Consider the following 537,239-nt stretch of genomic DNA (forward strand, 5'->3'; position numbering starts at 1 on the left):
GGGTTTATCGCTGGGCTTTCTATCCTGTTCCATTGATCTATATTTCTGTTTCTGTGCCAGTACCATACTGTCTTGATTACTGTAGCTTTGTAGTATAGTCTGAAGTCCAGGAGCCTGATTCCTCCGGCTCCGTTTTTCTTTCTCAAGATTGCTTTGGCTATGTGGGGTGTTTTGTGTTTCCATACAAATTGTAAAATTTTTTGTTCTAGTTCTGTGAAAAATGCCATTGGTAGTTTGATAGGGATTACGTTGAATCTGTAGATTGCTTTGGGTGGTATAGTCATTTTCACAATGTTGATTCTTCCAATCCAAGAACGTGGTATATGTCTCCATCTGTTTGTATCATCTTTAATTTCTTTCATCAGTGTCTTATAGTTTTCTGCATACACGTCCTTTTTCTCCTTAGGTAGGTTTATTCCTAGGTCTTTTATTCTTTTTGTTGCTGTGGTAAATGGGAGTGTTTCCTTAATTTCTCTTTCAGATTTTTCATCATTAGTGTATAGGAATGTAAGAGATTTCTGTGCATTAATTTTGTATCCTGCTACTTTACCTAATTCATTGATTAGCTGTAGTAGTTTTCTGGTAGCCTCTTTAGGATTCTCTATGTATAATATCATGTCATCTGCAAAACAGTGACAGCTTTACTTCTTCTTTTCCGATTTGGATTCCTTTTATTTCTTTTTCTCCTCTGATTGCTGTGGCTAAAACTTACAAAACTATGTTCAATAATAGTGGTTAGAGTGGACAACTGCCTTGTCTTGTTCCTGATCTTAGAGAAAATGGTTTCAGTTTTTCACCATTGAGAATGATGTTGGCTGTGGGTTTGTCATATATGGCCTTTATTATGTTGAGGTAAGTTCCCTCTATGCCTACTTTCTGTAGGGTTTTTATCATAAATGGGTGTTGAATGTTGTTGAAAGCTTTTTCTGCATTTATTTAGGTGATAATATGGTTTTTCTCCTTCAGTTTGTTAATATGGTGTATCACATTGATTGTTTTGCGTATGTTGAAGAATCCTTGCATTCCTGGGATAAACCCCACTTGATCATGGTGTGTGATCCTTTTAATGTGCCGTTGGATTCTGAAGAAGTAAAAATATTCTTGTTTCAAAAGCCCAATGCCACTAATCCTGTGATCTGTTGCACATAACAAACTTTTCTTCCCACCAGGAAACATCTGTATGGATTGTTTCATTACAGCACCACGATGCTTGGACTTGAATCACTTCCAGATCCCACAGATACCTGGGAAATTGTAGAGACCATAGGTAAAGGCACCTATGGCAAGGTCTACAAAGTAACTAACAAGAGAGATGGGAGCCTGGCTGCAGTAAAAATTCTAGATCCAATCAGTGTAAGTAACAGTTATAAATTATAACCACAATATAGTGTTTCATACACACTGAGCTTTCAACTTCTTTCTTTGTTCTGGGGATGATTTTCTAGGGATAATGAAACCTGGCATGAAATCTCAAAATGAGTTATGACTCCTTAGCCCATCTGAATGAAGGGACTCCATTTGGAGTTAAAACTTCCCTTGATTTTCTCTTTTGTCCATTTTACTATTGTTTTGATTTTGGTCCCCTGGACTCTTCAAATGTTATTCTCTTGGAAAGAGTGATTTGTTAGGTTTATACAGAGGCTGATCTCTCTGTAAGTTACAAAGTGATCCAGACTTGTGGTATTCAGTCATCTTAGCCTGGCATCCTATTTCAGAGCACTGAATACTGAGCCTATAATGTTGTGCACTGTTTACCACAGTGAGGTTGTAAGTGTCCTATCCTGGTTGGGTCCCTTTGGGCTACTTCTCCTTAATTGCTTTGAAAATTCAGACATTTTTAAATAAAAAAAAGATATTTATAATATTATTATTAAGAATATATAATGAAGACATTTATTGATATAACAGTTAGAAGGCTTTAGTTGGTATCTGAATGTCCATTGTTAGGTATTTTCAAGATATGGTAATGATGACATTAAAAATACAGACTACATATGCTTTATTAAATGGTTACTTGATCGTGATATCATTCCTGTACCCTTCCTCGCACATTATACTGAATCCAGCATGCACTTTTTACCTTGTGTAGGATATGGATGAGGAGATTGAGGCAGAATACAACATTTTGCAGTTTCTTCCGAATCACCCCAACGTTGTAAAGTTTTATGGGATGTTTTACAAAGCAGATCACGGTGTGGGAGGACAGCTGTGGCTGGTCCTGGAGGTAAGAGGCTCCCATTGGGTAACCAGCAGTTCAAACAGAGCGCCAGGGGTGAGCAGACTCATTGTTGCCTAAATAGTGTAAGATGCACATCTGGGGAGGTGGTCTCTCCTGCATGGCACAGGTACCTTACCAGATGTGGTGTTCTCCACGTTCTTATGAGTAGGCTGTGTGCTGAAAATGTGCACGTTTCTCTGCTTGTAAGGTTTAGTAATCTTCTTCTAATTCAGTGAATACAGGAACACAGTTGGAAAAGGTTATTTTCAACCCTAGGCTGGGAAAATTTCACTGAAAACATGTTCCGATTGATGCAACTCATTTTCAAAAATTGTTAACCCAACTTTTACTTGGTTGCCAAGTTTGAATCAGCCCATTCATGTTTATTTGTCCTCATCTTTGGCTGGGTTTCCTGAAAACGGACTCTGAGAATTGTGTATGGAAGGTGTATTGGAGAGTTCTTACAGGAGCTAGATGTGCAAGGAAGGTGGGATTGGGCAAGGGAGCCATTAAGCATCAGTGTGGTTGCAGAGGTCTCAGCCCATCCTTAGGGAGAAGAAGACCTGGGATCCTCTTGTAGGGTTGTCCTGGATTTTGTCTCTGCAAGAGCCAATCACTTGGTGCATGCCACCCTGGGAGGGGGTGTGGCCTTGGGGGAGGCAGTTCCCTGTAGTTGGGCACTGTTCCCGGTGAGAGGTGCCACTGGGACTTGGGAGCAGGGAGCAGCTGATATTCCTGGCAGCATCTGCTCTGAAGAGAGAATCTGAAGGGAGCACCAGTATATCCAGTGTAGTCTTGCCTTTTTTCTGCCTTCTTAATGGGAATGAACGTGTGTAACTGGATGCAAAAGAGTCCGTTCCCCACAAATACAGTTCCTCCATGGAACTAACATGGCAAAGACACAATGACAACATATGAAATTAGTATATTAGGACAGGTCTGTTGTATTGCCTCAGGGTGGGTATAGGTCCACCCTGATCTGTCCTGGACTCTGCCCCTCTGAACCAGCCTCCGAGCCTGAGGTCACGTGTGTGATCCATGAGCACGGGGACATGTGTGAAAGCTTTAAGAGAGAAGCAACAAAGGAGAAACCAGCCCTCAATTCACTGTCTGGGGTCTCTTGTCGAAAACCTTCCACCTGGCTCTGGGAGGGCCTGGCCATGAGGCAATATATACTGGCTGCCATGGCAACAATGTATGGGGAATTCACTTGTATTCAAATGGAATAATCTGCAGGGAACATTTCTGTCACATCAGTTGCCTTCTTCAGAATATAAAGATGTAAGGGGTTTTGGTTTTCAGAAATCACCTTTGTCTGTTTAGTTGGCTGGTTAAGTCACATAACATATTCTCATAGTATCACCTTTTGGATTTTATTATCCCCCACTCCCTCCCTGGGAATATTATAGATTTTATCCTGCCAATGAAGCTCTAGAATAACATTAATTTTTTTAATGCTCATTTTCATAAGATATGGAAAGTATTGTTTCTAGGGTCTCTGATTATATTCTTTTTTTTTAATTAAAGAAAATTATTTATTTATTTTTGGCTGTGTTGGGTCTTCATTGCTACACGCGGGCTTTCTCTAGTTGTGGAGAGCGGGGGCTCCTCTTTGTTGCGGTGTGCGGGCTTCTCATTGTGGTGGCTTCTCTTGTGGAGCACAGGCTCTAAATATGTGGGCTTCAGTAGTTGTGGCACATGGGCTCAGTAGTTGTGGCTCACGGGCTCTAGAGCACAGGCTCAGTAGTTGTGGCACACGGGCTTAGTTGCTCTGCGGCATGTGGGATCTTCCCAGACCAGGGATCGAACCTGTGTTCTCTGCATTGGCAGGCAGATTCTTATCTGCTGCGCCACCAGGGAAGCCCTGATTGTATTCTTTTTAAGCTCTGTAAGATCTCAGTGTTTTAAACCTCATTATAATTTAATAATGTAAGTACAGTGACCGAGAAGTTTTAGTTTCTTTTCACTTTACCACTGACTCAAAAAGACTCTGCATTTGGATATAGAAAACTGAACTTCCAGGGATTTTCCAGGGCCTGAAATGGGACCTTCCCTCCCTCCCTTTTACCAGGAGAGTAGGTGGGCTGCTCAGACCTGCCACCACCTGGAGAATAATTGCTCTTCCTGTTGAGGAGTGACCAAACGTTAGCCCCTCAGGCACAGCCAAGGCAGCCAGAAAGGGCCACACATGGCCTTGAAAGATGAGAAGGAGCCCAGAACTATGAACTGAGCCTTGTGCAAATGTTCCCCTGCGACTGTCTCTTGCTTTTTCAGGGTGACTAAGTACAGATAATGAGGTTGCCCTGGCACACTGAATTATTCATACCTCAGCAATACAATATGCTGATATTATGCCCTTTGCAGGTTGTGTTGGCCCAAGCCAAAGTTGCTGGCATGGGGAACCAGATATCCTCAATCTTTTCTGTCCAGGAATAGGCCATCCGTGCCAGGCTGCTGGGGTAGGTATGTCCAGTGCCTCCAGTATGCTTATAGACACAGGGATTCTTGGGCTCCTAGAACTGACAGGGACCTCGGCCTTCCTTCTGTCACTCTCCTAGTGTTCAGCTGAAGAACAGAGACCCAAAGGAGGAGTGACGTGCCGATGGTCCCATACGAGTTATATGGCAGAACTGGAGGTGGACAACACTTCAGCACTTTTCTCCCATCCTGTGCTGTTGCTGTCTGCTGGGTCCGGGGGAATACAGACTTGGGATCTCTGGTTAAAATGGCAGCAGTTCCTGATTTCTCTCTCTCTCTCTCTCTCTCTCTCTCTCTCTCTCTCTCTGTCTGTCTGTCTGTCTCTCTCTCTCTCACACACACACACACACGAAGATAATGACAGTCCACATAGCACCTTGACCATGTTGCTCCGTCTGCAACTTTTTTAGGAGTGCTTTAGGAGACTTGCACAATAAAATTATGATCTGTTTAATATTGCTCCCCTCATCCTGTATATTGAGATTAAATTTATGTTGCCTTTGCTCTTTCCTTGCCCGAATGTGATGAAAGGACCAGGGAGAAGCTATTCCACAGAGCAATTCTTGAGGATAGAAAAATGTTATTAATAACCCTCTTAAATCACCACAACTCTGAAAACAAAAGCAAATAAAAATGTCATTTCTGAAATTAATTACTAATTGTTAGCAGAAAGCAAACCAAAGCTTTCTTACATAACAGACACTTACTATAGGAGAAAAATATGGACAGAAAACACTCATCCATAGTAATGTTTTGGAAAATTTGTGAATAAGTTTTATTCTAAATTAATATTAAATTTGGAAAATCTGCAAGTTCTATTATCTCTCACCTAAATGAAACATGATAAGAAATTAGACTTTTAAGAAAAAGCACCAGGGGCTTCCCTGGTCGCACAGTGGTTAAGAATCCGCCTGCCAATGCAGGGGGCATGTGTCTGATCCCTGGTCCGGGAAGATCCCACATGCTGTGGAGCAACTAAGCCTGTGCACCACAACTACTGAGCCTGCACTTTGGAGCCTGCGAGGCACAACTACTGAGCCTGTGTGCTACAACTACTGAAGCCCACGTGCCTAGAGCCCATACTCCACAGCAAGAGAAGCCACTGCAATGAGAAGCCTGCGCACCACAACGAAGAGTAGCCCCCGCTCACCGCAACTAGAGAAAGCCCACGCACAGCAACGAGGACCCAACGCAGCCAAAGATAAATAAATAAAACAAATAAATTTTTAAAAACCTCACATTTTAAAAAAACACCATATTTCAGAAAAAATACCTAGTATGTGCTAAGACATGAAGTACATTTTCTCTTCTCCTTTCAGTATAAAACCTTCAGCAGGTAAATACTATTTCAGCCTGAATCACATTCAACTTAAAAGAAATGGTTTAGAGTTTAGAGTGTTAGTAAATGAGAATGTAAAGTAAAAACAAACAAACAAACAAAAAGCCAACTCCTTATATTTTAAAGCCAGATAAAAGAATTATTTTTTAACCTGTTTTTTCCTCTCAGAGGTCTTCGTGTAAGTTCAGTATCTAAGCCAGAAGGGGGGAAAAAGATACCTCTGTTCAGTTTTTGCATTTATATAAGGCCCTAGAAAGTCCAGTCTAGGCCCCAATATCATTGCAAATTAACACTTAAAACCATTTTCACCCATTGATATTGTGGCATGACTCAAGTTTATCACGTTAACAAGTCAGGGTCCTAGCAGGACACTGATGGTCTGCAACGTAGCTCTGGCATGTTTTGATTGGCCAGAGATGGTTAGAAAGCCCTGGAGCACCGAACACTGACTCAGATGGCAGGTTCTGGCCGGGTTCTAGAATGAGAGTCACTGGAGTGTTGGGGGTCAGGAGGAAAGTACAGAACGGTTGGGAGCGGAGAAGGGAAGAACTGTGAGATGTAACCAAGGTGCATCCGATATTTATGTGCTCTCTGCGTTCAGCAAAAGCAAGAGAGCGTGAAGAGCTGAGGTGTGGGAGCAATTCTGCCCAACCGCCGGTCTGTGCATGTGCCCTGGAGAGAGACTGGAATGGGAGGCAGGAGTCTTGGGGCCCTCCTGCCTCTCATAGTGTGAGCATCTTCCCCCCAACTCCTGCCCCCGCGACTGGAGCTCCAGGGTTTCAAGAGACATTGTCTTCATTCTTCTAGGTGCAGGCCAGTGACTTTATCTGGTATCAGTAAAATAAACACAATCTCTCCCAACAGTGTGGAGGAAAACTATGTTGCTTGGCCTTCCTGAGAGGAGGGCAGTGTCCAACACGATGCTCCCTAAGGCATCTTCTAGAGTAATTTTGACGATCCTTGACTTTTGCTTTATGCCCTCTGTAGACCCTAACACCCTTGAAAGATAAAGTCAACCAAACAAAAGAGCACTGAAAAGAAATTCCTCTTAATTCTGCCATCTGACTAGGGCAAATCAACACGCCAGTATAGAATCTACTTGAAAGTTGCAGTTTTGACTAGAGTAAAGGTCTGGTGATTGTGTTGCACAGGCCATTCTTTAATAACATGGAGGAAAGTTGATGGCTTATTGAGCAAGGAACATTTTATTGCTTGAAATTATGGCCGTCATAGCAAATGCACATACTGTGATTGAATCAATATTCAGCGATGTTTTAGAAAATAGATGTGGAATGTAAATGATTTTTCTATTTTTCTTGGTTTGGAGTAAAATGCTCGTTAAATTCTAGATGCATCCAGCTGCCACATTTCCTGAATGCTGAGGGCGTCGGGAGGAATGCAGGGATGGAGACCTACCTCTGTATTTGAGTCTGATGGCTGGCAGGGTGGGCAGGAATAAAAGGCTGCAGGTGCCAGCCCTCAGGGGTGGGGTAGGAGGCTTGGCTGCTTTCTTACAACTCTAAGGGGATTATTTTATTTGATGCATTTAAATATAGCTCCTTGTCATGCTTTTAAAATGTTCAGTCCATCTCACTGAATATTTACTCCGATTAGACAATTGTCAGTATGTACCTGCTTTCCTTTTTTATATCCAGGTACCCAAAGTCCTTTCCCTGTAACCCATGGACTGCTCTTTAAAACCTTGCTGGTGGGCTTATCAACTTCACAGGACTGCTTCCTTTAAAGGTGCCCTGAGCAGTTTATTTATATGTTTCTTTGAACCACAAGTCAGACAGTTCTTAAACTCTGACATTTAGTGAACAAAAGGCACCAACTGAGTCTGATCCTTTTGTTGTTCTTAAATCCACAGCTGAGTTTTGATCCTGCTGACAAAATGGCAGCTCTTAGTCCCTCCGTAGGTTCTAGAGCTATGAAGAAAGTTTATAAGTTGGCTACCTATATAAAATGCCACTGAATAGGCTCTTGTTGCAGAAATGGCCAGATTTAAAGTAGGGCAGGAGAGAGACTAAAATGAGGTTTCAGGGGAAAATTCCAGGGTTGAGTTAGCTTGGATCATCACCCAGCACTTAATTTAAATGTTCTCTGGGCAGAATTTTAATAGTGCACTTGCAGTACAGTAAAGCATGTGCCTCCCTGAGACGGGAGCCAGGCTGAGGAGTGGTTCTGATGAAGGCGTTACAGTGCCTTGCATGTCTATTGCTGCTTTAGCTTTAGAGGATCAAAGAACTTTATTGCTATTCTTATACTCACAAGATCCCTAGACTCTGTTTCTTCTTAACTTTCTCTATCCAGTTGGTACAAAATTCCTGTCGATTCTATGTCATAAAAGTCCCCCATATCTGTCCCTGACTCTTCGTCCTCAGGACTCTTGACTTTTTGACCCTGCTTCTCTCGATTGCTTCAACACCTCCTAACAGGTGTCCAGCTCCCTGTGTCTTCCTGTTCTGTCCACCCTCCAATCTGCTACCAAGGTCATCTTTCTAGAAATCTGAACAGACCTCCTGCCTAAAACCTGTCAATAGCTTACCACTCCTATCTAATGGTATATTATGGTATCACAATATGCGTGTGTATAGTAATAAAGCCCACACTTCTTAGAAGGGCACACCTGTCATTCCCTGTTCCCCCCTTTTTTTTTTTTTTTTTTTTTTTTTTTTTTTTGTGGTATGCGGGCCTCTCACTGTTGTGGCCTCTCCCGTTGCGGAGCACAGGCTCCGGATGCGCAGGCTCAGCAGCCATGGCTCACGGGCCCAGCCGCTCCGCGGCATATGGGATCCTCCCAGACCGGGGCACGAACCCGTATCCCCTGCATCGGCAGGCGGACTCTCAACCACTGCGCCACCAGGGAGGCCCCTGTTCCCCCCTTTTTTTCCCTGTCTTACCTGCTCTAGGATTCTGTCCCTTTGTCCCAACAGTGGCAGAGTATGTAGAATTCAAAGACACACAGACATAGAAACATACACACACACACGTGCAGGCAGACAGACACACTACCTCCCCCCTCAGTCTTCTGTGCTCCCTTCCTTTGCACATGGTGTTCCCTTTCCAGGGATGCTCTTCTTCTTGTTCACCTGCCATAAGGTCCTGTGTCCTTCAAACTCATTGTATGTGTTACGTCCTCTGGGAAGATTCCCAGACTGTTCCCTCTTCACCCTAGCACAACAGAAGTCACCATTCTCTCTTCGATGCCACCACACTCCCCTTGGGCACACCCTTCCGCCTGCCACTCCTATTACTCATGTGTCCATTTCTGGTGCTGAGCTCTTTGAGGACAGGCACTGTGTTCATGATTGAGTAATGGGTAATAAACTGGGCAGTCACAAGCTATTGAGAACAAAGAGGTAACTTTCTTTTTTTTAACATCTTTATTGGAGTATAATTGCTTTACAATGGTATGTTAGTTTCTGCTGTACAACAAAGTGAATCAGCTATATGTATACATATCCCCATATCCCCTCCTTCTTGCGTCTCCCTCCCACCCTCCCTATCCCTCTAGGTGGTCACAAAGCACCGAGCTGATCTCCCTGTGCTATGCAGCTGCTTCCCACTAGCTGTCTATTTTACATTTGGTGGTGTATATATGTCAGTGCCACTCTCTCACTTCATCCCAGCTTACCCTTCCCCCTCCCCATGTCCTCAAGTCCATTCTCTACATCTGCATCTTTATTCCTGTCCTGCCCCTAGGTTCATCAGAACCATTTTTTTCTTAAATTCCATATATATGTGTAGCATACGGTATTTTTTTTCTCTTTCTGACTTACTTCACTCTGTATGACAGACTCTAGGTCCATCCACCTCACTACAAATAATTTTGTTTCTTTTTATGGCTGAGTAATATTCCATTGTATATATGTGCCACATCTTCTTTATCCATTCATCGGTCGATGGACACTTAGGTTGCTTCCATGTCCTGGCTACTGTAAATAGAGCTGCGATGAACATTGTAGTACATTACTTTTTGAATTATGGTTTTCTCAGGGTATATGCCCAGTAGTGGGATTGTTGGGTCGTATGGTAGTTCTATTTTTAGTTTTTTAAGGAACCTCCATACTGTTCTCCATAGTGGCTGTATCAATTTACATTCTCACCAACAGTGCAAGAGGGTTCCCTTTTTTCCACACCCTCTCCAGCATTTATTGTTTGTAGATTTTTTGATGATGGCCATTCTGACTGGTGTGAGGTGATACCTCATTGTAGTTTTTTTTTTTTTTTTTTTTTTTTTTTGTGGTACGTGGGCCTCTCACTGTTGTGGCCTCTCCCATTGTGGAGCACAGGCTCTGGACGCGCAGGCTCAGTGGCCATGGCTCACGGGCCCAGCCACTCCGCGGCATGTGGGATCTTCCTGGACTGGGGCACAAACCCGTGTCCCCTGCATTGGCAGGCGGACTCTCAACCACTGCACCACCAGGGAAGCCCCCTCACTGTAGTTTTGATTTGTATTTCTCTAATGATTAGTGATGTTGAGCATCCTTTCATGTGTTTGTTGGCAATCTGTATGTCTTCTTTGGAGAAGTGTCTGTTTAGGTCTTCTGCCCATTTTTGGATTGTGTTGTTTGTTTTTTAGATATTGAGCTGCATGAGCTGCTTGTATATTTTGGAGATTAATCCTTTGTCAGTTGCTTGGTTTGCAAATATTTTCTCCCATTCTGAGGGTTGTCTTTTTGTCTTGTTTATGGTTTTCTTTGCTGTGCAAAAGCTTTTAAGTTTCATTAGGTCCCATTTGTCTATTTTCATTTCTCTAGGAGGTGGGTCAAAAAAGGATCTTGCTGTGGTTTATGTCATAGAGTGTTCTGCCTATGTTTTCCTCTAAGAGTTTTATAGTGTCTGGCCTTACATTTAAGTCTTTAATCCATTTTGAGTTTATTTTTGTGTATGGTGTTAGGAAGCGTTCTAATTTCATTCTTTTACATGTAGCTGTCCAGTTTTCCCAGCACGTAACTTTCTTTTTAATAACTAAACCCAACTTTGTTATTGAGCCCCCAGCCTGCCTAGAGAAGACAATTGATTTTAACTTATCCTGTTAAACTTAGTCCATAGAGTGACCTCTTTGGGAAGGGGCAAGTTCTGGGAATTTGTATCCCGTTTTCACAATCCAGTTCAAAGCTTAGTCACTTGGATAAGGACTTAGTTTTTTAGTGGTTTTCTCTTTCCCCATTCATCTTTCCTTCTCCTGGGTGACGTCAGTCACCAGGATTGGATTTGGATACAGTAGATGGTCATGAAAAGCCATGGCAGTGAGGTCAGGGACCTCCAACTGGTGACCCTAAGTCCTTCTACTGTCTGCCTTTGGTGTCTCCCCATGTCCCAGGTCCCTGATACTCCTTATCGTGAGGTCTGCACTCACTGTCTTTCCTTCTCATTCAAACTGTAGCCTTGTCCCTGAACCCAAATGGAGCATTAATTTCTGAATCTCCTGCAAGTCATGAGCAGGCTGTAGGGAACTGTTAGAATCCCAGCCTTGATGGACCTCACCATACTCTACTGCTATTCCACTCAGCATGAACACCCCTTTTTTGGCATGAGGCTCCTGTGAGGAGGTCTCCCCTTAGATTTCCATATAAAAAGAGGTTCATAAGAAATGGTTTCATTAGCATTATCCCCTTACACAACTACCCCCAAGAGGGAGCATCCTCACCCCAGTCTTATTCTCTCAAGCTCTCCAAGCTTTATGCCATCAGCCCCAGAAAAGCTTTTCTTTTTGTGGGTTGAGAACTTCCCTCATGTCATGTCCTACATTCTTTCATAATCATCATTTGACTCTGTGGTCAGTTCTCCAATTTTTGTTACTTGAAATATAAATCTAATTTGGGGAGTCCTGAGAAAATTATTGTATATTTGTTGAAAGCTTAGCTTTTAAGATTATTTTACGAATCATGACACCGAAAATGCATTCATTGCTCAAGAGAGTATTAGATTGAACATTGAATGTTATGTGCCCTTTCAGGGTCATGTAAGACATAGTTGAAATAAAAAGAAAGTGGAATCCTTTGGAAGACGTTATCCTGGTACTCAACATTAGGGCCATGAGAGGTATCAGTGTTGAGTTACAAGTTACACCTGACATTGGTAGAGAGAGGATTCCAAGGACACATATAATCCCAGACTCATGGGACCATTATAGCCTTCAGTGCATTTCACTGTTCTTGGCTCCTTCCTGAATCATTCCTGACAGATAGTAATTTTATCCTAGTTTTAAAGATTCCTAATTTTGTATTATATTTTTAGTCAAATACTATTGTTTAAGAGCAACTTAAATGGTAAAAACATGGGCAGATTCATTTCCAGTTTATCTTGGTTGTTAATGTGTGTGCAAGGTATCTGCTGCATATGTAGTGGGGAACGATACACACATCAAACAAAAACACCTGCTCACCATTTATTAAAACCTTGCAGATGTTCATTAGAGTCGAATAGATCCTAATGTATTATTATCTTGATAAAGAGTGTCTTCTTTTAGGAAAGGTGCTAATCTGTGCTCCTCACATTTCTTTGCTTATGAAAAGCCAGTTGACTCAAGCAGCCACAACCCAGAGGACGCCCCACTGTTCACTAGTTAACTCTTTCCCAGATTGTAGACAAAGTGCCAGGAGGAAACCTAGGTCTCTAAAGTAGGGTTGTAACCTGTATAAGGACAAGGAGGGCTCTGAGTATCCAACAAAAGCTCTGAATTTTCTCAGCAGAAAAGTGCAAGATGCATATACAACATGCTGCCTACAGTTTCAAGGTATTTACAAGCCCTGCTGAAACAAGTTAAGAACCCTTGATTTAAGATGGCATGCAGCAAACCCAAACGGGCAGATTGCCTTCTGCACTTAGTCAAAATCACCCTTGAAAATCCTAAAATTGCTGTGAAAGAATAGTATGCCTGGTTTATGCATTCTCAAATCTCAGTAATGTATAATATGTAAAAAGAGCAAATATGATATACTTTTACAGCGTTTTTAATTACAGGAATAAAAAAAGAAGAGCATAAAGTTGCTGAACTCCTACAGTTGAATGTGAAAAGGTTAAATGCACACATGATGCAGCTCTGCTCTATAAACTTGACGTGCAGTGGCAACTCGAGAAAGAGCTGCTGGTTGGGCTTCTGCTGCCTGCAGCACCAGCACTGGAGACAGGGAGATTGAAACAAAATGTATTCCCTCCTAAGTGTCAAGGGCGTCCATCTTGCCTCTTTCAGTCTTTCCTTCAAAATGCATGTTTTTTAAAAAAATAGACAATATTCATGTAAAATGAAAATATCCCATAAGTCACCATGATTCCTTATATGCTTTCTCTTTTTAATTTCTAAATAATGTCTTGTGCTTTTATATTTCACTTAACAATGTAAAAAATCAACTTTTTGGACATGTACTTTCACTCATAAATCATCACCTTGAATAAACACACACACACACACACACACAGAATGAGATTTGATTGTGTAATGGAAAAGTGAAGTTTAATTGTTCTGACCTGGAGTTTTGTGATTTGCAAATTTATTTTACTACGTTGAGTCAGTAATAAGTGGGCTTTTCTTCTTAATATGTTTTTCTTTTCTTTTTGTATGTGTTCTCTTGCTATCTCTCTCCCTCGGCACCTCTTCTTGCAGCTGTGTAATGGGGGCTCCGTCACCGAGCTTGTCAAAAGTCTACTCAGGTGTGGCCAGCGGCTGGATGAAGCAGTGATCTCATACATCTTATATGGGGCCCTCTTGGTAAGGACGTCCATCAAGCTGGGGGCAGAGGGAGCAATTTGTCATTGGTTGGCTCCCCATTGCATATTAACAAGGGGAAACTGCCCTATAATATGCAAGGTGTATAATAGGGAGGTGTAGCCAAATGTGGACTTTGATTAGTTTTTTAATAGTAGGGTAACTGTTTAAAAATAACCATGCAAATTTTCCTTTTCTCTTTCCTGTTGTTTGGTGGCGGTGGGACACCGTGCAGGGCCTTCAGCATTTGCACAATAACCGAATCATCCACCGTGATGTCAAGGGGAATAATATTCTTCTGACAACAGAAGGAGGAGTTAAGCTCGTTGACTTTGGTAATGACTGCTTGTCGTTTGTTTTCTTGATGTGTGCAGTTTAGCCAAGGGCAATAATTTATTGCAGTCTCAGAAGACTGGGGCCTCTCTTCTATGCCATAGGCTGAGGGCTTTTCCAGTCACACACAGGCTGGAGAATGGGGGGTCGTTCACCACATGGATCACCCTAGGAGATGCTGTTTGTTAATCTATTTTCAGCTTTAGAAGCAATTTTTTATTTTTATTTATTTATTTTATTATTTTATTTTATTTTATTTGTTTTTTTTTCTTTTTTTTTATTAGTTTCTGCTTTATAACAAAGTGAATCAGTCATACATATACATCTGTTCCCACATCCCTTCCCTCTTGCGTCTCCCTCCCTCCCACCCTCCCTATCCCACCCCTCCAGGCGGTCACAAAGCACCGAGCTGATCTCCCTGTGCTATGCGGCTGTAGAAGCAACTTTTTAAAAAGAGAATATAAAAGTGTTTCAAAAGAAGAATTCGAGGGAAAAACTTTGGTTTTCTGGGAAGGATTTCACATCTCAGGGCAATTGTCTATAATTTACATTTTGTCTATTCTTTTTTGCATATGAAAAGAGAAAGCAGTTTGGTCTTTCAAATGATTTTCTGTAGCCTTAGGCATACTTATTCCCAGTGAGCAGAAGGTAAAATAGTCCTTTGGGTCTGAAAGCTAACATCCCTTTAAATTGTGATTATTGCTGCTACATGTGAGGCTGGTTGAACTGGAAACATTAACAGGAAATGGAAGTGTGAAAGGAAACGCAGAGCAATATCACCTAAGGCCAGAGAACTATTAAATATCTGCTTGTGACACTCCTGTGTTGATAGTCACAAACCAACAAACCATTTGGTTTTCCTTTTTAAGTTTATCGAATGGTTTAGTCTTCTAAACAGGTTCAACAACAATTAGTACCTCAGCATGATTGTTATAAATAATGAGAAACCATTTACAGAAGCACTTTTTAAAATGTTCTTTATCATTGTCAGCGTAGTAGGAGAAAAGATTGATCATTTTGAATATTCATTGTTTTATTGGTAAGAAAGAATTCAGTGTTAAAATGTATCAGTGAATCATTTGCTCAGAAGAAATTACTCAAAAATAAATGAATTACACTAAGTATATTGGTTTATTTACTAAAAAGCAAAGAAAAATTGCAGAGGGTTTAAATAGAATTTAAAGAGCCCTCTTTGGCTTCCTAATAAAGAATAAGGAACGAAAGCAGTTAGCACAACAACTACCCTGAAAAAACAACCCATGGTCCTTGGCAAATCTATGCCTAATGTTTTTAAAGGTATGTTCTTTGCTGATGAGCATATGTATTCAGATTTCTAAGTTCTTATCAACAGCATTAGTGGCCACCATTGTTATTCTCTTAAGGGCTGCATTAGATTTTGCTTGGTATAAAAGAATACCTTGTATTTGTAAAATACTTTACAATTTATAAATCATTTTCACAGTTGTTCCATTTTTTAAAAAATGTACTTATTTTATTTATTTTTGGCTGCATTGGGTCTTCGTTGCTGATTTTATTTATTTTTGGCGGCATTGGGTCTTCGTTGCTGCGTGCAGGCTTTTTCTAGTTGCAGCGAGCGGGGGCTACTCTCCGTTGCGGTGCGCGGGCTTCTCATTGCGGTGGCTTCTTGTGTGGAGCACGGGCTCTAGGTGCGTGGGCTTTGGTAGTTGTGGCTCGCGGGCTCGGTAGTTGTGGCTCGCGGGCTCGGTAGTTGTGGCTCACGGGCTCTAGAGCGCAGGCTCAGTAGTTATGGCACATGGGCTTAGTTGCTCTGCGGCATGTGGGATCTTCCCGGACCAGGGCTCGAACCCGTGTCCCCTGTATTGGCAGGTGGATTCTTATCCACTGCACCACCAGGGAAGCCCCCACAGTTGTTCTCTTACTTGGTATTTAAGAAGAACTCTTTGTGATAGGTGTGATGGGTAGCATTATCCCCAATTTGAAGGTAAGAAAACTGAGGCTCAGAGTGAGGTTGTCTGCTTGAGGTCATACAATTAGGAAAAGACATAATTGAGAAGGGAAACAGGTCTTATGACTCCTAATCCAGTGTACCTTTACATCCATTATGGCATAAAGAAAAGGGCTGGCTTAAGACTATGACAAAGTACATTGGAATTATATTAAAATTCAGATCCTCAACATTGAGCCCTAGATAATAATATTATTAGTCAATTTCTTTTTCCATTTGACAAATGTATTTTTCATGTCAGATTTCCAGCCTTCTAGGTAAGATAAGGCACTGAAAACTTTTTACGTCTACACTGATGCTCTATTATAGATAATACATGCCAATTTTCTTCCTCCATCACATGAAACACCATTTTAAGAAAGATATCACCTGAAATATTTTGGAAATATAGTAGGAAGGTATTTTGGGTTGATCCTAGTTCTTGATGTTTTCTTTTGATTCCAATTTTGCAGCAGTATGGTAGAAATGCTCGATTTAGATAGATATGTGCTCCCACACAGCGGTTGGCAAACTACAGCCTGTGAACCGAATCTGACCTGCCTCCTGTTTTTGTACGGCCTGTGAACTAAGAATGGTTTTTACATTTTTAAATGGTTGGGAAAAAAATCAAAAGAAAAATATTTTATGACCGTTAAAACTATGCATCCATAAATGAATTTTTGTGGAAACACAGCTACACTCATTTGCTTCTGTGTTGTCTATGCTGCTTTTACATTACAGTGGCAGAGTTGAGTAGCTGTGACAGAGCCTTAGGCTCGCAAAGCCTAAGATATTTCCTGTCTGACCCTTTATGGAAGAAGTTTGCCAGCCCCTGGTCTAGCATCATCTTCTGCTCACTGCTGAATTGTGACATCCTTTTCTTATAGGCGTCTCAGCTCAACTCACCAGTACACGTCTGCGGAGAAACACGTCTGTCGGCACCCCATTCTGGATGGCCCCTGAGGTAAGCAGAGGGCAACTCTTTCTTTGTATTTGCTGAGAGCCTTGGTACTATGCCTTTTTATGGGGAGGTCACACACTTCACAGAACTTTCAGGAGGAAGAAAATCCTTTTTCCTCATTGAGCTGTGAGGGTTCTGGTTTGGTGGGTGATAATGATGACAAACCAGAACTTAATTTCAGAAAATCGGGATTAAGTCACAGCTGGCCCACAGAATACCTTCATGCAGTTAGAAAAAGGTGCCCCCTCCAGAAGATGTAGCCCTCTATAAGGGTCCTGGCTTGACAAGTTCATCCAGCCATTGTATAAATTAGAAAAAGTCACCTTCCCTGGATAGATGCAGCCCCAGGGACACATGGCTTGGTGAAGAGACAGATTTCAGCTCCAGCTGGCTTACAGAACTATATGCCATAGTCCTGGTGGTTTTTTTGTTACCAGATACATAGCAACTTCTCTTGTGTACTTTTTTGGCTCTGTAGTAAAACCTGGGATTTCGCCCTAATTTAGTACTGGCATTACCACAGAATCCTCTATGAAATGACACGTATAGAAGTTTTGGGAATCTTCGGGCTAGATACCGCATACCCTGAAACAGAGGCACTGTACAGCTTTGCTTGTCAGGTCAGCATGTTAATTCCACAGCACTCTGGCCTGAGAGCAGCTCTCTTGGATCAAGCAAATGGGTTCTTTTAATACGAGGACTCGGCAGTCATCTCCTTAGAGGTCTTTCCATCTCCATCCTGCCCCTGGGCTTTCTTTCCTCTGTGTGACTGCCAAGGTGGTCTCCTAACACAGTAATCGGCTTACGCCAATATGCTCAAATGTATTCTATCTCAATGGCCTTCTCTTTCATACTTGGATAATGGACAGACCCATTTTAGAGAAAAAGAAAATCCCTGCAGATTCCAGTGTTTACTTAAATCTTAAATTGATTTTAGAAACCATGAAACTAGACATACACTTATCTAGTCATTTATATTTGTAATGCTATAAAACCAAAAGGGAAAAAAATGTATTATGAAAAAATTACAAAGCCAGCAGTGTTCAAGTAAACAGCTTTAATTTAATGAGACAAATGACATTGTTTTGTGAAACTCAGTTGTCCTTTGCAATGTGAATATGTTTCAGAGCATGACGGCATGGATTATTTTGAGTTATTTTGTCAACCTTACTACCGCATACCATGTGGTGACCCAGTTTTCCCACCACTTTACTCAGCGAGAGTGATCTCTTTGTTTAAACAGCATCTCCTTTGGCCTCTAACTGGCACATCTCTGTTGGCTTAGTGCCGGCTTAATAATAAACATAAATATGGGCACTGAAATTGTGTGGCAATTAGCCATCCAGATGATCTGGAACATGTTTTTACTGCAACTTCTCCCATTTTATTATTATTAATAAACTGTCATTGAAACAAAAGCAAAAACATAAAAATTTTCATAGGGACCTCATGAACCCCACTTTGGGAAACACTGTCGGACAAAGTCAAGATTCCTTTGAATGGGGAACAAAGCCCTTCATATTCCAGTTTCTGTACTGTCCAGCCTCATTTCAGGTTACTTTTCCCCAAATTACTTGTTTTTAATGCCTCAAGAGAAGTGAACAACAGGTAATTCTCCAAATCTATCCTTATGTGTCATTCCTTTAAACCTTTCCATATATTGTTACATCATCTGGGATGGCCCTCAGAACTCTGGAACATTCCTCCTCAATCTTCAAGTCTCAGCGCAAATGCAACTCCCCTAGGAAACCTTCCCTCATCCTTGGCCAACTGAGGTTCTTTTTCCTGAGTTTCCACTGCAGCCTTTACACCCTCCATTAGCAAACCATGACCATTGTATTGGGTTGGCCAAAAGGTTTGTTCGGTTTTTTCCTTAAGATGGCTCTAGTAACACTTAGTTGTCTTTAACTTCATTCAAAACAATTTTGTTAGATTGTATTGTGACAGCTGTCATATCAGTGTGCATTTAAGAAAAACATCAAAATTGGTGAATTTTTGTGTAGCCATTTTAATATTGAAGATGGAAGAAAAAACGCAACACTTTTGGCATATTATGCTTTATTATTTCAAGAAAGGTAAAAAGGCAACTGAAATGCAAAAAAAAGATTTGTGCAGTGTATGGAGAAGGTGCTGTGACTGACTGAATGTGTCAAAAGTGGTTTGCAAAGTTTCGTGCTGGGGATTTCTCACTGGACAATGCTCCACGGTCGGGTAGACCAGTTGAAGTTGACAGTGATCAAATTGAGACATTAATTGAGAACAATCAGTGTTATACCACACAGGAGATAACTGACATACTCAAAATATCCAAATCAAGCAATGAAAATCATTTGTACCAACTTGGTTATGTTCATCGCTTTGATGTTTGGGTTCCATATAAGTTAAGCAAAAAAAAAACCTTCTTGACTGTATTTCCACGTGCGATTCTCTACTTAAACATAATGAAAACGTTCCATTTTTAAAACAAATTCTGACAGACGATGAAAAGTGGATTCTGTACAATAACGTAGAATGGAAGAGATTGTGGAGCAAGTGAAATGAACCACCACCAACTACACCAAAGTCTGGTCTTCATCTAAAGAAGGTGACGTTGTGTATATGGTGGGATTGGAAGGGAGTCCTCTATTATGAGCTCCTTCTGGAAAACCAAATGATTAATTCCAACAAGTACTGCTCCCAGTTAGACCAACTGAAAGCAGCACTTCAGTGAAAAGCATCCGGAATGAGTCAATAGAAAATACATAATCTTCCATCGGGATAACGCAAGACTGCATGTTTCTTTGATGACCAGGCAAAAACCATTACAGCTTGGCTGGGAAGTTTTGATTCATCCGCCATATTCACCAGATATTGCACCTTCAGATTTCCATTTATTTTGGTCTTTACAAAATTCTCTTAATGGAGAAAATTTCAATTCCCTGGAAGACTGTAAAGGGCACCTGGAAGAATTCTTTGTTCAAAAAGATAAAAAGTTTTGGGAAGATGGAATAATGAATTTGCCTGAAAAATGGCAGAAAGTAGTGGAATAAAAAATTGAATATGTTGTTCAATAAAGTTCTTGGTGAAAATGAAAAATGTGTCTTTTATTTTTACTTAAAAACCAAAGTCACTTTTTGGCCAACCCAGTAGTTGTTGGTAAGCAGTTCTCCCAACTGGACTCTAAACTCTGGCAGGGACTTGGGATGCCCAGCTCTCGGTGTAGTGCTTGATACAGGCTAGATGCTCAATAAGCATCTGTTGGATGAATGAATACATCCGTAAAAAAGTCAAAGGAGAAGATGAATTTGGAGGGTAGTTTGAGGAGGGCTTTAAAACTATTGGTATTCACAAATCTCTCTGTAGATTTTGATTAATTTATTATTAAAGGAAAGCATAACTGAGGCCACTCAACTAATATTTAGTGTGGCATAACTCAGAAGACGGTGTTCCCGTTACAATCCGCGGCAAGTTGGTGTTCCCAGAACCACAAAATGCAAATAAGAGCAACCTGCTCTTGGCTTTGTACATTTCTCATGAGGTGTTTGTGACTTTTCAGTTTCAGCTGGGTTGAAGAAAATCATGTGGAGTGTTTCTATTTACGGGCAGTTTAGTGGTCCATGGTGAGCTTCTGTTGCCCAGATTGCCTGAAACTGGTTCCCTTCTCATCAGGGAAAAGCCAGTGTTGCATCTTGCCTGCTGTAGTGGATAAATTGAGGAGTAGGCAGATTATGGGGCAGAGACCTTGACAGTGCCTCTCCGGAGCAAGTGCCCAGTTGCTCTGTGTATGACTCAGAGATTCTCTCAGGATGTGTGCTTGCATCCAAGATTCTTTGGGACCAGGCTGCATCTTGAGACTCAGTCCTACACAAACCTCACATTTTTATTTTTCAAATGGAGAATTACTCTTTCCAACAAAGAGTCTTTTAAGAGTGTCCACAAGAATAATCTTCCATTTGTCAGTTCAATTCAACAAACTTAAAAAAAAATTTTTATCTTACTGAAGTATAGCTGATTTACAATGTTGTGTTAATTTCTGCTATATAGCAGTGATTCAGTTATATATATACATATATATATATATATTCTTTTTCACATTCCTTTCCATTATGGTTTATCACAGGATACTGAACACAGTTCCCTGTGCTATACAGTACGTCCTTGTTGTATATCCATTCTATATATAATAGTTTGCGTCTGCTAATCCCAAACTCCCAATCCATCCCTCCCTCATCCCTTCTCCCCTTCGGCAACCACAAGTCTGTTCTCTATATCTGTGAGTCTGTTTCTGTTTCGGAGATAAGTTCGTTTGTGTCATATTTTAGATTCCATATGTAAGTGATATCATATGGTATTTGTCTTTCTTTGTCTGACTGACTTTGCTTAGTATGATAATCTCTAGGTCCATCCATGTTGCTGCAAATGGCGTTATTTCATTATTTTTTATGGCTAAGTAGCATTCCATTCAACAAACATTTATACTCTCTTCTGTGAGCCAGGCTTTGGGTAAGACGAGTCCTTGAAAGTAGAATCAGTAGTAGTTCAAATGGACATTGTCTTCGTATGGTGGCCTGCATAGTATATTGATCCTAATATGCTTTCACTTCTGCTTGTGTGAATAAGTGGTATTTAGATTAAATATGACAGCAATGTATTCAATGCCAATGCCAGTGGAATAAGACCATTGCATGCCACCAGTGCTTTTATTTTGAAAATGCAGCAGAATGATCCTTGATCCTATTTTATTTTTGAGAAATTGAACCAAATTATTCTTTTCCCATTTGTATTTCCATTTTGATTTCACCAGCCTAACTACAATATTTAATTCAAATAGGCTGTGCTTCAAACCAGGTAGCTAATGGAATGTGACCAGATCACCGTCAAACTTTGACACGCAGTCCAAACAGCAGTTCACCGGGGCAGCTTGAAGCTGCAGCATGAACTGACTATCATATTCACAACAGTCTCCACTTATCTCCTCTTGCCATCTCATGTGGACACTCATAAAGTTGAAAGATGCTGGGTAAAAACAGTATCAACTCAGCAGTGTAGGAGAAGAAAAATTTTAGGGGGTGCGCTTAGTGTGGTAGTACTTTGAAACAGTGCTACTGGGGAAATATTGGCTGGCATAGTAAGAGTTAATCTAAAAGTTAAGGTCAGTACAGTTTTTTACAAACTGAGTACGTCAGTAGCATACTATGACTTGGGAAGATGATTTTAAGAGGGAAAGAAAGATGCTCAACATAGAAACTGTATTTAACAGATTACCCTGAGCAAAATGACTTCAGCAGTAGGAAATGAAGTTTCTCCTGTGAGTACAGAGGTAGATGGTTCCAGACTTTGTTGATTCAGCAGCTCAGTAAAGCCATCAGAAACCCAGGTTCTTAGATTTCCCTGGCTATGACTGCTGCAAGTTGCATGGCTTCATTGTTAGGGACAGACCTGGAGGCGGTTAGGACAACATCGTCTGTGAGTGTCTGAGGGGCAGCAGGGGCCCCAGTATTCCAGCAGCCACCAGTGAAAGCGCCCGTGGTACAATCCAACAGACACCCCCTTTACTCCCTTGGGGCTGCCCTTGGCCAGCCAAGAAGTTGAAGTGGGTTCTCCTCCTGTCCTGGGATCAAAGCCGTGGCCACTCCATACTGGTTTCCTAGGGCTGCCATACAAAGTAGCTCAAACTGGGTGGTTTAAAACAACAGAAATTTATTATCTCACGGTTCTGGAGGTTAGAAGTCCAAGCAAGGTGTTAGCAGGGCATGCTCCCTTTGAAGCCTCTAGGATCATTCCTTGCCTCTTCCTAGCTTCTGGTGGTTTGCTGGCAATCTTTGGCGTTCTTTGGCTAGCAGCTCCGTATCGCTAACATCTGCCTTTGTAATCACATTGCGTTCTCCCTGTTTGTCTGTCTTCACATGGCCATCATGTTGTAAGGACACCAGTCATATTGGATTAGCGAGCCACCTACTTCAGTATGACCTCACCTTAACTAATTACATCTGCAACGACCCTATTTCCAGATAATTTCACATTCTGAGCTCCTGGGGGCTAGCACCTTAACATATCTTTTTTTTTTTTGGAGGACACGATTCACCCTATAACAACCCTCCAGATACTTAACATCCTTCCTCTGTAGTAAATAATTCAGATTTCCAAGGTAATCAGTCAGTCATTTGCAACCTATAGGTCCTCATGTTACAGGCGTTAGCTTAGTTGGAGAGCTCAGCTTTGCCTGTCTGTGTACACACACACACACACACACACACACACACATCTCTCTCAGCCTAAGGTGTTTGAGGCAAACACAGTTCTTTCTGTATGTGCTAGAATGTACCATATGTTCTTCTGGACATACCATAACAAACTGCCTTCTCACGTGAGCCCTCAGTACCTTGAAAATTTTGTGCTGTTCTTCCTGCTCTCTGGCCAAGCATTTTTGGATTATCTCCTGAGATGTTTGGCTCAGGTCACTTCCCTCAACCTTCTGTTGACATCGAGCCTCTGGTCTCCCTCCCTGCCTGTGACATTGGCTTGTATCTCAGACATATATATATGTTAACACAGTCCTCCCTTTACCCATGTTTATTGCCTCTTTTCTCCTTCCCTCTCTCCTGATAGCCAGTTTCTTATAAGAATAGAATAATAACATCCCAGATCTGCATAGAACTTTTACAAATATTATTCTTAAGTGCTCACTACCTGTGAGGATGCCAGTTAGGCACGATGACATTGATTTTATAGACAAGGAATCCAAGGCTCTGCCAGTCTAAGTGCCCAGGGACACTGGGTGGGTAGGTGGGTAACAGTGACTGGAGTCTTTGTGTTGTGACTCAGTGAACTAAGGCACGTGCAATACAACCCATGCCCACTGTCAGTATTGGTATTGCTTGGCTAGTATTTCCATCTAACACGTACCAGATTAATATCCTGGTCTATAGCAAAAAAGGGATACAAGCCTAACTTATATTTATTTATAGTGATGGCAGGGGCTTAGGGGTAGTTGATCCTTAATCTACCTTTCCCACCATCACATGTAGTGAAGAATTAAACTGAATATTTATAAATGACTGAAACCCAAGAAAAGTAACCAACATCATCATTATTGTTTTTGTTGAGGATATTTGTAGTCTCTGTTAAAATAACGCCTTACAGGTAGCTGGGATGCACTGGTGTGACCATGCTGATTGTTAAAATATTGAAATACTTCTGTTCTAGATGGTAAATGGCTGCCATCCAGAACCCCTTGAGTGCTCCTTGGCCATGAGAGGTGCCTGTCTCTTTCCCTGGGACACCCAGATTTTCTAATGGTCCAGCAACTCCAGGGGGTAATGTCTGGCGAGAGGGGACCTCAGGGACCAGTTTCAGTGCCGTGTGCAGCTGATTGTCAGATAGTTTGAATATTCCACCTACTAAGCAAGTATACAGTGGGAAGGAAACTTTCACCTACTGAGGACTCACCCACTAATGCACCAGGACTGGGATGGGTGCTTTTTTTTTTTTTTTTAAACTAAGTACCTAAGGTGTCATATACTGTATGCCCAGTAAGTCATTTAGTTTTCTTTTTTTAAAAATCTATTTATTTAATATATTTATTTTTGGCTGCATTGGGTCTTCGTTGCTGCGCGGGCTTTTCTCTAGTTGAGGTGAGCGGGGGCTACTCTTGGTTGCGGTGCACAGGCTTCTCATTGCAGTGACTTCTCTTGTTGTGGAGCACGGGCTCTAGGCACACGGGCTTCAGTAGTTGTGGCTCGAGGGCTCTGGAGCACAGGCTCAGTAGTTGTGGCGCACGGGCTTAGTTGCTCTGCGGCATGTGGGATCTTCCTGGACCAGGGCTCAAACCCGTGTCCCCGGCATTGGATTCTTAACCACTGTGCGACCAGGGAAGCCCTGGGTGCTTTTTTAATACATTATTTTATTTCATTCTCACAACAGCTCTCTAGAGTAGATATTATTTTCTTCATTTTACCACTGAGGAAAATGAGGCTCAAAGAGGGGTAGGAGGTATTGTGCCCAAATTCACATATCTGGTAAATACTGGAGCTGTATGGCTTTTCAGAGCGCATGGGAATCCAAGTTACATTTTACAGGTGAAGAAACTAAGGCAGGGAGAGGATACTATTCATGCTAGTTCAGAGCAGACTTGCCCCCAGAATTCAGGTTTCCTAGCCCACCAGCCTTGTATTCTTCTGCTTCAGTGTGTTCATATGAGATGTACAGTGTGGAAAGTGTGTGCTGAGTCAGCTCCTACAACAAAGCCATGCAGAGATGGAGTGATGGTGGAGACACATCATTTTAAAAGACATACATGAAGGACCTATCACCTGTAACGTATAGGTTGACTAAACTTTGCCATCCCACCAATGAGAGAAGCAGCCTATATATTAAGGATCCAGTTTACTTGGAATCTTCCTAAAATAACCAAAGGTCTGTTTCTGTATTAGAAAGCAGGCTTGTGGATAAAATAAATATTTGCTTCTTTAAAAAATTTTTTTTTTCATTTTTACTTCCATCTGCTAATTGTTGCAAACAAGAGCTAATCAGCTGAGTGGAAAAACAGATGTGCTGTGACAGCTCCAAAAATGGGTCTCTCTCTTCCTGGCAAGGGGTTGACTGGGGACGGTTGCCATAACAACTGGCTTACACCAATGCAGAAATATCGCAGGCTTTTTGCAACCACTCTTGCCTTCGTCAATTATGCCGTTCCTAGCTAAATGATACAATAATGCTATTTCCTTTGGCACTGCCAGGAATAGAAATGACAAAAGAGATATTTCGTGTTGAAGGGCTGAGAAAGCCATAAACCACTACAGAGCTGAAATATTATTGTTGTCATTATTACCATTTTGTTCCCTAAGCTCTAGCTAATGGGTTTGGTACCTAATAAGAATTAATAGCATCTGTTGAGTGCTTACTATGTGCCAGGCACTAAGTGCTTTGTATGAATTAATTCATTTGTAATCCTTACAATAACCCCATAAAGTTACTGCTATTACTAGTCCAATGTTTTAGAGAAAGTAAATAAGTCACAGAAAGTACTGTTCTTGTCCTTGGACAGGTTGTTAGGTGATGCCACCAGGATTTTAACCCAGGTATTTAGCTCCAAAATCCTCCCTCTTAGCCACTATACTAGAGTATATTTTAGGAAGATTCCAAGTAAACTGGATCCTTAATATATAGGCTGCTTCTCTCATTGGTGGGATGGCAAAGTTTAGTCAACCTATACATTACAGGTGATAGGTCCTTCATGTATGTCTTTTAAAATGATGTGTCTCCACCACCACTCCATCTAGTATAATGGCTAAGCAAACCATTTAATTGCAACCACCAGTGTACCAGGTAAGATGAATATCTTTTTTTTCCAATTTAAAAATTATTTTAGATAAAAATTATACTTCCTAATATGTTGAGGAAAGTGCAGTATTTCAACATGACACTAGAAACCAATGTAATTAATGCCCAAGGGAAGGATCTGGAAAAATAAAATAACAAAGTCCTTCAGAATAGAATTTAGGAGATTTGGATTTTAAATAGTTACAGCTCTGCCACTCATTTTAAAAAAGCGATTGTGGTTCAGTTATTTTAATATGGCTGCACATTTGGTAGAAGAGATAAGAGTACAAATTTTGGAGTCAGATAGACCTGGGAGCAAATCCTAGGTACCCTGCTTACCCACCTGATCACTGACCAACAGCGTCAGAGGACAAAATGAAACGATGTACTGAAAGTGCTTGCTGCAGTACCCAGCATAGTAAGTGCTTTAAAAATGGTGGTGCCGGGCTTCCCTGGTGGCGCAGTGGTTGAGAGTCTGCCTGCCGATGCAGGGGACACGGGTTCGTGCCCCGGTCTGGGAAGATCCCACATGCCGCGGAGCGGCTAGGCCCGTGAGCCATGGCCGCTGAGCCTGCGCGTCCGGAGCCTGTGCTCCGCAACGGGAGAGGCCGCAACAGTGAGAGGCGTGCGTACCGCAAAAAAAAAAAAAAAATGGTGGTGCCTATTGCCTGAGTCCAACCCTCCCTATCCTGTTCTCAGCTGGAAGGAGACTGGCCTGGGTAGTCTCTGCCTCCTAGGTCCCTTCTCTGTCTCAGAGAACATTTATGGTTTCCAGGGGGAAGAGCCTCTTCCAGCTCTCACATTCCACGCCTCTGGTATTAGTCAGATAAGGAAGGTGGGATCTCTCCAGATCTCAATAAGGGTGAAACAATGGCAATGGCGAGACCTTTAGGGTCTGATTTTACCTGACTCTGTTCTAAAAGGCTGAGGATTCTTGGGATCCCATCTGCCAGTTACTTCACTGTGAGGAATGTAGGCTTTGGTTGCTCAACAGGTTCAAGTGAGGGGTTTAGAACCTTGGATCCTTGGCTGAAAGACCTGTGTGTCTTCCCCCAAGACATTCACCTCTGAGATTCTGTAGCCATTTGTGTTCCCTGGTTCCCTCCAGATTCCTGTGTCAGTCTCTAAGAAGCAGGGATTCCCTCCCTTCTCATTCTGGGGCTGACCCTGCCTGCATTCCCAGAGTGGTCCTGCCTTCAGGGGGCCTGGAGCACAACCCAGGCACCTGGGGCTCCGGCGGGTAAAGGGCCCAGAGCAAGGGCAGAGTGACTGGTGCAGCCCTGGATTGTACCCTCAGCTTCAGTGATAGCTCCCCTCTCAGCTGGAGCTCTGTGGGGTTGAGTCATATGTCATCTGTCAGTGTGGAGGTGGGGGGCTGGCCCTGGAGGTGACGGAGACTTGTTACACTCCCCCTGGCGGGTCTAAATATAGGACCCCATCTGAGGCCTCAGCTCCCAGATGTGCAGAAGCACGTGAGCCCAGAGCAGAGGCCTCATATCCCCCCTTCCCCATCCTGCCTCCTGCTCAGTGCTAAGTAAGATGTTTCAAAGTAATAGCCTCTGTGAGCATTTGGAACTTTCCAGGCTGTCCTCCCACCCCTCTCTGGGGAGGTGAGAAGGGCAAGACACCTGCTGTTTCCCCTTCTTCATCCACCAAAGAGGAAGAACTGTTCCTGCAGGGGCTGAAGAAACGTCAGAGCCCGCCTCTGCTCTTCCTGGGCTCTGAGGCTCAAATCACCTGGTGGCTACCCTCTGGCCAGTGCTTCCACTGCCCCGCCCAGGGCATAGGGGCTCAGCCCCAAGAAAGGGAAAGGGAGTTCACGGCTAGGCCAACGCTGCATCGGCTCCTCTGTCCGACGGTCCTTGAGCTGTTGGAGGAAAGAAAAGGGAGGCGGGCAGTCAGCATCAGGAATGGGACCCAGAGGAGCCTTGGGGTGGAGATGAAGCAGGAGCAGGTAGGGGTGTGCAGACTTGTAGTTATGGTGCTCTGTTATGGCCCAGCTTTTCCCCACACCTTCTTTAAACGGTTAAAGGAAATCACTGTTTGGTAGGAATGTGTGACCTTCCCAAGGGCATTCTGGTTTGCCTGGTGACATCAGCCTGGGAGAGGACAGACCCAGAGACTACGTGCAGGTAGAGGGGTGTGCCCGTGCGGGAGCATTCAGGTATTCTGTTTGATTTGCTTCCCTTCCTGTTTTTCAGATGTACTGCGGAGGAGAACCCCACTCCCCAGTTAGTTTCTTGTCACGGGTTTATGCTTTAGTTCCATTACCTACTAGCTGTATGACTTTGAGAAATTTCTTAGCCCATCCTAATCTGTTTCCTCACCTGGGGTAAGAATACCTGACTTAACAGCTGTAAAATGAACTGAATTATAGAGCTCCTACTCATTCTTTTTTTAACTGAACTCTGGTAGAATTGGAGCACTAGCTGACAAAGGAAAGGGGCAGTGGAAGGGAAAGTGAGGGGACAGGGGAAGTGAGAGGCGGCAGGAACTCCATCTGCTTACATGCTCAGAGTATGGTGTGGCTATGGCTTATGGAGCACGAAATCCCTTTGGCAATGGCTCAGCGTTCTGTGTACTATAATAATCCCCAGGAGATACTTCCCTCATGCGGGAACCATGGAGTTTGCTCCTGGTTTGGCCACAAACCAGCTCTGTGACTCTGGACAGGTCAGCTCTCCCCCAGCACCTTAGTTTCCTCCTCTGTGAAATAGGGGGGTTGGCTTAATGAATCCTAGGATCCCTTTCAGCATCCATCTCTGATGTGGGGAAGCTGCTGGAGCCGGGGAGGGTGGTGGGATGATCCTGGGTCTCTAAGCAAATGTGTCCCTTTGGAGCCTTTGAGTACTAAGAACAGATACAAAAATTTGGGGTCGCTGATTTACCTTTCACAGGGGAGTTCTGTGATACTGGTCCTGAGTTTGAGAGCAGGGCTTACCATATAGTTAAGTATAAGTGATATGTTCCCAGGGCTTTGGGGAATTTAAGTGCAAAAATCAGTGTGTATGCTGGCCTCAAACCCAGAACAGTCCCCCTCTGCCCTCCACCAGCCATGGTGGGAAGTGGTGTTGTGTATGCGTGTTCTGTGTCTTTTTTTAAAATTAATTAATTAATTAATTTTATTTATTTACTTTTGGCTGTGTTGGGTCTTCGTTGCTGCGCGCGGGCTTTCTCTAGTTGCGGTGCGCAGGCTTCTCACTGCGGTGGCTTCTCTTGTTGCGGAGCACGGGCTCTAGGTGCACGGGCTTCAGTAGTTGTGGCTCGCGGGCTTGAGAGCATAGGCTCAGTAGTTGTGGCGCACGGGTTTAGTTGCTCCACGGCATGTGGGATCTTCCCGGACCAGGGATCGGACCCATGTCCCCTGCATTGGCAGGCAGATTCTTAACCACTGCGCCACCAGGGAAGCCCTGAGTGTTTTTAATTTGAACTTTGTTTTATTTTTCTAAAGGCATACGCTGAATGTTACAATCCCGAGAAAAGACTTGTAGAACGTCATATTTTAATTAGAGACCTTTCTGAATTTCATAAGAACAGTATAATTTAAATTATTTCTGGCAGTTTCTCAGCATACAAAATATAGATTCAGTTCTAGTCTTGAGTTTTATGAATGAACTAAAAAAAAAGAAGAGAGAGAAAAAAAACCCCATACATTTCAGTTCTTCTAGTCCACATCCTCTTATAGCAAAAAAGCTCAAATCTCAAATGTATCCTCCCTCAAAGTTATATTTCATCCAAGGGAAGAGATTTCATGTGTTTGTTCAGTATCTCAGCTTGTAACACTTTAAGATGTTTGTATGTAAAACTGATGAATAATATTTGCCACTGGAATATTTATAACTGCAATTTACAATTCCAGGGAAATTCCATTTTAGAAATCTTTTTGATCAATAACATTTATTAATTATGCTATGTGAATTATGTAAGCAAAATTAAGAATCCTATTTGCCTTCTTACCTCTCAGCCCATCTTATTTGCCATTCTATTGACTGTATTTTGGGGCTCAAGGTCAGCCAAAGATTAATAGCTTTAGGTTTATTTGCTTTGCCTCTTTGTGAGCTGAAATTTAGCTCTTGAGATAACAGCATTTTGCCTCTGTACTTGAGTGAAATTGTAGTCTTGACCTTTTGTTATAGTTTTGGATCACATGATCAATTCTAGTAAGATGAGAAATCAGATCATATAAAGCAAACCTAAGTGCATTTTTAATGACATTTAAAAATATTAGTGGAAAAATAAAATAGTCTGAATAACATCTATTGTTTTTTAAGTTTGGTAAATCATTTTTTATAAGAGCAAAACATATTTTTCCTTATGGTGGATGGTGCTACTATAATATTATTTGCTTGAAAGTATTGGTTAAAAATCACATTATTGAAAGATTTCAGCACAGCAGCTCTTTGATATATCATTTGATAAATGGTTTAAATTAAATAGGTTGGAGAAATCTAGGTTTTCTGAATGCAGGAGTTCGTACGTTGACTGTTTTTTGTCCCCTTTACATCCAGTTTAATACAGATGTTCTTTATAGATAATGAAGACTTTGAGATGAGGAGAAACTGTTCTCTAAGGTTCTTATAGCCCAAGTCTTTCTGCAAGAGGTAGAGGGTGGATCTTACCCCCTATCTTGGGAACTTTATCAGTAAGCCCTACTCTTGGTCTAGGCTGAAATGAAACTGTAATCATGGGGCATTTCATGGGATCGTGGTGGCCTGAGAAAGTGTAAGTACTAACTCTAGTCTGGTGCTTACAATGGAAAAGAATATGGTTGAGAAGAGAATTTCTTTAATTCTTTTTAAATTCATGGGACCCTAGTGTTACAACCAAGACAACACCTTTAACCTGTCACCTTGCTGATGAAGAATCCCCACAGCCAGTACATACCCCTGAGGAAGGAAACACACCCTTGAAGATCAAGGCAAACTTTCTAATACTTATTTACATTTTCAAGACAGAAAAACAGACAAAATTTGTTCTTTTTTGTTATAGAAATAATCCATGTTCCCTGTAGACATTTTAGAAAATGCAAAAAGTTTTAAGGAAGTAAATAAATAAAATGGATATTACCCATACATCAGTGACCTAATGGTATCTACTATTAACATTTTGGTGCCATAGAAAAAGCTGGGTAACCTGCATTTTCCTAAGCAGTGCTTCAGATAAGACCCATGAGGAAGGGATTGTTTAGTTTGCATAGGAAGAAGAGATACAGGGAGATTAAATAATTTGCTAAAGTTATCCAGTGAGGGAGTGGCAACCAAAATGAAGATGGCTTGCAGAGCAAGCCAGAGGATTTTCTTGCACCATCCAGAGGTGCAAGTCTTTTCACGGTCCCAGAGCTTTTCACAGTTAGTTTTCTCCAGCTCATGGCTGAGGAAAGGGCCAGCCTCCTCAACAGAACTCAGGGGACCATGCCCGGGATGGATAAGGAGATGACATGTGTCAAAGCAGTTGCGTTATCAAGTTGTGGTGCAGTTTTATCCTATAAACTCCCTTAGGAGAGGGGAGGAGGGAGTGACTGGGGAAGGTTTAGAGTCTACAACTTGGGAACCCGTTAGCTTGAAGAAGGCTTACGAAGAACTGCCCTAACAAAGAAAGCTGACTGCTGGCCTTTGCTACAAAGACCAGTAGAGCTAAACTATAGTGAAAACTTATTTCTTGTCCTTGGTTCCCTCCAGAAAGAAGTTTTGGGCAGCCAAGGTGGTAATGACCAACATTTGGGAGGCTCAAGCCCACCTCTGGGTAAAATTGGCATTGAGCACTGAGGCTGTTAGTGCATAGATATTGCTAGTTATCCGAGTATTCGTGTCTTTCCCCTTCCTAAAATAAGCAGCAGTGTAGTCTAAACGTATCAGAAAAGCCATAAGTTTGCATTTCAAGGTAGGAACGTGGACATGCTCCATTAACAGCATCCAAACAATTGCTCTGTCGCTGAAGCTCATCTTCCTTAACGGAGGCATCGTCACAGCAACCAGCATCTTTTCATAGACCTTAAGACCTACAAAATACTGGCAATAAAATCCCCTCAAGGTTCCAGCCACCCAGTTCACACCCCAGAATGATCTACTGTTCCTAGGTAATTTGCATGGAGAGGTTAGTCTCTCAGTTTGAGATATCTTTTTGAGATAAGAAAGCCACTTATTTGGAAATCATTAAGTCATAGAATATTAGAGCTGGAAGGGATAGTAGAGATCATTCATCCCCACCTTGCCATCTTATAGATCTAGAAAGTGAGGTCACTATAACTAAAGAATCCTCAGCTCAAAGTTTTCACGGGACTTGCTCAAAGGGACCCAGCTGGTGAATAATGGAGTTCAGACTTTCTGATTCCAATCCAAAGATTTTTCAACAAAGCTTCTCTGATGAGTGCCACAAATTGATGTGGATGAGGAAGGAAGAAAGATAAGACATAATCCTTACCCTGGGTTACTTCTGTTTACTTCAGAGGTCACATTGATGAGATCCTAAGATTGGCCCCTTTAAAACCTGGAAGAAGTGATGAGGTTAATGATAGATTTCTAACACCAAGTAGATAAAACTACTCATTAAAACTCAGAAACAGTATAAACACTCACCGATGTCATGACAAAGAGTTGAAGATTGTTAAAGGTGAGTATGCAGAAGTATGCAGGGACTTACACATCCTGAAACTCGTTGAGACTCAGCGAGACAATAATTTAATCTTGGAGCCAATAGGCCATTAGCAAATACTGCACTAGAGCTCTCTTTATTTTGATTCATTTAATTCTGTGCTCTTAGCCTTTGCCAGGTGCACTAAATATTTTGTAACAGTCTACATACACATCTTTTGGAACATTCCAGAAGGCATATCCTCTTCATATGAACATGCTAGTGGGACTTTAAAATCAACTTTGGAGAATTCTTACTTTGTAAAATTGACATTCATTCACAGTTTTTCTAGTCACAATGCTGGATTAAGATAAATTTACCAGTTTGTTAAAGTTCATGATATATTGGGTTGGCCAGAAAGTTCGTTCGGGTTTTCCGAACGAAATGTAAGATATATTTACTATAATATAAAACTCCATGAAGTCACTGATAACACATCAGTGCTTTATTGTTACCCTTTAGTATATTCTGCTTCTGACCCTGATGGAATTTTGTTTTTCTTATTGCATCTACATGTGAAAAAAAAAAAGTGAGTTTCCAAGAGCACACATGATTTTTCTGTACCTGGTTAGAGGTAGAGCTTAGACCCAATTTGAACTTGTTATACTGCCTACCAAACTGACTTCTTCTTCCTGACTTCCTGTTTTATAAATGGCACCATCATTCTCCTGGTCACCCAGGGTCATAATGTTAGTCTTCCTTGGTGTGTCCCTTTTCCTAGCCTCCCAAGTCCTGCAAGTCTTGCCTTGAACTCTCTCTCACACCTATTCTGTCTTCCCCATTCCACTGCCACCAACATCATTTATACTCCTATGACTGAAGTAAAGGCTTGAGGGAGAGGAGAGAATACACTTCCCTTAGGCATGTCTCCTCCTGGGGGCAGTAGAGGTGAGGTGGAGGAGTGGAAGAGGACAAGGTGTTTGGGGTCCTGGGCCTGTGTCAATACCATTTCAGACTCCTCACTCCCCACTCCTCTAAAATGACTTACAGAACCTGGGAAACCTGGTGCCAGGGCAGTGCACTTACTTGACATTGCCACTCTCCTTTTCTTTGGGGGAGCATTGTAACAACTGATTCAGAGAGCTCTTTGAGAGGTCACTTCCTCCTGGGGGCAAGACCAATCGACCATTTAAGCATTCTTAACTCAGCTTTAGTTTACCTAGAGACAAGGAGAATGCTGAGCTAAGGAGAATGAAATTACTTTTTCTCCTAAAGAAATAGTTGCAGACTTTGTTGTTGGATTGATAGGAAATCCAGTTCTAGGATGTGTTGACCTTCAGTTGGGATGCAACCTCTCAGAGTACCTCTTTGAATCCCATCACATGTAACCCAGTAAAGAGAGATGGAAAAAGAGACTCCCTCTGAAGAGATAGAATTTAGGTGACAAAAATCTCGAAAACGTGATTAGTTTGGTCAAAATATGTGTACAGATGCTGATAATTCAACTGATTCTTGAATATAACCTTTATTATTTAGAGTAGTTTTATCACATTGTGATAATCTGTTTACTTGTCTCTCCTCTGCCTGCGTTCAAATTCTGTCCCTGACCATGACTAGCTATGGGTACTGGGGAAGCTATTTAACTGTGCTATGCCTCAGTTTCCATACCTACAAAAGGTGATACTAGTACCTACCTGACAGAATGATTATCTATCTACCTAGTACCATGCCTGGCTCATGGGTACTCAATAATTATTTGTGAGTTATTTTACTAGAGACATTTTCTTTAAACTTTTCTAGAAGGCTAAGCTTAAATAATTCCTTTGTCACATTACAACCTGAGTTTAGGGAAGAGAATTTGGCCAACGGATACTCTTCTATTAATCAGACTGAGCTGAAGATAGTGTGTGACTGTCTGTAAAGAGAAGTGGAAACCAGATAAACGTTTTGAATATTTTATGACAGCACTTGAGAATCGATAGGATGTCTCCATTCCCACATTTGGACAGGTTCTTGGAATTGCCTTCTGTGTCCCATCCAAGATAGCTAGAAGTTGATTTGAATTTCTTTCTGGAAGTTGTGGACTATGGGCACTATTTACTTTTTGTTGTCTTGCTGAGCCTGAATTGGTCTCCCTCTAATACCCCAAGCTTTTGGAGCCCATATCCTTTATTGGACATGCTAGGACATATTGTCTTAGGACATTTTTAGTTGTCAAGGTTTGTCATTTAATTTATTATAGATTCACTTTAAATTTCACTTGGCCGTAGCTCCTGTTGGAGAAGGATAGAGTCTTATTTCTTTTTCTTTCGCAAGAATGTATAAGAATGGTGAACTATTTGCTGATTGATAGGTCTAAAATTATGTTTGTCTTACACATTTGGAAATGTCATTTCTGGAAGGGAAGGTGGTAAATAGCCTTCTCTGGAGATCTTTTAGAATAATGTAGTTTCTCACCAGATTGAGGTGATGAAAGTGAGATCTTCGGGGGGCAATGTAATGGCTTCTGCTTCCAAAATTGGAATTATTTGAACTTTAGGTTGAATGCATATTTGAAAATAATGTGTTAAAAGTATGACTTCTATGTGTTAAAAGGATGTTCTATGGCAGGATAGATTATTCAGAGGATTGGGCTGGGATCAGGCCAAGGATGCAGGTACATAGAGTATCCTCAGCACAGTAGCCTGGGTGCAGGTACGTAGAGCATCCTCAGCACAGTAGCCTGGGTGCAGGTACGTAGAGCATCCTCAGCACAGTAGCCTGGGTGCAGGTACGTAGAGTATCCTCAGCACAGTAGCCTGGGTGCAAGTATGTAGAGTATCCTCAGCACAGTAGCCTGGGTGCAGGTACGTAGAGTATCCTCAGCACAGTAGCCTGGGTGCAGGTACGTAGAGTATCCTCAGCACAGTAGCCTGGGTGCAGGTACGTAGAGTATCCTCAGCACAGTAACCTGCTAATACATAGGCCAGATCCGTCACTCTTCTACTCCCCATGGCCAGTTGGTCCATCTTACTCAAAGTCAGAGACCTTCTGATGGCCAAAGAGGGCAGGCAGGACCATCACTTTGGCCCTGCTGCGGTCTCCATTGATGCTGTATATCTACCTCATAGGCTGTTGGACATACATCATCAGACTCTAATAAAAGTCTCCCACCTGCTCATAGCCATGGGTCATACTTGGTCAAGGAAGCAGATTTAAGGTCAAACAGGAGCATTTGGTTCCTGCACAGCCTCTGGCCCACCCCTGCCTTCTCCTGACCCCACTGTGATAGCCACCAGAGTCTAAGTGGTGGGGCTTTTCCTGTCTGACTCAAAACGTTGATAGAAAAAGATTTCCCCACAAGGTTCCATACTTTCCAAACCAATGACAAGCCCAAGGGCACTTTCTGGTTCCCCTTCTCTTGCACCTAGTAGAGCTAATACCTGAAGCAGCAGCTGGGCTGAGACACAAACCAGTTGTTGGGGTTTGAGGAGGGGGCCGATTTTCTTGGAAAAGGGGAATGGGAGGGAGTGGTTCCTCTTTTAAGTTAAGCACATCAGTCTCCCAGCAGCTTTGTGCTCAAATGCCGTGCTCCTAGGGACTTTGTGCAGGAGATAGGCATCTTTGAGAACAGTCACTCCTCACTGTTGAATTCAGCAGCTGGTAATGAGATGAAGGATCTAGACAAAGCCTTTCCTTAAAGGACATCAGGGTGGCTGTGGTGATGTATTCACCCTTGTGCCTCCCCTTGCACTGTTCTCGGTATCTAGAGGGTTCAATGCATGTTTCTTGAACTGAACTGATACATTTTTAAAAGTTAATGAACATATCAGATGATAAATCAATCACACAAATAAGGCCTAGAAAACGGACATCTTATTATTACTGGAATTTAATATCAGTATAGCCAAGGGAACTGAGAAGGGGGCTAAGATGGCCAAGGGCCTTTCAGGACATCTGCGGTGTCGGTGGGGTTGATGTGTTGTGTCCTGCTTTTGTCTGATAGGTCATTGCTTGTGAGCAGCAGTATGACTCTTCCTATGACGCTCGCTGTGACGTCTGGTCCTTGGGGATCACAGCTATTGAACTGGGGGATGGAGACCCTCCCCTCTTTGACATGCATCCTGTGAAAACGCTTTTTAAGATTCCAAGGTAGGACACAAGATGGCGCTCTTGGCTTATTAGTTCTTTGTGAAAGAGGCTCTTTAAGGATAATAAATAGTTCATTAACAGTTTCTCTCCAAACCTGTGAAAGCCTGATTGTAAAATGTATTTCTTTTTTGGGGGGAGGTGGGGGCGGATGCAGGGAAGTGGGGGAGAGGGTGTTCCTGAAAGGTAACATAGTCTAAAAATGATAGGACTATGTCATAACAATTGTATATTTTCAGTACTCTAATTTTTTTGACATGTTCATTTTTTGCGCTTTGCAGGAGAAGACTGAAAATGCGGTGTTGGATTAAGCAATCTGTCTAAATACTGGTGTTTTCTTTTTAAATTATATAATCATGTCTGGTTTGTTTTTTTTTTCCCCAGTTTGAATCTTTCTCCAGTATGCTGAAAAATTTAGGGACAAAAAAATGTATACCAGCACTAAAAAATATCAGAAAAATGTTACATCAGTCATGACTTTCTCTCCATCCTTTAATTTCTGTCTCAATGGGCAATTGTGCTGAACGAGATCTGTTTGAAGGGTATTTAAATGCCAGTTTATTATCTATTGTCTGTATTCATTAAGGGTTTGTACAAGAGGTTTGGTTGTTTGTCTTCCGTCAGAATAGGGCTGATGTTTGGCCTGCTCGAGCTTCTAGTTATAGAAAATGAAGCTCTGGAAAGCTCCATCCAGGAGTGTTGCAGGTTGGGAGATTTGTACCTTCCACATGCCTCTTTCAGAGGAAGGCCCTGGGCCGGCTGGGAGCCATTTAACTGCTTTAACAATACAAGTGTTAACCTTTCCTTATCTGCACAGTCACACAGCTATCACAGTCTTTAAAAACGTCTCCTGATTGCAATTTGCATTTCTGATTAGGTCTATTTATATGCAGATGAGGCTCTGTGGCATTCATCATCATAATGTTATCATTTTATACTTAATCCGGATGTGAACAACCACCCACCATTATTCCCAAAATGATTCCCACCCAAGTCAGAGTTGGTTTTTTTGCCTTTTCCAAAGTACAAAAACAGGTCCTGGTGATTAGGACAAAGCTCCTGGCTTTTAAAATTAATAGTCTGATGAATGTTCAAAACAATGTAAGAATGCAGGACCCCAAAACAGTATTGTGTGCAGTAATATGTCGGGAAATGAGAACTGGTATCTGGGATGATTTGTGTGTTTTGATTTTTTACAAATGGTTTACTCTTTATTTACAGTAGCCACATAATTTCTCAGTTATCAGAATTAAGATGTGGTTTCTGATTAGCAAGACATGTACTTTTGATAAGAGATCATCTACTTGGATATGTTTTTTCTCTCTGTCTTATTTATTTATTTTTTTTTTAGTGTGCATTTGTGTACAGAGCAACTGTTCAAAAATTTCATAGGGTGATTAATACGAGGCAGCCTAGAAAGTGTGTGTATGTGTGTATGTGTGTGTGTGTATGTGTGTGTACATGCAAATGTGTATGTGTTTGACAGACCCTTCATCTCCAGTGACTCCTCTTAGCTTGCTTGTGGTGCCCAGCCAAACCTCTGATATCTAATAACCTTTATACTTTCACTCCCCTCTCTTCTTCCATCTTGGGAGAAGCTTCCAGATCTGAAACACAAATAACCAAGCCCCCTACTGCTTGCCTCAGGACAGGGCGAACTTCAGGAACAGAGCAATTGCTAGAAAAGGATCTTAGGGGTGACAAGGATCCTTATCCCAAAGTAGCTTGAAGCTTTCTTTCTTTCCTCCTGGTGTAATCTCTGACCCTTTTACCATCTCTTGGTTCCTGTGCAAGAGATGAATCAGGTTGAACTAGGGAACGTCAGCACTAGTCGGTTAGCAGGACCCTCAGTGTGATTACGTGTGCTCAACACTTTGCCTTTATCACAACCTTAACGGCCAACTGGACATTTCTGGACAGGAAGGATGGAGGTTTTTTTAAAAAAATATAACATATTTGTATGTACTGTATAGCTTTTTATAATCACTAAGTTATTTACTTAAAAAGTATCCTGTTAATTAGAATCACACAGTTCTCTTATGAAGGGCTGTGGATTGACCAAGTGCAGTCTCATGTGTGTTCACGCGCATGTGTATACTCTGTATTAACCTTGAGTGGTAAAAATGTATCCTTTCCTCAGAAAAGCTTTTTGATGGAAAGTGGAGAAATTTAACATTTACGTATTTTAAACAAGCACTCAGGTTATCTACCTGTATGTTTCATGGGGCTCTCTCTCTCATTCTATCTCAGCGTTTCCTTTTGTAATAGGAGAAGAGTAAATGACAGGTAATGACAAAAATCCTTTGAATCTATTGGGCTTCAGAATTTTTTTTGGTTATGAGTGTTGTCGGTGTTCTGGAATTCTCTTCAATTAAACGATGAAGTCCATTGCAGGGCACTCTTGGGGGCCAGAGTCCTGTGTGTGGCTTCCTCCTCTTCCCTACAACCCTTTCCTGGCTGGAAATAAATTGAGTAAATTACCAAGTAGGGAAAGAAAAGACCTTTCCTCAGTCCGGGAAGAAGTGACTTTCACGAGTTCTAAAGGACTTAGGAATTAATGCAGTGCTGGTTACATGTGAGGTGGGAGCCTCAGATGTCAACGAAGCAGGTGATCACACGGGTTCCCCAGGCTTTGTCAGAAAATAGGAGTCGAGACCTGCCTGGATGTGCTTGATTTGCCTGCACAGGGGTCTCCTGCTTTCCCCTCTCTGCCTCCACCCACCTTCCCCTTTCTTTTGACCTTCACATTAGAAGATGACACACGGGGTCGTTGTGACCTGTCTTTGAAACACTGCGCGACTCACAATCTTTCCTAGTTGCAGACACTCAGAAATTGTCTGCTGATTGGCATTAGAAGATGACACATGGGGTCGTCGTGACCTGTCTTTGAAACACTGCGTGACTGACAATCTTTCCTACATTGCAGACGCACAGAAATTGTCTGCTGATTGGCAGGGCAGCCACTGTTTGCTGAGCCTGTCAGCATGTGTCATCTTGTCTAACGCCTTTGCTCTAAAAAAGTCACCCCTCTCTGACAGTCACTGCTCTGGCTGCTGCTATTTCTCTCCAGGAGTTAGAAGAGAGGAAAGGAATGTAAACCATTTCTCTAGGCATCAGTGGGTTCGACAACATCTCTCTCAGGACTCTCTCCTGAGGACTGTAAATTCCAAAGGCTTAGAAGGATCCTGCAGATGACCAGGATATATTTTTCACTTAAAAGGAGATCTGTTTCATAGATTATTTGCAAGAACCCATAGAATTAGGAGTATACAATTATGTACATTTCTTGGCAACCAGGTATCTTTCCTTAGCTTGGAGTCTTTGGCTAATGACCTCTTGGACCTCCACAGATGGGGTCAGGGAGACAGCAGGGACTAGCGTGCGTGTGCTTATTGGACAAGGACGGGGAGCCACGTCACCTGCCCATTTATTTGGGGTCAGATAGCTGCTGACTCTGTGCAGAGTCTTACTGCACATTGAGTGCTTCCACCGCATTCCTGTGGAAAAATGCAGAGTGTTTTCAGGATTCCCAGCAGAAATGTCCTCGGTTGGGAGTGGATGGGAAAGAATGGCTTGAACATTCCAGTCCCTGAAGCCAGTGATTTTTCCTTCGTAAAGAGAAATTTCCCTGTAGTACACGATTTGGGAAAAGAACTTGTGATAATTCCAATTTATATTTGGGCTTGTTTTCCTCACCAAATTTAGGTTGTTCCAAACTGTACCCAGCAAGTTAGTTTCCTAGGGCTGCCACCACAAATGACCACAAACCTCGTGTCTTGACAGAAACGTATTCTCTCACAGTTCTAGGGGCCAGACATCCAAAATCAAAACGTCCGCAGAGTCCTGCTCCCTCTGAAGGCTCTCGAGGAGACTGCTTCTTGCCCCTTCCAGATTCCGGTGGCTTCTGGTGCTCTTTGGTTTGTGGCAGCATAGTTCCAGTCTCTGCCTCTGTTTCCACGTGGCTTTCTTCCCTGTCTCTCTGTGTCTTCTTTTCTGTCTGACCAGTAAGGGCACTCGTCATTGGATATAGGTCTCATCCTAATTTAGGATGGTTTCGTCTCAAGATCCTTGTCTTGATTACATTTGCAAAAGACCCTTATTCCAAATGATGTCACATTCTCAGGTTCCAAGGGGACATATCTTTAGAGGACCACAATTCAACACACTGCACCAACCAACTTTCATGTTCACCACATTCCCTGAGAAACTAATTTGGGGGGCAAAATATAGGACAAGTAGCTACAGGATGATGGGAAAACAATAGCTTAGATTTATCGAGTGCTAACTATGTGGCAGGCACAGTGCTATGCGATTCACAAATACAAATGCATTCATTCCCACAGTGACCCTTGAGGTAAGTGCTATCACCACCCTTTTTTCTAGAGGAGAAAACTGGAAGCCCTGGGAGAAAGCCGCTGGTCCTGCACCTATAGAAGGAAAATGATTTGAATCTGTGAAGTTTGACTCCAAAGCCCTCATGTTTTGCAACTACACTGAAAAGTTAAAGACCTTCCTTAAATTATACTTATTTATTGATGAATTATGAATTCACACCAAGGGGATTGGCGTATAAAGAAATGAATAGGGGGGAACAGTTCTCAGAGCTTTCTGAGAGGCTGTTCCTGAGTTATATTTTGCTTGAATAAAATTTTCCTTTAAAAAAAAAAAAAGAGACAGAAATGAATTGGATATCCCAGCCTTTAAGAAGCTCACAATCCAGCTTCCTTCTCCATGCTCCCAACTTCAAACTGACACAGTAAACCTGAGAGTTAGAATTTTATTAGCATCAGTGAGTGTGTCAGTCAAGGAACTGAAGAACAGAAATCAAGAGTCATCATAGGTGAGCACAGGCCCTCCTTGGCTCATTGATTTATGACTCCCAAACCAGAAATCCCTCCCTTCTCCAAACTCCCCTTCAAGCAGCTGCCTTTTAGTTCCTGTTTTAGAACACTTAAGACCAGTGTTTAAACTAAAGAATTTCAGGTTATCATTATTGGTACCCAGTCCTTTCTGTCCCATCCCACCCTCCTTGCAAAACCTGCACCTGCCATGAACATCAGGGCTGTTTCTGGTAGGGGCAGCATCTCCTCCCTTTCATCTTCCTCTTATTTTTTCAGTAGGAAAACCTTGCTTTGGTTGTGGAATAAATGGAAATCTGCTTCTGGCATCCTGATTTGGAATGCGTTTTCTCACAGAAACTATTTAAAATGGTTATTTAGGAGGAGTCAATGGAATACCTGAAGTTCTCACTTTTCGTGCATTATTAGACTCTCATGGCCAACTTGAGTTTTATAATTGAGTCTGAGGACATAGCCTGTCTCTAGAACTTCATGCTTATGTAAAAAAATGCTTTCCAAGCTCTAAACTACCCATTTACAGAAGTGCTTTGGAACAGTCTGCTGGGGATTTGGGAATGAGCGTGCCCTCTAATCTAGGATATCTCTAACTCTGTTCATGCTAAGTCAGGCTTGGGCTGAGTGCTTGAGTTGCAAGATGAATAAGACGGGGACTTTTTTTCTCTCAAGGAGAACATAGTTTACTGTCCCCTCCCCCATTCATTGGCAGAGGTGAAATGGGCAGAAGTCGGATACCCAGGAAAAAGGAGAAAGGAGGAGAAATCACGGAGGATACTCTTGGGCTACCTGGATGCTGTGGACGGTAGGGCTCAGAAAGCATGAGTCTTTGTGGGTCTCAGTGCCTGCAATTGACTCTTGTTCTGAAACAGACTCCCTGGGCTGAGTTTTCATCTAATTTCATCTGAATTTCTATCATTTTTAAAGGGTAAAGATTTCTTTTATTCTGAATTTCCCAATTCACAAAGCAAATTGTTCCTACATGGGTGGGAAGCCAGCTCCTCAGCTGTGAGAAGATTCAGAGGCAGCAGGGAGTCCTGAGTCACCAGTAATTGTCTTAGTATTACAGAATTGTCACAGGACATTTTCCCTTATGGCTGTGAAATGTAAGGAAAAGAAATTAAAGCTAAACTATTGTTGGAGTGTAGTGAGTGAAGGGGGGTGGGTGTTTAATGGCACAGTAAGGCTTGGTTTACCCTGGGGGAACTTTGGTTTCTCTTCATCAACCCAGGTCACTTAGCTATTGGCCTGAGCAACAAACCCTCCCAATCCCAGCTTCACTCATAAAGCAAGAAGAGCTAGAAGAATTAGCATCATTTAGCATTTATTGAGTGCCTAAGAGCAAAAAAAGTTTTGAAATACTCCAGTAGAAAAACCATGGTCTTTTATGAGTCTTTTTCTTTCTTTGGTCTTTATCTAGTCGCATTTTAGCGGATTGTAATCCCTACCCCTCATGATGCCTTGGGGGTGCCCTCCTTCCCTGTGGGGTATCCCCTCCATTTCCTTGAGAACATAACATAGTAGCTGGAGGCAGCTGGCAGAAATGCCCCAGAAGGCTTCTGCTCTGTGGAACATGTTTCCAAACTCTTTTCTAATTTGAGTCGAGCAGCTGGGGCTGTTAGTTCCTGTGGAGGTGTGGCTTGCACCTCCTGAATCCTGACAGGCAGGGAAAGTTCAGCTTTGCAGGGTTTCATCTAGGGATCAGGTGGCAAAGCAGGGGCGTGCCTCCAGGGAGTGCTGGTCCCCATCCCCGTGGAGTAAGAAGCCCACCTTGAGAGAAGGGAAAGGCCAGTGAATGAGAGGTGTTGACTTCAAGCACTATCCGCGCTTTCTCCCTCATGACGCTGATTTCATTATTTTGGCACCACTTTGGCTAATTCCCGTTTAGCTCCTAAATGGTGGAGAGATGGGCAAAGAGGGTAGGCAAGGAAATAGAGCTTGAAATAGTACCAAAGGGTTTGAGGCACCCTCATTTCCTCTTGATTCCAAAGAAAACCAGGGAGTCAAGGTGAAGAATAGTTATAAACTGCCTTCCTGGGTTAGCATAGTGGTCGGGCAGGGGCAGCACTAGGATGAAGGGTGGTAAGGTGGTTATCTGGGTGAAGGCTCATCACAGCTGGAGCTGTCCGTTCCTGGAGAATCCTGGAGTCAGGTGAAGCCAGTGTCATAGGAAAGAAAATACAGCGTAGTGGTCAAGCATCGGTGTTTGTGTCACTTATGTACTGGTAGGTAACAAAGCACCCCCAAACTCAGTTACTTAAAACAGCAATTATTTATTATTTCTCATGAGTCTGTGGGTTCTCGGGTGGATCTTGGCTGGACTTCCTCGTGCAGCTGTGGTCAGCTGGGGATTTGGCCAGGTGCTGGCTGGTCTAGGATGGCCTTGTCTAGGACGACTTGGCTCTGCTACATGTGGCTTCTCATCATCTAGCAGGCTAGCCAGGGCACTTCTCACATTGGTGACAGGGTTCCAAGCATAGATACAGGAAGGGGTAGAAAACTGGGCTATTTTTACAATTCATTGACCTCAGTGTTCTGTAGTCAGTCGGCATGGGTTCAAATACCAGTTCTACTACTTTCAAGCTGTATGAACGTGACCAAATCACTTGTCTCTGCACCTCAGTTTCTTCCTCTGTAAAATGGAAATATGAATGGTATCAGCCTCATAGAGTTGCTGTGAGCAGTTAATGAATGTAAATTGCTCGGAACAGTATATAGTAAGCATTCCATTTTTGCTGGCTTCTATCAAAGAAAAAAATCTCAAAAGTGTATTTATATTGTAAGGAATTTGCTTTCCCTTGTAGCTCAAGAATTGACACCTTCCATTCAAAAGAACCACCTGTGAGATCAATCATTTGAGGGTTTTAGCTAATTGACTGATTGATGATTATATGGGAAATTGAGAATGAAGACTGATTTCTCAGTAAATCCTTACTACTTCCACTGTGTCTGTCTGAGGGAATCTGCCTTGAATATCCATTGTCACAGCTCCTTTGTTAACAGACACACTCCTAAGAGATGTGGACCCCGCCCCCCCCAGTCCCCATACACACCCACGAATGTGATAATGGGACTGCCCCCTGGGGAGCAGAGCTGGCCTTGGTCCCCATTCCCATTGTGTCTACAATGAGTAGTGATACTGTCATCCTCTGAGAACTGAGGCTGCAGGGCTTTTCCTTTCCTCTCAGTTCCATTTTTGTGGCAGCTTTGTGCTTGGTGGGTGAGTTGTGTGATGGGGGCTTGGCTGCCTCCCTCTACAGGGCCCCTTCAGCCCTCTGGGTAGGTATAACCTTCCCCCAGGTTCTGGAAATTTCATGTCCCCAGGTGAAGGGACAATGGTAAGAGCTCTGTCCAGATTGGGTTTCTTTTTGCTACCACTTTCTCCTCCAGAGGGAATGATTTCTTTCCAGCTCAGCCTGCAAAGGCTATAAACATTGGCAAAGGGAGACTGAAACCCAAGCCAGGTGAGGGGATTGTAAGGAGAGCACTTCGTTGCTCCAAATGAGTTCAAGTTTCTTGGCTGGGAGGAGTGATACTCCAGGGACTGAGCAGATGAGACTGCTGACCCACTGACAGTGATCTTGGAAGAATTCTGGAGGACAGGAACAGTGTTAGAGGAGTGGAAAGGGAGAATGTGTTTTAATTCTTCAGAAAAGGGAAGAAGGCAGGACCTGCAGACTACTATCTGGTGAGCTTGACTTTATGCTGGGCTAATTATTAAGATTCTTTTTTTTCTTTGAATAGCTTATGAATTCTTAGAAGGAAAAGCTGTGATCACTAGGAATTGGCATGGGTTCACTAAAAATAAGCTATGTTCGACTAATGTCCTTGCTTGGTGTTACTGCAAGATGAAAGCAAATGGGGACTGTTTTATACAGAATATATTTGGAATATTGCCCTGAGGTTAAAAGCTATTGTGATGTCTTTGTGGCCAAGATGGAGAAACACAGGCTGGAGGATGGTGGTGGTGATGTTGATGGATCATAGCCCAGGAAGGATTGTGTTGAGGAGCACTGGGTAATGGTGTGGGTGTCAACATGGAGGGAAGTCCTGGAGGCCTTGGGCAGGGCTCTGCTGACTGTCCTGCCTGCTGAATGTTTTAAAATGTGTAATGAGTTGCAGGACATAGTAGCCTGTTGGTCACATAAGGGTAGCTGGTATGCTGCATGGCAGACTTGGAATCCCCCAAAGACCTCTACTGCCAAGAACAATGGGATTCTCTAACAAGCAAGTAGGCTTGGAAACTCTGGTGAGCTGTATAGGCTGAGAGAGCCATGGCTTGAGAATTCATGGGTGGAAAATGAATTTAATTGTGGCTGTAAGTTCAGTAGGGGTCAAACAGTAAGATAGTCTTTCACGGTTCACGTTTGGAAGTCAGAACAAACACCAGCCCACGCTGGCTCCATCCCAACCAGACCCCCTTTGGAATGATGGCTTCGTTCTGGGCACCACACTGAAGATGCTGCCAGAGAGTCTTACCCTGAGAGAACTCTAGTGGGCCTGAAGCTGGCATTTCAAACTGGGATTCGGACACTCAGCTCTGGTTCTGCTCCTGCTCTGTCACCAGTCCATCCTTTCACCTCTCAGGGGGGCAAAAATGGCACCACCTTAAGCAGAATGATTTGCACTCAGATAACAAGGCCTGTGTAAACCGTTTCCTTCAGCATCCTCCCTACGCTTTATGGGTACCAACAGAGAGAAACGTGAGTAGTCACCAACTGCAGGGCCGGAGCCATTCCCTAAGCAGCCAGTCTCACCCGGCACAGAGGTCCTTAATCTTCACTGCAGTTTACAATCTCCTGGGAGCTTTAAGAAATACCAGTGCCTAGGCACCACCCCCAGAGATTCCAATGTAATTGGTCTGGAGTCAAACTCAGCATTTATATTAATATATAATTATTTTTTACAAATATATACATTTGTAATAATATACATATAGTTTTGTATTTTAAGGTTCCCCCAGACGATTCTGAAGTGCACCCAAGGTTGAGAAAAACCCTGCCCTGAAACAACTATTAGACTGTTGTTTGTTTATTTATATTTCAAAACTGCAGTGTCTCCCCTGAAAATTCTGGTTCCTGCCTTCCCCATCCCCACCCCCTGGTTGAGAATCGAGAAATTAGAGATGTTACAGGTGGGAGTGTGTTGTACATTATAAAGAATGTAAAAGCAGAAAAAAAGCATTTCATCAGAATAGTCAGTGGTGATTGTCTGGGGTTGAATTGTGGTATGTCTCCCACAGAAAGATATGTTGAAGTCCTAATTCCACAGGACCTCAGAATTTGACCTTATTTGGAAATAAGGTCATTGCAGATGTAATTAGCTAGGTTAAGATGAGATCATACTGGAGCAGAGATGGTCCTTAATCCAATATGACTGGTGTCCCTATAAAAAGAGGGAGATTTAGGGACTCCCCTGGTGGTCCAGTGGGTAAGACTCCGTGCTCCCAATGCGGGGGAGCCCAGGTTCCATCCCTGGTCGGGGAGCTAGATCCCTCATGCATGCCGCAAGTAAGAAGTCCGCATGGCACAACTAAAGACCCCATATGCTGCGATGAAGATATCGCATGCTGCAACTAAGACAGCCAAAGTAAATGAATGAATGAATAAATAAATATTTTTTAAAATTATTAAAATAAAAAAAAGAAGAGTGAGATCTGGACCTAGACTCACAGACATATGAAGACAAAGACATACAGGAAGATGGCCACAGTGCCACAAGCCAAGGAATACCTGGGCCATCAGAAGCTGGAAGAGATGAGGAAGGAGCTTTCCCTAGAGGCTTCAGAGGGAGCTTTCCCTAGAGGCTTCAGAGGGAGCCTGGCCCTGATGACACTTTGATTTTGGACTTCTGGCCTCCAGAGCTGTGAGGGAATGAATTTCTGTTGTTTTAAGCACCTAGTTTGTGATACTTTGTTACAGCAGCCCAAGGAAAAGAATACAGCAATTTTATCTTGTTTGGAGCCTGTTGGTCCTGGACGACTGCCTAAGTCATGATTAGGGCTGGGGGTTTGGGGATAGGAGTGAGAAGTTTGGCCTGTAAGAGTCCTGGGGGAGGGGGTAGTGGGGGAGGGTTAGACTGGCTAGACTTCCACTCCATCAGCCCCCAGGGGGTATTTCTGTAGAAATCAAGGCGTTCTTACATACCATGCCTAGCAGGACTCAGATAGGAAGTGGGTACATGAGAGTTCCTCCCCTCCCTTGCTCTGGGCCACTGAGCCAAGACTTCCTTCCCCATCCAGCCCTACCTGGGCAGGGAAGAGTCCCTCCCTTCCACAGTGCTCAGCATGGAGAACAGAGCTCTGCATTTCTTCTCTGAGTTCCTTCCAGACTCTGGACTTGTGGAGTGGAGTACCAGAATGAAAGGAAATGGCTCCATCTGAGAATAAAGGGAACCGCATGGTAGAACTTGGGGCATTGAGAAGTAGCTGTGGTGGCTTATCACGTATCTGGGACAGGTATTGTGAGGCAGGTGAGGATGTCCCAGAAGACCCACATGTCCTTCTGGGCAGGGCCAAGCACAGTGGAGCACAATCCAATGAGCAGAATCATGTACTTTCCATGTCCCAAAGGGCCTCTCCACCTGCACAGAGGACAGATGGGCATCCCAGCATCATGCCTGGTCCTACCTCTGGGATGCAGGTGTTGCCTTCCACCAGGCTTCATCCAGGTTTTGTTCTTTAGCTGCACACCTAGCTTGTGGCCAGTTTAGGGAACAGTGAGGAGTACTGTGTGTGTGTGTGGGTCTCCTCCTGGGCCCTATGGCCTTATTGCTTCCTCTGCATCCAAACCCTCAGCTCCTGCTTACTTTGGCCTCATATTCTTGGTGTGAATTCTGGTTCTGCTCTCTGGAGTCCTGGTCCCCTGCTACCCCTCTTTCTGTGCCACCTGTCTCTTGGGTTGGATGCTCCAGCACGCATGCTGCATTACTCATCAGTCTCAATGGGCGTGGCCTCTCCTGCTGCCCTTATCCTGCAGTCCACTCCTTCTATATGCCTTCCTTCTGGAAGAGGGAGGGGATGGGAAGCCTAGTGTTTGAAGGACTGAGGAGAGGTTTGAAGTTAGTTACCTCTAGGCCACCAAGTCACAGGGAATCTGCCTGATTTGGACATTTCTGGAAGTCACTCAGCTTCTGCAGGATAATACTGATTTATATATTTTTCTGATGTCTTCAGGCACAGCCCCATAATAGCAAGATCTGAGGTGCACATCCCCTGTGTTAATTTCTTACTGCTGCTATAACAAATGATCACAAACGTAAGTGGCTTAAAACAACACAGATGTACTATCTTACAGTTCTGAAAGTCAGATGTCTTTAAAGTCTGACTAAAATCAAAAAGTCATCAGGGTTGAGGTCCATTCTGGAGGCTCTAGGGAAAACTCCATTTTTTGCCTTTTCCAGCTTCTAGAGCCTACCTGCATTCCTTGGCCTCTTCCTCCATCCTCAAAGCCAGCAATGGCTGGTCAAGGCTTTCCCACATTGTATCACTCTGACACTGGCTCTTCTGCCTTCCTCTTCCGCAGTTACGAATTCTTGTGATTACACTGGGCCCACACAGGGTAATCTTCCCATCTTAAGGTCAGTTAATTAGCAACTGTAATTCCATCTGCAACCTTAATTCTCCCTTGCTATGTGGCCTAAGAATGTAACCTAATATACAGATTCCGGGGGTTAGGACACAGACATCTTTGGGGTCCATTATTCTGCCTACAATACCCCTCAGAATACTGCCCAGGAATTCTTAGAAATCTTCAAAGGTGTGTTCCATTTGTGGCCACAGCCATTTTGAGCTCCCATCATTGTGTGACCTCTGCCCTCTTATTTCTCTCATGTCTGACTCTTCTTTGCCCACATCTATTGCCCTCTCAAATGCCATCTCAACACCCCTGACTATGGGGCTGCTGGTTCTGGTTATGCCCAAAGGCTCTGGTCTTTGGAGGCCAAAGCACTGGTTCCACCCAGAAGAAGGGAAGAGTAGCCTCTCTAGCTCTGAGCTAGACTCTTGTCATTTGCGTCCCTGTGCAACTCTACTTGTGCCCAGAGCCTCATCATTTTGGTCAGCTTCTGGCCTTCCTCTCTTTTTTTTTTTTTTTTTTTTTTTTTTTTTTGGTACGTGGGCCTCTCACTGTTGTGGCCTCTCCCGCTGCGGACCACAGGCTCCGGACGCGCAGGCTCAGTGGCCATGGCTCACGGGCCCAGCCGCTCCGTGGCATGTGGGATCTTCCCGGACCAGGGCAGGAACCCGTATCCCCTGCATCGGCAGGCAGACCCTCAACCACTGCGCCACCAGGGAAGCCCTGGCCTTCCTCTCTTGACAGAGTAGCATCAAATCCCTCTAGAATAACAGGTTCTTCTTTTTTTTTTTGGCGGTATGCAGGCCTCTCACTGTCGTGGCCTTTCCCGCTGCGGAGCATAGGCTCCGGACGCACAGGCCCAGCAGCCATGGCTCACGGGCCCAGCCGCTCCGTGGCACGTGGGATCCTCCCGGGCCGGGGCATGAACCCATGTCCCCTGCATCGGCAGGCGGACTCTCAACCACTGCGCCACCAGGGAAGCCCGGTTCTTCTATTTTTATCATCATTCTCTTAATCATTCCAAGGAGACAGAAAGGAAACAAACCTACACCACCCCCTCCACCTTCCTCCGTACTTCCTCTGCTCCAAACTTAATCCTTTTGGTTGCATGAGTTAGTCAATAGATGCTCTTATTCATGTGAACCTACACTTGAGGTTGAAGCTGAATAAAGGAGAGGTGCTGACTGTCTAGTGGTCTCCAGGGTGGGAGGATACAGGACAACCCACCTTAGTGCAGAGAGGAACTAGTAAGTCTTCTATACCTATGCATTTTAAATCTAAAAACCAAGAAACAAATTATGCTTTCCTATTACTGAGTATGAAGCTTGACCCTGGTGCCTTCACTCAGTCCATGTGTTGGATGGTCCTTTCTGGTTTGATCTGCAGGTGAATCACGAGGGAGCTCCACAGCCAAGGGGCTGAGAAGGCCCCACTTGTAGGTTCAAGTGTAGAGTCCTAGAAAACATTGAGGTTAAAGGGTGCCTCATTAAGTGGTTGTATGGAAAATGCCATCAAGTGTCAACTAAATAGATCTTCACAAAGTGGACAAGAGGCTTTAAAAGATTTCTGCAAAGCAACCTTGGATTGTATCTGATTCTCCTAATGCAAGCACATCCAAGCAACAGGAAAAAATTGCTGAGATGATGACACTGCTCCTCCTAGGACAGCTCTTCATCAGCCACATGAGGTTCAAAACAATGATAAGCTAATCAGCTATGCCAAGAAATCAGTTTTTAAAATTCAAAATTACCATGAAGACTATCTGAACTATGGATTTATATCCACTACTGTTAATGATAAACCTCTTTCTCAGTATATATTGTGCAAGAAGTTATTAGTATGACCCAATCAAACCTCTGCAGTCTAACTGCTGAATGTTTTAGAGTAATGTTAAAAAACATATTATTTATTTCATATTATTCATTTTTTTTTTTATTAGTTTCTGCTTTATAACAAAGTGAATCAGTCATACATATACATCTGTTCCCACATCCCCTCCCTCATGCATCTCCCTCCCTCCCACCCTCCCCATCCCACCCCTCCAGGCGGTCACAAAGCACCGAGCTGATCTCCCTGTGCTCTGCGGCTGCTTCCCACTATCTATCTACCTTACGTTTGGTAGTGTATATATGTCCATGCCTCTCTTTCCCTTTGTCACAGCTTACCCTTCCCCTTCCCCATATCCTCAAGTCCATTCTCAAGTAGGTCTGTGTCTTTATTCCCGTTTTACCCCTAGGTTCTTCATGACATTTTTTTTTTTTTAAATTCCATATATATGTGTTAGCATACGGTATTTGTCTTTCTCTTTCTGACTTACTTCACTCTGTATGACAGACTCACTCTGTATGACAGACTCATTTTTTAAATTTAGTAACACTTGTACACAATTGATAAGAAAGGAAATTGTTATTAGAGGGTACACTCAAAAATTTCTTACTGATAAAATATACAATCAAAAAAACTTGGAGACCACACTCTTCTAAACGTAGCTTTGGGCCCTAGTTCAACCACTGTAAATAGTTCTTCTAAAATCGTTTGTCCCTTCACAATTCACATTTACTGTCTTAAATGTAATTTCTTTGAATCTCCACTGTAATTCTGATAGGTAAGGTTTTTGTCATTTTAGAGTTGAGGATTCAGGGCTCAAAAGAGTTATGGTTTGCTCCAAGACACACAGTTAATAGAAGCTGATATGTAGCAGGGGGTGAGCTTCAAGTGGTCTGTAAACTCCCCAAGATTGAATGCAAAATGGACCATTTTTAGGAAGATGGTTGTTATGAGTCGAATTGTGTTCCTCAAAAGTTATATTGAAGTCCTAACCTTCAGTACCTCAGAATGTGACCTTCTTTGGAAATATGGTCTTGACAGAGGTAAAATATAAGCCATCCAGTTTGTAGTACTTTGTCATGGCAGCCCTGGGAAACTAATACAATGGTCCATAACTCTGAAAGGGGTTCAGGACCCTAAAACGTTTAAAACCACTGATGTAATCCAGTACAATCATGAGCAGAGGAAGAAGCCCAGAGGCTGAGAGTTTCTCTAGATGATGTGGCTAATTAAGAGGGATACATGGCTGAGTCCCACACATTCTGACTCCTCAGTTCAACTTCAAGGCCAGGAGGGGTGAATGTGGAGAAATTGGCCTTTTCCCTTCATCACTAGATTTGTTGTTGGTTCTGCCTTGGTGGTCCGCCTCGATTTGGCATGTCTCACCATTCTGCCGATGACTTTAAAGGAACAGGTGGAAAGTGTGTTGTGTCTTTGCCTTGATGATGATGTACTTCTCTGGAGATCATGGTCTTCCTTCTGCTCCCCCCTTCACTTCCTTCCAAAAGTTCACATTTGGTACTTCTGTGTCTATTAAAAGAGGGGGAAAAAAACAAACTCAACTGTAACTAAATATGTATATGAACAGGGAAATAGTTCATTGGCTTGGTAATGTTAAGCTCTCTAACTGGAAAGGGGTTGAAAAAAATCAGTGCATCTGGCACAAAATTACAGGTCAGGGAAGAATGACTCTAGGGTAAAAAATATTTGCCAAATAAGTTTGGCAAAATGTAAGAGTTTCCTAGTTAAAACTAGGAGCATGTGTGTGAATAGTGACCTACTTACAAATGGATTGTAAACTGTTGCTCGGAATTAATTTATTCAATCATCTGATCAGTATTTATCAAGCGTACACTGTGATCAGGCACTGTGTCAGGCACAGCAGTGAACAAAACTAATTTCCTATCCTCATGGAGTTTTTATTTGGGGGGTGGAGAGAAATAATAAACAAACAAAATATGTAATATGCTAAGTGGTGATAGGTGCCTGACTGAAGAAAATAAAGTGGGACAAGGAGAGTAGAGGGTGACAGCTGGGGTGGGATTTACTATTATACAAGGTGCTGAGAAAAAGCCTCTCTGGTAAGGTAGAGGGGAGAGTCTAAAAGGAGTGAGGGAGCAAGCCATGCCTAGGGAAAAAGAAAGGGCAAAGTTCCTGAGATGGGAAGGAGGTGGGCGTGTTTTAGGATAGCAAGGAAGCCAAGCTGGAGCATGATGAGAGAAAGGCAGGGCCTCGTAGGCCACTGTAATGGTTTTGGATTTTTTATGAAAGAGATCAAAAGCCATTAGAGTTTGGAGTAGAGAAGTGACATGAAATGACTTCTGTTTAAAGAGATCTTCTGAATAGTACATGGAGAATGGAATGTTGAGGGGTGGGTAGGAGTACAGGCAGAGAAACAAGGAGGGTAAGAGGCTCTTACCTGTTATAACACAGGTAAGGGAGAACGGCACCTTGGACCAAGGTGGAGGTGGTGAGAAGTAGCTGGATTATGGATATAATTTGAAGGTGGATTTGATAGGCTTGCTGATGGATTAGATGTAGGGCATGAGAAAAAGTGAGGCGATCTCAAGGTTGTTGCCTGGAGAAACTGGAAACAGGACGTTTTCTGAGGTGGGGATGGTTGTAGGAGGAGCTGACTTGGTGGGGGTGGGGCAGGAATTAAGAGCTCTGTTTCAGACATTAAGTTTGAAATGCAGATTGGTCATCCGAGTAGAGCTATTGAGCAGGCAGTGAGAAACAGGAGTCTGGAGCTCCGTGGAGACATCTGGTCTGATGTCCTCAGATGGGAGTCATCAGAATATACATGATATTTAATGTCATGCGTCTAGTAGACTTTACCTGGACAGTGGGTGTAGATAAAGAAGGTACAAGGTCCTGAAGGTGACTCCAACATTTAGAGATGGGAAAGATGAAGAGAAACCAGGAAAGGAGTTTGATAAGTAGTGGCCACTGAGACAAGAGGGGGGCTAAAAGAGGGTGTTACTCCAGAAACCAAAGTAGGAAGGGTTGAGAGAGAGAGAATGATCAAAATGTATCAGTGCTCATAGCAGCCCTATTTACGATAGCCCAGAGATGGAAACAACCTAAGTGTCCATCATCGGATGAATGGGTAAAGAAGATGTGGCACATATATACAATGGAATATTACTCAGCCATAAAAAGAAATGAAATTGAGCTATTTGTAATGAGGTGGATGGACCTAGAGTCTGTCATACAGAGTGAAGTAAGTCAGAAAGAGAAAGACAAATACTGTATGCTGACACATATATATGGAATTTAAGAAAAAAAAATGTCATGAAGAACATAGGGGTAAGACAGGAATAAAGACACAGACCTACTAGAGAATGGACTTGAGGATATGGGGAGGGGGAAGGGTAAGCTGTGACAAAGTGAAAGAGCGGCATGGACATATATACACTACCAAACGTAAGGTAGATAGCTAGTGGGAAGCAGCCGCATAGCACAGGGAGATCAGCCCAGTGCTTTGTGACTGCCTGGAGGGGTGGGATAGGGACGGTGGGAGGGAGACGCAAAAGGGAGGGGATATGGGAACATATGTATATGTATAACTGATTAAATTTGTTATAAAGCAAAAAATAAAAAATAAAATAAATAAATAAATAAATAAATAAATAAAAATGAAGAATCTTATATAACCTTTCACACATGTGCAAGCATATGGTGTAAATTCCTACTTTTCACCCTTTCAAGGAGTGTTTAAATAACTGTTGTAAGTATAAGACAGCCCTGAAAAAAAAAATGTATCAGTGCTCATGAGTCAAGTAAGATGCAGGTTGAGAATTGACTGTTGGATCTGATGACATGGAGGAAACCAGTGACTCTGTCCAGAGCTATTTCAATGGAGCTGTGGGGATAAAAACCAAGCTGGAGTAGAGTCTGAGGTGATAGCCATAGTGTTTCTTGAGCTGTGGGTGGTAGTCACACGAGCTTTAGATTTTATATGATATATTACATAATAAAACATTTCAAAAGGGAGGGGAGGTTGAGAGTGATTAGAGACAACTCTTTTGATAAGTTTGCTCTAAAGGGAGCAGAAAAATGGGATGGTAGCCGAAGGAGGAGATAAAGAATACATTTTCTAAGTTTCAGTGGTCATTTGTATCTGTGAGTGTTATTAGTAGGGCACTGCCAGTACGCATGCATAAGACCGTGGTCTTTGTCATGTGTATGATGTAGTCCTTCATTATGAAGTGCATGCAGTATGAAAAATATGTTCTAGAGAACCATATGTGCCTGGTTGTGGCATGATTCTATATTTAGCAATGTTACGTCCCACCTAGGATGATTTGATAATCTCAGTTATTAATCTGCATCTTTGGGGTTGAGGATGCAAATGTTTGAGAATAAAACAGATTGGGCAAGCTTAATCAAAGCTCAAAGTTAAAGATATAAATATTTAGGATACCATCCATTGAATATAAATGTGTAAGTACCGACAATGTATGAAGGATTGCTCAAACCTGTGGAGATGCAGAGATCAGACAGGCAGAGCTTCTGCCCTCAGGAGTTCACAATCTATTTGAAACTCCCTCATGTAACGAAGAGCACACGTAAGGCAGACAGAGGGAAGGTGTCAAGTCTGTGGAGATGTAAGAGGAGAAATGATTTTGACCAAGGAGATCCAGGAAGGCCTGGATTTGTACCTGCGCTGAACCATTACGGATGGGTGAGGTGATACTTCAGAAGCGAAGTGAGAGCACAAGCAGAGGAAAAGTGCAAAAGTGGGTCCAGGACTGGAGTTGTGGGCATAAGAGTTGGGACTTGAAAGTGACTTGGAGAACCGCGTGCTGAGGGTCTTGATGGCCATCTGGAGCAGTTTGTTGGGACTGCAGAGAACTGGAAGCCATTAGTCTTTAGGAGAACCGTGACAAAAACTCCACCTGTGTTTTAGTAAGATACGACAGAGTAAGGATGAACTGGAGAAAGTACGAGCAAGGAAGCAAGGGGGGCATACAGAGGCTGTGCCAGGGCCCAAGCAAGACAGCACACCGCCGGGGGAGGGGGAGGGGTCGCAGGGGCACAGGTGTCTGGACTTGCTGATGCTTGTGGGGCACGGTCAGCAGGCAGAAATCAAGGCCGATCCGTCCCCAGGTTGCCGTGGGTGTGTTTATCCCAGTCGTGTATTGAGGCCTCTCTGTAAATCTGAGGGTTCCAGTCAGAACCCTGAACCTGGGCTTTTCCATGTCAAGTTCTCACTCTCAAATCCATCTTTACTCACTCCTTTGTGTATCTGGGGTCATTTGTGTAGTTTGATTATCTCTCTGATCGGATGTAAGGGCCTTTGAGGGCTAGGACTATAACTTTCTGAATCTTTATATCTGTCATAGCACCTAGGACCAAAATTGTATGCATACTATATGCTCAAATTTGTTTAAAATAAAGAGTAATTTTGAGGTAACTGAGAGTAGATGTATCATTAAATAAGTCTGAAAACAGAGAACGAGAAATGGGTTCACGGGAAAATAGGAGACAGTGAAAATTAGAGAGGCCAGGTGGCATAGACTTTTAGCATCAGACTTCTTTGATTGTTTATTGCTGTGTTACAAAGAACCCTAAATGGCTGAAATGCTTAGTGACTTGAGCAGCAGTTGATGGTTTATCGTGATGCTGTGGGTCAGGAATTCAGGCTTGGGTAGTTCTGCTCCACGTAGTGAGAATCAGCTGGAGTATTGGCTCAGCTGGAGCTGCTACATTCAGCTAGTAGTTGACTGGGCCGGGAGTTCTGAGAAGTCTTCACTTACATGCCCTGGGCTCCTGCACATGGCCTCCCCTCTCCACCGGCTTCCTCACAGCATGGTGGTCTCAGGGTTGTCGAACTCCCTATGTGGCGGCCAACTTCCCAGTGCACGAAAGCAGAGCTGCAGCTCTCATAAGGCCCTGCCATGGAAGTTACACACATCCCTTCTGCTACATTCCACTGGTCAGAACGCATCACAGGGCCAGCCCAGATTCAAGGGGAGGAAAATAGACTCCACCTCTCCGAGGGAGGACTGGCAGAGAATTTGCAGCCATCTGTAATCCACCACACAGACATTCCTGAATTTGAATCCTGGCTCTGCCATTGCTGGTTGTGTGATTTTGGGTAAGTGTTGTGAACTCTTTTAGCTGAGATAATATCAATGTTATTGTGTGCTGTGAGGGAAAGAGATGATATGGCAAAGTGCCCTGGCATGTAGTAGGTGCTCAATAAATAGTAGCTACTATTATTACTACTGTCACACGCACTCAAAGGATAAGTACGATGAAAATTGGCAAGAGGACGTCTGTTGGATTTGACATTTAAGAAACCTTTCGTGACTGCCTGACTTTGGGAGAAAGTAGAAGCAGGGTGATTAGAAAAAGCCAGTGGCAAAGGTTAAGCTGTAAGTGGATTTGAGGGCAGTGAGCACAGCTTGGCAATGAAAGGTGAAATAAAGTGAAAGGGACTGTCATGTGGGGAAATCAGGTTAAACAGAAGGGCAGGCGGAGAGGTGGAAAATGACATATGAAAGGAGATAATTGATGAGGGCAGCGATTTTAAAGAGGTTTCTTAAAATTTTACAGATTCATATTTAGAATGCTGTGATTATGAGCCAGAAAGCTGTTGAATTTTGCTTTCATAACAGGACTCCATCTCTTTAACTTTTCTTGCCTCGTGATAGAGGGGTCTCTTGTCCTCTCACCTTTCAAAGTCTCCCTCTGGTTGGACACAGGCACTTAAAGAATTTGAAGCTCCTCTAGATTTTTAAGTCTTGGCCTTAATTTCAGAGTACTATGAATTCTTTGCCTATAAATCACACCACTGGAGACTCTAAAACTCTGAAAAGGTTCATGCATTCCAAAAAGATTCTAAAAGAAAGCACTTTTCTGAATAACTTGGAAGGTAAATGTGATAAAAACCTACATCATATGTGAATTTGGGAGTAATTATAGCATGGCTGGGGCCAAAATCAGCAAATTAAAGTTATTAGGAACACAGCCAGGGCCCCAGGGCCCCATGCCAAGGTGTGGGTAGTCACAAGCAGAAGGCAGTCAAGGTCAGGCAAGGCAGGGGCCAGGACACAAAGTAAAGGAGCTGTCAGGTCAGAGAGATGTCCAAACCAGGGGTTTCAAGGTAGAGAGATAGGCAGGGAGTTAAAGGACTTTAGTTCCCTGGTTGGATTACAGCTCAGGTAATGCCAGACTTCGTTGCTTGAAGAAAATCTGTGATCCTACTGAGGGCTTACTTTTAGCTTCCACTCTTATACCTTGATTTCTCTCTTCTCTCTAGTTAGGTATCCATCTCTCCATCACTTGGCTTATTCCAAAAAGTATTTAAGGCCATTTAAGAAAATGCAGACTATGCAACCAGATGAAAACACATGAGGGAAGGAATTTGCATAGTTAGAAAACAAACATAGGAAAAAGATTAAGCCAAGGGGAGGGTGATAAACAAAATGCACACCATACTTTCTTATTCACTCATGGACCACACATTTGTTTCTGAGCTTCCTAGCTGTCAAGGCAAAAATAAAAATACAATCAGTTACATGATTTGCACAGTGTTCAGAAGATTAAAAACAAAAGCAGAGTGCTCAGGATAGGTAACATAGTAAACAATGTTTTCACTATCATCTTCATGGTAAATCCAACAACGGTTTTTCAATGTAGATTGATATTATGACTATAAAGAAAAATTCAGTCAAAATTAATAAAACAGTGCAGTTCATATGTATAGCTCTCTGGTGATTTGGCCTAATACAAGATTAATTTTTGGATTTTCTAGAGTAATAGATTAAATGCCCACTCTGGCTATAAGACGAAACGCATCTAAAGTTAGTAAAGCATCTAATTTTAATTTTTAAGCTAACTTTAATCCATGTCATTTCCTGGTATACTCCCTGAGTTAAACAAATGGGTTTCTAGGTAACTGATCAAGGTGGTTTATTGTTGGTTTTAAACTAATTATATTTTTGTAGGCTATCTACCAGAAATTATGTTTTAGAATATTCTTAAGTAATATTTTTCCACAGCTCATCTCTCACCTATTTCTTAACAGTTTTTGTCAGTTCTCTGTATGTAGAAGTGAGCTTATCCTTTTCTCTGTCTCATGGGGGAGTGGAAGGACTGACGCAAGTGAGAGAAGGAAGTCCCAAATTCTATGAAAGCGTCATAGTAACTAGGGATCTGTAGTGAGTTCATAATTCTTAGTTCATGATGGTTCTCATCTGTGGAGTCAGAAATTAAAGAAAGGTCAATAAGAGCTATAAACAGTCTTATATTGTTCTTAACAGGTTGCTTCTGGTGGTAATAGTGTAAAACAGTGGCCAGTGGACAGAGTGTTTGAAAGAAGGAATCCTAGCAGAAACTGTTCAAATTATTAAATTGGATGTTGAGTAATATGGGGTTTATATGCTTAAAACTTTGCTTTTCTGTACGGTAACTCATTCAATTTATGAACATTTCTGCCTATCGGTAACTCTACTACAACCTTGGTGGCTAGAGGGGATGAGGAGATAAATTTTAAAATGTAAGACACATTCACTATTCTTCAGTCTTAACAGTCATCTAGTTAGAAAGACATATGAAACATGTGAAAAATGTGTGTGTATAAAGGAGTACCAATGAGCAATACTGAGATGGAAGTAAAATATTTGTAACATATGTAACAGATAAAAAATTAATATCCATAATATATAAGGACCCCCTTCAAATAAGTAAGAAAAAGATAGTCCAGTTGAAAAAAGGATAAAAGGTAGAAATTGGAATTCTACAGAAGAAATATAAATGACCATCGAAACATGATGCTCAAACTGTTCAAATCACTATACAGAGACATCAAGGAAATGTGAAATAAAATAATGGGACACACTTGAGTTGCTTCATAGGGTGTGAAAGTTACCTGAATCCAGCTCTGCCCAGGTGAAGGTAACATGAGAGCTGGGAACCTGCTATTTGCTCAGGTGGTGGCACATGTCATTAAGCCTTCTTAATGTGAGAGATTCCTCCACAACAGAGTGTGGGCCTGGTGTTTAAATGATGTGTACTTTTCATATGACAAGGCCCCCAAACATCTCATCTGGAGCTCCAGAGATAGCCTAGGAAAAAAGCTGACTGAGTTGTCCATATTTGAAGCGAGTGTGTATGTCACCAAAATAGCATATTCCTAAGAGATCTTCAGAGGTAATTTTGACTGTATGGTTTTTTTTTTTTAACCTTACCACTTCAGAACCTACACTCCATTCTGCTACAAGTAACATGTGATTTTACTGTGCCACTTTTTTTCACTCATTAGATTTGTAAAATAGGGAAAGACTGCTAATAACAAGTGTCGGTGAGAATGTGGGGAAACAGGCATTACCATTGTCGATGGTAATATTGGTAGCCTTTTGGAGGGCAGTTTATCAGTATCAAAATCTCAATAAAAATACACTTTGGCACAGCAATTCTCTTAGAAATCCATCTACAGACATACTACAAAAGTTCATTGAAGTGAATGTACCAGAATGTTCATCACAGCAGTTTTTATATTAGGAAAAAACTCTCTTAAGTAGGGGAGTGGCTAAACAACTATGATATATACATTCTGTGGAATGATATGCATCCATTAAAAAGAATGTATAGATCTGTATGTGCTGACCTGGAAAGATTTTAAACAGAGGTTCTCAAACTTTAGTGTGCATTAGAATCACCTGCAGGACTTGTTAAAACAGATTGCTGGGCCCTGTCCCCAGATTTCTGATTCAGGAGGTCTGGTGGGGGGCAGGGCAGAAAGAATTTGCATTTCTAAACAAGTCTCATGTGATAACGATGATGCTGCTGGTACGGGGTCTACCCTCTGAGAACAGCTGTTCCAGAACTCAGCTTTCAATGAAGAAAACCAAGTTGCAGAGCATTATGTACAGTACGGTCCTAGTTACCACAAATCTCTGCATATTTGAATGGACATAAACTCATGGAAAAAGGCTCAGAAGATATACTATAGCAAACTGTTAACAGTGCTTCCCTCTGAGGAGAAGCAGCACTTTTGCTTTGATTCTATGCTTCTGTATTATTTCAGTTTTTTACGTGGGGGATATATTTATGTTTTACTTATGTTAAAAAGAGAAATTATAAAAAGAAACAGAACTAATAAGTCTGTTCAGTAGTTTTGAGAGAAACAGGACTAGAGTTTGGATGAGAAAGACTGATACTGATGGGTGACAGAGCCACAGAATTCAAAGCGTTCATTTTGAGTTTTGCTTCGCTCTCAGACTCTGGACACAGGGCCGCTTAGATCTGAGGCACCTCTTTACTTCTCCCAGAGCCTGTTCTCTCAGATTTTGGATTTGATGTTTCTACTCCTTGCTCTTAACCCAGTGCTGTTTAAACCTGCGCTATCTACTAACTTGCACAATTTGGGCTCCTGTCCTTGTGGCCCTGCCCTGTGTGAAAGCCCCCCATAGCCTGACAGTCATGGGTGGAGCCGCCATTTTGTGTCACCTCCAGTTGTTGCAAGGTGTTGGGATGGGGTGGTAGCTTAGGATAGGACTTTGTAGGGGTGAGGAGTCGGAGCTGTGACCTGAGGGAAGGGGGTACTCACCAAGGGAGCTACACCTCCTGGCTAGCCTTTGTATGAACTTAGACATTTGGTAACTGTCATTGTTTATTTCATCAGCCTTTCTTTAGTTGAATTTGTATAGTAAATGTGAGAGAGGAGAAAGAAAAGTGTTTTACTCCAACTACCATTCCTGCTACTACTACCAGTTCTACAACCATGGAGTTGTGTAACACTTCACCCTTTGCACACTGTATCCACATGTATTCTCTCCTTAATTCTCAGACTCTGGAAGGAAGTGTTATACTTACATTCTAGATATGGAAACTGAAGCCCATAAAGATTGCTCCTAAGTAGCAGATTTGGAAATCACATCCAGTTTTTGTAACCTCAAGTCCAGGTCCGAGAATTCAGATATGAGAAGGACCTCTCCCTGTTCTCCTCAGGGTATTATTTTAGTTTATTTTAGTATTTGTTAATGGGGTAAAGAAATGGGTGGGGGAATATCAATGTGGTGAACATGTTTTAGCTCTAAAGCTTCTAATTGGAAAGTGGCATAATCTTAAATAGTTTCATTTTGTTTTTCAGTAATGCACACATTTCCTTTCAACAAAATAGAATTGTATAGGTAGCTCATAAATCTCTTGAATGGGGGGCCTCTGGTGTCTACAGATAGAGATAAATCACAGTGAGAGGACACTGAACCATGAAATGATTCTGTTAACATGTCCATCTGCCTAGAATATATTTTCAAATCTCCAACAGAAGTGTCTAAATTATGAAGGGAGGTGGCCTAGCAAAGTTGATACATTGGTATTTGATACTTTTAACCTCCTCCATCTGCTGCTTCTGCTTGTGTCAAGCGTGGCCCAGTGGATGGAGTACGACATGGCCTAATGCTGAGTGGCTGGAATGAACCATTTTAACATGCAGTGAACCCAGAGATTCCTTAAGCTGTGTTATCTTGTGAAAAGTAAGATATTAGTGCTACTTGCCTGGTCTAAGAAATTGCAAAAATTGCTAAGAGTCATAACGAGAATTTTTACCACAAAGAAAACAAATTTAATGAGTTCTCGCTTTAAGCCCAGTACTGATTCTGATACTACCTACAATGGGATTTGGAAACCTTCCTTAAAATTGCTTTTGCCTTTTCAAGTTGCTTTGAATGTAGTCTCAGAATTTGGGGTGGGGACTAGTAAGTTTGGGTGGCCTGTGTGTTCCTGGGTTTCCGTACATGGCAAGGTGCGAATAGCTCTTTGTGTCTAGGAACCTTGCAGATGCCAGATGACTGGTAGGGGACTGTTATTTTTCTACGTTTTATTTTAATGCCTCTAGCACAGGTGACTTATCTTTCTAAATGAGAACAAAAGAGAATACTTCATTTTTGACTTGGCACATGGAATGGTTCTCTTCCAGTGGTTCTCAAAGCTTGGTCCCTGAACCAGTAGCATCAGCATCACTCGGGAGCCTGTTAGAAATGCAGATTCTCAGACCCTAGCCCAGACCTACTGAATCAGAAACTGGAGGTTCAGCCCAGTGATGTGTGTTTTAACAAACGCTGTGGCCTATTCTGATGCTCCCTGAGGCTTGAAAACACCTGGGTGGGCCATTCCCCCTTGACTCCTTTCCAAGCCCTCTGCTGCCTTGGTGCAGGCCCTCATGAACCCTGACCTGAGCCATTGGAGCAGCCCCTCCCAACTGGTCTCCCTACCTTCAAGTCAACCTCTCCAATCCGTTCTCCACGTCACTGTCGGCCTTCTTAATGAAATGCCAATTTTGTCTAGTCACTAGTGGAGCACTCAACACTGTAGAGGGAGACCAAGTTTCTCCCCTTTACGCCACTCACTCGCAAGGGGTGGCCCCAGGCAGTGGATGCAGTAAGACCTTGGTAGTGACGGGGGCATGTGTAGGGGGTGGTAACCATTATGAGAAGGAATATTGGGTAACTGATCTTTCTTCCTTTTCTCTTAGATGAGCTTGTGTGGTGTGCATGTGTTTTCCTGGAGACCAACTTTATTTGCTATCTAAGACAGGATCAAGAGGGTCAAGATTCAAGAATGGCTCTCTAAGAAGGGTCCATAGAGGCTACTCAGTGTGCTTTTAGTATAAGCCTGAGGGCTGCCTGGAGCCTAGGCCAAAGGGGTCTTCTCAGATCTCTGACATCTGACCCATCTCGTGCAATGACCATCCAGGTGTTTAGGGTCAAAGCCTCAGCTGATAATTAACAGAGCAGCCTGGAGCAGTCCTTCTGCATTTCTCTCTTGGGAACTAGAGGCAAATGTAGGGATCTGAGAATTCTGGGACCCTGGATCCTTGCTGTATATTATCCTAACAAACCTAGGATCTTCCTTTTGCCTCAAATCCCTGAGTGACCCATGATTGGTAGATATCTTGCTACAGCCTATAAGGCCCTTCATATTCTGGTTCCCACTTGCTCTTTCTTGACACTGCCCAAATGCACCCTGCTCTCCACTCATATCAAGTTTCCTAAGGAAGACATGCTCTTTCCTAGTTCTCTATGTTTTTCACATACTGTATCCTTAGCCTGGAATGCTCATTGCCCCCTCGTTCTCACATATTCCACGTCTTCCACATTCCCCTTGGGCCCTGCCACTAACCACATGTTGACCCTCCTTTAAAACCCAGCTCATATTTCACCTCCTCTGTGAAACCTTCTTCAAACCCATCAGGCAGGATTGGGCTCGTGTATTTATCACGTAATGTTGGTCTAAGAAATACTTTTTGTGACAATTGCCTTATTTCCAGAGTAAGACATTCCCAAGCTTGAAATGCCCCCAATTTCCTGGGCCATAGGTAAGAGGCCATAAGAGGCCTGGAGACTCCACTTTGAATGGGGAGGGTGGCTGTGGAAGCCACAGTGTGGTGCTGGGCCAGTCAGATTTCCTCTCCTAGAAATTTTAACTGAGACATAGAGAGTCTTCTAACTGGTGGTATAACATCAGTATAGACTGGTTGGCTTATGAACAGCAGAAATTTCTCTCTCACAGTGCTGGAGGCTGAAAAGTCCAAGATCAAGGCGCTGGCAGATTCGGTGTCTGGTGAGAGCCCACTTCCTCATTCATGGACAGCAGTCTTCTCACTGTGTCCCCGCATGGACGAAGGGCTGAGGGAGCTCTCTGGAATCCCTTTCAAAAGGGCACTAGTCTCATTCATGAGAATTCTGGTCTCACGACGTAATCATCTCCCACAGACCCCATATCTAAATACCAACACATTAGGGACTAGGTTTCAACATAGGAATTTTGAGGGGAAACAAACATTCAGTCTATAGCAGTATATGAGCTGAAAAGCTGCAAAGAGTTGGGGCTGGGATGGCCATAATGGACCTATAGCAAGATGGATAAGTAGAGCCAGCTGAGGGGGGAGACAGAGAGAGACAGAGAGAGAGACAGAGAGAGACAGAGACAGAGAGAGACAGAGACAGAGACAGAGACAGAGAGACAGAGAGAGACAGAGGAAGGAAAAGAGAACAGAACTGACTAGGAGTCGGTGAGACAGCATGGTTTAGGAGTATGATCCAAATTTCGTACCTTTCCTCTTCCCAGCCTGGTTCACTTGGGACCTGTCTGAATGTAATTTTGTGTTCTCAGGTTTATTGGAATGCTATAGCCTTACATAAAACTCCCTTTGCTCAAGCTATTTGAAACAGATTTTTCTTCAGTGCAAACAGGAGAGCTTTAACCAGCCCATCTCTGGGAGCTTTCTGAGGGAAGATAACAAGCCTTCTCCCCTTTGTATCTTTTGTATCCTGGTATTAGTAAATTTTGAATGAGTGAACTAACATTAGGCACTAAGGATGCCGCAGAGCATCTAGGAAATTATTCTGTAGAATCAGAACTGAAAGGTGTAGGGGGAGTGGGGGGTGTTGACTGCAAAGGAGCACCAGGCAACTGTTTGGAGTGATGGAAATGTTCTCTATCTTGATTCTGGTGGTGATTACATGTCTGTATATGTTTGTTAAAACACACACAATTGTACACCAAAAAAGGGAGAGTTTTGCTGAACATAAATGATAACTCAATAAACTTGACCTAAATAAATGAGTCAATTAGAAAGAAAAAAAAGAGAGCAAAGTAAAATAAGATTTTCTCCATAACATATTAATATCCTAATAAAGAATCTCAAAACATTTTTATTGTTTAGTTTACCCACTTCTCTTTTTCTTTTTTTCCTGTGCCCTTAGTCTCCAGATAATAGGAATTTGGAACATGATTTTGCTTTCTGGCATGTTCGACATTATTCAAAGTGCTGCCAAAATAGAAGGTACTAGTTGTCCACTTTCTACTTCTGAGTAGTGTTAGAAACAGAAGATTATGCTTGAAGAGAAATGCATCCACTTTCCTGAGCTCTAGGTTCTGCTGGACCCTCATTTAAACATTTTGCCTATTAACTATTTGATTTAAGGTCTTGAAGCAATATTGATTATACTATCCTAAGCCAGCATCTCCCAGACTTAAATACTGGTTCATAGGATGTTTAAACAGGGTAACCGAAACCAACAACAATTACAGCTTATGAAGCTTGCTAGGGTCAAATGCATTTGGGAAATTCTGGTTTAAACAAAGTAAACAGGCCTTTTTGTTTTTGTTTTAGTTTGTCTGTTTTTTTAATTGAGGTATTATGACATACAACATTATATTAGTTTCAGGGGTTCAACATAATGATTTGATAATTGTATGTATTGTGAAGTGATCACCGCCATGAATCTAGTTAACATCCATCTCCATACATAGTTACAAATTTTTTTTTCTTGTGATGAGAACTTTTAAGATTTACTGTCTTAGCAACTTTCAAATATACAATACAGTATTATTAACTGTAGTCACCATGCTGTCCATTACATCCCCATGCTTTATGTATTTTATAACTGGAAGCTTGTACCTTTTGATTCCCTTCACCCACTTTGGCAAACCACCCCCTTCCAATTCCTGCCCCTGGCAATCACCACCAATCTGTTTTCTGTATCTGTGAGCTTTTTTTGTTTGTTTGTTTTGGATTCCACTTAGAAGTGAGATGTGTGTTTTTTGTCTGTCTTTGTCTCATTTCACTTAGCATAATGCCCTTAGGGTCCATTCACATTGCTGCAAATGGCAAGATTTCATTCTTTTTAATGGCTGAATAATATTCCATTGCATATATATATATTTCATATATATATAGATATATAGATATACACACACACACACACACACACACACACCCCACATTTTCTTTATCCATTCATTTGTCCATGGACACTTAAGTTGTTTCCATATCTTGGCTATTGTAAATGATGCTGTGATGAACATGGGAATCGGATATCTTTTCAAGTTAGTGTTTTCATTTTCTTTGGATAAATTTCCAGAAGTGGGATTTGTGGATCATATGATAGTTCTATTTTTAAGTTTTTGAGCAACCTCCATACCGTTTTCCATTGTGGCTGCACCAACTTACATTCCACTAACAGTGTATAGGGTTCCCTTTCCTCCACATCCTCGCTAACACTTGTTATTTCTTGTCTTTTTGATAATAACCATTCTGACCGGTGGGTTTTTTTTTGTATAAATTTATTTTATTTATTTTTGGCCACGTTGAGTCTTCGTTGCTGCATGCGGGCTTTCTCTAGTTGCAGCGAGGGGGGGCTACTCTTCGTTGTGGTGTGTGGGCCCAGTAGTTGTGGCACACAGGCTCAGTACGTGTGGTGCACGGGCTTAGTTGCTCCACGGCATATGGGATCTTCCCAGACCAGGGAATGAACTCGTGTCCCCTGTGTTGGCAGGCAGGTTCTTAACCACTGTGCCATCAGGGAAGTCCCCTGACAGGTGGTTTTGATTTGCATTTCTTTGATGATTAGTGATGTTGAGCATCTTTTCATGTACCTGTTAGCTATCTGTGTATCTTCTTTGGAAAAATGTCTCTTCAGATCGTCTGCTCATTTTTTAAATTGGCAGCAAAAAATGTTTTTAGCTATTGAGTTCTTTATGTATTTTGGATATTAACCCCTTATCAGATGTAGTAAACAGGTTTTCTTATTTCAGGACTTCCTGATGTCTTAGAATAGAGTCTGTGAAATGAGATACTGAGATTTGCAAATGTCTTAGATTACTGCCAATCCCATTTCATCCAAAATTATCAGGTATTTCCATCCCCTTCCTACATCTTTGCTTTGGAACTTGATTTAATTGAATCATTACTGTTACTATGACTTATTTCACGTGTACTATGTCCTAAATTCTGTGTCGTTGCATTAATTTTATTTTGTTTTACTTTAGAAAGGCATGGAGCTAGGGCTTCTTGAACTTTTCATGTTTATGCCATATAACACATACATTAGTTCAGTACTAGCTTATTTTAAAAATAAGTCTTTGGTGCTTGTAAGGAAGGCTCATCGTCAGGGCAGGAATGGTTTTCCTACCTTTTGTTTCGACTTCTGAGGCATGTTTCTTAAGGAATTGTTTCATGCTTTGCAGAAAACACATAGTGCCATAAAACCAGTAAAATCTGTGCAGGAAACAAAACACACAATGAATAGGTTAAACCAGTGGGCATTCTGTGGGTGTAAAGGTAGAAATTTTCATCTTAAATAATAGTGCTTATATTTTGTTCACACAGGGAAAAATAAAACAAAAATAAGCACCTCTGAGTGATTCTGTATATAGTTACAGTGGTCATGGCCTTTAAATACTCTCCATCATTTATGTTTTTTTAACAGCAGAATTTTGTAATCTTTACTAAATCCAAGCTGCAATGAGTGAAGACCTTGGAGGTACCGTTCCATACTTTTCTATGCTAGCCAGTGTCATCTCCTGGAAGGGATTATTCATAGATCACTTGTAAATATTATTCCTAGAACAGTGATTGTCACTCTAGACAAATGAAGTGATACAAAAAGTTGGAATGGGTTTCCCATCTATACCTGCTGTCATAGAAAGAGACTTTCACTGCAGTCAGGAGTGGGTGGTATGGAAAGTAATGTTGGTTCAAGACCTAAATGAACTGTTCCTAGTACAGCCCGTTGAAATGGCAAATAAATGGGTAACATAGAGAACCTTGGACCGATATGAATGGGTCCTCTATTATTTTTTTTTTTTTTTTTTTTTTGCATTACGTGGGCTTCTCACTGCTGTGGCCTCTCCCGTTGCGGAGCACAGGCTCTGGACGCGCAGGCCCAGTAGCCATGGCTCACGGGCCTAGCCGCTCCGCGGCATGTGGGATCCTCCCAGACCGGGGCACGAACCCGCGTCCCCTGCATCGGCAGGCGGACTCTCAACCACTGCGCCACCAGGGAAGCCCGGGTCCTCTATTATTGATAGACTACTTATTCATAAAACCCAAGCTATATTAATTCTGGTCTCATGGTACCCTAAAAAGCTTTCTAGAGTAGAACTCATATGCTTATGTTTATCTAAGAGCTTCCAAAGTCCACTTTGGTAAAATGAGGAAACTTTTTATGTAGTCTGCAAACCCTGTAGCTTAAACAGTCCTGCCATCGTACAGTTTGCAGCTGTCATTAGGTTGTGAATGTGGGCATAGTCACGTGCCTGGCCAATTACAGGAAGCACAGGAATAGATCATCAAATCATTACTGGAGCCTAAAGTGATGAGCATCAAAAAGGCAAGTGGGAGTAGTTAGTATTCAGTTCTTCACAGGTGGATAAAATCATGCCTGGCCAGTATAGCCAATTACCTGTCTTGTAAACATAATTCTTTGATCTCCAATCTCTGTTGTAGCAGCAATTTCCAGTGTAAATTTCACCAGCAGAAAAAGAGTCAGGACTCTGATACAAAGGGGCTGTTTTTGCTTTATAATTTATTTATTTATTTGGATCATAATTCTGTTTCTGGTTTCTGTATATTTTAGTCTAAAAGATGAGGACTGTTCTGTGAGCCCCCTCCCTGCCCCCCAAATATGGGCCATTTTATGTGTTATGTGGTAAATGGGCTCCAAAGGTAAATTGTTACTCTGCAAAACCTGCTGCTCAGCCAGGCAGGGGCGGCTAAGATACAGTGAGCACCAGCTCTGTTTGCTCTTGTGGAAAATGTCCTGCTGACAGGTCACTGCTGAAGCCCAGTGTCATCAAGCGGCACAGGCTCTTGCAGCCGCGGGTCGGAAGGCTCCTGCTCTCTCTGCTGTTGGTCAAGTAAGCGTCTGAAATGCGGGGCTCTGGGTGTACCTACAAGCCCAGGCTTAGCAGTAGGTTTGAGGGCTTTGGAAGCACACATACTCTATTCTAATGATTGTTAGGGTTAATCACATCATTACCAGACTGTTTTTCAAGCATATTGTGCTTTAAATAGGATTTCCCAAGAAGCTAAAATTTAATGGTGTTTTTCACTGACCATACTGCTTTGTGGTGATCTCTTGGGCAGTCAACATCTATGGCTGATGCAAAAAAAAAAAAGAAAAAAAGTTACTAAATCAATGTACATCAGTTGCTGGTTTTCAAAGAGATTCTTGATTTGTGCCTAATGTAACTTATGAGGGTAACTGTACTGTGGCTGAGTGTGATTGCACAAAGAACTCACTGAGCACTGCTTTTACAAATGAAAGCCGGTTAGAGGGAAGTGTGTCCTTTATAAATGGCTTCATCTATCCATGCAACTTAGGAAACCATTTCTTTTACGCTGGTAATTTAAGGATAGCTCTGCTGGGAACTAGGAATTTTGTTTTAACTGTACTGTTTTATCTGATTACAAAAGTAATATATGCTGACTGAAAAAATTCAGACATTACACAAATATATGTCTTATGGAGAATGAAAGCCTGCCTTAATCCTACCCCTCAGAGAGTAGCACTGTCAACAGTTTGCTGCACATTTGTATTTTTCGTGCAGAATACACACACACACACACACACACACACACACACACACACACACACACACACACACACACACACACACACACACACACTCTCTCTCTCTCTCTCTCTCTCTCTCTCTCTCTCTCTCTCTCTCTCTCTCTCTCCTGCAATTTGCTTTCCCGGCTAGCATTTAGAGAAAATGTATTTTAGACGGAAATGTTCTGATACATCATAAAAGAAACTAACTTTTCTATATGCTAGATTTTTCAAATTATGTTTGTGTTCCTGGAGTAGGTTAAGATAGAGGCATTTTCAATGCCTATTTATCTCCATAATTATCCAAAGGCCCTGAGAGGCCATGGGTGGTTTATTAGATAGATGTAGAAAGAATAACTTCAGTACTAAGCTTTTACCTACATAGTGGTCTTCCAATGCACAAAGCATTACAATTATATGGAGACAATCTGTAGCCTTGGAAACAATATGGCAGTAGTGACATCAACAGCAATTATGTGTAATTTTTATCCCCAATTTATCACCAAGGTAACCAGAGCAAGGCTTGAAATTTTAAGAATTTTAAAATCCTATATTCAGCAAGGATGTAGGAAAGGATTATACACGCAGGATCCCTTCTACGATTCATTCTATTTCCCTTATAAAACAGCTCTTTGGAATTCAACTAGCAGACATCTATTTTTGGCAACAGCTGAATGCTTTAGAAGCTATTAAATAAGAGTCCAAATATCCTAAATACTAAAAAGAATTCATTATGGTGCTTAAATTTTATGATGTTCTTCCCTGCTAGAGTATCTTCTGCTTTAAACAGCAGTTATGGGACACACCCTTTTACAGAAGCAGAAGAAAGGGGACAAGTGCACCATCCTTTGGTCCTTTGTAAAGCAGGCACAAACTGGCTCATTCCTGAAACTAACAGCATTGTTACCACTAACAGCAATCATAATTGCCTATTCCTAGGTTAAAAGATTCTGGTCAGTTCTCTGTGCAGATGTCAGAAGGCTGGAGGTGGGCAATGGTGCCTCTAGTTGAAAATGGCAGTTAAAGTGGCACATTATGTTCAGATTATTGGGTCATTCCTGATAAGTTTGGATCAGTTGAATACTGATGCTGAGCAAATGAGTAAGTGAAAGAAAGAATGAAAAATGCATAGATGTGCATCTTTATGCATTATTGCTACAATAAACTGACTCTTCAGTTTCCCAAGAATCCCTTTTGTCCCACAGCTGAGCAGTTCTTGTGAATTCTTCACTCACATATTCTGTTTTTAGTTCCTTCCATAAGTAGAGAACTCCATGAAACAAAGACCACAGCAATGACCACTCCACAGCTCCTTGCTGATATACAGTGGAAGAGTGTTCATACCATTCATCTATCCTCTTAAATCTAGGGGAAAGGACTGAAGGAGAGGCAGAGAGGAAATGCCTGTCCTTCTGGGATCTGTTCAATTTGAATGTCCACCGAGCACCCTCTATGTGCCATTCCCGCACAAAGCAGTGAATCTAACACGAACATTCAAGGGACCCAGAGTCTAGTTACAAAAGGCAGATATGTAAGTATAATTATTGGTGGAACTGTATGACATTCCCAATGTTTAAATGTTTTTGACCTACAAACAGCAGCAGTCTCTTGTGGTTCAGCCCAGTATGTGTCAATGTGGTAGTTATGATAACAGAGAAGTATTCGAGTCCAGTGGGGGTGTCCAGAGGGAGTGTGGAGCAGGGAGGGAGACAGGCAGGCAGAACAGGGTATTTTTCTGAGGCCTTCACAGAATTTTGGTGAATGATAGGGAGAAGAAGAAAGAGAAAGGAAACTTTGGGAAAGGTGTTTATGGTAACATGATTTATTCCCTAAAGAGAGTGGCCTAGGCTTTTTAATTTTTAAAAATAAATTTGGGCCTCCCTGGTGGCGCAGTGGTTGAGAGTCCGCCTGCCGATGCAGGGGATACGGGTTCGTGCCCCGGTCTGGGAGGATCCCATATGCCGCGGAGCGGCTGGGCCCGTGAGCCATGGCTGCTGAGCCTGCGCATCCGGAGCCTGTGCTCCGCAACGGGAGAGGCCACAACAGTGAGAGGCCCGCGTACCACAAAAAAAAAAAAAAAAAATTTATTTATTTGTTTGTTTATTTTTGGCTGTGTTGGGTCTTTGTTGCTGCACGTGGGCTTTCTCTAGTTGTGGTGAGTGGGGGCTACTCTGTTGCGGTGCACGGGCTTCTTATTGCGGTGGCTTCTCTTGTTGCGGAGCATGGGCTCTAAGCACGCGGGCTTCAGTAGTTGTGGCACGTGGGCTCAGCAGTTGTGGCTCGTAGGTTCTAGAGCACAGACTCAGTAGTTGTGGCGCATGGGCTTAGTTGCTCTGTGGCATGTGGGATCTTCGCGGACCAGGGCTCCAACCCGTGTCCCCTTCATTGGCAGGCGGATTCTTAACCACTGCACCACCAGGGAAGTCCTTTAAATTTTGATTTCATTATTGTGTTAAATATTTAAAACATACAGAAAAACTTAGAAAATCATATGACACTTGTGAATCTCCTACATCTGCTTGAATTCCTTTTCCTTAATGAATAAAATGTAATAAATAGAGGTAAAGGACCTCTACCTATCTCATTCCTCTCTCTCCGTCACACTAAAATTGGGGTGTATCTTTCCCATGAATTTTTGCAAACTTTTATTGCATATGCATGTATTAATAAAATAGTACATTGTTTGATTCTTTTAAAATGTTACATAAACTGTCTCATACTATACATATTCATTTGTAGCTTGCTAAACATACTGTTTTTGAGGTTTATCCATGCTGATGCATGTAAATCTAATTTGTTCATTTTACCTGCTGCATAGTATTCCATTATTCAAATACATCATACTTTATCCATGTTCTTATTGATGGGTGTCTACATTGTTACTACAAACAATATTGTAGTTGTCTTCTTGTGTACATGTACAATGAGGATTTCTCTGGAGGACATACCTAGAAGTAGAACAGCTATGTTATTGGATATGCACATCTTCAATTTAAACAGGTATTAGCAACTTGCATTTCCACGGGTTTTTTTTGTCTTTATTAATTTATGGGAACGTCTTATAGATTATGGAGACTAGTTCTTTATTGTTTTATGTATTGTAAATAGCTTCTCTAAGTCTGTGGCTTGTATTTATCTTTATTATAAGACATCTTCATTTTTGAAAAATAACTTAGCTGGGAATAGAATGCCATGTTGAGAGCTCTTTTTTCTCAGTATGTTGAAGATGTTATTCCAAAGAATGCTGGCATCTGCTCCAAGTCTCTGTCTGAAGCCCACCTCTGCTAAGCCAATGGGCTTCACCCATTTCGGGGGTCCTGAGCTCATAGGAGCCTGCTGAAAATCATATAACCTTCTGCCTAGAAAATGTATAAAATGTTGCCTATTAGTTTGAGAGATTGTGCACGCTCAGAAGCTCATCCATGGCCCCAGGTTAAGAAGACTTGTTATAGGCCCTCCACAGGTGGGCGGTCTTTCCTTGTGGGAGGCAGACCCTATCTTTCCATGTGGAATTTGGACCCTTTCCCATTTCTAAGCTCCAGCTCTGAGGAGCAGGGCACTGGCCTGTGTGTGGGTTGAGCACTTCTCTTGTCCTTCCAGTCTAGGGAGTAGCTGAAGGAGTGAGGAGTGGCAAAAGGCAGAAGTTGGTCTAAAGCAGAAGAGATCTGTAAAGGACAGTCCATATGGAAATTGAAGTGGAAATATAAGTTGCTAAGATGTTCCTTATCCATCTGTGTAACCACTGGTGGCTAATGGTACATCTGTACCCACATGGTATACAAGAAGAAGGGTGTCTGAATGGGCTTTCCAGGATGAATTATTTAGATGTCTCCACATTAAAGCAGACCTATTATAGAAGATTCTTGTTATCCAGGTATTGGGAAGCTGCAGGATAGCACTGTGTGGGATTAAAAGGAGGTTACAGAACCGAGCAGAGGGCTGTAATGGGGAGGTACCTGGGTCTTCATGGGCCACGAGACCACTCTTCATATTCCAGAGGAGTGCAAAACCTTTGCACCAATTGGTCTCCTTTGCATGTTGAATAGGATTATTAATAGGAGGAAGTCCTGGGGGGAATACACAGCTACTTCTTCATCTTCAACAAACTTACTTGGCATCCTTCATGACTGAGGCCCTCACTGGGTGCTGGGCTATAAAAATTCACCTTAGGAAAATATTCATTCCCCGTCCCCTCTCCCGCATTGTTGCTTCAGACGGTTAAGAACGTGTGGCTGTTCTCCTTGCACCTTGCAAAAGGAATTGAGCTAAATTATAGCTTTCCATTTATAAAACAGTGGTAGTCTAAAGCTGCAGAGTGCAAAATTCAGAGATTGCCATAGTAACTCTGCTTTTCTCAGGAAGTAATTGAAAAAAAGGCACTTTTTACAAAAATAGAATATTGATGTCTATAAAGGAATTAATTTACTGACTGATAGAGGGGAAAGACAAAAGATGAGCCATTGAGCTGCATTTTAATGTGATTGTGATTATCCCCAGGGTGGCAAGTAGCTTAAACTTGTTCTTCTATTTTTGTAGCAAAGAGCACATTTCAGCTTGGTTTGTGTATAGAAATAGTTTCCAGAACGATATAGCGTAATAAGGAATTAGCACATTTGGTAAAACACTGAAAGGCTCCACTTTGTTTCTTGCCATTATCAGTTTGACGAATGTTACAATTGCTTGCAAGATATTTAATCGCTGTTCATGATTAGCACAGCAGCAGTACTATAGGAATAGCTTGTGAGCGTACTTTTAACAAGGAAATCTAGCCTTTCACAGGTGCCATCATGAGACCAAAGACACAAATATATGAAGGAAAAATGATTAGGTGAGCAAATAATAATTATGATAATCATGTCCTAAAAATACTATTTGGAGAGTTGATAGAATTTTGATGAAGGCTTATAAATGTGTATATTTGTATATGCGTTGATATAAATATATGCCATATATATTTCAGGGCTTGTTCTCTGTGAATTTTCTTCCAGAGAATTAGAATCATTCCAGGGGTAATTTGTTTTATTTCCAAATCAGGTCCCAGGTGGCTAAAGAGTAATCCAAATGAGTGAATCTCAGACAGTGAAATATTGGGTCCTGTGACGGGAATGGGGAGGGGAATTTGAGGATACAGCCTTCCCCAGAGACCAGCCGGATCATACCTCTGGTACGGTTGGTCTTAGATGGGTGGAAGTGAGAATAATATGGTTCTTCCCTCAGGACTATTTTCTTTTTAACAAGAGAGGCAAATCCTTACACCAAAGGACTAGAACTCTAGGAGAAAATCTCAAGCAAGATAACCTGCCATGGGAGTTCAGGATGGTTGGTGACTAGGAGCTGTCTCTAGCTCTACTTAGGATTTATATCTCTTACACAATGTTTCTTATGCTCTGGAACAGTGCATTTACGTATCTGCTTTCCCTACTAGATTATGAACTCATGGAAGGAAGGATAGTGTCTTAATTATCTCTGGAGTTATAGGCCTAGCACAGTGCCTGAAATAGAGAGAATGGGAAATAAATGCCTGAATGATTAACTTATTAAATGAATGAATCCACTGAGGCAGGCTCATGTCCCATTTTCTAGGACCATCCTTGTTCCCTGGACATTGCCAATGGCTTGGCTGACATAACAGTTACCTTCAGTGCTACCGTGACCCTTAAAATAACTTTCCAGTAAGTTTCTTTTTTCTTAAAAAAAAAAAGAAACGGAAAGGGAAAATATTCACTGAATGCTTATGGTAAGCCAGTCATTGAGCTGAGCACTTTACATATTATTAAATACATTTAATCCTTCAAAACCCTTGCAGAGTAGGTGCTATTAATATGCCCACTTTTTTTTTTTTTTTTTTTTTTTTTTTTGCGGTACGCAGGCCTCTCACTGCCGTGGCCTCTCCCGTTATGGAGCACAGGCTCCGGATGCGCAGGCTCAACCCGCGTTCCCTGCATCGGCAGGCGGACTCTCAACCACTGCGCCACCAGGGAAGCCCCTATGCCCACTTTTTAGAGAAGGAAACTGAGGCTCAGAAAAGTTAGCTAAGATTTCATAACTAGCAAGTATTAGGGCCAGAATTTGCAACCAAGCAGTTTAGCTTCCATTTCTTTTCCTTTGTTCCCAGGACATTGAGTATAGATGGAAATGAGCTCAATTCTGGGATTCCAGAAATAAGGGTAAAAAGCTTTTTAGTGTGGGAGAGGCTGGTAAGGAAAAAAGGTACATCCCTAGATCACAGGAAGAATTATCTAGGGTCTTTGATGAGATCTAAAAGCCTAGGAGGTATCTCCTGAATATCAAAAAACATTTGTGCTTGCCTTGTTAGAATGAGATTATAAAATCTTGGTGTGGCAAAAGTCTTGAATACTCTCAGTGGTATGGTATGCACTAATAAGGGGACTCACTGTTGTGTTGCGTTTGCAGTTTTTTAAAGCACTTTCAACCCCCTCTGAAGTATGGAGTGCATAGAGCTGGTCAGTATCCCAGTTCCCTTTGTCTGGGCACAGGGTCAGATTGCATTCACCTACGCCTTTGAAATTGTGTCCGACCATGTGAGTTGCTTTGGCCAAGGAAATGTGAGTGGAGGTAACACATGACATTTCTGGGTGGAAGCCTTTGAAAAGCGAGTTAGTTACATGTTCTCTTTCCCCTGACACTCGGATGGACAACGTTCTTGATAGTGTGCCTTGTCAGCTACAGGACCGATATGGGTATGGCCTATATTAAAAGAATGGAGTCATAATCTTCATGTAAGCACCTCCTACCGTACTAGGTGGCTTAGGGCCACAAGAGGAGACTCATTTCCAACCCTCAATCTAAGGATATGTCATTTTCTAAATCCTTACCCTATTGCATATCTTATGCCAACCCCTGCCCGCCAACCATGTCCCTCTGGGGAGTAGTAATGCAGAAGGTGCTGGTGTCCCTGGGAGGTTGGTAATAAGGGCACTTGGTGGCTGGGCCAGAGTGGCAGAATCAGGGACTTAGTGCTACAGATGTGAGAATACCTATTTCTCCTCTTCTATTCACCTTTGGGTTTTAAAAAGTAGAGGGTCTCAAGCACTATAGGAAACAATAAGAATGACAAGATTGAAACCAATTCTCTCTTTTTTTTTTTTTACTTTTTTTTTTTTGCGGTATGCGGGCCTCTCACTGTTGTGGCCTCTCCCGTTATGGAGCACAGGCTCCGGATGCGCAGGCTCAGCGGCCGTGGCTCACAGGCCTAGCCGCTTCACGGCATGTGGGATCTTCCTGGACGGGGGCACGAACGCCTGCATTGGCAGGCGGACTCTCAACCACTGCGCCACCAGGGAAGCCGAAACCAATTCTTGCTGGCTTTTCGTCCTGGCACATCTAATCTGCAACCAACTTCAACTAGTGCTCATAAAACAAAAGTGAGGTAGACATCAGGGTATTCTTCTGCCTTTTGAGATTCAGCACCTTACATCTTAAATGACTTATTTGGTAAGACTTAAGAGTTAGGGTGTGTTTTTGTTTTTATAGTCCTTCATCTCAAAACTAGCTAAGAGTGAAGATGAACCAGATTTCCACATGTGACATCTCTTGGAGATTCAAAATGAATCTGGAGAAGAGGTGCTGAATTACAAAGAGAGGGTTTCTTCAGTTAGTTGATGTACCATGGTGGGTGCTGGCATGCAGGCACATCAGACTCTTGCAGGCTACGTCTGTTGCAGGCGGCCTGTGGAGAAGACATCTCAGCCTAGGAAAGATGCTCCATCAGACAGGGGAGCTGGAATCAACTGGATGGCAATGAGAGTAATTTCCCTGAATGTTAAACCAATCTTCTCGTCAGTGTGTGGTGATCCCTTCCTCAGCTGAACTGGAAAGACCACAGGACCCTTAATTATCTACACCAACTGCTCAACCAGGTTTTATTTTGGGGACTGAAGACCTAGGAAAAAGCATCCTAGGTGACTAATGAAGATATCCTAGACTTGAATAAATTACTTAGTCCTAATAACATATTAGGGTGTCGAATTTGGGGATGTTGATATTTTAGGTTACTTTATACATCAAATGATTTATCTGAAGTTTGAGGGAATCATAGTCCCTCAAACTGAATTGATAATGGTTATAGATTATCCTATTTTTGTATACTTCTGGGTACAAAACACAGTCCAATTAAGGTGGAATGTTACTAAGAAATTTTTCTGCATTCAAACTCTTCTGCTAAATTCAATTTACGCTTAAAATGATCAGAAGGGGAAAGAGGCAGAATCCTTTAAAGAGAATGCCCTTTGCCAGAATCCCAGCTTCCATCAAGAAACAAAACAGCGGTTGGGAGTTGCTGGGTGGTTTCATGACTAATCTTCAATAGTCTACTTGCTATAACAGATGATAGTTATCATGAGCAATTGTTTCCTGATTGTGTGGTGCAGAGTCACGCGGCAGGTGATGGTGGGGACACACCAGCCCAGTATTTCAGGGCCTTTTTGTGTGTCAGGGTCTGTGACACACGAAAGAGGAGAAAGCCTATAGGAAACAAGAAACATAGAACGGCCACTTAGGCCGAGTGGAAGCAGGAGCCTGAATTTTCCCTTAGGCGCTGGCTAGATAATTAGAGCCAGCAACAGGAGGCAAATTAAAGCCTTACTGGGAAATTCTAAATAGGTAGGTGTTTGTGAGCTTTGGATACTTCTCTGAAGCCCTGAAGCAAGACTCAAGTGTGGGAGTAGGCATCAGCAAGTCTTCCCACCAAGCTGGATGTGTCCTTCAGCAGCTCTGAAAATTCCTCTAACCCACAACGCTGCCATAGAGAATGAGATCGATGAGACTTCTGATTTTAAAAAAGGAATAGGCACAATGAGTAATAACAGTTGAAGCTGAAATTGTGTGAATAGAATTCTTATTTTGTATGTGGTCTTGTATTTCTTTAACTCTTACTCCACCTGGTATTTCCTCTTAGAGTTAATATATGAATGTTAGTTAACATGATTATGAAGAGTTTTAAATGGAAAAAAAATTATATGGAATGGAAGTACTTATTTTAAATAAAAACAGAATTAGTTATCTGTTTCCCACAGTTTAAATGAGCTAGCTGTGTTTGGGACTGTGTAATCTCAATCAATAGTACTTCCCATAGTGGGAACAGCCCTAATTTCAACATGGGATTTCAGAGGGGCTAACTTAACTAGTTCTTAGAGCAGTGGTTCCCAAACTTCTTCCTGCCTCCAAACTCCTGAGAGGTGTAACATATACTACTACTAAAAGGAGGGACTTTCCGTAGTTGTGAAGTTCATCCTAGTAAAAGCCCATGGCAGGGGTAGGGGAAAGGGTATTATCTGGAGAGCATGAAGCGTGTTTCATTTAAAATTTTTCACTCTCCCTCAATGAGATCACTGCTTTAGAGAATGGGTCCTTGCAAAAACAACTCTTAGATGCTAGTTAATCTCTCAGATGTTGAGCATTTTTTAGGAGAAAGAGTTAAAATGTAGAGGTATTGACTATGAGGCAAGGATGAAGGCAGCTTTGGTGTCACGATGCAATTACAAAAAGCAGATGGTTTGACCCAATACTAAACCTTTTTGATCACTTTATTGTTTGATTGGTTTTTCTATTATAAAACGACTATGATTAGGTCCTTGTTATAAAAAGATTGTGAGATACTAAGTACTGTAAATCTCTCTATTAGAGGTAACTCCTGACTACAGCTTGGTTTATATAATCTCAGACATTTTCTATTTTCTCATGTACGTATGTATGTATTTATGTTTGTGCACCCTTAGATTTTTCTTGTGCACATACTAATATATATATACACACACACACTTTTGTAAATTTGCTTTTTCACCAAAATATGATTATACCATTTGTATTTTACTAACTTTTATTTTTTTCACTTAACAATTTCATCAAAGATATCTTTCCTTGTCAGGTCTTATATAGATCAACCTATTCTTTAAAATGGCTGTGTTGTGTTCTGTAGTACAGAAGTTTTATAATATATTTAACTTTTCCCTTAGAGATGAATATTTTGGATGTTTCTCTTTTTTGTTGCTCTTATAGACAATGCCTCCATGAATATCATTGTGTATATATTTGTTTATCTGTGCATTTCTGTGGGATAGTTAGTAAAAAGTGGAACCTGTGAGTCAAAAGATATATTTATTTTTAATATTAACACATATGACCAAGTTGTTCTAAAAGATAGCTGTGTCTGTTTATATTTTCCTCCAACAGTGTGAGAATACCCATCTTTTTGCATTTTATTAACACTGGATATTCTCAGTCTTCAAAATTCTTATCAACATGGTAGGTAAAATTATATCTTATTTTCATTACTCTGGTTATTGGTAGATTTGAACATATTTCTGTATGTTTTTGGCCATTTGCACTCCATCTAAGTGAATTGCTTGTTGATGTTTTTCATCCATTTTTCTATTGGGGTTTTTATATATTCTTAGGAATTTGTAGATGCTTATAATATATTATGGCTCTTAACCCTTTGACTATTATGTGTTGCAGGTACTTTTTTCCAAGTTTTCTTTTGGCTTTCTAATTTTGTTTAATGTATCTTTTTCTGTACAGAATTTGAAATTTTAATGTAATTAAATCTGACAACTTTTCCATTGATGGCTCTTGAATTTTATATTATGCTCATGAAGCCCTTTCCTATCTCAAGATTTTAAAAGTATTCTTTATGTTATCATTTGAGGTCATGTATTTAGATACTAGAAATATTTCGATTTTTAGTTATTTAGATTTTTAGTCCATCTGGAACTTATTTTATGATTAATTCAAGTAAGGATGTAATTAGATTTATTAAAATGTGAATAATCTATTGTCCTAATACCATAGGACATATCCTCCATTCTCTACCATTGTTAAGGATAGTTCATCCTTTTCCAGTGAAATGTCTATTTATCCCACACTGAAATATCACATATACATGGGTCTGTTTCTGCTCTTTCTATTCTGTTCCGTGTTTAAAACAGTACCATACTGTTTTAATTACTTTACGGTACATTTTTTTTAGCTGGCAGGGTGAATCCTCACTTTTTTTCCAATATATTTCTGGCTATTTTCCCACACTTCCTCTTCCAGAGGCTATTCACAGTAGCATGTGGCAATGATAATGTCAGAGGCAGTTTCCTTCAGATTAGAACTGAAGATTATTTAGTCCTGGTTCAACCCTTGTACTTCTCGTTTCCTAACCTTGTCACCAAGCGTTATATCAAGGCTTTAGTAATAATGGGGGGAAGGAGATACAGACTTCCCTCTGTTTGCTAATTAATACCTTCCTAGGACACTTTCCCATTGCCCATCACTCAAGTAGTCCCGGCCCTGAGATCCTGTAAGCCTTTGTTCCACGTATTTATTGTTGCGTAACAAATTGCCCCAAACCTTCGTGGGTTAAAACAACAAATATTTTATTACATTTCGTGATTTTGGGGTTAGGAATTTGGGCAGAGTTCAGTTGAATGATTCTTTTATTTCACATGACATAACCCGGGGTTACCCAGTGGTATTCTGCTGGTAACTGGTCCAGTCTGCAGGGTCCAAGATGGCTTCACTTGCATGCCTTGTGCCTTGGTGGGAATGTCTAGAAGCCTGGGCTCAGGTGAAACCCTCTCCTTATGCATGTGGTCTCTGCAGCAGGGTAGTTATCTGCATGGCTGTTCAAGGCTCTACGAGCAAGTGTTTCAAGAGACGGGAGGTGAAGGCTGCCATTCTTTTAAGGTCTGGTTTCCCAAACTGGCACTACATCACTTTTGCAAGAGTCTGTTGATCAAAGTAGTCACAGAGCTGGCCCAGATTCAAGGGGTGAGGGCATGGATCTCACTTATTAATAGGGGCATAGACCCTACCTCTCAGTGGGAAGAGTATCACAAAACATTTGCATATGGCAGTTTCTAATGACCTATTTTGGGCATGCTTCCACAGCATTTAGAACTTCCAAGTCAGAGCCATGTGAAGCCTTTCTTCATTATTTTATGAACTCCATGGGTGTACATACACAGTTTATGTGTGTGTGTGTGTGTGTGTGTGTGTGTGTGGTGGGGAAGTTCAAACTCAAACAGTCTAACCTTGGAAATACTGGCCATTAGTTTGGCTTGTGATTTTCAAAATGTCCTTGTCAAGTAGAGTTCAGTTGGCTAGAGCACTGCATTCATGACCCCAAGGCCAGGGATGTGGTCCTCATGTGAGATGGGAGGACTTCTGCAGTTCTGACCCCAGATTAACCCATCCGCCATTACATGTCTGGATGCCAAGTGACAGCATGGACAGATGACCATTTGGGGGAAAGCAAACCCAGGTTCTTCTCTAGATGGGTCTGTGATGTCATCTTAGTACATGAAGAGTCATTAGGTACCCACGTACATTTTGTACATTTGAATGATGTATTAAAAAAACTTTTTTAATTATTATGTTCATTGTTTTTTGCAAGTAGCTCTGTGTGTTCTCAGACAAATGGAAATGGGGAAAACATTTCTTTTACACTCATTCATTCACAGGTGATATAATCTTTCTTCCATTTCAAAATCCCTGTGATTTACCAGGTCTTTTATTTTAGGTTGATCACAACATTCTCTGCTTTTCTCTTGACCAGTGACTTGAAAAGGCATATGTACTTCACTACAGAATAGGGTGCTCAGAAACAGGTGGTGAATTACGCCTTTAATGTGAGAAAATTAAAATCATCTGTTCAGCGAGTCAGTTTTCTTCCCAATGTACCTTTCTTCCTATTATCAATATGATAGAGAATTCATTGCATATCAGTGGCATGTATGACTCTAAAGCTGTCAAATCCCATTATTAATTTAGGCTTCCCATCCCCTCACATGGCCTTGCAGTGTGAGGGCAAGACACTTTGTTTCACAGGTGGAGGGAATGCTTTGTCTCAACTGAAAGTGGGAAATCATTCTTTTATGTGCCTGCTCTGGCTCACAATGAGTACTCGATAAATATTTTTTGAGTGAATGGCTAGGGCAATGATTTAAATGTACTGGCCTCCTATTTCCAGTCTTTTGTTTGCCCTGTTGAACCCCATTGTCTCAGAACATACAGTGATAATAGACTATTCTCAGTTTCTGAGAAAATGTGAATGTTCTATTCCAACAACATTGCAAGGGGATGCTGTAATTGCTGTATGCGGTGCCCTGTGGAGGCCTTTCTGGTATTCAGAGACCTGAAAGCAAAAGTCAAAGAAATCATTGCCTCCTGTAATTATTTTTGTAGCCATGTTGCTGAGGGTAAGACATGGACACCTCCCTTCTCTGTGTCTGCACAAAGGCACCTCCCTGGGCCTGGTGGGAATAGATCTCTCTCTCCCACCAATATTTACATCAGTGGATGTGCGGAAATCACTGCTCCCACAACAATCTTGACTTGTGTAGGGATCATGCTTCCTTCTCCTTGATCGCAGACAGAATCTTTAGTGCTGGGCATACTCTGGGTGTATGTCGGTCTCTGGGCTTCAGAGTCCAAGGGGCTGGGTTCAGACACTCATGTTGATTTCATTTCTCATCTTTCTCTCAAGAATCCTTTTATTCCTTGATGTATTAAAAATACCATCTTAGTTATGTATTATGGTTAATGACCCCTTCTCACATTCCTACAGACCTTTCCCAATTAGACTATCACACTCCTCCCTTCCCCAGCCTTCAAGAAAGACAGCACCAAAAGCCACTCAAACAAGCTTATTCTTTTAGAAGGGACCACGAATTCAAATATAGTCAGAGGCCACATCTAGCCATGAAAGTCTTTTCTAGCTATGAAAGTCCTAAATGGCATCTTCTTCCAATAGAAGGCTGTTTTGTTTACATGGAAAATCTGTTGTTTGATGTTGCCACCTTCATTAATTATCTTAGCTGGATCTTCTGGATAACTTGCTACAGCTACTACATCAGCACTTGCTGCTTCACCCTGCACTTTTGTGTTACAGAGATGGCTTCTTTCCTTAAACCTTATGAACCAACCTCTGCTAGCTTCAAACTTTTCTTCTGCAGCTTCCTCACCTCTCTCAGCCTTCATAAAATTGGAGACTTAAGTCCTTGCTCTGGCTCAGGCTTTGGCTTAAGGGAATGTTGTGGCTGGTTTGATCTTTTATTCGGACCACTCAGACTTTCTCCATATCAGCAATAGGGCTGTTTCAGTTTCTTATCATTCGTGTGTTCACTGCAGTAGCACTTCTAATTTCCTTCAAGAACTTTTCCTTTGCAATCATAACCTGGCTAACTGTTTGGCACAAGAGGCCTAGCCTTTGGCCTATCTCAACTTTCCACATGCCTTCCTCACTAAGTTTCATCATTTCTAGCTTTTGATTTAGAGTGAGAGATGTGCAACTCTTCCTTTAACTTGAACACGTAGAGGCCATTATAGGGTTGTTAATTGGCCTAATCTCAATATTGTCGTGTCTCAGGGAATAGGGTGGCTCAAGGAGAGGGAGAGAATGGTTGGTGGAGCAGTCAGAACGTACACAGCATTTACGGATTGACTTCATCATCTTATGTGGGCGCGGTTCATGATGCCTGAAAACAATTACAGTGGTAACATCAAAGATCACTGATCACAGATTACCATAACAAGCAGAGTAATAATGAAAAAGCTTGAAATATTGCAAAAATTACCAAAATGTGACACAGAGACACGAAGTGAGCAAATGCCATTGGAAAAGCACAGAGTTGCCACAAACCTTCAATTTAAAAAAAAAAAAAATGCAGTATCTGCAGTAAAGTGCAATAAAATGAGGTATGCCTATAGATTCCAATTTCTCCACATCCCCTCTAACACTTGTTATTTTCCATTTTAAAAACATAGCCACCCTAGTGGGTCTGAAGTGGTACCTAATTGTGCTTTTGACTTGCATTTTCCAAATGACTAATGATGTTGAACATATTTTCATGTGGTTGTTGGCCATTTGTAAATTTTCTCTGGGAAAATGTCTATTCAAGTTCTTTGCCCATTTTTTAAGTTAACTGTTTATCTTTTTATTGTTGAGTAGTAAGAGTTTTTTTTTAAATGCATTCTGGATACTAGGTCCTTATCTGATATATGATTTGGAAGTATTTCTTCCCATTCTGTGGGTTGTGTTTTTACTTTTTTGATGGTGTCCTATGAAGCACAATTCATCTTTTTTTCCTTTTGTTGCTTGTGCTTGTAGTATCATATTTAAGAATCCATTGCCAAATCTAAGGTCATGAATATTTACTCCTTTGTTCTGTTCTAAGAGTTCTCTGGCTTTAGCTGTTAAATTTAGACTGTGCATTCATTTGAGTTAATTTTTGTATTTGGTGTGAGGTCTGGGTCAGTACTTTTGCATGTGGATATCCAGTTGTCCCAGCATCACTTGTTGAAGAGACTGTTATTTCCCCATTGAATGGTCTTGGCATCCTTGTTGAAAATCAATCAGCCATAGATATATGGGTTTATTTCTGGATTCTCAATTCTATTTCTTTTGTCTATATATCTGTCCTTATGGCAGTACCACACTGTTTTGATTACCATTGCTTTGAAGTAAGTTTTGAAGTCTGGAAGTGTGAGTCCTCTAACTTTGTTCTTATTTTCCAATATTGTTTTGGCACAGGATTATCTTTACTGGTACCTAAGGCTGTCTCATTCCTTTGCATACCTTCTTCTCCATCCTTTCCATCACTCACATAGTAAGTATCCTAAGATGCACATTTCTTTAGGTGTCCATTCTTTTCACTGTCACAGATGTTTCTGGGGAGTAGAGTTTGCTGTGATTTCATGATACTAATAACCTCTGAACACGGTCTGGGATAGGATGAAATAGCAGGGAGCCAAAAATTCGACACAGCATCCTTCTCTGACCCATCCAGCTGGGACACCCAGACAGCATTTTTTTAGTGGTCCATTTACTTATCTGTGATTAATCTGTAAGCAGTTAGAGTGCAAGGATGGCACCTCTGATATTTAATGACCCTTGCCTTCAGTAGGAGCTTACTATGCCTGTTTAGTATATTACTGAACAAAGGAATCCCTGACCAAATGTGGGTAAATGTTGTCTCACATCTAGGGAAGGGTTCCAACCCCAGTGACAAAGGAATTGCTTCTGGTGGTTAGTAAACCAGTTTTTAAATTGTGATCTAATTTTGATCTAAACCAATAGACAAAATGCCATCAAAGCAAACCCTGCATGGAAGGCTAGTGGGAAGGAGAGGAAATGTTTATTGGCAATTAGCTAAGCATAGGGGAGACTTTTCTGAATATTTTACTTGGCAGCTCCATGTGGTCCATGCAGACCACTGTGCTAACCACCTTCCCTGTAGTTTAGAGGCCTGTTGAGATCACTGCCATCTGTTAGCCAGGGAAATCATGCCTACCTGCAATTTGGGGGCCATGTTTACCTACTATTATTGTCTGAATCCTAGTTACATTTAAAGCTGGCAAGTTCCCCAGTGCCTTATATGGTGTGGGGATTTTATACCCACATATCTGAAAATGTATGTAAACTATACATGGAGGTGCTATCTATATTTAATTTGTGATGTAATGGTGTTTATTTTATTAACCACTATGGAATTGCAGGACCTAGACAACTGGGTATCTATTTTTAGAAAGACAGATAAACATATTAGCATTGCCCCCTCCACTGTTCCCATTAATTGACGTTCTTGCTTCCCAAATTTGTAGTTTTAAAATTATAATAGAAACAAAATATTGCATAATATTTTATAAATTAAAAACAAAATCTCTACTGTGCTTCTGCATCCTTGATGCCCAATTTGATCTGCCTCCTTGCTTTGACATGCCATTTCAGTCACAGGAATGATTGGGTAAAATACCATAGACATATTGCATTTAGCCTGGAGGGTGACCATTAGCTAGTGAAGAGTTATTTGTCTTTTCCCTCCTTCCCCCTTAACCACAGTTTTTAGTGTTCCAGAGCTATCTGTTCTTATCCAAAGGAAGCTGGAAACAAAATGAGAATAAATAGTTCTTGGTCAGGCTCTGAATGAAACCTCACACCTGCTCATTTTGCCTATAACCTGCAACTTGCACACATTCCAGTGTGTCAAGAAAAAGGTCACATGTGGGCCAGCTGCTCCAAACCAGGATATTTTTTGTTTTTTTAAAAAATCATTTTCTTATTTATTTTTATGAGTAGGAGGCTAAGGTATAATTCTCTTAAGAGATACTCCAAGCAGATTAAGGAAGACTTACAAGGTCTCCTGTAGTCTGAGGAATGTATGACAATTCTTATACCTTGATTTCTGGAGACCCAGGTTTGTTTGAGGCTGTCTGACTCATTGAACAAGCTCCATCTAAAGATATACCTATGGTCTTCATATATTCAAAAGGCCTCCCTTGCAATGATGTTGTGAGAATAAGGTCATAGTGTGCACTCACTATGAAAGTTCTTCAGGCTGTAGAGACAGAATTGTTGGTGTGGTCTAGGATGGATGTGTGTGGGACTGCACACACAACCCAGAGTCAGGGCTGGTCTAAGGCAAGCTGGGATGTAGGTTGAGTTTGTCTTTGCAGCTCAGCTTTGCCATTCTTTCCAGAGACCTGCCCTACTTGTGACTGTCCCCTGTACTCCTCCTACAGTTCCCGTCCTTGTCTTTCCATGCCCCACACATAAGCTTTTCTCCCAGAACCAGACCCAGGGCATGGGGCCTTTCTTGTTCCCTTCTCGTCTGTACTGCCTGTTCCTGTGTCCCACACTCTGGCCAACAATTCCTCAATAATGGGGTAGTAAGTTCAGTAATAGGTTCTCATGGCCAGGGAGATGATGTTTCAGAGAACCACAGGGCACTGTGACTGCGGTGACCAGATGAAGGCTCAGCATTGCCCTGTGGGTGGGAGACTCAGTTTGAAGTGGCCCTGACGGGGCTGCTCACCCTGACACCGAACATCCTTGTGCTGGTTGTTTCACCTCGCTGAACTTCACTTTCCTCCCCTGTAAAATGAGGGCTGTGACCTTTCCCTCTCAGGGGAGTGGTCGGGGTTACACGGGATGGTAGATAACACGTATGGCCTAGGGGCAAGATTTACTGCTCAGGAAATAAATGAGAGTTCCTCTGCCTCCACCCCCAAACACACACTTACAAAAAAAAAGACTTGGGGTGGAGTGGAAGGGAATATAAAAATCATCTCATCTAACCTCTTGGAGAAACATATCAGTTGTAACCTAGAAAAGTGATTCCAGATGCCGAGGGAGAAATGTCCAGCTGAGTCCTTTGACTGAGAGCTGTGGGCTGCACTCATCCTCAGGGCCAGCCTTGTCCAAGTCTGATCTTGCTGCTGTATGATCCAGTGAGAACATCTTTGGAAATTAACACTCAAAATGTTCCTGAAAGGGACTTACTTCCCACAGATATGCAACCAGCCACCTGGACCCCAGATTTGTTTTTAATATTAGTAACCCTGATCTTTTAAAAATACTCCTCTGGGAATGTACTGAATCCATGTTGTATTGTTTCTTCCTCTCTGGACAAGGCCTCTTTTCCTCTCTCCACACCCACCTCTTGGTCACCCTCTCATTCTGGCAGCTGCAGGGAAGATTTCTCTCCAGCTGTCTATCAAGTCTTCAAAAGCCAGCTGGAATGTAATTGTAATCTATTTTCCACCCCTCAATAGTAGTGGATGAACACACACACACACACACACACACACACACACACAGCTCAAAATTGCAAGGAGATGGGAGCCAGCACTGCCTCGTGACTCACACAGAGCCCTGCGTGGATAATTTCTGCCATTCATACTGGCCTAGGAAAGAAAACAAGGGTCCATTTGGGTTTTGACAGATAAGAGGGGAAGGAGGGGGCTGTGCTCCCTCCCTACTGCCTCTGCCCCACCCCGTTCCCCAGCTCACATGCCATTTCCATAAAAATAACATCCTGCTGGCCATTCCCCTCCCTGCTCTCATCTTTATTATGCTTATTTAATGTGCAGTTTAGAATTGGTACTGTGGCTAGATTCTGCCAAGCACTTCATCGCAGAAGGCCTCAATAACCTTGAGCTAGGACCTGATGTGCCCATTTTCCTGGTGAAGGTTAAATAGGCTCTATTTCATTAAATCATGTATTCATCCAACCAAAATTGTCATGAACTCAGCATGAAGAGTTAGATTCAGAGGGGAAAGCTGAAGTTGCATTCCTCCCTATGAAGTGTGCTTCCCGTCCCTAGACAGGCTAGGGTGCCATTTACAGGCTCATCCCAGTCATTTCATTCTCTCCCTCCCCTAAATTCCCTTGGTTGTGCTGCTCTGTCTTATGATCTTTCATTGGATCTTTAACTTGTTAAGGACAGAAAATATAGCTTAAAAGGGAGGAATATATACACAAAAATACATCAATATTCAGCTCTGAGTACACAGTTTTATATTTTGTTTGCAGGCACTCAATTAAGCAGTATTGAATGAATGAATGAGTGAATGTTCACATAAGGAACAATGTATTTTAAGCTAAATGTCTTGGGATGGCTATGGGGAAATGCAAGTCCTAATGGAAGAGTAAGATTTGGGTTAGTTGACAGAGATAGGAAGTCCTAGAATGGGAAGTGTTGGAAGAAAAGCATCTTGTGCTGGGGGTGAATCTCTGGTGTTAGAATACATAAAAGAATACACTAAAGCTGTATTACTCAAGATTATTCAATTTTGTCCCCACTTATGTTCCTCGAGGCTGGTCTACCAATAGCCATTTATTTCATATAGCATCAGGCATTCCTTACAGGAGTTCATAAACTGTATGGAATTTGTACTGGGTGGTTAAGGCCCTGACTGGACAAATTTAGGACAAATTTTGCTTCAGATCATACGTACCTTATTGTTCTTACTCTTTTATTCTATTGTTTTTTGGTTCCCACGATTCATAAGCAGTACATAATTCCTCATCCCTTTGCTTTTGAAAAGACTGAAGTTTCAGGAAATAAAAGAAGCATTTATCTTATGATTCCTGGAAGTCTGCTTTATTTTGCAGAATGATTCCTCATAAATTTATTGTACAATGTTAGGGATTATCTGGAGAATTAGTTAGAGTGAAGAGACTTATGATTTACTTATAGTTCTTAACAGTAAGGTCAATTTTAACATCACCTATTGAATGTTTACTTGGCTCTTGATATTGCATTTAATGTTTTATGTGAATCATTTTTACTGATCTCATCTGATCCCAATATTGTATGTGACATTGCGATCTGACTTTACATGTGATGAAACCGAGGCTTCAGGGGTTGAGAAATTGTCCAGGCTCATGCAGACAGTAAGCAGTGGAACTGGGATTTGAACCCAGGCGGTCCAACTCAAGAGCTCACATTTTGCAGGTTCTCCCAGCCGTAGCTTCTTTCTGTGACTGGAACTGTGGGCCTGACAAATACCTGGAAGGATTTTTTTTTTTTTTGTGGCCTCTCCCATTGCGGAGCACAGGCACCAGACGCGCAGGCTCAGTGGCCATGGCTCACGGGCCTAGCTGCTCCGCGGCATGTGGGATCTTCCCAGACCAGGGCACGAACCCGTGTCCCCTGCATCGGCAGGCAGACTCTCAACCACTGCGCCACCAGGGAAGCCCTAAAGATCACATTCTTTATCTCCCAGGATCTAGGCAGATCAGCACAAGTGTGACAGATGTCTGGGCTATTTCAGAGATAATTCCAAAGCATTATTATTATTATTATTATTTTGTAGGCAGGATTACTATTGATTGTTACTACAATTTAGGTGGAATAACTTGCCAAGTATTCCAAACTGAAAATTCCTAGTGTTACAACCTTCCAACCATACATGCACATGTATATACATATGTATATAGTATGTGTGTGTGTATGTATAGATGATGGGGTGTATCAGATTTAGACAGTTAATTATTTATTTTAGGTGTATCAATCTGCTGAAGTCTTTCCCAGTTACTCTGAAACCAAGGTATTCCCAGGAAAATCTGTTGAAATTTTTCAAATGATCTCCAAATGAATCATTTACTCTTCCAAAGAGCTTTTTTTTTGTTGTTGTTCTTCAGAACAACCTTCTCTAAATGCATCTTCTGAATACTTGTTAAAATCTTTATTCTAATCTGAAAAGGTCATCTTGTTTACCCACCTATGCCTGGGCAAGAAATCTTCTTGGAAGATTGTGTTTATATTTTTATTGACCTTGAGGATACCATACCACCTATCTTGGCAGCTTATTGCCATTCCTAGTAATCTAGATAGTCAGGTATTTCCTGATGTGTGATCCAAACCTCTCCAGCTGCTTTGGCTCATTCCATTTGATTGTCATGATACTGATGTTATCCTGTTTGTGGTCCTTTTCCCAAAGCCAGGAAATCACAGCATTTATAACTGAGTCAGTAGTTATGGTCACATTTCAATTTCCTTAAGTGCCTCCATCTTGAACAGCCCTCTGAGTCCCAGTTTTTGTAATGTGGCCGAGAAGCTGTGAGAATGCCATCTGTTTGCAAGAATGGGGCCATTGATGGTTGCACAGTTGACTTTGAAGATGGCACTACTGATCCAAATCAAGATTTGAGACTTACAGAATCTTGCCTTGGACAGTTAGGTCGACCCTCACTTTGTAGAGAGATGCGGCCTTTTGAGAGTAATTGGGTAGAAAAATGAGCCTGGAGTGGCATTTATATAACATTTTTATTTATTAAGTGTAACTGCTGTACTCAGCTTTGTATAAAACATGGGAGTAATAGGATCAAATTAAGGAAAACTACTTAGATGGAATAGCAGGGAAGTTCCCTAATGAAGAGATCTGATAGACCATGGAATAGTCTTCCCCAGGAAGGCTGGTCTTATTGAGATGGGTTATTTACCATGGAACCAAATAGTCCCCTACTGGATGCATCTCAGATCATTTTCACTTTGGTTTGTGACTTTGGTTTAATTGGAAAAGTATCTCACATCTGTTGTTGACTACCTAAGGCTATGCTTCTCAGATTCTAATCATGGCAAAATCACCTCATAAGCTTGTTAAAATGCAGATTCCTGGGCCCTATTCCCAGAGATTCTGTTTCATCAGGTTTGAGTGTTGTCTGGGAATATTCATGGTCACTAGATTCCCTAGATGATTCTGATGCACAAGTGCTACTATAAACTCCATTGTGACAAACACTGAGTTAGGGCCACTTTAGAAAGTTTCCCGATATTATAGTAAGTATATCTGTACATTTTGATTTGCTCTTTGCCCTCATTCTAATAGTCTACTTTTCCCCATCACCAGAGTCCCTTTCTACTTGAGAGGGATGATGTTTGATGGAGGAAATGTTTGGTGAAAGGGGGGAGGTTGCTCAGAGGAGCATGCTCCTCCAAGTATCCCCTAGTCTCACTCAATCTGGCCTTCCCTGGCTTTCCTGTAAGGCAGCTTGGTGTAGGACAGTGTTTCCCAAAGTTCTATGGCATGTTAACAGTTATTAGGAAAAAAGGGGTTGTATGGTCAGATAAGTGTGAGAAACACTGCAGGAAACAAAGTTAACTAGATTTCTTTACTTCAGTGTTTCCCAGAGACTTTATCATGGCAGAATCTTCACATTTTCCTGAATTTTTTGACAACAGCATTTCTCATGGGACTACTGATTCATGGAACACACTCTGAAAAACTCAGTGATTTGAAAGCAAGAAAAATTAGTTTGTAACCTCAATTCTGCACCCAAATAGCTCAGTAACTTTATGCTCTCTAAGCTCGTTTCCTCATCTGTGTAATGGGAGTAATCATGTGACTTTTCCTAGACCACAGGGTTTTTGTGATGATTGAATGAAATACATTTATGAAGGTACTTTGTGAAGTGTAACGTGCCATTAGTTGTCATTGGAAAACTTATGAGGGTCACATTCATTGAGAAACTTATGAGTTGCATGCAAGTTTGGAGAGTGGAGAGTGAACACTGGACAATTTGTCTTCATCTTTGCTTAGACTTTGCCTAGACTGGCCAAATGGACTAGAAAATCTGATCTGTTTATTTCACCTAGGTTTGTATTAATACCACATTAGTAGTTAACTAGAAATTCTCAGAATACTGCTTTCTAGATCATTCCACTGACATACTGATTTAGCCAAATATTATAGCCATAGATACTTTGCAGTCAGTGCAGAAACAGGACTGGGAAGTGGTGACTCATGGTGAAGGAGATGTTCAAGGCCATGAGCCAATAGGATGAAGAGGGCTAGGACTGGGAAGAACTGGAACCTGGGCTGCTGATGTGTTTATTGGGCTGTATCCCATGGGATGGTTGACCCTAGACCAAATTCCATTGTTTCAAGGAGTTTGGACAAACTTGAGCTCAAATAAATAATAGTCATATACAAGGGGTCCAGTACAGTGGGTGGGAAAGGTAGAGCAGTGGGTGCTTTATTGCAGAAACAATGCTCATCATTTAATAGGTGGAGTGATGTGATTCTGAATTGTTAGTGTGGGTTGGAGCCTGATGACAACTACCACCTACAGGCATGAGTTTGTTGAAAGACAAAGAGAAAGAGAAAATCTTGTAATCAGCAGGGGAAAAACAACTGATAATGTGCAGAGGAACAGCAATATGATTAATGGCTGATTTAGCACCTGAAAAATGGTAGTCAGAAGGCAGTGGGATGACATATTCAAAGTGCTGGGGAATACTGATAAAAATTTTATATCCAGCAAAGCTGTCTTTCAAAAATGAAAATAAAGGCAGTCCCAGATAAACAAAGACTGAGAAAATTTGTTGTTAACTGACCTGCCTTATAAGAAATACTAAAGGATGTCTTTCATACTGAAAGGAAATGATAACAGATGGTAACTGAAGTCCACAGGAAGAAATAGAGAGACAGGAAATGGTAAATATGTGTGTTAATATGAAAACTCCTTTAAGTATATTTTTTTCAGTTTCTCTCTTAATTTCTCTAAAAGATACATGATTTTGTAAAGCAATAATTATAACACTGTGTTCTTAATATGAGACAATATTGAATTCAGGACCAAGAACATTAAATTAGTCCAAGAAGGGCACTTTTTAATAGGTGCTATTTTTTAATGAAGATATAAGATGTATATCTATTTATGGCATCACATTCATAAAGCAGAAGGTACAAGGAGTTATACATTAATTGCAGAAGTTATTTATTGAACCTCTTTCATTCCATGACAGTTGTAATACATTAAAAAAAGTAAGCAATACTATAAGTTTTTATGAATGTTTCAAGAGTGCTTGAAAAGAGGAGCATTCTCTATTCTTGAGGGACAAGGTTTTATATATATGTGTATATATATAAAATATCATATATATGATATATTATTTGCATATATTATATAAAAATATATATACTTAAGTTGTGCCTATTACAAAGACTACAGAGGCATTCTCAGATTCCAAAAGTATAAACAGTACAGACAACATTCACTGTCCACAGTGCAAACAAACTAGAAATAAACAAGCACAGAAAACAAAAATTACCTGCCATCTGGGTATGAAAAAAACAAAATCATCTTTAACAACTTAGGCTTAAAAGAAAATCTAAATGAAAGTTGAAGAATATGTAGAAAGTAATAATTATCAAAGTACTACATATCAGAATTAATAGGAAATAGTTAAAGCAGGGATTAGAGGCAAATTCATAGCTCTAAATACTTATATTAATAATCAAGAAAGAATGAAAGTAAATGCATTAAGCTTCCAACACAAGAAATTAAAAAAAAAAAGTTTAAACCCAAGTGAAGTAGAGGAAGGAATTTAATAAAATAGAAGTGGAAATTAATGAAGCAAAAATATAGGAAACAATAGAACCAATATATAAATGATAAGCTCTTTTTTCTTTTCTTTTACGGTATGCGGGCCTCTCACTGCTGTGGCCTCTCCCGTTGCAGAGCACAGGCTCTGGACGCGCAGGCCCAGCGGCCATGGCTCACAGGCCCAGCCACTCTGCAGCATGTGGGATCTTCCCGGACTGGGGCACGAACCCGTGTCCCCTGCATCGGCAGGCGGACTCTCAACCACTGCGCCACCAGGGAAGCCCCCATAAGCTCTTTTTGGATAAAAATAATAAAATAGATGAATTGTTAACTAATCATGAAAAAGTAAAGTTTTAACATACAAAATTTTTTTAAAAAGAGGAAAGTAACCACAGACACTGAGGAAATTAAAAGAATCATGGGAGGCTACTTTGCTCAATTCCTTGCAAATAAACTTGAGCATCTGAATGGAATGGGTACTTTTTGTAGGGAAATATTATTTAGCAAAAGAAAGGATACCAGGCAGATGAGAATGCTGTGTTGTTCACCAGCCACTCACAACCAGGAGGAAATGAGAGAGATTACAGGTTTTCCTCAGGCATGGTCTGAGACCTTCCTGAGAGAGAACAGTGAAATGGGCATTGTGTTTACTCAGTATGTTTCTTTTGACTTGATGTTGATGTATTTGTTCTTAATATTCTTAACGTGCAGTAACCAGTGATACCTCCCCTGCCCTCTGTTTGCTGAGTATGCTTGTATAAATATACTTGCTGGCATTGTATGTTCCTGCTATAAGAGTAGCAGCACAGTTATATGATAATATAACACAGCCCCTCCTCCCCCACCCACCCACCCCCCAGGAGGGACAACAGATTGATTTTTGAAAAGGAATCTGTGAAATAAATACAAATTCATTCATTGGTGTGTCTCCAGCATCCCTCTCCCATATTTCTGTTCTTTCAAAAGGTTGCTAAGCAACCAGGTAGGAAAATGGTCAAAGCCCATGTAAAGAAAAGACATGCTTATGATGTCAGAGAAATAAATGTGGGCTTGTTCACTTGGGCTTGCTTACAGACTGCCAGGACTTGCAACATAATTCATTCAGTTTCAATGACTGCAATTGATCTTGAGGTTGGTGAAACAATTGGCCCTATCTGCCCACTGGAGACATGACTCAAGCCACCCAGGTGTTAGAGGGGGTTGCTGCTCTGGTGGTACCTTTTGCCCTTGCAAGGGGATGAATGTTCAGTGGTTTCTACTGGGGCGAGCCTCTCTGCCTAAGTCTGTGTGGTTCCACTGGCAGTTAGCACAATCTCCATAAAACATCTTCAGAGCTCACACTTAAAAACACCCAGTCTTCCTTAGGAACTGCAGCTGCATCTCCCCTGGCATTTAATATATCCACTTGAGTTTAAATGGAGCCTGCTTCTGTGAGCATTGGCATGCACGCTGGCTCTGGTGGCCTAGGCTCAGATTGCTCTAAGGAGCTGCACAGTCTTCCTACCTGGTGTGTGTGCCAGGGTCTGCTCATGGTGACAGGTGTTGATGTTCAGCTGCTAATTTCCCCCATTAGTGACAATGTGGTAGGATCTGATGATACAATCTGTTCATCTGAGGTCTGCTCTGCTTTTTCCTGTCTAGAATATATTGCTAACTTTACTGAAACATAAAAGAAGAAATAGCTGTGCAAAATGCCCTTTAAATGGTTTTGCTTTGCTGGGGAAAAATAAATCCATAGCAGTCAATTTCTGTTTGTCTATTATAAATTTATTAACAGTGTGTTGTAATTAGGTGCATGGCTTTGCCTTAGAGGACAAATGGTGCTTCTTGAACTGTGACGTTAGTCTGATTGGGGTAAAATGACCCATTTGGTTTTACCAGCTGTGACTTTAGAAGGAGCTGAATGACAGAGGATGCATAAAACTCAACAGATGAAAACATTCTGAGCTCATACTCCCTATTACTGATCATTTTGCATCCCAAACAGAATGTTCTTTGGATTTGCTTGCTAATGTCTTGGTTATCTGAAGAGTACTGCGTTTAAGTTGAGGGATGTCAGAAAGACAACTGGCTTATTAAATCCGACCCATATTCCCCTATTAAAAGGACATAAATTGCTCTGGCAGAATCTAAAGATACTGTGGTGTCTAATTAACCAAGAGAAATTCCCAGGTGGGGAAGCAGGATGGCGCATTGGTTGCAATTGTGTTCTTCGGGATCTGGCTGCCTGCACCGGAAGCCTGACCACACCATTACCAGCTTCTGAACTGCTCTAAGCCTTGGTTTCTTTATCTCTAAAATAGGGAGTTGTATAACCTGCTTCAGAGAGTTTATGTGAGGATTAAATGAGTGAATTCTTAGCACAGTGCTTATTATACATAATAAGCTCTCAAGAAATTAAGGACTCAGACCCCAGAAATAATATTAGATGGTACAGAAGAAAATGGTCCAGCTTAAGGGAAAGTCTCGGGTTCCAGAATGGGCTTGAGAGACTAGGAGGAAGCACCATTATCAGCTCCCCTCAGCCTATTCTGTACCGAGCACTCCTGTGACTGTGTTGGTGGGAAAGGAGGCCCAGAAGAAAAAGGAGTTCCCCTTTGTGTCCGTGATCCTGGAAGAAGTATTTCGAACCACACTGAGTTTCACTGTTTCCTTTTCTGTGTTGAGAGAAGTCTTAGAGGCAGAGAGACAGGAAAGAGTAAAAAGAGGTGTCATGCCACCTGACTCTTCACTTTTTCGGCTCACACAAAGTTGGAATCCTGGAAATGGACAATCACAAAGAGATTAAGTTTGTGTTTGTGGTCCTGTCCCCTCACTGGTCCTTGTTCTGGGTCCCTTTTTCTAAGTTTTTATTCTTGTCTGCCTCTTATCCCAAGTAAAGTTTTGGCCAATAAAGGTTTACGATAGGATGCTTCCCAGAACATTCCTATTTCAATAAGGAGCTTCTGGGATAGAAAGCAGTGAGTCTTAATGAGGAAATTTGATGCACCATGACAAAACAGATTTTTTAAGTGGGGGAAGAAGAAGTTTTCCATTATCTCTTCATTACCTCTAAAATATATCCAGCAAGTGCTCCTAAGGCAGAAGAGACTGGACTCATTCAGTTGATCATGGTTGGAAGTTACCTTGCATCATATTGCAAGCCTGAAATAGAAATTTCTTTTTTAAAAAATATTTTATTGAAGTATAGTTGATTTACAATGCTGTGTTATTGATAATTTCTGCTGTATAGCAAAGCAATTCAGTTATAGATATGTATTCTTTTTCATATTATATTCCATTATGGCTTATTACTGAATATAGTTCCCTGTGCTATACAGTAGGACCTTGTTGTTTATCCATCCTATATATACTAGTTTGCATCTGTTAATCTCAAACTCCCAATCCTTCCCTCCCCTACCCTGAAATAGAAATTTCTTAAAATCTGGTGTTTCATCTTTAAAAAAAAAAGAACATTGTAAGACTCCTAGCCTCTCTCTGTAAGACTCCTAGCCTCTCTCTGTTTTCTCATTCACTTCTTTCCTGTGCCAGTTATTAATTTAGTGCCTTTCAGCTCCAAATCTACCCTTCTTTCCCCTGCTTTGTGATACAGGAGTGGACTCATAAACATTTCTCGTTTGCCATATGGCAGAAGTTAAGCTTTGTCAGTAGAGGGCACTGGAAGGCCACTGCCAGAGGAAAGGACCCACTTCCCGGTTTCAGGGAGCCTTTTCCTTCTTGTTTCTGTGGCCTTTGGCTAATCAGTGGCATTTGGGACACCCAGTGGTGCTCACCCTCCAGCAAGTTTTACCAGTACCCACTGGGCAGCTTCCTAGTGAGTCTCAGGCACCAGGCAGCTGGTTTCCTGTTTGCCAGCCCTGGCTTGTTTTACCTTGAGAACTTCACCCACCATAGGCCATAGTCACATCTTTTCCAATGAGGTCTGAGTCTCAGCCTCGAGTTTGGGGGCAGGGGCTCTTCCAAATTAGTTTCTTCCTCGGATAATCTTTCTCATCTAGACATGGTAGCTGCTCCCATATCTGCTCTTCGTGTACTTGTTAGAGCTCTCTTCACTCCTTAGTATCTAATCCCCTATGACTAGTTAATAATTCTTTATATTAAATTTTCCCTATTCAAATTATGGGTGTTTTTCCTGTCTTCTGATTGGACCCAAACTGATAGAGCCTAGAGGATCAGAAGTGATGTATGCAAATGGTGAATTTGGGAAGGCACTGGACGTGCAGATCCCAGCTCTTTCCCTTCTCCTTTCTTTTGAGAGTCAGCCTGCCCTGGTGTATTGTTCTCAGCCTGCACTCAGCTCAGTGGCCAAGGCTCTGCCCTTGAGTGAGGGACCCAGCCCTGGCCCCAAGACCAGCTGGATAAGTCTGCCTAACTCTGTCTTTCAGTCTTAGAAAGCCTACTTCCTGCAGGTAAAATCCACATTCTCTGAGATCAGCTCTATCAGTAACAAAGGTGTCATTTCGGACTCAATCTGCTGACTCCTTTTTCTTGTTCCTCAATTAGTTCAGAGCCCAGGCAGGGAGAAGTCCTACTTTTTATTGTCTCTCCCTCCGCTACTCCCCAGTGATTTTTATATGAAACAACTTTAAATAACTTATCACCAGAAAAATGGATACTCCAGGAAAGCATAGAGTGCCTAACCCATGCTCTTTAGCTTTGCCTGTTCCCTGGCCCACTGTCTTATCACCGTGACTTTCACCCCACCACATATAAAGCTGTTTTTTCTTAAAATGCTAACCTAATTGGGGAGTGATTCTGTATCTCCAAAATGCTTTGACACACCTTAGTGATCACCTTCAATGAGTACAATCCCACAGAACCCACAGAAACAGTCCAGAATTTGAGGATAGGAAAAACATTTAGAAAACGTCATCTATTTGAAACACATCTCTTTAAAATCATGAATTAATAAATCATACATTTAAAACTGTGTGTGAAAAAAATAGACTTGTGACTTGCACTCTGTGCATAAAGGACCACAGAGGAAAAGGGTCATTAGCCAGCCCTTGGGCAAGGTCTACTTCCCTGACACGTTGGACACTAACAGTTGGATTTGATGGCATTGCTGAGTTCTTGTTGAAGGAGGAAATTGAAGAATGGATGTCAGCAAATGACCACATTGGCTCAGACAGTGAGCCACACACCACTTGATATAGCAGTTTCTATTGTCCTTGACTTTCTCTCGCACTCTGCATGCATGGCTGAGTTGCCTGTGTGTCCTGTGTGTTTACATAGTGAGAGTACAGAGAAGGGAAAGGTACCCCAATGCGCTTTAGAGAGAATTAGAATATGCAGTTCATGCCTTTTGTAAACATTTGAAATGTTAGTGTAGTGGCCAAGGATTAATAAAGCTCCATGACACGCCCTATCTCAAGCACAGGCCTGACATGGGGAGCATAATGTAACCTTGGGATTCTGAGATGATCTTTGAAACAGATTCTTGTTGGGTTGAAAAGCCAGAGGAAATGAACATCTTGTCACTTACTGATGGTAAATGGTTAAAAATGGGTTTATTATGAGCCATGTGATTTGATGTGGTAACTTTACATTTTAGTGATTATAGCTTAACATCGCAAACGGTGTTATTTAAGGGACAGGATCAAATTAGGTTATTAAGAATCAGAAAAAAAAGGAATCAACAGGCTTGAAGTTCAAGTACAAATCTTTGCTTTTCTCCTCACTGCTTTTAGTAAGTTCTTCAGTTATTGTAGAGTAAATTATCATAGGTATTAATCAACCTCTACTTTCTTAGACAGTGGTTATCTAAGGCTGAGATGTGACTTAGGCTCATTTTGTTTTTGTGACACGGTTCAGGACACGCTACCCCTGAATATGGGACCTTGGCATATTGAATATTTCAAACTGAAGGAATTTGAGAAATCGTGTGTGCAGGAAGGGCTTTCTGACCTTCCCCAGAAGCAGGTCATAAGACCCTCTTCCTCCCTACACCCAGAGGGAAGGAGCATCCTTACCTCCAAAGACCAAGACAGTGGACACAGAAAGGACCTGCATGAATAGGCCTTGCTAAGTTTCCCCAGTTCACCACACTTACTCATACTCTTTGTTCTATCACGTCTTTCCAAGACTCTCCACCCTTCAGCATACTCAGGTTTAACTGTTTCTTCGGGCCTTTATTTCCTTATGAGGGCTCCCATGCATGTAAAACTTATATTAAAGAAATTTGTATGCTTTTCTCTTGTTGTCTGTCCTTTGCTACAGAGGCCCCAGTTGAGAACTTGAAGGGTAAAGGAGAAAAGGTATTTTTCCTTTCCTACATTTGCTTCTTTCCAGACATGTTCCCATCTAGCGTTGTCCTTGCAAACCTTTTCTTTCCTCCTTTTCCCTGCTTCAGAGGACTGCCCCTGATAGAGCTGCCTTCACTGTGGAGTTAGCCCTCTGCATGGGTATCCATTCTAGCCTGGACCTGCCTTTCACGTTTACTGAGGGTGCAGTGCATAGCATTGTGTTTCTGATTTCTGTGTCATTTTCATATCATCTCTTTTCTGATGTTAAAGAAATATCTTCAGCTATTTAATTTTTTTCAAATGATTCCTCTTCAGCACAATTATATGTATATTTTGAATAAATCTTGGTCTGTGTCCCATGTGTCAAGATAATTACCCAGAGATACCCACTGTCCAAACCAGGGAGCAGGTGCCTGCAAGGGGCAGAGGGGACCCCAGCAGCAGGATTTTTGGTCTGACCCTGGTGGGGTTGACTAACTCAGAGTTCTCATGCACAGCGTGTTCTGGGGGGGGGGGGGTGACTCAGGGGTGCTCTTCACAACCCTGCAAGCCCTGTGGGTGGGCACGTTCTCCTCTGCTCCACAAATGCTCACTGGGTCACCTCGAGAAAATGAGGCAGTCAGCACCTGCTCTCTCTTCATTTGAGTTACATGGCAGGATCCTAAATGTTCACTGACAGGAGGTGTCCGCCACCTAAAAAACATTTTAAAAGTTAGAAATCACTTATGACATGTGTAAACCATTTCAGCCTTCTTTCTAACAGTGGGAAAAAAAAATAGAAACAGTTTGAACATCCATCAGTGGGTGTATGGCTAAACTATAGTTTGCACACATTATGGAAAACTATTTGGGTGTGAAACTGGCATGGGATGATCTTTAAGCCATGTTACTGAATGGAAAAAATAGGTACCAGGACACTTACGTGTAGCATATAATCCTATTTCTACTGTCCCCAACTATAAATATATTATGAATACTAATATAAAATTTATATTGTGTTTATTGTATTATAATTTATAGCACAGCAAAATATATATATTATATTTATAACAAATATTTTTAAATGCAAAAACAAAATGTCTGAGAGAATACAAGCCATACTGATGCAGGGAGGAGACTGGGTTTAGGGGTGGTAATGAAGAGGTATTTTGCTCTTTGCTTTCTATGTCCCTGCATTGGGGAATTTTTTTATATTAAGATGGAGTCATGTATTACAAATAAATACAAAAATTTTGAAATAATTAATTTTGAACAGGGAAGCTGTGACTTAGGGCAAAAAGCAGCTTTGGCTGGGGCTAGGTGGTGATACTGAAGGATGAGACGTAGGCACGTATCTAACCACTCGCCCTCATTAATGAATCTTGCAGTTGTCAGAATGGCAGCTCTGTTGTTGCAGTGTTTAACACTCTCAGAATAGTTCATTGTGCTCAAATGTCTTGCTTTATTGCTTTTATGAGTAAAGACATAGAATAGCTTTTGAACACACTCCTGTGTTTCTTTAACTGTATGTTATTGCTTATTTATTAACTATTATGCTTCAGTCTTTATATCTTCCTCCCTACATTCTCCTCCTTTCCTAACACCCTCCCCCTCTCACCAAATGGTTGATATATCCTGTTTAGGACCTGCCTCAAAATTGACAACTTCCAGGAAGTCTTTCTTAATTAACTCAGTCCCATTGATAAATCTTTTACTCAGCGTCTCCTTGTTGAGTGTGCTTTAATATTAGAGGACTTTATTTTGCACCTTCTTAGAGGTATTGCTTGCTAATTGTTTTTCTGTCATTTTTTGCATGTATGTTCTCTTCATTCACCTTCCAGAGTAATGGATTCTTCATTAGATGAAATACAGAGAACAGTGTGGTAGACATTGGAGACAGAAATACCTCCTTGAAACCTGACCCTTCCACTTTTTAGTTGGATGTTTTTAAGCAAATTCCTTCTTTTAAGCTGCATTTTCCCCACCTGTGAAACTGGAATAATAACTCCTATTGTTATTTCAATAGGAATATGATTGTTGTGATGTTCTGTTGTCCTACATGTGAAGCACTTCGCATGGAGCTTGGTATACTGTAATACCACTCAACATGGGATAATTATTAGTATTGATCCTCTTCTGTCTCCAACCCCCATGCATGTATATAGTGGTCCTGACATTAGATAGTGTCTTTAATGCAGTTTAAATCATGATTGATTTGCTCACTTTAGTCAGATATGTTCAGGGACCTGGCGACATTTGGGCTACAAAGGTAGCCCAAATGATGAGAGATGAGGCTTATATTGTCAAATCCAACTCAAGTTACTACCTAAGGGGACTCCTTGGTTCCTCAAACCCTGCTTGCTGTGAAGTTGCTCACATCCAAAGGAGCTGTTCCACATTTGCCTAACTTTATGCTACTTTGGGGACCGAGGTCATATTTTGTCCTGGTATCATTTCTTGGTTTACTTACAGTATATGTATGTTTGTGTGCATTCCTTCATGTAGTCATTCATTCAGCAAAAATTTACTGAGTGCTGCTGTGCTGGGTACTAAAGATACACATGAAGCATGAGTAGGAGCCTGCTAGGTTGACAAATTGGGGAGAGCATTCTGAAACTGAAGGTATAGCATGTACAAAGACCCCCAAGGCATGAAAGAACAGGACTTGCTTTAGGAGCTGCAAGCTCTGCCCAGTCCAGTACTGCAGCATTGGGTGAGCATAGGCAGGTGGTTTGAGATGGGATTGGGTAGATAGGCAGGCAAGGCCATCTGTATATAATGCAAAATAGTTGACATTTTATCATGCTGGCAGTGTAGATCTACTGAAGAATTTTGAGCAAGAAAATAACAAGGTCAGATTTGTATGTTATAAAGAAATTCTAGCTGCCAAGTGCAAGGTGGATTAGAGGGAGATGAGGATAGAGGGAAAGAGAAAAATAAGGAGGCTACTGGAGTAGGCGGATGGAGATGATGTGACTGAACTCGGCTGTGAAGGAGGGGATGGGGTGATAAGAAAGGAATTTAGGAAGTAGAACTGATAGGTATTGGTGCTTGATTGATGTATTAGTTTTCTATTGCTTTTCTAACAAATTTAACATCTTAAAACAGCACAGATTTATTGCCTTCCAGTTCTGTAGCTTAGAAATCTGACGTGGGTCTCACTGGGCTAAAATCTGGGTGTCAGCAGGGCTGTACCCCTTTGTGGAGGCTCTAGGGGAGAACTGATTTCCTTGTTCATTCAGGTCATTAGCAGAATTCAGTTTCTTGCATTTGTAGAATTGAGGTCCTTATTTCCTTGCTGGGTGTTAGCTGAGGCCCATTCCCATCTTCCAGAGGCCACCTGCATTCCTCGGCTCATGGCTCCCTTCCCCCATCTTCAGAGCCAACAGTGGCCAGTAGAGCACCTTTCACACTTTGAATCTGTCCTGCCTCTTCTTTCTTTCTGCCTCTCTTTTCTGCTTTAAAGGACCTGAGATTAAATTGAGTCCATCCAGATAATCCAAGGTAATCTTCCATCTCCAGGTCCTTAACCTTAATCACATCAGCAAAGTCCCTTTTGCCGTGGAAGGTAGCATGTTCACAGGCTCTGGGCATTAGAATGTGGACTTCTTTAATAAGGGGAACCCTTATTCTGCCTTTTCAAGTTGGATGTGAGGTCAATGGAGAGGGGTGAACTCAAGTTTCTGACTTCAACAACCAGGTAGAATGCAGATTTAGGGGAAAATGATGAGTTTGGTTTTGAACATGCTGACTTTAAGGTGCCCCTGGGAAATCAAAATGAAACTTCTAATAAGTAGCTGGATGCACCAGCCAAAAGGCAGAGGAAAAATTGAGGCAAGAGATATAGATTAGGAAGCTGATGACGTATAGTGAGCCCTCAGTGAACGTGTAGAACGGGAGGAGAATAGAGCTAAGAACAGAATGCTGGGGCCAATAATATTGTAGGTACACCAGAGGGAGAAGCACTCACAAAAGAAACTGAAGAAAAACCTACATGGTCTCCCATCATGGGGTCTGGGTTCCTCATGGCTCATTTCTTCCTTTCTCCTCTACTTGGCCTGCTTTCTTCTCGTTCCCTGGTTTCCTGCCTGTTCCTAGTATCTGCTTCCTAAAACCAGTTTGTACAGTGTACTCCATGGCCTCTCCCATCTGCCTCGTCACCATGGATCTTTCAGCTTCAGCTCCCATTACTGAAGTGCCTCATTCTCCTGGTTTTTTGTTTGTTTGTTTGTTTGTTTGTTTTGTTTCTCAGTTCAAGGTGAAAAAAAAGGAAAACCTTCTAAAGAGAATCGAATTGACCCAGCTTATCATTTGGGGTCATGCCTTGGCGTAGGTTACCAGATTAAATTTGGATTGGTTGTCCTGAGGTCAGGTACCCCCCTTCATCCAATCAGCTGCTTCTCTATTTCAGAAACTGAAATGAATTCAGTTTGACTGTTCAGCAAATCATTTTGTTCCACAGAGGCTTTGGGGGAAGAAGGTTAACTTTATCTCCATCGTATTTGCTGGACCCAGGATTATGATGTCAAAAGTGGGCATCGCCCCTTGCTGCTAGCCTCATGTAGCCCTAATCCTGTCTGTGTGCAGGGGATCATTTTGTAGAAATTGAATTTAGGGTCCAAACACAGGAATAAAATCCGGGCAGGCAAACCTCAAATCGAAAATAGTCATTTTCCTTTACTGACTAATCTGTTTTCTACATTGCCTTGGTATGTTTATAAACATTATCTGTTTATAAACATTATCCAAATGAGCGCTTGTTATTCAGGTTCGTGGACCTTTCAGGACTCACCATTCATACATCCTGCTCTCAGCATCCATACACATACCTGAGTGATGCCTGCCTATCTCAGCTATGCACTGAGTCTTCTATCACATTGAATATGAAGCATCTCTCCTTTCAGGGAGAGATGCTTTGGGCAAGGTTGCAATTTGCATCTGTAGTGTTGAGAGGAGCCAAAAAGGTGCAATTTTTATTATTTGGTGCTCTTCCTGGATGGCAGGAGAACTAGAGTTTATATTGCCAATGCAAACAAAGTACTGTAAAGCCTTCAAATTCCTTTTAGTTTCCATTATACTCAGATAGTAATCTTTCACAATACCTCAATTTACTGAACCTAAGTATGATGGATGGACTCCAGGAAAGGCAGGGCATCTACAAGTTCAAATGAGCTTCTCTAAAACCAAATTCCTATGATGCCAAGCTTCAGAGAAAGTGTTTCCTTGTGTGGGGTTCATGTGAGGCCACCATGGATTGGTGGTGGCCTGGGTGGGTGGCAATCTGCTGCTTTCCTCTGTGTCCTCCTACAGAGGTTCAGACCAACAAATAAACAGTAGCCCCTGCCCATGGTTCCTGCTGAGGGACAGACTGAAAACAGGGAAGGGACAGTGGACAGTGTTCTCTACACAAGTATTGACACTTCCATCCATTCCTCTGGTGGACCCTTGCCAGGTCATTCTCTAATTGCAGTAGAGGGTTATCCCTCCATGCTCGGCTGGCCAAGGTCAAGCTTACTAGGGTTTAATCAAGTCTGTTACTCTGTCTACAAGTAACTTCTTCATCCACACCCAAAAATGGTTAACGGTTTTGGGGGTGGATGAAGTGTGTTAGACAATAGATTTCTTGAGCACCTCTTCTCTGTGGAACTGACCCCTGTGAGAGCAGAATGAGCAGGAAACCTGAGCAGAGCAAGGGAAGTTTGAGCTCTGGAGAGGGCTGTAGAGATGATGTAGGGTAAGCTGCTCACTGAGAGATGCCCACAGAGGTGAACTGGGAGGACATATGGATGTACAATCTCAAACAGCTGGAGCCAGTAAGAACAGGTCGGCCATGCTGGTATTAAAGCAGAAGTTATGTGATGGTACTTTTATTATTTAAAGAAAGCCAGGGAAAGATAAAGGCAAATATTGTTGAATGAAATGAATGAGATAGAGGCTGCCTCCAAAATAACTGAAGGGCAACTTTCAACTGTTACTCTTTCTAGGTGGGTACACAGATAATTTTCCTTTGGGTCTTTGAACCAGACGATCTGAAGGATGATTAAATTCTTATGCAGAATGGGGAAACCGTATATTTCCTCTCATCATTCTTCCTTCCCACCTCATCCTTCCCTTCTGCTCTCTCTCCAGACCTGAAAGAATCATATAGTCTAGCCTCAAAAACTTACTCATGTTCTTTGAACCTACCAGACTTTTTTACACTTCTGTGACTTGGTACATCTTGTTTCCTAAGCCTGAAATGTCTTCCTTCTCCTTTGTCTTGAAAAATCCAACCAATCTTCAGGGGCCAGCTCAAGTTCATTTTCTTTTTAAAGTCTTCTGGGACTCCCCAGATTGGGTAAGTTGCCCCCTTATTATGCTTCCACTTACCTTTGTAGTTGTGATATACTTATCAAATTATGTTCTAATCGTGTAATAGGATAATAATCTGAAATATGATCAGCTCAATTAGGACTAATTGCATATAACAATGGCTTAAAGAAGATGGAAGTTTATTTCTCTTTCCTGTTAAGGAAGACTAGGGAGAAGCAGTCTAGAGCTGGTATGGCAGCTTTACAGTGTCATCATGAATCCAGTTTCCTATCTACCTTCTTTGCCATACTCAGCTCATAGCTCTCATTTTCATTTCATGTCCAAAATGGCTGCTCAGGCTCCAGCCATCATATCCATGCTCCAGGAAGCAAATAGGGGGAAGAAAAAAATGGCATGTCTCCCGTCTTTTAAGAAGACTTTCTGGAAACACCACAGAACAATTTTAGTAATATATCATTTGGCCAGAACGCAGTCGCATGGCCACATCTAGATGCAAGGAACTCAGGAAAATATATATGGCAGCATTGTGCCAGAATAAAAACTGTACTAGAAGAAATGAAAAAAGGAACGGTATTGAAGAGGCAAATTACAATCACATTATCTGATACAGTTTTAAAATTTCTGGTCATTCTTGCTGCTTCCCCTGCCTCTGCCTGTGGAGGCTGAGCAATCTATGGCTTTAGGAAGCAGTTAGAGCCCAAGTGAAGGGTTATATATACAAAGGTGTATAATGGGTTTAAGATTTACAGTCATAATTCAGGTGTGCAGAAATGTAACTTTCTTCATTTGCTGAACTTGACTTGCTTACAAACCCCTATTTCCATTAATAGCTAGAAAGAAAAGATTCTTATCAATTAAAGGTAATGTCCCTTCTGTTTTAAAATTGATTCTCTTTGGGTAAATATTCAGCCAAATGCAGGGTTCTTACTTTTTCCTTTTCCTGCCTTCCCACCAGGAAATGGTCTGGTTACCAGAGTCTCTCCACAGTTCTCTAGTTCTCTTGGACCGCCAGTACTTAGTTGTATTAGGTGTTGTCCTCCTTGCTACCCAGGATCTTCTTGGGGTCTGAAACTTGTCTTAGTGGTTTTGCTTTCTCCAGTACCTATTGCAGAGGTTGACATATAGGAAAGAGTTAAAAACGTGACCAGTGAATTTATAAGTATACTTTAATTGCATCACATAATTAATTCAAATGGTAGTATAATGATCTGAAAATCCTGTAAAATTAAAAGTCTATTTCTCTCAAGCCCCTAGCACTCGGTTTATAGCTTTCTTATGGCACTAATAATACTCAGCTCTCAGTTATAGTGGCTGTGTGCTTGCCTCACCCTTCATTACAGTGTCTGCTCCTTGAGGAATGTTGTTGATCTGTGTAACCCTCAGAGGTCCTGCAGAAAGCCGTGGACATGATTGGCCTTCAGTCAATGGAAATGAGCCACTAAATGAGTAGGGGCTGACACTTTATAATTTATCATTGGTGAATGACTCTCACCCAGGAAGAAATAAGAATAGATTTTATCAGAGCTATTTAGAACAGTATCAGTAAAGGCAAGTTGATATTTTGCTTTTAACGGAACCCTTTCTTTGTAAGAAAAAAATTGCTTTTATTTTTCAGAAATCCTCCACCTACTTTACTTCATCCGGAAAAATGGTGTGAGGAATTCAACCACTTCATTTCACAGTGAGTATTTCTTCCACTGAAAATTGCTCATCCAGCAAGTCCTTGGACAGTGATTGGAGAAGTCCAAGGTGTGGAATTGACTTGGTGCTAGAAGTTGTTATGCTAGGGTTCCAGTGATTTTGCTGGCAAAGGCTGGAGCCAAAGAGTTTTCCTTTTCATTTCATTGCTGCACACAGATGCCCTTGACTGACCTTCTCTAAGCTGCTGGCCTGGAAAACCACATTACATATTCACAGATACACTTTCCTATACCAAGCTCTCGTGATGCCTCTAAAATGTGATTTGACCCACTCACCAAAGTTTGGTTTCTGTATACTTCTTCAAGAGTATGTTTGTGTTCTTATACTGAGCACAGCATTGCTTGGATAGATTTGGAAATAAAGGTACATAATTGATGATAGGGTTGGGACTTTCAGGGTTAAATACAGTATAGAAGTCCTTCTCTACTGTTGATTTTTCTTTATGGCAAATCCTGTTATATGCCAAATCCTGTTATATGCCATTTAAATCTGCTTATGTCTTCCCCAACTCTGAGAATTCCAAATGCGCTCATTCTGAGTTGCTTTAGACTTAGAAAAGTGTTGATACTAGAATGGAGGACTCAATGTAGAAAACAATGCCTTTAGTATGCATACGTCAGGGGCAAAGCAAAAGCATTTTGTTGAAACTACAGAGTAGAGTGTCTGAAAAGGTTCTAATGAACCAAGGAAGGTAAATAGAAATTAAGTGATTGTGTGCTTTATTACTAATTTAAGATATGGAAAAATGTCATCAGTCTTCTATTTATTTAATGACTTGTCCTTATTGGTTTTATTAGTGAAAATATTATATATTTTAGGTGTTCATGGATTCTTTCCTGACCTCAGCCCCCCAGTCCTGTTTTCCCCATAACATCTGAGATTCTTCAATCATGAGTTTTCCTTTTACAAGATTTTTAGGAATGTAACTCTCAAGATTAGGAACTAATTATTATATTTTATATTTTTAGGTAGAAAACTACCCACTATTCCCAAATAATGTCCTTTGGTTTCATAAAGGAGCCAGACTACCAAATGTAATTTTAATTTTCTATTTCATTCTATTTATTCAAATCTCTAATTAAATGTAAACAAAGACACTCACTGGGTTAGAAATGTCTATTTAAGAGAGAGCCTTGGTTTATTTTTATACTTACCTTGCTCGTATTGGGAGGGAAAGGGAAAAAGGATGAAGGATTAAGACCTCCAGATTATAAAATTTTCATTATTGCTGGGACTGAGGTGGGAAGGTGATTATCTGGTAATTTAGGAAAAGTTTTTTAGCCTGAATTATCCAGAAAATTTCTTCAATTCCCATTGTAAATGGGGCCACAGTGCATTGTATTAGAGTAAACTAAACTAGTTCTTTCTAAAGAATAAACAGGACAAGAAAATTTTTAACAGCTTTAAAACCTTTAATACCCTGTCCCCACGTGACTGCTGAACCATAACAGAGTCAATTCAGTAATTTCAGTCTTTCTTGGTCCATGATGGTCACCACTCACCAGAGGACCTTATGGCTTCTCATTGTTGCTGCGGGGGTCTGAAGGGATTGACCAGGCTGCAGCCCAGTGATCACAGCTGTGTAGACAGGGAACTGTGTGTGTGTGTGTGTGTGTGTGTGTGTGTGTGTGTGTGTGTGTGAGTGTGTGTGAGAGAGAGAGAGAGAGAGAGAAGAGAAGAGAAGAGAAGAGAAGAGAAGAGAAGAGAAATAAGTGCATGAGTGAGAGCAGAGGCAGGATGTAAGTACCAGGCTATGGCTTAGTGTTTTTCAGATGTGTTTCCAGCCTTCTTACTTTAGAGACAGGAGGAGAGATTTTAAGGTCCGAAATCCTATTAGTAAACCTATTTTGAGGGTTAAAAAAAAAAAGAAAGGAAACATCAGCCTGTTTGGTTTTGAACCTGTGGTCGTTAGTGATAATTGACTCATTTATATGTTTGTTATGCATTTGTCAAAGCATGACTCCTGACAGCTTAGTTATGATAAATTAAACATGATGCTCACATAAATTCTGCACTGCTTTTTATCCATATGGTAGGTCACTGCTTGATGTTTTTTGTCACCTCTGTAATGTGTGGTTGGCTTTGTGGCGATTTCATTATCAGCCCTTTCCCCTTTGGCTAAAGCTATTTGCATAACAAGTTTATCTGGTTCAAGTCCCAGCCAGACTTCTGTGTCAGGAGGCTCCATTCAGAAGTAGCCTTTTGATAAGATAACAATTTTCCTTTGGCAGCTTCACCTTGGTCCTAAAGGATGTCACTCCTTTTTTCAGTTCAAACTAATTTCAGGTCTTTGGACTAAAAAACAAACATAGTTTCCCAACCTTTGGCCAAAAGGTATCTGTGAACTATGCTTTTTCATTTTGCCTCTAAAACTTTTGGGGTTTTATTAAGAATTAGAGGGCTTCCCTGGTGGCGCAGTGGTTGAGAGTCCGCCTGCCGATGCAGGGGACACGGGTTCGTGGCCTGGTCCGGGAGGATCCCACATGTCGCGGAGTGGCTGGGCCCGTGAGCCATGGCCGCTGAGCCTGCGCGTCCGGAGCCTGTGCTCCGCAACGGGAGAGGCCACAACAGTGAGAGGCCCGAGTACCGCAAAAAAAAAAAAAAAAAAAAAGAATTAGATTTAGGACTTTATCAATGGCTCTTGAGCTGACTAGTGAGACAATAAAGATGGATTTCTCTTCGTCAAGGGCAAATCCATCAAGAGCACTATGGCTGCTCAGCTTTGGACTCAGTGATGACTTGAACTATATGGTTGCCCACGCACACACTGCTTTCCAGGGTTGGCTGGCTTGAGCAGCTAAGTGTGCAGGTGTGTCTGATTCCTAGGGTGAACATCATGGTCAAGCCCTGCCATTTAGTCATGAAATGTTGAGGTGACACCTTTCCTATCCCTGCAAATGACATTAGAATGGCTATAAGCAGTTGCACTGAATGTTAACAAGGTGAGATCACTCTAGCTACTAAAGTACTAAAACAAATGGGCGTTTGCATAAATTTATTCCTTAAAAATTGAAACTCAGACCTGGAACATCTGCTTTTCTCTAGGCCTGAATGTTTATAAAGTAATCATTTTGGGGTGGTTGATTCCTTGACATTGAGTGTATTCCCTTCAAGGCAACAATTCTCAGTCCTTTGCCATTCTCCATTTTGTGTTTCAAGGCAGCTTAATTCCACATAGGTTTGTAATGTCAATGAACAACGCGCTTGGAATGATAAATATTCTAACTCAGAAATTGATAAGATTCTACAAGTATTCTTGGCTTTTTAAGTCCTCATGGGTTCTCAGGTGGCCATGCACAATGTTAATACTTCCTGAGTAGAAGGATACAGTAACCTTTATTTACATTACTTCACAAATTGGTAATTTTAATTAAAATGAGTAGTGGTATCTCCAGTGACAGACTCTCTCCATTTTAGATTTATTTAGCCAATGATTAGCTATTACGGTTTCTTGAATTAATTAGCATCCCTTGAGCTATAGGGAATTGGTAAATTAATAAAAATTCATGGAGAAGCTAAAAAAAAATTCTAATTAAAAAAAACCCCAATTCTCCTCTCACCTCTAAACATACATTGATCAATATACTTATAAATGCAACCCAACTTCTTTCTCACTTTGAAAAATTGGGATTTTTTTTTCCTTTATGAGAAGAACAAATAAAGCTGTGTGTTTCAAGGTTATATCTCCCTGAAGAGCATCTAATTTAGATTACCTAATAGATCATCTAAAGACACCGAGGGCCTGATTCAATCTCACTTGTACTCCACTTACAAACTCAGCTGATAAAATCTGCTTCTCTCATGGTATAAACCAAGAAGTGACTCAGTATGACTTGAGGTTTGAAACACAGTGCAGTATCCACACATACCTGGAATATACTGTTCTCCTGGGAACCGTGGCAATGACAGGTTTAGCATCATCCAAAATAAGCAAAATGCATAATAAAGTAGGTGCTCCAGACTCTAGCCAGCATATTCTGTTTATTTCGCACCAAATGCTGAGTTTAGATCTTGTAAGAAACCAGGTCTGTAGCCTATGTCATAGATTTCATATTAGTCCTTGTGACACATGGTGTTAGATGACTTTTATTATTTTTTTATTAATTTTTATTGGAGTGTAGTTGCTTTACAATGTTGTGTTAGCTTCTGCTATACAGCAAAGTGAATTATATATATATATATATATATTATATATATATAATATATATATATATATATCCCCTCTTTTTTCAGATTCCCTTCCCATTTATGTCACCACAGAGCACTGAGTAGAGTTCCCTGTGCTATCAGTAGGTTCTCATTAGTTATCATTAGTAGTGTATATATGTCAATCCCAATCTCCCAATTCATCCCGTTCCCCCCTTCCCCCTTTGATAACCACAAGTTTATTTTCTACATCTGTGACTCTGTTTCTGCTTTGCAAATAAATTCATCTGCACCATTTTTCTAAATTCCACATAGAAGCGATATTATATGATATTTGTCTTTCTCCTTCTTTTTTGTTTGCGGTACGCGGGCCTCTCACTGCTGTGGCCTCTCCCGTTGCGGAGCACAGGCTCCGGACGCACAGGCTCAGCGGCCATGGCTCACGGGCCTAGCCACTCTGAGGCATGTGGGATCTTCCTGGACCGGGGCACGAACCCGTGTCCCCTGCATCTGCAGGCGGACTCTTAACCACTGCGCCACCAGGGAAACCCCTGTCTTTCTCTTTCTTACTTCACTCTGTATGACAATCTCTAGGTCCATCCATGTTGCTACAAATGGCATTATTTTGTTCCTTTTTATGGCTGAGTAATATTCCATTTTATATTTGTACCACATCTTCTTTATCCATTCCTTTGTTGATGGACATTTAGGTTGCTTCCATGTCCTGGCTATTGTAAATAGTGCTGCAGTGAACATCGGGGTGCATGCATCCTTTCAAATAATGGTTTTCTCCAGATATATGCCCAGGAGTGGGATTGCCGGGTCATATAGTGGCTCTATTTTTATTTATTTATTTATTTATTTATGGCTGTGTTGGCTCTTCGTTTCTGTGCGAGGGCTTTCTCTAGTTGCGGCAAGTGGGGGCCACTCCTCATCGCGCTGCGCGGGCCTCTCACTATCGCGGCCTCTCTTGTTGCGGAGCACCGGCTCCAGACGCGCAGGCTCAGTAATTGTGGCTCACGGGGCTAGTTGCTCCACGGCATGTGGGAATCTTCCCAGACCAGGGCTCGAACCCGCGTCCCCTGCATCGGCAGGCGGACTCTCAACCACTGCGCCACCAAGGAAGCCCAGTGGCTCTATTTGTAGTTTTTTAAGGAACCTCCATGCTGTTCTCCACAGTGGCTGTACCAGTTTGCATTCCCATCAACAGTGTTGGAGGGTTCCCTTTACTCTACACCCTCTCCAGCATTTATTGTTGGTAGTTTTTTTGATGTTAGGTGACTTTTACGTAAGGTTAGAACGTACTGTCTGTACCATTTATTCCATAATGGCTTTTCTTTCTTTCTTCTTTAAAAAAAAATCTTACTTGAATTTCATAATGTAAATCAAAAAGAATCTGCAGTTGAAATAAACAAGTGGTTGTGAGCTCTCTGTATGTCCACGCACCTGGTGTGTGTGGGCTGGGCGTGGGGAGATGGGGGTGTGGCTCACACATCCATCCACAGCCTGTTCCCCCTCAGCCCCTCCCCACGTGCTGCCTGGCTTATCATCAAGAAGAGGCAGGGCTTCCCTGGTGGCGCAGTGGTTGAGAGTCCGCCTGCCGATGCAGGGGACACGGGTTCGTGCCCCGGTCTGGGAAGATCCCACATGCCGCGGAGCGGTTGGGCCCGTGAGCCATGGCCGTTGAGCCTGCGCGTCCGGAGCCTGTGCTCCGCAATGGGAGAGGCCACAACAGTGAGAGGCCCACGTACAGCAAAAAAAAAAAAAAAAAAAAAAAAAAAAAAAAAAGGCAGCTGTGGAAGAGCAGTGTGTGCATCCAGCTGTGTCACTTAATAGCTCTGTAACCTGGGGGGAAGTATTTAACCTCTCTGACCTTTGCTTTTCAATTGTCAAATTTGGCTGAGAATACCCATCTCAGAGGGTTACTATAAGGATTAAATTATATAATGTGTATGTAGAACCTGGCAGAAAATAATAACTAACATATGTAACTCTTACTCGTGCCAGGCTCTGTTCTCTTCATGTCACACAATTGGCTTAATCCTCACAGTCCTATGCGGTAGTTCTAATATTATCCCCACTACAGAAATTGAGGTTGAAAGAGTCCAAGAGTCCCAAGACCACAGCTATTAAGGACTGGAGCTGGGATTTGAACACCAGAAGACTTGCTTCGTATATATTCACGCTCAGCCAACAGTAGCTGTTATTTTTATCATCCTTTGCATTTGGCCATACCACTATCCTGAAACTGCTTTTTTGAAAGTGTCACTGGCTCCCTCCCTTTCCCTGCCATCGTGGGGTATGCGGTTGACTCTGTTCTTCTCACAAGACTTTCAGGATCAAGCAGTTCCTGGCCAAGAAACAAAGGCAGAATTGTCCCATTCCATTCCCTAGTGGATTCACATGGCAAAACTGGTTTTAAAGTCAGGTGTAACTCTAAGAGGAGACACTGGAGAAGAACCAAGCTGGGTCTGTAAGGAATCACACATGAGATGGCACACGTGGTGATGCTAAGGCCACTAACGTCTTACCCCATCAAGCTGAAAACATCACCACTATTTGGACAGTTGGACATTTGTGAGGAGGCTATTATTTTTCTCTTTGTTTCTTTGCCTTTGCACTAGTAGTTTCAGTAATAAAGTGTGAGACCTTTTGTTTGGAAAAAAAAAGAAAGTGTCAATGACCTCCTCATCTTTGACACCTCTGGAGTATTTCAGTCTGCTGTCCAGCTTCTCTTTATTTAGACTTCAGCTCACTGACTTTCACAGCTCAGGACACACACACACACACACACACACACACACACACACACACACTCCTCGGCTCCCTTCTCAAGGGCAACAGCAGAGCCCCTCAAGCTCAGCCTAGAGACCAGCCCCAGCAGGAGTCGAACAGAAGCGCAGACAGCCCTAGCTCTCCCTGCATCCCAGCGCACACCTTGTCTAGGCTGAGGCCTCTATCTCTGCTGTCTGCTGGCCACACCTTTCTTGGTAAGGAGGGAGCAGTGGGGCAGGAAATGGCTGCCAAGACCCCGGGAAGCAGAACCCACAGAGCATGGCAGCTAACTATGGGAGGAGACAGGTGCAACAGAGAGGGAAGAGTTAACCATGACTCCACTGTCTTCAGCATGGGAAAAGGTCTTTTCACAGAACACATGTTGGGGAGATTAAGAGCACAGGATCTGAAGTCAGTTTGTATTCCAGCACTGCCACCGACATTTTTCACCTTGAACAAGTTATTTAACTTCTCTGAGCCTCAGTCTGTAAAATGGAAGTACTAATTCTTAACCACTTGGGATTAAGATCAAGTCTGCTGTGATAGAAAATCCCAAATAGGGGCTTCCCTGGTGGCGCAGTGGTTGGGAGTCCGCCTGCCAATGCAGGGGACACGGGTTTGTGCCCCGGTCCGGGAGGATCCCACATGCCGCGGAGCGGCTGGGCCCGTGAGCCATGGCCGCTGAGCCTGCGCGTCCGGAGCCTGTGCTCCGCAACGGGAGAGGCCACGACAGTGAGAGGCCCGTGTACCACAAAAAAAAAAAAAGAAAAAAGAAAATCCCAAATAACAGTGGCTTAAACAGGATAGATTTTTATTTCCTCTCACATGAAGTAAGCTGGGAGTCAAACCATGCATGTACTGCTGGTCTGGCAGGGTATGTGGCAACCACCCAGACTCCTGCCCTCGTGCTGCCCCATTAAGTGTTGTTTCCATTCCCAAGGGCACCTCATGGGCCAAGATGGCTGCTGTAGCTCCAACATTTATGGGCAGATGGAAGGAGAGGAAAATGAAAGTTTCCTTTCTCTAAGAAGATTTTCTGGCAGATTCATACAATATATTGTTAGCTGCAGTTTATCACGTGGCCACACCTAGCTACAAAAGGAGCTGAGAAATGCAGTCTTTGGACAGGGCAGCTGCAGGCCCAGGTCGGTACCAGAGCTCCATCCCTACAGGGCAAGTGGAGAGTGTGTAGACAGGTAGCAGTCTGGAATCATGCTCCTTTATAGAGTGTTGTAAGAATTAAGTGAGATACAGACTGAGAGCTCAGCAAATGTGAGTGATCATGATGAATATTGTAACTTAGAATAGTAGTGACGTCAAGAGATGAGGGAGTCAGGAAGCAGAGCCAGGGGGTTCTATGGGGTGATGAGTCAAAACAGAGGTGGATCTTGAGGAAGGCAGTCATGATCCCCCACCAAGGCTGACCTGTTGCCTGAGAGAGATGAGGAAATTAAGGACAAGGTGTGAGCATGGAGTGGCCAGGTTCACACGCCTCCTGGTCTTCTCCCAAGGGCTGTGATGTTCTTTTGGTTTGATGCTAAGCCCCAGGTTCCTGCCTGCTTCTGCATCCCAGGCCACTGTAGTTTCCACTGTGGAGCTTCCACAGGCTCTGGTGAAAAAGCATATCTGGCTCAGAGTCAGTAAGAATTTTAATTAAAAATGGAAATGGAGGCTCATATCATAGTACTACATTCTTCCAACCCACTGATAATTTCTGGCAGAGTTAAAAATAACAGACATCACCCTTTGGCACTAAGGAAAAGGCTGCTTTTTAAAATTTTTTTCATTTTATTTTTTATATAGCAGGTTCTTATTAGTTATCTATTTTATACATATTAGTGTATATATATTAATCCCAATCTCCCAATTCATCCCACCACAGCCCCCCTGCCACTTTCCCCCGCTTGGTGTCCATACGTTTGTTCTCTACATATGTGTCTCTTTTTCTGCCTTGCAAACCCATTCATCTGTACTGTTTTTCTAGACTCCACATATATGTGTTAACATATGATATTTGTTTTTCTCTTTCTGACTTACTTCACTCTGTATGACAGTCTCTAGATCCATCCACGTCTCAACAAATGACCCAATTTCATTCCTTTTTATGGCTCAGTAATATTCCATCGTATATATGTACCACATCTTCTTTATCCATTCGTCTGTCGATGGGCATTTAGGTTGCTTCCATGACCTGGCTATTGTAAATAGTGCTGCATTGAACAATGGGGTGCATGTGTCTTTTTAAATTATGGTTTTCTCTGGGTATATGCCCAGTAGTGGGATTGCTGGATCATATGGTAATTCTATTTTTAGTTGTTTAAGGAACCTCCATACTCTTCTCCATAGTGGCTGTATCAACTTATATTCCCATCACAGTGCAAGAGGGTTCCCTTTTCTCCACACCCTCTCCAGCATTTGCTGTTTGTAGATTTTCTGATGATGCCCATTCTAACTGGTGTGAGGTGATACCTCATTGTAGTTTTGATTCGCGTTTCTCTAATAATTAGAAATGTTGAGCAGCTTTTCATGTGCTCCTTGGCCATCTGTATGCCTTCTTTGGAGAAATGTCTATTTAGGTCTTCTGCCCATTTTTGGATTGGGTTGTTTGTTTTTTTAATATTGAGCTGCATGAGTTGTTTATGTATTTTGGAGATTAATCTTTGTCCATTGATTCGTTTGCAAATATTTTCTCCCATTCTGAGGGTTGTCTTTTCATCTTGTTTGTAGTTTCCTTTGCTCTGCAAAAGCTTTTAACTTTCATTAGGTCCCAATTGTATATTTTTGTTTTTATTTCCATTCCTCTAGGAGGTGGGTCAAAAAAGATCTTGCTGTGATTTATGTCAAAGAGTGTTCTTCCTATGTTTTCCTCTAAGAGTTTTATAGTGTCCAGTCTTATATTTAGGACTCTAATTCATTTTGAATTTATTTTTGTGTATGGTGTTAGGGAGTGTTCTAATTTCATTCATTTACATGTAACTGTCCAGGTTTCCCAGCACCACTTATTAAAGAGACTGTCTTTCCTCCATTGTATATCCTTGCCTCCTTTGTCATAAATTAGTTGACCATAGGTATATGGGTTTATCTCTGGTCTTTCTATCCTGTTCCATTGATCTGTATTTCTGTTTTTGTGCCAGTACCATATTGTCTTGATGACTGTAGCTTTGTAGTATAGTCTGAAGTCAGGGAGTCTGATTCCTCCAGCTCCTTTTTTTCCCCTCAAGACCACTTTAGCTATTCGGGGTCTTTTGTGTCTCCATAAAAATTTTAAGATTTTTTGTCCTAGTTCTGTAAAAAAAAAAGCCACTGATAGGGATTGCATTGAATCTGTAGATTGCTTTGGGTAGTATAGTCATTTTCACAATATTGATTCTTCCAATCCAAGAACATGGTATATCTCTCCATCTGTTTGTGTTATCTTTGATTTCTTTCATCAGTGTCGTATAGTTTTCTGAATACAGGTCTTTTACCTCCTTACGTAGGTTTATTTCTAGGTATTTTATTCTTTTTGTTACAGTGGTGAATGGGAGTGTTTCCTTAATTTCTCTTTCTGATCTTTCATTGTTAGTGTATAGGAATGCAAGTGATTTCTGTGCATTAAGTTTGTATCCTGCAACTTTACCAAATTCATTGATTAGCTCTAGTAGTTTTCTGGTGGCATCTTTAGGATTCTCTATGTACAGTATTATGTCATCTGCAAACAGTGACAGTTTTACTTCTTCTTTTCCAATTTGTATTCCTTTAATTTCTTTTTCTTCTCTGATTGCTGTGGCTAAAACTTCCAAAACTGTGTTGAATAAGAGTGGTGAAAGTGGGCAACCTTGTCTTGTTCTTGATCTTAGAGGAAATGGTTTTAGTTTTTCACCATTGAGAACGATGTTGGCTGTGGGTTTGTCATATATGGCCTTTATTATGTTGAGGTAGGTTCCCTCTATGCCCACTTTCTGGAGAGTTTCTATCATAAATGGGTGTTAAATTTTGTCAAAAGCTTTTTCTGCATCTATTGAGATGATCATATGGTTTTTATTCTTCAATTTGTTAATATGGTGTATCACATTGATTGATTTGTGTATATTGAAGAATGCTTGCATCCCTGGGATAAATCCCACTTGATCATTCTGTATGATCCTTTTAATGTGTTGTTGTATTTGGTTTGCTAGTATTTTGTTGATGATTTTTGCATCTATATTCATCAGTGATATTGGTCTGTAATTTTCTTTTTCTGTGACATCTCTGTCTGGTTTTGGTATCAGAGTGATGGTGGCCTCGTAGAATGAGTTTGGGAGTGTTCCTTCCTCTGCAATGTTTTGCAAGAGTTTGAGAAGGATGGGTGTTAGCTCTTCTCTCAATGTTTGATAGAATTCACCTGTGAAGCCCTCTGGTCCTGGGCTTTTGTTTGTTGGAAGATTTTTAATCACAGTTTCAATTTCATTACTTGTGATTGGTCTGTTCATATTTTCTATTTCTTCCTGTTTCAGTCTTGGAAGGTTATACCTTTCTAAGTATTTGTCGATTTCTTCCAGGTTTTCCATTTTATTGGCATAGCGTTGCTTGTAGTAGTCTCTTGGGATGCTTTGTATTTCTGTGGTGTCTGTTGAAACTTCTCCTTTTTCATTTCTAATTTTATTGATTTGCGTCCTCTCCCTCTTTGTCTTGATGAGTATGGCTGAAGGTTTACAATTTTGTTTATCTTCTCAAAGAACCAGCTTTTAGTTTTATTGATCTTTGCTATTGTTTTCTTTGTTTCTATTTCATTTGTTTTTGCTCTGACCTTTATGATTTCTTTCCTTCTACTAACTTTTGGCTTTGTTTGTTCTTCTTTCTCTAATTTCTTTAGGTGTAAGGTTAGATTGTTTATTTCAGATCTTTCTTGTTTCTTGAGGTAGGATTGTATTGCTATAAACTTCCCTCTTAGAACTGCTATTGCTGCATCCCATAGGTTTTGGATCATTGTGTTTTCATTGTCATCATTTGTCTGTAGGTATTTTTTGATTTCCTCTTTGATTTCTTCAGTGATCTCTTGGTTATTTAGTAACATATTGTTTAGCCTCCATGTGTTTGTTTTTTATTATGGTTTTTTCCCCTGTAATTGATTTCTAATTTCATAACATTGTGGTCGGAAAAGATGCTTGAAATGATTTCAATTTTCTTAAATTTACCGAGGCTTTATTTGTGACCCTAGATATGATCTATCCTGGAGAATGTTCCGTGTGCACTTGAGAAGAAAGTGTAATCTGCTGTCTTTGGATGGAATGTCCTATAAATATCAATTAAATCTATCTGGTCTATTGTGTCATTTAAAGCTTGTGTTTCCTTATTAATTTTCTGCTGATGATCTGTCCATTGGTGTAAGTGAAGTGTTAAAGTCCCCCAATATTGTTGTGTTACTGTCGATTTCCTCTTTTATAGTTGTTGCCTTATGTATTGAGGTGCTCCTATGTTGGGTGCATATACATTTATAATTGTTATATCTTCTTGGATTGATCCCTTGATCATTATGTAGTGTCCTTCCTTGTCTTTCATAACAGTCTTTGTTTTAAAGTTCATTTTATCTGATGAGGATTGCTATTCCAGCTTTCTTTTGATTTCCATTTGCATGGAATATCTTTTTCCATGCCCTCACTTTCAGTCTGTATGTGTCCCTAGGTCTGAAGTGGGTCTCTTGTAGACAACATATATATGGGTCTTGTTTTTTTATCCATTCAGTGAGCTTGTGTCTTTTGGTTGGAGCATTTAATCCATTCACGTTTAAGGTAATTATCGATATGTATGTTCCTATTACCATTGTCTTAATTGTTTTGGGTTTATTTTTGTAGGTCCTTTTCTTCTCTTGTGTTTCCCAGTTAGAGAAGTTCCTTTAACATTTGTCATAGAGCTGGTTTGGTGATGCTGAATTCTCTTAGCTTTTGCTTGTCTGTAAATCTTTTGATTTCTCCGTCGAATCTGAATGAGATCCTTGCCGGGTAGAGTAATCTTCGTTGTAGATTCTTCCCTTTAATCACTTTAAATATATTGTGCACTCCCTTCTGACCTGTAGAGTTTCTGCTGAGAAAGCAGCTGTTAACCTTATGGGAGTTCCCTTTTATGTTATTTGTCATTTTTCCCTTGTTGCTTTCAATAATTTTTCTTTGTCTGTAATTTTTGTCAATTTGATTACTGTGTGTCTCAGTGTGTTTCTCCTTGGGTTTCTCCTGCCTGGGACTCTGCACTTCCTGGGCCTAGGTGGCTATTTCCTTTCCCATGTTAGGGAAGTTTTTGACTATAATCTCTTCAAATATTTTCTCTGGTCCTTTCTCTCTCTCTTCTCCTTCTGGGACCCCTATAATGCGAATGTTGTTGTGTTTAATGTTGTCCCAGAGGTCTCTTAGGCTGTCTTCATTTCTTTTCATTCTTTTTTCTTTATTCTGTTCCACGGCAGTGGATTCCACCATTCTGTCTTCCAGATCACTTATCCCTTCTTCTGCCTCAGTTATTCTGCTATTGATTCCTTCTAGTGTAGTTTTCATTTCAGTTATTGTAACGTTCATCTCTGTTTGTTTGTTCTTTAATTCTTCTAGGTGTTTGTTCTTTAATTCTTCTAGGTCTTTGTTATACATTTCTTACATCTTCTTGATCTTTGCCTCCATTCTTTTTCCGAGGTCCTGGATCAATCTTCACTATCATTATTCTGAATTCTTTTTCTGGAAGGTTTCTCCACTTCATTTAGTTGTTCTTCTGGGGTTTTATCTTGTTCCTTCTTCTGATACATAGTCCTCTGCCTTTTCATTTTGTCTTTCTTTCTGTGAATGTGGTTTTCCTTCCACAGGCTGGAGAATTGTAGTTCTTCTTGCTTCTGCTGTCTGCCCCTCTGGTGGATGAGGCTATCTAAGAGGCTTGTGCAAGCTTCCTGACGGGAGGGACTCTTTTTTTTAAGTGGATTCAAAATTTATAACAGTGTTTTCAAATATAATAAATCATTATAGATTCTCTTGGTCTTTCATCTCCTTTTGGGTATGTGTGTGGCTTTTGGTAACCTCTCAGTATTTTAATTTGGAACCTCCTAAGGTCATCAGGTGTATGATATAGCTATCATACCGGGTTAATGAGTGGGGGGGGGGAAATCCCATAATTGATTTTTGATGTGAAGGACTATTGGATGTTTTTATGAAAGAATAATTTTATTTAAAAGGCTATATTTTAGTGAATAGTGAGAATTCTTGCCTTTAAGGGAGGCCCAAAACTTAAACCCTTACACTCAAGTAGTGCTCCTCACACATGTACAGAAAGTCTGGCCTTGATCACCCCATGATATGGGTTGAATCGTACCCCTAAAACTTCATATGTTGACGTCCCAAACCTCAGTATCTCAGAATGTGACCTTATTTGGAAATAGGGCCATTGCACCTATAATTAGTTAAGATGAGATCATGCTGCAGTAGCATTCACCCCAATCCAGTATAACTGGTGTCTTTATAAAACGAGGAAATTTGGGTACAGACACACCCAGAGAGAACATCATGTGAAGATTAGAGTTATGCCACCACAAGCCAAGGAACTACTAGAAGGTAGGAAAGAGGCCTGAATAGGTCATTCTCTAGCACCTTCAGAGGGAATATGGCTCTACTCATCTTAAGTCTTGATCTCAGACTTCCAGTCTCCAGAGCTGTGAGAAAATAAATATCAGTTTGTGGTGCTTAGTTACAGTAGCCCTAGGAAACTAATGTAGCCCATGACTTGGTGGTTACATGACCTTAAGTCATTTGATCTCTCCAGGCCTCTGATTCCTAAGCTGTGGGTTAGCAATGTCTGCCAGTGAGGATAAATGTAAAATCCTTTAATACATATAGTTTCATCACAACCTCAAGTATTAGTATTACACCATAAAGCCATAGTGTATTTTTATTCTTCCTTTTCTTTCTTTCCTTCCTTCCTTTCTTCCTTTTCCCTTTTTTTTTTTTTTTGTTTCTGTTTGTTTTTTTGTTTTTTTTTTTGTTTTTTGCGGGCCTCTCACTGTTGTGGCCTCTCCCGTTGCGGAGCACAGCTCTGGATGCACAGGCTCAGCGGCCATGGCTCATGGGCCCATCCGCTCCGCAGCATGTGGGATCTTCCCAGACTGGGCGCGAACCCGTGTCCCCTGCATCGGCAGGCGGACTCTCAACCACTGCACCACCAGGGAAGCCCTGTTTTTGTTTTTTTAATATGTCTCAAATGTTAAGGGTTTATGTTAAATTCCTCCTCCCAAGCCTACTGCCCAATAGTAAAAGAGGGATACTTCTGTAATTATCAATGATTTGCTGGCCTTTATTGAGGACTTGAAGAACCAAATACACTTAGCTGCACTAAGATTTCATGGTCACATGTACTTCTCTGAGAGGAAGCAATTACAATAGAAGGAGATGGCAGATTGGTGTCATCTTACATCCCACTACTAATCACCTGATCACCTTCCTAGAATGCTGTGTTAGAAGGATTCTGAGGCCACCACCAGGATAGAGGATTATGATCACTTAGTGATATTTGCTGTGAGCCTGAACTGGGGTAACTCTAGCTTATAGAGTACAGATACAGCCTTAGAGTTCACTTTTCTTTTTTTTCTTTTTTTGTTTTTTTGGCTTGAAACAGCAATGATTTATTATTTAGCCTGGTTTTATGGGTTGACTGGGTGAACCACACAGTCATGTTGCACATCATGTCAGCCTGGTCTCTCATGTGGTTGCATTTAGCTGGGAGCTTAGCTGAGCTCCAAGAAGGGATGTTCAAGAAGGCCTATGGTCCTCATTCACATGCTTCTTATCATCAGTAGTCTAGCTCAAGCTTCTTATATGGCAGCTGGACTCCAAGAGCCCCCAAACTGAAGCACCCTGCCTTTTTAAACGTTAGGCCCAGAGTTAGCAGACTGTCACTTCTATAGATAAAGCAAATACATGGCCACTCCAGATTCAAGGGGGAGGGGAATCAGACTCCAAGTCTTATTGGGCAGAGAGGCATGTGTATGTTGGAAGAGGAGGAATTATTGGCAGCTGTATTAGGGTTCTCCAGAGAAATAGAACCAATAAGAATATATATGGAGATTTCTTGGCTCTTGTGGTTATAAAAGCTGAGAAGTCCCACAGTCTGCCATCTACAAGCTGGAAAACCAGGAAAACTGGTGGTGTAATTCAGTCTGAGCCTGACGCCCTGAGAATTGGGGATGAGGTGGGGTAAGGCTGATGGTGTAAGTCCTGATCTGAGCCTGAAAGCCCTAGACAAAGGGCAGCAGACGATGGAGGTCTCAGCTCAAGCAGAGAGAGTGTGTTTGCCCTTTTTGTTGTATCCGGGCCCTCAGTGGGTTGGATGAGGCCCACCCACAGTGGGTTTTCTTAACTCAGTCTACTGAATCCAATGTTAAGCTATTCTGGATACACCGTCATAGACACACCCAGAAATGATGTTTCACCAGCTATCGGGGAATCCCTTAGCCCAGTTGACACATAAAATTAACCATCACAGCAGCCATATTTGAAGACTATCTCTTGTGGAAACATTCATTTTAGACCTTACTGTCTAACAGAGTGCTGCCTTTGAGCTACAGATATTTACCATGAAGGCTGATACCCTGTGAGTGCGTTAGTTTTTTTAGAGATGACTTAACAGAGCTTCCGTTGGACCCTGCATGAAGGATGTGAAATTGCTATGGAAGGAAAAAGGAGAGGGTCTATCTGCTGTTCTGATTTTTCACCCATGTGAACCAGGACAAACTCTGTAAGTTGGGGAGGGAAGATGGGGACCCTGATTTTAACTGTCAAATTGATCTAGAGTTGTCAGATGGGATAATTTAACCCTCAAATGAGGGTGATTTATCCCATGTATTGTAATCAGATAGTCATGTAAGTTGTTCCCTATGAGCTCTGGTAAATCACTTTTAGTACATATTGAAAGTGACAATATTGAATTTTATCACCGAATTGCCATCTTACAGTAATAACTAATGCATGTCATCGGCTTTGGCTGATGAATTTGGCTGATGAATGAACACTGAATTACACTTACTTGGAGGCACATAGATCCAGAGGGGAACTGTCACTTCTGTCCGCTAGTCCATGGCTGGGACCAAGAGGCTGGTAGGGAAACTGTATTGTTGCAACCTTTGCAGATTAGCTGGTTCAGAGATACCTGTGGTCTCGTGAAGCATGGAACTTCTCTTCAGTGCAGTTTGGGTCAATATAATCTAGGGTGGACCTAGTAATTCTATTAAATGAGTGATGAGTGCTTTGATGACTAAAGGTAAGGATCTTATTTAAGCAGAGAAATAAGGACTGGTCAGGAATCAGGCTCAAATTATCTCTCCCTGGTCTGGCTCCTGCCCACGTGTCCAGCCTCAGCTTGCTCTGATCCCCATCTTGAACTTTCAGCTCTACCTGTACACACCGTACTCTGCTTCTCTGTACCATTGTTCATGTCCTTTTCTTTGCCTGGAATGTGCTCTCCCAGTTACTACACCAATTCCCCTGGTCAGGGAAGATGCACTGCAAACACCCCCTCCCGGGTGCCTCACTCCTCTCATTGTTTCATTCGTCACAATGCATTATCATTACTTATTTATGCCTCTAGCTCTGCCACTAGACAGACTGTGAGCTCCTTGAAGCCAGGAACTCATTTTATTTTTATTTATATTTTAATTAAAAGTAATTGTATTCTTTTTTTTAATGGTGTGTTAGTTTCTGCATTATAACAAAGTGAATCAGTTATACATATACATATGTTCCCATATCTCTTCCCTCTTGCGTCTCCCTCCCTCCCACCCTCCCTATCCCACCCCTCTAGGTGGTCACAAAGCACCAAGTTGATCTCCCTGTGCTACGCGGCTGCTTCCCACTAGCTATCTATTTTACGTTTGGTAGTGTATATATGTCCATGCCACTCTCTCACTTTGTCAGCTTACCCTTCCCCCTCCCCATATCCTCAGGTCCATTCTCTAGTAAGTCTGTGTCTTTATTCCTGTCTTACCCCTAGGTTCTTCATGACATTTTTTTTCTTAGATTCCATATATATGTGTTAGCATACGGTATTTGTCTTTCTCTTTCTGACTGACTTCACACTGTATGACAGACTCTAGGTCCATCCACCTCACTACAAATAACTCAATTTTGTTTTCTTTTTATGGCTGAGTAATATTCCATTGTACATATGTGCCACATCTTCTTTATCCATTCATCCGATGATGGACACTTAGGTTGTTTCCATCTCCTGGCTATTGTAAATAGAGCTGCAATGAACATTTTGGTACATGACTCTTTTTGAACTATGGTTTTCTCAGGGTATATGCCCAGTAGTGGGATTGCTGGGTCATATGGTAGTTCTATTTGTAGATTTTTAAGGAACCTCCAAACAGTTCTCCATAGTGGCTGTACCACTTCACATTCCCACCAGCAGTGCAAGAGGGTTCCCTTTTCTCCACACCCTCTCCAGTGTTTATTGTTTCTAGATTTTTTGATGATGGCCATTCTGACCGGTATGAGATGATACCTCATTGTAGTTTTGATTTGCATTTCTCTAATGATTAATGATGTTGAGCATTCTTTCATGTGTTTGTTGGCACTCTGTATATCTTCTTTGGAGAAATGTCTATTTAGGTCTTCTGCCCATTTTTGGATTGGGTTGTTTGTTTTTTTGTTATTGAGCTGCATGAGCTGCTTAAAAATTTTGGAGATTAATCCTTTGTCAGTTGCTTCATTTGCAAATATTTTCTCCCATTCTGAGGGTTGACTTTTGGTCTTGTTTATGGTTTCCTTTGCTGTGCAAAAGCTTTTAAGTTTCATTAGGTCCCATTTGTTTATTTTTGTTTTTATTTCCATTTCTCTAGGAGGTGGGTCAAAAAGGATCTTGCTGTGATTTATGTCATAGAGTATTCTGCCTATGTTTTCCTCTAAGAGTTTGATAGTTTCTGGCCTTACATTTAGGTTTTTAATCCCTTTTGAGCTTATTTTTGTGTATGGTGTTAGGGAGTAGTCCAATCTCATACTTTTACATGTAGCTGTCCAGTTTTCCCAGCACCACTTATTGAAGAGGCTGTCCTTTCTCCACTTTCTCCACTGTACATTCCTGCCTCCTTTATCAAAGATAAGGTGACCATATGTGTGTGAGTTTATCTCTGGGCTTTCTATCCTGCTCCATTGATCTATATTTCTGTTTTTGTGCCAGTACCATACTGCCTTGATTACTGTAGCTTTGTAGTATAGTCTGAAGTCAGGGAGCCTGATTCCTCCAGCTCCGTTTTTCGTTCTCAAGATTGCTTTGGCTATTCGGGGTCTTTTGTATTTCCAAACAAATTGTGAAATTTCTTGTTCTAGTTCTGTGAAAGATGCCAGTGGTAGTTTGATATGGATTGCATTGAATCTATAGATTGCTTTGGGTATAGTCATTTTCACAATGTTGATTCTTCCAATCCAAGAACATGGTATATCTCTCCATCTGTTTGTATCATCTTTAATTTCTTTCATCAGTGTCTTATAATTTTCTGCATACAGGTCTTTTGTCTCCTTAGGTAGGTTTATTCCTAGATATTTATTCTTTTTGTTGCAATGGTAAATGGGAGTGTTTTCTTGATTTCACTTTCACATTTTTCATCATTAGTTTATAGGAATGCCAGAGATTTCTGTGCATTAATTTTGTATCCTGCTACTTTACCAAATTCATTGATTAGCTCTAGTAGTTTTCTGGTAGCATCTTTACGATTCTGTATGTATAGTATCATGTCATCTGCAAACAGTGACAGCTTTACTTCTTCTCTTCTGATTTGGATTCCTTTTATTTCCTTTTCTTCTCTGATTGCTGTGGCTAAAACTTCCAAAACTATGTTGAATAATAATGGTGAGAGTGGGCAACCTTGACTTGTTCCTGATCTTAGTGGAAATGGTTTCAGTTTTTCACCATTGAGGACGATGTTGGCTGTGGGTTTGCATTATATGGCCTTTATTATGTTGAGGAAAGTTCCCTCTATGCCTACTTTCTGGAGGGTTTTTATTATAAATGGGTGTTGAATTTTGTCGAAAGCTTTCTCTGCATCTATTGAGATGACCATATCGTTTTTCTCCTTCAATTTGTTAATATGGTGTATCACATTGATTGATTTGCATATATTGAAGAATCCTTGCATTCCTGGAATAAACCCCACTTGATCATGGTGTATGATCCTCTTAATGTGCTGTTGGATTCTGTTTGCTAGTATTTTGTTGAGGTTTTTTGCATCTATGTTCATCAGTGATGTTGGCCTGTAGTTTTCTTTCTTTGTGACATCCTTGTCTGGTTTTGGTATCAGGGTGATGGTGGCCTCGTAGAATGAGTTTGGGAGTATTCCTCCCTCTGCTATGTTTTGGAGGAGTTTGAGAAGGATAGGTGTTAGCTCTTCTCTAAATGTTTGATAGAATTCGCCTGTGAAGCCATCTGGTCCTGGGCTTTTGTTTGTTGGAAGATTTTTAATCACAGTTTCAATTTCAGTGCTTGTGATTGGTCTGTTCATATTTTCTATTTCTTCCTGATTCAGTCTTGGCAGGTTGTGCATTTTAAAGAATTTGTCCATTTCTTCCAGGTTGTCCATTTTATTGGCATAGAGTTGCTTGTAGTAATCTCTCATGATCTTTTGTATTTCTGCAGTGTCAGTTGTTACTTCTCCTTTTTCATTTCTAATTCTATTGATTTGAGTCTTCTCTCTTTTTTTCTTGATGAGTCTGGCTAATGGTTTATCAATTTTGTTTGTCTTCTCAAAGAACCAGCTTTTAGTTTGGTTGATCTTTGCTATCGTTTCCTTCATTTCTTTTTCATTTATTTCTGATCTGATCTTTATGATTCCTTTCCTTCTGCTAACTTCGGGTTTTTTTGTTCTTCTTTCTCTAATTGCTTTAGGTGCAAGGTTAGGTTGTTTATTCGAGATGTTTCCTGTTTCTTAAAGTAGGATTGTATTGCTATAAACTTCCCTCTTAGAACTGCTTTTGCTGCATCCCATAGGTTTTGGGTCGTCATGTCTCCATTGTCATTTGTTTCTAGGTATTTTTTGATTTCCTCTTTGATTTTTTCAGTGATCACTTCATTATTAAGTAGTGTATTGTTTAGCCTCCATGTGTTTGTATTTTTTACAGATCTTTTCTTGTAATTGATATCTAGTCTCATAGCATTGTGGTCGGAAAAGATACTTGATACAATTTCAATTTTCTTAAATTTACCAAGGCTTGATTTGTGACCCAAGATATGATCTATCCTGGAGAATGTTCCATGAGCACTTGAGAAAAATGTATATTCTGTTGTTTTTGGATGGAGTGTCCTATAAATATCAATTAAGTCCATCTTGTTTAATGTGTCATTTAAAGCTTGTGTTTCCTTCTTTATTTTCATTTTGCATGATCTGTTCATTGGTGAAAGTGGGGTGTTAAAGTCCCCTACTATGAATGTGTTACTGTTGATTTCCCCTTTTATGGCTGTTAGTATTTGCCTTATGTATTCAGGTGCTCCTATGTTGGGTGCATAAATATTTACAATTGTTATATCTTCTTCTTGGATCGATCCCTTGATCATTATGTAGTGTCCTTCTTTGTCTCTTCTAATAGTCTTTATTTTAAAGTCTATTTTGTCTGATATGAGAATTGCCACTCCAACTTTCTTTTGGTTTCCATTTGCATGCAATATCTTTTTCCATCCCCTCACTTTCAGTCTGTATGTGTCCCTAGGTCTGAAGTGTGGGTCTCTTGTAGACAGCATATATATGGGTCTTGTTTTTGTATCCATTCAGACAGTCTGTGTCTTTTGGTGGGAGCATTTAGTCCATTTCCATTTAAGGTAATTATCAATATGTATGTTCCTATTCCCTTTTTCGTAATTGTTTTGGGTTTGTTATTGTAGGTGTTTTCATTCTCCTGTGTTTCTTGCCTAGAGAAGATCCTTTAGCATTTGTTGTAAAGCTGTTTTGGTGGTGCTGAACTCTCTCAGCTTTTGCTTGTCTGTAAATGTTTTAATTTCTCCATCAACTCTGAATGAGATCCTTGCTGGGTAGAGTAATCTTGGTTGTAGGTTTTCCTCCTTCATCGCCTTAAATATGTCCTGCCAGTCCCTTCTGGCTTGCATAGTTTCTGCTGAAAGATCAGCTGTTAACCTTATGGGGATTCCCTTGTGTGTTATTTGTTGTTTTTCCCTTGCTGCTTTTAATATGTTTTCTTTGTATTTAATTTTTGACAGTTTGATTAATATGTGTTTTGGTGTGTTTCTCCTTGGATTTATCCTGTATGGGACTCTCTGTGCTTCCTGGACTTGATTGACTATTTCCTTTCCCATATTAGGGAAGTTTTCAACTATAATCTCTTCAAATATTTCCTCAGTCCCTTTCTTTTTCTCTTCTGCTTCTGGAACCTCTATATTTCAAATGTTGGTGCATTTAATGTTGTCCCAGAGGTCTCTGAGGCTGTCCTCAGTTCTTTTCATTCTTTTTTCTTTATTCTGCTCTGCAGTAGTTATTTCCACTATTTTATCTTTCTGGTCACTTATCCGTTCTTCTGCCTCATTTATTCCGCTGTTGATCCCTTCTAGAGTATTTTTAATTTCATTTATTGTGTTGTTCATCGTTGCTTGTTTCATCTTTAGTTCTTCTAGGTCCTTGTTAAATGTTGCATTTTCTCTATTCTATTTCCAAGATTTTGGATCATCTTTACTATCATTATTCTGAATTCTTTTTCAGGTAGACTGCCTATTTCCTCTTCATTTGTTAGGTCTGGTGGGTTTTTATCTTGCTCCTTCATTTGCTGTGTGTTTTTCTGTCTTCTCATTTTGCTTATCTTGCTGTGTTTGGGGGTCTCCTTTTTGCAGGCTGCAAGTTTGTGGTTCCCGTTGTTTTTGGTGCCTGTCCCCAGTGGCTAAAGTTGGTTCAGTGGGTTGTGTAGGCTTCCTGGTGGAGAGGACTAGTGCCTGTGTTCTGGTGGATGAGGCTGGATCTTGTCTTTCTGGTGGGCAGGTCCACGTCTGGTGGTGTGTTTTGGGGTGTCTGTGGACTTATGATTTTAGGCAGCCTTTCTGCTAATGGGTGGGGTTGTTTTCCTGTCTTGCTAGTTGTTTGGCATAGGGTGTCCAGCACTGTAGCTTGCTGGTCGTTGAGTGAAGCTGGGTGTTGGTGTTGAGATGGAGATCTCTGGGAGATTTTTGCCGTTTGATATTACGTGGAGCTGGGAGGTCTCTTGTGGACCAGTTACCTGAAGTTGGCTCTCCCACCTCAGAGGCACAGCACTGACTCCTGGCTGCAGCACCAAGAGCCTTTCATCCACACGGCTCAGAGTAAAAGGGAGAAAAAGTAGAAAGGAAGAAAGAGGATAGAAGAAAAGAAAATACAGTAAGATAAATTAAAGTTATTAAAATAAAAAATAATTAAGAAAAAAAATTTTTTAAGTTAAAAAAAAAAAGGGGGTGGGGACGGATAGAACCCTAGGACAAATGGTGAAAGCAAAGCTATACAGACAAAATCTCACACAGAAGCATGCACATGCATACTCACAAACAGAGGAAAAGGGGGAAAAATAATAAATCTTGCTCTCAAAGTCCACCTCCTCAATTTGGGATGATTCGTTGTCTATTCAGGTATTCCACAGATGCAGGGTACATCAGGTTGATTGTGGAGATTTAATCCGCTGCTCCTGAGGCTGCTGGGAGAGATTTCCCTTTCTCTTCTTTGTTTGCACAGCTCCCGGGGTTCAGCTTTGGATTTGGACCCGCCTCTGCGTGTAGTTCGCCGGAGGGCGTCTGTTCTTCACTCAGACAGGACGGGGTTAAAGGAGCTGCTGATTCGGGGGCTCTGGCTCACTCAGGCCGGGGGGAGGGAGGGGCACCATGTGGGGCGAGCCTGCAGCAGCAGAGGCCGGCGTGACGTTGCACCAGCCTGAGGCGCGCCGTGCGTTCTCCCGGGGAAGTTGTCCCTGGATCCCGGGACCCTGGCCGTGGCGGGCTGCACAGGCTCCCCGGAAGGGAGGTGTGGATAGTGACCTGTGCTCGCACACAGGCTTCTTGGTGGCGGCAGCAGCAGCCCCAGCGTCCCACGCCCGTCTCTGGGGTCCGCACTGTTAGGCATGGCTCACGCCCGTCTCTGGAGCTCCTTTAAGCTGCGCTCTGAATCCTCTCTCCTCGCGGACCAGGAAACAAAGAGGGAAGAAAAAGTCTCTTGCCTCTTCGGCAGCTCCAGACTTTTTCCCGGACTCCCTCCCGGCTAGCTGTGGCGCATTAGCCCCTTCAGGCTGTGTTCACGCCGCCAACCCCAGTCCTCTCCCCGCGCTCCGACCAAAACCCGAGCCTCAGCTCCGAGCCTCGCCCGCCCCGGTGGGCGAGCAGACAAGCCTCTCAGGCTGGTGAGTGCCAGTCGGCACCGATCCTCTGTGCGGGAATCTCCCCGCTTTGCCCTCCGCACCCCTGTTGCTGTGCTCTCCTCCGCGGCTCCGAAGCTCCCCCCCTCCGCCACCCGCAGTCTCCGCCCGCGAAGGGGCTTCTAGTGTGTGGAAGCCTTTCCTCCTTCACAGCTCCCTCCCACTGGTGCAGGTCCCATCCCTATTCTTTTGTCTCTGTTTATTCTTTTTTCTTTTGCCCTACCCTCCCTACGTGGGGAGTTTCTTGCCTTTTGGGAGGTCTGAGGTCTTCCTCCAGTGTTCAGTAGGTGTTCTGTAGGAGTTGTTCCACGTGTAGATGTATTTCTGATGTATCTGTGGGGAGGAAGGTGATCTCCACCCACATTTCTTTTTAATTATGACCATGTTCTCTGCTATGTGAAAATCTGTGTTCTTGGCAGAACTTATTCCACCAAGGAAAGCAAAGAAGGCTTACGCTCAGCTAAATCAGGTGTATCCTAAAAGGTACTTGAGAGTTAAAATAAAAGTAGTTGAATAAATTTGGGGTTGTGTGTGTGAAGAGTACAGACATTAATCTTAAGGATTTATGTAAAGCTTGTCATGTGTCACAGTGAAATGGACTTTACATGTGTTGCTTCAGTGACTTTTCACTGCTGCCATATGAGGCAGGTTACTGCCCAAACGGGGAGCTGAGCATCTTAGGAGTTAAGTGACCAGCCTGAGCTCTCACAGCTGGACCTGCTAGAAACTGGCAGAGCTAAGAGTGAAACCCAGGTTGGCATCATAGTCCAATATCTGTTCTGAGGCTCATGACGCTGCAATGTGTGTGTGTGTGTGTTTAATTGAGGTGAAATTCACATAATATTAACCATTTTAAAGTGAACACTTCAGTGGCATCCACAGCATTGTGCAATCACCACTTCTATCTAGTTCCAAAACATTTTAATCATTCCAAAGGAAGCTCTGTACCCATTAAGCAGTTACTCTCTGTTTCCACCTCTCCTCCAGCCCCTGGCAGACACTAATCTGCTTTCTGCCTCTTCTTTCTTTATGGATTTACCTAGTCTGGATATTTCATATAAATGGAATCATATAATAGGTGACCTTTTACGTTTGTCTCCTTTCACCTAGCATGTTTTTGAAGTTCATTTCTGTTGTAGCGTGTATCAGTATGTCATTGCTTTTTATGGCTGAATGATACTGTATGTATGTTTTTGAGGCAGAATGTCAGCAGCCACCCCACCACCTTCCTCCACTTGGAGATATGAAGAGGACCCATGTCTAGCTGCTCAGATACCTCCTCCAGTTCCCCCCATCAGTCTGTGCATAATGCCAAGGATGACCAGACTGTTGAAATACCAGGCATTCGCCCTTCTTCTTCCCCTGTACCCATATAAAGTAGGAATGTTTGGACATGGTCTTCTGTCCCCCTGGATGTCCCAAAGAACCCAGAGGCTCTAGAAGTGGGAACACTGACTATAGCCTAGGGTAAGTGGTTTCCCCTGTTTGCTCCCAACTTAGGGTCATAGTTTTGCTATCTGGCTTCTTTTGGGTGCCTAGATATTCCATCATACAGGACTCAGCTCTGTGTTGTAACTAGGGCAACAGCTTTTATGTTATTCTCCTTGGTTCTACAATTACAGTCATTGCAAACCATCCTACATAAGATCTTTCTGAAAAGATCATGATCACCACGATCCTTCTGATACCTCAAACTGTTCAAGTCATGCCCTCCTCACAATCATGCTGTGGCTCTCCATTGCTGAAAGCATACATCAAAACTCTTCAACACACAAGGTCATTCAGGATAGACTCTATATGTCTGTGCACTAGCATTCTCTCCTCCATACTCCCTGTACATTCTAGCAAAGTCGAATAAGTGGGGCATCCCCTAACTTCCTAAGTTGAATTAGGTCCCTTTCCCTCATGCTTTCATGTCAGCGTGGTGCCTTTTACAGACCTTCAAATAAGGAGGGGAGAGAAGCAGGTCAAGCCATTCTGAAATTATTTGTTTGTGCATCTATCTCCCCACTCAAACTTTGAGTACCTTGGGAGCAGAGAATGTCTTTTCTGCTTTGTATCCCCAATATCTGGCACATTGCAGGAGCTCAGTAAGTACCAATTCCTTTTGAAGAACCAAGGATCCTAGAGAGGAGGTGATATCTTCAAAATTATACACAGCGTATGATGCACCTGGTTAGAAGTTGGATGTTATGACTCATGATCTTTGGACAATCTCTTCTAGACACAAACATAATATTAAGGAAAAGTATGAGGGGTGGAAAGGTGGTCAAATGTACCCCCCCAAAACACATACACTTTCAAAGCAAAAATAAAATTGCAACTGTCAGAAACATGATAGGATTGTTAAAAGTGAATGATGACAGCTACATGGTTAGCTGTCGATTCTGTTTTTGGTTGCTTTGGATATATGGAAATGACATCAAAACAAATCCTCTCCCCGGTACTCTTAGTGGTTATTCCTCTCCAATAACCTCTGCCCATTCTTCTCCATTTCTCCCATCTTCTTTCCCCTGACCCCAATCCACTTCTATTATTTCCCCCCATCATATACTTTATCACCTGGTTCAGAAGTCCAGGGAAAGGTTGAAGAGGAGCCATTTCTGAACCCAGGATTAAGAGAAAAAGTTGTGTTCTCATAGCTCACGATGTTTCAGGACCACAGCCAGTGACATGACATTCTACAGAGCTGGCAGTTCCCCCCCACCTTTTTTTAAATTGAAGTATAGTTGATTTACAATATTATATTAGTTTCAGGCGTACAACATAGTGATTCAATTTTTCATAGATTATACTGCATTTAAAGTTATTACAAAATAATGGCTATATTTCCCTGTACTGTACAATATGTCCTTGTTGGTTATTTATTTTATACAGAGTAGATTGTATCTCTCAATTCCACACCCCTATTTTGCCACTGCCCCCTTTCCTCTTCCCACTGGTAATCACTATTTTGTTCTCTATATCTGTGAGTCTGTTTCTCTTTTGTTATATACGTTCATTTGTTTTATTTATTAGATTCCACATGTAAGTGATAATATAGAGTATTTTTCTTTCTCTGTCTTATTTCACTCTAGGTCCATCCACATTGTTGCAAATAGCAGAATTTAATTCTTTGTTTATGGCTTAGTAATATTCCATTGTATATCTCTATATACCACATCTTCTTTTTTTTTTTTTTTTCCTGCGGTATGCAGGCCTCTCACTGTTGTGGCCTCTCCCGTTGCGGAGCACGGGCTCCAGACGCGCAGGCTCAGCGGCCATGGCTCATGGACCCAGCCGCTCCGCAGCATATGGGATCTTCCCAGACCAGGCCACAAACCCGTGTCCCCTGCATCGGCAGGCGGACTCTCAACCATTGCGCCACCAGGGAAGCCCCCACATCTTCTTTATCCATAATCAGTTGATGAACATGTAGGTTGCTTCCATATCTTGGCTATTATAAATTATGCTGCTCTGAATTTTGGAATGCATCTATCTTTTTAAATTAGTGTTTTCATTTTCTTCAGATATATACTCAGGAGTGGAATTGCTTGATCATATCAAATGGTGGTCCTATTTTTAGGTTTTTGAGGAATTACCATACTGTTTTCCATGGTGGCTGCACCAATTTACATTCCCACCAATAGTGTACTAGGGTTTCCTTTACATCTTCACCATTTGTTGCTTATAGACTTTTTGATGATAGCCATTTTGACAGGTGCGAGGTGATATCTCATTGTGGTATTGATTTGCATTTCTCTGATGATTAGCGATGTTGAACATCTTTTTTTGTGCCTGTTGGCCATCTGTGTATCCTCTTTGGAAAACTGTCTATTCAAGTCTTCTGCCCATTTTTTATTTGGGGCCTTTTAAAAAATTGAGTTATATGAGCTGTTTATATATTTTGAATATTAATCCCTTATTGGTCATATCATTTGCAAACATTTTTTACCATTCCGTAGGTTGTCTTTTCATTTTGTTGATGATTTCCTTTACTGTGCAAAAGCTTTTAACTTTAATTAGGTCCCATTTCTTTATTTTTGCTTCTGTTTCTTTTGCTGTAGGAGACAGATCCAAAATAATAATGCTACAGTTTATGTCAAAGAGTGTTCTGCCTTTGTTCTCTTCTAGGAGTCTTATGGTTTCAAGTCTTACATTTAGGTCTTTAATCCAGTTTGAGTTTATTTTTGTATATGGTGTGAGAAAATGTTCTAATTTCATTCTTTTACTTGTAACTGTCCCGTTTTCCCAGCACCACTTATTGATGAGACTGTCTTCTCCATTGTATATTCTTGCCTCCTTTAAAATAGATTAGTTGACCATATATGTGTGAGCTTATTTCTGGCCTCTCTATTCTGCTCTGTTGATCTATGAGTCTGTTTTTGTGCCAGTACCATGCTGTTTTGATTACTATAACTTTGTAGTATAGTCTGAAGTCAGGGAGGGTGATGCCTCCAGCTTTGTTAGTTTTTCTCAAGATTACTTTGGCAATACAGGGTCTTTGGGGATTCCATATAAATTTTAGGATTATTTGTTCTAGTTCTGTGAAAAATGCCATGGGTATTTTGATAGGGGTTGCATTAAATCTGTAGACTGCTTTGGGTAGTATGGACATTTTAACAATATTAATTCTCCAACCCAAGAACATGGGATGTCTTTCCATTTCTTTGTATCATCTTCAGTTTCCTTCATCAATGTTTTATGGTTTTCAGAGTACAGGTCTTTCATCTCCTTGGTTAATTTTATTAGTGGATATTTTATCCTTTTTGATGTGATTTTAAGTGGGACTGTTTTCTTGCTTTCTCTTTCTAATAGTTCATTAGTAGTAGAGGACTAATTTCATTTTTAGGATTTTCTATATGTAGTATCATGTCATCTGCAAATAGTGACAGTTCTACTTCTTACCTTCCAATTTGGATGCCTTTTATTTATTTATTTTTTTGTCTGATTGTTGTGGCTAGGACTTCCAATACTGTGTTAAATAATGGTGGCAAGAATGGGCATCCTTGTTTTGTTCCTGAGTTTAGAGGAATGGCTTTCAGCTTTTCACCATTGAGTATAATGTTAGCTGTGGGTTTGTTGTAAATGGCCTTTATTATGTTGACATATGTTCCTTCTATACCAACTTTGATGAGGATTTTTATCATGAATGGATGTTGAGATTTTTTGTTTTTTATAAACTTATTTATTTATTTATTTTTGGCTGCAATGGGTCTTTGTTGCTGCGTGCAGGCTTTCTCTAGTTGTGGTGAGCGAGGGCTACCCTTCGTTGTGGTTCATGGGCTTCTCATTGCAGTGGCTTCTCTTGTTGCGGAGCACGGGCTCTGGGCACGCAGGCTTCAGTAGTTGTGGCTCGTGGGCTGTAGAGCGCAGGCTCAGTAGTTGTGGTGCATGGGCTTAGTTGCTATGCAGCATGTGGGATCTTCCTGGACCAGGGCTCGAGCCCATGTCCCCTGCATTGGCAGGCAGATTCTTAACCATTGCACCACCAGGGAAGTCCTGGATGTTGAGTTTTGTCAAATGCTTTTTCTGTGTCTGTTGAGATGATCATGTGATTTTTATCCGTCCTTCTGTTCATGTGGTGTATCCCATAATTGATTTGTGAATATTGAACCACCCTTGCATCCCTGGAATAAATCACCTGATCATGGTGCAGGGTTCTTTTTACATATTGTTGATTTTGATTTGCTAAGATTTTGTCGAGGATTTTTGATCAGAGATATTGGCCTATAATTTTCTTCTTTTGTAGTATCTTTGTCTGGTTTTGGTATCAGGGTAATGGTGGCCTCATAGCATGAATTTGGGGGGTGTTCCATCTCCTTCAATTTTTTGGAATTGTTTGAGAAGTATAGGTATTAGCTGTTCTTTATATTTTTGGTAGAATTCCCCTTTGAAACTATTTGGTTCTGGACTTTTGTTTGCTGGGATTTTTTAAATTACAAATTCAGTTTCACTACTAGTGTTCAGTCTGTTCAGATTGTCTATTTCTTTCTGATTCAGTCTTGGAAAATTTTATGTTTCTAGAAATTTGTCCATTTCTTCTAGGTTGTTCAATTTGTCGGCATATAACTGTTTGTAGTATTCACTTATGATTTTTTTTTGTATCTCTGTGATATGTTATTTTTCATCTTTCATTTCTTAATTGTTTTTGAGTCCTCTCTCTTTTTTTCCTCAGTGAGTCTGGCCAGCGGTTTATCAATTTTGTTTATCTTTTGATAAAACCAACTATTGGTTTCATTGAACTTTTATATTGTTTTTTGGTATCTATTTTATTTATTTACTCTCTGATCTTTATTATTCTTTCCTTCTGCTGACTTGGGGCTTTGCTTGTTCTTCTTTTTCTAATTTCATTAGATGGTTTGTGAGGTTTTTTATTCAGGATTTTTCTTGTTTCTTGAGGTAGGCCTGTATTGCTATAAACTTCCCTCTTCCCACTAGAATTGCTTTTGCTGCATCCCATAGATTTCGGAAATATCCTTCTAGTGTATACATTGCCTCGCCAAGGCTGCTTAGGGGAATACACATGTGTGATGGATGAAAATGAAAGTGTGGGGGAGTTTGTGGCCTGTGACCTAAACTTTGATTCCTCCCTATAAAATAAAAGCAGGGACACGTCTCATAGGTGTTCATCGTGGCCACATATGTTAATAGCTTTATACATTTGTCACATCTATAGGTGTTAGTAAAAAAATAATTTAGGATAGTGTTAAGAAGAAGAAATTACTCCATAAATCTGGTATTTAAGGATTTTTTGCCTTTAGATGTAAGAGATTTTCTGTCAAGGGGGCTTTTCAAGTTTACACTTTTCCAAACACACAACGACAGGCCACATGTAAAAAGAAAAGGCCAAAAACATGCCACTATGGAGGGAAGGAAGGAATCTAAATATTGTAACAGATCAGAATGGGACAAAACCAAAAGGTGCTCAGCTGGGCTGAAGTCATAGTCTGCTGGGATCAGAAGCAAGCAGTGGTGGCTGGGAGTTTGGCTCCTGCGAATAAAAGGATTAAGAGGACTTTAAGCAATTCAGTTGGACTCTGGCTTGAAGCAGTGTCTGGGGTGGTTCTCCAGGGCTGATAAAAAGAGGCTGGGAAAAGAATGGGATAGGGGAGGGGTCATAAGATCCTGTGTTCTGACTATGGCAGTTTCTTCCATGTTGTTCTCCACCACTTGAGGTAGTGCTGACCGTCACCAGGCACTATGGCTTTTAGCCAGCTTCTGACTCAAGGTGGTAGAAGGATATATAAGCAGCTGGGCCTTCTGCCACAGGGATGGGCTCTTCCATATACCTAATAGAACTATGGAACAGGTGCACAAAATGCCATTTTAAAACCTGGCTCTAGGCTAGAGACTCAGAGAGCTAAGAAGACACAACCCTAAAATTATTAGACTAGGAGGATGGACACAGAGGAAGTGAAAAGGAAAACAAAATCCTTCTCCTCCTCACAGTGAGCCTGCCAACTGATATTTCAAAACACATGAAGAAGTCTAAGGCTAAGCAAAACAACCCACCAAAACAACAAATGAAGCATAAATACATTTGAAATGAAATTAAGTTCATGGAACAATCTGAAGGAGTGAAATAAGTAACTATTAACTATAGGAAGGAAAACTATCTGGGATAAAACATGTAAAAACTAAAGAATCAAAAATGGAGGGGCTGTGTTTACTGCATGGTTATGGCATGCACAGATTCTTGGGCTCAAAACGAGGATAGAACTACTGGAAAATTTCTGGTTAAGCAAATATGTTAAACATATATGGTAATTACTAATAAAGTATAGAAAAATAATGTCTAGTGTCTAAACCAACAGAAGGAAAAAAGGAGTTATAGAAGACTTTATTAATCCAACAGAAGACAGGAAATAAGAAAAAAGAATTAGAGGGAAAAGGTGGGAAAAAGAGATTTCTATGCATATGAATTATTGAATTATCAGACAGTTTTTCCCAGGATCTCTACTCTACAAGCAGTGATGTTTAACAACTGACTGGGTGGGGATGGGGGGCTGATTTGTATTGTTTATACTGATTTCTGTGAGGTAAATACTCCTACCATGGCCAATTTCAAGCTACCAATGTAACATCAATCCGTTCACAAAATTCTTGGAAATGTAACAGTAATATGTAGGGAGCTTGTATTTGCTGGCTCCAGCATACTGCTGTTTGTTTGGGATAAACAGGCTTTTCTCCATGGTCTTCATACTATATATAATTTTGACAATAAAATAAAAATTAAAAAACCCCAGATTCTATGCATTTTACTTCTCTAATTGAAACCATATGGAAATTTATTGGGAAACCAGGAGTTGGTGGCATTCTGTTATTAGAGTATTTATCATATGGTTATGGAAGGCTAGTAATTTATGATCCTTGCTAGAAAAGCCAGATCAATACAGAGATAAATGTCCTCAGCAGAATAGAATTTATATCATCCACATGATAATTGACCACTGTGTCATACGTTCAATCATTCATCTCATTATCTGATAAAAAGAGCCAGAAGTCTAATGTGTATGTGATTTATTAATGCACACTAGTGTGAAACCCATGACCTATCTAACCTGTTACCTGTCCTTGGCAACATAGTGTACAGTTGTCTACCGCCTGTAATAGGATCCTACAAAGAGGATCAACAGCTTTTTAAATGCTAGACATCTTTTGTTGAATTAGAACAGATCAGAGAAATGCTTGAGCTATAACTCCCTCTCTTCCTTTCACTTCTCCCTTTCCCCCAGTCATGGGTTCCTACTCTTTTTACTCTTTTTTTTTTTTTTTTTTTTTTAGCACAAGTAGTTTGTCCTAGAGCAGGATGGGTGGGTAAATGGTCCTGAAATAGTCTTTCATGTCACCGATTTGCTTCTATGAGTATATTTAGCGACACAGTCATTCCACATCACCTGTCTATGCATGTCACTGAATTACAGTGGCTTGAAGCTCAGGACACACCACTGTACCAAAGCAGGGAAGTGGCATGTTCCCTGGAGAGAGAGAGAATAGGGAAAATGAAAAAGCTAAACAGAAAGCTAACCATTTAGAAATCTATGCACAGAGTTAGTTCACTAACAGTGGGAGTAGGAGCTATCCACTCACCACCACTTTCTTTCTCAACCCCCAGGAATATTTGTTCCCTGCAACGTCTATGCACCTATGCTTTGCTTTGCAAGGCTTAATCAGAGGGCCCATTATTCATCAAATTAAAGGCTTGGCTGCCTGAGAGTTCCTTTCCGAAAGGATTAGGGTCTCTGATGAGGCTTTGATGTAATAGATGGAGCTATTCTCCTCCTTCCTGTTCATGGAGGGGCTTTGAGGACTCCCCACGCTCTCTTTGGCAGTTGGTCTCTCCTGCCTAAAAAAGAAAAATATTTTGTCTTACGGAAATTTAGTGCTTAAAGAAGGCTTCATATTGGTGTCCTTGGTGTGGGCGGGAGAGGGTGAAGCGTTCATTTCTTGGTCTAAAACCACAGAGGCGCAGCAGTAACTGGCTTCCTTGGGTGGCCACTTCCTCAGGAAGAACTGTCTCTCCACAGAGCAAGAGAAGTAATCATTTTGGCCTTGTGATTCATCGCCCTTGGAAGGTTTTTTTGTCAGAAGCTGGGCAGAGGGATGGCAGGTGACAGGCATGATAGTGGTTTGTGTCCTCAGGACCATGAACCAAGGCAGCCGATAGCTGTGCAAAATCCTGATTTGCATTAAGACATTTACAACTACTTATTATCTGACAGTATTTTCTCCAGGTTTTTCAGTAGTGGTTAGGTTGTTAATGAAAACCTGGCTTAGTTTATTTTCCCCAATTTGATCTCACACCATTAATAATAGTCATATAATTGGCAATCAGCCAGAGAAGTGTTTAGTCAATTTAAATATTTACCAGAAGAACACACGTTAAAGGCAGGGCGCTGAATGTGGGCAGACACAATGCCTGCAAGACTATTGAACTAGGCCATTATCTTTCCTCTTTCCTCCATTATATACTATGGCCTGAAATTTTATTTGGAACCATTATTGTCATCATTTAAGAGGCAAATGTGACTGTCCTGTTGTTTCCCTGCCCACTTACGTGATGCTCCAGTCCTCTTCCCACCCTCTCCCAACCTCCCCTCCCCCTTTTTGAGTTGCTTTTGATTCATGGACTAAACTTTTAAAGCTATCTTCTTTCCATTCTTTGCAATGAACAGCACATGGTAGCTTGGCACCCTGCCTTTTCCTTGATGCACTGCATTCAGGAATCAAGGGACTTAACTGTACAAAAATTCACCAAGTTGCTGGTAGATATATAGCCCTGGATTAAGATCAGAGAACTCTGTGTTTCCTTGAATTGGCCACCCAGGGAGACTTTTTTTACTAGATGGTTCTTTGAAAGAAGATCTCAGTTGGGATTAAAGGGTGTTATAACAAACAACCCTATGAAACCCATGGCCATGTTAACTGGAGGGAAATAATATTTATTACAGTATATGAAGTCATTTCTGTGAAAACTCAGGAAGGACATGTATCTCTAGTCTCCTTACCAGTCAACAAATACATCATCATCATCATCATTCTTCAAGCAGCTGGTCTATTTTTATATAATGAATTTTAAGAAATAGAGAACAGACTGCATTTTCCCTTTCACATTGGCTGCTTGAGAGCTGAGCCAAATTTGTGGCCACCTCTAACAAGGTAGTTTATTTGGTATTCTAATTCCTATTTTTGTTCCCTAATTTCCCCATTGTTTCACTTTTCTCTTCTGCTTTTAATTATTTTTATCTTGCCTTATTACACATACCTTTATTTATTTAAGCACATGTTGTTGTGAGATGCCTTAAATTATTTCTAGAACAAGATGAAGTATTAAAAATCAATTGCATCTGATGGTAGGAATTTAAAATGACACAGACACTTTGAAAAATAGTCTTGTAGTTCTTCAAAAGGTTAAACATAAAGTTATATGATCCAGCAATTCCACTCCTAGGTATATACACCCAGGAGAAACCCACATAAAAACTTGCACACAAATGTTCATAGAAGCATTATTCATAATAGCCAAAAAGTAGAAACAACCCAAATGATGAATGGATAAACAAGATGTGGTATATCCATACAATGGAGCATTATTTAGCAATAAAAAGGAATGAAGTATTGATATATTCTACAACATGGATGAACTTTGAAAATATTTTGCTAAGTGAATGAATCCAGTCACAAAAGACCACATATATTATATGAAACATCCAGATTAGGCAAATCCATAGAAACAGAAAGTAGATTTGTAGTCTCCTGGGACTGAGGAGGTTGAAGGGAAGTTGGGAGTGATTGCTAAAGGATACAGAGTTTCTTTTGGGGGTGATGAAAATGTTCTAAAAGTTGATTATGGTAATGGTTGTTAAACTGTATGAATATGCTAAAACTTTGAATTGCATACTTTAAATGAATGAACTATATGGTATGTTAATTATATCTCATTAAAGCTGTTATAAAAGTCATTTGTGGGCTTCCCTGGTGGTGCAGTGGTTGACAGTCTGCCTGCCGACGCAGGGGACACGGGTTCATGCCCCAGTCCAGGAAGATCCCACATGCCACGGAGTGGCTGGGCCCGTGAGCCATGGCCACTGAGCCTGCGTGTCCGGAGCCTGTGCTCCTCAACGGGAGAGGCCACAACAGTGAGAGGCCCGCATACTGCAAAAAAAAAAAAAAAAAAGTCATTTGCAGCAATCAACTGTAAATTTTCTGAAGTAGTTTTTGTCGCTTTTCTTACACTTTTAATTTTCACTTTGTGCTAGACATGCACACTCTAGTTAAATCCACTTATTTTCTGCAGGATCTGCAGACTTGTTTGGGATTGTGAGTCTCCAAGAGTAGGGATAGCCTTCTCCATAGAATGCAAATTCTCTCTGTATTATTTAGTTTGGGTCATTTGATCCACCAGGCAAAGCTTCTGGTTGTTCAGTGGCAAGTTCCAAGCCTGTGGGCATAAAGGCTGTTGTTCTACTTCCACTCTTCCTTGTTTTTGCAGACCCTGTATCCTCTATCTTGCCATCTTACTCTAGCTGGTAGTGAAAATAAACGAGCAAGAGTGGTCAGAGAAGTAATAGAATAACTAAGAGATGTAGCATCACTACAGACAAGGAAAGAGAATATTTCTGGGGCAGGTCAACAATGACCGTCAGTGAACAGAGAGGTTGAGTAGAATGAGAAGAGACCATTGAATTGGTAACTTAAAGGCCTTTGGTTTCCATCAAGAGAGACTGTAGTTGGATACTGAAGGTAAAAAAGTAGATATTATGTTCACAAAGATTTAGCTACAGGTCCATCCTTAAATTTAAGTTGGCCCAAGAGTCCACTGGTGGTCCCTTCTTTTTTCTTTATATATTCTTGACTTGTCTTCAAGTTCCACAGCTACAACCATCATTTTCCCCTTCCCATTTTCTTAATTCAGACTGTATGCTTCCAAAATGGATCCCCTCTGTGCCTACTTCCCTCCAACTTACACTCTAATATGGTGCCAGTTGATTTTTTTTAACATCTTTATTGGAGTATAATTGCTTTACAATGGTGTGTTAGTTTCTGCTGTGTAACAAAGTGAATCAGCTACATGTATACATATATCCCCATATCCCCTCCCTCTTGCCCTCCCTCCCACCCTCTCTATCCCACCCCTCTAGGTGGCACAAAGCACCAAGTTGATCTCCCTGTGCTATGCAGCTGCTTCCCACTAGCTATCTGTTTTGCATTTGGTAGCGTATATATGTCAGTGCTACTCTCTCCCTTCATCCCAGCTTACCCTTCCCCCTCCCTATGTCCTCAAGTCCACTCTCTATGTCTGCATCTTTATTCCTGTCCTGCCCGTAGGTTCTTCAGAACCATTTTTTTTTAGATTCCATATACATGTGTTAGCATCCGGTATTTGTTTTTTGTTGTTTTGTTTTTTTGCGGTACACGGGCCTCTCACTGTTGTGGCCTCTCCCGTTGTGGAGCACAGGCTACGGACATGCAGGCTCAGTGGCCATGGCTCACGGGCCTAGCCGCTCCACGGCATGTGGGATCTGCCCTGACCAGGGCACGAACCCGTGTCCCCTGCATTGGCAGGTGTACTCTCAACCACTGTGCCACCAGGGAAGCCCACGGTATTTGTTTTTCTCTTTCTGACTTACTTCACTCTGTATGACAGACACTAGGTCCATCCACCTCACTACAAATAACTCAATTTTGTTTCTTTTTAGGGCTAATATTCCATTGTATATATGTGCCACATCTTCTTTATCCATTCATCCGATGATGGACACTTAGGTTGTTTCCTGGCTATTGTAAATAGTGTTGCAGTGAACATTGGGGTGCATGTGTCTTTCTGAATTATGGTTTTCTCAGAGTATAGGCCCAGTAGTGGGATTGCTGGGTCATATGATAGTTCTGTTTTTAGTTTTTTAAGGACCCTTCATACTGTTCTCCATAGTGGCTGTATCAATTTACATTCCCACCAACAGTGCAAGACGGTTCCTTTTTCTCCACACCCTCTCCAGCATTTATTGTTTGTAGATTTTTTGATGATAGGCATTCTGACCGGTGTGAGGTGATACCTCATTGTGATTTTGATTTGCATTTCTCTAATGATTAGTGATGTTGAGCATCCTTTCATGTGTTTGTTGGCAATCTGTATATCTTCTTTGGAGAAATGTCTATTTAGGTCTTCTGCCCATTTTTGGATTTGGTTATTTGTTTTTTTGATATTCAGCTGCATGAGCTGCTTGTATATTTTGGAGATTAATCCTTTGTCAGTTGCTTCATTTGCAAATACTTTCTCCCATTCTGAGGGTTGGCTTTTTGTCTTGTTTGCGGTTTCCTTTGGTTTGCAAAAGATTTTAAGTTTCATTAGGTCCCATTTGTTTATTTTTGGTTTTATTTCCATTTCTCTAGGAGGTGGGTCAAAAAGGATCTTGCTGTGATTTATGTCATAGAGTGTTCTGCCTATGTTTTCCTCTAAGAGTTTGATAGTGTCTGGCCTTACATTTAGGTCTTTAATCCATTTTGAGCTTATTTTTGTGTATGGTGTTAGGAAGTGTTCTAATTTCATTCTTTTACATGTAGCTGTCCAGTTTTCCCAGCACCACTTATTGAAGAGGCTGTTTTTTCTCTATTGTATATTCTTGCCTCATTTATCAATGGTAAGGTGACCATATGTGTGTGGGTTAATCTCTAGGCTTTCTATCCTGTTCCATTGATCTATATTTCTGTGTTTGTGGCAGTACCATACTGTCTTGATTACTGTAGCTTTGTAGTGTAGTCTGAAGTCAGGGAGCCTGATTCCTCCAGCTCTGTTTTCCTTTCCCAGGATTTCTTTGGACATTCGGGGTCTTTTGTGTTTATATACAAATTGTGCAATTTTTTGTTCTAGTTCTGTGAAAAATGCCATTGGTAGTTTGATAGGGATTGTATTGAATCTGTAGATTGCTTTGGGTAGTATAGTCATTTTCACAATGTTGATTCTTCCAATCCAAGAACATGGTATATATCTCCATCTGTTTGTATTGTCTTTAATTTCCTTCATCGGTGTCTTATAGTTTTCTGCATACAGCTCTTTTGTCTCCTTAGGTAGGTTTTTTCCTAGATATTTTATTCATTTTGTTGCAGTGGTAAATGGGAGTGTTTCCTTAATTTCTCTTTCAGATTTGTCATCATTAGTGTATAGGAATGCCAGAGATTTCTGTGCATTAATTTTGTATCCTGCTACTTTACCAAATTCATTGATTAGCTCTAGTAGTTTTCTGGTAGCATCTTTAGGATTCTCTATGTAAAGCATCATGTCATCTGCAAACAGTGACAGCTTTACTTCTTCTTTTCCAATTTGGATTCCTTTTATCTCTTTTTCTTCTCTGATTGCTGTGGCTAAAACTTCCAAAACTATGTTGAATAATAGTAGTGAGAGTGGGCAACCTTGTCTTGTTCCTGATCTTAGAGGAAATGGTTTAATTTTTTCACCATTGAGAATGATGTTGGCTGTGTGTTTGTCATATATGGTCTTTATTATGTTGAGGTAGGTTCCCTCTGTGCCCACTTCCTGGAGAGTTTTTATCATAAATGGGTGTTGAATTTTGTCAAAAGCTTTTTCTGCATCTATTGAGATGATCATATGGTTTTTCTTCTTCACTTTGTTAATATGGTGTATCACATTGATTGATTTGTATATATTGAAGAATCCTTGTATTCCTGGGATAAACCCCACTTGATCATGGTGTATGATCCTTTTAATGTGCTGTTGGATTCTGTTTGCTAGTATTTTGTTGAGGATATTTGCATCTATGTTCATCAGTGATATTGGCCTATAGTTTACTTTTTTTGTGACATCTTTGTCTGGTTTTGGTATCAGGGCGCTGGTGGCCTCGTAGAATGAGTTTAGGAGTGTTCCTCCCTCTGCTATATTTTGGAAGAGTTTGAGAAGGATAGGTGTTAGTTCTTCTCTAAATGTGTGACAGAATTTGCCTGTGAAGCCATCTGGTCCTGGGCTTTTGTTTGTTGGAAGATTTTTAATCACAGTTTCAATTTCAGTGCTTGTGATTGGTCTGTTTATAGTTTCTATTTCTTCCTTGTTCAGTCTTGGAAAATTATACCTTTCTAAGAATTTGTCCATTTGTTCCAGGTTGTCCATTTTATTGGCATAGAGTTGCTTGTAGTAATCTCTCATGATCTTTTGTATTTTTGCAGTGTCAGTTGTTACTTTTCCTTTTTCATTTCTAATTCTGTTGATTTGAGTCTTCTCCCTTTTTTTCTTGATGAGTCTGGCTAATGGTTTATCAATTTTGATTATCTTCTCAAAGAACCAGCTTTTAGTTTTATTGATCTCTGCTATTGTTCCTTTGTTTCTTTTTCATTTGTTTTTGCTCTTATCTTTATGATTTCTTTCCTTCTACTAACTTTGGGTTTTGTTTGTTCTTCTTTCTCTAGTTTCTTTAGGTTTATGGTTAGATTGTTTATTTGAGATTTTTCTTGTTTCTTGAGGTAGGATTGTATTGCTATAAACTTCCCACTTAGAACTGCTTTTGCTGCATCCCTTAGGTTTTGGGTCATTGTGCTTTCATTGTCCTTTGTTTCTAGGTATTTTTTGATTTCCTCTTTGATTTCTTCAGTGATCTCTTGGTTATTTAGTAGTGATTGTTTAGCCTCCATGTGTTTGTATTTTTGTGTGTGTGTGTGTGGTACGCGGGCCTCTCACTGTTGTGGCCTCTCCCATTGCGGAGCACAGGCTTTGGACGTGCAGGCTCAGCGGCCATGGCTCACGGGCCTAGCCGCTCCGCGGCATGTGGGATCTTCCCAGACCGGGGCACAAACCCATGTCCCCTGCATCAGCAGGTGGACTCTCAACCACTGCGCCACCAGGGAAGCCCTGTTTGTATTTTTTACATTTTTTTCCCTGTAATTGATATCTAGTCTCATAACGTTGTTGTTGGAAAAGATACTTGATACGATTTCAATTTTCTTAAATTTACCAAGGCTTGATTTGTGACCCAAGGTATCATCTATCCTGCAGAATGTTTCATGAGCACTTGAGAAGAAAGTGTTTTCTGTTATTTTTGGATGCAATGTCCTATAAATATCAATTAAGTCCATCTTGTCTAATGTGTCATTTAAAGCTTGTGTTTCCGTATTTATTTTCATTTTGGATGATCTGTCCATTGCTGAAAGTGGGGTGTTAAAGTCCCCTACTATGATTGTGTTACTGTCGATTTCTCCTTTTATGGCTGTTAGTATTTGCCTTATGTATTGAGGTGCTCCTATGTTGGGTGCATTAATATTTACAATTGTTATATCTTCTTCTTGGATCGATCCCTTGATCATTATGTAGTGTCTTTCTTTGTCTCTTGTAATAGTCTTTATTTTAAAGTCTATTTTGTCTGATATGAGAATTACTCTTCCAGCTTTCTTTTGATTTCCATTTGCATGGAATATCTTTTTCCATCCCCTCACTTTCACTTTCTGTATGTGTCCCTAGGTCTGAAGTGTGGGTCTCTTGTAGACAGCATATATATGGGTCTTGTTTTTGTGTCCATTCAGCCAGTCTGTGTCTTTTGGTTAGAGCATTTAATCCATTTACATTTAAAGTAGTTATCGATATGTATGTGCCTATTACCATTTTCTTAATTGTTTTGGGTTTGTTATTGTAGGTCTTTTCCTTCTCTTGTGTTTCCTGCCTAGAGAAGTTCCATTAGCATTTGTTGTAAAGCTGGTTTGGTGGTGCTGAATTCTCTTAGCTTTTGTTTGTCTGTAAAGATTTTGATTTCTCCATCAAATCTGAATGAGATCCTTGCTGGGTAGAGTAATCTTGTTTGCAGGTTTTTCCCTTTCTTAACTTAACTTTAAATATGTCCTGCCACTCCCTTCTGGCTTGCAGAGGTTCATGCTGAAAGATCAGCTGTTAACCTTATGGGGATTCCCCTGTATGTTATTTGTTGGCTTTCCCTTGGTGCTTTTAATATTTTTTCTTTGTATTTAATTTTTGATAGTTTGATTAGTATGTGTCTTGGTGTGTTTCTCCTTGGATTTATCCTTTATGGGTTTCTCTGCGCCTCCTGGACTTGATTGACTATTTCCTTTCCCATGTAGGGAAGTTTTCAACTCTAATCTCTTCATATATTTTCTCAGACCCTTTCTTTTTCTCTTCTTCTTCTGGGACCCCTATAATTCGAATGTTTGTGTTTTTAATGTTGTCCCAGAGGTCTCTGAGACTGTCCTTAATTCTTTTCATTCTTTTTTCTTTATTCTGCTCTGCAGCAATTATTTCCATTATTTTATCTTCCAGGTCACTTGTCTGTTCTTTTGCCTCAGTTATTCTGCTATTGATTCCTTCTAGAGAATTTTTAATTTCATTTATTGTGTTGTTCATCTCTGTTTGTTTGATCGGTAGTTCTTCTCGGTCCTTGTTAAATGTTTCTTGTATTTTTCCATTCTATTTCCAAGATTTTGGATCATCTTTACTATCATTACTCTGAATTCTTTTTCAGGTAGACTGCCTATTTCCTCTTCATTTGTTTGGTCTGGTGGGTGTTTACCTTGCTCCTTCATCTGCATATTTGTCTGTCTTCTCATTTTGTTTAACTTACTGTGTTTGGGATCTCCTTTTTTCAGGCTGCAGGTTCGTAGTTCCTGTTGTTTTTGGTATCTGTCCCTAGTGGGTGAGGTTTGTTCAGTGGCTTGTATAGGTTTCCTGGTGGAGGGGACTGGTGCCTGTGTTCTGGTGGGTGGGGTGGATCTTGTCTTTCTGGTGGGCAGGACCACGTCCGGTGGTGTGTTTTGGGGTGTCTGTGAACTTAGTATGATTTTAGGCAGCCTCTCTGCTAATGGATGGGGTTGTGTTCCTGTCTTGCTAGTTGTTTGGCATGGGGCATCCAGCCCTGGGGCTTGCTGGCCATTGGGTGGAGCTGGGTCCACCCAGCAGAGACAGAGATCTCTGGGAGAGCTCTCACCCATTGATATTGCTTGGGGCTGGGAGGTCTCTGGTGGTCAAATATTCTGGACTCTGCTTTCCCACCCCAAAGGCTCAGGCCTGATACCCGGCCGGAGCACCAAGACCCTGTCAGCCACGTGGCTTACTCTTGTTTCCAACAGACCCTGCAGGCAGAGATCCAGGAGACTGACTGATCCCAGTTCATTTTTTAGAGTAACAATCTAATTTTGTTATCTCCCTGCTCAAAAACGCCACTTCACTGTGACTAAGAAAGAAAACCCAAACTCACTGGCATGGCCTTCTAGGTTCTGAGTAAGCTGTTTGTGGTCAGATTTTCACCCCATCTATTACAATTGTATTATTCTGTTCCACTGTGTTCCCCATTTGAGCCATGCATTTTACCTATGGGCTTCCATTCCTACTGTACTCTCTGCTTAGAATGCTCCTCCCCTGTACTTCTGTCAATATCCCTTTCATCCTTTAAGACCCAAGTGTCATCTCTCATGTGAAACACTTGTTCTCCTAACTAGGATTGTTTACTTCATCTGAGCCACTCCAGTGCTTACACTTTTTAGCCTTGAATTATTTTTATTTATGTCTATATCTATTCTACTAATTGTTTCTAAATTCCATGAAACCTAACATCTCACTCCAGGCATCTTTTCTTCCAAGCACTTGATGCAGTGCCATTCACAGTAAATACCTAGTAAGTGTTTGAATGAATCAGTGCATTGAGTCCCAGATGGGTCTATAAATATTTCATATGTGTAAGTTTGGTATTATCCCAGAAGATAAATTTTTTTTGGAGGCATATATCTTTTGTTTGTTTTGTACTCTCCTATCCCCCACCCCAGTCCTGGAGTAGTCCTGAGCATGTAATGGTCATGCACTATGGAACTGGTTGTTCATTTCTCATAGGTTACTGGGTACTAGCTAGGTACGGTCCATTGCTTCCCCTTGTAGGGAAAAAATGCATACAAATGAGAATTATGGATTTAATTCTGGACAGCATGGCAAGTAGGATTAAGGGAAAGATTAGAATTCATATATTCCCTGGCCCTTAAGCCTGGACTAAGAAGCAGACCATAACTGTCTGTCAAAATGGAAACTGATTTTTGAATCAAAGAAATTAGCCAGACATTCAAAAACAGGAGTGCCCAGAGGCCTGAACTTGAAAATGCCAAAGTTCTTTGCTTTTGCTAAATTGTCAGACCCTAGAAGTCCCCATTCTCCCTGAGCTTTGGAACTTCTGATCAGGACATCTATCAAATAGTAATTTTGTGCTGAGTCATGGGAATCACATTGAGAAAAAGTATCTAATTAATGGGCACACTGTTATTCAAGTCTGGCTCAAGGACCCTTTGCACATTAACATTTCCTTTTATAGCACTCATCCTTCTTGGAGTTGGGTATGCTATGGCTGTCTTCCTCCAATGCGCTGACTGTAACCCCACCATCTAGTACAGTGTTTGGCCCACATAGCTGGCATTTATTGAGTGCTTACTATGTACCAGGTACTGTACATGGATTATCTCATTTACTGCTGACAGTGACATTATTACCATTTTATAGAAGAAGAAACTGTGGCCCAGAGAATTAAATTAACTTGCATATCATCACATACCTATAAGAAGTAGAGTTAGGTTTGACCCTAACCCCTGACTTTTAACCTTTATATATTACTGCCCCAATGATAGGCACCAAATATTTTTAAAAATGAGTGAGTACGTGTATCATGCTTGGGCGAATAATACTGATTAAGTATACTGTTTTTAAATAAGACAGATTGTTTTAAATATTTGAGATTAATAATTTAAATATAATATAATATACATTATATATGTTACATGAATCTACATTGTATCAATTAATAATTAACATAAAATTAATATCTTTAAAAACTGGACTTGCCAACATTTAGGTTATTTTGCCCTGACTCACCCACATTTTATATACCCATTTCCGTCCGAGTTCAGCCATCACTTCCCTCTGCTCCTCATCTTACCTGGGCTGCTTCAAGCAAATATTTTCTTAATTTCCACCTGAAGCCAAGACCTCTTACAGAAGACAGGGCCCACATCTGGTTTCCTGGCCGAGTCTAGGGCTGACCTGTGGCCAACCTCAGCCCCGTGCAGAAGCCCCAAAAGGCAGCAACAGCCAATACCCAGATCCTTGGGAAGCGATAGCACTGCAGCCTGAGAGATGGAGCCATCACAGTATTTCCATCTCCCAGGGTCCATGCCTTCCCCAGCTCTTTGAACCAGAGGGTGGGATTTGAACGCAGATTTAATTGTCCAGTAAACTAGTTGCTGGGGCTGTGCAATGAAGTGATGGCTCATTTTTTTTCAGCACCCTGACTGAACCGCGTGGCTAGAGTGGCCTGGAGAAACATGTTTAATTGCAAAGTATTGATACTTTTCCCAAATAAGGAAGAAAGAAACAACGAAAACAAAGAGGAGTGAGAAGGTGGTGACTTGGGGCCACTGGTTACAGCCCTTAAGACGGCCTTAGTCCTAAGACATGGACATCAGGATCTTCCTTGGCTACAGCATGTCCAGTGGAGGGTGTGCTCATCCCCAGTCTTTGCAACTTGGAAAGCACAGCTGAAACCGAAGAGGGAAGTGGCAGTACAACAATAATAAGACTGCACCTCTGCCACCATGCCCTCCACTGGCTTCTCCTTGAACAGCTTCTGTGTCCTCTGAGCCCCATCTTGTCTTGTTCCTAAGTTCTGGCCTGGTTCCTCTTGACCCTTCCCCTCACTTTGCCTCCTTGCTTGGCATTTTTACTCCTTTTTCCTTGGTATGGTAAACTCTTCTTCTCTCGGCCCCTCCTGGCCGTGGCCCAGAGGTTGTCCACCAGACAAGCCATGCTTGAGGATCTAGAATTTCTGTTACCATATCTCCTTCCCTAAGAATACAATGAGTTCGTCTGGACTCTTCTAATTATTTACTATTGATCACGGGATCAAAGACATCGGTAACATGAAGAGGTAGTTGTGTTCACAGGTGTCATGCAGGCCACGACCCTGGGTCATTCTGGGTTACGTGTGGTGGCTCTCTGCCCTAGGACCGCCCTCCAGTCCTGGACCCTCTTTTTGCATTGAGACTCTCTCCAGCTACCATGGTGCACATTCCTTAACTCTGGAGGGAGATTCTGTCCTACCTGTTCTTAGAGTTTATCTTTCGGCTTGAAACCACCCTACACTTTTCCTCTAGTCGTCTTCTTCACCTTCTGAGAGTCTTCTCTGGGTGACAGAAGTTGGCCCTGCTCTCTCCCCAGCCTCATGCTTCTGGAAATGCCATGTTCTTCCACTTCTGTTGCCTTCCTGTGTTCCCTTGAGCTCACTCTGGACCTTCAGTGCTGATGGCTTTGTCTAAAGGTAGGGCTGACTTGCTGATCTTTCTAACCCTGCACCTGCCTTCTCCTCACCCTAGTGACCTCAGGCAAGATGCCAGCTGCCCTGTGGTCCTGCTGCCCTGTAGCCTCCCTCCCACTTCGCCACACAGGATCTGCTCTCATTACCCACCTCATAAAAAGAACTGAGCTTCCTGTTCTAAAACCTTCCATCCTACCCTCTGAGGACTTTTTTCTCTCAGTGAATCCTGACTGTTTTTCTCTGATTGATAACCCTAGGTTTGCCTCGCTGAGAAATATGCCCCTGGTCCTCACTTCTCTGTTTCAGGTTAGGGCCCCACTTCCCCACGCTACATGTGAAGTTAGTGTACAGTTTCAGTTCTCACCAGTGAGACTTTAAAACGCCACCATGTGCAATATTTGCAAACTTCATGAAAACTGAAATGGAGTTAAGTATTCCACCAAACGGGAAGGTTTGGTTTTGCTGAAATAACATATGCAATGTCAAGTTTCTCAGCCTGCCTTCTTTTGAGGCATTAGTCATCTTGAGAAAATGCCTGTTTTTGTCATAGTCCTGTCTTCCAAAATGGAAATTTCCTTCCAAAACAGAGCACCATGGGCTCTGATATTTAACCTGTAATTAGTGTACCCTCTGGAGGATTTCTCCTCTTGATGAAGAGGCCTCTTTGTCACTCAGGCTTCTGTCTGCTGATGATAGGAACTGCAGATGCAGTGCATCACGGGGCAGGGAAATGCTTGCTCAAATCAGAAGTGTTTAGATATTTGGTGCCAATGGAAACACTTAACAATCTAAGCAGCAAACCCACAAGAAAACAGCAGTAAGTATAAAAGAATATTAAAAAGGAAATGAGAAGAGACATAAGTCTCAAGTTTTCATCTAGTTTTGCCCCAGTGTGTGGAATAAGATTGCTCACCCTCCTGCTTTTCTCACCAAGTTCACCAGTATTTTTAGTTTTTGACTTGATCAGCTTCTCTTTATCAAGTGTAGTTTAGTCATCAGTAAACATCCGTTCGTGACTCTTGATAAATAGCTCCCCCTTGCAGGCGTCTGATTCTTTGGTTATGAAATGGCAGTTTACAGTGGCAAGGCAGCCGTGTCTCGACAGCATGATCCTTTGGGAGCAAACGGAAAGAGCACAAGCACTGCCAGCTCCAGAGCCCAACGCAGGAGCCCAACCTTGTTTCTTGTTAAGAAATGCCTCCTGGACTTCCCTGGTGGCGCAGTGGTTAAGAATCCGCCTGCCAATGCAGGGGACACGGGTTCGAGCCCTGGTCCGGGAAGATCCCGCATGCCACAGAGCAGCTAAGCCTGTGAGCCACAACTACTGAGCCTGCACTCTAAAGCCCGTGAGCCACAACTACTGAGCCCATGAGCCACAACTACTGAGCCCATGTGCCTAGAGCCCATGCTTCGCAACAAGAGAAGCCACCGCAGTGAGAAGCCCGTGCACCGCAACAAAGAGTAGCCCCCACCTGCCGCACATAGAGAAAGCCCATGTGCAGCAATGAAGACCCAACACAGCCAAAAGTAAATAAATAAATTAATTAATTAATTAAAAAAAAAAGAAATGCCTCCTTTTTGCCTGTTTCTGGCAGAGGCCAAGCTGGGAGATCCCAGCAAATGTCTGCAACAACCTGTGTTTAATGTGGTGACACTAATGAATTCTGAGAATTAATCTTCAGCCAAGAATGCATGATGGAAGGTACTAGAATTTCAAATTAGGTAATGGATTAAATTTCCTTCAGTGCTGAAATTTGCTTCCTTTTTCTTCTCGTGGACTTTTCTGTCATATTCAAACCACCTTCCATGGCCTTGTAAATCCAGGTAATACATCTCATGGTAGTTTTAATTTTTTTATTCTTTTGTTTTGTATCTTAGCACAGAGATAACCACACCTAAATCCAGATTTTTAAAAATGACTTTTAAAAAGTCTGGGACTGAAAGAATTACTTATGATTTTGGAAAAAAAGCAGCATTCCCTAAATTTAGTCCTTGTTCAATTTCTTTTTTCCAGAGTAAAAGATTCTGGGAAGAACTGAGCTTGGTGAATGTATTTCCCCAATTTGAGACAGTCTTCTGCAGAAACTGCAGCCTACAGGTGTCTCAAACATGCTGGTGACAATTAGGGGCTCTGAGTGTCTCCCCTCAATCAGCTGAGATAAAGACTCAGCCGCCGATTTCAAGAGCCTAGTACTGATTTCTCACAACAAAGCTTCCAAAGATGTCATTTGCAGGGCCCTGGTTCCGGTGATACAAAAAAGGATCTGTGGCCGAGTAAGTTTGGAAACATGGATTTAAACAAAATTAAGCTGTTTTCTTTACCTCCATACTTCTAAGAACATTTAATATGCTCACACGCACTATGAAACTCCAGATTTACTTGGTTTAGAGAATCACAAATGTTTCCCAAACCGTTTTGACCAGAAGACTAGTTTCATTTTTCAGTGGAATGTCTCATGTGTCTAGTGTTTCACCCAACTTACCTCACACTGGCTGGCCCCCATTCTCCCATACAGAGGTCAACGTGTTATGCATTTTCTTGTAAAAACGGCTCAATCCCCGCTGGGGGAAAATATTCTGCATCTGGAATTTGCAATTCCTAGTTTAATAAGCAATCTGAAAATGAATAAGCATATTATAACTTCCTTAATTTTCCATGTTTGTTCTCCAAATCAAGTTAGAGGATTTAATCATGCTTATAAAAGGACATGGAGGCTGTCAGGAGTTCTTACCGATCCCGGCTGTCAATTCTATCTTAATCTACTAAATCCCTGCCTGAAAGGAGAATAAGACAGAAATGGCAAGCTGAAAACATAACAGTATGAGTTTGGGGCACAAAACTGCAACATCTTAAGCAATAAAGGATATGCCCTAGTTAAAGTTGGTAAAAGGACTAAAGCAAAGAATTGTTCTTAGATGTTCAAAGGAGGCAGCTTAGGAGGTGAAGGTCAACGTTCTGGTGACCTCCTGAGTTCCTGGCTACACAGCTTGCCTAGGCTGGCTTCTTTCATTGCTGATCCAGTTTCCCAACCTTGAAATGCCTTCTACATCTTCTCCACATATTGAGTTCAATTTAGTTCCAAAAATTCCCTCCAAACTCAGCTCAATCCTCACTCTTTCCATTAAGGCTTCTCTGGCTACCCCGCACCCACTGCTGCCTAGTATTTTGCGCGTTGTACCTGTGCCATTTTAACAACACATTGCAGAGTAGGAGGGGTTCTCTCATGGGAACCAGAGAATTGACCTCATCACTATCAGGACTTGACCTCAACTTCCTCACCTCGTAAAAGAAGGGTTAGAATAGAAAATCTTGGTCCCCTAGCTCCAAAACCTTATGCTTTCGTGTGACTATTTCTTATTCTAAATATAAAAGCAAACACTGACTTCTGCTGTTTCCTGTGTTTCTCTTGTCCTTCCATCTTTATAATAAGATTGTCCATCTTTGAGGAAAATGGTCATAATTTTTTATGAATTCATCTATTTTGACTAATTCCAGCTGTGCAATAAATGTTTGCTGAACAAATGAAATGATATGATTCCAATGACCTGGTATCTAGTAATGCTTGACTTTCGCCATATCTGCTCCTAACATAGAACTTTCCTCTATTTATCAGTAAAATAATAAGTCCATTTCATTCTGGCTCTTTGCTCCCCATGAGAAAAAAAGTATGCAAGAGTGTTTTAGAATAAGGCTCTACCCTCAAGGTCTTCCTGCCCTTCTCCTAAAAATCCGCCAATGCAGTTGGATATGTCACAGCTCTGCTTAGCATTCTTCCCATATACACTCGGTTTCAGTTTTGCTGATCCGCTGGTATGACATTCAGCCCACTTGGGCCTTACTGAGAGAACTAACAAATAAATCCTCTTGATCATTCCTTCAGAGAGTAGAACGCCTACCATCTTTATTTTTTGGATCTCCAGGAGACAGCAGATTCACTGTTGTTTCTCCCTTGTCTGATTATCTCACTTCATTATTTAGTCCTCATTTCTCTTACTCCCTCTGTGATCTAGAGAGAGATCCCTTCCAAAATACCAAATGATCTTGCAACCTTGCTCTCCCACTGGATGCTAAGATTATGAAACAAGATATAGCACCTTTAATTGCACCCCCAGAATCTAGCAGACACCTATTTTCCTAAGGCTGGAGTATGGGTTTCCTGGCTTCTCTCAAACTCTATCTAAGGAGCTTTAATTACTGGGCACCTAAGGCACCTATCCTGAGGGAGAAGATAGAGGCAGCGCCTGCTCACTTTCCCATTCACCTGCTCTGAATTTCCTATTAATTGTTACACCTCCCACTTTCAGCCCCCTTGAGTTTACTCATCTGAAGTTTTGGCACTAGTCAACAAACAGTTGAGAGTTGCCCAGAAAGCAAAAAAAAAGGCGGGGAAACCGATTAAGAAATCGGTCTCCCTGTGTTTGGGGATATACTTGGGTACAGGAAGTATGTCTATTTGGTGATGAGAGACAGATGTAATGTGACCTGCGCCAGATCCCTGGACAGGCTTAGCTGGGGGTCCCAGCAGTTCCTGGTCTCCCGTCCTACCCATGCCCTCTGGGGGGGCAGGGCTATGTGCAAAGCCACCATGTCCATCTTCAGTAGGAATTCTCAGAGGACACAGACTTTATTTGGGGAGTTTTTATACACCATATCTCAAGCTAGGAGGATGAGGCATACACTTGTATTACTGACCATATAAACTACCAAGAGGTTCCTTTTTTCCAGGTGCTTAGGGAAACGTTAGCATTTATTTTCCTTTGGTAGTCACATAATTATATACGGATTAATATACATGGAATCTAGGGAACATTGCTGATGTAAAAACATTAACGGAGTATTTTTTTTTAAGCATGTGCACTGATTTTTTTATTTTTAGTAGGAAATATAATAGATTATACAAAAGGCCCCTGGACCCATAAAAGTCAAATGATTGATTTCTCCCCATAGGGAGACAGAGGTGGTATTTATAGTCATGCAGGAAGCAGAATGGAGATAATCTAGGTTCTTTTGGCTTTTCTAGCCGAAAGCTCCAATTCCAATAGACAGGAAATCCCTGAATCAATTCTAAAATGGGATGACTGGGAAATTTACTGAATATCTTTCAGGACTAGAATTCGATGGATGCGAAAGTGGTTTGAAATGCAAAGATTAAGGCCTTTTTGTAAAACCAACAGTTGAGGATTGTTCTAGGAACTCTGCTTAAATGTTTTGAAAGGATGCTTAGGGTGAGGCTGAACATTTTACCATTTGTCAGTGCATTTCATCATTTTAAATATGTTGTGTTTCACATGTTGTTGGCATGTCACTATTGGGAAAACTGGAAACATTTATTTCATGGAGTGGGCAGAATGGCGTCTAGTACTTATCCTAAGCCTTCCAACGTGAGCTAAATAAAAACTGATAACTTAAAAGGGCGGATGTTGAAATGTCTTCCTCCCGTCAAGGGCAGCTACTCAGAATGGAAATGCAATGGTAATTGGAGGGGTATTCATCAGATTCAATTTCACTAGAGATTTCCTGTGTCAAAATCATCTTTAATAATATACATCACACAGCAAAATGTACTGAATCATTGTTTTCTTTGAAAAGGGCATTGAACCTGAAACAGAAAGTGGTTATACCACTGCGGTTTTAACCGATTAACCACAGAGGAGTTTAAATGCAACCCAATTTTTACCATTTTGTATGGACTTTTTGTTTCCTGTTTGAATAATTCCATTCCAATTCATCTGAACTATATTGTAGTCACTTCCTGTTCTGAGGTTTTTCTGATTCTTCAGAAGATATTAGAAATCAAGGGGTTGAATTTTCTCTGTGAAAGTTTCTTTATGATTCGTTTCTATCCTTGCAAACTCCTAAATGCATTTTCCCCACCACCAAATAGTGGACATTTCATATACTTCTAAAATAAAGTATATAGACTAATCAACTTGGCTCTATTGTAAACATTTTTCTGTAATGAAAATTCAGACAGAAAATTCAGTCTGGCCAGTCTATTTTTCAGTGTTTTGAATATTTCAAATTAAATTGATTGTGTTTTCAATATATATTTAAAGTAAACTAAAATAGATTTCTGATGTTTTGATCAATTCAACTAGTAGAGAATGTTTTTTTCTGTTCTGGTACCTATGAATAAAGAAAGAGCTATGTAAGGTTAGTGATCAGGTTTTATAAATGAGCTTTTTCTCCTCCTCCCATATTTACAGGGGAGCCAGGTTTCTAAGACTGTACTTCAGTTGTCTGTTGATTTTTGAACAGGTGTCTTATTAAGGATTTTGAAAAGCGGCCTTCCGTCACACATCTCCTCGACCACCCATTTATTAAGGGAGTCCACGGGAAGGTTTTGTTTCTGCAAAAACAGCTGGCCAAGGTCCTTCAAGACCAGAAGCATCTAAATCCTGTTGTTAAAACCAGGTATGGTCCTTGGCGTCTTCCTGCTTCCTCTCTCTGGTTATTTATGAAAAAAAATGGTATGTCATGTGTTTTGATTTGCCCAGCATTATTACTGTTTTGATAATGCCCAACATTATCACATCCGTGCATTTTTAAGTTTCATTTACATGACATTAAGTACTCCATGCCCGGTGGATGAGAGCAGGAGAGCTTCAGAAACAAGCTGCCCATTTGTGCTCTTATGGCTCATTTCTCTCAACTGTGGCTGAAATCTCACTCCACCCTCATGTTCTAGTTAAAAACCAATGCATATATATTTATATTTAATATACACGTAGATTTTTTAATATTTCACCAATAAAGAAAACTGGATGAAAGCAGCCACGGCTGAGATTGTGTGAGAAATCTTTACTTGGCTCTTGCAGGCTAGAGAGTAGAAGTATATAAGGTGGTTTTGGAAAGATTACAAGTTAAACACTGGAGGCTTTTTCTCTAAAGTGCTCTGAGCCCATTTTCTTTAGTTAAAAATTCCTTAGAGGCAGTTTAGTATGTTTAAATGATTTTTCCCCCAGATACCATCTATACTATCTAAAGCAACTGTGATTTTCCCCCTCTCCTATTTTTATAGGGTAGATTAAAAAAAATAAATGTTTATTTTCAAGGGCAGTTGCTTAAAACAGTATTCTGTGGTGGTCTCTAAGAAATAGATCTTTGGTTTCTGTCCAGAGGGTGGCAGAATTTCTCTTTAAAAAAAAATTAAATGCAAATAAAGCTGCTTCTGCAGCTAAGCAATTATTTGGTTTTACGAAACTGGCCAGGATGCAGATAAGCTCTAATCCATTATTACTAAAAGAACATTCAAAGGACTGGAGGTGAAGAAACTAAAATATCACAAGTCACAAGTTCTGGAAATATTCGTGTATTCTGCAGAAAATTGTTTACAAATCAAAAGCATCAGAACTCTAGGAGCTAGAGGCATAGTTTCAAGGTGACTATATCTTGCCGATTCCCACCCCCCACCCCACACCCCGCAACCCAGGTTCCCTTTTTGATAGCTCAAAACAAATTTTTTCCTACTCTTTTCCCTTTTCCACTGCAATTTCTCTTTCTATGGCTTGCCCATGGGATAGAGAAACGCAGAGAAATTCTTGTAACTTGGTGCCTTTTGAAGCAGTAGAATTTGTGTTTAAGCCCCAGGGAACTGAAATCTTCTTTTCTTCCTCTGCTTTTGTTCCTATCCACCAGCCACCACCCCTTTACCACACACACACACACACACACACACACACACACACACACAGAGCACTGCCACCAAAAATGAAGATGAAATAAAGTACAAACCAAGCAAAAAAAACAAACTCAGAATTTAAATGCTGTCCGTTGAATCAGGTATCTTCTTGTTTCTTCTGATTTGCTGCAGAACAATTTCTGAAACTTAGTTGCAAAGTTATTCAGCTTTTCACTTTTGCCTGAATTTGCCTGTCCAGATGTGTGTCCTCTTTTTAAACACTTTTCTCCCTTTACCATAGAAAGCCAGGGCTCCAGGCTCTCTCACCCCCTCTAATTTCTCTTCATCTTTGTTAACTCCTTTGATGTCAAAGGCCTCATACGGTCAAAGACCCTTCTCTCAGTGTCTTTGTAATCTTCAGTTTCACTCAGAAGTTTGTGTTTCTTTGAAAAAGTCACTAAAAAAATACAACCTCACAAATAGGTATCAAAACTTTAACCAGCCACTTCTTTAGGAGAGAGGAAAATTCTAAAGGAAACACGATGCATGAAATTAACACATTTTACCACCTGTCCTGCACTATTACTTCCTCTTAGCAAGTGGCAGGGAGTTGGCTACATGGGTGTTTTTTTAAGCCCATCTGGAAAAATTCTCAACTATCATTTGATGCTGGTAATTCAATGTATTTATAAAGTTGTGAGTTTCCAAGTTAAGGTGGAAAAAACAAAGAATTATTGAGGTGAGCGCATAGTTGAGTGAGGCGAATACCCAATTTACATTTTTCTGCACAATTATGGTCACACAGCAAGTGGTACAATGCAGTGGTTAAAAAAACCCTGACTCTGCCAGGTTTGAATCCCAGCTCAACCACTTATAGACAAGTTATTAAATTTTTCTGTTCCAAAATTTCTTCATCTATAAGATGGAGATTATTTTGAGGGTTGAGTCAATACATTAAAAAATACTTAATGTTGATAACAGAGTTAAACCTCAGTCAATGGTAGCAGTAGTTGTAGAAGTTGTATACGTTGTGGTCTGTTTAATTCAGTCCTCTGTTTCTTTTGGCCTTAATCTGTGCAGATTCATCTCTATTACCAAACAACATCATGAAAATAAACAGTACTGAGATACTAAATGTTAAAAATATAAATTTCTGTCTCTTATTTAAAATCTAATTTATTCATTCCAGAGATATTTATATGTGTGTATGTGTCAAGCCCTCTGCCGAACAGAGGAAATCAGATAACAGTTCCTGATAAAGAGCTAATAGTCCAGTGTGTGAAACACACAAGAATCAGATGAGAAGAGCTCAGCATGAAAAGTACCTGGATAGAGGGTTGCCCGGAGTACCTCCCAGAGTACCTGGGAAGGGTAGACCCTGGAAACTGGTGGGAAGGTGATCCTTGAACTGTCCTGAAGAACGAATAGAAGACAGTTGGGGAAGGGGGGTTATTCCACGTGGAGGAAAGAATGAGCAAAGGGTAAAGGCACAGAGGCTGGAGAGAGCTTAGGGGATTTGGTGAACAATTAGTTGGCATTGCTGGAGCTTGGCATGGGACGTGGGGAGGGAGGAACAAGGCAGGCAGGGGCCAGGGCATGATGGGCTAAGGAGCTTGGATTTGTTCCTTAGACACCTGGGAGCCACAGAAGGATTTCAAGCAGAGATGTGCTTTAGGAAGATTGTTCCGATTGCAGTGAGGAGAATGAAATGGAGCTGGGCAAGGCTGGAGCTATGGAGGCTAGTGAGAGCAGATTGTGGCAATTGTAAATAACAGAAGGTATTAAGGTAATGGTATTGTCAAGACTTAGTGGTGAATTGGATGAGAGAGATTAGGGAAAGAGAGAAGCGTCACAGGGTCTACCTGAATTGGCTGCCTCCCTACCCTGGTTCAGACTGTAATCAAACAGAAATTGCAAGACACTCAGAGACAGAGACCAGTAAAAAGACTTTGCTTCCTGTTCATATCCTATCAAATGCCATGCATAGCCTATGCAATGCCATGTACTTCCAGATATTACACAAAGCTTCCAGCTTTCTGCCCAAAGAAGTGTTCTTCAATGGTCCAAACAGTCCCGGGACCCCCAGCTTCAGAGACGTGTTTAGTTTTGAGAGCTAATGCAGAGAAATGAGAACTACAGCCTACAGGGGGAAATTTTTTTACTGTTTTTTACTGTTTTACTGTTCCTGCAAAAGCAGGGAATGTTCTGTCCTCTTCAGTACTTTCTCCAGGGGCGAAAGAAGTTGGTATTTTCAGGGGGTTGCAGAGAAGAAGGCAGGTTCTTAAAGGATGGGGAAGAACTTGGATAGGTGAAGGGGAGGATCTTATATAGAGGGAGACATTGAAAATAGAGAGAAGGTAACAGAGGAAGCAAGAGGGAGGGAGATCAAGCACCTAAGAGGAAGACTGAACTTAGAAAGAACCTCTAGGTTGGGAAAGACACAGAAAGGTTAGATGAAGATATCCAGAAAATTTGAGGGGTGGGGGGCAAGAAGCAGAGGAGATACTATGAGGAAGCTCATGTTGAATGGCCTTTAGCTTTCCAAAAAAAAGTAAGCAGAATGGTCTCAAAGTTGGGAGTGAGCTGTGGACTCCAGGGAAGTGTTAAATCTTTGAAATAGCTGCTATGGGGAATATGATAAAGGGTTCATTAAAGGTGGACATAACGATTGCTCAGTAGCACAGAAAACCCAGGTGGAACTTAACTGAATAGCATTACATTGTAGTGAAGTTAATCAGTGTTTAAGATAATGCATGTAGAGCATTCAGGAGAGCATTTGGCATTAGAACCTCTGAAAAATTGTACCATCAACACCATCACCTATTCCATCTATCATCTCTACCAATTCTTAGCCACAGGAGTAGGAGTAGAGAAAGCAGATACTGTGGTCTTCTTCAGGCTGGAGACTGGCTTGGATGGACATTGATGGGTGGACACGGGGGCAAGAGAATCTGAGTAGGAGAGTATCCTTGAGGTCTTTTTGGAGATTTGGAAGAAAGTGAAGCCAGAGTGGCTTATTGGCTTTGAATGTGGGTCTGGGTCAGGGGACTGGCAGTTACAATGAAGACAAAAAGCAGATTCAGTGAGAGGATGGTGAGAAAAGAGATTGTAGAACTGAGCCCTTGGGAACTTTTGAGAGATTATTGGGAACTAGTCATAGCTGGGCTTGTGGACAACTTCAGTGGAGGAGAAATAAAAGTTTTTAAAGAATTGACAAAGAGGAATCTTGAAATTAGAACGTGAGAAGAATTAACGAAGTGATTGGTAGGGTATGGGAAAACCAAAGACTGGAATTAGGGGTAGGAGTAGAGAGAAAGGAAAATGGGGGTCAAGTGCTGGAGAAGATGGTACGAGAGGGTGATATGAACTTTTTAAAATGGATGGAAAAAAGCAGAGGGGAGCAAGGAGGACACTCCTTTCCCCACCCCCTCACCACGAGTGGATGGAAGGTGGAAGGAGGCAGGAACATTATGGGGAAATGGTCCATTCCTGTTATGATGAGGAAATAGACACGTATTCAGGAATAAGGCTAGGAATCATGGGGAGGTCATTCACAATAGAGCAGAAGCTGTACTGTGTATTGTTGACTGAAAAAAAATGCACAACCTAAAAGTCGAGAGTTACGTTTTATTCAGTGGACAAAACTGAGGACTTAAGCCTGGGACACAGCATCTCAGATAACTCTGGGAGACTGCTCTGAAGATGCAAGGCGGGGAGCCAGGATATGTAGGACTTTTTTTGCAGCAAAGACCAGGTGGTTGATTGTTACTTAAAGAAAACCAGATATCTCAAGTTAAGGAATTTAGCACTTTGCTGTATATGGGAGGATGCAAGAGTCTGGGCTGCCTGGAATCATTCCTTCAATATGCACCTCAGCTATCTGGGGCCAGTATCCTGTGCTTTCACATCCTGAGTCTCCTCATGGTGCACCGTTGGGGGATGGCTGCAGCAGTTGACTGCTGAATGGTGGGCATCAGGCATCCTGTTCCCATCCTCAGTTCCCTCAGAGCTCATCTTTGGAGATGCTGTAATGTGATGGCTTGACGGCTGCACATCCTCTGTTCACTGATAAGGCAGCCAGTATTTTTCATTCACAGTATAAGGAGCTTGAGTGGTGAGGCCCTACCGCTCCTCTCCTGGTGTAAGTGTTCTAGCTCTTCTGAATGGTGCAGTTTTTTTGGGACAGCCAGACTGTGATCCATTCCCATTGCACATTATGTATATGAGGCACCTACAGAGAAGTGACATTGTACTATTTGAGATTTGATACCATTTCCTGATGCTGATTGAATGAGTGAAACCATTGGAATTTAAGTTTTTCCAGTAATTTATAATTTTTCTATAGCATATGTTTGACTCAGGAACAGTAGAGAGGTTATGCATCCAAGGCTGACTCTCTCAAAGGAAGTCACATAGCCCTGATATTCTGTGAACAATAGTTTAGGGCTACATTTTTACTTAACCTGTCAGGGATGCTGTTAAACAATTTGGTCATTTCCTTTACATCAGCTCCCATTTCTTTGACTTTCAAAAGGAATTTTTCCCCCAAATCACTTTTGCAAATCCCTGAATTCATCAGTATTATCTGGCATATCATGTCACTATCAAAGTTAGAGACCTTGACTTGAAAACATGCTTTTTAAAAAATCACTTCACAAGGTTTAGTGGGAAAAGAGCAAAGCCTCTGTCTGCAATTAGAGTAGAGGCAGGGAAAGCGCCAGTTGGCTGTGCTGTGACCCGACCCACTCCCACCTTCCAACCTCCCATCATGGACTCAACTTCTAGCCTCAGGAAAATTGCAAAACCCAGCACTTTGTTTGTTCCCCTGTGGGTGGTTTGGGACTAGCTGAAACCACAAATGTTAAACCCTCAAATGCCAAGGGTCTACTACCAAGTATTACTTGGTAGAACAATTAAGTTGCTGGTTGTTTCCTGCTCTGTTTAATGGATTTTGATTCTACCCTTGCAATTTGCCTGAGGCTTATTGAAACAATGACCTCAGCTTTTCTGATTTCTTTTCAACCAGCAGCAGTGGCCCTTAAAAACAGATTTTTCACTGCTGAGCTTTCCCTAGTAAGTCTTGCTCACTCGCTTCCTCTTTTACCTGCAAACATGCACCCCCCCACACATGTATACACATACATCACATTACATACACTGTTGGGTTCTTGGAATCCTGTGCAAATGAATGACTTTTGAATGATTACTTCATCAAGTGCTGGAGACGCTTGCCACATAGCAGGTTAAGAATTTTCCTGTTTTCCTAACAGACAAGAAATAAATCCATACCCTAATGTAATCTGCTATCTATCTCTATCTATAATGGAATGAGTGAATTAATATTTAATTTTCTGCTGGTGTCACTGATTCTTGCTGCCTAGAGAAGATAGCTATATCAAATACACTTAATATAATTGATAAGATGCTGATCTATTGAAATTCTGGTCAAAAACAATGCTTGGATGAAAAAACAGGGAGATACTATAGAGATACTATAGATTTCCACCCAAATAATCCTTGTATTTTTTAATCTGTGTATTATAATGTTTGTTTGATAAATATAAGCTTAAATTTCAGATCAAGATTGAGCTCATATAGTTAAAGTTATCTAGGTGGTAACTTTACTAATATTTGGATCTCAGTAGGATGGTGTTACGCCTAGATGGTTTGCCATTATTTTTCTCATGCTAGGTCCATGATTATGTGATTATAGTAAAAAGTTTCTCTTTCATCCACTCTGTTATCAAGAGGTATACTGAAATGGAAATAATGATTTGGAAGAAATATTCAACATCACTACCTTTGTTGGAGTAATAGTACTCTATCCCCAGTTTTGAGTAACATTTTCCTTACTATATGAGATCCATTGAATGTGGTGATAAGGGAATGGTTCCTCTAATCTATCCAAATTGTCAACTTGTTCCTGAGCTTTGTACATGGCCGCAGAAGCCTTTGTCTTAGACTCTTGAGGACCACCACCTTTGAGCCTGGACCCTCTCCCTTACTCCTTTTCTTTACTCCTTTTTTCTCCACCCCCAACGGATTTTACTTACTTATCTGGAATCTGGTGGGAGTGTTAGTCATTTTCCACTCCTTCTGGTTCCACTCTTGGATGGAGGGAAGGGCTCTGATCCTGAGTGTAGAGGAGTGGAGGTAGAGGTGGCCTTCCCAATGGTCCTCCTGCCATAGGACGACCGTCTAAAAGACCATCAGGCATTTTTCAGTGCAGAGTTTCACCTATCACTAGCACATCCCCTGTCATTTTTAGACTAAAAGATTTTGTTTCAAATATCGTATATTAACGCATATATGTGGAACCTAGAAAAATGGTACAGATGAACCGGTTTGCAAGGCAGAAATAGAGACACAGATGTAGGGAACAAACGTATGGACACCAAGGGGGGAAAGCAGCAGGGGATGGGGTGGTGGTGTGATGAATTGGGCGATTGGGATTGACATGTATACACTGATGTGTATAAAATGGGCAACTAATAAGAACAGGCTGTTCTTACAAAATAAAGATTTTGTTTTCTTCCTACCCTTGAATTATAATTTAGAGGCCTTTCTTCTATGCTTTGTTCTTCAACATAGTTGGGCATGAAGGGAAGAATGCCTCCTGCCATACCTACGTGAAGCTCCTGCAGCCCGGTGTGGACCTACCTACATGGATGTTACTGCTTCCACAGGCAAAGTTGACAGGAACAGGCTAAGGGATTAAGGAATCACTTTTGGACAAAATATATAGTATTTTGTCAATATTATTCATAGGGCCAGCAGCTCAAACAAAGAAGTCTGCAGGCCCAGTGATGAGATATCAAAGAGAACTCCCAGAAATGGCTTTAACCATAATGCAGGTATAGAGATTAAATTATAGTGAAGCCAGCAGCACTTTAGGACTTTATTCCCCCAGTGTCTGAACTAACCTGGTACCTTCTACAGCTTCTTTCCCCGCCATGGGCTGGACCTAAGACACCCCCAAGATCCCCCATCCTTGATCTGTTCTGTGCCCACTGTTGTTTTAGGGGAGCTCCCAGTCTCCACCTCTGTCTCTGTCTCACCGACTCTTCAGCTCCAGTTCTTATTCTCCACCCATTGCCTTAGACCTGATGTTTCAGAATTGCCCTCATTCCCACCTTACTTGAACTGGGGACTCAGACACCAGTTTCCCCTTTTTCTGATCCCTGAATCCTTAGGTCAACCCTTCTCACCACTACCTGCCCCACACCACACCAAACCCGAACTCCAAGAACCAGCCTAAGCCAGGGCTTTGAGTCTCATCCTCTCTAAGCTGTAACCCCAAAACTCCATTTGTCTGGGAAACCAGGCTTGGCAGACAACATACTTAGGGCTTCATGAAAACAAATAGAAAATCTAGCAAAAAGCAGTATAGACTTTGTTGGGATTTGAAAATATCTTCTAAATCATCAAAACTATAATACCTTACCATATACTCTTAATAGAACACCTTTTGCTTTATCCAACCATTTACCTGTCTCCTCATTCCTTTAAGCTTTGGAATACTCAATCCAAAGTTTTTAGTTGGAAATCTGTAATTTGCACATTAAACAAGGAATTCTTCAGCAAGAATTGATAATAGATGCTATTCTCAAGTAAGGCACTAGGTGGAGCATGTGACTTTAAAGGAAATTTAAGTTGATGGTTACTGGTGATAACAAATTATTTAACTCAAGAAAACTGTAAAAAAATTTAAACCAAATTTCTTTTGATTAATTTCAACTAAAAATAGACAAATATAAAACAATGTAACACTTTTAATAAATATATGTACTCTAGGATAATGTAAATTAAAAAAGATAAAAATTGGAATAAATAATTTTTTTTCCTCTTCATTCTCTCCAAACACTATAGCCAAAGCAGGAAAATGAAGCAGGTAGCAATTTCAGAAGAACACTAGTTGGGGAATACTGAGATAGGGCTGGAATATATTTTTTTCCCTGAGTGAGAAAATGAAGTGGTCTGTATCAGAGTGGAAATACCTTGCAAGCTCAGATTTGTGGACAGCATCTGCATGATTCCTGGAGGTTAAATCTGTGAGATAGATATACAGATAAGTTCTTCAGGGTTCAGAAGATAGCAGGTTTGATCCTGGTGGTATTGCATTGTACATGTTCACAGTTATAGTCACGACTTTCTACTAGAGTTTATTTGTGATATTGTAAGTGAGGTTTGTCAATGCTTCCATTTTTAGTTGGCTGTAAAAATGTCATCCAGTATGCAGCTTGACATCCCTATATGCAGTTCAGGCTGACTTCAAGTCCAGGTCAGGGGCTTCCCTGGTGGCGCAGTGGTTGAGAGTCCGCCTGCCGATGCAGGGGACACGGGTTCGTGTCCCGGTCCGGGAAGATCCCACATGCCGCAGAGCGACTAGACCCATGAGCCTGCGCGTCCGGAGCCTGTGCTCCGCAACGGGAGAGGCCACAACAGTGAGAGGCCCGTGTACTGCAAAAAAAAAAAAGTCCAGGTCAGGAGTTACTGGAAGAAAAAAAAATATCTCAGGAAACTCACCATTGACTCAGTGATATTTTGAATTCTGATTCCCCCTGTCAGCCTGTTACCATATACTTCTCAGAGTACCATGCATTCTGTCCAAGGTATTTAGTTGCATTCAGTGGGGAGACAGAATGGAGAGTGCTTACTTCATCTTGACCCGAACCAGAGCTGTGGATTTTTTTTTAAATTCCTGACTTTCTTTGTCAAAAAATGCTTGAAATAAACTCTAACATAGACTGTTTCATACGATTGCAAGATATAAATTTAGGAAGGAGATAAACTAGCTGAATTTAATATGATGAGAATTTAATTTATGAAAAATATGTTGCAATATTTTGTTTTATGGTGGACTTCAAAGGAAAAAAATGCTTGGGTTTTATGTGAAGAGGATTTGGCCAGAAATGTGTACCCTCCTGCTGTTTTATTTGGCAAAGTGGCTAGATAGAAGCAGCTCTGAGTTTTTTTAAAAAGCTGTTTTTCAAACATATTTTTCTTTGACATCACTAATATGTTAGAATACAGATGAATAAACTGTTCTGTCTAATAATAATTTTAAAATGCTTAGGTTATAAATTTGACTTTATTAAGTAAAATTAAGTTTCATCTACTTTGGACTTTTATATGAATTAGCAGCAAAATTGGTTCTAGCACTGGAGATGACTAATACCATGCTTAAAATACTCCTTCTTCAAATCTATCAATAATAGGGATTAAGAAGTAACTTTTAGGGCTTCTCTGGTGGCGCAGTGGTTGGGAGTCCACCTGCCGTTGCAGGGGACGCGGGTTCGTGCCGCGGTCTGGGAGGATCCCACATGCCGCGGAGCGGCTGGGCCCGTGAGCCATGGCCGGTGAGCCTGTGCGTCCGGAGCCTGTGCTCCGCAACGGGAGAGGCCACAGCAGTGGAAGGCCCAAGGAACGCCAAAAAAAAAAAGAAAAAAGAAGTAACTTTTAATTTAATAGGCAGGAAGTTTTTTAAATGCCTAGTGAGTACACTCCCAAGAGAAAATCTCACATGTATGCAAGGAGATGCACATAAAGATACTGAGTGCTGCTTAGTTTTTGATAGCAAAAAGTTGGAATCAGCCTAAATGTTGTTCAAGACTGGGTAAAGAAATTGGTACATATTTATATGATGTCATATTACCCAGTGATTAAAGTGACAGTCACTTGCTCACTCACTCTCATTCTCTCTCTCTCTCCCTCGTTCCCTGTCTTTCTCTCTATGTATGTATGTGTGTGTGTCTATCCCTGTCACCTTTCATGCCCAGTATCATCACAGGTCCATATATATATATATATATATATGGAAAGAGAGAGAGAAATGCGGGGGGGGAATCATGATGTTGAATGGAAAAAAAAATTTGCAAAATGAAACCACCAGTATGATAACATTTTTATAATTTAACATACCAAAATCTGTGTATTATGGGTACATATATGTATATGACCAATATTTTTAAATTGGAAGGATACCCACAAAATCGTGGTCACTCAGGAAGGGGAGTGGGATGGAACATGGGTCCCAAAGGGATTTAAAATAAACAAGATAAAATATAAGCATTTAGCGATTCGTTGGTATCTGCTATATTATTCTTTGAAGTTTTCTGTAGTTTCAGAAATTTCTCAAGAAGTGTGGGGTGGTGCTGGTGGACAGCAGGAGGGGACCTCAAGGGAAGTACCCTAGTGAGAATTACATGCCTGACACTGAACAGAAAACAATGCAAGGAAGTGCTGTGGTTGGCACCTAAGAAAAGCAGATATAAGTGTTAGATGGGCCCCCTTGGCTGTGCTCCTCATGGCAGCGGAAGGCTTGAGCTCTGGAGCTCCCCTTCCCCCGGGAGCCCTGCAGTGATGGGGAGAGAGCTGGGGACCTGGACTGGGCTCGCTCTTCCTGCCCCTTCCCTGAAGTCTCTGAACACATTGTGTGGTAAGACTGTGGCTGAGTTGTTCTTGTTGCCTACTTCCTGCTATATTTTTTACTGCCTCAGTGCTAATATTCTCTGGATAAACTCTAGGCATGAAAGGATGCATACCAGAAGACCCTATCATGTGGAAGATGCTGAAAAATACTGCCTTGAGGATGATTTGGTCAATCTCGAGGTTCTGGATGAGGTACTAAATATTTAATAGACAATTTTCACCAATGACATTTGTTTCACATGAGTGGTGTGACCTTTCTGTTGTAGATCATATTCTCCTAAGGTCACTTGAAACTTTAATTGTTTGTATAGCCTTGGGGTGAAGCTCAGGAACATTTGGCTGCTGTGACTACGATCCGGTGTTGTGTGCATTTATAGTCCCCCAAATGTCCTGAATGATGATGAGAAAAGGATTTGGATTTTTCCCATAAAGGCCTTTATATTGTAGGCTTAAATGATGTATTAGATCAGCTGAAATTATTTTCTGTTTATAGAAAAGTGCAACTTAACCCTTAAATTAAGATAGTTGTTTGTTCTTCATAAAGAGGAGCTTCATTTAGGGAAATAGTGAAGCTAATATAGCTTGAATTCTAAATTTGGAAACTGTGATAATCCCCATTTAAAATATGCATGTTGGGCTTCCCTGGTGGCGCAGTCGTTGGGAGTCCGCCTGCCGATGCAGGGCACATGGGTTCGTGCCCCAGTCCGGGAAGATCCCACATGCCGCGGAGCGGCTGGGCCCGTGAGCCATGGCCGCTGAGCCTGCGGGTCCGGAGCCTGTGCTCCGCAATGGGAGAGGCCACAACAGTGAGAGGCCCGCGTACCGCAAAAAAAAAAAAAAAAAAAAAAATGCATGTTTAATAGAGCTGTTAATTGCACTGGACCTGCTTCTGCTGATTCTAACTCTGGGGACCCTTAACTGCAATGCATGAATCACTAAAGTGTGATATAAAAGTGTTCAATTCTGCATTCCCACCACATAAATTTTAAGTGTAATGCTTTGAGAAATGAAGTTACAATTTGTCTGTACTTTATTAATAGTAATGACCTATTAAATCAAATTCTAAATAGAACATTTTGGTTGGGTGAGACATGTTTTTTTTTCATAATAACAAACAAAAGCTTTGTTGCATATGTCAGAGTCTCTTAGCAAGTCCTAAGTGGGCCGAATTCTTTTAGCATATTCCTAATTTTTTCTTTTTTCAAGGCAAATATCTGCATTTAGGATCATTAGGGTCCTAATGATTAGGATCCTAATCAATAGGGTATGACTTAAATGGACTATTTTAATGTTTTAGAGAAAAATATTCTCGTAAGAATACATTTGTTGTTATTTTTAGGATCTCTCCCTTGACTGGAAATAATGTTTACTCTCAGTACTATTTATCCTCTTCTTAGGATACAATTATTCATCAGTTGCAGAAGCGTTATGTGGACTTACTTATTTATACATATGTTGGAGACATCTTAATTGCCTTAAACCCCTTCCAGAATCTAAACATATACTCTCCACAGGTAAGGGATCCTTTATGAGCATGTGGCTCCTTAATAGGAAATGTGAAATCTCAAGGGAAAATGAAAAGGGAGGAAAAAATGAGAATAAAATTATGTCATCCTAGGTGTGTACATACCCCAAACTGAAGATAATAATGCAACACAGATGGAATTGTTACATTTTGGGGGTAACTTTTTAAGTTAATATGTAACAAAACAGCTAACATTCATTTAGTGCTTACCATATACCAGGCACTGGGTTACCTTGTTTATCTCTCATGCACCTGTGTGACAGGTAATATTATTAAGCCTATTTGGCAGATGAGGACACTTAGCATAGTGAAGTTAATACCCTTCCACAAGCTTAGGAAGCCAGTAAGTGAAGAATTAGGATTTGAAGTCAGCTCTATAGACTCCAGAGCCTCAGCTCTACAGCCTCCCTGATGCCACAATTCCCCTAATAAGTGACGAAGCCTTGGTTTTGTGGGCAAAATGTACTGGGACATTAGAAGAGTTCTTTAAGTTAATGTTTTTCAGTTTTCCAGACTTTATCATGGAGTGAAACGTGCCTCAAATCCCCCCCACATATTTGCATCAGCAGATGCTGCTTACCAATGCATGGTTACTTTCAGCAAAGACCAGGTAAGAGCTTACTGCCCTTTCCCACCAAGTCCCACAGTAGGATGTGTTCTGTCCTCCTCTGCAGCTCTTAAGTCTTCCTAAAAACTTTCCATTCTGGTTGCTGGTGCTGACTCAAGGAAATAGGCAGTAAAATAGTAGCTTAGTGGAACAGGAACAGTGATAAAGCCAGAGTAGCAGGAAAATGTGAAAACCCTTTTCAAGAAATGTGAAACGTCCTTATCAAGGGCACTCATTTCCCCTGGTAAAATATAATAAAGATAATTCTAATATGAATATAAGAATGTAGAGCTAACACAAACCTGATGACATGGCAATGACTGTCATAAAAATGGGATGGAAAATGACGGACATGAAGTTATTTCCAATGAAGGTCTCAGAAATTTCATGGTCCAATCCCTTTTGTATGAAATACTGCACACAGGTTGATAGTGGTTCTGCACCACACTGTTTAGCTGCTGAGAAATTGTGATGAATTGGGTAAAGACTGAACAAATCTTAAACTCAGTGCTAGTTAAACACAAAGCTCACCCATACGTTTTAACTTTCTGGACCTTTGATTCATAGTGGTGGCATATCCAACCTTTGGCCCTTCCTTTACTTTCAATATGTGTGTTTTCCCTTCTGTCTTTATTCTGTTTGAAATAGAAACAATCTAATGTGGTGGGAAAATTTTATGAGAGAAGCACAATATGTATATTTCCTGAGACCTGTGAAGTCCCAGCTTTGGATTTGCTGAGGAGCTGATTGAAATTATAATAGCGCCAGTTACGAAATGGAGTACCTGGATTCACTGTGTGTTAGAAACTTGGCTTCTCCACATTCTTACCTTTCCCAGAGACTTGTGAAATGTCCATAGAATTCATAGAAAGGAAGGAAATGAAGAGCGATATATGTGTTTCTCAAGTTAAAAATTTACCCCACTGTGTTATCTTTTTTCTGACACTAAATGTGTGTCTTTACCAACACCAGCCAGTTCTCCAATTCCCTGACATCAACTGGCTGTCTAACAATTCAGTTCCATCAATTCTGATACGAACTATCCATATTTAGCACAGACCTCACAGGTTCAGGGCTCAGTCCACAGACTGCCCCTACTTCAGACACCAGCTGTGAATGGGGTACCCAGGCTACCTACACTTCCTCCTGGCTGACTGCAAATTCAGGGATTCCCACAGCCCCCCACAGGTTTGATAATTCACTAGAACGACTCACAGAACTCAGGAAAACACTTTACTTAGTTTTACTGGGTTTTTATAAAGGATACAACTCAGGAGCAGACAAATGGAAGAGATGCATAGGACAAGATACAGGGAGGAAAGTGGCGTAAAGCTTCCACCCGTTATCCTCCCAGGCCTGCGACATATTCACACCGGAAGCTCTCTGAATCTTGTTGTTCAAGAGTTTTTATGATCTCTGGCCCTTCTCTCCTCCCCAGAAGTTGGGGTGGCGGGGGTGAAATTTCCCACCCTCTAAACCATGTGTTTGGTCTTTTTAGTAACCAGCCCCCATCCTGAAGCTGTCTTGGGCTCCACCTTGAACCACTTAGTGAGCAGTTAGGTTTGGTTGAAAGAGACTTGTTTGTGAATAACAAAGGATGCTCTCATCACTCCCGTCATTCAGGACATTCCAAGGGTTTTAGGAGCTCAGTGCGAGGAACCAGAGACAGAGACCAAATCTATGTTTTTTATTATACCACACCCACTAATCTCCTTTATATATACATAAAGAGCTCCTAGAAAGAAATGGTAAAAGACCAATAATATATATTTTAAAAAAGGCAAAATATGGACTGGTCACAAAAAAAGGAAAATATGAATGACCTTAAACTTACGAAAGGATGCCCAATCTCACTCCTAATAAAAGAAGTGCAAATTAAAAGTGTACCAAGGTGTAATGTTTTGCCTATCAGACTGGCAAAAATCCAACATAGCCATTTGGTGAGGGTGCAGGAGAACAGACACTTTCAAATACTGATACAGTCCTTAGGAAAGCAATTTGGTATTATCTATCAGACTTATGAATGTGTTTACCTTTTGGTCCAACAACCCCATTTCTGGGAATTTATTCTACAAATGAACCTGCATATAAATATAATGACCTACGTATCGGGTTATTCATTGCAGTATTGTTTGTAATCACATCGGGAAAATCTCAAGTATCCATCAATATGGGACGGGTTAAATAGACTATGGTACATCTATATAAGGGAGCGACAAACTACTGAAAAGGTTGAGGAAGCTCTTGGTGTACTGAAATGGAAAGATTCCTAAGATATATTGCTCAGTGAAGATTTAAGGTATACAGTGGTAGATGTTATATGAAAACCATAGCTGAACACACAGGATGTTTACTGTGCTTTGAATTCTTCACCAACACTTCATTTTCTGTGTTAGTGCATTGTCATCAGTGGAGAAAGTGGCTCTGGGAAGACGGAAAGTGCTCACCTGATAGTTCAGCATTTGACTTTCTTGGGAAAGGTATTGACAAATTGCTTTCTGTATCGTGGTTAGAAGACTGCGTATTTTCTAAATGATGGAAATACTGGTTTTTATTAGGGGTTTCATAGAAACATTCCATCTTTGTTATGTTCACCTCCTGATCGCTAGGCCTCTTAAGATGTCAGCATGTCCTCCACCTTCCACATAGTGAAGAAAATAATGCCAGCACCAATTTACTAGATTATCGGCAATTAATTTTTCATGTTTTCAATGCAATACAGACATTCAGCCATTAAGCAGTAAAAGTGGTTAAACATTAGGAGCAGGAGCAGGGAGCGCCACTAAGGTGATTAAAGGGTTGGAAATAGAGCTCTCGGAGCAAAAGTTTAGGGAAATGGAAATTCTCAGCGTGGTGAAATGGACATCAAAGGGTTAGCTTTAAAGATACCCTAGCAGTTGCTTATACTCAGAATTAGTGTATTATGAGACAAAGAACAAATTTAAGAGTATTTTTTACAGATGAGGTTTATTGAATATTATAGCGAATACCTGAGAAAAGTGATGGTATCTCTCTATTTAAAATTCTTTCTGGGCTTCCCTGGTGGTGCAGTGGTTGAGAGTCCGCCTGCCAATGCAGGGGACACGGGTTCGTGCCCCGGTCCGGGAAGATCCCACATGCCACGGAGTGTCTGGGCCCGTGAGCCATGGCCGCTGAGCCTGCGCGTCCGGAGCCTGTGCTCCGCAACGGGAGAGGCCACAACAGTGAGAGGCCCGTGTACCGCAAAAAAAAAAAAAAAAAAAAAAAAAAAAAAAAAAAGAATTTTAAGAGAAGTGTAGCTGGTTGTAAAAACTAATGACCTAATCTAGCCTCATCTGATGCTTATACATCTGGGGAAATGCTCATCTGAGAAAACAATGCTGGTGACTGATGCTAACTTCCCCAAATGGAGTTTTTCCCCCAGAGGATAAATGTGAAATCTGGGGGCTGGGTGGTGTGGGTGGACCTTGCGTGGCAGCTCTATTGGAGTAATGTTTCTGGAGGCTCCTTCTGACTGTTCTTGTTTGGCACAGGCAAATAATCAGACCTTGAGAGAGAAAATTCTGCAAGTCAACTCTCTGGTGGAAGCCTTTGGAAATGCATGCACTGCCATCAATGACAATTCCAGCCGTTTTGGAAAATATCTGGAAATGATGTTTACACCAACTGGAGCTGTGATGGGGGCAAGAATCTCTGAATATCTCCTTGAAAAATCCAGAGTTATAAAACAGGCAGTGTAGGTGCACTATTTTCTCGCTCTGGCTTTGCGCTGCAATATAGACCGGGCGGCTTTGGGAATTTTCATGGCTCCATTCACCCTTGTTCTTAGCATCCTTGCCCCGCATCCCCACCCCCAGCCTCCCCAAGAGCAAGGAATTATTTAAGCAGAGGGTAAGTGGTGACTTCTAACCTAAAAGGTGTTTACAAGCAGAGTAGAAAGGGCTGGGTGGGATTACACTGGGATAGGTATGCCCGTTCCTCCTGAGTTTGTTATACCAGGTATAATTTAACAATATGCAGTTACTTTTAAAAATCATTAAGTCCCTTAAAATTGAGCTTGTCTATCAAAAAAAACCCACTGAGAATATTCCGCATGTTCATTTTTTCCCTAGATTGAGAGAGGAAAAAAACTTCTGTTTTAAGAAGAGCAGTATAGCAATAGCCCAATAGCATGGACTGCCCCTGGTTCAAGGGCTGGCTCTGACCTTGACTGTGTGACCCTGGGTATGTCCCCTATCTTCTCTGTGCCTCCTCTGTGAAATGGAGATGCTACTAGAGCCTACCTCATGGGTTTGTTGTGAAGATCAGTGAGTTTGTTTATATAAAATGACTTTACAAAGTACGTGGGTTGGTATATGTGATCAGAGAGTTAGCCACTGTTATTACTGTTGCAGGACATCAGAATTCCTCAGGGGCATGGCTCCCTTCATGCATTAATCAGTAATTATCTGTTGAATTCCCGCTGTGTGCCAGTGCTGTGCTCTCTGTTGGAGTTGCAAGAGTGAACAAAATAGACAAGGTCCCAGTGTTCATGGGGCTAGGGGATGGAAGAGGGGTGGGTGCCCAGGGACGGGGTGACGGGGTGGCAGGGGAATCACAGGCATTAAGCACAAAAAGCCATAAATGCAGACCAAGTGTGATAAGTACCAGGAAGCAAAGTAAGGTGCTATGAAGGTAAAACAGGAGAAAGGGCAATAACCTAGTCTAGGAAGAGAGGGCTCCCAGTGTAAGAGACGTTGAATCTGAGGGTCACTAGGAGTGAGCCAATGAGGTGAGATGGGGACAGGAGTGGGGAGGAGGGAGAGAGGAGCAAAGACAAGGCTGAGGCCAGGTCATGCAGGGCTTTGGAACCAGGCTGAGGAACCTGATTCTAAAGGCAATAACAGGAAGCCATTTGACATTTTCAAGAAGGGGAGTCTCAAAAACCAACTTGCATTTTGATATAATGAAATAATGGCTCTGGCTTCAATGGGGCAAATGGATTGGAGGAGACGCGAGAAGTACGGTTACGACATTGAGACCACCAGGAGGCTGGTTTCAAATCCATGTGAGCGGGAATGTTAGCCTGCGCTGAGGTGATAGCTGTGGAGATGGGGATGCAGGGGAGCTGATGCATCTGAGAGATACTGTGCAAGTAGAACCCACAGGACTTGTTTTGGGTTCAGAGCCCCAGCATCTTCTTTTATCATATACCTGCAGTTTCCTCACAAAATAGGGACTGACATGAAAATTAAACAAATGTACCGAAGGCTAGAGTCAGTCATTTTAGCTTTCGTGTGGTGTCTCGATTAATTTTTATGAGGTCCCTACTTCTTTCTTCCCAAATTAGGGTGATTTTAAAGTTTAGGGAGCTACCTCTGAGAGAATGGAAATTATAGTTTTCTGTGTTCAAATGTAAAGTGGTCTTTTATAAGGAAAATGTGAGGAGGGTTCCAGTCACAGCTATGTCACTTATTAATATAACTATCCTTATACCTTACTTTCCTCATGTGCAAAAAGGGCATGATAAAGCCAACCTCACAGGGCTGTTATGAGAATTAAATGAGATGATATGTGATTTTTACCAAATATAGAATCTGAAACATAATTGGCACCTAATAAACCATAACTTATTATTATTATTAAATTTAGTCAATATGATAGCACTAATGGATAAAATAGACTGAAGACATTGGATGAGGAGAAGATGGGACCTGTGCAAGTTCTGTTTGTCTGACCTTTCTGGTTCTGTCCTCCTCCAGAACATAGTAGGATTCTCCTTCTTGGAACCCTGTGGCTGGATATGGTCTTAGGACTAGTTCTGGCAAATGAGCGTTTAATGAAAAGACCCTCCAGAGTGCTTGGCAAAGTGCAAGATGGTGGCTGCTCCATCAGCCCGGGCCCAGTGACTCTGATGAGCAACCCTCCCCACCCCCTGCACCGTGACCCTCAGTAGACAAGTACTCTGAGCAAGAAGTAAGACTTTATTGAGTTAAGCCACTAAGATCTTGGGATGTTTGTTACTGCAACCAGATGGATGTCGGTAGGCAAAGCTTGGAAGAATGGAGCACTAGAAGTATCTGCAAAAATCTATAGGAAGGTAGGACCACGATGGGTCAGCCAATGCCTGCCCCTTTACCAGAGGCGGAAGAACAACTGGCATTCATGCGGGGCATACCAGTTCATGAGGCCCTGTAAAGGCCTTCCCGTCTCAGTGAATGGTGCCACCATCACCAGATACTCAAGGTAGAAAACTGGGAGGCAGCCTCCAGGTCCCTTTCCCTCACCACCCTCATTCATTCTATCTGGACAGTCTTTTTGTTGTTTTTCCAAAACATATCTTGAAGCTTACCCTTGTTCTCCATCGTCCCTGCCATTACCCTGTCCCAGTCACTCACTGTCTCACCAGATCCTCCTAATTGGTCTCCTTGCATCCGTCTTAACTTCTTACAGTCTAGTCACACACTTACAGTTTAAGACACGTCAAAGAATTCTAATTGCATAATCAACAAAATCCTCATTATGGCCTGACAAGGCCTTGTGTGGGCTGACCCTGCCCACCTGCCCACCCGCTTCTCACCAGCCTTCCTTTGTTCTATGTGGATATCATGCTCAGAGCCTTTTTGTATATGCTGCTCCCTCTCTTGGGGATGCTCTCCCCCTTCTCTCTGTAGCTCCTCCCAGTCCCTTCTCATGCTTCACAGTTTGATTTTAGTGTTATTTCCTTCCAGAGTCCTTCCCTTGACTTGACACAAGTGGCCCTCATCCCCCAGCGTTGTTCATCTCAGTCCCTTGTTTGTTTCTTTCAAAGCCCTCATCACCAGTTTCCCCGTTGATTCATCTGACTCCATCACTAGAAGGAAGCTCCAGAGGGCATGAATCCTCTGAGTCCTGTATCCCTGGCACCTAGTGCAGTGCCTGCCATGCTTGGCACTCAATAAGCTTATTAGTTGAGTGAACAAATGGGTGAGAAATGGCAAGTAAAGACATCTAGAACACAGGGCAGAGCTAAGAATGTATCAGAAGAGCTTGGACAGGATGAACAACCACAGGAAGACTAGGATATCCAGGAGATGCTGAAGAAAAGAGTAGGGCCCTTGTCACAGATAGGGACAAGGAGTAGAAGGAAGACAGGTTTCTTCCACAGAGCTACGTTGGCCAAGGTGAGGATTTGAGAAAATCCTGGGGCATCAACAGAAGAGAATGACCTCCTCCAAAGGAGAGAAAGGGATGTAGAGCAGGGCTTTTCAAACTATCTTTGCTGAAAGACAAGCTTTTCCAAAAAATATTGGGTTGGCCCAAAAATTTGTTTGGGTTTTTCCTTAAGATGTTACGGAAAAATCCAAACGAACTTTTGGGCCACCCCAATATTAGTTCACAATCTATTGTGAACCAATACTTTCGTAAAATGTAATTGAAATGTATTCAGAAAAATTATCATACTCTTAGATGTCATAGCAATATCACTTGCTATAAAATGTCTAGACATAGACTTTCTAGTTCTTTGTCTTATCATAAGCTGACAGCAATCCACAGACCACACTGAGAGCAGCACCCATCCGAAAGAACCCTGGCCAGGGTGGCCTAAAAGAGGGTGCATAGCAGGAGACCAGGGGACGGATGCAAGCCATTTTGAATCATATTTGAGAGAATACAAGTTTGAGAGAGTAGTCACCTCTCTTCTGCAACCAATTCCCCTCCCTAACTTGCTGTACACCTGGCTAGCTGCTTCCTGTCTTGGGCTTCAGTAAAGTAGGGAGTTTGGCTGATCTCTCTAAGCTGGACATTACTGTCTCTGAAGCAACGTGGGCTACAAACAGAAGACGAGTGGCACAGACGTGTAGTCATTTGTTCTGTAAAGATCTCTAAACATATGTAACCTGAGCTGTTACCTATAATTGTTCCATTCTCTAAAACCTCCTTCTGCATATAGTAAACATAAGTGTGTTTAATAGTGTGACATTGTGGCAATTACTATACTAATCCTATCACTTGCTATTCTGTAATTGGGAAGTAGCATATTTAATTGCCTGTAAATGCAAATTTGCTACAGAATAATATTTTGCACAGAAAGGAAACTATATAAATTACTTGGAGTGGGGAAGCCCAGAATATATTGTTAGTACTGTCCCTTTCCTTTTTTTTTTTTCCAGGGGAGAGAAAAATTTTCACATATTTTACTATATTTATGCTGGCCTTTATCACCAAAAGAAACTTTCTGAGTTCAGACTTCCTGAGGAAAAGCCTCCTAGGTAAGTGTCAGGGGTTTTAGTTGTTAATTTTTAATGAATATACAATTAGCAGTGGACAAAACTTGGAAATAGAGCTGTTCTCCTAACTGGACACTCAGTCCTTTTAGCTGAAATGCCCACATGAGACGGCAGGAACTACATCTCCCTTTGCATTTTCTAGAAAGTTCAAAAACTCAATTGCAACCATTTTACTCAGCATGTGCACCATTATTTTATCACTGTAAGGAAATGCCTTTGCAAAGAAGGAGCCCAATGATGCCCTGGTATTTGGGATGCCATTTCCAAGTCAGTGCTCATTCTGTTTGGTCATACTCTCTGTAGGTACATAGCTGATGAAACTGGAAGGGTGATGCACGACATAACTTCCAAGGAGTCTTACAGAAGACAGTTTGAAGCAATTCAGCATTGCTTCAGGATTATAGGGTTCACTGACAAGGTAAGTGATTGTCAGCAGAGAAAGAAACTCAAGTGTTAATATTCTTGGGTGAATGTGAGTGAAGATATGAATGTTCTAACTTGGGGCTGGACACTTGCTTTTCAAATGCCATGCTGGTCATGTTATAAGGTCTTGCTACTCAAAAGTGTGATGCGCGGAAGAGAAACATTGTCATTACACAAGACTGGTTAGAAATGCAGACTCTCAGATCCAACTAAGAACAGCAGAATCAGAATCTCCATTTTAATAAGATGCGAGGTGAACATTAAAATATAAGTACCCTCGTAAGTGCCACGTGCCTGTGAATTGTTGTCACTGTCATCAGTTCACGCCAGCTGTGATAACAAACACCTAAACAATGCTGCCCTTTTCTGAGTTGGGATTGTTCCAGCCATTAGAGTGAATTGTGTAATAGGAGTATAGGAATATGTAGGTTACCCCCAAGCCACAGGAGTATATTTATGCAAGTAGTTCCTTGTGCCCCCAAACAAATTAAGCCTTTTCAACTTTCTTGCAGTCACTTCCTTCTCCATGGCACACAGTTGCACATTATTAGCCATAGCTCTAAGTACTGTACTACCCTTATCATACTAGATACAGGCTGTCTCTATTATATATATGCCAGAGGTGACAGAAAATATTTATTACCCTAGGCTCAAATATTACTCTGTGGTACATTTATGTCATAGTTTCTGGGCTTCTTGCCATCAATTTTGTAAAATATACAGATTCTCTTGCTTTTCCAACAAAGGAGGTGAATGATTAGGAGGTAAGTGAGAGTGTTTAAATCTTCAGGGATTAGATTACAAGACACTTGAGTTACCCTGGGACAGCCACTCTGGATGAAGCATTGCTTTTGTAATCTGTTGAGTTTGGCCAGCCCTTTCCTCCCCAGCATGGTTGATTTTAGTCATAAAAATACTTTTCTTCTTTCTAGCCAGCTGTTAATTTTCTCTGTCAGCCTCCCACAGACTTTAAACTGACAGACAGTGGAAAATCCCAAAAGTCAGATACAAATAGAAATATATTTCCCTTGGCTCCTTAGAGGAGAGCAACTTAACAGGTTCCAGCATTGTTAAAGGACCTTTATGGTTATTAATTTATAGAGCTGGTTGTTATCAAAGGTGCATCACCAGAAAAGTCAAAGTTCAGTGGAGATGGCAGTAGAGCCATTTAAAGTCACCTGGGTCATGCCAAAGTGTTTAGGGACATACTTTCTTGAAAGGGTACAGGAACAGTAGAGAAGTCAGTCATAGGGTTAATAATATTTTGCATTCCATAAGTATAATGATGGTTGCAGAATACTGTGGAGAGATTGGTACTAGCTCTAAAGGAAAGGCTATAATATCAGCCCTGTCCAATGATAGAAATGTGCTGCAAATAATAATAAAACAGATGCTGTTTTAAGATAACAAAATTTAAAATGTTAAGTATGTATCCTTGAAGTAAGCCATCCCTAACCCCTATGGGAAAAAAAGTCTAGTAGAAATGAATGAATGGCTGCATAAATAGATATGAAAATAAAGAAACATAAAAGGTGGTAAACATTTTTAATTTGTGCCTGGTCTGGACTGTTAAATGGATATTTAACTGGTTATAAACTGGTTATTAATGAATAACCAGACTGGAATTATATGTATATGTGTAGATATTCACCATGTCCACTGTTAATTCATTGGAAATAAACACAATTTATGTCAGTTAGCAGCCCTGGAAATGGAAGGAAGAGTCTAGATCTTATCTTTCTTATCCTTAATTCTTTGGTTATATCTCTGTCTGTATCTCTATAGACAAACCATTTTGCTGAATCGACTCAGTTTGCTTTATGTTTGTAAACTCAAAGTAGTTCGACTAAATTCAGAAAGATTCAGTTGACTGTAGTTAGGCAGTAGATGCTAAATAGCTGATGTAACAGAATTTCTCTTAAGTTTTTCTGAGGGACATTTCTAGACAGAGCTTGAATGAGCTGGTTAATTTAATAAAAATTATGGATGGTCCCTATCCTTTCTTATAATGTCACTAATTCAGATGCCCTTCAGTTTTTCCCAAACCCTTAGAGCTCCTGGACTCAGGAGCATGAATTAAGTTCTGGGACACCAGCCAAAAGTATCTGAAAGAAGCCTTGACCCTATGCTTATTGTAAAGAATCTTCACTGGTGGAAGGAATCTTCCAATAACAATGAAGTTCCTCATGGGGGTGGGGGGTTATACTTAAAACCCTATGATAAAGATCAGTGCTTTTCTACTCTTAGTTTGTTTGTTTGGGTTTTTGTTTGTTTGTTTTTTCCTTAACATCTTTATTGGAGTATAATTGCTTTACAATGTTGTGTTAGTTTCTGCTGTATAACAAAGTGAATCAGCTATACTATACATATATCCCCATATCCCCTCCCTCTTGCATCTCCCTCCCACCCTCCCTATTCCATCTACTCTTATTTTTGGATTAAACTATACTGTTTTTGTTTAATATTATGCTTGTCTTGCTGGTATATGAATTATCATAACATATTAAATAAATTGAGTTTTAGGTATGTTTATGTTTAATACTACATGAAGAGTTTTTGGCAGGTTATCTGTGATGGTCAAGATTGGACATTTACTGCAGATCACTTGATGAAGAGGTTAGGGAGAAGCCTTTGCGATTAGGGCAAATTTTTTTCCTTTTCTTCAAAACAGATTATGAATTGGGAGAGTACTGCTGAGGATAGACTGAGGGTTATATGTTAAAATGTTAATTGGGGGTGTTGAGGATTTCAAGTGTCTTAAAGACAATAGGACTTACCATTGACTTTAAAAACAAAAAACCTTTATTGATGTATGATTGACATGCCAAAAAAAATTTTTCTAAACCAACTACTGACTTGCAAGTTACAAATGCTGTGAGCCTCTGAAAAGGGAACTGAGTAAAGGCATTGGAATAGAGCCTGTAAGGGAGAAGGCCCTTCAGCTGGGCCTAATGCAGTGCTTTGGGCAAAACTGGTGAAAAACTCAAGACATTGAAAAAGAAGCAGGGTAAAGAGAGACTGAGTGGGCAAGTAAATTCCTAGGGAGATACCAGAGACACAACTGCCATGAGATGCCCATGAACCCGGCCAGAGGTAATTTCCTTTAATCAGCTCCAGGCTAACAGAGAAAACCAGGATTCTTCTCAACTTTCCACTTAGCCTCAACTCTATGGAGAGAATACCTATCTCAGTGAAAGTAGTATCTTCTGAGAAAAAGAGAGAAGAAGCCAAGACCATACATCCTGCATGGGGCTTTGGTGGAGAAATGCTTCCCCACTTTTGCTGATTGGTGGTGAAACTGAATTCACACTCATCCGCAGTGAATTGGGAAACCTAATTGGAGGAGTTTTTAGACTTCTTAATAAATTTTCCTGTCCTGAGTGAAGTGATTCCATTTTATCATGTAGAAAGTTGGGAATTGGTAAGAAATAAAAAGAGAGCAGCTTAGCAAGATTCTATAGGAAAGGCAGGGTTACCAGGAAAGGCTTCATAGCTGGAGATGAGGCAAGAGAAAATGAGCAAGGTAAGGAAGGTGAAAAATCCTTCCCAGGGTGGCTATGCGGGGAAGAGAAGAGACATTGGATTAAGTATTAGGGAGGGAGGAATAATCCCACAGACGGACATACTACTGATTGAACTCTACCCTTCTATGAATAATGTTTTGACCTGAACACAGGAGTGGATGTAGGTTCCTAGGCCAGAAAAGAAGAACGAATTAGCCCAAGAATGGGACTGAAGAGTCGAGTGGGATAGCCTGGAAATGGAGCAGGGGAGCACTGTAAGGCTGACTCCTCCATAATGAGGTGATGAGCGCTGGTCACCCCCCTTCTGGAGTTCCCTTCTCGGAACCAAGGAAGGAGACCCAATCTGCTGTGAACTTCAGTCTTTTGCACAGTGCTTGAACCCCAAAATTTTTGCTGAAGGTTATAGGTAGTTCTTCTCTTTGAAAGAGGAAATCTGAGCATTATGCTGAAAAGAATATTGTCGAAGACACAAAAGGTGAGGGTGTGGTCTTTGACTGTCATTTCCTTTGGGGATGGTCATCCCAGCGGTAAAATGCCTGGAAGCCTTATTTTGGGAGGTTTCATAGCTTGTATAGTTATACATGGTGTGTGTGTGTGTGTGTGTGTTTGTGTGTATGTTTTACTTAGAAGAAATACTTTTTTCCCTAAGTATATTGAGAGTTTTAGGTGAGCTCTTTTTTTAATGTATTCTTTTTTTAAAATTAATTAATGTAATTTATTTATTTTTGGTCGTGTTGGGTGTTCGTTGCTATGTGCGGGCTTTCTCTAGATGCGGTTAGCGGGGACTACCCTTCGTTGCCGTGCACGGGCTTCTCATTGCAGTGGCTTCTCTTGTTGTGGAGCATGCGCCCTAGGCACGTGGGCTCAGTAGTTGTGGCTTGCGGGCTCTAGAGTGCAGGCTCAGTAGTTGTGGCGCATGGGCTTAGTTGCTCCGCGGCATGTGGGATCTTCCCAGACCAGGGCCCAAACCCGTGTCCCCTTCATTGGCAGACGGATTCTTAACCACTGTGCCACCTGGGAAGCCCTAGATAAGCTCTTGAGATAACTGTGTATAGAAATGACAGATACAGAACTCACTGCTGTGGAGTCTCTGTTTTACTGTCTGGGATCTGCTTCTGTGGGGAGTTGCTGGATGCATTCTGTAAGCCTCACACTGTATTGATCAAGGTAATGAGGTGCTGTCATGTTAAATCCATGCTAGTCCCAGAAAACCTGTTTGGTAGGTGTTCTTCTTAGCCACTTTTAAGTTGTGTGATTAAAACAGTGATTCTTGAAGTCAGGAACATGACATCTTGCCTTTGATTTAGGAGTTTGAAGAACAGTATTTTTCTATAGTGGAAGCCCAGTTTAAAATTCTCATTTGTGGGCTTCCCTGGTGGTGCAGTGGTTGAGAGTCCGCCTGCCGATGCAGGGGACACGGGTTCGTGCCCCCGTCCAGGAAGATCCCACATGCCACGGAGCAGCTGGGCCCGTGAGCCATGGCCGCTGAGCCTGCGCGTCCGGAGCCTGTGCTCCGCAACGGCAGAGGCCACAACAGTGAGAGGCCCGCGTACCGCCAAAAAAAAAAAAAAAAAATTCTCATTTGTCTTTGTAGCATTGTCATGTATCCAGCAGATGTCAGTGTTACAGTCCGTGTTCAGCTTTTTGGCTTTACTGAGCATTGTTTGCAGGAAGGCTCAATTTGGGGACAATGCTTTATCAATGGTCTAATGACAGTTCCTATTAGTTTGCTGCTATGTATAGTACTAAATCAAGTTCCCTGCCTGAGTATTTTTTGTGGAAGTACTTTTCTCTATCTATAAGCATAATACGCAGAAATTTCCTGGCTATATATTTCATTTCTCACCTACAGGAAAGGCAAATATTTAAATAAATAATTGTACTTTATTTATTTATTTATTTATTTATTTTACCATTAATGATACTTATGTATTCCACTTTCAGTATAAAAGAGGACTTAGAGCAGCTGAACTGTTTTTACCCACATCACTTCTGTTTTTACCAAATGTGTGGAGTCTTCTTCCCCACACCAACCAATTCTCCTACAATTCAATTCAATTCTGACACTGTCTAACCTGGAGTTAGCTTCTGATTGCACAAGTTAGGGGCTTTGTCCCACAAGACTGCCCCCACTTCAGGTACCAGTTGCAGTTCCCATGTTCTCATATTTCTGATGGACTGGCTATAAATTGGGAGTTCCCAAGACCTCCCCCTCCTCAGGTTCAATAATTTGATAGAAGGATTCACAGAACTCAGGAAAGCGGTTTACTTACTATTACTGGTTTATTATAAAGGATACAACTCAGGAACAGATAAATGGAAGAGATGCATAGGGCAAGGTATTGGGAGAAGGGACACCACCTCCTTTTACCACCTTCCTGTGTTCGCCAACCCGGAAGTGCTCCAAGCCTCATCAATTAGGGATTTTAGTGGAGGCTCCATTACATACGCATGACTGATCAAGCCATTGCCTACTGAGGATTAACTCCATCTCCAGCCAGTATCCCCTCCTTGAGGTGCAGGGTTCCACTAAAAGTTCCAACCCTTGAATCACTTTGTTGGTGCCTCTGGCAACCAGCCCTTCCCCCACCTATCCTCCAAGAGTCACCTCATTAGCACAGACTCAAGTGTGGTTGAAAGGGGCTTATCGTGAATAACAAAGAACACCCTTCTCACCCCTATCACTCAGAAAATTCCTGGAGTTTTAGAAACTCTTGTGCCAGAAATGGGTATGAAGACCAAATATATATTGGGCTGGCCAGAAAGTTCATAAAAACCCACATGAACTTTTTGGCCAACCCAATATTATTATATTAAAACACCACAGATAATTTCTAGTGAGTCTTTCAAAAGATTTTCTGACCTCATTCATGACTATATACTCCATAATTCAACTTCGAATGTTCTAGTGAAACATCAGTGAATGCCCTGCCAACTATTTCATAAAAGCTATATTCAGAAGAGGTTAAGGAAACATATCCACTCTTGTTTTGAAGAAAGAAGCATACCTGAATTTGGGAGCTGGTATTAGTTAGGGTGAAAGGCTAAAAGTGGCTGAAAGAACAAAGAAGATCAGTTCTCTCTAATGTAAGCATTCCAAGGCAAGAGTTTCAGGTTGTACAACATCTCTGTTCCATCAGGTCATTGGTCTCAGGCACCCTAATCAGTGGTACGGTTGAGGCTGGGTTGCTGGGAGCTCCATCCAGCAATAACGGACAAAATGCTTGGAGGAGGCAGGCTCCATTCTGTAAGGCAGGTCTGGAAATGGCCCACGTTGTTCTGCTTGCTCCTTTCTTAAGAATTTAGTCACATGGCCTAACTGCAAGGGAGGCTTGGAAAATTTTTTGTGTGCCCAGGAGAAGGGGGAGGATGGACGTTGGTGGACAACTAGCAGTTTGCACCACAGCACTAGTGATCTCATTGACTGGCAGTGACCAAACATGGTTCTTGATGTCCTTTCCAGGAGGTGCACTCAGTGTACAGAATTTTGGCTGGGATTCTGAACATTGGAAACATTGAGTTTGCAGCTATTTCCTCTCAACATCAAACTGATAAAAGTGAGGTGCCCAGTGCAGAAGCCTTGGAAAATGGTAATTATTTGACGCCTGTGCACTGTGTGGCTAAAGTACACGTTTCTTTTACTTTCGGAGTTTTTCAAGACTCTGAAATATGGTGTTTTGCTGCTGGTCGTTCAACTGGCTCTGGGCGTTTTCACTAACCAGTATTTCCCAGAGGCTGTCTTGTAGAACATCAGTGTTCTTTTCATAAGTGGCAAATAGATGTTCTTCAGAAAAGAATTCCATGCCAGGTAACTCTGGGCAGTGATGCTCACCAGTGGCTGCTTTTGAAAATTATCTACAAATTTTTGAAAAAAATAGGAGAGGTTGGACCTCACTCTAAATTCACTGAATCAGCATCTGCAGGGGACAAAGTTGGCACCTATTTATTTTTAAAGTTCCACAGATAATAATGGTGGCACAAGGAATAAGAATCCTGAGTTAGAAAAAAACTGATTTAAATAAACACCTTTTGTGTTAAACTGTAGCACTTTTTATGGTCTTTAATATACTAATGTGCTTTGTGATTCTGTAAGAGCAGCCTATACTCTCCAGCAACTGCTCCAACTTATTTGCCCAAAGACCACCTCCTTCCGCATTTTCTTCATCTAACATGTGTGAAGAGTTTTCAGAACAGTTTGGGAGGTATTGCATCAGTCTGGGTGCTTCTTGGGGTTAAGGACCCGGCTTGTTTATCCTTGGCCCTGAAGTGCTGAGGATGAGCCTGGCATGTAGCTGGTGTTGAGTAAATACTGGCTAGATGAATGGATGGATGGGTGGATGGATAGATGGATGTCTGCATTCTCCGGCATCATCCTTACCCTCTCTTCTAGCTTCCTCGGTTCTCTGTATCAGCCCTGAAGAGCTCCAGGAGGCCCTCACCTCACACTGCGTGGTCACCCGGGGTGAGACCATCATCCGCGCCAACACCGTCGACAGGGCCTTGGATGTCCGAGATGCCATGTCCAAAGCCCTGTATGGGAGGCTTTTCAGCTGGATCGTAAATCGCATCAATACACTCCTGCAGCCAGACAAAAACTTATGGCAAGTTCCCCCGGAGAGCAGAGGCCTTGGGGAGAGTTGTCATTCAGTGTCTCTTAGAGATTGCGAGAGGAAGCATTTGGTTCTCTCTTGGGTTTTCTTTAGTGAAGATCTCAGGCCATCTCCTTTAAAAGACGCAGTGTTTATACCCGAGAGGCTCATGATTGACGGAGCCATTACAGTGCAGTGTTCAAGAGAACAGTCTTGGCTGGGAGCTGGGAAAACTGGGTTTGCATCCAAGCTTCACAGCTTCATCAGTGCATGTTCTAGGTTGTAGTTTTCTCATCTGTAAAATGAGTCTAATATCCTCATCATAGTGTTGCTTTTAGAATCAACTAAGACATTTCATGAAAAGTGTTTAAAGGACAGTATCTCACAGTATTATTACTGCTACAGCTTTTTCTTTGCTAAGCATTAGTGGTTTCAGATTGTGGAAGAATTGACAACATCAAACTCTAGAGTCTTCTTCCAACTAAGCTTTGTGTGTGAGAAAGTAGAAGAATAAATGAGCAGCTGCTCCAGCCCCTTCAAACAGAGTGGTTCCTCTTTAATCTCTTTATAAATGGAGCTTCTGAGGAAGGTTTGAAAGGATTCTACTGCTTTTAAACAAGAAGTTGGAAGTACTGTTGAAAAACTCAAGGAGCCAATGGTTTAACACACAGACAGTTTCTCTCCCGAAGGTGGCAGGATGCCGATTTCCCTGAGTGGCTACATGTGTTGACAAAATGCAGGCACGTGTATTCTCACTGTCCTGAGATGGCTGTTTCCTCCCCTAAAAGATTTTGTTCTTCTCTCTCATGCAGTACTTCACACGATGGTATGAACGTGGGGATCTTGGATATTTTTGGATTCGAGAACTTTCAGAGAAATTCATTTGAGCAGCTCTGCATAAACATCGCCAATGAGCAAATCCAATACTATTTCAATCAGCACGTTTTTGCTCTTGAGCAGGTAACAGTGAACTCTGAAGGCACTAGAGCTGGTGGGAAAGGTGCCTCAGGCTGCTCAGAGTTTGAAGCAGAAACCCTGTTAGGTTAACAAGCCAAAGACTCCAAAGAAAAACCACTGGTCACTCAGCTCAGTGCTTTGTGACCACCTAGAGGGGTGGGAGGGAGGCGCAAGAGGGAGATGATATGGGGATATACCTGTGCATATAGCTGATTCACTTTACTATACAGCAGAAACCAGCACAACATTGTAAAGCAATTATACTCCAATAAAGGTGTTAAAAAAAAAAAAACCCACTGGTGAGGCAGTCCTGTCAAAATAACTCAAGAGTCTAAATTTAGTCTGGGAAAAAAAAGGTATCGATTTCTGTGGAAAGGTACATTTCCTCCCTTGAGTGAAGCTGGTGACAAGCCAATTATTTAAATGTTGTTTCCAAACTGATTCATGTGCATTGCTCAGAATGCTACATTCTCTTCTGCTTTATTTAACTAAAAATATCTATGCTTGTGTCCAAAATGACTCAGGATGATCTTGAACTCAGGACACAGGTTCTTGTTCTTAACTCCCAAACTGGCCATCCCCATCCCCTCTCTTGCACACCAGACCCCACAAGAAGTGGTTGGGTATCTTCAGGGAGGAATAAGAGATGTTCTTGGTTTTCTCAAAATGGAAATCTTTCCCCTGTTTAATGGTAAATAAAACAGGATGTGAAGCTAGTGGACCCAAAGGCTAGGGGCCCTTCTCCTCCACCACAGCCTGTACCCCAACCCCAAGACTCTCCTGTATGAAGAGGGATTATGTAGTTGCAGAAACTAAACGTTCTGACCAAGCTCCTTGTTTTAATACAGGAGCAAGGACACACAAACTACTATGATTAGATAAACACAAAGACATGGACTAAAAATACCAGTATTGGTTTTATCACTGGAACCGGATAAATCCGTATCGCACTCTTCTCCCCACTCAGTTGTACAAAACTAGACCTTATTTCAGTCCAGTTTCCTTCCATTTATCTTCCTGGGATATCTGGAGTTTTTCTAGTTCTTTAGTCTGAGATGACTCCTTTGCAGAATCCTTTGCAGAAGATAGAAATTGGCTTTCTTCCTGGTTTAAACCTTACTTGTCACTAAAATAAAAAATTTTCAGCTTCCCTTCCTTTCTACATCAGTTTCTCAATTCTGAGTCCCCAGGTCAGTGTTTGGGAGACAGAGAGCCATCCCTTCTCTTGCCACCTTCACCTGCCTACTGCAGAAGAGCCCTGTCCTACTCACATAATAAAATACACCCTGTTCAGTGTTGCCAGACACAGAAAGTGCAGGAAAACTGGTGGTACCTAGGCCAGTTTTGGGCTGGAGAGCTTCACAATCCGTTTCCTTCCAGATGGAGTATCAGAATGAGGGCATTGACGTGACACCCGTGGAGTATGAGGACAACCGCCCCCTCTTGGATATGTTCCTCCAGAAACCTCTGGGACTGCTTGCACTTCTGGATGAGGAAAGTAGGTTTCCCCAAGCAACGGACCAGACCCTGGTTGGTAGGTACCTTTTGTAAAAGGCATATACGTGCAGAAGAGAACTTGGCTACTGGGCTCACGTCATCAAATGAATGTGGTTTAAGGAATCTTTCCTGTGTATTTTGGCTACCCAGTGATTGTGAAAATATAGACCCTGCTTTTAATGAATTGGGATGTTCAGAACATGTCCTGGTAGAATTTGACGGCAAACCTGTCACCATCTCTCAGACCTTGCTCACTTTCCTATTTCTGAAAATGGAAATACCTTTACCCTATGTCAATATCATTTTTTCCACCTTCTGCTCCCTTATTTCCCATAACCAGTACTTTATTCCCCTCCTTTTTCATGTCCTCTCGTATCTCCACCTGGACGCCCAGCCATCTCTAGTCCAAGTTTGTACAGAAGCCCCTGCTGGTCTCCTGGGTTCCAGGTTCATAGTCTCCCCCTCTACCCTGGACATCCCAGCTGATTTAGTCTTCCTAAAGCTACCTTTTCATTAGGTTACCATTACCTATGAAGTGACAGTAAAACACCTCCTTCTGGCATTCAGGGCCCTCTGTGCTTTACCCCTATACCTGTTGACCTGCTCCTCCTTTGTGAATCTTCAGTGTTGCACATGGTCCTGTCTCTCACTTACATTGTGAGATCCTTGGGCAGCAAAGCCCCAACCCTTGCATCCCTTTACTGGTTAGCACAGTTCCTCACACAGAATAGGTCGTCAGTCACAACAAAAGCAAAACTATTTGTAGAGGGAGGAACACGAAGTGTCAGGCCTTTTTCCCAGATGGAAAATTGATCTGTGGGAGAGATTCACTTCTAGGAGTTGAGATTGTCACCCTCAAGTGACTTCCTTTTATCTATAAAATTGTCACAAGTTGCCAAGAGGAGTATAAACCAGGGTTATTTTGCCTTCCATGGAATATCTTCATAGTTCTAAAGCTAATTAGCTGGTCTCCTGGTGGCATCAGTGTTCATTCTAGGAGTTCTCAGAGCAGAGCATGATATCATAGGGAACAGCCTGACACTAAAGACAGCATGAAACAAGTACATGAGAACTCAGTTGTAAATGCCCATCACATGGGGGAATCTTTCTCCATCACTGAACATACAAGAATAATATTAGGCTACTCTGAAATTCCTTATTCTGGGTCATCATGGTTCGAGGAGCACACTTTTGTCTGAAGGACCAAATAGGTCACGTTGTAACTTTTAAACATGAAAATCCACACAGATAAATTTGAAGATAATCTCCGATGCAAATACGTCTGGAGGCCCAAAGGAATGGAGCTGTGCTTTGGCATTCAGCACTTTGCTGGAAAGGTGAGACACGTCAGTTATTAAACCTGAACTTGACAAGGGGTAAGTGTCAGCCGTACCCTGTTTGTGGCCCTCACGAAATTGCTTGCAGGTTCCTTTCTCCTTTTAATTCTTCTTGAATACCTAATCATAATTCCCAAACGTTCTCAGTGGTGTTGTTCACGGAAAGTAGCCTCTGGCAAAGAAGCACTTTCTCTCTGGGGTGGCCCACAGAGCTGCCATCTGCTTCTCACCTGAGGTTTGGCCTGGAAGTGACAGCTCTCCAGAGAGAAAACATATTATAGCTTTTGCAGCGTTTAGTGGTGAATGTTCACATTCAAAAGTCATTTGGAGATGTGTAGGTAATGGAGGAGGGTTAATATCACAGTGGGGCTCAATTTTTAGCACTTCGTAGCCCAAGTGTGTGTCTACAGGGCACCAAAAATGTCTAGATGAAAAGGAAAAAAAAAAAAACTCACTTCATCATCCAGATGTTAAGCTTTTACAACATTAACTGAAATTTCCATTTTTCACCCATTATGCCTGAGTCTCAATTTCAAGTTCCTGAAGCGAATTAGTGAGTGATTGAGGAAATTCTTTCCCCCGGTAGCCAACAATTCATCGCGCACGTTACTCTCAAAGGAGCGGCGTGAATTATGGCTAATTGGTTCTCGCAGGGTCTGCTGAGGCCCTGGGTCCAGAAAATGGATAGGAGCTCAATAAAAGGTATTTCTGATTATTTTGTTGATTTGAGACTTATTGAAATTATTTTTCACATTCACATCATGGCATGGAAATTAATTTTGCCTGATTGGAGGTTGGTTAAAAGGCAGTCTAATACAAGTGAAGAGGTGGTTTTTCCCTCCACATAATACATCATGGTATCTATTTTGGATCTTTGCTAGAAATTGCAATCCAGTTTTCGCTCTTAAAAACTTAGTTTACCTTAGCATTGAAGCCTGACTGCGTATGACATCTACCCTGATCCCCGCGTCCCCATTCTTCTCTGCTCTTCTGCCTTCCATTCCTGTCCCTTTTCTCACACCTCTCTTCCCATCTCTCTGTCCTTTTTCACCTATTTCCTACCCACCTCTTTTCTTCCCTCTTTCTCCCTCTTGTCCTTTCTTGACTTAAAAGGAAAAATAGGATCCTTTTCCTTCTGGGCTCTGTGTCTTTTCCTGAATTCATTTGTCACTCAACACTTATTTCATTGGAACATCCCTTAAAATTGCACTGACCTGGATCCCCTCTGTCCTGAGAACCGAGAACTGCTCAGAATCCCTGAGCCATCACTCAAGTGCCACGAGAACCTTGGGAAGAGTGAGGGTGCAGTGGTTGTGAGCGTGGAGCCAAACTGCCCAGGTTGGGATACCTGCCCACCGCTGTGACACGTGTGGCACATTATTCAGCCTCTCTCTAAGCCTCTGTTTGCCCACAGTAAAATAGAGACAATAACAGTGTTAACCTCATAGGATGGATGCTTCCCATATTGTGAGTGCCCGATACAATTATTCTGATGTGATATATCTTTGACAGGACTCTTCTTCAAAGAATAATTGAACAAGAGGTTAAGATAAACTGGCCTCTCAAAAATTACAATTTCCCCCCCTTATATGGTGGTCTGGGTTTTAAAGCATGGCTGTGTCAAGATGAATTCTATACAGAGGTTGATTAATTACTGACCTCGGACAGTGTTCCTGTGTCGCCAGTGATGGGGTTGGTATTGGCTCACTTGTGCTTTACTATTCGTGTTGCAGGTATTATATGATGCTTCTGGGGTTCTTGAGAAAAACAGAGACACTCTCCCTGCCGATGTGGTTGTCGTACTGAGGACATCGGAAAACCAGCTTCTTCAGCAACTCTTCTCAATCCCTTTGACCAAAACAGGTACTTGGAACCTCCCTGACAGCCCTGGGTCTGATGCTTTTACAAGCTCTGCTGGGGTTTTCCATTTCGTGTCTAAATCCTGCCAGGGCTGCACTACTAACATTTTGAACTTTGAGCAGGTGTAAAGGTCTATTCAGCTAAGTTCAAGAAAAGGAAAGTGATTGTTTCTTTTGCATCTAATTGCACAGCATCAGCCTATATATACTTGTGTACACACACACACACACACACACACTCTTTCTATAACATCACCTCTTAGACTTCTCATTTTCCCTGCCTGCTTCCTTCATTCTTCCACTTATAACAACGTATTTTGGGAATTCCCTGGCAGTCCCGTGGTTAGGACTCCACACTTCCACTGCAGAGGGCACAGGTTCGATCCCAGGTCAGGGAACTAAGATCCTGCAAGACACACAGTGCGTCCAATAAAAATAAATAAGTAAAGCAGATGTTATTATCAGTTTATGCAAAACACTCTAGGATGGTCTCAGTTTACCTAGAATTATTGGGAAGATTATTTCTATTTATGTATTATTTCAAGTACTGGGACTGGGGCCAATCAAAGTTATCCAATCATGGGGTCCTCAGAGATCAGCTGGTCCAACTTCCCACCTAGTCATCGACCCCAGCCCACTGCTCTCCTAACCAACTTGGAACAGGTTTGTCACTGGCCTATATACACAGCCTTTGTCTACTTACAGTCAGCCTCTGTGTAGTTGCTCGGTCAGTCCTCATGCAGGAGCAGGAAGCTAGAGCCAACAAATGGAGCATCCTGGTCTTTGCTGTTTCACCAAGTAGATTCTAATTGGGTCAAGCTCCTTTGATTTATCTGGGACTCTTCTGCCTTTGGCTGGGAAGCAGACTCAATCTTCCCATAGCTCTCCTCTCAAGGGCTTTATGTTTTTGAGGCTATGCCTGGAAACAGCTGCAGATACGCTTTTAAGAAAGGAGGCAGAGAAACCTCTTTATCATTGTTCATAATTTCTTTTTCTTTCCACATCCCTCGTGAAATTATTGGCAGTGTGTCTGGCATGGGGCCTCTGCAAGCTAAAAGAGTGTGGTTGCCAGGCCTGAATTTTACCAGCATGCAGAGGAATAAAAAGCTTGCTTAAGAAAAAAGTCATAATCTACAACGTTTTTTTCATCTTTACTTTGAAACCATGTTCTTAACTTTTTTCAAACATGCTCCTTTAAATGAAAATAGTAGAGTGCCCATCAGAAGGCTTCCCTCCAGCTTCTTCTCCAGACCTCCATTGGGCACAGCCAGGATCTGATTCATTATCAACTTGTGGGAGAGTGGGCAGCTGTGGGCACAGCTGTGGCTCCCTCACCAGACACTCAGGTGTATCAACTCACTAGGTAACTTGTGCAGAAGCAAAGACACGGCCACTTTTGATAGATGTCCTCTTTGAAATAAAATATATCCAAGGGACTTGTTAGCTAGCATTTGTACCCTCCCATAAATATGAGTAATGACTTGTCAAATCTGTTCACAACTTCGGAATTTCTAATTTTTCAACCTTTGGCAAAATAAAAACAAGTTCACAGTCTAGGCCACTGGGTGGCGCTGTGCAAGAAGTCAGGCTCTGCAGCCAGCCTGCTGTTGCCCTTGATCACCTAAAAGCCAGGGAGGAAGAACAAAGAGGTAACCTCCTCTTCTTATTTTTGCTTTTCTCTGAAAGAACTTTCCTCCTGTCTTATAACTCTTTCTGCATCTTGCTTTGAAACTGCACCCCACATGACCTGGAGGAAACAAAAGTGAAAACTAAGACTAGAACAAACATGTTTTCTGGACAAGCTTCCTTGTATTCCTGAGTTGTATATTATGCATAATAATTTCTTTTGAGATCCTTAACTTTCTCTTCTCCACTATACTTTTGAGTATAATTAAGAAGCCACGAATACACGTCAAAACTAGTAAGCATGATTCTGTTTTCTTTTTCTGAAATTATTCATGGAAAAATGCCTTCAATCAACAAACATTTATAGAAGAGCTGCTAATAATAAGGCACTGTATAGGCAGTAAAGGGGCATATAGAGATAAAGATAATGTGGCTTTGCCCTAAATGCAACTGGAACTTTCTTTTTTAAAAAAGAATACTTAATTTTATTTATTTTTTTATACAGCAGGTTCTTATTAGTCATCAGTTTTATACACATCAGTGTATACATGTCAATCCCAATCGCCCAATTCATCCCACCACCACCACCCCCCCATGGCTTTCCCCCCTTGGTGTCCATACGTTTGTTCTCTACATCTGTGTCTCAACTTCTGCCCTGCAAACCGGTTCATCTGTACCATTTTTCTAGGTTCCACATACATGCGTTAATATACGATATTTGTTTTTCTCTTTCTGACTTACTTCACTCTGTATGACAGTTTCTAGATCCATCCACCTCTCAACAAATGACCCAATTTAGTTCGTTTTTATGGCTGAGTAATATTCCATTCTATATATGTACCACATCTTCTTTATCCATTCATCTGTCAATGGGCATTTAGGTTGCTTCCATGACCTGGCTATTGTAAATAGTGCTGCAATGACCACTGGGGTGCATGTGTCTTTTTGAATTATGGTTTTCTCTGGGTATATGCCCAGTAGTGGGATTGCTGGATCATATGGTAATTCTATTTTTAGTTTTTAAGGAACCTCCATACTGTTCTCCAGAGTGGCTGTATCAATTTACATTCCCACCCAACAGTGCAAGAGGGTTCCCTTTTCTCCACACCCTCTCAGCATTTGTTGTTTGTAGATTTTCTGATGATGCCCATTCTAACTGATGTGAGGTGATACCTCATAGTTTTGATTTGCATTTCTCTAATAATTAGTGATGTTGAGCAGCTTTTCCTGTGCTTCTTGGCCATCTGTATGTCTTCTTTGGAGAAATGTCTATTTAGGTCTTTTGCCCATTTTTGGATTGGGTTGTTTGTTTTTTTAATATTGAGCTGCATGAGCTGTTTATATATTTTGGAGATTAATCCTTTGTCCACTGATTTGTTTGCAAATATTTTCTCCCATTCTGAGGGTTGTCTTTTCGTCTTGTTTATGGTTTCCTTTGCTGTGCAAAAGCTTTAAGTTTCATTAGGTCCCATTTGTTTATTTTTGTTTTTATTTCCATTACTCTAGGAGGTGGATCAAAAAAGATCTTGCTGTGATTTATGTCAAAGAGTGTCCTTCCTATGTTTTCCTCTAAGAGTTTTATAGTGTCTGGCCTTACATTTAGGTCTCGAATCCATTTTGAGTTTATTTTTGTGTATGGTGTTAGGGAGTATTCTAATTTAACTCTTTTACATGTAGCTGTCCAGTTTTCCCAGCACCACTTATTGAAGAGACTGTCTTTTCTCCATTGTATATCCTTGCTTCCTTTGTCATAGATTAGTTGACCATAGGTGCATGGGTTTATCTCTGGGCTTTCTATCTTGTTCCATTGATGTATGTTTCTGTTTTTGTGCCAGTACCATATTGTCTTGATGACTGTAGCTTTGTAGTATAGTCTGAAGTCAGGGAGTCTGATTCCTCCAGCTCTGTTCTTTTCCCTCAAGACTGCTTTGGCTATTTGGGGTCTTTTGTGTCTCCAACAATTTTAGGAGTTTTTGTTCTAGTTCTGTAAAAAATGCCATTGGTAATTTGATAGGGATTGCATTGAATCTGTAGAATGCTTTGGGTAGTATAGTCATTTTCACAATGTTCATTCTTCCAATCCAAGAACATGGTATATCTCTCCATCTGTTTGTATCATCTTTAATTTCTTTCATCAGTGTCTTATAGTTTTCTGCATACAGGTCTTTTGCCTCCCTAGGTAGGTTTATTCCTAGGTATTTTATTCATTTTGTTGCAGTGGTAAATAGGAGTGTTTCCTTAATTTCTCTTTCAGATTTTTCATCATTAGAGTATAGGAATGCAAGAGATTTCTGTGAATTAATTTTGTATGCTGCGACTTTACCAAATTCATTGATTAGCTCTAGTAGTTTTCTGGTGGCATCTTTAGGATTCTCTATGTATAGTATCATGTCATCTGCAAACAGTGACAGTTTTACGTCTTCTTTTCCTATTTGTATTCCTTTTATTTCTTTTTCTTCTCTGATTGCCATGGCTAGGACTTCCAAAACTATGTTGAATAATAGTGGTGAAAGTGGACATCCTTGTCTTGTTCCTGATCTTAGAGGAAATGGTTTCAGTTTTTCACCATTGAGAATGATGTTTGCTGTGGGTTTGTTGTATATGGCCTTTATTATGTTGAGTTAGGTTCCCTCTATGCCCACTTTCTGGAGAGTTTTTATCATAAATGGGTGTTGAATTTTGTCAAAAGCTTTTTCTGCATCTATTGAGATGATCATATGGTTTTTATTCTTCAATTTGTTAATATGGTGTATCACATTGATTGATTTGTGTATACTGAAGAATCCTTGCATCCCTGGGGTAAATCCCACCTGATCATGGTGTATGATCCTTTTAATGTGTTGTTGGATTCGGTTTGCCAGTATTTTGTTCAGGATTTTTGCATCTATATTCATCAGTGATGATGAATGACTATAATCCCTTCAGATATTTTCTCTGGTACTTTCTCTCTCTCCTCTCCTTCTGGGACCCCTATAATGTGAATGTTGTTGCATTTAATGTTGTCCCAGAGGTCTCTTAGGCTGTCTTCATTTCTTTTCATTCTGTTTTTCTTTATTCTGTTCTGCAGCAGTGAATTCCACCATTCTGTCTTCCAGGTCACTTATCCATTCTTCTGCCTCAGTTATTCTGCTATTGATTCCTTCTAGTGTAGTTTTCATTTCAGTTATTGTATTGTTCATCTCTGTTTGTTTGTTCTTTAATTCTTCTAGGTCTTTGTTAAACATTTCTCGCATCTTCTTGATCTTTGCCTCCATTCTTTTTCCAAGGTCCTGGATCATCTTCACTATCATTATTCTGAATTCTTTTTCTGGAAGGTTGCCTATCTCCACTTCATTTAGTTGTTTTTCTGGGGTTTTCTCTTGTTCCTTCATCTGGTACATAGCCCTCTGCCTTTTCATCTTGTCTGTCTTTCTGTGAATGTGGTTTTTGTTCCACAGGCTGCAGGATTGTAGTTCTGCTTGCTTCTGCTGTCTGCCCTCTGGTGGATGAGGCTATCTAAGAGGCTTGTCCAACTGGAACTTTCTTTTACCATCACTTTCCATCTAGAATTGGGCACTAATTTATCTCCTTATGACGATATTTGCCTTCAGACTTCAGTTTTAAAGAGACTGTGTGTCTTGTTGAAGGTCAGAATATTAATTAAGCTTCTAAAGGTTAAAAGCTCCACAATCTATATTTTTTGGTTTTCTTATATTATAGCCTTTTTATTATTATTATTAATTTATTTATTTATTTTTGGCTGCATTGGGTCTTCATTGCTGCACAGGGTTTCTCTAGTTGAGGTGAGCAGGGGCTACTCTTCGTTGCTGTGCACGGGCTTCTCATTGCGGTGGCTTCTCTTTGTTGCGGAGCACGGGCTCTAGGCGTGCAGGCTTCAGTAGTTGTGGCTCGCGGGCTTTAGAGCGCAGGCTCAGTAGTTGTGGTGCACAGGATTAGTTGGTCCGCAGCATGTGAGATCTTCCTGGACCAGGGCTCAAACCGGTGAACCTTGCATTGGCAGGCAGATTCTTAACCGCTGCGCCACCAGGGAAGTCCCTGTATTACAGCCTTTGAAAGTGGGAAAACCTGGACAGAAATAGGTTCTATTATTTTTGCTAAAAATGCAAATACTTGTTTCCAGCACATACCATTTCAGAAGGGCAATGTAGCTGTGCATCTCAGCATGGTGGCTGGCAGCAAGGTCCCACGCATCCTAGCATTTTGGAAAAGAATATGCTAATATTTTCAGCGCATGAGAAACTATTTTCTTGGTTATTTAAATTTTTATTTATCCTGCTTCAAACCCTTAAATACTTAAACAAGGCACTAGTTCAGTGAGCATACATATTATGGACAATTACTTTACAAATTTCTTTTAGGGGATGAACTACAGAGAGGATGGAGAAAGGTCAAAGTTGGGAAAACTTGGAGGCTATTAACCCCAAACTTTAAAAAGAGGTCCAGGGTTGGGCTCCTCGATTTCGAGAGGAGAGACCCCTAAGGGATGTTGGCAATGCTTTGGCTGCTCGTCTTGGTGGTGGCTGCATGGATTTTGCTCTGTAATGTTCATTTTGCTGTACATTTATATTTTGTACACTTTTATACACATGCAATCTATTTCACAATAATACTTCTTTTCCCCGAAGGATAGAGAAGAATCTTAAAATGCAAAGAAAAACTTTAAATTTCTTTATCTAAGGTGTCCTGTCCAGTTAAGTTCAAGTGTCCTGGTAGCCAGACTCCTGCGCTCCTTTGCTTTCAAACACAGGCGTCAGAGAGCCTCCAGCTGACATTCCTTGAAAAAAGTCAGCCTCCTTTCCTGGACTGCTGGGCGGGTGACAATCCCTTCGTTGGTGGATATCGAATAGAAGTATTGGCCCTTGGTTTAATCTCTTATCAAGGTTAAGAGGATTAACCTCTGAGTATGTTTGTGTAAAACTGTAATATAAAATCAGAGAGAGTAATCCAGTTGGCATTTTCAGGTTTCCTGTTCCCACCTTCCTGTTCACGTTCTACATCCCCAAACACTGAAAAGGGTAAAGAACGTGGAGCATGAGCTCTTGGGTCCAAGGTGGTCAGCTTCTCCCAGGGTGCTGCAGCTCCCTTCCCAGCAGCCGTTTCTGCGGGCGCCCAGCTGCGCCTGGTGGTGGAAACATCTCTGCCTGAAGGGTGTGTTCTCGTTCTGAGATGCCCAGTGACCATCAGGTAAACGGAGGCAGCTGTAGTCAGGACGGATCCTCTCTGTTCCCCTCTCTGCTTTTGCGACCACTCTTTGACCACTTCAGACATGTCAAAATTTTCTTTGTAATCCTTCCTATTAACAGGAGATTCTCTGAAGACTTTATATGTGAAAATTTGATGTGGCAGCAACACTGCTTTCCAACCCTTCAGCTGGGACTTTTCAAACTGAATGATGGAGGTAGAAAAACATTAAAAGGAAAGATGTTATAACAAGGTTTCATGGCCTCTGTTTTCCTGTTGGGGGAATGTTCCACTTGCTACAAGTAAACTAGAGAAGAGTTCAAAAGGCTCAGGGGAGGAAAGAGAAGAGGAGGTTTCAAAAGGAGCTTGAAAAATCCATTTCTGTCTTTGAATCGTGAATTCTGACTTCCAAATAGGAGTGTGGGGTTTTAAAGGAGTTAGGAACTTGGGAGAAACTAGAGAAAACAGGAGTACCACGGAGGGGATATTCTCTGAGCCTCAAAGTCTGGTTTGGCTTCAGAATCTGGAACTGAATTTTGTCTCTCTTGCCCTCTTCTGTCTGAGGACTCTCAGGTTTCTCCCTTGGAATTTGATTTGCAGTAAAAATCAACAGTAAATTTTCTGTCTTGACTTCCGCTGGTTTCCCTTTTTATTTGAATGGGGAGTGGAGGCAAGACGAGTCCCCACCCTGTGGCTGCAAAGCTCAGTAACACCTTCACTACTGAAATCCTTGCCGTGGATGGTCTGGTCCTGATTCTGTAACTCCCCAAATTAACGGCATTAAGCTCTTAAGAGGATGCCTTTTTGTAACCATCTCTAAGAGTTTTCATTTTCCACTGACGGCTGCTCCTGCATCCTGGCAGTTCAGCACATGAGTCTGGCAAGATGAGCTGACTCTAAGTGACAAAGTTCCAGGTCACAGACAAGGACAGTGCTCCGCTCTTCCTGAACGGGAGAGGCGCGAATGAGCCAACTCTGTCAGGGAGCCTGGCGAGTCAGTTCCTCCTTGTACAGAGGCCTGCCTCTTTCTTCTAATTTGGGAGTGCATCTCAGTCAACAACCAATATGTATTTATAATCTTTCTAGATCTGGTGCCTTCTAGAAGGAATAAAAGAAAATCCCAGCCAGAATAGTCAGTGACAGATAAAGAGAGCAAAATCCTAAAATGTTTAAGGGATGCACAACAGGCATGTAAATCAATAAATGGGGGCAATATAAGCCCTGTATCTATACAAGTAAAAATATCAGTAGAAGGAGAAGTCATGGAAATATCATGGTTCAATGTGGAGAAAGTTCTTTTAAGAAACGTTTCTTGGAAGAGATTTTTTTTTTAATAGGAGACTAGAGAAAAATTGAATGTAAAGCCTGGTGTGATGAGGCATTCTACGCCAGGGTCTACAGCCCTGGAAAGGAGAGGGAGGTGGAAGTGGGATGAGTAAGTGAACAGGACGGGGAGGAAAGGACTCAGGGCAGAGGGAGGGAAGCAGGATGGATAAATGATGATGGGCTCCTGATGCTGATCTGAAATGCTAGGGGTGGTCAGGGTGGGCTCCTGAATGGAACAGCTTCAGGGTGAGAAAGAAAAACTTGAACAGGGTGTTAAAGACTAACTAGAGAGAACCAGGTCCTATCTCCAAATATGGTCACCTTCTCAGGTACTGGGCATTAGGACTTCAACATATGAATTCGGTCATGGAGCGGGGGGACTACAGTTCAGCCCCTAACAGATCCCTAATTGCTGAGGGAGCTGTTCCATATGAGCCCCCTTACCAGGGGGGCATATGGGGCCACCGCCTTTCCCCATAAAGCCCAGGGACTGTTGTGTCCAGCCAGAGAGGGTTTGCAGCCTCACCCAGTCTGGAAAGAGAGCTCGGCCCTCGCCTTTTTCCTCCTTCCCCCTCCCACACCAGAGCAGCTAGCCCAGAGCAGAGGGGTGAGAGAGAAGACTGCTTCAGGCCATGATGGTATCAATCAGCCTGGAGGGAAAGGAACAGTGGGAAAAAGAGCTTTGACTTGAGACGATATTAAAGGTTAAAAATAAATAAGAAAGAATCTTCAAAACCAGAAGTAATCTTTAATAACAGAAAATATCTGAAAATCTGTGAAATGGGCTTAAACATAGTTAATGGAGCTGCCATCCTCACAGAAAGGTGAGGGGTCAGCAGGGGTGGGGAAGTTACAGGAAAAAGTGGAACTGTTTCTTGTTTATCCCCAGTGAACTGAGATGCTTCATTATGCTGATTTCATGCTCGAGGCACAGCAGAGAACCACAAAGCTTTCTGTAGGTGAGACCCTGGGAGGCTGGCAGATTCCATCAGTAGCTGAGGATTCCTCCCAGCACCAGCCCAGAGTGGGTGAGAGTCAGATTCTTGTCTCAGGAACAGAGCAAATGACACCAAGGGTTACTCAGAAATAGTGGAAATAGCAAATGTTACTCACATGGGCTCCTCATCTCCAACAACCTACCATCAGAGCTGTGCAATTCAGTACTTCGGGCTACCCAGCTGTGCAGTTGTGCCTCATGCAACCATCTTGTGTACTTGGGAAGACTGTGAGCTTCATGAGAACAAGGACCATGTCTTCTATTTCATTTATATACAGAAAATACAGTCACGACAGTTCACAGGACTTCACTGTTCCATGCCATTGCTTCTGTCCCCCGCTCCCACCCTCATCACCACACCTTCCATCCCTGCCCCTTCCCTGCCTCCTAATCCTTTTTTCTTCCTCCAAAACTCAGCCCTAACATCACCTCCTCCAGGAAGTTCTTGGTCTGGGTTGGGTGAGATCCCTGGCGCCACTGGGGTGTAAGTTCCACGAGGACAGGATTTTGTCCGTTCAGTAGGATCCTCTTTCTAGCTCCTGGAGAGGCGCCTGGCACATACGAGATGCTCAGGAGAGTCTGTCTTTTCAGGCAGGGAGTGTACTCTGTGAACGGAATTTCCTTGTGGTCTTGAGAGCACTTGCAATGTAGTTGGGTCATCCTGATTTATGGTGCTGGCTGGGAGCCCACCAGCCTGAGAGATTTATTTCAACAAGTTGTGAAATCCAGAGCTCCACCTAGAATTCCATATTCTGAATCTGGGGAGACACGCGTGAAGCCCTATTAGGACTCAGATGCCAGAGAAGCGCAGATAGAATCGCAGCTACATCTCTAGCATTTGAGATTGATTGCCGGCCCCCTTCCTGGTGGAGTGGACAGGGTGGGCTTTCCCAGAAGCAAACAGCACACGCACGTGCTGTAAGTACTTTGCTGGGAAGCCCGAGATCCATGTACTTGCTCAGAAACGTGGGTACCCTGGGGACTCTGGGTGCCCGTGTGGTCGCACTCCCTTCTATTACTGCCACAGCCAACTGGGAGGACCAGCCAAGAGACCTCTGCTGCCTCTGTGAGGCTCCATGGGGAGCAGTGTCCCCTTCTGCCCTTTGACAGGCTGGAGGGGAAGGCAGAGGGTCCTGGCAACCGCTGGACCATTCACACCTTCCCGCATCTCCCTTTGTTAATGGTTTTCAGCCCTTGTCTAGAAGAATCTTTGATTTTCTTTGCTAGGCTTGTTGAGGACAAAGTGTATGTGTGGTGTGGTTGTGAGGTAAGAGATCATCTCTTGAAATTCTTCTTTTGGTTTGTTTTTTCGAATCCCTGAATGCCTGTAGGTTTTGAGTTTGTATTCTCCAGGTGCTGGGTTTTTTTTGCTTATTTGTCTTTTGGTTCAAATATAAGCAGCTTAAATGTTTCTTTCCTTTTAAAACGTCTACCTGCAGTTTCTTTCACCCAGTCAACTGTGGTGGAATAAAGAGCCCTGGGCTATAAGTCAGGAGACAGGCTGAGTTTGACCTGGGTTGGTACTTTGCACCCAACGGGTTTAATTCAGTTTTCTGAACTAGCTTCCCATCTGCAAAGTGAGGGCTTTGCGTGAAGAAGAACCTCTCAAGTAGAAGGAAGCTTACGGTCAAACAGACCAACCTCTAGTAATCCCTAGGCCAAACTTTCAGTCTGGAGTTACTGTGGTTTGAGAGCTCTCACTGGCTCTCTGTTGTTCATTGGTCTATTGCACCATGCTGTCCAGTGTGATATAAAATGGTCTATTCATCACTTTTTTTTTTTTTTTTTTTTTTTTTTTTTTTTTGCTGTATACGGGCCTCTCACTGTTGTGGCCTCTCCCGTTGTGGAGCACAGGCTCCGGATGCGCAGGCTCAGCAGCCATGGCTCACGGGCCCAGCCGCTCCGCGGCATATGGGATCCTCCCGGACCGGGGCACGAACCGGTATCCCCTGCATCGGCAGGCGGACTCTCAACCACTGCGCCACCAGGGAGGCCCCCCATCACATTTTCAAAAGTAAAAAGAAGCAGGTTGTCTTAGACCATTGGGCTGCTATAACACAATACCACAGACTGCGTGGCTAGTAAACAACAGAAATTTATTTCTCACCGTTCTGGAGGCTGGGAAGTTCAAGATCAAGGCACCAACAGATTTGATGCCTGGTGAGGGACCATTTCCTGGTCCATAGTTGGCTGTCTTTTCACTGTGTCCTCAGATGGCAGAAGGGGCGAGGGAGCTCTCAGGGCTCTCTTTTATTAGGGCACTAATCCCATTGATAAGGGCTCTGCCTTCATGAATCAATTAACTCCCAAAGTCCTTACCTCCAAATACCATCACATTGGGGGTTAGGATTTAGCATATGAATTTGTAGGGGGTGGGGAACACAAACATTTAGTCTACAGCACAGACAACATTAATTTTACTAATATATCTTTACTCAACATATCAAAACTATTACCGTTCAATAAGTAATCAATATAAAAATTGAGATATCTTACCTTTTTTCTTTTTTTAAACTAAGTCTTTGAAATCTGGTGTGTATTTTTTACTTACGGCACATCTAGTTTGGACTAACCACATTTCATGTGTTCTGCAGCTACCACGTTGAATAACGTGGTGGCTACAGAGAAGCGCTGCCCTAGCCACAGATGTGCCTCATTCCTGCTCTCAAAGAGAATTGCAGAAATGCCAAAGAGCCCTTCTTGCTGGTCCTTCCAAAGAAAATAAATTCTTGTTTCTTCATAAAATAATATTTTACTTCATTCAGACTTCAGCCTATTTCCCAGTATGTGAGAAAAGTCAGTGTTCTGGATTTGCAGAGTTCCAGCACAAGCTTGTTGAAAGTTCCCTTGGCTCTCTTTGCAGAGATAGAAAGGTCCCATATCATCAGTATCAAGAGCAATGTTTTCCCAAGTGTGTTTCATGAAACTCTAGGTTTGTGGGATGTGATGAAGTGTGAGGTAGAGGAGAGATTTCCATGGTCAAAAAGCGGGGAGGGGGCTTCCCTGGTGGCACAGTGGTTGAGGGTCCGCCTGCCGATGCAGGGGACGCGGGTTCATGCCCCGGTCCGGGAAGATCCCACATGCCGTGGAGCGGCTGGGCCCGTGAGCCATGGCCGCTGAGCCTGCGCGTCCGGAGCCTGTGCTCCGCAACGGGAGAGGCCACAGCAGTGAGAGGCCCGCATACTGCAAAAAAAAAAAAAAAAAAAAAAAATGCGTGGGGAATACTAGGTATTAAATTCCATAAGCATCTTTACTGCAGAAATATCAAGAGATGGCTCTCCTGTACAGGGCTTCTGAAACCAGGAAGGTGCTTTTTTGCGAAAAGCATCTTGAGGGTCAAGAGTCAAGTGGGACTTACTGAGGCATTGCTGATCAGAAAATTTTCTTCCTGAGTCTTTTCCAGGGCAGTCTTCCAGTGTGGATCTTAAATCCATTTCCAAAAGTTCTTCATGCTTTCCTAGCTCTAGGGACCCTGTTGCTGCTGTGTCCTTGAAAGACAAAAACCAAAGTAACCTTCACTAATGAGTTGTAATAATGGCTCTAATATTGGGAAAGTATCTGTTCTGAATCAGATCCACTATCTTTCCTCAACACATTTTAATACTTTTTTCATAGCTCCTAAATGTGACAGTGAATGTACATTTTATTTTTAAGTGGCAGTACATTTGAGGGCCATTTTATTTCTTTAATGATCTTGTCAAGTACAGCAAATATGGCAGCTTTGATTTTTCAAATGGTCAGAAATGCAAGAAAAACAAATTCTGCTTCTCTCACCAGAATCCTTCTTATTCATAGAGAAGAAATATGTTCCCATTTAAGATGAAAGGTTCTTTGCATTTATTTCATAGCTCATATTGAGGAAAAGTCTCAAGGCCATTTACGGTTTATTATTTCATCCCACTACAAAATCTCTTTATCATGGGGCTTTCAGGTCATCCTCCCTCCTCCCCACCTTACTAAAAGGTAACTCCAGGCACTTCAAATAAAGTGAATTAGAAACAAAGCCATCATAATTATAATCTCTCTACTTAGAAATGGATCACAACTTAATGCTTTTTTCCCCAGGAATTTGGGTCATGTTAATAAAAACTATTTTTCTCTTTAGAACACAAGACCAGCTTCTAACAGTCTGGCCCATATGTTAGAAGCATATAAAAGTTAATCATTTTGCTCTGGTGCCAGCGTGTTGTGTGCGAAGAGAAGCTGTAAACCACAGCTGTGTGGAGTAACAATTGTGAACTTTACTGGCTCGCACATGTGAGATGTCAGTAAACTAAATAAAATGTCACTTAACTTTACTGGCGAGTTGGAAGTGGGAGAGGAGCGCTAAGATTTTATTAAGGTTTGCATTTAGTAGAGTGGTTCCATTCTTTACGTTTCACAAGGATAGTTCTAGTTACACAAAACCCAGATCAACTGTTTTCCAGATGATTAGGTTTGGCTTAGCCACAAGGATAGTGATTGCTGGGTAATCAATGGGAACTGTGTGCAGTTCACCTGGTTTGGTATGTAAATGACTAAAAAATTCAGACATCATCTAAAATCAGTTGGGTTCAATCAGTTTGATCAGGCAGCAGTCCCCTCAGTTACTCAGGGGTTTCCTTTGAATGTGGCCAGAAACCCTGAAACAACCACAGAATCTTTAATTAGGCCATCCTAGTTGATGGGCCCTCTCAACATCACTGCTCATTGCTCTGCACAGCAGATATCTGACCTTGGGCCGTAGGCTTGTATACTCTTTGCCGCCATTTCCTTTCCTGGTGAACTGGGGACACGGCTCACAGTGTTGTATTAAATAATTCATTCTATACACTTAGCATAGTATCTACTACATTGTAAACATTCAATAAATGTTAGTATTTAAGTATTGTTAACTCTTTGCTGATCTGGAGCAGAGGGACAAATATAGGGCAAAATAAGTGGATTTCTACATGTATTTCCTTATCTCTGATGAATTGTTTTAAAAGACAGTAGATAATATTATACAGTACTGTGGGTTCTCCTCCCTCCCTCCCTCCCTCCTTTCTTCCTTCCTTCCTTCCTTCCTTCATCTCTTTCTTTCTTTTGAGAGTTTGTGATTTCTTTGTTTTAAAAATAGCACCTTAAGAATATAGACAGGAAAGAATAAAATACACCCTCAAACCTTAAATCTTCAGTTTATTTACTTTCTTTTCTAGTCATCCAACCCAACATTTAATGAGTTCTAGGCAATAGAAAATTGGATAGTCTATAAAACTCTGATTAACCGAAATCCCTAATTAATAACGTTTTATAAATCTCAAAATACATGCTGAAGAGAAGGTCACTAACCTGAGTCAAGTGATTTAGCTTGAACTAAAACTCTGTGGCCAACTAGGACCTCTAGGGGCTCCACGTGGCTCTAATCAAATCCCCTAGACCAGCAACATCTACATCTCCACTCGCCACTGAAACTCTGTTAACTATAAATTTAACGGGAACACTTTATTCCCAAAACTCAATAAACATTCATCCAGCCTTCTGGATGATGAAACCCAGATACTTAGAAGGCAAGTAACTCATTCAAGCCCTCCTAACAAGTAAGTGACAGAGCTGAGACAAACCCCAGGTGGTTCAACCCTAGAACTCACAATCTTAACCACTTCACCTCTGCAATCCAGGCCTCAAATAGCTTGAGCAAAGTTTCTGAAATATGAAGGGAGAGTGGTATGGCCAGAGACCAGCAAAAAGTTCAGGGTACGTGGAGGGAAGTGAGGTGAGCTGGGGCTTGCTCCTAGAAGGGCATTGGATGTCATGTTAAATAAAATTTAATGCCACACATTTTATTCCTTCACTCATTCATTCACATATATTTATTGAGTGCCTACTATGTGCTAGGTTAATTATGCTAAACACTAGCTATAAAGTGGTAGATAGAATGGGCTTAGTGCCTGCCCTAATAGAGCTTAGACTCCAGTGAGGAGTCACAGACACAGTGTTAGTTAGCTTCATGGGTAGCTTTCAGTGTCACATCAAGGAACATCTAGGCATTCTTTAGAAACATGTAAATCCTAAATCTATTTCATTCAGGCTTATTACTCATCCATGGTGCTATTGAATACACTAACTCTGTAGAATGGTTCACAGTCAGTTGCTATTTCTTTGGAATAATGAGCCATAGTGTTCTTGGATGACTGAAGGAAGCATCTGTGATACTGAAGTTTTCCAAGAGATGGTAGATGTGATCCATCTATAGAAGGCAAGGATCTACTGTATATAGAATAGCTAACTAATAAAGACCTACTGTATAGCACAGGGAACTCTACTCAATATTCTGTAATAACCTATATGTGAAAAGAATCAGAAAAAGAATGGAGATATATATATATATCTCCATTCTGTTTATATATATAACTGATTCACTTTGCTGTACACCTAAAACTAACACAATATTGTAAGTCAACTATACTCCAATAAAAATTTTTTAAAAAAAGAAGGCAAGGGTAGAAATCATCTTAAATGTTCTGGTACATTGTAGCATCTTCAATAAACTTTTTTTTTTCAGCATCTACTATATGTAGGGCATTTCACAAATCTTCTAGCAGGTGCTAAAGAAATTTTTTTTGAATTAATGAATGGGAATAGAAATTCTTAGTGCCTGACTTCAGAGACCATGTGACCTATATAAGGAAACAAAGCATTTCTAAAGATAAATACCAATAGAAGGTAAAATATTTGCACTGATTTAAAAGGACTCAAAAGGGCTCAGACACAAGTGCACTAAATAACTGCAGCCTCTAGAATTAGCACAGAATTGTGATGCTTGTAGAGTTCCTTCATCAGAGGAATCTTTTTTTGTTGGCCTTTATTCTCAGTAAGGTCTATTCTTTAAAAGAAAAGTCAGTAATTAATTGCATCCCAAGTCTGCAGGATAAGACTTTAATTTAGGAAGATTTGGAAATCAAGCAGTTATTCTGGATGCTATGCCACAGTTCTATAAAGCCAAGTTCTCAAAAAAGCAATGTCTGTACTTACGAAATAAAACTTACGTTAACTGCATCCTTCAACACCATGACACATATCAGGTTCAGTAGAAGAATCTTTCTGGTCAATGCCATTTTATGAACTGGTAAAAACAAACAAATCTGAGAGAGAGAGAGAGAGAGGGAGAGAGAAAGAAGAGAAGAGAGAAAAGAGAGAAATATTTGGTTGTGTTTGTGTCCAAGAAAACCTGTGGCAGTGTAGCTCAGATGTGAGTCACGCTGGCCAGTTAGGCATGTTATAAGCTTTGCTTCCTATAGAGTGTTGCATTTCTCAGTATGCCTGTCCTTTCTTTCTGGATTCTTAAGCTGCTTCATTTTTTCTCAAAGAGATACACCTGAATGTTCAGACTAGGTCCTTTAAAAAGGCGCTAGGTGATATGAAATAGACATTCCTTGAAAGAAAGCAAAAGAATTGGTAAGTGGGAAAATTATACTTGGATACCTACAGATCAGAAGTTAACCTTGAATGCTTTCAGAATCTCAATCAAAAAAAGGTTTATATAAGTGATGATTGCATTCGTATTAGCACCCAGCTTTTCAAAATGACTGATATTTGCTAATATGCAAACTGAAAGGATCGTAATTTTTTACTAAGAGAATACATATTATGAAGATGTTGAAGATGTTGGTGCAGAAAGAATTCAGCAAGAGGCAGAGTGACAGGTAAGGAAGGAGTTTATTAGTATAGGACGCTTGTGAGAGATACGAGCAGGCAGGCAAGGGAGTGCCACCCCAGGAACTTAGTGGGCTACAGTTTTATAATCAAAGGAAAAATGAGGAGTGGGAAAAGACCACTTTTTTTTTCCATTCTTGAGTAGACTTCAGGCTTCCATCATCAGCTCTTCCTCCACGTCGGGCAGGGGAGTATTTTGTCCCTACATGGTCAAACTGGGACTGTCATGGCACTATGGAAATGGCCCAGAAGTCACTAATACGTACTAAAATATGGTAAATCATCTCAGGTTTTAGTATAATGTCATCTTTCCCTATAATTTTGTTTTTAGTGCATGCAGAGGAGCGTGTCCTAGGAATCATTAACTTATCTCACTGGGCAGGATGTGGGTCTCATTCCTCCGTTGTCATATTGTTTGGGGGCATGTCTCATGCTTCTGTTGCATGGTTTTGTTGCTAAGCAAGCCCACTTGGTTTAGTTGTTTAGCAAGCCTGCTTTCTTGAGTGATCATTAACTTACAGGGGTCTCCTATACTTTTTTCTCTACTTACAGTCCGCTAGTGGGATTAACTGTTTAATCACCTACTTTGTTCTTTTACTCTGTCCCTATCACCTTGAATTGCTTAATCTTAAAAACATTGTTGGTGGGAAGCAAAGAACTATACCTCTGTCCCCTCGCTCATGTGCTAAGGAAGAAGAGTGATACGCAAATTAGAGATCTGAATCAGCTTACTTTAGTCACAATAGCAAGGGAAGGAGGAGGAGTAACTAGAAAGAGATGACAGAAACCGAGCCGTTGTTAGCTGCTCATGGCGAGCAGCTGTGAAGAGAACGCTGGCAAATTAAATATCCAGGCCTCCATCAAATCATTACTTAGGCTTCCTCCGTTTATCTAAGCCACATTGTCATCACCGTCCCCCCGCTTCCGTTGCCTGCCAAACTGAAGAAATAACACATCATGCAGATTTTAGTTTTATTCTCTGTATTTTGTTCTTTCTTATTTTCTCCACCTCAGCAATCTCTTAAAATGTATTTCACAGCCTTAGATAGACCTTCAGACCTGAATGGAAGCCCAACACTATTCAACCTTTTTTACTCCAGTTTGCATCCACAGATATTTCTCTTACTCATGTGCTTGTTGGTCAGCTTGATGTTGCTTTTTTATTTAAAAAAAAAAAAAAGACTCTAGGTTTTAGAACAGTTTTAGGTTCTCAGCAAAATTGAGAGGAAAGTACAGAGATTTCCCATATACTCTTTGCCACTTTACTTGCACAGCCTCCCCCATTATTACCATCCCCCACCAGAGTGGTACATTTGTTACAGTTGATGAATCTACATTGACACATCATCATCACTCCAAATCCATTATGGTTTACATTATGGTTCACTCTTGGTGTTGTATGTTCTGAGGGATTGGACAAAGGTATAATGACATATTCATCATTATAGAGTCATACAGAGTATTTTCACTATCCTTAAAATCTTCTCTGCCTTGCCTATTCATCTCTTCCCTGGATCCATGATCTTTTTATTATCTCCATTGTTTTGCCTTTTCCAATTGGAATAATACAGTATGTAGCCTTTTCAGATGACTTTTTTCACTTAGTAATATACATTTAAGGTTCTTCCATGTCTTTTCATGATTTCATAGCTCATTTTTTTAGCACTAAATAATCCATTGTCTGGATGTAACTCAATTTATTTATCTATTCACCTACTGACATCTTGGTTGCTTCCAATTTTTGGCAACAGGGATTTCTGTGCAGACATGTTTTCAACTCCTTTGGGTAAATACCAAGGAGCGTGATTGCTGGATGGTATGTCAGAGTATGTTTATTTTTGTAAGAAACCACCAAACTGTCTTCCAAAGTGGCTGCACCATTTTGCACTCCCATCAGCAATGAATGAGAGTTCCTCTTGCTCCACATCCTTGGCAGCATTTGATGATGTCAGTGTTCTGGATGTTGGCTATTTTAATAGGTGTGTAATGGTATCTCGTTTTAATTTGGATTTTCCCTGATGATATAATGTGGAGCATCTTTTCATGTGGTTATTTGCCATCTGTGTATCTTCTTTGGTGAGGTGTCTGTTAAAGTATTTGGCCCATTTTAAAATCAGGTTGTTTGTTTTCTAACTGTTGAATTTCAAGAGTTCTTTGTGTATTTTGGATAACAGTCCATTATCAGATGTTCCTTTTGCAATTTTTTTCCCTGATGTTGCTTTTCAAACAATATTGTTTACTACCCTGACCAGCTCTCTAATCTACAGCCTAGGTGAAGTTCTCACATGTCCTAGCCACAGATGTCACACAGTCTTTTTTTGGTACTAGGTCAACATTACACTGTTCTTTGTAGTTCCCTCTTGCAAGAGTCCACCCCTCTTACACCACATTGCCTGACATTGATCTAAATGCAGCTGCATAGCACAGAGGGTTTGTTTCATGGATGCCATGGCAAAATGCACGTGAGTGGAGGACCACTAATCTACTCAAACTTCTCATTTGATGTGTCACACAGGTGAGTCATAGAGAGAAGTGATCTGAAGTCAATGGCAGGCCTGGGATAGGAATTCAGGTTTCTCAATTTTAAGTCTAGTGTTCTTTTCATTGCTTCTAGGCTAAAGAGGGAGAACTAAAGAAGCACTTATAATTCCAAGCACTCAATCATCATTCTGCAAAATGTGAAGTTAACAGCCTCTTGTTTCTGAAGCCCTGTGTGGCTTTCTCAGTCTTAATTGAAAACACAAGGAAACATAATGTTACGCTTTACACAGGGAAATCTATAACTGACCCACCATGAATAGATAAGGTGTGTTGAGCAGAGCTTTTAGGGAGAGATGTTTTATCTGTAGTAATCAGTTTATTCTCTCTTGCCTTGGCATTTTATTTAGGATTCTAGTCTTGGACTATGGAATGTGAGTTCCCTGTGTTGCAACAACCTGACCCATATGAGATTTTACTCAAGGCTGTGGCCCCATTAACACTTGTAGTAACTAACAGGTATGAGTCCTCTAGTGGCTTGTATCCAAACCCTTCACCTTTGGCCACACAGTTGGATGAGTATCTACCTAAAGGCCACTGGAATAGCAAAATTAGCTAAGCTTTTGTCCATGGTCCCACCAGTAGCTTATGATGTCTTAATAAAGCCTTCCTTTTCCATGTTTTTGCCCTCCAAAAATTTTTTACAAAAGGGTAATTTCTACTCAGTTTTCAGAGTTTCTCCTATGACAGCTGTTTCTTAAAAGTAATCAGCCTGAAATGATAATACTATCAAAGAGGTACATTTTGGTGTGACAAATTCTGCTCCCCTTCATATGTAAACATTTCACCTGAGTGAAGTAATACATTTATCCATCCATGAAGAAATTAGATCAGGATTAGTTGTCAGAGAAGAATAGTAACCTGAAGGTTTGGAACATAGACAGGGAAAGTCTGCGGGAAGATTTCCAGGTTAGGGCAAGGAAATAGGGAGAATTAGTTGTTGCAGGTAAGGAAGAGACACAGCATTAAAGCCATGTTGCACTTTTGGAAGTGGGAATAGGAATGTGAAAAGACGTGTGGGGGACCTTGAATATATCCTTTGCCTAAATTATAGTTTTGTCCAGGACTAGCCATGGTTGGACTAGAAACTGCTCTGCTGTGTATGGATGTCGCTCTGAGACTGGAATAAGCAATCCTTACGTGTCAGTGATATGTGGGTGCTGGCAGATATGCGTGTGTGGATTTCATTTTTTTCTCAATGGGTTAAGTCTTCTTGGATAGATATTAACAGTCTAGGCTCCAGCACTTTTGTGAACATGTCATGTAACTTGGCAGCCGTGTTATTTCCAAGTAAACTCCAAGCAAAACATGAGGGGAAGGCAGACAATACCCAGGGCTTTTCAAAACTAGCTCTATCTTTATTAAGATAGGCTGAACTAGCATCTTCCACCAATGTGGCAATAAAATGCAGGAAGCAGAGAGCCTCAGCTCCACTGTTGACTGAATTAAGAAGGGGAAGCCTGATTGCCTCCTTGACACATTCTGATGATTTGGTACAGTTGTTTGCTGTGTGACATCCTGTTTATAAGTTTTCAAGTTTAAAGAGCAAAAGAGTTATTATTTTTTCCTCAGCTCTACAATTTTGAAATCTCTGGGCCACAAATCTTTAAAGCTGTAGTTCCAATTCTAAATGAAAAAAAAAAAATCAGTGAAAACCTTGGTTTGGCTTCCTTCAAACAGATAGTCTAGAGGTGTTCACTGTGCAGAAATTCCTTAAATTTCCAGACAAATATCAATTAAACGTAGATACAGAAAAGAGGAAGAGGTTTCTTTTGGACATTGAATTTCCCACATACGTGGTAAAGGCTAGGTTGTGCATTCAGAAAAGAGTATTTGCTATATGTGCGTATCTTTCTTCATTAGAACAGCCTGGAGGACAGGCTGATCTCTTATTTCTTCCCTCCACAAAACTACAGCCCCTTCTATATATATAAAATTTATCCGTGTTCTTTTCTTGGGAAATTAAGTAGGCTGGGAGCTCTTCTACCTCCCCCCTGCCCGTTTATTGATATTAACACTCAAAGCCATAGATAAATGCCAGGAGAGAAAGTGAAAACTGTAGAACAAAAATCTAACATTACACTTTCTTTCTTGGCCTCCTACAGCTGTGTCATATTTTTTGTCACTATTTTAATTTACCTCAATGTATCAAATCTAAAACAAGTCTTTGTTATATAGATTTAGGATAGATCAGTATCTAAGTGGGTTTTTTTAAACATACAAAATACTATAGTATGTTTTATACAACTACTAAATTTAACCCATTGACTTTTAATTGGGTACAGTGTTATTAACTGAAGTTAGAGCATTTCATTCACTGCAAGTATCACCCCATCATAGGTCTGTCCCAAGGTGACTCTCTAACCATTACTCACACTGCCTGTTGATTAGACAAAGTGGAGTTCATTGCTCGCCGCATTAAGGGAGACCACCACCTCTCAAAGCTTTGGCGGTGTCTTGGAGAAGGAAAGGCAGGGTCAGAATTTGTTGAGAGATCAAGTTTGATTTAAGGCGGGTCTTTCTAAGTGAGAGGGCATGATTAGGATTGTGTAAAGATCACACACAATACAACCAGTCCATGATTGGTGGAAACAACAAGGTGAGGCTTTTAAAACAAGGGATTCATAGAATCATAGGGCTTAAACTGTCTTTGGACATTTTCCATTAAAGAGTTAATGGGTCTTGGGTCTTTCGGGCAGTTCTTGTAATGAACAGTCAAACCATGAACTATCTAGACAGGAGACTCCTGGAAGAAGAAATTCATGCTAATGGAGACTGGAATAACATAAGGTCATTCTCATGTAGACAGGAAGGTGTGATTTTGGTGTTCAGTATCCAAGCTTACTGTAGGGTACAACATTCTAGTTCTCAGGTCTACTCAGATAATCTGGTAACAGAATAGCTGAAGCATTGGATATTTTCTTTGCAGCTCCTTTTGAGTAGCATTTGACACAAGCCTTTTACTTTTCAGCGTTGCTTTGCAGTCGTTTATTAGCCTATTTCTTGTGTTACAGAAAATTTCCCAAACAAATGCCCACCAGCAGTTACCACCAGAACCCTGCAACCAATCTTTTAATCCCAGAGGGGGCAGCAGAGGGAAGTCAAGTTCCAAGCATGATTATTTAAAACAGCAACCCATCATCTTGGGCAATTCTTAAGAGGCAACTGAAATCATGGGTGCTGGGTGCTTTCCAAGAGCTGAAAATCCTCTGAAGCAAGCAGGAAATTGCCATCTTTTAAAAGTTTCAGCTCTGTCTTCAGACCACTTGTCTCTTTCCCTTTAAGTTGGAAGCAGGGAAATTATGTGGGATCATTGCAAGCTCCTTTTTAGAGTCTTTCCTAACCCAGTTCCCACGTAGGATATAAATTCCATCCAAAGCCTCTGACATCCGTTTTCGCTCCCCAACACACGTCAGGCAGTCACAGGAGGGTGCTCTGGGGCAATGAGGCATCCTTAGCAAAGAGGCTGTCTGGGGGGTGAAGCAATGAGGATGCTTAACATTTGAAAGAAGTGTGAACACTGTATTTACATTTAAATTAAAATGGAAACTTCTTATAGGTAATGTTTCTGAAAGGTGTGTGTGGCACATCTGCCGAGGTCTATTGTTTATTCATGCTGTAAATCCTTTGAAATGTGTTAAAATGCTTCCCACTCATTATAAAGCTCCTGCCACCCCTGGATTACGACTTTGATGTCACCAATCCTGCTTCAAAGGGTTCTTTCTGGGCTATTAATCACAGTTTAGCCTCTGAAGATATCGCCAGAGAAAACATTTGGACATCTTTGTGCTAGACTTGCTAAAAACTTTGAAATCTTGAGTGTCTTGCAAATGCACAAATTGCAGCATTTCCTTTCATTGACAACTTTTTATTTTGCTACAGGATCAAATGACATTTTAGGTAAAAATGCAAACAGATCTCTTGGTTTGGGAGGTTAGGGATGAGAGAGGAGATGAAGGGTGGGTGGTGAGGAAGGGAGATGGGAGTCTGAGCAGGCCATTCAGACCCTTCAAAGGCAAAACGTGGTAGGAGTTAAAGTGGCCAAGACATGGAGGTTCAAAATGGAGTTGCCTTATCATTTTTTCTCAGCTTTATATTTTGAACAAACCAGTGTTCACAGTAGCCAATTAGTGAGATTCTCTGTTCTTCTCTTACCTTCTACTCTCTGAGACCTATGTGAACTGTTTAAGCAAATCATCATCATCATCATCATCGATGCTAGTAACACAAAGTGAACACTTGTACCAGCTGTGTGTTGACAGTGCTTTTCGTGAATTATTTCATCCAATGCCCATAAACAGCTCCGAGGATTAGGTAGTAAGTACTGTCTTCATGTTGTAGACAAAGAAACCAAAGCTCTGAGATGTTAATTAACTTGTTCAAAGTCAGCCCCTATGACTCAGAGGCTGTCCCCCCTGCCTAACTAACTCTCTCTTCATCAGCTGTTTCAATGGGAGTGGTCAGGTTCCTCCCTTCAGGCTGAGGGACCCATACTGACAGACCTGCTTATCAGTCTGTACCTTAAATCCTGGCAGTAGTGTTCTCTATCGCCCACCTTCTCTTTCAGGAAAACTCCCAGCATCTTTTTTTCTTCCTTATTTGTCTCTTTCAGTGACTGGTAAGCCCTAATTGGAGACTTTTTGTGGTAAAAACTTATAACCTGAAATCTACCCTCTTAACAGTCTTTTAAGTATACAGTATGATATTGTTTACTGTATGCACACTGATGTACAGCAGATCTCGAGAAATTTTTCGTCTTGTATGACTGAAACTCTGTACCCATTGAACAACAGCTCCCCATTTCCCTGTCCCCCCAGCCCCTGGCAACTACCTTCTCCTCCTTGCTTTTATGAGTTTGACTGCTTTTGGTACCTCATATAAGAAGAATCTAACAGTATTTGTCCTTCTGTGACTGGCTTATTTCACTTTGCATAATGTCCTCCTGGTTCATCCGTGTTGCCCCAATGGCATGGTTTCCTTCTTTTTCTAAGGCTGAATAAATATTCCATTGTATGTACATGCCACATTTTCTCTATGCACTCACCCTTTGACGAATATTTAGCTGTTTCCACTGCTTGGCTATTGTGAATAATGCTGCAGTGAACATGGGAATGCAAATACCTCTTCAAGATTCTGCTTTCAGTTCTTTTGGATAAGTACCCAGAGGTGGGATTACTGGATCATATGGCAGTTCTAGTTTTAATTTTTTGAAGAACCTCCATACTATTTTCCGTAGCAGCTGTACCATTTTACATTCCCACCAACGGTGCACAAGGGTTCCAGTTTCTCCACATCCTCGCCAACACTTGTTATTTTTTGTTGCTGGTGGTGGTGTTTTTTATGTAGGGAAGGGAAAATAATTTTCCCTCTACCCTTCTAGGTTCTTAGCTGAGACACCCCTGTAATAAAAAGACAGATTTAATGGGAGAAAAACAAACAGAAATTTAATAACATGTATACCTCCTGTATTCATGGGAGATATCCAGGGAAAACTGACTAAACTCCCTGAAATGGCCCAAGCCACCAACTTAAACATTATATCTAGCTACAGACAAAAGATGTTGGGGAGTGGGGAGGCTGGTTATTGGAGTTGACTAGGAAAAACACAGTAAACAAGGGTAAGGTTGTTATGCAAATGTAAGTTGGTGCCTTCTCCATTGAGAAGAGTTCCTAGAGGTTTAGAGTCATCTCTTTCTGGTACAGAGAGGGAGACACCTTTACATATGGAGATTCCCCTTGTAAATTTTTCTTACAAAAGGGTAATTTCTGCTCAGTTTTCAGAGCTTCACGTGTGTCTGCATTTTTAAAAAAATAACCAGCTTAGAGTAATCAGTATGTCAAAGGGGCGTATTTTGCTCCTCTTCATTTATAATGGCCACGCTAACAAGTGTGAGGTGATACCTCATTGTGGCTTTGATTTGCATTTCCCTGACTGTTAGTGAAGTTGAGCATCTTTTCATATACCTGCAAGCCATTTGTATGTCATCTTTGGAGAAATGTCTATTCAAGTTCTTTGCCCATTTTTTAATCAGCTTATTTTATTTTATTTTTTGCTGTTGAGTTGTAGGAGTTCCTTATATATTTTGGAAATTAACCTCTTATCAAATATATGGTTTGTAAATATTTTCTCCCATCTCTGGGTTGTTTTTCCCCCCTGTTGATGGTATCCTTTGCTTTGCAGAAACTTTTGGTTTGATACAGTCCCAATTGTCTGTTTTTGCTTTTGTTGCCTGTGCTTTTGGTGTCCTATCCAAGAAATAATTGTCAAGACCAGTGTTAGGAAGATTTTCCCCTGTGTTTTTTTTCTAGGAGTTTTATAGTTTCTGGTCTTACATTTAAGTCTTTAATCCAGTGTGAGTTGATTTTCCAGTATGATGTAAGATACGGTTTCAGTTTCATTCTTTTGCATGTAGATGTCCAGTATTCCCAACACCATTTGTTGAAGAGATAATCCTTTCCCCATTATGTAATCTTGGCACCCATGTCAAAGATTATTTGACCATGTGTGCATGGGTCTATTTTGGGGCTCTCTATTCTGTTCCATTGGTCTGTATGTTTATCTTCAGGTCAGTACTGTTTTGCCATATTGTTTTGATTACTATAGCTTTATAATATATTTTGAAATCAGGAAATGTAAGGTCTTCAGCTTTTGCTTTCCTTCTCAAGATTGTCTTGCAGTCCTTTGTGGTTCTGTATGAATTTTAGGATTGTTTTTTCTATTTCTCCAGAAATGCCATTGAGATTTTGATGGGGATTGCACTGAATCTGTAGATCTCTTTGGGTAGCATGGACATTCTAACAATATTAAGTCTTCTAATCAATGAACACAGTGAAGGGTAACAGAATATGCCACCCCAAAATATGCCACTTCGGCATTAAAATTATTTTAAGCTGAAGGCAATTGAGAAGAAGCAGATACAAGAAAAGGTGCTCTCCCTTCCCCGTTTGCCCAAAAGCAGGGCATAAATTTGTAAAAATATGCCCCCTCTCCTCTCTACCCAGAAAGCACATAAATTAATCACTAGAGACAACTCTAGACGCTTATCAACTCAAAGACAGCACCAGAGGAATCTATATAACGAATTAGCCCTTATCTTCCATTAGCTTCCCTATATATTTACCTTCCCACAATTTCCCGCCCCTAGAAACTCAAAGTTCTTTTCCTTTGTCTTGTCACTTCTTTATAAATTTATTGTTCTTTTGTTAAGATGTTATGTAAGCCCAAGTTCTAACCACCCCTTTGAGTTACTCATCCCTAAATACTCCTGTGTATATGTGTGATACACGCGTTAATAGACTTCTGATTGCTTTTCTCTTGTTACTCTGTCTCCTGTCAGTCTAATTTTTAGGGCCTCGGCCAGTGAACCTAAGATGAGTAGAGGAAAAAGGTTTTTTCCTCCCCCACAATGGAATTGCTTTCCTTTTACTTTTGTTTTACAGTTTTCAGTATACAAGTTTTCGCCTCCTTGGTTAAGTTTACTTCCAAGTATTCTATTCTTTTTGATGCTATTGTAAATGGAATTGTTTTCTTAACTTCCTTTTCAGATTTTCATTGTTAGTATATAGAAATGCAACTGATTTTTTTATCTGTTGATTTTATATCCTACAACTTTGTTGAATTTATTTGTTCTGTTAGGGGTGTGTGTGTGTGTGATCTTTAGGGTTTTCTACATATAAGGTAATGTCACCTATGAACAGAGATAATTTTACTTCTTCCTTTACAATTTGGATGCTTTTATTTCTATTTCTCACCTAACTGATCTAGCTAGGACTGCCAGTACTATGTTGAACAGAAGTGGTGAGAGTGGACATTCTTGCCTTGTCTTAGAGAAAAACTTTCCGTTTTTCACTGTTAAGTACGTGATTTGTGGGCTTTTCATATATGGCCCTTTTATGTTGTAGTAATTTCCTTCTATTCCTAGTTTAAGTGAATTTGAGACCTTTTGTCCTTTCTTATTTGCTTATTAAACTAATATATATTCAAATTATATTACAAATTATTTATAACTTATAATTATTATAATTTACTTCCAATTTATATCATTGAAGTTTCAAAATTCAAGTTTTCCCAAATTTTTCAAATTCAGAGCAGATCAGTTAGAACATTCTGAAAAATACAAGGGCACAAAGAGAAAAATTACTCATCATACTACTGTTTCACTTTTCCTTTGCCTTAACTTCTTTGTCTTTTTTGCTCAGGTAACTTGGCCCAGACAAGAGCCAGGATAACAGCAGCCTCAAGATCTTTGCCTCCGCATTTCAGTGCTGGGAGACCCAAGGTAAGTAGTATGTTTGTACTCAAAATACTGTGGACAACAAGATGTTCCCACCCTGGGGATTATCCTAGGTGGGCAACATTAGTTTCCTTTATCTGGCCCACTACCTGGGCAGTCTGGAAGAGAGATTGAGGGGATTTAGGAATCAGGGGTTAGGAAATTTGAAACAACACTATGGAATCCTTTGCAATCCTGTGTCAGGGAAAAAAAACTTTTCTTCTACCCTCTTAAGTTCAGTACTTGGGGGAATGTGAATTAAACTGACATATTAGCAAGAGAAAAAAATACTTTAATCATATACATACAGTAGTTCACCAAATAAGTGACTCAAAGGGCCAGTTAGGTTTTGGGGCTTATATACCATCTTAATAGGAGATGAAGAGAGGAAGAAGGACGTTTCTGGGGCAACAAATGACTTTTGGGAAAAATAAATGGTCCTTTAGGAGAATAGAAGGGAGGTATAACAGTTTTATGACAATGTCTATTTAGGCAATTTCTTATCCCAGTGCTGACTTCTCATCTCTGGTGATAGGAGTCAATCTTCTCTGATTGCAAAGCTCCCCTCTCAGAGGGGATTTGAGACAGTTGAATTCTTTTGGAAGCCTTTGCTTTTAGGCAGATAAGGGGAGTTCCAAAAAGCTTCTTCTTGCAACTGTTGATTCTTACGTGTCTTCAGTTCAAAATAATCCTTATGCCACTGTGGCATATCTAGACCCCTTCACCTGATTTTCAGAAATATCACTTAAGATACAGAACAATGACACTTGAAAATTGTTGACACTTGAAAATAAAGTCCATCTAGGAAGAGATAAAGCACTTTTCCTTGAAGCTATCACCAACCTACAGAGGAGGATAACAAAAGGAGTCAGCAGGGAGGAAAGAAACCAAACCCTTTCCTATTTCTCTGCTTTGCTCTCTGAAAAATGAGCGGTGCACTTGTCCATGCAAAAACGGTGTTAGAAGGGTTCCTAAATATCCCGCTGTAAAATATTTTTAACTCTTCCATCCTTCCTGATAATGCTTCGTGCAAATCTCAAGGACTGGCTGGTTAATGCTCACTGTATATACTAATACTAACACCAAGAGACAATAATGTTAAAGGTGATGGAGTAATAAACAGGTCACATCTCTGAATTTTCTTACCTTTTTGTTTACATTGAATATTAAATAATTCACTTAATAAAGAATGATCAATACAACTGCACATAATACCATTGACTATTACCCCCAAATTGATAGAGACATACATATCTATACTTACTCCCTCTCAGAATAAAAGACCTGCACATAAATAGGGATTCAGATCATCTTTGTTAACAATAATTTTTACACCCACATTGTTAGTACAATCCTGTGGAATATTCTACTTTTCAACCTTGTGAATTTGTGGCAAGATGTTAGGGCTATTTAACATGAGTTATATGGACCCCTCAATGAGATTTACAGAGAAGTTTCAGTGGTTATGAGAGCCTCTTGATATTACATGTAAAATGTTGTTTGTATTAAATACAGTTGATTCTCATTATTCACAAGACTTATGTAAAGTTACTGTGAACACTGAATCAGCAAATCCTAAGCATTGCTCCTAGAGGAAATACACAGTTAGGTTCCTGCAAGCCTCTGGTTACAACACTTTTGTCAACTAATTAATACATAATTTTATATTATGTGTGTTTCTATTTAAAGACACTTTATTTAATACAATTGACCCTTGAACAACATGGGGGTCGGGGCACCAACTCTCCACACAGTCGAAAACCCACATATAACTTTATAGAGGGCTGTCTGTATCCACGGTTCCACAGATGCAGATTCAACCGACTATGGATCGTGTAGTAGTACTGTATTTACCATTGAAAAATATATGTGTGTAAGTACATCCATGCAGTTCAAACCTGTGTTGCTCAGGTCAACTAGATACTTTTTATAAATAATTATATGTAGTATTGCTTTGTATAAAACAATATTTCAAGTACAGTATTTGTATCATTGAACTCAAGGCCAACGGCACTATAACTCATGCCTTGAACAAAGCTAATCTAACACACAAATGTTCTCCAACAGGCACATGACAGCCTCCTTCCACTTAGGAACACTAGACAGCACTTCAGCACTATGATTAGGGGCTATTCTTTTAAATAAATTTATTTATGTTTTATTTTTATTTTTGGCTGCATTGGGTCTTTGTTGCTGTGTGCGGGCTTTCTCTGGTTGTGGCGAGCGGAGGCTATTCTTCATTGCGGTGCGTGGGCTTCTCATTGCGGTGGCTTCTCTTGTGGAGCACAGGCTCTAGGCTCGTGGGCTTCACTAGTTGTGGCACGTAGGCTCATTAGTTGTGGCATGCGAGCTCTAGAGCATAGGCTCAGTAGTTGTGGCGCACGGGTTTAGTTGCTCCACGGCATGTGGGATCTTCCTGGGCCAGGGCTCAAACCCGTGTCCCTTGCATTGGCAGGGGGATTCTTAACCACTGTGCCACCAGGAAAGCCCCAGGGGCTATTTTAAACAGTAAAATCACCAGCCAAAAGCACAAAAATGTGGCACAAAAGTCGTGGCACTTAAGTAGACCTTGAAAAAGACACTTGTTTACAGCATGAGAGCTGGAACAAGAAGACAGAGTGTCACCTTGTTCAACCTCAGCTGGAAGCATGCACATCAGGTGTCAAAGTTTCCACTGCTCTGCATGTCTGCAAATGACCGTGAAAGCGTGTGAGCACTGATTGATTTGGAGATTACAAATACATTTCAGCAAGTAGGCAAATTCACAAATACAGCATCCACAAATAATGAGAATCAACTGTATATGTGTTTTTTTGCAGTCATTGGCTTCCACCAGATTCTAAAAAGGATCGTGAGACGTTCCTTTCAAAAAGATGAAAGACTCCTGTGTAATATTCTCTGTCAACTCATATTCCCCTCCTTTCCTCAGTTTGATTTTTTGACTGCTGGACTCTGCCAGCACCTGTCCCCCTGCCTTCCACATTCGGTATCAGCACGTTGTTATCTCCCTCCCTGCTCTGTCTACATGAGAAGTGTGCCCTCGAGTGTGTGGCGTGTATTTACATCACTATAATAAATATAGGTGAGATGAAAATGACTAGAGATTTATTGTCCCTGGGAAAGAATATGAGCTGAAAGTTCTAATTAAGGCATCAGAAAATATGAAGGGTAACAACAGCAATAAAAAACTCCATCAGTTCCTCTCTGCCTTCTCCAAGATGAAATAGCAGAGGTGGCCTTGCAGAAAGCTGACCTCCACCACATTCAGCACCCTCGCACTGGCTGGTGTCAAGGCCAGCCTTGCTTCCTCATTCAGTGCTGTGGAGACTTTTGAGGGGAGTGATGCTGTAGGGACTGTTTCCTTGAGAGAGGGATGAATCACTTGATAGCAGTAAAAATTCTTGACCAAAGGCCTTGTCAAGAACCTCAATATAAATACTTCTGAGGTTTTGGGATGCAGATAGTAGGTACTTACAGAGACCAAGGGGGAAAAGAAATCCTTCAGTTTTTCATTTATTGCTGAGATCTAGATGTTTTGTGAGACTTTTTGGAGTCTATGTCTTTATCCTAAAGTAAATTTAGTTGACAGATGAGGCAAATCTTTTTAATAATACCATGCTTTCAGACCAATTCTATAAGTTGTAACAAACCACATAGAAAGGCAGTATGTAATGTTTAAGGAGTAGGTTTTGGAATCAGAACTGGGTTCAGACCTAGGCATGGCCAGTTACTAGCTGCAGGACTCTGGGAAATTTACCTAAAATCTTTGAGCCTTAACTTCTTTATATGTAGGATAGGAGTGATAATAGTGTTTACCTCATAGGGTCCTTTTGAGAATTCATTGACATAGTGTAGGCAAAGTGTTTAGCATAGTGATTTCACATCGGAAACAGTAAATGTTTTATTACTCACATTTTGATAACCATCTAAAATTCCATGTGTGTAGTCCATATGTATACAGAAGCTTGCTCATTCCCTGTGGGCTTGGGGTCTGTACCACAATTTGTAACGCTTACTCATGACTACTTTGAAGGCTAACCGGCACCGCTCACAAGGAATGGGGTAGGACATTTGTCACGTGGGCAAAAACAAGCTCATGTGGGCAAAAAACAAGCTTGCTTAGCTCCAGTTGGCTTCTATTGTTGTAGCAATTGGTGGTGTAGAAGAAGGGTATACTGGGTTAGAAAGACAATGTTTTTATCCAGAATATCAGTTCTACTGATCATTTTGAAACTGTTTTCATTGGAAGTATTTTCTCTGCCAATAAATAAAAAGATGTCCTTGCTGTGTTGCATGGGAGCTAGTACTCACCTTATTCCATGGAACAATACCCTGCATCCTTAGTATTGATCACTAAGGTAAGACTGAATCCAACACGTAATGAAGGAAGGGGAACTGACTGGCCTCTTGTGTGTGTGTGCAAGGCAGTGGTTTTTAAATAACACAGGCTTTGGGAAGTTAACAAGTCCAAGTCCATTCAGCTATTAAGCGGAGGAGCCAGAATTTGAAGCAGGTGTGTCCAGTTCCAAACCCTCTGCCCTGTAGCACATACCCCCCTGCGTCTAGGAAGCCTTTCCTGTCTCTTTTCCTCTTATCTGAGGTAAAAACTTATAAGATGCTATGGAGAGGACTGGTTTTTTGTTGTGAAATCCCCACCTTTGGAAAGAACTATTTGTTAGATGATGACCTCAATAGAACCTACTTTCTCTATTGTTTCTAAGAGACTTTTTTTTTTTTAATTAAATGAGGCTACCATTAACTAAATTCAGAAAGACAAGCTCTTAGGTTAGACAACAACCTTCTCATCTCTTTTTTTTTTTTTTTCCGAGTTTTTTTGAGTTCTGTGGAGGTCATGGCAGGCCCAGTGCAGACAGAGGTCTCCTACTTTGAAAGGTCAAGAGAGGCAGCTTGTGGTATGTCCCTTGTCCGAAGTGAAATTCCCTCTTTTAGATCTACTCCATGCACAGGAGGACTTCATGACTATGCAAATATGCAAGAGACCCTTGACCAACCCAAGACCTTTCCAAATTCTTAAATTAGAAGGTACCCCAATAGTATATTATTTATTCTTTAAAATATAGTACTAAATATGTAGGTGATGAACTGTAGACAAGCATTAACATTTCCAAGTTATATGTAACACAGAATAGGTTTTTACTGACTTTACAAGAGTTACTCTGTATGTGAGTATAAGGACAGACCTAAAGGCGTGCTGGGTGGCTACAGGAGCACACCAGCCCTATAAGCTGGATTGCAAATTGGTGCTTCGTTCTGTATTTTTCCAATTTGCTGCAGGGGATGGGTACCGATCTTGAAAACAATACATATCACACTTTTTAAATTATGTCTTAGCAGAAGTAATATACATCAGAGATTTTTCTGATCACTAAACTGTTAAATTCTCAAATGCCAAGGGTCCACTGTATGTTCTGAGGAAGGGTAACAGGTAAATGCTATAGTAAGAGAAATATGGATGAGCTTTTCAGCTGCCCTTTCACAGTGAATTAGAGCTTGAGAGGCTGGCACTTGCTGGCTAATTTGAATGAAAAGGGAGGGAAAGGGAGGAAAAGCAGGGTTCAAAGCAAGCTGTGGTTCTTCAGGGAGGATCTCTGAATAAAAGAAATAGTGGGAAATTCCCAAAAGTTGTGTGCACATGAAGGTCAGGTGGGGAGAAAGAATGTTTAGGAAAACTCTCAGAATTTACAGTTTGGCCAAAGGCAGACCCTAGCCAAGATCTTTCTTCCTTCAGTCCTAACTAGCTTTCCCCAAACCTCACCAGTGCTGAGCTCTATCCTCCAAGTGGGGGTGAGATGGGGAAGAAACCTTCCATGTGGTCCCTGCAGATAACACCATAGGACCTCTGCAGGTGGGGCGGGTGTGTTTGTGTTTTTCTCTTTTCTCTATGAGAGCAGCCTTCCTTCTCAACACAGAGCTTTCATTTCCTCCTTTCTCATTAAAAATATTAAAAACTCAGACCTACAGGCAGGTGTACCATTGCTTCAGCTGCATCCAAATGAAATGATGGCTTTGGGAACAGATCCAATCTGCAGCCTAGAGAATGCAAGCTGCACCGCGCACCGACCCCCGACCCCCGACTCCTGACATCACTTCTCTCAGAGTTACCCTTATATTCCTGCTCACTATTTAGGTTGCTTTTCTAGTTTTTGAAAACTTAGCTCCACATTTATTCCCCTTCTTAAACAGACCTGTTTTCTTTATCCAAGCCAGTTGAAGCCTTTTCTTCCCTTTTGCACACAGTCTCCTAAATGCCCCTCGAGGTAAGCCTCATTATTCACCCACCTCCCCATGGCCCCATCCCTTCTAGCACCCACTTCTCACTGTTGTTGAACAAGGCTGCAGACATTCTCACCCCGTGGGGAGGTGGCTGCCTGGACAGCAATCCACTGAGTGGAACACACGTGCTGACAGCAGCATCTTCCAGTTCAAATGTCTGTGCTTCATACCCTTGCCACCTGTTCCGAGCAGATGGGAGGCTGCCACAGAGGAGGCTGGTGCTGAAACGCCGCTCATGTGCTCTGCAAACCAAATAGCTTTGTGTGTGCGGGAGCAGGGATTTTATTGTTGAGATAAAATGATGGAACACAGGGTGCCACAACTGTTTGCTACAGTTGTTTTCATTCTAAATTCCTTCCAGTCGGCCCAGGTAGTTGGGGCAGATGATTGGGAACAGGTGTATCCCAAGCTCTGGTCCGCAGTGAGCACGTGGTAACTGTGGGCAGCAGGAGAGGTGTAGCAGGGTTAGTGTCTGATGGCTGGAAGGCGAAAGGGCTCCCCTAATGCCCTGTGGTGCAACGGGGGCTTTGGGTCCGGGGTTTTGTAATCGCCCAGCCTCATGGGTTTTGCCCAGTTTTCTTTTAAGAAATAATTTGGTCTCATGTGACATTATTGGAGAACTTAATAGTGGCCCATTAGAGCATGGAGAAATACAGAAATAACACTGATGGGGGTTTGTACTGAGACCATGTAGTATGTCACAGAGTGTGATCATTGTCAAGAGAATAGAACAGTGTGAATTCAGTTTTTCTTTTAGATGTCTTTAAACTCCTCCCCCATGGTCTGTACAGTTGTGTCCTAAACATCAAGGCTCCTCAGATATTTGACCAAATAACCTTTAAGATTTGGGGAAAATAAATTGTCTATATCCTCAAACCACTCACCTCTGCCTGTGTTCCAGGTGGACACTCTGGAGGTGATACGGCATCCGGAAGAAACCACCAACATGAAGGGGCAGACCATGGCTTCTTACTTCCGGGTATGGAGTCTTCTTGATCTCTATTCTGCCTGTTTCCAGAAAGGACTTGCCAACCCTTCCCACAAGAAGCGCAGATACCACAGAGTGACTGAAATAAGAGCAAAGCTCAAGAGTCAGTTGAGAAAGGTGGTGGTGTAGGGAGAGGAAAATTATAACAGGGAACCCCCCTCTGAGTACAGTGTTCTCTGATCTCAGAAAGACCAGATGAGCCCTCAAGTGTCTACAGAAGGCCCTCTCTGCCACTGGCACATAGCCCTGTCCATTGAATGTGCTGATTCTGTTAGCATTTCAGCTGCTTCTTGGCCTTAAAACTACTGGAGTCAGCCACTTTTCCGGCATATTTACTGAGAAGTAAAGTAGTTAATACAATTCCAGAAGGTGGTTTATCAAGTTCCTGAGAGGCTATGTCTTAGCTTTGACTTTCTTTTCCTAGATTGAATTGACCCATTGCAAGACCCATTTGCCTGAGCCCAATTATTTCCCATCTCTGTTACCACGATTCCTCATGTTTCATCTGGTGAAATGACTCCTTTGAGTAAAAACGTCGTCTCTAGAGGGACTCTGTCAAATGCACATTAGTTAGGAAAGATAAAACACTGACACTTTGTACTAATTTGAACAGATTTGTTTATCTTCAAATTATGAAGCATTGGGGTTGGAAGCCCCTTTTAGATCATTGACTACAGGGAGCTGAGGTCCAGGCAGCTTCACGACAGACATGCTGTTAAGCCAAAGACGGAACTACTGAACTCAGGGACGACGAAATAAGGTTGTAAGGTGGGGTTGGCCACAGGAAGGGGTTTGGCAGGAATGGTAAGTCAAGTGGATCATGAGCTGGAGTTGCCAGGCAGGCTGAAGGGTAGGGCCTGGGAGCCAGCACCATGGAAAGAAGGTTCCACCAAAAGCTAGCAGGTTCAAGAAAGATGTAAAGCTAAGAAGTCTGACTTATCCAGCTGTGCTTTAGAGGCAGACTAGAATTGGCCTCAGGGGTATGGATTGTAAGGGCCTAGAGGACTTTGGGTCCAGCACTCCATCTGCACAGTGATCCCTTCTCCAGCAGGTGGGTTTTCAGCCCCTGCTTCATCCCTCATGGTTGGACATTTCTAATTGCCACTTATTTCTTATCTGAGACCTACCCTGATCATGTCCCTTTAGTGGCTTGACTATACCCTCCTAGCATATGTGTGTGTGTGTGTGTGTGTGTGTGTGTGTGTGTAGGCTCTGATTGACTCTGTGAGGTCATCCTCAAGATCCTAGAGTCCCTCTTTCAGCAGAAGAGCCTCTGGCTTACAATTTTCAGAAATATATCCATAACAACCACTTGGGCGTCCTCAAAATACTGGTCCCCAAATGCTAAAAAAAGGCACATTGCCAAGCTAGGTAACCATGTATTGGATTAGTAGGATGTAGGATTATGAAATAATGGGACTGATTTTACATGTGGCTTGTGATTGCCCCTGAAGGCATGTCCAAAAGAGGAGCTGCCCCAGTGGATGCCCATGAGGAGCAGTGAGCACCGCTCAGCTTTTCCGTGTGCTCTCTCTCTGCGAGAGCCCCATGCCAGACGCTCGCTGTATGTTAGTTCATCTTCATTATAATCTCTGTTTTCCCTCTGATTTTCTTGTTTTCCTTGCCCTCTTTATGTTTCTTGTTTTTCCTCTGCCTTATTAATAATGACATTGATAAGATTTGCTTAGACTTTCTGGTGATTGTTAGGTTGAAGAAGCAACTGACCCCTTCCCTGAAAGCTGGACATTTTATGAGACCAGTGCTCTAACCCCTGAGTTAGGGAGCCAAAGCTGGATATTTTAAATTATGGTTACAGTTTATGAACATCACCTTGGCATACCAGAGACAAGCTAGTTCTAGTGATGGAGTTATGAGGTAACCTAAGCAAGTTCTTAGATGGCTGAGTTTCTGCCAGATGGGATATTGCCTGGCACCAGGTGATGTTTAAAGAATACTTTTGAATCTGTGGGCAGTGATAAGTACTCGTCAGAACTTATATTGGTATTTCTTTTTGCTGGATTCTTCTGTAGCCTCAAAGGTTCCATGAGTTGTTTAGAAGCCAACAAACTGCCCTGGAGGGCCAGCAGGCCTGTGCCGTAATTATCTATTATGTTTGTGGTAACCTCATTTCGTGTGTGTTTTTCTCCCTGGTAGTATTCTCTGATGGATCTGCTCTCCAAAATGGTGGTGGGACAGCCCCACTTTGTACGCTGCATCAAGCCCAACGATGACCGAGAGGCACTGAAGTTCACCCGAGACAGAGTGCGGGCCCAGCTCCGCTCCACAGGCATCCTAGAGACGGTCAGCATCCGCCAGCAGGGTTATTCCCACCGTATCCTCTTCGAAGAGTTTGTGAAAAGGTCAGTCTGGTATCTTGGGAACTACATTATGTTGAACACAGCTCTGCCAAGGCCATTCTGTCCCCTGGGATCACTCCTCCTGCCCACTTGCCTCCAAACATGTAATTGGCTAGTTACCAGCTAGCATTTACTTGCTTAAATGTTGTGTTTCTCTTGTGCTCCAACTAAATTATACAGTCATCTGGGGGACAGGTTAAGCTCCCTCCTGATCACATTTGAAAAATAAAAATGTCCATAGATATTTATCTGTTATATATCCTTAGGTTTCAACATCTCCAGATATTTAATTGCTATGACAAAAGTATTCCTCCATAAATGGGTCAAGATTCTGGCAAATGTAAATGCACCCAGGCGTCCACTCCTCTCCCAGCATCTGGCACGATATAATATGATAGTTAACATCTACATAGCACCTAAATTGTCCCAAATATATAATCTCCTTTGATCCATACAACCGCCCTGTAAGCTAGGCTTTATTATTATCCCCATTTTACAGTTGAGGAAATTGAAGCACAGAAGGAAATTAAGTGATTTTACCAAGATCCCATGCTAGTAAATGGTTGAGCCAAAATTTGAACCCAGGCAGTCTGGCTATAGCAGCCACACTTTTAATCTCCTCGGTCTCCTGCATTCAATAAATGTTTATTGCAAAAATTGCTGTAGAGCTTTCTAAACCCAGAAACTGCCTTTACCTAAGAGTGAAATGCTGCTCTTTTCTGAACAGCTGCCATAGGTATGCCTTACACATGCATATGATTACAGGTAGAATTTTCACAAAACTTTCCGTGAAGAAATAAGGAACAAGAATAACAAAAAAACCCATCTCTGAGGAACACTACTGTCTGAGGATATCCAGAGAGGAAAATTAATATTCATTATAAAATCTGTTTCTTTTTACCACCATTCTGAAACTTATGCCCAAGGTCATTTTTCCATTTTTTTCCTCAGGGAAGAATGGATCCTAATATGGCGGGTCGCTTCATCAGGTCTTCCCAATGCCACTAAATTCCATGGAGACAAAAGGGCAAAATAAAGTTCCTTGCAATGAGAGCTTTTAAATTAAAAATAAGAACGAAATGGCTTTTTAAAACAAAGTGTCTTTTTCCCTCTTAAATTTGGAGGTGGAACAAACAAACAAAAAAAGATTATTTTAGCTCATGAATGTGACTAGTCAAGTATTTTTAGCCACTAAGTGTTGAATACATAAAAATATTTAAGAAAACAGGTCAAATGCTAAACAGATTGGCACTTCTTTGTTCGTAATCAGAAAGCCAATAGGCAAGTATGAACAAGAGTTTCAAAATGTCAGTAGATCTGAGGGTATCAAAGATTTCTGAGCCAGCAGGTTAATTGGTATTTTGATCCTTTTGAGCAACTTAACAACAAAATGGATGAGTTAACAGTTTCCCCCCTTGATGTTATTCAACAAATAGGTGTGCCTCTTATCTTCCTGTTCAGGAGTGCTGTTTTGTAAACTCTCAGCAGGAAATATGCAGACAAAACAATCAAAGGCAGGGCTTATCAGGTGGTGGTAAATAAAAGATAAAGACTTGTTTAATGTTACTCTTTACCTTTTTGTATTTTCTGGCACTCAGGACTGAAGCCTGACGTGCACACCTGAAAGGCAGTGTTTTGAGGATTGTGTTGTCGGGTTCTCAAATGCAGAAGGACTTCCCCAAGTCACCCAAGTCTTCAGACATGGCCAAACCTAAAACATTTCTTTGCCCCATCATCCTTGAATTTTCTTGGCAAAATGACTTAGAAGTGCCTCCTATTTTCCTTTCATGGAGCCTTCAAAGAAAGGGTTATTTCCAACACCCTCTCATCAATCGGGCCAGGTGGATTGGAAGCATTCATCTATCTAGTCTCAGGTAGGCATGAGAAAGGCCACCTGACAGTGCTGGGCAGCTGGCTGAAACCTCCTGGAAGTCATGCTGTTGAGACATCACAGGAAATGACTATGAACACTCATTGGCTTTGTGGTCAGTGGGCTCTGAAGTATGGTCTGGCAGAAGGTCTATACTGGGATACACACATATGACTGCACATATTGGGATGTGTTCTGGCCAATGTCTAAAGGGTAGCACAGCACATTCAGTTCAGAGTCTTACGGTTTGTTTATTAAACTCTTGTAGTAAATAATATAATTTAGTGAGGAGATCAGAGTTCTCGTCTCCTCTTGGATATAGTATTTGGCAAGTAACCTACTATTTCTGTAAAAGGTGTTTCATCATCTGCCTGATAAGAAGTCGGGAATGCACAGAGCCCACATCCTAAAGATTTTCAGAGATTACGTGCAGATTCCGGGGGCTCAGCCTCTGAGTCCTCCAGAAAGGCCCACCTCTCCCAGTTGAGCTCACAGGCGGGAGAACTGCCTCTCCCAGGACCCAATTCATAACAGTTGTTAAATCAGTGTCTGTTGAACAAAGTGAAACTCTTACCTCTTCTCCTTCATCAGCAACTTCCATTTCTTCTCATGATGGCATGAGAGCTATGTGCCCTGGTATCTCCTTCATCTCCTTCTCCCTTCTATTCCTCTGCTTCCTCTCCTCCAGAAATCTAGGGTCACCTCTGTCTTCTCACTTTCTTCAAACAATTCACCAAAAGTCCTGCCAACTTTACCTGCTAAAGTTTCTCAAAAAATTTCCCTTGGGAATTACCCGACCCCTTCTCCCAAGGCCTTTTAATACCAACAACAATAATAATAATAATAAAGCAACAGCTTGAGCTATAATTCATATATGATAAAAATCACCCTTTCAAAGTACGCAGTTCTAAGGTTTTGGTATATTCACAAGTTGTGCAACAATAACCACTATCTAATCTGAACAGCTTTTTATGTGCTTATTGGTCATTTGTATTATTTCCTTTGAAGAAAGGTTTATTCAAATCCTTTACCCATTTAATTATTGATTTTTATATATTCTGGATACTAGCCCATTATCAGATATACGATTTGCAAATGTTCTCTCTTATTCTGTGGGTTGTCTTTTCAATTTCATGATGGTATCTTTTCATGAATGAAAGTTTAAAATTTTGATGAAGCCAAATTTTTCTGTGTTTTCTTTTGTTAGTAATGCTTTTGGTGTCATATCTAAGAAACCATGCTTAATCCAATGTCATGAAGCTTTATTCCTATGTTTTCTTCTAAGACTTTTATAGTTTTGGGTCTTATATTTAGATCAGTGATCCAATTTGAATTATCTTTATGTATGGTGTGAAGTACAGGTCCAACTTAATTCATTTGTTCATAGATATTGAGCTTTTTCTAGCGCTATTTGTTGAAAAGACTATTATTTCCCCTGTTGAATTGTCTTGGCATCCTTGTTAAAAATCAGTTGACCATAAATTGGTCATAAGTTATTTCTGACTTCTCAATTCTATCCCATTAATCAATACCTATTCCAAACTTTTTGAGGCTCTTCTGTCCACCCTCTTGACTTAACTTCCTAAACGGACTTCATGCCTCTTCTGTTCTCCAAAGAGCCACAGAGTACAATTTACCTAAAATTCCTATCTAATCATGTTGCTTCCTTGATTAAAATCCTTAATTGAAATGACCATCCCAGACCTCACTGGGTGAGCATCAACCCCTCTGCCTGATATGGGGAGTCTCCCTGTCTGGATCCTGCCCACCTTTCCAGTCTCTTCTTTCTTGTCTTCCCACCTCTCAGCTCACATTCCAGCAAAAACCAAACTACTTAAGAGTTCTATGAACACCCCACATCATTCCATGCTTCCCTGCTTTTGCTCATGTTGTGCTCATGCTTTGGTGCCTGAATCCCCCTTCTCCAAGTTTTCAGTCAGCTGACTTAACCTGGCTAACCCCTGCTCATTCCTCAGGACTTTGAACAGGCATTTTCTTCCCTGCAACACCCTCCTTGACTCTCCCAGGCTGACTTAGGAGCTCCTATGAGCTTCATCAGTAGCGCTTACTACATTGAGGTAGAAACTAGCTGCCGGTCTCTTACCTTGACATTAACCACCTGGGAGGCAGGGATATTTTGCAGCCAACTTTGTATCTGTACTGTCCAGCACTGTCCAGCACTGTCCCTGATACAAATTAGGTGTTTAATAAATATTTGAATTGAATCAAACTTTTACTCCTTCCCCTTCATCACTATCTTCTTTTACCATCTCCTGACTGACTCTTTGGTCCTTGCAGTTTTGAAGTGCATGACAAGAATACGGAGCTGGCTTTGTTGAGGTTAGGTTTAATTTGCATTATAAAGTAGACTCTAGATTGTTAGAGCATAAGATTTCAGGTAAGTGATAAGTAGTTCTCTATCAAGAAAAGGTAAGAAACCATAATAAGTTAATAAAAAGTCTCTGCGCAGCTTGAAAATGCTATTATTAGAGTTTGATACATTAAAAAGGTGACATTTAAACAAACTTTCCTTCCTTCTCTCTACAATAAATGCTGATGTGTTTTTGTTTTTGTTTTTTTTTCTAGAAGAGACAGACTTCACAGGCAAGGGAGATTCTCTGCTCTGGCTCCTTTCTAGACTCTTTTCTCATCTTCCCACCTCTTAGCTCACATTCCAGAAAAGAAGGAATCTTTTAAATTTAGAGCTCCCTAACATAGCACAACATATGCCCTATTAAGGCAAGAGCCTCTAAAAGCAGGCTGCTTACTTGGTGTATTAGTCAGGAATCTTTTAATAACAAGTGACTGAAACTGAAGTGAATTGAATCAAAATTTAAAAGGGGATGATATATTGGCTTACATAACTAGGAAGTTCAAAGATATGTCTGGATACAAGACGTCAAGCAATTTTACCAAACCACTGTCTTCTTTTCAGCAGCTTTGCTTTCCCTCTTTTGAGTTTCTTGTCAGCTAGGCAGTTCTTCCTCACATGTTGGCAAAGACGGTCCCTGGAAGCTCCTGTAGGAAGCATCCTAAAGGCTTAGCAACATCAGCAGCAAGCAAGTTCCTGAGAGTTCCCATACAAGGAACTCTCTGGTTGTCCCAGCTTGGGTCATGTGCTGGTGCTTATACCAGTAACTGTGCCCAGGGGGATGATTGGCAGGGTCTTTGGTCACGTGCCAGGGCATGGAGTCAGCCCCATGTGAACCATGGTCTGAGGGGCTCTGTTAAAGGAAGGAGAGGAAGTGGGTGGATACTAAAACCATAGGCATTCATTACCCCTTATCTGACCAATACATACCCTGGAATCAACTGTAACAGTGCCAAAGGGTCTACCCCAACCTGGGTAGCTAGAGGAGATCTTTTTTTTTTTTTTTTTTGCGGTACGCGGGCCTCTCCCATTGCGGAGCACAGGCTCCGGACGCACAGGCTCAGCGGCCATGGCTCGCGGGCCTAGCCACTCCATGGCATGTGGGATCTTCCCGGATCGGGGCACGAACCCGTGTTCCCTGCATCGGCAGGCGGACTCTCAACCACTGCGCCACCAGGGAAGCCCTAGAGGAGATCTTTAATTTAGACTTTTCTAAGAAGAATAAAAGTTCTGTTGACAATAACAGTGTTAACTCTGGAATGAGAACTATATACGGTTTACTAAGGTAGCCTAGCATAGTTGGCTTTTTGTTTTCTGGGATGTCTTTTGAACCACCGCTCTACTCTACAGCAGGTTTCTGAAAACAGGTTCCACCTCTACTTCACCAAGGGATTAGAAAAAACTTACAATCTATTCTGGCCCAGCTTGAATTCATCTTCTTGCAGTTTTGACAGTTTTCTCTTTCTCAGTATGGGTCATGATAGCCTTGTCCTACCTAGGACTGTGTCGGATGTCACTTTTCTTTGTCAGGGTCTCTCACCTGGCCTCTATTTGTACTCTAAGAATAGTCTTCAGTAATTACTTTGCTCAAGAAGGCTGCTTCTTCCCTTTCATACTGCAGAATTCTTGCCATGATTTAATACTCCCTTAACAAAGCCTTCTTTCTATTACAATTTATACTCTAAGAGACAAGACCCATAAAACTCCTCACTGAGGACATCTCCAGAGTTGACCAACTGACTTTCTTGGATTCTAGAGCAGTCCTTTGAGATCCACATACTTTTGCCAGTGGATTGTCTGGAGCAACTCTAGACATCCAGACATTTTTGGAGTTGACCTTTGTTTTCAAGTCTTTCATATTTGGACTTTGACCGTTGACTTCTTACTTATTCTTGTATCTCTAGCAACTTGTATGGTATGGTGTCTGGCCCATGGTGTATGTTTAGTATTTCTCAAATCAGGGAATCTATCAATTAGGAATGCATTTGACTGTGAATAACAAACAATAAATATTTTTAGTGGCTTAACCCAGAGTTTCTCAGTCTCAGCACTGCTGACATTTTGGACCAGGTACTTCTTTGTTGTGGAAGGCTATCCCTGGGCCTTGTAAGATGTACAGCAGCATCCCTGGCTTCTACCTTTTAAGATGCAAATAGCAACACCTCCCCACCCTAAATTGTGACAATAAATATTGTCTCCAGATATTGGCAAATGTCCCCTGGGGAGCAAAATTGCCCAAACTGAGAACCATTGCCAAATAGATTTGTTTGTTTGTTTGTTTCTCACAAAAAGAAATTGAGAGGTAAGCTATTTTTAATGTTATATTAGCTGTTCAATTATGTTATCAGGGGACTGTGTATCTTCTGACCTCCTTTCATTTCTTTTTACCATCTTTAGTGTGTATGGGTTAGCTTATAGTCTCATGGTTACAAGGTAGCTGCTACCTCTCCAGGCATTATGTCTTCATTCAAGGCAGGAAGAAAGGGAAAGGGCAGGACGAATAGCTAAGTCAGCCACATTTGCCCAGCTTTTATTAGGAAAGAAAACGTTTTCCCAGAAACCATTTCACATCACCTCTCATTGGCTTGGACTGTGTCACATGACCATTCCTAGCTACAAAGAGGGGCTTAGAAAGTGGGGAACAGGGCTTCCCTGGTGGCGCAGTGGTTGAGAGTCCGCCTGCCGATGCAGGGGATACGGGTTCGTGCCCCGGTCTGGGAAGATCCCACATGCCGCGGAGCGGCTGGGCCCGTGAGCCATGGCCGCTGGGCCTGCGCGTCCGGAGCCTGTGCTCTGCAGCGGGAGTGGCCACGACAGTGAGAGGCCCGCGTACTGCAAAGAAAAAAAAAAAAAAAAAAAGAAAGTGGGGAACAGGTCTGGGGCTGGGTGCATTGTGACCCAAAGAAAAACTGGTGTTCAGTTAGCTAGGAATGGTAATGGGAGAGGCACTAATTATGCTTGTCACAGAAAAGAAATCTAATGTTTATTAATTGAATGAAGGAGTGACTGAACGACTAAGGGGCTGAATGAACTTGAATAAATACTTTCAGTTCCTCACAACCCGCTCATTTCTTACTCCTTGCTACCAGCTTCTTCCTCAGGATTGTAGTTTAAGAATTAAAAAGTATAGAAGTGCCTGAGTGGAAGCAGGCAAGATATTGAGGACCCTTTAATCCCATTGCCATGGAAAGATGTGTTTGCAGTTTTAAGCCTGCAACAAATTCTTTTAGCTCTTGCAAAGTGAACTGAATGTCATCAGTTATCACTGTGAAAACTTTATCTATAAGGACAGGGTCCCTGATATTCTCTTACAGAGCCCCAGGGTTAGTACTGGCTCACAGAACAGGAGTTGAAAGAAAAATCAGCATCACAGAAGAATCCAGACATCTCAAGAAAGACTGAAATCCAAATTTCAATTTTCAAAAAATAAAGCTGCTACTTTCTTCTCTGGGTAGTGAGCAGTGAATAAGGAAACACAAATCCTCCAGCAGCTAGGATGGCGATGCCATGCCTTATCTCTCCCAGGACATCCCTGGGTTTTTTTTCTTTTCACCTGTAACCACACAGTTGAGAGCCTGACATAAAATAGATCTTAATGTGCTATTTAGGTAAGTTACTATGTCTGCAGCTAAGTGAACAGAATCCTCAGTTCCCTGCAAACTGATTTACGTGGTTGCGAGAGACATGTAAGAGATAATACTTAGGGAGGATAATGGACAGTTTCAGCATTGTGAGTAAAATATATTGCATGCTTATGTGAACAGTCTCTGCATTTAGCTTCTAGGGGCAGCAATTGAGTGGTGGCATTCTCTGGGAGGAATCTCTAACAACTGCTGTTCTTGTATACTGTCATTCCCACCCTTTTGTTGTTGTTGTTTTGAGAAAGTGAGTTGCTCACCTCTCCCCAACTCTGTGTGCATTGATGCCTTTTATATAGGTGAGACCTTGGATGACTTCTTTTCTCCCTTAACTCTTATATTACCATTGTTATAACTTTGGTTAGTGCAATAAACAAAAAACATTCTAAAACTACCTTTTAAGATATCATTGAAAAACTCTTAAGAGATGGCCTGGTCCAACCTTCCCATTTCACAGATGAGAAGACTGAGGCCAGAGGGATGATGTAGCTTTGCCAAGGTCCCATCTCTAAGGAGGTGACAGTATCAGTAACTCTCCAGGTTACTATGGACTGAAGAGAATTTCTGTGACTACCTCTCTCCATTCTTAGGGTGCAGTATGGGTTCAACTTGGCCTGGCCTGGCCTGAAGATCCCTCCCAACTTGCCTATAGATGATTCACAATCCCAAAACTTATTCTTTTGAGACCCTCCCTTTCTCACAGAGCCCACACTGCTGACAGCTGTTTCTTATCTATTCAAGTATCAGAAAAATCATTTTTGTAGCTGATAGCTCTGCAAATTGAGACTGAAATCTATAGTGGTGATTTGAAAAGTGGATATAAGAGGTAATATCAATCACACTACTCTCCAAAGATACTGAGTAGCAGCAGTAATAAGCCCAGGCTGTCTTTCCCAATTTCCTTAATGTCTGCTCTGTGGGCAGCCTCATGAGCTAATTCAGTTATAGGGAGGAATCCATGTAGTAAAGAAACACAGGGAATGGTGGCCATGCTATGGAAACAGTATGTGAAGAAATAATAAAGGAAAACAAGAAGAAAGATGCTATGAAGATGTTAGTATCAGTGCAGTTGAGAAGACTGCCACCCTGGACTTTTGAATTGGCTGTCTGGCTTATTCTATGAAAATCAGTAGATGAATTAAAACTCTATGTCCTTGCTTGGAGGTTCCTTAAACAAATTTCAGTGGGACTAGCTTATGTTGGATAATAACAATGAAGCAACAGAAGGAAGACAGAATGAAGAAAATAATGGACAAAAAAGAGAAAATGTGGAAGAGGAGGAGTTTGCGAGGAAACCTTCTGGCACAGAGATGGCAAATGGGCGCCACTTTGCTCTCCAGCCCCAGCTGCAGACCTGGCTCCTCAGTCAAGGCACATTTCCTCCAGAGCCCAGATGGGGCTTTGGAACTCCCTCCAATATGGTGCTCTAAGAAACCGCTGCCGAGCCCATCAGCTGACCCACAGTTGACCTCTTAGTCATTCCTGTTCTAGCATGTTCTATTCACTTTACAGTGCATATCTGCCCAACCCTGAAAACCATGGTTTAGGGATGACTCAGAGGAAAAATTGCTAGCTGCTTTTTCATAGACGTTTGGGTTGGGGAAGAGAAAAATAAATTTTTGTCAAAGAAAGGAATAGAAGAAAGGAGAGAGGAGCATTTATTGACCATCTGCTTAAGGCAGGCTTTATGTTAGTGCTTTACATATACATCTCACTTACTACTGGTACTAGACCCCCAAATAGATAAAATTATTCCATTTCTACAAATGAGGAAACTGGTTAAAGTCATACAGGTAGTCTGTGGTAGAGTCAGGATATGAAATGAGGGTCAATCTGATTTCATAGCCCATCCTCAAAATACATAAATGACACAGTTGAACACATCCAAATACTCACTGCAAAATCAATCTGTAGAATTCAGGCAGAAAAAAATACATAATTTTACTAGTTGTGAAATAGAATGATCAGTTTAAAGCTTAACTTTCTATTACAAATTAATTTTTGAATAAACTCAGCCTCAAATCTCTAATTCTGTTTTTCTTCTTTAGAAAGTCTCCCATTTAGAGCATATAAGGAGGCAGCAACAGCATCAGAAACATTTATTAAGCACCTATTGTGTGTGCCAAGTGCTGTAGTGAGCACTACGGAATTAGAATTTACAATCTCAGGACTTCCACAATCTAATAGCATAGATCAACGTGACTTTTTATCCCAAGGTCCAAATTTGAAGAGTCTTCTTAAGGATATAACGGATATAATGACTTTTTTTTTTTTTTTGGTAGCAGATGGTGGCCAGCTGTTCTGTCTTTATTAAAGGCCAAACATGAAGGGGGAAAAAATTAAAATAAAAGGCCCTATGGTAAATATGAGAAAGAACTTAATAAACTAAATCTGGATTTTTATACACACTGAAGGGAAATGGGCAATTGGTGGTAATTATCAAATTATCCAAGCCAAAATAGCCCAGTTCCCTCCATTATCTACATAAGAGAAAATTATTTATGTGGATTTAATTGTTCAGATAATTGTCCTGTATTTTGGGTATCTGAGTAGACAATCTGGGTGGTCACTGATACAGATATAGGGTCCCTCAAGTGATATTTTAAAATAGGGAAAGGATTGCTACTCTTCAGATGATTGGGGATATTTCTACTTCGATGCAGGAGATATTAATCAAACTAGTATACAGGATTCTTTGACCAGGATTTGGGCCCATCGTAATTAAACCATAACAATTTTTACTTAATGTTTGAAATTAATTTTCAAATTGCAAAAATAATGTATGAATACCATTTCCTCTAAAATTTTAAAATATTATATGTTAGGCTAAAGTCTTTCTTTCTGCATCCCTAATTCCATTTCCCAGCATCCCCATCATGGCCCCTCTCTAGAGTATCCACTATTATTTTTGGGGTAGTTTTATCCTTTCAGAATACAGACACACACACACAGGGAGAGAGAGAGAGAGAGCTTGAGAAAGGGAAAAACCCCTAAATTTTCAGCTTGAATCACACATTTTATACCGTTTGGCAACTTGCTTTCCTATTTAACAATATGTATTAGAGATAAATCCATGTTGTTCCATAGCTGTAACAGATTCCTTTTAACTCCCTCATTGAAACCTGTGATATTTATTTAGCCATCCCTCTCCTGGTGGATATTGACATTGTGTCCAATTGTTTGCCAGGAAGGCTCAGTAAACAATCCTAAATATTAAACATGTGTGAGAATTTCTTGAGGGTAGATTTTGAACAGTTGCCCTTTCCAAGGGAAAATGATGTGCTCCAGAAAGTCATTTGGACCTAAACAAAGGAAAAGGATGACAGAGAGACATGGGAGCCAGTTTCTTTCCTGAGATAGATTGGATCACTGTAGACAAGTCACTTCACTTCTGTGGGATTGTGTTTGTCTAAGACAGTGGTTTTTCAACTTTCTCACACATGAGACTATCCTGGGGGGCTAATCTGTTCAAACACAGATTGCTGAGCCCTGCCCTCAGAGTCTCTGATTCAGCAGGGAGGTGTCTGTGCAAGTTTCCAGGTGATGCTGCTGTAGGAGACTTCCAACTTACCCAAATGTAATAACAATCACCCAAGATTTGTGATAGTAACAGTACTGGGTTAATGGTAAACATCAGTTTTAAAATCACAGAAGTAATTGTTTAGGCCAAGGAACATGTCAGCATGGCATCTTTGTTGGAAGGAATCTTAAAGGGTCATCCAATTCAACTACCTAACTAAAACTAGAATTTCTTTGGCAATATGCTTGACCTTGTCGGTCTGATTCCTATTGAACAGCTCTGAGTCTAAGAATTTGCTCTCTGGCTCCTGAGGCAGCTCATTCCATGTTTCAGATGTTTGATCACAGCCAAGTCCTTCCTAACCTTGACCCAAACCAACCATCAGAAACTCCTATACATTCATCCCAGTTCTACCCTCTGGGCTTCAGACAACAAATCAGCTCCCTTCTCCACTTGATGGCAGTCAGCTATTATGTTCCCCTCAGTCAGTGGTTCTCAAACTCTACAGTGCATCAGAATCACCATAGGAGCTTGTTAAAATATAGATTCTTGAGCCCTGACCACAGAGATTCTGTATCTGGAGTGTGACCCAGGAGTCCACATCTTTTATGAAATCTCCAGGTGGATCTGATGCAAGTGGTCTGCACATGACAGTTTAAGAGACTTAACTATGTTCAGGACACACTACCCCAAAATTTGACACCTTGGCATATTGAATATTTCAAACTGAAGGAATTTGAGAAATGACGTGTGTAGGAAGGACCTTCTGACCTTCCATGAAGCAGGCCATAAAACTGTCCTGTGTGAGATTTTTCTCTCACCACAGTTAGTCGGAGTTTGGATTTTTCTCACTCTTTCCCAGATCTATAGTTCTTCCTTGTTACTTTGTAGCAGTTTGAGAGTCTTAAGCATCACCTTCCCCTGGAACCCAAAGGAACTTCAAGCTGTGACTAGACTTCCAATGGACTCATCAGAGTTTAACCCAACCTGAACCCTGGAGTCTCCTCAGATGTCCATCGAAGAAAATTCCCAGGAAGTTCCAGCTGCCTCTCAACCTGTCTCTGAAGTGTTAATAAAGAACCTTCGTAACTTGGCTCTCAACCCTAGTACCAAATTCCCTTCCCTTCTACCAGAGTATCCACCTCAACAGGGTGGACAGAGACTTGGTGAAGGCATACTCCATAGGAGGAGAGGAGTGAGGACATTGTTAACTGCTTGGGAAGAAAGGATAGAAAGGATGATTCAAGTTATTAAATACCACTAGGGCAACCAATTTCCTCTGACTCAAAGAGAACCTTGGCAGAAGGAAGTTGAGACTTAGTCAAACATGGAAAGATTTAGATGTAGCTGTCATTATTGCCTGTATCGTAGAGATCCTTCTGAGGATACTATCACGGAGAATAATTACGACACAGAGTCGATTGAGCCATAAACTTTATTCGTGTACTGTTTTTTTCTTGCTAATAATTTTAGGATCATTATGAAGCAGCTTGGGAAAGCTACTCTACTCTAGGAGAGACTGTGTACCAATATTTTGATAACCTATAAGTTCTGTGATGTGTTTTTTTCTTGCATCTCTTTTCTATCTTGATACAGGTAACTTATAAGGAATCTATATATTGATAGTTTGCATTTGAATAACTTGAATATACTTTAGTTCCACTTCTTGATTTGACACAAAGAAGCACTAATAGGTCTCAAGTATTGCCTGTTTTAGCAGCCTGAAGTCAGTAAGATGAAACCCAATATCAAGAATTTGAAACAAATTAACTTGTGTGGAAGGAATGTAAAGAAAACATTGGGTAGTTTGGCTAGAGCATAATTAGAGCAAGGTGTATTAACTAAATTTTCTGGTTTTCAAAAATTTGAATTGTAATAAAAATTTTTGATGTGCTATTTCAATTTTCAGTAGTAAATAAATGTATGTATGGAGGATCTTACTAAAATTTGAGACATATTTGAGTACCTTTTAAAAAAAAAACTGTCTTGTGAATGGTGCCCTCCGTACACCTAGAGGAAAGGACCATCCTTATCTCTGAAGACAAAGGGACACAGAGGAATCTGAACAAACAGGCCTTGTTCAGTTTCCCCCAGTTTACTCTACTTAGCTCAAACTCCTTGTTTATCTCACATTTCCACAGCTCTCTACCCTTCATCACACCTAGTATAAAAACACTCAAGTTTAATCATTTCTTTGGGTCTTCATTTCCTTATGAAGGCTCCTGTGTCACATAAAACTTATATTGAATAAATTTGTGTGCTTTTCTTCTGTAAATCTGTCTGTGAAAGTCTAATTCTCAGACCCAGACAGGGAAGGACCCTAAGAGAGTCAAAGAAAACTATCCCCTCCCGTACAAGACCTTGTTAAGTATTTTTGTCTCTTAAGTTCAGTGCCCCCAATGTCTTCACCAGTTCTCAGATAATGTGGCTTGAGTTCCCTCACCATCCCAGCTGCTAAAGGCTGCCTGCCAAAATACACCCCCAAATATACTCATTAACCCCCTCCACCCTGATTTGTTATTCTTCATAGCACTTGTCCCTACCCAACATGATGTCCTTTATGTACTTGTTTAACGTTTGTCTCCCCCGTTAGCATGTAAGCTTTATGAGGGTGGGGAAATTGTCTGCCTTGCTCACTCATGTCATTCCAGCACTTCCATCAGTATCTGGCACATTAATAGGTCCTAAATGAAGTTTTATTTAATAAACAAATGAGTAGAGTGGGGATGAAAAGTCAGTTTAATTTAGAAAGTGATGAATGGGAACAGCATGGTTATATCAGAGCCCTAAAACTGTACAGAATGAATGACCCGTCCTAAAGGAAGTTATTTGCTTAAGGTTGTTTTTTTTTTTTAAAGGAAAATAAAAATGTATAATTAACCTTTTTTTAGAAGTCTCACTATTGACTTAGGTCTGTGCACATCTCCATTTAGAGGTATAGACGTTTTGCATGTGTTTGAATGCAAAACTCAAACTGGAGGGATGAATCAAAGCAGAGCTCATTCACTATAGGTTGGGATTTCAAAAACATCTTTAAAGGAGGCAGATCCTTCCCAAACAACATAAAAATGCAGGAGGAGAATAAGATAAGAGGCACAAATTTAAAATGTCAGGCATTACAAAAATGTAAGCAATCTCCAATGCTAATACAATTTTTACCTAAAATAAATACCTCTTAGTTCTCTCTCTCTCCTTTTCCTTTCCCCTTCCAGGAGTATGGGTAATCATTAGGAAAAAATAGAGGAATTAGATTCATTGTACTATATATTGTCCATTGTCGGAGGACGTCATTGTCAGAAGACTTTGCTGAAAACAAAAGGGAAGTTCAGTCACATCTAATTAAGGAAATACAAATTAAAACCACAATTAAATACCATTTTATACCTATTTTGGCAGTAATCGGTGTGTCTGACAATTCCTAGGGTTGCCATGGATAGAGGGCAGCGGGACTCTCATACTCCACTGGTGAGGCTATAAATTGGCGTGATCACTTTGAAAAACAGCTTGACTTTCTTGGTAAACTCTGACATGAACGTATAACACTAACCAATATTTCCACTTCAAAGGTTATAAGTAGAAGATATGTGTTTGAATATGTGCCTGAATTTTTCAATTTCTTTCTTTCTCTTGTTTAAAGATAATTTTCAGAAGAAGGAAAAGTCATGACTTACATGCAGATGTAAAGATGAATGTGTTTAAAGAATTTATTTTATTCACATGATATGAGGGAACCAAGCAGATGTAATAATTGGTTCAAAGGGAAAGTCAAACTAGCAGAGGCTTATATGAAGTAAAGGAATGTTGAGGTGAATTGTGAATAGAGACAAAACTGATTTTTCCACAGTGGAGAGGAAGTCAATTAAAATCATCACCAGAATGGACAGAACTTATGTATCTATCAGTTACCTACAATTGAGAAAGAGTTGCGAAATAGCTCAAAGAAGATGAATGGGGCTAGAATCTGATAATCCTGGAGGGTACCCTAAAGACAATGTCTGTTGTTTTCCATTGAAACACCAACACCTTACTGATACACTAGTGCAAGTAGAGTATTGTTTGGATCTCTCACACATGTGTCAAGGAGGGCCTGACAGCTGACGTTCAGATGTAGGAAATCAACACTTTCCTAAGTCAAAAGCCCAATATTCCAGATCACTGTACACACTCCAGTTAGCTGGAAATTGCTGGAGGATCAAAGGTACCTGTTAGAGAGTCAAAGATACTACCCAGTATATACAATACATCAGGTGTATACACTAAGAGCTGAGAGTAGACGTAGGTTTGATGAGCGTAAAGAGGCCTGAATTGGGGATTAGAAAACCTGGGGAAGTCTCAGCTCTTCTTACTAAGTTTGTGACCTTGAGCCAGTTTCTCTGGCTCTCTGGCTTTCTCTCAGGCTTTCTCCTCTAAACAAAGTAAGAATTTTTATTGATGACTCTAAATTCCCTTCAGGATCCAAATGTTTATTAGATGAGCCAGCTAATCCCCTGCACAGATGGCCCTGCAACAATGCCCAGGCACACAGAGTTTTGACACAGGACAGGGAAGATCTGTTTGTGAAAACATGAGGAGGAACAGCTGGATTTGGATGTCCTGGACCCCCAGTGTACAGTACACAAACCCAACATCTGTGGGAAACTTGGGAAGTTCAGTGACAAAGGGAGAAGTGTGAGAGAGGAAAGGAAGTTATTAAAAAACAACCTTCTACCAACTCATGGTTTTGCACAAGACTTGCCTCTACCATTTGTGACATTGTAAGAAGTTTATCACCAGGGTTGGCTCTGTCTTTACTCTGTGCTTAAATAACAGCAAAGGGGAACTGGAACTGTATTAGGGTTCTCCAGAGAAATGGACCAATAGGATGTGTGTGTGTGTGTGTGTGTGTGTGTGTGTGTGTGTGTATTTATATATACAGATATAGGTATAGATGTAGATCTCTCTCTCTCTCTCTCTTTCGCTCTCAGAGAAATTGATTTATTTTAAGGAGTTGGCTCATGTGATTGTGGAGGCTAGCAAGTCAGAAATCTGCAGGGAAGGCTGTGAGACTGGAAATTCCAGCAGGAGTTGATGTTGTAGTCTTGTGTCCAAAGACAGTGTGGTGATAATATTCCTTTCTTTTCAGGGACCGTAGACTTTTCTCTTAAGGCCTTCAACTGCTTGGTTGAGGCTCACTGCATTATGGAGGGTAACCTGCTTTACTCAAATATTAACAATATTAATTCTTCTGACCCAGAAACGTAGTATCTCTCTCCATCTATTTAGGTCTTCTTTCATTTTTCTTAACCAATGTTTTACAATTTTCAGTGCACAGGTCTTGTGTATTGTCAGATTTATCCCTATGTATTTCACATTTTTAAATGTTATAAATGATATTGTTTTTTCAATTTCAATTGTTCGTTACTAGTATATAGAAATACAATAATTTTTGTATATTGATCTTTAACCTACAATATTACTAAATTCACTTATTAGTTCTGGTAGGGGTATTTTTTGTTTTGTAGATTTCATTGGCTTTTCTACGTAGACAATTGTGTCGTCTTCAAATTAAGACAATTCTACTTATTCCATTCTTATATAGATGCTTTTTATTTCTTTCTCTTGTTTGCACTGGCTAGAACCTCTTCAATGTTGAATAGAAGTGGTGATAGTATGCCTACATGACTTGTTCCTAAGCTTCGGGGGGGATAGCATAGGGGGATAGCATTCAGTCTTCCACCATTGAATATGGTGTTAGCTGTAGGTTCGTCATAGATAGTTTATTTTTTCAGGTTGAGGAAATCCCCTTTTAGTATGAGCCTATTGAAAATTTTTGTTTTTTAAAAAATAGTGTTGGATATTGGATTTTATCAAATCCTTTTCCTCATTTATTAAGATAATATGCTTTGGGCTTCCCTGGTGGCGCAGTGGTTCGGAGTCTGCCTGCCGATGCAGGGGGTGCGGGTTCGTGCCCCGGTCTGGGAGGATCCCACGTGCCGTGGAGCGGCTGGGCCTGTGGGCCATGGCCGCTGGGCCTGCGCGTCCGGGGCCTGTGCTCCACGACGGGAGAGGCCACAGCAGTGAGAGGCCCGCGTACTGCAAAAAAAAAAAAAAAAAGTAATATGCTTTTTCTCTTCTAGCTTGTTAATATGGCATAAAGTTGTTTGTAATATTCCCTTATACTTTTAATATCCATAGAATCTATAGAATATCACTAATCTCATACCTTTGTTTTCTTTTCTTCCCTTCCCTTTCCTTTCCTTTCCTTTTCCTGATCTGTATGGCTAGAGGCTTATCAGTTTTATTAACCTTCTCAAAGAACAGCTTTTAATTTCATTCATTGTGTCTTTTCTATTTCAATGATTTTTCACTATGATCCTTTTTTTTTTTTTTTTTTAGCGGTACGCAGGCCTCTCACTGTTGTGGCCTCTCCCGTTGCGGAGCACAGGCTCCGGACGTGCAGGCTCAGCGGCCATGGCTCACGGGTCCAGCCGCTCCGCGGCATGTGGGATCTTTCCGGACCGGGGCACGAACTCATGTCCCCTGCATCGGCAGGCGGACTCTCAACCACTGTGTCACCAGGGAAGCCCACTATGATCTTTATTATTTCCTTTCTTCTGCTTACTTTGGGTTTAATTTGCTCTTTTTTTCCTAATTTATTGTGGAGGTTGAGATCATGTATTTGAGACCATTCTTTTTTTCTATTATAGGTGTTTCTTGGTATACATTTCTAAGTACTACTTTAGTTAGCAGTCTCCCACAAATTTTGACAGGTTTTTTCATTTTCATTGGATCAAATTTAATTTCTCTTTTGATTTCTTCTTTGTTATGTGGGTTATTTAGAAGTCTGTTCATAAATATTTGGGAATTTTCCAGATACCTTCTTGTTAATTTCTAATCTAATTCCACTCTGGTCAGAGAACATACCTTGCATGACTTGAATATTTTTAATTTATTAAGTCATGTTTTATGGCCCAGAATATGGCCTATTGTGGTAAGTGTTTCATATGTAATTGAAAAGAATACGTATTCTGTTATTTTTGGCTGGAATTTTCTATAAATGTCCATTAGGTTAAGTTGGTTGTTCATACCTTCTATATCCTTGATGATTTTTTTTTTTTTGCCTACTTGTTCTATCAATTATTGGAAGAGGGTATTGAATTCTCTGACTATAATTGTGTATTTGTTTATTTCTCTTTGCAGTATTAACACTTTTAGGTTCATGTATTTTCAAGCTTTGTTTTTAAGTGCAAAAATGCTTCAAATTTTTAGGTTCTTCTGATGAATTGACCTCTTTATCACTATGAAATAAACTTCTTTATCCCTGGTAATATATTTTTGCTCTGAAATCTACTTTGTTTGATATTAATATAGCCAGTCCAGTTTTAATTTGACTGGTGTTAGCATGGTATATCTTCTTCTTTTACTTTTAACTTATTTTATCTTTATATTGTGCATTTTTTGGTAAGACTTGATGATCTAGAGAGATTCTTTGTGGTGGTTTAAAGATATGTCCACAAATCACTTGATACTCCTCCCTTTAAGAGGTAGAACTTAAATTCTCTCTCATTATATGCAATCTGGACTTAGTGACTTGCTTCTAATGAATAGAAGAATATGGAAGAAGTGATGATGTATCACTTCTAAGCCTCGGTCATAAATGGCATTGCAAATTCCTTCTTGCTCTCTCTCTGGGATCCCTTGTTCTGGTGGAAGCCATGTTCTATGTTATGAAGATACTCAAACAGTCCTCTGGACTGTGCCAAGTCCTCAGTCCATGTGCCAAGGAACTGAGAGGCATCCTGACAATAGCCAGTAAGGAACTAAGGCTTTCTACCCTTAGCCTTGTGGCTGCACCATCTTGAAAATAGATCCTCCAGCCTTAGTCAAGCCTTTAGATGACTGCACCCTTGGCTGACATCTTGACTGTAATCTCATGAAAGACCCTGAGCCAGAATTGCCAGATAAGCTGCTTCTAAATTCCTGACCCTCACAAACTATGAGATGATAAATGTCTACTTTTTAGGCCATTAAATTTGTTATGTAGCAGTAGAAAAGTAGTATATCCTAGGATCATACAGATCCTTCCAGTTTATGATTCTAGCATTTAAATGAAGAAGGATGTGTCTCCAGTTGCCTGTTGCTTTTACTAGCACTTTAAAAACTGCTTTGCCTGTTGTATTTTAAAACTCTTCCTTGAAAAGTCTGCATTCCATACAACAAGACATTTTAGGCAGAAAATTAAATAACATTTTGAATAGAGATATTTTTCAACTAGATATTTACTATTTTAATAGCTTATGTGATTTAATAAGATGAGGCCTTACCCAGTCAATGAATGATTACAAAATGAACACACTACCCACATCTGCCACCAGATCAAGAACAGAAATGTGTTTTATTAATAAACAATAATGTGGGAATTCCCTGGCAGTCCAGTGGTTAGGACTCCGTGCTTTCACTGCAGTGGCCCTGGGTTCAATCCCTGGTTGGGGAACTAAGATCCCACAAGCCACACAGCATGGCCAAAAAAATAATAATAATAATAATTTTAAAAAAATAATTTTTAAAAAAAGATGAGGCCTTGGGAAATTTAACACTTGCCATAGAGTTCTGAAAGAGAGAAGAGCTCTTAGGTCCTTGGAGGGCCAACAGGAGCTATGTGGACCCCTTGGCATTGTATGCAATGTGTGGTGTCAAGAGCATCTTCCTAAGAAAGAATGTGTATAGCTTTTACCAGATTTTCATAGAGTCTTGCCCCCCGCACCAAAAAAAAAGAGTTAATTACCACTTATTTGGTTCCCATTGCCACCTACGAGAATTCAAGTACAGAGAGTTAAGTGACTTACCTACGGTTAGAAACAGAGACTTTCTCATTCTTAACTCAAGACTCAAACTCCAATCTGAGAGATGAATTCTACCCACCAGAGACAGCTCAGAGTAGAACTGGTCTTTACAGTGCTCTCAAGTGCCCAGACCCTCAAGACAAATCTTTACATGTATTACTTTGCTGTTGCATATCTCCTGCTTGTTTAACTCATCAAGCTATTTCAAGAAGGGGGTGGAATGGATCTTCTCCAAAAGATGTCCCCTTGCTGGCAGATCTTTTATCTTGGTGCTGTTCAATTTTGCCCTTATACTGAAGCACACAGAAGCTCAGCCAAATTCCTCCCCCCGCCACACACCCCGCCATGGTATCTGCTAGAATACAGAATTACTCTGTGGAGGAAACACAGTGTATTTCTCTGACCTGATTCCTGTAAGCATATCACTTACATGTTTCATCAATATTTTTTGAAACCTTCACATCTTTGCAATAACTGTTATCCATCTCTTTCTGAACTATGAATGTTATCATCATAATAAATTAAAAGATTTGGGTTGAAGAGTCAAAAATCAAAGTTAATTTCTAGTATTTATGTTAGTTCAAGATACATTCTGCTTATTTAGAAATTAGAAATTGCTAAGAAGCATCCATGGTTGCTCAAAAAACAAGTATAAATCCTTGAATGGAGAGCTAGAACATATCTTGCAATCTTCTTATATCTTGCACAGTGCTGGTCATTCATTAGATTCTCTCTAAATACTTCATCACCAGTAGTGTTGAGCAGTCATCCTGAGCAAGCCTGGCTGATTAAAGCCAAGGGAGCCCATGTTCTGAATGGCCAGGCCTAAAGGAAAGAGAGTCGGAAGTCCTGGTGTTACCACTGACTTTTACATCTTAAGCTATCTATACTTCAGCTTTCCCAAGACATTCACCCCTATAGATTTGCCATCTATTCCCACCAACCCCATGCACTCTAGGACACAATCTTTTTGCTTTGGTCAAATCCAAATCCAAGAAGCCATGACTGAAACTACAGTCCTGGAGAAACTAGACTGAAGAAACTAGGCTGAAGAATTGTGCTGATGCCACGAACTGCTCAGACCTAAGCCTGACTCCTGGCTGTCCCTCCTCCCGCTTAGCTCCAGGAGACAACTGCTGTGAGCAGGTTCCTGGGCTTGGCCAAATGACCTAGTGTGGTCCTGGCCACCATTCAGGGCTTCTGAGAGAGCACTGCTCCTCCTCCTCAAAGGTGGAAACAGAGACCCAGAGCCTTGGAATCATTCCCAGGATCTCTGAATGCAAATGTTTTCAGCAAATTCAGCATTCAATCCTAACTTGTGAAACAGTCTTGTAGCCCTAAGATAAATTTAAATGGCTCAAGTGTTAATCAGGTATGTTTATTTTTCCATAAACAGAAAGACGTGGGAATATTTGGCAGGAGGAAAGGACATATTTTATGTTTTGGTGATTTTCTTAAAAAGTAAAAACAACTCTATATTTTAAAGCAATTCTAAAATAACAGATCACCCTTTCTGAGGAATGACAGGAAAATCCTCTGACAAGGAAATTAAGTTTATTTTTAAACTTCCAAGCAGTTGAATTTAATTATAGATGGCAGCAAAGAGCAGAGGAAAGATCCTTAAAAGTTTTTAAAAGAAAAACTAAGGTAAAGTTTTCTAAAGGATAATGTATTCAATAGTATATACATATATATGCATATATATAGACATAGACATATATATGGACATATATACACACACACATATATATACATACACACACACACACATACACACACACACACATACACACACACACACACACACACACACACATATATGGAGAAGAAAGAAGAAAGAAAAGGAGAGAAAAACCCTTTTGGTGGTGTTCTTTGAATCTACCCAGAAACTCTTTCATCTGGAAGTATGGAAATTCATTAAAATGAGTAATTTAGGAAGACAAATGTGGTTTTGGTGATTGTCTCAAGAAAACACGCCAACTTTTTACCTTGAGAGAGACATGTAGCTTAACAGACAAAATTAGTTGTATTAGGCTATGATCATTTTTGCTCTCTACATATTGCTTCAGATGGGATTTTCAAAGCAGAGTCAAATTTTATACAATGAGATGACAAATTATTTTTATAATAGTAATACTAACATTTAAAATGATGACTTTTACTAGGAGAGCTGTCTAAATTTCAGTTTTTTAAAGGATTAGATACTTTGATTTTGCATGCAAAAGATGCCAGGTATGTACTGAATATGAATTACAAAGCAATATTAAAAGGAAAATACACATAGCAGAAAATATGAAAGTAGGTAAGAGCCAATAAGCATGAATTGTATATATTCCACTACCTAGTACACTATTATTGATGCTCAAGAAATATTCGATATTAAAAAAAAAGATATGTCAATGGGCCCAGAGTAATTCTACTATACTGAATCAAATGGTGACTAAAAATGCTTTATTTCACTCTTTCATTTTGTAGGTATTATTATTTGGCATTCAGAGCACATCAAACACCTCTTGCCAGCAAAGAGAGCTGTGTCGCTATCTTGGAAAAGTCCAGATTAGATCACTGGCTGCTGGGAAAAACAAAGGTAGTTCTTTCTTTGTTGTTTAGATTGTCACTCGAGTTGCTCTTCTGTGAACCTTTGTCTCTTATCAGTGATTTGAATAGCTCTGTAAATTGTGTAGCTTAGCAGACAAGACCCCAAGCTAATAGTGATTTTTGCCGGTCTTGGGTCAGGAGTCCCAGGACCTCAGGGACCAGAGGAGGAGAGTTTGCCTCCTGTTCTGCATGTAGTGAGAACCATTTAGCATTTCTAGAATGAGATCTTTGAGCTCATTTTCAAATGTCCCTTCTTCAATGCTGCTTATTCCAGCACCGCAGGCAAATACACAAATTATACGAATGACAGTGAGTATCTTTTATAGTTTTGTCCATTTTTTTTAGACTCGTGATATTTCCTGCCCACTCTGATTAGTAGTCTCATCACGTCTAGCTTTTCATTCAGGGGAACATCATGTCCCTGCAGGCTCCCAGGTTTTTATGGTCCGCTCTGAATTGCCCTACAAAGCCAGCCTTCGCCTGAGTGTGGATGGCGACACTGCTGCCTCTCAGCAGAAATAATTAGATCACTGTGGGTCATCCAGGCCCCAATCCCTCTGAACTTCTGTTGGCCGTGGGTCAGTTTTGTTGGTTAGCACCTCCACCAGAGCTGTGGAGAAAGAGATCAAGCTGAGAAAATGGAACTCATGGCAAAACTGAGGCTGGCCTGGAGAACATTTAGGATCTCCTAAACCCCTGTTAACTTCATCATCTGTTTATATCAGTAGTCCCACATAGGCTGGACCTTAGAAGGGGAATTGTATTTGCTTCCAAGAAGTCAGTAATGTTAGCATAAATCAAGTCACTGTAAACTTTATTTAGATGATGCTTTTAATATTTACGTTAAGAATATGTTGGAGCAGAGTGAATTTCTGTTTGGGAGCCCACACGTAATGCTAAAACTGATGTCTCATTTCAGGTTTTTCTCAAGTATTACCATATTGAGCAGTTAAATTTGCTACTGCGGGAAGTCATAGGCAGAGTGGCTGTGCTGCAGGCCCATGTCAAGGGGTGGCTTGGAGCCAGGAGATACAAAAGAGTCAGAGAGAAGAGAGAGAAGGGGGCCGTTGCCATCCAGTCAGGTAAACGGTCCTGAATCTTGGCATTTCATTAAGTACTTGAGGCCACTCTCCTACTGCTCTTCTCGGTGGTTCCTTCTCCTCCCTCCGTTCCTTCCTTCTTCTTTCCTTTCTTCCTGGCTTCAGCAAATATTTAGCGAGTATCTACTGCAGGCCAAACCTTGTGCTAGGTCCTGGGGATATAGCTGTGAGCAAGACCGTCATGGTCCCTAACCTCCAGGTAAGCAAACAAGCCATCCCTACCTGAGGCAAGATAGAGGGGGTAGCAGTGGATGGATGTAAAACCCACATCACACAGACGTGTGCCTCAGCTCCCAGATGCACCACATCATATACACTTCAGGTCCATTACCAGGTTTTCAACATCAGAATTGCTACTGCCACGTCCAGGAGGCTCTTCTACCCCAGACAGAGCTTGTAAACCAAGGGAACAAATCACTAGGCTCTGTCATACGCCCAGCCCAGTCAGTGCCTCTTTACATACACGTGTGTCATTTGTGCTACAAACAGCATTTGAGTTCCTGTGCTATCTCGAGTGGTTGTGAAAGCCCCAGGTCTTGAACACAGTAGATGAATTCCTTTGTGTTTTCATAACCCAGCATCATAATGTCCACTCCGGACTTCATGACCTCACTCAGACTGGAGAGCTGTGGTGCTCAGGGCGGGAACGAAAAGGAGAGCCGGTCATGCTCCTGGTGGCAGCTCAGTGCCCTGGTTCTCTGTCTGAAGGACTTAACACCCCGCCCCCTGCCCCCAGGTTCCCTTTTCCTTTCTCTTCTTTTCTGCATCCACTTCCCATGCCTTTTCCCTTCCTATCACATGCATTCCCTCCCTGAGCACAGTTCTGCGCATAGTCCACCCTCACCAAATGTAACTGTGATGCTACTAATCATTATTATTTATTTTTCTCTCCTTCAACTTTCATGTTTATTCCTTCCTCCCAATAAAAAATATGGAGTGGGTTGGGCTATTTCAGTCTTCTCCCAGCCCCTAAGTCCTGAAGACAGAGCTTCCTCCGTGGATTGGAATGACAGGGACCCACCTCACCTAGACAGGGGTCCCAAGTGATTCATAAGTGGAATCCAGAGGGCTCTGGAAACTCACTGCCTGAACCAAAATAACTCCTTATCAAGAAGCATCTCGGAGGCCAAGCTGAGAGTACAGAGAGGCCCCTCTTCCCAACCATCACTCACGTAGCTCTGCTTATTTTGTTCAGTGAGAAAGTAGGAGGGAGGAGGAGAGGGGTAATAGATTGGAGGGAAAACAGCTTATATCAATTCTCTGGCACATTCTTAAATTAATGTCATTCCTAGCACATGGTTTTATATTTTTAGCCTGGAGAGGATATGATGCTCGGAGGAAATTTAAGAAAATAAGCAACAGAAGGAGTGAGTCTGCTGTTCATATTCAAGCAGGTAATTAAAACATCATTTTCATAGTGTCCACTTGGAAATATTCTGTGATTAAGTTCATATGAGTTTCAAAAAGCTGAAATGTTAATAATTCAGGAGCACTGGAATAGGAGTCAAGAGTTCTAGTGAGGGAGGGTTCTAGTGCTTGTTCTGATGCACACCCCCACCATGTGAGAATTGGCTGCATGCCATACTTGGCTAAGGATGCTCCAAGTAGGTACCCTTGTATTCCAAATTTTATGGACTACAAGAGAAGGAAAATGAGGCACAGAGAAGTGAAGTAACTTGTCCATGATCATACAGCTAGTCAGTGACAGAGCCAGAATTCGTTCACAGGCAGTTTGGATAGATTCCACTTTGCATACTGCCAACTGAACAAATCCCTTTTCCTCTTGGAGTCACCCGTCCCTCGTCTGTGAACAAGAGCATTGGCTAAAAAGGTCTAAAGGACGTCTTCCAACTTTGGAGTTCTCTGGTATCACAGAGAATTGGTATCACAGAGATAGGAACAGCTCAGGGACTTTCCTGGCTAACTGAGTTTCCCACACCCAGACCTGTATGTGGCTAAGGCAGTCCTTTGGGCCCTACAGGGTGAGGGCACTGTGGCTCAGCTTGTGGCTGCCTGAGCACCTCGAGCTCTGGTGCCTGGCTCCCAGGTCATTCTGCTCTTCTGCAAATGGCAGTACCCACGGTGGCTGCGAGGCCCGGCTCCCTCTGTCATTTGGAGCTGCATGTGCCTAATTGAGGCCCTGGAAGAAACAGGCCACAGAGCACACCAGGAGCTCCTAGAGCACAAGAAATCGGAGACAGAATGAGAGAGAAGTGGCCAGTCCAGTGGACTGAGCAGCAGGGAGAGGGAGAGGGTTTCAGATACTGCCACGCATGAAGCAAACGTTTAAATAAAACAGCTGCAACCTTTTCGAGGAGGTCCCTGCCCAGAGCCTGGCTCCAGAGACACTCCTCAGAACTCTCTGGCCCAGTACAAACCTGACGACTTCATTCAAAACCAAAATATCTGGGAGGAAGGGGTGTCATTTAAATCCAAATGTGTAACTTTTAACACCATCCCCTAGGAATTCTAAGCTCTACAACTTCAAAGCATCAGGAAGAAGGATGCAATTCTAGTTGCAGCTTAAGAAAGACAACTCAAAGTGCAGTTTTTTTCTCTACCTCCCCACTGCCCAACACACACACACACAGTACTCCCCACCCCTGCCCCCGCCATTAAGAGAGGATACTGGACTGATCTTGCCGTTTGGCCCAAAGCCCAACATACATTTTCAAATAAAAACTTTGAGCTTATGTATTGTTGAGCCACTGATCATAAATAAAGTATGTGGGATCATAAATCAAATTTTCTCTCTCTGAAAATCATCTTTAGAGGGCTCCCTGTTTGCACTCTGTTATTGCCAAGTGAACACTGCATAAAAACAGACAAGTGGGCAGCCTCATCACATCAGGACAGTCAGGATTTCATCTCTTCAATGCAGCACCTATGGGATAGGTACCATGGGAGGGTACTTTTGTTTCATGGGACCACAGAGACCACGTTTCTTTAAGGAGCTTCCTCTTGTAGTTTCTTTTTTTCTTTTAGCCTTGCAGGCACCCCCCTTCTTAGCCTGGCAGCCATCGTTCCTGCTTATCAAGTGGCATCGGGAGCTTCTGAGTCCGCAGGGGCTTAGGCAGGCATGTAGTCATTGAGGGTGGTACTCACGCCACCTTGCCCCCTTGGCAGGAGAGTGTGGCAGCCAGAGCAAAAGCAGGCAGCGTCATTTTGCCCTTGAGCCAACACCATGGACAGGAACTGAGGTGCTGGTTCGGTGTTAGTGGTAAAGATACTTAGATAGGGTAACAACATTTGCAATTTTATGGGCATTTTACTTTTACTTGAGAATGTTTTCCTTATCTTTAGAGTCAAAGGCAATGTGTTGATCTAAAAAGCAAAGCAGCTCATCCCAAAGTCTCTGTTTCAGGGTGTGCGCTTCCCAAAGCATAATCCTCTCATTCCAAGCTCTTCCTCGTGACACTAAGACATTTCAAGTAGAACAAGCCCCAAACATAGGGGTGCTCTTACTTTTGAAGCCTGCAGAAGTGGCTTAGGGATGTTATCATAACGCAACCGTTTCTGGATATTTTCTAAGGTTATTCTGTAATTTATTATTTTTTCAACAAATCATTTCATTTGAAATTTAGATTCTGTGCTATGTGTTTGTTTATATTTCAAGTTCTGGCCGATAGTCTTTTTTTTTTTTTTTAATCGTGTTGCTGAGCTATGTTATATAGTTTTAAAAGAACAGCCCTTGAAATTTAGGAAGCATTTGGCCTACATGTTGCTACAGAGCAGCACATATTGAAATTTGTTTTCCTTTCATCTCCTTCCCAATAAAAGCAGCCGTGCGGCTTATCCCTTTAGCTTCCTCAGAACTTCCTTTCAGAATTCCCGATCTATTACGGCACATTCACATACCAGAAACAAGATGCCTTTTCATGCTGTCAACCTTTTTCATCTGAAATGTAAATTAATTCTTGCTGGTATGCCTTGACAGAGATCAAAGTCGAGGTATTAACCTTCCCGGGCTTTCTCCAGGAATCCGTCCCCAGGACCGGGCTGCTGTGGTTAGGAGGCCGGTGTCCCCATTACGGGCCCTCCTCCAGGCAGTCCTCGGCCTAGGTGCCACCATCTCAAAGGCCCAGGGTCCTTTTGGAAGTGACCTCATCAGTACTTTAAAGCAGGTGAGGAATGATCCGCCTGGCTAGTCTTGGGAGAGATGAGCCTTCTCATTTGAATTGTGGGCCCTTCGCTCAGATTCCTGGAGCTTGTTAAGTGGTTCTGACAGCTAGTGATCTGGGTGTGATACAGGGAGGGACAGGGCTCCAGATTGGAAACCTCTCCCTTTGCTCCATGGGTCTTTTCTTGCCTGTGAGTCTTTGAGGTAGGCCACATTTGCATTTTCAAAATAAACAGATGCCTTTCAAATACATGAGCTGGTGGTCTTGAGATCTCTGTGGGCCCGAAACTGTTCACCAGCCAGGGAGCAGTGCTGGAAGAGAAAACAAATGGGAAAACACGCCTGGCACATGCGCACACGTTTCCTGTGCGCAGAACATTATGCCGGCAATAAAGGGCATTTGTGAGATGTGGGGTCGCAGGGAGAGAGCTAGCTGGGGATCTGGGCAAAAGTATCCTTTATCAGTTTCTTTTTTTGGCGGGGAGGGAAACCACTTTGAATGTCATCTTGGTGAGAAGTGGCATGCTTCATTGTGTTTTTATTATTGATTAATGCTGATAATAGGCTCTTACCATAGGAAAACACACTCCTTTAAACACCAAAGAATTTTAAAAATGTACTTTTTTAATCAGAAAAATAATTGAGCACCTATTAGTGTTCAGATACATGGGGTATTCTAAGTAAAAACTAATAGTTGTATGTCATCCCATCACTAATCTGGTTTTTTTTTTTTTTTGAGTTTCTAGTGTTTATTTATTTATTTTTTTATTGGAGTACAGTTGATTTACAATGTTGTGTTAGTTTCGGGTGTACAGCAAAGTGAATTGGTTATACATATACATATATCCACTCTTCTTAAGATTCTTTTCCCATATAGGTCATTCGACAGTATTGAGTAGAGTTCTCTGTGCTATACAGTAGGTCCTTATTAGTCATCTAACTAATCTATTATTTTTTAAAATGAATTCTTAAGTTTCAGAAAGTGGATATAACTAGATTTTGTCAACTAAAATTGCATACCTTCCTCAGTAAACGCTATCAAAACAAACAACCTGCAGGGAATTTAAAAAAATATCTACAGTGTCTCAGTCTTTTAAGTTTTTGAAAGCACAATTTTAAAAAATTGCCCCTCTAATTCAAAATCTTTTTTTAAGCGAGAGCAAAGTGCTGGGCTCCCCATGTCACAGGGGAAAAGCCTCAAGTAGGTGACAGTGGAGCCCTAGAGGCTGGGAAGGAACTGCAAAGAGTGTTTCCAGGAGGATCTGGCTTTTCCAGCCTCCCTTCCCGCCTGTCCCCCGCAGCCACCCCTGGAGCAGGAAGAACCCATTGGTTGATAGCACTTTTTCATCTCATTGCTTCAGTGCTGTGGAAGTTGTCATTTTCTCTTTCTCTCTGTCCTCTGGTCAGCTTCCTACTTACTCTCCTCCTTCGTCCTCCGGGAGATAACAGCACTAAAATCTATGGCTGTTTCCCCCTCTGATGCCCTTTGGGGGGAGTGCTTTCTGGGGCGGCAGCCTCAACCTTGTGGAGGCTGAGGGGGCCTCTTCCTTGAGCCTGTGAGCAGGCATTTTAAACCAGTTGCAGCTGGAACCTCTGGGCCACGCATCATGTGACTCCAGCCAACGGGAGTTGCTTTAAATGCAGCTTCCAGAGAGGAAAGCAAGCAGAGAATCCAGACAGGCTCTGCCCCTCCCCCAGGTTAACTTCTTTTAGGAACCCGACCCCTACATCACGTCGGAACCAAGTTTTTAGTGTTTAAAACTGCCTGAACTTTGCAATCTCTCTCAGGGTAAGGCCTCCTCCTGGTCTTTTCTAACTTTGAAAGGCTGGTTCCTTTAGCATTGTTGGTGGGTTGGCAATGACTAGGTGGTTACAATAATTTCCTAGAACGAGATTTCCACAAATATCCCTAGGTGCACAGGACAACTATATTGTAAATTCGGAAATTTCTTTCTTTCATTCACTTATTCAACTGTTTAAGTACCTGCTTTATGTTGGAGCTACTACCAAGATGAGCAATAGGATTTCATTTGGGGCCTCAAATTTTCCATCTTCAATACAGAGGGCTAAAAAACATTCTCTCCCTCAAATGGATGCTGTTTGTATAATCAGGTCCTCTATATTATGTCAACATTCAATGGAAGGGAGTTCTGTAAAACTCCAAAGAGTCAAAATCATTATAAAATATAGCTGAGGATATACACTGAAAATGGCCCATGCTTCTTGAAGGTGAAAATAATTAGGTAGATATTTTTCAGTCTGTCGAATCTGTGCATAAGCAGGTTGTTGATCACAAGCCAAACAGTAGAGGAAAGTCAAGCGAATGTACCATCGAGAGAAAAGGTCCACTTTGAACAGACAGAAGGAAAGCAAGCCGCCCTTTGTCACTCCTTTATGCATCTGTATTTGTCATTCTACCTCTATTCCAATGTTTCTTTACTCACTCCATTTCTATCTCTTAGAAGGATTCCTGGTCATTTTGCACAAAAAAATATAACCCCTCAAAATGTGAGAGAAGACAGATTGTGAACTCTTCTTGGCAGGAGCCAGCTGCCTGTCCTTTTCTGGTGTTTTAGGCCATTTCCACACAAGAGTAAAGCAGCATCTAGGGGAAAGAATTAACTGGAGCATCTGAGCCTGAGGTGAACTGTCAACTCACACTAGCTCCACTGTCTTCTAAAGCTCTGCTTAACCAAAGGCAGGGTGCCCTTCAGGCTTACACAAGGGTCCTGCTGAGTCCACTTGCACTGTCTGGCTTTCTCTAACTCTCTGTAGATAAAGGTCTGTGGCTGGTTTCTGACAACCACAGGCATAACGTTTTGGAGGGGGAAATGTTTGGGGGGACAAGCATTGTGATTTACTTGGGGAAAATGTGCCTTGTCTGTGAGCAGGGTCAGGACATACAGAGAGCCCCGGAAGCATGGCTTCAAGAAAGTGGTTTATAGCGGAGGGAATGGGCTCTGCCAAACCTCAAGGGGCACAAGCAGTAGAATTCTTGCCATGAAATAACTTGTGATGCAAAGGCATGTCCTTTGCTATGGAATCAAAGTATTACCTATGTTAGAATTAAACACCCAGAGGGCAGGGTACTATTCACCTAATGCACAGAGAAGAAGCTGCAAAGCCAAAGTGGGTTTGATGTCCACTTGCCTGATATCCTACCGACATGGCATGGAAATGCTCAAGATGAAACTTTGGTGCAGCAGTTGGCACCCCAGGACTCAAGATTAAATTTCAGAGCAAGCCCATGGATAGAACCTCTTCAGTTTGGAATCGCTTCCTCCTTTATGGACCTCATGTAGAGCTCTAGAACCTGGCTGCAAAGAGGCAGTGCCCAAAATGGTATCCTTACCACTTTAACATTGAGTGAAGCAACAACTTTATGATCAGTAATAATTGATTAATAATGGTGTCAAAACCACACTCGAGTTGCCTTTATGTCTTTTAATGTTTTTTCACATAGAATCATAAAATGTGGGGCTTCCCTGGTGACGCAGTGGTTGAGAGTCCGCCTGCCGATGCAGGGGACACGAGTTCGTGCCCCGGTCTGGGAAGATCCCACATGCCGCGGAGCGGCTGGGCCCGTGAGCCATGGCTGCTGAGCTTGCGCGTCCGGAGCCTGTGCTCCGCAACAGGAGAGGCCACAACAGTGAGAAGCCCGCATACCGCAAAAAACAAAAACAAAAAGAATCATAAAATGTGGTATCACATTTTCTAACCCTTATTAGTTATTGGGCTCTATCCAAGTTACAGTAAAGAAACATTCAGGGGAAAAATTAACTGTGCTATGGAAAGAATTATCAGGCTTTTTTCCTCAAAAGACTCCTGTGTGTACAAAGGCAGATTTTGTTTCCCCCTAAATAGATGAAACAGAAGCCCAGAGAGTCTACATAAGTTGTCTCCCCTTATGTGTTACATGAGCATAATGACTGGTATCAGAGCCCTCTTCTGAGTCTTTACCCAATGCTCTTTCTAGTAGAACATGCTCTACTAGATGGTTTCCATCTTGGATATGGCACATGGACATAGAGTACCAGTCAAAACTTTGGGGAGAGTTTTATATACCATCCTAAGCATGTGGACTTTGCAGTCAGAACTACTGACTTCAAATCCTGGCTATACCACCATTTGTCATATGGTTTGGGGGAAATTGCTTAACTTCTGAGCTTTAGTTTCCTTAGCTATAAAGTGAGGCTTGTTAAGGTCTAATTCTCTGGACTGTTGTGAAGATGATAGCAGATAATATACACAAAGCATCCTGCATGGGACCCGGCACATGGCAGATATTCAGTAAGTGTTAGTTTCCTCTCTGTTCCCCCTTCCTAAGTATGAACTTAACTTGAGGGGGAAAAAAAATTGTCTGTGAAATACTCTTCTATGATTAGAATAATAATGTTATAACTTCAAAAAGATGAAACTATTTCTCTCACTTCTGCAGAAAAAAAATGGTACCTGTCAAATCTCAAATACAATTACAATAAAGCCTTTATAAAAGAGAGAATTTTCCAAATCTTAACTTATGTCTTGCTTATCTGACAGGGAAAAATTAAAATACAACAATAGCATGTGAAAGATTTCAGGTGGTTTTGTTTTTATCAAGAGCTATTCTCCATCATGCTGAGAGCTTGGTTCATTTGTGTGGACACATTTTTCAGTGACCTCAAAATTGTTCCGACTTAGGTGGTGTGCTCCTGACATCATTTTTCCCACTCAGGGGTTTGAGGCCCTTCTGCAACTTGTTCTGTAAAATAACAAGTCTCCTCCTCACCTCCTTCCAGAAGTCAGAAATTCTAAAATCCAGGAGTTAAATATCACCCAGATTTGCTGCTCTGCTGGTGTGGAAAGCAAGTCGCCTTTCAGATGTCTGAAGAGTTGGAAGATGTTGGTGAGCCTGTCACATTTAACCCACAGTGACGGGTGATTGGCAACATAACAACTGAGCGACAGCCATTTGGCCAAGAGTTCAAACCCCAACATGAAGAGCCATTGCAGGATCACGGCTTGATTTGCTGTGGCCATGAAGTCTGAATCACCCAGCACAGAGGCAGAGGCAGAGGTGACAGCTGGTAGCCATTCTCATCAATAAAGTTGTGACGGGTGAGATGTACAAGCGACCAGAGCCTGCTAATTTCATAGACTTTGAGCCAAGTGCTTAGTGTCAAAACCAGCTATGGTCAGTGATGCAAACGATTGTGAAGGGTCCCTCGTCAACAGCAAGGCTTTCCTCACCAGACTCTCCTCCTAGTGGGTTAGAAGCAGTTGCATCCTGCTGTCCAGGAACAATCCAGTTTGAGGATAAGGAGGACTTATCCTTTTATTTTTTTAAAATTCTGGTAACTTTTTGCAAGTCAGATTTATTGAGGTATAATTTATACAGAGTAAAACTCAGTTTGATAAAATTGGATGAACACATATAGTCAGGTAACCCCCTCCACAATCAAGAAAAGGAACGTTTCCGAAAGTTCTCTCATGCCCCTTCTGTCGTCCATCCCTTCCCCACCCCCAGCTACTGGTGACCACTAATGGTTTTCCTGTCCCTGTAATTTTACATTTTCCAAAATGTCATATAAATGGAGTCATATAGTATGTAGATATTTGAGTCTGGCTTCTTTCACTTATCATAATGCTTTTGAGAGTCATCAGTGTTGTTACATTTATCAGTACTTTGTTCTTTTTCATTGCTGAGCTGAATTCTGGTCTGTGGATATACCACAGTTGTGTCCATTTACCAGCTAAAGGACACTTGTTTCCAGTTCCTGTGATTATGAATAAAGCTACTATAAACTTTCAGAAATTTGTCTTTTTAAGAAAAATTTAGAGGAAAGTAAATAACTTTGTTTTATAAGAAGCCAGAATGATCCTAGAGGTAAGAGTTGTTTCCTTCTTGATTAACCAATAGAAATGCTTATTTTTATAACATCTTATACTTTTTGCATGGCAATTTACAATTCATACGTTCATGCAAAGGACTTCCACTAACCTTATTCCTGTAATTATCATAGTAACCCTGAGAGGTAGGTTAGGGATTTTATCCCATTTTACAGATTGTGGCTAAGAAACCTCCCGCAATTCAGACTCCTGACTCCTGATCTGCTGTCCTTCCCCCCAAACATTCTGAACATCCTGTCTATAAAGAACACTCTGCTGGATGCTTTGGGGGTGGTCACAAAAACAACATAAAAATTTTGCCTTTTTTTTCCCCTTAAAAAGAGAGGAAGACAGTCTGATGCCCCACATCATACATCATCAGGGAAATACAAATTAAAACACTGGTGAGATACCACTATTTACCTGTTAGAATAGCCCAAATCTGGAACACCGACAGCACCAAATGCTGGTGAGAATGTGGAGCAATAGGAACTCTCATTCATTGCTGGTGGGAATGCAAAATGGTGCAGCCACTTTGGAAGAGAGTGTGGTGGTTTCTTATAAAACTAAACATGCTCTTACTGTATGATCCAGTAATCGTTCTTCTTGATATTTTCCCAAAGGAGTTGAAAACGTGTGTCCACACAAAAACCTGCACAGATGCAGGCAGCTTTACTCTTAAGTGTCAAAACTTGGAAGCAACCAAGATGTCCTTCTGTAGGCGAATGGATAAACCGTGGCACATCCATACAACGGGATCGTTTTCAGCACTGAAAAAAAGTGAGCTATCAAGCCACAAAAGACATGAAGTAATCTTAAATGCATATTACTAAGTGAAAGAAGCCAACCTGAAAATGATACATACTGTATGGTCCCAACCGTATGACATTCTGGAAAAGGCAAAACTATGGAGACAGTAAAAAGACCAGTAGTTGTCAGGGGGTGAGGAGCTGTGGGAAGGGATGAATAGGCAGAACACAGAGGATTTTTAGGGCAGTGAAAATACTCTGTATGGTACCATAATGATGGATACATGTCATTACACTTTTGTCCAAACTCATAGAATGTACAGCACCAGGAGCGAGCTGTAATGTAAACTATGCAATTTGGGTAATTATGGGAAATTATGATGTGTCAATGTAGGTTCATCGATCGTAACAAATGTACACTTGATGGCGGATGTTGATGATGGGGAGACTGTGTATGTATGGGGGCAGAGGGTTAGAGGAGATCTCTGTACCTTCCCCTCAATTTTGCTGTGAACCTAAAACTGCTCTAAAAATACACACTTTTTAACAAGGGGGCACAGTCTCAGATGGAACCAGGACCAACACGCCTACCACAGCCTTGACAGGAGTACTAAGCTAGAGCCAACTAACACAGCCACAAGGAGCAAATGATCTATGACGCTCCCACCCAGTCCTTTTTGGAAACAGGCAGGACATAAATTATAAGAAATGAATCCAACCTGAGGCTGCTGGGAGTCGGGAGAGAAGAGAGCGGCAGTCCCTAGAAGCTGGAATGGAAGAAAAATTCCTCAGTGATGTTCCAGGATAGGCAAGAAACTGACCTCTAGGGTGAGGGAAAGCCTCCCTCCTTAGCCTCCAAGTTAGAGAAAGCAGTTCCCAGACAAGACTTTCTTTGAACTCTCAAAGTTTGACTGGAATAATAACTGGAATTAAGTAGTGAAGAATCAAAGTGGAAAATGCTCTCATAGGCCTAAAATTACTAGACTTGTTTTGTGTGGTGGAGATGGAGGCCAGGGTTTCTGATGCAGCTGTAGGGAGGAAAAACGTGTCAATGAGATTCTATTCTTTAAGAATTCGACTTTGTGCTGCTTTTGGTGGCATTTGCCTGTTGGACCTCCAACAAGTTGGCCTCTTTAAATCCTGATAAGATGGCTGCTGACCAGCCGTCACTCCAGCCAGAAACCCCAGGGTCCTCGTGCCATTGGCCCACAGTGATGAGGGGGGGAAGGCTGGGCTTCTGTGCCTCACCTGTATGCGCCCTCTCTGCCAGGTACAGTGGGCACCTGTGCCAGGTCCATGGTGAAGGCAGGAACGCTTACCCAGCCTAGATCACCAACCAGAAAACCTACCCAGTGTCCCTGCTGGAAATAATGCCTGGGTCTGTCCTCTGGGTGGGTCATCAAACACCAGGCCAGAGCCTCCTTCTGCCGCGGCTAATCTGTGGGACCCTTAAAGGCCCAGGCATGTGAATGAAATAGTCTGAATTTTATTTCCATTTGTAAATTTAAAAATAGGACAGTGGAGGTTAATCATTTTTAAATGTTTAAATAAATGTGCTCTACCCTGTAATATTTAGGAATTCAGACTTTAGGGCAAAACTGCTTAGGTTTGAACCCTGTGTCTGCCATTCTCCAGCTGTGTGTGACTTTCCTGGGAAAATCATTTAACCTCCCTGTGCCTCAGTTTCCTCAGCTGTAAAATGGGAATAATAGTGGTCTCTGCCTTTTACAGTTCCTATGAGGATTAAATGAGTTAATTTTTATAAAGGGCTTAGGACACTGGATGGAACATCATAATTCATACATTTGTATTTGTTAAATACAAATAATGGCCATTTCCCTAGCTCCTGTTCCTAGTTTTTCTCCCGCCACCCCATCCCCACCTTGCCAGCCAATTCAAGCTGAATGCACATACTTGATCTTTTTCTCCTCTTTCTTCTAGTTAAACCTTTAACATCCATCAGCTCCCCCTTCTCATATTATTGTAGTTTCCTAGGGCTACAAATTACCACAAACTTTGTAGTTTAAAACAACGGAAATTTATTCTCTCACAGTTCAGGAGACTAGAAACCCAGAATCAAGGTGTCACTGAGGTTGGTTTCCACTGGAGGCTCTGAGGGAGAATCCTTTCCATACCCCTCTCCTAGCTCCTTCTGGGTCCTAGCAATCCTTGGCATCCCTTGGCTTGTTAGACCCATCACTTCACTCTCAGCTTCTGTTGTCACATGCATTCTCCCTGTGTCTTTCTGTGTCTTCACATGGCCTTCTTATAAGGATACTAATCGCTGGATTTAAGACCCACCGTAATCCAATAGGGCCTCTTTTTAAACTAATTACATCTGCACAGACCCTATTTCCAAGTAAGGTCACACATTCTGAGGTTCCCGGTAGATATGTCTTTTTATTCTCACTCTCTGTGTCAGAATGCAAGCTCCGTGAGGGTAGGGACTGTGTGTGCCTCCTTAAGTATAGTCTGAGTTAGCTGGCATTAGTTAACACGGGAATGTTTACTGGGCCTCCATAAAGGAATGGAGAGACATGGCTGGGTCGCAGAGCAATGCTTGAAGCAGGAGAGCCATCCAGAAAGAGGGAGAGGGACGGCATGAAAAAAACACATCTGAGGAAATAAAAAAGGAGAGAGGTCAGAGATCCCAAATATTCTAATATGGTATATCTAGAAGCACTGTCAGCAGAACTGGAAACAGCCAGAGTTAGGAGGAGGTGCAGACGAGAGAGAAAACAGGGTCTAGATGACAGGCCAGGGAGAAGGGAGACGGGACAGAGTTAGGGTTGATGCCTAAGGGAAGAGGCCGAAGACGGTCTCCTCTGTGGAGAGGAGGCCCCGGTGGCAGGATGGTTTCTTCTAAAGCCAAGGGATCCAGTTGGAAAGGACCTGGTCTCTCCAGATACTTGAGGTGGTCTGAGATGTTGGGACATCTTCAACCCATTGTGACCTTGAGGGTCGTGGAGCATGGAAGAAGACATGGGACAGCCGGGAACATCCCTTTAGCACCTTTACACCCAAGCCATCAGCTGTCTTGGTAGAGAAGTATTTTGGCGTTCATCAACGCGAAGTAAGCTAAACTGGATGATGAAAAGCTGCAGTGGTGACATTCCTCGACTAAGAATTGTGTGTAGCCTGTTTTTTCCATGGCAGAGTAATTGACCGTTGACCCACAAAGGTCAGTGGACAGGACTGCATGACAAAAGAGGCCTGCCCTAGAGCAGACATTTGGAGGGAAGTAGGAGACCTGTCTCTCTTTTTACTCTCAGGCGGAAACTGAAAGGCAACAGGAAAGCCATCCAGTTGTCAAACCAAGAGCCCTGGCCTAGTACACTCATGACTCTATTTGTCTCCCAGCTCCCTATTTCACTAACGCAATCAGTGAGACAGAGAGGTTACCCAACCTACCCAATGTCACCAAACTAGTAGGGAGTCCAGCCAAGACAGCTACTAATTCTCCTGTTCCCTATAGTTGTGCCCTTTCACAACCACACTGTATTAAATCTTCAAAATAACACTGAACCCATGGGTGAAATTCATCATCTCAGAGCCTCAAACCATAAGAAAAGTGTGGGTTTCCCTAGCCACACTGTATCTCCCACTTTGGTAATTCGTCTAGGTGTAGGGCATAACCTAGAGAAGATTCTGTTTTGTTTCATTCCACAGGGAGCCCTTCAGACCAAAGCTGTGATCTACACCCCACCGTTGCAGGGGGCCCCAGGGGAACTGCCCAGGTTCAAGACTTCAGTGAGCCCGGCGACCACAAAGGTGAGGTCATTAGAGGTTTGGGATGGGTGTCCTGTATTTGTGGACACTCCAGAGAAGATTCCAGAGCTGGAAATGATCACCTGATATGGACCCTCTGTCGGGCATTCTTTTTTTTCCTACAGGTGACAGCTGATTAAATTCAGGGGCAGCCTTGCAGGGGACCCTGCAAGGTGATTTCACAGAAGGAGAGAGAGTAGACAGAGATAAGCTCAAGCCCTCCCTCCACAGCTGTCCTGCGTGCCCAGTTACCTGTTCACTGGGGAAACGGGTCTAGTTGCAGCTCTCTGTACCAGCTGTCTCCCTTCCACCCATCCTCTTAGAGCAGACGCTGACATGTTTCTCTCTGATTTACCTTAAGACCTTCTGAAAGTTTAGCTTCTCAGGAAGATCTTTCTGTGGTCCTGACACTGGAACATGTTGAGAACATTCATGGGGGGAAGGAACACTGTGGACAAGAAGTTAAAACTTGGGTATCTGGTCTAAGCCTTCCCTTAATTACCATCATTGTAAAATGAGAGAATTGGACTAAATCAGTGGTTTTCAAACATTTAAAAAATATTTTTTTTTCAGTTTGAAGTTTTTTTCAGTTTGAAGTTCCCTGGACTTCCGCTTGAAGAAGAAGCTATGATTTTTAAAAATATGACCTTTAACGTTAATGCTAGCATTGTATGGAAAGAGAAACTGAGTTGCCCTGGATTTCACGGTAGAGTTTGTAGTTACAGTTTATCCGCCAGGCCAGGTAAGGAGGCTCTGGGCGCTTCCAGCTCCTTTGGAATCTGCTGCCCAGCCTAGGTTTCAAGAAAATACACAACTGGAGCTTTACCTGGGGGCAAGGAGGTTAGGGTGTGGGAAAAAAAGGAAAGGGAGAGCCCCAGGAGCAGCAGTGTTTCTTGAACTTGAGGAGACATGGAGGTGGAGACGGTGAGACACTTTTCATTTTCAAAAAAGGATGTCTAGCTCTTACAGACCTGCAGTCTAGACCCTTTCTCCCTAGCAGAAGTCAGAAATAGGAGTCTTCCTCTTGGAATCAGCACGCAGGTATGTTTTCTTTGGCCAGACACAGAGTTTTTGTTATGTTTTTTTACAAAAACATTGAACCCGAATGTTTTCAGATAGGGTGTATGTCCTCTGGCTCGCCACAAACCCCACTACTCCCCACCCTCTGCCTGACACTGCTCATATTCGTGTTACCTGAGTGACCCCAAAGGCATTTTGAGTTTGTAACACTTGCTATGTTGTTTTCTTTCTTTTTTTTTTTTTTTCCTCCTGATGGTCAAATGCTTTTTCATCCTATTTCAAAATGGTCCAGTGGAGGGCTTCCCTGGTGGCGCAGTGGTTGAGAGTCCGCCTGCTGATGCAGGGGACACGGGTTCATGCCCCGGCCTGGGAAGATCCCACATGCCGTGGAGCGGCTGGGCCCGTGAGCCATGGCCGCTGACCCTGCGCGTCCGGAGCCTGTGCTCCGCAACAGGAGAGGCCACAACAGTGAGAGGTCCGTGTACCGCAAAAAAAAAAAAAAAAAAAAAAAAGATCCAGTGGAGAATTGGCTCAATTTTCCTGGGAAATATGAATGGCTCTAGAGTTCAGCCTGATTTTGGAAGGATTCAACTCCTCCAGAGAAGTCCCTCCCAGTATTTCTTTATTCCACTTAACCAGAATACTTAAGGATGCTTCCCTGAAGACAGGAGACCCATGTCTGGAGGAGCCTCTGTGGTCACACCTGCACATACCTCAAGTCTGATATTTTGTGAACGTTTCTGCTATTGAAGTTCATCATTTAGTTTTCTCAGCCATGTCACTGGTCTAATTCCTTTAACCTGATCTACTCACTTAGAATGAATCACCCTATTTTACTCTACTGTTTTTCTCCATAGCTCCATTTCTCCAATCTCCTTGTTTAACAATTAATTTGCCAGAGAGATGCCAGGTGATTCCAACTGTCACCAGACATATTTAACAATATTTGACAATTTCGGATTTTGCTTTGAACTCAATGGTTTGACAACCTCCTTCTTATTTTTTATTCATTAAAAGAAAAACTTTTAAAGTATAATTGATCTACAACATTATGTTTGTGTCAGGTGTACAACATAATGATTACTTCCTTCTTATTTAAGGTTATCTCTTTACTCTGACCCAAATCCTTATCCCTGCTCTTCTGGCAGAGCTGGGAGATGGAGGGGCAGACTTCATCTAAGCTTTAATAAGAATATTCTGTAAGTTTCTGTTTGGTTTTTAAACTTCAAATAACTCTAAAAAATCAATATTTTGATGACTGAGGTGCAAGTGAATAAGAAACAAGGAATGAGTTTTCCCTTTAATTACACGAATAGAAACTCTATGGGTTGTTACTGGAAACCCAGGCAAAGTAACTGAGGGCATTTTGCTAAGCTCCAAATAAAGGTGTTACTGCCTTCTTTCTCCCTGGTAGTGGAAAGGGCACCTTCCTAAGGATAGCCCCAAACCAAAAGGGGTTGGTGGTCTTTCCTAGCTTTGCTTGTGCTTCTTCTTCTCCGAATTGCTCCTTTTCATACTGAGGATCTCAAAATAGGTGCAGACAATAGCAACCTCAACTTCCCACATGGCAAGACCATCTAGGGTTTGATCAGTGAGTGATAGCCCTTGGTGCTGCTGAACTGGGCCAGAGAACAAGGTTAAAAATGAGTTGTGTCGGTTTTCCTTCTTAATAAGGAAACAGATATTTGTGCCCCTGAAGTGGGCTTCTCTCTTTTTTTTTTATGTCAGTTCTTGATTTTATGCTGCTTATACAGTATTACAAGTGAGCTTGGGCCAAACAATGTTTTAGAATCTCCGGAAGAGGAAACCTTCCTGGTCCTCTAACCGGAGAAGTTCATCTGTCAGGAGGAGGCAGGGAGGGGAGGGGAGGGGATCAGCTCATGAAATTCTAAAAGGCTATTTTTCTTGATTTCTCCCTTTTTTTTCCCCCTTCTTTTAATATTGTTGTTTCACTGTTTGGCCATAATGTTTGTGTGTGTGTGTGTAATAATAAAAATGTAATAATGTTCCATATAAAATTTTCTCTTTATCCTTTTGGTGTTTATAGCAATAGTAATAACAACAACAGATGGTCTTATCTACCACTGATAGCGAAAAAACATTACATTTCTTCTACACAAGAGATAAATATGCCTAAGGAACCAAACCAGTAATGTAGAATCAGAGCATACTCTTTCCAGAATAGACAACACAAAAAACAATTGATTTCCATATTTCTTTTTCTGTACTCCATTTTTGTTGTGTTATATGTTTCATCATTATAACATTAACCTTTTATATTTTATGTACCTTCCACAATATGTCACAATTGGTAAATTTACAGATTATCTTCATTGGTTGTATTTTGGTTTGGATGTTTCTAGATGATCTGAAATAAGGATAGCAAATAGGTGTAGAGTCTCTTTACAACCCTAAAGGATTGGTAGTGACTACATGGAACTATGATTCTCAGCCTTGGCCACACTTTAAAATTATCTAGAGAGCTTTTTAAAAATGATGCCAACCCCACACCAGATCAGTTTCAGAATCTCTGGGAGTTGGGTTCAGGCATATTTAAAATCTTCACTGGTGATTCTAATGTACAGCTAGGATTAAGAATTGTTGATCTGGAGCAGTGTCTCCCAAACTTCAACATGGATCCTGATTACCTCAAGGGCTTGTTAAAAACACATATTGCCAGTCTCCACCCCCGGACTTTCTGGTTCACTTAGGTCACGGCTGGGACCCAAGAATTTGCATTTCTAACAAGTCTCTAGGCGATGTTGATGCTTCATGAGATGTGTTCTTGATTAGCCGTGATGATGTGGGGTCCATACTTTGAGAACCACTGATGTGAAACGTTGTGTTAGAAAGGAACTTGAAGCCGAATGAAAGTTCAAGAGAGAGGGACCATGATTAGTCAGTCATGGCTGCCATGGTCACAGGAAGGAGGCAGTGTATTTGTGACCCCCGACTCTTGAGAAACTCACCAGTAAGCTGTCCTCAATCACAATACAGAACTGAGTTCCTCCTGGAATGATTCCCTAGTTGCCATAATCCTAGCCATGTTGTGACAGTGTTTCTCGACCACTGTCCTCATCAGCGGGCAGCCCTGCCCAGCCCAGCTGGGAATGGAGGCTGGTCTCCTAACTCTGTCTAGCACTGCACCATTCCAGCCACTATGTGCTGCTGCCCTCACCATCTACCTCACCGTGGGGCTTCCAACCTGCCCACTCTTTATATCTGTTGTCAAAGAGAGGTAGCTTGTTTTCCTATAGATGAGTCATTTTATCCAGTTTGCTGGCTGGGACCGAGTACTGAGCAAGGCCTGTAATCACAGAACAGGTCAGTTTTGATGAGGTGTCCTAGACAAAGGCTGCAGAAAGGGAGCAGCACGAGGACGGGGAGACAGGTGCGGCGGAGAGTAAACCCTGCCTACTTCTGAGTTTATCCTTAGTCTCTAAATACTCATTTGCTTTCTCTCAGTTCTGAGGGGCTCTATCGATCATAAAAGCAGTCCACAAGCAGAATCCAGCAATGGCCGTGCAAAGACTTCAAGCAACTCTCCTGCTATCGCTGAGAAAGATCGGTGAGTCTTATCCATAAGATTTCATTCCAATGGATAATGAAACAACAGTATTTCTTACACTGTGTTCTTTTGGTGAGTTGGAGAGAGTGGAGCCAAAAAGTATTGCCTGTCAGATTCTTCCATGTCAGAGGTCATTACTCTGTGGGCAAAAGTCTTTGTTCCACAGGGCAACCTGACTACAGCCCTCTCTCGTGGGTTCTCGTGGTGAAACCTGTACTGGGCCTCATTAGGTTAAAGCAGCGGTTCTCAACTGGGGGCAGTTTTGCCCCCCTCCTTCTGGGGACATGTCTGGTTGTCACAACTTTTCTCAGAGGGGCTTGTGCTAAGGGCATCTAGTGGCTAGAGGCCAGGGATGCTGCTACACATCCTACAGTACATAGGACAGGCCTCCACAGCGAAGAATTGCTTAGCCTAAGAAGGCACTAGGCCTGAGGTTAAACAAAACTGTGGGCTTAAGCTAATGCAAAAAGGGTGTATCATTTTTATTACAAGTTTACTCCAGGATTTTGGAGAAATAAGCAGGCCAGTAGAAAGTTCTTCACATATTTTCACCTGGAAAAAGAGGTGGCCTTGATTTATAACTTTTAAAAATAATTCTTAATTTTTTGAGACATCTTATTAATATTTTTGAAACTTGACAAATTAAATTCTCAGTCCTTCACTAGCGGTCTCAAATTGCTCGAGCTGCTTTCAAAGTAGACTAAAGTTGTCTCTCGGTAGCCACGGGCATTGGTTCCAGGAGCCCCCACGGGCACCAAAACTAGCAGATGCTCAAGTCCCTTATATATAAAATGTCACGGTAGAGTCTGCCCTCCATATCCATGGGTTTCCCAATCGCAAATTCAACCAACCTTGGATTTGCGCGAAACCCACGCATATGGAGGGCAGATTGTCCTTCCCTAAATAGTCAGAATAGCTTATTTAAGGGTACTTGATGAAATAGTATAGACCTAACATCTCATTTTAGAATAACAAAGTTTAGAATTTCCGTTGCAGCAGAAAGACCACTGAACTTGGCAGGTGGAAGACTTGGGTTCTGGTCCTAAAGCTAGCATTTTCCAGCTCTTTGATCTTGGGCACGTCAGTGAACCAGTTTGGGAAATGGCTCCAGCCCCAGCCTGACTGCCGTCAACCTCAGCTGATGACTAACTTTACTCAGAATATCAGGACAGTGCTGTGAGCAACGTCCACTTCCCTTCCCTCCACCTTAGAATCGCTCCTTCTGTTCAGCTGTCCTTTCTTCCTTCGCTCCCATCTCAAAAGACCGTAGGTTCCCTCCCTGGCTCACCCCTCTGTGGTGTCCCTGCCCTCCAGGCCCTGCCATCATCAGGTAGCCCAGCCCCTCCTGCCACCTCTTCTCTTTCTGCTGCCTCTTCCCCTTTTGCTGATTCCTCTCCCCATTCTAACAAAAGCCTGCCCTTGGCCCTGTCACTCCCTCTTCTTATTTGACCATCAGACTTCCTCAGACTGACATCATCAAGCTCAGTTGCCTCATTCCATCACCAACCCCTCCCTCCCTAAACCTGAAATCTGATCTGTGCCCTCACCACATCCCTCAAACAATCCTTGGGAAGCTCAGTTCCCAGTCACAGGAGCCTCATATTCATCAGGCTCTACAGCTCTCAGTGCCATGTGCTGTGCTTTCCTTGGACCGGACTCTTCCGTGGGTTTCTACAGCACCGCGGTCCTCAGCTTCTTTCTCCAAGATGTACTCCGTCTTTATCCTCCTTCTCTTCCACCCACCTTGAAATGTAGACAGTTCTCCAAATCCTTGACTGTCATCTTTCTGTACTTCTCCCCTGGGTGATATCCTCTCTCACTAGTGTATTCTGGTGCCAACTCTCAGATGAGTGAGTGTGACTATCAGATCTCTGTTCTGAGCTCCACACTCCTACAGCCACCTCCTGTTGCCCATGGATTCCTGATCCACATACCAGAGCCTCAATAGAAAAGTCCACCAAGCACCTCCCCTGGCTCACCTGACCTTGCCACTTCTGTCAGTGCTCTCTTGTGACCTGGTCTTCAAACCTGGTGCTCATTTTTGATCCCTACCTCTCACTTAACCCCATTCCAGTCACTTTCTTATCATCCTCCCTGGCCCAGGCCTACGTCTGTCTCTGTCTCTCTGTCCACTCGCTCCTCTTTACAGACCAGCTCTCATTTCTGACACCTGATCAATTGTCCTAAAGCTACTCTGACTTTTAAAGAACGTTAATGGCTTCCCATTTTAGACCAAAAGAGGTTCAGACTCCTCAGTCTGCTATTGCAAGCCCCTCCCTGTCTCGCTCCAATTTGTCCTCCAGACTCACCTCCTGTATGACCCTATATGCACCCTCAGGCTACCTGGAATCAGACTTCATATTGTTCCTACCAATGTACCTACTTCTGTTCTCTCTTCCCACTCCTTTCTGTTCAGTTCTTACCTATTTCATCAAGATACATCATCATATCCCTTTCTTCCACAGAGAACTTAATGCTCTCTAACACTCCTTAGTCCATTTATGACAGTACTACCCAACGTGCTGGTTCACAACAAAATGATGAGCTGTGTCCAAATGTAAACCAATCCACTGCTTTCTTCATCAAAGTTTTGTCACCAACCCCCCCCCCCAAATACACACACACACACACACACACACACACACACACACGTAATCTCAGCCAAATGAAACAAGATACTTGGTAATGAATTGAATCGATTTGCATTCTGGTACTAGCCCTTACGACATTGTGAGTGGTAACATTCACAGACTGTGTCCTCAGACCACACTTTGGTGTATCACTCTCTGTGGCTCTTCCTGTTTTTGCCTGGTGTTGTGGTTGACCATGTGCTAGCACGTCAGCTTCTCAAGGGTGAGGGCTGAGTCTTCATTCTTCCTATTTCCAGTACATGCAGTGGGTCTCAATAAGTTAGTCAAGCTGACTTCCAAGACCACTCTTCAGAATTCAGATTTTTATGAAAGAAATGTTCTTCCTCCTCAATCTTTAAGTGGTGGTGGCAACAACAGGATCCAGAATAACACATCAGTTAGTGTTTCAGGACATCCCTGCCCCAGGGGGCTGGGGGCTCATTTTTCCCACTGTGTTTGATAGTCCTCTCAGTGCCCTGTGGATGGATCAAGTCAGGGATTGAAAGGAAGGAAATCTTGGGGGGTGGGGGGTGGGCAGGCAGAGCATAATGAGAAGAGAACTGGGTCATGCCAATGGTGATGCTCTCAGCGGAAAGTAACAGAACTCAATAGATTCAAGGATCCCTCAGGATAAGAGGTCCAAAGAGAGAAGTTCCAGTGCTGGGTCTGCCACTCAGGGATGTGGACACAGGCTCCTTCCATCTCTTTCCTCTGCTATCTCAGCACGTCAGTGATACCCCCACTTATGGGCACAAGGTGGCTGAAGCAGTGTGCTAAGTATCACTTGTTCACATAGCATTGTCCAAAGCAGGAAAGAAGAGATGGATGGAAAGAGGCCTCTCCTCAGGAATCTCTCTCTGCTTGTTAGGAGGGAGACCTTTCCCAGAAGTCCCCAGGACATTCCCATCCCATCTCATCAGCCAGAATTTGCAGAGGTGGCTCCACAGGGGAGCTGCAAGGGAGGCTGGGAAAGTGAGCATTTTCACCTTCTTCAAGAGAAAGTACTCAAAGAATAAAGGGGTTGGAGAAGCAACCAGCAAAGTTTTCCAGAAGAGTCCTGAAGGGGTAGTGATAGGAGCAGATAAGTACTGGGGAATGATGGAGGAAAGGCAAAATCAGAGGAAGAGTTTATAAGGAAGACCCAGACATGACAAGAAATACTGTGAGGATAGTACGACAGGGACGTGTTGAGGTCACCCAACATTTATGGCGATGGCAAGTCTTTCCCACAATTATCTCACATAACTCACACACGGGTCTTTTGGGTGGCGTTCTTGATGAGTAAACTGAACATGGGGAAGGCTAATCAAGTAGCTCCCAAATGCTGGACCAGAGATGAGTGCTGGGTTGGAGGCATCAGATTTACCTACTCCTGCCCCAGTCAGCTAGCATGGGGGTCACCCAGTGTCACAGAGAGTAAATGGCAGGTCTGGGGTTTGAATCCGGATCTTCTGTCTCCAACAGTAATAACAACTAATATTTGATATTTGTTAACAACTTCCTGGGCACTATGCTAAGTGTTTCACATGCATGATTCTTTTTAACCCTCATAACAACCCTATGGGAGAAGTGCATATTATATTGGATTGGCCAAAAAGTTTGTTCAGGTTTTTCAGTAAGATGTTACCCAATATAATTTCTGACATTTAGAGAGTACAAGGAACTTGCCATTGTCACCTAGTCAGTAAAGTGACAGAGTAAAGATTTGAACACAGATCTTCTAACTCCAGGGCCCACACTTATAACCAGTACATTCTGCTGCCTCTCTGGGGTTCCAAATGCCTAGCCCAGGGCTTTTTCTATTCTGTGTTCTCTATAACTGTCATTGCAGCAAAACTTTTTTTTTCTTTATTTTTTATACAGCAGGTTCTTATTAGTTATCTACTTTATACATATTAGTGTATACATGTCAATCCCAATCTCCCAATTCGTCCCACCACAACCACCCACCCCCTGCCCGCCACTTTCCCCCCTTGGTGTCCATACGTTTGTTCCCTACATCTGTGTCTCTATTTCTGCCTTGCAAACCAGTTCATCTGTACATTTTTCTAGATTCCACATATATGCGTCAATATATGATATTTGTTTTTCTCTTTCTGACTTACTTCACTCTTATGACTATCTCTGTGTTCATCCACATCTCTACAAATGACCCAATTTCATTCCTTTTTATGGCTGAGTAGTATTCCATTATATATATGTACCCATCTTAAATCATAGCCAGCTAAGGAGTAAACTCTGATCAGCATCAAACTCTTACCCTGTGATTGGTGGAGAAGATTCCAGCACCAAATCTTGGGAGAAAGCCACTGGCCTCATGGGAAAGGTGTTCCCATGGGTGCATGGTGGGGCAGGGCTCACTTGGCTGGGGAGAAGGAAGCCTCACGCTGCAAGTCGAAGTCAGTGGTTGGCCTGGTGCTTCTCTGCTCCTTCCTTCCTGTGTGAGCCCATAACTGTGTACAGTGAATGACAGAATGGAAGTAGTCTTTTATGTCAGGGGGCTTTGCTCCCTTGATGGTAATCCTCCATTTTAATTCTGATAAGTACAATAGTGAGGATTACGCCCCTTAGCCCCTAATTTAATTTGGCCTGCATATGGCAAAGCTCTCACAATGCTTTTATTTGACATTCTTTAGTACAGCTAGCCTGTTGTTGTGTAAAAAGAAGCCCCTATGAGGGAGGCAGGAGATTGATCTTACTGGTGCAGATGTTTTTACCCAGCAGCTTTAACACACCCCCAGAGAAGCTGCTTCATCCTGGGCCACTTCAGTGAGGATTCAGACTCAGAGAGATCGTAACCTTCGTGACTCAGGCAGCTCAAGGGGAGCTGGCACCTCGCAAGAGGGGAAAATGAGCACATATTTCTCCCGTGTGTCATCCTTGCAGCCCCAGGGCTTGGAGCCAGTCGGACTGACCTCAGAATTGATGAGCCAGAGAAACAGCCTCCCTATTAGGGCCGACTGTGGGCCAGATTTTCCTGTGGGCTGTGAAATACAGACTGCCACATATCTTGACAGACTGTGTGGTGGGTCATTGTAGAAATACGTGGCAGTGCTAAGAAGATTCAACAAAACAAAACTTTTCTTTCCATATCAGTATCCGGAGGAGGTTTCCTCTCCCACCCTTCAATTCCCATGCTAATTTTTCCTTCCACTTCCATTTCACTCCCTCAGGGGGTTAGTGCCCTCCAGCAAATTTCCCACCCCTGTGACCAAGTTAGTGCACTAAAGCATTAGAGGACCCCCTACAGCACCAGAGGGGAAACGGCAGCAGCTGTAAGAGGAGGTAGGGGTGGTGGCCTTCTTTCATGAGATGCCTATGATGCTATGTGTTACCTTCTTCTGGTAGAAAATCAGGTGACAGACCTGGGTTTGAATCTTAGTTTAACTGTTTACAAACTATGAGACTTGGGCAAGTTCCTTCATCTTTCTGACAGCAGTATGCTAGGCTGAAAAAAGGGAACAATTGTAAAGATTAGATATAATCTTACCTCAAGAAACAAGAAAAATCTCAAATAAACGACCTAACCTTACACCTAAAACAACTAGAGAAAGAAGAACAAACAAAACCCAGACTTAGTAGAAGGAAAGAAATCATAAAGATCAGAGCAGAAATAAATGAAATAGAGGCAAAGAAGACAATAGCAAAGATCAATGAAACTAAAAGCTGGCTCTTTGAGAAGATAAACAAAATTGATAAACCTTTAGCCAAACTTATCAAGAAAAAAAGGGAGAGGACTCAAATCAATAAAATTAGAAATGAAAAAGGAGAAGTTACAATGGACACCATAGAAATACAAAGGATCATAAGAGACTACTGCAAGCAGCCTACACGCCAATAAAATGGACAACCTAGAAGAAATGGACAAATTCCTAGAAAGGTACAACCTTCCAAGACTGAACCAGGAAGAAATAGAAAATATGAACAGACCGATCACAAGTAATGATATTGAAAGTGTGATTTAAAAACTCCCAACAGGGCTTCCCTGGTGGTGCAGTGGTTGAGAGTCCACCTGCCGATGCAGGGGACACGTGTTCGTGCCCCAGTCCGGGAAGATCCCATGTGCCGCGGAGCAGCTGGGCCTGTGAGCCATGGCCACTGAGCCTGCGCATCTGGAGCCTGTGCTCCGCAACGGGAGAGGCCACAACAGTGAGAGGCCCGCGTACCACAAAAAAAACAAAAACAAAAAACAAAGTTCCCAACAAACAAAAGTCCAGGACCAGATGGCTTCACAGGTGAGTTCTATCAAACATTTAGAGAAGAGTTAACACCTACCCTTCTGAAACGCTTCTAAAAAATTGCAGAGGGAGGAATACTCCCAAGCTCATTCTATGAGGCCACCATCACCCTGATACCAAAATCAGAAAAAGATAGCACAGAAAAAAGAAAATTGCAGGCCAATATCACTGACGAACATAGACGCAAAACTCCTCAACAAAATAGTAGCAAACTGAATCCAACAACACATTAAAAGGATCATACACCCTGATGAAGTGGGATTTATCCCAGAGATGCAAGGATTCTTCAATATATGCAAATCAATCAATATGATACACCACATTAACAAATTGAAGAATAAAAAGAGTATGATCACTTAGTAGATGCAGAAAAAGCTTTTGACAGAATTCAACACCCATTTATGATAAAAACTCTCCAGAAAGTGGGCTTAGAGGGAACCTACCTCAACATAATAAAGGCCATATATGACAAACCTACAGCTAACATCATACTCAATGGGACAAGCTGAAAGCATTTCCTCTAAGATCAGAAACAAGACAAGGATGTCCACTGTCACCACTTTTATTCAACATAGTTTTGGAAGTCCTAGCTGCAGCTATCAGAGAAGAAAAAGAAATAAAAGGAATACAAATTGGAAAAGAAGACGTAAAACTGTCACTGTTTGCGGATGACGTGATACCACACATAGAAAATCCTAAAGATGCTACCAGAAATCTACTGGAGCTCATCAATGAATTTGGTAAAGTAGCAGGATACAAAATGAATACACAGAAATCTCTTGCATTCCTATACACTAACAATGAAAGATCAGAAAGAGAGATTAAGGAAACAATCCCATTTACCATCACATCAGAAAGAATAAAATATCTAGGACTAAACCTACCTAAGGAAGCAAAAGACCTGTACTCAGAAAACTATAAGATATTGATGAAAGAAATTAAAGATGACACAAACAGAAAGAGAGGTATACCATGTTCTTGGATTGGAGGAATCAATATTGTGAAAATGACTGTACTACCCAAAGCAATCTACAGATTCAGTGCAATCCCTATCAAATTACCAATGGCATTTTTCACAGAATTAGAACAAAATTTTTTTAAATTTGTTTGGAAATACAAAAGACCCCAAATAGCCAAAGTAATCTTGAGAAAGAAGAATGGAGCTGGAGGAATCAGGCTCCCTGACTTCAGACTATACTACAAAGCTACAGTAATCAAGACAGTATGGTACTAGCACAAAAACAGAAATATAGATCAGTGGAACAGGATAGAAAGTTCAGAGATAAACCCACACACCTATGGTCACCTAATCTATGACAAAGGAGGCAAGAATATACAATGGAGAAAAGACAGTCTCTTCCGCACACATAGAGAGTGGACTTAAGGACATGGGGAGGGGGAAGGGTAAGCTGGGATGAAGTGAGAGAGTGGCATTGACATATATACACTACCAAATGTAAAATAGATAGCTAGTGGGAAGCAGCCACATAGCACAGGGAGATCAGCTCGGTGCTTTGTGACCTCCTGGAGGGGTGGGATAGGGAGGGTGGGAGGGAGGGAGACGCAAGAGGGAAGGGATGTGGGAACAGATGTATATGTATGACTGATTCACTTTGTTATAAAGCAGAAACTAATAAAAAAAAATTAAAAAAAACAAAAACAAATGGGACCTCATGAAACTTAAAAGCTTTTGCACAGCAAGGGAAACCATAAACAAAATGAAAAGACAACCCTCAGAATGGGAGAAAATATTTGCAAATGAAACAACAGACAAAGGATTAATCTCCAAAATATACAAGCAACTCATGCAGCTCAATATCAGAAACACAAACAACCCAATCAAAAAATGGGTGGAAGATCTAAATAGACATTTCTCCAAAGAAGGCATACATATGGCCAAAAAACACATGAAAAGATGCTCAACATCACTAATTACTAGAGAAATGCAAATCAAAACTACAATGAGGTGTCACCTCACACCAGTCAGAATGGCCATCATCAAAAAATCTACAAGTAGTAAATGCTAGAGAGGGTGTGGAGAAAAGGGAACCCTCTTACACTGTTGGTGGGAGTGTAAATTGATACAGCCACTATGGAGAACAGTATGGAGGTTCCTTAAAAAACTAAAAACAGAACTACCATATGACCCAGCAATCCCACTATTGGGCATATACCCTGAGAAAACCATAATTCAAAAAGACACATGCACCCCAATGTTCATTGCAGCACTATTTACAATAGCCAGGACATGGAAGCAACCTAAATGTCCATCAGCAGAGGAATGGATAAAGAAGATGTGGTATTAAAAAAAAGAAGAAGAAGAAGAAGATGTTGTATATATATATACAATGGAATATTACTCAGCCAAGAAAAGGATCAAAATAATGCCATTTGCAGTGACATGGATGGACCTAGAGATTGTCATACAGAGTGAAGTAAGTCAGAGAAAGACAAATATCATATAATATCACTTGTATGTGGAATCTAGAAAAATGGTACAGATGAACTTATTTGCAAAGCAGAAATAGAGTCACAGATATAGAAAACAAACTTATGGTTACCAAGGGGGGAAAGTTGGGGGTGGGATGAATTGGGAGATTGGGATTGACATATATACACTAGTATATATGAAATAGGTAACTAATGAGAACCTACTGTGTAGAACAGGGAACTCTACTCAGTGCTCTGTGGTGACCTAGATGGGAAGGGAATCTAAGAAAGAGTGGATATATGTATATGTATAGCAGATTCACTTTGCTGTAAGCAGAAGCTAACATAACATTGTAAAGCGACTATACTCCAATATCATTTAATTTTTAAAAAATGAGAAAAAAATTTTTAAAAATCAGTTATCTGAGATTAGAGCTTAAAAAAAGATTAGATAGAATCTATGCAGATGAACTAGCACAGTTCTAGACATAATAAACACCCAATTAAAGATGATGGCAAGTTGTTGTTGGTCATGGTGATAGAAGGAGTGGTAATAATAGTAGCGATAGTAGTATTTAAAAGGTTCCTGTAAAGCTATCCTGATATAAAGAGTCAAGACCCCTCTGGTTTAGCTCTAGAGCTGTGGACTAAAATAAACATGGAGGATTCCAACACTTTAGAACAATACTTACTCTCAGCTTTAAACTGAGAGCCAAATTTTATTTTCCTGTGTTCCCTGGCTCTTATCTCAGGGATAAATCTGAGATTGACTTTGGGCCCAAGACTCACCCTTGTCAATATGGCCAGGTTTCACTGGCAACACCGTCAAATGATAACTTTCAGAGCTTCCTTGATTGTTAGAGCCTTCTTAGAGTTTAAAATATTAATTGGTCACTTTATTTTCAAAACCTTTTTGAAGCCAGAAACCTTATCACCAGCTGAAAGGAGCTTTAACGAAACATCTGTTTTGAATTATATTTTCCTTGTGGATTTGCTTATGGCTATACATAAATATTTATCTGGACTGTTTGAATAAACCTTAAATCATCAGTGATCCTTGTGCAAAGGACTCCTTTAGAAGGACCGTGGATGTCCAGAATGTCAGAAATTAGAGTTTTCTTTATAGGACCAGATTCCAAGGGCCAGAGGCCTTTTAAAATATTTGGAGGTGTTTGGTGGTTTTCAACATCTTTTGTTTTCCTATTTCTGTATATCTGTTAATGCTGTTCCTTCTAAATAGAAATCCCTTGCCAGTTCTTTCTTTACCTGTTGATATTTAACCATCCTTCAAGGTCTCACCCATGTGGCACCTCCTGCAGGGCCTTGAAGCAGACTAGTGCCAAAAGAAGAGCAGCCCAGGTGGCAGAATAGAGTGGGCCCTGGCCCCGAGGCAGGATGTATGTGGTGGGGGGCATTCTGGGGAGGGTGAGATGTCTGGTGGGATAAAGACTGAGGATGGGTGGGAGTGGTGTGATGCAGGGAGAACTACCATAGGGAATAAGGCAGATGGGAGCCAGGATTTGGGAAGCCTTAAAAGCTGCATGAGGGCTTCCCTGGTGGCGCAGTGGTTGAGAGTCCGCCTGCCGATGCAGGGGACATGGGTTCATGCCCCGGTCCGGGAAGATCCCACATGCCGTGGAGCGGCTGGGCCCATGAGCCATGGCCGCTGAGCCTGTGTGTCCGGAGTCTGTGCTCCGCAACGGGAGAGGCCACAACAGTGAGAGGCCCGCGTACCGAAAAAAAAAAAAAAAAGCTGCATGAATGTTTTGGACTTTATTCTGTAAGCCAAGAGATGCACACCCACAGTCACTGGGTAGAATATGGTCTGCAGACATTTAATTTGGCCTGAACAATAGTTTTAAAATTCTCAATTAGTTTCCAACATATAAAAATATAAATATTTCATGTAACAATTCAGATTTCTGATGGCTCCTGAAAAGTTGGAGTATCTAGCAGCAATCTCTTAGAACTGAAGAGAGGCTGTTTTCCATTGGTGCCAACCCACTGGCCTGCTTAATTCATGGCCTGACCCCACCAGCATCTGAGTCTGATTCCCGCCCTATGTGTACAGGGGCTCCGTGCAGGTAGAGAAAACAGTTTAGGCTACAGACTCTGGAGCCAAATTGCTTCTCTTCTAGGCCCAGGTCTGTGTCCAACTAGCTAAATGACCTTGGGCAAGTTAAGCATATTTCTAACACTGGTATTTACCTTATATGGCGGTTGTGAGAATAAGCCATAGTAAAATTTCAGAGAACTACCTAGCATGTAGTAAGTACCCAAAAATATTAGCTGTTATTACTATATTCTACACAACATAGTAAACTCCAGGGCTTAAACTATCTGTCACATATTTCTGTATGACTCACCAAATCTAGAATCTAGAATCTTTGGCCATTATAGGCATAAAATAAAAGTAATTAATGAATGGATGAATGAATACGTGCTCTTGAATTTTTATTTCAGTTGGGTCCAAACCTAAATTTTATTACTTTGTCCTCAAGAAATGCTTCCTATATATCTTGGGTTTGACTTGAATACAATAATTAATTTTTGATAAGGTGGGAAGCTGGCTTTCTCAAAACGCCAACAGTGTTAACAAAATAAGTGAAGGGGGATGCTGTTAATACTGTGTGGTTTTTCTGTAATGGATCTGCTTTCCTAAGTCAAAAATAAGCCTGCCTCAAGTTTGGGAAGATGTTTAATTTTGTATTTTCTTTAAAAGCGCAGTTATTGGCAGGTAGCTGTCTATGGTTAATTCCTTAACTTAAAGGTCAGTTGCAAGGAATCAGCACATAGTGAACTTAAGCAGAAGTGATGTTAGAACGCATGTTTGACTTGGGTTCTCTGGCGACCTCCACCCTTACATGAGATCCCTACTTCAAGGCACTGATTTTGTGTCTGGTGCCTCAAAGATGGAGCATGTCCAGAAACAATTTGGACAGTCTGTCAGAACGGGTTTCCAGTATGTCCAACGCATCTCATACATAGCTGAGCTTTCTGTACCACTCCACCAAGGTCTTTAACGTGATCACCTGTGGACAGACTTTTGTGCTTATGTTAATCTGTCACTTTTGTGCGTATGTTAATCTGTCCCTAAACACGTTTGCTATCAGCAAATGATGATGACATCAGCAAATGATGGCTTGAGCTCTGCGAAGTTGACCTGCAGGGTTGGATTCACTTTCTCTCTGGAAAACTTGCACATTTACAGAGAACTTGGGTCCAGCAACATTTACTTTTATTTGGAGAAACATCATCTAAAACTGAATGATATAGTCTAAAAAACTGCTTTCTGACTTTATACTGTAAATGTCAAGCAGTTCTCTTATTTATAAAAAGTCAGTTTTTTAGTATGCTAATGCCTCTGCTTTTTCTAAAGTAATCTCAACCTCTCTTTAGCTCTCTCCCTTTCCTTCTGTCTTTCTTTCCTTGTTTCTCTCTCTGTCTTTCTTCATCTCTCTCCTCTATCTCTAAAGTTCTGCTTTCCAATCTAAAGGACAATTTCCAGTAATGACAAAATCTGACAAATTCTTCTGACCATTTTGCCATCCCTTGTTCCCTTCCTACATTACTCTTTTTGTGAGTTTAGGAAATTCTAGAAATTCAGCACATCTCTGGTATCTACTGTGCTTGTATCCTCATCAAGACCTTTGCTATATTCAAGCTCAGAATGAAGTTTTGACAAAAATACCTTTTCATACTGAGGCTATCTTGAAAGGAAAGAAACTTGAGAAAAGAAAACTTGCTCAAGTTGAAAATATTGCAGGAAACAATATTTGCGTAAAAAATGAATTCTGTATGAAAGCACTTCATTATGAACACTTAAAGAAACTGAGACTATAATCCTTCAGGTTGAAAGAAGATTAACTTTGCACATGTCCACAGCCTCTTTAACTTTATTTCATTTTCTTCTCTGGGTTAGAAGGAAAAAATATTAGTGTTTCAGTTCCAAGTGTATTTTGTGAACTAAACAGCAGTTTGCTCCTACCTGTAGGACACAAATATGCCAGCATATTTCCCATTAGCATTGCTCCAGTCGCTTTAAATTCAGAAGGAACCTGAATGAGTGTTTGCCACAGAAGCTGTTGACAGTGGTAATGCCACACTCTCTGTGTGCATCTTAGTAACTTCTCAGACTTGTCTCCTTGATGAGTAGACATAACAGGAGGAGAGTTGAGTTTTTTCTTTTCATCTGAATGGTGTAGGTCAGGGAGACAGAGAGGAATAGAGAGCTCCGGTGAAACAGAGCTCTAGCAACTGCTGTGATTGGGAAATTAGATAATAAACAGTCCCTGATACCAAGATTCTAATGGCCTAAGATCAACACAGTCTGGAGACGCAGGCAGGAGTGGCCTTCCGCGCTCTGGCCCAGACCCTCCCTGGAGAGCTCTTTGTGTCAACAAGAACAGCCAGCACTCCTGGCGGGCTCCCAGCACTCAGAATGGGGCTATCATTTTTGTTTGCTTTGCAAATATCTTAATGGGAAGTGGTTCAACACCACCTATGGGTTAATCTGAGGGGTTCTGCTTGGCAGCTGTCAGCTCTGAGAACCACATGGCTGTTCTCCGGTGGAGGGAGTCGGGCTGACTGTTAACTGCCCAGCACCAGGTTGAGGCATCTTCTTTGCTTATTGGATTTACTGACTGGCAGGAAGCACCTTGTTGTCTTTTATTTTTAGTTTGTTCCTCCTGGGAGGGTAAGGGTGTTATTCTCAGAATCAGTTGTGCTTTTCCCTCTAGGGCAGGATGGTTGTTTGAATTAGTTTCACTAGCATGCACCATATTTTTTTCACCCAAGCTCATTTGCATAGAATCTGAAATGCGATAATAAAAGTGGTGGTGTGGTGGTGATGGAGGTTCTGGTATTGTTGCAGGAAGAAGGATCTAGTATGTTAGCCTGGCGGGGAGGGCTCCACAGCACTGTCTTCACCTGGGATCTCCGTAGTTGAATAGATACTGAATTTCTTAAGAATCCTTGCTCTACTGTTCTCTTAGTTTTCTCTTCTCTGCCTGAATTTGGCTTTCACTTGTCTTGACCCATGGGAATGCCTCCCTGGGTGATTTGGCCAACTCATGTCTTTCTCGAACCGTGTCAGCTGACATTGGCACAAATGAGCACTTTATTTATGCTTTCCTCCCTGGATTTTAGGCAGGGTTGGATACTTTACACAGTGCAGGTTAGGGAAGTTTCTAGACTAATGACAGACTTGTAGGCAGTTTCCAAATGCCCCATTTGTAAAAATGCATAAAGTTCAGATGACTCTATAGATCCTGGAACAAATGTCCAGCTACCCTCAGTAACAGTGCAGCCTTGCTTCTAAGAGCTTTTCCTTTCCTGAAGGTTCCCACACCTATTTGTAGGGTTGCCTGGTGGTTGAGAGCAGGGGCCCTGGACTTCACTAGACCTGCTACTACTGAGGGTAAGATCTTGATGAACGTACTTATTTTCTCAGAGCCTCTGTTTCCTCATCTTTAAACGGAAGATAAAAATGGCATAATGACTACCTCACCAGGTCATTAAAGTTAAATGAGGGAACACATACAAAGCACACGGCATTTCATCTGACGCACAAAAAGCACTCGTGAATAGTAGTAATAGGGAGAGTTACTATTGTTCTTTCGGAGGCATTCACCTTTCTTTATGTAATCCCTAGTATTATACATTCCTTTCCAAAGTCCTCATTTTGAAGTCTGTTAATCCCAACCCTTTAAAATTAAGCCAGTGCCAAACTGAGGACAATTTCAGTATCAAAGTAAATAATGATAATAAAAGGATATAATATATTGAATACTGTAAGAATTCATGAATCCACATTGATGGAAGGAGGAAATGAAGGAAAGAAAGGAAGGAAGAGAGAGAGAGGAAGGAAGGGAAGTGGGGGAGGAGGAAAAAAAAAACAGAGTAAGCTTTTCCTTGCAGTAAGATGTGAAATAATAAATGTAAAAGGACTGATGAAGGCATAAAATCACCATTTGGCAGCTACCAAAATAATCATTGTTTCAGGCAGGAATCTTCAATGGATGCTAAAACTGGTAGGTGAAAGCTTAAGGAGTAACAAGCTATTTGCATAGTCTTAGAGTAAATTTCCATAAGTTGCTTATTAATTACAAAAGGTCAGTGGGAGAAATCTGGCAGACACCACCTTAACCAAGTGATGAAAGTTAGCATCACCAGTAATCAGACAAATTGACAGCATGTGCCTCCTGATAGGACGTACTGAGACGAACACAACATCACTTCTGTGGATTTCCTGCCAAATATGCATAACCTGATTTAATCATGAGGAAACAGCAGATAAACCAAACAAAGGGACCTCTTCCAAAATGACTGACCTGTGGGCTTCAAAGTCAGACACAAGGGCCTCCCTGGTGGCGCAGTGGTTGAGAGTCCGCCTGCCGATGCAGGGGATACGGGTTCGTGCCCCGGTCTGGGAGGATCCCATATGCCGCGGAGCGGCTGGGCCCGTGAGCCACGGCCGCTGAGCCTGCGCGTCCAGAGCCTGTGCTCCGCAGCGGGAGGGGCCACAACAGTGGGAGGCCCGCGTACCGCAAAAAAAAACAAAAAAAAACAAAGTCAGACACAAAGGGTGACTGAGGAACTGTTCCAGATGAAAGGAGATTAAAGGAACATGACAACTGAATGCAATGTATGATCCAGAATTTTCTTTTTCTGTAGAAGACATCATTGAGACAATAGGCAAAAATCTGAGTATAATCTATACATTGGATAATAGCATTATAGTAACATTAATTTCCTGACTTTGATCATTGCACTATCGTCATAGGCGAGTGCCCTTGCTTTTAAGAAACACACACTGAAGTATTTAGGGATAAAGGAGTATCAGGTGCAACTGACTTAAATGATTCAGAAAAAATTTTATGTATTTGTATGTGTGTATGGTTATCAGTATACATATATCAAAAGAAAGACAGAGAGAGACACAGAGAGAGGATAAAGCAAATGTATACATTGCTAACAGTTGGAGAACCTGCTGAGGAAGATACAGAATTCCTTATACTATTCTTGCATCTTTTCTATAAAAATGAAATTAGGCCAAAATAAAATGTTAAAATGAAAAAAGTAAGACAGTGCTACTTCCCTCCTTTAGACAGGGCAGTCCATCAGCCACTTTCTCTTTAGAAACTGATCCCTCCCCATCCACACCTCCATGTCTGTCCACATCAGCATGGCATTGCTCAGGTTCTGTCCTCGAGCTTCTCCCCTGTGACCTCGCTGACTGGTCAGCACCTGCTGCACACAGTCTTGTTCAGGCTTTTTCACTTCATTTTTTCAAAACTCCGTAAAGTGTTCCTCCTCTACCCTCACGCCCCCGCCCTCATCTGTCTTTGGGTCTCATCACTTAGTGCCACGCTCATCCTGCACTTCATTTCAGGGCTTCTTGCTTCTCTTTACCCGAAATGAACACTGCTTTCAGAATTAAAGGGGGAAAACTGGATTAAATATTATCTTTGGGGGCTGCACTGGCGACAAGAGCATCATCCAAGAAACGTGGATGTTAGACCCATCTCTTCCTCTGACTCACCTGGGCAAGTCCTATCACCCCTCTGGGCCTCAGTTTCCCCGCTTACAACATGAAAAAAATATGTAATAACCGGTCTCTGAAGTTTCCTTTGCCTCCACAAATCTATGCCTGGCCTAATCCACTCTTTAAAGTGCTAAAACTGTAACTCAACCCACAAGTTACCTTGTGACCCCACCCAAAGGAGAGACAAAGGTTACAGAATGGAAGCCGCTCCAGATACCTGTCATTGTCATTCTCCACCCTGTCGAGCCTGAAGTGTCCAAGTTCAGGGATTTGTCTTTCAGAAGTGCAATAAGTATAACACTTTGCTGAGTGTGCATTTTATTTCTAAATTCTGACTAAGTATACCTCTCGATTTAATCCTCTTAAAATCCTGTTGTCTTATATTTTCATTTTATTCTGCCAGAAAGGACAAATTAATCTTTTTGCCCCAGTTTGGCAAGAGTTTGTTTTTTTTTTTTAAAGAAGATGTTGGGGGTAGGAGTTTATTAATTAATTAATTTATTTTTGCTGTGTTGGGTCTTCGTTTCTGTGCGAGGGCTATTTCTAGTTGTGGCAAGCGGGGGCCACCCTTCATCACGGTGCATGGGCCCCCCACTATCACGGCCTCTCTTGTTGCGGAGCACAGGCTCCAGATGCGCAGGCTCAGTAGTTGTGGCCCACGGGCCCAGCCGCTCCGCGGCATGTGGGATCCCCCCAGACCAGGGCTCGAACCCATGTCTCCTGCACTAGCAGGCAGACTCTCAACCACTGCGCCACCAGGGAAGCCCTGGCAAGAGTTTTTATTCAGATTTTGCCAATGAAGAAGCTGAGGTGCTGATTTGCCCAAGTTAGAGTTGCCATTTTTGGCAAATGAAGATTCAGGATACCCACAGAAATTTGAACTTTATATAAACAACAAATTTCTTTTTAGCATAAGTATGTCCCATGAAGTACTTGAAAATTTTTATGCTAAAAAAACTATTCACCTTGTACCTGGAATTCACATTTAACTGAGTGTCCTGTATTTTATATGGCAACACTAGCCCAAGTGCTTGGAAACTAATATATCATGAATATGTATGTATATATCATGAATATATATATATCATAAAGTGTGTTGCTAAACTTTTACCAAGTGTTTACATCAGTCCTCTGACCTCTATGTGCCATAACATATAAAGTTTTTTACCTGTTAGGGGCTTTCAGTTGAAAACGTATTCAAAGACATCAATTCCCATTTATTTACTAAGGTCTTTACTCACATATCATCTACTGTACCCACTTCATCTAAAATTGCAGAGCCTGCCAGCAGCACTTCCTATACCCCTTCCCTGCTTTAATTTTCTTCTTTGGCCCTTACTTCTATGGAACATGCTAACATATTTACTTATTTTTTCATTTATTATCTACCTTCCCTGCTAGAATGTAGGTTCTTATGAGCATAGGCGTCTTAGATTTCCTGTTCACTGCTGTATCCTCCAAAACAGTAGGAGACAAATTAAAGGGGCTCAATAAATATTTGTGGAATGAATGAGTGATGTCTGGGAGGCTGTCGAGGACCCTGTATTGCACAATGTAATATCCGTTCTTATAGTCATAGAGAATCTCAAGAAGCCTTGCCACCAAATTAGAGCCTTGAGTGTGGCACAGATGTGTATAATCTTAATATTAGTCCATAGACATAAGGTGAGTAAAAGGTCAGCAGGTCAGGGGCTAAGGATTACCTCCAGACCTAGTCTGGATTTAATTTAATCTACCTCCTTGTAGGTTTTCTAGAGTTAAATGTTTGTCACCCCCATTTATTAAGATCCTAAATATGATTGAGTGAATATCTGGAAGAGTCCAGTAACAAAATGGTAGTGGAGGCTGAGAGCACACGCTCTGTGTCCACAGGATCTGGGTTTGTATCTGCGTATCTGGGTACCTCCTGGGCAGGTTCCTCAAACAGCCCAAGCTTCAGCTGTGAAATGGAGACCCTGGTAGGATCTACATTTCTAGTGTGGATGCGAGGATTGAATGGTCAGCTCTTCTGGCTGTGCTGTGGCCTCAGCCCATGGCCATGCAGTCCTTTGGGTCACGTGCTCTTCCTTACTACTGCATCTTATTGCATCCCCAGCCCTGAGGCCGGGTTTTCTCTTGGCTCCCTTGGTTGCTGGCAAAGAACTAAAGTAAGCTTTGTGGGTTACTTTAAGTTTAGGTTACTTTAAGGGCTCTCCACTGAGTGTCCTTTTTTTCCAATAAGGCAAGCATTCTCAGCAGAATAAAGAAAAGCCTTCTGCTCTTACCTTAGACTTTACACAGTGACAGCTGCCTGCAATAAAATAGTAAAGGAGAAAAAAAAAGAAATGAGAATACAAGAAGTGGCAAATTAAGGCGGTATGGGCTCATGGTTGGGGAAAAACAATGAGGCAAACAAATATGATCAAATCTAAAGGGCTCAGTGGGATTTGGGAAATTAGCATAAGTACATAAACTAGTAGTGCTAACTTAACAGCAATGGCATTATGAAACATTTATCAGCCTTTTTGAGCCCTTTTGATAAATTTCTCCTTGAGCCATGTTCTAAAACTTAGAATAATTGTGTCCAAGAGCAAACAAATATCCATAAATTTAAGTATAACTTGCATTCAACTCATTCAGTAATGACACTGACTTGGGGTGAGATACAGGGTATGCACTCAAAACAGAAAAGTTACCAAGTAGCCAAACCCAATGAGAAAAAAATAATACAAAAGCTGTCATCATTCCTTTTTGTTTCCCTTTTTTCCTGCTGCGATGGTGATCTTATTTTGCATGATCATTGCTTTCATTTCTCCTATACTCTTTGTATTTCCTTCATATCATATATTAAAGCCCAGGAATAATGTTTTCCCTCTTTAGAAATAAAGAAATGCCAATTAAAATAATCATGAATTACCACTTTTTTTTTTTTTTTGGCTAAAGAGGTAAGCAAAGATTAAAAAGACTAATAATACCCAGTGTTGGTGATATGGCAAATGGGTCCTTTCATAGCTTTATGGTCATGAGTGTTCATCTTTGTTGCTTTTTAAAGGAGAATTTGATGATACAATTCAAAAGCTTTAAAACAGAAAATTTGTTCACTCTTTAACCTAATAGCCTTAAATTTAGATTTACCCTAGTCAAATTTGGCTGGGTACTCATAACTATATGCACATTATCTTTTTTTTTTTTTTTTTGCGGTACGCAGGCCTCTCACTGTTGTGGCCTCTCCCGTTGCGGAGCACAGGCTCCGGACATGCAGGCTCAGCAGCCATGGTTCACGGGGCCAGCCGCTCTGCGGCATGTGTGATCTTCCTGGACCAGGGCATGAACCCGTGTCCCCTGCATCGGCAGGCGGACTCTCAACCACTGCGCCACCAGGGAAGCCCTGCACATTATCTTTAATGACCCATTATTTATAATATCATAAAACTGGAAACAACTTAAAAATCCAAAAAAAGAGATTACTTAAATCATTTATGATAATCAACCAATATAATATTGTACAACCATAAATATAACATATGTGCACACTTACATATGTTGTATTCCACACAAATGTATGGGAAGATGCTCATAATACAAAAGGTAAGTTAAAATAGCAAATATATCATGAGCCATTATTTTTTTAAATGTATATTATATACAGAGAAAAGCATCTGAAAATATATACAGAAAGATATTATATCTGGGTGTAGAGATTCTCCCAGGACTTTATTTTCTTCTCCTTGGATATTTGTATTTTATACAGTACAACAGTGAATATATATTATTTTTTAATCAGAAAAAACTTTAATCAGACAGAGGAAAAAAAAGGAAACATTTTACCACCAGTTCTTTTAGTCATTTACTTTGGGGAGAAAGTCAGATATTGCTACACTTTCATTGATTAGTGATTGGTGAATATTCAGACCTCTTGGGAGTTTAGAGCATTTTCATCAAATAAAAAATAGAGAAGAAAGGCTTCCCTGGTGGCGCAGTGGTTGGGAGTCCGCCTGCCGATGCGGAGGACGCGGGTTCGTGCCCCGGTCCGGGAGGATACCGCATGCCGCGGGGCGGCTGGGCCCGTGGGCCATGGCTGCTGGGCCTGCGTGTCCGGAGCCTGTGCTCCGCAGCGGGGGAGGCCGCAACGGTGAGAGGCCCTCGTACTGCAAAAAAAAAAAAAAAAAAGAGAGAGAAGAAAAGATAACACCGATGAGCACAGGAATAAGAAGAACTGTGAGATCTCAAAAGCCAAGTGAATTATGGTACTTGCTCTTTGCTTTCCCTCCCTTGATCAAAATTTGATGAAGCTTGCCTTTGGTAGATGATTTGCATTTTTAATTGGTCAAGATGTGGTACCAGATGAGTCAGTTACAGAACCAAGTTTTCAGTATGGTTATGCTCAGTAGACTGTGGGAACACACCAAGGAGCCTCCAACTCTGCCCCAAGTGGAAGAGGTGGCCAGGATGGGGATGGGACAGGAAAGGTTCTTCAGAGCAGCTGACCCCCTCAGCTAAAGGGTACGGATGCAGTGGCCAGGTGGGCAAGAGAGATGACATTGCAGGTAAAAGCACAGAAGTATGAATACAACCCTGGGGAGATTTAGTGTGTGCTTGGCAAATACTTAGGTGGTGGTGGTGAATAGAAAACAACAAAGCATTCTAGAAATCCTTACTTTTCAGTTTTTGTAGTAAAAGATTCATTAACTTATACACTTTGGATGCCTTCGAACTTAACACAATAATCTGTGTTCTTAAAACATTATCTTCCAATCTCCTGTGCCTTCAAAGCTATTTAAATAAATATAAGCAGTAAGAAGAATATGCAATGACACCTAGCTGATATAAATCAGGAAAGAGTTGATACATAGTGACAGTGTGGGTAGATTCAGATCTAGGTGTTGTTCCACGTTTATACCCTCAACCCTTAAAATATTCAGATTCCATCTAAGAGCTAAGTAAGTATGCTTCAGTTGCCAATTCAACCTATGGCCAGTTGATATAGAAACCTTGTTAGCACTCAGGTTAGCATAGGATCTTTTACATAGGTCAGTGTCTTCTTCTCTGATGTCATCCCTTAAATGTCTTAATTTACCTTCAAAACTTGAACTTATTGAAACCATTTCTAAAGGTGTTTATGTTTTCTATTATCTTTCATGGTAATAACTTCCAGAAGGAAAGTTGTATGACTTATTTGTCTGAAACCTGCCTCCCTCAAGATTCATGGGCCTCCTACTGTGTTAAAATATCTTGGTCTGAGCATATCTTTTGCAGGGTGGATTGGCTGCTGATTCTTGGGAAAAAGAAATGACCTCTTTGTATTAAAAGCTCCATGTACAGAAGATTTTTTTCAGAGCTGTTGAAGAGGCAGGAACAAATTTGCTTGGTTATGCTGATTAGCCTTTCTCTCAGGGCTACCAAGTAAGACATGAGTTTACAATGAGAACTACTCCCAAATCTGGATACAGCGGGAAGCTAAGAAAAATCAATCCACAGTGAATAAGCTGCAACCTATCCTGTTTTGAAATTAGATTATGCTTGCAAGTGAATGACTAATGGCTTTCATTTGTGGATGACTAATGGATTTCTCAGTTTGTCTAGAAGCCATTCTAAATTATAATTGATAAAAGATAACACACAATCTTGCAAATTTTATCAAAGTTAATAAAAACTGTGCAAAGAAATTTAAATGAAGTTTAGAAAATGGAGAGTCAAAGGGTAGCGTGTCTCTATTCCTGTCCAAGAAAAAAGTTACTGATTCTAACCCTAAACTTGAAAAAGGCCAGTTACAAGACCAGCCTGATCGGTCAGATCCTGGAAGAGCACGCTGCTTCCTTTGTTTTCATTCTTATGTGTAATTTGGTCTCCAGAGTGTATCAGCCAACTAGTGAGGGGGAAAGTATAGTCCAGATTATTGTATTCACTGTAAAATCACACACTGGCATTCTACTTTTCAAATATGACTCTTCTGAGTTTGGTTAGTACCACTCAGCTCTCGAAAAAATCATTACCCCTCAACAAACTGGCAAACTGACTTTTGGAGGCTGCAAAGCTAAGACCCAGTTTTGGAACAAGGTGACTTCACCTAGTGCTGCCAGCCCAGCATGACTAAGCCAGCTGGCCCCATGGATCTTTGCTGCACAAGAGAGATGCTAGGGCATTCTTGGCAGCCGTGTGCTCAGGAGCCAGCCTTCCCCCTGCCTCTCATCCGGTCGCACTGGGATTGGAAGTTAAGAAAAGGGAATTAAATGTGACTTTCGTCTGGGGGGCTTTTCAGGCAGAGGCCCAGCAGAAGGGTTTTAAGTGGTGACAGAGAGTTTTCGTCTCCCCAAGAACCCACAATTCAGTGACTGCAGTAAAGCAGCAGAGTGGCCAAGCCCTGGAGGCAATCTGCTTAAGACTTTAGTCATGACTTCTGAGAGGCTACAGGAGCCCTAGAAATATGCAGTGAATCATTTCTAGAGAGACAACTACCTCCTATTCACCACCCTTTGATAACCAAATGTATTGCTTCTCTCATTTAGCATCAGATTCCTTACAGAGGCTGAGAACAGTGTTATTTCAAAAAATTTCTCCTGCAGGTTCAAAATAATAATATCATGCTTTAAAATGAATAATTCCTGGGCCTCCCTGGTGGCGCAGTGGTTGAGAGTCCGCCTGCCGATGCAGGGGATACGGGTTCGTGCCCCGGTCTGGGAGGATCCCATATGCCGCGGAGCGGCTGGGCCCGTGAGCCATGGCTGCTGAGCCTGCGCATCCGGAGCCTGTGCTCCGCAACGGGAGAGGCCACAACAGTGAGAGGCCCGCGTACCACCAAAAAAAAAAAAAAAAAAAAAAAAAATGAATAATTCCTTAATATCATCTAATACCAATCAAAATTTCCCAATTGTTCTAATTGTCCTTTACACCTGTTTGTCCAAGCCAAGATCTAATCGAGGACATTACATCAACTTGTTATTTCCCTAAATCTCTATTAATATACAATACTCCCTTTTTTCATGGCAGTGACTTGTTAAGAGAATGAGCCAATTATTCCATAAAATAACTCACCTTCTATATTTGTCTGCTTGATCCTTTGCAGTCCTAGCTTTTCCCTTCTATACCGTGTGTTTGGGGTAAACTGTTAGATCTAAAGCTTTGATTATATTAAAGTTAAATGTTTTGACTAAAAGAAAAAATATAAATATCCTGGGTGATGTCAAATATTTCATATTGCCTCACATCACAAGACAATATTGTCTGGGCATTAGTGGTGCTAAGATTTGCACTGGATTGAGATGGTATCCTGATTTCTCCCATATGCAGTTCCCTTGCTCCCCTTGTGACCTAAAGGAGGAATCTGTACGGTGGTATTTTGGCACCATATGAATGTCCTATTCACCATCAATCATTTGTCTAAGGTTTTATCAGTAACTGATAATTCATATCTGAATCAATAATTTCCCTTGGAGTCTCCTTTTCTATGTAGGTAGGTTTTATGCTGCACTATTTACTAGTTATGACATGAAACAAGTCATTAGCTTCTTGAGTCTTAATTTCCTCACCTGTAAAACGGGTATAAAAATAGAACTAATCCACATGGTTGTTGGAAGTATTAGATGAGATAACCATGTATCCATGCTTTGCCCATGGCCTGGTGGCATGTGTGCAGGCAATAAGCATTGGATATTTTTTCATTGTGCCTTTCCTTATTTTGGTGTTGACAGCTTGCAAAAGCATTATCCATTTGTTGCCAGGCTCAAGTCCCTGAGGCAAATGACAACATATCTGATAAATTTGCTGCAAAGGAGTTGAGGCAGTTAGACTTTTGAAGAAAATTGACTTAACCCTTTTTTGAAAGGCAAATTGGAACTTGTTTCAAATAAGGGCTGCTCAGATTAGTGTTTTCTAAGGCATGTTATAAGAACCAGGGCCTCTGATATCCTCCAGGGGAGGGTTCCATTGTTAGGATAACGTCTGGGGGATGCTGCCTGTTCTCTCCCACTCTTAAGGTTTCACTGTGCATATTATTAAGTTAAAGGTTCTGGAAATCCTCTTAGGAAAAAAACCTGCCTAACTTTGTTTAGTCAAGTATTTTCTCATCTATTTGCCTTTGGACACTACCCATCCTGCCTCCGCCCTTTAAAACCATGTAACACATGTAAAAATTATATTGAGATGCCTTAGATTCTCCCAAAGGCTTGAATAAGAAGGTAGTCAAACTGATGAGCCGACTGCCAGTGTATTGTTGGAGGGCATCTGCACTGACCTTTGGACCTGAAAAGCCATGCAGGCAAGAGGAGGTCTTAAGAGGTTTCATTTTCTTGTAGGTGCAGGAAAGGCAGAAATTGGAGACCCCATGGTAATTCAACAGCTAAACTCTCTTCCTTAGATTTTCTCCAAAGCCTACCAGGACTCCTAGAAGAACTGAATCCACCTGTCCTATAGGTGTCCCACTGCCACTGAGACCTGCCTAAGCTGACAGGAATGAGTTCCTTGGGCCAATGCACAGAGACCCAAGGGCATTGGAGAGGGGGGTGTCATTGTTCAGAGGAAGAGCAGAGGATTTGGAGTCAAACTAACAGGGGTCAGTGTCTTAGCTCTGCCAGGTATGTGCCATGATCCCTGGGAAGATCCCTTGCCCTCTCTGAACTACAGTTTCTTCAGCTATATAATAGGGACAGTTAAAGCACTTAGCTCAAATGGTTGTGAAATTCTTATTAGATATATAAAAGCATTTTTTAAAAATATGAAGTGCTATATAAATGCTACTTAATTTAATTTTAATATAAAGGGTATTCTTCATGGCACGTATTTTGGGGGTCCACTAGCCCTTTCATTCATTCAAGTTGTCAAATATTTATTGAGCACTTACAGTGTACCAGGCACAGGGTTAGCTGCTAATATAGAGTACAAAATAAAGCAGACCTAGTCCCCGCCTTCTTGGAACTTACATTTCATAGTGGGAGACATGATAAACAATTATACACACACAAATAAATATATATTTATATTCATCATAGTCTCCTCTCCCCAGGTACTGATGTGATATTTTTTAAATGGGTATATTGTTTATAATCTATATAGATGCATTTTGAAGGTAATACCAATGAACCATTCACAGAAATTCAAAAAATGAAATTGTCAGTTTAAATAAAGAATAAGATTTTAAATGTGGAACTAGAAGAGCCCTTAGGAATAACATTTCAATCCCTTCATTTTATAGATGAGGAAAACTAGAACCCAGAATACTACAGAAATTTACCCAATTGTGTGTGTGTGTGTGTGTGTGTGTGTGCGTGCACGTGTGCGTCCATGCATGTGTGTGTATAAGAGAGACAGAGACAGAGAGACCAGAGAGGAAGATCAGGGGTCTTGAGGCAGGAGTTAGAATCCAGACGTCCCTTCCCCTAGTCAGTGCTTTCCACATTCCTGGGTTCCATATGAAAGGAGTTGTAAGAGTCTGTTTATATAACAGTGAGTTATAATCATCACACTTTTATACAGTGTGTTCCAATTTCTGGAAATTGGGGCACAGCACAGTTGATTTTTCCAAACTTTCCTCCATGAAACATTACTAGATGTTAATAGGTTATCACTTTTTAAATTTCTCGGTCACAGTAGTTTAGGAAACTGAATTCTCCCCCCATACACCCTACTTTAGAAACCCTTAAATGCATATTGTGATGGTGAAAGATCATTCTGCAGTAAGGAAACCTCTTAGACTATGTACAGTTCAGCATTTCCCAAACTTATTTGACTACAGGATCTATTTTGAATTATTTAACAACGTGATTAATGTGCTGGGTGGGAAGTAGAGCCTTTGCATCAACTTGGTTGGCTACTTGGTAAAGTCTGTGAACGCCAATAGTAAACCAGATTGGATCACACAACTTTAAAAGGGGCAGTTTCTTGGGTCTTAGCATCTCAGGCTGACGGTGGGTATATGAGCAGCACCTGGTAGGATGCATTTCCTTAAGTTGACCATATCCTTCTAACCGAGGACTGGAATGGAAAACAATGGAATCTTAATTAAAGAGTATTTTCTGATCCATTTTTGGAGGAAAGCAACCCTCTTTAAGTTTTTTTTTTTAATTATCATTTTCAGGCCTTCTAAAAATTATTATTATTTTTATTTTTAGGCGTTCACAAGCCCAGAGTTCTTCAAAACGGTGTGATGTCTTCGCAGGACATTCAAATAAGGTAGAAGGACATCTTGATTCTGAAGTAACTGTGTATCCTTATTACAGACTCATCCAAGTCCATGGTCGTGGTGCCTGTCTATGGCGGCTTGGTCAGGCCATCCAAACATGAACTGTTAGTGATAGTTGGAAGGCTTTGAGACAAAAGCCCAGCTTGCTAAAGAATTTTGGTTCAGCAGAGAGACAGGGAGATACAGTGAAGAGAGAATCAAAAGCCTGGGAATTTGCTGCTGAGAATAAATGCTAGCTGCTCCCTGAGGTGATTTGTCTGTGCACTCCACTCTCTACAGATGTTAGAGCCTCTTTTCGAGTAAGGACCTGAGGTTCTTTGGTAGCACTTTGATATCCTGCTCGAATTCAATATGTGAAATGGAGGCGTCTCTCTGTGACTTGGAGCCCACAGCAGGCTTTGAAGTCTGATCCAATTTTTACTGCCTACTATTTGATGTTGAAAGGATGAAATGAAGAAAATGTACAGTTTTTGCCAGTACCTCTGCTGAGCATATGTAAGATTAAAAAACAAAATCCTTTGGATGATACACTTAGAAATGTTAAGTAGATTAATACCTTCCTATAGGTTTTCTTTTTTCTTTCTTAGGGATAAAAATTAGTATAGGAGAAAATCAGCACAGTTTTCTATATGGACTATAATTAATTTAAGAGGGGGCTAGGTTGGCTTGTTCAGAGGAAGAAATAAATGGATGAAGCAAAAGGTGTTGAGACTTTGCAGCTAATTGCCCCAAGGAGAGGACCTCTACTCAATTCTACTGCAAGACACATGCAACTAATCACATGACCCCAATATACTTAGATTTTTCCCTAGTACCATTGAGGTTAAGGGTTCCTTAGTTAAATGGAAGCCAAGTTCTGAGGCTGCCTCATCAGAGGATAAAAATAATGTTTCTTTTACTGGGTCTTTCTGAAGCACTCAGTTTCTGGGACTGAGTCTCTGTCTTCTCAGACATGCCATGCTGCTCCAGATCGCCCAGGACTGAGTCCCTCGAGGGGAGCCCCTGCAAAATCTGGTAAGAAGAACATTTTGAATTGCAAGCTGTTTCTACCATTTGCATGCTTTTGTACTTTTTTAATGAGTTGTTTAGGCAGGACTGTGTAGAAGGCAGATAGTAATATAACCTAATGTTAGCAGAAAGTTCAGGTTTGGGAAGCCATAAAGACTGGAAACAAAACCTGCATTAAAAGTAGCAGTTTATCACCCACCTGTGCCACTGAAGTTTACCTTTTTGAAGGAAGAAAATGAATATCAAAGGCCATACTTTTCCCTTTACTTGTAAGAACCTCAAATTAGGAAACTGCTTTAAAACTTTATTTTCTAGTGCTCGCTTAGGCAGCACATATACTAAAATTGGAACAGTACAGAGAAGATTAGCATGGCCCCTGCACAAGGATGACACGCAAATTTGTGAAGCATTCCATATGTTTAAAAAAACTTTATTTTCTTAAAGGAAAGATAAACAATTGGCCAGCTTTCAGTGGAGCAGATAGTTCAGGGTCAAAATCTAGGGCTTGGTAAAGACTATGGATTTAAAGAGAAGTTCTGCCCTTTTGGCAACACAGCTGTTCTTTCAGCAAGAATGTAGACATCTTGCCACACTCTTATGGAAAATAGAATTTTTGGCCCCTTTTCTAAATTATTCACTACAAAATATAGTAAAAAGTCAGTTTGGGGCCATATGTATGGCTATAATCAATACTTCTGGAAGATAAAATAGAAGCATGATCATAAGAAATATTTATGAACCAGGAAATACTAAGCACAAGGTGGATCATTCCAAAGGAAAAAATCTTTTCAACTTAAAATACTAATATTTCACTTACTGTTGACATCATTTATTTTTCTGAAACATGCAGTAGTTTCTTAGGTTTCTCAAATTTTCTTCTTAGTCTGTTTCTCAGTGGCAAAGTAGTACAATATGAAGTGGGAAATGCATAATAAATGTGTTAGGACCTTCAGTTCATACAAAGCAAACTCTTCAAGAGAGATGAGAGAGGATTAGTGTATTACAGCAGAACCTTTTAAATGAATATGCCAAAAATGATAAAACTGTCCAATGGACTAATTTCCCCACAGCCAGATAGTGTTTAGGAATAAGGCCACATGAGGTACGGGTAGGAGTAGTGCAAAAAAGAAAATTGAGGGAAAAGACGGTGGGTGGAACAGAATCCATTATTTGGATTGGCATTTTCCTCTATCCAAACAGACAATTTCTACCTTTTAATTGGGATATTTAGACCATTTACATCTAATGAGATTGTTGATATATTTTGGTTTATATCTATCATCTTGCTATTTGTTTTCCATGTGTCCCATCCGGTCTTTGTTCTCTTTTAGCATTCTACTTTAAAATACACATAAAAAGAAAATTTTAAAGCATGGTTGAGTAGCCAAAGGCACAGATTCTGGAGTCAGACCTGCCTGGATTCAAATCTCTGCTTTCTTGTGTAGTGTTAATAAAGCTATGTAACAACTCCTTACCTCAATAACTACACATGTAAAATGGGGAAATGGTAGTTCATAGCCAAAGGGTTGTACTGAGGATTAAATAAGCTAGTAGGAGTAAAGGGCACAGCATGATGTCTGGTTCATAGTAAGGGTACATTATTGTGTCAGATGCTGCCGTGGTATTTACTGCTATTGATATTATATAAATGCACATTAAGTATAAAAAATGGGTAGAGAAATAAAGTTCTTACTGTAAGGCATTACGTTTTGGTGGTATAGTTTAGGAGGAGTAAAAATATATTGCATTTTTAATTAACTACTAAAGAGACTTGTTGGATTATAGGCATCCTTCCCTCTCTTTAGAAAAGTATCCCCCAAACTCAAACTTTTTAATAAGTTTCACATCTGATTTGCTGTAAATGGTTCATATGCACTCTCCTGTCACAGTTGATCCTTCCTTCCAATCTAGATGGTTTTCTGTTGGGTTTGCCACCACTACCATGACTTCTCCTTAAACTCTTGTAAACAGTATCCTAAGTGGTCTTCCTGCTTCCATTCTTTTCCTCCTTCAGCTTCCCTCATGCACAGATATCAGAGGAGCTTTTCTAAAGCATACCCTGATCATAACATTCTCTTCCACTATAATCTTCAGTGGCTCCCCATTGTTCCAGCATCGTCTCGAAACTTCTTGGCATGACATACAAGGCTGTCTCTCTTCTGGTCCTAATCTTCCTTTCTAGCTCTATCGTCCGCTGATCTCTCTCCCTTATTCTGTGCTTCTGGATATCCAAACTACTCTCTATCCTCCACGCATGCCCAGTGTGTTCTTTCTCTCCTCTGTGATTTTGCTCATGCTGCTCCCTGTGCCCCACCTGTCCTCCTTTACTGTTCATTCTGAGTCCTCTCCGTTCTTCAGAGTCCACAATGGCTTCCTCTGAGCCCTTTGACTTTCCTTTAGTACTTACTGCCTTCTGCCTTGTATTACAGTTATTTTTATGCATCTACTAGATTTTAAACTCTCTGGGGTCCTATCTTTTCATTTCTGAATTCTCTCCTCGCAACCTAGCCTAGGTTCCCAAATTGAATTCTTGAGCATCCGAAGCTGTGATGAAATATAGTGGAAGCAAGAATGAAATGAAACTCTTGAGTAAATGAGTCAGAGAAAGTTTTAAACCGTATTTTTAATAACCCTGGAACAAAATAAAAGATCTTTTAGGCACCCCCACATAGGTAGAGCACACCGGTGGGACAAGTTAAAAAGATCCAAGTCGTTTCATTTTGTTGCTGTTGTTGTTCTGAGCAGGGGGAGAGGGAAGGAAGGCTTGGGCAGGAAAAAGCATTTATAAATCAGATTCCTCCTGACCTTGGAAGGCACCGAAGATGGATTGAAGAACAAAAGTTGTCCAGTTTTGTTTACGTTTTCAAGGTGATAAGCTGCCAAACTAAGAGTATATTTATTCTGCAGGAGACCTTTTAGCCAGTTGTACCTTTATGTTTAGTTCTTTGCCTTAAATGACCCGTTATTTCAATCCATGTTTCTGTGAAAGCCTGAGAATATTACGACCTTTTCAGTTTTAAGAAAACACCAACACCCAACGATTTTGCCTTCTACCTGGCCGTGAGTGCTAACTTCACTGTTTCATAAAGGGGTCTGGGGGATATGGGGGTGGGGGGAGGCAGGGAGTAAATCTAAAGTTGCTTAATCAGGCCATCTCTGCTTAGAGCAGGCAGGCGAAAGAGCACAGATGTGGGGCTTGGACAAAGTCTGTCTTCTGCCCCTCAGTCAGAGAATCTCAGGAAGGTCCTTAACGGATCCACTTGAGATCGACTCATTCCTCACACGGGAGAGGAAAGCACAGTATACCCAGGAAGTTCATAGTACGAATCACTTTGCCACTGATCCAAGCAGAAATTATTTAATTGTACTCACAGGCATATATACAGACCTGATCTGGCTTTACTATGTAAAAATTTACTCTTTTTTAAAAAATTGTATTTATTTATTTTTGGCTGCGTTGGGTCTCCCTTGCTGTGTGCGGGCTTTCTCTAGTCGCAGCGAGCAGGGGCTACTCTTCGTTGCGGTGCGTGGGCTTCTCATTGCAATGCCTTCTCTTGTAGAGGACAGGCTTCTAGGCTTGCAGGCTTCAGTAGTAGTGGTTCGCAGGCACTAGAGCGCAGGCTCAGTAGTTGCGGTGCACGGGCTTAGCTGCTCCGCGGCATGTGGGATCTTCCCGGACCAGGGCTTGAACCCTTGTTCCCTGCATTGGCAGGCGGATTCTTAACCACTGCACCACCAGGGAAGCCCCAAAATTTATTCTTTAACCATTTGTTCTTCTATGTATTTATTCAGCAAACATTTATTAACACTTACTAAGTGCCAGGAACTTTCCTGGGCCAGTGCCTCTCAAAACAGTTTTAAAAGACCTGTTCTGGGTTGGGTGTTTTAATTTCCAGTGTGCACAGTCTGATACTTTTGTGAAATATAGTAAAAATGAATTACTAGGTAAATAATCACACATGTAGGTGTGGTGTCCGTATCAAATTGATCTAAACTTTTCAAAATTTCTTGCTCTAACTTAAATTACTCTAAATTTCTTTAGTGATCTAATGATGGTTGGGACCAGTAACAAGAGTCAGCCTGCAGACCACACTTCAGTAGCACTGTTCTGGGCATGTGTGTTACATCAGGGAACAACACGGTCAAAAAGTCCTGTCCTCATGATGCTACATTCTAGCAGAAGGACAATAAACAATACGCATAATCCATGAGTCAGTTGTATGGGATGTTAGAAAGGCAAAGTGTTATAGGGGAGAAAATACAGCAAGAGAGATTGGGAGTGGCCAAAGTGTGGAGGACGATTTACTTTTAAATAGGGTGGTCAGGGTGGGCTGCACTGAGAAGGCTTGAAGGTGGTGTGCTAATTAGCCATGTGGATATCTAGGAGAAGAGCATTACAGGCAAAGGAAACAGATGAGGCAGATGCCCTGAGGAGAGAGCGTGTGTGGAAAATGTGAAGAGTAGAAGGGAGCCCCGGTGACTGGAGCTGAGAGCAAGGAAGAGTATCATAGGGGATGAGGAGCCAGCTGATGCAGGTCCTAACAGACACCCTGGGGATCTGGTTAAAATGAAGGTTCTGATTAAGCAGGTCTGGGTGACTCCTGAGATTCCTCAGTGCTAAGGAGCTTCCAGGTGTTGCTGATATTGTCCACATTTTGAGTAGCAAGGGTATAAACTCAGTGAATTGGGAGCGACTGGGTTGAGGATAGACTACAGACACTATCAATGTGTGAGATATTCTATGTAAGTTACAATTTCCAGACAGCTGAAACTTTCTAAAACCTACAACTGCCTTTCATATTAAGTGTACTGGACAGTTCTCCTTATTCTCAGTGTCTCAGGACATGATTATTAACAACAGTTGTCACACTGGCTGTAACACAGAGATCCTTGGAGACCATTGTGAAATGGGACCACCTACCCGTGCATTAAATGACCCTCAGCCATTATGATTTGTACTTAATGTGCCTAATTATTTTAACTTTCTTCTCTCTCAACACGAAGCTGGTGTTTCCTGCTATTGTTAATGTGCTCATTTTTTGTAACATACTTTCCTTGCACCTTCTCTCTTTTTCTCCTTGGTTGTGGCCTAAAAACAACAGGTTTTAAGCATTTTTTTCTGCATTTTATCAATAAAAAAAGGGACCTGAGTGGGGGATGTGAGGAAATCCCAATGAATGAAAGAAAGGGAACTGCCACAGATGTAGTAGGTATTGACTTTGGGCACATGCTAGGTGCTTTACCTGTATTTTCTTAGTGTGACGTATACAAGTTTAGTTTAAGTTTGTGACCTGCTTGTTCAGGGACCGTCATTGCCTGCCCCTGGGTTTCCTGTGATACCTCACCTACATGAGGTAGTCCTGCCCTTGGTTATCTTCCCGTCTACAGGTAGTATAAATTATTCGTATTTTTTTGAAGGTCAAAAAGTCATTTTTTGACTAAGAGTAACTTTAACTACATGGCTTTTTAAAGATGGAGCCTAGTACATTTTTAGGGAGCTGGGGAGCGGGTGGTATTGTACCAGCCTCCCAAGGGGGTCACAGTGGCAGTGTGCAGTGTCAGGGTGTGGCGGAGCCCCCTGCCCCTGCCAGAGCATCTAATTTTGGGCTTTAGTGATCTGGTTTCAGATCTTTCTTCAGATTTGCTGAGCAAATCACACACCCTTTCTTTTACCCACTTCCTTCTCTAATGCCATCTACTTTGTTATTTGCCTTTACCTTCCTCACTGCTCATCACTAAATTTTGTTGATCTTGGCAGAAGTTCAGCTATCAGAAAGCAAACTTGGGCTGTATTTTATCCTTGGAACTCTTAATCCTTAGGGTGGCCAAACATCTCAATTTTCCCAGGACTGAAGGTTTTCCAAGATGTGGATTTTCAGAACTGTTCCAGGCAAACTGGGACAAGTTGGTCATCCTATATATAATAATACTGGAAGTTGAACTTGATTGGGCCAAGAACTAATTTTTTTAATTAGATCACTGTATCAGGCAAGACTGAGCCTTGGATCTGTGCTGCAGAATCACCTCACACTGCTGCCTGTGTTTGGAAGGGGATACAAGCAGCTTGCCAAACCACAGCCACTGTGATCATAAAGGGCTCAGATGTCGCCCATTTGACAGGGAGAGCGTGTTCCTACAACAGAGACTCAAAGGCAACATAATCCCTGTCAGGAAAGCACATGGAAGCCAGACCCTATGGAGGCAAGGCTATTGGGCCTCCCTGTCCTGCACCCAGTGCCATGGCAGAAAGCCACATACAAGGCTTAGAGGCCACTCTTGTGCCCTCACATATGGGTCATCTCTGGTGTTTCGAATCCCTGCTCTTTTTGGCTCCCATATGGCTGATCCATCTTTTCTTCTTGCCTGGGTGCCACGGAACTCACCATAAACCCTCATCATGAAGCCTCGGTCTCAGGACTTTTCTCAGTGAGATGGTAAAGGAATTACAGGCCTAGAATTCTTACCTTTAGTGCGGGGGCGGGGGGGTAGAAAAACACACCTCTTTGTTAAAGGATCTTTTTTAGGCCGTTGATTCTCACACTTCAGTAAATGTCAGTATCACCCAGAGCACTTGTGAAAACCCAAGTTGCTGGCCCATTCCATAGTTTCCGATTTTGTGTGGGGTATAGGAGAGGGGGATTTGTATTTTTATCATGTTCCCAGGTGATGCAGTGCTGCTCGTTGGGGGACTGCCCTTTGGGAACCACATCCCCTATCTCTGTGATACTATATTGAATCAGAAAAAGTGAACTTTATATATATGGCTTTCTATTCTTTCACTTAACAGACACTTACCAAGCACCTACTGTATGCCAAACACAGCCCCCCCAGTGAAGTAAGACACTTAAGAGACAAATGCAATTCTAATGGCTGGGTCTTTGCAGCTGTTATTTTCCGAAGCAAGTTTGGTAACATATTGCGTGTCCACATTTATCTCAAGTGGTCTCATTAAATTCTCAGGAAGTTGTCAAGAACAAAGTTTCCTTTACTTGTAACTTTGCTATAGAGGAGGAAGAGGGGAGTGTTCCAGACTTTTTAAAGTGTCTCAATTTCTGAAATTATTAGAAATTACTGCCTTTAAAAGATATTTCTATTTTATAAACTCTACTGCCTCTGCTAGCCTCCCGCAAGGCAAAAGTGCTTAAAACCCTACCAGATCTGAATATTTGCTTGTACCTCTAATATGTATGTCATTGCCATAATGTTTGTGTCCTGGCTTTTTGCAAAAGAATTTAGGCAAGGCCAACATAAGGAATGCACAGATTGAGGCTTGAAGGCATGAGGGCAGAGGAATGGAAGGAGAAAGAGGAGAGACTATAGTTCTCCTGATCCCAAATTTAATTTCTAACCTATAGCCTCTTTTATATTAATCACACACCTTCCCTATTCTGTTTAAAAGACTTTCCTCATTTTACTAGATCTTGTGTGGGTCTTGCTTAATTTTGTAATTTTGGAGAATGCAGAGTGCTTGGGTCATCAATTGCAGTCATGGCCGTTTACGCCAGCTGAGGCTTCTGTGCAAAATGGTGGCTTTCTACAGGAATCGTATACGGTACCTACCAAGAGGCAAAGATTCCTTTTGGCAAAGCATTTTCCCTGAAATTTGGGGGTGTGGAGGATGAGGAAGAAGGGATGCAGTCCACATAGGTCAGCACTGCATCCACCCCTCAGCCAGCTGAGTCAGTGAGACTTGGGCTCCACTGGAGGAGTTGAGGCTGGAGGGGAAAGTGGCTGCCACTGTGAGGGCTGGTAGGTAGAAGCCGTGAGGTCATTTGTCAGCCACAATTCTTAAGGTCACATACTTCAGGGACAGCCTTGTGACAGCCTGTTCTCATTCTTGCAGCTCATTAAAGCCTGTTACAGAGTTGGATAGTTTGTGGACATTATTTCTGCTTAGATTGTTACTGCAAACATCTCTGAGGAGGGTTCAGCAGAAACTTGTACCGTGCTTTCCTGAGTGCATTAGGTCAGGATGCCCTCTTTGCTGATGCCAAGTTAGGTTCTGGCATTGACTCAGGATGTCAGGAGCGTAGCTGCCGAACAACGCAGGGCAGGGGTGGGGGCATGTGTGAGTCAAGTTAGGGTGCTTGGTTTTCAGAATTGGACGTTGATGGCATGGCTGTAAAACGTGCCAAGAGGAATTTTATTTTTACATTCTTTTCTTACTCGATGTATTTGAAACAGCACAAATTCACTGTTAACCTTGGCTGCCTCATTTCTTTCATTTTAAAGGATTCTTTTCAACTTTAAAATGAAACATAGTTGTGTAGTAGGCGTGGAGTGATTTTTCTTTTTTACTTTTATTTGTTTTCCAAGATTGGGAGTAATAAATTTTTTGAGTTTTTTTAAAGTGAATACTGTTCTTTAATAGTTTTGAGTTTTTAGAAAAACTGAGCGCAAAGTATTGAGTTGCCATACACTCCCTTACCTCTCCCTCTCCCCCCAGTTTCCCCTATTATTAATATCTTGCATTAGTGTGGCTTGTTTGTTCACAATGATGAGCCAATATTGATCTATTATTATTAACAAGGTCCATAATTCACATTAAGGTTCACTCTTTGTGTCATACAGTCTGAGTTTTGACAAATATGTAATGACATGTATCCATCATTGCAGTGTCAAACAGAATAGTTTTATTTGCCTAACAATCCCCTGTGCTCCACCTGTTCATCCCTTCCTCTTTTTCCTTAGGCTCCTGGCAACCACTGATTTCTTTTTTTTTTTTTTACTGTCTTCATAGTTTTGCCATTTCCAGAATGTCATAAAGTTGGAATCACACATATTATACATTAGTATATAGCCTTTTCAGATTGACTTCTTTCCATTAGCAATATGCATTTAAGATTTCTCCATGTCTTTACATAGTTTGATAGTTTATTTCTTTTTATTGCTGAAAATAATCCATTATATGGACGTACCACAATTTGTTCACCAAGTCACCTACTGAAGGACATCTTGGTTGCTTCCAAGTTTTGGCAATTATGAATAAAGCTGTTATAAACTTTCTTGTGTGGACATAGGTTTTCAACTCCTTTGGGTAAATACCAAAACGTGTGATTGCTAGATAATATGATAAGAGTACCTGTTTCGTTTTATAAGAAACTGCCAAACTGTCTTCCAAAATGACTACACCATTTTGCATTCCTACCAGCAATGAATGAGAGTTCCTGTTGTTCCTCATCCTCACCAGCATTTGGTGTTGTCAGTGTTCTGGCTTTTTGCCATTTTAATAGGTGTGCAGTGGTATCTCATTGTTTTAATTTGTATTTCCCTGATGTGGAGCATCTTTTCATATGCTTATTTGCTATCTGTATAACTTCTTTGGTGAAGTGTCAGTTCACATCTTTTGCCTGTTTTTAAATTGTGTCGTTCGTTTTCTTATTTGGAGGGTTTAAGAGTTCTTTGCATATTTTGGATACCGGTCCTGTGTGAGATATGTGTTTTGCAAATATTTCTCCCAGTCTGGGGCTTGTCTTTTCATTCTCTTAACAGTGTGTTTTGTGGAGCAGTAATGAATTTTTTATGTATATAATCAGGGAGAAAAATGTTTTTAAATAAACCTGGCTCTCATCTTAGTATAGTACCCACTCCCTTTCCCAGAAGAGGAAACAGCCTGAGAGGAACAAGGTGATTGGTTGTTCAGTAATTGAATATGTGAGGACCGTGACATGAGTGTGTTCCCTAAATTAAATGTAATCAATTCTAAGTGTTATAGGGAGGCAAGAGAGACATAGTCCAAAATTAAATGAGGGGGAAAACACTGTGGTTATACAACTGTTTGTAGAACCATGGTAAGATTTTTCTCTGTTTTCATTTTTATTTGACTCTCTTTTAAGTAACTAGAACTCCTAGAATGACCAGGAAGATTCTGGAGTTGTCCGCTTCCAGTAAAAACTGTACTTAGCAAGAGAGAAATTGTAGGTTTAAGTTCAAAGAGGGCTGGGAGAGAGTGAAATGCACCTTTATTACTCATTCATTCAGGTACTCGGTCAGCTGATGTTTACTGAGCAGTTATTAAGTGGTGGTGCTATATTGGGTGCTGGTGGTATATAATGCATCAAGATCCAGGCTTGCCCTGTGGGTTTACATTCCTAGGGAGAAATGGATAAGTAAACCTAAAATCAAATCTCCTTCGGCCAGGGTGTTAGTAAGATCGAGCCTTGGTGACCCCTGTAGTTGTTCTACGACAGGGATACCTTCGTGGTCTCATGGGAGCAGAGAAGGGTCAGTGGGCTGACACCAAAGCTGAGAACTGAAGGGGAATCAAGAACCAGCCAGGCAAAGAGTGAAAGATGTTTCTGGCCTCCTGCCTGTTCCCTCTTCACACCAGGAAAAGCTCACACATGAGAGATATCAGATTGTGGTTGTTTTGTTTTTAACCTAGTTTTAAATTCTGAAATGTAACATGCTGACAGAAAAAAAAAAAGGTTTAAAAAAGAGATGGACAGCATAATGAATTATTATAAAGTCCCTGCGCAATTACAGCTGAGATCAGAAGAGAGAACTTGCAGCACCTCAGAAGCCTTCTGCTACCCTTTCCTGATGATGACTTTCCTCCTCCTCCCTAGAGGTCACCCCCTAAGTATGCATCCTAAATATCATAGTTTCCTTTTGCCTGATTTTCAGCTTTGTATAACTGGAGTCACACAGTATATATTCTTTGGTTTCTAGCTTTTTCTTCTTCTTTTTTTCTTAACATAATATTTTAAGATTAACGTGTTTGTTTTCAATTCTGTACAGTATCCCATTTTATGAATCGATTCTTGTGTCGCTGGGCATCTGATTGAGATCCTTTTGCTCAACCTTCTCATTTTACAGATGAGAAAACTGAGTCCCAGTTGGTCACCCCAGAGCTAGAACCCAACCCAGAACTGTGTTCTAGGGAGAAATCAAGGAAGTGATGCCTCTGGACCAGCTCTTAGGGCCCAGATCATTCTTTTTTTTTTGCGGTACACGGGCCTCTCAATGTTGTGGCCTCTCTTGTTGCGGAGCACAGGCTCCGGACGCGCAGGCTCAGCGGCCATGGCTCATGGGCCCAGCCGCTCCGCGGCATGTGGGACCTTCCCAGACCTGGGCACGAACCCGAGTCCCCTGCATCAGCAGGCGGACTCTCAACCACTGCGCCACCAGGGAAGCCCCCAGATCATTCTTGATGGTACTTTAGATGGCCATTTTAACCTCTTAAATGTATTCTCCTCTTTGCTCTTCAGAGGAACAGAGAAAAATAGAAACCTCAAGGGGCTGAACACTTAGCTATATGTTCAGTTGTAGAATCTGAAGTCTGCTACATTACACTCAAGTTATTTGACTGTTTGTTCCTGGCCAGAGTTTAGGACTTCATGGGCTCTATCCTGATTAGGCTCAAAGGCAAGAAGGCAAAATAAGGGACATAAAGCCATGCCTGGGAGATTATTGGAATTAGGTGTAAGTGTTTTGTTTAGCTCAGACTGCTGCTGGATTTAGATTAAAATTACTTGTGATTTAAAAAAGGGAACAGATACATTTTTTATAAAACTGTGAATATGAAGTTGGGATAATGACAGGAGGGAGAAGTTGAAGATAAACAATTGATATTAAATGAGTCCACAGTTTTTCTCCCAACTCAGAACAATCCACAGCAATCTCCTGATCACCTGCAAGTCACTGTACTCTATCCTAAGCCAAAGCCTTCCTGAGCTCTGCCCACCACCCCAAACCTGTCCACTCCCACATTTTGCCCATATTTCCACTGCTTTGCTAGTATTTAAGCCTTTTATTACACTGAACTTTCCTGCTCTGTGATCTGTGTTCCTAGGGTGTGTGTGCGTGTGTGCGTGTGCGCGCACGCGCGCGCGCGTGAGTGTTGGAGACACTCTGGCAGCTTTGAGGGAACTCTGGGTCAGAACTTTGTCCTTCAAAAATAAGACGCTGGATTATGGGCTTAACGCATGAGAATAGAGCCTGGCATATGTAAAGCACCTAATAAATGTTTAGCTGCTGCCGCTGCCATTTCTCCCTCCTGAAATGAGAATCACTCCTGAAAGCACTTAATTTTCAAGTTAATAACTCCTTCCTTCCTTCTATTCAAATTGTCAAGTCTTATGGAGTGTGCTAAGAGTTCTACAAACTGCATTTGTTTTTTTCTCGATGCCACCACGAGTCTTAAGAGTTTATCACCTTGGAACTTCACCACATTTAAAAAGCGTGGGACTAATTTGTTGGTATTTTCTGTGTCTGGCAATTTGTGTAATGGGAAGGAGTCATGTTTCAGTAATCCGCCTAAATGGTATACGGACTATTTAGAGCTCCCACCGACTCAGAGCCCCATTTCCTTTCTCTGCTGTGTTAGCAGCAGTGTGTTAGCCTGCTTGGCGGTAGGTAGTTAGAACAGCCAGTCTACCCAGACATTAGGCTGGGTTTGTCTGACCTCATATACACAAAGATCAGTGGTCCCAAAGGAACACTTCCTTTTTAAAGGAAGAAATTAATGATATCCATTTTCATTACACTGGTGCCGGGAATTTTCTCTAAGCAGCCTCTTTTAAAGAACAAATTCAAACAGGCCCCAGAAACAAATGCAAGAGATCTACAAAGCTCTTAAGGGATGAGTTTACACACTATCCTAACTTCAAAGGAGAAGTTTTGATGCCAGGACACAATGGCTGGGCTCTCCCAGTGGGCACACACCAACTTTAAATGCCAAACTCTGCATTTATGCAGAAATCAGATAAGTGCAAAGAGCTCTAAGCTTGTTTCAGCTCTTAACTGATATGTCCTCCAAAAGGACAGTTTGCATGCTAACTCATTACCCAGGGTCTGAATGTTTGGGGTATGGGTGGAGGACAGAGCATCCAAGGATCCGCTCCAAATCTCCAAGGGTCATATTGCAAAGTGTCCGTTCTGTTTGCCCTTCACTGCTATATTTATCCACACCCAGAGCAGTTCAGCTCACAGCCTCACACTTGCACTCTGCCCTCTGATCAACTTGGGTTGCCGTCTGGGGTCCAGGTTCTTCTCGTGTGTTGTGGGCTGCCATTCTTTGTTCTAGACTGCATCCTCTTATTCAGTTTATTAATGGAGCCTCCACTTCATGTAGCAGTTTCTACCGAACACTGTGGGAAAGCACTGGAAAAAGGTACATCACATTATCTCTCCCCATAAAGGGGGAGTTAAAATAGATGCTCCCTCCAACCCACCACTCTGAGCAAATTATTTGATGAACAACCTGTAAATAATTGCTGAATGATTAGAGGATTGAACACACACTGCATAAAAGTTTTGCTTACATTATCTGTAGCCACTGAATTATAAATATTGACCTTAGAGTGATTATCTTCTCTCTAGCACTCCTGACAAATGGTCATGCAGACTGATTTCATGCATTCTTTTGCAGACTTTTTTATATCCTGAGCCCCTTTGAGAAGCTGATGTAATCCACGCCCCCTAAGCCCAGAAAAATGGACAAATGCACAACTGCACCATTTTGCGCATAATGTCAAGGACTTCCTGAACATCTTCATGGTTCCATAAGGGTCTACATCACACGTTAAGAATCTCTATACCAGTGAGAGTAGCTGACTAATTTTGAAGACTATCAATTTTATGGTTAGAAAGCTTGATAGAAGTGCTTTTCTTCTTGCTTCGCAGTAACAGAACAATAAAAGAAAATGGCTACTTCCTTTTCCATGTGGTAGTTCTTCAAGTATTTGTAGATTGTTATAGGTTTCTCAGTGAGACTTCTCTTTGGGGCCTTTGACAGTGTAATTCATCAAATAACCCTTAAAAGCTATGGCCACATTAGGAAATTTTTGTGCCAGGATCTAAGGCCTTGGAGCTAGAAGACATGCATGCAATCCAAAAAAGATAGGGGTGTAGTTCTCAAAAATGCCAAGGTAGGTTGCTATAGTATTTTCCTTCTTCATTAAAATAAAACAGAACAAAACAAAACAACTGATCCCTTTAAAAAAAATTTTTTTTAACCTCAATTCTCTAAAAGACTAAAACATTGAACTCTGTTTATATCTCCATCACCTTAACTCTTTTTTTAATTAAAAAATATTACTTAGGGGACTTCCCTAGCGGTCCAGTGGTTAAGACTTTGCCTTCCAATGCAGGGGGTGCATGTTCGATCCCTGGTCAGGGAGGTAACATCCCACATGCCTCATGGCCAAAAAAACAAAACATGAAACAGAAGCAATATTGTAACAAATTCAATAAAGACTTTAAAAATGCTCCATATCAAAAAATCTTAAAAAAATATATTACTTAGCTATTGCTCAATTTTCCATACTTAATAGAGAGAGAAGGAGAATTCTTAGTAGAATTCTAGACTGAAAGATGGAACATAAAGATTGAGATAAAATCATTTTACATTTTACTTTGAATTCCCTGCAAAGTGGGGCTAATATTTTCCAAGCCTCTTGTAAATGCTCAGATACTTTATGCACAACATACATTAGCATTTTTGCTCTCCTTGAAAGCAGTTACTTCCTGGTTCTCATTAATATCAATCTGAACTTAGATGTTACCCTATTTTGACTTCTTAGGCCACTAATTTTATAAAAGTATTAACGGTCCCAGAAATCTCATATGTTGTATTTTAGAGTTTTAAAATCGCGCTTGGTTTTTTTCTTTCATTGAAGGCTGAATTATAACTAGATAGAATTTAGGAAGAATCAAGATACAGATAAAACAATAAAAAAAACCTCATAAAACCCCCAAATAACCAAAACAAACTTGACTGAATGTCTAGAAATGAGGTATTTGACTCGGCTTTAGGCAGTCAGTTAGCCATCACTAAAAAATGAGTAGGTTGGACCAAGTCATGCCTGAATTCCCTAAAGTTAAAAGATTCTATGTAAGTAAGTTCAAGAAATGTATCAGACAGAATCCCAGGAGGAAATAGATTGCACACTCAAATTAGGATAGATTGGGGATTGCTTAATAAAGGGATTATTTTAAAAGGTTATGGGGAGGATATAAGGAAACTATAAAGGATAGTAAGGATAGTATGGTACCCTGGGGGCTAATGAGAGTGGAGCTGTTAGCACATACACCTAAAAGACAAGGAAAGGTCATGGCATCTGGAACCCAGAAGGAAAGATCCATGTGAGTAGAAGGGTCTTGAGAGATGACCTTCAGTCAAGAACACAGTCAACACAAGACAACCACACAGGAAGGAAGCTGTGAAATAAGAGAGAGTATTTTATCTTTCTTTCCTCATTTTCTTCCTTCCTTCTGATGTCCTGCTAGGGCTTTTCATTGGCCAAGCCACTGGGAAGCCAGAGTCCTCCATTTAGGTCAGCTTCTGGGTCAGAGAACATGGTAGAAATAGATGGAGAATGGATCTACTGGGAAGAAAGGATCCAATATAACTTCAGTTCCTAATAAAAAATTCACACTCTCTTTCACAGAGATGAAAAATACTTCTTTGGAATATATTTTTTAAATAGTGCCTTAGTAAGGAATTGTTCTCTGCTTAAATAAGAGACACTGGAATACAGTGACTTCAGTAGATAAATGTTCATTTTCCTAATGCCACCAGAACTCCAGAGAGTAGGCAGTTTTTGGTATTGATTCAGGATATCAAGAATGTCAGGCAAGGCCAAGCCTCTGCAATTCTCTTGGCTTTCTTTTTTTCATGGCCTCAAGATGGCTGCTGGAGCTCCAGCCATTGTGGCTGCATTCTTTGTGAAAGGACAAAAAGGATTTTCCTAGAGGCCCTATGCAGTGCCTTCTGTTTACATCTCACGGCCCTCCTTTATCTGCAGGAGAACCTAAAAAAAATATTTAAGTTGATCATGTTGTTGCCCCTATGATATAAGCGTTCTATTGGGAAAGAAGCAAGAAATAATGATTGTTGAGTAGACACTAATATTGTCTACCCAAGACAGAATTTAATCATCTCAGGTGCATATGCTAAGGACATAGTTTCAAAGGACATAGTTTCATGCTGGTTTCTGATCTGGGGAATTTTCAAGTCATATGAATCAAATATTCCCTCCTGAATGATCAGATTTAGCCTCCTATCTTTCTTCAAGGCCTGCAGTAAAGAGAAAGGCCACTTATAAGAGATGGCTATAAAATTCTAAGGCAGATTTTCAAGTGTGTCTTTGAAACAGTTTGTCCAAACAAAATGAAACTATTTCTGGTAGAGTCTAGAAATGGGAGAAATGGAAAAGACACACTTGGTTAGCATGCTGGTAGAAGTATAAAAGAACAATTTTTGTGCAGAAATATTTTGCAGTGTATATTGAGGGGCTTTAAAAAATGGTCAGATCCTTTATCCCAATAATTTACTCATAATCTGCCTTTTAAAAAGTCTAGAAAAAGTTAAGAGAACAACTAAATAAATTTGATGCCGCTATATTGTGGAATAATATATAACTATTAAAATTATATTACATTACATAAATGCATTTATGATAGCATGGGAGAATTGGTTTTATTATCATATTAGCCTAAGGTTCTGCTGCAGTTTTTTCTTGAGCATTTTAATTCTCTAGGTCTCCCTTTCCTTTAATATCCAACCGAAATGGCTGGAGCCCCCATCCTAGTATTAATAGTAGGATTTATACCCTCTACTCCGTTGCTGCTCGTCAAACAAACAAACACCCCTTCAGAAAGAAATTGACCAAGAGTTTTAAAGGGACGTTCATAAAAGGAAAAAATACAAATGACCTATGACTATATGCAAAAATGTTCAACCTCAAAATTTAATAAGAGAAATGAAAATTTCTCTCTTGCTTATCAAACAGGCTGTGATGAAAAAAAGACAATACCTGGGCTGTCAGGAAAACGAGGAAACAAGGGCACTCATATATAGTTTGTGGCAGAGCAACAGCCTCTTTTAGGGCAAATCTGCCAATATATCATTTGGCCCAGCAATACCTGCTCCATAAACTTATCCTCTGTACATAATTGGATAAACACATTGGAAGCAATATATACTATTCTGTGGCTAGTTGTATTGAAGTATAAAAAGAACCCATTGGGGCCTCCCTAGTGGCGCAGTGGTTGAGAGTCCACCTGCCGATGCAGGGGACGCGGGTTCGTGCCCCAGTCCGGGAAGATCCCACATGCCACGGAGCGGCTGGGCCCGTGAGCCATGGCCGCTGAGCCTGCGCGTCCGGAGCCTGTGCTCTGCAACGGGAGAGGCCACAGCAGTGTGAAGCCCGTGTACCGCAAAAACAACAACAACAACAACAACAACAACAAAGAACCCATTGATGTTCATTCTTGGTCACTCTGAATTTTGGTAGATAACAAACAGGGAAGTGCTTGACATGGTACCTAGCACACAGTAGGTGCTTAATAAGTGTTTATCAAATGATAAGTTAATTCAGATGGGTAGACACTTTTGGGGAAATAGGTTTTGTCTCAAAGAGTATCTTGCATTTTAGTCTCGTGTTCTGAATATTTCTGGTCAACATTTGTAGCTGTGGGTCTAGAGCTTAGGAGATAGGGCACAGCCATCTGTCAAGAACAGTGGGAGACTTTAAGGGATGAGATTTCTTTCTGTTTGTCTGTCTTTCTTGTCTTTTTTGTACAAATTGAAAATAAATGTGGTCTCCAAACAAGACCGGAGAAAGAGATTAGTAGTGAGCCTTGGAAAAGTCTGTAGGGGGCAAGGTAGACCAAATCAGGTTGCTTTGTGATTTATTTAGCTTATGCAGTGCTTTGGGTGAGAGAAAAATTAACTGGGTCATCTGATTGACAAGCATAATCATTTTAGATAAGTTTGCATAGTCTGGAGAGATGGTCTCAGGCCCTGCTGAAAGGAGGTGTAGCTTGCTTTCAAGTCTTTTCTCCTCCTCTGCTCAAACACTTTTCCCATAACACACCTGAAAAATCCCCCAACCTTTGTTGCAAAAGAATTTAGCTACAGTAATCAGTGAAGACAACTTGAAATATTGGACTTCATATCAGCAGGTTACAGCACATTAAAATACGCTTGGATTTTAATGATGAGAATATGTCGAATTAGAAACTTCTGCAAGTTGCATTATTTTCTCAGCAGTTCCCAACAGAATATGTTTCCCAACAGAATATGTTTAAATTACTCAATGTAAGAAAGCATCTAAAATAGGTTAAGAGACTTGTTCTTAACTGTTTGTGTTACAAAGGGAAGGAGGAAGTAATGCCACTCAGTTAGAAGGACTTTGGATAGAAAATTCAATTTAGGTATATAACATGGTGTCTAAGAAGAAAAATGAGTTTTAGAAAATGGCTATGGCATTATTTTTTTTATTGATTGTAATGCCTGAGAATTTTTACCATGTGAATTGTATAGGCAATTAAAGAAAATAAAGCTTACATTTTAGTCTCATTTTGAATATGCATTACGGCTAGAATTCTATTATTTGAATTTTTCTAAGTTCTGCTTACCCCAGCAAGTAAATATTATTATCCACTTTACAGAGAAAGTTATGAGTGGCTGGTAAGAAAATCCTAATTTTTTCCACGGAATTTTCCCCTGACTAATTTATTAACGTTATCTGCACCAAACTTATTCAAAGTATTGAAATCTATGGTGTTATCAGATGAGGCTGGCAAAAGAAAGCTCAGTTTTTAAAAAATTATACGCCAAGTGTGAATAGAGTTGGCATTTTGAAGAGGGTCTCACCCTCAGTAAGTAAATCTTCTCAGTATAATTCTGAAGCTCAAATGTTTCTGATTAGTGTCCTGCTGTCTTATTGGTACCTCCTGTAAGTCAGAAAGATTAGTAGAGTGCATGCGGTCCTCACATCTCGGCGTGATTGAGTCCAGGTTTGAGAGGAGGGCAGTGACCTGATGAAGAAGTGCAGCCTTCTCTGCCCGAGTCACAGACTCAAAGCTTTAGAACTTTAGCATGGGTATTTGTCAACCATCTAATCTTTAATATTGTTGTATTTTTAAATGAGACACTCAGCCCGGTGGCCTGTGGGAAACCAGTTATAGAATTTTTGCAAGCAACCTTTAGTTAAAACAATTTGAACTGCATTTATAGTCATGAGGAGGGTGTTGTCTTTCCAGAGACTCCTTCTAAGAGCAAAAATAAGACGATGCAATGCAGGAAGAAGAAGGAATGATTTCAGTTATAAATGTGATGTTTAGTTATAAGCTTATTATTATATATTTGTAATAATAATTAAAATATATTCTACTGAAACTGTCATTCTAATACTAAAATTATAACTAGATGAGTATTAATGAAATCAATAAGAATTTCAATAAGATCTTTGTAAATTTCTTTAAGTTTCTCAACTGAAAATGTTAAATTTCTCCCCTACTGATAGATTTTAGGTGATGCTAGTGAAGATTGCAGGGGATTCAAAGAAAAGGACTTATAGAAATGTTTGAAGTTGTCTTTGGACCTGAAAGTATGACATTCCTTTGCTCATATAAAAAGTCACATAATGAAATGTTTAAGAAAGTTAACAGGGTACAGATCGAATCAGAGCCGCAAAGAACAAAATCACTGAGCTTCACTTCTGATCAGCGTAAGATGTTTTGTTTGGGTCCTTTGGCTAAAGTTGGAAAGGAATGATGTGCTGTGTGGCTCATCTCAGGATGCTGAGATGCCTCCAGGCAGAAAGTCCAATGGAAAAAAACAACTCTCAGCCAGACTCACAAAGTGAATGTCACCGTGAGGAAAGCCACACCTTTTATTGCTTCTTATGGGGAACAGAAATAACTACAAGTGTTTGTAGAGTCTTAAGTAGTCTTAACACAGACCCAAACTGTGAAAAGCTCGATGAGATTAAGGAGTGGGGTGATGAAGAGTCATGTACATTTTTATGTGCTTTCAAATAAAAATTTCATATTCCATTTAGGAACTTTTTAAAGAAGTGATAGTGTTAACATCACCTAGAAGCAAATACATTTTCCAATAGGTCTTCGTGATGTGCTGCAGTGCACTGGTGGGTTGTTGGGGAGTTATGCTTGTGCCAATATATCGAAGCAGTCGGGCCAAACTGGGCAACTGGAGCGCCTCTGTTGGCCTGGCTCGCCGGGTTGTGCCACACGAATAGTACCCTTTTTCTCTGTGTGTCATGACCTGGCGGAGGCTAAAAACCTGCTTTGCAAAATTCCCGAAGTCCAAAAGAAGGGACGTGTAAAATTATTTTATGAGTGAATAAACAGAGGCAGAAAGAGTTCAGCATCCCCTAAAAGGACACATGACATGCGTGGTGATAACAGGCCTGGAGGGAGTCCAGGGGACTTCCCGTCAGGCTTTTTTGCTTTCTTCACTTGACCACACTGACACTCTAACAATAAATACTCAAAAAAGTTCTAGCAAATGTTCAAGAGTGACGGCATATGGAGCGTTTGATTTTGTTTGTGTTTAAAATACGATTTCCAAACAGATGGCATTGGTTTAGCTGTTGTGTGCCTTTGTATCTTTTTGTTCTCAATAAAGAGATGAGAACCATAGCTCTTTGAAACATCCAGCTCCCAGGTTTGTATTCCATAATCTGCCTCCCCACGTTTGCAAAGTTACAGGCTTTGTCCCTAAAATGCGTTTGTTTGTCAGTGAGATTACAGTGACTCTCAACAGTGGTTTCAGCTGGATCTTGGGTTAAGGCAACTGTTTCGTTGAAAGGTTGGATGGCCAGGGATGAGGCTTACAAAAATGAAGTCAATGGCATATGTGTCCTATTAGATAAGTTGGTATTTAATATCCGCATATATTTTTAGACATCCAGTCTGTCATTTTTCCCTTTCAACCTTGGTGGTGAGGGCAGTTGGAGGAGAGAAAAAAAACAAAACTTAACATACTAGAAATTCATAAAATTGTGAATATCACTTTATCATCATACCTGTACTTTCCCATTAGCTGGGACCTAAATATTATTCCAGGGATCGTTAGCGTGCCAGTTTTGCTTCCCCTTGTCTCTATTTAGCTTCCCTATTGTCTGTATTTAGCTTTTCCTGATAGCTCTTCACCCATCTTTCCAAAAGTTAGCTAAAGTCAGTGTTTCCCCACCAAAAAATGCAACTTCCAGCAATATTCAAGTAATATGTTCTTCTCTTCGCACTGACGTGGTTGATGTCTTAGGTAAAAACTGGTATATAAGAAGACATGCTTAATCACCAACAGCCTCTGCAGGATATTTCACTGGAAGCTGTGAAGCTGTACTTGAATTGTAACCCATAAGCAGAGGAGTCATTTTCTTCCTGGGACCTTGAGAGAGAGAGACTCTGTAAAACCAAACTGGGTTATCTTCTCAAGCTTCAAGTTTTGAATTGTGGTCCATAGAAAACTGAGAGTCATGGAAATATTTTGCTCTTTTATTCCCTAAATTCTAGAATTCAGGATATTTTGCTAATTTTTTTTTCTGCAGGATCTGGCTCTTTTTAAGTGTTCTCATTATAAGGTGGTGTGGATTATTTGAAGACGAGAGTATTTGGTAAATGCTTCATCCGACTAAACCTAATTTAACTAATTTGGAAGAGGATTAAGGAGACTCAGACCCTGGTATGATCCGGGGGGAAGAGCCAAGAGTAATGTACTGAGCTGCCAGAACTATTGTTTCAGACGTTGTGAAATCAGATTTAGATCTCATACACAAGTTCTTGGCTGAAGAAAAAGAGTTTTCCAGTTTGGAGAGAAAACCAGCTTCTCCCAGCTGCTGTAACAGGAGCATGAAAATGGTGTTTAAAGGAAAGAAAACTTGCATGTAAAAAATTGGTTTGAAGCGTTGGAGTCCAATTGGTTTTCTGTCTTCCTTTTTAATTTAGCTCCTTTTCTTAGGCTAGGTAGCCTTAGGCTACTCTGGATAAAATTAATCTTTTTTATATTGGATCTTTGTTAACAAAGTAACAATATCCCCATTTCACAGATGAGGAGACTGCTGCTCCCAAAGGTTAGGTGCCTAGCGCACACTCACACAGCCAGGAGCCAGGATTCCACGTGGGTTCTTCTCACTGGAAAGCCTGGGCTGTGGACCACTGTGCTCTGTCATCTTCCATAGCAAACTGATTATTCAACTCAGTGTCGTTGCACACTGTCTCAGTCTGTTACAGCTGCTGGAACAAAAATGCCACAGGCTAGGTGGCTTTAACAACAAACATTTATTTCTCGCAGTTCTGGAGGCTAAGAAGTCCATGATCACGGTGCTGGCAGATTCAGTATCTGGTGAGGGCCCTCTTCCTGGTTCATAGACAAGGATCTTTTGGGTGTCCTCACATGGCAGAAGTGGTAAGGGACCTCTCCCGGGTCTCTTTAATAAGGGCATAATCCCACTGAGGGCTCCTCATCACCTCCCAAAGGCTCTACCTCCCAATACCAGCACACTAGGGATTAGGATTTCAACATATGAATTTGGGAGTGGGGGTGGGGAGATGGATACAGACTTCTAGTCTGTAGCAGACACCTAACCCTGCTTTTTGGTGGTTTTCCTTAATTACTGTTGTATGGCTGGCAGGGCTGATTTTATTTAGCAAGTGACCCTTCTGATTACTGGTTCTTAAGAAAATAATCATTTGTGTTTTATTCTGGCCTAGTTTTTAGATTCTTTATTTGCAGTTTTTCACTGTGGTTTTGCAGATCTCTGGACGGTTTCTCCGTTATTGCAGATATCAGTATAAACATTTATTCTGCAAATTAGCGGCACCCCAGCAACCCATCTGTAGGTGATAGGCAGGAATTTTAAGTTCTCACAGCCTTCTCCTTAAGCCTCTCGCTATCATCGTTCCCTAATGTGGTGCTCGGAACACAGTCGGGACTCAATCTTTGTGAAATAAATGAGTCCATCTGATCATCCTGAAAGACTCTCCAATAACATCTCCCTTGCTGATTTAGGATTACCTCCTAAAAGCCTGCTGTTTACATAACCTTATGTTTCTCAAGATAGTTAACACTTAGATTTAATTTATCAGACTAGCTGGCTTTCATCTAGCAATGAGTAATTTCTAAAGGAATTGGAGATGTTGGTGGATGTTTTTAAGCAAGAGCAACTAAAAGATTGGTTCATTTCTTGAATATACACTCATTTATCATTTGCTTTGATACAAGCCACAGAAATAGAAAGATGAATATGATTCTATACCTGCTGTCAGGTGGGATAATTGTTATTATGTTGTTATGTACAGGCTGAAATGGGAACCCAGTGTTAGGGCATTCAGCTTGCACTTAGGAGTAAGGGAAGGTTCCAAGAGAAGATGAGCCTGAGAAGGTTCTTCAGGGCTAACAGATGGAGTTTGTTGTTTCGGAGCATAGGCTGAGCTCTGAGGAATAGTAGGAAGTGAGCTGTAGAGGTAAGTAGGTATCAGATCAGGAAGGGCCTTGTGTGCTGAGCTGAAGAGTGCCATCTCCTGAAAGTTACAGAAAACCACTGAAGATATTAAGCAGAGGAATGACTTGCTCATTTTGAAAATTATCTCTGGCTACCATGTGGAGAATAGATAGGATGGGGTCAAAACTAGAGATGACATTAACAGAGAGGCAGTTACTGTAGTCCAGGCAAGAGTTGAGGAGGGCCTGCATTACAGCAGTGAGATAGATGGAATGCTTCCCATTCAGAGGCTAAAAGTGGAAGGTACAGGGCCTGGTGACTGATGTATGGTAAGGAGTAGTGGAGAGAGGAACCTGGAATGAGATTCCTTTGTTTCTGCGCTTTGTGCTTTTCCTGAACACATTGTAGAAAAGTGATGCCTTTTCAATAACTTTATAAGGCAGTGAGTCTCAATGGCAGCTGCTAAGGTTATGATGAAATGATGCTAAAGAAATAAGTGGGAAACAAGGGTTAGTCTTTCAATACACAATTGAAAGATTGGTGATCAGTTGGTAGAAAAGTGGAGGAGGCCGTAAAATGTTGGCATTTCCTCCACCCACCAACGGCACAGGTCCCACCCTCATGGTCAAGGTTGGCACCCACTTATGCAAGACACCCCCCGGTGCAATATGGCAGATGCTCCACTGGGCCTTATGCTTCTTGAAATAATTTTGACAAAGATAAATATCTATAAACATATTTGGCTAAATTGGGGAAACAAATACACAATGTAATATGTGTTGTGAATCTATCCTTGGTTCTCATTTTTCCATGCCAATCTATTATGAGAAAGAATCTGTGTCATGAGTGGTTTTCCTCTAGATATTCCTTATCCCTTCAGTAATTCGTCATATAAACTCCAGTCTTCCATACTTGATATTCAGCTGTATGTACCTTGAAGTTGGTCTCAATGTGTTACTAGTCAATAATAGGGCTCCAAAAAAAAGGCATATATATATATATATATATATATATATATATATATAGCTAGATTGTAAACTCTAAAGCAGAACCACTCTCTATAGAAGATACTTGTTATTCTGGAGATTAGACTGCTTCTAGGAGATATGATATGTATGTAGACTATGTTGTATCAGCAAAGTTTGACTGAATTGAGAATCAAACTGCATTACCTAATTACTAGTAGGATGTAGGGTGTTTGTCAGTTAAATTCCAAGAAACTAGAGAGTGGCTATTTGGCAATTAATTCAAAATGAGCACATGATTGCATTCTTCCAGAAAGAACTACATCCGGGCTTAAAACATAAGCCCTCCTGCAAACCAAGGAGGGCTCTCAACTCCATTAGAAGTCTGGGAAACTTTATCTTCCAAAGTAAAAGGAATAGCTGACAAAAGGCAATTAACCTTATGAAATGAGCAAGAATAATTTGTGACATTTAGTGGTGTGCAGGTTATGGACCTTTGATTGACACAAAATTCCCCTAAAAATATTTTATACCATTAATTGAATAAGCTCTAAGGGGAAGGAAAGACTATCCCAGCATCAGCTAGAAGAACATTTCAAGTTAAGAGGTGAAAAGATAATGCCAATATATGTTTCACAATACATTTTTTTTAAGAAAAGAAAAAGACCGTCTAAAAGACTGTGTAGTCATAAAAAGGATATATAAATGGTGTTGTTTAAGATTAATTTCCATCAGTCAACGCTAGTTGCACTTTTTCCTCTCTAGTCCTTCTTGAGTTAATTAGTACCTATAGTCCCGGTAAAGTTTAAAGTTCCTTTAAAATGTGTTAGATAACAGTCCTGCTATTACTTCTTATTAGTGCTTAGAGCTGGAATATGCCTTAGAATTCACCAGCCTAATCACCCCATTTTACAGAGGAAGAAACAAAGGACCAAGAAAGGGAAATGACTTGCTATAGCTCAATACAAAGAAAAAGACTTTCACCCAGAACACTGAAGCACTTAATACAGCATGCATGTCTTTGTTAATCAGAAAAGCTTTATTGTGTTCTGTTTACTAAAGTTAAGTAAATCACAAAGCCTTAACTAGTTTGTCCCTGAAATAAATATGACCATCTTGATGTGCACGCATGGTGGGCTCTCATTAACCTTTGTCAGGTTTAAGCAATATTTATTTCTAATTGGCTTCATTTTCAATTGGCCATTATTTAATCTATTGAGATTGACCAGTGTAATGTATGGCTTTCAGGATTTCAACACAATTTGGGGATTTTTTTGCAATGCAGATATTTTCCTTTTGCCCAAGGCAATAATAGACAGGGATGCAAACACTGCTTTAGAGAGGATGTCTGCTGATTTACATATTTTAAAAGTATTAAGATCAAAGGTAATGAGAATTTAATCCATATGGCATGCAGAAGATAAATAAGAATATTAATACTGTATCAAATACTAATTAAAAGAAACACATGGATCTAATTTTAAGAATGTAACACAGGGATAAAATACTCTTTGTAAAGACCTGATTCTTTCATAAAAAGGACAGTTATGGTGAGTTGCTTTTCCACCCTTGGGGTGAACTACTGGTTGGTTCATATATGTAGTTTTCATAGAATCATGATAATAATTATGAGACAGTGATTGTGCTTTAACAGTTTACGAAGTGCTTTTGACCCTCAAAGCAAACCTTTTAGGTCCTAGAACTCTTACCAGCATATCATTGAAGAGGAAATATGCTCAAGGGGCAAATGAACCTGGACCTAATCTCAACCTCAGTCTTAGCCTCCTCCTCCCTCCCTCCCTCTCTCTCTCTCCCCTTCGTCCTCTCTCTTCCTCTCCCCTCTCTCTCCTTTAATGATAGTTACTCAGAGGATACAGAGAGATAAGCACTCTCACTCACTAAGAATAATGGATGTGTAAACAACATTTTTAGACTATAACTATTCATATAGTTTATGCTAGTCATCTCCCTTCTAGCAATCTAATTTTAGGAAATAATAAGAGATATTTGTGGCAATTATAAGTGAAAAATATTAATAAACCAAATGTCCAACAACATCTTAAATGATGTAATATTAGGAAGCTATTAAATCATGTTTACAAAGAATATTTACAGTTATCGTCAAGTGTTTGTATCTAAGTGTTAAGAGAAAAAAAGTAGAATATAATATATATAATGTAATTTTTCATATATGTTTACATATACCCACATATTTATATTTTATCTATATCAAGGGTTGGCAAATATTTTCTGTGTTGAACCAGAGAGTAAACATTTTAAGTTTGGTGGGCCATAATATCTGTTGTTGTAGGGTAAAAGCAGCATAGACAGTACATAAGCTAATCAACATGACTGTATTCCAATAAAACTTTATTTATGGACACCTAAATTTAAATTTCATATAATTTTCACAAGCCACAAAATATTATTACTCTTTTGATTTTTTTTCAACTATTTAAAATGTAAAAACCATTCTTTGATCACAGGCCATACAAAAATAGCAGTGGGCCTGAGGGTCAGTTTGCCAACCCCTGATTTACAGCACTGAAAGAAACACCCTAAAATATCTGATTACCTCTGGGTAGCAGAATTATAAGACATCCTTATTTTTTTCCTTAATATACTTGCCTATATGTTCTATATTTTCTATAGTACATATATTATACTTTAATAATAGAAAAAAAATAGGCATTATTTTTCAAAAGAAAGAATTTGTCCAAGTTTAACAAACAGTAGGTGGCAAGGGCAGGTTTTGAACAGAGAACCCCTTTCTGCCATACCCAGTGCCCCCTAGAATCGTATGGCTAGAAGAGTCTTTAGAGAGGTATGAATAGTACAACCCTTTATTTTACAAAAGGAAGTGAAGACTCCCAAAACTTAACAACATGCTCAAGATACATGGCAATCAGTGGCAGAGAGGCAATTTTTATTACTGGTGCCTTTGCTCTTTACTAAAGAGTCAAAGGCCAGAGGCTGAGGCTTTGACAGTGTTTAAGAATGTTTAAGGAGAGCAGGGAATTCCCTGGTGGTTCAGTGGTTAGGACTCCAAGCTTCCACTGCAGGCAGCAGGGGTTCAATCGCGGGGAACTAAGATCCTGCATGCCACGTGGCACAGCCAAAGAGAAAACAAAAGGAGAGGGCTTCCCTGGTGGCACAGTGGTTGAGAGTCCGCCTGCCAATGCAGGGAACACGGGTTCGTGCCCCGGTCTGGGAAGATCCCACATGCCGCAGAGTGGCTGGGCCTGTGAGCCATGGCCACTGACACAAAAGAAGGAGAGCAGAGGCAGGCCCTGAGAGAGTGTCAAGATCTCAGGTTTCTAGAAATAAGAGCAGGCTGCCCCTGGTCCTTTCCTCCCAATTGGCCCATCAACATGCTAGCATAAGGAGCTGAAAGCGAAGCTGTTGGAAGTTAAAGTAGTTTCTGGGTTGTGATTCATTTGAACTTGTATGTGTTCTAATGGCTCTGAATTCATATCCCCAGAATATTATTAGAAATACCAACCAAAAATTTAAAAATAAACAGGTTCCCATGTCCTGATCACAAAAAAACAGACTCAAAAAAACTTTTCCTATTCAGATAAAGTTTTCATTATTTTTAAGGTGCAGAGGGAAGGCAGGTTATAAAGGATAACTCTAGTTGAAGGACCCAAACAAAGGTGAAGGACTTACCATTCTTCAATATTTACTGTACTCGCCTCGTATGGGTTATATACCCTGTGAGTGCTTAATGCATGTATATAAAACTATATCATAGTATAAGCCCACATGGTCCTTTATAGTCACACATATGTTTAATTACAAGATGACTTCATTGTCAGGCTTTTGCTGGCAAGTAATTGCACACCTAACTCAAACTAGCTGAAACAATAAAGAGAATTTACTGACTCACTTAATTGAAATGTCCTGAGTACATGAGGCATGACTTGCTCAGGACTTCAGGCTCTGTTCTTTGCAATTCCCTTGACTCTGCCATCCTGCCTGGTTTAGCTTCACTCTTGGTTTGGTTTCTCTTAAGATGGCAAAATGGCTACAGCAGTTGTAGACTTTACATTTAAATAAAGCCCTGTTCACATGGAGATAGAGCCTCCATGTCCCACAGTTTGACTGGACTACCCCTAACCAATCCCTGTGGCTGTGAGCTCATTGGCTGAGGCCTGGGTTGTTATGCACCAATTACTCTAAGGAAGGGAATGAAGTTGCCCCGAGTTAGACCAATTAGAGCCTATCCCTGGGTCAGGGGCAGGATCAATCTCTCCCAAATACAACTGCTAGGCATTGTAGAAGGGGTAGAAAGGATATTGGAGAGGTAAGTGTTCATTTTATCAGTCAAGGTCCAGTCAGGAGACAGAAACCACACCAGATATTTTAACTGAGAGACTTTAACTCTTTAGTTGGTAACCGATATTAGAGAACTGAAAAGGTAAAAGGGGAGACCCTGCAGTATCCTGGAGATAATAACTTTAGGAAGCAGCTACCACTCCTAAAGTTTGAGGACCAAAAGATGTGATTGTTAGAACTTAGGCTTGGATGAGGGGCCTCCCAGAGCTGAAGTTCAGACCTCTGAGAAGAGTCACTGTCCAGCTGGTATTGGTGTCTGAGGGGATGCAGTGAGGCTAGTTCTGGTGTGTGGGCACACTGCACATTGGAACTAACTGTGACTGCTGGAATCAACAGTGCTGCCAGGATGAAGATTTGTGGCTGCAGTGATGCTGATTGGAACAAGAAGCAAACAGAAAGAAGCAAGTCCCACCTTCCCCTGCCTCACAGTCTCCCTCTAGCGCCCCCCGCTGGCAGAGCCTAATGGGAAGTCATATAGCAAAGGAGAAGTGATTTGTCAGGTCCCATCCCTACCATCAGAGAGTGTGGAACTGAGAGTAATAGTATGAGCGCGAGAAGAAAAGAGAAAAGAAATTACTGTGCTTGTGCATACACACTCGTGCATAAGAAAGTCAAGAAGAAAATACATAGAGCTGCTATAGTCCTTGTTACTATAAATGAAATGGTCATAAAGCCATAGTTGATGCTTATAATTTCCTTATTCCTTAACCTGTGATCTCTCAGCCAAGAGGAAGAGGATCACCTCGCTGAGGATCTCAGCTTGTTGAGGATCTTTACCTCATTCCTGAAGGGTCTGAATCTTCACTGGTTCTGCATATTTCTGCTTGCTTTAGTTTGCCATTAACTTTTACTGTTGGACACGGAAGTACTGAGAGGGCCAAAGAAGGTCCTGAGTTCCAGACAGAGTCCTCTTTGCTCCATGGTGTAGTCCCAATTCCCTGACAATCAGGATCATTCCATTCAGTGATCCCTTTCTGTAACCTGTTGGTTCAGTGTCATAAGGCGCCCCAAATGCCAAGTGGCAGTCTCATCTTCCAGTTCAGTGGAACCACTGTTAAATCCCCAGGTGGAAGCATTCCTCTCTTGGGTACCAAGACCTTCAAATCAGGAGAAGTGAAAGTTGTGGAGATAAGAAGCAAAAATTCTATATCAAACTATTTTAATTATTTAGGAAGTAAAAGTTCTAGAATGGATCCATTATCTCTGATTTATTACTCCCTGGAAAAATATTTTTACCTTAGACTTTAATCTCCTGGAGGGCAAAGTCTCCAACTCGTTCTAGTAGAGCCTTTTATAACATCTGTAACCTGAGAGGCAGTCAATAAATGCTGGTTGAATGTACTGGTAGATAGATAGCTAGATATGGGCTAACTGGGGTGTGTCAGAAGACTAAAATTTTTTTTGTTTTCACTTTAATGTTGCTAGCTCATACATGAAGGCTAGGTTTCTTCAGTCTGGACTTAACGAATAAGTTCTAGTAACCTATGACTCAGCACCCCATTTATCAGTATTGGGTTGAAGATTACTAGGATATGAATTCCTCAAACGAGATGGTGGGTCCCTACTTCCCTTCAGAGTGTCATGGCTTTCGGATAGTGTTTTACATTACTGCGCACTTTATACACAGTTTTTTTTTTTTGCGGTATGTGGGCCTCTCACTGCTGTGGCCTTTCCCACCCTGGAGCACAGGCTCCGGATGCGCAGGCTCAGCGGCCATGGTTCACAGGCCCAGCCGCTCCGCGGCATGTGGGATCCTCCCGGACCGGGGCACGAACCCCTGTCCCCTGCATTGGCAGGCGGACTCTCAACCACTGCGCCACCAGGGAAGCCCTCACTGTGCACTTTAAAATGGAATATCTTAAATTTTAGAAGATTCATTTCCTGTGACTTTAAATAGGGAAATATTTCATTAGCTCCTCTTCCCAAATCCTGAGGAGCTACTGAAATGTGAACCAAAGCAGTCTTCCACTGCCTGGAGCTCCTTCACAACATCAAACACTTAATGAAAATGTTTTCCTCAAACCTCAAGCATTTCCTGATATTAAATGTGAAGAGGAAACATTTTGCTCTAACTGCAAAGTGTTCTACAACTGCAGGGTAAGTGAGAATGCCTCTGTGTGTGTGTGTGTGTGTGTGTGTGTTTCCCATTTAATACTTCTGGGATAAATTGAATATTATGCCCAAACCCTCTCTAAACAAGATTGCATAAACAATACCTGTTTGGGGTATTCTCAGGGGTTCATTAGGAAGAAGTAGGAGGTATGTGTGACCTCCCCCAAACACAGCCAAGCTGTCAGCCTGAGAGAAAGTGGGTTCTCATGCACACAAGGTTGCTGTGCTCTCTCAGGGGTATAATATCTGGTGACTCAACATGGTTTGTTTCAGGGGAAGAGGCAGGGGTGGACAAAAAGGTACCAAGCAGCTTAATTTTAATTAGATCTGTTTTGCTAAAGCACAATTTTAAGGGCTAGCCTGGACTTTAAAACCAGAGCAGCTGTTCTGTATTTGAAGGTTCACCCTCTCCTGAGCTGCTATGAAGTACTTTATTTTAAATAAATAATATCAAAAGTAGTTCCCTGGGCTTCCCCGATGGCGCAGTGGTTGAGAGTCCGCCTGCCGATGCAGGGGACACAGGTTCGTGCCCCGGTCCGGGAAGATCCCACATGCCGAGGAGCAGCTGGGCCCGTGAGCCATGGCCGCTGAGCCTGCGCGTCCGGAGCCTGTGCTCTGCAACGGGAGAGGCCACAGCAGTGAGAGGCTAGTGTACCGCAAAAAAAAAAAAAAAAAAAAAGTAGTTCCCTGTGAGAGGGTATTGGAAAGTTAATAAATACTTTCTGTTAAAGGATTTCAAAACCATCCTAAGGTAAATACAGTGAACACTCTTAATTACTGTTAAAAATTTGCATTTTACATAATTTATACTTTATTTATAATATATTAAATATCCTAGGTTAGTAATATATTTGCTGTATTATCCACAATCTGTACTCATTTCTCTGAACACATTGTTCACTTGCGAAACTCGCTTTAAAAGAGTAGATATTATGGTCTAAGTGAACAGACCCCCCCAGGAATTGTGTTGTCCCCAGCTGATGGTGGCATTACATGGAGGGCCTGGAAAGCTTACTGAAGGCTTAGATCTTTAGCAGTAGCTCCAAAGAGCTTTGCACTTTCTTAGAGAAATGACTTTGTTACAGAAATTCTACATAGTATGGGGAACAAGTTATTATTTTAAGAAATTCATATTCTAATTAGTCCCTAAATCCTGGGCAACAAAATGTTTATGGATTGCATTTAATTACTCAGCATGTTTGTAGAGCTTGTCACTATAGAAGCAACTATTCGTATAAAGGCAATAAAATATGCTTCTTGGTTGTGTAATAAAATGAGAAACTATGACCAGCAGAGAACTGGAGAATCAGCATCACCTAATTTAAAGATCCGTAATTTGTAAATAGTATTTTTTCTTTGGCCAAGACCTTTTCAAGTCATTTGAGCACAGAGTGGGCACTGCCAGTTACAACCCCAATTGTCAGTGCTTTGGTTTTTATATACGTATATATAAAGTAATAAAATATTTTCAAACACCCAGAAAAGAAGAAAAATAGTACTAAAACACCCCCATAAGCGGTCTTAATATCCCACCCTGTTTGCATCATGTTTTTTTAAATTTGAGATACTGTTAAAACCCCCCAGCACCCTATCCCAATCCTGTCCTTCCTCTCTCATCCCTACGGTAATCACTAGCCTGAATTTTCATTTCTTTCCCTAACATGTTATTAACTGTTTGTTAAATGTGTAGTGACTTGGTTCAGGACGCGCTACCCCAAAATATGACACCATATTGAACATTTCAAGCTGAAGGAATTTGAGAAATGGCGTGTGCAGGAAGGACTTTCTGCCCTTCCCCTAAAGCACATTATGAAACTCTCATATGAGGTGTCCTCCCTATGCCTAGAGGAAAGGAGCATCCTTGTCTCCCAAGAGAAGGGACACAGAGAGGAATCTGATCAAACACACCTTGCTAAGTTTCCCCCAGTTTACTACCCTTAGCTCACCTTTGTCCTAGCACATCTTTCTACTCTTCAACAAACCTAGCATAAAAACACTCAAGTTTAACCATTTCTTTGGGTCTTCATTTCCTTATGAAGGCTCCCGTGTCATGTAAAATTTATATTAAGTAAATTTGTTTTTCTCCTGTTAATCTGTCTTTGTCAGTCTACTTTTCAGACCCAGCCAGGGACCCTAAGAGGGTTGGAAAAAATAGGCAGAAGCCAATTTACCCTGAAACTAAAGAATTTTAGGCTCAGGAGCAGCCACTCCCACCCCTTGCTCCAAGACCCAGAAGTTGTCAGGGTAGAAGTCTGGAGCACCACCCAAGGATGGGGGGGGCCTCTCTGGGCCTGGAGTAGGGGCCCTGGGGCTGCCAGGATGACCTCTGTACCCTTCCAGCTCCCAGCTGCCAGAGATTTTCTGCCCCTGGTAGATCTCCCTGCACCTCTGATTCCCTTCAACCTGTGAGAAGAATCGGCTCCTTGCTCAGGGGCCATGCTCCAGGCTGCCTGGGGAGCCCTGCCCTTGACCCTTCTGGGTCAAATGGCCATTCTGCTGTGCAAGAAGGACAGAAGTTACAGAGTTGTGATGCTTAAAGAATCTTTTCTAAAGGATCCTTTTTTTCTTATATTTGTTGATCAGCCTTACTAGAAAAAAGATGGAATTGTCTTTTAACACTCTCTATAGAGACATTTATTACAAAATTGAAGTCAAAGAGAATGAAGCTAACAAATATAAGAGAAGATTGTATTATAGAGGTGTGCTGAATAGTTAATATTACATTGTTTTTCTGGATTTTATTATTCGTGGTATTTGTCAGCTTTTTAAAATTCAAGATCTGTTGTGTTTTTCTTTCTCAAAATTAATATTCAGTTTTGTACATAATTTTATATTCTATTTGGTATTTAAAAATTTTCTTAATGAGGCCCCCCAAATTGTATAAGCTTCAGGTCCTATACAAGCATCTATATACAAAAGCATAAATAGTATATTTTTTAAAACTTTATGCAGAATATATTTATCACTCTGAAAGCTTATTTTTTTTCTTGAAGTGTTTCCAATATTTATCCATGTTGATACATGTATTTTGTTAATTTCATGGAAACAACACAGCATCTATTTTGTTTTTCACTGGCATTTAGGTGTTCATGAGTTTTCAGTGTTCAAAATGATGCTGCGATGGATGTTCTTGTGCATGTCTTCTTACATAAAAGTACAAGGGTGTATCCCTTCCTAAATAGGAATTACTGGGTCACACAAGATGCACATCTACTGTTCAGAATACTGCCAAATTTCTCTCCAAAAATAAGGTACAAATTTGCACTCATACCAGAAGACTATTAGCCTTCCTTTTCTCCATGTCCTCACCAGCCCTAAGAATTTTCAGATTAAAAAAAAAAACTTTCCAGTCAGAAACACAGTGATGTATGGCTTTCTTTGCTTGTCTCTGACTAATAATAAAGATAAGCACTTTCTCATATGTTAATGGGTATCTGAATTTCTTTTTTATGAACTGCCTATTCATGCCCTTCATTTATTTTTCTATTGGGTTGTTTTTCTTTCATTGATTTGGAAGAATTATATCTATATTATGGATATTTTTTGTGCCTTAGATGCACTGCAAATATATTCTCCTAGTCTGTGTCTTGTTTTCTGTATTTATGTATAGTATCTTTTACTGAGCAGATGATTTTAATTTTAACATAGTTTTACTAATTTCTTCTTTATAGCTTGTGCTTTTTGTGCCTTGTTTAAGAAATCTTTCCTCTCCAAGCTCATAAAAATATTAAACTTTATGTCTCTTAAAAGTTTTACTATTTTGCTTTTCACATGTAGGTACTCACTCCACCTCAAATTTATTTTTGTATATAACATGAGAGAGGGAACTAATTTTCTTTTCTTCTATATGGATAACCAGTTGGTCCCGCTCCATTGGTGGAATAGTATGTTCTTTCCCTACTGACTTGTAACATAGATTGTATCCATTTCCTATGGCTCCTGTAACAAATTACCACTAATTTAGTAGCTTAAAACAACACAAATTTATTATCTTACAATTCTTGAGGTCAGAAATCCAAAATGGGTCCTGCTGGGCTGAAATCAAGGTGTAGGCAGAGCTTCATCCCTTCTAGAGGTTCTAGGGGAGAATTCATTTCCTTGCCTTTCCAACTTCTACATGGCTTCTGCATTCTGTGGCTCATGACCCCATTCCTCCATCTTAAAAATCAGCCATGCCAGGCCACGTCCTTCTCACAGTGCCATTTGTCTGACACTGACAGTTCTGCTTCCCACTTCCATTTTAAAAGACTTTTGTGATTACATTGTGCTCACCCAGATAATCCAGGATAATCTCCCTATTCTAAAGTCAGGTCAGCTGATTAGCAACTGTAATTCCATCTGTACCCTTAATTCCCCTTTACTATTGTAACCTAACATATTCACAAATTCTGAGAACTGGAATGTGTGCATCTTTTGGTGGGTGGGTGGGGTTGGGCATTGTTCTGCCTATCACATCGATCAAGGTTCCAAGTCGGTTTCTGGGCTTTCTATTCTGTTCCATTGGTTTATTTGTCTATTCTTGAGCCAATACCATACCATCTTAATTACAACAGCTTTGTAATAAATTTTGATAGCTGGTAGACAAGGCTTATCCCCCTTCACACACCTGGTGTTATTCTTCAAATTGTTTTTGAATATTCTTGCTCTTCTGACCATCCATGTAAATTTTAGGATTAGCTCATCAAGTTGCATAGGAAGTAGGTTGGGATTTTGTCCAGAATATATGGTTTAAATTGGAAAGAATTTCTATCCTCAAGTAAAGAATATTGTATCTATTCAGTTTGTCTTTTATGTCATTCAATAATGATTTTTAAAATACTTTTTCTATAAACCTTTCATATCTTTCCTTAGATTAATTTTTTAAAATTTTGTTAAACTTATTTATCTATTGTTGCCTAATTATCCCAAAACTTAGTTACTTAGAACAACAAACATTTACTATCTCAACTTATTTACCTGTTTCTGAGGGTCAGAAATTCAGAAGAAGAAATATAAAAACCAGAAGAAGTGATTCTGGTTCAGGATTTTTCATGAGATTTAAGTCAGGATATCAGCCAGGGCTGCAGTCATCTGAAGGCTTGACTAGGGCTGGAGGAGGATCTGCTTCCAAGATGGCTATTGGAAGGAAGCCACAGTTAACTTTCTGGTTGTTGTCAAGAGGCTTCACTTCTTCACCACGTGGGCCTCTCTTTAGGGCTGCTTTAGTGTCCTCATGACATGGTGACTGGCTTCCACCCACAAGGGATCCAAGAGAGAAGGGTTGAAGCCACAATATCTTATACACCTCAACCTTGGAAGTCACACATTGTTATTTCTGTGGTATCCTATTGATTACACAGGAATACCTGGAAGGCAGGGAATGGGGGGCCCATTGGAGGCCATCTTGGAGGTGGGCTACCACACATATTTTCTGTTACTATTATAAATGGGACTGAAACACTGTTGATTTTTGTATGTTGATTCTGAATATCAACTTGCTGGACACTTATTAGTTTCAATAGTATACAGATTGTCTCAGGCTTCCTATATAGCCTATAACATTGCTACAAATGAGAAAAAAATTCTCTCTTCGTTTCCAGTGATACCCTTCTTTTTTTCATGCCTCATCATGTTGTCTAGAAGCTTCAGTACAATACTGGATATTAGCAGAACTAATGAGTATGACTATTTCCTGACCTTAATGAGAATGCCTCTAAAGTTTCACCACTAAGTATGATTTTTACTGTGTTTTAAATAAATTAATTTAATGAGATTAAGTATATTATCTTCTATTCCTAGCTTGATAATACTTAAGGGTATATTTTGTTAAAAGCTATTTCTGTATCTACCTAGATGAACCACAGAACTAAAGTTCTTCTTTAATTTCTAGGTAGTATGCTGTGTTGGTATTACACATTACTAAGACTTTAAAAATATTGAGGCATCCTTGAAATCCTGGAATTCTATTTGATCATAATGTAATTTTTTACACACTACTGAATTTTACTTGCGAATGCTTTATAGCATTCGCTGTAGTTTTGTAGTTTTTCCTCAGAGCTTAGCACGGTTCTGTGGAGCCAGTGACTTATGTAAATGTTTTGCAGAGGTTTATATGCAGAACACTGACTGACAGAGTTCTTGGGTGCTCTCTTACTGTGGTGCTTTTTGTCTGCCAGAGCCCCTGTGCTGTCACCTCACTATTAGTCACAATACTCCAGACAACTTGCCTATGCAGGGAAAGTTAGGTAAAGACTGAATGCTGTGTTCCTGGGGAAAAAAAAAAAATATATATATATATATATATATATATATATATATATATATATATATATATATGTATGTATTTTAGGCTTGAGCTGTAGAGGAACAAGATTTGGTACTCCAAGATTGAGTTCCTTTTACTCATTCTCATGGGCAGTGGCTGAATATTTGACGCAGTAGCAATGACCATAGGTAGGAATTGAAACCCATGTGATATTACTCAGTGTTAGGAGAACCAGAAACTGGCAGGTCTTGGTTTGGAATTTTTTTCTTCATTGTTGCTGTTGCCAGGTTTTAATTGTATACTTGAATAGGCACACACACATGTGCTCTGGCATTTATCTACTTTTTCCCCCTCTCTTGTTACAGGAGTCCTTGTAGGCAGGGGACATTATATTCAATGAAATAATTCAATAAACATGAAGCAACGTATGTGCTAGGCATGAAGTTTTAGGCTATTGGCACATAGTTATAAAGAAGACAGAGGGCTTTCCCCTCATGAAATTTACAGATGGGAAAGAAAGACATTTAAGCAGTGATAAACATGAAAGGGATTATTTGAAAGGGGAAGTTCAGGAGGCTATGGGAGCAAATAGAAAATTAACAAAGCCTAGTCCTGAGGATCAGAGAAGATTATCCTAGAAAAGTTACAACTAAGCTTCGATTTAAAGGATGAGAAATAATTAGTCTCATACGAAATAGCGGGAAGTGTGTTCCAGGCAGATGGAATGATGAAAAAGCTGGGAGAAAAAAGAAAGCAGGGAACACTCACAGAACTTGAAGGACTGGAGGAAGTTCAGTCCACCTGGTGCATAGTGTACCATAAGCTTGGAGAGGGAGGCAAGGGGTGGGTCTTGTCAACAGGCTAAGGATTCAGGATGTTATACTAGGGACATTTTCCATGTACCTTAATAGGGCTCCTTGCTCACTGGCAGATATTAACTAATGTTTGTTAAATGATTTAATACAAAAGTCACTTGGATTTCCTTCTCTCTATACATCTCTTCAGTAAATAGGAAACTCCAAACACTGCTTCTCTGATAGCTATAGCCAGTGCTGGCTCCAGAATCCCCACAGGGGCAGACATTAGGGACCGCAACCTGGTTGGAGAGCTGCTAGAAGACTGGCTTTGAAGCTATGTTTACACTGTAGTACCATGGCTTCTTCTGAGACTGTGTTTACTGAGGTGGCTGTGGAAGGGCTGCAGGTGTGGATTATCGGGAGGGACCCCTAAAGCCGTGCCAGCCTCTCATTTGGACTTCTGATGGGCTGCAGCCTTCTCTGCAAACTTGGCTATTGCTGAACCCTCACAGTTACGGCTAAGCAACTTAACCTCTATCTGATTTATTACAAAAGCTAATATTTACTTTAGGTACAATAATAACATTATGGTTTTGATGGCGGCATATGTTAATGAGCTATCTTTTCACGCAAGAACCTTTTGTGGCAATTTTCATGAAGCTATTAAAAAATATGTAGTGTAAAGGAGCTGAAAGGTACATGTCATTATTAACAAGTAAAAACAACCCCAAAAGTCAAGAATTATCTTAATCTAATGTAAGATATACCTCAAAGTTGGACAGGCCAACAATTGTAAAGCAGCCTGTTGATTTATAAACTACCTTTTAACCACTTTTCAGGAAGAAAAAAAAAAAACTTTTGCAGGGGCAAAGGAAAGGCTCTTTCATGTAACATAGCTTTGTGAGGAAGAGGTTCTAGGACTGTAAGCAGACTGAAGTTGGTGATGGCTAGAGACACACCACCCGTAGGTCTGGAAAATTCCCAGGAAGCAAGGAACAGGAGCTCCTGGGATTTTATGTCACTCAGAGAAGCAGTTTGGGAAGGGCTGAGGGTGGAGATAGGAAGTTTGGTGGACAACCGCTGCTTCATTTCTTAGACTCAGGAAAGAAAACAAACCAATATAGGCTTTGGGGCACATGTGTGTGGGGTGGAGTCAAGTCTTGGGGGAAGAGCACTGTTCTTGAGGAAAGATGACCTCACCACCAGTTCTCCAATTGCTGGGGCCATTGCTGGAGTTGCTGCATTTAACCACGTCCCTGGCTAGTCCCACTCTAAATGACACCCAGTGAGGACTCTCCAGTTTCCCACAGCTTCTTGCTTTTCCTCACAGTTCTCCTTTCTCTTCTTTGCCTCCCTTTCCTTCCTCTACTTCTCTCTCATCTTCTTCTTTAAAAAATACAAATCCCAGCAGGAGTTGTGACTTTAAGGTCCCCGAGAAGAGTGAAATAAGTACTCAGCAACAGACATTCAATATTTACACCTTTTATTAAGAAAAACAATTGTCTCTGTGGCTTTTATCTCTTGGGGCCCTGGGGAGAGGAACAATGGGACGTTTTCTTTCTCTCTCCCACAGAAGGCCCTCCTGAGCTTACTCTCTGGAGGTTGACAGACCCTTTTCTGCAACAGCTCACTTCAAAGGGTGAACATTGCAGCTTGGCAAAGAGATACAACCCCTCTCCGCAGATGCAAAACTAGCCCTGGCCAGAGCACTGAGGGCCCAACCTTGCCCCGGGCCCTCTGGCCAGTCCTGTCACTCCCGCTGCCCCTGGACTGCTACCACACTGCAGAAACCACCCCCAGGTCCTAATGGAACTCAGTGGGCTTGAATCTTAGCATTTGAGCATATTTGTGTGTATAGGTAACTCTGGTCTCCCCTACCAGACTGACAGATTCTTGAGAGCGGGGACCAAGTCTCCTTCCACCTCTGGTCTTCTCTGCATCCTGACCCTATGGAGGAGAGCTCAGCTTCCCCGTGGACAGAGGCCCTCGGTGAGCAGCCGGGTCCTTTCTCGCTGAGCCTTCTCCACTGGCTGCCAGGAACATTGTATCCCTTCTAAATTTGCTTTCACCATTCCCTTAGCCACATCCAAGGTCTCCATGAGAAACAGGGATGACAGGTCAAGGCTGGAGGCATCACTTTTCTAAATTTTCATTTATTTTATGTAGAGTCATTGATCTGTATTTACATCTGAATCTAGGTCTTTGCTCTGAGGGATCCATTTCTGTAAGAATTGAGTTTCTCTGAGAAAAATCCAGATGGGTACTAGGCTTGTCTACCCATAGTAAGTAACAATAATAAATATTTCATGAGCATTTTCCCCTGTGCCCACACCAGGTTCAAATGTTTTTCACACAATATCTTAAATAAGACAATGTCTTTATAAGTAGGTACCATTATTCTTCCCTGATGGGGAAGGAGATTTAGTATCTTGCCCAAGGTCACACAGTGGGCAAGCAGTACAGCCTGACCTCAGACTCAGGTCTCATGGTGAGGGGAAAAAAAGGCTTTCTCTCTGAAGATGTTATTTTCATATATAGCAGTAACCTTATAAGATAAAAAAAAAATTAAACCTCAGAAAGCAAGCTAATTTACAAAGTGTCTCTTTTGTTTTTAGTCTATCCTGGCAAAGATCTATTTTCATCGTCTCCTATGCCTGTCTTGTTTTCTTTTCCTCTGTCTGTAGTTATGTTCACACAGTGACAAACAACTAGACCAAAACGAAAATGTGGTAACATCCAGATTTAGGATGTCTTGTGTACATGCTACCAGGCATCTGGCTAATTAAACCAATCTGAATTTTTCATTTGATTATAAACTCTTCATCCAGGACTGTGGTCACCCTGTGGGGCTCTATCTTTGTTGTATAATTCCCTCCAACAAACTTGGAGGTATTATAAAATCGAAGTAGATGAGGTGTGGTTATCTCTACCAAACCTACAACTAAAGCTTTTTTCTGTTTGTTTTGGTTTTTTTAAAAAGAAAAACAGAATCTGTAGACCCATCACCATTTTCATGAAGTATTTATTTACCAATCAGTCAGCACTGTGAACTGGTTGATTTAATGATCTCTCCTATGATTTATGCATAACTTTTATTAATTGAGCCTGTGGAGACGAAGGGTGGATATAAATTAATGTGGAAAATGTATCACTCGTCATTCCTTTAAGGAAATACAGTTCTCTTCAACAATATTTGCTGGGGTTTTTTTTCCCCTTTAAGTGTTTCTTGAATTTTAGGTGGAGAGTTATGTCAGTACTGGGGAATACTTATAGGGTGTTGTTTTGAACCTTTCACACTTGTTAACACGGTGAACAAGACCTTTTATTGATCTGTAAGGTGATTCTTAATACTTGAAGTATTTCAAAGGGAGAAGGCAATAAGCTAAAGTTAAAAAGCAACTTAGAGCTTCCACAATTTTCATCAGCCAAACAAGCTGCTGATGAGTTATTTTCAGGCTGTCTGCCTTTGATTCTGACCCTTAAGAGGAAAACTGAAATAACTTTTCAGCAGACACTAGGTAGTTACCCTAGAAATCTGGGACGCTTTTAACCAGTCAGCATAACTGACAGCATTTCCACCCTTCTCAGTTCCTGAGCCGGGGTCCATGCACCTGTCATTCCTCTAATACAGCACTTCTCAACCTTGGCTGCACATTGGAATCACCAGGGGAGCTTTAAAAAATATCGAGCTGCCTGGGTCCCACCTCCAGAGATTCTGATATAATTGTTCCGGGGTGTGATCTGGCCGTCAAGATTATTTTCAAGTTCCTCAGATGACGCTAATGTGCAGTCAAGGCTGAAAATTACAGCTCCAGGGAAATGCAGAGAGAGGAAACCTGATAAATAGGTCTTGAACATAAATTGCAGCATGTCCTCAGGTTGCAAATGTTTCTACTAGCCTGAATAATGCATCGCAGATGAATAATGTGTTACTCCTAGTGATTCTTTGTGTTCTGAGACAAGAAAAGTTTCAGGAGTCACTTGAGTATGTCTTTCTTATAAGGGGAGGCCAAAAAATAATCCGTTCTTATACCTCACTCACCTCCGAAAGCTCCTCAGGAACAGCAAGAAGCAGCACAGTTGTGAGGTCTGCTCACCTTCCCCACCCCCACCCCCACCCCGCCCCTCCCCCCACGCACTGTAGGGCCTTGAGCTCTTGCAGAGCCGTCCCCACTTTTTTTTTTTTTTTTTTTTTTTTGCTGTACGCGGGCCTCTCACTGTTGTGGCCTCTCCCGTTGCGGAGCACAGGCTCTGGACGCGCAGGCTCAGCGGCCATGGCTCACGGGCCCAGCCGCTCCACGGCATGTGGGATCTTCCCGGACCGGGGCACGAACCCGTGTCCCCTGCATCGGCAGGCGGACTCTCAACCACTGCGCCACCAGGGAAGCCCAGCCGTCCCCACTTTTGCAAACCATTTCGTGGTTTTCCAGGAGTGGACACAGGGTCACATGGGGCACAGGCGTGCTCTCGGGTTTGCCCCCCAGTGACATTTGTGAGATGACCAGCTGACATCAGGGGTACCATTTGTGGACAGGGGAACAGACCCAGGTGATCAGAAAACCTACAGCTGTGACTTCACTAGCAGCAGTCTCTAAACAAGCAACTGAATAAGGAAATAAGCAAAGTCACAGCTCTTGGAGTTGGAAGTCACTTCAAGAAGTCACACGGTGTTGGTACAGGGAGAGGTTTTATTATCCTCATTTGGGAAAGCAGCGCCGTTGGTGAAGTGAATTTACTAAGCAGTGGAATGAAAAGCAGAAACTAGAATGCAGGTCTCCTTCTAGCTCAGACTCTATTATAAGCCAGTAGTAGATCTCCGTGCTGCTTTGGGTTTGGTCTTTGACTTCGTGCTCTGTAGCTATTTGTTTTAGTTGCCTTTACCTTGTGACCTAAAGTTCACAGGCCCAGTGGATTTTTGCTTCCTTGTACTAGACTCAACAGAAATACGAGGCTGAGAGCCATCATTTTCACAGCAGGCTGGGCCTCACCAAAGTGATTTATGTGTTTTTACTTGCAGGCTATATTTTAATGCCGAGATTTTTCTGATTATCTTTTTGTGTGCACCCGCTCACCACATGGGTTCTTAATTTAGAAAATATTCAGCAATTACATGTGGAATTGATACTTTACATAAAAGCAAAAATGGTGCCTGTTATATATGTTACTGAAAAACTCGATGTCTTTTATTTTTCTGGCAACAGAGATACGTGACCCAAAGAAATTGCTCATTATTTTTCATTTTCTGTGAGATGAAAAGTTCTTAATTTAAAAGTAGAGCTGCCCCTGAATAAAGGTCACATGGTGGAAGTTTCGGTTTCAGTGGCCCTTAAGACTTTGCCAGGCACCAGAGATTCTGCTGTGTGCTCATAAAATTTAATTATTGATGGCTCCGAATCAAGTCTAAATTTGATTTAAACTAAATCTAAAATTTTGTGAAATTAATTTTGATGTCAAAATCAGATACTTTGGCGGCTTCATGGAAAATAATTCTTCCAGGAACTGCTACTTTGACAGTTGATTATCCAAATATTTAACAGTTTGGATAAACAACGCTTAAGTAAAAGCTTTGGAACTCAATTCAGATTTTTTTTTTAGTAAATGGGTATGTTAGTTTTCAGCTTTGCCAACTCTGCCCAGTGCCAACAAAGTAAGAATTTCAGCACTTTTCGGAAGGGGCATTTTGCGATAAAGAAAAGTCAACTGACTATAACAGAAAAGGCTTAGATAACTTTTCACACCTGCCTGTGCAACAGTGCATGACATGGGTTTTTGTTTCGCTGAAATCACACGAACACAGGTAAAGGAAAGAAAACAACTATTCCCAGACACAAAACCATAGAGGATTTACGTCTGTATTAGCTTGGTCAAAATATGCCTCAAACTTGTTTTACTTCCTGTAGTTAATATCCTTTATCACAACCACTGTCCAAATTATAGTGATCTCAGAGACAAAAGTGTTTGTTATATATATACATATATATATAGACACACTCTATACATATACACATATGTATATATTATATATTATTTCCATTATAGATATACATATTATATATACATATAAATAATATATACATAAATATATAAGTATACATATATACAAATATATATATGTTTATATATATATAGGAAATTACTTTCCAGTACAGAATTCTTGGTACAGTTACTTTCTCTGCAAACAACCAAAAGGCACAGGAGAGTGAATGCTTCCTATGAATAAAAGGACAAAGTTTCAAATATTGAGGGTTTTTTCCTCAAAAGTTCTATCCTAACTTTTCTCCTTTGAGAATAAGAGTTGGCACCCTAAGCTGTTTGAAAACAAATGGAATTACTCTTCCATATTTTGGTTTTACCTCTAATGAAACTCCTCATTATGGCCCCGCCCCTACATTAACATATTTTATTCTTAATCCACCTGTAATGAGTGAGCCCAGCACCCAGTAGACCAGGAACCAAATGCTCCTCTCCTCTCACCAGCTAAGACTACTGTCTTCAAACTTTTTTTTTCAAACATTTTCCTTTCCGTTATCAGTAGTCATGCACTAAATAGTTTTTTGTTTGTTTGTTTTTTCTTTCTGTTTTGTTTGCCTCAAATCTCTCTGAATCTACAAAATCCAGTTACCTGAAAGATCTTTCCTCATCTGCATATTTATCTCTGTGAAGGACAAGACATAGAACTGAGCTAAGAAAATCTAGCTGAATTTGGAGGGGAAAAAATGGTCCACTGCTCTGTGTTAAACCCAGGAAGGAAGGGTGGGAGGGGTGGGGCTACACTTTGATACCAAATTTAGAATCTCCTGGGATGGGGGCTGGAGTATTCAAATGGCTTCTCTCAATCAGGGCCTCGAGGGTGCTCCTGGGAAAAACACTCGGCTGAACTACTCTCTTCACACTCGCCATCCCTCACACTTTTGATTTTGTTGCGGGATCCTTGAGTAAATTAACTTGATTATGGCCCAATATTCAGAGGCCACAGAGTCCTGCCACAAGGGGCTGATAGAAGAAAAAGGTCATAATACCACATTTGCTCTCAGCATTTAAACATGAACATCACCAAGCTGGGCCTTTGGATATTTTACTACCTCTTCTCCCTGCTTGGGACTTTTTTTCCAATAGCCTCAGGCATGCTAATTTTTTTCTTTCTTTAGCAAAATCTATTGACACAATTACTAATTTAGGTTTTTGATTGCTCTCCTTTGAGCACCAGCGGATTCCTGTGGATTTAAGAGCTTGTACAGTGTCAATATGTGCCTGCAATTTTAGACCTTCACAAACACTAACCTCATTCCTAGGAGTCCCAGAACTCTTGCCTCTGTGTTAAAGGTACATAGGGCCTCTATTGTTTCTCATGATCTTGGCTAAGTGAGTTCAAACCACTTTCTCTGAGATCAAATATTAAAAATCAAAGATATGATGGGGTTGTAAACCACACCTTTTCACATTTCACTGGACAAAACGGGCTTTCTGTGAAAACGTGAGGTTAATGACAACAGAGGTTGGTGGTAACACAGGACAGCTGACAGTCATCAGTCAGCAGGTCCAGTGTGGGAAGAGAGAGTGAGGTAGAGTAGAATGAAAGATATTTTTTTCTTTTCCGCAAATTCCCTCACAGACTTTTAGCAAAGCCTGGAATCCTAGAACTTTAGAATTTATAAGGATATTCGAGGTCACCTAGTCCAGCCCCCTGGATTCATAGGTGAGCATCACACTTCCTAGTTAACCTTCTTAATGTCTCTTCCCCCAGCCTTCTGCTAGAAGAATAATGTATTCACAGAATGCACAAATATTATGTACTAAACTCATTTAAAACACATTAAGCCTGATAATACAAATCTAGAACTAGCTCCAGGTGCTTTACTTTCCAGCAGGAGCTCCTTACATCTACCATTTTGCAGTCACTTCTCAAGTCAAGGTAGTATATTCCATTTACTAATACACTCCACACCAGGCAACCCCCCATACATTATCTTGTTCAATCCTCACAATATCCCTGTTGAAGTAGTTTTTTTTTTCTTCCCATTTACACATATGGAAAATGAGGCATGAAGAGGTTAAATCGTTTGTCCGAAAATCCCATACTATTGCTGAGATTCCAGCCAAATCTATCTGAATGAAAGCCCTTATCATAACCACACTGCCTCTTATGGGTATTGTAAAATCACTCTTATAGGCGCCTTTATGTTGATAGAGTTGCTTGCTGAGGCTGTTTTAGATGGGGTGGGGTAGAGGTATCTCTGCAAGCTTTACATTGGGGTCAGGTTGATGGTATAGGGGCCAGGTTGGCAACAATAATAAAGCTGCCCTTTAAAGACAGGATTCAAGTGATAGTCCCCAGTGACATTCCCTTTAATAAGCCCATTCTCTGTGCCCTGGGTGAAGAGGAAAGAGAGCCAAAGATTCGCAGAATTGTAAAGCAAGATGAAACATCAGAAAATCTCACCAAACCCTTCAATTAACACCATGAGAAAATTGAGGCTCAGAGAAATTAAGAGATTTGCTACCATTTTTTGATTAAGACAGGATGAGTGAGCGGATTGGCAGGAAAAGGGAAGACAGTTCACACTTACTGAGCACTTACTGTGTACCAGGCTCTGTGCCAGGTGTCTTTTGAATATCATTTCCTTTCATTGGTCTCCTTCACTGATGGCAGGGATCCTGTCCGTGCTGTTTAGTGCTGTATCCTTGGTGCCCATCACACAGCCATGCTAGATGCTCAATAAACATTACTGTTTGAACATAGTAATGAAGGAATTCCTCCCCAGTTTTAATGAGAGTCTTACCACCTCCGTTTTACAAAGGAGAAAACTGAGGTTCAGTGACCCAACGTAGCTTACCGAGGTTCACAGAGTTTCCCTCAGTCCACTGACTCCAAAGCCCACGGCCACCGGCACACATCAGCATAGAAAAGGTACATCTCCAAGCAGATAAACAGATCTGAATATCAACTTCCACTGCCTCTCTCTCAATTCTTAGCGAAAGCTGGAGAACAGAGACCCGAGTGAGGTCTATTACTCCTACGACGTCATTATTCTCACAAAACATACTGGGATCCACTTACAGTATGCTGTGAGGTATCATAAATAATTAAAAGAGAACTGCACATCTTAAAATAAATGAGCTCCATATACTTGAACACGATGCAGCCTTGGCTTTCCACTGTTTTGTTTCCAATTCTCTCTGATGTGCACCCTGGTAGTCATTAGTCAGGAGCATCTGTAAGATTTTCCTATGTCATGAGACGTCTGCCCATTTTTCACAGAGAGTCCATATTATTTCATGGAGCTCTGATTTTGTACACTGTGATATTCATGACGCTGTAGCCAACAACCCTTAGTGTTGTCAGCACTCCTTCTCCTCCACTTCTGATCATGTCACCTGCCTTCCTTTGGGAAATTGCTCCCCACACACACACACTTCCTGCGGTTCTGACGAGATGCTCAAATTATGCCAACTCCTGGTCAAACCTCTGGGAATGGGACCCAGGCCTGGTCTATCAGAATCCCTGATCGCCCCGCCCCCGGCCGCTGTGATTGGTACAGAGTGGGAGAAATGCCTCAAGTTAGGCCCACCTGAGGTTTTATGTATGGCTGCTTCCCTCCCCCCAATCACATCCTCCAGCACCGTCACTCTCCCACCTCCACCAGGTGGAGAGAGGCTGTATGAAGTAAAAGCGAGTGTGGTCGATGCCTAGGGGGGAGCAGGGCTTAGGGACAGAAGGAATGGGGGACGGCGGGCATACAGGAGACCACAGGAGAGAGAATTCCAGGTTACACGACGTGAGCCCCCGGAACACCTGAAGCCACCTCTTCCTCCCAGACTGTTCTGTCCAGTAAGCCTATGTTTCCTGTGCTAGGAGAACAGATTTGAACTGGCTCCTGTCACCTGAGCTAACAGACATTTAACACATTATCTAATAGCAAATGGGAATGTTACCATGGGAATAAACAGCAAAATGGCTACCACTGTGCTACAGAATCATCTCCCTGAGGGCGGCCGGTCCCAAGCAGCCCCCGATGCCCCACCCAGCGGCGGATGTGTCGAGGTAAACCGTGCCCCAAGCCCGGCCCCTCATTCGCCACCGCAGTCCCCCCGTGTTCCAGCCCCTGCTTCCTCCTCGCAAGGTTCCCCGCGCTTTGCTCCGTCGCTTGCGGTCCCCCCCACGCCTCCCTGTGCTCTCTCTCCCAGCGCACACCTTCAGTGCCCAGCTACACTTACACGCCTTCCTCTGTCACTTTTCTCTCTCTCTTGCTGAAGGCAGCCCGGTACCAGGCACAGAAGGTGAGCATTAAAGCTTCACTGGCGGCGCCTGACTCAGCCGTGAGGGTTGTGTGGCGCCCTAAGGCCAGGGTCATGCCCGCGTCTCCAGAGCACCTGTGCAAGAGAGGGACACAGGCTCCGACATCCACGAGCCTTGGGATCTTGGGCAAGTCACTAACCCGCCTAGAACCTAAGTTTCATCTGTAAAATAGGAACCACAGCCACCATTTTGCAGAGGTGGGGGGAGGAGAAAAGATAATATATGCCAATTGGGCAGCCCAGCCCCTCGCGTATAGGAGGTGGTCCAAAAAAATGGCAGTAGTTCTTGCACCGCTGCCTCGACTGAAGATGGCCAGATGGTGGGATGGGAAGCTCGTGGCCACCAGGGAGATGAGCTGCCAGTCTTTAGACAGGCAAGACTGAATGACGAGGTAGAAGCCACTGCTGGCCCTATACCTCCGCCCTGCCCCTCCACCCCACACGGCCCACTTCTCCTCATCTACTGTTACTCTCCAAGGGCTCTAAGGGTGTTCGGGCGTCTCCCAGCTCCAAAGGACATACCATCTGGGCCTTCACTGGCCTCCCTTCTTACTCTTAACCCCAACCACTTCTTCCCCCTTTCTCAGCTAGTCGAATGAATGAATGAAGCCTCTAGTCGCTATTCCTAATGAATCCACTCTTCCTAAATCTGGTTGCATTTCAGTGGGGACCTTTGCAGTCAAAATGCCCAAATCCAGGTGTTCCCAACATTTCTTGTCACTTTTAACACCTTCTATTATTCTCTCTTGTGGCTATTTTGAAATTTATATCTTCTTCCAAGCACACAGTTTATTAAGTACAATTAACTTCCCCATTTTATTAATTATGGGAATGTTTGCCATTAGGGCTTAACCCACCAGCATGATAAAGTCAACAGCACTACGCTGAGTGAGTTCATTTCAGGCCAAAAGGAGAGAAATGTGAAGTTCTAATTAGCCTGTCTTTGATGCTGGCCGGGTGTTTTCAAATACTGAAAATGATCTAAGAAGCCCCATCACAACCATTCTGAGGGGCATCCCTACCTTAACCCCTCTCCCCAGAAAAAGCTGTCATTTCTGGTACCAGGCCTGAAAGAAAGCTGGCCCTTTAGCCCCTCCTGTCTCACCTCCTAGGTGGTCCCTCTGTTGACTGGTCCCAGCCCCAGGGGCTCCCTCTGCCTCTCCTCATCCGAGCTTGCTTTTACCTAAGTTCAGCTGGGCCTCAGAGTACAACGTAAATCGTGCAGAACACTGTTTCTAGCTGTTCCACATACCTAAGCATTACCGCACATTCCTAATTGGCCTTAATTTGGCCATGAAATTCCTTAATTCTGATTATATGTTTTCTCTTACCCATAACATTCACAGGCGGAAGAACGACCCATTTTAAATAAGCATCTCTTCTTCTGTTCTTTTTTCCCCCCGCTTCTGCCCCTCAACTACCACTATCCCACCCACCTCACTGCCTCCAGGGCGGAGAAGGCCCTTTAAGGCGATAAGAAATGATGCTTTTTGTAGAAGGCAACCTCCCAGCTGAAGTAGGCCTAAAAAGCCGTTGTTCTAAACACACATTCACCAGCCACAAGCCTGTGAAATAAGCTTCGATTCCTTCAGGAAGGAGTCTCTTTCACTTGCTAGTGCCTGCTCATTAGGTGCTGCATCCTACCTTTACGTCTTCTGTGACCCTCATAGAGTTGGTTTTCTATCCACACATTTTCCTGCTTAGGTAGGAAAACATGACCTGAAAATGGACATGGTCTCCATTTCAGGAGTGTGGTACCAGAATCTTTGGCTGCCTAGCATTGACCTTGCCTTGCTCTTAGCAACCCCATCTTCCTGGGGGAATTTCCTCACCATCTAGGTGGGAAGTACGGGCGACCTCCACTTCTACTACAGAGCAGCCCTTAAAAGAGGCCCTGCCGAGCTGGTGCCCCCCAGACTCTTGAGCCAACCAGGCAAAGACGTGGGAAGGAGGTGGAGGCATCAACATAGCAGTGGCCATGCTTCTTTCCACTCCCTGACTCTCCAGACTGCCTCTGGATCCAACCTGTTGTCCAGGCTGGGTTGGCTACCTCCCCATCAGTTCTGTGAGCCCCTGACTTCCTTCCAGTGAATTCCCCTTTTTACTTAAGATGACCTCAGTTGGTTTCTGATGACTGCAGCCAAGGCCCATAGCTGATTCTGGTACCAACCACATGGTGAAGGAATCTTCTGACCACGTAGACATAACAGTATCTATTAGTGGTGGTTCTGCTGCCAACGTTTCCAGCTCTGGGGCTCTGCCGTTTATTGCTCATGTAACGAAAAAGCTTTGCATTCTAATATAATGAATTGGAATAAAACGGCTAAGAGAAAGATCAGGACAGTATTGGAGTAGGGAACAAACAATTCTAAAAAAGGTCTAGTTGTGCAACTTGTTTCTCAACATAGCATTTAAACGTAATCATAGCATTTGGGGACAGCTAAAGTGATTGATTTTGCAGAAAATATTTGTTGTTTAATTACAGGATCATATGGGTCTTTTGGCAACCAACAGATGCCAAAACAGACTTTAAGCACCATCTTGAGAAACTTGTGATTTGCTTAGTGTGCTTTTAATTTAAAGCATATGGCTTCACATTCAACTGCAGTGTCCAAAATGAAGACATTAGTAATGAATCACCCTATTGGAGAAAACGCAGTGCTCCCGGACCAGGTCTTTGGTCTGTGTACTCAAATGGTTTTATTTAGAGGCATAAACATGAAGCAGCTCTCCCTGTTTTAGCTCGGTGTTCCTGGGATGCATGTGACATCAAAGGACCTCACAAACGAATTCCCCTTCAATGTACAGTGCTTGGCACCAGAGTTTGCCTCCATCTGAATAAACAGAGTGCAGTTTGGTCACTGGAAAGTAGAAAGAAAGACCATTTCTTTTGTGGCAGCTTTTCCACTTTTTAGTCTCTCAGTCTCCTAGCCTAGCCTGATGCTTCATGGCACTTGGAGAATCCAGCCATCCTGTGTGGAAATTCCGAACTACAGCCCTTCTACCAAGAACCATGTTTGTGGCTACAGGCTGAGGACCTGGGTCCATTCAGACCACATGTGGTCTCCCTGCTAATGAGAGATGGCCAGTGAGGAAGTAGAGTGTAGTGGTAAGAACATGGGCTCTGGAGTCAAATTTTAATCACCTGGCCATTTTCTAGTCATGTGAACCTGAGCAAAGCATTTCAGTTTCCTGAGTCTCAGTTTCCAAATCTGTTAAATAGGGGTAATAGTACCAATCTTACAGAGGTTGTTATGAGAATTAAATGAAATCACCCATATCAGAGCTAAGCTAAGCATCTGGTACCTAGTAAGCCATAATCATATAATTAGCTATTATTGTAATTATTGTTAAAGGTAGGACCTACTTCATCTCTGCCCCTTTGCCTCTAGTTATGTCATACCTTTGCTTAAATTCAGTACACTTTTAATAAAGTGCCTACTGCAGGCTGGGTTCTATGTTTTAGATGCTTTTACATTCTTCTCAGTATTGTGTTGCTTGAAAAATAGATTTAGTATTTCTCTGCTATCTTCTTCAGTGTTTCCACACATCCTGTCTTCATTTCACTCTACAAGACCTTCTTCCCCACACCCGTGTCATGTTCTTAGTCATCCTCTATTCCCTTACTAACCAGCAGAAAGGGCTGTATCAAACTAAGGTATATAATTCTGTTAACACTGGGAGCATCCATTTGGCCATACTCCGGGTAACTATGGCTGTCTTTCTATCAAAGGAGAGGCATTTCAGGTGTGTCCAGTCTGCTATATTCTCTGAAGAGAGAGAGCGCTGAGTAGGAAATCTCTTCCTCTCAAAGATTTGTAGTAGCTCTTTATACATTAGGCACAGTGATCTGTTGTTCAATATAGATGTTACAAATATTTTTACACTTTGTTGTTTGCCATTTATTTATTTATTTTGCTGTTTTTGTTTGCACCTTTACTATCAAAGGGTTTTTTTGGGTTTTTTTCTCATTTTAATGTAGTCAGCTCAATATTTTAGAGTGTCTGTCTTTGGTCTCCTGCTTCCAGAGATTTTTCCCACCCCCTAATTATATATTCACCCATATCTTTGATCATTTTTAAAACTTTTTTAACATTTAGATTTAATATAAATATCCTTAAAATGTTTATTCTTAAGCTATCTAGAATTTACCTAGCACAGATGATTAAGTTCATGAATCAACCATCATTGCTGACTGTATCTTCCATTCTTGGAGGTCTTGCCTCGCTACCTTATAGCAGTGATGGCTCATGGAAGGCACCAAAGAAGGAAAAAGCAGCCCATTCAATGTAAGCAACAGAACACTCTGAAGACACTCACTTCCTTGTTTATATTCATTTTAATGATTTGTTGTGACACACTTTAATGGTTTAGCCTTTTAATTGGGCTTTCTGCTGCATTCATGACAAAATCTTGAATGCAGAGTGAATCGCTGTTAATTAATGGGATCTGTCTCACTTCGCAAGGGTGTTGGGACAGAGAAAGAGGTTAAGATTCACTCTTAGGTCCTTTTCACTTTTTGTTTCTGCTGTTCTCTCCCTAGCCTAGGTTTTCCTCACCTCAGCGTGGAATCCTGCTGTTCTCTCCCTAGCCTAGGTTTTCCTCACCTCAGCGTGGGATCCTGCGGTGTTCTTTCTGATTCTCCCTTTTACCCCTCCTCTAATTCATTCTACATGCCACTGCCATTCACAGTCGGCCCTCCCCTCAGAATCTGCGGGTTGATTGAATCTGTGGGTGTGGAACCCACAGATACGGAGGGGCGACTGTACTATGCCATTTTATACCAGGGACTTGAGCATCCACGGACTCTGGTGTCCACGGGGTTTCCTGGAACCAATCCCCCAGCAGACACTGAGGGACAACTGTACTGTGTCATGTTCCTGATCAGAAACCTCAGGTTTCTCCACAGCTCACAGGATAAAAGGCAAAATCTTTAAGACTGACTTCCAAACCTTCACAACCAAACTTTATGTGTTTCCAAACAGATCTCCACCTCCCTAACCCCTGAAACACACCTTCCTAATTAATGAAGATACTAGGGGAAGGCATGTGAGCACTTGGCTTCCATAATACATTTATTAGGCCCATGAAAAATCTCCCCCAAATAAAAGCAGAATATTTTTTTCTTTTTTCTTCTTGTTTATTATACACTCTTCTAAAACATCTAACAAGATTTAACTTAAACATAAGCAGTATAAAATTTTTTCTTTTTAAAATTTTTATTTTATATTGGAGTATAGTTGATTAACAATGTTGTATGAATTTCAGGTGTACAGCAAAGTGATTCAATTACACATTTACAAGTATCTATTATTTTTCAAATTCTTTTCCCATTTTGGTTATTACAGAATATTGAGCAGAGTCCCCTGTGCTGTACAACAGGTCCTTGTTGGTTATCTATTTTAAATATAGTACAGTGTACATGTCACTCCCAAACTCCCAATCTATCCCTCCCCCTGCAAAAGCAGTATTATTGTTTGAAATTGAAAATACTAATTGTCCATGTAATATAAAGTTTGAAAGAAAGCATCTTTAGAAAACTTCACCATTTTGAAAAAGTCTTGTAGCATATTAGCCAAGAAAAGAAAAAACAAAAACACTACATACTTGTTATATAAGCCATTTGATAGCCCATATACTATTTCTTTATTCTAAAGGATTGTTTTTCTAAATGTCTTAAAACTTTCATATTTGTTCTTTTCCTTATTATTCCTATGACTTATGCTTATTATTCCTAAAGGCTAGGGTTGCTGTTATCCCCAGATGTCATAAATGAAAAAGTCACCAAAATACCAGCCATCTTTCTTATCACAAACTATAAAAGTATCAGTTATTCCCAGTCTAACCTTCTTTGGGATTGGGAATAACAACTGTTTAATTAACGTTGGGCAAAAGCTTTGTGTATTCTTGGGCAACGGTCTTATGTAATCACTTAAAAACATTTTTTATCTTATGGTTTTAAGATGCTAATAAAAACCTACATCTTCATCAACAGAAAACTTATTAAATGATGGCACAACCATAAAAATGTAATACTAGGAAACCACAAAAAAGAATGAGTTGTATCCATATGTATTCCTATGGAACAGCCTCCATAATATATTGGAATATGAGGAAAGCAAGGCACAGAGTGTAGAAATATGCCCACACCTCAGGGGCTTGGGGGTTTGGGTTTTGCTCTAACAATAGGAGCTATAGCTTTAAAATTGTATCTTCATAGACTATGTCACACAATATGGTAATGCCAGTGGTTTCCTCTGGAGCAAGGACTGGGGGTCTGGAGAGGACTTCTTATTCATTCTATAATCTTTTGTGCTATTTGTCTTTTTCCTATACCTAAAGTGCGTACAGTTTTCAATTAAAAATATTAATTAAGCATTGTTTTTACTAAAATGTATAATGAAATTTTACTTTCGTTTAATAACCCTTAAGCTAAGAGGGAAGTGAACTGTACCAAGAGATACAGAAACCAGCTAGGTCAGCATTTTCCATAAGTATAGGAAAAGAAAGTGGAGCAGGAGACGATGCTTGAGGAATAGAGCATTTCAGGAACCGGCCACATCATGCAGATATGCAGGGTTCTAACTGGTTAGCTAGTTCTCAAGCCTACATTTTTGCTGATGGAAGAAAACAATCTGGTAGCTTCCAGGTAAACTCAATCATTTCCAGGATTTTTCATAGTCTTTTTAAAATAAATACTGTTAATTCTGGGCTCTCCTCCCTTACCCTTTTTCACTTTTCTACTTCTTAGCCAAGTTTTTTTTTTGCCATTTTAGATTTTGCAAATGTACTTTTAAAAAAAAAAATTTTATTAGGGTATAGTTGATTTACAATGTTGTGTTAGTTTCAGGTGTACAACAAAGTGAATCAGTTATGCATATACACATATCTACTCTTTTTTAGATACTTTTCCCATGTAGGTCATTACAGAATATTGAGTAGAGTTCCCTGTGCTATACAGCAGGTCCTTATTAGTTATCTGTTTTATACATAGTAGTGTGTATATGTCAATCCCAAATTTTAAAACATTTTTTACTGTACCTATTGCCTGTATTTCCTCCCCTACAGAACTCCTTGGGCTCATCACTCTCCTGAAACACACTTCCAGGGTCGCTGGACACCTCCAGTTTGCTAGGTCCAGAGGACCTTCTCTGTCCTTTTCTTATTCCACCTCTCTCAGCCTTCATAAACCATTCCCTTTTCTTAGTGTCTGCGAAGACACACCCTTCTGGCTTTGCCCCAACCTCATGGCTACTCTTTGCTTCCTTCTAAAACCTCTAAATGCTGGGGTTCCTCAGGCATCCAAAAACCTTCTTTCTTCTCCATCTACATTTATTCCCCAAACCTAAAACCCCACTGATGTGCTGATGACTCTTCAGTTCCTATGTCCAGCTCAGATTGTTTCTCCACATTGCAGACACGCTTCCCCACTCAACATCTCTGCTCAGATGTTTCGCAGGCATCCCATGCTTCACGTGTCCAAAACAGAACCCTTGATTTCTCCACAGCCTCAGAAACCTCCATCTTCCCTGGGTGTTCCCTATTTCAGTATATGGCATAGCATGCACTCAAGGACTCAAGCCAGAAGTCTGGAAGTCATTCTTGGTCGTGCCCTTTTCCTCACCTTCCACATCCAGCCCTTCAAGTTCTGTTTTTGTTTTGACTTACAACATATATCTTGATTTTGTCCCCATCTCTTCCTCTTCACCACTACAGCCTGGTCTAGACAGCCATCACCTCTGACCTACAGTGGCCTCCTCGCTGGTCTTCTTGCTTCCATACTTGTGCCTCCACATGTATGGAACTCCAGCCAGAGAAAATGCTCTTCGTTAAAGAAATAAACTGGCTCATGTCTTTTTTCTTCCCATCTCCTTCAGTAGCTTCCCACTGAATTAAAATTCAAATTCCCTCCATGGCCATCAAAGCCCTGGATGATCTGTCCACAGCCTGTTTCTCCAACTTTATCTCACGTTATGGTCCTTTTCCTCACTACAGTCCAGCCACCCTGGTCAGATCTGATCTGCCTGGAGGACACAGACACGGTGTCTGTATATGCTGTTCCCTCAGCCTGGAATGCTCCCCACCCCCACTTTTACCTTCTCTTCACGTGGCTGGCTTTTGTCCTTCTTTAGGCCTCATCTTTTTTTTTTTTTTTTTTTTTTTTTTTTCGGTACGCGGGCCTCTCACTGTTGTGGCCTCTCCCGTTGTGGAGCACAGGCTCCGGACACGCAGGCTCAGCGGCCATGGCTCACGGGCCCAGCCGCTCCACGGCATGTGGGATCTTCCCGGACCAGGGCACGAACCCATGCCCCCTGAATCGGCAGGCAGACTGTCAACCACTGTGCCACCAGGGAAGCCCTAGGCCTCATCTTAACTGTCACCTTTTCAGAGGGATCATCTCCTACCACCCTATCCTTTAGCTCCTTTTCCTATGTAATTGTGACTTAAAACAGCCTATTTGTTTTCTTGTTTGCACTTGAGATCATTTGCAATAATCTACCTGTTTAGAGTTGAACTCCATCACTAGAATGAATGAAATCCCCATGAAGGCAGGGATCATGCCTGTCTTGCTTACCAATGCATCCCTAGGAACTGACACATGGAAGACACTCAGTTGATCATTGATATTGCTATGGTTTTAGGAATGAGTATTTAAATTGCCATCATTTTCTAACTCTGCTATGATGTTCCTTATAAAAGGAGACTAAAAGTAATAATTATGTTCTTCTCTTAATAAGCAATTACACCTTAGAAGGAAAAGCATTCATGAATAAAAATTTATATTCCAATTTTTCTCAATTATAATAATTTGAATCACATGAGATTGCTGCTATTAGATCATTTGTTACTACCAATGGCAATTTCATAAGGTGCCAGCTAATAAATAGTTAAATAAAGTGTCTATCTCTGGTTTAAGCTATTGTTTCAGGATAGATTAGATTATGCTGCAGAAACAAACACTCCCACACCTTAGTGGTTTACAACCACAAAGGCTCATTTCTCACTCATACTGCGCCGCTGTGGCTCGGCTGTGCCTTTTCTGTGTGTTATCTTCACTCCAGGCCCCAGGCTGGTGTAGTGGTTTCTGTCTAGATCATTGCTGGTAGTTGCCGCAGAGATTTGGTGAACCACATTCTAGCTCCTACCTAGAAATACACACATCCTTTTGTGTGTTTCACTGGCCTGAAAAAGTCACACAACCACTCCTGAGTTCAGCAGGGTGGGGATGTGAGTCTTTCTCCTGGGAGATGCACTTTAGGGGTGGCAATAGAAATATTTGGTATAAAAGTAACAGTCTATTACAGTAATCCTGAGCAATTACTGCTTTCACCTGATAGTAGGTACCTATACTTCAAGTATATGTCCTAATTGTAAAATGGACTAGGTTTATGCCCTTTAGCCCATTTGTAAAAGCAATATTATATAGTAAAAATATCTACCTTAGTGTTCTGACTTGTATTTAGCATTTTATACATAATAATGTAAGTTTGTTGTATTTAATGACAAGCTCTAGGAGAAGGCACAAAGCTCATAGAAATCAGGAATTCTAAAGAGTGACAGAAATCTCTCTGCTTGCTGATTTGAAAGCTTTGTTTAGTGAAGGGGAAATAATATCATTAGGGGTTGCTGATTTTGATGTAATTTTAAAAGCTCGTATACCTTTAAAACGACCTGTAGACAAAATCCAGGGATGTTTAAGAAGTTGCCTGAATTTTGGGAACAGGTGCATTTTTGGAGGTTTTCTATTCTGCTAAGTTAGTCTTGTGATATAGTTATAGGCATGAGGTTGATATGGAACATGGTGTGGGGCTAATCCCATGTCTTATTTGCTATGTACTTTCTCTTTCTAAAAGGTATAAAAATTTATAGAGTGTAAGTTCCACAGACTTCTCAGTACAGTTCATGTACTACAAAATAACTGATAATCAATTAATAGACTTTGAAAGGATGGCACTTTGTAAGCATTGCTTTGACTTCCCAGTGGGATTATATAAGATGGAGGGATCCAAAACTCACAGAGAGAAGTGTCCATAAATGATAAATAGTATTTCTCACAGCCTCCTCACCTTCTTCTCCAGCGCCAGTACTGCAGGTTCTTATTAATGTCTAAATGTTCTTTACATAGAAGCTCTTGGGGAAAAAACAAAACAAAACGTAACTTTTCTTATGGCCTCCATGTGTTCTGAGTGGCTCATTGGAGCCTGAAGTCCTTTCTCCCCCCTTCCCCGCCCCCTATGCTCCCAGCCTCTCTCTCATGAAATTAACCATTGATCTGAAAGTCAAGGGATGCAAATCCAGAGAAAACTGGAAGCATTCCAGGGCCCACAAATACAAAGTTAATTACCTAAGGAAAACTACAAGAAAGACTTTTGTTTTCCACCAAAATCTCCTCCCCAGGCTGTTAGTTATGTCGTACATGGACCCGATCGATATATGAGGGCTTGAGAACCAAAGTCCCTTGGAATAAATTAATCTGTCAGGGAAAGAAATAAACAAAGAACAAATTAACATGTTTTAAGACATTGCTTAAATTTTCATAAATATAGACCTTGAGTTGGGATGATGAGTTCCCAGGGGCCAGAGCTAATATTTGGTTGTAATTAAGAGTTGCTCTTTGATGTTTTGTCTGATGTAGGTGGGAAATTGGCCACGTGTTTGCTGAGTTCCTTGCTCATGCTTCCTCACAAATGCCTCTGTTTACTTCATTAATAAGAAATGGATGTCTCAAAAATTACACTGGCACACTTAGCTTGTTTCACTTCTAGCTAATATTAAAATCACGAAATGCTACACGCGCACACACACACACACACACACACACACACACCATACAAGCATGATTTTTTTTTAAGCATATTTTTTAGGAACCTCCATGTATTAACTTTTTAGTGGCTCAGAAGGACCTAATGACCTAATCTGTGATGGACTACACCCATCTGAGAAACTTAGGCATTGCTGACAGTGGACCCTGGTGGGCTCCACGCTGGGTGTAGGTGTGGAGTGTCAATGCTGGTGATTAGCAGGGAGGGCAATAACTATGTAAGTTACTCGTCTGTAAGGACAATACAAGAATTCATTTAGATCCAGGAACCAGAAATCCATCTCATCCTAGCTTAGGCCATAATGCACTTTGTTAGGGTTTAGACAATGTCATTAGGCCCCTGTCTCTCCCTCTCTCTCTCAGTACTGCTTACCCCTTTTGGGCTGCCACTTTCAATGTTGGTAAAATGGCCACTGCCAGCCCTGAGCCAATATCCACTACGTAGAACTTGAGATCCCAAAGGACAAAGGGCTCTCTCTCCTCCAGTGTCCACACTCAGATCTCCTAGAGGAACTCTAGCCCTGTGGCTTGTGTGTCCACCCCTGAGCTAGTCACCATGGGTGGGAAAGGCAGACTCTACCAGCCAGGCCTGGGCCACGTGTTCAGCCTGGTCTGGGGAAGAGGCAGAGGAGGGGAGGGCAGCCACATCCACGTTCCTGGAAGGCCTTCCCCACAGGAAAGAGGAAGCTCTTTTACCAAAGCAGAGGGGAGGAGATACTAGGGCAAAACAACCAGTATCCACCTGGAAACTTTTATTCCCATCATATTCATCATGCTCAGTTGCTGAATGTAGCTAATTTTCAGAAGGGGAGGCCAAGGCAGAGATCTCTGCAATTACACAACAAGTCTAAGCTCTGTTGACAAAATTGACTACCCTCCATCAGGTTGTCGGTAGTTTTCTATCAAGTTCTAAACAAAAGCTCCCTGTGGGTCTTGAATAGCAGAATTGAGGCCCCTATGGATGTTCCTTTTACAACTATAGTAGCTCTCTCAAAGTCACTTTCTTTTTATTTCCCTATACGTGTTTAAGTATTATTCTAGTTCGTGGAACATATTTGCATTAAATATCCTAATACTTACTAAGTCATACCCAGGAGAAAGAAACAGGGTATAGTACTTTTTATCAGTTGAGAACTTTTTAAATACTTCTCTGTTTGAATAATTTCATAACTCAGCCCTCTTGAGGATTTTGCATTTGGGTAGTAGATAGAATATTAATTGCATATTTTGATGTGAAATGCCAGTTCTAATTATTGAGCAATTTATATATTGTGAACCTAGTATATATAATTCTCAGTACATGGAGACAAGGTAGAAATATACTCTTCAAAGCTATGCTATCACAGAAAAGAGACTAAAATCTCTGGAGCAAGTAGTTGTAGATCTGGAAGGTCAGAAAGATTCACTGAGTCTATTTTACTGCTTGGGAGGCAGGATAAGCATAGTTTGACTTTACTAACCTTCACGTAGGATTCACAGATCAACCCCAGCTAACAGCATAGCAAATTCATCAGCACTGCAAACAAACCATGTTCTGGAATGGATAGAATTAGCAGGTCAGCTCTGTTGGCAATTAGATGAGGCATCACCTAGATCCTCATGGAGTAGAGATTTGGCTGACCTAAAACACTGTGCCTCAAAATAACTTACATAACATCACTTAGAAGCAGGACATTTAACCCATGATTGGGGAAACTTGTTTAAATAAAGATTCTATCAACAAGTCCTATGTCTTAAATGATTATGCTTTTTTGCCTTATTCATTTAAATAGCAAGGGCCAGTCATTTGACAAAATGGAATGTCCAGCAGCTAGCTCCTGGAATAATGTTTATTGCAACAAAACTTCACCATGTGCACAAAATGGGAGCGTCAAGCACAGTGGAGCCTAAGGGAACTCTACAGATTGGAAATGAAATCAGGAGTAGTTCAGTAGTTCCTCTCTGAGAAGTCCATTCCTGGAGATGGGAGAGGACAGGCATAAGAGCTCAAAACGCCTTCTGCTATTGCATTCAATAAAATAAATAAAAGATGGCACACTAAAGAGACAACAGTAGCAATCAGTAGACAAATCTTTTGTGAAGTTTTAGTATAAGATTGGCAGCAAGTTTGCATCAAGGTTGGATATTTTTACCAAACAATTTATTTAAAAGAAACTTCTCATATCCATTCCCAGGAACCCATAACCCTAACCAGTGCTCAGTTTCCATTATTTAAAAGTCATGTTCACATAGACAGTCACACCTACCTAAGAAAACTTCCCATGAGAACTGTCAAAATCAGCATGAGCCCAACTACAGAACTTTTCTTTTCTTGCATCACAGATTTTTATTTTATCATTATTATTTTTTTATAGCCTCCTTTCCTGGCCCTCTCTTTTTTTTATTATTAATTAGTTATTTATTTATTTTTAACATCTTTATTGGAGTATAATTGCTTTACAATGGTGTGTTAGTTTCTGCTGTGTAACAAAGTGAATCAGCTATATGTATACATGCATCCCCATATCCCCTCCCTCTTGCATCTCCCTCCCACCCTCCCTATCCCACTCCTCTAGGTGGTCACAAAGCACAGAGCTGATCTCCCTGTGCTATGTGGCTGCTTCCTAGTAGCTATCTGTTTTACATTTGGTAGTGTATATATGTCCATGCCACTCTCTCACTTCATCCCAGCTTACCCTTCCCCCTCCCCGTGTCCTCAAGTCCATTCCCTACGTCTGCATCTTTATTCTTGTCCTGCCCCTAGGTTCTTCAGAACCTTTTTTTTTTTTTTTTTAGATTCCATATATATGTGTTAGCATACGGTATTTGTTTTTCTCTTTCTGACTTACTCTGTATGACAGTCTCTAGGTCCATCCACCTCAGTACAAATAACTCAATTTCGTTTCTTTTTATGGCTGAGTAATATTCCATTGTATATATGTACCACATCTTCTTTATCTATTCATCTGTCAGTGGACACTTAGGTTGCTTCCATGTCCTGACTATTGTAAATAGAGCTGCAATGAACATTGTGGTACATGACTCTTTTTGAATTATGGTTTTCTCAGGGTATATGCCCAGTCCAACTACAGAACTTTAAGGATAGGATTCCTCCACGCATTATATCCACAGTGTCCTATCTCTGGGTATTTGCATGTCTCTTTTAAACAAGCTCTGTTCTGTGTGACTGGACCTTTAATTAAAACACGATTTCTGACAGGCTAGCCACTAATGGATGTAAATTTGTCCAAAGTTTACTAAAAATTATCCAAATCCCAACTCTCAGAATCTTGTGTTTCTACTGGTCTGCTAACCACCTTGATTTCTTTTCCAAATGATGTCTATTGCCTGGGTCAGCAGGCAATGTCACCTGACCCTCCACTCCACTCTGGTGACCCTGAATCTGAGAGACCACAGTGTCTTAGATCTTCCTTGTTACTTTTTCCCTTTCCCAGGCATCTGTAAACTTGCCAAAAGCTCCATGAGGATAATTTTAGCTACTATTCATTCTTAACAATACCAGGAGAGTACATCCACCATGTAAAAAACAAATACAACCCTCAGTCCTTTTCCTTGCACTGGCTGCTTTGTTATCAGAACTTAAAGGTATACCAAAGACCAGTGTTAGAATCATACAGTAATGAGCTGGAATGCAAATTCCTCTGCAAATTCAACTATAATATTAATGATTCTTACAAAGAGATTGGCAGCTTGTTCTAAATTAGTTTTGTAATATATCTTAAAGATCATGTTATGAGGCTTCTTTATTCTATAAGCCTACAATCTATGGCCAAAAGAAATAAAATTCTGTATTTTAAACATTTTTTCTTTCTTATTTATAGATAAGGTGAAGGGGGAGGGGGACCCAAAAGTCTAAAAAGAAACAGAAGAGAAAAGCAACTTAATGAATAATGTGAACTGAGTCAGTGACCAGGTAGATGCAGTTGTGACATCTGTGACTGCCTGTATCTGCCACCTGTTTGTACAGATTGCCTTAGAATGACCTTAGGAAGTGAGCCATGACTTGTTCTTAAATTTTTATTGTGTCAAAAATTACAGCTTGAATGATCAACTTGTGCATATCCTAAGTAAAGCTGTCAGGTTTTCTCTTTTTCATCACAGATTGGATTTTAATGCACAGACTACAGATAAATGTGTTATTTGCTATGAACTCTGCCCCACACTTCAGGCTTCACAATGCTGGTACCTCATTATCCAGCATGGGTGTTCTGATCACTAGTCACTAGCAAACCACTAGTCAGAGTTTCTTGGGCTGGTCCCACCTCAGGTGCCAATGACTGGTCCATTATGGCCAGGGATTGACCTGGAAATATGGCTACCTGGACCTACTCTCAAAAAAGGAGGGACCCACTTGGAAAACGACATCACTGTTCATGTTTGTATCTCCAAGAAAGGGGTCTCCATGAAGTCCTTTTTTAAAAAAATTCAGCTTTGACAGCCTCTGTCCTTCCAGATGGTGCACAGAGCCAAGGCTGTCAGAGACCCTTAGTCTCCTGCTGCCTTTTAATGCTGCTCCTTGATTGCTAATGACCCCCAGCTGGACTGGCTTCTCAACCCATTTAACCCCTCCCTGCTGGGTCCCCATCTCACGCAGGGTGAGAGACAGTGAGAGCTGGAAGTGGGAAGGTGCCAAACCATCCAGGAGCTCCCGCCCTTCCAGAGCTGGTGGCACGTTTCCCGGCGCCATCACGCATGTCCAAGGTTGCTCCAGTGGAGAGCTCCTGTTAACATGATTTTCACTCTGATGTCAGATAAATGGATAAATGCTATCAGGCTTCAGATTGTTGAAATTCCATTTGACTAAGCCAGGAAACACTGAAAGAGCATTTCCTGTAGGGTTCAAGAGTTGAGGACTACTGATATGAATCCCCTGAAATATGTTAGTTTGGAAACTTAAAATTAAATTGCACTGGAACTGTCTTTTAGTCTGGTCGAACTCAGTGATCAGAGCAGGTCATATGTGTCAGTATACAAAGTCACTACAGAGAAGCCTGAGTGAAGGTGATAATTTCCTTGTCTAGGCCTAAATCACTGTATAACACAGGACATACCCATTTCAGGTATGCAGATAATAGCTGTATTTACTTTGGTTAAGCTTGGCTTGTTTTTTTGCAACATGCTGGAATGTATTTTTTGCAGCATACTGGTCAGGTGACTCAGAGAAGGGGGATTTAAAAGGGAAGAAAGCTGATGACATTAATTTGTTGAAAGATCTTGAGTCCAGTGGAGAAACTCAAACTCAGATCTCTCAGGACCTGCTCATGACAAAACAACCTTCCATGAGAACAGAGGGAAGTGGAGAGCTTGAGAGGTCATTATTCTGTGTATGGTTTCATAAAGGGTTTTCATTAACCTCATATCAAACTGTAAGAAAACAAGGCAAAGAAATTAAGTAATTCTATATGACCCTAAAGAACCAAAGTCTAAACTCTTGATCTGAGCAGAGAACTGGGAACTTTGTGTCTCACTATTTTTATAAATCTTTAAATGTTTACTGGATAGTTGAACCAGATTTAATTTGCAGTGTACTAAGGAATTTTTTTCCAACATGAAGCACAAGATAGGAAAATAACCCAAATATAATTGTTTTCTATTTAACTTTGTTTCCCCAGACACTTCCGATTTTATTGGTTTTTTGGAGATTAAAACTGAAAGCACCAGAGTGATCTACTTTTTCACCACTAATACTGCATTGATCTCACTTTTGCATCTCATTAGTTTAACGCAAACAAAAGTCATACCTGTGATTTCATTTCATCTGTTATTCACATTCTCTACTGTTGCCCACAGGCGCGCGCACACCTGCCAGTCATTTGTGTGTATAATCGCCCCCGAACCAACTCATCCATACTAACGACTGCTCTCTCTACCTGTAAAAATATTTTAGAATTTATGAACCTTGGTGGGTGTTTGTACAGTTGTACGATATTAACCTGTCCAATGCAGTTTTTGCTCACAGCTGGGGAAAGGCAGTAACTGGTTAAAATGTGGTCTTTTAGTCCATCAGTGACCAAATGATCCAGAAAGGGGTTCGGATAAGGCCACCTGGTGCAGCATTGCTTTTTAAATGAGTGAATTCCGTTAGAATAAAGTTCTGGTGTAGTTATGGAGAATTTTCCTCCCTGAAGCCCTGAATGCATTTTGTTTGGTCATCTTTAAATTCCAACAAGCCAGTAAGGTCAACGGCATTTATGTCCATTTTGCAGATGAGGTACTAAGAGGCCAAGCGGCAGGAAATCCGTAGTCACAGCATCTTAAAGTTGTCAGGGACCTTAAAGAGCCTCTCAACTAATGGTTCTCACCCTTTACCTGCTTTCACACTGGTTTCATGCAACAAACCTCCATCAGGTACATCTTTCACTGCACACAGTTGCTCACACATTGGGAAGGAGCATGACTCCTAGGAGAACAGCTCAGAATCTCCAGGCAAGAACAGCCGTAATGTCCCACATCACCACCCTCTTGAAAAAATCACTGTATCAGTCCAACCCCCTGTTTCACAGATAACACATGGCAGCCCAGGGGGCTAAGCAATTCACCCAAGGTCACATACCAGTAAGTTCCAGAACTTGAACTACGCCCAGGCCTTCTGACCCCAAGTCCAGTGCTGGTGTCACTACAGCTGACCGGCCCTTTGCACGCTAACAGCAGGTACCGGAACCAGGCCCCCAATTTAGAGAGCCAGGCAGAGGTGGGGATGAACACCCCAGAATCCCCTGCCACGAGAAATCAAAGACCCATTCACAATTAGTATAGTAAAAACCAGCACTATCTGGTGTCCCATATCCTCAAGCATTTAAAATGTCGTTCCAATCTTCAAAGACATTCTTCCGTTCCATTTTTATCTGCTTTTACCTAGGACATTGTTTCCCAGCTCCGGAGGAGTTCACTAGGTGATTTGCATCTCATTAGGAGCTCCAGAAATGATATCTCCCAGCCTGCTGCCTGGTGCTGTGGGTCCACTAAGCATCAGATCCAGGTCTTAGATTTTTTTTTTCATGTTGACATTTTTGAAAAAGCTGAATTAATGCTGTTTTCCCACTGGGCACACTTTGGGTGGCCATTTTGGCCTTAATTCCTGCCCCCTGCCACAGGACCAAAGTTAGAGAAGAGCCATTGTCAGAGAGGGTACAGAGGAAGTCAGTCATCCCACATGAAGACAACTGGCTAGAAAGGAATATTGTGAAACATCAAAATAAGCAGTTAGAAAACTCCTAAAAGCAGAGAGATGGGACATGATACAATCTGACCACTATGCAAAGTAAAACAAAAAGAAAACCAACAGCAACCCATTAGAATCTGTATAACTGATTCTAAACTTGCACATTTTAAACATTTTTGACTAGTTTCAAATCTCCTGACACCTGAGTTTTATGTTTTGCTTTAAAAGGAGTCTTACTAGGTCCAAATGGCTTTTCAGCTTTGTCATGCATTCATACTGAACCCTCCAGAAGAGCACTGAGCAGCATCGTACCTCTGGAAACCAGACACGTTTCCATGATCAGCAAAACTGTTCTCTTGGAATAAGAGAAATTATTTTCCCAGTGTCCAGGGAAATTAATGTCTGCTTTGGGTTCAAGCCATTTGATGCAGCCAGCTTCCAGTGCAAAGAAAATGCTTGACAATGCTGGGAGCTCTACTGGAGATGCTTCCCCTTCCCAGAATTCCTTCTGCCATCTCAAAACCTCTCTGACCCTAGGCCAACTTTTCAAGATGCAGCTAGCTAATCTGCAAAATCAACCTAAGCTCTTAGGAAAGAGTTAAACCTCTGGTTTTTCCAACCCTGGCTACAAATTAAAATCATCTGAAAGGGGGAGGGTCATTTTTTAAACAATAAAAATGCCAGAGACCTAACCCTAACCAACTGAATTAGGATCTCCAGGGATAAGGCTGAGGCGTCAGTGTTTTTCAAAAGGCCTTCAGGTGATACTAATGTACAACCAGGACGGAGAATCACTCTCATATAACAAGAATCACGACAACCCCTTAGGCGCACCTGCTCTGCCTCAGGTGCCATGCTTTCTCTTTTCATACATTATCTGTCATCCTCACTACAGCCTTACTTGCGTGATCATCATCAGTGAGTTCAGACTTCTAACAAGTGCTAGAGATGAGATTCATAGTCAGGTTTTTCTGACTTTCTTTTTCTTCTGTAACATTCATGTTTCTCAAAGTGTGGGACATGGACCTCTGGTGGTCTGCAAGTTGATTTTACATGGTGTGTGGATGTTACCTTAAATAACACTGAATTGTGTAGAAGAAAGTTACTCCTTTTACAGTCCTCAGTTTAAATTCTTCAGGTTAAGGAGAAAGTCATAGTGATATTAGTATGTCTTAAGTTCCTCTCACATTTACTCACCTGTCTTTTTAACAAACCTTTAAGAAGCCCAGAATGTTCTGTGGGAAACAGAACCTAGCTCAGCTGTGAGAATATTGTTTTGTTCTTACTGTATTTACTTTACGGTTTACTTCTATTTATGGCAAATGACACGTGTTTTCCCTTTTCAGTAGTAGTTTCATTTTTAAAGAAATGTATTTAAGAGAAAAAGAAATTGGCTGATTTTAAAATATTAAATAAAGAATAGTACAGGTGTCTCGAATATAGCAAAAAATACTTAAGTGGCAGATGAATGAAGAAGTTTGAGAAATACTTTCCCACAACATGGTAATTTTGAAAAATGGGCATCTCTACACCTATTAGCCAGTGGGACCTCTCATCCTTTCACACCAGACAGGCAACTAGTTCCATCCTTTTTAGGTCCAGCCAGGACCTTTGAACTTTGCTGCTGCTTCCAACTCAAGAGGAATCCTGAAACACAAATGGCTAATAACATGGGAAGGGGGAAAGGAAGGGCACTTACCCTTTCAAGTAATCAATGAAATGCAAATCAAAACAAATGACGTGCCATTTTTTCACCTATTGAATTGTCAGGCTTTTTCTTAAAGATGCTGACCCATGCTGGTGAAGGCCTTCAAAAACAGGTAATCTCAGGTACAGGTGGTAGAAGTATATTTTACCACCCACTTCCTAGAAGGCAATTGGAAATAAAATTTTAAGTTTTTAAAATATGTATAGTCTTCGGCCAGTAATTCCACTTCTAGGGATTTATCCTAAGAAAATAATGTGAATTATCAAAGATCAAACTATAAGTATTTCTTCACAGCATTGTTTATTAGAGAAAAACATTGGAAACAACTTCCATGCCCAAAACAGGAAATTGTATAAGTTAATCACGGTTCATTCATAAAATGAAATAGCATGCAACTATTAGAAATGATGCCATTTAGACTAAACTGGAAGACAGATAAGAAACTTGTTCCATCATTTGCTACTATTATGGGAATGGGATTGGGTTTTTTTTTTTTCACTGCTTAACTTATTTGAACATCATGTTCATTCATTACTTTAAAAAATGTAACTCTAGAAGTATAATACTATTTTTAAAGTAGATTAAATCATGGGAAAACATTTATGACTTTATTGTTAAGTGTGGGGAAAAGTAGTAACAAATTAGATGAATGATTAAGTTTTGGTTTTGGTTTTTTTGGCTAAAAAAGTGAATACATATTCCTAGAAAAAATATTGAAAAGATATTAAGAAAAAAATACTTAATGAACCTTGTTTTTAAAAGGCCAATTTCATCCCCCTCCTTGGTAGACTAAGGTTCCCCAGAGATGTTCCAGGATAAGAAAGTCCTTGGCAATAATATTCCAATTGACAGAAACAAAGAGTGGACCACAGAGATACAACAGTCCTTAACAAGAATGATGAATAGTAACCATTCATTCATTCATTCATTCATTCATTGTTTGTTGAGTATGTGCCAGGACCTGAGCTGTGAAATCGTTTCAGCGGAAGTTATTACCACTTCCCTAACTAATAAGGGGAGAATTCCATATAGAAAATGTATAACTCCACCATCTTCCACAGGCACTAATTTAACTCAGGGATGTTTTCTTTGTAGCAATTTTGCAATTTTGAAGAAGATTGTTCATGACATAACATGGCAACTGGGAAAATTTGTAGCTTTCCTTTCATCTTAGAAAGGAAGATCTGAATTACATGCACCCCAGGAGAAATCTCTCTTTCTGGTTGTGTGTGTGTGTTTTACAAAAGCCTACTGAATTCCTTCGTCCCTCCTGAAGTTAGATGTGGTAAGGTGAAAACTTATAAGAACATCTCATTTAAAGAAAAAGCATCGTAATAGAGGCCATGGCCTGGGCCTTGAGGTTTGAATCAAAAGACCTGAGTCCAAGGCTAGGCTGTGAGGGGAGACCAGCAGAGGGCCCCAAGCTCCCTGGGCTTCAGACCCCTTAGATATAAAAGCAAGGAGCCTAACCACAGAGGTTGTCATCCTCTATGTCATAACTTAAAATTGAAAATTTCAACTACCAGACATAATTTCTCCCCTTCTATTCCCTGTCAAGGCTCTGAGCATCCCTGACATAGTCCATGCCTCAGCAGATCAGGAGCAAATGCTTTACAACACACTGGTTGTTTATCTGAAATTCAAATCTAGCTCAGTGTCCTTTTTTTTCCCTAAATCTGGCAACCCTAATTCCATAATTTTCCAAAGACTGCATCTTTAAGGTAGTGCAGATTATTGCAGACTTTCTGCCAGTGTGGTTCTTATTGGGAAGGGAAGATTTAAGATGGTCTAGTACCTTGTCTCTCAAGGCATGGCTGCACATTAGAACCACCTAAGGAGATAAAATACGTGTCATATATATATATATATATATATATATATATATATATATATATATATATATATATATAATAGATAGATAGATAGATAGACAGACAGACAGACAGACAGATCGATCTATCAAGGTCCTGATCTGAGCACTGGTATTTTAAAAAGCTGAACATCAACTGTAGTGTGAAGAAAATGACCCTAAGTTGGGTGTATCTCGTAACTCTATACAGGATTTGCCATCTGTAAATCTAGAACGCTGAACACTCTGTTTGCCTCAAGGGCTCAGGGGGATGTTTTACTTGGCAAGTGATCCTCGGAATGCCTCATCCACAAAATGGCAATCAGATCAGCAGTCATACTGCTCAGAAAGTATCCATGTCTGCAGAGGCCCTCAAGGACGGTGCAAAGACTATGGCTCTCCCAGTATGCCCTCTCCCAAGAACCCTGCTCACTGCCTGTCCACTCCTCAGGGACCTGGAATTCATACTGTCCCACCCAGGATGGGGAATATTTGGGCTGCATGTGCCATCCTGCCGTCCCTGTGGTTGTCCTTGCCCCGCTGCAAGCCCAGCTAGGAAATTTACCAGAACTGGCACATCTGTAATGGGTGCTGGAAAGTGAAACTAAGTGTTAGGGGACAATGTTAGGCAAAAGCATTTGTGGCCAAAATAGCTGTAACTCAGCAAGTCAAATAGAGTAAAGGAAGTCATTTCCTTCTTCATCTCTGAGACCCTGAGAGAAAACAAAAAGCCTCATTTGTAACTTAAAATTGTGTTTGAATTAGGGTTGCCAGATTTAGGGGGAAAAAAGTACACCTGGCTAGATCTGAATTTCAGATAAATAACCAATCACATTTTAATATAAGTATGTTCTGAATATATACTTACACTCGGAAGGTATTGGTTGTTTATCTGAAATTCAAATTTAACTGGGTACCCTGTACTTGATCTGGCAACTCTAGTTTGGATATACCTGCATGTTCAATATAGAAAATTGAAATATTAAATTTCCAAACCAGTTGTTTAAAGTTACGGAACAAAGCTATCAACTAAATTCAGCCATTTGTCTCTCACCAAGGACTTGACCAATTGTGCCGCCACACAATGATCTGGAATTAGGGAATAAGGAGTATGCATTTCTTGGTGCTCTTGAAACTCTCTCCATATTTCTTCCATTTTCTGACAGATTTATCTCCAGTTTATTATAGAGTTCTGTGACAACTCAGAAGAGAATGGTGTATTCAAGGTCTCAACTATGAAATCAAAAAGTGCAGGGGGAAAAGAAATGTACAGGGATTCCTGAAAGGAAAGAGAACCTATGTTAAGTTCAAACTGGTATTCATGATATGATATACTTTTAAAAAGCACAATAGGTAGGTAGCACCCAGAGTATTACAAACTGGAGAATTTGGCTTGGCTTCACAAATATTTATGTGAAACGCAAGTTGGCTACTTACACAATATGAACATCATTGTCTTCAAAGTAATAATTCATATTCTAATGTATATCTTCAAACTTGAACTGCCCAGCTTATCTACATAAACTAGTCAAATGAACTAGGAAAGTGCCAGATAACCCTATTGTTTTGTATCTCCTATGAGCAAACTGACTGGCTCAAGAGTCAAAAGACAGGGGTTAAGCTTCCATTCTGCCACTTACAGATTTAGCCTTTCTTACCTATAGTTTCTTTATATATTGAAAGAAATCATAATTTTTGTCCTACATACCTCATTCATTTTTTATTTTTAAATTTTTAAGGGAAAAAAATCATGACAAACTTCTCAAAGTGCACACATATTTAGATTGAATCAGTGTGCCATATGTTATTTTGTATTTGCTTCTTTTTCTGAATTTTCATCTATCAGAATCATACCCATATTTATCCTCATTGGTGCCTTCATGGTATGACATCATATTTATATCTCAGAGTTAACTTTTCCCCAATTATCAAATATTTATCATGTTTCTAGCTTTTTTCTGTTAATGTAAGTATTGTTTCTAGCTTTTTTCTGTTAAAGTATTATATCCATCTTCATACAAATGGTATTTTTTTCTCTTTTGATTTACTTTGTTGGGACATGTTCCTTGGAACAAGTTGCTTAGCTTTTGTTATCTATTGTCAGGTAACTTCAGGAGAAGTGGAGCCTATGGACTCATCTGTGCACCTGGGGCCTCTCCCACATTGTCTTTTTACTTTTTGATTTATCCTAATTAATAGAAAGACAGTAGTAATTGTTTTAGTTGAAGCTCTTTGTCAAGATGGCTGAATGTTTTTCAATATCTCATATCATAATTGTATTTCAACATGTATAAATATTTCTCCATCTTTCTCTTGCCTCAGCCTTTCCACATTATGGATAATAGACTTTTGTGTCTATATTTTTAAATTTGTTTTTATCTTTCTGTTGCACTTTCTTTCATCTTAAGGTTTTGTTACTGTCCATCATATAGAATATTTTACTTTAGTATAATTGAACCCATCCTTGTCCCTAATATCTTCTTCCACATTTAAGATATATAGTCTATTTCATTTCCTTCTAAAGTTTTTATGGGAATGTTTAAAATGTTTAACTATATAGCTCATCTGGAATTTATTGTGGCTGGTGAGAATCAAGAAGTATATTGAGAAAAGTAAAAGATTTAGAATAAAAAAAAATTAATTTGAGTCTAACAGCAATAGCTATGGCCTTAGGCAAGTCACTTAACCTCTTAAGACTCACTGTCCTCTATTAGACTGAAGGCAGGGACCTTGTCTTTTTTCTTTTTGTCTTCCCTACAATACTGAGCAAATTTCCTTACATATAGAATAAGTTTTATAAGGTGTATATTTAAGTTACATTTTTTGCATATTGCTATCCAGTTTTTCCAACAGCAGTAATTGAATGATGATTCATTTCCCAATTATTTATTTGGTTGCTTGTGATCGATCATATATCAGTGATACTCAGATTTGTTCCAATGACAAAGCACCTGGAAGTTGTGGCACTTCTAGCAAAACATCATGAAATATGGAGATATTAAAGTTAAAATAATGAAAATTAAAATTTGATGCTAGGGCTTCCCTGGTGGCGCAGTGGTTGAGAGTCCGCCTGCTGATGCAGGGGACGCGGGTTCGTGCCCCGGTCCAGGAAGATCCCACATGCCACGGAGCGGCTGGGCCCATGAGCCATGGTCGCTGAGCCTGCGCAACCGGAGCCTGTGCTCCGCAACGGGAGAGGCCACAACAGTGAGAGGCCTGTGCACCGCAAAAAAAAAAAAAAAAAAAATTGATGCTAAATCAGACACCAGCTTACATTAGATTCTAGTATGGTATAGATACCACCAGATACCAACAGTTTGTCTTAATTTATGGGAAATGTTAAAATAGGTAAAATTCAATCCAATAACTGAATTCTTTCTAAGAATCAGGAAAAGAACACCCACCTATGAAACAGCAAGTTCATCAAGAGCAAAAGTTGAGAACCACGTCTTTTAGTAAGCATTCCCAGTTGAGAATATAAAATAAAAGCTTCTGATCAATTGTAAACTTTACATAAAGTCCAACTGAATGGGGCTGAACGTCAGCTGAACCCCAAAACTATTTAAGATCAGTCTTTTGAGTTGTCAAGTTTGGAATTCCTGTAATAATAGAAAGTCTAAGAGGGAGTAGATGTCAGATCTCCAGTGCATGCTCACACCAGCAACCTTAACTCTAGATGTTTCTGTTCATTAATCTATGAATCAGAGGAGATAACATAAAAGGACTTCATGTTCTACCATATTACAGAATATGAACTTCATAAAGCGTATGGAGGTAGGTATGTTGGAACTATCAGAAAGTACCCTTATCAATTCTGGATTCCTTGTACTCTGAGGATGATGCCAATACAAGAGGTTGGAATCCTCTTCTCTGCGCAGTTCCTGAAGATGTGGACAGGGATGTCTGTTAAGGTTACTGGAACCTTCTGCAAGCACCATCATATGGCTATGCTAATTAATATTTTTTTCATGGAGCTTACTTTTACTTAAATTTGACTTTTTAAAACAATTTTTTATTAAGAAAGACAATATGCTGTAGTTTTTTTTTAACTGCTAGAACAGGAGGTAAGAGATCTAGGGTTGGGTCCCCGCTCTGCCACTTAAACTGGGGTGTGTCATTCATTTTTTCCTTTGTATTTAGAATGGATGGTTCCTAAAGTCCTGTATGGTTCTAATAGTCTTGTTCAAACATAGATATGTTCCAATTCAAAAAAAAAAAGATGCAAAACTTCATACTTAGGAAATTGATAATTCACTATTCATTATGGTCCTTGCTGAGTCATTCTTCACTTAGAAAATTCCCCCAGAATTTCCTTGTATAGTAGGAATCGCTAATGAAATCAATCTATGTTTCCAAATACAAAGCTCCAACTCTTTTTTATAAATAATTAGTTTATGGTATACCCTTGGTCCAAGAAAGTGATATGTCTTCTCCAAACCATGACATTCATGAGCAGTATTTTATGGCGGCTGTGTATGCGTGCATGCAGGCACGCGCGCGCGTGCACGCGTGTGTGTGTTGGCAAGAAGTTAGAGCTGCTGAATCCTGATTCAGATATAGTGCCAAAAGGACAACAGATTTCATGAAAATCATCTGCTTGGAAGGGAAATAAATCATGACTTTGTTGGACCTGTGGTTTCTTAATTTCTAGTACACTCTTGGTCCAGGGTTCCAAAATCAGGACTAACACGGAGAGGCTGCTCCATGAAATCATGAAATCATCCTTTCCCCTTCTCCTTTACACTACCTCCAGAGACTGCATGGATCAGTGGTATTGTTCAAAGCATTTCAGAAAATACTAGCTCAAGCCATTTGCCCTCCAAAATGTATCCCCCCAAAATGTATCCCACCAAAAGGTTTGCTTCTCATCTACCCAAGAGTGTGTGTGCTCCAGATGTCTTTGAACTCTTACTGTAGGATGTGGTGCAAACTGCCCCAGATTGCCTTCATTGCCTTAACTGAGTTATCTCACCAAGAGGGCATTCTCTACAAAGACTGACAACCAACCTCTACCTCACCAGCATGGACAAACCAATTTTCTTTCCTTCACTCTTGACTGCTGAGTCAGATAAGAAAGATGAAGGCAGAGTCCCCGACAGCTGCCCTTGTTTACACTTAGCAATCCGTGTGTGTGTGTGTGTGTGTGTGTGTGTGTGTGTTTAGCATGATATTTCTCCTAATGTTAGCAAAGCTCTAACGTGCCCGTTAAAACAGGACAGAGTTTCTGCTACGTGCATTTATGTGATGAGCAATTTTACACTCAGTTTTCCCAAAACCTCAGATGCTTTACAGTAAAGTTTTGCTATCCTGTTGCAGATTCAGAAAATGGTCTTGCACAGAAGCAGCGAACACCTCACCGAAGATGTCAGCAGCCCAAAATGTTGAGTAGTCCTGAGGACACCATGTACTATAACCAGTTAAATGTGAGTTCAAAGTGGCCATAAAGCTGTTTCACTGGCTTTGTTTCCAGTTAATAATTCTGTTATTAATACCTGTTCCAGCCCCTCCAGCCCCGCCCCCACTCTCTTATACTCTCCTCTTGAACATGTGCTTAGGCCCTTTATCTGTTGCTTTCATGTCAGGATGTCTGCCTTCACGGTGAATAATTGATGTGGTTTATCAAAGACGAGCAAGATGCATGCTTCATCAGGCTCACTTGAGCCCTTTGATCAAAAAAATTATGCTGTGACTTCTGATATTATCAGCATCTGCTTGCATTCAACACAAAATCACTTTGAATTAAAAATTAACGACTTGCTGCTTTCCTTTGACTGTGTGTTCTTGGCCGTCTCCACAGGGAACTCTAGAATATCAAGGGAGCAAGAGGAAGCCAAGAAAACTTGGGTAAATATCTGTCTTCTTAGTTCTAAGCAACTGTAAACAAAAGGGGTCCTTTGTGATATTATAGAAAATGCAAAACTTTCCAGAGAGGCTTCTAAAAATATGCAGTGGGGATATCACCACTATTATTGACACTAGAAACTACTTTTCACAGTAGCAAGTATACAAAACTTGAATCTATTCTGTCTGAAAATACTGAAATTGCCACCAAAAGGCAAGTGTTATTTTTCATAATTATCCCAGGAAATTGTACTGTCCTCATAATTTGAGACATGTATCAGGCTGTATAAAACTCTCCCACAAATCAGAGCACTCCATGCAGTGCAAATAGTCCCCTTCTCCCACGTTCCCCTACCCGTGGGCCTTAAAGGTACACAAAGGAGAATTTCCCCCAATGGTTAGCCAGGGACACTGCGGAGTTTGTGGCCTCGATTAAGAATAGGAGTGAGACCGGTCAGAATGGCCATCATCAAAAAATCTACAAACAATAAATGCTGGAGAGCGTGTGGAGAACAGGGAACCCTCTTGCTCTGTTGGTAGGAATGTAAATTGATACAGCCACTATAGAGAACAGTATGGAGGTTCCTTAAAAAGTTAAAAATAGAACTACCATACAACCCAGCAATCCCACTACTGGGCATATACCCTGAGAAAACCATAATTGGAAAAGAGTCATGTGGGCTTCCCTGGTGGCGCAGTGGTTGAGAGTCCACCTGCCGATGCAGGGGACACGGGTTTGTGCCCCGGTCTGGGAAGATCCCACATGCCGCGGAGCGGCTGGGCCCGTGAGCCATGGCCACTGAGCCTGAGCATCCGGAGCCTGTGCTCTGCAACGGGAGAGGCCACAACAGGGAGAGGCCCGCGTACCGCAGGAAAAAAAAAAAAAGAGTCATGTGTTCATTGCAGCTGTATTTACAATAGCCAGGACATGGAAGCAACCTAAGTGTCTATTGACAGATGAATGGATAAAGAAGATGTGGCACATACATACAATGGAATATTACTCAGCCATAAAAAGAAACGAAATTGAGTTATTTGTAGTGAGGTGGATGGACCTAGAGTCTGTCATACAAACTGAGAGAGTGGCATGGACATATAAACACTACCAAATGTAAAATAGATAGCTAGTGGGAAGCAGCTGCATAGCACAGGGAGATCAGCTCGGTGCTTTGTGACCACCTAGAGGGGTAAGATAGGGAGGGTGGGAGGGAGGGAGACACAAGAGGGAAGAGATATGGGGACGTATGTATATGTATAACTGATTCACTTTGCTATAAAGCAGAAACTAACACACCATTGTAAAGCAATTATACTCCAATAAAGATGTTAAAAAAAAAAAGGTACAGATGTAAAAAAAAAAAAAAAAAAGAATAGGAGTGAGGTAGGTAATTGGTACTAGTCTGAGAACTAAAGAAGATCAGGAAGGGAACTTTCTCATCTAGAGGGAACCAGACAAGTTAATTCACATAAATTAAGTTGCAATATGATTACAGTTGTCAGATACCACTAAATTGGGCCCATTATTAGAGTGTGACCTAGATGTGAAACGCTTTGTGGATCAGACGCCAATTCCTCTGGGCTGGGGGACCCTGAGGCACCATAAGCTGCCCCCCCAACTCAGTGTTGGGGCCCAACCCTGTTCCAAGTACTCACACAACTTAAGCTGCCCCATTGATGACTGCTGTACTTGTTTTCTTCTTCTGCTGAAACTCTTTCCTTTGTTGCAGCCAAATCAAAGTGCTTGATGGGGAAGATGACTATTACAAATCTCTGTCACCTGTGGGCTCTATCCCCGAGGAGGACAGCTCAGCCCACCCTCTCTTTTTTTCTTCATCCTCAAAGGGAGCATCTTCTGCTCAGCACTGAGCTGTACTTCCTGCCCCCCAAGTCTGTTGAGGGTAAGAACAATCATGGTAATTGACTGATTGTCATTTAATAAGAAAGTTGTGCAATGGGGTCAGCTTCTATGGACATGTGGTCTGTTCTCGAGCCTTACTGAACAGTTTTCAGATTTCAAACCATTTTCTCCTACCTCTGTCACCCTCCCCACATCTGCTGTGTAGCCTGACCTAGGCAACCTCTCCTTTCCTCATCCCATGGGTACCTGTGGGACACTGAGCACACCTCCACTACAGCAGTAACCATCATTCATGCCCCAACATCTAAGAGGGTATCAATCTCACTTGTGGACACTGATGGTATTTCTTTATTTTTCCCACCATGTCATTCCATGCAGAATCCACCCATGTGGAAATCCAGGAGCCCCTTTCCTCCTCGCGTCTACACTGCATCCCCTTCCCCTTTGCTGGTCTTCTCTACCCCATCCTGCCTCTCCCCAGGGTCAGGGCTCCATTGCTGAGTGCCCCCATCCTTGAGGAGTACACTCAAGGTCTCTGAGGCCAGGATAATTTTTCATGCTCAGGGGAACCTGAACCTGAATCTTTCAGGTTCTTCCTTTAAGACAAATGAACCCCCCTCTTGCTAATTATTATCCTGATAAAGCCTTTGCGTCTTTATTCTACCTTACCAAGACACCCCCATCAACTTGGCAGTCAAAAGAAAGGAATGAGATGGAAAGAAAATCTGGACCTGTCAGAGTCCATGTCACATCGTTTTGTAACTGTCCATTCTCTGGTTGGCTGTCTCCATGAGGCTGTGAGTGGCTGCAAGGGAAGCATTTTGTCTTGTCCACCTTTCTGTGCACAGAGCCTAGCACGGTGCCTGGCACAGAGAGGACATCCAGTAAATGCCCACCCTTGAGTGAGTGGAGAGACTTAGTTACACAACATATCTGACAGGAAAGTTACTTTCAATTATATGTGATAGACTATTAATCACTTTTCTTACACCATAGCTCTGATTTTTCAATGAAGTTTGGGCTAGTCCTATTGTAATGATGTTTTACCATATATTATATTACTCAGTGTGATTCAACACAACAAACTTCTTGAGTAACTACTCTGTGCACAGCAATATGTGAGAGATTGCTGTGTGATATGAAAACCTAACAAGACCCTTTCTCTAGAAACGATGTTCTTAACATTCTTCTTGCGGGGCGCCTTCAAGATGGCAGAGGAGTAAGACATGGAGATCACCTTCCTCCCCACAAATACATCAAAACTACATCTATATGTGGAACAACGCCTACAGAACATGTACTGAACGCTGGCAGAAGACCTCAGACTTCCCAAAAGGCACCCTCAGGTCACCTACACGCAGAGGCAGGGCCACATCCAAAGCTGAACCCCAGGAGCTGTGTGAACAAAGCAGAGAAAGGGAAATCTCTCCCAGCAGCCTCAGGAGCAGTGGATTAAATCTCCACAGTCAACTTGATGTACCCTGCATCTGTGGAATACCTGAATAGACAAAGAATCATCCCAAAATTGAGGTGGTGGACTTTGGGAGCAACTGTAGACTTGGGGTTTACTTTCTGCATCTAATTTGTTTCTGGTTTTATGTTTATCTTAGTTTAGTATTTAGAGCTTATTATCATTGGTAGATTTGTTTATTGATTTGGTTGCTCGCTTCCTTTTTTTAAAATATATATTTATGTATTTTTTCTTTTTCCTCTTTTTGTGAGTGTGTATGTGTATGCTTCTTTGTGTGATTTTGTCTGTATAGTTTTTCTTTTGCCATTTGTCCTAGGGTTCTGAATGTCCTTTTTTTTTTTTTTTGTATAGTTTTTAGCGCTTGTTATCATTGGTGGATTTGTTTTTTGGTTTGGTTGCTCTCTTCTTTCTCTCTTTTTTTAAATTACTTTTTAATGTTTTTATTTTTAATAATTTTTTTCTATTTTAATAACTTTATTTTATTTATTTATTTTTTCTTTCTTTCTTTCTTTTATTTTTTCTCCCTTTTCTTCTGAGCCGAGTGGCTGACATGGTCTTGGTGCTCTAGCCGGGTGTCAGGCCTCAGCCTATAAGGTGGGAGAGCCCAGTTCAGGACATTGGTCCACCAGAGACCTCCCAGCCCCATATAATATCAAATGGTGAAAGCTCTTCCAGAGATTTCCATCTCAACGCTAAGACCCAGCTCCACTCAACGACCAGCAAGCTACAGTGCTAGACACCCTATGCCGAACAACTAGCAAGACAGGAACACAACGCCACCCAATAGAACAGAGGCTGCCTAAAATCATAATAAGTTCACAGACACCCCAAAACACACCACCGGACACAGTCCTGCCCACCAGAAAGACAAGATCCACCCTCATCCACCAGAACACAGGCACCAGTCCCCTCTACCAGGAGGCCTACACAACCCACGAAACCAACTTCACCCACTGGGAGCAAACACCAAAAACAACGGGAAATACAAACCTGCAACCTGCAAAAAGGAGACCCCAAACACAGTAAGTTAAGCAAAATGAGAAGACAGAGAAATACACAACAGATGAAGGAGCGAGGTGAAAACCCACCAGACCAAACAAATGAAGAGGAAATAGGCAGTCTACCTGAAAAAGAATTCAGAGTAATGACAGTAAAGATGATCAAAATCTTGGAAATAGAATGGAGAAAATACAAGAAACATTTAACAAGGACCTAGAAGGCCTAAAGAGCAAACAGACAGTGATGAACAACACAATAAATGAAATTAAAAATTCTCTAGAAGGAATCAATAGCAGAATAACTGAGGCAGAAGAACAGATAAGTGACCTGGAAGATAAAATAGTGGAAATCACTACTGCAGAGCAGAATAAAGAAAAGAATGAAAAGAATTGAGGACAATCTCAGAGACCTCTGGGACAACAAAATACACACCAACATTTGAATTATAGGGGTCCCAGAAGAAGAAGAGAAAAAGAAAGGGACTGAGAAAATATTTGAAGAGATTATAGTTGAAAACTTCCCTAATATGGGTAAGGAAATAGTCAATCAAGTCCAGAAAGCACAGAGAGTCCCACACAGGCTAAATCCAAGGAGAAACACGCCAAGACAGATATTAATCAAACTATGAAAAATTAAATACAAAGAAAAAAATATTAAAAGCAGCAAGGGAAAAGCAACAATTAACATACAAGGGAATCCCCATAAGGTTAACAGCTGATCTGTCAGCAGAAACTCTGCAAGCCAGAAGGGAGTGGCAGGACATATTTAAAGTGATGAAAGGGAAAAACCTACAACCAAGATTACTCTACCCAGCAAGGATCTCATTAAGATTCGACAGAAATTAAAACCTTTACAGACAAGCAAAAGCTAAGAGAATTCAGCACCACCAGACCAGCTTTACAACAAACGCTAAAGGAACTTCTCTAGGCAGGAAACACAAGAGAAGGAAAAGACCTACAATAACAAATCCAAAACAATTAAGAAAATGGGTATAGGAACATACATATCGATAACTACCTTAAATGGAAATGGATTAAATGCTCCAACCAAAAGACATAGACTGGCTGAATGGATACAAAAACAAAACCCATACATATGCTGTCTACAAGAGACCCACTTCAGAACTAGGGACACATACAGACTGAAAGTCAGGGGATGGAAAAATATATTCCATGCAAATGGAAATCAAAAGAAAGCTGCAGTAGCAATTCTCATATCAGACAAAATAGATTTTAAAATAAAGACTATTACAAGAGACAAAGAAGGACACTACATAATGATCAAGGGGACAATCCAAGAAGAAGATATAACAATTGTAGATATTTATGCACCCAACATAGGAGCACCTCAATACATAAGGCAAATGCTAACAGCCATAAAACAGGAAATCGACAGTAACATAATAATAGTAGGGGACTTTAACACCCCACTTTCACCAATGGGCAGATCATCCAAAATGAAAATAAATAAGTAAACATAAGCTTTAAATGATACATTAAACAAGATGGACTTAATTGATATTTATAGGACATTCCATCCAGAAACAGCAGATTACACTTTATTCTCAAGTGCTCATGAAACATTCTCCAGGATAGATCATATCTTGGGTCACAAATCAAGCCCTGGCAAATTTAAGAAAATCGAAATCATATCAAGTATCTTTTACTACCACAATGCTATGAGACTAGGTATCAGTTACAGGAAAAAAAAAATCTGTAAAAAATACAAACACATGGAGGCTAAACAATACACTACTAAATAACCAAGAGATCACTGAAGAAATCAAAGAGGAAATTTAAAAATTCCTAGAAGCAAATGACAATGAAAACATGACAACCCAAAACATATGGGATGCAGCAAAGGCAGTTCTAAGAGGGAAGTTTATAGCAATACAATTCAACCTCAAGAAACAAGAAACATCTCAAATAAAAATCCTAACCTTACACCTAAAGCAATTAGAGAAAGAAAAACAAAAAAAACCCAAAGTTAGCAGAATGAAAGAAATCATAAAGATGAGATCAGAAATAAATGAAGGAAACGATAGCAAAGATCAATAAAACTAAAAGCTGGTTCTTTAAGAAGACAAACAAAATTGATAAACCATTAGCCATGCTCATCAAGAAAATAAGGGAGAAGACTCAAATCAATAGAATTAGAAATGAAAAAAGAGAAGTAATAACTAACACTGCAGAAATACAAAGGATCATGAGAGATTACTACAAGCCACTCTATGCCGATAAAATGGACAACCTGGAAGAAATGGACAAATTCTTATAAAAGCACAACCTTCCGAGACTGAACCAGGAAGAAATAGAAAATATAAACAGACCAATCACAAGCACTGAAATTGAAACTGTGATTAAAAATCTTCCAAAAACAGCCCAGGAGAAAATGGCTTCACAGGCGAATTCTATCAAACATTTAGAGAAGAACTAACACCTATCCTTCTCAAACTCTTCTAAAATATAACAGAGGGAGGAACACTCCCAAACTCATTCTACAAGGCCACCATCACCCTGACACCAAAACCAGGCAAAGATGTCACAAAGAAAGAAAACTACAGGCCAATAACACTGATGAACATAGACGCAAAAATCCTCAACAAAATACTAGCAATCAGAATCCAACAGCACATTAAAAGGATCATACACTATGATCAAGTGGGGTTTATCCCAGGGATGCAAGGATTCTTCAGTATTTGCAAATCAATCAATATGATAAACCATATTAATAGACTGAAGGAGAAAAACCATATGGTCATCTCAATAGATGCAGAAAAAGCTTTCTACAAAATTCAAAACCCATTTATGATAAAAAAAACCCTCCAGAGAGTAGGCAGAGAAACTTACCTCAAAATGATAAAGGCCATATATGACAAACCCACAGCCAACATCCTTCTCAATGGTGAAAAACTGAAACCATTTCCACTAAGATCAGGAACAAGACAAGGTTGCCCACTCTCACCACTATTATTCAACATAGTTTTGGAAGTTTTAGCCACCGTAATCAGAGAAGAAAAAGAAATAAAAGGAATCCAAATCAGAAAAGAAGGAGTAAAACTGTCACTGTTTGCAGATGACATGATACCATACATAGAGAATCCTAAAGATGCTACCAGAAAACTACTAGAGCTAATCAATGAATTTGGTAAAGTATCAGGATACAAAATTAATGCATAGAAATCTCTTGCATTCCTATACACTAATGATGAAAAATCTGGAAGAGAAATTAAGGAAACACTCCCATTTACCACTACAACAAAGAGAATAAAATACCTAGGAATAAACCTACATAAGGGGACAAAAGACCTGTATGTAGAAAACTGTAAGACACTGATGACAGAAATTAAGGGTGATACAAACAGATGGAGAGATATACCATGTTCTTGGATTGGAAGAATCAATATTTTGAAAATGACTATACTACCCAAAGCAATCTACAGATTCAGTGCAATCCCTAGCAAATTACCAGTAGCATTTTTTACAGAACCAGAACAAAAAAATCTTAAAATTTGTATGGAGACATGAAAGACCCTGAATAGCCAAAGCAATCTTGAGAAAGAAAAACGGAGCTGGAGGAATCAGGCTCCCAGACTTCAGACTATACTGCAAAGCTACAGTAATCAAGACAGTATGGTACTGGCACAAAAACAGAAATACAGATCAATGGAACAGGATAGAAAGCCCAGAGAAAAACCCACACACATATGGTCACCTTATCTTTGATAAAGGAGGCAAGAATATACAATGGAGAAAAGACAGCCTCTTCAATAAGTGGTGCTGGGAAAACTGGACAGCTATATGTAAAAGAATGAAATTAGAACACTCCCTAACACCATACACAAAAATAAGCTCAAAGTGGATTAAAGACCTAAATGTAAGACCTCTTAGAGGAAAACATAGGCAGAACACTCCATGACATAAATCACAGCAAGATCCTTTTTGACCCACCTCCTAGAGAAATGGAAATAAAACCAAAATTAAACAAATGGGACCTAATGAAACTTAAAAGCTTTTGCACAGCAAAGGAAACCATAAACAAGACAAAAAGACAACCCTCAGAATAGGAGAAAATATTTGCAAATGAAGAAACTGACAAAGGATTAATCTCTAAAATATACAAGCAGCTCATGCAGCTCAATATCTAAAAAGCAAACAGCCCAATCCAAAGATGGGCCTAAATAGACATTTCTCCAAAGAAGACATACAGATTGCCAACACATGAAAGGATACTCAACACCACTAATAATTAGAGAAATGCTAATCAAAACTACAATGAGGTATCACTGCACACAAGTCAGAATGGCCATCATCAAAAAATCTACAAACAGTAAATGCTGGAGAGGGTGTGGAGAAAAGGGAACACTCTTGCACTGTTGGTGGGAATGTAAATTGATACAGCCACTATGGAGAGCAGTATGGAGGTTCCTTAAAAAACTAAAAATAGAATTACCATATGATCCAGCAATCCCACTACTGGGCATATACCCTGAGAAAACCATAATTCAAAAAGAGTCATGTACCACAGTGTTCATTGAAGCTGTGTTTACAATAGCCAGGACATGGAAGCAACCTAAGTGTCCATCAACAGATGAATGGATAAAGAAGATGTGGCACATATATACAATGGAATATTACTCAGCCATAAAGAGAAACGAAATTGAGTTATTTGTAGTGAGGTGGATGGACCTAGAGTCTGTCATACAGGTGAAGTAAGTCAGAAAGAGAAAAACAAATACCGTATGCTAACACATATATATAGAATCTAAAAAAAAAAAAAAAAAATTGGTACTGAAGAACCTAGGGGCCAGACAGGAATAAAGACACAGTCGTAGAGAATGGACCTGAGGACATGGGGAGGGGGAAGGGTAAGCTGGGACGAAGTGAGAGAGTGGCATGGACATATGTACACTACCAAATGTAAAATAGATAGCTAGTGGGAAGCAGCCACATAGCACAGGGAGATCAGCTTGGTGCTTTGTGACCACCTAGAGGGGTGGAATAGGGAGGGTGGGAGGGAGACGCAAGAGGGAGGAGATATGGGGATATATGTATATGTATAGCTGATTCACTTTGTTATACAGAAGAAGCTAACACACCATTGTAAAGCAATTATACTCCATTAAAGATGTTTAGAAAATAAATAAATAAATAAAGCCCCCACCCCCAAAAAATTCTTCTTACTTTAAAATATTTGGCAGATAGTACACATGGGGGTACCCAGATTTTGAGAAAAATAAACTTGAGGAAATAGAAAAAATAATTGTTACTAGAGCTTTCAAGGGGAGAGTTCTAATAAGCATCTTACAAACGTAATGAAATGAGGCATTTAAAGATCTCAGAAATTGTAATGTTACAAGAAAAAGAAATAGATAGAGCCAATTATTCAGTAGTTACACTTTTTTAAAAATGAGTCTTGGGCTTCCCTGGTGGCACAGTGGTTGAGAGTCTGCCTGCCGATGCAGGGGACACAGGTTTGTGCCCAGGTCCGGGAAGATCCCACATGCCACGGAGCGGCTGGGCCTGTGAGCCGTGGCCGCTGAGCCTGCGCGTCCGGAGCCTGTGTTCCACAATAGGAGAGGCCACAACAGTGAGAGGCCCGCATACCGCAAAAAAATAAAAATAAAAAATGAGTCTTGATCTTTTTTCCAGATCTTCACCCCAAAGGTAATGTTCATAAGGTATGCAAGTAGAGCAGGAGAAACACAAATGAATTTTATTTTATCATATCGTTTAAAATATAGTATGTACAATATATAGATTTTTAAAGTTATTATTAATACGCGTGGTTTGGGGAATTTCACTTTCATCAATTCATGTACTTTTGATTTGATAATATTAGCTTTTCAAGCTGTTGGATATAGATGTTCGTAACTTCCAACTTGTCAGTGTACAATTGTATACCTGCCTTGTTTCTAATTAAAATATATCTATAAAGTTTAAAAGGAAATAGAAGCCATTACAAAATCATAATTCAGAAGCTCTATAATAACTGGTCATTGCCACAGTAATGCCATAGCTCCTAAAAATACTTTAGAAATGGTGTTCATTATCAACTACAACACAGAGAAGACAGACTGTCGATATTATTCTTTGACAAGTCATAATGCCACAAACTCAAAGAGCAGTTCTTAAATCAGTAGGTTAGAATGATACAACCTGGAATCTCATAGATGTCTTACTAGATTTATCAAGGTAATATGAACATGGCAAAAACAAATCAAAAATCACATCATCCAGAGCAGTCTTCTTCTCTGTGCTACTTAGTCCCTCTTGCAGAAGCAATCATTTTTTAAAATTATTTCTAATTCTTGTAATGGTTTCCATCATATCTCTGAATAATTTGCTTCTATGTTGTTGATTCATCATTTTAGACAATATCTACTTTCCCCCTCTATGAAAGATGTGCATTTATCTCAATTTCTTCACCCCTCTGTCTTATTTCTTCCAGTGCTTACAATTTTGTTTTTAAATTTTTGTTGATTACCTTTTAAACTTTGAATTATATAATTAAACTCTATTTTTTGTGCTATTGACTTTAGATAGTATCTCTATGAGGATAGCTGACCTGAAGAAAACCAACAACCTGAAGGGTAATATCAAGACTAATAGAATAATGGTCCCTGGACAAAATAAAAATAATTATGAGAATAGAACAGTTTTTTAAAACTTCACTGCAGCCATTGGTGTTCATGTTCTGAGCTGCTGTTTATTCCTCCATTTTGGTTCATCTGCACATATGCTTCCATCCACTTTTTAAACTTAATTTTTAAATATAATACAAATACAGAAAAGTGCACAAATCAGAAGACTCAGCTCAATAAGTTATCAGAAAGTGAGTATCTGTGTAACCACTCCTACAGTCAAGAATAGAACATTGTCAACTGCCCCCTTCATGTCCCTTACAGTTGCTCCTACCCCCACCTGCCTCCTCATAGATAAGCACGCTCATGATTTTTATGGTGAACATTTCCTTGATTTCTTTATAGTTTTACCACTTACATGTATCCCTAAACACTATAGTTAGGTTTTACCTCTTATAGGTAGGTTTGGGGAACTTTATATAAGTAGAATCATGTAGTACGTAATTTGGGGGGTCATGTTCCTTTTATTCAGTGTTATATTTGTGAGATTCATCTGTGTTGTGGGATGTAAATGTAGTTCATTTTCATGTCTGTATAGTACTCCAGGATATGAACATGCCATAATTGATTTAGCCATTCTGATTTTGATAGACAAATATGACTTGTTTCCAATATGGGGCTATTTTGCAAATTGCTACTACAACATTGTTGTATATGTGTCTTAGTATATATTTGCATGCATTTCTGTTGGCTATATACCTAGGATTAGAATTGCAGGGTCCTAACGTACATATACCTTCACTTCAGTAGACGATGCCAAACTGTTTTCCTAAGTGATGTACCAATTTATAGTCACTCCAGTTGTACAAGAGAGCTCCCATTGGTCTGCATTCTCACTGACGCTTGCTAGTATCAGTCTTCTTCATACAGGCACTCTGATGGGTATATAGTCTCACTGTGATTATAGCTCACACATGGCTGACTAATAATGATATTGAGCACATTTGTATGTGTTTAGTGACCATTTTAGAGATCTCCTTTTGTTACATGTCCATTTTTAACTGGTTAACTATTTTTCTTTTAATTTGAAGAAATGTATCATATATTGTTAGTTACATGTGTTGCAAGTAATTCCTTGACTATGTGGCTTGCTCTTAAAGTGACTTTTGCTTAAAAAAAAAAGTTTGGGGCTTCGCTGGTGGTACGGTGGTTGAGAGTCCACCTGCCGATGCAGGGGACACGGGTTCGTGCCCCAGTCCAGGAAGATCCCACATGCTGCGGAGCGGCTAGGCCCGTGAGCCATGGCCACTGAGCCTGTGCGTCTGGAGCCTGTGCTCTGCAACGGGAGAGGCCACAACAGTGAGAGGCCCGCGTACCACAAAAAAAAAAAAAAAAGAAAGAAAAAAAAAAACTACACTAGAAGGAATCAATAGCAGAATAACTAAGGCAGAAGTATGGATAAAGTGACCTGGAAGACAGAATGGTGGAATTCACTGCTGTGGAACAGAATAAAGAAAAAAGAATGAAAAGAAATGAAGACAGCCTAACAGGCCTCTGGGACAACATTAAACTCACCAACATTTGCATTATAGGGGTCCCAGAAGAAGAAGAAGAGAGAGAAAGGACCTGAGAAAATATTTGAAGAGATTATAGTCGAAAACTTCCCTAACGTGGGAAAGGAAATAGCCACCCAAGTCCATGAAGCGCAGAGAGTCCCAGGCAGGATAAACCCAAAGAGAAGCACACCAAGACACATGGTAATCAAACTGATAAAAATTAAAGACAAATTATTAAAAGCAACAAGGGAAAAACAACAACATACAAAGAACTCCCATAAGGTTAACAGCTGATTTCTCAGCAGAAACTCTACAAGCCAGAAGGGAGTGGTCTGATATATTTAAAGTGATGAAAGGGAAGAACCTGCAACCAAGATGACTTTACCTGGCAAGGATCTCATTCAGATTCGACAGAGAAATTAAAAGCTTTACAAACAAGCAAAAGCTAAGAGAATTCAGCACCACCAAACCAGCTCTACAACAAATGCTACAGGAACTTCTCTAAGTGGGAAACACAAGAGAAGAAAAGGACCTACAAAAACTAACCCAAAACAATTAAGAAAATGGTAATAGGAACATACATATCGACAATTACCTTAAATGTCAATGGATTAAATGCTCCAACCAAAAGATACAGGATCACTGAATGGAAACAAAAACAAGACCCATATATATGCTGTCTACAAGAGACCCCCTTCAGACCTAGGGACACATACAGACTGAAAGGGAGGGGATGGAAAAAGATATTCCATGCAAATGGAAATCAAAAGAAAGCTGGAGTAACAATACTCAGATAAAATAGACTTTAAAATAAAGAATGTTACAAAGAAGGTCACTACATAATGATCAAGGGATCAATCCAAGAAGAAGATATAACAATTATAAATATATATGCACCCAACATAGGAGCACCTCAATACATAAGGCAACTGCTAACAGCTATAAAACAGGAAATTGACAGTAACACAGTAATAGTGGGGGACTTTAACACCTCACACCAATGGACAGATCATCCAGACAGAAAATTAATATGGAAACACTAGCTTTAAATGACACAATAGACCAGATAGATTTAATTGATATTTATAGGACATTCCATCCAAAAACAGCAGATTACACTTTCTTCTCAAGTGCACACGGAACATTCTCCAGGATAGATCACATCTTGGGTCACAAATGAAGCCTCAGTAAATTGAAGAAAATTGAAATCATATCAAGCATCTTTTCCGACCACAGTGCTATGAGATTAGAAATCAATTACAGGGAAAAAAACGTAAAAAACCCAAACACATGGAGGCTAAACAGTACGTTACTAAGTAACCAAGAGATCACTGAAGAAATCAAAGAGGAAATCAAAAAATACCTAGAGACAAATGACAACGAAAACACAATGATCCAAAACCTATGGGATGCAGCAAAAGCAGTGCTAAGAGGGAAGTTTATAGCAATCCAATCCTACCTCAAGAAACAAGAAAAATCTCAAATAAACAATCTAACCTTACACTTAAATAAACTAGAAAAAGAACAAACAAAACCCAAAGTTAGTAGAAGGAAAGAAATCATAAGCTCAGAACAGAAATAAGTGAAAAAGAAATGAAGGAAATGATAGCAAAGCTCAATAAAACTAAAAGCTGGTTCTTTGAGAACATAAACAAAATTGATAAATCTTTAGCCAGACTCATCAAGAAAAAGAGGGAGAGGACTCAAATCAATAAAATTAGACATGAAAAAGGAGAAGTTACAAGGGACACTGCAGAAATACAAAGCATTCTAAGAGACTACTACAGGCAACTCTATGCCAATAAAATGGACTGGAAGAAATGGACAAATTCTTAGAAAGGTATGACCTCCCAAGACTAAACCAGGAAGAAATAGAAAATATGAACAGACCAATCACAAGTAATGAAATTGACACTGTGGTTTAAAATCTCCCAAGAAACAAAAGTCCAGGATCAGATGGCTTCACAGGTGAATTCCATCAAATATTTAGAGAAGAGTTAACACCTACCCCTCTGAAACTCTTCCAAAAAATTACAGAGGAAGGAACACTCCCAAACTCATGCTATAAGCCCACCTGATACCAAAACCAGAGAAAGATACTACAAGAAAAAGAAAATTACAGAGCAATATCACTGATGAATATAGATACAAAAATCCTCAACAAAATAATAGCAAACAGAATCCAACAACACATTAAAAGGATCATACACATGATCAAGTGAGATTTATCCCAGGGATGCAAGGATTCTTTAATATATGTAAATCAATCAATGTGATACACCATATTAACAAATTTAAGAATAAAAACCATATGATCATATAAATAGATGCAGAAAAAGCTTTTGACAAAATTCAACACCGATTTGTGATAAAAACTCTCCAGAAAGTGGGGACAGAGGGAACCTACCTCCACATAATAAAGACCATATATGACAAACCCACAGCAAACAGCATTCTCAATGGTGAAAAACTGAAAGCATTTCCTCTCAGATCAGGAACAAGACAAGGATGTCTGCTCTCGCCACTCTTATTCAACAGTTTTGGAAGTCCTAGCCATGGCAGTCAGAGAAGAAAAAGAAAGAAAAGGAATACAAATTGGAAAATAAAAAGTAAAACTGTCACTGTTTGCAGATGCCATGATACTATACGTAGAGAATCCTAAAGATGCCACCAGAAAAGTACTAGAGCTAATCAATAAATTTGGTAAAGCTGCGGGATACAAAATTAATGCACAGAAATCTCTTGCATTCCTATACACTAACAACAAAAGATCAGAAGAGAAATTAAGGAAACAATCCCATTCACCATTGCAACAAAAAGAATAAAATACCTAGGAATAAACCTACCTAAGGAGGTAAAAGACCTGTACTCAGAAAACTATAAGACACTGATGAAAAAAATCAAAATGACACAAACAGAGAGATATGCCATGTTCTTAGATTGGAAGAATCAATAATGTGAAAATGACTATACTACCCAAAGCAATCTACACATTCAATGCAATCCCTATCAAATTACCAATGGCATTTTTTACAGAACTAGAAGAAAAAATCTTAAAATTTGTATGGAGACACAAAAGACCCCGAATAGCCAAAGCAGTCTTGAGTGGGAAAAAACGGAGCTGGAGGAATCAGACTCCCTGACTTCAGACTATACTACAAAGCTACAGTCATCAAGACAATATGGTACTGGCACAAAAACAGAAATATAGATCAATGGAACAGGATAGAAAGCCCAGAGATAAACCCACGCACCTATGGTCAACTTATCTATGACAAAGGAGACAAGGATATACAGTGGAGAAAAGACAGTCTCTTCAATAAGTGGTGCTGGGAAAACTGGACAGCTACATGTAAAAGAATGAAATTAAAACACTCCCTAGGGCTTCCCTGGTGGCGCAGTGGTTGAGAGTCCGCCTGCCGATGCAGGGGATACGGGTTCGTGCCCCGGTCTGGGAGGATCCCGCGTGCCGCGGAGCGGCTGGGCCCGTGAGCCGTGGCCGCTGAGCCTGCGCGTCCGGAGCCTGTGCTCTGCAACGGGAGTGGCCACAGCAGTGAGAGGCCCGCATACCGCAAAAAAAAAAAAAAAAAAAAAAACCACTCCCTAACACCATACACAAAAATAAACTCAAAATGGATTAGAGACCTAAATGTAAGACTGGACACTATAAAACTGTTAGAGGAAAACATAGGAAGAACACCCTTTGACATAAATCACAGCAAGATCTTTTTTGACCCACCTCCTAGAGTAATAGAAAAAAAACACAAAAATAAACAAATGGGACCTAATGAAACTTAAAAGCTTTTGCACAGCAAAGGAAACTATAAATAAAACGAAAAGAAGCCTCAGAATGAGAGAAAATATTTGCCAATGAATCAACAGACAAAGGATTAATCTCCAAAATATATAAACAGCTCATGCAGCTCATTGTTAAAAAAACATACAACCCAATCCAAAAATGGGCAGAAGACCTAAATAGACATTTCTCCAAAGAAGATGTACAGATTGCCAACAAACACATGAAAGGATGCTCAACATCACTAATTATTAGAGAAATGCAAATCAAAACTACAATGACGTATCACCTCACACCGGTCAGAATGGTCATCATCAAAAAGCCTACAAACAACAAATGCTGGAGAGGGTGTGTAGAAAACGGAACCCTCTTGTACTGTTGGTGGGAATGTAAATTGATACAGGCACTATGCAGAACAGTATGGAGGTTCCTTAAAAAACTAAAAATAGAATTATCATATGACCCAGTAATCCCACTACTCAGCATATACCCAGAGAAAACCATAATTCAAAAAGCCACATGCACCCCAGTGTTCATTGCAGCACTATTTACAATAGCCAGGTCATGGAAGCAACCTAAATGCCCATCGACAGACGAATGGATAAAGAAGATGATGTGGTACATATATACAATGGAATATTACTCAGCCATAAAAAGTAACGAAATTGGGTCATTTGTAGAGAGGTGGATGGATCTACAGACTGTCATACAGAGTGAAGTAAATCAGAAAGAGAAAAACAAATATATTAATGCATAAATGTGGAATCTAGAAAAATGGTACAGATGTACTGGTCTGCAAGGCAGAAATAGAGACACAGATGTAGAGAAGAAACATATGGACACCAAGGGGGGAAAACGGGGTGGTGGGGTGGTGGGATGAATTGGGAGATTGGGATTGACATATATACACTAATATGTATAAAATAGATAACTAATAAGAACCTGCTGTATTAAAAATAAAATAAATTTCAAAAAAACAATTTGTATGCTGAAACCTAGGCCCCAGTGTGATGGTATTTGGTGGTGGTGCCTTTGAGAAGTGATTAGGTCATGAGGATGGAGCCCTCATGAATGGGATTAATGCCCCTGTAAAACATACCCCAGAGAGCTTGCTTGCCTCTTCTGCCTTGTAAGGACACAGTGAAAAGATGGCTGTCTATCAACCAGGAAGCAGGCTCTCACCAGACACCGTATCTGCCAGCACCCTAATCTTGAATTTCCCAGCCTCCAGGACTGTAAGAGATAAATTTCTGTTGTTTAAGCCACCCAGTCTATGGTATTCTGTTATAGCAGACTGAACAGACTAAGATATCATCCTTATGTGGAAATGCAATTGATATTTTGCCCTTGAGATCCATCAACTTTGCTAAATTTACTCATTAATTCCAATAATGTATCTGTAGATAATTTTGGATTTTCTACATACACAATCTCTGCAAATAACTATAGACTTTTTCTTCCTTTTCAATATTTATACTTTGTTTTTTCTTGACTTACTACCTGTTTCAGTTAGTTATTGCTGCACTATAAACCACCGGAATCAACCACATATTTCTCACAACTCCTGTGGGTTGGCTGAGTGTTTCTGTTGATTTGAGAAGCCTATGATTTTTCTCCTTTATTTTGTTAAATAGTGAGTTATACTGGTTTTCTAATGTGAATAAACCTTGCATTCTTACAATATATACAACTCTATCGTGTTGTATTATCCTTTTACATATTTCTGCATTTGATTTGTTATTTTTAGAAAATGTTTATAGCAATGCTTATGATAAAATTAGCATATAAAACTTTTATTCTCATAATATCCAATTTGTCTTAGGAAAAGTTTGTGTAAGAATGACATTAATTCCATCTTAAAACTTTTTAAATTCACTAAGGGAGCTATTTGTGCCTGCAGTTTTTGTTGTTGTTGTTGTTGGTTTTTTTAATTTTTGGCTGCAGCACGTGGCATGTGGGATCTTAGTTCCCAGAACAAGGGATCCACAGAGTCTTAACCACTAGACCGCCAGGGAAGTGCATGCCTGCAGTTTTTTATAAGGGGAAAATTTTAATTATAGATTAAATTTCCTTAATAACATGACTATTCATATTTTCTATTTCTTCCTGTGTCAGTTTTGGTAAGTTTCATTTTTTCAAGGAATTTTTCCATTTCTCCTACATTTTCAAATTTGGTTAGTATTGTTCAAAATATATCTTAAGGTATTTTTAATATTGTAGAATCTATAGTAAGGTCCCCTTTTTCATTTGTGATGGTGATAATTTGTGTTCTCTCTCTTTTTCCTTGACTAGTCTTTTCAGGTTTGTCAATTTTATTAGCCTTTTAAGGAAAACAACTTTTGATTTTGTTCATCTTTTTTATTACCTATTTGATTTCTATTTCACTAACTTTTACTCCTTTACTTACTATATCTTTTCTTTGATACAATTTGCCATTATTTTTCCTAACTTCTTAGAATTTTAAGACTTCCTTTCTAATACATTCATTTAAGCTATCATTTCCCTCTAAGTATGAAATTAGCAGCAACATACAAGTATTTTTATTATTATTGGGCTCAAAACATGTTTCAAACATTCATTCCTTTTTTTGACCTTTTTTTATGAGATTTTTGGAATTTTATTTATTCATTTCTAAACATACAGGCATTTTCTCTTCTTTTTGTTGTTGAGCCTAGCTTAATTGTGTTATGGCCAGAGAACTAATTCAGTATGATTTGTTGGGACTTTATGGCCCAGCATATGATTTTTTTTGGATAAAACTTTTATAAATATTCCATATATGCTTTAAAATTAGGTGTATTCTGCAGCCTTCAATATACACACAGTAGTTCAAGTTTGATAATTGTCATCTTCCCCATACTTACTGATTTTTTGGCTGCTTCTTCTGTTATTAAGAGAAGTATGTAAACTCTCCCTCTATGATTATGAATTTGCCTATTTCTTCTTTTATTTTTGTATATTTTTTCTTTATATATTTTGAGGCTATGTTACTAGGTATATACACACACTTTTATCATTCTCTTGTGGCTACCCAAGAAATTACAGTGTGTACCCTTGACTTATCAAAATCTAATATTGTGCTACTTATACTCTCTTCTTAGATCACGCAAGAATCCAGGGACCTTAAAACACTATCTGTAGTTATCTATCAATCAATCTATCTATCTATCTACATTATATACATTCTTCCTTGATTATATTGCCACTGTTATGGTGTATCTCAATTTCATATACATTTTATGTCCCACAGGATGTTATTATTATTTTCATTTCTCTTCATTTCTTCCCACATCTCTGACCTTCTATTCTAGAATCTGTTTCCTTCTGCCTAAATAGCACTCTTGAGTGTTTTCTTTAGTGTGAGTCTGCTGCTGTAAGTTTTTGTTTAACTGAAAATGTCATCATTTCACCTTAATTCTTGGAGGATATTTTTTTTTTTTTTTTTTTTTTTTTTTTTTTTTTTTTTTTTTGTGGTACGCGGGCCTCTCACTGTTGTGGCCTCTCCCGTTGCGGAGCACAGGCTCCGGATGCACAGGCTCAGCAGCCATGGCTCACGGGCCCAGCCGCTCCGCGGTATATGGGATCCTCCCAGACCGGGGCACGAACCCGTATCCCCTGCATCGGCAGGCGGACTCTCAACCACTGCGCCACCAGGGAGGCCCTTGGAGGATATTTTTGATGAGTGTAGAATTCTATATTGGCAGTTATTTTCTCTTAGAACTTTAAAGGCAGCACTTTATCTTCCGGTCCTCATTGTATCTGTTGAAAGGTCAGCTGTAAGCCAAATTGTTGTTCCTTTGAAGGTAATCTGTCTTTTTCTGTGACCACTTCTACGGTTTCCTCTCTCTGTGGTTTCCAGAAGTTTTACTATGATGTGGTTCTCATTCATGTTTTCTTACTCTCTTGGTTATTATTTATTGCATGCTGGAAATTATATTTGCAAAATTATTTATAAAGGTAATTTGAGGCCCAGGATAGTATTGTCTTCCTCCATAAAACAGTAATATTTGCTGGGGGCATGAACAAATCAGGACCACTTTATTCCAACTTCAGAGCCTGGGATGGTTGGAAACGGACCTGCAGTCCCTGTGATAGCAGTCTGCATCTGGTTCCGTCTCTGCTAGAGGGGAGCTCTTTGCAATCCCAAGTCAGAGTATGTGTGTGTGTTGCGGGGGTAGGTGTTCAAGACTCCAGCTTTTGTCCGCTTGACCCTGCACTGCACAGCCTAACAGCTTCTCCTTAGTTGTCTCTTCTGGAATTGGCAGATGTTTCCCAGAAGAAAAGTTGCCCCCAGTGCTCAGGTATCCTCTTGGAATTTCTGCCCTCTCCTAGACCTTGGTTCAGTATTTTTTCACTCTCTTGCTAGCTTTCCAGTGCCTTCAGTCAGGTATATTTTATTTTATTTTATTAAGTTTTTTGATTTTTTAAAATAATATTATACAATTTTTAAAGGTTGCATTCCATTTACAGTTATTACAAAATATTAGCTATATTCCCTGTATTGTATAATATATCCTTGAGCCTATCTTACAACCAATAGTTTGTACCTCCCACTCCCCCATCCCTATATTGCCCCTTCCCTCTCCCCACTGGTAATGACTAGTTTGTTTTCTATATCTGTGAGTCTGCTTCTGTTTTTGTTATATTCACTAGTTTGTTGTATTTTTTAGATTCCATATATAAGTGATATATTTCAGTATTTGTCTTCTTTTGTCTGACTTTTCAGGTTTATTTTAAATTTTGTCCTAACTTACTATTTGGCCTCAAAAGAAAAGCAGTTTGAATCACTTACTCCTTTATGACTGGAAACAGATACCTTTCATCTATCCACTTTTCATCTTCCAGAAATATGTTAAAATCTTTTCCCTTGATAATTCCCTCTTCCATTCTCATCATTACTTTGAGTTTATTCTTTTTTGTTCTTCTTTACTGCCATTTAAATGAGGTCTCAAGAAATAGGAGATAGGGCTTCCCTGGTGGCGCAGTGGTTGAGAGTCCGCCTGCCGCTGCAGGGGACATGGGTTCGTGCCCCGGTCTGGGAGGATCCCACATGCCGCGGACTGGCTGGGCCCGTGAGCCATGGCTGCTGAGCCTGCGCGTCCGGAGCCTGTGCTCTGCAACAGGAGAGGCCACAATAGTGAGAGGCCCATGTACCGAAAAAAAAAAAAAAAAGGAGGTAAAAATGTGTGCATGCTTCATCTGCTATGTTGTAACCTGTCCTGCTTAAAATTATTTAAATGATTTTAAATCATTTACAAATATTAGTATTTGAACTTTTATTTTTATAGCAGCTTTATTGAGATGTAATTCACATACTGTACAATTCACCCTTTTAAAGTGTACAGTTCAATATATGAACTATTATTAAAAATAAATGATTTGTTCTACACCTCATGACTAACCTCCAGATATTACTGTTTTAAGACACTATCATTGAGCTGATCTAGGAGCTTACAGTATAGGAAGGAAGTTGTGACATATGCATAAATATTTACTAGGAAATGGCAGAGTAAGTAAGGTCAGAGCAGGGACCATAAAGGAATGCTTCATGAAGGAGTCAGTATTCATCCTGAATCTTGAATGGTGGATACAGCAGAGATGGGCAGAGGTAGGACAGACTGGCATCCCATAAAGTGAGGCTCAAGGGATGCTACTAGCCCCTAGTGTGAACTAGAAAAAAATACCTCCTCCCTCCCCGTCCCAAGCACCCTTATGCAACTTGAACAACCAGAAATGTCCCAGAAGAGCCCCATCAATCTGAAGCAGCAGGAAAATTCAGGTCCTGTTCTGGCTTGATTAGAGCATAGAATATATGTAAAAGGTAAAACTGGAGACATTGATTATGGAGGACTTTGAATGCTGTGCTAGGGAGTCTGTACTCTCCTGGGCAAAAAGAAACCAATGGGGACTTTGTTCAGAGGAATGCCATGAACAGAGCTAGGATTTGGCAAAAGCTTGTTGGCAGTAGAGTGAAGGGGAGAAGTGAGAGGCAAGGAGATCAGCTGGAAGACTTACACGGTAGTTCAGCAAAAGACAATGAAGACCTGAGTAAGAGTAATAGAAAAGAGTATGAAACCAATACCTCTTGCAAAACTATCATTTACATATTGGGTGGTAGGGGGTGGGAAAGGAAGGGATGGGGAGGGATAAATTAAAGATAACCCTATGCAGAAGAAATGGAACTGCTCTATGATTTATTAACTGGATGTTTGGGACAGTCACTTTAGTTTCCTGTGGCTGCAGACTACTTCTCAAGAAACTTAGTAGGAAAAAGAAGGGAAAAGGTGGAGAGGTAATTCAAGGAGATTGTAGTATTGTCCAGATTTTTAGGATGGAAACAATCAGAAGCTGAAGAGAAGGATTAGGATCGAGGTCTAGACTGAAGACAGGAGAGATTAAACTTTTTATGTTAATGAATTAGGTGAGGTTCAAAAGTAAAAAATCATTGTAATAACTGGACTGCACTGGACATTAAAGCCATCATCGAAAGGTAGTTTGTTCAGGGCTGTGTGTGTTGTATTTTCACACTGCTAATGTTGCTTTGTGGGATTTCATATGGTATTTATTGCCAGCTCCCTGATGACAGTTAACATAACCTTCAAGAGACAGACTGTTATATCATAAATATCATTTTAGATATACATTTCAAAGTTCAGAGACTATTACCTAAAATAAATGTTTGGGGATTTCTTCTTTTTTAAATTACATATGGTGCCCCTTTTCTATATAGCTATTATTAAATTACATTAGTCTTCATCCTAAGTCAAATTTGTGTGAAGTAGAAAATTTAAAGGGATGTTGAGATATTTCCTCTTAAATATTTTCTTATTTGCATCCATGTCTCGCTCATAGAACTGTGTCTAATCATACCGAGTGGTTAGAATCATTTGATCCATTGAGGACCTCTCAATAAAGTCAGACTAGTTATTGATCAGGCTAACTGGTTGAATGACTGACCTGGTCATCAGTTCAGACTGTGTCTATGTGTAAACACCAGTTTGGCTGTTTTTACTGAAGTGCCCAGCCAAATCAGGTTTTCAGTGTACTCAAATTATGTTAAAGATAGAGAAGGATTTTGTGCATTTACACATGACATACATGAACCATACATGGGGAGAGCCTATGCTTAATTTATTTACTTGTGTAATGCTTCCCACTTATGTAAACCTCTGATGTTTACTGTTCTGCAAACCAGCCCCTTGATCAATGGCAGCAAAGAATGCTAGTCTTTTTTTTTTGGCTGCGTTGGGTCTTTGTTGCTGCATGCGGGCTTTTCTTTAGTTGCGGTGAGCGGGGGCTACTCTTAGTTGCAGTGCGCAGGCTTCTCATTGAAGTGGCTTCTCTTGTTGAGGAGCACGGGCTCTAGGCATGCTGATTTCAGTAGTTGTGGCTCTCGGGCGCTAGAGCACAGGCTCAGTAGTTGTGGCTCACAGGCTTAGTTGCTCCACGGCATGTGGGATTTTCCCGGACCAGGGCTTGAACCCGTGTCCCCTGCATTGGCAGGCGGATTCTTAACCACTGCGCCACCAGGGAAGACAAGAATGCTAGCCTTTTGAGTCACACAGGAATGTCTTCTTCATTCACACACGCTTGTGGTTTTACTGGGCCACGTATAGTTCAAAACAAAAGGAGGGGAACAAAAATAAAACAATAGAAGTTTGACTGCCACTCACCCTACAGTGTTAAAAATAGAAAATATTTCTATTAATTAACATTCCCTTAACAACATTGGATGGTTGCATGTCACTTGCCGGTCTATGGACATAAAAATGACATGTCACTGCCCTATATATACAAAGGTTCTATTTTGGAACAGTAAGAAGACTTAGAAAATCCCTAGGCCAATCTACTCTTTTTACAGATGACAGAGCATAGGTTCAGTGACTTGCTCAGGGATTACACAGTGAGTCAGTAACAGAGTAGAGACAAGAATGTAAGTCAGTTTATTCTACTTTCTGGTACTTTCTGTACCAAACTGTCAGCCTTCCCAGTGATGTCGTACTATCTAGGACCTGCCTCATTCGTACACACAGCAAATAACCTACTTAGAAAAGAGATGTTCTTCTTTCCAAAAATATTTCTTTAATTCTCCCAAAATGTAAGATGTTGATACCAGACATAGTGCCTTGCAAGAACTCAACAGATATTTACAGATATAATCTGAGGACATCTAAAGCCATTATTGAAATTTAAATATTTAATGCATTATTTAATGCAATTTCACTGGCATTCTCCTATCTAATCTTCACACCAGCTGTGTTAAGCAGGTGAAAAGCATAAACGTAAAGCTCAGAAAGGTTACGTTTACCTGACCCTGGTCAGAGAGCTAGGAGGAAGGAACTATCTGCAAATCCAGGTGTATCAGAGTCCTAAACCATGCTCTTTCCAGGAACAAAGCAACCTTCATTTGACTGCCCATTAACTGATAGTAAAATGACAATCTCCCTGGGGCCAGATAACTAAAACTCAGCTTAATATAAAATATGCTCATGCTTTCATATAATTTTTATCTGAGAATAATATAACTGGCATGTATTGAGTACCCATTATATGCCAAGTCCTGTGCTTTACCCCTAACACTCCATTTAATCTTCACAGTAACCTGTTAGATAGATGTTATCATCATCATTAGTAGCATTTTCATAGGAAACCAAGGTGTGGAAATGTTCAGTGGGGCTCAATGGGGCAGAGTTGGGAAAAAACTTGAAGCCTTCAGACAACTATTAGCTTATGAAATATGAAATTACTGGAGGTCTTGAGGCAGTGTGGAATAGCCTCCGCAGGGATTTGCAGAGAAATTCCTGATTTCTTGGTGAAAATTAACAAAGCAATGGGGAAAATGATGGTGAGCCTTCTGTTTGGAGACCACCTAAGCCATCTTTTATCCCAAAGAAGAGTGCATTAAACTATTGTCACAATCTACACTTCTGTTGTGATTAGTTTCTCAGATGAGCTAACTTCTGAGAGTTGGTGCTGAAACAAGGAACCAGGAAAAACAAGTTTTTTTGGAGATTGACGGGCAGTAAAAAGTCTGGGGCATGTTGTGCAAAGACAGCTATTGGCAGTAGTTCTGACTGTTAGAACCTAAACTAAAAAACCCAGGCAAATATCCAACCGTTGTACAAATGTAACTCTAAATTCACAGTGTCTTCATTTTCAAAAGGCTTTCGTTAGAAATAGCATGCTGGGGCTTCCCTGGTGGCGCAGTGGTTGAAAATCTGCCTGCCAATGCAGGGGACACAAGTTTGAGCCCTGGTCTGGGAAGATCCCACATGCCGCGGAGCAACTAGCCCCGTGAGCCACAATTACTGAGCCTGCGCGTCTGGAGCCTGTGCTCCGCAACAAGAGAGGCCGCGATAGTGAGAGGCCCGCGCACCGCGATGAGGAGTGGCCCCCACTTGCCGCAACTAGAGAAAGCCCTCGCACAGAAACGAAGAGCCAACACAGCAATCAATCAATCAATCAATCAATCAATAAATTAAAAAAAAAATAGCATGCTGTTCCTATGTCACACAATATTTGGTTAACAGTCACTTCTGCTTTCATTCACAGAACATTCATACTGAAAAAACAAAGACTAAAACTCATCAGCCTTTTGCCTCAGCTATTTGGTATTTAATATCCAGGTAGTAAAATAAATAATATGGACTTTCTTAACTACTGATATGCAGAATTATTCCCAACCGTGGCCATGCAGGGCAATGGCATTTCTCAAGGCTAGTGGTTGACATACTATAGCCTATGGGCTGTATGTGACCCATAGCCTCTATTTATAGATAGTTTTATTGGTGTACAGCCACACCCATTCATTTGCATGTTGTCCATCACTGTTTTCACACTGTAACAGCAGCGTTAGGTCAGCATGACAAAACCCTCATGGCCCACAAAATCTAAAATATTTACTATCTACCCTTTACAGAAAAAGTTTGCCAACCCCTGCTCTAGACTGTTACTCAGAGAAATGGAGGGGAAACTTTTTTCTAACCACTTTCCAACCATTCTGGGGGGACATCAAATAGGTTTAGCCTAGTGAAAAATTCTTGGACCAAAAAGTAAAATGGTTCTGTTGCCCTTTTTTTTAAAGTTGCATGATTAATACTCTAATATATAAATTGGACTATGGAATATGAGCCTTACTGATCGTTGACTATGGGAAGAAGGAGGACAGTAGGGGATGCTTAAAGGCTCACCAAGCAACTTGAGAAAAGAGGGGAGAAAACATGATCGAAGGGGCCAGAGAGGGAAGGAGCTGGGAAAGAATCCCTTCAGAACTGTAGTTTCCTGCTCTGTCCAGTGAGGGCACTGGTCTTCTCCATGGGGCCGATGCCTGGGTTTCCAAGGACCCTCAATCAGTAACTTCCTTGGCTTTTCCTGAACCAGCATGAAATCCCAAGACTTTATGTCCTGAAATCTAGCATCCTACATTCACTCCCAGATTTGGATGTGTTCTTGAATCCTGCCATCAACAAGCATCAAACCACTGAAGCATCTATTCAGTAGACTAGGTCTTTCCAGTTACTTCTATAACTAAACATCTTTAGTTTGTATATGTATAATCTGTCTGGGTGACTTAGCAACTTTTAAAAAATTATTAGCAAATTCATATCTCTTCCTCAATATTTATACATACAAGCTAGATATAACAGGAAACAATTCTCATTAAACACTGCAAGAATCCAAAGTTCTATAAGGCCTCAGCAGTATATTTCTGGCAGTATATCCTTAATAACTAACTGCAGACAAACGTACGCATCTTGGATCAGGTTAGTTTCTTGTTATATGTAGTGATGATCATCTCAACAGAAGCAATATCAGTGAAGAAATGTTTGAGAGATTTAATTGGAATAGTATGAAAGCACTTGGTTCAGTTCCCATTTTCACTGGGGTTCACTTCTTTCCCCCTGCAAATAGGAAGTGGGAGGGAAGTAGGTGTCACTGACGTTAAAAATTAATCTTGATTTTGTTTCTTGGCCTTCCTGACCTCTCCACCCCCATCTGAAGACTGAAGCCATCATAATGACACACGACACTAAGGGTATCCTTAGGGATAAAAGGCTGGAGACAAGGTCATGATTTATAATAGAAACACTTCTCCCTGATCATTGTATTGTAAGCTCCAGTTGACCAAGTTATGTCATGGCAAGTTAAGTGTATAATTCATTTCTTTGGGGGGAAACCAGTCCTACGATAATGGTACATTTTATGTGCACTCTGTCAGCAGGTACTACTTTGGTAAAGAGGCCATATCACTAAGACATTTATAGAACCAGATTTAATGTATCTAAGCAATTGATTCTTCTCTTTGGTGATCTATTATTATTTTGAAGGCATGCAGGCTGATGCTGGATTTCAGGACTTCAGAAATAGACTGAAAAGTGAAAAAGTTCCATCGTCATCTGGACATTGTCTGTGGCACACCAGTCATCATTGGGCTTTTTCCAAATAGCATCAGCATGTTCCCCAAGTCTCAGGAGGACAGTGTCCAGACTGAAACCTCCACTTATCAGTCATTTGTGTGGGCTGTATAGACATAGCTCCATACCATAACTCATAGGAAGAAGAGGGGAAATCCTTTAACATATAGGATAACTGCTTGCTAAATTAACTTTCCCTGACTTACAGTATATAGGACTTTCTGTAGTTCAAATAAAATTCCTTCTGGATTGTCAAGATCTTATTCATGAATAAGAAGAGTCTTATTAACTTTAGTGGCTTTTCCAAATTAAGGGTTCAGGAAAATAAGACTTCAGAGCCTGAGTGCAGCAATTCATTCTCTATTCTCATAAAGCAGTGTGTTTATTAGTTTGAAATGTAAGTCAGCTATGAACTACAGTGCTTTTATTAGTAACAGTTTTCCTTACTGGAATCCATTTTATATCAGTAATATTTTATATTGAATAAAGTATGCTTTCGCTTTGAAAAGCTATATAATTTAGGTCTTATACAAAGTCAGACTGTCCACAGCACAAATATACACCCATTCTAAAGTAATGAAATATACCTGCACTAGTGCCATTATACAAAACAGTGTAAAATAGCAAAAGTGTTTTACCATGTAGTCCACAAACTGAACACTACATGGGAAACGTTTGGGAAAAGAACATGAAAATTTGGGGAAAAACAAGATGGGTGTCTATCCCTAATTCCTAATAGTGAACGTCCTTCCCTTTAGACCTTTCTCTGTTATTGGGTAAGAGGAGAGAGATCAAGGTAAAAATAACAAGGAATAAGGACAGACAAGGCTAAGATGAAAGAAAGTTTGCCAACTGCCTGCCAGGTGGGAAAATCCTTACAATTCATGAGCATCTGAATTGCCCAAGATTTTTTACAGAGAGACATAAGTTATACATAGAAGATAAATTGCCTGAGTATTGAACTCAAAAAAATCTCTAAGACCACCTAACGTTATTTTTATTTTTATTTTTTTTGCGGTACGCGGGTCCCTCACTGTTGTGGCCTCTCCCGTTGCGGAGCACAGGCTCCGGAGGCGCAGGCCCAGCGGCCATGGCTCACGGGCCCAGCCGCTCCGCGGCATGTGGGATCCTCCCAGACCGGGGCACGAACCAGTGTCCCCTGCATCGGCAGGCGGACTCTCAACCACTGCGCCACCAGGGAAGCCCTAATGTTATTTTTTTAATGTATGCATACATACATCTCCCTTTTTACTTTATAATCTGAGCTAGAGAAATTTTACTGCCGCATTCTTATCCAGGCCTCATTACCTCGTGATTAATTAGCTAACATTTGTAAAGTGCTTTGAAGATGAAAAGCATCATATAAATGCTAAGAATTATTAAATAATATGAGAGGAAAATCATAAAACAGATACATTGTTAACATTAATTTGTATTTTATCTTTTCTTATTATCTGCTCCCTAGCATTTGACATTTGGGGCTGAACTATGTATAAAGGCTGAGGGAGTTGCCACATTTATTATAACTATGAATGGTAGTATTAACCTGGCTGCAAATTAATACTTGCCAAAAATGAGTCCTCAAGTGGAAACAAATTAACCGTCCAGATCAGCACTTATACTGGTTGACCAGTTAACTTGTTAAACATTTTGTCCCCTCCAGCAGTTAAAGGAAAAGCTGTATTAATTAAGAAGTAATTAATAAACATTTCTGCTTTATTGAAAACAATGCAAAATATACAAATGAATAGTAAGATCAAACAATTTTGGCATGAAACATATGATTCTACTTTGCACCCACTGTCTAGCTGCAGATCCCGCCCCGCTGAATAGCTTAGGACAGTATATTATGGGTATATTATGTAGCGTTGACTGTTCCCTACTCTTTGCTGTCATCAAAGCGAGTTAAACTTTTCTTGAAGCTGCATTTCTGCTCCCTGTCATTGCACCTCCTCCCTCCCCCAATCCTAAATGGACAGAAGGACAGACAGAGGCAAACCTGCCTTAGAAGGCCTTTGGCAGCCTGCCAGGGACTGATCTCCAAGGAAGGAAAAGCCATAGTCAAATATTCTTGAAATATGCCGTATCATGAAAGCTTTCAATAAAACAGGAAATAATAGATCAAGTACATTCAAAGTATTTGCAAAGTGTTTAATTGGGTAAAGGCAAGTCAAACTCTTCTCATCACAGCAACATCCTTATTGTAAAGCCAACTTCAGTAATACTAAAGTTAATCCCAAGTCCTGTTACAGGAAACTCATCCTTATTAAAGTAACATTAAGTGCTCCCTTTTTATTGATCTTCCCCTTCAGCTTAATGATAGAAACTTACTGATGTTTTAATAATAACCTCACAAGCTTTATCTCATCTTACTTTGCTTTGGTACTAAAAGATGCAGTGGAAACTAACTTAGCATAAACATTTTGCAGATGTCTTTAAAGGCCAGGGGAAAAAAAAGATTCAGTTGAGCTGTGCGTTAACAAAGATGGCTGAAAAACTAAAAGATAAAAGAGAGGCTCCAGTGTGAACATCAAAGAATCGTTAATGACAAGAAATACCATTAGGGTTAGCATCTCTTTTGTTTCAACCCTCTCACACCTGCAATGTGTGGTGAGCTAAGCCTTTGTTCCAAAATCTGAATTACCTCCATTAACATTTATAGAAAATGCTATAAATGGCTGCAAAACAACAGAAACATACTTTTGGCTCTCCCCTTTTGCTTGAAAAGTCAGAAATTAGGTGTCTGTGGATTCTCTTCTAGTTGCTGGGTGTAACTATAGAGACTATAGAGGTGTAGGGTAATGGTTGCAAATAAGCTTGGTTGAAATGTGAGAATAGCTTTGTAACTAAAAAAGAGAGGTAATAGAAGCAACGCTGAGAAGCACACATAAGCAGCTCAGGCATTAGCAATAGCAAAATCAGAGCGTGAAATTCAGATTAGCCCTCCCCAGGCTGTGAGAGGAAGGGGGTATTGCAAGACTTGGCATGGCTAAAGGTGTAACCTGTTTTATTTGGCCCCTGAAAAATTTTAACAGATGGTGGGACCAGCTGTCTTTTTCAGCCATTTAATAAACTCTTTGGTGGTAACAGTTTGGAAAGTGGGGGTTTTTTGTTTTAGGCCAGAGGAGAAAATAAAGAAATCTGTCCCAAATTGTCTTTGCCAAGTAGTAAAGCCTGGAAACATTATGAAAAGTTAAAGGGGAAAAATCTAATCAACTAGCTTATTGTCACTGTATCTTTTAAGGAATTTGTTCAAAAACAAATTCCTCTCTGCCAAATTAGATGACTATCAGCAAAATGTATTTTGTATCGGTATCTTTATCTAGGATTGGGTCCTTATATGGGATTTTATTTTGGGTCTTTCAAAAAGAGCTGCCTGGTTATTGTGTTTAACGCTCATTGACAAATAACACTTTAAGGCAAGTATGCACAGCATTACAAAAAGAAGCAAACTAAACATTTATTAGAAGTTAGTACTCATAGGCAGTAAATACTTTGTCATAATGAATGAAGGGGTGAATACCCTCCAACTTACATCATTAGTCTAAAATGGCATAGAATCCTCCATCATGTTGGGTAAATTACAGAGCCCAGCTCCAGACCACAGGGAATGGGAACAATGTTCATGTCAAGTTATTTTCAGGACAGGACCTAAGAGATTTTCTTTCCTGCCTAATATATTTTGTAAAATTGGCATTTTTTCCCACTAAACAGCAACTCTCAATTATGGGAGAGAGAGTTTGTTTATAAAGCGTCTCCCTTGATTGGCCACAAACACAACTCTTTTTGCAAATTTCCATGATTCCTGGCTGAGCAACAGGCACTCTCATTTGACAAAGCTTTATTTTTTCCACAGGCCTGTTATAGATCCTAGAGAGTTTGTCTCAAATAAATTGCAACAATAAAATATAAATTCTTATTAAATTAGGAGAAACGAGACACACCTTTTTAGATGCCCAAAGCATATGCAACATTCATTTTATTTAGTAAATCTCTTTTGCTTAGCTTTTCCAGTTTGCCTCTTTGCAGGACTACTAGTGATGTATGGCTTCTAAAGAGTTAGCCGGGGTAGGTGATGGAGAAAGGAATAATGAATAATTCTACCTGGAACAAGTTAGCTCAGTCATCTAGGATAAGTTCACTTATCTAGCTAGTCACCCAAATTAACAGAATACCATTTCTAATTCCCCAATTACCATGATTTGTGAAATGCCCTAGACAAATTATAGTTCTTCCTTAGAGGGTACTTTCTGTAGTCTGTAATGCCAGATAACCATTCAGTCAATACATTTTTAATGAGCACCTACTATGGGCTAGGCACTGTGCCAAGAGCTGGAGATCCCGAGGTGAACAAGATACAAAAGACTCCTGCACTCTGAGAGCTTGTATAACCCCATAACTTCTTCACTGTATAAAGAGTGAGAGAAATGGTATAAAGACCTCCACCAACTAAAAAACATGTCTAAATGATTCGGATGAGTTTGACAATTAAATGTGGGGGAGAACGAACTTGGCCTCCACTTTCAATGGAAAAGCATTAAGGAAGAGTGGTAGAAGCAATTGCATGTTCTTCCTAGAGATCCTTAGCAAAGCCTCCGGCTTTTCATTGTATCATTTTTGTTTTCCAGTCACTGGTTTCACACAGACATCATAAGGCCCTCACTAAACTATGATCATCCAGAAATTATATGCGTTATCCTTACACATTACAGAGTGCTTTTCTAAATTATTGGGACTAAACAAGTAGGCAAAAAAAATTTTTTAATGGAGCTTTACTTTATAGAAACAGGAGCAGTAACACTGCATCTGAAAACCAGGTTGATCTCATAACTGGAAGGCAGATCTTATTATTTAATTCCAGCCCCTACCTCCAAATTTTCAATACCTTTATTTCTTATAAGTCACTTACAAGTACTAAAGTCAATATAAACACTGACACCAATTCGCCAGTTTTTCCAGAATGTAGAAATGTAGCTCCCCATGAATACAAGAGAAGAATGAGGAAATTCATGGATTTTACAAGTGCTGAAAAATTCATCTGTTTCTCTAGAGAGTATCACACTTTTATTTTTCTTTGAATAGCATCAAATCAACAGGGGATATGGGAGTGGTGAACACGAAATTTGGGACTAGCTGCCATTTTAAATGTCTTTAGGTTAACAAAGTTAGGATCCCTGTCTATGGGCGAGGGAAGCATCCAGAGGTTGCTTAGACTTAGACTCCCACTGCCATGGCTGCCCAGCTTACCTCCACAGCTGCTGGGCAGATCACCAGCAGTGGCTATGGCCCCAGCAGCGACCAGCAGGGTAGCCCATGGATAAAGGAGTAGCTCTAGGAATAATCTCCATGACACCCAAGTAGCAGTTCTTGTCATGGACTAAGTCCACATATTTATGCTGCTTCCTTAATGCTCTCCCATAAATAAATGCTCTGACACCATTTTTCTTTCTAAGAAATCTCTCCTGAGATAGTGAACTGTAACATTCCTAGCAAAGACATAAGTGAAATTTTATTCTAATGAAAAGCTGGGAATGATGAAATAATAAAGCCCATTAAAAGGTAATAAATAAATAAATATTGACATACATTTCCTTAGAATTGTCAGGAAATGTCATTAATTTCAGAATTCTCCAAATATCCAGGAAACTCTGAAATTCAAAAAAAGTGCAAGAACTCTTTATGTTTTTATTAGACATTTTCTAAGAAGATAAATTCTTTTCCTAAATTGTATAATCAGTAGCAGTTAAATTCTTAACACTTAAAGACCAGTTTAACAAATTAGTTAACAAATTAGAAGTGCATGCAAAAATTAAATTATTTCCAGTTTAATTGCTATAATTAACATAATTAAAAACATTCAAAAGGGATGAAAATACTTGACAAATAGTTCTCAGTTTCATTAATAGCATTCCAAAGATATGTATTAAATATTTGCTGTGTGCCAGATAGAATGGTGAACAAAATAGATACCATTCATCTGGGACAAAGCAATAAAAAACAAAACCAAAAAAAACTGAAAATGACAGGGAGGGAAAAAAAGAAGAAAACAAGAAATAGGAAAATAAAGAAGAAAGGAGGATTTTAAAATATGCTGTCAAATTTCCAAAAAATAACAGAATTTTACTGGCACCAGATTGGACAAATTTTTAAAATGCAACAGACAAGAAAAATATGAAATAAACACAACTATATGTAAGTATTTCTTAATGATAAAGCTGAAATTTCAAATCAGTGGATAAATGATTCAATTAATGGTGCTGGAAAAATTAATTAAACTTTCAGAAAAAAGAAATTTCGTTTTTGTCGAGAACTGTGAAGCTCTCACACTTTTACTCACTTGCACACTAACAAGTTAGCCTGCCATAGTTTCATGGATGTTGGCAAAAGACACAAGACTCCTGGGTCAGAGACAAAGTGCAGTAGCAATAGCCAGAGGATCAGCATTGGCACTGCTTCCCTGAGCCCCAGTTCCCACAGGGCGATGCAAAGAGGGCCAGATGATACTTGCACATACAGTGCGGTGTATTACAGAGAGGAACCCCAAACTTAAGGAACTCTATTCTTTTGTAATGGGCAGTAAGCCTGCCTAACCTCTGACCTGAATGAGGCATTATCTTTATTACATTGGACAACCTATCAACCTACTCTCTGCTCCTAAGGGGACACTGTCCATATTTTCCCAGGCTGATCACTATGCAAACATCCTTGAAGACATAATTCAGAACAAAGGCAGTCAGTGCCTCTGCTCAGAAGACGTGCAGCCAACAAGAGACACATGGAGAATTATCTCCCGACGGTCATCGACTAGCGTTTTATTTTAAAAGAACTCTAGGTAGATTAAAGAAAGAGTTCAGTGTAGAAAAAGAAGGAAAGAAAAAAAAAGACTATAAAATCTAAGAGAAAATATATACAAATGCTTCCATAGTTTTTAGGAAGGGGGACCTTTCTAAACGTATTATCAAAGGCAACTTAAAGGAAAAAGAATAATGCATTTGACTACATAAAAATTGAAAGGCTCTCCACGTCAGAGACACCATACAATAAATTAAATTGCACTGGTAGAATGGGGAGTTATTGTTTAATGTGCACAGAGTTTCAGTTTGGGAAGATGAAAAAGTTCTGGAGATGGATGATGATGATTGCACAACAATATGAATATACTTAATGCCACTAAACTCTAAAAAATAGTTTAAATGGTATTTTTTTATGTTGTGTGTAATTTTCAATAAAAATATTTTTAATATTAAAATTCAAATATAAGCTAGAAGTAACATCTGTTGCATATATGATAAAGGCTAATATTCTTACTACTTTTTCATTGAATATGTATTGACTGTTATGCTGCACTAAGAATACAATAGAAATCAAGACGTTGTAGTCTTGCTTTCAAGATCCATAATGAATTCCCACAAACTATTAACAAAAAACACCCCAAAAAAGAAATGAAGAAAACCGGCCATGCACAGGCAGTTCATAAAGAAGAATACAAATTGATACCTATGGAAAAGAGGGCAAACTCTAGTAATAAAACAGATTACAAATAAAATACTATTTTTACTTTAAGAATGGCAATTTTTTTTTCCTTGATTAAAGTGCTCAGTGTTAGTGAGAATACTGGGCAATGTGCACTCTCAAGCTCTGCTGGTTGGAGTAAAAATTAGCATGGACTTCCTGGCCTGCAACCTGAGTGTATATGTCAAAAGCCTTAAGACAGCTTGCCCTCACTCCTCATAGGCATGCATCCTGAGAGAATGGTCTGAGATACGTGCAAAATGTTGTTTTCCCCACCATTGTATATAATAACAAAAAAACTAGAAACAGTTTAAATATTCAATAGTAAGGTGTTAATTAGGTGTATTATAGTGTAGCCATACCATGGGATAATACAGTATAGTCTTTAAAATGGCTCAAAAAGATGGAAAAAGAAGCCTGGCTTTTAAAAAGTGCAAAACGACACTATTTTCTATTTTAAAATAGGTCTCTGTAGCCATGAAAATTATTAGAAAGACATATCCTAGAAGGTTGTCAATGGTTGTCTTTCTGAATTGAACATTTAATACTTGTTCTTAGAAACCAAATGTTTAAGGAAAGAAAGTAACTGGCTCTTTCTTCTTCACTAGAAATTTGTATTATTTACGCTTGAAAAAATCTAATAATAATTCATTCTCTAATGCAAAATGCTTTTCTGTGTAATCTTTTTAACATTGTCCAATCTTGTTTTAAATTGTTCTGTTTCCTGTTAAAAGCTTTTGGGATGGATGCTCCATCAGTCATCCAGAGGAAAGGTCTTATAAACTTATTTATTATGATCATTTAAGAATTATGATACATCATTAAAATGGACTATTACACAACTATTAAAAATTAAAATGGTATTAATTATGGAGAAAGATGGGAAAACATGGTAAAATATTAAGCAAGACTGGCAGGATAAGTATATGTGATGGACATTATAGTTTCAACAATGTATTATATATGGGAACACAGGAGGTGATAGATATGAAGATGACTAGAGACATGCCAGGAGGATGAAATGACGGATAATGAGGTTTATTTTTATGTTTTCATTTGAATTTGCAACAAATACAGAGAGAGGGGCTCTTTGAGAGTGGACAGTGGATTAATTTTGTGAGAGAAAAGCTAGATGACTTAGACCAAGCCTCATGGGGGCCTGCACCTTTGTGGGGTCACCACTTATCAAGGGGTACAGCCTCATCTTTGCAAGCTCAGCTCAATTGAATCACTTTATCAAGGGATGGTCTGGCTCTGGAGGATTGATAAATATAACCCAATAATTTGCAGAATGTTTTTTTAATTTTGTGTGTGTGTGTGTGTGTGTGTGTGTGTGTGTGTTACGCGGGCCTCTCACTGCTGTGGCCTCTCCCGTTGCGGAGCACAGGCTCCGGACGCGCAGGCTCAGCAGTCATGGCTCACGGGCCCAGCCGCTCCGCGGCATGTGGGATCTTCCTGGACCGGGGCACGAACCCATGTCCCCTGCATCGGCAGGAGGACTCTCAACCACTGCACCACCAGGGAAGCCCTGCAGAATGTTTTAAAGTCAAGAGGCCTTGACTTCCTTCCTGTGGAATCACAGAAGTCCATGAAGCACAGAGGGAGGGCCCAGCTCCTCCTGCCCCAGCCCCCCAGCGCCACACACCCTAGTGCACCTCTGCTGAACTCCTGGCCTTTTAGACACGGTGAAACCTCTGTCCACCTTATTTTGTAGAAGACAGGTTTATCAAACAGGATACCAATTTACTGTCAGTAGGAAAACCTGCTGTGCAGACTCTGAGAAGGTCAAGATGACTGGGGAGGATGAAGCCAGTGGGTCAGAGGAGCAGCGAGCACATTTCTCAAGGTGCTGGCGAGACCCACCCTCATCACAACCGTGGCAGGCCAAGCACCGTGCTTGCAGAGCCCCAAGCTCTAGTCCAAGCTCACTGATCAGAGTCTCCGAGGGTAGGGCCCAGGAGTCTGAGCTGAGGCACACTCTCCAAAGGGGGGCTATTGTAGGGAGAGTGTGTGGAGTTAAGATGGCCTGGTACACCAGCTCCATCAACTACCCTCTTCCCCAGGGATATGTTTTCCTAGAAGGCAGGACTGCTTGTGTCAGGCTGGCTGAGCACAGTCTTCTCATGACTGACAAATACTTCATTCTTCAAGACTGGTTCCGATGTTCATGTCACCATGATCCTCTGACCTTACGACATTGTCTCAGGGCAGGCAAAACACCAATAATTAGAATACTGCTCATCCTGTGTCAGTCACATGTTCAGATGAGAGTTTGAGGAGAAACATCAATTTCATCACATTGGCTGATAATTTCTTGGTAGTATGAGAGATTTCCAAAGATACAATAATCTCATACATGCTTATGTTATTTAAATTTCAGAGGGAGATCTTTTCTTATTATGTTGCTAATTTTGGCTATACACTCCACTTAGGTTCTGAAAATCTCTGTATATCAATAAAAATCAGTACTCTAAAACTGAACTCCTAACAGAAAACGAGAACAAGATACTTCAAAACTCCTTTCCTTCCTGACGTTCTCTTTTCTTTGACTGAAATAAAAACTTCTAAAGAAAAGGCAAAGTCCAGGACACTGCTCTTTTTACTTCATTTCTGACAGCAGAATTCAGAGCCTAAAACTTTGCATTAATTATATTATTCTTTTGATAATAAAAGAGATGCATCTAATTCCTTGAAACAGTTGTGGCCAGATGGAAGTATAATGTGAATATGACAGTGTCTATGAAAGTTGTTGGACTGACTGCTCTGGGGGCCAAAACTTGAGATTTCTCTGCAAAGCAGAGTGTAGACCACAACAGCGAAGGATTTAACTCTGGTTGCCCAGTCTCTGTCACTGAGCCTCAGCCTTGCCTGCTGGGGCCACCAGCTCCAGGTGGAAGAGTAATTTGGTCTCCCCTCGACTTAATCCTCGCCCATCTGTGGAGAACTCACCAAGGGTGCCAATTTTAAGGATGGTTCTGGGTTTCAAACACCTGTCCACTAGGAGCTGGACTTACACCCCAAGCTCCTTTCATGCAGCCGCAAGACAGACATCAGATGGTAGCAACTTCCGGTCCCTCCTGAGCAGATCGGTTCCATTGTGTCCAACGGCTCCCCACTACAGCTTCACTATTTTCTGGATATTTATCAGAGTGTGGAATTTTGAATGTAGACCAAAATAGAAAACAAAATTTTTTTCAGGAAGCCTTGCCTGAATCACAGGCAACATGGCTTCGGTTTCCTTTCATTTGATCTCACAACAATCCTTTATTCTCATTGTATTTATGTATGTATGTTTAAATTTTTAATTAACATTAATTTTGTGCATTGTTCTGAGCCCTTCACATTTATGAACTGTTTTAATCATCATAGCCCTATAAGGTAGGTACTATTATTATCCCCCGGTACAGATGAGAAAATGAGGCACAGAGAGGTTAAGTAAAGTGTCCAAGGTCACAAAGCATTAAGTGGCAGAGCTGGATTCACACCCAGGCAGTCTGGCTCCAGGATCAGTGCCTAAGGTCTAACACCAATTATTTTCCTCATTTTACAGATAAGCTCAGGCATTGAAAGTTTATTTGATTTACTCCAAGTCACATAGCTTGAACTTGCCTCTTCTAACTTTAAGTCCTGGCTTGTTCTGCTTTTTCTGCTCTGACAGTCTTCATGATGCTGGTGTTGGTGCCCTTGCCTGCATCCTTCCAGCCTGTCATGTTTACTCTGAGGGCTCACTCTGTGACCCGTTATAGCCCTGAAACTCTCAGCACAGGAGTCAGTAACTAACTTGAGGCTCTGCCTTCTGCCCAGGCTTCCCTGACCTTGACCACCCTGAATACGGAGGAGAGCAGGACCTCCTTAGGGAGCTAACTGGGGTCTAAGTCCTTTCCCACCACACACAGTAACTGGACCCTCGGTTCATTCATTTGTTCTCTCATTCAACATACATTTAATGGGAGCCTACCGACCAGCACCATGCCATGCACTGGAGATTGACTGGTGAGCAGGACGCACGCCAAGGAGCCGCCGAGGAGCCCGCAGTGTACAGACGATGGAGGCAGTTCCAAGATGCGGCAGCAAGTGTCATAAGAGAGACGGATGAGCAGGCGTGCTGTGGAGCTCAGCGAGGGGCAGACCCCGGGGGAAGGCTCTCAGGAGGAAGTGCCACCCGCTGTCACCTCAGCTCGCAGCACATGTAAAACGTCCACAGCAAGATATCGCTGCAAAGTTCACTAAGGCTTGTGTGTAGGATCTGAGGGGAGGTGTTAAAATAGTCCTCGAGGAGTTTTAAGCCAGGAACTGACGTGACCTCAGTTCCCACTATAATAACAATAAGTGCTAGCATTCACTGAGCTATTAATGTGTCCTAAGCCTCTACGTGAATTATATTTGAATCGTATTTGTCATAGCTTGGGCTGCTATAGACTAAGTGGCTTAAACAATAGAAACTCATTTTTCACAGCTCTGTAGGCTGGGCAAGTCCAAGATCAAGGTGCTGACCGATTCTGTTCCTGGGAAGAGCTCTGTTCCTGGTTTGCAGAAGGATACTGTCTTGCTGCATCCTCACGTGGCAGAGACACAGAAGGGGAGAGCAAGTTCTCTGGTCTCTATAGCAGAGACCATCATGGGGCTCCCCCCTCACAGCCTCATCTAAACCTAATTATCTCCTAAAGATCCCACCTCCAAATACCACCACATTGGGCATTAGGGCTTCAACATATGAACTTGGGGGTACACAAACATGCAGTCCATAGCAATATTCACTGCATGCTCACAACAGTACCCTGAGGTTGGTGTTGCTGTCCCATTTTATAGATGAGGTACTGAGGCATGGAGAGGTCAAGCTACAAAGTGGTGGAGCCAGGATTTGAGCCCAGGCAGTCTGTCTCCAACACCTGTGCTCTTATTACTCTTCTAGACCCCCTACCTCACAGCACAGCATCACACAGAGTACGTAGCAAATGTTTGAGATGTGTGGTAGCTACTTTTTCACTTTCCCCTAGTGTAAGAGTTCTTAGCCCTGCTTCCTATTGGAATGACCTGAAGTTTTGGGGGGAAAAAAGTATTCCAAAGAAATGAAGGGCTTCCCTGGTGGCGCAGTGGTTGGGAGTCCGCCTGCCGATGCAGGGGACGCGGGTTCGTGCCCCGGTCCGGGAGGATCCCACATGCCGCGGAGCGGCTGGGCCCGTGAGCCGTGGCCGCTGAGCCTGCACGTCCGGTGCGTGTGCTCCACAACGGGAGAGGCCACAACAGTGAGAAGCCCGCGTACCGCAAAAAAAAAAAAAAAAAAAAGAAATGAAAACTTACACCCCCACAAAACCCTGTACATGAATGTTTATAGCAGCCTTATTTGTAATAATCAAACACTGGAAATAATCAAAGAGTGAATGAGTAAATTGTGTCATAGCCATACAATGGAACAGTACTCAGCAGTGAAAAGGAACAAACTATTGATATGTGCAGCAACTTGAACGGCTCCCACTCAAGGGCATTATGTCCAATGAAAAAAGTAAATCTCAAAAGGTCAAGTACTGTGTGATTCCATTTATGTAACATTCTCGAAATGACAAAATTAGAGAGGTGAAGAAGAGATCAGTGGTTCCCCAGCATTGAGGATGGTGACGGGTGGCAGCTAGGTGTGGCTGTAAAGGGTAGCAGGAAGGAGGCTTGCAAGGATGAAATAGTTGTGTATCTTGAGTGTTGTGGCGGTCACGCTAACCTAGACATGTGAAAAAATGACATAGAACTATACACACACATTGTACCAGTATCAGTTTTCTGGTTTTATGTATTATGTAATCACAGGATGAAGGATACACGGGGCATCTCTACACTGTTTTTGCAGCGTCCTATGAAGCTGTACCTATTTTTGAAATAAAACGTTTCTTTAAAATTCCAGTGCCTGGGCCTCACAGATTCTGATTTAATGTGTCCAGGTGGGGCCTGAGTATCTTGAAAATTTCCCTAAATGATTCTCACCTGCAGTCGGAGCCGAACACCTCGGAGACAGGGCCTGGAATCCTATGACTGGGGGCACTCTTTTGAGTTGAGCTATTATCTTCAAGAGGCCCTAAAAGAAGGTAAGAGGAAGTTTATGAGATTCGCTAGCTGTCACCTGGCAGAGGATGTGTCCCTGAGAGGGGAGGATACCAGACAGATCCTCGTGAGTTATGAGTTGAGGGAGGGATGTCCTAAAGCAGAGGGAATGATCAGCAATTAGCAGCATTCAATTCCCAATTTGCTCCTTTGGCTGAGCTCCTTGCTGTTGCCTCTGCAAGCCTTAGCCCAGGTGTCCACAGTTGGATCCCAAGTCCGGCGTTAAGACTTTCCTCGCTTTCTGGAGGCCCCAGCTCCCAGGTAGTTTCGAGGCCTTGTCTATTTAATCTTTTACCACGACCTCGTAGGAAGGGTCGCGGAGTCCCAGATGGCCAACACTGATTTACCAGGTGACAAACTGTCTCTGGGACAGATCTCATACAGAAAGGTGCCAAGGCTGTTTTCACCACCCTGCAACCCGGCGGACGTTAACCTTTTCCAAGGGGTTACTAAATTGGTATTGATTAAGTGCAGGTCAAGAAATCAAGCACTTTATACTTGGCAGCTGGCAGCTCAGGTTTCCACTGGAAGTCTCCAAAACCTCCAAAGAGTTTCAGATCAAGAAAGGAAATAGATATGGGGCGTCTGAAGTTCCCTGGTTTCCCTGGGACCCCTAGTGAGATAGGAGCCACGTGTGCTCCCACGTTAACACAGTGGCCACCCACAGAGCCTTCTAAGCAGCTGCAGGAGTGAGCCCTGGAATGTATTTTCTGGTAGCTGCATCTGGGTAAGTGGCAGACTTCCTGGCTGCCTCTTTTTCTTTTTTATAGCCTCTTGGCTGTCTGTGCGCAGAGATGTTCTGGCAGCTGGGGACCGGCTGTGGGGCGGATTTGGGGTCGGAGTCCTGATGAGTGGCTTTGTTCTCTTAAACACTATTGTCATCCAACTCACCTATTACTGTGAATAATTTGCTAATTTTGGCCATAAAAACAAGTTCTTAGACAATCTCCAGTAATGTGTCTTTTTATGTCGATCAGGGGAGTATTTTCCTGCCTTCTCTTTGTTTGATATGGAAATGAGCCTGGTAGCTTTCTAGCCAGCCAGGAGTTGGAGCATGGGAGAGAAAGAAAATTCTGTCCACCGTAAAGGTGGCGGCTTCTGTTCTCTTCTGCGAGTCTTTGAAGAATTAGTTCTTGGAAAACAAAGACTCTCAAAATAAATGAACATCCAATTAGAGTTCCCAGGGTGTGCATGAATGCGTTCTGGGTATCTAGGAAACATAGATATTATGGAACACGTGTTGCCTGGTCCGCTCTTTATGAATCACCTGGGACAGAGCTTCCTTGTGAAAGGAATTAACTGGGTTGAAAAAGTAAAATCTTCATAAATCCTGTGAACCTCTGGGTCCATAGTCATTGTTCTGGTCAAGGCAGATCTACCTCTGAATGCCCAGGCCCACGACAACGGCAGGCAACTGAGGCCCAGTACAGGCAGAGATGCACAGATCTCCCCACTCCTGGCTTCCCCTTCCTTCACTCTCCTGCGTTAATACCCACCTTTTTAGCAACCCCAGCAGCCCACCTGTTCTGCTCACTCTCTGGCCCCAAACAAGAAAGCTTCTGAGAAAATCACTTACACTTGTTGAGGGGATTGGTTTAGTGGGCAGAGTGTCAGTCAACTTACCCTAACTAAGCATTTTCAGTTTAAGAGGCTGTAAGCCTTTGTCCTATGTTCAGGTATTTGAAGCATCCATGGACAGGTGGCTGTGGGGAAAATAGACCACTCCATGATTTTTCACTAAACTTAGCTCATTGGAGGCAGTGGGCCTGAAGTCAATGTGGTTTGGCTGCTCTGGGGCAGAGATGGTTGCAGGTTAGGTTCCCTAGCCTATTCTAAAGCCTGGGTCTTAGACCATCACTGAGTTCCCATCCCTCCCCTCCCCCTCTTTTCCCTCTCCCCCCACTCCTCCCTTCCCCCCAGTTCGATGCCCCGCCCCACATTCCCAGGTGCACCCCTTGTTTTCCAGCACAACTGATGCTATTTTCCCTTCTACCTAATGCTATTTTAAACCCCATAACCCTTCTTTTAGAATGTACTGAAATGCAGCCCCTCATCCCCTACGGTAGAAAAAGTACTTGGGCTGAAAGTCCTGAGAGCCTGAGTTCTGGCCCAGACTCCTACACGAAACTGCTGGGTGACCTTGCATGAGTCACTTAACTTCTCTGGGCCTCAGCTTCCACATCAGTAAAATAATAGATTGGATTTCAAGGCCTATCTCTACTCTAAAATTTTATGATCCTATCTACCTTCAGGAGCAAGGTTCCTTTTTTTTAAAAAAAAAAAAGTGTCACTGCTTCAGATTAAAAAAGGAAGGAAATCTGACACATGCAACAACCTGGATGAAACTTGAGGATATTATGTCACAAAAAGACAAATATTGTTTGATTCCACTTATATAAGATAACTAGAGTAGGCAAACTCATAGAGAAAGTAGTATGATGGTTGCCAAGGGCTGGGGAAATGGGGAGTTGTTGTTTAATGGGTATAGAGTTTTAGTTCTGCAAGATTAAAACGTTCTGAAGATTGGTTGCACAACAATGTGAATCTACTTAACTCCACTGAACTGTATACTTAAAATGATTCAGATGGTCAATTTTAGTTATGCACTTTTTGCCCAATTTAAGCTTATTTTAAAACCCTCACATTTAACATATCCAAAAAAATTAGTGTCATTACTATGTGTTGGAAACATATTACTATGTGTTGGAAAGAAAAGCAGAAGCAAAAAATTTTAAAAATTGTCCCTTATTACACAGGTGAAGAAAATGAGGCCCAGAATGGTCAAGAGCTTTGCCCAGGGTCACTCAGCTATGCCCGTGTGCATGCACAGAGGGCTGGACTTCTTACTATCTTGTAATTGCAATAAGAAGGTTAAAGAACTTCATGTTTCCCTGTACTGCTTTTAGAAGAAAGTGATATTAACTCTTCATGTTATGTCAAGAGAACAGAGCAGTATATATTTTTGTCAATTGTTAATTAGGTTTGTGGAGAACAAACTGCACAGGTATTGCATATAGTTCTTCCTTTCAGACTTATATTGAAGGCATCGTATTCTTTAGTTGTTGATGTCTGAAGCGTAATACCACCATTAGGGCAAATGATGTGGAAAGTTATTAAAACCCTGCCCTGGTGCTAGGATGGGAGTCCAGGCGCCATCCTGATCCAGAAGGACAAAGCTGCCCTCCCCTCAGCAGGCACATGGGAGTGGGGGAGGGCTACCTCCCTGCCCTGGGCCACACTGAGATGCCTGAGGCCCAAAAGCATCGCCCTGAAGTGCTGCGTAATAGTGCTAAGACCTGAGGGCACCCCTCTAAACTATCAAGAAAAAGTAATGCTTTCTGCATCTTAAAAACCCATCCTACCTAAGCAAGCATAAAATATTGTCATTATGGGTGAAGTTATAATTATTCTAAAGGGACAGCTAAGTTAGGAGAGTGGCCCAGATGTATTCAACAGGCAGCTATGTGCTAATTTTCATTATCTATTCCAGAAACAGGTAAATAAATTCCCATTTATTACTGTCGGATAAAAGTAAAGTTATTGAGTAACTGAAAAACTGCTTCTGGTACAGAGTCCAGGTTTTATTGTTAAAACTGAATGTTTAAATTAAGTAAATATTAACCTCAAAAATGCCCCAGGTTTAATAGGAGTTTCACTCTGTGATAATGAGTGAAGGGAGATGACGACGATCAACACTTACTAACATGAACACGTAGTGTCATATGTAAAATCGTCAAAGCTTCTCTCTTATGGGGCTTGTGGAAGGCTGTGTTCCTGAACACAGTGAATCTACCGCATCCCTAATAATCAGGCTTTATTATATGAGTGAAAATTTAGATGATTAACCTTAAAATTTCTCTCTCTCCCCCCTCTTCCACACACATACACACACACACACACACACACTGAAGTAGTCCTATTACATAGTATATGATTTTAGAGCTTAGTTTTATGTGTCTTATTTGTATGAATTTAATAACTTGGGGCCTGGTAAAAACCTTTTCTTAAACTGAATAGAATTTCATCCATCTGGTAACTGGCTGGTACCATGTCCTCCTTTGTCAGAGAAAACTGTGTGAAGGAAATTTCTCCTTGTTCGATGGGATGTAGAGTTGGCATGTAGACTAAGATGTCATGAGGACTGAGCAAAAATTGGCATCCTTTGAGACAAAACACACACACACATTCCAAAATAATTAAATCCCTAGAATGGTTAGCTGCTGGAGAGAAATAAAGAAGGCTACACCTAGATGCCCCTCCCAAGAGACCCTCCTCCCAAATCATTTGTGATTTGAAGAAACAGTTCTCCTGGGAGATTACATATTGTCAAAGACATATGATTTGTTGTTTGCTGAATATTTTACTAGAAAAGGTCCTAAGAGGTCATTTAATCCAAACCTCTTAGTACAGATAAGTTCATTGCTGCTTCCTTGCAACTCAAGAAATGTTTGAGCCCACCTACCATATACAGAACAATGCTCTAGAAGAGTAGAAAGCCAAGAAACATCTGTAATTTTATGGTATTGGATTATATGACCTTCAAAATGTCATTCAGATCAAAATTGCTAAAATTTCAGATTAAGGTTCTGTGGGAAAGGAGAGATTAATTGGAAAAGGTAAGGCTAAGAAGGCTTCTTAGAATAGTGCTGTTCAGTAGGATGTGGCTGCTGAGCACTGAAATGTGGCTAGTAAGACTGAGGAACTGAATTTTCATTTTAATCAATTTAACTTTACATGTAAATAGCCACAGGTGGCTATTGGCTACTATGTTGGACAGCATAGTCTTAGGGGATGTGAGATTTGAGCTGGCTTAAGAAGGATAGGTAGGAGTTTGATACATACAGAAAGTGAAAATTCCAGGCAAAGGGCAATGCTTGTGAAAGTTCGTCAAGGTAAAAAAGCTTCAGGCATGGCCAAGTAAGACTGGAATGAAAGGTGGTAGTGAAAGTGGAATCTAAGGTAGGAAGATTAAGAACTATGTGGCACCTTGAACGCAAACCCGGAAAACATACAATTAATTCCATATTCAGTGGGGAGACGTTTCAGTTTTTTGAGCAAGGTAAAAATATGAGTTGCTTGGTGTTTTAGCAAGGTAATCATTAGACAATGTGCAATATGGATTTGAGGGCTGTTTACCTATTGCTGTATAACAAACCACCCTACACTTAGTGGAGTAAAACCACAGCCATTTCATTGTACTTATGGATTTTCTGGGTCAAGAATTTGGACAGAGCACAGAAAAGATGGCTCATCTCTGCTCCATGATGTCTGGCACCTCGCTAGGATGACTGAAACATCTGGGGGCTGGAATCACCCCCAGGCTTCTTCACTTACATGTTGGCTCTTGGGCTGGGATGACCCAAAGGCTTCCTTCAGCTGGGACTGTTGACCAGAGCACCTCTAGGCAGATTCTCATGTAGCTTGGGCTTCTCATGCTGGGTTCCAAGAGGGAATGTTCTAAGGGGGAGCATCTGGAAAGCAAGCACTCCAAGAAGTCCAGGTGAAAGCCACTTGAACTTTATTGACCTAGCCCTGGAAGTCACTTCTGCTGCCTCCTATTGGTTATAAGCGAGTCACTAAGGCCAGTCAGGTTGTGGGATGACAGATATTGTTCGGATCATCTCTGGAAAATATAGTCTGCCACAAAGGCCATGAAAAGAGAGTTGAAAGATAATGAAGGCTTCAACCAGGAAAATGGAAGTGGGAAAAGAAAGAAGTAAGAATTGGATGACAGCATGGAAATGCAACTACAGTAATGGAAGTGGAGAGTAAAGAAGGAGGAAGCTCAGTTGAGTTTGGACATGAACCAATTTAAAAATCACCAACCAGAAATCTTGGGAAGATGAGTTGGTTTGAAAAGTGGGGAAAGGAGCTGTTTCCTGGGGATATATTTATTTTGGAGATCTGGCGGGACATTCTTGAGGATATATCAAAAATGGCAGTTAATAATTCAGGGCTGGAGTTCTAGAGAAAGGTCAAAGTTAAAGCTGAAGACAGATTCGGGAATCATGAGATTAGGAAATGGTCAAGGGAGTGCACGTGGTAGGAACTCAATAAATATTGGTTGAATGACATAACTCCACTGTAGCTGGGACCAGAGTGACTGGACCAAAATTAGTGCTTATAATGAGATGAAAGAGAATATCAATCCCTGGGCAATTCCCTAAAGGAGAAGTGAGAACCTGGGAATGTAGACTAGGAATTAAAGTGAAGCAACCTCATAATCAGCAAATGTAGCAAATATTTGTATTGGTTCACTTAGTAGGTACTCCAATCTCTTTCTAGGCCAGAAAGTTAAAAAAAAAAAATCTATATTTTCCAGACTCTCTTGCAGCTAGGGTTCCAGATCTATGATTTAGATTATTCCAATCACATGCAGCATACCAAATTTGGAAGACAGAATAAATAATTGTGAGGCAGGAACTGTGTTTCTGCTGTCTGTACCATTAAGCAGAGTTCTGGTACATTTGCTTTTTCTATGACAGTTGTAACAGAGGTCCTAATGTCACAGCCCTATATACACAGTTGTCAAGAGGCAAGGTACAGACCACAGTAGAGGTGGCATAATTCTGAAACTGGGCAGGTGTCACTGTGGCTTCCCAGTAGGCAGGCAGCTTTCTAATTCCACAGCCTTCTGATCCTGGCAGAGGCAGTGGTTTCCTTGTCCACCCTAATAGCTCAGCTGAGACTTTGTTTTTTCAGCCCTCCTGTCAATCTGTAAGACACTGGCTACCTTGGAATAAGTCCCTTTATGCTTAAACTAGGTCCAGTGAATTCTACTCACTTAACTGAGCCCTGACCATACAGTAAGCAAGAAACAAGTATGGATCCTGCTGTAGGTCTTAGAGCCTTGTGTAGCAGCCACCTAGGCAAATCTTAGAAAAATAATAAATGAGAAAGATTTCAGGGAGCAGCTATGAAAAGGCAAATGGAGAGGAGGATCAGTGAGGGTCCCCAAAGGGAACATCTAGGTCTGAGTGATTTTGCAGGGGAAGGTCCAGGGTAAAGAGAACTGTTCCTACTTGAAACCAAACCATGATCCTAGAACCCACATAAAAGGGTGTTGTTTCTCAAGAGCAAAAGGCCCATGGGTGAGCTGACCTTTTAAACAGAACTGGGGACACTCAGAGACCTGATGTTTGTGTTAGTGTGTCCCCAGCTGGACCCCTAAAGATATCGGACTCATTCTTATATCCTTAAAATTGGAGACCTAAACCTTCCAAGGTAAATAGCTGATTGCCCCCTGGTGGCTTGGGATGAGGGTGAGGGTGAGAGAAGTGTACTCTAGCCATGAAAGAAAAGGTCATAGGTCCATACTATCCTCCTTGAGGTCAACCTGTCTCTCTCCTTGGGTAAAACAGAGAGCAGCCGTCTCATATAGGTCTGGCATTTTAACCATGAGGCAAATAACAAACAACCTGTAATGTGGCCAATAAATTACCCAGGCTTCTTGTTTAATACCATCACTGCAGACCCATAGACACATGTATTGTTTTTCTAATAATAGGAAGACTTGCATTCGCTCAGGGTGGCACTCTATCCTGAGGGTTAAAAGGTTGCCCTCTGGAGTAACATTACCTGGATCCAATTCCAGCAACAGGATCTTGGACAAATAACTTAACCCCTCTGTGCAACAATTCCCCCATCCATAAAATAGGGTTGTGAGAGATTTGGTGAGACCTTATATTGCTGTGATGGGCAGTAGCAGTGTGACCCACAGGACACAGTCACATAAGCACACTGTGAGTGAAAGTGCCTGGTGCACAGACAGGGCACATGCCATGGCCACCCAGAGACCACTACCAGCACACCAGAGAGATCGTGGTGCAAACCCACCACCTCATCAGCACTCCTTTTTCCAGCCTCTGGGCCACACCTCCCTCCATCCAGGGGGACTGGACTGGGAGGGTTAAAAATGGAGGGTCCAGAGTTTATTTGCATTTCTTGATATGCAGACAGAATCTTTATTAGACCTGCATCCAAAGTAATTTTCCTATATATTAATGTATGTTTTCATTTTATTGCTATTTCCAGATCACATTTCCAGAAATTTATGTGTAAAATGATTGTGTAGCTTAAAGATTTATCACTTTCTTCTCTTTTAAGGGAAAAAATGCTCCCACAAATGAGTAACAGGTCATGGAAAATCTTTCAATAGTCCTGTTTTCTATCGGCACTGGAGAAATAACGTATGCACGGCTCAGTTCTTCCACTGTGTTGTGTGATCTCAGGAAGCCACTCACATCTTTGGGCCTCAGTCCTTTCACCTGCCCTCAGTATCCTCCCCGTGGTCCTGTGACCCAACTGTGGCTCCCCTGTGAGCTTTCTTGTCCTCAGGACTCGATTCCAGACTATCCAAGGGCAGGGTACATCTTCTTTATCTCCGGGACCCCCCCACACTGTGCCTGAGCTCAGCTGCACACAAATCCTCTGTACTCAGTGCAGACTGGGTTCCCTGTGCCGGGGAATAAAGATGGGAGAGGAGCTGCAGAATGAGCTTAAGCTTCTACAGGCTCCTGCCGCGACCTCAGTCCTTACACTTCTCTGTGCCTTTATTTCTTCTGGCATCAAGTGATCCTTGTCACAAATCAAACACGGGGTCATTTTAAAACATGAATATTAATGGATAAACTAAAATAGGAAAAGATATCCTTAAGAAAGGAAGTTTGGAAGCCAGCTAAGCTCACCACTATACCACCAACACCACTAAGAAAGGAAGCTTGGTACTACCGTTTCTAGGATATGTCTTTTGTAAGGGGGCCTTGTCTGTACCTAAAGATCACTCATATCCATGGTAGTGCTGTTGAAAGCAATTTTTTTGCCTACAACCCAGAGAAAGCAATTTTATATGCCCCCCTCAAAAAGCATGTTTATGTGGGCACCTCCCTCCCATGGGAGGCAGGTAACACCCCAGGGCTTCTCCCCCTGCCCCACATGACAGCCCCCAGAGCACGACATTTGCACTGCCCCTCTCCTTACCAGACAGGAAGGTAAGGAGAGGGGCTGCATTCTTGTCTGAGGAAATCCAAATGCCAGTAGACTGAACTAGAAGGCAGGGCTTAAGTGTGTGAGGCCTGAATGCAATCAAGTAAAACACATAGGACAAGCCCTGGCACAAGTAGGTATAAGCATCGCCTGATCTGTAACCCGTTTCCAGCTGCACTTTTAATGTGGGAGCCCCGCCCCCCGCCTTCACTCTCAGCAATGACTTGACCTTGTACCTTTTCTTTTTTTTTTTTTTTTAATTAATTAATTAATTACTTTATTTATTTTTGGCTGTGTTGGGTCTTCATTTCTGTGCGAGGGCTTTCTCTAGTTGTGGCAAGTGGGGGCCACTCTTCATCGCGGTGCGCAGGCCTCTCACTGTTGCGGCCTCTCTTGTTGTGGAGCACAGGCTCCGGACGCACAGGCTCAGTGGCCATGGCTTACTAGGCCCAGCCGCTCCGCGGCATGTGGGATCCTCCCAGGCCAGGGCTCGAACCTGTGTCCCCTGCATTAGCAGGCAGATTCTCAACCACTGCGCCACCAGGGAAGCCCCGTACCTTTTCTTTTAATTGAAGATTTACAATATTGTGTTAGTTTCAGGTGTACAGCAGTTATACATACATATATATTTATACATACATATATATTTATTCTTTTTCAGATTCTTTTCTATTATAGGTTATTACAAGATGTGAATGTAGTTCCTTGTGCTATATACTAGGTCCTTGTTGTTTATCTATATATATATATATATTTTTTTTTTTAGAAGATGTTGGGGGTAGGAGTTTATTAATTTATTCATTTATTTTTGCTGTGTTGGGTCTTCGTTTCTGTGCGAGGGCTTTCTCTGGTTGTGGCAAGCGGGGGCCACTCTTCATCGCGGTGCGCGGGCCTCTCACTATCGCGGCCTCTCTTTTTGCGGAGCACAGGCTCCAGACGCGCAGGCTCAGTAGTTGTGGATCACGGGCCTAGTTGCTCCGTGGCATGTGGGATCCTCCCAGACCAGGGCCCGAACCCGTGTCCCCTGCAGTAGCAGGCAGACTCTCAACCACTGCGCCACCAGGGAAGCTCCGTTTATCTATTTTATATACAGTCATGTGTATGTTAACCCCAACTTCCTAATTTATCCCTCCCCGCCCCCTTTCCCCTTTGGTAACTTTGTTTTGTTTTCTATGCCTGTGAGTCTGTTTCTGTTTTGTAAATAAGTTCATTTGTATCATTTTTTTTTAGATTCCACACATAAGTGATATATGATATTTGTCTTTTTCTGTCTGACTTAGTAGGATAATCTCTAGGTCCAGCTATGTTGCTACATACCTTGTACTTTTAAATGAATAAATAAGGAGCTTCCCCCTTGAGTTTCACTTGGCATGCCCCCCCATCAGAAGTTCCCTCCTGCAGTTACACTTGCTTGCCTCTCTCTGCAATTCATCAAAGGAAGGCCTCACACCTCCACTGCAAACACCCAGTCTCTAGGCTCCCCACCTAAAACCGCCCCCTCTTTCTAACATTTCCTTTTAACCACATCCTAAAACACACACATGAGGCTTTTGCCTTGACCCTGCTATCTGATCCAGCTGCTGCTTAGACTAATCCGCTTCCTGTCCTCACCTCAGTTCTGAGAGTGGATTCTCAAAGCTTCCTCCCAAATCAGACAGACTCTCTGTTTCGTCCTACCCTTTCTCTAGCCCTTCACCCCACCTTCGATGCCCTTGGTCATGTCCAGTGTTCTTACTCATCTCCCACGTCTACATTTTTTTTTGTTTTCTCTGGCCTTTCTTGATTCCTTATCCTTTGGCTGCTTTGATGGTTCCTCTCCCTCTGTTCATCTTCTAATTGGGGTTTCCTCACAAATTCTGCTGTAGCTTTTCTCTACCTGCTTGACCTCCACTCACTTCAGTGAGCTCACTTATTCCACCATTACTACTTCCCCAAAATTCACAAGTCCTTATCTCTAGCCCTATCGCTGGCTTGCACTGCCCACTCTCTACACTTCTGGCTTTCTGCAAGCATTTCCCCATGAACATCCAGCCTACATCTTAGACTCAATTCAGCCCAAAACTGAATTCAGGACTTCCACTTAACTCCAATCTGTCTTTTTTCTTTAATCTCCCACTTTGTCAGCAATTGAACCATTCTTGCTGCCTCACAGGCTAAAACTTTGAGTTCCTTTTGATTTTTTAACAGCTTTATTGAAATATAATCAGGTAGCACACTATTTATCCATTTAAAGTGCAAAATTCAATGGTTTTTAGTATAGTCACAAAATTGTACAACCATCACCACAATAAATCTTAGAATATTTTACCCCCACCAAAGTCCCCAAACAATCGTTTCCTATTCTCCCCTCCACACAGGGCCTGGTAACCACTGATTTACTTTCTGTCTCTGGATTTGTCTACTCTAGACATTTCATATAAATGGAAACATACTATATGTAATCTTTTGTGACTGGATTCTTCCACTTAGTATAATGTTTTCAGAGTTCATCCATATTATAACAGGTATCAGTATTTAAGACATTTTTACAGCTGAATAATATTCCATTGTATAAATATAACACATTTTGTTTATCTATTCATCAGTTGATGGACATTTGGGTTGCTTCTACCTTTTGGTTATTGCGAATAATGCTGCTATGACATGCATACAAGTTTTTGTGTGGACATATGTTTTCAATTATCTTTGATCTATATTTAGGAGTAGAATTATAACTATGTGGTTAACATTTTGAGAACTGCCAAATTGTATTTCAAAGTGGCTGCACCATTTTACATTCCTATCAGCAGTTCATAAGAGTTTCAGTTTTATCACGCCTCACCAAAACTTACTATATTTTTCATCATAGCCATCCTCGTAGGTGTAAACCAGGACCTCATTTGGTTTTTATTTGTATTTCAGTGATGGCTAATGATGTTGAGCATCTTTTCACGTGCTTATTTGCCTTTTGCATATCTACTTCGGAGAAATGTCTATTCAAATCCTTTGCCTTTTTAAAAAAATTGGGTTAAAATTGTTGAGTTGCAAGAGTTCTTTATACATTATGGATACAAGTTTCTTATTAGATATATAATCTCCAAATATTTTCTCCCATTCTGTGGGGTTTTTCACTTTTTTGATGGTATCCTTTGAAGCACAAAGTTTTAAATTTTTATGAAGTCCAATTAATCTATTTTTTCTTTTGCCACTTGTGCTTTCGGTATATCTAAGAAGGCGTTACCTAACCCAAGGTCATAAGGCCTTACTCCTATGTTTTCTTCTATGAGTTTTATAATTTAACTGTTGTATTTAGATCTATGATCCATTTAGAGTTAATTTTTATGCATGTTGTAAGGAAAATGTCTGACATCATTCTTTTACATATGGATATCCAGTTGTCCCAGCACCATTTGTCAAGAGAGGGATCTTTTAAATTATTCCCTTTGTTTTATCTCTTATTCCAACCTGTTAATCAAGTTTTGTTCTTTTTCCCTTTAAAATGTCTGTCACTGTTTCACTACCACACCAGTTCCCAGATTAGGCCTTTACCATCTCACACAGAGATATCTGCATCCATGTCTATCCTTGCAAGCCCTCAGCAAGCCAACCTTCCTAAAGAAGGATATTTAAGAAATGAATTGAAGTTATGTAATTCACCTGCTCAGGAGCCTAAAGTCCTACTACTGAATACATACAGCATCAGGGCCAAACTCTTCTCTCTGATTCTCTAATACGGCCTCACCCAGTTTATACCAGCAAATCAAAGAGGCAAAATTTCATCTTCCATGGTTATTCAGCTCCTCCCTGAAGGGGAGTTCTCTTTCCTTGCTGTACTTTCCCCTCCCTTCTATGAACCCAATTAAAATTCCATAGGTCCTTAAAGGCTCCTTCAAACCCCAGCTCCCTGATAAACCTCCCTTAACTACCCCAGCCTTTGCCAGTGCTCTCCTCTGTGTCCCTACTGCATTTGTGTGTTCCGTAGCACCAATCACTATGCAGGTAACACTGGTACACACAATTCTACGCTACCACCCAACACCGATAAGCATCTATTGAATAGCTACTGAAGTTCACAGCACTGAACAGGCATGACACATGCATGTGAACATTGTTTCCTTCTGCCGTCAAGTGGGGGAGTCTAATTGGATGAGATAAAGTATCCCTCCTAGATTTAGAATTCCACTTCTTCCTCCATTACATACTGATCCAAATTTGAAGAGTAAGCTTAAAGTTAACTCAAGGTTTCTAGCTGAAACTTTCCAAAGCCAAGCCAGTGTTTTCCAAAGATCCCCAGCATTGTAATTCCTTGCTACAAAATGCTCTCGGCTGTAATAACGATCCCGGCCCTGTTTCAGGCGCGAGCATTAGGGCATCTGTGATTTGGTTTGCAGTTTAAACTGTGAGATGGCTCCAAACCCTCACAGTTAAGAGTGTGTCCGATTGCAACACCCCCTCCCTACCCACCACTATTAAAAAAAAAAAACCAAAAACTTTCAAATTGAAGAGGCAAAGTTTGATCTCTTCCCTGTTGAGAGCTGAAAACAATAGCAGCTTTCTGCTCTAGCATAACTTCAAAAGGCTGCCGAGTGACTGCTCTAAGAATACTTGGTGGTAGATGACCGAAGAAACGCACCGGCCTCCTGCGACCCTGCTCTACTAGCACGAGGGAAATTCTGACCCCTCCCCTCCCAGCACCTTTAATAAAACAACCACCGATACTGTATTAACTAGGCGGATGCGCGATCTTGGACGGTTAAGGCTTTGGCAGACAAGGGGCGAGACTGGGCGGTCAAGCAACACCCTGCTGTAAAGAGCCGGTGAATTAAGAATTTGTCGAAATGACCTAAATCATGTACAGATTTTTTAAAAATCAACTGAAAATGGGAGACCAGTTGGATTGACCCCAGGGGCAGGAGTCCCCGGTTGCTGCAAGAAAATGCCTGAGGCGAGGTACCAGGCTCGGCGCGAAGTTGCAACCCCAGAGCTCTCAGTAAACACTTTTTTTTTTTTTTCCTGGAGTAGATTCCGGAGCGCGCACACCAGGTCAGTCCATCACGCTAATGCCTGTGCGGGTTCACCTACCCGCCTCTCCTCGCAGGTAGCACCTGGTCAGCACTTGCCCGCCCGCGAAGGAACCGCGAGGCCAACTTCGCAGCCTCGGAACACTGCTGCATGGAGAGCTACTAGGAGAACGGCTCCGCTGCGCCAGCAGCCGCCGGGAGGCTGGTATTCCGCCTCCCCCCCCCACCCCCCCGTCGTGGTTAAAGTTTGCTCCCCATTCGCCGCTTCCCACCCCCGCCCCCTGCCTCCGCCCTCAGGCTGGAGGACCACAGAGGAGTTCCTGGGTCCTCGGTGCACAAACACACCCACCAACAAAAAAAGCCCATTAAATCTTCCCTCCTGCGAACTCGCGCCCCAGCGGATACCTCTTTGAACCGACCCCTCCCCCGAAGCCCCCACAGCCCCCGCGCCGTCTGGGGCTCGCCCGGCCCTCCTGGGCTCACTCCCTCCTCCCGGCTGCGCACTTTTGCAGCGCGCTTGGTCTTTGATGTCTCTTTACATTATGGCAGAGCAGCCACACGCTCTTCCCGGGCGCAGGGCTTTGTGTAACGGAACTGACATTTGGCCTTAATACCTGTATCTCTTGGTGATTGCAACAAATTTCAAAAATAAATATTGTACTTTGATCTCCCGGCATTGCATTTTTAATGGATGCTCCGAACATTACTTCATTAAGAATAAGTTTTTCAGGAGCCCCGAGTGCAAAGGAAGAGAGGCTAAACAGCACTTTGTGAAAGTCTCTCTCCAGACTTCAGCCTGGGAGGGCTGGAATCCCGGCGGGTGTTCACAAATGGAGGAGAGGCCCAGAGCCAGGACTTCAAACAGTCAAGGGAGGGCCTACCGTGCGCCCGCACAATCCTAAATACTTTTAATGTATTTACCTCTTTTAAGCCTACAAGGACTCTACGAGGTGAGCATTGCTATAACCCCCATTTTACAAATTGGGAAACTGAGGCACAAAGCGGTTGTGTAAGTTGCCGGCCCAGGTCATCAGCCAGGTCATCAACTAGAAAGTGGCATCTGGAAATCGGCCTTCAGATTCTCAGAGTTGGAGCTCTTGACACCAACCCACTACTCTCTCCCTGCTGGCCATTGATGGTGGCTTATTGGCTAACGGGGCATCTTGGAGAAAAAGTTCTCTTCTATAACAACTATGGAGATATGAATTGGCTTCTCTTGCCTTTTTGTTAAAATAGTGAACAAATTCGGCAAACGAGAATGTCTTCTAGCCTGCTTGGCCCAGCCCGGCCTGCAACCACCGACAGTGGAGGTCGATGAGCCCAAAGGAGCCCGAGAGGAAACTCACTAAGGGACCAGACCCTCTTCGACAGTGCCGACAGGTGCCTGCGTGTGTGTGTGCACCATGGGACTCCCTGGCCTCTGACTTGCAGGCGGGAAAGGGCTCCTTCCCCTCCCAGGCTTCGCGGGTAATCGATTTTCTGGACGCGGTGTGGACAAGTGTAGGTCTTCCCGGCCTCCGAAGCAAAACACTAAGTGCCCTCTCTTTCCTGGCTCCCAGAGCACTCGGACCTCCTCTTCAGGAGCCAGACCGCGGTGGCCGAGCTGTGCAGTCACTGCTCACCGTTCCTGGGTGACACCTTGTTGCAGAGAAGAGGGGCGTGCAAGGACGGGACTTGAGAAGTGCTCAAGTGTAGTATTTGGGCTGCATTCGGCCCATTCGTCTTCAGCAAGATGTTTCTATTTTGCTGGCGGGCCCTGGGTGTGGGGAAATGGCCTGGTGGCATAGTGTCCTGACCCCTAATGCGAGTGCAGAGGGCACCAATACACAGCCCAGACTCCGAATCAGAAGCCTGTTGGTGTTGGGGTAACCGCTGGCGCCGCACGGCGAGTTGGACCACCTGATCCGACCTCTCCACGTCAGTCCCGGCTGCTGTGCGGTACCCGGAAGGACCATACGCAGGAAGCCTGGGCGCGAGTTGGCTCAGAGGATCCCTGCCCGGTCGGCCGCGTCGCAGAGAGGAGGCGGTGTACCCCGAGGCCGCAAGTGGAGCGGGGTTGGCCAAGCCCAGGCGGCCCACTCTGCTGCGCCGTTCCACGGAGCGTGGCCGCCGGCTGGAGGCCTCAGAGGCCATTCCCGGCCCCTAATGCCCTCCAGCGCGGTGAGGACACCGAGGCGCCCCTCCTGCTCTCCCGGGTGAGGAGATCTGGGTGTCCGTACCTCCCCTGCAGGACGCGTCTTGCGCCGTGGGCCGGAGGAAGGCAGGTGGCCGGCCACTACCGTCCCTCCTGGGCCAGGCATGGCTGGCAGCGAGGGTTTGGGGAGACCACACTCTGGAGAGCGTTTTCCTGACTAGCGAAGCACGGCCCGCGCCTGAAGAAATTTCTTTTCTATACAAAGGTGCTGGGAACAACAGTTTTTATTGACTTTTCTTTCCGGTTAGAGAGCCACCCTCGTGCTATTTGTGGTTTGCTCAACAAGAACAGCTACGGGCTTCCTCCACCGCGCCTTACTTTTTTCGGTTAGTTCCCTGTAGGTGTGTGCGGCTTGCAGGCGTGCGCACTTGCCTGGCCGGGCTTAGCGCCGGGGTGAGGATTTCTAGCATCTCTGTGGGTTTCAGTGGGGCTTACTAGCGGTCAGCTTGCCTGCTCCGAGAGAGAAGAGCAAGACTCCAAACATTTCCCCCTCGAGTTGCTCCGAGTGTCCCGCCAAACTTAGCTTTGGGGGTAAGCGTGCCCCGGGTGTTTTTCGCAGGCTCACTATTCGCAAAAGTTGTGGCCCGAGAACTTCCAGGTCGCCGGCAGGAACGTCGCAAGAGAGGCGGGCGGCCCTGGAGCGTGCGCGCCACCCACCGCCGCCCTGGGCGGCCGCCCGGCCCCGCCCCGGGTCCCAGGGCTGCTCACCGCTCCGCGGCGGCTGGGCTGGGGGAGGAAGGGGGAGCATGAGGCGGGCGGGGCTCAGGGCGTCCCAGGTTCAGCCCCGGGAATTCCCTCGGGTCCAAGGTGTGCTCGGGTTGACGACGTGCTCGGGCCGGTGCCTGTGCTGTCCGGGTGCCGGGTGTGTAAGTACCGGGGGCGGAGAGGAGAGAATTACCCTCATCTTCGTCTCCAAGTCCCGCGCCTGGAAGCCGAAGGCAGATTTCTCTGGAGATAGCAAAGATACTTTGTCACTTTGGGCGCTGCCTTGGCGCAAATCTGTAATTGCAAGGGAGCGGGGGTGGGGGGGAAGAGGGGGATAGAGTGTCTCAAGCAACCCAAGCGCGGGTCTCCAGGCGGCAAGGCCCCCTTTGATCAGGAAAATCCAATTATTTGTGTATATACATTTCCCACATAGTGATTACTTCATTAATTGTCCCGCCTTTATCTCCTCCCTTCCCATCCCCCCTAATAATCAGTTCTTTTATCCAGACCAACAAACACACCATAGGAGCTTTGTGGATTCAAAGGATTTGCTTTCGCTTCTGAAAGAGCCGCTATTCTTTGATGATTGGGTAGCGGCAAACTTCAAAGCCATAAATCTTCCCTCTGACTGGCTGGCGGCCCAGCAAAGTCCTTATCAAATTCTTGGAGGTGAGCCTGAAGCGCTCAGACCGCTCGCGGGGCGAGCGAACGGGTTGCGGCGAGGGGCGCGGGCGGGGAGGGCCCTGGCGCGCAGAGAGGGCGCCCGGGAGGGACGCTAAGGCGGCCCTTCGTCCTCGCCTTCGGGTCTCCATGCCTCAGCAGCGCCCTGCACCTCAGCCAACGGCCCGCAAGCCATAGGCATGGCCGCCGTGGCCGTCCTCCGGAACGACTCGCTGCAGGCCTTCCTCCAGGTCAGGGCTGGGCTCGGAGGGGGCGAGGGAAAGGTGGGAAGGGTCATGTCTGGATCTTTCCTGATATTCTGTGCACCCTGAATTTCAAAGGGAATCCCGCTCGGTGGATGCCAATGGAGTGAGACCTAGGGGTGCCCACACCAACTTCACACTGAACCCTGGTGTCAAAAGAGTGTGGCCTTTGGGAGAGGGACGCGCGTATCCGGGGGTTGTTCGGAGGTGCGCGTCTGGCTGAGAACCGGTCCCAGCTCACCCCGCTGGGCCCTCCTGGGGCGGGCGGAGGAGGAGCGCGAGAGTAGCGTGGAAATGAGAGCTTAAAAGGTGGGAGGGAAGGCGGATGGGCAGCCGGACTGTGAGTGTTTCCAGACCCTTTCTGGCCGTGGAGCCGGGAGTGGCACGTCGGATCTCTCTCCCCTCCCACTTTGTGCCTGCCTTCCTCTGAGGCTAGATGGCGTCTCTTTGCACCAAGTAGTTTCACAGGAAGCGCTCCCGCGCTCCGCGTCCAGGTAGCGCAAGCACCAAAAGTTTCCCGGGACTGGTGGGTGCGTGCGTGGTGTGCGGTGGCGGGGGAGGGACACCCGGGACGGGGGAGGGGCGGCGGTATAATAGCCGGCGTGGGTGTGGCGGACGGGCCCGGAGACCGCGCTTGGAGCGCTAACCTTTTGTCTCTTCTCCGCCCTCCCCTGCCGCCGCCTATGCAGGACCGCACCCCCAGCGCCTCCCCGGACCTGGGCAAGCATTCGCCCCTGGCGCTGCTAGCCGCCACCTGTAGCCGGATTGGCCAGCCGGGCGCTACGGCGCCCCCGGACTTCCTGCAGGTGTCCTACGACCCCGCGCTGGGCTCGCCCTCCAGGCTCTTTCACCCGTGGACTGCCGACATGCCGGCGCACTCGCCTGGCACGCTGCCATCCCCGCACCCCAGCCTGGGGCTGACGCCGCAGAAAACGCACCTGCAGCCGTCCTTCGGGGCGGCGCATGAGCTGCCGCTTACACCCCCTGCAGACCCCTCGTACCCCTACGAGTTCTCACCGGTGAAGATGCTGCCCTCGAGCATGGCGGCGCTGCCCGCCAGCTGCGCGCCCGCCTACGTGCCCTACGCGGCGCAGGCCGCGCTGCCGCCCGGCTACTCCAACTTGCTGCCGCCGCCCCCGCCGCCTCCGCCGCCCACGTGCCGCCAGCTGTCCCCCAACTCGGCCCCCGACGACCTCCCGTGGTGGAGTATCCCGCAGACCGGCACCGGTCCGGGAACCTCGGGGGTTCCGGGGGGCAGCCTCTCCGGCGCCTGTGCGGGGGGCCCCCACGCGCCCCGCTTCCCGGCCTCAGCGGCCGCCGCTGCCGCCGCCGCCGCCGCCGCGCTGCAGCGGGGCCTGGTGTTGGGCCCGTCGGACTTCGCGCAATACCAGAGCCAGATCGCTGCGCTGCTGCAAACCAAGGCCCCCCTGGCGGCCACGGCCAGGAGGTGCCGTCGCTGCCGCTGCCCCAACTGCCAGGCGGCGGGCGGCGCCCCGGAGGCAGAGCCGGGCAAGAAGAAGCAGCACGTGTGCCACGTGCCAGGCTGCGGCAAGGTGTACGGCAAGACGTCGCACCTGAAGGCGCACCTGCGCTGGCACACGGGCGAGCGGCCCTTCGTGTGCAACTGGCTCTTCTGTGGCAAGAGCTTCACGCGCTCGGACGAGCTGCAGCGGCACCTGCGGACTCACACGGGCGAGAAGCGCTTCGCCTGTCCCGAGTGCGGCAAGCGCTTCATGCGCAGCGACCACCTCGCCAAGCACGTCAAGACGCACCAGAATAAGAAGCTCAAAGTTGCTGAGGCCGGAGTCAAGCGGGAGGACCCGCGGGACCTGTAAGCCCACCCGGGGGCGACTCGATGCCTCTCCCGCCTCGGGCTCCCTACCCAGCACCTCTTCGGAGAGGTTCCGGTGGCCTGTGGGCAGCCGGCCGAGAGGAGACCCAACAGAGGCACTTACTTGCCCCTTCCTGCTTGCCCGCCTCCCAAAAGCGACGCCAGGCCTCCAGCGCCCTGGCCGGCCTGCGGACAGGGACCGTGTGCCCAGGAAGATCAGGGGAGGTAGGGTTGAGAGCTCTGCGTCACGAAAGAGCAGTTTCAGGCTCTGAACCATTCCCACCATCTGGGAGACCAACAGTTTGCGGGGACTACCCTGGGCTGACCTTTGTATATAGGAAACGCCGAAATCAAAGCGGAAGAACCTTGAGGGATTTGAAATAGTGCTGGGTTTTTTGCTAGGACTGGGCCGGGCTTTGTACAGGTTATTTAATAGCTTTCTTAAAGAATAATTATAATAATTATAACATTAATTAAAATGTTACTTTTGTCCTCAGCTCCATGCAGAGCTACAGCATGAAATGTCTCTGTAAAGCAATCAGCAGTTGCAGCGTGAAAATAAATACGTTAACTCCGGGGTCACCTCGGGAAGACCCCGCTGAGCCGGTCTCATTTGATCTTTTCTCCTTCCGGGAGGCTTTACAAAGCTGTCAGGTTTCACCGGGAATTTGAAGGCTCCTGTAGGCTGTCTCTGTCGGAGGCTTCTTTGGTTTGGAAGGTTCTGGGCAAGTGTGTCGGGGGCAAAGATGCAGAAAGTAGGAGGGCAGGGTCAGTTTTGTGGTAAACAGATTAGGGCAACGTTTTCCAGTCCCACCTTGAGTTTCTCACGCGGCCTTAGGACTTGACCAGAGACTGTCGGGCTTCTCTTAAAAGTTGATACCTGCTGCACATACAATACACGATCTTTTTATCTGGCGAATTGCCTGTGGCTTTCCATTTGTTGGTACTCTGAGAGGTCACAGGCGAGCTGCGCTTCCTCCTGGCAGCCGGCTGTGCCGCTGTCTGCAGGGGTACTACTAACTCGAGGATCTGTTCACAGATGAGATTTTGGAGAGTTACAGAGAAACTAGGGGCCCTTGTTCAGGTTGGTCTTTGCTTGGGAAAGAAGCGGCTCTCCTGTTTTTCAGCCCCGTCATGATACACAACCTTGTCTTGCTTGTTTTCTTCTTAATCCTTTTGCCGTGGCAATCTTACCAGTCTTGTTTCACAATAGCCTCTTAGGGATTTCTGTTTAGGCCTGGAAGTTTAGTTCCATTTTGTGTCTTGGGACTTTATTTTTTCAATCACTGCGGTAGACTAAGATTTTCTCAGGGAGGAGCCAGGAATACTCATATCTAGGTTTCTCACCTGTCTCTAAAATGTGAAGTTTACAAGTGTTTTTTCAACTCAGCTGACTCCTGGGTGTTTTCTAATATGTGAGTTTTTAACCTGAAACCAAAACCTTAATCATCTGATTTAGAACTAGCAAAGAAAAGAAATTGTTCTCAATTTTGTTACTATGTTAAACTGGCTGGCATCATTAATGCCAAATTTCAATGGAACTGAATAATTTTTTCATGGTAGTAGAAATGTATATAAATTGATAGGATTTCACAGTTTACACACTGCTGTTACCTTGCCTTTCGTTTGAAGTCAAACTGAGGGTAAGTTCTTAAAAACCAGGAGCGTTCTGCTTGAGACTTACTGTATTAAGTAAAACTCAACCAGCAGCATAGTTGAGATGAAAATTACTTTTATACTCCTAAGAAATAGCATTTTTACTTTGTAACTTGGGACAAGGTGGTAACTATTAAAATCATTGTGGGACTATGCCTTAGAAGCTGTTACTCTCATTAGAGATTTTGGAACTATTTAATGACAAAATGGAATGTGAGTCTTTAGGGTTCTTTACCTGGGAAGAGCAGTTTGGGCTGGCTAAATTCTCAAGGCTGTGACAGTTTTGCAAGCAATAGTAATAAGAAAGTTGCTACACAGTAACATTAATATGCATTTAAATGTGTAATCTTAATATACATCAAGATTGATGAGAATAATTTCTGTGAAGAGTTACAGAAACTCTCACATCTGAACCATACCCTGGGATTGACTTCAGAGCCAGAAAAGGTTTTTTGGCAGATGATAGGGAAAGAGGAGTCCTTGTTAGAGAGTGAAAAGACCAAGGGCTTTCTTTGGGAATTTTGAAATGATTCTCTCATGTGAAAGAAAATGCCCTTGGTAGAGAAAGAAAACTGGCAATTTTGAAGTGACTCTACTAGCTATTATTGACAGCTATGATCATTTAGCATCCAAACAGGTGAAGTGTTGAAGATAAAATTTCCTTATAACTTTAACTTTGTTGTTGAGAGAAAATAGATTAAATGTATGAAATTTTGTATCTAAGCAGATAAGGTGTTGAAGATAGTTTTCTTATAACTTTGTGGTGGTTAAGAGAAAGATAAAATATATGGTATTTATCTAAAAATACAATATTTACAATTTTAAAAAGCAGAATGAAGTCATTTGATGACAAATCACTTTCTTAGTTTTTAGGTAATTGAACCTGGAAATTTTAAAAGCTTGATAAAAGTATAGACTCTAAAGACTGTTCCTTATTGTCAGTGCAAATCTGTGTTCCAATTACTTTAGAAAAAAATATTTATGCCATTATCCAAATAGAAGCCAGGAAGTCACAATAATGTGATATTATTATCCAAGTGTAGGAAAACATTTCATGTTTATACTGAAAAATAAGCTAATAAATGCTCAGAAATACAAGTTTGACAATGAAGAAATGTATTAGATTATGTAAGCTTTTAAAATGTGAACTGCTGCTGCATGCTTTATTTGGTTCATAAAACTGCAACCTACTATGGTATTATCCATTTATAACTTTAAAAAATTATTTTAAAATAAATCAGTATGCAAGAAATATATGCACAAATGATGTGAATTAAGCACATTTAATTTAATGACATTCAAATTAAAAGAAGTTCAGGGCCTCCCTGGTGGCGCAGTGGTTGAGAGTCCGCCTGCCGATGCAGGGGATACGGGTTCGTGCCCCGGTCTGGGAGGATCCCATATGCCGCGGAGCGGCTGGGCCCGTGAGCCATGGCCGCTGAGCCTGCGCATCCGGAGCCTGTGCTCCGCAACGGGAGAGACCACGGCAGTGAGAGGCCCGCGTACCGCAAAAAAAAAAAAAAAAAAAAAAAAATTAAAAGAAGTTCAGAAGCAAATTACTTTTAAATGTAAACTGAAATTTATTTTTTATTTGGAATTTTGCCATCATCAAAAAAGAAAGTTTAATCCACCAACTGAAATCAAGGCTTTACTTAAGAACCCCAGAACCAAATTCAATTGAGTTAAAAACCAATTGAAGAAACTATGATAATGATGGCCTCAAATGTCAATAGACATTTTGTTTAAGCAACTGTTTTAGTAGCATGCAAATATAATGTAAAGTGTCGTATTTTAGAAAATTCTAAAATAAGTGTGATATGATTACATTGTTTAACACAATTGATAAATGAACCATTTGACCAAAAACTTGGAAACATGGAGAAATTGAGTTATCAGTAATTTAGGTAATTTGGAATTGTATGTTTCTGAACTTATTAACAACACTGTATAGTTTTCTGCTTTTCTCAAGGGAAAATTGTGCAAATTTGCCTTTTGCTGACCACTAATTTGGAATAGTTTTGGTAATGAATGAAAGTAAATTATGTTAAATACAGCTACATTATTCACCATCGTGTTAAATAAGTCTTTTCTAGTTTCAGTTAGAGTTTAAATCTTATAACTATGTTGTGTATGTTGTTTTAACTTATTTTCCCTTAAGTCAATCAGAAAACACATGCCTATTTAAAAAATTAACATTGATGAGATTGCTTCTGGCAGAAACCTACATGAAACAATATTTGTAGAAAAGGCAGTTTTTCACCCCAATTTGCACTCCATTTCTATTTTAATACTATTGGGTTTTAGATATTCAGTTTAAAGCAGCATCTTCAGTGTTTCCCATCTGTTTTGGTTCTGCTGTGAGATTTTCACAGAACCTTTAGCGGTAGCTATACCTTCACACTAACGTGAACACCTACTAAGTTGTTTAGGGCTCTAAAATTGCAAACCACTTTTACTTGTGTTAGCTCACCACATTAAATAATGACAAGTTGTGGTAAATTGACATTATCTCACTGGGAAATCATCTGTTGTGGAATCAGATTCAAACCTCAAGCTTTGTTTTCTAGTAAATGTGATTATGCTTTGCTTATGTCCCAAACTGAGGGCCACTCAAAACAAGTCATACTAATGTTCTATTAAATATCATTTCCTTCCTCTGGTTTGCATGGTAGAGGGGAACTTAAAAGAGTATGAAACCAGGGGCAGCTTTGACATGAGGACATGTGCCAACATAGTTTGATAAACTAGGAACAAATAAGGAAAACATCTAGATAGAAAGATGTATGTTGGTAATGAGACATATATTTAGATTAATACACCAAAATGACAGGTTTCAGTATTGGGCCAGTATAATTGTAACCTGATTCATGTGGCATTCAATATATATAAACAGGGACTTCCCTGGTTGCGCAGTGGTTAGGAATCGCCTGCTAATGCAGAGGACATGGGTTCAATCCCTGGTCCAGGAGGATACCACATGCTGCGGAGCAACTGGGCACGTGCACCACAGCTGCTGAGCCTGTGCTCTGGAGCCCGCGAGCCACAACTACTGAGCCCGTGTGTCACAACTACTGAAGCCCGCGTGCTTGGAGCCCATGCTCTGCAACAAGAGAAGCCACTGCTGTGAGAAGCCCGCGCACCAAAAGGAAGAGTAGCTTCCGCTCGCTGCAACTAGAGAAAGCCCATGCACGGCAACGAAGACCCAACGCAGCCAAAAAAAAAAAATATATATATATATATATATATATATATATATACATATATATATATATATATGTAAACAGTATATTTTTCTCTGGTGTTCAGACTCGACACATTTTTGCATAAAGATCTTTGTGTCAATTCCTCCTCCCTTGATTGTTTTTAAAGAATCAGCAATGTTTCAAGTTAATTTATGGACATTGTAAAATAACTTACATAATGTTACTTCCTAAAATGAGTAAGTGATATTGTTCAGCAAAGATGTAATCAAACAGCTATGGACCTTCATACTTTTTTTGGATAGTTTCACAGTTGTTTTACTGTTACAGTTTATTACCAATTGAAGATTTGCATGTGATGATTGATACAGTATTCATTTTCATGCTGACGTTTTGATGACTCCCCTTTCTAGACTTTATATACTTCTCCTTCCATGTCTTTAGTGATTATGCTGAAGCATAATCCTCAACGGGGTATTTGATACTTAATTCGTAATTCAACCCATGCATGTGAACTGCAGTAGTTTCTGCACAACACATAATAAACTATATTAACTAATATATTTTGGTTGTCTACCTAATACCAAAATTCAATTCAGGGGAAATAAATCAAGTTCCTAGTTTGATACAGATCTTCCTTGACTAACGATGAGGTTACCTCCCAATAAACTCATCGTGAGTTGAAAATACCGAAGTTGAAAATGCGTTTAATACGCCTCACCTACCGAGCATCATAGCTTGGCCTAGCCTACCATAAACATACTCAGAGCACTTACGTTAGCCTGCAGTTGGGCAAAATCTAACACAAAACCTATTTTATAATAAGGTGTTGACTATCTCATGTAATTTATTGAATATTATACTGAAAGTGAACAACAGAGTGGTTATATAGGTACAGGATGATTGTGTTTCGGTTGTTTACCTTGGTGGTGGCGTGGCTCTCCGGGAGCTGTGGCTCGCTGCCCTGCCCAGCATCACAGGAATACCCTACAGCATATCGCTAGCCCAGGAAAAGACCAAAATTTGAAGTTTGGTTTCTACTGAATGTGTATCACTTTCACACCATCATAAAATCAAAAAATTGTATGTCAATCTATCATAAGTCAGGGATGCCTGTATATAAAAATCTGCAGCTTTCCCTTCTCAAAACGTCGTTTCAGCATTATGAAGATTTGGTTTGCCCATTATAAAATGGAAGTTTGTTTTATAGCAAAACTATTTAATTTTTTTTCATTAGTTGCCAAAACCCTAACATCAAAAATACGCTAAAATTTTCTGACGTCTAAGGCAGTGTCTAGATATCACCTGATTTGTTAATACAATGTTAAACCATTCAGTCACATGGATGCTTTTTAATGATTCTGTGTTTAGCATAATCTAAAACATGGATGAAAAACATCTGGCCCTTAGCTTAATTTCATCCAATTCACAAGGCAAGTATCAAAGCTAAATCCTCATTTATGCTTATGGTTGGGAAAATGTGTCTTAATTTGAAAAGTGTTTGGTGGCAGTTTCCTAAAACTCTATGTAAGGTACCATGAAAGCTTATTTCTCTTATTTCTGTCTTTGTAAGTTTTATTCTTATATTCTGCATGTCTCTTTACTTGTGGATCCCACGTCTTCGACATATTCGTGTTCATCTCTAGCATGGAAACTCATTTTGTGTCGTGTGTCTCTCTTCCTTTTCTTGATGTATTTATGCCCGTTATTTTATTTTGCTCCCTATAATGCAGGACTTGACAGGATTCTAAACTCCAATTATTTAAAACCTGTTGTATGTTTAACAGACACATATTCCTTGGTCTAAATTTTACATGTGAGTGAGTTAAATTTAGAGTTCTATTTATAGATTCAAATCATGTTTTATTTATGCATTACATGACTGCTGTTTACTGTGGATTTGTGAACATCATTTTACTTTCAGTTGTCATGGAAAAAATATTTCCATGACAATTGGGAGTAAAATTGTAAAATATGGTAGAGAATTATGGTTTGAGGTGATACCAGGTTGGATAGATTTTAATTAGTAAAAAGCATACAAAAGAAGTAGATTACCTAAATCTGTAAACATAGCCCTTTATTTATTGAGCTAAGGTGTTTTTTGTTTTTTGGGTTTTTTTGTTTGTTTGTTTTTTGCAGTACGCAGGCCTCTCACTGTTTTGGCCTCTCCCGTTGCGGAGCACAGGCTCCGGACGTGCAGGCTCAGCAGTCATGGCTCACGGGCCCAGCCGCTCCGTGGCATGTGGGATCTTCCCGGACCGGAGAACGAACCCATGTCCCCCTCATCGGCAGGCGGACTCTCAACCACTGCGCCACCAGGGAAGCCCGAGCTAAGGTTTTAATGAAGGGGATGTGAACTAAGACCTATAAGCATTTATCTATTTTTATTCCTTGTTAAGGTTATTATATTTGATGAAGATTTCTTTTTCTCTCAAAGCCTTTATTCTCCTCTGTTTGATCCTTGAAAAGTTCATGTCATCTCTCCATACCTCAGACAACTGCCAAGAAAGTCATTTTGGTGACAGATTTTGTACCGAGACTGGGTTTGGAGTAGAAAGTTGCTGAAGTTTTCTAAGGAGAAAGCACTCCCTTCATCGACCATGATTCAGGCTTGTCAATAGCAAGTCTGTGTGCCCTGAGTAGCTAGTAGCTGGAAGCTGCCCCCTTGCTTCTGTAGCACAGAGGTCTAGAAGTAGTGAAAAGGGAAACAGATCAGAGGGAATAACATGACCATGGGGAATAACAGACATTTGGAAGATCCTGTTTAGACAGGATGTTCCTAAAGGGGTGAAAATAGGGCCATTGGGTAGAAGCTGAAGGAAAAGGCTTGATCACTTTCTCAAAGTTAGAATGGACCCCTGGAAAGTGCCTCCCTCACCCCAGGTTGTTTTTTTCTTCCTTAAACCAAAGCTGAGTATGAGTAGGCTGTAGGGGAGATGCAGACCTTGACTGAATTGGACTTGGAGGATCTTTATGGTCTCTTCCAAAGCTGAAATGCTTCAAATCTAAAATCTGTAAATCCAAATAACATTTTATTAAAGCTACTAAAAATGCAACAGTTGTATGGATATTCCTGGCATTCTGGCATCTGATTTCATCTGATTTCAGAAATCCAGTTTTGGAAAATATAGTTTATTCTTAAATAGTTAAAGGTATTAAAGAGCAGCAGAGTAATTTGGGATAAATCAGTCAGCCTCCCTGCAAGTAATATCAGAAGGTAGTCACATGATCTTAATATTGGTTTTTGAAAATAACACTTCTGGGGGTGTCAGTCTTTGTAAATGCTGTACCATGATGCACATCACCAAATCCTGTTTTTATGTATGGAAATTTCACAGTACAGTGACAGGATGGAAGAGTATAGGTAACTTTTCAATAGTTATATAGGTGTAATCATTTAGATTTGCAAACTGTGGCCTAGCTAAATTTAAGGAAACCATTCTTTCCCCATACCCTCGAAGTCAGTCAAGTTGATATATATAACTAATACATGAGCTGCATACTTAATCCAGTATTTGTTATTTATAATTATTAGATGCAGAAAACTCAGGCAAAACAAATTCAAAACATGGATACATAACTAAATTCAATCCACCAAATATTTATTTGAGTTTACAAGATACATTAAGGTACATTGAGGATTCGAAGATGAACACAATCCAAAGAGCTCACAGTCATAATGGAGCTAAGACATATACACAAATGAATGTAATACAAGGCCTAACTAAAAACCCACTAACGAAATTCCTATTATAACAAAAAGGAAAGAGAAATTACTTCAGGTAAAACAATGTTAAACTATTTTATGCCATAAATATTTCTGTCTTCAGAAACAACAGTCCACAGACTCCACCTGCAGCCTTCAGAATCCTTTTAGGTTTTTGCATGGAGCTGAGAGTTCAAGACAGTGTGGTCCCTAGACCAGCAGCATTAGCATCACTTGGGAACTTGTTAGAAATGCAGATTTTTGGGTCCAGTTCCAAGTTACTAAATCAGAAACTCTGGAAAGGGGCCCAGCAATCTGTGTTTTAATAAGCCCTGCAAATGATTCTGATGCACACTAAGGTTTGAGAACCACTGGTCTAGGAAATTGTACCCTTTATAATGCATAAGATTAACCTATGGAAAATAAGCAAATTCAAGCCTAACACATTTCTCATAAGCTATTCTGGGGAAATAGAGAATGGACAGGTCACTTGGCTGAAATCCCTCACCCAATCAAGAGACCCAACTGAGAATCTTCTAACTCCTGATGAGAAGACAGCAATAGTCTTAATTACAGAGTGATTCTTCTGTGCATCTTCTACAATTATGTAGACAACTGTCCTTTTATAGTAGTATTTAATTCACATAGAAGATTTACATTTTTGAATCATCAATCATATTTTATGTTAGTGGAATTTTCCCAAGAAAGTGGAATAGTGACTTTTAACAACATCTGTTTTCTTCAAAGGAGTGCTCAGCTAACTGAGCAGTTTGGTTTTTTAGTGTCATTGGATGATTAATAACTAATTATCTTAGGGCACGTATAAACTCTACCACTAAGAGTGAAAAATACATGTACACTCAATGCTGCAGAAATACAATGATGGAACTTCTAAAACACAAGCACAGTTGCTTCAAGCCTTTGTTTTGCTAGAAAAAAAAGGGCTTTTAAAACTACTGATAGGGGGGGCCTCCCTGGTGGCGCAGTGGTTGAGAGTCCGCCTGCCGATGCAGGGGATACGGGTTCGTGCCCCGGTCTGGGAGGATCCCATATGCCGCGGAGCGGCTGGGCCCGTGAGCCATGGCTGCTGAGCCTGCGCATCCGGAGCCTGTGCTCCGCAACGGGAGAGGCCACAACAGTGAGAGGCCCGCATACCACAAAAAAAAAAAAAAAAAAAAAAAAAAAAAAAAAAAAAACAAAAAAAACTACTGATAGGGAAGTGCAGAGTCCTAGGGCTTCTTCATAGAGGCCCAAACTTAGGAAGTTGTAGATATTTATCTAAACCCGGGGTCTTCAATTCCTCTAGTTTCACTGCTGTCCTCCTCAGCCCACCCCTCTCCTCCACCAAATCTTCCTGCTCAAGGTGCATCTCAGGGCTGTTTCTCAAACCAGAGCATGATTTTGTAACATTTCTTTGAAAAACATTTTATTTCTGACCTTTGCAATTATAGAAGGATGCTGGGAATTACCAGTACCAGGGAAACTTGTAACATAAATGAGAATAGCTCCAAAATTTTTTCCAGTGAATGAACCTCTGCCTCCAAATCTAAACTATCCATCATTGATTTGGGGTACTTTAGGAGGACACTTAGTGAATGACAACAAAAATCTAGGTTGATGATGACTATGGCATATTCCCAAGGAGTTCCCCAGAACCCTGAAAGATCAAGGGAGCTCTCTATGACCAGATAAATCTCCCCAACCAGGATTTGTAGAAATAGAATTTAACAGGTTAGAGTTGGAGAAGACCTTTAAAATCATCCAGTTTGACCTTCTCATTTAACAGAGGAGACAACTGAGGGCATGCTTAATCAAATGAAGCAACCATTATCTAATGTATCTATGATACATTAAAGAGTAAGTACACTCAGTAGAAACCCAGCAGCCTAGAAAAGGGAGTGATAGTTAAGGATCATGAACAGTGGGAGAAGACTCAGGGATCAAGACCAGGATCCCTTTCTACCCTTAGCTGTTTGGGTGGAGGTAGGGTGGTGGTCCTAGGAAGCTGCTAACTGGTTCCCTCTACCCCTCCCAGTATCCTGGGCCTCCTGCCTTCTCTGAGGCAATCTCAACTTCCCAATGCCTTAACAGTCATTCCCTTGCACGCCTAAGTCTCATTGCTTCAGCTTTTAAAGACATCCCCCCACCACAATCTTCCTATGTTATCAAAATGTAAGCTCATTTAGAAGATTATTAAGTGACCATTCAAAGGCAAAAAAAAAAAAAAAAAGAAAAAAAGAAGCAAAGACCAGAAGGGTTGGGGGTAGAAGAAGCCAGAGCTGAGGAGAAAAAGAGAGCCTCTCTGATGGAAAAGAGCCGATAGTGGTGTGGGTGTGTGTCATGTGGAAGACTGATAGATCTGGGGACGTGGAAGGACCATACTTCAGAAGGAACAGGTAAAAAAGTTGTAAAAAAGTCTAGATCCAGAGCTCTTGGCAACTGTCTCAGCAAAGATTCCTCCGTATTTGTTATCTTTTGTTGCATAACAAATACCACAAATTTAAAGGCTTAAAACAGCATATGTTTATTATCTCACAGATTCTGTGCACCAGGAGTCTAGGCAGAGCTTAGCTGTAGCCTCTGCTTAGGGACATTCATAAGGCTGCAATCAAGGTGATGGCCAGGACGGGGGTCTCATCTGAAGGCTTGACCAGTGAAGGATATTCTTCCAAACTTAAGGGGTTGTTTTCAGGACTTGGTTCTCTGTGGGCTGTTGGACTGAGGACCTCAGTTCTTTGTTGGCTGCAGTCTGGAGACCACCCACAGTTTCTTGATACATGGGTCTCTCCAACATGGCCACTTGCTTCATCAACATGCAAGCTGGGAAGGCAATAAAGTCTACTAGAAAGGTGGAAGCTGGTGGCGCAGTGGTTAAGAATCCGCCTGCCAGTGCAGGGGACATGGGTTCAAGCCCTGGTCCGGGAAGATCCCACATGCCGCAGGGCAACTAAGCCTGTGCGCCACAACTACTGAGCCTGTGCTCTAGAGCCAGTGAGCCACAACTACTGAGCCCGTGCGCCTAGAGCCCGTTCTCCACAACAAGAGAAGCCACCACAATGAGAAGCCCGTGCACCGCAACAAAGAATAGCCCCCGCTCGCTGCAACTAGAGAAAACCACATACAGCAACAAAGAAACAAAGTAGCCAAAAATAAATAAATTAAATAAATAAATAAATAAATAAAGATGAAAGTACATCTTTTGTAATCTATTCACAGAAGTGACAGCCTATCAACATGCTACTCACTTGAAGAGGGTTACTCAAGATTACACAAGGATTCGAATACCAGGAGGTGGGAATCATTGGAGGCCATTTTAGAGGATGACTATCACACCCTGTGATACAGCTTGTCAAAAACAATAAAAATAATGGAGTCATGTATGTGGACCATAAAGATTTGGACAAAGAGTTTCTCAGCATCAGCTATGATGCTTCCTCACTCGTGAGAGACTGTCCCCCAGCATCCATCTTTCCTTTCTTCATTATTGTAATAGTAATCCCCAAATTTTAGGGAGGCATATGGCTGTCCATCTAGAGACTACATATGGCAGCCTCCCTTATAGTTAGGTATAGCCATATGACTAAGTTCCCACCAATGGGCTGTGAGCCTGTGTGATATATGCCACTTCTGAGTAACATCCGTAAAAGAAAGTTGCATGCCCTCCCCTTCTTTTTTACCCCCCTTTCTGAGGCTGGAGTGCGTATATTGTGGTGGGCATCCAGTTCAATCATGTAGATAAGGCCAACACCCTGGAAGATCTTGGAAAAATAAAACAGAAGGAATAGGAGTCCCCAGACCATCACTTGAAGCAGAGTAGCCCAACTTTCCTGGGCTGCCTACCAGCTGGACTTCTATCTAAGAGAGAAATAAACCATCTTGTTTAAGCCATTGTTATTTGCTATCTGTTACAGTAACTAAACCAGTATCCTAACTGATGGATCACACAGTGCTTCCAGAGGCAGGTATTAGCAGTGCTCCTGCTGAGTCTTCCTGTGGCAGCTGTGAATTACATTGCTTTAAAAGATGTCACAATGTGTCACCTTTCCAAATCCTCCTAGGCTATGTCTGCTGGAGTCCTCAAAATGAGTTCTCACCCCCGAAAGGGTATCCTCTTAGGATGCTGCTATGGAAAACTCTATCACTGCTTTCCAGCTTTGCCCATGCTCAGGTACCCAGAGGACTTCAGTCATTCAGTGATTCATTTATTACACTATTTATGGGGGTTTTCTCATGTGGCAGTCACATGAGCCTGGGGATACAGCAGTGAACAGGACAGACCAGTTTTTTGCTCTCAGGAGACTGACATTCTAGTAGGGCATTAAAGACAATAAACAAATAAACCAACAAATAAGATAATTCAGGGAATCATAAAATAAAACAACTTGAAATTCATCTTCCTTTACCCTACAAGATCACGCAGGGAAACTGAGTCTCAGCCACATTGCTGGATATTCATGGTCTCCAGCCTGAAGAATGGCCCCCAGTAGTCCTTGTCTCATAACTGCCTCAGACTGAAGGAGACAAATTATTTCCACCTACTACCCTTTGGTGAGAATTAGTCCCATTAACACACCTATACGCATGGTGGATGGAAAATATAGAGATGCATATGGATATCTGTTGAACACTAACAGTGTTCCACCAACATACCCATCATAAAAATCCAAATAAATAAAAAACACATAAAGCAGAAAATAAAAGGGGCACTTTATCCTTTCCCTTCATAAATAACCACTGTTAACATTTTCATTCCTTCATTCAATCAACACATCTTTATTGGTCTCCTGCACTGTTCCCAGCCCTGTCCTTGATGCTGAATATGCTGGACATGGTTCCTAACCTCATGTGGCTTCTAGCTTGAGTGTGTGTGTATGTGTGTGTCTCCTCCTGGGCTTGTCAACTGCCTGTACCATACCTAGCTATATGATTTCAGGCAAACCACTTAACTCCCGAAGGCTCGGTTTCCTCATTGGCAAAATGGGTATAAAAATAGTAGCTGATATATAGGGTTGTTGGAGGGGATTAAATTTGATAATATAGGTTAAATAACTTAGAATAAGCACTCAGTTAAAAAAAAGGCTGCTACTATTGCTATATGTATAATATAAATATTTGCTTTTATATAAACAGGATTATACTATTGATACTTATATACAACTACAGTCTACTCCTTGAACCCTTTCAGCGATGTTCCTTTTTCCATTTCAAAACATAGAAGGTGAAGTTCATCATTTTAACTGCTTTATGGTATTCTGTTGTCTGTATTTACATTTGCATATATTTTTGATGGAGAGATTGATGGACATGGAGTCCATGAATGGGCATTGTATGCCAAGTTCTTTCTTTTTTTCTTTCTTTTATTTTTGCCAAGTTCTAGGTGTACTTTTTTTTCTGGACAGTGGATACAAAACTTAATTACATTCTAAAAGGGTTCATAATCCAAAAGCAGAGCTGTGATTTAAATGGGCCAGTCCTTGACTTGATCACATAATTTCACCTCTTTATGCTCCAGTCCTTCCATCTGTGTGTTCAGTTTAATTACTCCTCTCTCTTTCCTAGAAATGTGAAAGCTTTCTAGAAAACAGGCAAAAACAGAAAACATAGAGCCAAAACCAACAATTTTACTACGTTTGAACTTAATGATTTCATTTCACATACCAGCTCCTCATTGGAGCAGGACTAATTGCCAACCTCTACACTTGGGTTTAGTTTAGACAACCCCAAATACCTTCCCAGCTCAGTCTTTAAAAATCTGAGTTTCTGCACTGTTTCTTCACAAGGCCTATTTCTTTTCCTCCATAAAGTGTGTCCTCATTTATATTTTCCTCCCTTTGTATCCATCTAAAGTATGACTCTCGAGAAGATACATATGCTCCATTAAACCCTACAATTTAAAGCTGCTATCTATAAAGTCTAAATTTGTGATTTGAAAATGTACTCTTTGAATACCAGTGACTTTAATATTAAACTGCCACAGATAAGATCTTTAAGGGGAAAAATACAACTGCCTATTTTGATTTGAGGGGATTTTAGTCCTGAGATCCACACAGCGGCACCAAGACTTGTATGATCACAGACAAATCACTTCACTTCTCTGAGATCAGTTTCCTCATCTATTAATGGGAGCAAGCTTAAGGGGTTTCCAAATGTAATTCCTTAGCGACCCTGGAGACTGATGAGATGCTTCAGGAGTCTCATAGATGAGATGTTCTCCTCCTGTTCCATAATCTGAGCTCCTCTGATAACCACTAACCAGCTGGTTGATGATCCCTTCCACTCCTGTATGAGGCTGGACTGCCTGAACTACAAGCATAACCATTCATTGATACACAAGGTTTCAATACATAGTGCTGAAAAAGGAAAATGGAAGAAACTAGTGGAGTGGGAGAAGCCAGGGGTAGGAGAGGGAAAGAGACCAGGGAAGATTGAAAAAGGAAGAAACAAGTTGGCCAGGCTAGTAATGTGACCCATGCAGAGGGCTGACTCCTTAGACAGGCCCTATGGGGAGTTTCAGCTGAAAGGTTTAACCAAAGTCAAGACCTTTTCCCTCCAGAGAGGTGGAACTTTCGTGAGGAGTAGCTGTTGCTGTTCCCGTTCATAGGTGACTGCGCTGTATAATGGATTCATCTGTACTGCAATGGAAGAGGAGTCCAGACTCTTGGTCTGCTACTAACTAATGGCCTGACTTTAGGCAAGTCATGTGATTCTGTGAGGGTCAATTTCTTTATCTGAAAATGGAAGGAGTGGGACTGGATGATATCTTGAGGTCCTTTCCTGCTTGAAAATCGTATGATTCTTATGAACGCTTGTGTATATAGCCAGGTATTCTGGTTTATCCATTGCTAAGTAGAACCACCTCGACATTTAATGCCATAAAATAACAACCATTGTATTATGCTCACATATTTTTGGGGACAGGAATTCACCCAGGATGCAGTGGGGGCAGTTTGTCTCACAGTCTTGGGTCTCTCTTCTGAGAATGACTCCATTGGAGGTAACTTGAATGCCTAGGAGTTAGAATCTTCTGGATGCTTCACTGACATGTCTGGTCCCTGAGCTAGAATGACTTGAAATCTGAGCTGAGTACTCTGTCAACCAGAGCACCTATTCGTGGCCTCCCCATGTGACTTGGGTTTCACAAAACATAGCAGCTGGGTTCCCAGAAGGAATGTCTTGAAATTGATCATCCCAATAGTGAGCCTTCCAGAACAGGCAGAAGCTACATGACCTTTTCAGACCTAGCTTTAGAAGTCACTTAGTGACAATTCTACCACATTTTGTTGGTTACAGGCAAGTCACCAAGGCTAGCCTAGATTCGAGGGAAGGGAAAGTAGACTCCAGATCAGCAAGTTCACGTTGCAAAAGAACCATCATTGCTGCCGTCTTTGGAAAAGTGTGATCTGCCCCAGTCTGCACTCTGGTAATGACGGTTCACATGCCTCCCGAATACATTACCTCATCCCTCCCTCGAGGTCCCCAAAGTCTCATCCCCAAGATCTTCAACGTCTGCATCAATTCAAATTCCAAGATCTTGCTATCTAGTCGGGTCCAGTGCTGATGAGGTTTCTCAGTGCCTTTCTCAGGCACAGCCCCTTCACTGAAGTTCCTTGCAGTCTGAAGACTTGTGAACCAAAGAGACGAGTCTTCTAGTCTTAAGATCCTTTAAAGGCCTATTACTATCTGTCTGAAATGGTTCATGAGGCACCATCTTAAATCTTTCTGAGGTCTTAAAAAAAGTATTTAAAGTCACATTGTTGGCTTCCTCTTTACCCTGAGACCGTGTCTTCCTAACCAAACCCTTGATTTGACCTTTGCACTGAGGGCCTTTCTTACTTTGAGGATGCTTTGCTGATTGGAAAGACTGACTTGAGCTTGCTATACTTCTTCTAAATGTCACTGCAAAATTGCACATAGCCATATTTGGTCATCAGTAACTAAAAGAAACCAGTTGACACTTCCAGCTTTCTGTCAGGAAACCTCCTTAGGCAAATCCACTAGTTCACTTAGTATAGTTTCTATTTTTTATGTTACCACAGGTGATGGTGTTGCTAAACCTTTTGCTACAACTTAGCAAAGTCATCTTTTTTCCACCCTCCAACAATAATTTCCTCTTTGTCCCTCTAGCTTTCACTGACAGTCTTCTCAAGGTCCATCCAGGTTTCACTAACTTCTAAGGCCATTTGACCTTGAGAAACTGAATATACAAACAGATAATGGCCAGATAATATCTAAAAGTGGAACTCTCACCCACAGTCTGCAGCAGCCAGCCTAGGAGACTAACCTATTATCTACAGTAACCAGCCCAGAAGTCCAACCTACTATAAGACAGACTAGGAAATCAGACAGCTATCTCTAGCAACAATCCAGGAAACAAAACAATAGCTCCTGTAAAAATTGGCCCCAAATGACCAGGACTTAATTAATAACCAACTGCTTCCCTAATTTTTGGCCCTGTTTCCAACTTAGGACCAACCAGAGAAAGCCAAATATTCATTCTAACCAATCAGATAGGATTTCCCACTTCTAGTCAGTCTGCTTATAGTATCCCCATGCCAACAGCCTCCAACCAGGGCATATCTGAAGTCTTACCCTTTTTTCCACTGTAAAACTGTCCCACTCCTTTGCCTGCCTTTGAGTGTCTGCCAAAACGCAAGTGATGGTGGCTGACTCCCTTGCTATAGCAAGTTTTGAATAGATAGCCTTTGCTTGCTCTCATTTGGTTGGTCTTCCTTTATTTCCACAAGCTTCTTCCTGCTTCCCAGTCAAAAGCCAGTGGGTTATGGTTTGGGGTTTTGTTATGGGAGAATCCCATGTCTGGGTACCAAACTCTATTCTCGTTATCTATTGTTGTGTAAAAACCACCCCAAAACTTAGTGGCATAAAACAACAGTCATCTTATTATGCTCACAGATTCTGTGGGTCAGGAATTCCGACAGGATGTCGGAATAATAATAAGGATGGCTTGTCTCTGATCCACCACATCTGGGGCCTCAGCTGTGAAAACTTAAAGGCTGAGGGAGGACCCACCAGGAGGCTGCCTCATTCACACATCCTGATGCCTGAGCTGCGGTGACTTGAAGATTGGGCTCAGGTGGGGGTGGCAACCATTGGCTTAGGGTCTTCACAGCTCTTGACAACCGTTGGCTGAGCTCTGTGAGGGAGTGTCCTGAGACACACAGCCAGGCAGTGAGTGTTCTGAGAGAGACAGGTGGAAGCTACAAGCCTTTTCTGACCTGCCTTGGAATTTACATGTGTTGGTTAAGTGAGTCACTCAGCCTGACCTGGATTCAAGGGGAGGGAATCAGGCTCAACTCTTTTGTTTTTTTGGGTTTTTTTGTTTGTTTGTTTGTTTTTGTGGTACGCGGGCCTCTCACTGTTGTGGCCTCTCCCGTTGTGGAGCACAGGCTCTGGACGCGCAGCCTCAGCGGCCATGGCTCACGGGCCCAGCATGAACCCGTGTCCCCTGCAACAGCAGGCGGACTCTCAACCACTGCGCCACCAGGGAAGCCCCAGGCTCACCTCTTAAAGGGGGGGTGACAAAGTCCCTCTGCACAAGGACACATGGGATAGGAGATACTGTTGCAGCCATTTTTGGTAGCTCTAACTTGCCACTCCAGGCCACCCTCTTCCTGGCACCTCTCTACTCCTATACTCCTACATTACTTATTTTTACCCTCCTTCCTTTCAGAAAGAATTTGAAGACACTCAGAAGATGGATTTGTGGGCATGGAAACAAAACAAAGGAAGTTGGTTGATGTCAGGTGATAATCTCATACAGGTATTCATTTATTCATTCCATGGGTCTTTTTAAAGCATTAACAATGGGTTCCACACTGGAAATATACGGAGGAGATGTGAGATGAGCAAAATGAACACACATCCTGTTCTCATGAAGTTTAAGCCCAGTGGGAGAGGCAGACATTTAAAAATAATTCCACATAACCACAGGTGCTCTAAGTTCATAAGCATTATACAGCAATGGCCAGGAGCTGTGTAAGTGCACAACACAGGAGCTTGGTCCTGTTAGGGAATGAGAGATTCCCCTGGGGAAAAAAAAAAGAATATTTAAACTTATAACTCAAAAATGAGAAAAAAGTCAGGTAACTAAACTAGGGTGTTGCAAAGCATGTTACACGGACCACTAGTGATACAGAGAGATATAGCATTGGCCAAAAAGTTCGCTTGGGTTTTTCACAACATCTTATGGAAAAACCCAAACGAACCTTTTGGCCAACCCAGTATTATTATTGTCCTTGTTATGTATTTATTTTACAGTTTTGCAATTTATGACAGGTGATATTGGTTTTCCATTGCTGTTGGCAGATAAAATTTCCTTGTAAAATGAAAGTCTTTAAGTTTAACAAAGCTATCAATTTAAGGTAAAATAATACGGTAAGCATTACATCTTGAGTTGGCAAATATCATGTAGGTGATGTGTGGAACCTGAAACTCAGTATAAAGACTAGGGTTGGTATGTTGAGAGATGGGATGGGAGGGGGATCATGGGTAGTAAAGAGAGCATTCTGGTGCAAAAGCCCTGAGGTGGAAGAGTGGGGGGGTCCACGGAACAGAAAGGTGACCACTATGGCTTGAGCAGAAAGCAAGAGGGAGTAGTTTACAGTGAGCGGGAGAGGCCTGCAGGCCCCTGAGAGTCAGGGACTTTAGTTCAAAACTGAAACTTCCAAAACTCAGCATGGACAATTGCACTTTTTTCCTTTAAATACTGTACCTGTGGCAGGGTTAGTACAAAATCACTGGCATTTGAATAGTACATTTATAATAGAACAAATTTAGATGATACAGATATCAAGAATATTAATTTGCAGTGTCTGAGAGCTAGTGTTTCCTTTGGAAATACTTTGTTCAACATGTTTAACTATCCTAAAAGCAATGGGGCGTCATTGAAGAATTTGGGAAAAGGGAGTGATAAAACCTAGTTTGTGAGGTTTTAAAAAGTAATGTTTATCAATGTAATTCATGCATTAAAAAAATTGTCCAGAAGAGCTAATCATAATAATAAGCAACATTCTGCTCTCCAACCTCTTCCCCACCCCAGAGGGAACCACTTTTTTTTTTTTTTTTTTTTTTTGCGGTACGTGGACCTCTCAGTGTCGTGGCCTCTCCCGTTGCGGAGCACAGGCTCCGGACGCGCAGGCTCAGCAGCCATGGCTCACGGGCCCAGCCGCTCCGCGGCATGTGGGATCCTCCCGGACCGGGGCACGAACCCGTGTCCCCTGCATCGGCAGGCGGACTCGCAACCACTGCGCCACCAGGGAAGCCCAGAGGGAACCACTTTAAATCTCTTCTGGTTTTATTCTTCTGATAGTTTCCTTCTTATCTCCAAAAAATGCTTATATCTGTGTCTCTTGATTTATCAGATTTGGGCATTATATCAGATATATGTGCTTACTCAGATTTCCTCAGCCTTACCTTTCTCCCAGTCTCCCAGCTCACTCCACCCAGGCCATCCCAATGGTCACCAACTAAGTCTGAGCTTCTGTTTCCACTGCAGGAGGCCATCAGGCCACATGCCCAGGTCTACTTCCCCAATGGCTACTACAGGGCCCGAGTGACACAACCTGCATGCGTGGGAGAGTAAACTCTCCAGGCAGCAAATTAATTAAGTCCTGGTCATTTGGGGCCAATTTTTACAGGAGCTATTGTTTTGTTTCCTGGATTGTTGCTAGAGATAGCTGTCCAATCTTATAGTAGCCTTCTGGGCTGGTTACTGTAGATAATAGGTTAGTCTCCTAGGCTGGCTGCTGCAGACTGTGGGTGAGAGTTCCACTTTTAGATATTATCTGGCCATTATCTGTTTGTGTATTCAGTTTCTCAAGGCCAAATGGCCTTAGAAGTTAGCGAAACCTGGAAGAGAGAAGGCAAAGACAGATGGGAGATATGTTTTCTCTTCCTCTTTCCCTCTGAAGGATTGTTCTGGGCACAACATTTCCATCCAGCCTGTCCAAAGAGGTTCTTTGTGACTGAGTGGTCACCTGCTGAGGAACCAGCTCTGGTTATTCATGGCATTTTATGAAGCAATGGTCAGTGCAGTAACTCATCACCTTGTACTTGCTGCCAGATCTTCTCCGCCTGTCTTCCTCCCTAACTCTCACAGAACTGGGGTTGTACCTCCTAACAAAGCATAAGCCCTTAAGCTTTGCCTCAAGCTCTGTTTTCTAGGGAAATCAGGCCAAGATAGATATTGCCAATATTATCTGCTGACTTACAGCTATGACTTAAGATCACCACTATGCATCTCTCTCCCATGTTCCTATAGTGAACTCATTGTTCTTAGTTCTTTTAGTTATGCTTCTAACTTTCGATTTTGTGCCTATAACTATACTTCTTTTTCCAACCACCAGAGAGAGTATCTCTTGGCTCTGATATTTTGCAGGATGGAGATACTGGCATCCCTTCCTTCTTTGTACTTCTCCTCTTCCTTCCATCCCTAAACCGCTGCATCATACTTTCACATCCTTAAGGTTGACAGCACTTGCATTCTGTTCTGTAATCATGATTGTCTTCTGTTATCTTCCTAAGTGCTGATTCTATATTTGAAAATCAATGCATATATATACTATGTATAGTATATACAGTGCATAGACTATGATGACTGTTCATTAAACAATAAGTTTCTTGAGAGTTTGCTGTGTCTCAGGCACTGTTCTCTAGGCTCTAGGGATAACACAGTGAACAAAACAGACAGAAATCCTTGCCCTCTCAGAACTTTCATGTCATTGGAGGAGACAAACAACTAACAAGGTAAATATATAGAATGTGTGGTATGACAGATAATGAAAAGTACTGCAAGGAAAGTAAAGCAAGGAAGGAGAATAGGAAGACTCAGGCTGGGGGTTGCAATTTTAGGTGTTCTGAGCAGGGAAGGCCTCACTGAGAAGGTAGCCTCCAGAAAGCAAGGCAGCAAAACAAACAACCATCTAGGCAAAGGGAACAGCTTTCTAGGCAAAGGGAGCATCATTCTAGGCAAAGGGGACAGAAAGTACAATAGCCCTAAGACATGAATGTGCTTACTGTGTTCGAACAAGAGCAAGGAAGCTCATGTGGCTGGAGCAGACTGACCAAGAGGGAGACTTAGAGAGAAACAAAGAAAGAAGTAATGGGGAACAGATAGTGTAGGACTGTGTAAGTCATAGCAAGGACTTTGACTTTTATTATAGGAGAGATGGGAAACCTTGAGAGAATTTTGAGCAATGGAGTGACACAATTTAATGTACATTTTAACAGGACCACTCTGGATATTGTGTCGGAAAGAGACTGAAGGGGGCAAGGGAGGAAGCAGGGAAACTAGTTAGGAGATCATTGAAATAATCTAAGAGATGACAGTGGCTTGAAGTAGGCTTGTAGCAGTGAAGGATAGGAGAAGTGGTCAGAACCTGGATATATTTGGAAGGTAGAACCAACATGATTAGTGAATAGTTGGATGTGAGAGGGAAAAAATGGAGCCAAGAATGACTATAAAGGTTTTGAACTGAGCAACTGGAAGAAAGGAGCTGTCATATAAGTAGAAGGGAAGACTGGGAAGAACAGGTTTGAGGGAAAAGATCAGGGACCCAACTTAGGCAGTTTGAGTTGCTGTTTCAGTTCTCTGTTACTGCATAACAAATCACCACAAAACTTAGGGGCTTAAAAAAACAAGAATTAATTATCATGTCTCATGGTTTCTGTTGGCCAGGAATTCGAAGGGGGTTAACCAAACAGTGCTTGTTTAAGGTCTCTCATTGTAATAATCCCAGTTTTAGCACTGAAAGTCTTGTGTCCTGGGAAGCCCCTCCCAAGGATGCGAAAAGTTCTGGGTTTTGGTGATGGGTGAAGAATTGAGGAGTAGGGGTGGTACAACACCCTCACAGTGGCCAAAAATATAAGGACGGAAAGCAGGGCTGTTTTTAGGGTCAAACGGATACAGCGTGAACCATCTGTCCAGTCGTCCCCGTCACTCACTGATTTTTCCCTTCACCACCGATGTTGGCAACCGTGATTTGCAGTTCACAATAATGGGTCACCCATTGTTGCCTCATTTCCAGTGATGTGAGTTAGGTGTGCAACATAAGTGTGTGTGATCATGGCATTAAGAGTCCAAGTTTGACCTGGCCTATGAATTAACTGTTGTGCTTTGAATTAAGATTATAGAGGCCACCTTGAATAATCAGGATAGATCCCCACCCCGAAATTTGGTTCGGACATTGATACTGATGCACACACTAAGAGGCTATGGAAAGATTTAATATTTACACCACTGAGGTCCCTGAGAAGGGCAGGGCGGGCCTCTCAAGCAGGTCCAGAAGGCCTTGTGAGAGCTGAGATAGGAGACATACTGGCTTGGGGTTTTTACTGTGGTGAGGGGATGGGGTGGGGGTGAGGGCTCCCAGTACGAGTAGGGACTTGTGTGGCTTGAGTCTCCGCCAGCACCAAAGGAGAGAGCGCTCAGCCTTTCTTAGCAGCTTGCCCAGATGTAGGGCAGACGGGGAGATGAAGGGATGAGGTCTAAAGCTCTTGGCTGTCAAACATCAAAATGGAGCCACTTTCCTATTGCAGAGATAGTGCTAGGTTAATTTTTTTTTTTTTTTTTTTTTTTTTTGCGGTACGCGGGCCTCTCACCGCCGTGGCCTCTCCCGTTGCGGAGCACAGGCTCCAGACGCGCAGGCTCAGCGGCCATGGCTCACGGGCCCAGCCGCTCCGCGGCACGTGGGATCTTCCCGGACCCGGGAACAAACCCGCGTCCCCTGCATCGGCAGGCGGACTCCCAACACCTGCGCCACCAGGGAAGCCCTAGGTTAATTTTTAATGTGAATATTGTGACGATGTTTTCTGAAAGTTCAGATCATGAAGATGGGAACTACTGTGATATCACAGGCATGACACAGATATCACTGAAACAGGAGGCTAAATGGATTGGGGGTTTTTTTGGTTTGTTTTTGCTTTTTGTTTTTTACATTTTGGCCATTCCATGCAGCCTGTGGGATCCTTGTTCCTGACTAGGGGTGGAACCTGGGCCGCTGTAGTGGAAGCGCCCCTGTGGAGTCTTAACACTGGACAACCAGGGAAGTCCCAGACTGGGTTGTTTTAATGATAGAAGGAAGGACACATACAGCTGGATTAGGGAGGAAAAGAGCTGAACCAGAGCATGCTGTACAATATGCAGAAAATAATTTTGGATTGGACATGGCAGAGGAGGAGACTGTGAAGACACATATGGAGAATGAATTCACAAGCCTGGGATTAGACAGGGAAATACCTCTAATTAATCAAATGGTTTTGTGATCTCCCAAAGCAACACCAATGTTCAGTTGAAAATAGTGAGCACAGAATTAATTTGGGCTAACCACACGGCCAGCACGCATGATTGTATCATTCCCTTTGTGGCGCTGTGGAACTGAGTAGGGTACCATATACTGATGCACAGGTCGGAACTAAAATGTCCTGTGGGGAAACTTGAGAACAGGTACGTCAGCCTCTGTATGAAGCTGCTAGGGCTGCCACAGCAATGTAGTGCAAACCAGGTGGTTTAAAACAAACAAGCAAAACATCAATCCTCACAGTTCTGGAGACCAGAAGTCCAAAATCAAGCTGTTAGCAGGGCCATGCTGCCTCTGAGGTTCTAGGGAAGAATCTGTTTCGAGCCTCTCTCCTGGTTTCTGGCGGCTCTGGCACTCCTTGGGACTCCTTGGCTTCTAGGTTCATCACTCCAATTCGTACCCCCATCTCCCCATGGCCATCTTCCCTGTGTGTGTGTGTGTGTGTGTGTGTGTGTGTGTGTGTGTATCTGTGGGCATATTTCCTTCTCACAAGAACACCAGTCATATTGGATTGAGGGCCCACCCTATTCCAGTATGACCTCCTTTTAACTTGACCCTATTTCCAACTAAGGTCACGTTCACAGGTTCCAGGTGGACATGACTTCTGGGGGAACACTGTTCAATCCAGGACAGCCCCTTATGGTGCAGAGCTCATTCTGTCAAATCTTTCCTATGATCATGCTTTCTACAATATATAGAAAGGAGTCAAATAACAGCAACAAAAAAATGTTTACCCACTCTTAGGTATTTTAATTTGAAAATGGAGCTTCAAATCATTTTCTTGATTTTTATGAAGATTTTAATAAAACTGTAGAAAACACAAAATATTGTTGACATCTTGTCCAAATAAAAGCTAGAGTTTATCTGTCTGCAGATTCAGCAGAGAGTGCAAATGTAAATCTTGGCAAGTTCTCTTCAGTCTATAAACTTCTATAATATGGACTTGAGAATAGCAGAGCTGCAAGTCAAAAAAAATTTACATTTGACTGTATTCAGTTTTACCACTACATAAAAGGAAAAATGGATGTCTTCAAGGGTGTAGGCAGTTCATAGAAATATTACTGGAAAAGAAAATAGAAAGATTAAAAATAACCTACTATAGGACTTCCCTGGTGGTGCAGTGGTTAAGAATCTGCCTGCCAATGCCAGGGACACAGGTTCGAGCCCTGGTCTGGGAAGATACCACATGGCACGGAGCAGCTAAGCCTGTGTGCCGCAACTACTGAAGCCCGCGTGCCTAGAGCCCGTGCTCCACAAGACAAGCCCCCGCAATAAGAAGCTCGCGCACCGCAACGAAGAGTAGCCCCTGCTCACCACAACTAGAGAAAAGCCCGTGCACAGCAACGAAGACCCAACACAGCCAAAAATAAATAATAAATAAATAAATTTATAAAAATAAAAAAATAAAATAACCTACTACATCATGAAACAGAAGAAAACATGTCATTGTTATTTTTTATTAAATACAGATAATATCTGTTTCATTAGTACTTTGTATTTATATTCTCCTTTTAAAATATGTTTATAGATCTTAAGAATATACAATAACATAGCCTATAAAATTTAAATATCCAATATAGAGTATTTTAAAAAGATAAAATAAGTTGCTATATCAAAGGAGAACTATTAAAATATTGTTATATTTTTCTACATATATTTGTTTAATTATTCCTACTATTAATCACTTCTAATTGTCATTGCTAATTAGTCTTGTTATTGCTTATTTAAATAATAGCATTTATATTTATGTGCATATATTGATCTCTAACATTGTTTTTGAGAATAATTTAATTAAAATTTCAAATAAAAATTAGAAACAACTCCATTCATTTAATTAGACATCATAATTAGATTTTTCTATTTGTTTAACAAAATTGAAATGTATAGCCAGCTAGAAAAAAAAATTTTTTGAATCTAGCAACCATTATTTTAATAGGAGGTAGGCAATATTTAACACTTTAGAAGATGAGGATTAACTGTAATTTAAATAAATATTTCATGATATGATTTAATAAAATAGGTACTAACTACATTATTTAATAATGTATACCCAATCTGAAGGAAATCACATAAAAGTTTTATCTGTAGCTTTTATCTAATGCATCTACTAAAAATTAGTAGTCCCAGAAATCATTCCAGTTACACTGTAAAGAATCAGTGTTATTAACTTACACTGATTTGCTGTTCAAATTCTTTTCTTTCTAGCTAATGGCATGGCCCTAAGGATGAATACTGAGAATAGCTAAAAAGATTTGCCAATACTAAATACATCTTAAAAGCCATTTTTAGCATTCAGTATTTTTCACCAATCCTCTTTGTTCTCCTGAACTCCCCCCAAGAATGCTCTAGGATCTTGACAATAGTCCCAGGGGTGGAGGAGACTAGATCTTTCAACAAAACCTGTCATCACTTCCACCACCCCACTCAATGATATATTACACTGAAAACATATCAGTGTGGGCCAAAATACCCTATTTCTAATGCTGGTTTCCCTTTAACTGAAATATACTTAGAACAGAGGAAGACAGACAATCCAACATGTTTATGACAACTTGCTCCATCATGAAAAATAACTGCCCTTTGGCTTGGCCCAGGAGGCATGTACAGCATGGGGGCCACCTCTGAGGGTTAAGGTGGGTGAGAGGTATGCCTTTCTTTTGTAAAGTGAGAGGAGAAGCAGAAACTTTTTAGGAAAGAGTCCAGACAGATGTTGAGCATCCAGGAGCCCATTCCCTTAACTATTCTCTTCTTGAAAGCAACCACAGTTTGAAGACCACTGGTGCAGGCGAGGGAGAGCAGAGGGACATGTGGCATGATGGTAGGGCAGCACTGACCACCCCCTTGTGGTTAACCATAATGAATTTAAAGTGAAACTAGTCATGTGTTTTCCATTAGCCACAGTCGGCTGAGCTGATACAGAGAGGAAGAAGGTAGAGAACTGGATTTAACCAGGGTTGTGGATTTAACCAAGCATGTAGTTTTGAGAATTTAAAGATGTGATACAGGCAATGAGCAACAGAAAAAAAGAAAGAAAGAAAGAAAAAAAAAGACTGTTCAAGAAAGAAAATGTAATCACAATGCACTACTAGATTCTGTAGCACTACTAGATTCTGAAAAATGTAGTACATTTTTCTATAGACTTTAGCTCCTGCCTCATCATACTCTCTAAGACCAGTCTGTCTACCCCCATTCTCTTTGTTGTGGATTTAGACCTTTTTTAATTTTTATATGATCTTTATAAGGGTGTTGGCAGGAATAGGTGATAAATATGTGTGTAGTTTGTCATCTTGAGCAAATCACATTTTAAAAGATCACTCCGGCTCTTGGAGAATGGATTTGGTGGAGGAGACAAGAGTGGTTATAGTGACCTTAGGAGAATGTTGCAGTAATTCAAGTAAGGGGTGCTGGTAGTTTGGTCTAAAGTGGTAGAAGTAGACATGGAGAAAAGCACATGGCATGGAGAATTATTCAGGATGACATGACTTAACTCAGTCATGGACTAGAAATGGGAAATAAAAAAGAGGTATTTGTCCAGGCTTCTTGCTAATGGTTATACTCACTAAGACAGTAAACACTGAAGTAGGACAACATTTCTGGAGGAAGATCATTACTATATTTTTAGAGCTGATGAGCTTGAAGTATTATTGATATATCCAAGTGAAGAGGTTAAGGAGGAACATGCTATACACGTTCAGAGGTAAGGTCTGGAAGGACACATATTAGGGAGTTGTTGATGGTGTTATCCATGGGTAATGAGCCAGATGAATGTATGAGCTCTGTTAAGAAATGAATACAGAGTAAGATTGTAATACACAGTAAGAAGGGGGTTGTAGTATACTGTAAAAAAAAAGGGGGGGGGCTTCCCTGGTGGCGCAGTGGTTGAGAGTCCGCCTGCCAATGCAGGGGACACAAGTTCGTGCCCCGGTCCGGGAAGATCCCACATGCCGCAGAGCGGCTGGGCCCGTGAGCCATGGCCGCTGAGCCTGCGCATCCAGAGCCTGTGCTCCGCAACGGGAGAGGCCACAGCAGTGAGAGGCCCGCGTACGGCAAAAAAAAAAAAAAAAAAAAAAGGCCACATATTCCTCTCATCCTGGTTTGCATGACTCTTTACAATATGATTTTGTCTCCTATGAAAAGGTAGACTTTATTTCTCCAGATCTCTTAAAGCTGGACCAGCATTGTAACTTGCTTGGACCAATAGAAAACAGGGAAAGTAATGTTGGGGGAATCAGACCCTAGATATCAAGATGCCTTCAGCTTCCATGCTTGCCCTTGAGACTGCCATGTTAAGAAGCCTAGATGAGCCTTCTTAAGCATAAGTGACAATGAGAGGGAGGTTCAGCCAGCAGCCATCGCTAACCACTGCACACATTCATAAGTTCATGTTCGATCAGCCAGGCCTCAATTTGCTATTAGATGACTTTTGCTACCTGAGTGACCACAGGCAAGAGCAGCAGAACCCCTCAGCCAAGCCAGACCCAATTTGCTGACCCACAGAATCATGGACAAATAAAATATCTGCTAGGTTTACGCCACAAAATTTTGAGGTTATGCAGCAATAGATCACTCACTGATTCAGGAGCCCAGGAAAGAGTCAAGAAATTCTAATATTTAAATTTCAGGTAGCGAAACAAAAGCTGGTCAAAAGAAAAAAAAAAGTGGTAGCTAGAGAGATAGGATGAAAATCAGGAAGGTATAGTGTCACAGCAACAAGGAATAGACCCACAGAAACCAAGAGGTGTTTTGTGAATAAGGGAGTATTAACAGTGTCAAACATGGCTGAAAGGTCAAATAAGATGAAATGAAAAATTCCTGATGGATGTAATGACAGGAATGTCATGGTGACTCTGACATTTAGGGCAGAGGGAAAATTAATAAGTTCATGTTTAGACAGAGTTTGAGATGCCTGTGGGATATTTAAGTGCATCTGTCCAGCACATAGTTAGATTATATGAGCCTGAAGCCCAGTGGAAAGTTTTTTTGTTTGTTTGTTTGTTTGTTTATTTAAAGTAGCCCTTGAGTTGATTCTTTTTTTGTTTGTTTTTGGCTGCATTGGGTCTTCATTGCTGCATGCAGACTTTCTCTAGTTGCGGCGAGCAGGGGCTACTCTTCGTTGCGGTGCGTGGGCTTCTCATGTGGTGGCTTCTCTTGTTGCAGAGCACGGGTTCTAGGCACACGGGCTTCAGTAGTTGTGGCTCGGAGGCTCTAGAGCTCAGGCTCAGTAGTTGTGGCACACGGGCTTAGTTGCTCCTCAGCATGTGGGATCTTCCTGGACCAGGATTCGAACCTGTGTCCCCTGCATTGGCAGGCGGATTCTTAACCACTGTGCCACCAGGGAAGCCCCCAGTGGAAAGTTTAAGACTAGTCAGCACGTAGGTGATAGAGCCATTAGTGTGGCTGAATCCCCAGGGAGAGGATGTGGCGTGGGATCTTGGGGCACACCAAGGTTTTTAGAGGGTCCACACTGGCAGAAAACACTACAAAGAAGCCCATGAATTAGGAGAACTGAGAGAAAGATGTGTATGAAAGCTAAAAGATTAGAGTTTCAAAAAGAAGTGAGAAGTAACTGTGTCAAATGCAGCCTCTGCTCTAGTAAGGCAGGAACCAGAAGGTCCCCCCCCACATTGAAGCTGGCACCGTTTACCAGAGCAGTTTCGGCAGCGCTGGGCAGTGACTGAAAATTAGAAGATGGATGCCGATGGGTAAGGAGACTTGCACAGAGAGGAGAGGTAAAGAGGGAATTTCCAAGGGCCAAGTATTTTGGTTTTTATTTATTTTAGTTTGTTTTAAGGCTATTTGACTTAAGCTTGTTTATTAATTGAGAGGAAAGAAGTAGTTTAAAAAAAAAAGAGGGTTACACTCTAACGGGATATTTTTCCAACATCCACTTTTCCAGATTTCATGAACAATTCTTCTACTTGTATTTAGTTTTTACAATATCACCCTTCCTCTTATAAATAGTTGGTTAAAACTCCCAGATTTGTTTGCTTTTTCCATTAGAATTTTAGGTTAGCTGACTCCTGATTGAGTTGGGGAGAGACAGGGCATTTTTCTCACTTGGAGCTATCTTCCAAATCACAAAGGAAGTATCTAGTATTCTAAGAATTCCCAAATGATGCTAAGAAAAGAAGTGAAATTTCCTAGTAAAACAAATTTGAGAAAGGCTATACATTTGAAATCTCCCTCTGAGAGACTGACAAAGTATATTAGACTGACAAAGTCTTCCTCTGAGACTCCCTACATTAAGCAAAACAAGAATAAAAACAAACCAAAAAAACAAAAACAAAAAATCCCCACCCTGGTAAACTATTTTCCTGGAGAATACTTTTTTCTCAGGTTGTTATTAACACATCAAAAGAATTTCCTCTTAACACCAGTTAGGAAACCCTGCCACAGCAAATTGGTTCTATCTAAATTCTGTGGATTCCTGTAAGGTTTTTACAGTAGAGTGGGTCTTCATCTTACCTCTAGATTTAGGGACTCATGTTACCTCAGGGACTTGGAGCCCTCTGTAGACTACCCACAGTGAAGAAGAGTGGTGTCACCACCAACTACCTTGGGGACTTTTTTTTTTTTTTTTTTTTTTTTGCAGTATGTGGGCCTCTCGTTGTTGTGGTCTCTCCCGTTGCGGAGCACAGGCCCCGGATGCGCAGGCTCAGCGGCCATGGCTCACGGGCCCAGCCGCTCTGCGGCTTGTGGGATCTTCCCGGACCGGGGCACGAACCCATCCGCTGCATCGGCAGGCGGACTCTCAACCACTGCGCCACCAGGGAAGCCCCTTGGGGACCTTTTTGTAACAGCAGGGTAGGGGGTGGAATTAACAAAAGATTGGACTGAGGATAAAGATGGTTGAGGACAGGTCAGCAAGAGACAATGTCTTTAATTAAGGCTAATGAAGTTTCCCACTCTGTGAAAGGATTGGTCATTTATTAACAAACCTTCCCAGAAGGATGTGAGTTGAAGACGGGATCAAAGTGCCTCCTTATATGTCTGGAGGAAACAATCAACTAAACTACAATCACCTTAAATTAAGACACACAACTGGAGATGAAAACATATTTGGAAGTTCTGATGGAATAAAGAAGAATCAGGAGGGACTTCCCTGGAGGTCCAGTTGTTAGTACTCTGTGCTTCCACTGCAGCGGGCACGGGTTCCATCCCTGGTCTGGGAACTAAGATCCCTCATGCATCGCTGCGTGGCCAAACTGAAAAAAAAAAAAGACGAAGAAGAATCAGGACATAATGCCCATGGAAATGGGGTGATCCACATTATGGGTTGAAAGAGGGAAATCTGTGGAGCACAAATTTGTCAGTGTGGCCACGTGCTGTCTTCAGCATGACTCAGAGAAGAGCAGAGAACAATGGGGTTCAGGTTGGTTCCACTGTGAACTCTGATGGGGTCTAGCCTGAACTGGTGGCCAACCTTCCCCTTCCCATCTTATTGAAGTGATTAAGTACAACCAACCTTAAAAAAAAAAAAAAGATTTCTATTTCACTTATATACTGATATTTAAATTCATCCACACATCAAGAATTGGAAGACAATTATCATTTACACACGACTTAAAATAACAACGTTTTGGCTCCAGGCTCCCTCTACTGTCTCTGCAATAATTAACAAACATTTTATGGCACTCTCCTGACTAGATTCCAACACTTACGAAAGTCAAAGCAAACATAATCTTGTACAATAATAAAGGATATCCTTAGTATGGTAATCAGGAAGTTAACTATTTGGAGAAAGCTGAAAAATTATAAACTAGTTAATGAAATATTTATATAGACAGAACCATATGAAGTTGGTTGACCATTTTTAATTCACAAATGGCAATTTCATAGAGTTCAACCTTATATATGAACATTTAATCGTCAAAGAATAGTAGGATGTGTGTGTGTGTGTGTGTGTGTGTTTGGGGGGGATTATTACCTTTAATAACCTCTACTATGAAATTCCCTAAATACATTGGTTAACTTACATGATGTTTCTTGGCCAAAATTAACTACAGAATATGTTAAATCTAGTGTCTTATAAGAATGTATATGTTATAACTTGGGTTTAGAAAAAAGAAGTCTGCCTTTAGGTTAAAAAGTGTAAAGATACAAAATGTTTCACACAGGAAGGTAAATGAAAGAAATGTAGAAAAGCCTTATGTTTACAAGAGGAAAGCTGGAAATAGTTAACATTTTAACTGTGAGAGGAGGAAGCAGGGCAATTTACATATACTTCAAACGATCTCACACTATTGAGAAAACCTGCAAATCCTGCAAAGAATTAGAGGGAAAAGCCAAAGTCAATACACTTCAAATACCCTTGATGTTTCACAGACACTAACGAGAAAGCATCTTCTGGGTAAGTTCACACTTTGCACAAAATAAATATTAATTCTGTTGTTGGTAATTTTCCAAAAAGTTAATATTTTACAGTTCAGAATTTTATTCCTTAAGTTTGCCTTTGAAGCTGGAAAATTGCTTTTTGAAGTTATGTTTTCATAATCCTAGGAGTTCAGTCCAAGAATGAAAGATGCCATTAAAGATTTATTTACAAAGATGTCATCAAAACCTTATTTATTTATTTATTTTTTTGTGGTACGTGGGCCTCTCACTGTTGTGGCCTCTCCTGTTGCAGAGCACAGCTCCGGCCCAGCGGCTCCACGGCATGTGGGATCTTCCCAGACCGGGGCACGAACCCATGTCCCCTGCAATAGCAGGCAGACTCTCAACCACTGCGCCACCAGGGAAGCCCCAACACCTTATTTTTATAGTTACTGTTCACCACTTAAATCTTATGCCTAGCATAGTGTCTAATATAAAATAAGCACTCAATAAATATTCTTGAAAGAAGGAATTACCGGAGAAGAGTCGGAAATTTCCGAATTGGAGACTGGTTGAATAAATTATGGATAAACTGTGGTTTATACATACTATATAATATATAGCCACTAAAAATGTTTTTGAAGACTTATTAAAGACATTGGGGACATATTAAGACATTGGAGAGAATGTTAAGGAAAGAGGGATGCTAACAACGTGTATGCTATCTAATACAAGTTTTATAAAGTAAATATATACATGCACACAAAAAGGCTAGAAAGAAAAATAACATTATTGACTAAGGTGGTTTTTATTGTTTTCTTTGTATTTCTCTTCACCTTGCAAAACTGTTATGAGCATGTACTACTTTTATAATCAGAAAAACACTAAATGTTAAACATTTTTTATGATGCTCTGCTGACAATTAGGTCTGTGATTAAAAAAATTAACCATTAAAAATTGTGAGTTTAAGATAGTTGTCGTGGGGTGATTCAACATTTTTATAAGTGTGTTTGGCTTTCCCCCTTCACTTTGTTAGAATAAACCCTCCCTAGATACATACTTTTGTAATTTATTCAGCGGCCTGAATGCACCAGCCAGAGCTAAATTGTGCTCTACGTTTGAGTATAACACCAAAAATAACTTCTGTACAAAAGTTATAGAGATAGGTGAATTCTTTCTTTTTTTAAGCTTGCCATCCTTTTATTCACTATAAAATACACCACTTATGTCCACACTGCTTAGTCCTCTGCCTACAGGTGTAAAGGTCCAAAGCATCCAAAGGTCTAGGGCCCCAGAACTGGCCAAATTCACTCAGTGTTTGAGGAACAGTGACATAGAAGCCCACAACTGATAGAAATTATACACCAGTGGTGACATCTAATCACAGAATATTGAGGGGCAGGGACATCTCCCCTTCTCTCATAATTTCTTTTTTTAATCTTCCAGTTTTATTGAGATATAACTGACATACATCACTGTATAAGTTTAAGGTGTACAGTATAATGATTTGACTTGGGCTTCCCTGGTGGCACAGTGGTTGAGAATCTGCCTGCTAATGCAGGGGACATGGGTTCGAGCTCGTCTGGGAGGATCCCACATGCCGTAGAGCAACTAGGCCCGTGAGCCACAACTACTGAGCCTGTGCGTCTGGAGCCTGTGCTCCACAACAAGAGAGGCTGCGATAGTGAGAGGCCCGCACACCGCGATGAAGAGTGGCCCCCACTTACCACAACTAGAGAAAGCCCTCGCACAGAAACGAAGACCCAACACAGCAAAAATAAATAAATTAATAATGATTTGACTTACATACATCATGAAATGATTACCACAATAAGTTAGTGAACATCATCTCATGTATATACAAAATTTTTAAAAAACAAAAAAATATTTTAGGTGAATTATTTTTAAAGTTATACAAAGATGAAATGTAATGTTTTTTCATCAGAGAGAAATAAAATAACCAACATGGGTTTAAATAGGCCCTGGGCCAGGCACTTTACCTAATGATCTTTAATCCTTACAGCTACCCTGGATGCAGAGACTTTTATTCACATACATAATATTATAGTAAAAGTAATCATAATAGCTAAGCATTATTGATCAATTGTCATGTGCCAGGCTCTGTGTCAGGGGCTTATTTTCTCTCAGTTCATGTTCTGAGCAAGTAGTGTTATCATCCCCACTTTGCACTTGAAGACCCTGGCCCAAAATGGAAGCCATATCTGTTTAACCACTTCTCCATGTGGAGAAAATATTTTTATTCTCCAAGGTCATTAAAACATTTTTGTCCCTTCTTTCAGGAACAATAAATAAATAATGAGGGCTTCCCTGGTGGCACAGTGGTTAAGAATCCGCCTGCCAATGCAGGGGACACGGGTTCGAGCCCTGGTCCAGGAAGATCCCACATGCCGCGGAGCAACTAAGCCCGTGCACCACAACTACTGAGCCTGCGCTCTAGAGCCCATGCTCCGCAGCAAGAGAAGCCACCGCAATGAGAAGCCCGCGTACCACAACAAAGAGTAGCCCCTGCTCACCGCAACTAGAGAAAGCCCACGCACAGCAACGAAGACCCAATGCAGCCAAAAATAAATTAAATAAATTAATAATGAAATCACTGCATTCTACAAATGGGCTTGAGCTCTTCTGTTGCAGGAAAGAGGGGTGAAGAGGAAGTTTAATCAGTTAGATTTGGGGGTTTCTTACATTTCCTTGGAGCAGGACAATGGGAATAGCCAGTCAGACAATACCCATTTATCAACAGTAAGCAAATTCATCAAAACTAATGTTTTAAAAGGTACTGATCAAGAAATATAATGAATTTTCCTTGGCCTTTATTGAACAAAAAGTCTTCAGTCAAACTTAAGATATAAAGGTGTTCCTATAACAGAGGAGGTAGTAGTTTGCTATGTCCTTATCAAGCTAGGGGTGTATTTGTCAAGGATTTCACTGAGCGCTCTAAAAAAACATCCATGCTGAAACTTCCATTCTGACTTTTTCCCTTTGCCTCTTTCCTACCATCCAGGGCTCCAAGGAGATTTAGAGTGAATGGGAACAGATGATTAAGAGAATTTTTTAAAATTTTATTTACTTTATTTTTGGCTGCGTTGGGTCTTCGCTGCTGCGCTCAGGCTTTCTCTAGTTGCCGCGAGAGGGGGCTACTCTTTGTTGCGGTGCACGGGCCTCTCATTGCGGTGGCTTCTCTTGTTGCGGAGCTCCGGCTGTAGGTTCGCGGGCTCAGCAGTTTTGGCGAAGGGGCCCAGTTGCTCCGCTGACGGACCAGGGATCAAACCCGTGTCCCCTGCCCTGGCAGGCAGATTCTTTAACCACTGTGCCACCAGGGAAATCCCAGAATTTTAAAATAACAGAATCTCCGTATACCCTTGGTTCCTGAAGTGGTCCACCTGGTTCCATTTTATTAAAATATAATTATAAAATTTACCATTTTTTAAGCATCTCTGCATGTCAGAACTTTATATACTTTATGTCATTTGAATCTGACAACCATCTACCAAAGTTCATATTCCCAGAGGGCACCTAAGAGGTTAAATAGTGATTATACCTCATATAGCTATTTAGTGAAATTCACATCCAAATTTGATTCCAGAAAGTGGGCTTCCTTCAAAACACGGTGCCTAGCAACAAATTGACCCTGGTGACTCCCTGCATCCAAAGTGGAGAAAACCAATTCCTTCCTAGAAGCCAAGCTTGAGGGACAATTAGAATTTTCTAATAGAAATGCTCTCCACCCTCTTCTGTGACCAAACCACTTATTTAAGCAGTAAAACCTTCCATTGGCCAATGTCAATTTCATATCCCCCCGCTAGTGGGAGAGGAGGGTCCCTGGTTCTAATCATTTGAATCTGATCTGTGAGGAAACGCGTCCAGAGCCCTCCAGGAAACCCATAATATTTTCAGGGCGACCTAAGGTTGGGGGAGCAAGTCCTCCAGGGGACATCGGTTCATCCACCTCCACGGACAACCCTCTCTCCCAACTCAAGACATCTTTTACTCCATAGGTTAGGTTTAAAACACTAAGGAGTCCGCCCTGCCTTTTCCCCTCTCCCCGCCATGAATAAGATCAGGTATGGACAACGAAATTCCAATCCCCCTCCATTCTGCCCTTCTCAGAGTAACTGGTGCACATGCGGACTCTCAAGTGAGTGTGTCCGACGGTGTATGCAGTCAATTCTCTGCGCTGTAGGACTCCCAACCGCCGACCTCTACTGGCTACGGGCCACTGGGGGCGTACCTTCCTAGACTCCCGGATCATGCTCCGCCCCCGCCCCTCAGCCACGCCCCGCCCCCTCAGCCCCGCCCCAGGCTCGCCCCGCCCCTTCCCCCTCGCCCCTACGCAGCTTCCTAGTCTCCCGGCGCGCGCAGTCTCGTCTCCATGGCGACGCGACGTCTATGGCTGCTCGCTCCCAACACCAAGCCGACCAGGAGCTGGGCTAGCTTTCTGTGTCAACCCTTCAAAGCTGGTCGGCGTGAGAGGGCCACAGGCGAGTAAGAGGCACCGCATCGACCACGGTCGCCCTCTCCCCATCCCAGCAAGCAGCCTGACCCAGTCCTCACCTCGGACTCCCTCAAGCCCGGCGCCTGAGCCCGCAAACTTCTTTGCCTACTCCAGGTTCAGGCTCTGGCGCCCCAACGCAGCCGAGGCGGCGCGCGAGGAGGTAGGATCCGAGCGGCCGGAGTTGCAGCTCGTAATTGGCTTCCTCTTCTGGCTGCAGTCGGGCACTGAGGAAGGGATATTTGTGTCTGGGTGGGTGTGATAACTGGGCAGTTTTGACAGACGTGTCTACACCACCATTCTCTGACCTGCCGAGTCCCACGCGCCAACTCCTCCAACCCCCCCCCCCCCATAAAAACAATGAAAATAGCCACGTTCCATCCAAGAGCTTCCGGCTATTTCCCTCTGTCCGCAGGCACCACCTCCCCCTTTTTTTTCTTACTTTTTTTTTTTTTAACTTCTTAATGGCCAATAGGAGCGAGCACTCAGCTGGCTGTAGTTAACACGTCATTACTCCCTAGTCGACTTGCCATAAAAAGTTTCTGTGGAATTTGAACAAATCATTTAACCTCCCCGGGCCTTATTTTCATCTTCTGTAAAATGAGGGGCTTGGACAGCGGATCACTTCTAAGGTCTAGTCTCAGCCTTCTGTGAGATAACGAAATTGACTTGAGATTTCTAAAATCAAGATCCTGGGGTCTTTTGACTACTCAAACTACTCTACACAGTGCCCCTATAGCACTTTAGTTAACACATAGCATCACTATAAATTTATCGTCTGACTTCCCAGAGGGCATAAGTGAATTGGAGGAATCTCTTATTACCCCCAAGAGACCCTGGAAGTTGCTTTTTAAAACTAAATCTGAAAAAGACACCGAAAATGTCTTTTGATTTGTTTCATTCTCCTAAAAACCAAGTACAATGATCACCAAGTCCACCTTGTTAATTTTTTTTTCTAGTTGAAGTTTTGTTTTTTTTAATCTCAGGAAAACAATAGCACACTGCTCTTTAAGTGTTAAGAGTTTACCCGAGCTGAATTCCAACACCTTTGTAGGATTCCACTGCACCACTCCAGAATTCCAGAGCTTCCTACCCCACCACCACACACATTCAGCACCACCATTTGAGCTCAGTCTTCAATGTTTTCTCCCCCTTCATTGCCCAAGCCAAGCCCAGTTGTGCACTTAGAACGGACTTCCTTAGTCAGAGTTCAGCTTCCGCACTGTCCTTGCTAGGCTGTAGGTAATAATAACAATAGTAATAGGAAGAGGAAGAGTTGGAGTGATTATCATTGTAGTAGGAGATAGGTGCTACTGTTATTTATTATTAGCCATTTATATTAACCCTCACAGTAACTCTGTAAGGCAGGTAGTATTGAAACCACTAGGTGGCGTTTGGGGGGGCTCCAAGGAGCTCTGGTGCTTTGTCTCCACGAAGAAAGAATTAAGCGAGAGGCAGTGATAGATAAGAAGTGATTTATTAGAACAGAACGCCTGTGAGGCTTACAGGAGGGCAGGTGAGAGGGTGCTGTGCCCAGAACTAAGTGAGCTACAGTTTTATAATCAAAGGAAAAGTGGGGGAGGGGGAGCCCCCCCTTCTTCCTCATTCTTGAGTAGACATTATGCTTCCATCATCAGTTCCTCCTCCACGTTGGGCGGGGGGGTTTTCTTATCCCTGCATGGTCAAACTGACTCTCATGGTGCAATGGAAATGAGCAAAAAGGTGGTAACATATACTAAAATATGGGAAATCATCTCAAGTTTCAGTATAATGTCACCTTTTCCTTATATGTTTGTTTTTTATGCACGCAGAAGAGTGTTTCCTAAGAATCATTAACTTACTGAGCTCACTGGGCAGGATGTGGGTCTCATTCCACTATTGTTTTATTGTTTTGGGGCTTGTCTCATGCTTCTGTTGCATGGTTTTGTTGTTAAGCAAACCTGCTTTCTTGAGTGTTCATTAACTTACAGGGGTCTCCCATACTTTTTTCTTTACTTGCAGTCCCCTAGGGGGATTAACTATTTAATTATCACTCTGTCCCTATCAGTATTTTTATCCTCATTTTACACTTTAGGAAAGTGAATCATAGAGGGATTAAGGAACTTGCTCAAGATCACACAACTTGCTGGGATTTGAACATAGGCAGTCAGACTCCAGAGTCTGAGCTCCTTGCACTATATTATGCTGTAAAGGAGATACATAAAATTTACAGATAATCATTTTTAATTATGAATGTAACTGATAGATGATCACTGAAACCATTTTATACACATTTGAGACTATACAATGAAATATTGCCCTCTGCCTGTCCTATTATGTTTCCCCACTAAGCTCCTCTAGGATGGAGGATGGTGCTTAATCATCTGTCTCTCCTCACCACAATTTCAGGGCCTGAGCATGTAGCTGCCTACTTATTAAATCATTCTTTGCCCATTAGAATAAAAAGTAGCTTATAAAAACAAATAGCACAAAAGGATAAAATAATTGCACATGTGGGATGAAAAAAAATATCTTTCAGTATTATAAGAGAAACCTAAAATGAGAATTTTGTGAAATCTAAATTTTAAATATTGGTAATTCTTTTTTTTTTTTTTTTTTTTTTTTTTTGTGGTACACGGGCCTCTCACTGTTGTGGCCTCTCCCGCTGCGGAGCACAGGCTCCGGACGTGCAGGCTCAATGACCATGGCTCACGGGCCCAGCCGCTCCGCGGCACATGGGATCCTCCCGGACCGGGGCACGAACCCGTGTGCCCTGCATCGGCAGGCGGGCTCTCAACCACTGCGCCACCAGGGAAGCCCAGTAACTCATTTTATAAATCGGTTTTCTGAAGCTTTATAGAATCCAAATAAAACCTATTTGGGGGCTTCCCTGGTGGTGCAGTGGTTGAGAGTCCACCTGCCGATGCAGGGGACACGGGTTCGAGCCCTGGTCTGGGAAGATCCCACATGCCGCGGAGCGGTTAGGCCCGTGAGCCATGGCCGCTGAGTCTGCGCGTCCAGAGCCTGTGCTCCACAAAGGGAGAGGCCACAACAGTGAGAGGCCCACGTACTGCAAAAAAAAACAAAAAAACAAACAAACAAAAACCTATTTGGCCCTATTGGGTGCTGGTTAGTGAACACTTACCTGAAGAGTGGGGATATGAGATGTTTTACATTCTTTTTTTGGTACCAAGTCTTTATAATCTGGTGTGCATATCTCAAATTGAACTAATCATGTTTCAAGTGCTCAATTGCCACATATGGCGTGTGGCTACCATGTTGGACAGCAAAACTCTAGTTTAATGTGTTCTTTTCCCTTTGCTTTCTTGTTGCCTTCCTTCCTGTTCCATTCATTTAACAGATATTTATTGAGCACAAGTTTGTGTGACATGGAGTGGATTAGGTACTAGAGATTTTTTTTTTTTAATGGCTTGAATTTATCTGTTCTTTGTAGCCAAAAAAACTAGCTGAACTAACTGACCCCTCTTCCCTGGGGTTTTGGTTTTTGAGAGAGGAAATTTTTCCTTAAAAGCTAGAGCCGTGTCACATAAAACTTAAGAATTGCTGGGAGCCATGTTTTGCATTACTTGAGGAAAATCTGTCTGCAGTGAGAGAGAAGAATGAGACCCAGGTGGGGAGAAGCGGAGGTGAACAAGGGAAAGCCCCCAGCTAAGCCCCGCCCCCACCTAAGCCCCACCCTCTCCTTGAACACAGCTGTAGCCACTGTGTCCTGACTTCCATGCAGCTTGGGTATTCAACTCATGGATTCTATGAGCCAGGGCTTACCGTTTTGTGCCTGAGCTACCTTGAGCATGGTTTCTGTAACTTGCAACCAAGAGACCAGGCTCACACAGCTAAGAAGCTAAGAAGCAAGACCTTTCTTTTAGAAATGAGCCCATGATGACCCCCCACCCTGCTGTGACCTGAACCCCAAAGTACATTTTTATTTACATAATACACAGAATTTTTCAAACATATGTAATTACATATAATGCCTTTTCAAATCATTTTGTCATGTACATTTTTATACTTATCTAATATCTAAATACAATCATCTTCTGATTAATACTACCCATCTTTCTATGTAAGTCTTTCAGTACTTTTTTTCTTAAAATAAATCTATATCTGCTTTTCCATAGCTCTTTTCTTAGAATTATCCCCCCCAATTCTATGGGCCTTTTAAAAAAAAATTATAAGAGCATTCTAAAGCCAATGAAATTACTTTATATCATTCCAATGGTTTTATTCAATCAGGAATATCGGAGTACCTTTAAAGTGGTGTAGCACCCACACTCATGGGTAACAGCCAGTTTCTGCTCTCCAGAAACTTCTGGCCTGGTGGTGCATGCATTCCACCTCTCTGTGCAAGGAAATGCACATATTGTATATGTGCATTTCCTTAATGGATTCTTTTCCTCTACCAGGATTCTATGCTTGGCCTTTTCTTATTCTACATAGGTCATGCCATCCATCCCCACTTTCTCACAGCTATCCCATACATCATCTTTTCTCTGTAGTTCTAACTCTCTTTTCAATAGAACACTTGATTTCAGTTGACCTACAGGCACCTTCAACTCAGAATTTCCAAAAACAAACTCATCATCCCCCAGAGTGTGCTCCTCTTCTGGTCCTTATCCTGGTCATCCAAGCTGGAACCATCAAACTCTCTTGTTCTCCCTCACTTCTATGTCCACTGAGTCTCAGTTTCACCTCTCTTTTTGTTCCAAGTGTACCCTCCTGGCTTTGTGCATCATCATTTTTTCCTAGACTAGAGTTTGACAGACTTTTTCTGTAAAGGGCCAAATAATAAGTATTTTAGGCTTTGCAGGCCATACGGTCTTTGTCGAAACTTTTCAATCTGCCACTGTAGCTTGAAAGCTCCCATGACAGTGTACAAACAAAAGAGCATGTCTGTGTTCCCATAAATTTCATTTATAAAGGTAGGCAGAGAGTCATATTCGGCCCATAGGTGATAGTTTGCCAACCCCTGCTCTGGGCTATTGTAATAGCCTCTTAACTGGTCTCTCCAATTCCCATTCTCTCTCGGGTCTACCCTCCACAGAATTTCTTTTCTAAGATAGATCTAATCATATGATTGTTATTCAGAGCCTGGTTTGCTTTCCATTGCCTACTGGTTAAAATATTTAGCACATGGCAATAACTTTAAAAATTTGATCCCACATACAAGAAGCAGGTAAAGGAAAAGAATCTATCAAGGAAATGCACATAAGCAATATGTAGACAGATAACTACAGAGTGGTGGAATGCCTTACACCAGGATAGGCTACATCTACTGCCATTCTCTAACACACGGCAGGAGTACTCTTCCCATCTACTGACTTGATCTTGACTTGGTTAAATAAATGCCACCTTCATTGTGAAGCCTGACTCAGTCTTGCCCCATTGCAGGTAGAACTGATCACTTCTCACTCTGTGCTCCCATGGTCTATGTTAATTCTAGTGTTGTAGCTCTTATTACATGACAGCAGGTTTGTTAGCTTTTGGTTTCAAGGAGTAGGAGCTGTATTAGTCAAGGTCTCTTGGTTTCAGATGACAAAACTCCAGTTTGTTTTGGCAAAAAGAGAAATCAGTTGGCCCATGGGAAAGACAGAGGTTGATCTGGAAACAGGAACTCAAATACCATCAGGAATGTGTCTGTGTCTGTCTGTCTCTGCCCCCCACACACACACTCCACCCCTCCTCCGTCCCTGTCCTTCTCTCTACCTCATCTCTTCATCTCTCATCTCTGATTCTTTTGTATATTCTGCTTCACTCAGGCCACTTTCTTCCTGAAATCTAGAACCATGGCAGTTGAAAGCTCTACGCTCATATTCTCTTACCTTTGTGACAGTTCCACTTGGAAAAGCCTCAGAAAAAGGTGTGGTGAACTTAGCTTGGATCACAGGCTCAATCCTTGGTTCAGTCACTGTGTTAGCTTATGAATTACCATGATGGGTCTGTGCTAGGACAGTACTGCTCTTGTGTTCAGGGGGGCTGGATCTGTCAACCACATAAGGGGGGATGAGCTATAGGCAGACAATACCTTATTCTAGGGATATTTGTAGAAATTACAATACATGGCAGAATATAGCAAACCCAGAGAATAGGCCTCAGAACTGGATTCTGGAACTTGAAGGTTGCTCAGGGACAGTTCTGTTGACTGGACTCTCTCCCTCTATCTTTCCAATTCTGCCTCCAATGCCTCCTCACTCTCCTTGGGTATCCCCAGTCCATGAGCTCAAAAAAGAAGGGATTTGACTGATCCTGTTTGGGCAGTATGGAAAATTACATTGGAGCCCCAAGAGGGAAGCATTTAGTATATTACTTTGAAGCTTGGTCTGTCCCATATATATAGGAAGTTAGTACTTTGTTTCCCCTATAAAATTCTGAGCTTCTCTTGTATCCCCAGATCTTATCACAGACATATCTGATACATAGTAGGTGCTCATCAAACGTTTGTTTTAAATAGACATTTAATACTACATGAAAGTTAGGAGTTACCTAACTGTGTTTTTCCTGTTACCACCTGGATTGTTGAAAGACATCAGGAGAGTCTGCCCATGTTCCAAAAGGCAGAGGGTGTATTTGGTAGAGAGTTGAAGTGCTGATTAAATGAATGTTGTGATGTTAACATTAACCATAATCAGTAGTTATGAATCTACAAGGTGTGCTTTTCTGGGAACCATGACTCCAATTTGAGCAGGTACCACTGGGTGGAGAAGAGAATTGAAGTAGCACAAGGCCAACGTAACAGCTCACATGCCTGTAAGAGGTGGATAAACAAACAGGTGGATACAAACGGTATTGCAAATTTTACATCGTATTTTTTAAATAGATAATACATTTATTTTATTTGAAGTTCAAGAGGTACAATGGACGTAAAGTAAAAAGCTCCCTCGCTAGAGATAGTCCTGCAGCTATCTCTATTTCCTCCCCAGTCAACCAATATTATCAGTTTCTTTTATGAAAACATTTCCTTTCAGAGAGATTTTTTTGCTATTAATACTCATTTGAAAAATACATAGTTGTGCAATGGCCGTACCTTTTTCTGACCAATTATCAGTCTCTGCTTTAACTTTACCTGTATTCTCAATTACTCTCCTTTTTCCCTGGAGTCAGTGATCTTTCTAAGCAAGTATCATTACTTTAGGGCTTATGTGATTAATTAATTAATTAAAAGTCCTTAGAGCTAGTTTGCTTATCTCAATTGCAGTAAAGCCTCCTTTTTGTTTCCCTAAGCAATCTTAATCAGCCCCATAGGGCAACGTACCAGTTTTTCGTTTGGATAAAACATCAAGTTGTTTCTCCCATGTCCCTCCTGTGTGCCGGGCACTGTGCTAAACTCTTTACCCAGATCATCCTATTTAATCCTTATAATGATCCAATGAAGTTGGCACCATTGTGATCCCTGATTTACAGACAGAGGAACTGAGGCCTACAGAAATTAACTTACCCAAGCTTACATGGGAAGTGGCAGAACTGGGATGTGAACCCAGTGTCTTTACTCAAGAGCACAGCTCTTTTTTTTTTTTTAAATTGAAATATAGTTGATTTACAATGTTGTGTTAGTTTCTGGTGTACAGCAAAGTGATTCAAATATATATATATGTGTATATATATGTATATGCACATACATACATATATGTATTCTTTTTCATATTCTTTTCCATTATGGCTTATTACAAGTTATTGAATGTAGTTCCCTATGCTATAGAGTAGGATCTTATTGTTTTTCTATTTTATATATAGTAGTTTGTATCTGCTAATCCCAAACTCCTAATTTATTCCTTTCCCTACTTTCCCCTTTGATAACCATAAATTTGTTTTCTGTATCTGTGAGTCAGCTTCTGTTTTGTAAATGAGTTCATTTATATCATGTTTTTAGATTCCACATATAAGTGATATCATATGATGTTTGTCTTTCTCTGACTGACTTCACTTAGTATGATTATCTCTAGGTCCATCCATGTTGCTTCAAATGGAATTATTTCATTCTTATTTATGGCTGAGTAATAGTATCCCATTATATATATATGATGGAATATTATATATTTATGTTATATATATATAATATGTAAATATACACATATATATAATATATATATACCACATCTCTTTATCCATTCATCTGTTGATGGACATTTAGACTGTTTCCATGTCTTGGCTATTGTAAATAGTGCTGCTATGAACATTGAGGTGCATGTATCTTTTTTGAATTAGAGTTTTCTCAGGGTATATGCCCAGTAGTGGGATTAGCTGGATCATATGGTAGTTCTTTTTTTTTTTTTTTTTTACATCTTTGTTGGAGTATAACTGCTTTACAATGGTGTGTTAGTTTCTGCTTTATAACAAAGTGAATCAGTTATACATATACATATGTTCCCATATCTCTTCCCTCTTGCATCTCCCTCCCTCCCACCCTCCCTATCCCACCCCTCTAGGTGGTCACAAAGCACCAAGCTGATCTCCCTGTGCTATGCGGCTGCTTCCCACTAGCTATCTATTTTACGTTTGGCAGTGTATATATGTCCATGCCACTCTCTCACTTTGTCCCAGCTTACCCTTCCCCCTCCCCATATCCTCAATCCATTCTCTAGTAGGTCTGTGTCTTTATTCCTGTCTTACCCCTAGGTTCTTCGTGACATTTTTTTTCTTAAATTCCATATATATGTGTTAGAATATGGTATTTGTCTTTCTCTTTCTGACTTACTTCACTCTGTATGACAGACTCTAGGTCCATCCACCGCATTACAAATAGCTCAATTTCGTTTCTTTTTATGGCGAGTAATATTCCATTGTATATATGTGCCACATCTTCTTTATCCATTCATCCAGTGATGGACACTTAGGTTGTTTCCGTCTCCTGCCTATTGTAAATAGAGCTGCAATGAATATTTTGGTACATGACTCTTTTTGAATTATGGTTTTCTCAGGGTATATGCCCAGTAGTATGGTAGTTCTATTTTTAGTTTTTTAAGGAACCTCCATACTGTTCTCCATAGTGGCTGTACCAATTCACATTCCCACCAGCAGTGCAAGAGGGTTCCCTTTTCTCCACACCCTCTCCAGCATTTATTGTTTCTAGATTTTTTGATGATGGCCATTCTGACTGGTGTGAGATGATATCTCATTGTACTTTTGATTTGCATTTCTCTAATGATTAATGATGTTGAGCATTCTTTCATGTGTTTGTTGGCAGTCTGTATATCTTCTTTGGAGAAATGTCTATTTAGGTCTTCTGCCCATTTTTGGATTAGGTTGTTTGTTTTTTTGTTATTGAGCTGCATGAGCTGGTTGTAAATTTTGGAGATTAATCCTTTGTCAGTTGCTTCATTTGCAAATATTTTCTCCCATTCTGAGGGTTGTCTTTTGGTCTTGTTTATGGTTTCCTTTGCTGTGCAAAAGCTTTGCAGTTTCATTAGGTCCCATTTGTTTATTTTTGTTTTTATTTCCATTTCTCTAGGAGGTGGGTCCAAAAGGATCTTGCTGTGATTTATGTCATAGAGTGTTCTGCCTATGTTTTCCTCTAAGAGTTTGATAGTTTCTGGCCTTACATTTAGGTCTTTAATCCATTTTAAGCTTATTTTTGTGTACGGTGTTAGGGACTGATCTAATCTCATACTTTTCCATGTACCTGTCCAGTTTTCCCGGCACCACTTATTGAAGAGGCTGTCCTTTCTCCACTGTATATTCCTGCCTTCTTTATCAAAGCTAAGGTGACCATATGTGCGTGGGTATATCTCTGGGCTTTCTACCCTGTTCCATTGATCTATGTTTCTGCTTTTGTGCCAGTACCATACTGCCTTGATTACTGTAGCTTTGTAGTGTAGTCTGAAGTCAGGGAGTCTGATTCCTCCAGCTCCGTTTTTCGTTCTCAAGATTGCTTTGGCTACTCGGGGTCTTTTGTGTTTCCATACAAATTGTGAAATTTTTTGTTCTAGTTCTGTGACAAATGCCAGTGGTAGTTTGATAGGGATTGCATTGAATCTGTAGATTGCTTTGGGTAGTAGAGTCTTTTTCACAATGTTGATTCTTCCAATCCAAGAACATGGTATATCTCTCCATCTATTTGTATCATCCTTAATTTCTTTCATCAGTGTCTTATTTTCTGCATACAGGTCTTTTGTCTCCTTAGGTAGGTTTATTCCTAGATATTTTATTCTTTTTGCTGCAATGGTAAATGGGAGTGTTTTCTTGATTTCACTTTCAGATTTTTCATCATTAGTGTATAGGAATGCCAGAGATTTCTGTGCATTAATTTTGTATCCTGCTACTTTACTAAATTCATTGATTAGCTCTAGTAGTTTTCTGGTAGCATCTTTAGGATTCTCTATGTATAGTATGATGTCATCTGCAAACAGTGACAGCTTTACTTCTTTTCCGATTCGGATTCCTTTTATTTCCTTTTCTTCTCTGATTACTGTGGCTAAAACTTCCAAAACTATGTTGAATAAGAGTGGTGAGAGTGGGCAACCTTGTCTTGTTCCTGATCTTAGTGGAAATGCTTTCAGTTTTTCACCACTGAGGACAATGTTGGCTGTGGGTTTGTCATATATGGCCTTTATTATGTTGAGGAAAGTTCCCTCTATGCCTACTTTCTGCAGGGTTTTTATCATAAATCGGTGTTGAATTTTGTCGAAAGCTTTCTCTGCATCTATTGAGATGACCATATGGTTTTTCTCCTTCAATTTGTTAATATGCTGTATCACATTGATTGATTTGCATATATTGAAGAATCCTTGCATTCCTGGAATAAACCCCACTTGATCATGGTGTATGATCCTCTTAATGTGCTGTTGGATTCTGTTTGCTAGTATTTTGTTGAAGATTTTTGCATCTATGTTCATCAGTGATATTGGCCTGTAGTTTTCTTTCTTTGTGACATCCTTGTCTGGTTTTGGTATCAAGGTGATGGTGGCCTCATAGCATGAGTTTGGGAGTGTTCCTCCCTCTGCTATATTTTGGAAGAATTTGAGAAGGATAGGTGTTAGCTCTTCTCTAAATGCTTGATAGAATTCGCCTGTAAAGCCATCTGGTCCTGGGCTTTTGTTTGTTGGAAGATTTTTAATCTCAGTTTCAATTTCAGTGCTTGTGATTGGTCTGTTCATATTTTCTATTTCTTCCTGATTCAGTGTTGGCACGTTGTACATTTCTAAGAATTTGTCCATTTCTTCCAGGTTGTCCATTTTATTGGCATAGAGTTGCCTGTAGTAATCTCTCATGATCTTTTGTATTTCTGCAGTGTCAGTTGTTACTTCTCCTTTTTCATTTCTAATTCTATTGATTTGAGTCGTCTCCCTTTTTTTCTTGATGAGCACGGCTAATGGTTTCTCAATTTTGTTTATCTTCTCAAAGAACCAGCTTTTAGTTTTATTGATCTTTGCTATCGTTTCCTTCATTTCTTTTTCATTTATTTCTGATCTGATCTTTATGATTTCTTTCCTTCTGCTAACTTTGGGGTTTTTTTGTTCTTCTTTCTCTAATTGCTTTAGGTGCAAGGTTAGGTTGTTTATTCAAGATGTTTCCTGTTTCTTAAGGTAGGATTGTATTGCTATAAACTTCCCTCTTAGAACTGCTTTTGCTGCATCCCATAGGTTTTGGGTCATCGTGTCTCCATTGTCATTTGTTTCTAGGTATTTTTTGATTTCCTCTTTGATTTCTTCAGTGATCACTTCATTATTAAGTAGTGTATTGTTTAGCCTCCATGTGTTTGTATTTTTTACAGCTCTTTTCCTGTAATTGATATCTAGTCTCATAGCATTGTGGTCGGAAAAGATACTTGATACAATTTCAATTTTCTTAAATTTACTAAGGTTTGATTTGTGACCCAGGATATGATCTATCCTGGAGAATGTTCCATGAGCACTTGAGAAAAATGTGTATTCTGTTGTTTTTGGATGGAATGTCCTATAAATATCAATTAAGTCCATCTTGTTTAATGTATCATTTAAAGCTTGTGTTTCCTTATTTATTTTCATTTTGGATGATCTGTCCATTGGTGAAAGTGGGGTGTTAAAGTCCCCTACTATGAATGTGTTACTGTTGATTTCCCCTTTTATGGCTGTTAGTATTTGCCTTATGTATTGAGGTGCTCCTATGTTAGGTGCATAAATATTTACAATTGTTATATCTTCTTGGATCAATCCCTTGATCATTATGTAGTGTCCTTCTTTGTCTCTTCTAATCATCTTTATTTTATTTTATTATTTTTATTTTTTATTTTTTTTTGCAGTACGTGGGCCTCTCACTGTTGTAGCCTCTCCCGTTGCGGAGCGCAGGCTCAGCGGCCATGGCTCACGGACCCAGCTGCTCTGCGGCATGTGGGATCTTCCCGGACCGGGGCACAAACCCGTGTCCCCTGCATTGGCAGGCGGACTCTCAACCAGTGCGCCACCAGGGAAGCCCTAATCGTCTTTATTTTAAAGTCTATTTTGTCTGATATGAGAATTGCTACTCCAGCTTTCTTTTGGTTTCCATTTGCATGGAATATCTTTTTCCATCCCCTCACTTTCAGTCTGTATGTGTCTCTAGGTCTGAAGTGGGTCTCTTGTACACAGCATATATATGGGTCTTGTTTTGGTATCCATTCAGCCAGTCTGTGTCTTTTGGTGGGAGCATTTAATCCATTTACATTTAACGTAATTATCGATATGTATGTTCCTATTCCCATTTTCTTAATTGTTTTGGGTTTGTTATTATAGGTCTTTTCCTTCTCTTGTGTTTCTTGCCTAGAGAAGATCCTTTAGCATTTGTTCTAAAGCTGGTTTGGTGGTGCTGAACTCTCTCAGCTTTTGCTTGTCTGTAAAGGTTTTAATTTCTCCATCAAATCTGAATGAGATCCTTGCTGGGTAGAGTAATCTTGGTTGCAGGTTTTTCTCCTTCATCACTTTAAATATGTCCTGCCAATCCTTCTGGCTTGCAGAGTTTCTGCTGAAAGATCAGCTGTTAGCCTTATGGGGATTCTCTTGTGTGTTATTTGTTGTTTTTCCCTTTACTCCTTTTAATATGTTTTCTTTGTATTTAATTTTTGACAGTTTGATTAATATGTGTCTCAGTGTGTTTCTCCTTGGATTTATCCTGTATGGGACTCTCTGTGCTTCCTGGACTTGATTAACTATTTCCTTTCCCATATTAGGGAATTTTCCAACTATAATCTCTTCAAATATTTTCTCAGTCCCTTTCTTTTTCTCTTCTTCTTCTGGACCCCCTATAATTTGAATGTTGGTGCGTTTAATGTTGTCCGAGAGGTCTCTGAGACTGTCCTCAGTTCTTTTCATTCTTTTTTCTTTTTTCTGCTCTGCAGTAGTTATTTCCACTATTTTATCTTCCACATCACTTATCCGTTCTTCTGCCTCAGTTATTCTGCTATTGATCCCTTCTAGAGTATTTTTAATTTCATTTATTGTGTTGTTCATCATTGCTTGTTTCATCTTTAGTTCTTCTAGGTCCTTGTTAAATGTTTCTTGTATTTTCTCTATTCTATTTCCAAGATTTTGGATCATCTTTACTATCATTATTCTGAATTCTTTTATTTATTTTATTTTATTTTATTTTATTTTATTTTATTTTTTTGCGGTACGCGGGCCTCTCACTGTTGTGGCCTCTCCTGTTGAGGAGCACAGGCTCCAGACGCACAGGCTCAGCAGCCATGGCCCACGGGCCTAGCCTCTCCACGGCATGTGGGATCTTCCCGGACTGGGGCACGAACCCGTGTCCCCTGCATCGGCAGGCGGACTCTCAACCACTGCTCCACCAGGGAAGCCCCTGAATTCTTTTTCAGGTAGACTGCCTATTTCCTCTTCACTTGTTAGGTCTGGTTGGTTTTTATCTTGCTCCTTCATCTGCTGTGTATTTCTCTGTCTTCTCATTTTGCTTAACTTACTGTGTTTGGGGTCTCCTTTTCGTAGGTTGCAGGTTCATAGTTTCCGTTGTTTTTGGTGTCTGTCCCCAGTGGCTAAAGTTGGTTCAGTGGGTTGTTTAGTCTTCCTGGTGGAGGGGACTAGTGCCTGTGTTGTGGTGGATGAGGCTGGATCTTGTCTTTCTGATGGGCAGGTTCACGTCTGGTAGTGTGTTTTGGGGTGTCTGTGGAGTTATTATGATTGTAGGCAGCCTCTCTGCTAATGGGTGGGGTTGTGTTCTTGTTTTGCTAGTTGTTTGGCATAGGGTGTCCAGCACTGTAGCTTGCTGGTTGTTGAGTGAAGCTGGGTGTTGGCGTTGAGATGGAGATCTCTGGGAGATTTTCGCCGTTTGATATTACGTGGAGCTGGGAGGTCTCTTGTGGACCAGTGTCCTGAAGTTGGCTCTCCCACCTCAGAGGCACAGCACTGACTCCTGGCTGCAGCACCAAGAGCCTTTCATCCACATGGCTCAGAATAAAAGGGAGCAAAAGTAGAAAGAAAAGAAAAGAAAAGAAAGGGAGGGAAGGAAGGAAAGACAGACAGACAGAAAGAAAGAAAGAAAGAAAAATAAAGTAAGGTAAAATAAAATAAAGTTATTAAAATAAAAAAATTATTAAGAAAAAAAAATTTTTAAGTAAAAAAAAAAAAAAAAACAGACGGATAGAACCCTAGGACAAATGGTGAAAGCAAAGCTATACAGACAAAATCTCACACAGAAGCATACACATACACACTCACAAAAAGAGGAAAAGGGGAAAAAATCATAAATCTTGCTCTCGAAGTCCACCTCCTCAATTTGGGATGATTCGTTGTCTATTCAGGTATTCCACAGATGCAGGGTACATCAAGTTGATTGTGGAGATTTAATCCGCTGCTTCTGAGGCTGCTGGGAGAGATTTCTCTTTCTGTTTGTTTGCACAGCTCCCGGGGTTCAGCTTTGGATTTGACCCCGCCTCTGCGTGTAGGTCGCCGGGGGGCGTCTGTTCTTCGCTCAGGCAGGACGGGGTTATAGAGGCGCAGCTGATTCAGGGGCTCTGGCTCACTGAGGCCGGGGGGAGGGAGGGGTACAGAGTGCGGGGCGAGCCTGCAGTGACAGAGGCCGATGTGACGTTGCACCAGCCTGGGGCGCGCCGTACGTTCTCCCGGGGAAGTGGTCCCTGGATCCCAGGACCCTGGCAGTGGCGGGCTGCAAGGCTCCCCAGAAGGGAGGTGTGGAGAGTGACCTGTGCTCGCACACAGGCTTCTTGGTGGCGGCAGCAGCAGCCTTAGCGTCTCATGCCCATCTCTGGGGTCCGCGCTGTTAGCCGCAGCTCGCGCCCGTCTCTGGAGCTCCTTTAAGCAGCGCTCTTAATCCCCTCTCCTCGCGCATCAGGAAACAAAGAGGGAAGAAAAAGTCTCTTGCCTCTTCGGCAGCTCCAGACTTTTTCCCGGACTCCCTCCCGGCTAGCCGTGGTGCACTAACCCCTTCAGGCTGTGTTCACGCCGCCAGTCCTCTCCCTGCTCTCCCCGAGCCTCAGCTCCCAGCCCCGCCCGCCTCAGCTCCCAGCGCCGCCCGCCCCGACGGGTGAGCAGACAAGCCTCTCGGGCTGGTGAGTGCCGGTCGGCACCGATCCTCTGTGCGGAAATCTCTCCGCTTTGCCCTCTGCACCCCTGTTGCTGCGCTCTCCTCCGCGGCTCCGAAGCTCCCCCCACTCCGCCACCCGCAGTCTCCGCCCGCGAAGGGGCTTCTGGTGTGTGGAAACCTTTGCTCCTTCACGGCTCCCTCCCACTGGTGCAGGTCCCGTCCCTATTCTTTTGTCTCTGTTTATTCTTTTTTTCTTTTGCCCTACCCACGTACGTGGGGAGTTTCTTGCCTTTTGGGAGGTCTATAGTTTTTTTTATTATTTATTTATTTATTTATTTGTGGTACATGGGCCTCTCACTGTTGTGGCCTCTCCCGTTGCGGAGCACAGGCTCTGGTCGTGCAGGCTCAGCGGCCATGGCTCACGGGCCCAGCCGCTCCATGGCATGTGGGATCTTCCTGGACTGGGGCACGAACCCGTGTCCCCCGCATCGGCAGGCGGACTCCCAACCAGTGCACCACCAGGGAAGCCCTATTTATAGTTTTTTTAAGGAACCTCCATACTGTTCTCCATAGTGCCTGCACCAACTTACATTCCCACCAACAGTGCAGGAGGGTTCCCTTTTCTCCACACCCTCTCCAGCATTTATTATTTGTAGACTTTTTCATGATAGCCATTCTGACCAGTGTGAGGTGATACCTCATTGTGGTTTTGATTTGCATTTATCTAATAATTAGCGATGCTGAGCATCTTTTCATGTGCCCATTGGCCATCTGTATGTCTTCTTTGGAGAAATGTCTATTTAGGTCTTCTGCCCATTTTTGGATTGGGTTTTTTATTTGTTTTTGGTTTTGGGCCATGCCTCACAGATTGTGGGATCTTAGTTCCCCGACCAGGGATTGAACCCAGGCCCTCGGCAGTGAGAGTGCAGAGTCCTAACCACTGAACCACCAGGGAATTCCCAGGTTGTTTGGTTTTTTTAAATATTGAGTTGTACAAGCTGTCGTATACTTTGGAAATTAATCCCTTGTTGGTTGCATCGTTTGCAAATATTTTCTCCCATTCCGTAGGTTGTCTTTTTGTTTTGTTTATGATTTCCTTCGCTGTGCAAAAGCTTTTAAGTTTGATTAGGTCCCATTTGTTTATTTTTGCTTTTATTTCTTTTGCCTTGGGAGACTGACCTTAGAAAACACTGCTATGATTTATGTCTGAGAATATTTTGCCTGTGTTCTCTTTCAGGAGTTTTTGGTGTCATGTCTTAAATTTAGGTCTTTAAACCAGTTTGGGTTTATTTTTGTATATGGTGTGAGGAAGTGTTCTAGTGTCATTGATTTACATGCAGCTCTCCAGCTTTCCCAGCACCACTTGCTGAAGAGACTGTCTTTTCCCCATAATATATTCTTGCCTCCTTTGTCATAATTTACCTTAGGTGTGTGGGTTTATTTCTGAAGAGCCCCAGCTCTTGAGTATTACTCCGTACTGCCTCCCAAAGAATTCCATTTTATGAAAGGAGATTAAATGAACATTTCCTAGGTAATGATAAAGCTAGACCTAGCAGAGACTGGGTTTCCATCAAGGGCTGGGATCTACTCATCCTAGGTTTTTCTTTACCAGGTGAAAATGGGAGGATAATTTTATGCACTGATGTTTCATCCAGGTAAAGGATGAAATGTAGAATGTAGCAATCCATAAAGACCCTAGAGCTAGAAAGGAAAGGAAATCTCTAAATATAAAGGGGAGACCCAGACATATGGGTACCCACAGAATGTGGGCATCTGTGGTATGTAAGTATCTCTCAGGAGAGGCCATCTTAGATTTCTTCTGTTAAGATCTTATTTGGTTCATATTGCATTGTTTTGCCTTCTGAGCTCCACTGCTGTAGAGAATCAGGAGTAAAATCTTTTATTTATCCTAGAGTTTGGTCTTCTACAACTGTTTTTCCCAAAAAGATGCCTTGTTTTTCTGATGGACTTTAACTCTCTGTGAGCTTCTCAGAGGGATAATCAAATTAATACATATATAATGTCTGGCTTGATCAGGGTTCCCCAGAAAACAAAGCCTAAGGCAAAAGTTTGTGCACTACTGCTTTATTCCAGAGTGCAAATCAGTGTGAGGGAGACACATTTAAAAAGAGAAAAACTTAATGCAAATAAGTGAAGCTTCTCTTTTATTGTCTACAGTTTTGGTCCTGAATTTTATATTCCAGAAATCCCTAGGTATTACTACTTATAATTTTTAAAGCCTGGCTTGTGATATGGGGACAAGTGTTAGGGGAGGAGAGGCAAGTGAATTATTACTTATGAAAAATTTAAGTGTGGCATCTCTCATACATTAAAAAAAAAACCCTTAAAAGTTGATTTTTCTCTTTACAATTAAAATGAAATTTATCCAGGTATATAAAGGGCTAAGTTATAGGAAAATCAGTCTATATAGACTAACTTTAAAAAGGGTACACATTCAAAGAGAAAACATTGTAACTATTAAGGGAACTTATAAGGTAAGAATTAATTTTTAAATGCATCTTTGGAGAAAAAGGTTAATTTCTAAATGTATTTGTTGAAATAATATTTTATTAAAAATACTGTATCTTGAAATATCATGGAAAAACTTCTAGTTCTGGCTAACATACACTCTGTAAAGGTGTTTTTAATAACACAGATGAACTGGAATGTGGCAGGTAGTTTGGTTTATGTGTTGTTTTGCTTTGTTAAAGTGGGAGGGAAAAGCAGTGTTGTAAACATGCGCCACACTGAATTTATGGTTTTGGGGGGTCAGCTCAGTGGGTAAGGGGCACCTCAACCTGCTGTATTGTATTTGGATCCAGATCTAGGGTCCAAGTTACATAAACCCAAAAAGGTAACAGAGAATTAGAGGCTAATTTAATACATCACTTTTCTAACATGCAAAATTTTTCCTATAGCTCTTTTTACGTAAACTCCAAGGTGAACGGGGAAAAGGGGAAGCATTCATTTCTCTAGGCTTTTTAAAAATCTCATTTCATAAACCAGAAGAATGATGTTTTTCACTTAGGATGAAAGTAATGATACTAAAAACAAAACCAAAATACAGGCTTACTACCCTGCTGACAGACCGAGTTCTGCATTCTATTTTATTTATATTCTAAATTTATACAAGTGTATAAGGAAGTAAATATTTTGGTTTCTTGTAGGAATCATCTAGACAAGACAGAAGCTGTAAAGATAATAGTATATAAACTAGTTTTTAGAATGCTTTAGTTCTATTTTACCATCAGTTTATATAGTTTTGGAATAATTGGCTTTAGCATAAAATTACATTTTAGCCTAGATAATAGAAATGTTCATATAAAGGTTATGAACAAATTATTTCAAATACCTCAAACTAAAATAATACTGATAATGCTAATTTTTATTTCTGCTTCTCTTTTAGGCACCAAAATAAGGACAGAATGGCCAATTGCTAGTGTTTGATCCAAAGGGTAAATGATTTATTACTTAAAAAGAATATGTTTGACCACCCTTTTGTCCTAAATACTAAGAAGATAGTCTACAGGAATGGTTGAGTGTGGTTGAAAGACTTAGCAATTAAATCCTTTATTATACTGTCTGTCACTCGAACAATGCCTAAATATTTGCCAGTCAGGAATTTCTATTAAGCGCATCACTACTGATAAAATACTGGGTTGATTTTTTTTCTTTTCTTTCAGAAAAAGTGATGATTGAACTAAATGAAGCAATGTCAGAGTAAGAAGATGTCTCTGGTTGTGCATCTGATCTATCACGTGCCTTTTAAGCAATTAGAACTAGATAATGCAATCATTTGTCACCCAATTAAATTTGAAAGTCCAGAAATGCATGGATTAGCACTTAGCTTTTGCTTCAGTCAAAGCAATTGTTACTTAGATAAGAGGACATTTAAAATGAAAACTGAATTTTGATAAAAATGTAGGGGTATAGATAATATTCAGACCTACTTTTTAAATGCTTAAACACCAAGTATTCCATATTTTACTTATATAACTTTCATCGCTCATTCCTGTTTCACTTTGATACTTGCTCTCTTCTTTGAGAATATCATTTTAAAGGAATACTTACCTTAAAATCAAACAGATTCTTTGTTTACTATGAGAAGAACCATTACTACTAAATTAGGAAAATAATCACCCTAACTAGTTGAAGAGATTGATATTAAAAAAAGAATCATAGTCCAGTTTCAATTTGGTAGCTAAATATTAAGTACCTGCTTTGTTCAAGGCACTGATTCTGATAATTCATCAGAGCCCTTCTTGATATGATCATCTCCTCTCCCCTGAAAAAAAATTCAATTATTTATTCCATGAAAAACTATACTTTGAAAGTTGATTATAAAACACATTCATGGGGATCAATTATTGATAAATTGGTAGGTGCCATTCTAGTGGGGTTCTATTCAAATTGATACTATTTTGAATTAGTCTGAATATTATTGGCTGGGAAAAATTATACCTTATGCAACATATATTTCAATTTTCATACTGTCAAAGCTAAAAATTAAAATTAGGGTCCACCTTGACTTTTGTTGTAAATTATATATTAAAGATGTATTTTTATACTAAAGAGAAGGTAATGTATTACAAATCAATGACAGAATCTGTGCTTATTTCAGATTAAATGTTATAGACAAGAGAAAAAAACAAATGCCTCATTAAGTATATTAATCTGAATGTAATTATATATCCTATTACATGGTTGAATATCTTTAAATTAAAAATGTAAGAGGGCTTCCCTGGTGGCGCAGTGGTTGAGGGTCCGCCTGCCGATGCAGGGGACACGGGTTCGTGCCCCGGTCCGGGAGGATCCCGCGTGCCACGGAGCGGCTGGGCCCGTGAGCCATGGCTGCTGAGCCTGCGCGTCCGGAGCCTGTGCTCCGCAACGGGAGAGGCCACAACAGTGAGAGGCCCGCGTACCGCAAAAAAAACAAAAAACAAAAAAAAAATGTAAGAAAATTTTAGTAGTCTTTGAGGAAAATAGGATATAACTTTCAGTAATACTAATGGGAGTTAGTAGTCATTAGTGAAAATACATTCTATCATGTCTACGAACCCCGATGTTCATAGGCTGTGATAAGCAGTGTTGGAACTGGAGCAAGGGGTAACCCACATCCTGAGGTAGTTAAAACCCAGGGGTAAATCAAATGCAGTCTGGGCCGAAATAGAAAAGCAGAGTGACGGCCTGTTCTCTTGATCTCATTAATAATTGCATCTGTTTATCAAACTGCTTTTTGCAAGGGCAATATGATCATGTTCCCTTCACTTGCAGAGAAGAGTTTAGGTTTGGGTTTGGTTTGGTTGTTGTTTGGAGTGAGGGAGAGAGGGATAGGTAGGTAGCCAGTAAGCTTCACAGGTGCATGGCTTTGTTACCTCAGGTACTCCACCCAGAGGTGAAGGTAAACAGAGCCAGTCCTGGAAAAAAAAGATCAAGTAGGAAAACAGAAAATCATGGGGGACCTTTACTTGAGAAACAGTGTGACTGACCTACAGAGTTGATGGATTTTCTCAGTGTAGCTTTACGTTCCACTCTCCACCCCGCTTCTGGCTCCATAGTCTGACAGGCAAGGGGAATTTCCCAAAAGGTCCTACCCAGGTTGGATTAGGGAAAACTAGAAATTTTCTTTCCCCACCAGTTCTTTGCCTTAATCTTCTGATTGATTCTTCATTCCAATCCGAGCCACAAGGAGTGTGTGAACTTTATAAACCAGGAGTTTCAAACTTCTCTGTACACAAAGCCCAAATAACTCATTTCCGTTTTTCCTCATGGATCCTCTCTGTCAAAGATTTTGTCTACCCCAAAAAATGGCACTTAATTAACAAACTATTTTCAGCAGTAAAAGTAAAGTATGTCTTTAATGCTGGACAAAGTGTTATAGGTCTTGGACCTTTGATCTGTTGGTTTTTCGTCAAGCTTTCAAGTACACATAAAGATGTGAGGGGAAAATGGGTAAAGCAAACCCACAGCACTCAACTCTTAGAGTTTGAAAAAATTGCATCTATCAGTTATTCCATAATTGTATATTTTATCTTTTCTAAAAATGGGTAAAGCAAACCCACAGCACTCAACTCTTAGAGTTTGAAAAAATTGCATCTATCAGTTATTCTATAATCGTATATTTTATCTTTTCTAAAATGTATGACACATTATTTTTTACTCCCATTTTTACACTTTAAGTAAATGCCTCTGTTAGATGCAGACCAACACTGGCAAGCAAACTTTATACCTCACCAGCACAAGTGTCTCTAAATGTAGCGAAGACAGTCTCAGAAAAGTAAGTTTTAATTAATTTTGTTTTTAGGCTCATGGTTTTTTTGGGTTTTTGTTTTTGTTTTTGTTTTGACCATGCCTCGCAGCATGAGGATCTTAGTTCTCTGACCAGGGATCGAACCCGTGCCCACTGCAGTGGAAGTGCGGAGTCTTAACCACTGGACTGCCAGGGAAGTCCCTCATGTTTGATAAATGTAAATCATTTTAAAACAAAGTTTAAAATAAATATAAACTTTAAAAAAATTATTAATTCCACTAGAAATTTGGGGACATTTCATAAATATGCCTAGTGTGCTTAACATACTAATTAATTCTAAAACCTAGGTTATCCACCCTCTGGTGTAAATATGTTCCAGTGGGATATCTAACTTGACTAACTCTCTAACCTTAGTAGATACTAAAGTAAATACTTCCCATCTTCCAAAGTAAAAATCTGAATCGTTCCTCAATTGTAATTGTATTTAAAGAAAATATATTTTAGAGTATACTGGTTATCTATTTTTGTTAAATGGTTAGAAGCATTGTTCTCATAAGTAATGTCACTTTCTTAAACGAAGTCAACAGATGATAGTTGAAGAGCAGGTTGGAGTTTGGTCCTCTGCTTCTGTGAGACAGTATACAAGACAGACTTTATATCAGAAAGTGAGCAGAAAAGGAATTCACATTTTACTGTTAAAATGATGATTTGGTCACTTCTCATTTGTATTTTTATGGCATGTCCACTGCTTCTCAAATAGTAATATCCTATTTATCTTCAGGTCATTGAGTATGTTGGCTTCCTCCATGTTAGGACATTAAGATTATTAAAGGCATTTCAAATTGTTCAAATATCCAGAACTAGACTAGCTAAATTCCCTTCTTTAGGGATATAACTTAGTGAATATATAAGTACCATATTTCATAGATTCTGAAGCATGCATATCTTAACATCTCTACTTGACAATGCTTTTTCTTTCTTAATAACAGTATGTCTTATAATAAATAGGTGATATCTTTGGATAGACCTAGAGATTATCATACTAAGTGAAGTAAGTCAGAGAAAGACAAATATTATATGACATCACTTATATGTGGAATCTAAAAAATAATACAAATAAACTTATTTACAAAATAGAGACAGACTCACAAACCTAGAAAACAAATTTATGATTACCAAAGGGGTAAAGTGGGGAGGGATAAATTAGGAATATGGAATTAACAGATACACACTACTATATATAAAACAGATAAACAACAAGATCCTACTGTATAGCACAGGGAACTATATTCAATATCTTAGAATAACCTATAAAGGAAAAGAATCTGAAAAAGATACATATATATATGTGTGTGTATATATATGTATCTGAATCACTTTGCTGTACACCTGAAGCTAACACAACATTGTAAATCAACTATAGTTCAATTTAAAAAAAAAAGAGGAAGAAAAAATGGTATCTTAGATTCAATGAAATACTGTAATTCATGGCTGGGAAAAGGCAGTGAAGTCCTCCTTTTATCTAGATTATATATTAGAGCATATGAATTCTAGTAATTACTTGTGGTGACCTTTGGCATAATAGGACTCTCACCATGCTAGAAACTGAATACTTAAGTGACTTCTCAACTTTTCATGTGTAGGGTTTCTTCTTGGATGCTCTCTTTCACAATTAGAAAATCAAGGAGGGCAGAGGTAGAAATGTAAATCATCTTTGCTTTGTATTTTTCATCAACAGAGTGGGGTCTTGCTTTAGCATCATATACTGGGGAAGTGAAGATTCCATTCCCTCCCATAGTATTAAGAATATAACAAGCTGTTCAGCATATTTGCTAAAGCACTGTGCAAATCACTAACTTAACTACTAATGTTCTAGATTCACATTTCAATAGGGATAAAACAGAGCTACCATAACTTAGGCGGAAAATAATAACACTTTACATCTTTTTATATCTTTCCATGAAAACTAGAATTTGAATTTTTTAAACTCAGTAAAGGAGACATATTAAAAGAATCACGTTAAAGGAGGTACAAAAAACGAACTTGGGGTTATTTTTCCACCAGCATGGGTGCCTGTCTTTGTAAACAGAGTGCACCACACAAGAATCCTCTGTCTCAGTGTGTTATCTGTTGACAAGAGGTATCAGGCTTGAAGGCTAAAAGAGAAAATTAACCCATTTTTATCTCAGCCATTTAATGAAAAATCAGGCTACTTTGTATTATGACCAGGGGTTAATATTAGTGTTGGACTCCATAAGCATAGCATTTATTTTTTTAAATTTAAATTTATTTATTTATGGCTGCGTTGGGTCTTCGTTGCTGCATGTGGGCTTTCTCTAGTTGCGACAAGGGGGGTCTACTCTTCGTTGTGGTGCCGCAGGCTTCTCATTGCAGTGGCTTCTTGTTGCGGAGCACAGGCTCTAGACATGTGGGCTTCAATAGTTGTGGCCCACGGGCTCAGTAGTTGTGGCTCGTGTGCTCTAGAGCACAGGATCAGTAGTTGTGGTGTGTGGACTTAGTTGATCCACAGCACGTAGGATCTTTTCAGATGAGGGATCTAACCCTTGTCCCTTGCATTGGCAGGTGGATTCTTAACCACTGCGCCACCAGGGAATTCCCAAGCATAGCATTTAGCAATGGTAAGAACTGACTTACAAACTTAAAAAAAAAAAAGAAAAAAAATTTCTGAAGGCTAGTATTCCTTAAATAGTTTTATTCCATCATATCACAATGATATGCCAGGAACATTCAGGTAATGGATTGCTTGTATACTCTATGTTAACTCTGAAAAGATTCTAAGAATCATTACACAATGACAAATGCCCAATAGAAATAGAATTTTAATCATTAGTAAAACTTATTTTTAATGCTTTTCCACAAAGAAGATGTTGCATTTTAGCTATTTATTGTTGGTGTATTATATTGTGTGTTTATATTAAATGTGTGTATGAACCCATATAGAACCTTAAACAGAATTGTGACCTAGAAAAGTGTTTTTTCACTATCTACTTTAATATTTAGTAAGGAAGTCTCTTCAAAAAATATTGAAAGTAAAGTCTCTTTAAAGAATTTTACCGAAAATAGAGTATCTCTAAAGAGTATTAAAAATAAAGATATAGAAACAAATCTACAGTCTAAGATATGGTCATCTTCCTTCTTAAAAGAAAGCACAGGTAATAATATTTGTTTTATTTGAGTAACTGTAGCTTCTAATTCAGCCCTCCTTCTCTAGAACCTTTGGGATGTCGACAACTCGTAGGTCTGGAGCGGGTTGTGGGAATCAGTAATTTTTCAAACTCAGGTACCGGATGATTCTGATATTCAGTCAGGTGGGATCCATGGGTATACATTACATAAAATGATAATGATAGGGTATTCAATTTTAGAATGAATTGGAATACCTGTGAAAGCATTAACAAGTTCCGCCCATTCAACAATGGTTTACTGAGTGCCAGGCACTTGTTTAGAAGCTGTGGATATAGTAGTTAGCAAATGGCCAAGATCCTTGCCCTTATGGAGTTCACATAGATAGCCAACTATTAAACACTAATAATAAACACAAATAAGACAGTGACAGGTTGGGATGGGTGCTATAATATAAATAAATGGCACCTGGAAGAGGGAGAACTATCTTAGATCTAGGGATCAGGAAACCTCTCTCATGATACTCAGTGTTTGTGAATTGAATGAGTTCCTGTGACATCACATAAAGTTCTTAATTCCCTATTATGACCATCCCTGATGACACCAGTGTGATGAGTCAGTGAACAGGCTGGGTACACACTGGAAGATTAGAGTGGTTATGAGCCGATGGAGACTGTAAAGGAAACAGGTATATAGACTGAATAGCCCAGACATCCCACCCTTGGAAGGACTTGTTATCCCTTTTGAGGATAGATAGTACCTTTTGCTTAGAGTGAGGAGTTTTCCCAACTTTTTCTTTTTTTGGCCTGCTTTTTCTTAACATTATCTTCTCTCAACCTTTCCTAGATTTCCTCATTTTCTTCTTTCTAACACCAGTGTTTCTACACTATTTAGAGTAGCTCATGGCCACACTCCCATCAAAGAAGACATCTCAAGACTTCCCAGACACTCATAATGTAACACAAGTTAAGGTTGAAACTGTGAAATTCATCTGTAGAGCCAAAAAACTTGGCAAGCTCAACAGTGTTTCCCAAAGAGATAATTTTAGGAAACACAGGGTAAATTTTTTAAATTACTTTAATAGTAGTATATTTTAATGTGTATTAGAAAAAAAAATATAAGACCTGGTTAAGAATATGGACTCCAGAGCCAAACTGGCTCCCAGATCTACCTTAATTAGTGGTGTGAAGTTGGGCAAGTTATTTAACCTGTCTGTCTCTCAGTTTCATCCATGAATGGGATAAAAATAGTACACACCTCATTGAGATGGTGAGAGAATTAAATGAGTTAATATATGTAGTATTCAGAAGAGTAATGGCATATAATATTTGCTATGATTATTATATCTTTTATTAGTACCTCCATCAGTTTTGTGGATGATAATATTTATGATCTGGCAAAATTTCTAAGTTAAAAAAGTAAATTAAAAAAAATTAAGTAAATAGTATAGGTGATACACTCAAATGGCAAAATGGATGAAGATAGTATATTACTGAAATTTGGAAAATGTTTCAATAGCTTGTGCCATGGAGGTTTTACCTCTTAAATATTTCTCGAATATACCTCCTCCTCTCAATCCCTATTTTAACAATGCCCTGTCATCCATCTCTTTCACCTGGACTTTTTTTTTTTTTTTTTTCCTGTATGTGGGCCTCTCACTGTTGTGGCCTCTCCCGTTGTGAAGCACAGGCTCTAGACGCGCAGGCTCAGCGACCACGGCTCACGGGCCCAGCCGCTCCGCGGCATGTGGGATCTTCCCGGACCGGGGCACGAACCCGTGTCCCCTGCATCGGCAGGCGGACTCTCAACCACTGTGCCACCAGGGAAGCCCTCACCTGGACTTTTTAAAGACACCTCTAACCACCTCTCTCCCTGCTCTTTTTTTTTTTTCTGTCTGCCTTCCACCCTGGTATCCAGGTATTCCTTCAGAAATTCAGAATTGATCATACTTGTTTCCCTACTTAAATCTTTCATGACTACTTTGTTTGCCTACTTTTAAATCCTTTACTCTTAGGATAAAGTTCTAACTCCAAGGCCCACAAGACTCCATTATCCAGCTTGTACCCCTCTGGCTACATCTGTCACCATTTCAGCCTCAACTTTGACCCATATGCAACAACAAAGTGCTTGTAGTTCCACACACATTCTTTTTTTCACTGGTTCATGCTGTCCCCTCTCCTTGGAAAAACAGATCCACTCAGACCAGGATGGGGCTCTCCTTTGGTCTCCCATGTACCTAGTACACATCTTTATCACTTACTGCCATACTGTTTTATAATTATCCATTATGTTTCTGACTCCCCAGTTAGAGTGTGAGCACCCTGAGGTCAATGACTGTTCATTTTTGTGTTCCTGGGGCTCAACATAGTGCTGGGCACTGAATGGGTAGTCAGAGTAGTGCTTATTTTTTTATTTTTCAGTCATCTATGTTTGGTCATAGGTACTGTGACTTGACATTAAGAAAAATCATTAATAAAGTTATGTAACTTCTGGTTATATCTGGAACACTTCACATGTATCTCTTCCTAATTTGTGTGTGTGTGTGTGTGTGTGTGTGTGTGTACAGAGAGAGAACTTTATTCTCAAGTATCCAAGCAGTGACTACTTGCCTAAGAAGAATTACTTTTCAACCTCTATAGCCTTACTTTTACTTTCCAAGCTCTTTATTTTGCATTTACATTCCTATAAGAAAATTTAAGAAAAGTATTTCTGTGGATAGAATAGCATTAATTTCTTTTTCTGGAAGTTATTATATTCTTTATAAACAAAACCATTTTCCATTTATTACAATTTCAAGCACCAAACAACACTAACATCAGCTCAGGATTATTGGTTTGGGTTTTTTCCTGTTTCACTTAGCAGTTTTATTACCTTTTTTGGAAATGGAAATCAGGTGAATTTATTGCAGTGCTGTTTAGTCATGAAAAAAAATCCAGAGCAGGAGGACATATAGTAAACATGTACACTTGCTACATTATAATTTAGGAGTGACCATTTTAAATTTTTGAATATGTTTCAATATTTATTGATTAAATTATATGTATTCTTTTCTAGGTGAAATGAGCAAAAATGTAGTCATTACAGATCAGGAGAAAAATAATGAATGTTCCCCTGAGGATACTGATGATAAGTTGTCTGAATCAACAGATGTTGATGGTGAGGATGATACCCATGATGAAGATAATGAGGAAGACAGTAATCCTAATAAGGATACTCATGCCCCATTAGAGTTAATGACAGAAGTAAGTTTTACTTGTATGTTATAACTCAAGAAACTTAAAAATATTAAAATAGCTGAATAGTATATAGTCTTGCAGACTAAAAAAAATGGTTAAAATATCCTTGCCCACACACAGATGCTTACCTCGTTACTCATCTTTCTTACTACTTTCACCAGGGTAGAGGTGAGAGAAGATTCTAGAAGTGACTCAAAATATTCCGGTAAAGGCAGAAGCAGGAATAAGAGAAGTTTTGGCATAAGACTCTTCAAGGACTGCTTTAAGAAAAACTTTCTACTTACTGAGTACCATGCTAGTTACTTGGGATATTTAGAGATAAATAAGAAAGACATGACCTTACCCTTGAGAACTAACAGGCACATATTATGTATATAATGCAATTTATAATAAAATGAAATATGTGCTAGTAGAGGTGTTTGTGAAGTTCTCTGGGAACTGGGAGGATTAAGTGACTAATTGAGAAAAGAAGCAGGAGAAATGGGGGGGTAAAGGAAGGATTTTTAGAGGAAGAGACATGAATGGAATCTTAGAAACTTGAAGAGGGACGTGTAGGAATTCATCTGGTAAACATATCAAGGAGGTGTTCCTGGCATAGGAAACAGCATTGGCAAAGGCATTGAAGCCTGAGACGTCACATGCGAAAATTGTACATAAACGTTTACTGATAATTCTATGGAGAACAAAACAGTTTTACCTCACTTGTTGTGGTGTCACAGTCTACCTTTAATTAATATTACACAACTTCATGTATATCATAAGAACTTCATAACAGTACATTTTCATTTCCCCCTTCTCATCCTTTGTATTTTTGTTGTCATATGTTTTACTTGTACATGTGTTATAAGCCCCACAATACATTGTTCTTTTTGTTTTAGATGGTTAGCTATTTTTTAAAGAGATTTTTTAATGGAAAATATCTTCTTTTGGAAGGCATTTCTGGAGTTCTTCATAGCTCTGTGTAGATCTAAATTTCTACCTGATATTATTTTCCTTTTACCTGAAAAGCTTCCCTTACTATTTCTTATAATGCCGTTCTGCTGAAAATGAATTCTCTCAGCTTTTGTTTGTCTGAAAAGTCTTAATTTCACCTTTATTTTTAAAGGACTTGATAGCTGGAGATTCTAGGGTGGGGGGCCAGGTTTCTTTCAGTACTTTGAAAGATTGCTCCATTCTCTCACATTTTGCATAGCTTTAGACAAGATGTCTGCTGTTATTCTTATTTTTATTTACATGTATATGTCTTTTTTACCATCTTTCAAATTTTCTTCATATGTATTATTTTTGGCAGTTTGATTATGATATGCCTTGATGTGACCTATTTCTTCTGTTCATTGAGATTCTTGGACCTATGAGTTTATAGTTTTCACCAGGTTTGGAAAATGCTCAGTTATTAAGTCTTCAAATGTTTTTTCTGATCTCTGCCCTCCCTCTCTTCATCTGGGCTACAATTATACATATGTTAGACCACCCAATATCGTCCCAAAAGTCACTGATGTTCCCTTTTTTTCCTATTTTTTTCTATATATTTTTAAAAATATTTATTTATTTATTTATTTTTGGCTACACTGGGTCTTAGTCGTGGCACGTGGGCTCTCTAATTGTGGTGTGCAGGCTTAGTTGCCCCACAGCATGTGGGATCATAGTTCCCTGACCAGGGATCGAACCCATGTCCCCTACATTGGAAGGCAGATTCTTTACCACTGGACCACCAGGGAAGTCCCTCTATGTATTTTATTTTAGAAATTTCTAATGCTCTGTGTTCAAGTTCATGATCTTTTCTTTGCAGTTATAATCTGCTGTTAAGTCCGTCTCCCTCCTTCTCTCCCTCTCCCTCCCTAGCCCTGTATATATACACATATATATATATATATATATTCATTTTAGGTATCCTGTTTATCATCTCTAGAAGCTTTCTTTAAATATTTTTGTAACTATCATTTCTCGCCTCATCATGTTCAGATTTTCTCTACTTTTGAGCATATGACATATTTATAATGGCTATTTTAACATGTTTGCTATGCTATCACCTCTGTCAACTCTAGGTCAGTTTCTATTGATTAAGTTTTCTCCTGCTTATAGGTCATATTTTCCTGCATCTTTGCATGCCTGGTAATTTTTTACCAAATCCTAGATGTTGTAAATTTTATGCCCTCGGATGCAAACTTTTGTTGTTGGACTTTGATCTGGGACAGTTGAGTTACTTGGAAATAGGTTTCTCCTTTTGAGTTTTGCTTTTTAACTTTGTTGGGAAGATCCAGGGCAACCTTTATAGTGGAGGGACACTACTAAGGCACCCTTATGAGGACTCTTCCCAGTGCTCTCTGTATTAAGAGGACCTTCCACTCTGGCTGGAGAGAACGTGAGTTCTTCTCAGCCCTGTGTGAGGTCCAGTGAGTATTCCATCTGCTCATTCTAGTGATTCTTTCTCCGGCCTCAGTTTCTTAATACTCATGTGCAGATCAATACCAGCCAAAGACTCTTTAATATTACTTCATGTCCCTATCTCTTGCAGAGTAAACCTAGTGTACCTGCAAATGGTTCAGAATATGTGACACACAAGCAAGAATAATTATCCGAGTGTAGGCTTCTTTTTTTAATGGAAGGTGTCTAAATAACTAATAATAGAAGATCAGTAAATTGTGGAGCCTAAGTAAGTAAAACAAATAAACAAGAATATTTAATTCCATGGGGAGAAAATGACCATGATATGTGGTGTATTTTTTAAAAGTTACTGAATAATCCTAGTTTTTGTAAATATATATGTGTTCATTTATGGAAAAAATACTAAAATGATGTTCATGGAGATGTTAAAAATAAACATCTCTAAATGGTAAAAATGCTATTTAATGCTATTAAATTGGGGACAGATGCTATTTAATTGGGGACAGAATGTGTTTATTTAGCATTTAAATTTCCTACCTACAAAAATATACATACAAATATGCATACAAATATTACTTTGTAATAAAAAAATACAATAAAAATAGTAAAGGCAAAACTAGATGGTATAAGGGCAATCAATACTGGAAAATATTGAATATACATAATTGTAAATCTATATTTTTACTAAGTATTGTCGTGTAATTATGGATTAAGTTCACAAATAAAAGCTGTATCTGAACCAAAGGGATATTAAAGTGATTAAAGTCTTCAGAGTCTATGCCAGTTGAATCAACCTACATATTCTCAAATTGTTCAGTAGTGTGTACACTGTGTGGCTGCAGCAAAGCAGAGGTATCATACTTATTCTGTGTGGCCTTAAATAGTCCTTAAATAGTCCTCATTAACTGACTGATTACAGACTCAGTCCTGGAAAAACAAGTAAAAGTTAAAAGCAAAATAGTTAATCATTAATGGAATATTTTCTAGGGAGTTTATAATTGACATTTAAATTCTCTGTGAAACTACATAGCTGAAGAATTTCTGAATGTTTTCCAGTTCCTGAGATCAGAAATGGGCCAAGACTACCTTTTGGCAAAAAAATTATGTCAGATGAGTAAGTACAAAATACTTTTCCTTTTTCCAATCTTCTCTGTTTCCAAATACATTCCATAATATGTAAGGTGGTTTGATTATCATATATCTAATGAATTCTCTGATAGTGTCTCAGTGAATCCTTGATAGTAAAAATTGGTATAAGGACTAATTTAGTCTTCTAGAGTAACTTTGAGTGGGATAAAATGACAGAGACTAATTACACCATTAAAAAATAAGTCAAAATCCTTAGCCTCATGATAACGGGTTAGTAGCATTATGCCTTTAGATTCAAAGAAGTGTTGTGTAGTGCAGGAAGCCTTACTTAACATGCAATTATTCCACAAATATTTGAGTACCTACGTATGCCAGGCACTGTTCTAGGCACTGGACAGATAACGATCCCACATTTATATCTAGTTTCCGACAGATAACAAATTTATCTGTAACTAGCGTGTCACAGATGATAGGTGCTCTGGAGAAAAATAAAGCAGGGAAGAAGTAGAAAATACTGGGAGGGAGGCAAAGCAGTTTTAAGTAGGATGGTCTAGGAAGGCCTCACTGGAAGACTAGAGCAAACACCTGAAGAAGTTGAGGAAGTGAGTCCTGTCATCTGGAGGAAGTGTGTTCCAGGCAGGACTAATAGCAAATGTGTTGAGAATAAACCAGGGAAAGTATGATAGGAGATGAGGTCAGAGAGCTTACAGGTCAGGGGTTGTGTAGATTCCATAACATCTTTCACAGCTTAAGGACCTTGGCTTTTTCTCTGAGTGAGGTGGGAAACCACTGGACACTTTTGAGTAGAGGAATGATGTGAACTACCTTATTTTTCTGTCCTTGAGTTTTAGTGGTTTGACTTGACGTTCAGAATGGTGGTGGTTTTCTTTGTATTTAAGCAAAGAAAGGTTTGGGAGGTTTGCTGAGTTTCTTAACTCTGTGGGTTGATGTTTTCATCAACTTTGAGGATTTCTTGGCCATTAACCTTCAAAGATTGCCTCTGCCATATTCTCTCTCTTCTCTTCCTAGGTCTCCAATTACACATAAATTAGACTTTTGTTCATGGTGTCCCACATGTATCTTATACTCAGCTCTGTTTTTTCCATTTCTTTCTATTTCTAAGCTTCAGTTTGGATATCTTCTATTGACCTGTTTTTGAGTTAATTTATCCTATCTTTTGCTGTGTCCAATCTGCTGTTAAAACCATCTAGTGAATTCTTAATTTCAAGGATTGTATTTTCCAATTTTAGCAAGTCTATCTAATGATTTTGAAAGATTCTAGCTCTCTGTCAAAATTCATAATCTTTTCAACTATTTTGCCCATCTTTTTCTCTTACTTCATTAGTCTTAGTTATTTTAAAGGAGAAAATGGCAACTCTACAATTAAACTTTATTAATAATGGACTTGAAATATTAACTATTGTAGACCTGTCTTATGGTTAAAATCTTTTAGTGAAAATGTAGTGTAGGGACAGGGGGCCTACTCTCCCTTGCCTCACAGAGTCCCCACTGTGGATACAGAACTTCTTAAATCATTGGCTAATTTTTAAAATGGGTTTCTTGAATGCTTTAACACTATCTATTTTATATCCAAAATAATTTGACTTGTTTCATCCTTTCAAGCATTTTTGACCTTTAGAGCCATTGAACAAAATATTTCAATCAAAACTGTTTCTGGTGGCCCACAAGCAGAATTTCCAATCAGAAAGAATCCTTAGAGAGAGAATCATGTCCAATCCTCTGTTTTTATAAATAATGAAACTGAAGCAGAGAGAGGTTAAGCAGCTTGTGCAGCCCTGCTCAGGGAGCAAGTGACAGAGCCAGAACTGGAACCCCAGCCTCGTTTTCCCTCAACTACTTTTCTTCTCTGTGTGGCTGGTATAGAAGGGAGTGATTTTGTAGCTCTAGCTCCCAGTTCTCTTGAGTTTTTCTTGTGGAGCCTAATTGTAGGAAAATTTACATATTATATTTTATATATATATTCATCAATCATTTTAGAAAAGCCTCTGGCTAAAGCTTACAAAATATAGACACTGATATCACCACATCTGTCAGTAAGTTTTGGCTGTTAGCCCAAACTGTAAACAGCAGGTGCTCAGTATAATGCTTATGGACCTGACATACCAGTGCACATGCATTAAGGGCCAGGTCAATGGAGATGAAAAAGTTCAAACTGATATATCTTAATGGGGTTATATTCCTTTAAAAACTCACTCCCTTCCAACCAATAAATATTGAGCACTAACTCTGTACCAGACATTATGCTGGGAGCTGGAGAGAAAGCAGAACTCAGAGCACACATGCTCTAAACCCTTTTGGGGTTGATATCAGACGTGGTTTGCACTCTTACTGGCTCATCCAGTAATGCTGTTGTTTACTCTTTTCTGTCCATGGCAAATAGTGGTGCCTCTAAAACTAAGGGCTAAACTCTAGGAAAAGAAGCTATGGAGTGCCCTAAGACAGGCACCATGATTCAGGGAACCAAATGGGAAAAAGCTGCTCCCAAGGGGAAGAAGAGGCTGATGGGAAATGTGGGCAAAAAGGCCCAGAGAATGGGCGTAGAGAGCAGGGGTGTGCAAAGTAAGATTGGCTACCCCGAGGCAGATTGCCAGCCAAGGATGTGAAAATTAGGGAGGCCCCGGTTTTGCAAAGCCAGGCAAGTTCAAGGAAGAACAGAGAGTTGTAGACAGACTGTTCCAGGGAGAAGGAAGTGCTAGTTCTTTGATGCCAATAGGGACACTTGGCTGAGGGCTTACCCAAAGTCCCTCTCTGTGTTCAGAGCAACAGACAAAACAAATTTTTTTCATCTAACATGGACCCCAAAATATTATATGTAAATTCTTACAGCATAGATATTCTTTTTCTAAAAAATTTTTTCAAGGATAGTTGATTTACAATGTTGTGTTAATTTCTACTATACAGCAAAGTGATTCAGTTATACATATATATATACATTCTTTTTCATATTCTTTTCCATTATAGTTTGTCACAGGATATTGAATATAGTTCCCTGTGCTATACAGTAGGATCTTGTTGTTTATCTACTCTATATATAATAGTTTGCCTCTACTAGCCCCAAACTCCCAACCCGTCCCTCCCTCACCCCTCCTCCCCTTGGCAACCACAAGTCTGTTCTCTACAGCATAGATAGTCTTTTTTTTTTTTTTTTTTTGCGGTATGCGGGCCTCTCACTGTTGTGGCCTCTCCCATTGCGGAGCACAGGCTCCGGACGCACAGGCTCAGCGGCCATGGCTCACGGGCCTAGCTGCTCCGCGGCATGTGGGATCTTCCCAGACCAGGGCACGAACCCGCATCCCCTGCATCGGCAGGCGGACTCTCAACCACTGCGCCACCAGGGAAGCCCTACAGCATAGATATTCTTTTGTCTCTTTCTTTCCACCCCCATCTTCTAGCTCTTCCATGGAACACTCCACCTTTCTCTCTATATATATTTATAAAGTTATGCATGTAAAAATAGATTGTGTATTTACATTTTTATGTATTTATATATGTATATATTGAACACCTACTATGGGAACATTAAACATACATTGTTTAATTCTTACAGCAATTCCATGAGGCAGATGTGATTAACCCCATTTTACAGATGAGCAAAGTGAGGCTAGCAAGGAGAACTAATTCACCCAAAGTCACACAGCTACCCAGTGGTAAAGCTAGGATTAGATCCCAGGTCTGGCTTGAGAGCTTATGATTTCTTGCTATATTTCCATTTCCTCATTTGACTAATAAGCTTATATTTCTGGCTAAGTAGGCAGAGACTTGGAAAAGAGATGCTTTTATGAATCAATCAGATTGAAATGGCTCCTATAAGTTGACTAATATATTTTTTATTTGTATCTAAGACAACTAGTTTATATGAAATACTGCATCTTTGTCCCTGCAGAAATGTTTTACAAATCCATTCTCTTGAATACAAGTCTCCAGTTCCTGGTGTGTTTTCTTGCCGTCCAATCACGGTATAATCATTTGTATCTTCACTTGGCTGCAGGGCTTCCCATCCTGTATCCCAGGTGCAAATGGGTTCTTTTCTTTTTATCCTGCCTTCTAAAAAAGTTGTTGGTGAAACCTTGGAAAAGTGGTTTTTAAATGAGACTGCAAGTCAAGGGTCCCAAGTACTTTTCTTCATTTATCTCTTGATTGACTGTGAGATTTTCTGTCAGTCTTCCCATTTCTTGGTCTCTTTACCTGCAGCCCAGTCATCTCAGGGTGCCAACACTTCTGCTCACAGGCAGCCCGAGATTCTACAAAAATAACTTTTAAGCCTTAAAGACCTACTCTGTCAATTATAATAATTGTAAATGTTTAAGAATAATGGCCTGAAAACCAAATTGGTTCTCATCATTATGGGTCTAACACAAATACAGATGTATCTTCAGAAAAGAAAGTTCCTATAAAGTTTTCTTTTTATTTATTTGTTTGTTTGTTTGTTTGTTTGTTTGCAGTACGTGGGCTTCTCACTGTTGTGGCCTCTCCTGTTGCGGAGCACAGGCTCTGGACGCACAGGCTCAGCGGCCATGGCTCACGGGCCCAGCCGCTCCGCGGCACGTGGGATCTTCCCAGACCAGGGCACAAACCCGTGTCCCCTGCATCGGCAGGGGGACTCTCAACCACTGCGCCACCAGGGAAGCCCTCTATTTATTTTTGAGTAAAATGAATCACCCTTTCTTATTAGCCTAGAGTATAATTTTATCAAGGCATAAAAGGACTGCTTCCTATTCAGTTGTCTATATTCATTTATTCCTTTTTTTTTTTTTTAATGTTTTGAAGGCTCCACCTCTGTGTCAGGTACTCTCTTAGGGCTGCAACAGTGAACAAGACCAACAGTCTGTCTACCCTAGTATAGCCTCCTGTCTGAGGGTCTTAGAGCTCCATGGGCAGCAGAATCCCCAGCTCCCTGCCCCAGCCCTTCAGCCAGAAGGAGGCATCCACTGCATACTTAGGAGGGAACCAAGCCTTTCTCCAGGCCCAGAACCACTCCAGGAAAACTAATAATCAACATTTATTCAGCACCTACTATGCACCAAGGACTAAATTAAGTATTTATCTTTATCTGTGTTATCTGTTTGATTCATCAGAACAGCCTGATGTGGTCAATAGTATTATTACAGATAAGGGAACTGAGGTACAGAGGCATTAAATGCTTTCCCCAAGGTGACCCAGCTAGACAGTGGCAGAGCCAGGGTTCACATCTGACAGTCTTTCTTCAGGGTCCATACCGGCCTCTGCTTATGGGCCCCGGTTGGGAAACAACTCCCAGAACATCAACTGCATGTGCTAAGGGCTTCTCTTGCCTTTTTACAAACCCTACTAGCCTGTCAAAGAGTTTTTTATTTATCACCTAGGATGGATATTGCAGGGCTAAGTTTCAAAGCAGATACCTTTCCCTCACTCTGAAAATTGACAATTGCCAGCAGTTTTTGTTAAACCCTGAGAATAGCTGATGGCATACTCCACTCCCATGGAATAATCCTAACTCCAACATGAAACTTTCTAAGCTGTGTTCCAAGGAATATTAGTTCAAGATTTCTTAGTAAGTGTTCCACCAAAAAAGGATTCCATAGGTATAATAAATTGGGGAAACCACATTCTCCTCTCTGTAAGATCCATAGTAGTTATGAGCATATTAATGGCTATGTAAAATCCTGCAGTTTTTCCTTACTATAAGCTTTACCTGATTAACTTCATTAGCCTAGTTTCCCAAATGCATATTAACATCTTAAGAAACTAGTATCTAAAGGAGCAAGTTGGAGAAACTCTGCTCTAGAAAGAGGCTTAGCCTCAGAGAAAGATTTAGACTGCTAAATTATTTTAGTCTAAGTTAAAATGTACAAAACAGTCACTTTTATCAGAAGCCTTAAAAGATGTATAAATACCCCTAGAAGCCTTAAAAGCATGTTCTGAGCAGGTGCACACTCATGCTAACCCAGATTAATGGTACATTGTTATATTAGGAATTAGGAAATAAAGACCTTGGTTTGGTGTGTCAGGATGAAAGCCATATGGGGTGAGGCCCTCTGAGCCATTGGGGCCTAGTTGAACCATCCACAATTCTCTGTCTCACTGTTAGCCAGGCAAATAGCACGCTTGATGTTTCAGTGCCCCCTGGGGGCCATCAAGATATTACGCAGGCATCACAACATTTAAATGGATGATGCGAATTATGAATACACCTCAGGCAGGTAGGAAGAAGGCAGAGAGAGAGATCTGTAGGGCAAGGTCTGAAAAAATAAATAAACTACTCTAGAAAACTCTGAAACAAAAGGTGTAAATCTTTCTGGGCTCTAGGACATTGGTAACATACTAACAGGCCTAAAAAAAATCTATTGATATGGTCCAAAGGAAAGATGACACATTCACATAAAGGATCAGCAAAAAGGAATAAATAGCACTTAAAAACAATGGGTCTGATGAAGAGGTGAGAGTGCTGTTAAGTAGGCAATGACTAGGGTGTCATTAGTAAAGTCTCCATGTTTTGTGGGAGTTGTACCTTGTTTGGGGAATGCTTATAGTCAAGAAACACTTTGACTACAGGCCCATGAGGGATGCCTCATAGTGATAGAGATTTCCTTCTTTGGACAGGAGGTAGAAACCTGAATGAGGATTATTTCCCTTACAAAGCATCTAAGATAAGTAGAACATTTTCTCTATTTGCACTTAGATATACCCATGGTATAACTGTTAGTGGTTTTGCTTTGTGCATTTTCACTTTCATTGACAGTTTCAGTCTCATTCTGAAGAGGCTGTTTGCTGAAACACTTTGAACACTAATAACATGCATTCTGTTGTCCATTTTCAGTCCTAATCTATGAACCAGAAAATCCTGAGGCCAAGGAGTTTTTCTCACTTATTGAAGAAATGCTGCTGATGGGTAAATTTAAAAATTGAAATTACTTCTTTCTCATAGAACTGTGAGCAGTCACTATTTAAAAATCCATTATCCCAGGAGATTGGCAAAGTACCTCCTCATGAAGTGGTTAAGAAAAGGCTAAATGATCATCTTGTATGGTTTCATGAAACCGGCTTGTCCTCTGGGGATGGTCAAGATGACTCCCTTTCCTCTGTGGGGTGGAACTGCCCAAGCAAAGCAGGCTCCTTTAGCACAAGGTATTGGGCACTGACACAGTCCTCAGAGGGAATAGAACCTGCTAATTGCGCCAGGCACTAAAGGGATTATCCCACAGTTCCAAGCAAAGTCAGTACCCTCTAAATCACCCTGAATCTCACTTTACTCTTATTCTATTTAAGTAAGAATTAAGTTGACAGTAGTAAAAAAATATTTTTATAGACCAATGTATTAAATTTATTTTAAATCCACAAACATCTTTATGCCAGTAAGAATATGTTCTTCTTTGTACTACTGCTTTGACCCTACATGCAGTTAGCAAACTTCAGCTCACTTCTCACGTTCCAAAAATATGTATTTCCTAGTGGCAGGGAAAACAAGGAGAATTGTGATTTTTCAGGGTAGAAATACTAAGAAACATTTTAAACAAGTCTTTCCCTTTCTGTGGCAGAGAAAGCTCAAAATCTGGAGGAAGATGATGAAGAGAGTGAAGAAGACAGTAGTGGTGAGAGTGAAGGGGAGAGCAGTGAGGATCCAAGTGAAGAAAGCTCTGATGAATGTGAAGATGGGTGATGATAGCTGCTGCTATAGTTTAATCTTCATGTATGTTCATTACTGTATACTATGGAAATATAAAGAAGAGAGCTGCATTTCAGTCTAACTGTTCTTTATTTGGTACAGAGTTCTTTTAATTTATCCATATTAGTTTGAGCTCCTTCTTAATATTTAGATTTTAGGTCAAGGTGAGCTACTCAGAGAGGGAAGTAATCATTGAAAACACATAGCACTAACTATGTGCCAGGTGCTGTTCTATACACATTAATTTGTTGAATCCAACAAACCCATGAGGTTAACACTATTATTATCCCCATTCAACAGATGAGAAAACTGAGGCCCAGAGAGGGTGAGTCATTTGCCCAGCATCATATACCTGTTGATCGGTAGAGCCTAAATTTGCATACGGACATTATGGCTCCAGAATCCATACTCCAAGCCCCTCCCATGTCCACTACTTTCGGCATTTTATATCATTTGTTTCATGTTCTTTATAGCATGTATCAGTACCTGAAGTTCTTATTTAATTATCTGTTCTTTTTTTAAAGGTTTTATTTTATTTTATTTTATGGTTGATTTACAATGTTGTGTTAGTTTCAGGTGTACAGCAAAGTGATTCAGTTATACATATACCTATTCTTTTTCAAATTCTTTTCCCATTTATATTATTACAGGATGTTGAGTAGAGTTCCCTGTGCTGTACAGTAGATCCTTGTTGGTTATCTATTTTAAATATAGCAGTGTATATATATGTCAATCCCAAACTCCCAATTTATCCCTCCCCTAATTTATTTGTTCTTTTTATCTTCTCCCTTCTTGTTAGAAAATGTAACCTCCATAAGCAAGACTTTGTCTTTTCACTGTTATATCCCTAGCAACTGGACAAGTGCCTGGAAAATAACGGGATGTGTATACCAAGTGAATGAATGAGGTGAAAGTTAATGACAATGTTTATATTCTTTCATAAAATATTTATAAGACTTTATTATACTATTTATGTATCAATCTACATTATTTTGCTGATTCTGTATTCCTTGATGAATTTCCACCACCTTCAAATTAGGTTGTAAGGTAACTGATGTAAAAATGAGAAAAATATTCCTAAATAATTTGTTTTGAGTGTGCCAATCTGATTTGGGGTTAGGCAGTTTGAATTTTTATTCTTATATCAGCACAGTATCATGTCATATCCAAAATGCTTAAAGCATAATTCATTCTTTGGGCATTTTGTAGCGTGCTAACATTCAGAGGGAGGAATTAGGCCACACCATTTTATAGGAGTATTTGAAAGAAGTGAAGACAGGTATGTATAATCATCTAGTTACATAAATAGTCGGATAGCACTGAAGGGCTGGCTGATGGAGACTGCAAGAACCACTTGTTCTTTTCATTTGTGGGGTGTTTGTTATTCCTTCCTACCATAGGAAAACCGTCGTATGTCAATCTGATGTCACTTACCTGATTTTGGAGCCCTCCCCATAAGAAGGTCATTAAATACCCTAAAACTGATATTGCAGGCTAAATTAGTTACACTAGTGAAACTTTAGTTTTCTTTTAAAGGAACAGGCAAGTTCTGAGGAAAAAACTCTGAACAAAAGACCATGATATCACAGACCATATTATAGCTACATCAAGTATTTGTGAGGTTTGATCATGCAGGATAATCCATATTTATGGATATGTACCCTTTATCCATATTCTTCATCCTACTTGCACTCCCTTTGTTTTTTTAAGTTTTTTTAATTTGATGTGGACCATTTTTAAAGTCTTTATTGGATTTGTTACAGTATTGCTTCTGTTTTATGTTTTGTTTTTTTGGCCGTGAGGCATATGGGATCTTAGATCCCCGACCAGGGATCAAACCCGCACCCCCTGCATTAGAAGGCAAGGTCTTAACCACTGGACTGCAAGGGAAGTCCCCTACTTGCACTCCTTAATCAGTGTAATTTAGGGTGTTGGCATAACCTGACATAGGCATGCGTGTCTGTATGTGGTAGTTAAATATAAAATCTAATAGCTAAACGTAATCTGCAAAGTATTTTTATATTGTTTTATGTAAGTATTTTATATTATTTAACTCACTGGCTTCTCACTCCTATGAGCAAGCTATTATATTGTCCCCATCAGTTACACAAATTGAATTTGGGATGCTGGGCATATCCAAGGGTAAATATTGACTGGGGTAGTGGAATTCAGATGAGGAAATTAAGACTACGAGATGCTAGGTTATGTTTCAGTATGAGAGATCTAGTGAATTTTGAACCCGTGTTCTGTGCTGCTTCACACGTAGCTAAACTGTAGAAACTGTTTAATGAATCAGCAAACAAGTATCTATGTAGACTGTTCAATTCCAGACCTTTGCCTTCTTCAGAACGTTACAGTGGTGGGAAAGAATCCAAATATTCAATTATTTGCAAATGTACAAAATGTCCACTCAGTGGACTTAAGATGGGAACCCACCAAAATCGTTTCATTTATTCAATCAGTATTTACTGAAGGCCTACTATGTATGCCTGCTCTTAAAGAACACTGGCACAGTTGAAATGCAGGGTGATAGGAAGTCCAGGGTGCTAAGGGAGCATGCAGGAGGGGTACCTAACCTGGGCCAGGTGTCCAGGGAAAGCATTCAGAGGGAAGTGGAGTCTAAGCTAAGAAGGTAGAATGAAGGGGAATTAGCTACAAGAAGAGGTTGTGGGGAAGAGCATTCTATCAGTAGATACATTCTGAGTCCAGAAAGTAAATAGGTATGGTTGGGTCACAAAATGAAAATGAACCAGTTAGAGCCGAGACAGATGAAGCTATGTTCATAAAGGCGCTGGGAATTGGTGGATCTTACAAGCTGTGTTAAAGTTTGAACTTTATCCTTAAAGTAGTGGGAGGCCATTGAGAGATTTTAAGGAAAATAATGATTGTATTTTAGAAAGAGCATTCTAGTAGCCAGGTAGAAAAATATGTTCTCAAACTACAGGTCATGATCCATTGGTCAGATATGAAATCACTGTAGTGAGTCACCAATAGCTGGGGTTTTTTTAAATTAAATACATAGAATAGAAAATAGCACACATTGCAAAAGAGTATATGGGAATTATGGTTTTGTGAAACTTTTCATTCAGAGTGTGTATCTTGATGTGAAATGTATTTCTTCCTATGGATCTCCTTTTTTAAATATATGAAAGTATAGAGAACAGACTGGAGTGGAATACAAAACTCCACTGTTACATAATTCTAGCAGTTACAGTGGTGGGAAAGAATCCAAATATTCAAAGAATATTGAATATTGAATCCAAATATTCAAAGAATCCAAATATTCAAAGAGGTAGTAGCAGAGATGCGGTGGAATAAAGATGTTATTTTAGAGGTAGAAAGAACAGACAGAAATTGGTGATGAATTAAATGTGGGGAGAGGTAGAGGTCAAGGATGACTCCCAACTGGATAACTGGATGCATGATAGTGGTGATATCCCCTGAAAAAGGAGCACAGAAAGAAAAGCAGATTTGCTGGAGAATATGGTGGTTCACTTACACAGGTTGAATATAGGAAGTATATTGTTTTCTATGCTGTAACAAATTAAAGCAACTTAGTGGCTTAAAACAGTACAAATTGATTATCTTACAGTTCTGGAGGTCAGAAATCCAAAATGGATCTCACTTGGCGAAAACCAAGGTATCAGCAAGGCTCCATTCTTTCTGGAGGCGCTAGGAGGGAATCTCTTCCCTTGCCTTTTCCAGCTTCTAGAGCTCTCCTGTATTCCTTGGCTCAGGGCCCCATTTTTCCGTGTTCAAAACCAGCACTGTCTGACTGATGCCTTTTCACATTGCTGTCTCTCTAGCCCTCTCTCCCCTGTTGTGATTTTTGTGAAATTAGCATTTGTTAAGTAGACCACAAGGGAAAGTGAAATAGAGAAATTTATTACTCACGGGTCCTAGAGAAGGTACGTGGCACACCTCAGAAGGCCACGAGGTGGGGGGTGTCAAGGTGCAGGAGAGAGTGGTCAGCAGGACCCTGGGTGCATGTCTTACTTAGGGTCTACAGTTGAGTGCTTTTGGGGTTCCTAGGCTAAGTCCAGATTGGTGGATTCAAACTGTAAAGAGCAGAGTTTTAGTAACCTCTGTGGAGGTCTTATCTAAGGGGGGTGCACAGGGGAAGGAGCTGGGAAGCAGGAGAGACTGTTTATCACCAGGTGCACTGGGAAAGTCATATCTGGGATTTACACTTACTTGTGAATCTGCAGGCTATTGTCTAGTACATGGGCTGTTATCTGGGCATGCACTTGAGGGAGAGGCTAGTGTCAGTTCAAGGCCCCTGTAGGCCACTTAGCCACACAAAATGAATGCCAAGGCAGCAATATTATGAAATAGTTTAGCTAAATTCTCAACACCCTTCCTCCCTCTTCTACCTTAAAGGCTTGTAATTACTTTGGGTCCATCTGGAGAGTCCAGAGTAATCTTCCCTATCTTAATGTCAGCTGATTAGCAACCTTAATTACATCTGTAGCCCTAATTGTCCCTTGCCACGTAACCTAACATATTTATGGGTGCTGGGGATTAGGACATAGACATCTTTGGGAGGTGGGGGGATTATTCTGCTGACCATAGGAAATATTGTGTGTTAGTTGTTTTGGAATTTATGGTATGGAGCTTGGAAGAGACACTTTGGCTGATGATATACACCTTATTTAGGAGTCATTAGGAGCTTAGACTCAGTGAGATAACACATAACAGAGATATCTCTTTAATTAAAGATAGTAATCAAAGGTAAGGCATTGGTAGCCCACAGAGAAAGTGTAGTCTGAATAGAAGAGGACTGAAAGTAGAATTATCTTAAATGATAAACAACATTTAAGTGGTAGTCCAGGAAAGAAAAATGCACAAAAGAGAAACTGAGAAGAATAGCCAAGAGGAAAATCAGGAAAGCGAATATAGTAGATACCATTGGTCGCCTGCTCAGCAGCATCCCTCCCTGCTTCTTTGCTAAGAGACCCCTGATTCTGTTCAGATATTCACTCCCCACACACATAGCCACGGGACTCAGAAAAGATACCCTCAGCCAATCAGTGCATGGCATTTCTCTGGTGACTATTACTGTCCCAAAAGTGGACATGTGACCTCCATTGGCCCAGTCAGATCAAGGACTTTATTTCATGATTGGGAGGAGAGGTTCCTCCATTCCTCTGGTTGGGAACCAGGAAGCATGCTGCGCTACTTACTGTTGGCAGCCATTTTGTGATCATGAGAGGAACTAATCTTAGGATGTTGTGGACAGTAAAGCAAAAAGAACCTAGATTCCTGGTGATGTTCAATCATGGTATCCATTGCTCTGGAGCCAGCCCTCTATTTGAGCTTACTGTTAAGTGAGATAAACTTTCTTATTGTTTAAACCAGTTTGGATTGAGTTTCTTTTACCTGCCGCCAAAAGCATCCTAACTGACATCTGAGTACAGAAATCCAGAAAAGAGTTTCAAGATCTGGGAAGATCTACTTGGCCAGAAGTTATAGAGAGGACAAGTAAGGTAAGAACTAAAAAGTGTGATTGGATAGCAACAAAGAGGTGGTTGGTGACATTAGGGAGAGCAGTGTCAGTTGACTGGGGGAGGAAGGAGAGCCATATTTCAGTGAGTTTGAGTGAATTGGAGTGAGGAAAACAAAAATGAGTTTGACATTGAAGGTAAGAAAAAAGATTAAGTGTTGTGGAGGACATAGGCAAAAGGAGTATTATTTTTTAAATATTTAAGATGAGCATGTTTAGTAGGAAGGATGATAATCATACGTACTGATAGCCTATTATGTGTTAGGCACTGTACCATATGTTAATCCCATATGGTAATGTTATATGTTAATTCCACATGTTAATATTTTTAGTCTTCATAACACCTGCATGGGGGTAGATGTTATTATCCCCATTTACGTGTGAAGAAATTGAGACCTAGGAAAGATTGAGAGTAACTTTCTAAAGATCATAAACCTGGGAATGGCAGATTCAAATCCAGGTCATTTGTTTTTGATGGTTTTATAACTTTGTCAATCAGTGGTCAGTTCTCATCCACATTGACTGTAGATTCTTGGAAGTGGTGACAGATACATAGGTGACCAATGTATAGAGCTTGTTTGGTGAATCTTTATCCTCATTACATTTTCTGGACAGTCACACATGGATACAGTATGGGACATTCCTTATTCCTTCAGCCCAGACAGCTTTGCTGAGCCTGGCGTCAATGAGCATATCTGGAATTCCCATCTCCTTCGTGGCAAATTTCTGAATCTCTATGAGTGCCCAAGGAGTGTGCTTCTCGAAACCCACTCCATGGATGTGCTTGTGAATGGAGATGGTGTATTCTCTGGTCGCTACCTCATTGTTGGCAGAACGGCCCTTGTCCTTCTCACCACGCTTCTTTCAGAGCCATTCGCAGGGCCCGGGTTAGAACAGAAGAGCATAAGGTATTCCAAATCCAGATCATTTTACTCTAATGCCCTACCCTTCACTGTACTTCCCTCCCTAAGATTCCAGTAGAGAGGAGCAGATTGAAGAAAGGGGAATGATTTATTAAGTAAAGACCATCTAATACCTTAGAGAATGTATATAGCATAACCTTAGTGAGTGGCAGTTGTTTCCATCTGGACCACGCTCCAGCAGTCCAAACATGGAATCAGAATTGCCTCTCTTTTGTGCTCCTCATATAGCCTTCAGTTACCCTTCATTTCTTTATGTAGTTGACCCTTGAACAATGCGAATTTGAACTGTGCGGGTCCACTATATGTGAACTTTTCTCAGTAGTAAATACTACAGTACTATACGGTCTGCAGTTGGTTGAATTCACGGATGCCAAACCACAGATGCCAAACGGCGGTTACTGAGGGCCAACTATAAGCTATACTCAGATTTTTGACTGCACGGAGGATCAGCACCGCTAACCCCCATGATGTTCAAGGGTCAGCTGTATATTAAGCAAGGTGATAACCTACATTCCCTTTAATTGAAGTGTGTTTTTTCCCTTTAACTATACCCTTGGTTAATTACATGTAAGGTATATGTAATTTTGGTAGTTTGCCTGGAATATTGATGTTGGACAAGCAGGAGAGGGGGGTGGGGAGCACTTGACCAGAGCTCATGGTGCCAGATGTGAAGGAAAGCCTGGATCCACTGGAAATGTTTTGGAGTTCTGGGCAAGTGTCCTATATTGTGACGTATTGAGAATTCACAAGAGGCAAGTAAGATGTAGCCTCCAAGGCCACACTAAGGAGGACAAAGGTCTCTCTGATTGGCTTTCCTAATAAACTACCCAGCTGACTTGGGATATGTTATAATGCGGGGTGGGGCTGTGTGTGTGCAGAAGCTGCAGAGGCTTGTTAAGTAAAGCACTGGGAGATGAGATGGGCTTGCATAGCCTTGTTCATAATGCACCCTTTTGAACCAGGAGACAGCCTATAGCAGACACTGGTTGATTCCCCCTCCAGCCTTTTCAACCTAGGTGATAAGTCTAAGCTAATCACGGTACTCCCATCCCACTTGCTACTAGTTTGTTTGTTTGTAACAGCTTTGAAATGTCATTGACATAAAAATTATATTTTTATATATATTTAGGGTGAACAACTTGATACACATATACATTATGAAATGAGCACCACAATCAAGCGAATTAACATATCCATCACCTCTACATAGTGACCTGTGTGTGTGTGTGTTGAGAAGATTTAATTTAAGATCTATCCTTTTAGCAAATTTCAAGTACAGGCATAGCTCAGAGATATTTTGGGTTCAGTTCCAGACCACCACAATAAAGCTAGTATCACATTAAAGTGAGGCACATGAAGTTTTTGGTTTCCCAGAGCATATGAAAGTTATGTTTATACTACACTGTAATCTATTAAATGTGCAATAACAGTATGTCTAAAAAAATAATATGCATACCTTAATTTAAAATACTTTATTGCTAAAAAATGCTAACCATCATCTGAGCCTTCAGCAAGTCATAATCTTTTTGCTGGTGGAGTTTGAAATATTGCAGAAATTATCAAAATGTGACACAGAGACACAAAGTGAGCAAATGCTATTGGAAAAATGGCCCCAATAGACTTGCCTGACACAGGGTTGCCACAAACCTCCAATTTGTAAAAAAACGCAGTATCTGTGAAATGCAATAAAAATGAGGTAGGCCTGTGTATAATAAGTATGTTAACTATCGTTACCATGCTGTACCTTAGATCTCCAGAACTTATTCATCTTACATAATTGAAACTTTGTACCCTTAGACCAATATCCCTTTACTACTAGTTATTACTAGACATGGACAGAACTCAGCCAGTCTCAGCTAATAAAACATGAGACAAGAAAGCATAGAGCCCTCATGCGTCCTTGCAGCATCTTAGAACCATGGGAAGCTTTATGCTGAAGCCAATGCTAAGGACAGTGGAGGAGAGAAAAGAAGAACCTGGTCCTTGATGACATTTGTATTGACAGTCATCTCTGGTTTAGTGCCTGCCCTACCTCTGAATATCCTACGTAAGACAATAAATTTTCTTACTGTTTAAGCCAGTTTGTTTCTGATTTTCTATTACTTTGCAGCTGAGAGCATCCTACTGTATGTATCTGCCACAGCATAGCAAGCATAATGACACCAATAACATCCTCTAAGACTGTAAGCCTAACTGGACTCTTTAGGGTACCGTCAGGTCCCCAAGGGTCATGGCCACTCAAAGCCAAGGAAGAGGAATTGGCGGATCCTTGTGCCAGTTACAGGTGCAGGTAAGTCAAAAGTAGAAATATGAAACTGACTAGAATGGTTATCTCTGGGTTGTGCAAGTGAGGAGGGGAGGTAGGTAAGAAAAGCTTTACTTTTCAATGTATGCATTTTAATTTTTTTATCATAGGCACGTGTCACTTTTATAACTAAAAGATTTTTATTGTGCTAAAATATACAATTTACCATTTAACCATTTTAAAGCACACAGTTCAGTAACACTTAGCACATTCATATTGTGAAATCATCACCACCATCCACCTCAAGAACTTTTTCCATTTTCTCAAACCAAAACCTCGTACCCATTAAACAATAACTCCCCATTTCCCTCTACCCTCAGTCCTTGGCACTATTCTACTTTCTGTCTATGAATTTGACTACTCTAGGTACCACAAGTAAGTGGAATCCTCCAGTATTTATCCTTTTGTGACTGGATTATTTTACTCAGCATAATGTCTTCAAGGTTCGTCTATGCCCTAGCATGTTTCAATACCTCATCCCTTCTTATGGCTAAATAATATTCCATTGTGTATATATATCTCACTTTGTGTATCCATTCATCCATTGATGGACAGTTAGATTGCTTCCACCTTTTGGCTATTGAGAATAATGTTGCTGTGAACATGTGTGTACAAATAACTGTTCAATACTGAAAACTTTTAAATTAAGCCTCTAATGGGGTGGGATGAAATCTGGGGGAAAAATTAATGAAAATGTTAACTATGGTTGTGTATGGGTGATGAGGTTATTTAATTTTTGTTTATTATAAAGTCACAGACTTTCTTTAACAATCATATATTAATTTAAAGGAAGAAATGTACTTTTTTAAAAAAAAGAAAGAAACTTAAAAAGAAAGGATAAACAACAAGGTGCTACTGTATAGCACAGTGAACTATATCTAATCTCCTGGGATAAACCATAATGGAAAACCATAATGGAAAAGAATATTAAAAAAAGAATGTATACATGTGTATAATGGAGTCACTTTGCTGTACAGCAGAGACTGGCACAACATTATAAATCAACTATACTTCAATTTAAAAAAAGACTAAAAAAATAAGTTAAAGTAAAACTGACCTTAGGAACAGAAAAGTTTACACAAGGAAGGGAGGAAATAAAGCAATATTCATGAATTGCCTACTGTATGTGAGGCATTTTAGCAGGCCTTAGTACACTTTTTGGTGTGCTGGAAGCTTCTGATGAGGATCAGAATAAGTAATAAGTAAATAAATAGGTCATTAAGTTCAGAAAAGAAATGTTGTCTGAGACAGAAATGCTGATCTTCATAGAACCTTAGCCAGTTAGTACACTCACAAACTTGCTTACTCTTATGCCCAGTTGGATAAATTAAGTAGAAACAATTGCAAATCATCACCTATAGCCTCCAAAAGACCTTGTTTTTTTAGAATTGATTTTGTGTTGGGCTGGCCAAAAAGTTCGTTCAGGTTTTGCCATAACATCTTCCGAACGAACTTTTTGGCCAACCCAATAGTTCCTATTGTTGCATAACTGTATCAAAAAAAAGTTTAATAGTTGGTTAACTTCCCTGAGCTCCTTCCCCCACCTTTTGAACACTTTAGCTTGCCCCCTCTTCTACTCTGTACAAGACTTTTGGCGTTTCATGCCCCCAGGTCTCTAAATGTATCTTTGCCTCAAAGAAAAATTATTCTGAATGTCTTTCCATGAAAAGGATTACTTGAAAACAATCATCCTGTTAAGATGATGCATTTCACAGTTCCTTGTCTACCACTGGATAGTGTGTTAGGAAGAAAATCTCTTTCCCATCATAATAGGCACCAAATTCAGTTTCATCCTGTTGGCATCTGAAGAACTGAGCCAAAGGTGGGGCAGAATACTTAAATCAGCAGACAACATCGTCATCCTACAGCTACCTTCCCTTAGCTCACATCCCCCCAATGAAAGAAAATAAGAGGAAAAATACTAAAACTCCTATGTACTAAATGGAATTAAAAGAATACTTTTGAGAAACTTGACTCAAAACAAACTTGCAAAACTGAGATCTTTTGCCACCTGTTAAGGCAGGGGTTTGAATACTAATGTAACTGGCTGCTCCTTCATAGGCTAGTTGAGGTCTCCTAGGTGGTTCTGACTTTGGGGGACTTATTTCTTCCTTGTCTACTTTTTCTTCTCACCTCCTTATCTGAATCCAGATGAAGAAAAGAAAGTGATGCAAAACGACTGCCCTTAGTCATTCTGCAGGCACGAGGTGCCTTCCAGATGGCCACCTGAAGATCTTAGGAATATATTGTCATTTCAGATGCACAAAATAAAAACCAGCCAAATATGCAGTGGGTGGTTATAGTGTTCCAGGAACCATTCTGTGCTGGGGATACATTGGTTTAAAAAGAAATCCCCGCCCTCATGGAGCTTACATTTTAGTGAGAAGAAAGAAGCAATAAATAAGTAAAATATACAATATGTCAAGTGGTAAAGAAAAAAAGTGTTAGAGGAAAAAAACAGGGTGGAATCGGGAGTTCTGTGACTGGGGGAGATTTGCAATTTTAAATAGAGAGATAAAGGAAGGTCATTGACAAAATAACATTTGAACATTTGAGCAAAGACCAGAATGAGAAGGAACAAATCCTATGGATACGTGAGGGAAGAGCTTTCCAAGCAGAGGAATATTTATTGCCAAGTCCCTGAGATGGGAACATGCCAAGAATGTTTAAGAAACAACAAGAAGTTCAGTGTCATTGGGGCAGAGTAAAGACATTGGCACAAAACTGGCTCCCTTTCACCCCTTCTCAGCTGAGTCTGAATGTTCCATCAGAAAATTTTCTCCTCTAGGAATCAAAACTCTCTGTAGATTAAAAAGCCTCTAAATCGCTGAAGAGAAAGCCTTCAAGTCTGTGTCAAGGGATGATGAAGCTCTACTGAAATGGGCAACAAAATAAAACACATATTAGGCTTAGCTTATACATCCAAGGAGAAAACATTTAAATGGATCAAAATCACTGTTGAACTAAGGGGAAAGAACAGGAGCTGGAGTTGACATATATTGAAATCCATAAACCAGGCATCACTGAACTTGTGAATATGGGTTTTATGGACATCAAATAAGACAGCCCACAAAGCTAATGTTAGCTCCCATTTTATTGATGAGAAAATTTAGACTGAGAGCATTTAAATAACAGCTGATAAGTAGAATTGAGATTTGAACTCAAGTCTGACTAAAGTTATTGATTTTCCTCCTGTAACAAGCTGCCTTGAAGATCTCAAGAGGTCCTTGAGTCCATAGCATTCACAACAGGAGAACATTGCCCTGTGAGAAGAGTCATGAAACACTACTAATTAATTATTTCAGATGAATGAAGCCTTATCTGGTCTCATCTGATACCCTAACCCTGCCATTATGGGAGTCCAGAGAGATTAAGTGATTTTACAAGGCCGAATGATTATTATGTGGCAGAGCTGGGAGGCCTCACTGAGCAGTGCACAGGGCACTGAGACGGAAGGGAGAAGAGTTTCCAGCCTGATTCTCACTAAGTGTGTGCTCTGGGAAATCCTGAAACTTCTCTGGACTTCAGTTTCTTTGTCTGCAAAGCAGACGATCTCAGGTGATGCTTAAATGAGAATTCAGACAATAAACACACCACATAATTTCCAGGAGATTTATTTTTCACCTCTATAATATAACTATTTCTGTAGTCATGATTCTAAAGCGAGAGACAGACACAGAGAGGGAGAGAGACAGAGGTCAGAGGTCGCTAACGTGCCCCACCCCGTCCACCACTGCTATTAGGCCAGACTGGGCCCACCCACAGTAAGCAATCCTGGGCAGCCAATGCCAAGACCTTTCTCTGAGTTCCACCTTGGTTCTCCCTGGCAGCCTTGGAGTGAGAGTCTGTATTTGTCAGCTACCGCCCCAGAAATGATGCATCACACATTACCTCAAAACTCATGGATTTGCAGTTCAGCTCTATTCCTGTGTCCAAAGCAAATCCCATGGCCAAGTCCGATATCAAGGTTGGTGTGTGTGTGTGTGTGTGTGTGTGTGTGTGGTGGGGCGGGGGCGGGTGACGGGGCGGGGGAGAGTATACGGTTCTGATTCAGGGAAGAAAACAAAAGTTTTACCAGTTCAAGTCTTCCCCTGCTTCAATGCATGTCTGTGGTTTATCCCTAGCTATGTAGTTGAGACAATGTGACTATAGCCCCAGTGAAATGATATTGACTATCATTTAATCTGCATATTTAGGGACTTCCTGAGATTTCAAGTTGTTGCAGTTCTAAAGGATCCTTGACTCATCCAAAGGCAGAGAAAACAAGACCTCAGCCTTGCACCTGAAAGTAAGAAAGAATGAGCTCCGGGTAACTAATTGCTCTGGGAAAACCCAAGGCACTGATTTGCAGCTGACACAGGTGAGAACCTTGGGTGTGAATAAATTCCAGTGAGCTCTTACTTGTTAGTTCTTGACAAGAAAGAAACTGAGCTAGAACAGCAATGATGAATCCCACCTGTTAAGCTTCTGTTTTCTCCCCTGAGTAACTGGCCAAGGATTAGGCCAGATAGGGAAGGAATCTGATCAGGAATAGAAATTTATCAGATTCTCCACAACTAAGTCAGAACCTTCCAGAACCTCTCATACACAGCAGTCCTAGGCACCTACATCTGAAAGCAAGGGCTAAATACCTGTTATTCTAAATAGTTCAAGAGCTTTGACACTGAAACAAAAAACAGATAAAATACAGTTGATCCTTGTACAACACAGATTTGAACTGTGAGGGTCCACTTAGATGTGGATTTTTTTCCATAGTAAATACTACAGTACTACATGATTTCAGGTTGGTTGAAAATGTGGATGCAGAATCTAGGATACAAAGGAACCGTGGATGTTGAGGAACTCTGTACATGGAGGGCCGACTCTAAGTTATACGTGGATTTCCCACTGTGGTGAGGGCTGGCTCCCCTAACCCCCGGAAGTTGTTCAAGGCTCAACTGTATCGCTATTCCATACTCTGTTTCACTAAAAAGCATCTCATTTGGGAAATCATCTTTCTTCATCCCACTCTTTTGGGAAAGGACTGATTTTGCCTTAGTTTTTGTTGAGAGAACTGAAAACATAGATACATCTTAGAAGCTGTCAGAATTGCAATCCAGACCTGTTATTTCCCTGGTGTCCAGTTTCCCAGTGAAACACCTTGCCTAATACCAGAGTTCCCGTCCTGAGGCTACCTTTAAAGAATAGCTCTGTGGGAAAGAGTTGGATACTCTGCATCCCCTCCTCTTTCACCAAAGGGACAGAGATTCTGAGTGTTTCCAGCCACTTCCGGCAGCATCTCTCGGCCTTTAAAAAAAGGCCCTGCTTTGTGAAATATGGCAGAGTATGAGTGTGAACTGGAAAGGGCCTGCTAGCAGTTTTCCTTCAAGAACTGCTCCCTTGTGGAACCCGTTGTTCCCTCAGAAATTGTAATCTATCGCCACCTGGCGGTCCCTCCGTCGTCGTGTTTGAAATAGGGAGAACCGGGCGTCTTAAGATGTGCCCCAATACAAATTACTCTGTCCTCTTTGATTAATTTCTTTAATATTAGAATATTTTCATCTTCTGAATAGCAAGGGGGAAGGGACCATATGACGATTATCTGAGGAACTCAGCGATGTTCTTTAGAAGACAAGGTTGTAATTTCCGGAGTCCTCTCTGGCGGCGTTCTGGCTGGAATTCTCCCTCTCTCGCCACACTTTTAACCCTTTCCCGTCTTCCAGGAGTGAGTGTGATGTCGTCTGTTGCGGGTAGGGGTGTTGATTTAGCTATGGTTCCCAAAGAAAGTCCAGAATGATTTGGGGAACTATCTTTAAAGTACACAAACACACCGAATAGACCTTCGATTCCACTTACGAAAAGCCGAGTGTACGGTTAACGCTGCCCACAGCCCTCGTCTCGGAAGACAGACGTTTAAAAGGTGAGCACTACCATTTTATTCCCCTCTTTTTTGGTCGTAAATTAGATGCTTAAAATAGACCTTAACGAGCAGGCTGAAATGAACCAATACTGTGGCTCTAAATTACCTTTCCTGGAGGCTAAAAATGCTAAATGCGTAAAAAAAAAAAAAAAAAAAGATTGACGTTACATATTTACTCACCTTGACGCGGACCATATTTTACGCATAAAAAGTCTCCCCCGCAGCCCATTTGGGTGCCCCTTCCACTCCTTACTCCACCCACTCGCTTTTTTTCCTTTGACGAAAGGCTCGGCTCCAAATCCAAATCCACTTGGAATATCTTTAAACCTCCCGGGGAAAGGGCATTGTGGGCGGAGGGTCGTATTCTCAAGTCCCAGCCATCCTTGACCTAAAGGAAGGTTGTCCTCGGAAGACATAATCGAGTAGCCCGGGCTGCAGGCAGGCAAAACCTCCACGCCCGGCAGAGAGAGACCAGAGGAGTCGCCCTCGCCCCCTCCTCCTCCTGCCTCTGGGCGTCTTCCCATTTCTTCAAAGCGCTAAACCTTCGATCAAATGCAAACGAAACAGCTGGGCGGATACCACTCCCTTCCGGGCCACCCCTCACCACCGGCAAGAGTCCCTAGAGAGGATATCTTTTTTCCACCCCCATTATCCAAAGCATCTTCCCCGGGGAGTCATAAAAGATAAAAAGAAGAGTGGAAAAATACAGACAAAAATATAGATCCCCCAATATTCTGAAGAGCCAAAAGACAACCACAACGACCCTCCTTGCAAATTCTTACCGGAGAGGCAAGAATGGGGCGACATACTCCACCACCACCGCGGCCCAACAAGGGAAACAAAACCCAGCAGTTACTGCGGGGAGGCGGATGGGGAGAGCGGGGCGGGTTTCCTAAATGCTGGAGACCTAAGCGGACTAACCGGAGGCTTAAGCGACCAAACCGTGGGCTCTGTCCTTGGTGCTGAAAGAGCCGCGCCCTAAGTCCGAACTCGCTGTGCTGAAACTGTGGAATTCCAGGCCCTCGGTTCCTTACCATCTCCGCTGAGCCCAAGAGTCTGGGTTGGAATGAGAGATAATTGGAAACTAAATCAAAGCCATGAAGTCCCCAACTCTGTTACTCTTCCCGCCTAACTGGAATGTTCATGAGTGCAGGGATAATATAAGTTGCTGGACAGTGTAAGCTCCATGAGAACAGCGCCTGGCACAAAGTAGGTGATTAATAAACATCCGTTTAATTAATTACTAATATTTAATTAAACATTTTAAAATTAAGGACGAGTAAGAGCCTTCATTCCTCCCTTCCCCCTACATAAAGGAGAAAGGGAGGGATGTCCTTGCAGCTGGACGGACTCAGCTTTAATTTGAGACACACAGTCTTGAAGATTTCTTTCTCCGGCGAGATTATTTTATTGGCTAAAACGTTAGGGGTGAGCGTTTTGGACATCGGGGTCAGAAGAGGGAGTGGGTGGAAATTTCTCAGTCTGATGCCACAGGTGAAGGTAAACGAATCTTCCTTTCTGGGGAATCTCGGATCTTAGGAGAAGGCGGAGGAGACTGAAGGTGAGCGGGCGTCTTCCTGGTACGGCACACCCTGAGTGAAGCCGGGATTTGTTGCCTCCTCCCGCCGGCCTCCTTGCCCCAGGGCGTCTTGAATGATCGAGCACTAGCACCGGGCTCCCTGATTGGTGCAACCATTTCTTTTAGGGAGGCTCGAGGAAGGGGCGTGGGTGGAATTCCGAGCCTAGTCTCGTAGTAAACCGCGCATTCCAAGCGTGGCAGAGAAGCTGCGCGGTGCGCGGTTTGAAGGGTTGTTTCCTGCGCGGAGTGGGCACGCCCACCCTGCCCAGTCCTGAGCTCTGGCGACCGGTGCTGCGGTTACCCACGCCCGCCGTTCGGGATGCTTTTCCGTCCTTAAAAAGTGCCCGAGTTCTTACTGTAAGATGGAAGAGAGGGCAACAGTATTTCCTTTAGTATCAAGGGCAACGCGGTTATTTCAAACCTCACAACGAGATCCCTCGTACTAATCGAACTCCGTCTTCTCAGGGCTGAATCTTCGATCTCCCTTAGGGAATATTCAGTGCTTTGTAAGATTTTCGGCATCCCCACTGTGTCATGGTGAAAGGCAATAAGACATTCAGAGAGAAGGGACGGGACTCCGGTGGGCCAGCAAGGCCGCAGACGTGTTCATATATAACCCCTGCCTGCTGCACCGCAACAGGGAAAGGAAAAAAAAAAAAATCGCTGCGAAAACGAGTAAAGGAATCATTGGTTACACGATGTCACCCAGACCCAAAGATCAACTTTGTTTTGCCCTCAAGAAAAAGAAACTGAGGTAGAGGAAAGAGGAGAACATAAATTAGAGACGAGGGTGCCTGAGGAATGGCTTGAAAAGGCCAGAGAATAAACAGCCCCGCCAGCCGGTCTAGTTGTTGGCTCTGGCGCACGAGGAAAGACCCGGCCAGCATAGGGCCTCTCGGTCTCTGGCCGCCTAGCGCCATCTGGTGGAAATTTTTCCGTGAACGTCTTTTTACCGTGAGGGGCTTTCCGAACGAGGCAGTTCGTTAAATACGTTTAAATATTGCAAAAGGAGAATCCTTAAAAAGCATGAAATCGAAGGGGGAGTGGAGGGGAGTGGGCCTAGGCAGAGAGGGCCGGGCTGCTCCCCCCACCCCACCCCCAGGACACCTCTATGCTCGGGTTCCCCTTGTGTGTGGAGCGGCACTCGTGCGTGTTATTAACCTTCAGATAAGATCAATCAGGAGGACTCCTTTCCCCATCACCAAGGGAACCAAAGCTAGGAGGGAGCGCACAGTGGGTTGGAAATCGGACCCTTTTCTCTGCGGAGGCAGTGGGTAGCTGTGCTCAGATGAAGTACTTGGGGAGGCTCCGAGCTGGATGAGGACACTGAAGTGAATAGGAGATGGAGTCCTCTGGGGTCTGAGTGTTCCCCCCTCGTCTCTGCCTCCTTTGCTTTCACGACAATCCTGGCTCAGTAGAGAGCCAGCAAGGGCACGACCCAGAACGCGGTTTCGCTCAAGGAGGCATCGTGGGGTCGTAGAGCTGGAGGAACCGCGGGGAGAGCAATTGAGGCAAAGACACTGCTCTTGTCTTCTCGAAGATATGGTAGTGGGGGAGAAGAAAGGGAGGGAGAAGCGCTCAGCGAGGCAGAATTCTTCATAGAAATTCTCTCTTGCGTCGCCTTACCCGACACTCTGCCTATTTCAAAAAAATAGAGCGTGTTGAGAACGGTCTGGATTACTCATAGGGCTCTTTCTTTCTTTTTCTTTCTTTCTCTTTCTTCCTTCCTTCCTTTTTTTTTTTTTTTTTCCGGGCGCAAACCCGTGATCTGGATTTATAATCGCCCTATAAAGCTCCAGAGGCGGTCAGGCACCTGCAAGGAACCCCACCGCTCTGCCGAGCTGCCCCCGCAAGCAGCGGCCTCGTGATTCCCCTGCTGAGCCGGTCCCCGCCTCCCCACTCTGCCTCCGCCTCCCCCGAAGCCAAGAAGCCGCCTCTTCGGATTGCTCTCTTCTCTTCCTGGAGCTCCCGTGCGGGACGGTGCTAGCGAAACAGAGGCGGCAGCTGGAGGTGACGCCGGGCAGATTACGCCTGTGGCAGAGCCGGGCCGAGCCGGGAGGATTGCTGGGCGCTACGCAGAAGAGCGACAGGAGCGCCCGGCTTGCTGGCTCCCAACCTAGGTGGGTAAGCGCGCGGCCGCCTGTACCTTCCCAGTGCCCAGCCGCGACTGTTAGGTGGGTCCTCTTCACCCGCGGTTTCTTGACCAATCCCCACCCCAGTGTCTGCCATCTACCCTCCCGAGCCGAGTGCGTCCCACCCGCCCCAATCCTGGCTCTCCGTTCCTGCGCGGCGCAGAGAGACCTCAGCCTTCGCAATCATCCTATCCATCAGCGAGATTCATGCCCCGGGGACGCACAGAGTCTGAGGCTCGCGCAGAAGTGGAGCGAGAGCGATTTCCCCCTCCGCTTCCCGGCTGCGAGCGCCGGTCTCACCAACGGGCTCCTGGCCAGCAGCAGCTGAAGGCGCGATTCAGAGCGGTAACCTGTTACTTCCCC

At 41.2% G+C, this 537,239-nt stretch overlaps 2 protein-coding genes and 2 pseudogenes across 4 annotated transcripts; all 4 read left to right on the top strand.

Moving 5' to 3' along the window:
* Window positions 1-1,206: 1,206 nt before the first annotated feature.
* MYO3B (myosin IIIB) lies at window positions 1,207-383,577 on the top strand (the record flags this gene model as incomplete). The annotated part of the gene is made up of 34 exons (XM_079709748.1): window positions 1,207-1,353; window positions 2,090-2,224; window positions 13,648-13,752; window positions 13,985-14,084; window positions 16,936-17,012; window positions 36,865-37,010; window positions 109,388-109,453; window positions 161,769-161,924; window positions 173,658-173,754; window positions 174,960-175,076; window positions 175,593-175,697; window positions 178,091-178,174; window positions 179,207-179,409; window positions 183,806-183,904; window positions 184,226-184,340; window positions 191,333-191,459; window positions 192,260-192,470; window positions 193,271-193,418; window positions 194,796-194,949; window positions 196,161-196,249; window positions 197,983-198,112; window positions 225,650-225,729; window positions 232,919-232,996; window positions 235,160-235,365; window positions 258,059-258,170; window positions 259,101-259,263; window positions 260,595-260,675; window positions 273,688-273,789; window positions 278,272-278,374; window positions 305,301-305,361; window positions 306,322-306,385; window positions 381,187-381,293; window positions 381,668-381,714; window positions 383,439-383,577. The coding sequence occupies 34 exons, from the start codon at window positions 1,207-1,209 to the stop codon at window positions 383,575-383,577; spliced, it is 3,954 nt and encodes a 1,317-aa protein (XP_079565874.1).
* On the top strand, window positions 115,943-116,096 carry LOC307056801 (large ribosomal subunit protein eL39-like; annotated as a pseudogene). The gene has a single exon. The product of its transcript is annotated as a large ribosomal subunit protein eL39-like (transcript).
* Window positions 247,723-248,193, top strand: LOC307056800 (developmental pluripotency-associated protein 3-like; annotated as a pseudogene). Its single transcript has one exon. The product of its transcript is annotated as a developmental pluripotency-associated protein 3-like (transcript).
* Window positions 383,578-440,734: 57,157 nt separating the features above from the next.
* SP5 (Sp5 transcription factor) lies at window positions 440,735-442,632 on the top strand (the record flags this gene model as incomplete). The annotated part of the gene is made up of 2 exons (XM_079710515.1): window positions 440,735-440,785; window positions 441,487-442,632. The coding sequence occupies 2 exons, from the start codon at window positions 440,735-440,737 to the stop codon at window positions 442,630-442,632; spliced, it is 1,197 nt and encodes a 398-aa protein (XP_079566641.1).
* Window positions 442,633-537,239: the final 94,607 nt, after the last annotated feature.

This window comes from Hyperoodon ampullatus (assembly GCF_949752795.1).
Source record: "Hyperoodon ampullatus genome assembly, chromosome: 8".
Lineage (NCBI taxonomy): Eukaryota > Metazoa > Chordata > Mammalia > Artiodactyla > Ziphiidae > Hyperoodon > Hyperoodon ampullatus.